The sequence below is a fragment of the Phascolarctos cinereus genome, unplaced genomic scaffold, assembly GCF_003287225.1.
Source record: "Phascolarctos cinereus isolate Bilbo 61053 unplaced genomic scaffold, phaCin_HiC Scaffold_3;HRSCAF=262, whole genome shotgun sequence".
Lineage (NCBI taxonomy): Eukaryota > Metazoa > Chordata > Mammalia > Diprotodontia > Phascolarctidae > Phascolarctos > Phascolarctos cinereus.
Genome location: NW_027555736.1, coordinates 93,470,718 through 94,047,433, shown reverse-complemented (window position 1 = coordinate 94,047,433; position 576,716 = coordinate 93,470,718). Strand labels below are relative to the sequence as shown.

Sequence of the window (576,716 nt, the reverse complement as noted above, 5' to 3'; positions counted from 1 at the left end):
TGTGTGTGTGTGTGTGTGTGTGTATATGTATATATACATAAATATGTATATGTGTGTATATATATATACATATACATATATATATATATATATATATATACATATGTATATATATACACCCCACCATGTGTATGATTTATCCCTTCCATGAAAGCAAGATAATTATTTTCTTCTGCTGAGGTATGTATCCTTACTGTATTTGTGTTTAGTTCATTCTTCATGTTAGCAAGAAGGCAAGTTATTAATAGTTTATATTAATAGAGGACTTTTACATTTACAATGTACTTTCCTCATGGTAGTCCTAGGAAGGTAGTACAAATAATTGTACCTCCATTTTACAAAAGGGGAAACTGAGGCTCAGGTTGAGTGATCTTCCCAGCCCCACACCCTTACAGACAGTAAGTAAGTACTATAAAAGAAAGAACACTGGATTTAGAATCAAAAAGGCCTGGATATGAACCTCAGCTCTGCTATTCCTACTAATATAATCTCTAGTCACCTCACTTTTCTTATCTGTAAAATGAGGGGGTTAAACTAGCTGATCTCTAAGGTCCCTTTCAGCTCTAAATCTTATGCTCTTGTAATCCTCTATGCCAGGTCCAGGCCAGGAATGGAACCTAAGGTATTCTTACTTCAAATTCAGTGGTCTTAAATAACATGCTAAACTATAGATTTGATGTTGCTAAGCATAGACAACTATGCTATATTTTTTAAATGACGTGCTTTTTTTAAGAATGAAAATCAATTTGTTGCACTACTAAATTTGATTGCTTTCATTTCTTTCCTAAAATGCCTAAAATATTTTAGGAACTTCTTCCAGATAGAAAATGTACTTTTCTATATGTATACACACACACATACACACACACACACACACACACACACACACACACACACATTTTTTAATACCAATATTTGCACCTCTTCCTCCAATTCAAGTGGTGCTGGCCTGATTAAAGATCTAATACTTGCATAACTCTAGAGCTAATCCTTAAAATTCAAAAAGTGTAGTCTGAAATGTAATTGCCTTCTTTTACTAGTATTTTCTTCAAAGTCTTACAAAAATTGTAGAACAATGAAAGTAAAATTCAAATACACTGAACCATTCATCTTAATTTGCTTCTTGAATCCAAGAATGATGAAACATTTTCCAAGTGTGAAGAGGTCAGAGGCTTCACTTGGCTTATTCTGTCAATTTCAGTTTCAGAATTTTTTTTTTTAAGAAAAAGAAAAGTCGGGCAGCTAGATGGTGCAGTGGATAGAGCACCGGCCTCAGATACATAACACTTACTAGCTGTGTGATCCTGGGCAAGTCACTTAACCCCATTGCCTAGCAAAAGATTAAAAAAAAAAAAGTCCAGTAGCACCTCTAACTGGTCCTTACTAAACAAGTTCTAGGAGCTTTTTGCTCTAAGAGGCACTACAGATTGTCAATACTGAACATGGTCAGGACTCCAGCAGCTACTTTTCAGTTCTTATCTTTGCTTCCTAGACACCTTCTTTCAAAATGTCAGCAATGATTAGTCTACATTATGGATTAATTAATGTGAACTTTTATCTCAAAGCTTATTTTGAGTAATGCTAGAACAAAAACTACATCAATGTATTAAAGATAGAAAGTTGTACAAGTGGTTTTTATGGGAGTAAAAGCCTTTATTGTCAGTCATTATTGCATTTTAAGTTTAAAAACATCAAAAATTTTAAATGTCTGAGTATTACTAGTGAAGGAATATAATAGTGCCTTGCATATGAAGTGAATACAATGTTTGCTGAGTTGAATAACTGAACCTCAGAAGGGCAGGTAACTGAAAGCTCATATGACACAAGGTATGTGAAATGTTTTGCAAACTTTAAAATCATATATGTGTATGTGTGTCAATTTCATGAGTTGTTTTTTTGACTGTGAATCATATAATCAATCAAGAAACAAGGATTCATTAAGTGCCTACTGCATACAAGGCACTGTGCTAATGTAGGTACTGGGGGGCCACAAAACAAAAAGGAAACGGTGCCTGCTCTCAATACCCTAGATTCAAGAATTAAAAGTTGCTACTATGTAGAGGGCAACGGGTAAATCAATCAAGGGTATGAACAGGCTACAATGCCGAACAAATGATTAACAATGAAACACTGGAGCGAAGAATTCAAAGAAACTTATGTTAAATTATTCGATTAGAATAGTATATATGCATACGTAAGTGTACATCTATGGATGTAGATATAGATATGCTAGTTATATGATAAAAGCAAGTATCTTCCACTGGACACCATGTGTGCTCTTCTGGTATCCTCCAAATGTCCAGAGAAAGGAAGCAGCATATTGGGTGATCCTCTGTGGCAAACTTAGGTAAAAACAGGGACAAGAGTTGCCTAGAATAGATAAGCAAGCAGTAATGGATAGGTTGTGATCTTCATCCTTCATCGTGGAGATCGCAATCCATCTGCGAATTTAAGAATAAATGTAATTATTATTATTAGTGATGGAGTTATTGTTTTTATGGTGATTAGGCCATAAAAAGCAAATCTGTAAAGTAGCATAGGACTGTATTCCCATATGTTAATTCTAGGATTCTCCAGGTAATACTAAAAGAGTATTTTTCCCCTGCTTCATGAACATGTTCATGGCTTTTGGGATCTTGTCATGTGGCACTGTGAATTAGCTTATCCTCCTTCTAAGCTTAATGATTACTCCCCATATTATTAAATTACTTTCTCATTTCCAAAATTGTCTCTTTCCCGACTCAATGTTTAAAGTAGGAAGAGATTCATCTCACCCCCTGAATTATTCTAGTGACTTCTTTCACTTTCCCTTCCTCAGAACCTGCTTCTGGAGTGAGTCACTGCCCCAACACATAGAATCTATAATAAAAGTTTAAATTAAACTTGGAAATGTTCTATACAGCGATACAGTTGTGCTTTAGATTTCAGAATTAAGTCTTAGGAAATTTGTCCTTTGTAAATGGACTCAGGCCTTTGCCAAAATGGCAGCAGAACAACTTAGCATTTCAAACAACCAGTTAATTTGGTTAAAATAAAAACGACAATAATTCAGTCGGCTTAGTTCAAGATGTTCAGTCAGACAACAACCCTACGTGTAGATTCAACCTTACTTTACATAAAGTAGCTCACCCATCTGTGTTTACAAGTCTTCTTTTTGAAATGGTGCTAAAATAGGCATTAAAAAGTAATGCTGATAGGCATCTAACTGTAAGCACAAACATCTGCAGTCATTATTGAATTTCATTTTGCATTGTGTTTTTCCTGTTCTCTCCGAAACATTTAACTAGGAATGATGAGTAACCCCTTGATGTTATCGTTTCCCTAGCAGCACCAACAGGGACTTGTCCTCTCTAGATGCATGATGGTTTTACTTCTTCATGCTCTTTTTTCTAAGTTGGAGCTAATTCCAAGTCTAGAAAATGAAATGGGAACCCAATCAGATAAGAAAGAAAAAAACACACATAGACAGATGTGGACCTTACTTTTGATCCATTTGCCAAAACAGGCAAGAAGTCATCTTTTCTCCAAAAAAGACTTCCTCAATGCGTGACCTGTTTTTTTTCCCATAATGCTGTTCATTAAGAAAAAGAACTGTGTTATCAGATAGTGAGTGATATAGAGATATGAAAAAGCATTTCCTCTAGGTTCTAGCAAAGCTATCCTTTTATTGCTTTATAAATGGCAACATACAAATTCTTTTCTAGGTGAGAGTCACAGAAAGATATTGCTTGACCACCAGCCCTCAACTGTTTGCAAGAGAGACAAAAACTAAGACAGCACAAACTGCATATTATCCTCTATATCATCCTTTCTCCATGCTTTTTTACTCCTTTGAAGCTCTGCATCAAAATCTGTTTTTTTTTCTTTTATTTACATTAAAGAAAAAAAAGGAAAACTTCCATCAGAGGATGGGAATGAAACTCATCGAACATTGGGCTGAATGTAGTAAGCAGCTGGGTTGTCTGTTGGCACCTTGCCCAGGCCTCAAAGCAAGACTAATTTGAAAGCCCTCTGCAGAATGAAGCCCAGAGCCTGCTGCTCAGAGGACTCTGTTGTAATCAACCACTGATCATAAGAGATTTCCTTTATTGACCTGAAAGCAAGTTTTTCAATCTTCCTGCCAGTTAAGGCACTTACTGAAAGTAGATGGACGATATCCAAAGTGAATATGCCTAATAAATAGGGCAGAAGCCCATCTTCACTCAGGGCAATAAATAAATAAATAAAGCAAAGACCCCATTTCCAGTGTGACCTGCGATGATGTATGATAACAAAGACTCCTTGTCCCCATTATTTGTTATCCCATTTTTATGCCAACAGAATGAAGAACTAAGGGTAGGAAGGTGTCACCTTTAACAAAAACATCACACTTGGCAAAGTAGTTAGGCTGGAAACTGTCATTGAGGGCTCAATGATCAGTGTACAAGTATTCCCTTTATGTCACCAGAGATGGAGTGGAGCGAATGCAGGACACTGTTTATCCCCCTGGATACAACATCAGAAAGTTCCAGAGCACTGTGAAGTCTATTCCCTTTGTGCTTTACCCACATGTGGAGTTTGAAAGATTTCCTCTACCTCTGACTCTCGATAACGCCGAGCAATTTACAGCAGCTGAGAGGGTCACATTGACTGCTCCCAAAGGCAGAATGGGGCAGAAATGAAACTTTTTTCCCCCTCAGAGAAGGTTGATTTTTTTTTCACACCATCTATCCTGTATCCCACTTAAAGGGGGTTTCTTAAATAAATCACTTCCAGAATATCTCTATTTTGAGTTACTAGAGAGAATTTGCACAAACTTATACCCTGAATCATAGATTCAGAGCTAGAAGGGACCTTAGAGATCAGCTAGTGTAATTTCTTTGTTTAACAAATGAGGAAACTGAGGCCCAGAGTCACACTGGTGATAAGTAGTAGCATAAATCTTTGAACCAAGGTCCTCTGTCTCTTAATCCAGTTCTTTTTCCACTATACCACACTGGCTCAATTAGTGACCATCAGAGGAGTGGTTCGAAGTCTTTTTTGAGAAATTCACTGTATGGTTATATTAGCCTCTCTGTAGACAAAGGAGATTTATCAAGGATCAATTTGGTTGCAGACACATCTGCTTCTGTCAGAATGCCTCTGGCTATTGAGTTACCTATAGTAATGAGCTAGCTTCCCATTCTTTTGGCAAAGGGGAGTATACAGTCTCTAATAATACTGTAGATGTTAATGCAAACACAATGTTTTTATGGAGCACATTCAACCCTGTTGCTTCTAGTGGTCCTATATTGTGATGCAAAGGCCTGTACAGGTGATAGTACCTATATTTCTCCCTCTCATTTTTGTTGCATATTTGAGAATTTCAAGCAAAAGTTAGGATTTTTTATCTCTTTACCATTTAAGGTTTGTTTAAAAAATAGGATAGGGAGTTTACACCTATGTTTGAATGGTGTTTGTTGTTGCCACTGCTATGGAATAGAATCAGGGACACCCCCCCCACAAAAAAAAATCAGCTCGGAAGATGCCAGGATGAATTTAATAGTTGATGGTTTGTTTCCTATTGTACAAAGTAGCAAATCTGAAGTGTAAGAAATAACTGTTTTATCTCTAGCCTTTATTCTTAGTATCTGCCAGTGACTGAATAAGCAATGAATTGCAAATTATTAGTACCCAAAGCAGTCCACTTGCTTATGCAAAGGGAGTTTGCAATCTTCTTCCAGTCCCTTGTGGGCTGGTGTCTAAACCACAAAATATTATCTGAATTGCCACTAATTTTATACAAGTTCCTAGAGAGGGGTTAGGGCATGAAAGAAAAACTGCTTTATTCCCTTGTGCAGTCATATCTTCAGGAACTGAGTTAGGCCCAGAGGAGAAGTATGGGTTGCTACTGCCAGAGCTGTTGTTGTTCTGTTCTAAATCCATGAGCCATAGGTCTCCAGGGCCCCTAAATCAAGCCTGTTTCACAAATACTAAAAGTACCTCCAAAGGGAAAAGTTGTACTGCCAGTCCTATGATTATGAGCAAGGGAAGCAGCTGCTTCATATAGACATCAATAATTTAGATGTTGCTACAGATATTAAAAACTGTTTAATTGAGAGACAGTGATGACCAAAGATATTGAACCAGATCCTCCCTTGTGCTTCAGTTATCATCTGATAGTGATTGAGGTATTTCTGGAAAATTGGTTTAACTTCTTCAAGCCACTCCTCTCTGGGTCCTCACCTGATTGACTTCTGGGCTGACTCCCACAGCCCTCTCCTTAAGTTTGGGCATGAACTTTGCTCTTTTATTCTATTCTCCACCATCATCCACACTTCACTGTCAGCGTCACTGCTTAGGTTTGACCCTTTTCATTCCCCATGATCTTAAGGCATTGGAGAAATCAGAAGTTTAACTTTAGGAAAAGATTAACAAGACTCACTTTCCATAGGGCCAAATATTTTCATTGGCCAACTGATCTCCAAGCTGTCATCAGCACATGGTAGGCATGATTCATTGGTAGGCAAAGCAGTAGAAAGCTAAATCAGGAAAGTATCAGCGTATCTTTAAAGAGATGACAGGCACAGTGAAGGTCAGTATAGCAACTCATTCCAGACCCACTTGCAGTCCTCCAGTTCTATCCAGACTTCTCCATGAAACATAGTTTAAACCTGCTACTAGCATTATATCTGATTTCTTCAATAGTTTCAACAGCATTGGATATCAGTCAAATTTAATATTAAAAAGCAAAAAAAAAGGTTCCCAACAAAAAGACCCTTAAATGCAGCTGGACCACTTGCGTAAAACTTGATCATTGTAGAATTGTTGAGTAAAGCTTATATGAATGGAGTAAGAAGCCCAAGTGGTGTCTGAACCACTGCTGACAATATGACAAAGGCAGAGAATGCCCAACAAGAAGTCAAAGGATGCTATATCTAAGAGATATTTTAGAAACCCTCTAGTCCACTTCCCTCCTCACCAAAAAAGCTTGGGAGAAGAAATCCCCCATGGACCCACTAACTAAAAGCAAGGATGCTTGAAGCCCTATCCATAGATAGACAGGGCTGACTACAGCAGTTATTGGTGAGTGTGCCCTCTGTACCCAACTGCATCATACAATCCAGAAAGCAAGAGGCAAAGCAGGAAATAGTAACAAAGCCTACAAATATGAGCAGAAGTCACAGAACAGTTTTCTTGTGCATCACACATGTACATATGGTAACTGCCAGCAACATTTTGCTATTTAGCTACACCTACCCACATACATGAGTCAGAGTACCATCAGCAGCAATATTAAACACACACACACACACACACAAATCCCACATACTAACTAGCACCATAAGAGTCTTCAAACAAGAGCGCTTAGAGACAATGTGGAATAGTAGAGAGAGTGCTACACTTGGAGCCAGAAAAATCTGGGTTCAGCTCCCACGGTGGGCACTTCTAAGCTGCGTTGAAAGTGTAGCATAGGATCATAAATTTAGAGTGAGTATGGTGGAGCTCATGTAGTCCTCCTCCCTCATTTTACAGATGAGTAAACTGAGTCCTAGACAGGTTAAATGACTTATCTGAGGCACAAGGATAATAATTAGCAGAGCTCAAATATAAATGTTAATTATTGTTGTTTGGATTTGTTATGAAGCACATGTGCCTCTCCAGATATTTCATACTTTGGATTGTTGTTGCCTTATACTTGAACTATTTAATTTTATGATACATATATACATATATATGATGTTATATACACGTGTACAGTTGTATATGTGTGTTTATGTACAGTGGTGTGTAGTATATAGGTGTGTGCATATATAGATGTATACATATTTGTGTAGATCTATGCACACATGTATCTGTATATAAATACACATGCATACATAGCTGTATATAGATATAATGCATATATAGCAATATACAGGGACATCTATAGGCTTCATGAGCAAGTTCTCCATTCCATTACCCAAGGCAGCAAAATCATACTAGAACATTTACAGAACTAAGCCAGCAGAATATCACTCGGTATGTTGCCCTAGAGTGATATTAGTCTTTGATCACAAGTCTTTGGATTGTGCCATTTAGTAAGTTGTCTTTCCTTGTTTGATATTCCAGACCATGCTTTCTGAGCAAGTTAATAAGAATATGGGACAGAATCTAAAGCCTTGCTAGCCCCAGGTATCATGTCTAATGCTACTCGCTTAGTTCTTCCTGTCCTTTGGTCACCATTATCATTATCATACCTGACAAGTGCTTTAAAGATACGATGTACTTTACTGTCTATTATTGTAGTACATTAACTACCTTAAAATAGCCCTTTGAGGTAGGTAATTCTCTCTGTTTTACAAATGTGGGACTTGAACTCCAGAGAAACAAAATATCTTGCCATTTGTAACACAGCTTATGAGTGGTATTTAAAGGTCCTCCAAACTCAAAATCCAGTGCTTCATTTTTACCAAGAAAACAAAGTCAGGGATAGGCTTTGTTCTTCAAAAACCACATTGGCGTCCTGAGTTCTGGTATCTCTAGGACTATTTACAACATGATCAATATTTGTTCCACAATGTGGTTGTTCTATTTTCAATCAACCAATGCAGTTTAAATAGTAGGTTAAATATGGCAATGTCTGAATCGAATGGAAAATACAATACTGTCACTAAAATAAAGTTAAAATGTCCCCAAGGACAGCATAACTCACTTTCTTCAGGCAATGGTAGGTACTTAACCTTAGGGTGATTAGAATGTTAATTAGGACTGACCTTAAATCAAAATCTTTTTTAGGGGAGTAGCTGCAGAAAGAAAGGGCTAGATAATATTTCTTTAACAAGTTTGGGGAAAGGTAATTTGGTGGCTTTCCATGCTACAATTCAAATCCTGGTTAAGCCTGATGAAAGAGTTGCAGGTTAAAACTTTTATGAATAATGTTCCTACTAGACAGGAGTTTGGTGACTAAAAGGAAAACGCATCAAATGAATTAACATATTAACACTGCCAATATTTAATTCCAAATGGTGCTGACTAGATTAGAAAGAAGCAATGCTCATTAAACACTATGATGATTTGTATTGAATAACAATTAGAGACAATAATCTCTTTTACTCCTTACATTCTCAATTACTTCCTGCAGTTCATAGAAACTTCAATAAGTACTGGGCAACGTGATGGGAACATCTTGAGTTAGGAGTATCTTGGGCTAATATGATAATATATTTTAAATAACTTGAACAGAAAGTTTTATAATTTCACAAATAAATTGTGTATACACACATACATACATATATGTGTATATATAAATATAGATATTATGGTATGCTAAAAGGTGAAAGCTATTTTGAAGCTCAAACACAATTGTCATTTTCTTTAAATACTTTTTATTAATATCTATCATACAAAAACAGAGTTTTGGGAATCTATCTAAACAATAGAAACAGCTTGTAAGATCTTGACTTTGGGACCCTACCTCTACTATCTGTATGACTTTGGAAAAGTCACTAAACCTGAGGTCCTCATCTCTAAAATAAGGGAATTGGACTAAATCAAAGGTTCTCATTTTTTTTAATCTCATAACCTCTTTGCTCTCATAAAAATTATTGAGGATCCCAGAGTTTTTGTTTATGTGCACTGCATCTATTGATATTTACCATATTTGAAATGAAAACGTCTTAACATTATTTTTAAAAAGAGTTTTGACCTATGAAAGGATCTTGAGTACCTCATGGCTCCCCAGACCATATTTTAAGAACTGATGGATTAGATTATCTCTGTCTTTCTCCAGCTCTAAATCCTGTGATTCTAGTTATTTTAGTGTCTTCAGTATTGCAAGTATTCCAGTTTTGACAAACAATCAAACATTTGTAATTGTGCCTAAGGATGGAGGGCAGGTCTTCATTCATAATGATTAAGATCAGATTAAACATTTTCTAAGTAGCCATACCTGTGCATTGGATCAAGTAAGACATTTGATTATAAGTTGGCTAAAAAAACAATACCATGAACATTCGCAAGACCAGTGTGATTACCACCAAAGTTTTCAAAAGTTACTTTTTTAATCATGTGAAGGATGGCCAAGGCTTCATTCCCATAGTCTGTAGCTATATACAATCAGAGGGAAAACATTTAAACATCCCAGCATGGTATTTCCATTTAAATCTGATTACAGTGAAATAAAACTATAGCTATTAAAGGTTTAGAAGAACTACAAATACAAGCAGTAAAAGAAGACAGATAGTAAATGAGATAGTAAAACATTTCAGCAGGGCAAACAGTTTATAGTACTCCTCATTCAGCTTTCCTGTAGCAGTCTGTGCTATTCACTACAGACCCATGCTCTGTTCCCTGAACTCCACTTAAACCTGTAATTAACCTTTCACGCCTAATGAAGCTGTTTTCCTGGAAAAAATTAAAATATATAGTGCTCCCTGCATTTACACAGGCTTGGGAGGAAAGCATTTCAAAATGAATGACTTTTTGGAGGCTTTTGTTCAAATGTAAAATTGAAGTGCTGTGTTTGTGTAGAAATTGAGAACGTTCTCTTCCCAGGCAATCTGACTTGATGCACTATATTTTATTACTGTACTTATTAATTGTTCTGCATAATTATAAAAAAACCACACATCAGTAATTTTATGATTAGGTTGTTACTACAAGAGTCTACTAGTACCATTTCTATTAGTGAAAACTATAGTTTTACTAAAGATAACTATAGCAAGTTCATGTGATTGTTCCTACATTTTTCTCATTGCTTTTACCAATGTATTTCCTTTTTATAGATTCAGCTGTTATCCATCCATATTTTTTTTCTTCTCATTTAACATCTTTTGGGAGAAAGGCTGTTCTCTGTATAAATTTTAGAATTTTTTTTAAAGTTTAGGATTTTTTTCCTCCCTCAGAATCAAAGAGGAAAAATAAATCTTATTTTGGTGTAAGTACTACAAAAGTATCATTTGAGCTTAAGTGATATCTCTTAAACCGAAAGAACTTAAAGTTAGTGTCAGGACTGTGTAAACTATGCCTGTCTTCTGGCCTGAAGACTGATGGTCATTAAGAGAATTGCTAGCTTTACAGCTCTTTGCCACTAGGTCCCTGATGTTCCAAAGCAGCTGGAAAGAATATCCACTGTTCGCAAATATCAGTTTGAGGTAAAGTCTGTTACAAAGGAAATATCAGGTGACAATGGAAAAATTCAACAGGACATGGAACAAGAGGATGACACTTTCTTCATCATACGTCTCCTATTTAAATAATCTGAACATCTCAGTGTCTAATATTTAAGAACTAAAGCTGAAAAACAAGTAAAGCTTATAATAAATATTTAAACCCCAGGAATTTTATCGAATCTTCTGGTGTATTTTGATGTAAATTCAGCTAGCCTGCAGCGTCTGTGCATCATCGTGACATGGTAAATGAAATTCCTTTAGACCGCCAGTCTGAAATAATGAATTGTTCCCCCAGTTAATTGTATTGCTTTGATAACAAGGAACTGTGTTGGGCCTAGAGAACACAATAAGTGGATTTCATCAGATGATTTGTGTGACGTTTTTGATCTTCATAGTGACCCAATTTTAATGGAACTATAACAGCATGCCCCAGGATGTAGCCTTCAAATTGAAGGAAACATCCCTGGGTATTGTTAGTGTTATGCAGAATGGGATAGTCAGCATGCAGCCAAGATCAAAGGGAAGAAATTCCTGGTGAAAAAGAAAATTGGACCCTAAATAAAATAGAGTAAACTTGTTTCTCTTTAAATAAAAAGAAAGGTAACGAGAGAAACCTCCAACTACCTTTCATCACTTGAAGAGCTCTGGGGGGAAAGAACTGGTTTTGGAATAAGAAGATGTAGGACTGAGTCCTGGCTCTACCATGTCTTTCTGTGTGACCTTAAACAATCCACCTCAACTCTCTTCTCACTTTCCTCATCTGGAAAATGGGAATTTTATTGTTATTGTATAAATTGTTATTGTATAAATCAGAGGTCTGATACAAAATGACTTAGTGTGACCTCAACAGATTAAAATGTAATTGGGGAATGTTTTGGTTTTTTTTTAATCCAATACAGCACAGATAATGTTAATTTCTGGTTTTCTAAGTCTATGTGCAGCCATCAGGGATCCGTTTCTATTTGAGTTTGACACCACTGGTAGATGGCCTCACAAATCCCTTTCAAGCCTAGATCTATGACACCAAAGCCATTTTTATAATGTTAAATGCTATAGAAATGTTGACAATATTACCTCAGAGATTGTTGTTGTTTAGTCATTTTTCAGTCAACTCTTCATGACCCCAAATACTGTAGTGGTTTACCATTTCTTTTTCCAGCTCATTTTACAGATGAGGAAACTGAGGCAATTAGGGTTAAGTGACTTGCCCAGGGTCACACAGGTAGTAACTGTTTGAGGCTGGATTTGAACCCAGGTCTTCCTAACTCCAGGTCTGATACTCTATACACTGTGCCACCTACCTGCCCTACCTCAGAGATAGTAGAACTAATAATCATCATAATAATTAATATTTCAGTGACATTAATGAGGACAAGTTATTGTGTTTTCTTCTAAAGCACTATTAAAGAAATATTAATATATTTAGATACCTGCATTCATCAACATTTACTAATGAGTGCTGATATTTAGAAATAGTTCAATCCAGTTATCATGGAATCTTGCACGAGAAGGGCCTCAGAGGTGTTCTAATCCAGCCCTTTTTCTTTTAAGATGAGGAACTGGGCTAGAACTGAAGGCCCCATAGTTGAGTTGCTCATCTGAAAAGAAAACGGCTGGACTAGAACACATACCTCTGAGGTCCCTTTCAGCTGTCCATCGATGACCCTGTCACCCAGGAAGTAAATAGCAGATCTGGGATCCAAACTTGGAGGCCTTTTTTCATTCTTCCAATGCTACTCTCCTTACAAACGCTTTTGAAAAATTTCTATACAAAGCTTTTTTTCTCCACATATTATTATTATTTGCAAATTGTAAATGACTCTAAGTTATAATTTACCAGGAAAGCATACAAGACACAAATAGTAAACATATATATGCCTGATTTACATAACTTTAATCCAACCGCTTTTGTCTTATTTGCCAGCTAGGCACTGACGCGCTGTGCATGATGTATGAATTTCAACCTAAGCATGTATCCAATTTTAGAAATCATTAATGAATCCAGGAAATGTTGGTGAGAGGCACTACTTTAATTAGGCTTTGGCCTTCACATACCCTGATATACAAAGATACAGTGACAGCTTTGGATTAGCACAGAATTTCCTGTATTGGCAACCAGAACTGTGTATTTCCCTTCTGGCAGTGGGTTTTCTGTCAGTAAGGCAATATTTGCAGCCATGTGCAAATGGAAAATGGATTATTTTCAGAGTTTCCTTGGACTAGGTAATATGGTAGTTTAATGCATGAAATGAGTTCATATTTGGATGTTTTGATGATTGAAATTAGTTTAAGTGGTCTCTGTCGACATTAAAGGAGACATAGACTATTTGTATTTGGCAGCCTCTATATTAGATAGGGCCAAGGACGAGATAGCAGGAGGGCTGTAAACTGTGAAAGAAGTATAATAGATCTGTGGGAAGTTACATGATATCTGCCTGGACTGAACTTTTGCTTTAGTTATAATTCAGCCTATCACTTCTTTTTAATGTCTTCATTTTTTTGGATATGTTATTGGTGGGGAGGGGTGCAGTAGATAGTTGTTTTGTTTTCTTACATATTCAGCTTTTCTCATTTTTTTGATTGGATTGTCATTCATATTTAAAGTTATGATGGTTAGGGTTGTCTTTTTTCTCTATTTTTTTCTTTGCTATTGATTTTTTAAGTCTCTCCTTATTTAAAGTCAGTACTAGGTTCCTGGGATTTGTTTTACTTACATTGTTTTGATGCTTGCCTCTCTTCTCAAAGGCCGCCCCCCCCAACTCCTGTTAACCTTCGCTTTTCGAAGGTTTTTTTTAATTTACCTAAATTGTTGGTTTCTCTTATTCATTCATTCATTCGTTTGTTTGTTTGTTTATTTATTTAATTTATCTGTTTCTTCACTTTTGTCCCTTACTTCTTCACCCAGTTAAGGAAGTGATTAAATCGCTTCCTTCCCCTTACTCTCCATTCTCTTATTTTTAGTGATTTTCTTTTACTGTACCCTTTTCCAGAAAGTTTTCCTTTGTTTTGTCCTAGTCATTATTTCTCTGTCCTCCAAGTTATTTCTAATTTTATTTTCTGGTGCATTAGGTATATTTTTGTTTCTTCTTCTCTGTGTTCCTCAAAGAAGTACCTGGTTTAAGACATCTTATCTATCTGATTTCCATGTTATTGCATTTGTAGACCTTTCCCATCTTTTTCTCCTTTTTTTTTCTATTTGTGCCTCATGCTTGGAAATATTAGTTCATTAGGTATTATCAGGTGGAATCACAGTCAGTAGTAGAAGTTTAGTCTTTGCTACAGTTATGAGTCCTGGCCCTACTCTCTGCCCTTATCATAATCAGTCTCAATTTCTAAGATTATGCTGTCCCACATCCCATCTCTGGCATGCTGTTCCCCAATTTTACCACACGGGATGCTGACTGCCCGTAGGAACTCACACATCCCCTCTCCTGGGGTGAAAAGAAGCTGCACAAATTTTCCCAAGACAAAGCCCACCACAAAGCCCTCATCTTCCAGAGAAAGGCATATATCTCCTCATCAATGGGTATGTTTTTAAATGATATTTTCTTCCCATATTCCTCATCCTTCACCTCCTTTGTCTCCATCCCATTCTCCTGCATTTTAAACAACAGACTATAGGAATTGATATTCCTTCACCATTTACCCAAGGACTTGGTAGAGTTACATAATCCTCAATATCTCCTTCCTAGTTTGTGCAACCTCTCACTCTGGTACTATCTCACACAAAAGACAGTGCTTCAAGAGATTTAGTACTTGATGCATCATTTCAACTCTTCCATTATCACTTCTCCTGATTCTTTAGGATCCTTTTAAATTTCTAGTCCCTTATCAGGACTTTGATGTTCTTTGTTTTTTGGGGTTTTTTTACCACAGAGATCAATCTTTTTCTGTTAAAAAAAATAAATGTAAGAGAATTAATTTCCTTTCTTAGGCTTTTGTTGCTAATTGTGTTTATTTACCTCTGTTCTATATTTGGGATGTTTGCAAGTTCAAGAATTTGCTCATTTCTAGTTTTTCATTTATTTGTTTTTCATTGGAATGTTTCAAATGTCTTATTTTTTATCCATCTATTTTTCTTTAGTGATTAGGCTCACATTTGCAGGACATGTTATTTTTGGTTTTAGCTTGAACTCCTTTGTGTTTTTTTTAACATACTATTCCATTTTCTCCTCTGATTTCTCATGAATGTGGAATAATCCTATGTTAATTTCAATTGCCTTTTATATTTAAAAGTATTTTTCCTGGTTGCTTGTAAAATCTATTGTTTGCTTTTAAAATAGTTAAATTTAATCACCTCATGCCTGGGAGCTTATAGCACAGAGTGGTATTTTGTTTTTCCTGATGGCAATCTGTGGATTCTCTTAATTCTTCTTACCAGTGTTTCATTATATATATTCAGAAATTCCTGACAGTTTTCTTATATTATTTCTTGCATTATAATATTTAGTTTATTTGATTTTTCATATTCTTCTAGGAGACCTATGAGCCTTCAGTCAATTCTGTGCATCCTGTTTTCAAGGTCATTTTCTTTGACGTACATGGAATTTGTGTTATTTCATCATTATTGCCCTTTAATTCTCTTCTGAAAAAATTTCCATTACTTTAGTATTTTGGTGTCCCAAGTATGTTATTGTCTCTCCTAAACAGATTCTTTCTTGCGGAGATTGTTCATTGAATATTCCATTTTTCTTTCTCTGCTATTTGTGTTTTTTCAGCTTTGTATTGAGAGCTCTGATGTCAATCCTAAATTCTTTTCTAATTTCTTCTTTCAAGAGTTATTTCTCTTATGAACCATTTGCCCCATGATCTCTGGGGAGTACATATGCTGTCTTTAATAAGATAATATTGTTTTGTTTTTCTTCATATTATAGTGTGTTTGACGTGGTTTGGTTTCTTTCTGAGGTTTTATTCATTTTTCTCTGTGCCTTTATGATCTTCTTTGTGATTGATGTTAGGTTTTTATTCAAGTTCTTTCTCTTGATCGTTTAGCTTCTCTCTTGTATTCCCCTTTCACTTGCCTTTGGGAATCCTCCTCATTCTCTCGCTCTTCTATCTTCCATTGTTGCACAGATACCTGAGTCTGAACTGCTAGATGATTTCAGCCTCCTCTCATTGGGGAATATAGGTACAGAGCTGGGACCCGTCCCTCCATTGAATATCTTCTGAGGGGGAGAGGCCTGGTTTCAACTGAGTTTCTGTTTTCTTTTAAGTCAGACCCTATCGTTTGTTTCCATCTAATTTATGTCTCTGAATTTATTGAGTAGAGTACATCTTCTGCCCTTCCCCAAGATTTCTATCCATTCCCTTTCTTCCCTTCTTTATCACTGCTAAGTTGGTGGGATTCAGGCAGTCTTTGCTGTAAGAGTCCCTATCACTCAACCTAGAGTCATAAGCCTATACCTTTGCTTGTATTCACAGCAGCAGACACGTGCAGTCAAGTCTCTACATTTAGCTCCTCCAGTCAATGATTTTAAAAAGTAAAGAGCATCATTGTATGGGAAAAGTTACTTGAAAAACTGACTGAGATAGTATTGCACAATTCAGTGTTGCATGAAAAAGCTGTATTTACTTTGTTGGTTCAAGCTCAGTATAGTAAAGCACTTCATGAAGTCACAGGATAAAAATATTTAGAGAGAGAAGGAAATGTAGAAATTATCTGGTCCACCTTTTATTTTTCACAAAGAAACAAAGGCACAAATAGGTGAAGTGATATTCTGATAACTAAATGGGTAGTAAGTAGTTGAAGGAAGAGGAAGAGAAGGAAAAGGAAGAGTAAGAAAGAAAGGAGAAGAAAAGAAGAGGAGAAGAAAAAGGAGGAGGAGGAGGAAAAAGAAAAGAAGGAGAAGAGAAGGAGGAGAGAAGGAGAAGGAAGAGGAAAAGGAGGAAGAGGAGGAGGAGGAGAAGAAAGACTTCTGCTGTACCCTGGTGTATGGATTTAACACTTGGGGAACCAAATTCTCCCTTTAACAAACTGATGTCTGCTTGCAAATTAAGAATTTTTTAATTTATAGGCACTAGTTTAGCCTTTAAAGTCCTTTCTAGTAAACTGAAAATGTCAATTAATTATTAGTACCCTTAAAATATATTAAGCAGTAATTAACATAAGTAATTTCCCTCAGTGTTCATCCATTCGTTCATATTACAAACAGATTTTTAAATATTAATTGTGTACTGAGTACTCTGTTAGCTGCTAGTAGGGATGAAATTTACCTAGGATGTGGTCCCTGACCTTGTGGATCTGCAAAATAACTAAAATAGACAATATCACGTAACTGAGAGTTATAAACACATGTTACGTGAATTTAGAAGGTCATATGAGTGATGTGATCACCATCTCTAATTTTTTCCCCTCAGTATCGTTCTCATCTATCTTCAAGGACATACACGTCTCTCCATTTTAAATGAATCTTTGCATAATCTTGCTGTTTCCTCAAGCTAACAGTCTCTACATTCTCCTTCCTTTACTACCAAACTTCTTTAACATGTCTATATCCTGGACTTCTGGTCTGGTCCACTGCCAGGACCGGACAACTGGGAATTGGAGGAGGAGGAAGGGCGGAGCCACAGGCATCATGGAGCCAGTGGGCTCTAAGGAAGAGAACAGAACCAAGATACATTGCTGAAAGCTCTTCCTCCCTCCGGTGGGGGCGGGGGGGAAGTCCCACCAGGATGATATCAAGCTGCCGGTCAACTCGTCAAGGGACTTGGAGCAAAGTCTTCCAGCTATGGCTTCCTTGAGCACCTCTCTGCCCGAAGCCAGAGCTTCCAGTCACCCTTCTTCCCGCCCCTCCCAGAGAAGCGCAGGACCATTTCAGATGTCCGCTGGACCTTCTGCTTCTTCGTCACCTTCGACCTGCTCTTCATCTCTGCTCTGGATCATCGAGCTGAATACAAAGACGGGCATCAAGAAGAATCTAGAGGAAGAGATCATCAACTACAACTTCAAAACCTCCTTCTTTGATATTTTTCTTCTAGCCTTCTTTCGGTTTTCAGGGCTGCTGCTGGGTGGGGGGGCCCTGCTTTTCCCTGGGACCTTGTGTGAAGGCCAGTTCTATTCTCCTCCAGAGTCACTTGCAGGATCTGACAATGAATCTGATGATGAAGGAGCTGGGAGAAAAGGCTTCTCCAGCCAGGATCGGGAGTATATCCAGCAGGGGAAGGAAGCCATGGAGGTGGTGGACCAGATCCTGGCTCAAGAGGAGAATTGGAAGTTTGAAAAGAATAATGAGTATGGGGTCACAGTATACACCATTGAAATTCCTTTCCACGGCAAGACATTCATCCTCAAGGCATTCCTACAGTGTCCAGCAGAGCTGGTGTACCAGGAAGTCATCCTGCAGCCTGAGAAAATGGTCCTGTGGAACAAGACCATGAACGCTCGCCAGATCCTTCATGGAGCAGAAGACAACACTCTCATCACCCATGATGTATCTTCAGGGGCTGCAGGAGGTGTGGTTTCCCCCAGGGACTTTGTGAATGTCCGGGCGAATCGAGAGGCGGAGGGACAGATACCTCTCCTCAGGAATCGCTACCACCCACTTTGCCAAGCCCCCATTGCACAAATATGTCAGGGGTGAGAATGGACCTGGTGGCTTCATTGTTCTCAAGTCACCTAACAATACTCGAGTCTGCACCTTTGTCTGGGTCCTCAACACAGATCTCAAGGGCCGGTACCTTATTCACCAGAGCCTGGCCGCCACCATGTTTGAATTTGCCTTCCACCTCCGCCAGCGGGTCGTGGAGTTACATGCTCAATCATAGCAACCTCCAACCATCACTATCAACAAGGCAACAGGGCCATCCGTCACTCCTAGAGACATCATCCTCTTCAGCCTGGACTACAAGCCTGCCCTGGGCAAGGGACTTGGGGGCTTTAGGGCTCCTCCCTTCTCCCGCCCCAGAGCCGGACTGTTCCTTGGGAGCCCCTGTGCCTCAAAGACCAGCTCTCAAGAGTGTTATGGGGCAGAGGGTGGATAGACTCGGGCTCATTCTGCTGGTTAGGGGTGTGTCTGTCTTGCTGGTATTTACGTGTCCTACCACAGCGGGGCAGGACATAATTTAGGGGAGGGCAACCACCATGTGACTCCTTAGCAGTGTCAGGGTGTGATAGGTGTCTGGGGTTGGAGTGACAGGCAGAGGTGTCCCCAGTGTGCCCAGGCCTGTGTTACAAGAACAGGCGTTCCCTGTAACCAGTGGGTGGGAAAGGGAATCATTGGTCCCCCAGATTTCCCATCAGTTTTTTTTATAGTGATTATTTAAAGAGTCTGGGACTCTTTTTTTCCACAAAAACTGGTGGAAGGAGGGGATATGACCTTGCTTACCTGGGTGCTACACCCTGCCTCCCTTTCCCTCCCCCTACTAGTGCTTCCTTGGGGGCCTTTGCCCCAGCCCATTAAAAACCTGATTGGAATAAAAAACAAACAAACAAAAACATGTCTATATCCTATGCCTCCTCTCCTATCATTCCATTTCCTTCTTAACCACGGTGACTGAAATGAATCTCTCAGAAACTCAAGAGTACTTTTATCAGACTCCATAGAAGGGGGGGCTCAGTCTCCACTGACACTTACCAGCCATGCAGCTATGGACAAGTCACAACCTCCCTGTGTCTGTTCATGCATTTGTATAACAGAGATCCTTATGTATCTCCCCACCAAAGTTGCTGTGAGGGAAATATTTTGTTAAATGTGAAGAACTATTTCGCTATGTTAGGGAGTGAACTTATGATTTCATTGGTATAGGAAACTTCCAGACAAGGAAACTCTCTCTATCAATGCAGATGAACACTTTTTTGGCAATTTACAGTCTCAGAAAGTTACCTGGAAAACTGAGAGATGAAGACTTGCCCATTGTCACACAGCCCTGTATGTGTCAGGGGCAGAACTAGAACCCAGGTCTTCTTGGCTGTGAGGCCACATATACCCTACTGACTCTTACTCCATTAATGCAAAGTACAAATCTAAGGTCTCTTCCTTCTGGCTGAATGCAATGGCCTCTTCTCAGGTCTAGTCTTCTGTACAGCCTCTAACACTGTTGACACCTTCTGTAGTTTCTATGACTCTTCTCTGTTTTAGCTTGTTTCCTATCTCCCCAGCTTCTCTTTTTTCTTTGCTGTCACCGCTTTATGATATTCCAGTGCTCTATCCTGAGCAGGCAACATTTGATAGTATAACTAGAAAAAGAATTTGTCAGAACTCTATAAGAGACTCACCAAATTTTTGAAATCCTAAAGGTGACCATGATATTTGAGAAAAAAAATTTACCTCTAAGAGCATTGAGTTGTGTGATGTACCTGCAAAGATCATCAAAAAAGAAACAGTGAATTTCAAGTCCAACAACCTGACTTGGTGTTCCCTGAAAACCTTACTTTTGATACTTGAGTGGATCTGAGAGCTTATCAATGTAGAAGATCCCTTCAGCCTACAGATCAGAACCCCTCCCTTGAAGGCCTGGGCAAGTTTAAATTGAGCTCATCAGACTTCACTGATTCTTCCTTGAAGAAAGAAAGGAGTCCAGCCTTTTGTTTCAGTGGACAATCATTCAGGATGTTTTGTTTCTTCCTAGAATCACAAAGGTTACAAAGACAATCTTAACCTGTTAAGAACAATTATGGTATTTAAGGGATGCATTAGTTTAGAGATTATGTATTCAATGTTTGTACACCACTGTCATTTCTAAATATATTCTTCCCCTGACCCCTTCCCCAGACAGCTATCCCTTGTAACAAAATATGAAAATTAAAATGAGAAAATATCAATTTAGTAAAACTAACCAACCCATTAACTAGGCCTGAGAGTAAATGCAATTTCATTTTTTCCTTAATGATTTTTTTTAAAGAAACAGATATTTTTATTAATGTGTCCCCCTTTTCCTTCCATTAAGGATTCTTTTAAGTCAAATACTTTAATACATATCTCTATAGCCTGAATAAATTCCAAAATTCAAAAAAAAGTATGGTTTTTTTTTCCATTTTAAGTCTATTGCCTTACTCTTAAGAGACCAGAGATGGCTAGAGCATTGTTCTCAAAGTTAAGAAGATCTAAGTTCAAATCTGGATTCAGACACTTTAAGGGCTGTGTGACCCTGAACAACTCACTTGTTTCCCTTAGTTTCTTCATCTACAAAATAGGGATAATAAAAGCATTGACTTGCCAGGGTTGTTGTGAGAATAAAAATAATATTTGTAAAGCACTTTGCAAAGTGCCACATAAATGCTAGCTATTGTTAATATTATGATTCATCTCTATTCTTTGGGACTCTCGGTTTGCATTGATCAGAGTTCTAGTCTTCCAAGTTATTTTTCTCCATAAAGTTATTATTATGTTGTATAAGTGGTTCTAGTTTTGCTCACTTTGCTCTACATTAGTTCAAAAAGCTCTTCACCATTTCCTCTGAAATTCTCCATTTCATAATTTCTTGTGGCAAAATAATATTCCATTGCATTTATATACTACATTTTGTTTAACCTTTCCAGATATGAGATTAGCCCTCAAGTTTCTAATGTTTGCCTTGTGTGGTTTTGTACACATACCTCCTTTTCTTCTTTGCTTTCTTTGGGTGTACAGGTCTCCTAATGGCATAGCTGGGTCAAAATGCATGTGAGTTTTAGTAAATTTGGGAGCATATTTCCAAACTGCTTTCTAGAACGGCTGATTCAATTCCCAGTTCCACCAACAGTCCAGTAATACACTTACATTCCCATAGCCTGTACAACATTTGTCATTTTCTCCTTTTGTCGTCACTATTAGTATGATAGGCGTGAGGTGAAATCCTAAAAGTTACTTTAATTTTCATTTCTCCAATTATTAGAGATTTAGAACATTTTTCCATATACTTGTTGATAGTTTGGATTTCTTCCCACTGACTGTTCATATGCTTTGACCACTTATCTATTGGGGAATGACTCCTATTCTTCTGAAATTGAATCAGTTACATAGGTATTAAACGTGAGATCTCTATCAGAGAAAGTTGCTTCAAAGACCCCTCCCCCTCCAGTTAACTGTGAATTACCCTTCTCTGGCCACTACTCCTTTATATATGTTGTCTCCCCTTACCTAGAATGTAAGTTTGTTGAGAGCAAAAACTGTCTTATTTGGGTACAAAGGACCATTTTAGTAAAGATTTTCTTTTGGTAACTTGAATATTCCTTTTCTTATGCTAGAGAACACATCTAGGCAAATGTCAAAAATTAAAGCATTTTAATTTTTAATTAAAATTTTTTCTTTGTATAATATGACTCAGAAGTCTCCTTCCTGAAGAATATCATTGCTTCTATACCCACAAGATTAACTCATGTTCAGATGTAAAAAATAAAGGGTAATCCCATTGGAACAACTGAATGTGATGTTTTGTCAAACATTAAGTGTTGATTTCCAAAAGGATTTTTTAAAAAGATGTTTGCTCCTAGAACCAGGAAAACATTATGCACAGTAATAGCCACATTGTGTGATGACTAACTTTGATAGACTTAGCTCTTCTCAGCAGTGCAAGGATCTAAGATATCTCTGAAAGTCTCATGACACAAAATACTATCCATATCCAAAGAAAGAACTATGGAGTCTGAATGCAGATCGAAGCATACTATTTGCTTTTTTTTTCTTTTCTTTTCTTTTGTTTCTTTTTCCTTGTGGTTGTTGCTGTTGGTTCTAATTCTTCTTTACAATATGACTAATGTGAAAATATGTTTAATAGGAATGTATATGTAGAGCCTATATCAGATTACATGCCATCTCGGGGAGGTAGGCGGGGAGGGAGGGAGAGAAAGTTTGAAACTCAAAAGCTTATACAAGTGAATGTTGAAAATAAAAATAAATTAATTAATTAAAAAGTTTCAAGATATTTGATCCTCTCTTCATGCTACAAATATTGCCTTTTTAAAAAAAACTACCAGGTTACATCGCTGTAGAAGGATTTTGGATAATACAAAATGTATTTGATAGCTTTAATCTTCACAGTGATATTCATTTGACAGATAACCTACAGGAAAAGAACAAGAAACAAAACAAGATTGTAATCTACTTTAGTATGATACGATTGAATATTAAGGTCTTCTCTTTGTTTCTCTTCTAGGTCTTGCAATTGCCAGTGCCCTCATAGACATTTCACAGCAGAAGCCAGCGGATAGTAAAGAGAAGTCTTCAGGTGTCCGAAATCGAAAACATCACCTTTCAACACGTCAAGGAACTTGTGTCTGAGGTCCAGAAACTGCACTTGTATAGTCTGTATTATTTTTCTTTTCAAATGGCTTCCATTGAAAGCTATCCCACAGCCTCAGTTTTTATGGAGGCAAAAATCTCTGATCATAAGTTCAGAGTCCTGGTCCTTTCACATGTGCACTCCAAACTAGAACTTGTGGGCCCAAATGAGGACATGAAATGACCTTCTATGAGGAACATAATTGAAGTTCACAAACAGCAAAGTCCATTTTTACATTAACCTTAAGCATATCAGAGATACACTTGTATCAGTCATGGGAAAAGCTGTATGTAGATTATTTCCTAATGAGGATAGGGGATAAGTATAATTATTGGGTTGGGGGTGGGGGGACTGTTACAAAACTGAAAGGAAAAAAAAATGTTTTTGATTCCTGAATGGTCAGAATTATACCACTTTCTCCATATAAGCAAATTTAGACTAACCAAACATAACCAGGAATTGAACCCATTGCTATGGATTTTAGATATTGGTTTATCTCACTGTAATTGTGAGAGCAAATCACTAAGTTAGTAGAATGTAGATATTACATTAACCTCTTTTATAGGGCCATAGTACATCAGAAAACAGTCTGGGAACATGAAGATTATTTACGCAACTGGAAAGCAGACTCGGATGAGCCAGGTTTGGTGGAGACCATGTGCCCTTCCACCAGAGGCTTATTAGAATTCTGAGTGAAGAGAACATCCCTGCCTTCTATGCCAACTGACTAACTCATTATCAGAGCTGATAGAGCATGGAAAAGCCTGTCCAGCAATCAATTTCTCCCTTCTTTCCAAAAACAGCCTCCAACATTTCAAACCTAAAGAGAGTATAAATTGTTATTTTACAAGTGTGCACGCTTCTGTTCCAGTATGGAAATATTTTAATTGCCTAAGAATCATTGCCTCACGCCAAAAATGACCTGCCTGCAGCTTTGCCAAAACTACAATCTTCATTTGGTGTTCCTCTCCCAGTTGCTGAATTCTGTACCTTCCACAAACTCAGTGAGCTATATATTTTAAAGCCGATACATCCCAATTTACAATGTGACCTCAGTTCCCCATGCCACCAACTGTTTCACTTAGAATAGGATTCAAGAAGAACATTTGGTCGCCAATGCCAACAGCATTCTTGCCTCTAAACATGAGTCCGAGATACTGAATGGGCCTCCATGACCAGAGTACTGGCTACAGCTAACACAACTCCTTATGGGCCCACACTCACTGTATTCTTAAGGACTGAAACATCTGAACCAAGACGAAAAGAAAAAGGATTTTACAATAACTCAAGTTGAACTGGATCTTATTCTCATGTGGCCGACAGCAGTTGATTCAAGCTCAGTACTTTTCCTAGAGCTTGATTGGAATTGCAATTTCTCAACTTCATGTAGAGAGCAGCAGCAGAGGAGTCCATGCCTCTTATAAATAACAATTTTACTAAAGAAGAAAAGATTTTAAATTATAATTGACGTTCAATACTTCATCAGTATTTTCCATTTTCTTTTGATTTCAGGGAGGTAATGACATTTTGTTGTTTCCAATTGACTGCATAGTTATTTGCATGCCATGGTGGTACACTAACAGAATAAGACCCTGTTGTGAACTTCTGTGCTTATTTCATGCCATTTTTTACACAGAGATGTGGCTTAATTTTGAGTACTGAATGTACAAACATATCAGAAATGGCTCATATGATACATAGTTACATCTTACGCAGGACTGTTAGGTTGTGTCTAATCATGACTATCACTGTTTCTATAACCAGACATTTACGGATTATAAATAATGTGTATCCCTTATGTTGGCATGACAGTTTGAGCCTTTTTCATGCGTTAAAATAATACTCCTCCTTAGAACAATCCCATCAATATCCTGTGATTTTTTTAATGATTATTTTGAACTCCTGTTGTTCCATGCCATAGAAAAAGGTTAAATGGGCTTATTTTTCAAACTTTTACTGGAAATAGTCACTGAGTGTTACTATCTTTGAAACATTTAAACAGTTTTTTTTCTTTGATGTTTTAAATGAAGATTTGCTGAAGGAAAAGATAAATGGACATGACCAGTGATGACAAAAATAAGCACTTAAAAATTGAACTATGTGGTTGCACTGTTTGTTTTATTCTGCAAGTTTTCATAACACATAGTTTAATAGCAAAGACATAGTTTTGTAGGTTTCATGGGGGAACCTGAGTTAACTGTACGTTAGGAGAGGTTGAGATAATGGCATTATTCACTTGAGAGAAAGATGATTTTCATCTACCTAAAATCCACCTTGGTTCACATAACTTGAAAATGTGAACTTTTCAATATTATATTCTGTATGACAATGTTTAAGACTGACAAGCATCAGTTAGATATTTCATTAGGTTGACTAAGGCCATAATGCATATCTTATACTGTGGTAACAATGATACTTTCGTTATGCAACATTCTCATAACATGTCAAAGAGTTCCCTAATAACTGAACTCTGCATCCTCAGACATGTTCATTTGAAAAGACTCTAGGAATGACCAGCAGCTGTCTGTCCACAGCATGGATATTTTGCTTGTTTATCAGACCAGATGTTAGGCTATTGAAAATATGCAATTGATAGGGACAAAATTTTAACAGCCTTAAATAATCGGTTCTCTTACCAACACATGCCCTAGAAATAATTGTAAATCACCTTAGTATTGTTCTAGTTCGTAGGTTTTGTGGTTTTGCAGGTGTGAAAAAGTATTGATTATTTAAATGCAATGAAGTGGTCAGAACTAACCTGGAAGAACTGTTGAAAAGAGTCTAAGAATTCTTGTATATGGGATAAATATGACTCCAGATGAGTTTGCTAGGTTTTAAAATAGCCAGGACTTTTAAAATTGGCTTTAATCAAAACCTAGTTCTATAACTATTGAGTGACCCTCAGATACTTGTTCACCTATTTCCACAAGTTGTTTTCCAAATTCATGATTGATTTCTTGTCAAAAGTTATTTTTCCTTGATTTTCCAATCAGGAGCTTTTTGCACATAAATATTATAGAAGAAACCGTTTTGTTAAGATCAAATTTAATCTGAGATATCAGAGGTCACCTCTGAAATCATGAAATTTCTAACAATGTCCATCAATGACTGGATCAACAGTGACTATGATTATATCTCTAAATCTCCCTATTCTAAATTGTTTACTTCATCATGATATTTGTCAAATTACTATTTCCCATATACTAACTGCATTAAACTCAAACTTCTGTTAAAGTTAGTTTTCCTTTACAGATTGAAGGGTACAAGAAAATGCAAACTCATAATTTTGTTATAATTTGTTTTGAATGTTGTAACATGTATATTTACCTTATACATATATAATATATGCAAATCTTCAATCTATTCAAGTGAATTGCTTCTTTCTCTCACTTCCTTCATTTTTATAAACTTCAAAAGTTATTTTCATTATGGTGAAGATGGATTTTTCTACAGTATTACAAAAGCTCCCCTTTAATAATGAAGTCTTTACCATGCTCCCTCATTTCCAAGGAACATAAGCAGTATAATTGTTTTTAAATATTTGTTTTCATTAAAATATTTATTTTGCACATATTGCTACTTTTAATTGATAGTGCTATCATCATTGTAATTCCCTTACACAGAAATATGCAGAGGTCAAAACTAAAAAAGTTCTAACATACTATAGAGACTGGATTTTTGACATTCAATGAGTTACAAAAAGGGCTTTAAAGATTTTTTTTTGGAAATGCAAGTATTGCATCTTTCTACTTCAGTTATATGAAGGTCATATTTCTCTTGGCCTCTTCTTCCTTACTGTACAAGAGGCACAATAACCAAGAACCTGTAAAATCCACTTTCCTATCATATAAAATTTGGTTAATGCTATTTGTATGAGTGAATTTCCTTACCTGTGAAAGAAGAGAAATCTCCATGACTGTCATTCATCCTGTATCCTTGGCCTTTTCCTCAGATTCATTCAATGGTGGAATGAGCAATCATCATCATGAAGATTGTTCGTGGGTGAGAACAGGGGCCTAATTCAGAAGAGACCAATTGCCCAGTGTCCCTGTCCTGGTTACAGAAAGAGAGGTTAGCTATAAATATAAATGTCTCTGCCCACAGTAACACATGCATTCTTTAAATTAATTGCTCTTAATTAATACTAAAGTCAAGTGCTTGTCAAACTCCTCTGAGTTTAGCACAGGCAGGAGCTGTAGAGTTTTCTAAAAACTGACATATCCTATTGTTTAATTTCAGAGTCAATAATGAAATTGCCACCACCTGTGCCAATTTTTTTTTTGGTGGTTTTCTATCTGACCTTTATATGATACCCCACAGGAAGTGGCCAGCCACTTTCTTCTCACTGTGGGTTCTTCCTTCCCCATATTGGGAAAAAAAAAAACCACTCCAACCTTCTCATAATTATTCCTGACATTTATATAGTGCAAAGTGATGTATATATATATATATATATATATATATATATATATATATATATATATAGGGAGAGAGAGATATGTATATATATGTATATATGTATATATATACGTATACACACACACATATATATGTGTGTATATATATATGTGTGTGTGTATATATATATATATATATATACACACACACACGCACATATATCACATACATAAATATAATCTGATATTGATAATAACCCTGTAAGGTAGGTGCTATTGTTGACCTCTTCTTGCAGATGAGGAAACTGGGGATAAGAGAGATTCAATGGCTTTCCCAAGGTCAAACAGCTAGCAAGTTAGGTAGAATTTGAACTCAAGTCTTCCCAGCTCCAAGTCCAGCAACTTTTTCTCTCCTGAATTGAAAGGTACACATGATAGCCTAACAGATGCATTCCAGTCTGTTTGGCCTCTTTTTATACCTCTCAGTCCATTTCATTTCTCAGGCCTTACTTTCCTCATTTGTAAAACATGCATTGGACTAGATGACATTTAAGGGGCCTTTCTAGCTCTACATCTGTCATTCTTTCTCACTGGAAGTCTTCAGATGGTAGGTGACTATTTGTTGGGCACCTCAAAGTGATTCTTATTCCTATGGACTAGGAAGCTTTTGAGGGCTAGTTGCAAACATGAGGTTTTGTCGATGATTCTATGAGGTAGGAGTCATTTGGATGAAGGGTTGCCTTGGATGAAGGGAAACTTATTAGATAGCCCTTGAGGTACAAGGCATTTTAAGCCAAAAAGGACCTGTGCTGACAAGGCCAGGTGCCAAATGTGTCTGAAGCCATTAAGGCGCCTTCTGCAACTGTGGAGGTAATGGTTTGGGAAGGGAGTGGCCATTGGGTCTACTCTTCAAGCATAGCAACCAAAGTCTGATGATGATTAAGTGGGCCATGGCTTTATTGAAATAAGTTTATGGGGATGTTCACGCTAAATAGAAATATCTAAAACACAGACTTTTTATTGTTTTGAATCAGTTTAACTCTAGAAATCATCAACTTTTTTTACTCACTCTCCCTGGAGGACACACTTACTTCACAGAAACCACCTCCTGCCTGTGGATAAAATGAAGCTCAGTCTGTGGGGAATGAGGCACTCTGTTTTTCCACGATGTCTAGAGCTGATCAAAAAAAAAATTTGGCTTCAATTTTGTAAGATTAATTCCCTGGCATTCTTCATCAAGCCAAAACCAATGAAACACCTCATCCGCAATACTTGCCTAATCATAACATCTGTACTTTCCCATTATATTTTGTTTTGGTTTGGTTTTCAACCATTCCTGTTTATGGCGATAGCAGCCATTTCACTCAGGCAGAATTGTTTAAATATAATAACTGGCTTTAAAAAAAAGTTAGGTGTGGCTGTGTGCATGGTTAATTGAGATAAAGCCCCCTTACCTGTATGCATGAGGAATGTCTGGAATATATCATAAAAAAATTAATGAGTGAATTCATATAATATCTTTATATTTGCATGACCTCTTTTTGCACAAGGATGTCTCAAGATGCATAAGTGTGTTTGCTCCATGATCTATAGTTACTGAAAGTTCCACATTATCCAGTATGAGGGACAGGACCTAGTGTCAGGAGAAACTCAAGTTTTACTATCAATTCATATGCCAGATCTTTTTTCAACTTTGGGCATGTTATCTAACCTCTCCTTTCTTCAGGTCCTAAATCAAGAAAATGGGATTAAAATGCCAACCTACCTCACTTAGATGTTGTGACGGTTTGTGGTGTTTGTTGGAAGGAAAAAAGTAAAATATGGTTATAGATTTTTCTACTTTTACTATCAGTATGTCTGGGTATGGATTCAGTAATACTCTACAAGAATCAGTTCATTCTAAAGAGAATGTTTGTCCCAACATAGCATATATTTATATACCAAAACTCCCTTTTCAATTAAGCTGAAATTAATCCCATTGGTGTAATTCTTCTAATAATTCCCAGCTATATTTTGTTCTTTCCTCCCATGACATGTTTCAGGTTCATGGATTTCCAGTATCTTAAATAAGGCTTAATATCAAATACTAGGCCATTAGGTTAAGCCTGCTCTGCTATTGTTAAACAGCTCTCTTGACCTTGTTCATCAGTTAGTCAAGTTCAAGAGTAAATCTTTGAGAGTGGAAAAAGAGCTCTATCCAAGAGACACACTGGTGCTTTTAAAAAGCAAACAGAAAATGTTTCATAGATCCTCTTCGCTTTGTGCTTTCCTGTAACAATGCTGGTTGGCAGCAATGATTTTTTTTTCCTGAGGAGATCAGTTTGTTTGAAATACGGTGGCACTTTAAAGTGAAGGCCAGCTGGAAGGACACCAATAAAAATACCAACTCAGCTTAAAACAATTTGATTTCAACTCCAAAATGAAATATCTGCAGTACACATATATAATGGTAGCCAGGATATTCTACTTATCAAGACTATTCCCTAATGAAAATCACAACACTAGATTCATTTGAAGCTGTCTTTCCCCTGTGAGGAGAAAAAAATAACTACACTCCCCCCTCCAAACCCACACACAAAGAGTAACCATTTATCTCAGTAAAGAAAATCATCACTCAGTGACTGCTCTGATTCAACACTTCTCTAAAATTACTGGTTCATTTTGACCTTTCCATAGGAAAAAATACATTCTGCATCAGCTATTTAAAGCAGTAATTATTTTCTATTGAAGGGCAGGAGGGTAGTGATTAAAGAAAAAAAATCCTTGTATTATTTTCCAATATAAGCCAATTCAACAAACATTTAAGTATCCACTATATGCCTGCTTCTGTTCTAGGGCTTTGGGAGATACAAAGACAAATATGAAAATGATCCACACCCTCAAGGTACTTACAGTCTATTCATCTCCTGATGGTTCTATTTATAAGGAGTCACAGAAGTCCTGGGGGTGTTTCTACAGGCCAAACCTTCATGGTAAAGGCAAACAGTTAATTACCTAGTAGCATGGCTGCCTTTTCTAATATCTACAGGATGGCTTTGCTATTAGCTTTCATGTTAACCAATTCAAAACAGTTTATACAATTAGCATTTCTAGGAAGCCTGAGGACATTGCCCGAGGTGAAGTCTATGGGATAGAAAATAATTTTGTTTTCTTTTAAAATATAGGTTCCAGAGTTTATAGGTCTATGAAAATTGATGGGTGTATTTCAATTTCCCCCTTTTTTTTGTATAGCCTATAATCTTAACATTATTATTCTCCTACATTGCATTAATAGATTTTAGAACTGCTATAACTTTGATTTCTTCTTGGATCAATCTAACTCTGTATATAAAACTTAAAAGCTTGTAAGGTTTGATCTAAAGATTTGGTTACATTATATTTCAATTTTTTTGTAAAGAAAGATCAAGCACTTTAACTTTTTTATTTTTATTTTCAGTTCTGAATTCTCTTCTTCCCTCAAGGCCCTCCCCCACCCATTGTGAGGACATAAAATATCATACCCATTATACATATTAACTTATGCAGAACGTATTTCCACCTTAGCCATGTTGCAAAAAAATGCAAGAAAAATAAAGAAAGTGAAGGAGAATATGCTTTAATCTGCACTTAGAGTTCATCAATTCTTTCTCTGGAGGTAGATAGCATTTTTCCTCACGAATCCTTTGGAATTGTCAAGGATCATTGTATTGATAGAGTAGCTAAGTCTTTCACATTTGATTGCTATAGTATTGCTTTTCCTGTGTACAATGTTCTCCTAATTCTGTTCACTTCACTCTGCATAAGCTTATACAAGTCTTTACATTTTTCTGAAACCATCCCCTTCATCATTTCTCATAGCTCAATGGTATTCCATAACAATTATACACCACAATCTGTTCAGCCATCCCTCAATTGATGGGCACACACTGTTTCTAATTCTTTGCCACTACAAAAAGAGTTGCTATAAATATATATTTTACATATGAGTCCTTTTCCTTTTTCTTTGATTTCTTTAGGGGCACAGACCTAGTAGCAATATGGCTAGGTCTACACAGTTTTATAGCCCTTGGACATAGTTCCTCCAGAACGGCTGAACCAATACATAGATCCAACCATAATGCAGTAGTGTAACTATTTTTCCAAATCCCCTCCAACATTTGTCATTTTCTTTTTCTGTTGTCTTAGCCAATCTCATGGTTATGAGCTGTTTCGATATTCATCATTCTAATTATTAGTGATTTAGAGCATTTTTCATGACTATGGATAGCTTTGATTTCTTCTTCTGAAAACTACTTGTTCATATCCTTTGATTACTTGTCAATTGAGGAATGGCTCTTGTTTTTATAAATTTAGCCTAGTTCCCTTATGTTTCAAAAATTAGACCTTTACCAGAGAAGCCTGCTATAAAAATTTTCCCAGTTAACCTGCTTTCCTTCTAATTTTGGCCACATTCGTTGTATTTCCTTAAAATCATGATGTTGGCAATTATTTCATCTTGGGGTGAGTATTGCTAACCATTGCCCTTTGTGGCTCATACAGAATCAGACAGCTCTCCCTCCTTCACACTTTGAAATTTTTCCCCAAAATATTTACACGCCATTTAATCCAACTGATAGTGAAATTAGAACATGTTTCCTAGAATTGAAAAGAAAGTTTAAGTTCCCAGATGAAGTGCTGATGGCATAATAAAATATAAAATCAAAGCTTAGGATAACTATTGAAATATCTATAACAATATCATAGTGGGTTTTTCTTTCCTTATTTTATGAGAACCATGCAGGAAACTATCTAAATGAAAAATAGCCAGAATTGAGATGGATCTAACTGTTTTATCTTTTCCTTAATATATTATAAAATCTCAGTCTATTAATTAAGGTATAGAACTACAAATGAGGACACCAAAGTTTTCTTCCCTTTCTTCCACTAATCTATTATGAAACTCTTGGACTGTTGACATGTCAGTTTTCCCATTTGTCCAAAATGGATAGTATAATACTCATCTACTCTCACAGAGAGGCTATGAGAATTCATCATTTTACTTAGCTTTCAGATACCCTGATGCAAAGTGTCATAAAAGGTCAGAGTTTTATTATCACCAGTCATTTTCCAAGTGCTACCTATATGTGGAGTTTGATAAATGTTTTTAAATTGTGACTTTGCCCAAGAGAAGATGAGCTCCCTGACTGACATCCCCATGGATTACAGGACTTTAATGAGGTCATTGCTCAAAGGCTTTCCAGCTAATTTATGATGCTCTTCCATATATTCTATGCAACCTGAAAATTACACACCAACAGACACATGCACTTGACATGTGTTGGAGTTTAAGGAAAACTTTACCCCAGTACTGCCTAAATGGATGGATTATCAAAGTGAAGTTGATCTTTCTTTCATAAAGTGCCTCCTGGACCATCTTCAAGGAGGAGGGGGATTTCTTATAAATACGTGGATCACACTGCACTGACCTGTGGAACCTGAGTTGTAGCTAGAAAATAAAGATTTTATAGGATTGTTTCTGAAGTGAGGAATGGTTGAGCTGTGGCCTCATACTTTGTAGTTTTCCTTTTCAGCTGGTTTTTGTGGAGTTTTGTTTCTGTTTGGTGCTTTGCTTTTTTTTTCCTTCTTTTTTCTCTGTTACACTTCAAACTGTAAAGTTGCTCTATCTGTCCACAGGTGTCTGACATCTTGTCAAGTGATTCTGAGCCGGAAATATTTTACGCAAAGTACTTAAATTTGTATCAATAAAGAACAGCTTGTTCCTTATTTCTCAGTCAATATTGGCATGTATAAAAACTCCTTTAAAGCTCTTATCAACATAATAAACTGACTCCTCTCTCTCCTTTCCAGTTAGTCATTACCTGGATATTTTTCTTTTCGATAAGCAATCCACAATGTGTTTACTGAGGCTTGCATTCATATTCCCCCCCGGCTGTAGGGGCTCTTGCTTACTTCAAGCAGCTCCATGGCGTGTACCCACGGTGCAGTGTGCTTCGGAGTAGGCTCCTGAGCCCCTCTGGAATCCAGCATTATTTGTTCTCTCACTGTTCTAAAGGTAATTAAGGAGCATTGCATGTTTCCCAATTAATGATTCTTCATTCAACAGGGGATCTTTGATGCTAATTTGTTTTAATCATCAGAACCGAGGCTGGCTGCTCAAAAGCTCTAAACAATTCAGTGAAGAGGAACTCAGAATTTTTAATCAAGTGGAAGACATCTAAATGCTGCAAGGGACACATCCATCATAAGCTTTCACTTCCTGTTCATTTAACTTTGTGCTTTCAGATTGCATGAAATAATGTGTTAATCATCGAAGAAAGTTGACAGAAATTAACCCAACAATTCCATTGTTGGGAATGTTAAAAGTGTCATCCAGAAACAACTGTGCACAACAACAAAAATCTGTTTGAGGTTTTTCTAAACAACAATTTGTCCATTGTTAAACAAACAAACAAACAAAAATGGTAGCAACCAAATATCCAACAGTAGGGGAATAGTTGACCAAATCCTGGTGTGTAAATGTATTTGAAGTATGAGGAATACAACGAAACCAGAAAAGGCCATTGTGGAAATCAGGCCAATGCAAAAACTAATCAGAAAAATAATAGTACACCTTAATTGTGACTCTGTAAGAGGAAGATTGAATAGGAACAAATTGACAAAGAACCCCGATGGAGACAAAAAGGGGATGGCATTTTATGTTTTGAAAATCATTTATTTAATTGTAAATAGTTGCAAAGTCAGTTTAATTAGCTGTATTGATGTTTAATATTAAGTTTATAATAAATCATTTAAAAAGAAAATTGGGATCAAATGATTTAATCCTTTTTACTTCTATGTATAGGTGTGTGTCTTCATATTGTTCTGAAAAGTGTGGCAAGCACAAATGGAAGAACTGCAGTTAAACTACTCATTTTACCACCCATCTTGGTTAAGTTACCACTCAGTTGATGGCTACATAGATAATAACGGCTAGTAAAGTAAAAGTACCTTCTACGTTTCCTCAAATGGCAGTTTATTATAACAGAGTACATATATAAAGCAGCAGTGAATATACTGCAAAGCTCCACATCATAGTTCAAGTATCATCACCATTTTATAGATGAGATACCTGAAACACAGAAACGTTAAGTAACTTGCTCAAAGTCACCCAGCAGCTCCATCCCCACCAAGAAAAACAAATCACAGAATTTAAGACTGGTGAGTGGGGAGGGTCTATGGAACTGGTGGCACCATTATAATTCAAGTACATTATAAGTTAAATACAGTTTTGTAGGATGGTTTAGGAAATGACCTACTGTGTCTAACATAATTTTCATAAGAAAATACATGGAATATCTGAGTTGGAAGAAAGTTCAGAAGTCAACTAGTCCAATTCATACCTGAAAATGGATTTCTTCTACCATATCCCAAACAGATGACCATTAGTCTCTGCTTGAAGACCTCCAGAAAGGTAACCACTATCTCCCAAGGCAACCTACATTCTGTGCTGAGCCACTTCTAAATATTAGTAAGTTTTTTCTTATATCTCTTCAATTGTTAGTCACTACACCTTCTCCTGCATTTTGGAACCATGCAAAAATAGGTTAATCTCTCTTCACATTAAAAAAAAAATCCTTCACATACTTGAAACTAGCTATATGTTCCATCTCAGCCACTATCCATTACTACCACCATCAAGTCTGCTTTTCTTTAGGCTAAACTTTGCCAGTTCCTTCAACTGTAATCAGAGGTCATTGAGTGGGCTGTAACTCCCCAGGAATTTCTTATGCAGTGTCACAGACAAGAGGTCATCCCAGCTATACTGGAAAACCTCCATTATTGGGCATAGCCCATGACTTCCCTGGGCACTTTAGTCTACTTTAGATTGGCTCTAACTGGTAGGGAGTCTTTATCCTTATATCTAGGCTCTCTTCAACATGCACCCATTGTTCATAGTTATACCCAAATACTTCAAAACTATAATCCTCCCCTCCCAGATCTCCTTCACAATCTCTGCACTCCCATTTTCTTCAGTCAGTTCTCACAGGGAATATTTTCACCACCTTCATCTCTATTTTCCAGTTGGTCAATCTTCTATTTCCTAGAATACAAACCCCAGAACTGAGCAGAATATTCTAGTTGTGTCCTAACCAGAGCAATCTCACTAGATTATAATCTTACTAGATCCGGACACTATGCCTGTCTTAATATAGCCTACAATCATATCAGTTTTAATTTTGCTGTCAATGAACTAGAGATTCCAATTGAGATTGTGATGACTGGAAACCCCCTAATTCATGGGATCACAAGCTATTGCATTAAAAACAAAACAAACAAAAAACCAAGTTAAACTGGGACAGGGTCAAGGACAGTTTTATGAAGGCACTCCATCAACAACCTCCCTCCAAGTTTACACTGATCTATTTGAAGCATAAAGTCTGGGACTATTTTCCCAATCCTTACTCACACTGTCAAGTTGGGTCATCAGAAGGCAGTTACTACTACTCCCCTCATGTTTCTAGGAAAGCCTTAGGAGTTTGTGGTGGTGGTATTCTAATGCTATTGTTTGTAAGCCCCCATGGGAGTATTTCTCCATTAATTATCAGTTGGCATCAATTAACCAAACAGTTATCATTTAGAATATGTATTTACTAAGCTGATATAGTCAGAAAAGTTGTTCAAAACAAAACAAACAAAAAATGCTGGCAAATGGAAAATGCTATCCACATCCAAAGAAAGAACTATGGAAGTTGAACTGCTGTTTTTTTTCCCCTTCTGTTGAGTTTTGTTTCCTCTTTCTGATGGTTCCTCCTATTGGTTTTAATTTTTACTTACAACATCACTAATGTGAAAATATGTTTAATAGGAATGTAAATGTATAGCCTATATAAGATTGTGTGCCATCTTGGGGAGGGTGGTGGGGAGGAAGGGGGAGAAAAATTTTAAACTCAAAAGCATATGGAAGTGATTGTTGATAAATCAAAATGAATTAATACAATTTTTTAAAAAATGCTGGCAAAACAAGCGCACACTCTTACACAAGTGCATACTGAGTCCAGGGAAAAGCAGGCACCCGCTTAGAGCACTTGCTGAAAATGGGATAACACAGCTCCTGAAAGTCCTTTTGCTGGAAGCCATTAAGCCCTCTCATGCTTTCTCCTGGTCTCCATGAAAAACACAGAAGCTGCCTTTCCTCACAGTGTTTAGTTTGACCTCAGCTCCCACTCCATGCACTGCCATCAGCCCCTGTTATTCCATGGACACTGATAGAGTGCTAATGGGAAGCATAAATGTTCCATCCTTTTGCAGTTCACAAAGTCAACAAAGGGGAGGAGACCGAGGCTCTACTTCCCAAGGAGTTCCTCTCAGGCATGGCTGGGCAGCCCTCTCCCACTGGGTTAGCCTTATACTTAAATGCTAGGTTCTGAGCTAGTTTGCTATTTTATCCCAATCCCAAAGGAGGTTTTTTTCAGCCAATTCCAAGACACTTAATGTTTCCTGTTGTGGTGTTACATGAAGCTGCATGGACAGTACTGGACTAGAAATCAGAATGCCTGGGTCCTCTTGTCCCACCCCTTTCACTAACCAGCTGTATAATCCAAGTGAATCCCTTCATTTCTCTGGATCTTAATTTTCTTCTCAGAAATGCAAAGATTGGTCTCCATGACCTCTAAAGTCTCAACTCCAGAAGTTTATGCCTCCATGAATCATTTTGTGGAAAGGTACAGGATAAGGAAAGAAGAGAATGTGAATTTATTCCTCCTCTTTGAGTTATTTAAAATGTAACACAACCAGGGAGTCTCAAGAAATGCTTATCTGCTTGAGAAACCTAATTGGTTAAATCCCTCGAGGTATACTATAAAGAAGTAGAGGGAAAAAAGAGTTTAAAACATTAAGTAAACTAAGAATGAGTAAGCTTTGGGTTGACTCAAGGATACCAGATGAGAATATTGAATTTTAACTCTGTTTCTGTGTATTTTCTATCCCTGACTCTAGCAATGGTCAAGTGAGTTAGCCTCTTGACCTTGGATCGCTCCCATAAAGTGGTGCTTACTTCATTCACAGTGGTGGTGTTCAGGGTTAATGAGCTAAGGTGTATAAAATGCTCAGATTGGAAAGAACCATGCAGGTGCAAGGTAGAGAGTTGTATGCTAATAGAATATAATGAGTCTTTTCAGTTTTCAAACATGCAGAGGGCTTTTAGCTATGAATTAAAAACTACTGAAAATTAACTTTCCAAATGGAACGGTTAATCAAGTCCAGCTGTACTAACAGGCACCACCTGGAGTTAGACTGGCTTAAAAAAAGTGAAAGCTAATGTAGAGGATGTGCTGATACAAGGACACTTGATGCTCTGCTACAATGACTGTTAGCTTATCGCTCTAGGCCGACATTGATATTTCCTGTTGAAAACATTACAACTGAACTATTTCATAGCATCCATGCTATGGGACAGAACTAAGTTCCACGTTCTAGGTCACCCAACTGATATATGACTTTCATTCATGTGATTTTCATTGAACAGAATTGATTTAACCTAGTATAACATCAAACTGGATTTAGAGTCTGTAGAGACTGGGGTTGGTTTTTCAACATGAACTTATGAGCTGTGTGACCCCAGGCAAGTCACCCAATTGCTCTGAATCTCATCTTGCATGTTTATAAAATACCCCTACTACCTACCACCCCAGGGTGATGAAAGAACCAGCAGGTATAATGGCTGAGCCATTGCTAATGATCTTTGAAAGTCCATGGAAAATGAGATGCAACAGGAGGAAGAGAAAATGTCCTGGTTTTCCAAAGCGGGTGGGTGGGATAGAATCTGAAAACTATATGTCAGTAAAGCAGTTTGACTTCTAGCTTTAAAAAATTCAAACATATTAGTAAAAAGATGGTTAGTGAATATCTAGAAAAGCCTAGAGCTTACATGGTTTCAAGAACACATTCTGCGAAATTAGCCTCATTTCCTTTTTTGATGGACGTTCTAGATGGAAACATAAGGAGAATCCTATAGGCATAGCTTACATATCCTTCCTCTCTTTGACCACCACTCCCTACCAAGTCCAAGAGAGTCCTGACACACTCAAAAGAGGGGATGAGATAGAGCAAGAACGAGGGTTGTTTCTCCTTTTAAGTCCATTGAGTGGCACATTTACTAAATTACTGCAAAGTCATTTCAGGAGTGAAAAAGTAGAAACCAATAGGATATCAGAAAAGACCTAGTGTAAGAGGAAGTGGAACCTGCGTTGTGCTTTAAAAGGAAAATAGAGATTTGACTAGGTAGAAGTAAGGAAGTAGCATATTTCAGATACTAGGGAGAGCTACTGCAAAGGTATGGGAGGCAGGATTATCAGATTGTAGATTAGGGGTTCATAGGTATCAAGTTAGAAGAGATAATAGAGACAATTTAGTCCAACTCCTTCATTCTACAGATGAGGAAACTGAGGGCCTGAGAGTTTGAGAGACTTGGCCAACTTCTTATAGAGGCAGGATTTGAATTCAAGTCCTTTCTTCCAAATTCAATGCTCTTTCCCAGAACATAGTAAGACCTGAAATGTGGTGTTTGGGGAATGGCTTGTGGGCCGGTTTGACTGGAACACAGAGGAACTATACAAAACAAAACTGGGAAATGGGAGTCATTGTGAAAGGTTTTATATGTCAGGCTGAGAAGTCTATTTTATTGCAGAGGCAATAGGGAGCCATTTTTAAAAGGGTGTGGGTGAGAGAGAGAGAAAGATGTGACCAGTTCTTCACATGGCTTCTATATAGGTGCTTAGAAAAGTCATCCTTAAAGATAACTAGGATTAGAGGCCATGGAGCCTTCTAAGGTTCAGTTTTTTTGTTTTTGATTTTTTCCATCAGTGGTGTTTTTCTTTTTAATGTAGAAATAGCATAATTGTCACTTCCTTACCTAATTTTCCACTGGTAGGGCATTCCCTAATTAGAGGTAATATTTGAAGTAATATATTTTTTTTCCTTTTCCAATGAGAAACTTCGTTCTTTCAGTATTAATGTGGCTCTCTCATGTGCAGAAAATGAGTACTAATTATGCTCAGCTCCAGGCAATCTTGGGCTCAAAAACACTGCCAGCCTGCGTGTGCTGACTCTGCCTTGTTAATCACGAAATTGTGCATGTGCATAGCCTATCATCTCAGACCTGATAATGTCACATCACTGGGACAGGAAAGTTGTTCTGATCTTATCTGAAGTGACTCTTGCAATTTCACGTTTCATCTTAATGAGGTCATCCTGCGAGACCCTCTCCACCCACCACCCACCCCCACAGCAACTGACCGTGACTCCTCCCCATTCTACCATGGACATTGCTGGGCTCAGGGTTTAGTCAAGGGGCTCTTTTTCCATTGTCAGTACTCACTGTAAATCCTGTTAATCACATTCCTGCTTCTCTACTTATTCTCTCTCCATCTATTCTATACCCTTTCTCTGACTGTAAACTCTCCAAGGAAGGAAACATTAATAGTAAGCACAGCTTGAGATTTATAGAAGGTCAGATCCCATTACAGAGGACTGTCAGAGGGCATTAAAATCCTTTCCTCATACTGAAATTTTGTTATAACAAAGATTGCTTGGAGTAAATAGGCAATTGATGAGAACTTAGAAATTTCTTCATGATGGAGATTTCCCTGGTATAGGACTTGACCTGCAACACTTTTCCTCTAAAGAGGTCAAACAATTTCACAGATTTTTTTTAATCTCATGTTTTAGTAAGTGTAATTATAATACTTTGAGTTTATATTCCAATATTTAGATTCAATTACAAAAGATAGGATGAAAACTAGACCTCTGATTTCATCTCTATAGGGATGAAGAAACTCTTTTTACTAATGAAGGTCAGCACCTTCTCTGCAGCTTAGAAATTTAGAGAGTTGCTTAGGGGCACTGAGTGCTTCAGAGACTCCCTAGGGTCACACAACCAATATGTATCAAAGGCAAGGCTTAAACTCAAGCCTCCCTGGTTCTAAAGCCAGCTGCCTATTGACTAGACCATGTTGCCTCTCTTCACTTGCATTTATTTTCAAAAAGCAGTCATTCTGTCCTCTCATGGAATAATCCACAGAATATTAAATATAAAAGAATGTATATATACATTTATATAACATATAAATATATAATACCTTTAGAGAGGAAGGGACCCAATAGATCACCTAGTCCAACCTCCTTATTTTACAGATGGGGAAACTGAGGTCCACAAGGGCTTAAGTGACTTGCCTAAGGTCACACAGAAGTAAGTAGCAGAGCTTAATACTGAACTCAGATTCTCTGGCACCAAGTTCAGAGCTCTCTTCATTAAACCAGACAGCCTCTGTGGCAGGATAGTCTGTCCCAGAACTGATTTTATCTGAACTCCATGTAAACTGATGTGGTGTACAAGACTAATGCCACCACCACCAATAGTTGAACTTCAGTTCTTTAAGGAAAGGCAAATTACTTCCCAGACATTTTTTCACTTGATCCTCATGACAGGGTGTGCCTTAGCTTTCTTGAGGGACATAGGACTTTTCCTATATGGACAATGGCAAAGGTATTGATTCTGGGCTAAGATTTTGAGAGGCTAGGTACCTGACTAGTCTCATTTAGAAATCCTTATTCTTAAAACAGAATACATATCCACCACAGGAACAGTATTTAAATGCTTGGTGTCTCAATCTCCATTCTCAGATGTCCCTGACTAAACTTTGGAGCAACAGAATAATGATAATAAAAATGGGTACTATCACATGGTTAAATAGCCATGGAATCCTTAGAACACATGGAACCCATAAGAAATGCTTTTCTTGTAGCTAGATGGCATAATAGATAGAGCCAGGAAGACCTGGGTTTAAATTAGGCTCCAGACACTAGCTGTGTGAGCCTGGCCAGGTCTGTTTCCTCAACTATAAAATAGGAATAATAATAATAATAATAATAACAGTACTTACCTGACAGTGTTGTTGTGAGGATCAAAGGAGATATCTATAAAGTACTTAGCATAGGTTCTGTCATGTAGTAGGTGCTTAACAAATGCTTGTTTCCTGCTTTGTTTCTATGAAGATCTGTACACTCATCCCTTTTCTACACTGTGATGCTGTACATGTTCCAAATATTCCCTACACCCTAAAGAACTATGCCAAATATGCTCACTCCCCTGCTGCCAAAATTCTGCCTTCTCATTTATTTCTCTGTAGAGCTTAATTTCCACCCAAAGGGGATTTCTTCAGCTGCGTATTGTAATGCTGCTGCCTTGAAAGAGATTTTATGAAATACATCCTTTCTGCTCAGCAAATAAAATAGGATCTAGAGAATTCATGAATTATTTGGGCTTCAAACGATTCCGAATAAAGGACTGCTAGTTAGCTGGGACAGGAATGCTAATGACCTTTAGGAACAGGCATCTTCTGAGAAGACAGTTGGAAATATGTTTGTAGCAGCTGGCTTTCAAGAAAAAAAAGAAAAGAAAAAAGAAACAGGGTCAAACAATCTCTTTTGGCGAAACCAAGAGGAAATATCAATTATCTAACGTCATGTCATTATAGTCATTGGGAACCACACCAAGGTCTGGTAACTACCTTACAGTACCCTAATGTAAAGGTGGGACCTAGATAAGGCCTGATTAATCCCTATACAAGTGCTGTAACAATGAGTATGAGGCCAGGAAGTCTTGTGTTGAGGGACAGCTCTTCCAGTATGGGACCTAATTTGCAAGAGGAGCACTTCTTTCCAGGGTGTGCTGACTCAGAAAGTGGATGGACAGTCAGTCCAGGGCTGCTGTTACTAGATGAATGAATAACCTTTTGGATGAAAAGTTATAGATCTGATCAATGAAGGAGACATATTTCAAAAATTATCCCCAAGGATATAGTAACTGCCTTATGATTTGCTATTTAAAATATAAATCAATAGGGACTTAGCATCAGCAATATGAAATGTGCTAAAACTTTTACGCTTAGATTGTTCCAGCTATTCTGAATTCCTTGTGGGCCAAATGAAGGCCTTCTATACCTGGGTGTCAAGGAAAGCTGCCCATGACTATAGCTACGTAGGGCCCTGGATGTCTAATGTGTCACTAAAAATTATAAATAAAATACAACTCCAAACATTTGTCTATATGTTTGCAAGATATGGTATAATTATGTCTGTAATAAACAAGAGGAAATTTAGACAACCATTTTTCAGCAAAGGAACATAGATCCTATATGGATTTCTGACTAGTAATCCCGAGTACTTGTGGGGTTAATTAAATGTGCTTCTGCTTGCCCCTATTGTACTTGTCAGTCAATAGGCAATTATTTAGCACCCACTATGTGCATGGCACCATGCTAACTGCTATTTAGTTGCATCCCTCACATGGGAATGTGCAAGTGTAGACAAACATTAAGTGCCCACTGTGTTCAAAGTCCTACCAACACCTGTTGAAATGAGATGCCAATGAGAGCAAGGCTGAGAATATGGACACAAAGGTGTCTTCAAGACCACTGGAATGGCCAGGAAGGGTGTGAGGAAGACAGATTGGACTAAGTCACTATTGCCACTTCCACCCATGGCATAGTAGGAACATAGGAATTTGAGGAACTTCAAGGAACAAAAAACATACCTCACCCTGGCAGTGGTTTCAACCGTTCACACAGAGGAAACAAAGGGGACAGTGAGGAAGCCAATTTTAATGATGTTTCCAGGCTCCATCCTGTAGTCAGCTGCATCTCTCAGACCATTGTCTGGCTAAATGATTTCATAGAATGGTAATGACTCTGAGGAAGGTCAAAGGATGAAGCATCTTGGAAAGTAGACATGCCATGGGGAATGAGTGAGGGCTGGTCATTATCAGCTGATAGGGACACAAAAGATGTATCTGGTAGGGGGCAGGGGGAGCTCTTCCTTTGTGTGAAGCTGAGGCTAGAGCCAGGATAGCATAGCAAGAGTAAGAAAAAGATTTAATTCTATGTAGGGCAAAACCCAACATGGAGCTCTAAGCCAGAGCACCTCCGGAATCCAGTATGTCTGTGGCGATGGGAGGCTTTTAAAGAAGCTGTTGGGATAGAGTACATCTCAGGCAAGTCAGGAAGGAGATGGATCACGTTCTAAGCTGAGGGAGACAAATGTTAAGAAGAATTGTTTTCACTGCTTTGGGGAGACAGGGAGAGCTGTCAAAATTTGCAAGCAAAGCAACTTCCTAGAGACATGCTTTCAGACTCTCATAAAGGGGAAACTGGAACCGAGTTCCATAGTTGCTTCATCTATTTTTTAAAAAGGCGGTAATAACTATGTCCACCTCATCCCATCCCCCAAAGGTGCCTGCAATAGTACAGATGGTGTTCTGTGGTATCAATATGGCTGAGCAACTTTTCATGAGCCCTGCAAGGTTCTTGGGCTATCTGTCCCCTGCTGCTGCCCTTTACCAACAATAATATTAATAATGGCTAATAACTAAGAGTTGGGTAGCACTTTAAGGTTTGCATATTATCTCATTTGACCCTCACAACAACCCTGTGAAGTAGGTACTATTAACATCCCCATTTTACAGATGAGGAAAGTGAGATTCAGAGAGTTTGAGTCATTTGTCCAGGGTCACAGCTAGTAATTATCTGAGGCAGGATTTGAATTTGAGTCTTTCTGACTCCAAGTCCTCAGCTCTAACCATTATGCCACCTTATTACCTAGGCTGGGGCTTTGATACCTTTGATTGGAAGAAGCTTCGCTGTCAGCAAGTCTGTTAACAGGCATTTATTAAGTACTTACGACATGCCAGGCACACCGGGATGCAAAAAAAAAAAAGTAAAAATATCCTCTAACCTCAAGGAGCTCACATTCTAAAGGGGTAAAGATCATGTAAACAATTGCATGTATACAAGATATGTAGACTAGTTGGACTGTAATCTCAGGAGAGGCGAGGGGGAAACAAGTATTTAATAAGCACCTAGTATGTGCCAGGTACTGTATTAAGCACTTTACAAACTTTACAAACACTCACAACAACCCGTGAGGCAGGTGCTACTATAATACCCACAACAATTCCACAGTTGAGGAAACTGAGGCAAACATAAGTGTAAATGACTTGCCCAGGGTCATACAGCTGGTGCCTGAGGCCAAACTTGAACTCTGGTCTTCTGGTCTCTGGGCCTCATGCTTTATCTGCTGTACTGACTGACTGTCCTTAGTGGATGGAAGAGTGTTGGAGTGCTGCAGCAGAAAATGCAATCTGTGCTACACACTAATTTGGCCGATCACGTGCTACTAGTCTGCACATTTTCACGGGAATCATGGCATCTTCCCTGATTTTCTTTGGCCCGCCTAACTCTTTAGGTCCTCATTAATCACTGGTTTTCACTTCCATCTTTCTTAGGAGTCCTCCCCAAGAGAACTTAATGGGAAAGTCAGAGAATAGCTCCTCTGCCAATCACTTAAGGTCCCTCACCTTCCTGTCTTTGGATGCTGAGTGAGGAGTACTAGTGATAACAATGCTACTGCTCAGGAAACCAAGCAGAGTGAGAAAATGAACCCCCCACAGAGCCTAAAGTCAACTTCTTCTCTCATAATTCTTTGAGGGTTAGGCCTGACTTCATGAAATGAATACTTCCCCTGGCTTTGGAGACTTTAAAGTTGTTTTTCTTGACCCACTTTTCTCCTCTGTGCCTTGATTTCCTCCTACATAAAACAGCAATAAATACATGAGTACTACCTCCTTCACGGGGTCAGTGATCTAATGGTAATGGACTAGGGGTACACAAGGATCCACATTTTCAGACAAGGCCAGTGTTTGAGGCAGCTAAATGACTGTTCTAGACTTGATAATATGAGGAAAATGCCACAAATACTACCCACCTCAGAAGGGTGTGTTGAAAAAAGCACTTGTAAACCCCAAAGTTCTATACAAATATGGATTTCCACTACACTTATTATCATATGGAATAATGGGTATGAAAATTCTTTTACAAGTGTAGACAGCCACCTCAGTGGGAAGTCTCAATGATAATATTATTGTATCTTTCCCATGGTTATAGGGTACTTGGTCAGAAGCAAGCTGTTGAGATATGAAAGCTGAATGCCACCTTGCAGTTTGTTTATCTAGAATGGAGATCTTTATCCAGGGCTAGTATTTACTGGAAACTAGCTGGTGCAATGGATAAAATTCCAGGCCTGGAGATAGGAAGACCTGAGTTCAAATCCAGCCTCAGACACTTACTAGATGGGTGACCCTGAACAAAGCACTTAACCTTGTTTGCCTCAGTTTCCTCATCTGTAGAATGAGCTGGAGAAGAAATTGGCAAACCACTCCAGTATCTTTACCACGAAAATCCCAAATGGAGTCATAAAGAGTTGGACACGACTGAAACAACTGAACAAGAAGAAGCATTTCCTGGCATGGCTTGTTCTGTGCCCTTGACTGTCTTTCAGCTGACAGAGGTAGAGAGGCAGTGCTGACTTGACAAATTATCTGATGATCCCTCACATACAGACTCTGGACTTCAGAGCCTTCAGCCCTTGTTAAATGGTCTCAGGGACTTCTAACAATTCTCTTGGCCTGCAGGGCCGGAAGGGTTTCCTTGATGATCAAATGCATAAGCCTAGGCTGATCATTTCTGGGTCATCAAAAAGGACTATATTAAATTAAAAAATGACTACGATGTGCTTCTTCATCTCATTCCTTTGGAAACTGGGTTGTACAAGGCCTCATGAGATCTGGCACAGTTGACACTGAACAGCCTGTGAGAGCATAAGCAACATCTCAAGAAAAGCAAACCTGCTTTAGAGTCAGACACTTCTGACATCAACTCACTATATGACCTTTGGCAAATGATTTGTCCTTTCTGAGTCTGTTTTCCCCTCTTTCATTTGAAGAAGATGGACTAGAACTGGGATTCTTAGCCTTTTTGTTGTCATGGACCCCTTCAGTAGTCTGGTAAAGCCTACGGACCCCTTCTTAGAAAATATGTTTAAATTAATAAAAATGAAATAAATAGGGTTACAATGGGAATCAATTGTATTGAAATAAATTTTTTTTATCCTATCCAAGTTCACAGACTTTTGGGATTTATCCAGTAGGTCCATGGACCTCTAGCTTAAGAACCCCTGCACTAGACAGTCTCTAAGGTCCCTTCCAACTCAATTGTCCAATGAGACTATGGGTGGGGGGTGGGGTGGAGGGTGGTTTATATATACCATAATCTACCTTGTTAAGACTCAAACTATGATTTAGGCTTGCTTGTAGTTTTCTTGTATCAGCAGGATAGCAGAGATTCTTCTATCCATGGTGCTGCCATAAGACCGAAAGGCATTACACAAGTAGGATCCTGGTGTCATAGACTCAGATCTGGAAAGAAACTCACAGGATTGTAGGATTGTAGATATAGAGCTGAAAGGAGCCCATTTTATCCAACCCCTTTGTTCTACAGATGAGGAAACTGAGGTCTATGAAGGTTAAGTGATTTACCAAAGGTCACACATGACAGAAACAAGGATACCACAAAGGAACCAATTTTAATTATGAGTCAGGATTTGAACCTAAATCTTATAATGCCAAGTCCATTATTCTTTTTATATATGATGTAGTAAATCAATATTTCAGTTTCAGAAAATCTAGAATAATAGAGAGAATTCATAGAAATAACCTATTTAATATTTTATTTTTCCTAATTATGTGTAAAAACAATTTCTTATCATTTAAAAAAAAAGTTGAGTTCCAAATTCTCTTCCACCCTCCCTCCCTTCCCTCTCTGTTGAGAAGGCAAGCAATTTGACATAGGTTATACATGTGCAGTCATGCAAAAAATAGTTCCATATTAGTTGTGTTGCAAAAGATAACAGAGATCAAAACAACAACAACAACCCCCCCCAAAAAAAAAGAATGGTTAAAAAAAGGTATGTTTCAGAATTGTCTTGAATCACTGTATTGCTGAGAATAGCTGTCATTCACAGTTGATCATCATGTGATATTGTTGTCACTGTGTACAATGTTCTGATTCTGCTCACTTCACTTTGCACTTCCCAAGTTTTTTTCTGAAACCACCCTGCATGTCATTTCTTATAGTACAATAGTATTCCATCACAATTATATGCCACAACTTGTTCACCCATTCCCCAACTGATGGACATTCTCTCAATTTCCAGTTCTTTGTCACCACTAACAGAGCTGCTATAAATATTTTTTGTACATATAAGTCCTTTTCCTTTTTTTTTTAATCTCTTTGGGATACAGACCTAGTACTGGTATTTCTGGGTAAAAGAGTATATACGTGGTTTTATAGCCCTTTGGGCATGGTTCTAAATTGCTCTTCAGAGTGGTTGGATCAGTTCAAAATAGCCCACCAACAGTGCATTAGCATCTCAATTTTCCCACATCCCCTACAACATCTGTCATTTCCCTTTTCTCTCATATTAGCCAATCTGATGGGTGTGAGGTGGTATCTCAGAGTTATTTTAATTTGCATTTCTCCAATCAACAGAGATTTAGAACTTTTTTTTTCATACAGCCATAGGGAGTTTTGATTACTTTGTCTGAAAACTGCCTGCTCATGTCATTTGACCATTTATCAATTGAGGAACGGCTCTTATTTTATAAATTTGACTGAATTCTCTATATATTTGAGAAATGAGGCCTTTAACAGAGAAACTTGCTGTAAAAAGTTTTATAGTTATGATTACAATTTTCCCTATTTATCCTTCTCTCTCTCTCTCCTTTCACCTTGCTAGTCCTCAAAAATTGCTTCTCACTACTGCCTCCCCCACTCCACCTTCCCTCCTATCAGCCCCACTCCTGTCTCTTATCCCCTTCCTCTCCAACTTTCTTGTAAGGTAAGAGAGATTTTTATACTCAACTGACTGTGGGTTATTCCTTCTTTGAGCCAACTCCTGTGAGGGTAAGGTTCAAGCATTCTCCACATCTCCCTCATCTTCCCCTCCACTGTAAAAGCTCTTTCTTGCCTCTTTTATGTAAGATGATTTACCCCACTCCACCCCTTCCTTTCTTCTTTTCCCAGGGCATTCCTCTTTCTCATCCCTTAATTTTATTTTTTAGATGTCATCCCACCCCAAGATGTCTATCTATGTATGCTCCTTCTAACTATACCAATAATGATAAAGTTCTTAGGAGTTATATGTATCATCTTCTCATGTAGGAATGAAAACAGTTTAACCTCATTGAATCCTTTGTGATTTCTCTTTCCTATTAACCATTTTATGTTTCTATTGAGTCTTGTATTTGAAAATAAAATTTTCTATTCCGTTCTGGCTTTTTTCATTAGGAATGCTTGAAAGTCTTCTATTTCATTAAATGTCCTGAAGGATTATACTCAGTTTTGCTGGGTAGGTAATTCTTGATTTTAATAGTTCATTTGCCCTACAGAATATCATATTTCAAGCCCTGTAATCTTTTAATGAAGAAGCTGCTAAATCTTGCATTATCTTGACTATGGCTTCTGATATTTGAATTATAGGGTTGTTGTTGTTGGGGTATTTTTGTTTGTTTTTGTTTTTGTGGCTGCTTGCAATGTTTTCTCCTTGATATGAGAGCTTTGGAATTTACCTCCAATATTCTGGAAAGTTTTCATTTTGGGATATCTTTCAGGGGAAGATCTGTGGATTCTTTCAATTTCTATTTAACTCTCTGGTTCCAGAATATCAGGGCAGTTTTCCTCGGTAATTTCTTAAAAAATTATATCTAGGGTCTTCTTTGATCATGACTTTCAGGTAGTTCAATAATTCTTAAGTTTTCTCTTCTTGATCTATTTTCCAGGTTAAATGTTTTTCCAATGAGATATTCCACAAAAGTCTTCTATTTTTTTCATTTTTTGATTTTGTTTTTATCATTTCTCGATGTCTTATGGAGTCATTAGCTTCCACTTGATCAATTCTAATTTTTAAGGAATTATTTTCTTCAGTGAGCTTTTGTACCTCCTTTTTCATTTGGCAAATTCTGTTTTTTAAAGAATCGTTTTCTTCGGTGATTTTTGCCCATCTTTTTCCATGTGGCCAATTCTGTTCTTTAAATTGTTCTTCTGTCCAATGGATGTTTGTGCCTTGAATTTTTTTTTACTCTTTGGCCTATTTTGTTTTTTAAGGTTTTGTTTTCTTCAGTATTTTTGTGCTTCCTTTACCAAGCCGTTGACTCATAATTTTCTTCCATCACTCTCATTTCTCTTCCCAAATTTTCCTCTGCCTCTATTATTTGATTTTTAAAATCCTTTTTTGAGCCCTTCCAGGAATTCTTTTTTTGGGGCTTGAGACCAATTCACATTTTTCTTTGAGGCTTTGGTTATAGCAGTTTTGACTTTGTTTTCTCCTCGTGAGTTTGTGTTTTGGTCTTCCTTGTCACTATAGTAACTTTCTCTAGTCATGTTCATTTGTTGTTGTTGTCTCATTTTTTCAGCCTATTTTTTTTTTACTTTTAATAGCAGTTGGGCACTGCTCCCAGGGTGGAGAGGAGGACACTATCCCAAGCTTCAGGTTTTTTGTGTAGCTGCTTTTAGAGATAATTCTGGGGTTCTGTAAGTTTTCAGTTCTTCCAAGGAGGTATGATCTAAGAAGAGATATGTTTACTACTCTCCTGGCCTGTGTCTGGACTGTGAGTGACCACAAGCTCTCTTTTCTGCCCTGGAACTGTGAACAGGATCCTGTTCCTCTGCTGCCACAAACTCTGGTGTGCTAGCATTCTTCTTCACCCTGGATTTTTGACCTAGGCCTGTGACCTAGATCTGCATATGGGCAGTGCAACAGAATCCTGGACCCAGTGCTAGTAGAGGGACCTCTGTAGTATCCTTCTGACCATTTGTCTGACCCCCTTATTGTTAGTGTGTTGTGAACTTCTGCAGAATTGCTTCTCCAGAATCAGTTGCCCTCAAGTCCTGCTTCTGGCTTGTGCTGGGCGTGGCCCACTGCTGACTGTCTTGTACAGGAGATCAAGAGCTCCTGTTAACTTGTCAAGACAAGGCTTGCTGCTGACTTACATAATTATTGCCAGCACTGGACTGTACTCCACTCTCACTCAGTGTGACAGACTTTTCCTCCAGACCTTCTAAGTTTTATTAGGCTGAAAAATTATTTCACCCTGTTCTTTTGTGGGATTTGGAAGAGCTCAGGAAAGTCCCTGCCTTTTCTCCACCATTTTAGCTACACTCAATCAGAGAAATCATCTAGCCCAACAACTTCATTTTGTAGGAAATTGGAGTTCAGAGGGGAGCAGTGACTTAATGCTCTTTAGTCTTAGAAGGAACATCAGAGGTATCCTTTCTGAAATATGACCACTCTCTACAACTTCCTTAGAAAATTTTTCAGTTTAAAATTTTTCAATGATGAGAAATTCACAAGTCTGCCTGTTCATCACTTCTTATAGCACAATTGAATTCCATTACATTCATAAACCACAACTTGGTCAGTCATTCCCCAATTGATGGGCATCCTCTCAATTTCTAATTCTTTGCCACCACAAAAAAGAGCTGCTATGAATATTTTTGTACATGTGGGTCCTTTTCCCATTTGTGTGATCTCTTTGGGATATAGCCCTAGAAGTGCTATTGCTGGGTCAAAGGGTTCAAAGTATGATTTCTGATGAGCATAGATGATTTGTGCAACCATTGATGGTTTGAGGTATAAGATAAGAAGATTTGGTATGGTTCTTTGTGAGAAAATTAGAAGTTTTTAATTTTGATTCTTCATGTTTATGGAATTTTTATTGTATTGCACAGAGCTTGCCTTAATTAAAAATGGCTACTTCCTTCTTTATTTCCCCTCCTTCTCATTCTTGGTGGAATGTGACCAAAGTAGCCAGTATCTCCATGCCACTGTAGCTGTCAAAGACTTACCCACTGAATCAAAATATCTAGGCCTGCCCTTCCTGGATAGTACATACAGTGACCTTTTTCTATAAGGTTCTTATACATAATTATCACCTTTATTCATTTAGAATCTATTGAATACCTACTACATCCAAGTCCTTGGGCTTGATGGTATATGCCTCAATCCAAAGGATCTAATGAACAAATTCATACTGAGGATAAGTAGCTGGAAATGTTTGTGTTCCCAAGAGAATGTGCTTTTTAATATCCAAAAATACTTTAATTCAAAATAAATGGGTCCTAAATGGTAAAATTTCAGCAATTTCTGATCACTGGGTGGAAAATATGTTTTGAATAGGGTGAGAGAAAAGACTTTAAATATTCCTCATATCATGAAAAGGTAGAGTGAGTGAGGCTAGTATGGCTGTTCAGTCACTCATTCTACAAATACTGTACTTACCAACACTGAGAGGGGAAGCATGATACCCATAACACAGATGGTCTCCAACCACATAAAACTTAATGTTTTGTGAGGGTGTGGGGAAATAACCTACTTTGTATTACAGCTATTTGTATCATGTGATGAGAGATACAAAGTCCTTACGAGAGTTCCAAGAAGGGAGAAAATTTCTGGCTGGGAAGAATGAAGCCTGGGAAGGCTTCATGGAAGATATCTCATTTGGGCTGGGCTTTAAAGGATGAAAAGATTTCAGTAGGCAAAAACTTAGACTCTGAAAGTTTGCAAAGAGAACAGACAAAAGCTATGGCTAAAGGAGATTCATTTGGCAGTGCTGTGCAAGTAAAAATTGAGTGAGGAAGAGATCAAAGGTGGAGACCTCAGTTAGTAAAACTTATTGTAATACAAAATAGTTAAGTCAATCATTTGTCAGAATCAGTGAATGTGATTTTTTGGTTAATCAAACATTCAACGCATTTTGAGGGAGAATAATAATTTTTTTTTGTGAGACTTAAATGAACTGGTGCTGAGTGAAGTGAGCAGAACCAAGAGAACATTGTACACAGTAACAGCAACATCAACATGGTGCGATGACCAACTTTGATAGACTTAGCTCTTCTCAGCAATACAATGATCTAAGATAATTCCAAAAGACTCATGATAGAAAATGTTATCCACATTCAGAGAAAGAATTATGGAATCTGAATGAAGATCAAAGCACACTATTTTCTCTTTTTTTCCTTTCTCATAGTTTTTCCCTTTTGTTCTGACACTTTTTTCACAACATGACTAATGTAGAAACATGTTTATATGATTGTAAATGTATAGCCTATGTCAGATTGCTTGCCATCTTGGGGAGGGGGAAGGAAAGGGAGGGAGAAAATAATTTGGAACTAAAAATCTTATCAAAGTGAATGTTGAAAACTTTCTTTACATGCAATTGGAAAAATAAAATACTATTAAGTGAGAGAAAAGAGATACAACAGATAAAAAGAAAAGACAAATATGCAAATTATCTTTAATAAAGATTTTGGATAAGAAAAAAAATTTTGCCCCCTTTCTTCTCTGTTCTGAATTTAATTTGGCTTGAATTAGTACAATTCTGTTTATTGAAAATAGGTATTAGACCCCAGACTCCAAGCATCTCTCCATCTTTCCTATGACACATTCCAGCCTCACAGGGTAATCTAAAGACATGCATATAACAAGGCAGTGAGTATATATCTGGTGGGCAGTGATGCTCATGATTTGTAGGAGTAGTTAAATAATTCAGCTTCATCTCTGAAAAGGAATGCCATGAAGACAAGAAGAATAAACTATTCTTCACATAGACTTATGTGTTCAGCAGCTTCCTGGAGATTTTCCAATAATGCCTGATTGATATTGTGGGAAACTGAAGTATCAAGTTTAAGAACCAATGCTTGGGATTGTAGTCCACAATAAAGCTTCTGAAATAGATCAAATAGGAGGACACTACCCCCTGGAAGGAAACCTCATGCCGATTCAAGGCAGAAGCAAAATTCAGGCCCTGTCTTGTAAGTAAGGGTCTTGCTCCAACTTCGAAAAAGTATCATGAAAAATCAGTGGTCATGCTTCGAGCCTAGAGAAGAGAAGACCACATGATAGATTTTTTCAACATTAGAAGAGGGATTTGCATGGCTCCAGGGAGCAGGCATTCTCCTGGGTGGAAATTCAGTTACCTCGTTCTGCATTCTGGAGTCAGGCAAAAGAAATCAAATCCCTCTTTAAAAATCAAGAAAAGAACTACCATGCTGCCCCTCAATTTTTACTCCTCAGGTAGGTTTTAACCTAATACAAAGAAGAACTTCCTGCAATTTAAAGCTACCCAATAATGAAATCAAATGTCTCCTGGAACAATAATTTATCATTTGCTTTTTTCAAGCCTAGGTTACACAGTCACTCATTATGAATGTTATAGAGGGAATTCACGTAACAAGTAGAGATAGGAACTATGTGGCATAATGAACAGAATGCTGGGCTTGGATTCAGAAAGATCTGAGTTCAAATCCTTTCTTATACTAAGCATGTAACCCTGGGCAAGTCACTTAATGCCTAGGTGTCTCCATTTTCCCATCTGTAAAATGGGAATAATAGCGCCTACCATTCTTTGGTTGTTAAAAAGTGAAATCTTTATAACAGCTAACATGTATGTAGCACTATAGCACTATTAACTCATCGATCCTGCCAACAACCCAGTAAGATAGGGAGTGGAAAGGAGGGAATAAGCATTGATAAAGCATTTACTATGTGCCAGATACTATACTAAGTGCTTTATAAATATTATCCCCTTAGATCCACACAACAAATCCAAAGCGGTAGGTGCTATTATTATCCCCATTTTACAGTTGAAGAAACTGAGGCAAACAAGTTAAGTAACTTGCTCAGGGTCATATAGCTAGGAAGTATCTGAGGCTTGATTTGAACTCAGGTCTTCCTGACTCTCCAGGACCAGAACTCTGACCACTGCATCACCTATCTCATAGGTGGGTGCTATTATTATCCTCCATTTTGCAGATGGGGAAATGTAGGCATGGAGGAGAGATTAGTTGACTTGACTAGGATCACATAGGTAGTAAATGTCTAAGGAAAGATTAGAGTCTCCCTGAGACCAACTGTAAAACTTCAACCATGGATATGAACAGGCAGTTTTCAGATGAAGAAATTAAACATATATGTGTGTATATATATATATATATATATATATATATATATATATATATATATATATATATATATATATATATACATATATATGTATATATATATATGTATATATATATAGTCATATTAAAAAAGTGCTCTAAATCACTATTGATTAGAGAAATGCAAATTAAAACAACTCTGAGGTACCACATCACACCTATCAGATTGGCTAATATGACAGAAAAAGGAAATGATAAATGTTGGAGATGTAGGAAAATTGGAATACTAATGCATTGTAGGGGGAGTTGTGAACTAACCCAACCATTCTGAAGAGCAATTTGGAACTATGCTCAAAGGGCTATAAAACTGCACATACCCTTTGATCCAGCAATACCACTTCTAGGTATGTCTCCCAAAGAGATTATCATAAAAAAGGGAAAAGGACCCACATGTACAAAAATATTCATAGCAGCTTTTTCTGTGGTGGCAAAGAATTGGAAAATGATGGGACACCTATCAATTGGGAATGACTGAACAAGTTGTGGTATATGAATGCAATGGAATGCTGTTGTGCTATAAGAAATGATGAGCAGGCAGACTTCAGAAAAACCTGGAAAGACTTCCATAAACTGATGTGGAGTGAAGTGAGCAGAATGAGGAGAACATTGTACAAAGTAACAGCAACATTGTGCAATGATCAACTATGAATGACTTAGCTCTTCTCAGCAATACAATGATTCAAGAGAATTCCAAAAGACTCATGATGGAAAATTCTATCCACATCTAGAGAATTATGAAGTCTGAATGCAGATAGAAACATACTATTTTCACTTTTTCTTTTGTTTTTTCCTTTCTCATGGTTTTTCCCTTTTGTTCTGATTCTTTTTTCACAACCTGACTAATGTGGAAATATGTTTAACATGATTGTACGTGTATAACCTTTATTAGATTTCTTGCTGTCCTTGAGGAGGGGAGAGGGAAGGGAGAACTCAAAATCTTACAAAAGTCAATAAAATTTTGTTCTGTTTTGATTTATTTCTTTCTCACACACACATTTCTTATCTTTTCTGGGATATAACAGGATTTTCTAACTCATGTCAAAGTTTCTGTTTCTCATAACATGAGAGCCTTTATTTCTCCTGGTAAACAAGGTGACTTAATATACCCTTATCTAATTTGATAAACAAATGGATTAGTCTATATCCTTATACTCCTGTCTGCCAGCAGATACACTGCATTGCTTCCAGAACAGCTGACATTTTTTGAACCAAATCTAGCCTAGAAGGAAGCTGGAATATCTGATTTCTGATTTTTTTCGAAGATAAGATGAAACTCCGGCCTTCAGAAAGTCCTGTCATTGATCTGTGTCTTTTATCTTCCATGAAAGCAACCCCCTTGAAAATCACCATGCTCTGGGTTTAGCAAAACAGCAGACTGATTTTTGCCTCTATTTAAAGCTTTCCCCCAACTACTTCTCCCTCTCCTTGGATTAAGGAACACACATAATACCTAGAGAAGAAAGTGGTTACTGAACACATAGAATCCACTGGGTGCCTCATAGGATCTATGGAGAGCCAAGTCAGAAATACTTCACTCTAAGGAGAATGAAACTTACTAAAACAGGGCCACTGAACAGCAGTGAAGAGTAGCATTCAATGGAATTAAAAACACATATATAAGAAGTGCTAAAAAATGGCAAAACATTCAATTATTAAAAGCCAATTATAGAAGCATCGAACTAATGAGATCCCTGAAACACTCAACTGCACATAGCTACTGCTGTCGGGCAAGGTGCCAGGGGGGTTCGCTGGCTTCTCAAATTTTCATCAAAGTCTGAATTTAAACTGACACACCCTTTCTTTCCAGATCTACCTAGAATTTTTCAACTACTTGTTCCCCTGACTCCATTATAAGGGACTGGCTCAATGCCACTTTTTGTCTTTGGTTACATGGCCCTTTTCCCACTCAGTGAATACCTTTTCTTATCACCCCCTCAAGATATATCCTCAATTGGGTCTCTCTCTTCCCTCAAAATTGTTCCCGCCTACCCTTGCTCTTTTAAAGAAGATGTTCAGATTGCCCTTCCTTCTCCCCTCTACTTCATTTTTGAAGCATCCTTCAAGGTTCATTTCATGTCCTACCTCCTCCACAAAGTCTTCCCTAAAAAGTGAGCCATAGTAATCTCTCCCTTCTCTAATTCCTTTTATATTTCTGTTTCCTGCATGCTGCATTTTAAAAGATCACTGAACCTGGAGTCATGAGATCAAAGCTTGAATCCCAGTTTTCCCACTTACTGTGTTTGGCCAAGTCATGTAACTTCTATGGGCCTTGGTTCCCTCATCTATCAAATGAGGGGATTGCAGTATATGGCTTGTAAGGTTCCTTCTAGCTTTATATCTATGACACTGTGACCCTTCTATATAAGATTATCCTAAGTCATTCTCTGTAGCATGATTGAACACTTTGTTCTGTCAGGAAAAATGCTATTATTCCATGAAAATGCTGCCCATTTAATTGTTTAATGGAAATTGTTTAATAGGAATCCCCAACTAGACAGGAGGTTCCTTCTGAGGAAGATCCACGCTCCATATAGCTGTTGTGTTCTCCATAGTAGCACACATTAGAGGCTCAATGGTCACTCCTAACAGATTCCTGGAATGTTCTTAACAATATACAGCATTTTCCTGTAAGTCTCACACCATTCCTAAACTGTAATGACTGGAGAGAAGCCAGCAATGGGCTAAAGTCCAACATGGTAGTGAAAAGCAATCACAGAGAGAAGGTCAATTCTGAATTCTGTGATTAGAAGAGAGAGACCAAACTTCCATTTAGAATGCAAAACAAACAGTAAACAAAACACAACACTCCATAAAACGTGTCCTTGTTTGTGATAGCTTGGGAATAAGGGAAGGTAGTAGCGGTAAGGGAACAAAATTAGGGCAGAAAAGGTGATGACTCAGTCAAGAGAGGCAGAATGTTTTTCTATTTAAAAGACACTGAGTGTCTAAGTGGTGATAGGCAGTCTATAGACATCCAAGGGTGTGGGCAAGTTGTTTCACCTCAGTGAGGCTTAGTTTTCCAGTTTGTAAAACTAGGAATAATTCTGTTTCCACTATCTACATTAAAGTCCTTTGTATGCTATAGAGCTCAAAAGAAATGGAGGAATGTAATTACTACCTACAAAATATGAACCATATTATCCTAGACTAGGAAGGGCTAATAAAGGTCCTTGAGTCTTATCACTGCCTGAAATGTGAATCCAGATAGTAAAAACATAGAACAAACAAAAATCCAGGACTACAGCTAAGGGGAAAGATCACATCTGCAGTTAGAAATTTGGTAGTCTTCTTCATGGAAATGATCATTAAAGTCCTAAGAATAGATAAGATCACCAAGGTAGAGAGAAAAGAAATCTGAGGATATATTCTTGGGGGATACACATGAGATAAAAAGAGAAAAAGGTAGCAATGAAAAAATTTGCCTCAAGGAATATTGGGTTCCACCTTCTTAGCAATCTTCAAGCAGAGACTAGATGAATGTTTCATTTTGTAAAAAAAAAAATACGTCTTTTATTTTTATATAACTTAAATTCTCCAATGCATTCTCCCAACCAGCAACCCACATCCACACCTCCCACACTCACATAGACTTCCCCTCCCAGGGAACATTATAACAAAGAATGAAGCAGAGTGGAGAAAACAACCCAGCAAAATGAGTATTTTTTGCTCTTCTTTTTTTTTTAATTTTCACATTAGTCATGTTATAAAGAAAAATTAGAATCAATAGGAAGAACCACAAGAAAGAAGAAACAAAACAAAACAGAAGAAAAAAAGACCAAATAGTATGCTTCCATCTGCATTCAAACTCCATAGTTCTTTCCCTGGGTGTGGATAGCATTTTCCATCATGAGACTTTTGGAGATGTCTTAGATCCCTGCATTGCTGAGAAGAACTAAGTCTATCAAAGTCAGTCATCACACAAGGTGGCTGTTACTATGTAAAATATTCTCCTGGTTCTATGTATTTCACTAAGAATCAGTGCATAGAAGTCTTCCCAGATTTTTCTGAAGTCTGCCTGCTCATCATTTCTTATAGCACAGTTGAATTCCATTACATTCATATAAAATAACTTGTTTAGCCATTTTCCAATTGATGAGCATCCCCTCAATTTCCAATTCTTTGCCACTACAGAAACAGCTGCTGTAAATATTTTTGTACATGTGGGTCCCTTTTCCCACTTTTATGATCTCTTTGTGCTACAGCCCTAGAAGTGCTATTGCTGGGTCAAAGGGTATGTACATTTTATAGCCCTTTGGGCATAGTTCCAAATTGCTCTCCAGAATGGTTGGATCATTTCACAACTCCACCAACAATGCATTAATGTAGTATTTTTTAAAATTTAATTTGATATACACTCTTCTACACTTTCTCCTAACTCTGCAGGGAAATAAAAGTAAGTGCTTTCTCATATGTCTACTGTGAAGCCACACTTGGTCATTTTAATTTCACAGCTTTCAATTTCTATTGTTTTGATGCTGTTCTTCCATTTACGTTGTTGTAGTACACAGTGTTGTATACAAATTGTGTGTAGGTTATAAGCTTTACTAGTTTAAAAATGTTCTGGGACTTTTGGGAAAACCCTATATACAATGTTCTTTGTTCTGGTTATTTCAGTTTTCATTAGTTTACACAAGTCTTTTCATGCTCCTTTGAATTCGTTGCATTCATTATTTCTTATAGAACAGTAAGGATGACCATTTGCTAAGGACATTCCTTAATCAGATTCCTTGGAATACATGTTGAAGCAGATGACTTCTGAAGTCACCTTCTTTAAAACAACAAGGTTTATTGATGCCTTTGATTTTTTTTACATCAGTAATTTCCAGATATAATCCTTTACCCGTCACACACAATAAATGAGCCTTACAAAAAAAAAAAGCAGTTCAGCAAAACTGACATAGTGACAATATCACGCATGTGCAGAAAATACTGTAAAGTAAAAAGTGTTCCTATCTGTCTTGTTTTGGAACCCAAATTGGTCAGTGCACTTAGTGAATATTCAATTTCATTTTAGTGTTCTTTCCTTTGCATTATTGTACTCATCATGTTCTCCTGGTTCTGCATACTTCATTCTGAATCAGTTGATGTGTCTTCCAACATATCTTTTTAAATTAATTTTTCTTTGCAAATAGAAATCAAATTTCTTTTTCTCCCACTATCCAACTCATTGAGAAAAAGAAAAAAGAAGAAATTTCTTGTAACAAATATACATAGTGAAGCAAAACAAATTCTTTCATTGGACAGTTTTATATATATATATATATACACACACATATATATAAATACATATATATAATCATACACACACACACACACACACACACACACACATATATATATATATATATATATAATTCTGCATTCTGAATCTATCACCTCTCTGTCAAGAGGCATAGCTTATTTCATCATCGGTCTTCTGGAATCACAGATTTGTATTGTCATTGCATCCTCCACATTGTTCATTTTTATGCTATTGATGTGAATAAATTCTCCATCTTGTTCTGCTCATTTCACTCTGCAGTAGTTCATACAAGTCTTTTCATGTCTCCTTGAAATCATCAATTTCCTCATTCTGTATAGCAGCATAGATTCATGTTAGATTCATATAACACAATTTGTTCAACCATTCCTCAATTGATGGATATCCCTTCATTTCATTTTTTGATACCACAAAAGAACTGCTGTAAACATACTGTTACATATAGGGATTTTCTTTTATCTCCTTATAGCAATGGTATAACTGGATCAATTTCTTTTAGCATGTTATTCCATTATATTCCTATATCAAAATTTATCTAGCCAATTCATAGTTAATGAACTCTTACTTTTTCCATTTTTTTGTTTTGTTTTATTTTGGTTTTGCTACAGTAAAAAGTATTTCTCTGAATATTCTACGATACATGGGCCCTTGTGTTTGAGTTACTTGGAATATGCCCATTAGTGGTATATCTAACTCAAAGGTTACAAATAATTTAATGACATATGAATTGATTTCCAAATTGGTTAGACCAATTCACAATGCTACCAATAGTGTTTTGATGTACCTGTGTTCCTGTACCTTCTCCAACACTGAATATTTCTATCTTCTGTCATTTTTGCCAATTTTCTGGGTATGATATAAAATCTCAATCTTATTTTAATTTGCATTTATCTTATTATTCAGGGATTTGGAGCAATCTTTCAGATGGTGGTTTATAGTCTACAATCTTTTTAAAATGATTACCATTTTTTAAACCTTATATACTGAGAATTATTCTTGTTCATATATATAAACATATATGTATGTGTATATGTGTGTATATATGCATATACATACATACATATATATCCCTTAGATGATTTTTGGTTCCAGACATCAGAGATATGTGTGTATGTACACACACACATATGGAGAAAAAGAGAAAATATAATTATATACCTCTATATCTAAAGTATATATGTATATATATATACACACACATATGTACATATACATGTATATGTGTATATGTGTGAACATACATCTACATACATACATACACATACCAATAGACATTTCCCTTCTTATGCTTAATGCATTAGTTTTGTTCATGGAAAATGTGATATAGTCAAACTTGTCTTCTTTCTTTTTTTTTTCTATATTTCATTAGTAATTCTCCCTGTAGTCATAGTTGTAAGAAGTATCTCTTTCCATTCTCCTTATTTGTTCATAATGTAACCTTTTATATTTAGACCACATTTCCATTTAGAAGTTATTGTGATACATGGTATAAGCTGTTAGTCTAAACCTATTTTCTGCACAAACTGCTCTTTAGGTTTCCAGCAGTTCTTGTTGAATAGGAAATCTGTCTTAGATTTATTGAACACTGGGCTACTGAGTAATTATTTCTGATTTTTGATCATCTACTCTATTCCACTGCTCTGATTTTCCATTTTTAAATCAAATAACAAAATATTTTTATGATTACTACTTTAAAATATAGTTTGAAGTCTGGAAATTACATTCCTCTTTCATTCCAATCTTTTTTCCCCATTATTTTCCTTAAGATTCTAGAATTTTTATTCCTCCAAATTACTTTTGGTAGTATTTTGTCTAGTTCTATAAAGCAATGCATTAGAAGTTTGATGGACATAACACTAACTCTGATCTGAGGTGACTTTTAACTGCTACTGGGGTGACTGTAACTGGTGAACTGCTTGAGCTTGGGACTTCAGAGTTGCTTGGCTAATTGAGTGTCCAGTTTAAGACTGGTGCCAGTCCAATAAGCCTCTGGCAGCTGGGGGCTACCTGGATATCTAAGAAAGGGCAACTAGTTCAGATCAGAAATGGAGCAGGGCAGCAGATCCTACACTGACCACTACTGGAATCTGGCTTCTGAATGACTACTGCACCTCCAGTCTAGGCAAAATAACTCAGTCTCAAAAAGAAAAGATAACTTCTAAGTTTCTATGTTTCATAGAATCTTAATATTTAGAATAGAAAAAGATCTATATACTACTGTGAGGTCTGTACTCCAAAGAGATTTTTAAAAGGGAGGAAAAGACCTATGTCTATGGCAGCTCTTTCGGTGATGGCAAGTAATTAGAGATGGAGGAGATGTCCATCAATTAGGGAAAGGCTGGACAAGTTGTGGCATTTGATTGGAAAGGGATACTATTATGCTATAAGAAATCATGAGCAGGATTATTTCAGAAAAAATCTGGAAAGATTTACATGAACTGATGCAGAGTGAAGTGAGCAGAACCATGAGAATATTGTACATAGTAACAGCAATATTGTAAGACGAACAGCTGTGAATGACTTACCTATTCTCAGCAATACAATGATCCAAGCCAATCCCAAAGGACTCAGTATTGAAAATACTATCTGCCTACAGAGAATGAACTGATGGAGTCTGAATGAAGACCAAAACATAATATTTTCCACTTCTTTCTTTATTTTTTTGTTTGAATTTTCTTCCACAAAATAGCTAATATGGAAATATGTTTTGCATGATTGAACATATGTAACCTATCAGATTGTTTATCATCTCAGGGAAGGTGGAGGAAAGAGAGAAAGAGAGAAAGAGAATTCAGAACTCAAATATTTTTGTAAAAAAATGAATGTCAAAATGATTCTTATATGTAATTGTGTGTATGAATTTTAGAGATACCCTTATATTGCTAAAGAGAACAGGCCAAGAGATATTAAATATCTGGGAGACCCAGGATATAAACTCAGGTACTGTGACCCAAACCAGCAATGTGACTTAGTGGCTAGTGCTAGATAAGTCATTCAGACACCTGGATACATACATTTCCTCAGATAGTTATGGGAGGTGTCACTATAGATAAACCATTTAGCATCCCAGAATCTCAAATTCTTTATGCATAAAATTGGCTTAATAATACTTAGTCTGCCTACCTCATAGCATTTTTATGAAGCAATGGTTTAACAAACAATAAAATATTGTGTAGATGGCAGAGTAGAGAACACACTAAGCTGAGCTTTCCCAATATTCCCCTCCAAACAACTTTAAAATAATGCCTCAGATTGAATTCTGGAGTGGTCAAGCTAACAAAAGTGAGTGAGATATTCTTCAAGCCTAAGACAACTTAGGAAGTTGGAAAGAGAGATCTGTGATGTGGGGATGGTTGCTGACCTGAAGCACATGTGGATGAAACATCAGTGAGGGGACAAGGTAGTGGCAACAGAAGCAGAAGCAGCTTCAGAATCTGTAAAGACAGAGAAGGTAAGGGGACTTGTCAAGTGGTCAGAAAGCACTCGTAAGGTATGACTGTGCTAGCACTGGACTTAGGACCAGATGCCATTTAATGATTGTATTGCCTCTACCCACTTCTGGGTCATAGTTCAAAGAACAAAGAAGAGAATTCTTGGTAAAGAGGGAAGGGGAGCCCTAAGGGACAGTATCTATTTTGGTCAAAAGAAATCAGGGATACTGAGGAACAGTATCATTTCCTGTCACAAGGGAGCAGGGAAACTGAGGAGCAAAATTAATTGCAATCCCAAGGTATCAGGGTCCCTTTCTGGGTAAGAAGTAGGGACAAGAAGAACAGTGACCACACGCCTTCCCAGATCACACCATGTTGGAAGCACTGAAAACTTCCAAACTCCCAGAACTAGCTCTGAAAACACCAGTATGAAAAAGCATGAAGCTTGGGACAGTGACCTTCTCCTGCCCTAATGCTAAGAACAGAGCCCAACTTTAATATAAAGTTCAAATTCAAGAAATAGGGTGGAAAAATGAGAAAACAACAACAAAAAAGAATCTGACCATGAAAAGTTACTATTGTAACAGGGAAGATCAAGACACAAATTCAGAACACAATGAAATCAAAACAGCTGCAAACAAAGCCTCAAAGATAAAACGTGAATTTGACACAAGCCCAACAAGAGTTCTTATGAGAATTAAAATGATTTTCAAAATCAAATAGGACTAGTAGAAGAAAATTTAGACAAAGAAAGGAAAGTAAGGCAAAGCAAAAAAAAAGTGAAGATAATACTTTCATAAAAGAGGCAAAAAAATAAAATAAAATAATACCTTGAAAAACAGAATTGGTCAAATGGAAAAAGAGGTACAAAAATTCACTGATGGAAATAACTCCTTGAAAAGGAATTAGCCAAATTGAAAAAGAGATGAAATGTTGCATTGAAGACAATAATTAGAGTTGGGCAAGTGGAACATTAAGAAACAATTTAAAAATCAAAAGAATGAAAAAAATAGAAGAAATTGTGAAATATATCATCACAAAATATACTGAGCTGGAAAATAAATCAAAGAGAGATAAATTAAGAATTACTGGACTACCTAACAGCCAAGATTAAAGATAGAGCCTGGAAATCATATTTCAAGAAATTGTCAAGGAAATCTGTCCTGACATCCTAGAACCAGAGAGTAAAATAGAAATTGAGAGAACCCACCAATCAATGCCTAAAAGAGCTCCCAAAACAAAAACTCTTAGGAATACTAAAGCCAAATTCCAGAGTTCCCAGGTCAAGGAGAAAATACCTCAAATATCCAGAAAGATTCAAATATCATGAAGTCAGTCAGGCTCATACAAGATTTAGCAGATACAACATTAAAGGAGCAGAAATCTTGGAATAAGACATTCCAGAAGGCAAAAGAGGTGGGATTGTAACTAACAATAACCTACCCTCCCAAAAAATTAGCAAAATTCTTCAAGGGAAAAATGGGCTAATTAATTAAATAGAAAACTTTCAAGTATTACTGATGAAAAGGCCAGAGCTGATTAGAAATTTTGACTTTCAAATACATGATGCAAAAGAAGTATAAAAAGGTAAATGTGAACAAGAAATCATAAGGGAATCAATAAGATTAAACTGTTCACCTTTCTATATAGGAAGATGATGCGTGTAACTTCTAAGAAATTTAGCATTATTAAAACAGCTAAAAGAATTCTACATAGGGAGAAAGCAGGGAATGCTGAGATGTTGGGATGATACAAAAATGGATAGGTGATAAAGAGAGATACCCTGGGAGAAAAACAATGGAGAAAACTATCTCACATAAAAGAGCTTCAGGGGTAGCTACGTGGCTCAGTGGATAGAGCACCAGCCCTGGGGTCAGGAGGACCTGAGTTCAAATACAACCTCAGACCAAACATTTGACACTAGCTGTGTGACCCTGGGCAAGTCACTTAACCCCAATTGACTCAAAATCTTAAAAATAAATAAATAAAAGAATAAATGAATGAATGAATGAATGAATGAATAAGTGAGTAAGTAAATAAATAAATAAATAGATAGATAGATAAGTAAAGACCTTCAAAGAAGAACTTGTACAGTGGAGAGGGAAATAGTGGTGGGAGGTAAGCAATGCTTGAACCTTACTTATAAATTTGTTCAAAGAGGGGAAATGCATATATAGATTCAATTGGTAGTAGAAATCTAACTTACCTAACAAAGAAGTAGGAGAGGAAGGGGATAAGGGAAAGCTGGAGATAGGGGGTGATGGTGGTGTTAAGAAGCAAAACAGATTTTAGAAGAGGGACAGGATAAAGAGAAAAAGAGAGAAAGAGAAAGAGACAGAAAGATAGAGGAAAATGTACAATGAATAGTCATTCCTCTGAATGTGAATGGGAAACAGAAGTGAATAGCAGAATGGATTACAAAGCAGAATCCAACAAGAAACATACTCAAGACATAGAAACACACACAGAGAGTTAAAATAAGGGCTGGAGCAGAATCTACTGCGCTTCAGCTGAAAGAAAAGAGGTAAGGGTAGCAATCATGAACTCAAACAAAGCAAAAGCAAAAATAGACCCAATTAAAAGGGATAAGTAGGGAAACTGAATCTTGCTAAAAGAAACCAAAGACAATGAAGTAATATCAATATTAAACATATATGCACCAAATGCTATAGCATCCAAATTCTTAAAGGAAAACTTAAATGAATTACAGGAGGTAATAGACTGCATAACTATACTAATGGGAGACCTCAACTTTCCCTTCTCAGAGCCAGAGAAATCTAATTACAATATTAATAATGAAGAAGTCAAAGAAATAAATAGAATTTTTTTTAAAAAATTAGATATGATAGATGCCTGGAAAAACACTGAATGAGAATAGAAAGTAGTATACCTTTTTCTAAGTTGTAACATGGTACCTTTACAAAAATTAACTACACATTAGGACATAAACATCTCACACTCTAATGCATAAAAGCAGAAATATTAAATGTGCCCTTTTCAGACCATATGCAATAAAAGTTACATAAGAGCCAAAGAGGTATAGATTAAAAGTCAATTGGAATCTAAATAATCTAATATTAAAGAAAGAGTAGGTCAAGGAACAAATCATAGAAACAATCAATAATTTCATTAAAGAGAATGACAACAAGGAGATGACATTCCAAAAGTGATGGGATGTAGCCAAAACAATACTGAGGGGAAAATTTATATCTCTAAATGATATAAAGTAAGAGAGAGAGAAACTAAATCAATAAATTAGGCATAAATTTTTTTTAAAAACCTAGAAAAAGAATAAATTAAAAATCCTCAATTGAACATTAAAATGGAAGTCCTAAAAAAATCAAAGGAGAGATTAATAAAATTGAAAGAAAAAAATTAAACTAATAAATCCAGGAGCTGATTTTGTGTGGGAAAAGTAATAGATAAGCCATTGGTTAATTTGATTTAAAAAAAAAGAAAAATCAAATTACTAGTATCTAAAGCTAAAAGGGTGAATGCATTATCAATGAAAATGAAATTAAAGCAATTAGGAATTATTTTTCCCAATTATATGTCTATAAAATAGACAATCTAAGTGAAATGGATGAATATTTACAAAACTATAAACTGTCCAGATTAATAGAAGAGGAAATAAAATTCTTAAATGACTCTATCTTTAAAAAAAAAAAAAGAAATTGAACAAAATATCATTCAGCTCCTTATGAAAAATCCCCAGTTCCAGATGAATTTACAAGAGAATTCTATCAAAATTTTAAGGAAAACTTAATTTCAATACTATATAAACTATTTTAAAATATTGGTAAAGGAGTCTTACCAAATTCCTTTTTAAGACACAAATATGGTTTTGATACCTAAACCAGGGAGAGCAAAAATGGAGGAAGAAAACTATAGACCAAAATTCTTAATGAATATTGATGCAAAAAAATTTTTTTTAATACTAGCCAGGAGATTGCAAAAAATATATGACCAAGATCATATACTATGACCACATTGGATTTGTACCAGGAATGCAGGACTGGTTAAATATTAGAAGAACTATAAACATAATTGATTATATCAATAGCAAAACATCAAAAATCATATGATTATATCAATAGATGCAGAAAAGTCTTTGAGGGAATAAAACATCCATTCCTACTTAAAACACAAAATTCATTTTAAAGAACAAAAAGTCAATAATATCAAGGGAATCAATGAAAAAATGTAAAGGAATACAGCCTAGCACTTACAGATTTCAAACTAGATTAGAAAGCGGTAATCATCAAAACAATCTGGTACTGGCTAAGAAATAGAGTGGTGATAAAGAATGCACAAAACACACAGTAGCAAACCACCATAGTAATCTAGCATTTGATAAATTTAAAGATCCAGGCTTTGGAGGCAAGAACTCAACATCTGACAAAAATTACTGGGAAAACTGGAAAGCAGTTTGGCAGAAACTAGGCATAGACCAATATCTTACACTATATACCAAGATAATATCAAAATAGATAATTTAGAAGCAAAGGATGCTATTATAAGTAAATTAGGGTAACATGGAAAAATGTATCTGTCAATCTATGGATAAGGTAAGAGTTTATGACCAAACAAAAGATAGAGAGGATTATGAAAAGTAAAATAATTTTGATTAGATGAAATTAAAAAGTATTTGCACAGACAAAACTAATGGAGCCAAAACTAAAAGGAAAACAGGAAACTGGGAAGTAAATTTTACAGCAAATTTCTCTGATAAAGGCTTCATTTCTTCAATATATAGGGAACTGAGACAAATTTCTAAAAATAAGAATCATTCCCCAGCTGCTAATGATTTGAACAGGCAGTTTTCAGAAGAAGAAATCCAAGATATCAATAGTTATATAAAAATGCCCTAAATCACTACTGATTAGGGAAATGCAAATTAAAACCATTCTGAGATATCACCTCACACCTATCAGATTGTCTACTATGACAGAAAAGGAAAATGACAAATGCTAGAGGGAATGTGGAAAAATTGGGTCACTATTGCATTGTTGGTGGAGTACTGAACTAGTTCAAGCATTCTGGAGAATAATTTTGAACCATGCCCAAAGAAATATAAAACTATGCATACCCTTTGATCCAGCAATACCACTACTAGGTCTGTATCCCAAAGAGATCAAAGAAAAGGAACAAAGGATATATTTGTACAAAAAAATACTTATAGCAGTTCTCTTTTGTGGTAGCTGAGAATTGAACACTGAGGGGATGCCCATCAATTGGGGAATGATTGAACAAGTTGTGGCATGTGATTTGATGGAATACTATTGTGCTATAAGAAATGATGAGCAGGCAGATTTCAGAAAAAACCTGGCAAGATTGATATGAAATCATGCAAAGTGAAGTGAGCAGAACCAAAAGAATATTGTACACAGTAATAGCAATATTATAAGGATGATCAACTCTGAAAGACTTAGCTACTCTGATCAAGACAATGATCCAAGACAGTTCCAAAGGACTTGCAATGAAAAATACTATCCACCTCCAGAGAGAAAACTGAACTCTGAATGCAGATTGAAGCATATTTTACTTTATTTTTCTTGGTCTATTTTTTGTCTGTGTTTTCTTTTGAGACATGGCTAATATGGAAATATGTTTTGCATGACTTCACATGTATAGTCAATAGTAAATTGCTTGCCTTCTAAAGGAAAGGGCAAGAGGGAGGGATGGAGGGAGAGAATTTGGAACTCAAAATTTTTTTAAATGTTAATTTTTTTACATGTAATTGGGAGATATTTAATGAAATAAGAAATATATTTTAAAGAGTGCTATGGAAATGTTCATTATTATTTCTAAGCTGAAACAGTTCTGGTGTCTCTACTCAGGCCCACACTACTCAGCCATCCCCTTAGAATCTAAAATACTCTTACACATTCCAGACCAGGTTACCCATATCCTTGAACAACCCATAGCTTTGCGCCATTAGCTCCTTGAGAGTAATGATTGTTTCATTTTTGTCTTTGTATTCCCAAAGACTAGAACAATTCCTATAACAAATAGAACATTGAATAAATGGTAGTCTATTGATTGATTAATTGATTCATGGATCAATCTGGATTAGACGCATTTAGGAGGACTTGGGACTTGATTGCCTTATGGTGCTCAAGTACTAATTCCCCAACCACCCTCTGGTAGTTTTATTAATCTCTGAAGGTTGCTCTAGAGCTTACAGGGATCCTGGTTGATTCTGAATATTTAAGGATAATGAATCAATAAAGGGCCATAGCCTAGCTTAGTCTATGTTTCATGTGCACATGATTTTTAAGGAAGACTCTTGATGGAACTGTGTCCTCTTCAGTGGGATATAGGATCAGTGTTGTTATCTGTATCTGGCAGACAAAGAAATCCTGGAGAGAGGGAATGTCAACTGGAAGTCTGACTCCTTAATAAATGTTTCTTGACTGACTAGTCACTTCCTTGGCTCAAGAAATTTCAGTGGCTCTATTCAAACTAGAATCAATACAAACTCCTTTATCAGGCATTTAAGCCCTTCAAACTCTAACTCTAACCTCCTTCCATACTCTTTTCCCATTATTGCCCTTCATTAATTCCACCTTACATGCAAATTGACCTGCCTCCTGTGCTCCATAAATGAAATTCCACTTCCTGCCTTTGTCCATGCTGACCACCATGATAGAATGCTCTCTCTTCAGCTCCACCTTTTAGAATCCCTACCTTCATTCAAGAGTCAGCTGAAGCACAACTTCCTATGCCAAACCATTCCAGATTCCCCCCACCCAGTTGTTAGTGCACTCCCTCCATCCCCATAGAAGTTACTTTATATCTATTTATCTGTGTACATGTTGCGACCTACCTTCTAAGAAAATATAAGCTCTTTTATGGGGCACAATGTTATAAATTTTTGCTTTGGTGTCCCTAGTATAGCATAGTACCTGGGGCATAGTAAATGTTTAATACATGCTTGTTGAATTGAATTAAACTGATTTAAATGCCCAGAGAAACATCTGAACCAACTTTTTTATCTCCCTCCTTCAAAACAGAAGTCAAAATATTCTCAAAGTTCCTAAATTGCCCCTATGAAACAGGAGTGCCATTCAAGAAACCACTGTCTTTTTCCCATGTGACTTCTAATTTAAGAGGTTCTCCAATTCTTGTCCACGTCAAAAGTTTAAAATAGGCTTAGAGAGACTATCTTTCCATGTGAAGGGTTTGAAAGAGATGTAGATTGTTAGAATAACCTTTTGGTGAGAGACAAGCAGATTTGAGGAGGTTTAGGACACAGCATGACTTAACAGCAACAGTAAATGCCCTTATGGCACTATAAAGTGGGGATATTAATACAAATATTACTTATCTCCAAAATGACTGGTGTGGAAAAAAGGTGAAGTAATGTCAAACACACTGTATCAACATGAGCCCTAGCTATTGCCACCATCATAATTATGAGGATGGAAGAAATGAAACCCACAAAAGATCTAGCCCCCTTTCACATCTATCATTCTCTATGGGAATAAAAGGAAGTCTAGGACTGGATAAAATGTAAGCTTGGATGCTCATTAGAAAATATTTAATGACCAGTCCACTAGTAATTTGGATATAAATCAATCAATAAGTATTTATTAAGCACTTACTATATGCTAGACGCTGTGCTAGACGACAGAGACAAAAATGAAAATGTATGCCCTCATGGACTAGCTAGGGTGATGCAGAGAGGCAGCTAGGTGGTACAGTGGACAGAGTACTGGGCCTGGAGTCAGGAAGACTCATCTCTGTGAGTTCAAATCTGGCCTTAGACGCTTAACTAGCTGTGTGACCTTGGGCAAGTCACTTGACCCTATTTGCCTCAGTTTCCTCATCTGTAAAATGAGCTGGAGAAGGATGGCAAACCACTCAAGTATCTTTGCCAAGAGAACCCAAAAATGAGACTGTGGAGAGTTGGACACAACTGAAAAATGACTTAGCAACAACGACAAATGCCCTTACAGAACTTATACTTTATAGAGAGAGAATAGTGTGTATACTGTGACAACTCAAATAACCTCTTACATTGAGGAGACTGTTACGTTAAATGAACTTACTGCATTTGTGTTCAGAGACTCTGAGTTGAAATCTCAGCTCTGCTATTTATTACTTGTGTAATTATTACTTTTGTAAAGGCAAGTCATTTCCCTGCCTCCTCAGTTTCCATGGTCTATTAAATGAGGAGTTGTACTATTTAATTGTTAGGAAACCTTAAGAAGTAAAAACATTTTGAGTTTAATTTGTCACATATTCTCTCCATTTTTTTTCTGTAAACACAAGAAAGCTACTGAGAACTGAGAACTGAGAAAGGGATTGGGCAAAAGTCTTCATCTGAAGCTGGAAAAAAAAACTTATTTCCTGTGATTCATTGGTTTGTCTTTTGGGGTATGTGGAACTATTGTCACCATGCATATTTTCAAAAAGGTTTTTGGATTTCTTTGTGTCTAGGTATGTCACTGAACTGAGGTTCATATTGCAGTGACCTGTGATGAAGAGGAGGTGTGCTGGCTGACTTTGAGGCTGTTGGATTTTGGTTGGAAACTTGGCATAAAAAGAACCTCCAGTCTTGCCTCCTCACCTCCTCCCCACTTTCCATCCCTTTCAGCCGTAGAAATAAATCTTCCTCACTGGCAGAACAGCTGGCCTGTGTTTATTGGACAATGGAACTACAGGACATCTTTATGCTATCATTTTGCTCACTGTACTTCCCAAATGTTCCCCTTATCCTTGGTATCTTCTAGCTCACACTTCAGTAATGACTTGCCTCTGACCTCCCATCAGCCATTCCTCCACCAATTTTAACTAACTGATCCAGCACTTTTTTTCATTGGGAATTGTTTTTCCCTCATTTTTAAATCCCCCAAGGACTTTATATCAGGTGGCAAGCCTTGCATACTTGGCAATTTTTGAGTTTTCATAAATATTTCTTAAAGTATGCTTACTCCTATGAAGAAAACACACACACACACACACACACACACACACACACACACATTATCACCACTTGAATCTTTCTAGGTTATTCAGAAATAAAGATTTTTACTCTGGGAATTTTTCTGTGGCTTGACTTCCTTTCTTGAAATTAAACCTATTTCTCTCCATTATGTACCTCCACCTTAGTTAAAATGACCTATTTCTTAACTCCATCCCAGTCTTCCTTCACACCTCCTAAACTGCTCTGGCTTTCATTGATTTTCAAGTCTGACTAGAGCCGGTGTTACTGTATTTATCGTTTTTGCAATCATAGCCATTGTTTTTACTTAAAATAGATTTTTGTGGATATCTTTGGTTTTTTAAGTCACCTAGATTTCCCTGGTATTCCCTCTTCTCCCTCCCCCCTCCCTGTCAAAGAGCTATCCCTTAAAATAAAGAATTTGCTATTACTTGTTCTTAATCAGTTTTGAAACTCTGCATAATTGGGGCAGGGAGGGATACTAAGCCCTGAATCTAGGCAGCATGAAAATCTCTAATGATAAGAAACTTTTTAAAGTTTCCAAATGTATTCCAAATGTAGACATTCCAAATGTCTACTATTACTAATGCCATGGAACTTAATCTGGGCAAGGACCACTGGATTTTGAATCAAGAGATCTGAGTTACAATCCCAAATTCAATACTTAATAATTGGGCGACTTTGGGCAAATCACTTCAATTCTAAAACTCTCAGTTTTCTGGTCTATAAAGTGGGGATATTAATATAAATATTACTTATCTCAAAAATGACTGGTATGGAGAAAGTATTATATAATATCAAACATAAATCAAATATATATATATATAATATCAAAATATAACAATATAAGCTCTAGTTATTGCCGCCATCATAATTATGAGGATGGAAGAAATGAAACCCACAAAAGATGTAGCCCCCTCCTTCATATCTATCATAGTCTCTAACAAGCAGTAAACTTAGAATCCTTCCTTTTCTTCTTTTTCCCCCTCTGTTCTCTCTCATTCCCTCCCAAGAAGTTACAGTTGAGCCATGAACTGTGCAAGAAGTGAATGGCCAAAAAAAATAGGAGAATTGGAGGGATAAGAATGAAAGACTCTAGATGATGGAAAAGCTGTATGATGAGCCTCTGGTTAATTGTATTTCTATACTGATTCTAAAGAAATTATCTCACCATCTTGGATCAGCAATGCCTTTTTATTTTGTGCTCAAAATTCTTCTTTAATCACGTTCTCAGTGAAAAAAGTAATAATAGCTAGCATGTAAGTAGTTTTGTTTTGTTTTATAAGTTTGCAAAGGGCTTTGTATCTGTTATCCCATTTGATCTTCACAATGACCCTATGAGGTAAATGCCATTATTACCCTCATTTTAATTAGGACATTAAGTGATTTTTTAAGAGTTACACAGCTTGTAAGTATCTGATTTAGGATTTGAACTCACATCTTCCTGACTTCATGTTCAGCACTCGATACCCACTACACCACCACCTAGTAGTCTAAGAGCATCCTAAGGGTTCTTTTTAAGACTGAGGAGAAGCAGGATGAAGAGTGCCTGTTTAAAACACTGGTCCCTCACAATAATATTATTCAGAACAGGGAAGATCTGTCTTGGACCTTGTCCAGAGGCATTAGTTATTGAATTACCCAAAGGGCCTTGTTATAAGACAGTGTCAACCAGTAAGGCAGAGTTGTGGCATGGCCCCTTGAGGACAGTGTAATAATGAAGGGAAGGTATGTAACTTAAAATGCTGAAATATCTATGTGTATACACAAAGTGAGAAAAGAAAGTTGCATTATTGAGTTTTCTCAGATTCTAGCTCATATGCAATCCTAGCCACTTTAAGATACCAAGTTGGCCAAACTAATTATCTACCAGCAGCTGTATTCATCCTTCCTCCTACTCAAATTTCCCAACTACTTACTGTCATACCTCATCCCACAGGTATGGCAGAAGAGATGCCCCTAGCTGATGCCAGGTCCATTGCTTCACATAACCATGATGCTGACAGAGCTCACTTACTGCCAGCTCTGTGGCTTCCACTATCCATGGTGCTGACAAGCTTCTCTAATAACAATGCTAGCACCCACAGGACCCAGTCTAGCTATATTTGCACACAGTGGTATTTAGTAAATTATGCTGAGACACCTATTGTATTACCTTTATTCATGATTACTATACGTCATAGACTCCTGGATTATTAGAGCTGGAAATAACCTCAGAAATTGGCTATTCCAACCATCCACCACCCTGTCCACCACTATTTTATAAATGAAAATAAGACCTAGAAATGTAAAGTAGCTTGACCAAAGTTACAAGTCCTATTAGTGGCAGAGCCAGTACTCCAACCTAAGTCTTCTGACTCACAATCCAATGAGAGGCAATGTTTTTTTAGTGGATAAAGTGTTGGACTTGGAGTCAAGAAGCTCTGGGTTTGAATCCTACTTAAACTGCAGTATACTATAGAAGAAAGAGCACTGACTCCAGAGTCAGAGGAAATAAGTTAAATCCCAACTTTGATGCTTGGGCCTCTGTGACCCAGACAAATCATTGAACTTCCATGGGGCTCAGTTTCCTCATCAGTAAAATGATGGGGTTGAGCTGGATGACGTCTGGAGTCTCATTAACTCTAAATCTCTAACCCTATAATCTTAAGCCATGTGAATTTGGACAAATAATTTAACCTCTCTCTGTATCAGTTTCTTTATCTGAAAAGTGGAAAATATAATACCTATGACCTTATCTCAAAGAGTTATTTCAAAGATCAGATAACCTAATGTATATAAAGCATTTAGGACACCTTAAGTGTATATAAATAAATATATATAAATATATTTATATATAAATAGATATAGATATATCTACATATATAAAGCATTTAGAACACTTACTGTATTATTCTCTCCCCTGTACCAAATTCTTCTGAAGCAATTTACCCTTTCTCTAATTCTACTAATTCTCTTATAATAATTTCCAGGGGGAAAAACAAGGAAATAGGGGAGGGAATGTGGCAGGTTAATATGCATAAGATAACCCATTAATCATGTGAGCCCCTTTTTAGAAAATGGAAACATTAGCAAATCCATAGCTAGTAATGAAATTTTGCTTTTCTTAGGGTTAGAATTTATTTTATAACATGGTTGATTCCTACTGAATTATATCCTTCTCAGTGCAAAGATACACAGTTTCCTGATTGTTGTGACTCATGTGATGATGCAGTGTTCAGAATTGGACTCAGTGCTTCCTTTTATTGGGTCTCAATGCTTAAACCTGTCATATATGATCTATTTATTCCAATAGACCTAGTGAATAATTTCAGATGAGTATGGGACATGCCCCAGTGAATTGCTTAAAAGGTGAAACCAGACTTGTAAGTTTATCATTAATAGAGTTTCAACTAAGCTTTTTGGATGATATCTCTAAAGCTATTTTTTTTTGAGAATGACCTGAGAAACCCTGTCATTCTCCATTGAAAAATCATAAGAGCGCTAATATAGTCAGTGTTCCCCAAGGCTTGAGATAGGGAACCAAGGTTTTGGGATAAGTTCGCACACTTCAGTTCAGAGGTTTCAGAACCTATCAATTTGAAGGTGTGACCTGAATTATCAACAGATGTGTAGAGATTTGAAATCAAAAGGGACTTGAAATTTCATATAAGACCTTAATTTGAGGCATTTGTTTTCCGAGCTCTCTTCCTTAAACTTGAATTTGCTGATGTATTTTCCCCCATATCTTTTACCATGAGGTATTCCTGGGTGAGAATTGTTTTTTTTTTCTTTATGTTTTTAGATAGAGAGCTACCCTCAAAGCCAGAGAGATCTGAGTTCAAGTTCTACCTTGGACACACACTATCTGTGTAACTCTAGGAAATTCACTTAACCTCTCAATATTCAAAAAAGGGGTGGAGGTAAAAAAAAAAAAAAGAAATTACAAAGAAAGGTGTGATGGCAAAGAATTGAAAATTATAAGGATGCCAGTCAAGTGGGAAATGGCTGAACAAGTTGTGGTATATGGTTGTGATACTACTGTGCTATAAAAAAAAATATTATCTCAATGATCTTGGAAAAATGTGGATAGACATGCATGAAAGTAGAGTGAAGTACCAGAACCAAGAGAACATCGTATACAATAATAGCAATATTGTTTTAAGAAAAACTTTGAATGACCAAGTCATTTGGACTATTGTAAATACCCAAATTAACTACAAAGGATATATGCAGGAAGATGCTATCTGCATCCAGAGAAAGAATTGATAAATAGATGTATACAATAGTTACATGTATGTATACATACATATATATACATATATATACACACACACACACATATGGATATGTATATATGCATTATATGTATGTCATGTGCATGCACATATATATGTATATACATATTTGTGTCTAATAGTAGCCATCTGAGGGGGGAAGAAGAAAAAAAGAAAGTTACATGATAACTTTATTATATATTTAAAAGGAATAGCAAGTTGCATATAATAGATTTGCAGTTTCATGTGCCATCTTTTTTTCTATTCTACTATGTTATGGAAATGCTTGTTTTATTTCTTAAATTCAAAATAAAACAAATTTTTAAAAATATTCAGAAAAGGTGCCATCTTGAACCTTTAGAAGAAGCTTATTCGTGTAGGAGCTCTCTATACTAAGGAAATCATTGACCAATACCTTTTCTAGTTTCAATGCTGTTAGAAAGCCACAAATTCCAAAATTTTAAAATTGCAATCACAAAAGGCAAAAGAATACCTGTCAATATTTGACTTTTGTCTTCATATCCCCAACATACATTTCCTGACATACAGTAGGTGCTTAATAAATGCATATTGATTGATTCAGATCTAAGGGAAGCAACTTTGGCAATAATCTAGTCCAACCCTTGAATGAGAATTCTGAGTCAACTAGGTAGTGGCAGTGGACAGAGTACTGGACCTAGAGTCAGGAAGCACTGTGATCAAATTTCATCTCTGATTTCAGACTAGTTTTCTAATTTGTCAAGATCTTTTTTGGCTCTTCACTCTGTCATCTACATGAGCTCTCCCTCCTACTTTTGTGCCATATGCAAACTTGATAACCTTGGCCCTGGGCTATTTTCCTGGCCTTGCCACTAACTCTCTGCAAAACCCAAGTGAGTTGCATCATTCTTCTTGGCCTCAGTCTCTTCATCTGGTAAATGGAGTTAATATATTGTGAAGATCAAAGCAGATAATAACTGTGAAAGTGCAAAGTGATAGTTAAAGAAAAATCATCTATTTGTTTATTTAACTGTTAATCCTGATTAGAGTTTCTGTTTCAGAAAGAGATGTGGATCTAGAGTGGCATTTCTTCAGCCTATAAAAAGTTTCTTCCTAGTCAGTATATCTGGTTGGAAAAGATAAAAACTGTCCTCATCATCTCTCCTTCCTGTTTACCACATACGTCCCATTTTCTAAAGAAGGTATCCGTAGATCATGCTCCAATTTGTTGGGGGAGGACATCCATCATGGGGAAACATATCATTCATTATTAGACCTGTTAGCTGCAGCAGACACAGAGCAGGCACCCAACCATAAGGACTAAAACAACAATTGGGTACATTTTCCCTGTGAATCCTGTCCCCAAGGAGTAGCGAAGTTACCCTTTTGATGTGTGATGTGTTAGAACGGAAGAAAAAAGAACCAAAGAAAAAAGTGAGTTTGAGGTCTCTTCCATCTTATTTGAGAAAACAAGTAAATTCTGTGCTGAGTGTAGCTCTAGGGCATGATCCCCAAAGGTAAAAGAGGTGACCTGCTTAGATAATGGGCTGAATGGAATGGACTCGGGACACAAGAAAGAATGAGTCCTTTTCCTCTCTTCCTACTACACATACATCCTCACCCCCATACACTGACTCTTCAGATCCAACATTATAATTTATATATCATTCATATAATTTATAATGATTTTATAACCTTGCACAGCAACATAAAATTTAATTAATTATCACTATAATCGAGCCTGCATTATTCATGAATGATGATAATAGAAGAAGCCCCTGGCCAAGAATTGTCTAATCAGGGGACAGTCAGCCTCAAGGCTAGGCCAGGTACAGACCCTTCACAAACCAAGAACCTAAACCCAATGTCTCATATGCATTTGGAGGCCACAGGACTCAGGAGCTTCAGCACACTAGACATGGCACCGAGAGAAGTTGGTTGTGATTTGGCCTTTAATATTTACTAGCTAAATTACCCTGGGTAAATTACTTAAGCTCTCTCAGTCTCTGATTCCTCTTCTGATGTGGGGAAACAAGGGTAATAATAACAGAGCCCATTTCACAGGGTTCTTTGGAGAAGCAAATGAGATCATGACAAGTGATTTGCAAATTTGCTCCCAATCTCTCCAGTCTCCAGGCTATCTTTCAAATAAGGGCCAAACTGATATTCCTAAAATCCCATTGGCTCCTTATTACCCCAACTATAAGCTAGAAAGCTAAAGTCCTTCCCAATCTTGGTTTCTAAACTGATTTCATGCCACAGATCCTCATGAATCCTTCATTCTTCATTCTTCACTCTTCATTCCAGCACATTTAAAATATTAAACCTCCTGCCTCTCTGACAAATATTCTCCCTCCTCACCTCTGGGTCTTAGAATACCTGGTTTCCTCCTTGAAGGCTTACTTCAAGTCCTACTTACTGTACAGGCCTTCTCTGTTTATAATAAATGCTCCTTGAAAATGCTAGGTGAGCCAACGCATCAAGTGCTGAACCTGGAGTCAGAAAGACTAGCTCAAATCCAGCCTCAGATACTTACTTAGCTGTGTGTATCTTCATCTCTGTTTATCTCGATTTTCTCATCTGTAAAATGGGGATAATAATAGCACCTATTCATTCCGCCAAGGTTGTTGTGAAGATAAAATGAGTCATATTGATAAAGCACTTTGTAAACCTTAAAGTGCTATATAAATGCTAACTTATTATTATATAAAAGTTAGCAATTATTATCGTATTAGGTCCACAGCAAATGTTTATTGAATTGAATTAAATATCTTATTTTAAAAAGACACATTCTATCATGTTAGAAAGAAAATGAGAGAATATCCTGTTGTGATAGCTACCAATTGAATAGGTAATTTTTGTCAAATAGCATTTCTCCACCTCATCATTAGGAAAGTAATCTGGTTGGGAGGAGGGGGCAGATTTTGTTCAGTTCATGAAATTAAATGTCTTGACCTGCATTATGCAATTGGTCTGTCCTTAAAAAGGGGGGGGCAGGAGGGAGGATAATAGTTTGTATGAGATTTAGTTATCTCAAGAAAGCAATACAGCAAATATCAGCTGAGCGCCTACTATATGCAAAGCATTTGTATTGCATATATAAAACCAGTCTCAGGTGGAGATGGGATTTCAGGGACAGAACCCCTTTACCATCCCCAGCTCATTGCCATGCCACTCAACTATATTCCCCCAATATCCAGATTTCCCTGTATCTTCCATTGTGCACCCCCTCCCCGATATCTGCTCTACAATTAACAAATGTCCTTTCATTATACACTGCCTCCTCCCCTGCTCCTTACATCTTCTGGCATTTACTAAGACCTGGCTCTCTCCTGATGACATGGTATTCTTGACCAGGGCTTCTTAAACCTTTTCCACTCGTGACTCCTTTTGGCATTTTAGCAGCATTCTTTGCCATTGAATAGCCTGAGGGCATGCCCTGTGCAAAGTGCACATGCTTTGTGTTCAGATCCGAGGCTGCAGTAAAATTGCACGATGCAACACAGGCAAGTGCTGCCAGAAACACTCCACATTCATTATGCATTTGAATTTTTATTATTTTTTGATCATTGCACGTTCAGAAACCTTTTACTACTGCCAAATTTTTCATGACCCCATATAGTGTCATAACCCATAGTTTAAGAAGTGGTGTCTTGATTACTCTTTCCAGTACTGGTTGAATAATTACTCACATCCCTCTAGGTACTGATAATGTGGGAGAATTAAAACACTCCTTGCTATTCAGAATTTCAAATTTACAAAGATTTTATATGCAATATATACATATATAATGACAACATATAAATACAACCTGCCCTCCATAAATAAACTGAATCTAGTGCCTGTCTTTGTTGTGATTGTCATTGTTTGCTTCCTTAAAGCAAGCTCCCTACAAGGAAAAAATATAGTGTTCTCAATTGATAAGAATAAAAGTTCCCAAAATAACATCCTGATCCCCCAGTGGTACCCTTTCTCAGAGGACCCATGGGAGACCTTGAAGTGAAAAAAGAATATATGTCAAAAAAGCAGAGAAGTGAAGTACTGTGTTGATGCCAAGAGAGAAACCCATATGACAGGTGGTTCACCAAGTTGGAGAGTGTGTTTGTGTCAGGCATTCGGGCTCCTGGGTTTCTTGGTATTTCTCTTTTCTCCACCATGGAAATGTGTTCTTGTTCCTGCTCCTGGCCTAGCTATGTGCCCCCTATTTCTCATTTCCACTGTCACAGGCAGGCGACCAGTCTATGACAAAGCTCTCAGAGAGAACAAGAGAGAGGCAGAAATCACCAAAGAGAGAGTTAATAGCCCAAGTCACAGCTCTGAGAGGTTACCTAGGGAGGGAGTGTGGAGCTCAGCACCAGTATGAATCCCCCTTTGAGGGTTTAGTGTAGTTTTACAAAACACTGCCCCCTAAAAAAAAGCAATATGGTGTCAGTGTTAATTACCTTTCTGAGAAACAAACAAACAGAGAGCCTATTTTTCAGCAGAGGGAAAACATTCTCTTCTACCTGGTATCCAGACTGGCTCGACATCCTGCTCTGCTATAGTTATAAAAATAACAGGAAACAAAGTGCTTTGAGCAGGTGTTTCACAAACACCACTGAGCATGATTGTACACATCCGTACCTCCTCATGACCCAGAAACCCCTCCCGCACTCCCCACCACCCCCATAGCAGGTACAGACAAACAGCTTGGCTATATACAGTGCATGGAGTTCATTTATTTTTGTAAACCAACTGTCTTGTTGCAGAAATCTGAGAGAGATTTAGGTAATGATGGAAAAATGGGAGGAAAATGAACTTGACTCAGGTGCTTTTAATAGGTTTGGTATCTGTTGACTGCAGATATATAAACTGTATTCTTGTGAGCTGGGATTTTTTTTTCCTCTCAAGTAGACAGAGATTAATTACAAAAAGGTAGGGGAAGAAGCCCATTCATGAATTTGGGGCTCTGAGCTAGTGAAGACAATGACAAATTAGAAGTGTCTATACCAGTGATGCAAGTGAGTTGATGACTCTAACAGATGGACTTTTAAATGCCTACACTTTCCAGCACTATTTCTTCTTCCACACATACCCCTCCCATCCCAGAAAAAAACTCATCCACCAGACTTTATCCATTCAAGTGTCTGGATGTGAAACAATATAGTCCGCCATCTGCATTTCAAAGTCTCCACAGATGATGGCTCAGGGATTGGAAGCAGAGTCTGAATAAATATCTTATGGAATTCATTTTTAATCATTGCTCTTGGAGGCTGTCTCATCAGTCAAAGCCACAACTGTTACTGACATACAGCTTTCATAAAATCGGTACTAAAGTGTAGCCAGGAGACCCCGTCCCTTTGAATTCACTTCAGTCTTTTAAGCAGCTCAAGCAAATGGGAAACCTTGACCTTGGGAAGAGAAACTGATGAGTCTAATAAAAGGACTGCAATGACCTCATAAAAAGTGTAACTTTGGGACATTTGCATGTTCATGTCTTGGTTAAAGAGAAGTCGCTTCATTGATTGATGAACTATACTTTGCATTTATGAGTTCCTGCCTGTTTCCAAGGGATTTTGACAATCCCAAAGTATTAGTTCTCATTGATTGAGAGAAATCCTAGAAAGAGGAAAGAGAGATGTTGGGTAAAGTTGGTAAAGGGGGAAAATGGCAGATTCCTCCATTTCCTATGGAAAGGTAACTTCCTAGTTGCTTTAACTCCAACAAGTGACCCCTAAGGCAAAGCCAGTACTTTTGGTTATGTACGAGTCTTATTTCACTGTTGTATGTAGTAACATGGGAAAAGAAATGGATTAGAAGCCAGGTTATCTAGAGTCTAATCACAGCTTGGTCACTTGTTAGCCATGCAACCTTGGACAAATCACTTGACCTCTCCAGGTCCCAGTTTCCTAATCTGCAAAAAGAGCAGATTAGACTACAGGATCTCAAAGATCCCATACCACTCTGAATCCTTTAATTGCATGATCCTATGGACTCGTTCCCTCTAAGGAGGTGGGTTTGTCATAAAGGCTTAACTCCTTTCTTTAAGGTAGCATTTTTATATGCTCAATGTGGTGAATACAAAAAACAAAAAACCTAACCCTCACACTCCAACTGGCAGCTTTCCCCAAAGCTTCATAAAGGGTCTAAAAAAGTCCTCTCTAAAACAGATTTTCCCTCTGGATTGCCTATCAGAAAATATGTTAATGAGGCACAGAGAAGCCTGTCCCCTACCAGAAACTCATGAAGAATTGTATCCTGTTGCTGTTTTTGATCTGTCTCATAACCATGGGCCAGTCATTACTCACTCATCAAAACAGACAGAAAGAAGAGAGGCATTAGGCTGTCTCTCTGCCTTGTACTGTGAATAAGCTCTTGTCTACTCCATCTTTGACAATACACTCGAAATTAATCAAAGGCAAAATGTCCTGTTTGATTACATTCCTCTATGAACGCTGAGCACTTGCATGAGATGAGGCATTAACTTCAGAGCTGAATGGCCAAAGTCCTTTCTTAAGGGGCAAAATGTGACCTGGAACTAATTTAAGTGAGACAGGAAATCCTAAGGTAAAAATAGACCCCATCACTCAAGTGGCAGGGGGAGCTGAAATTACTAGAAACAGGCTCAGATTTTCTTATAAAAGAAGAACACAGGCAGAAGGCTAGAAGGAAAAAAAAAACCACAAAAACCAGAGTTGACCCTCTACGCATCATTCAAAGTGATTAACCCCTCTGATGGTAGCACGATGTAGTGATAACGATATTCCAGACAGGGAATGAGAATGAGAGGTAGTATGGTATCTGGATAGGAGACTGGACTTGGAGTCAAGAAGGCCTGGGTTCAAATCCTTTCTTAAACATTTCCTAGCTCTGTGATTCTGGGCAAGCCTCTCTGTGTTTCAGTTTCCTCAACTGAAAAATTAGGGGGTTGATCTACACCACGTTTAAGGTCCTTTCTAAAGCTAAATCCTATGAAGTCTATGAAGAAAACTTGAGTTCAGGTCTCATTAGCTGTGTGATGTTGTACAAATCATATCTAATCACAACTCATTCACCTGTAAAATGAGGATAACAGTATTGTCCTCCCTATCTCACAGAGCTATCATGAGGATCAATTTAGGTAACACATATAAAATGCTTCATGACTGCAAAAGAGGAATAAAAGGAGGAGTAGAAGGAAGAGGAAGAGCCTATTAAACCAACTTCTCACACCATATACCAAGATAAAGTCAAAATGGGTACACAAACTAGACATAAAGGGTAATACCATAAGCAAATTAGGAGGGTATAGAATAGTTTACCTGTCAGATCTATGGGTAAGGGAAGAATTTAGGACCAAACAAGATGTATAGAGAGTATACAAAAAGGAAAATTGATAATTTTGGCTATATTAAATTTAAAAGATTTTACACAAAACTAATGCAATCAAAATTAGAAGGATAGCAGAAAATGGGGGGAAATGTTTACAAGCATCTCTGATAAAGACCTCATTTCTCAAATATATAGAGACTGAGTCAAATGTTTAAGAATTCAAGCCATTTTCCAATTGGTAAATGGTCACAGGATATGAACAGGCAGCTTTCAGATGAAGGAATTAAAGCTATCTATAGTTACATGAAAAATGCTCTAAATCACTATTGATTAGAGAGATACAAATTAAAATGACTCTTAAATACCACATCACACCTGTCAGATTAGCTAACATGACAAAACAGGAAAATGATAAATGTTGGAGAAGATGTGGGAAAATTGGAACACTAATTCATTGTTGGTGGAATTGTGAACTGATCCAACCATTCTGGAAAGCAATTTGGAACTATGCCGAAAGGGCTATAAAACTGTGCATACCCTTTGATCTATCAATACCACTTCTAGTTCTGTATCCCTAAGAGATCATAAAAAAGGAGAAGAACCCACATGTACAAAAATATTTATAGCAGCTCCTTTTGTGGTGGTAAAGAATTGGAAATTGAGGAGATGCTCATCAATTGAGGAATGACTGAACAAGTTGTGGTATACGAACATAATGGAATATTATTGTTCCATAAGAAATGGTGAGCAGGCAGATTTCAGAAAAACCTGGAGAGATCTGCATGAACTGATGCTGAGTAAATTGAACAGAACCAGGAGCACACTGCACACAGTAACAGCAACATTGTGTGATGACTAACATTGTTCTTCTCAGCAATGTAATGATCTAAGACAATTCCAAAAGACTCATGATGGAAAATGCTATCCACGTACAGAAAAAGTACTATGGAGTCTGAATACAAATCAAAGTATACTATTTTTTTCTCTCTCTCTTTCTCATGGTCTTTCACTTTTGCGCTGATTCTTCTTTCACAGCATGATTAATGTGGAAATATGTTTAATATGATGGTACATATATAGCCCATATCAGATTGCATGCAATCTTAGGAAGGGGGGAGGTAAAAAAGGTGGGGAAAATATTTAGAACTCAAAATCTTATAAAAATGCATGGTGAAAACTAAAAATAAATAAATAAATGTAAAAATCTTACTTTGCAGATTTACCATTATATTAATCAAACTATTATAGAGACTCTTCATAAAGATAGGCAAAATAAAAACATTCATTAGAACCAAATAAATATCAAGAAAAATACATTTTTAAAAAGTAGGAATGAAGTAGAAATAGCACTTTAAGTTCTTATACTATAAGTCAGTAATCATTGAAACTATTTCATATTGTTTATTTTTTCTTTTAAAATTTATTTTATTTTTTGCCAAGATGGCAGAGTGAAAGCAGTGACTTGCTTGAGCTCTCCTCCAAACCCCTCCAAATACTCATAAAAAATGGCCCTAAACAAATTCTGAAGCAGCAGAACCCACAAAAACAGAGTGAAACGAATTTCCAGCCTAAGACAACCTGGATGATTGATCAGAAAGGTGTATCGCGCCGGGCTGGGAGCGGAACTAAGCGCTGCGTGGGCGCGCAGGCTGCAGCAAACCTGGAGCAGGCCTCAGAAGACTGAATTGCGGGCAGCTGTGGCGGTTTCCAGACTCCTCAATCCACCAATGCCAAAGACATCTTAGAAGGTCAGTGGGAATAGTCTGTTTCTCCCATGCTCACAAAGGGAGGTGGGGTTTCAGCTCCATTCCCCAAGAGCGTGGCCGGGGCGAGGGGGGGGGGGGAGCTGCTTCCCGCTCTTCCAGCCCGCAGACTGAGGGGAAATCCAGTGGCTGATCAGAGAGGGATTGCAGGGATCTCTTTGCCAGAGCTGAGGCAGGAATCTCTTGCTTTGCCCATGTATGGATCTGGGTCACAGTTCTGGGCAGCAGTGCTGGGGTGAGGAGGAGCACTGGCGTGGTGGAGCTTGTAGTGTCTGTGGAGAGGAACCCCTCCTCACAGTTACGGGACAGAAAGGAATAGTTGTGGTCACAGGCCAGGAAAGGAGTAAACACCTCGCCCCTTATCATACCACCTTGGAAGAACTGAAAATTTACAGGTCCCTACAAGTATCTCTGAAAACAGCTGTACAAACCCCCAAAGCTTGGGACAGTACACTCTCCACATTGGAAGCAGACTCTTACCTTAACAAAGAGGTTAAAACTCAAGTAATTGGCCTGGATCATGAGCAAGCAGCGCAAAAAGAGTCAGACCATATTATCTTACTTTGGTGAAAAAGAAGATCAAAATATACAACCAGAAGACAACAAAGTCAAAGCTCCTACATCCAAAGCCTCCAAGAAAAATATCAATCAGTCCCAGGCCTTGGAAGAGCTCAAAAGGGATCTTGAGGAGCAAGTAAGGGAAGTAGAGGAAAAACTGAGAGTGATGCAAGAAAATCACGAAAAACAAGTCAACAGCTTGCTAAAGGAGACCCCAAAAAATACTGAAGAAAATAACACCTTAAAAAGCAGCCTAACCCAAATGGCAAAAGAGGTCCAAAAAGCCAATGAGAAGAATGCCCTAAAAAGAAAAATTGGCCAAATGGAAAAGGAAGTCCAAAAGCTTACTGAAGAAAATGCTTCCTTAAAAATTAGAATAGAGCAATTGGAAGATAGTGACTTTATGAGAAATCATGACACAGTAGAACAAATCCAAAAGAATGAAAAATTAGAAAACAATGTGAAATATCTTATTGGAAAAACAACTGACCTGGAAAATAGATCTAGGAGAGAGAATTTTAAAACTATTGGACTATCTGAAAGCCATGATCAAAAAAGAGCCCAGACATCATCTTTCAAGAAATTATCAAGGAAAACAGCCCTGATATGTTAGAACCAGAGGGCAAAATAGAAATTGAAAGAATCCACAGATTTCCTCCTGAAAGAGATTCCCAAAGGGAAACTCCTAGGAATATTATAGCCAAATTCCAGAGTTCCCAGGTCAAGGAGAAAATATTACAAGCTGCCAGAAGGAAACAATTCAAGTAATATGGAAACACAATCAGGATAACACAAGATTTAGCAGCTTCTACATTAAAGGACCACAGGGCATGGTACATAATATTCCAGAGGGCAAAGGAGAAAGGATTACAACCAAAAAATCACCTACCCAGCAAAACTGAGTATAATCCTTCAGGGGAAAAAATGGTCATTCAGTGAAATAGAGGACTTTCAAGCATTCTTGATGAAAAGACCATAGCTGAATAGAAAATTTGACTTTTGAATACAGGACTCAAGTGGAATATGAAGAGGTAAACAGGAAAGAGAAATCATAAGAGACTTATTAAGATTGAACTGTTTACATTCCTTCATGGAAAGAGGATATTTATAACTCATGAGATCTTTGTCAGTATTAGGGTAGTTGGAGGAAAAAAATTATGTGTATGTATATGTAGATAGATAGATAGAGGGCACAGGGTGAGTTGAAGATTAAGGGGTCATATCTGGAGAATAAAATTAAGGGATGAGAGGGGATTATACTCAGAGAAGAAGAAAGGGAGAGGTAGAATGGAGTAAATTATCTCACACAAAAAAAACAGAAAAGAAAAATCTCTTACGGTGGAGGGGAAACAGGGGAAGGTGAGAGGGAATGAATGAATCTTATTCTCATAGGATTTGGCTTAATGAGGGAATAACATACACATTCAATTGGGTATGGAAATCTGTCTTACCCTACAGGAAAATAGGGGGAGAAGGGGACAAGAGAGCAGGGGGATGATAGAGAGGAGGGCAGATTGGGAAAGGGGGTAATCAGAAGTAAATACTTCTGAGGAGACACAGGGTCAAAAGAAAGAATAGAATAAATGGGAGGGCAGGATAGGATTAAGGGAAATAGAGTTAGTTTTTCACAACATGTCTACTATGGATGTGTTTTGCATAACTGCACATGTGCAACCTATATTGAGTGGCTTGCCATTTCAATGAGGGTGGATGGGGAGGGAGGAAGAGAGAAAATTTGAAACCTAAAGTTTTAAAAACATATGTTTAAAGAAAATGTTTTCACATGCTACTGGGAAATAAGAAATACAGGAAATGGAGTACAGAAGTCTATCCTGCCCTACAGGAAAATAGAAGGGGAAGAGGGTAAGAGAAGGGGAGAGAGATAGAAGAGAGGACAGACTAGTGGAAGGGATATTCAGAATGCATGCCATCTTGGGGTGGGGGGAGGGGGAGATGGGGTGAAAATTTGGAACTCAAAAACTTGTGGAAGTGAATGTTGAAAAATAAAAATAAATAAATTTATATTAAAAAAAGAACAAGAGTAAAAAAAAAAGTTATTTTATTTTTATTTTCAGTTCCAAATTTTCTCACTCTCTTCATGCCTTCCTCAACCCATTGAAAATGCAAAAAAAATACAATACCCATTATACATATGAAGTCATGCAAAACACATTCCCATATAGCCATATTTGGTGTAGGAAGAAAGGGGGAGAGAGAAAAAATATGCTTCAATCTATATTCTGTGTCCTTCACTTCTCTATCTGGAAGTTTCATCATGAATCCTTCGGAATTTTCTTGAATCATTGTGTTGTTCAGAGTTGCTAAATCTTTCACAGTTGGTTATCATTACAATATTGCCATACTGTTTTAAAAATAGAAAGGTTAGATTAGTTAAACAGACTGGATAATGAAATATTAGAAATAGCTAAACTAAAAATGAGACAAAATAGTATTTGATAAACCTGAAAATGTAAAGTAACTTTAGCAGAAATTAGATTTAGACCAACATATACCATACACAACAGACTAAAAATGGATACATGGCCAGAATAATTTATCCCATACAATAAAATTAGAAGAGAACCAGATCAGGTAATTTGCCCAGCTATGGTTGTATAGTGAGCTATTTTTATTTATTTATTTTTTGTTACATTTTGAGTTTCAAGCTGTCTCCCTTCCTCCCTCCTAACCTCACATCAGAGGCCAACATTTATCTATATCTATCTATCTATCTATCTATCTATCTATCTATCTATCTATCTATGTATACATACATACATATGTGTGTGTATGTGTGTGTGTGTGTGTGTGTGTGTGTGTGTGTGTGTGTGTGTGCGCGCATGAAACCATGAAATAAATACTTCTGTATATAAGGTCTTCCTCTGGAGGTGCATAACATTTTCCTTCCTAATTCCTTTGTAGTTGATTTGAATGATCATGTTATTCAAAAAAGCTTAGTCATTCACAATTACTCTTCAAATAATATTGCCATTACTGTATACAATGTTCTCTTGTTTCTGCTAATTTCACTCTGTATTATTCCATGCAAGTATTTCCATGTTTTTCCTAAAATCAATGTGCTCCTCACTCTTTGCAGCACAGTGGTATTCCATCACAATCATATGCCACAATTTATTCAGTCATTTACCAATAATGAACATCCCCTCCTTTTCTAGTTGTTTGCCACCACAAAGAGAGCTGCCATAAATATTTTAGAACATATAGGTTCTTTTCCTTTTCCCCTGGTTACCTTGGGAAATACACATGCTACTAGTATTGCTGGGTCACAGTATATATATAGTTTTATAACTCTTTGGGCGTAATTCCAGATTGTTTTCCAGAATGGTTGGATCAGTTCACATTTCCACCAACAGTGTATTAGTGTCTCAATTTTTCCACATCTACAGCATTTGTCATTTTACATTTCCATCATTTTAGACAATCTGATAGGTGTGAGACGGTACCTCAGAGTTGTTTTAATCTGCGTTTCTCTAATCAATAATTATTTAGAACATTTTTTTCATATAGCTATATATAGCTTTGATTTCATTTCCCCAAAATTGCCTGCTTATATCCTTTCATCATTTATCAATTGAAGAATGACTCATACCCTTACAAATTTGACTCATTTCTCTATTTATTTGAGATATGAGGTCTTTATCCAAGAAGCTGGCTATTAAAATTTCACTCAGTTTTCTGCTTTCCTTTTAATCTTTGCTACGTTGATTTTATTTGTGCAAAAACATTTTAAACTTAATGTAATAAAAGAAGTCCATTTTACATTTCACAATGCTCTTTATTGTTTATTCATAAATTCTTCTCTTATCCATAAATCTTCTAGGTAATATGTTCCATGCTTTTCTGATTTACTTATGTTTATGTCTAGGTCATGTATCTATTTTGACCTTTTCTTGGTAAATGGTTTAAGATATTGGTCTATACCTATTTTCTGCCAAACTGCTTTCCAGTTTTCCCAGCAATTTTTACCAAATAGTGAGTTATTATCCCAAAAGCTTTGATCTTTGCTATATAGAGATAGTGAACCCTTAACCAAATAAGGGATTGAGGTGTTCACATAAGAAAACAAAGGTAATTTTGATTATATACAATTTAAAAACTTTTACACAATCTGAATAAATGTAATCAATATAAAAAGAGAAGCAACCAAATAGGGAAAATATCTATCTAATACCTCTGATAAAACAAGGTAATTACCTTGTGAAAAGATGGAAATACTAATGCATTGCTGGTAGACCTGTGAATTTATCCACCCATTTTGGAAAGTAATTTGAAATTTTCTTAAGAAAGTGACTAAAATATCCATACCCTTTAACCCTGAAATCCCATTGTTCTACCTGTACTTCAAAGAGATCAAAGACAGAAAACAAAGGCCTAATATACACTAAAACATGGTGAGTTCTTAATGACCCCAGAAGTTTGCATATAAATGCACAAAGTATGAGAAATAAGCAATGTCAATAATATATTCTAATGCAACGATGCATTACTGAGATTTGGTGAAATGGGACAAGTGACTGAATTGTAGGTTTGAAAGGTTGTAACTTGTTCAAAAAGAATTAAATAAATAAAAGATGTTTTAAGTAGAAAAGTGAGGACATTTTTGATAGCAGCAAAGAACTGAAAAAAAAAAAGGTAGATGCCCATCAGTTGGAGAATAGGTAAAAAAAGTTGTGGTATATGAATTTAATCGAATATTACTGTGCTGTAATAATGATTAATATAATGAGTGCAGAGAAGTATGGGAAGAATTGTGTGAACTGATGTGAAGTGAAAACAAGAAAAAAAATACTATGTACAATTATTTCTGCAATGTAAATGCAAACAATAGCGATTTAAAATGAATGCAGTGTGATTTAAAGTTATGCTAATAAAATCACTAAAATGTCTATAACTCTTGATCTAGAAATTCCACTGTTAGGAATATACCCCAAGTTAAAAACTGACAAAAAAAAAATTCATCATATACTAAAATATGTATAGTGGAACTTTTATAGTAGCAAATGACGGGAAACAAAATAGATTCTGATTATTTCAGGAATGGCTAAACAAAGTGTGGTACGTTGATATAATGGAATAATACTGTGCTAAAGAAATGTTGATCATGGTGAATACAGAGATGCATGGAAAAACCTTATGCAAAGTGGAGAGTCGCCCCCCTCCCCCTGCCCAAGGGGGGGAAAAAAACCAACATACACACTGTCTACAGCAGTTTAAATAGAAAGAACAAGCCAAAAATGAATAAATAAATAAATCTTATACTGTCCTTCCTTGTCTCTGCCAACTGACTTCCTTCAAGTCCTGACTAAAATCTCATCTTCTCCAGAAGTCTTTCCAATTCCTGTTATTTCTAGTGCCTTCACTCTCTTATTTCCTATTCATGCTGCATGTAGCTTTTTTTTATATATTTGTTTGCTTGTTGTCTCTCCTTTCAGAGTATGAGCTCCCTGAGGGCAGAGAATATCCTTTGCCTCTTTTTGTATTCCCTGTTGTGCTTAGCACATAGTAGGAGCTTAAGAAATGTTTCTTAAGTTATCTTGGACCCTCACTACTTGGACCCTTCTACTTTATCCCCCTCATCAACTCACTATCCCATTCTCCACAGTAGCTCTCCCAACCGTTTTTTTTATATTTATTTTTAGTTTTCAACATTCACTTCCACAAGATCTTCAGTTTTAAATTTTCTGCCCCTCCCTCCCCAAGACAGCATGCAATCTGATATAGGCTATACCTATACATTCCTATTAAACATGTTTTCACATTAGTCATGGTGTAAAGAAGAATTAGAACCAATAGGAGGATCCATAAGAAAGAAGAAACAAAGCAAAACAGGGAAAAGAACAGATAGCATGCTTCGATCTGCATTCAAACTCCATAGTTCTTTCTCTGGATGTGGATAGCATTTTCCATCATGAGACTTCTGGAGATGTCTTAGATCCTTGCATTGCTGAGAAGAGCTAAGTCTATCAAAGTTAGTCATCACACAAGGTGGCTGTTGCTATGTACAATGTTCTCCTGGTTCTGCTCGTTTCACTCAGCATCAGTCCATACAAGTCTTTCCAGGTTTTTCTGAAGTCCCCTTGCTCATCATTTCTTATAGCACAATAGTATTCCACTACATTCATACACCACTTGTTCAGCCATTACCCAATGGATGGGCATCCCCCCAATTTCCAATTTTTGCCACCACAGAAAGAGCTGCTATAAATATTTTTGTATATGTGGGTTCTTTTCCCATTTTTATGATCTCTTTGGGATACAGCCCTAGAAGTTCTCCCAAATGTTTTCATCCCTCCTCAAACCTCCCATCGCTCTCCTTCTCCCAACCACCCACCCCTGCCACTCACTTGGCTGAGAACTTTGCCTCATGTTTTACAGAAAAAAATCAAGGCCATTCACCACAAACTTTCTCTCCTCCCTTGTTCCTCATCTCCTATCACTCAAGTGATGTCTCCTCCTTTACCCCTGTCTCACATGACGAAGTGCCCTTACTTCTTATCAAGCCTAACTCTTCTACTTGTTTGTGATCCCATTCCATCCCATCTCCTCTAACAGACAGCACCCCCCCACCATCATCCCTACTGGACTCTTATATCTTCCATCTCTCCCTCTCTACTAGTTCATTTGCTGTTGCCTACAAACATCTTTATCTCCTCTATCCTAAAAAAAACACCAAAAAACGAATTCATTATACTTCCCTCTAAACCCTTTACTCCTCCTATCTTTTCTACTACTGTACATAGAAACACCATCTTCCCAGTACCTCAGACTGGCAATCTAGGAATCCTCCTGGATTCCTCACTATCTCTCTCCACCCATATCCGAACTGCTGCCAAGGCCTGCAGTATCTCTGGAAAAGTATCTCCCCTCTCTCCTCTGAGACACTGCCACCACTCTAGTGCAGGCTTTCATCACCTCACACCTGGATTGTTGCAATAGCCTGCTGGTGGGTCTGCCTGCCTCAAATCTCTCCTCACTCCAATCCATCTATTCAGCCACCAAAGTGATTTTCCTAAATCATGTCACACACACACACCCTCCCCCTACTCAGTAAACTCTAGTGGTTCCCTATGGCCTCCAGGATCAAATACAAAATATTCTCTTTGTCTTTCAACCCCCTTCATAACTTAGCCACCTCCTACTTTTCTAGTCTTCTTATACCTTATTCACAGATAAGTACTCTGATCTACTGACACTGTCATATTAGTCATACTGCAAATAATACACTTCATCTCTCAGCTCCAGGCTTTCTCCCTAGCTGTCCCCCATACCTGGAATGCTCTACTCCTACAGTACTACTACAGACCTCCCTGGCTTCTATTAAGTCCTAACTAAAAGCCCACTTTCTACAGGAAGCCCTCCCTACCCCTCTTAATTCCAATGTCTTCCCTCTGTTGATTATTTCCTATTTATCCTGTATATAGCTTGCTTTGTATATATTTGTTTACATGTTATCTCTCCCCACTAGGATATAACCTCCTTAAGTGTATGGCCTCTTCTGCTTTTTTTTCCTTTGTGTACCAAGTGCCTAGCACAGTGTCTCTGTGCCTTGAATATAGTAGGCACTTAATACTGAATTAAATTTGACTGAGTTGATTGGATTCCTAGACTAAGAAGCCTCTAATTCCCTTCTAATTCTGAGCTCCTAGGATAATTTTTCAAGAACAGACAATTTCTAAATTTCTGGGTGTATCACATTTCAAAACAAGTGATTAAAACCCATGGATGGGTCAATTAGGCTATCTCATCTATGCTGACCAATAAATAAGCCTGATCATTTGTCATAAAAATCAAATTACTCTCTGGGTAAGTACACACAGGGACTCCTTGTTCTTCTAAATTCAACCATTAAAAATGAAGCTGGAATACTCTCAACCAGATTTTGTTGTGATATATTCATGCAAACCCCAGAACTACCACTCTGGGCAGAGATAACAAACTTGGGCCAGGGACCTACTCAGACTTGTGAATTCTGTCAAGACTCTCAAACCTGTCACTCACATTTATCTTCCTTAATAAAAAAAAAAAAAGCTTTGCTTCTCCCTGCTTCCTTAAGTTGCATGTAACGTGACTATGGTTCAAGATCTGAAAAGAAATTAATATTTTACCCAAGGTTGGTTAGGTGTGATGGAGTAGGAAAGAAGAAGGAAGAGAAAAGAGCCTGGAAATCAGAAAAATAGAAACATTTTCCAGTAATGTTTTCATGACCACCCTTGCTTCCAGAATGGCAAGAATGGAGTTTTTAAGACATGACTTTTATTGCTAGACTCAAAAATATCAAAACGCTGTGGGGTAGTGCAAATGTCACAAAAGAAATCAAGCTTTTCTTCTTCCCTGCAAGACCAAATGTTCATAATAGGGTGTCATGAGCTAAGTCTCATGGCAAAGAACATAAATAAAAAATGATCTTACTTGTTTTCCATGGAAAAGTAAAAGAAGCAGAAATCTTCTTTGTTGGGTGCCAGATAGGGGAGTGGAGGTAGCCTTTACCCGTCAAACATTACCCATCTTATTTTCTTTGCTTTGCCGAAATCCCAATTAAAACTTGCCTGTGGGTCTATAGGGCTACCAACAACAGGTTCCATGTCACTGGACTTTGGCTACTGTCCTGCTCTATAGGAATAGCTGTGTGCGACTTCAGAAATGGCCTAGTGTTAATAAAGACCGTAGGGGACGGAGCTGTACAGAATGCTAGGGCTCTGATCTGGTGTTTTCATTCATTTATCTTGCTTTTTCTCTGACATGTTCGCTGTCAGCAGCATAGCTAAATACTGAGGCATTCAAAGGTGGTTAACTTCTGCTGAGGCTGAGAAAATAGCTTTTGGAGTCCCTTATCACCAAACCAATCTGGTAAGCTCCGGAAACTAAAATAATATGTCGGAGGCAAATTCTCCTCTGTTGTTTGACGGTCTGAGAAGTTATTTTTTTTCAATTTAGTTTAATTTAAGAACTCTTCTCCCCCCCCTCCAAATTGAGTTTTTATTTCCCCTGTTCATTATTCCAAACTCCTCTTGGACACGAAGTTCACAAGAATCTGGCATTTATATTTCTGCTGCTTTTAACCTGAAACTCCCTTGTAACCCTTCCCAAAGTGCTCTCTGGCCTATGTATTCCCCTGGGGACAGCTCCTTCAGAACAAGAGTCAGGCATACAGGATATCTCCCCCTACTCTCCTTTCTTGGCTCATTAGGAGCAGTAAAATAATGGTCCTTGGGGACAATTCTCAAACTCATTGTTCACTGAGTTTCCTTAAAGAATAATGGAATTACAAGAGTAATAGACCAAGATATTAGCATAAAATCAACACATTTGCAGAATGCCTGATACATGCTGGGTACTGTGCCAGGTTCTAAGGGAAGAATAAATACCTGCTTGTCCTGTAGAGATTATAATCTATCATGGGAACCAAGACACCCACAAATAGCTAGCTAGCTAGAGAGAGAGAGAGAGAGAGAGGAGGGAGAGAGAGAGAGAGAGAGAGAGAGAGAGAGAGAGAGAGAGAGAGAGAGAGAGATGTGTGTACATATACACACACACACACACACACATATATATGTGTATTATATATATATATATATATATATATTTTAATTAGTGGAAGCTATGGCATAGTGGATAGAGAGGTGTCCAAGGGCAGGGAGACCTAGGTTCAAGTCATGCCTCTGATGCACAATGGCTATGTGACTTTGAGTAAGTCACATAATTCCTCAGTGACCCAAGTAACTCACTAAGACTATAAACTGATGCTGCTGTCCATTGGTAAGGGCATTTCCTCAGGGAGAGTTACCTATACCAGTTAAATCAACTACACATATGTAAAACTAAATGAATATCAAAGAATTAAATATTCAAGAAATGTCACAAAGTTTGTGATTAGGAGAAATAGCAGTGGTCTGATAATGCCAAGGAGGGAGCAACACAGGCTAGATAGAGCAGGATGAGAAGGTTTCATGGAGACGAAAGACTCAAGATGGGTTATTTTTGGACAAATGGAGAACAGTCTATGTTGGATTATGATTACCACTCTCTAGGAATCAAAGAGAATGGGGAATTGAAATGTTTCCAGAAACTAGAACAACTCCCTGGTTACCTGTTCCAGTGACCTTGAGTTAGCCCCAAAATGACTAGAAGAGAGGGACCCGAAAATGGCAGGAGGAACCTAAAGGCCCATGCTGAGAGTATATCAGAAAAGGCAATGGGCAGTTGATAAATGCTGGAGTGGCAAGGAGGGAAAAGGGGATGACTAAGGTTCCACACGTGTCTTGAGAACTGTAAGATTTTATCAAAGGCATTCATTTCAGGAGGTGTTGGAAATTATGGTTAACAACTCCTGGGACTTAGAAATTAGTTTCAAGTATCATCGGGGAGGCCGAAGGAGGAAAAGTAAGGAGGAAGAAAATTCTATGTATTGGTAAGGTAGGATTGAATGCAAGATTAGTCGGGATGATTTCCATGGTCCCTCTCAACTCTGAGATTACATGATTCTGATGTTTGATTCATTACAATTCATTTATATTAAAACAACTTTGTTTAAAAGAAAATGGAGCATTTTGCGCTTAAGTAAAACAGATGCAGAATCCTCTTGAGCAAAAACAATAATTCTTTATTATATGAACCACTGAGTGAAACTTAAAATCCCTGGTGTACAAATTGTAAAGAAGTAAAATATAAACAAAATGAACATTTTGATAGTTGAGATTTTTTTTCTTTTTATTGTAGAAGCTTCTCTGCTTTCAGTGAGGAGGAGGGATTTCCTATCTCCAAGCCAGCAACTTCTCCATCCCAGTTTTTTAGCAATAGTTCAGCGCTCTGAGCACCACACATTCTCCCTGGTCTTCATTCAGCCACCGTAGTGAGAGCAAATCTGAATGTGATGCTTTTCATTCTGAACTTAATGTTATGAAGTCAAATGCCTATTTGGACAGCTTGCTGATGCCATAGGTTTGGGGACTCTCTGGTCTCTGGTTGATCAGATAGATCTCTGGGCAGTTCAGTTGTTAGGTGAATATAGTTAGGTGAATAAAACTCTTTGGAATAAAACTTTGGAGTTTCGGAAACTCCTTTCTGAAAGAAAACTATGACAGATTGGTTTCCAGTTCTATGCATTCCCTAGGCCACACTGCTCTATAGGCATTGAGGGAATAGGCAGCCCATAAGGTTACCTACTAGACAGAGCATTGGGAATGCTTCATGGGTACCGATGGGTAAGAACCTGTCTGTGTATTTCTCATAACATAAGTAGAGCTTAACCTGGCAAGGGTATGAGCCGTATCTATACAACACCAGTGGAAGAGTGAATTTATTTTAGGGAAATTCTGAGGTTCTGAGTGTAAATTATGTTGGGCTTGCTGCTCTGTTGAGTCCTCACCTCCTGGCTGAAATGATTTTTTGAGATGCTACACTACATACTAGCTATGTAACCTTGAACAAGTCAACGGGTTCACTAATCCCTATCTCTAAGTACAAAGATTGGACTAAATAATCTTTAAGGTTCTCTCCAGCTCTATGACTGTAAAAGCCATGATTCTGACAAGCTGGGTTCAGAAGGCATCAACTGGAAAGGAGATAGGACTCAAAATGATATCATATGAAAATCAGCTAAAGGACCAAGGGATCTGCAACATGGGGAAGAGAAGACTTGAGGATACATAATAGCTGTCTTCAACAGGCAAAAGAAAGATCATACTGAAGGTCTTCCAGACATGACCTAGTTCAATCTCCTTCATTTTACAGATGAAGAAATTGAGGTCCAGGATAGCTTAATGACTTGTTCCAGGGGCACACAGGTGGTTAGCAGCAGAGGTGGAATTTGATACCAATTATCCCACTGCATGGCACTGCTACCAGTTGGACTGAATTGAAATCTGATCGATCCCAGACAGCAAGGTGTAGGCAGGCAAATTTCAGATCTCCATAAAGAAGGACTTTCTAAACATGAGAGCTGTCTCATGTTTAGAAATACCCAATACATGTATTGGGTAGCTGTGGCTTCATGAGGTAGTGAGTCCCTTAGACATCATCAAGTGGAGGCTAAAAAATGAATGGCCAGAGATGCTGTTGCATGTCATGGAAGTATCTGTTGAGTTAAATGGAACTAGTTCAAAATGAACTAAATGTTGCATAAAGGATTCAAAGCTTAAGTAGGAATGGGACTAGATGACCTATAACCTTCTCATTTAAATTGTATATTTATTTCTAAAATAAAGTTTTACTGATATCTCTTTATTTTTGTATCAGAAATTCTATTATCCCTTCCATCCCCATTGCATCACCCTATGTAAGAAATAATCCTTTTAAAGGAAAAAAAGAAAAAAAAGAAAGGAAGAAGCATCAATTAATCAAATCAATCAGTATATTAAAAAGTCTGAGAAATATATGCAAGTCATCATGCCCATTGTCCACACACCTTGGCAAAGAAGTGGGTGGGGTGTCTCCTCATTTCTTTGGAACCATGATTGTTCTTTGTAACTCTACAACATTCACTTTTTTCTTCAATTTTTTTAATGTATTTCATTGGATATTTCTTCAAATGCATGTAAAATTTTTTAAATTTATTTTAAAGTTTTGAGTTCCAAGTTTTCTCCCTCCTTCTCACCCCTCCCTTCTCCTTGAGAAGACAAGCAGTTTGATTTTGGTCATATATGTGAAGTCATGAAAAACATGTTTCCATATTAATCATGTTACAAAAGAAAACAAACAAAATAAGAAAAATAAAGTTTTTTAAAGCATGTTTCAATCTGCATTCAGAGTGTATAAGTTCTCTCTGGAGGTAGACAGCATTTTTCATCATGAATCTTTTGGAATTTTCTTGTTTTTGTTGATTGAAGTAGCTAAGTCTTTCCCATTTGATTATCCTTACAATATTGCTGTTAACGTGTACAATGTTCTTGCGCTTCTAACATTCACTTTTGATAAGCTTGGAGGTTTTTCTTTCTATTTACATTGTGATTGCATATATTGTCTTCTTGACTCTGCCTACTTCTCTATCAGATTATGTAAATTTTTTCATGCTTCTCTGTATATGTCATACCAAACTGTGTAATTGTATGATCTTATAACTCTTCTACTATTCTAGGTATCACAGTGAATACAAAGGTGGCCTCCACTCTTAAATAGTTTAACTTAAGAGATAAATGTTGTTTGGTAGGTAATGGGAAGCTGCTAGGATACATCATATTGTGAAGGACACAAGTCTATTGTGAAGGACAATTTGTTAATGATAGAACAGACGTTTAAAAAGACATAATAGAAGGGTAGGGAAGAATAAAATGGGAATCTAGAGAGAGGAGGATGAGATAGGAATGAGAGAACAGCAACTGGTGGCCAGGGAAGTAAGCTTCACCCAGGAAATCTAAAACTCAGAATCACCAGGATTCTGAGTGAACCAATAGGACAGTAGGTCATCATTGCTTTCACAATAGCAAAGATAATGTTGATTTGGTTATCAATGCCTGAGTAAGAGGGAGAAGGGGAGAGAGCTAAATAAGTTTTAACAATAAAATCCATTTCAAGTCCTTAGTCCCAACTAATGGTCAAGGTAGAGATAGGGCTAGTTCTAGGGCCAAGCTCCTTAAAGAGAAAAGGAGCATGGTGACCCAGGACTCATTCCTTAATTGAGCAGATAATTTCACTTGGGCCATGAGGTAGGACTCAGAGGGGTTGTAATGTCTGTAGTGATGGTGGTGGTGTAAATGGGGTAGGGTTGGCATTACAATGTCTACTCTCTGAACTAGTCTTTCTGTCTGTGCATATAAATGCATTTATTAAACACACATGTATATATCTATATATGTGCATATATATGCACATGTACTCATTTGTGAGGTATGTACTCAAAGTATATATTTAGATCTTGGGCATCTGCTGCAGATGGACAATGATATGCACACAGAATTAAACAGATCCAGCAAAGTTCAAATTTCTGAAATTGAAAGCAAAACAGATCATCCCAAGGTGTCCACTGCTATAAAATCCCATTCATTGTGAGGCAAAGACTCCACGTAACTTAAAAGTTCAGAAAAGAGCAGTATCGTTAAAGTTTGGATTAATCAGGGAAAGCTTCATGAACAAAGTATCACTTCAACTGTGTCTTGATAGATCTCTAAAGGATTTGGATGAGGAACATATTCTGGATAGGGTTTACAATCCTCCCATTTGTATCAGTATCTTGAAAGGGTTAGTTGGGGGAACGGAGGGAGGCACTTCTCCGAAGGGTGAGAGGCTCTTAAGTACAGCTTGTTAGTTTTTAGGACCCCTGAAAGGTCTTATCCTCTTTGGACCTGAAAGGGTCTGTTTGCTATATTCATTTCTGAAGTGTATATATGTGTGTGTGTGTGTGTGTGTGTGTGTGTGTGTGTGTGTGTATGTGTGTGTGCACGTGTGTATGTATATATATGTGTGTGTATATATATGTGTATATATGTGTGTGTGTGTGTGTGTGTGTGTGTGTGTGTATAAAACTTTCCTCCTTCTAGGCTCCTAAATTTTATATATGTAGCATATTTCTGATAGCTTTGGTCCTAATCATGCCATCCTTTCACTCTATGGTACAAACCTGTCATCTTATCCTCTTCCAGAAATCAATATCCAAGATATAGAAATATTTTTGTTAAGGGATAGAGAGGAGTCATGTGTCATCCCATCTTACATAAGCAGCAGCATACCAAGTGAAATTAGAAATAGGTTGTTTATATATGTAAAAAAAAAAAAAGAAGGCAGCACGTTAGGGAATCATGCTGTTTTTTCAAAGTATGTATGTTGATCAATTACACTTTCTGCCTAGTCTTAGCTTTCCATTTTCCTCCACTGTGTCTACATTTATATCATGCTTGACCTTGGAGTCATGTTCCCATCTTCAAAATTATATGGATACCATTTCTGGTCCTGGAAGCCAGAATAAGGATTTCAGCATTTTCCTTCACTCTTGAAACTTCATTCCTTGGGATTTATTTCCATATCTTCTTCTCCTTAGCAATTGGGGGAAGGAGAGAGAGAGAGAGAGAGAGAGAGAGAGAGAGAGAGAGAGAGAGAGAGAGAGAGAGAGAGAGAGAGAGAAGTTGTCTTCTACAGTAAAAGACAGGTCATTATCTCTCTTTCCTCTTATAACAAACTCAAACAATATTTTATCGCAGGCCACTGGACAAATGCCCTTCTGCCTTTTGGGATCATGAGACCTTGACTTTGGGATGTTTACAGAGCATAACATCCCTATTCCCCTCCTTCTCCTCTTCTCCACTGCTTCCACCTCCAAATCAGACCCTTATTATACTGGTACCCATCAAAATCTTGATCTATGAAACTGGTTCCTATTGCTGTCCACCTTGATGACCTTTCCTAGGACTTGACAACTTGTCTTGAAATTCAGAATAGTTTTCTATCTTGGCAGAAATGCTTATCCTCTCTTCCTTGGTAATTGTGTGTTTATTAAATCTGTGACTCAGCTTGGATTGTAGGCAAACAAGCTAGGAAAACCAGGAGGGTACCATGGGATTAGAGGGATCTTAGAGAAAGCTACTTCCTAGCTCTTTGTCAAATCATATTTGGGAAAGTGAAGCCAAGCAAACACTTTGGTAAGCTGTTATCTTATACTATAATCACCTAGAGGACAGTGATCTGGGCTATGAAGTTCCCTCAACACTGGGAGGCCCGTGCCACATGCAATTAAGCACTGAGCAAATGTTTGTTGATGCTAATGATACCCTTAATGTGACTTGACAGAGAAGGCTTTAAGGTTTCCTGTCATTGTGATTCTTTGGTTTCATCCCCTCCTCAGTTTAATGTTCAGATGATTTTCCACCTCAGACTCCTTAGGTGAGATGGCTTTTAGTCACTGACTGTCTCCTAAAACCTGTTAACTCTGAGGTAGGATAGAGATTCAACAAAATTCCCATGAGAAGCAGGTAACATCTCACCTCTATAACAAACATCATAACCTAAGAGTTCATCTGGTCCAGATGTTCTTAACCTGGGCTCTATTAACTTCTTGTTTTTTTTTAATATTTTAGTAACTATGTCAATAGAAATGACTTCCTTTTTAATCCTATGTATTTTATTTTATGCATTTTAAGACATTGTTCTGAGAAAGGATCGAAAGGCTTCTTCAGACTGCCAAAAGAGTCCATAACACAAAAGGAACCCCCAATTGAGTCCAACTCCATTTTACAGATGACAAAACTGAGGCCTCTTAAAGAATGAAGTGACTTGCCCAACCTCACACACGTAATAAGAGTCAAAGATAGGATATGAACCTGGATCCTTCATTGCACTGCTCTATCCTCAGGAATCTACGGAATTTATAAGATCATATGGAAATGAATAATTATTTTTCAACTGGAGAAAAGCTCCTTATTTACACATACAAATTTATACACCCTCAGTTGGGTCCTATCACTAAAGCAACTACCTAATATATAAATTATATCACTGTATCAAGGATCTATAATTTCATCAGTATAGGACACCTTCTACCTAGGCATCTTATAACCCATTTATAACTTAGTAATAAAGTCTTGGGGAGTTACTTGAGGCTCAGAGAGTTTATGTGACTTACTCAAGGCCCAGTAATTGGCTAGTGACTGTTACAAGTTGCATTTGAACACAGCCCTTCCAGAGTCCAAATCCAGCATGCTACCCTCTACACACTATTGTCTCGAATGAATCAATTAGCCTCCTATAAATACTCAGCGATGAACAGGTTCATGGATCACACAGAGAAGTCATTATAATTCAGCAAACAGAGCATGTAAAAAATAGGGTAAGGCCATTAAGTAGAAAAGACATCAAATAGCATGGAATTACCTACAACTCAAGACCCTGTATCCTCACCCCTTTTCTATGCTTTCAGCATATTGTTCCTGTAATTTGTGTTCTAAATAAACTCTAGCAAGTAGGTCAGTATCATATGAGAGCTAGCACCCTCATTTCTGGCCTGCCTTTGGCCCCTCCTCCTCTTGCCCAGTTCTGCTTTGTTGACCTTTCTGAAGGGGACATGGCCCATGTGAATGGCGGCTTGACATTTTCTGGGAGATAAAGCTGGGAGCTATTTTTTAAACTGGGCACTTTAGCTGATAAGCGTCATCTTCCTCATTCGTATTTCAAACCTCCTGCCAGAGGTTCTGGGTGATAGATATGTTTTTGAGTAAATAGAATACTAAATATAAGCAACATATCAGAAGTTCAAGGAAATGAGGCTCTTTCTTCACTGTCCAATAAAAAGGTCACTAGACAATGAAAGAGAAATGGAATCCTGGGAGATAGAAAGTTTTAATAATGTTCTCATCAGAGAGATCAGTCAAGCTTTTCTTCCACCTCCTGCTCCTGAGAAGATAAAGTCCTTATATGTAAAAGTCCCTCAGTTTCATCAGAGTCAAGGGAAATATACCTATTACCATCCCAAATGACCTGGGGTTCTGGGGGCCTTCATCCATCACTGCTGCCTCTTCTGAGCTATAAACCTGAAGAGATGAAAGGAGATACCCCAGCTCTTTGGGTTTTTATGACACCATTTTTTAACAAAACAGGACCCATTCTTCACCAGCCAGGGAAATGTTTTCTTTAAACCTCAGGGACATTCACTTCTGGGTGCCCTGTAGCCCCTGGTGGAGTCCTCAGGGTAGAACCAGAGTGATAGATTTCCTCTCCCTGCCTCAGTATGACTCAGAGGTGACAGAGTGTACTAAAATAAGTTAATAGAATGGTAAACCTCCTCTATCATCTCCCAGGCTGCTTCCCTTCACTCCCATCTTTGTTTACTGCCTCTGTTCAGGCTGCCAGAGAAGCAGGCGATATTTGGGGAGATGATGATCCCTCACTTGCTCGTGGGTCAGCAGGTGATTTGGGGGGTGGGGGAAAGAAAGAAGCAGCAGGAGTAGGCACTCTGTTCTCTCTGCAGGTCTCCTCTTCCTTGAGCTATCATTAGAATCCTGCCTCATAAGCTTGAATTTCCAGGTTCTGGCCTGGGTTCCCAGAAGGAGTTGACAAAAGAAGTAGTTAATTTTAAAAAAATAATAATAAATTCAGCAATGGTGCCAAATGAGGTTGATTGTGAATTAGTTCTTGTGGTGCAGATGCTGCTGTTAAAGGGTTTTGTTTGTTCAAATAAACAAATCACTTTTTCCCATAATAGTTCCCAGCTCTATGGTAGTTTAATTCCTCTTGTTTTTGAATGCATTTCCAGAAACAATGGGCTATAATATTGTTTCTTGGGAATTTAGTTTCTGTCACCAATTTTACTGCCACTGGCTCAGAACAAAGTATTTAGAAATCCTCCTTTCACCATCTTGCTACTTCTAATTTTAAGTAATATCATAATTAGTAAGGTAATCAAGACATCAGTTCACATGACATTTACTAATTACTAATTGCATCACTAATACAACAGGGCAGCTAGGTGGCACTTAGAGCACTGGCCCAGAGTCAGGACGACTCACCTTCCTGAGTTCAAATCCAACCTCAGATACTTACTAGCTGTGTGATCCTGGGCAAGTCACTTAACCCTGTTTGCCTCAGTTTCCTCATCTATAAAATGAGCTAGAGAAGTAAATGGCAAACCACTCCAGTATCTCTACCAAGAAAACTCCAAATGAGGTCATGAAGAGTCAGACATGACTGAAAAACAACAACAAAATACAACATGATTCAGTGAATGGAAAGAGTTCTGAATTTGGAGTTAGAGCATCTGAGTTCAAATCCTGCCTCTGCCACTTACTATGTTTTTGAAATTGGGCAAGTTCCTTTACCTTTGGGGGGGGGGGCTGTTCAGTTTCTTCATTTGTGAAATGAGAGGGTTGGGCTAGATGTCCTCTGAGGCTCCTCCCAGCTCTCCATCTCTACTGACTTAGTTGGATTGGGATTGCCCATTCCTAAAATATTCAAGTTAAATAGATCATCCAGAATGAAGCTTTGTTAACACCATAAAATTCTTCCTTTCAGGTTTAGTGTGGGTTCAACCACGGTAATATAACTGTCCAGCTGACTGCTAAAAGAATAAGATATAGAGTCAGGGGACTGCAGCTGAGCTGGCCTCAGAGTCGGCAAGAGTTGGGCTCATATCCCACTTCTGTCACATGCTAGCTAAGTGTCTCTGGGCAGGGTATTTATCCTTAGTGCTCCTGAGAACCCTAAAACTATGACTTGCAGAGAATGTGACAACTGGCATTGGTTGAGGGCATTTTTCCCAGGGCTATTTCTTATGTTGTGCATCCTTTGTTTTCTAAGAGGACAGATGCCTTCCCTTTAAGTGAGGCAAAGCCACACAAAGTCATCAGCCTCATTCTCTTCTAGTCATCAATGTCTAGTGGCAAGACAAAAGTCAGGATGACTGGGGATGGCCTGGGATGCAGTGGGTGACCTGTCATCTGGGATGTCTGAGCAAGCTCTAAGCACTCCACAACACCTATTTAGCTATCTTCGTGGCTCTCATCTGCCCATTCCTTGGGGGAAGTCTTCAAGCAAACTCAGAGGTCCAGCCCAGATTTGTATCTATTACTACTTGTGTGACCTTTGACTCTCCCAAAGAGTGAGTCATTTCCTCACGTAACAAAAGAAGGAATTGGACAAGATGAACTCTAGGGTTCTTTCCAGTTCTAACTCTGTGATATACGAGGCTTGAAGGTGGGTAGATTATATTTTAGTGACATTTTTGAGATCAGAAGCTACAGGATTTGTGATAGGACATCACAGACTTTTCCCACAGAAAGGGTAAATCAGCATTTAATCTACACTGTGGACTCTTTAAAATTAGTGTGAGGTTTCATATAAGCACAATTTATGATTTTTTTTGAGTGCTCCCTCTACAATAGTATAGGATGATGCAAGTATTCTTATAGTCCTTAGTTTGTGAATGAGACAAAACCATTTTACAGAAAAAAAATCATAGACTCATACCTCCCTGCACTATTTGGGTTAAAGGCTATGGAAAATGAATTTGAAAATCAAATGTTAAAGTACCTTCTATCATTCATGGCACACAGAGAAATAGTTACCAAAGTGGTTAATCTATAAGAGTTAATAATTATAGCTGGAGACAGCCGGGTGGCTCAGTGGATGGAACGCTGGATCTGGAATTCGAATCTAGCCTCAGACACTTAATAGCTGTGTGACCCTGGGCAAGTCATTTAATCTCTGTTTGCCTTAATTCAATGGAGAAGGAAATGGCAAACCACTCCAGTATCTATGCCACAAAACTCCATGCACAGTATTATTGTGCAGTGGTGCATGAGGTCACAAAGAGTCATACAGGTCTCAGCGACTGAACAACAACAATAATAATAGCTAACACGTATATAGTACTTACTATGTGCCAGGCACTGTGCTAAGTGCTTTATAACCATTGTTTCATTTTATCCTTGCACCCCTGGGATATAAGTGCTATTATTAACTCTATTATTATCTCCTCTATAAGAGGGAACTGAGGCAAATAGCAATTAAGTGACTTGTTCAGGGTCACCCAGCTAGTAAGTGTCTAAGACCTCATATGAATTCAGATCTTCTTAATTCTAGGCCTGGAATCTTTTATTTTAAAGACAAGGATGCTAATTACACATTAATTCACAAATTATTCATTTCCATCAAAATGAACAAAAATGTCTTCAGAATCAGTAAATCCTAGGATTGCCCTTTTTGCTCCCTTTTTGATTCATTCAATGCACTAATTTACACCTTACAAAGGGCTTGCCTGGTACAGAGCCATGTTATTTACATATTAAAAACTTATCACGTGTGACTATATTATCATCAATTGAATTGGGAAGAGGGAGGGATCACATACCCTCTCATATACACATACATGCGTGTATGTAATTATATATTCAAATCTAGGTCCGTATAAATAGAGAAAAGATTTAAATTTACTTAAACTATAGAACTTCTGAATGAATAATATGTTATATGTGAAAATACAACTAATGATACATAGCCTACAAGCTATGCTGTCATCTTCCCAAGCTTATCCACATTCCCTTCCTCAGCCCACCTCAAGAGCAACTGTGGGCATTTTCAAGGAGATTAACCAAAATTAGGTATGAATTTGGCTGTAAAGCAGACCATAGGTAACTGAACCCCCAAGGAAATCAAGCTCATGACCTCAAGCTCATTAGCAAAATTCACAAAGCATTACTTAAACTAGCAACAAATTTTTGCAATTGAAGTATAAAGAGAAATATAATTTCAGAACTTTCTAATTGTCCTTCCTCCCTGAAGGTATTAGCTGACATTTGGGTTCTAGCCCCAAGATTCATTACAACTTAATTTAACCAGCCAAAACAATCTTGGTCTGTAGTTTATCCAGACCATTCTGCTGTGCAGCTACTTGTGCTTGAAAAGGGTATCATATCAACATTTATGTTTACAGATCTTCAGATTTTGCAGTAACTTTCAACAATTATTCTTTATTGAATTGACAAAATCAATGGAGCTATAAAATAATGGAAGCTAATAATAGTTAACATTTGTATAGTGCTTTAAGGTTTCCAAAGTGCTTTGCAAATTTTATCTCATTTTATCTTCACAAGGACCCTGAACAGTAATTCAGTTTCGCTAGGATATGAAATACTTTGGTGATCTCATCAGCTCCATGGGTCAAATGATCATGACTATGAAGATGAGTCCACATGTGTCTTTATCCAGTTCTAGTATCTAGTATCATAATGCCAATGGCTTGCTAAACATCTCCACCTAATTGTACTATCAATGTCTCAGATTCAGCATGTCCAGAACAAAACATTGTTTTCTTCCCTAAATCTAGCCCTCCTTCAAATTCATCACCTTCCTCCTAGTTCCTTGGTTTATAAACTTCTAATCCTTAACTCTGTTCTCCCTCACTGTCACTCTTCCATGTAAACAATTGCCAAGTATTGTCAATTTTATCTGCACAATATCTCACATCCTTCTTTCCTTCCTCCCTTCATAGCCACTACCCTAGTTCTTCATTATCTTTTTCCTGGACTACTGCAACAATTTCCCAATTGGTCCCAATGCACATGGTATCTCCTTTCTCCTAACCATTCTCCACATAGCTGCCCCTCAAAAAAAATCCCTAGGTGTAGGGTTGACTACATCAGAGAGAAAAAGAGAGAGAGAGAGAGAGAGAGAGAGAGAGAGAGAGAGAAATACTCCTTGCTCAAAAGCTTTCAATAGCTATAAGGAAAAAAAATTAAACTACTCAGCTTGGTTTTTAGAATCTTCTATAATCTGTCTACCTACCTTTCCAGACTTATTTCATATCACTCTTCTTCATGAACTTCAGTTTTCCAGGCAACCTAGACCCTAGCTTTTTGTGAACTCAACATTTTCATTCTCTCTCTCTCTCTCTCTCTCTCTCTCTCTCTCTCTCTCTCTCTCTCTCTCTCTCTCTCTTTCTCTCTTTCCTCAATGCCAAGAAAACAGGAAATCTCTCAGAATTCTTATCTTCCATCAAATCTTCATTCACATACCATTTGCTCCATGAAATCTTCTCTAATTCTGCTATTTATTAGTATTCTCTACTCCAAATTACCTCATGTCTACTTGTGCATCTCTTACTTTGCCCATGGGGATGTGAAGGACCAAGGGTTGGAATATAGGATTGTAGATCTGGACTCAAGCAACCCAACCCCCACATTTTGTAGATGACATAATTGAGGGTGATAGACAGGCTGGATTTGAACCCATGTCCTCTGAATCCATTGTGTCATGAAGAGATTGTCTCATTTTGGCTTTTGCATCTTCAGTGCATAGGATAGGCCTGGCTAATAAAAGCTGGTAAATAAGAACTTATTTGATAGAAATGGTGTAGTGCTAGGTGCTATGTAGTATCAGAGAAATGCAGTTCCTCCCACTGAATGCATCAAGGAGAGGTGAGGAAAATGAAAGAGATACAAGCAAAGAAAAGGAGAGGAAGGGAGGGAAGAGAAAAGGAGGGGAGGGTCTTATTGCCTTCAACAATCCAAGTCAATAACAGTCATGTTGGCTGGGTTCTCTCTCTGACCCATCTTTCCAAAGGGCTTGACCTAAATTAAGAGGTCATGTAGACAATGATGTCATTGCTGCTCAGCTTTTGAGACTGTTTGCTGGTGATTATACAAACAAGTAAAATCTTTATATTGTAACAAAGCCATGGAGATCTGAAGGGTCCTAAGTGGCAAGGACTTATGGGAAATCAGGATGGGTCTCTTGCCAATGATTAAGTGATCCTAATAATGAGAATTAGGAAGAAAAAAAGGGACCAAAATAAATTGAATAGACCCTAAGCCATCATTCTGTGTCCTTTGTGTTTTTCTGGGAAATTTTTTGTTTGCTGATGGGGAAAACTGGTTGTTCTCTTAGCTGTATGATACAAGCATTGTAAAATAAAAGAAGACAACCCAACCCACACAGAGTCTCCAGACCAAGCGATTTTCTGGAACTGAATACTTTTTTTTTTAACTGTCTGTTAGCCTATGGTAACTATGAAAATCATTTAACATTTTCTTTTTTAAGGTTTTATTTTCTTGTGTTACTTTTTCCCAAAACTGGAATAAGGAAACAAGGGCGTATAGAGTTTTTTTCTATTATGGTTTTCTCTCTTCCCATGGCAAGCAGAATAAATGGAATTCCTTGTAACATAACTTAATAGGTTTTGTTGCAACCTGAAAGCTAGCAAATGCCTTTTTGACCTAGCAATCTTCTTGTGCTACATGTTACAGGTGGCCATTAACTACCACCAGAGAGACAAAGAACAGTAAAATGAGCATTCAGCTAAGAAGATGAAGACCTTGAGTCCCAGCTCCATCCCTTCCCAGGCAAAGCAACCTTGGACATTCTACTTATTCTTCTGGGCCTCATTTTCTTCATCTTAAAAATGGGGATGGTAACACTCATGCTACAGAACTTCACAAGATTGTTGTGAGGAAAGCATTTCGCAAACTGTGAAATGAAGAAACAAGAGTAACATAAATAACCATAAAGATGTCAAGAAAAACAAGATTAAAAGATGTCATAACTCAGACCAATGCAATGACCAAACTTGACTACATAAGACCATGACGAGCTCCTTGAGAGCAGGAACTGTCATTGGCCATTCTTTTTATCCCCAGTGTTTAATACAGTATCAGGCCCACAGTACATACTTAATAAATGGGTATTGACTGACATTCTTCTCTCTCTAGGGAAGGAGGTGGTGGACTGCAGGATAAGAATTAGGCATGCACATCCAATCAGACATAGTTAGTGTGTCTCTTTTAATTAACTGTACCCTTTTGTTACAAGGGAGGATTCTATTGAGGTCAGGGAGTTATTGGAAAAATGGCAGCAATATTTGAAAAATCATACATAAATTATTTTAAAAAACTATAAAATGCAAATTGAGCTAATTTTTAATTAACAAAATACGTATTACAAATATATTTTCCTCTTCACATGTTTCTTATTTTCCTCATCTAAGCTTAGTTTTCAATTAATTCCCTTATTAACTCAAAAAAAAATTGAAGCTCTTTTTCTGACTCCTGTCATTAGGAGGTCAAAAGTAATTTTCCTTCAGCAATCACAAATACTCTTCAAAGACTAATTTGACCTTGAGAAGAAGGATAGTTCCCATGGGCATTTTTGACAGTAGTCTTGAACAATTCTCTTCATGCTCACCAAGACGCATTCTGTTTGGGAAGTCAAGGCATTCTGAGAAATGGTGTGGGTATTCTAGTCAATCATGTTCTCAGATGGCATATGGGATTTTAGACTGATGGAGCCACAAGGAGAGTTTCAGGATTTAAAAAAAAAAACCCTAAGGAAAAGCTTTAGGTGCCTTTTCTCATCAGCCAGAAGAACCCTCAACAGTCAGGTCTATAATTCATTTCTCAAACACTACCTTCAGGGGATAACATCCTCTAAAAACAGTCACGCTGTCTGATAAATTTTTGAAGGTGCTATTGTTCTCTTTGGTCTAAGGATGAGGTCATAAGATTAGTAAGTTTCAAAGGTAAGATCTGAACCAGGTCTTTCCTGAATTCAAAGCCAATGCTCTTTCTACTGTACCATGTTGCTTCTTGAGAGGGGCACAAAGATATTGGATATCAACTTCAGAAAGTAGTGATTCCTCCCCATGTTAAGCCTGTGCCAATGTCACCTTCTTTCAACTTTTATGGAATCTTAGGGGGGAAGGTGGTTGGTGGATTTCTGTCCAAGCTCACGGTCTTCGATTGGTCTTAAATTGGAACATGGAGGTTCCTTCCAATTCTCTTCTATTAATTTATCTATACTTTGATTAAAGCATCAGGAATGACCCTCCTAAGAGCCTAAGGGATATGACCAAAGAAGGAGTTTGTAGTTTCTTTCTGTTCCCGTTGCCCTGCCCCTTTTCAGCTTCCTTTTTTTTTTGCTGTCTTCCTCTATTAGAATATGAGCTTCCTGAGGTTAGTGGATCACTTTCTTTTACTTGTATTTGTATTCCCAAGAGTGAGCACAGTGTTTGGCAGATAGTAAGCACTTAATGAATGCTGGTGACTAACTAAAAGTTTGTGGGATTCCTTCCCTCATTAGGCTTCAGGAGTAAGATAAATCTCCTCTATATGTGCCTGAAATGGGAGGATGGCTGCAAGAAGGTGACTAGCCTAAGTGACCTCTGGAAGACATTTTGAAGTATGTGATTCAGAAATATCATGTTCTCATGGAAGCCAACTCACCTCGTTAGGTGCATTTCCCCCCTTTCTGTGCAAAAAAAATCAAACCTAGATTTAGAATTGAATCTTGGTCACCAGCTCTGGAATTTCAAGGCACACCTTCATGAACAAGGCCTGAGTGACCACTTAGACTGGCAAGGATGTTTAACAGATGATGGCAGAATGTCTGCCTTAGTCTACCTAAGATCAGTGGTCAAGCACTGAAAATTATCATAACCACTTAATGGTGCCAGGAACAAAGGCTTCTATACCACAGGTCAGATTTGGAAGTCTCAACCTTCATGAACCTGATTTTGACTTTTGATAACAGCACCTAGCATAGTTCCTGGCACACAGTAGGTGTTTAATAAATGCTTGTAGACTTGACTTAATGTGACATGATCCCTTGCCATATAAAACTTTGCCGAGACTCAGGGAGTGTTGTCACTGGCTAGTCTCACTATATGTATATATATGTGTGTGTGTGTGTATATGTTTCTTGTACATTGTGTTTATACGCACATATGTAAGTGCATAACACACATATGCATGTATATATCCATGTGTATATATTTATATATATCCATATATAAATATAAAACACTTCAATAATAATAATAGCTAGCCTTTGTACAGCACTTTAAGGTTTGCAAAGAGCTTTACAAATATTATCTAATTTAAACTCATAGCAACCTTGGTAGGGAGGTGCTATTAGCCACATTTTACAGATGAGAAAACAGGCATATAGAAGTCAGGTCACTCATCCAGGGTCACACAGCTATTATATGTCTTGGTCAAATTAGAATTCAGGTCTTCTTAACTCCAGGTCTAGGGCTCTATCCATTGTGCCACCTGGCTTGAAGGATTTACAGGTGATTTACATATTTTATCACATTTGATCTTGACAATAGCTCTGGGAGGTAGGTGCTATTATTATCCCAATATTACAGATGAGGAAACTGAAAGTAAGGAAGATTAAATGACTTGTCCAGGTTCACTTGACCAGCTAACAAGTATCTGAGGCAAGAATTGAACTCAGGCTTTCCTGACTCCAAATCTAGCACTTTTCATCCTGCCCCCTCTGGTGCTGGACTTGGAGTCAGGAAGCTTTAGTTTCAAATCCCACTTGGATATATACTAGATGGAGGACCATGGGCAAGTGATTTAACCTTCCTCAGTCTCAGTTCCCTTGTTGATAAAATGAGGATAATAATCACTCTCTCCTCTCAGGACTATCATAAGGATAAAATGAGGTAATATATGCTAAGAGCTTTGCAAACCTTAAAGAAAGAGACCTGTAGATGCTACCTACTATTGTTACACATTCCATTTGCAATTATATCTCCTTACCATGGTTTCTTGAAGAAGGAAATGGCAAACCACTCCAGTTACTTTGCCAAGAAAACCCCAAATGGGGTCATGAAAAGTTGGACACACCTAAAATGACTGAACAACCACAAAGAGTAGTTTCAATGATTGGGATGTACTACAGGAGAAGGCTGGAGCCACCTTTTACCTACTCAGAAGAGCTGATTGTTAAATTTTTAAGATGAGCATTTACATTTTGGAAATAGGAAAATTCTACAAATCAGGGCTTGAATTGTTGTTTTGTTGATTACCTACATCAGGGGTGGGGAACCTTCTGCCTCCACACCACATGTGGCCTTCCAGGTCCTTGGGTGCAGCCTTTTGACTGAGTCCAAGTTATACAGAACAAGTCCTTTCATTAAGGGGATTTGTTCTGTGAAGTTTGGATTTAGTCAAAGGGCCACATTTGAGGACCTAGGAGGGTCACATGTGTATACATGTATGTGTATATATGCATATCATATATCATGTTTATGTACACATACATAAGTACATAACACATATGTGTACATATATGTATATATGTGTGTGTATGTGTGTGTGTGTGTGTGTGTATGTATATACATATCCTTGAGGCTGCAGGTTCCCTATCCCTGACCTAGATGTAAGAAGTTACATCCTGGAAAATGTTAATAGTGTAGATTGAACTTAAAAGTGTGTCATGGGGGCAGCTAAGTGGTGTAGTGGACAGAGCATCAGCCTTGGAGTAAAAAATATCTGAGTTCAAATCCAGCCTCAGATATGTAGTAGCTGTGTGACCCTGTGGAAGTCACTTAACCCCAGTTGCCTCCAAAAACAACAACAAGTGTGTCATGGGTACATTTTATGCCCTAGAAAACTGGTTGATAAACATTTACCAGTACATACCCTCAATGTATGTTATAGGTAATAAAGATGCAATGATCAGAATGATCATGGATCAGTGGGAAGCATACAGGATTTGGAGTTGGAGGAGCAAGATGAATAACAGCCTTGCCATTCACTTACCTGTGTTATCTTAGGCAAATACTATTATGTCGCTAGGCTTCAATTTCTTCATCTGTAAAGTAAGGAAATTGGACTCAGCTGTCCCTAAATAAATTTCCAGTTTTAAATTCCAAGATCCTATGATGTGAGAATAGGCACATGGATATTCTTTGACTGCTGAAGTTAGAAACATCAATATGAAGTTGAATCTCACACATTAGAGCTATGGGTAACCAATTCCTTTGCATGGAAACACAGCTGTCTCTCTGGTGTCCATGATTACTAGCTTTTCTGTCTTACTCATTCTTGTAACTTTTATTAGAATAAAATGAGTAGGGGAGGGTGCAAAGGGAGGGAAGAGGACATCAAGGGAATAAGATAATTTTTTGCGCAAAATGACTTAGATCTTAATCTTTCTTTATTTGTATTATCTGATGGATGTTAGTATCAGATGTTTGAAATGAAATGAAATGTCGATTTTTTTCTTGGTTTTTTAAGATGAACATTTGATTCTAACATCTGTTGAAACATTCACTGCAATTTACTTCTAATCCAGCTGCAAATCGGCAAGGAGAAAAAAAAGGCTACTGAAATCGAAAAGAACAATTCAGCAGGGAGAAATATAGAGATGTAGCAAATTAAAAGCTAAACTAGGCACATCCATGTTATAACGACAAAGGCTAAGCCCATTTGTTCAAATCTGAAATTAGATGCTAAGGCCTCCAAAAATCCAGTGTTCTTTGATTTAAAAGGAAATCTAAAATGAGGTAGAGTACACTATATTTCTTACCCGATTGAACATTAAGAAAATAACCAATTTCTTTTCTGTTTTCTTTCCTTCAGTATTTCCCCACCAGTGGCTGATTTTTTCCCCCACCCTTCTAGCCAATGTTCCACTTGGCATTTTGCTCTACAGGGTCATCATAAGAAGATGGCAGAAATTTAATGAAGCAAGGTTTGTGCCTATTTAGGACTTTTCAATCCCAGAATACAGGCTAACCCTTAGGAAGTGAGCCTGATGCGAATAAGGACCCCCAACAAAAATCACGGGGTCACAGATCTAGAGCTGGAAGCAACCATAGTTCAGTCCAATCCCTTCATTTTACAGGTGAGGAAACTAAGCCTTATAGAGCTTAATTGATTTACCTAGGGCCTCAAATCAGTTGTCTTACTATTAGGTATACTTTGTAGATTCTACAAGGGCTTTCTTTAATTGTAGGATAGACTTAGACATCATCCATTATATTGTGCTTCCAAGGTTAGGTGAACCTCTTAGTAGAAATACCCCTATATCAAACATGTGCCAAGTCAACCTATATTGAAAAACTCTTTATTCTGGTCTTGCACTAAATAAGAGCCAAACACAAGCCAGCCATCCAGAAGAAGGGAGCTAGGGTTGGCAAATCCCCAAACTTTGCTTTAAAATGTCAACCTCCTCCTTGTTTCAGATTGTAAGGCGCTACTCGTTTATGGATCAATGGAGAGCTGTCTCCTCCCCCTGAAAGAAGTACCTTTTATGTGCCTTTTAACTTGGGTATTTAATCATCCTCCGTGTTGATGAGAGCTGAAGAGGGGTTCAGAGAGAGAGGATGCATACATCTCATGAAAAATTAATGGATTCCCACATCAGACCACCCTGGCAGCATTTCCCCTGGAATAAATGAAAAAAAGAAGATGTTTCTAATTGAAGCTTGAATCCTCCATCTAGATCTCCATGCTAAAGCATTTAGCAAAAAACATTCCCCTCAAATGTTCATTCTCGAGGAGGGTATTTTGCAAGGACAACAGAAGGTTTTACTTAACTCCAACCACCACCATTAGCTCTTCTCAGATAGCTTAGAATTGTTTTGCTTCATGATGCAGCCCAGAGCTCTTTTAAGAAAATGGCACCGAATAAATTCAATAAATAATGGCTCTTATAGGACAACTGATCTTTATTGCCTCTTTGAAAATGTAATTTTAAATTACATTAGGCATATACCCCAAGGAAGTCAAAGACAGAAAGGATAGCTTCATATATACCTAGATATTCATAGCAGTACTTTTTTGAAGTAGGACAGAACTGGAAAAAAGGCAGGAACCCTTGCCTTTATGCCTTTGGGCAAGTCACTCAGTTTCCTCATATGTAAAAATGATTTGAGTAGAGTAGATGACCTATAAAGTCCCTTCCATCTCTAAAGCTAGGATCCGATGGTTGGGGGATGTCTGCATAATTGTGGTATGTGAATGCAATGGAATATTATTTTGCAGTAAGACATGATGAATATGGGGAATTTTAGAGAAAATGAGAAAAATGTGTTTACTGATCAGAGCAAGGTAAGAAGAACCAAAGTAACGTATAAATTGATTTCAGTAATGGAAAAGAAAAGAATATTTAAAGGAAGCAAAATTCTGAGCAACTGTAATAACTAATCTTGACTCCAAGGAACCGATATTGAAACACGTCTTCTGTCCTTTTGGTTTTCCCTAGTTGCTAATTACTTCCTTCCCTCCCTACAAATACATCTTGGATTTATTATGTATCTGTTTTATATGGACTAGTTAATATACACATCATTTCCATTATTCCAATTATTTCCATCCATTGCAATAGAATATAAGGGCCTTTGGGCAAGGACTGTTTTATTTTTGTCTTTGTATTTACCAGTGCTTAGCACAGGTCCTGGCACCTAACAAGTGATTAATAAATAGTGGCTGATTAATTGGTTTTAAAAGGTATCACTAAAACTTTCTTTTCTAATTGTACAAAAGATTTCAAGGAAATATATTTGCACAGTTAGGATGCTGTGGTTGTAAATATTTGGTTTTGTTGATGCCAAGAAATGCTTGGAATCATTCTCTTACAGAGCCACAGAAAACAAGGGTTAGACTGGCTTTGCAGATCATCTAGTCAGGTCTTTGCTCTGAAGTTTATGCTCAAGTCATCTTTACTTAAGTTATTTTCTTCTATTAGAGTATCGATTAGAAGTTGCATGTACAGTTTTTCCTTGATGTCCTGACTGTTACAATGGATTAAATGTATTTCAAATAGATGGGCTGCAAGATGGGTTTTTAAAGATGCAGGCTGACAGGGCAGGAAGTCCATATGGTATGGAATAATGACACACACTTCTGAAAACTTAAAAGACTGTCAACTTCTATGCTTGCCAGTAATAGCCACTTTTAAAGATAATTGCCACCCATGCGTCATTTATGAAAAGTGCTCAGGAAGTAGGTTTAGCCTATAGCATGAAGGATTTAGATTAGCTGGAAAGAACTTTCAGATATTAATGTCTAACCTTCGCATTTTCCTCCCTAGAAGGACCTATAGGAAAAAGATGCCTCTTGATCTGGGATGGCAAGGGCAAAGATTACCCAACCAATCCAGTCCTAAGAGTGTAATCATCTTCCCGTTCTTAAGTTCTTTAGTTCCCTTCTGATTTTTTTGAAACCAGAGGTCAGTTTTAGCAACAATGGATAGTAGGTCAAAGGCATTTTTGTCAGCAATAAAACAACGATAATAATAATAATAATAGTGGCTGGCTTTTATATAGTGTCTTAAGGTGAACAAGATGCTTGTTTCCTAAGCTCCCATCATAGTGTTCAATTGTGACTAGTAGAGAGAAATATTTATTAGGAATATAATATGGACAAATGTCTTATGCTAGGAACTTTGGGAAATGCATCAATGAATTAGACATCATTCCTGTAATCCAGGAGCTTATTATCTACTTAGGAAGTAAAGATATGCACACAAAAAATAACTAGCAATACAAGGCCATATAGAAAAGAAGTGCAAATGATTAATTCTTAGAATGGAAGACATAGGAGAGAAATGATACCATATATTTAGACCAAAAAGGAAGGTTCCATAGAACTTAGAGCTGGGAGGTACCCTTCTAGATCATCTAAGCCAACTCCCTTATTTTACAGATGAGGAAACTCAGATGAAGAAAAGCGGTCACATGGGAAAAGGAAATAGCTGAGTTGAGATTTGAACTGAGGTCCTCTGACCGCCCTACTTCACAGATAGGAATTTGTAATTTGTAATCAGTGGGCAGAAAAATCTTGTGATTTCTTTCTCCATAACAACTGTCACATGTATCCCTTCCTCACCTTTCTCATACAGCCACCACCCTAGCTCATCCTCACTACTTATCACCTAGACTATTGGAAAGCCTCCTCGGTGGTCACCCCACCTCAAATCTCTCTCCACTCCAGCCTGCCCTCTAAATAGACGGTACAGATGATTTTATTCAGGTAGGTCAGTCTTACAATGTCATACCTCACCCTACCCCAACTCAACAAACAAACTCTAGCAATGCTCCATTGCATCTAAGGTCAAATAGAAATACCTGTGCGACATTTAAAACTTTTCACAACCAGCCCAAATGCTTCCTTTACAGTATTCATATACTTGATTCCCCTTCTCGTACTTTGTGATTCAGTCACACTGATCCACTTCCTGTCCTAATGCGCGTGAAGCTCCATGCTTTTGCTGTCTCCCCTGCCTAGAATGCACTCCCTTTTCACCTCTACCTCTTAGAATTTCTGCCCCTGGTTTCTTTCAAAAATGTATCCCAAACCTTTTCTGGTCTCCTCAACTTCTGGTACTTTCTCTCACAAAACAAACTTTGTGGGGGTTTTTGTGTATTTTGCATATATTCTGTATCTATTTACATGTGCATGTATTGTCTCCCCCATTAGAATTTTTTGGCTAGGCAATGGAGTTAAGTGACTTGCCCAGGGCCACACAGCTAGTGACTGTTGTGTGTGTGAGGCCAGATTTGAACTCAGGTCCTCCTGAATCCAGGGCGGGTGCACTATCCTCTGTGCCACCTAGCTGCCCCCCCCAATTAGAATTAAAGTCCTTGAGGGCAGGAACTGTTCTTTTTGTATCTCCAAAGCTTAGAAGATTGGCCCATAATAAGCACTTAATACAGGCTTGTTGGTTGCTTGATTGATTGGTGAAATGTGGGAGACTCCAGACAGATACAGTCTAATTAAACCTAAAAGTCTGCTGCACTACCTTACAGCATGATCCTTTGGATGAAGGTACTTGAGTGCTTCAGACACTGTAGCTGCCAAGTATGGCAAACTGGCCAAAAGACTGGCTAGGTTTAATGAGGCTGCAAAGCATCTCACTTCTTCTGCCCTAGTGTCAATGGGATCTTTGTTAGCTATTTTACCAAACACCTTATACAGACAATTTCTGCTGACCCAGAGAACAGCCTAGTATGAGAAATAGTACAAATATCATTCTTATCTTATAGGTGAGAAACTGAGGCTCAGGGGGGCAAGTCACTTACCAACATTCACACAGTATATGATAAAATCACAACTTCACCCTGATCTTCTGACTCCAAATAGCAATAATAATAATAATAGTGATAGTTATTGTTTATATATAACCCACTATGTGCCAGGCACTGAGCTAAGCACTTTACAATTTTTATCTCATTTAATTCTCCCAACAACACTGAAAAGTATATCTTATTATCCCCATTTTAGAGAGAAGGTAACTGAGGCCAACAGAAGTTAAGTGATTTCCCCACAGTCACACAGCAAATATCAAAGTCACAACATGACCCTCATTTTCTGCCTTCAAGTCCTAGTTTTCCTCCCACTACACCACACTTAAAATCATTTTACCTTATGGACCTTGAGGCTTTATTTTGAACTTTGCACTTGAGGGCAAATAGAGATCCCTATTTGAGAATGGAAACTAATTCCCTGGGATTGGGGGTGGGGAGTAGAAAATGGAGAAGGGGAAGAGAAAGGGAAATCAAAATTTTTTTCCAGAATAGTCTCAACTTATTCTAATTCAGCCACTCACCAAGGGAACTCATTGAGTTATTAATGTCTTTCATGCACCATCTTCCACACTGCCATTTTTATTTACATCACTTCTCCATGCCCACCACTTCTAGAGGATAACTCCCCAGCACCCACAGAAGTGTTTGCCAGTCATCATGACATGGTTTGCTATTGTACCACCAAAGAGATAGAAATAACTGGTATTTCCCCCTTCACCATTACTGTTCAGGCAGTAAGTTGAATTGATGTGACAGTCCCATATATCTATAAGGGAAGCAGCATGATTAAATATAAAACATAACTCCCTCAGTCCTGATTTCTAGAATATAAGCACAGGGTGGTATTTAGAACAGTCTTTGCAAATTCCCAGGATATTATTAAAGCTTGCTGCTGCCACTAACAGGTCATCAATATGCAAGAGAATTACAGTAACACTCCTGTAAGAAGATTTCTTGGTTATTATGCCCATTTCTGATAATAATTCTCATTAGACTTTGTTGTCTTTTTTAATAAAAATGACACTCCCCTTAGGCTTAAAGGTTGGAATCTTATCCTAATGTTTGACCCACAATATCCTTTGAGAGTTATAAAAATTGTATTATATAACCTCATATTACCATCTAATGAACATCGTGATGCTTGGGCCCAATGAGAGGAAGATAAGACATAGGAATTTATGTTTTAATAATCCTGCTTAGATTAGTGCACGTCGCTGTGGGCAGGCCTCTGATGGGTGCAGCAGAGACTGTAGCTTTGCCAGAGAGCCATGGCAATATATCTTCCAGTCGTAAATTGTTTCTTTTTAAGATTCCCTTCATTCTGCTAGGGGAAGACTGTAGTTTAGTCTAAGGTCTCCTGGATGAAATCATTTGGGGAAAATGCTGCTTGGGCATATGTAACAGCAATGAAGAACATTTGCTAAGGTTCCTTCTACTGGCAAGGCACACACTTAATTATTTAATGACAACTAAGTACAAAACATCCCTATAAGGACCTCCGCCTCATAGTATAGAATTCCTATCTTCCATTAAAGAACAGCTCAGGGTCCATCTCCTACTTGGGGCATTTCCTAATTCTCCCTCTTGAAATTACTTTGCATTCCTTTATATATACTTATGTACTGTTATGTCTCTTCCCTCAACAAACCATGAAGGTAGGGACTATTTTTTTTTTCTCCGTAGAGCTTGCTTCTGATTGGTGATGTGACTTGAGAGCTGACCTACCAGTTAGGAAGAGCTGGGTTGAAATTCTTATCTATTAAATACTTGCTGGGTTACTCAGAGCAAGTCACTTAAATGTTCTTCACTCTGTCCAGCTCTCTAGTTGAAGATATAAATAGATAGAAGGTGTTTCGATGTTTGGAATTTCCCTACACTGATGAAATAAAAGGGCTAGAAACAAACAAGAAATCCCTAGTCCCTAGGTCAGCACATTTCCCATAGTAGACCCTTAATACTGTTCACCGGATTTATTTGTTGAAAGATTCCTCTACATAGGATTTTCTAAAAACTCTGAACAACTGTGGCTGTAGGATTCGACTCTTTCAGTCAGAAGAATTTGTTAGGAAGCTACCAGAAACACAGTTATAGATGATCACGATGCCAGGAGAGATAGAGAGAATTTGGGTGTTATAAAAAGTGGAAAAGATTTTCTTATGTTAATTCTGTCTATTAAATGAAAGTTTATATTGGGTCTGGCATCTGTACATTATGCCAATTAGACTGAAATCAACAAATCTTTATTAAATGCCCACTATATTGTAGACATAATGGATAGTACAAGGGGGAAAGATTGGACCTGTAATTTCACCAATAGAGAGAATTCCAGGATGAAGAAACTCATCCTGTCAATGCATGTTGGCACTTCCTCTACAAGTTGTAGAGTTGTCCAGAATACCACCTTACTGCTTGGGAGCTTACCCAGAGTCATACAGCCAGTTTGTCAGAGGCAATAGAGGTCCAAACTAGCCCTCACAGCTAGTTTGTATTAAATTCAGGACTTGAATCCCAGTTAGACTCTAGGAGCAGCCCCTCTATCCACTCTGCCAACCTGGAATAGGGATCTGTATAAACTAGGTGGGGAATTATGAGACCAAAGGAGAGATGTAGAACGAAATGCTTTGGGATAATCTAAAGTGGAGACAATGTTTTCAGTTGGATGAACTGGGGAAGGCTAAATGAAAGAACTGATCCCTGAGCTGAGCCTTGAATGAAGAGAAGGATTATCTAAAGAATTCTAAGCTGAAAATGTTATTAGCACCACCTTTTATAACAATACGTCTTGGGGGGGGGGGTTCGCACCAATACAATTTGAGTGATTTCATAGGGTTTGTAAGATCATAAGTGAAAGAGGTGGAGCAGGAATTCTTTAGTTTAGCTTCGGGGGGGATGGGGTTCAACAGAGAAAATCTCAAGAAAAGGTGGCATTTTTGTGGAGACTTCAAAAAAGATATGTGTCTCAACATTTGATGGGATTTTATTTATACCTTCTGGGCCTGTGTGTGATGGAGGTACATAAGGTCTTCCATCAATCAACATGCTATTTAAGAGGGCAGGCTACACATCCTGCTGAAGGGGGAAACACACACACACACACACACACACACACACACATACACACACATATAAATGTATCAAACTCAGGGTTCCCAATCTCTTTAAGGGACATAAGTAAATGATCAATATTTACAAGATAGTATATAATAAATCACAAATGATATATAAAGACAGGAGTTACAGGAGTCTGAAGCTGAATTGGAAACACATTTTACTAGCTGACAAACCCTTTGGAAGGTAAATATCTCTTTTAATTAATTAATGTTTTTAATTTTTTTTTCTTTCGGAATGCTGAGTTCTATCATGTGAAGCACCAGAGACAGATGGCATTTCAGAATAACAACAGCAAAGAATAAGCCTTTTTCTTTGGTCCCACTGATTGTTAGCAGAATTCTCTTTCCTTAATTATGGAAACATGTCCCCAAAATAAGTGACTAAAGAGGTGCCTTTGCACAGTCTCAAGTTAGTAAGAGAGATTCTGCCAGGCCTTGAATGGGAGTGTTTGGGGATCATCAGATTTTCTCTGTAGCTGTGGTCATGGCTGATGGCTACATAAGCTCTACAATATTGCTAAGTAAGCATTTTTCAACTTAACCTTCTGCATCTATTTCCTCTCTTTCACAGAAACATAAAAACTTAGAAGTGAAAGAGACCTCAGAGGCAACCTGGTCTAACCCATCCTTGATCCCATCTATATTATTTCTAACAAGTGGTCAGCCAGAAATCCAATGTTCCGGGTCCATACTTAAAGATCTCCAACAGGAGTTGACCTCCCTGGGGCTACCCATCAGGCAGCTCTAATTGATAAAAGGCTGCTTTGCTTTGGTTTTGGTTTTCTCTTTACTTTTTTATTTCAATGCTTAGAATTTACTCCCTCTTAACCCCAGTTTCTAAGAACCCCTAGTTTCCTTCAAAACTCAGTTCAAGTTGTGTGACCCTAGGCAAGTTACTTAACCCCGATTGCCTTGCCAAAACAACAACAACAACAACAAAAACTCAGTTCAAGTGCCACCTTCTTCAAGAGACCTTTTCCATCACCCACTTGCTGGTACTTACCCTCTCCCTCAATAAGTAAATAAACAAACAGGGAGAGAGGGAGAGAGAGATAGAGACAGACAGAGAGAGGCAGTGAGAGAGAGACAGAGAGTGAAATTAATGAACAAATAAATAAATGAGTGACTGGGTTAATAAATGAATGAATGAATAAGTAAATTGCCTTGTATTTATTTTGCATACTTATATACTTGATAGAATATAAGCATCCTGAAGGCAAGGACTGTCCATTTCTGTTTCTGTATCCCCAGTATCTAGCATGATGCCTAGCACAAAGCAGGCATTTGATAAATGCTTATTGATTGATTCATTGATACTGACCCCAAAGCTGACTCTCTCCAGCTTTCACCCATCTCCTCAAGTTCTGCTTCCTGGGACCAACCTGAGCAAGTCCAATTCTTCTTCTGCCTTAAGTCTCTTGTCTGCTCCTTTTGTGCAATCTTATTCCTCTCATTACACTGGTTGCCCTCTTAGGTTGTCAATAAATATCCTAAAATGCCAAGCCCAGAATTGAATACAGTATTCCTGATGTGATGTGACCATGGCTGATTATCACAGAACACTCACCTCCCCCCATGAATTCAATCATTGCCTTAATGTGCCACATAATAGCATTTGCTTTTTTGGCTGCCATATTATACTGTTGACTCATCGAGTCCACTAAGACTCCGGATTTTGACGCAAACCTGTCTAGCCTCACGTCCCCAAACCTTTACATTGAAATTAGTTTTTTGAACCCAAGTGCTTTCCACTTATCCCTGCTAAGTTCCATCTTATTAGATTTGGCCCATTGTTCTAGCCTGTGAGATTTCTTTAGAGCCTACCATCCAACCTATTAGCTATTCCTTCTAGCTTTATGACACCTGAAAATTTGACAAGCATTCCTTTTATGCCTCCATCAAAATAATTAACAAAAACACTGAAAAGCACAGCGCTAAGAACAGATCCCAGGGACCTTTCTCCAAGTTTACATCAAACCCAATAATGACTATTCTTTGGATTAAGGCCAGTTCATAATTCTCATAACTATACTCTCATCTATTATATATGTCCTTTATCCACAACAAGGAGAGCATGAGGGACTTGGTCAAAAGCTTTGCTGAAATCTACTATAAGTGTATGACATCTCCTTAATGTATCTGATCTACCCTAGTCCAGTTACCCTATAAAAACAGGAATTTAGGGTAATGTGACATAACAGACCCATTCTTCATGAAGCCATGTAGGCTTTTTAGTGATTCCTACATTCCTTCCTAAATGCTCACAATGATTGCTGTTGTTCAGTCATCTCAGTCACGTCCAACTCTTTGTGACCCCTTTTGGGCTTTTCTTGGCAAAGATACTGGAGTGGTTTGTCATTTCCTTCTCCAGCTCATTTTACAGATAAGGAAACTGAGGCAAACATAGTTAAATGATTTGCCCAGGGTCCCACAGCTAATAAGTGTCTGAGGTCAGATTTGAATTCAGGTCTTTGTGACTGCAGGCCCAGCACTCTATCCACTGTACCACCTAGCTGCCCCAAATGCTCAGAAATCATCCTTTTAATAACTTTTAAAAGAATTTCACCAGGAATAAAATTCTATTCATTTGTCTATATTTTTCTGCTCCCCTTTGTCTCCTTGCTTGCCCTGATCAATTGTGCCATTTTGAAAGTTATCTAGGGTTCCTCTTTTCAGAAGAAAAGCAGACTCGTTAACTCCATCAGATTTCAGTGTGCTTTGATGGGTCAGATCACAGGAATTTTTTTCTTTCATTAATTCATTCATTCTGTCATTCATTCTATGGATATTTATAGAATTCTTACTTTTACACTTTAAAAGAGGACCACAGACAGAAGATTTCAAAGAAATGATTCTTTAATAATGGCATTTCAGGCCATTATATATTATATATTATATTATTACATATTATATAGATTAGGGAAATATTTAGGGCAGACTGGCCCTACCAGCACCCCTCAGATCAAACCTTGTAATTGATCAAATACTCTACTTCCATAGAAGACCCCCTCTTCATAGTAGCTCTGTGAAAATCCCCCTGCTAGCATTAAAACTCCAAAGAGAATTCCTAGTATTGTCTGTGACCCCATGCTCTTCAAATTCTTCTAGCTTATTTGATGCAAACGAAGGACTTGCTTTCATGTTAATGCTTTTTGCGTAAAGAGTTTTATACACACTATCTCCTCTGATCCCCACAACAAATAGAGAAAACAAGAAGTGGTTTTGGACATGTCGAGCTTTTGTTATTATTTAGTCCTGTCCTACTCTCCGTGACCCCATTTGGGGTTTTCTTGGTAAAGATACTGGAGTGGTTGGCCATTTCCTTCTCCAGTTCATTTTATAGTTGAGGAAACTGACGCAATCAAGGTTAAGTGATGTGGCCAGGATCAGCTAGTAAGTCATGAGATCTGAGGCCAGATCTGAAGCCACAAAGATAAGTCTTCCTGACTCTAGGCCTGGTCCTCTATCCACTGCACCACCTTGCTGCCCCCAACAATAGGTACTACTAGCATTAGTATTCCCACTTTACAGATGAGGAATTTGAATATCAGAAAAGCCAAGTGTCTTATCCGGAATCACACAGCTATTAAGAGTCAGAAGAGAGATTCAAACACTTGACTCCAAGTACAGCCCTGATCCTCTACACCTGTCTACCTTTCCTTCTTCTCTGAAGAAAAGCCCCTATTCACCCCCATCCACAGATGCTTCTCTCTCCTCAGAAAAGCATTTGTTGTCTGAATCCCCCATTTACTATTTATCTTACACTGGCTACTATTATTATTAACCTATTTCCAGTCTCTCTCCTGACTATACTAAACTCTTTGATGGCAAAGGTCATGTGTTATCTTTCTTTGTAGCTTCCTCATCACTTATGTTTGTTTGTTTCTTTCTTTCTAACTACAATCAGGGTTAAGAGACTTGCCCACAGTCACATAGCTAGTAAGTGTCTGAGGTCACATTTGAACTCAGGTCCTCCTGACTTCAGGGCTGGTGGTCTATCCGTTATGCCACCTACCCACTCCTTCTTCATCATTTATTACAGTATTCTGCACACAGTGAATCCTAGGAGATGGATCTCGGTGTTTTAATCACCTTGTCATACAGAGGAGAAAATGGAGGCCAAGGTGACTTGTCTAGCATCACACAAACAGCCAATGGCAGAACTGGAACTAGAACCCAGGTCTCCTAAATCCTGCTTCAGTTGAACACGAATTATTGAAATTAGCTCAGGAAGGTAATACTCTACTTTAATCTCTAAATGTACAACCTTTCTCAATTTCATTCAGAAACTGGAAAATTGGAACACCCTGAATCACAGGGTCAACTATGTGGTTATAGATATTTTCCATACCTATAGCTCTAGCAATATGTATATTCAAGACATTCCCAAGCCTGCCAGACTTGGAGTCAGGAAGACATGGATTCAAATCTTGCCTCTGATACTCCCTGTTTCACCAAATGTTAGATAGCTTAACTTCTCTGAGTCTCAGTTTCTTCATCTGTAAAATGGAAGTAATAATACTTATAATATTATTAGGAGGCAGCTGGTGGCACAATGGATAGGGCACTGGGCCTGGCCTCAGGAAAACCTGGGTTCAAATCCAGCCTCAGACATTTACTAGCTGTGTGACCCTTAAGTCATTTAAGGCAAGTCACTTAACCTCCGTTTGCCTCAGTTTCCTCAACAGTAATAAAAATGTTTAGCTCTACAGGGTTGTTATGAGGATCAAATGAGATAATATTTATTACCAGCACTTATCACAGTGCCTGGTACATTGTAGGTGCTGCACAACTGTGTATTCCCTCCTTCCTTCCCTACAGTACCTACCTCACCAATCTTTTATGAGGTTCAAATGATATCATGTATGTAAAGTTTACAAACTCCAAAGTGTTATAGAAATGACATTTAATTAATTAACTCCCACTGTACTGTTCCATTTGACTGTCCTTCTATGCCATCAAGCTCGACATGTCCAAAACCACTTCTTGTTTTCTCTGTTTGTCAAAGGTACCACTATCCTCTGAATTGATCAATCAGTCAGTCCTCTTAATCACCCAAGCCTGAAGTGTCAATCATCATCTTTGAGTCTTCTGTTTCCTTTATTCCTTCTTTCAATCATTTAGTCTTATCAGTTGTAGTCCTTCTTCTTTATTCTCACTACCTCAACCCTACTCAGGCCTTTCTTATCTCTCAATAACTCCTCCTACCCCATCCATGCTGTACAAGTTAATCTTCCTAAAATGACTCCGATTCATGGTATTCTAGTATTCGAAATCTTTCCATGGTTTTACATTATCTCCAAACAAAGCCCAAATTCTTTATCCTGTCATTCAATGGCCTCTATAATCTGTCCCCAATTTGCCTCACCTGCTTTATCTACTTTTCTTATGCCATGTGCCTTAAGCAACAATTTGTAATAATCATTATTTCTTGAACATGATCCCATAGTTTCCCTGACTCCTTGCTTTTTTATTTTTTTTATGCAGTTCTTTCCTCTGGAAATGCTATTCCCCACTGTTCCCATTTGTTATTTACTACTCAATTTTTCAGGCCCAGACCAAATGCCACATCTTTGATGAAACTATCCTTGATCTTCCACCTTCTCCCTAAACTGTGAGGATTTCAACAGATTTTTACATATGGATGTGGTTCTTTGTGCACATGCCTTAACTCTTTCCTGGTCTGCGTATACTTTCAATGCAAGGAAAGGCTTATTCACCTTTGCACCTCCCTAATGTACAATCTTTGTGTATATTAAGTGCTTAATAAATGCTTGTGGAATAAATTCACAAGACTAAATCAGGTTAGTGACAATGAGAACAGAGAGGAAAGGACATATGTGAAAAACATTGTAGAAGAAAGAATACATGAACCAAATCCCCTACATAAACCACAAATTGGGGCTTGTGATCTATGGACCTTAAACTCCAGACAGTGATCACTAGATAAAAATGAGATAAAGTACTTTAAAATTTCAAAATGCTATATAATGATCAAACAATTGTAGCCTTAGTAGTAATCAAATAGGTTCTAGTATCAGTGGTAATAGTAGTAGTGGCAATGGTGATGGTAGTAGTGGTGGTGGGTAGTAGCAGTAGTAGTAGTAGTAGTAGTAGTAGTAGTAGTAGTAGTAGTAGTAGTAGTAGTGATGGTGGTAGTGGTAGTGGTGGTAGTAGTAATAATAGTAGCAGTAGTGGTAGTAGTAGTGGTGGTGGTAATGGTAGCAGTAGAGGTAGCAGTAGTAGCCAGATCAGTAATTAGGGCATAGAAATCACAGCTTTGCCCCCAGGCACTAACATTTGGATGAGAAGACTTCCTCTCCATGCTAGGTGAAACAGACATTAGTACTTCTCTTCTAGCCCAAGATCACCACTTCTTTGAACAAGTTGTCATAGCAGCCCTTGCCAAGGGCCTACCCTTCCCCTGTGATGCTGTTATACCTCCTATGTGCAATGGGTCCCTCCACCTCTTTCAGGGGCTATTCATAGGCAGTTCCAAGGGAGCATAGGATGAGAGCACCTGGGCTGTCATGGTTCCCCTTGACTGGGGCATATTGTCCTGGGAACTCATCAAGAACTCTTCTTCAAACTCTTTATTATACACTTAGTTAAGGCAGAATTCTGCTCAGTGGCTACTTAGCCAGGGGAAAAGACTCTTGAGGTGACTTAGAAGGTCATGACTCTCACAGGGCAGATGCAGAAGGAGAGACTGAGTCAAGGCCTCCAAAGAACAGAATTCTTTGAAAGAGGAGTTACCTGTGATCCTCCCTGACCTTTCTCCCCACTTCCTCTTAATGCAAGACAAAAATTTAATTTCCATAACCATACAATGAAGAACCTTGCAACTACAGCAATGAAAAGAGGCCTGACAGAACAAAGTGGGCTAAAATGAAATTTATTTTTCTAAAGAAAGAAAGAGTATAATTTGTTATAATTTGAATATTCTTAAAAGAATTAAAAGTTTTATTGAAAAAAAAAAAGAAAGAGGAGCCACCTTGGGTTTACATACAGATATATAATTAAAACAGGGTCCCATAAAATAGAATCCCCACTATACATGGTAAATGCATTTTATTTTGTTTGTTTCAGAGTCTTACTCTCAGGATGCTGATGGTGAGGTTCCTGCCCCCACCTCTACCACCTGCCTAATTTTGGGTTAACTCTGTTCTATAGTTTAACTAAGTGCTGAGCTTGGAAATCTGAAAAATTCGAGTTCCGGAGGGTGAGAGAAGGGTCACAAATAGGCTCCATTTCTCTCCCTCTCAAAAATAGGATTCCCATGGTTTAAATTTTTGAGACATGGCTTGTGTGATGAGTGGTTATTCCTTGAAACATGAGTTTATGTGGTAATTGTAATCAGCTCCCCTGTATAAATTGTGACCCTTTCTGGCAACACACCACCCCTTGTGCTATTACAGAGCAAGCCTCAAGGGTAAGCAAGTTGTGCCTTGGGATCTTCTTCCTGCACCTTCAGCAGAAACACTCCATTTGGCTCAAATACTTTCTATCTCATTCAGGAAGTTATAGAACTGCAGTAGGGTTAACTCTATATACACATTTTCAGACTAGTTTTCTTTTTTAACCATCAACTTCAATCGTACAAAAATATTCCCCATTTTCTGCAGTTCACTGCTCCCTGATGTCACTCCAAATTTTCTTCCCTAACTATAATCTGGTTGATCATCAATGTCTGTCCTATTGCCCATCATGCAAGCGTGGGAGATTTCTGCTTCCACTTCCCAGAAAAATAAGCAACTTTCTCTTCACTGAGCCCCAGAGTAATGAAATCTACTCTGACCTGCTCGGCAGTCATATTCTTCTTCAAGGCACCATTAGGCACTAGGAAAAGGCTTTTCATGATATTCCTTAAGGGCCCAAGGCTGATCAGATTGGTGGCAGCAAAATTAGACAGTTTAGTCAGGAATGTTTCAACCTCCTTGGATTGAACCAAGATGTAGAAAATCACTTGGGTCAGTGTTGCAAAGTGCTCCCTCTGAGCTGGTTCAAGTGTAACATATCATTCCCTCTCTACTTGGGGATGGGGTACAGTGTGAAACATGCACCTCACGGTCACAGGCCTGCACCCGTCAGGTTCCAACTCATAGATTTTTAGAAAAAGATCTGTGGCATTTTTCCTCTTCCTAGGAATCTTCTTCCAGGTCATGCCCTCTAACTATTGATGTCCTTCAGGATTCTGTCCTGGGCCCTCTTCTCCTTCTCTATAACTTCACTTGGTGATCTCATCAGCTCCCATGGATTTACTTACCGTCTTTATGCTAATGATTCCCAAAACTACCTTTTGTACCTCAATCTCTCTACTCACCTCCAATTTCACATCTTCATTTGTCTTTTAGACATCTTGAATTGGATATCTAATAGACATATTAAACTAACATGTTCAAAATGAAACACATCATCTTTCCACCTAAACCCTTTCCCACTCTTACTTTCCCTATGACTGTAGAGGACAACATTGTCCTCCCAGTCCCTCAGACTCTCAAACTAGGCGTCATCCTGGATTTCTCACTATCTCTCACCCGGTGCCACATTCAAGCTGTTGCCAAGGCCTGTCGATTTCATCTCTGCAACATCTTTTAAATACACCCCCTTCTTTCCTCTGATACCACCAACATTAGTGTAGACCATAATCACCTTGAGTCTGGACTATTGCTGATGAAGTGATTTTCCTAAAGGAAATCAGGTCTGATTATGTCACTCCCCTACTCTCTCCAGTGAAGCCCTATTGCTTCCAGGAACATTCAAAGACCTTCATAACCTAGCCCCCTCCTACCTTTCCAGTCCTCTACCTTATTCCCTGAAAAGTACTCTGATTTAGTGCCGCTGGCCTCTTAGATGTTACATGGACAAGACATTCCATCTCTCAGCTCTGGCATTTTCTCTGGCTGTCTCCCATGCCTGGAGCTTCTCCCTCCTGAAATCTGATTATTGATCTCTCTGGTTTCCTTTAAGTCCCAAACTAAGATCCCACCTTCTATAGGAAGCCTTCTTCAATCCTTAATTCTAATGTCTTCTCTCTGTTATTTCCTCTTTATCTTGTATAAACATTTTATTTGTAAATAAAAATATTTATTCTACTTAATTTGTAAACATTTGTTTATATGTTGTTCCCCCTTCCCCATTAGATGATAAGCTCCTTGAGGCCAGGGAGTATCTTTTGCCTCTTTTTGTATCCCCAACACTTAGCACAGTATCTGGTACATAGCAGGCACTTAATAAATGTTTGGTTGATGGAGAAAGGGAAACCATAGAGCTGACGTTCACATAAAGACTTCTGGATCCACAAGACCCCAAACCTAATAGTTCCATCTACAACAACAAAAATTTTCTTTTAATTGATATTACCCCCAGAAAAGGTCATTTCATATCCATAGCTAAAACTAATTAATTATTTGGTGTTCTTTTGTATTTTTACCGACATTAAGCCAAATTTATGTTGTGAAACAAACTATCCACATAGTATATGTCATAATTACTGTTTAGCAGTTCCACACTGGCAAAAACTTATTAAAACTTCATGACTCATTTATAGCAAGTGATCATAATTTTTTATAGAAAAGGAAACTTAGTTAATGATGGAAGCCCTGATTAATGTGCTTGACCTCAAGACAAGAAGTCAAGTGAAATTCATATTGCCAAGTGTTGAACATAAGGTTATTTAAAGTGTACATGGTTTCAATCATCATAAAAAAGCAAATAAACTGGTTTGGAACTTGATTGGAGCTGAAAAGCTTTTTAACTCTTGCATATGAATTAGCAAGTACTTTAATGAATTCCTCCACAAGTGACAATTAAGTGACAGGATTTGGAAAGACACAGAAATGTCTCATTTCCATCAAATCCCAGAGCAATATAATTAACAGTTACTGTGTAAATATGCAAGGGTACCCTTGGTTTAGAAGCCAATCCTAGGAATTACTAAAGCATCTTGGTAGTAAATGTTTTGAAGAGTTAATCCTTTCCTTTCAAAGTAAGTCAGCAACCAAGACCATGAAACACCAGGAATCTTCAAGTAGCTTCATTGCACTCAGTATCTCTAGATTGGACAGAATCTTTTCTCCAAGTGCCAAGATATAGGTTTCCATGTGACCAGGGCAACCTCATGCCATCAGGAAAGATAACAATATAGATTTAAGCCCAACCTATCCCCAAGGATTTGTGCCATTCTTTACTTAAAAAGTCAATGCTGTCAGCTTTTGGGTAATGACTCGAATCTTCCAGAAGCCATCTTGTGAGTGGAAGGATCTGTCTCATCTGATAGAGGAGTTCTATAAAGCCTGGATGGAAGGAGATGTGGAGAGTAGTAGAATAAGAATAAAATTACAGAATCACAGAGTCTCAGAACAGGAAAGGTTGTTCAAATGGCATCTAGTCTAACCTTTGCTTGATCAAGAACCCTCTATACCAGAAATTTCAATCACGTGGCCCACAAGCCACATGCAGCCCAAAACACTCTTGGGTGTGGCTCAAAACAGATTAAAGTGCAATTGGGAAATATTCAATAAAAGAAAAAGAAAATAAAACATAGATAGTATTAATATATGGTTTTGTTTTGTTTTTTTTTTTATCAATATGTGGCCTGAAAGGATCCTACATATATGGCTTATTGGCTCCCATTTCTATTTGACTTTGACACCACTGCTCTACAACATACTGAATACATGGTCATTCAGACTTTGCCTGAAGACAGCCATAGAGTGAGAATCTATTATCTTTCTAAGGTAGCCCCTTCTCTTTTGGATAGCTTCAGTTATTAAGAAATTACTCAGTCATTCAATATTCATTCAATAGTTATTGCTCTGCCTAAGAAATATGCCATCTACTACAGTCTTACTGTGATGACTTCTCGTGGCATGGAAGTAATCCTTGGTTCTCAAAGATTTTGCCCTTGGAAGGAAAGCTTAGTATGGCTGAAAGAACTTGAATATGTGCCTGGAAATGAACTGTGTGTCTGTCATCTGAGGACTTGCCTAGTTAACATAGTGAAAACACAAACTAAAAGGTTAGAAATCTGTTCATGATTTTTATTACCTGCAGCTTTTACAAAGAGATATGAAATGTGACCTCTTCCTCAAGGAGTCCATAAGATGGAGAGGCAGGAAAATGAAGTTAATCAATTAATCAACGAGTATGCATTAAGCGCCTAGGGTATGCCAGACATTGCACTAAGTGAACAGAAGAAAAGAAAAAAACAGTCCATGATCACGAGGTGCTTATAGTCTAATTGGAGGAGATAAAACACACACATATATAGCTCTATACCTGTGAGAGCAGGTGAATTCTCTAAGGGACGTAGGGTTCACAGAAAAGAGCAGAGGTCCAAGCAGTGAAGCTTGCCAATTAGTAGTGCTGCAGTTGAGGTCAATGGTAAGATATAGCCAGAGACAGGACCACATAAAGGATTTATGTGTCTTGCTTTAAAATCTCATCTGCAAAAATCTAAATTTCCAAAATTGGCTATTATTCATGTTGCAAAGAAATTGCTGCTTTATGAAAATGTGTGATACTATTGAGAGTTGAGCTAGCCTTAGTGCATTTATACCACATTTGAATAATAATAATAGCTGATGCTTGCATAATATTTAAAGCTTTTGAAGCATGTTATCTCATTTAATCCTCACAACAACTCAGTGAAATAGGTGCTACTATTATCCCCATTTTGCCGATGAAGAAACTGAGGTTGAGAAAGATTATGACTTGCTCAGAGTCATTCAGTGAGAATAGGAGGCAGTATATAAACTTAAGTATTCCTGATTCCAAGTCCAGTGCTATATGTACTATGCTGTCAATCACATTTAAAATATGATGGTTTGCTAAAATTAGATATAAATAGATCTTTTTCAAGGATGTGTCTATTGCACAAAATAAAGTGTACCTTCACTTTGAAAGAGACTTCTGACAAATTGATTTACAGTTTGATTTCAAATATTGTGATATGGAAAAATAATAGATATCAAGGAACAGATCTGCTTGTTGATAAGACAGTGCCAGAGAACAATGATTTAATAGATAACTTCAGGATGTAGAGAAAAGATAGAAGGAAACATTGGGGTATTCTCCTTAGTAGTACATCTCAGCCCAGATGTAGCAATGGAAGTCTCTTTCTTTCCCTCTCCTTCTTCTTCTCCCTCTTCTTCTTCCTCTCCCTCTCTCCCCCCCTCTAATTTTTTCCCTCTCCCCCTCTCTTTCCCCTCTTCTCTCCTCTCCTCTTCTTTCCCTCTCCCACTTCTCCTTCTATCCTCTCTCTCATCTTTCTCTCCCCTTCCTCCACTCGTCTTCCCTCTCTTACCTCCTTCCTCTCTCTGTGTCTCTCTGTTTGTCACTCCCTACCTCCCTCCTTTCCATTTCCTTCTGTCTTGGTCTCTGAATCTCACTTTCTCTCCCCCTTATCCTCTCATGCTTTTTCTCTCCCTCTATTTCCTTCCCAATGTAATTATTTTCCCTCTTTGGTGGAGCTTACTCACTTGGTAAGAAGGTATGATATTTCTTTCTACCCAGTGATCTGAGAAAGCGGGGGTTCTTAACTGCAAGTGAATCAGGATTGTTGTGTTACACCAGCAGGTCTGTAGGACTATAAGTATTTTAATTTGCCCATCTTTTAATTTCTTTAAGGTGATACAGGTAGAACAGTAAATATTTGCCACCAAAAGTCACCACAAAGAACAGAAAACTTCATTGCTATCCAAAAAAACAAACAAATAAAGATAAAAAATAAAAAACAAAACACTACCTCAGTAGAATAGGTCAATTCACTCTCAGAATTTTTTTGACTCACTCACTTCATTCATTCATTCATTCCATCAGTCATTCCTTCACTCTTCTGTGAAGTAGCACCCTTGAGAGAAGGAACTATTTCATTTTTGGCTTGGCTTTGTGTACCTATTGCTTGGCACATAATGGACACTTCACATATGTCTGGCGACTGCATTGGACAACTATGTGAAAAGCTTGTGCTAGCCTCTGAGAGATACACAAAATATTGCACAGGCTCGCTGCCCTAGTAGAGCTTAGAACCTAGCAGAGGTGATATAACATAAATGGAGACGCGCAACATTATTACTAAAATGCAAAATGAGATGGAAGAGATGTGCAAAGTGCTACAAGAAATCTGAGGAAGAAAAGCTCATTTCTGACTGTGAGTATAGGAGAGGCTTCCCAAAAGAGGTATCATTTGAGGTAAGCCTTAAAAGATTGTAATATCATGGACTGAGAGATGGAAGACACGTTATGGGTAACCAAATCCAACTCCCTTATTTTATAGATGAGGAAACTTAGCCCCAAAATGGTTATGTGATTGGACCAAGTTCACACAGGGAGTTACTCTCTGGGGGTGGGATGCAAACCAAGGTTTTTCTGACTGCAAGTCTAGAGCTTTATCTACAAAAACAGCCCTTGCCCTCAAGGACCTCACATTCTAATGGAAGGACAACATGTAAATAACCAGGTACATACAATATAGAAACACAGTAGATAAAGTCAGCCTTCGGAGGGGAAGGTACTTATATTCCCACGTCTATATATCCCGTCTAAGTTTCTCACCTGAACACCAGCCCAGCACTGCCAACTAACTGCCTGTTAGGTATCTCCATCTGGATGTCCCATCCATGCCTGAAATTCAGCTGTCCAAACTCATTGTCTTTCCCTCTAAACCAATCCCTCTTCCCAGAATCCCTGTTTATGCTAAGGAAACCATGGTCCTTGTGATCGGTCAGATTTTGCAACTTCAGAATAGCCCTCAGCTGCTCAATCTTCCTCCTATTACAAATCTTGTTGATTCTGTTTTCACAGTGTTTTTCATATGTTTTTGTTTCTCCTCTTGCAAGGCAGAGATCATCCTAACTCAAGCTGTTGTCACCTGCACTATAGTAATAGTCTTTCAATTGGCCTCACTGCCTCCAGTATCTCCCTTGTCCAATCCATCTTCCACACAGTTGACAAAAAAATCATCCTACTAATTCAAAGAAACCTGGAAAGATTTACATGATCAAATAAGTGAAATAAGCAGAACCAAAAGAACTATGAAGAACAATAAAAATAAAGAATATAAAAAGATGACAAAATCAATGAAAAGACTGATAAAAGGAACTTCTGAACAAATAAAAAGACAGAAATGGTCCCTGAGAACAGATACCGAACCATACTTCCCTGCTTTTGTCAGAGAGAAGCATGTTGCGTTCATTATCAGGTTCGTCTCTGTAGTGGATGTTTTTATTCAGCAGGTTTTTGTGTTAGAAGAAGGGGTGTATCAGAGCTAGTTTCTCTCTGCCGTAAAGGCTCCGTTGTTAAATTTTTGTGGAACTATTTACAGCTCAGAAATCAGCAAACACTTGATTTATTGTTTTGTCTAGACTTAAGAAAGTTCTAATCCAGACTCAGACACTTTCTAACTATATGACCCTGTGCAGGTCACTTAACCCTGTTTGCCTCTATTTCCTCATCTGTAATAATGAGCTGGAGAAGCAAATGGCAAACCACTCCAGTATCTTTGCCAAGAAAACCCCAAATGGTGTCATGAAGAGTTGGACGCAACTGAATAACAACAAAAGTGATGGTGAAAATGTTAATAATGCAGATTAAAACTAAAAGTGTGTCATGCAGTTTTCAGAGAGCTGTTTATTAAACATTTGCCAGCATAGCACTGGTTTCAATGGGAAAAAAGTGGGCATGGTAGAGTAGAAGAGGAGGGGAATCTCCCCCAACTCCCAGAAATGACTGTAATGTTAAAGACACAGGGTATATAATATTTTACAATAAAATACAATTTTTAAAAAATATTCATCCTCCAAAAGTACAATTCTACCTTCTCATGAGCAAGAACCTCCATTGACTCCCCATAGTCACTGAGACAAAATGCATTTAGCTTTTAAAGAAAATCTGGCTGTAGCCTATCTTTCCAGGATTATGACACATTATCCCCCTTTATACACTTGATAGTTTATTTTATTTTATTTTATTTTTTTGCTAGGCAATGGGGTTAAATGACCTGCCCAGGGTCACATAGCTAGTAAGTGGTATGTGTCTGAGGTCACATTTTAACTCAGGTCCTCCTGAATCCAGGGCCAGTACTCTATCCACTGTACCACCTACCTGCCCCCATCCTACTTGCTATTTTAGCCAAACTGATCGACTTTCTAATTGTCCAAACTGTGATGAGCATCCTCCTTTGTATAACTGATTTCCCATGTCTATAAAGAAATCATTCCACACTTCCTACTTATACAACCCATTATTTGCTTCAAGGCTCTGCTCTCATTACAAGACTCTCAGCTGATGCCCCCAGCTGTTGATAACCTCCCTACCTCCTACAATTTATTGTATCCACTTTGTGTTGATTCAGCTGTGAATACATTGTTTCTGCTCATTAGAGTGAAAGCTGCTTGAGGACAGTAACAGTTTTATTTTTTTATTTTTATCCCCAGCTCCAGCATAGTTCCTTGAACATAGCAGGTGCTTAATAAATGCTTGTGAAATGAATAAATAAAACTCACTGGAAGGAGGAAAGAATTCAAGCTAATTAGAAACCGGATATCAGTTAACATCATTTTTCTTATTGCTTGTCGTATTTTTTACCTCTCTGATTTTGTTCATATTTTCTAAAGTTCCTTTCCTAAGGTTGGAATAAAGTCTTTACAAAATCAGCAAATGATACCTCCTATTTTAGCCAACTTCACCTGCATTGGCTTTGATAATAGCTATTCAAAAAGATTATACTCCATTCACTTCGACAGCAGTGGGCTGCCATCCTTATGTTAGGTATTATAGATGGCTTCTACTGTGCTATAAAAACCATCTTTGTTGAGACCGTGCAAATCATCATTTTGCTATTTCATCCCAAGGCTTCTGGGATTTGGAACAGAGACAGGAAGAAGTCAGAATTCTCAGGCGGAAAAAGAAAGTGTTAAGGTACTTTCTGAGCCAGAATCCACCCACGAAGGGTTAGCTAGGTTCCTGATAGAGTTTCACTTTAGATATCTTCCCCTTCAATGGTAATAAACACCAGGTCCCAGAATGGGAATGATCGGTAGGCCTGGTTTGATATATAAAGACTGGAGATGATTTTCTGGGAAACAAAGCTTTAAAGCAGGGCATCAGACGCCACCAAGAAGGCACAGGTAGAGCAGTCCTACTCAGCTGGTCCAGCTCTTGGCTATGAATACTCATGGGTTTAAACCATAAACAAGGAAGCCATAATATCTCTGGGTGGATTTGATCCCCCAAATCACATGTGCAGATTTTGTTCATATAGGAGCAATAAGGGTGATATACTTATCTTAATTCTTTGAAAGCAGGAACGGAAATGGAAATATTCTTCTGAGCGGAGCAGTTAGCAACACTCTTGGCTGCTATCCTGGGGGTGTTTAATCCTGTTTTTTCTCTTAAGGTGGGGGTGGTAATCTAATTATCTTTTGGAGACAGTTTCATACAGTAATTTGTCATCTTGAGGAGGTCTTGGGGTACTGAATCAATTGTCAGTAGTAATAGGCCAAGAATGAGGCTCATGCTGCATGGTGGTTTTAAACCTACGAGTTGGCAGTGATGGGGTGATGTGGCATCCTTTATTTTCCCCGGGCCCGGAAACCAGTTCTTGCAGGGAGCAACAACGCCAAATGAGCCATTCTGTTTGCCTAGTAATTTACACTCTCATTGGAGGAATAGCTTTCTAAGCGTCCTGTTAGACAGAGATAGACACAGGTCCAAGAGCTGCCGAATCCTATGTCTCCAGCTTGGTATTGCAAACCACAAGGGCCAGGAGTAATTTGAAAGCCCTTTTGTGCACCACAGGGTAAGGCAAGGTAACCACAAACTGCATTTTCTGCAATTGCAGTAATTAATCTTGTGAAAGACTCTTGTGGTAGACAGTCTTTCTACAGCTTCCCATGCGATGAATGTTTTTCTTGGGGGAAGTATTAACCTCCTGCTGGGCATGGCAGTCTGAGGACAGGGGAATACTTTTATCTTTTCTTATCTTTTCCCCTTCCTTTCTTTTCCACTCAGAATAGACCGTGTTGTTCTAGGATAACATACTTTGGCATAGAAGCCTATAGTGTTAAGCACATCATAAGTGTTATCTCATTTGATCCTTACAACAACCATGAGAGGTGGGTGTTATTATTATCCCCTTTCTACAGTTAAGAAAACTGAGGTAAATAGAAGTTAAGTGACCTTGGGATCACACAGCCAGTAAGAATCTGAGGTTGAATTTGAACTCAGGTCTTCCTCACTCCTATCCCAGTACCCTATGCTGCCACCTAGCTGCCTGACGATGATGAAGATGATGACAGCAGCTAGCATTTACACAAGGCTTTAAAGTTTTCAAAGTGCTTTACATATTTTATTTCATTTGATCCTTACAACAACCCTGGGGGGTAAGTACTATTATTATCCCCATTTTACAGATGAGACTTTTGAAAGCGCTCTGAACAATCTATGTGTGTAAAATACATATTTATTTAATTGAACTAGTTTACTGAGGGTTACTGAGTTACTGAACTAGTTTACTTTGTTTAAACCTCATTGAAAATTGTCCTACAATGCATCAGGCACTTTCTTGTTTTCCTGAATAGATTGTAATGGACATAGTTAAAGCTTTCTTGATTAGTGAGGATAATGTAGTGCTTCTGGATCATAATTCAGAATATCAATACTCAATGAATACACGGGATTATAGGTATAAAAATAGCTTAAATTTATATCATATTTTATGGTAGCTCATAGGTTTATAGGTTTAGGGCTAGGCTGTATCTTCAAAGTCGCTAAGACTAGCCTCATAATGTTACAAATTTATGTGATTTGGCTGAGGTCACGTAGCTAGTAAGTGTCTGAGTTAGATTTGGAACTCAGATCTTTACTGCAAGTTCAGTGCTCTATGCATTCTGCCAAATCAATTCAACAAATACTTAGCAAGTATTTACAATGTCACACGCTCTGTGCTAGAACTTTAGGACAGAAAGATAGAATGGGAGGGGGTGTAAATTCCCTGCCCTCCGGGACCTCACACTTCATTGAAGTGTCATAATGTGTAAACACAGAATCACATAAAAGATAACTTGAGAGGAAAAGGGCATTAACAATTAAGGATATCAGGGAAAGCTTCCTGTAGGCAGCAGCACATAAACTGAGCCTTGAGAGAAGCTAGGGATTCTTACTATTGTTGTTTGTCCTTCCTTCTCAAAGAGGACCAATGACATCACAAGGGTGATGTCTTGCACATGAATTGGATTGAAGTGAGGCTCTGGAAATGGGGATGGTATAAGGCAAAGCTGAGGAGAGAAAGCATTCTAGGCATGGAGGACAGCCAGTGCAAGGGCATGCAGGTGATTAGGTAGACGCCAAGTTCAAGGACAGCATAGCCCCGTTGGGCCGGTAAAGTACGTAGAGTGGTGAATAATATCCCGTAAAACTGAAGTGCTTTAAAAGCCAAGCTGCTTTTTTCCGGTGGCAAAGAACTGGAGATTGAGGAGACGCCCGTCAATTAGGGAATGGCTGAACAAGTTGTGGGATATGAAGGTAACGGAATACTATTGTGCTGTTAAGTATTGAGCAAGCAGACTTCAAAAAAACCGAGAAAGACTTATATAAACTGATGAAGAGTGAAATGAGCAGAACCAGGAGAACATTGTACACCATAACAGCTGTGCTGTGGGATGACTGACTTTGACAGAACTGGTTATTCACAGCAACGCAAGAATTGAAGACAAGTCCAAAAGACTCCCAATGGAAATTGCTATCCACACCCAGAGACAGAAATGTGGATTCTGAATACAGATGGAAGCATATTATTTGCTCTCCTTTTCCTTTGTTGTTTTGTTTTATTGCTTTGTTCTCATGGTTCTTTCCATTAGTTCTAACTTTTGTTTGCATCGTGACTAATGGGAAAATACGTTGCCATGAATATATATGTAGCGCCTATATCAGATTGCACTCTGTCTTGAGGAGGGGGAGAAAATTTAAAACTCAAAATCTTATGGAAGTGAATGTTGAAAACTAAAACCCAATTAATTATTAAAACAAAAAGTCAAGCTGAGGAGTTTGTATTTTATCCAAGAGACAATCGAAGCCACACAAGAGTCATGGACAGAAGAAGAATGCCAAAGTCAGAATTGCTCTTCAAGGCAAGTTAGATGGCTTTATGGAGGATAGATTGGAGAAAGAAAAGATTGGAAGCTCAGAGTCCATTTAAAAATCTTTCTTCAGAGTCTTTCAAAAGGTGGTGATGGTTTTATCTTCTTCACCCTCCAAATCATGCATTTATAAATTTGTTGTGTGAGTAGTCTGTATGCACATACATGTACATATTGTCTTTCCTTATACAGTGTGGGCTCCATGAGGGCAAAGGCTGTATTTTTTTTTTGTTTGTCCTCATATCTCTATTGCCTAGCACACAATGGGCCCTTAATAAATATGATTGATTAATTGATTGATTGTAGGATCATGGCAATACGAAGGAAGAAAAGGAGCCAAGAATGAAAAGACTTGGCAGTGAAAGCTTTTACAACCTGCCTTGTTTCATGTAAAGTAAATCCATTTAACATCCTTCCTAACCAGGGAAAAAGATCTTTGCTCCACATCAGCTCAGGTATGATGCCTATCACCTTGACACCTCCATAGTCTATGGGGTTTTACAGTTGTTTTTCATCCTATCCTTCACATCATCACGTGTTTTACTTTCTTTCATGTGTGCATTTACCACTAAAGAGAAGGAGTCTTTTATCTTATCTCTGTCACTGGTTGTATTTGCTTTCCTGGCACTTCTCTCTGGATTTTATTAGTCATTTCTTGCTCCTAAAATTTCTGCAAGGTGGATGTATTCACGCTATGAACCATGCTGTCCCCAGGGCAGCTACTATTGCTCTCAATGCTTCTACTGGGGGTGTTTCTGACAATGAAACTGTATTTTTCCCCATGGGATTGGCTATGCCAACTCCGACATGTTGGGAGTTCTCATCTCTCTGTGAACTTGGCCTCTCTGAAGGTGAGTCCAAAAAGCTGTTCACCTGGGATTTCATTACTGTTTATGAAATTCCAGTTCCTGATCCAAAACTTCACCCACTTTTCATAACAAACCAACACAAGAATTTTATCGATTCTGACAGAAGTCATTCCAAGCTAAATCATTTGGCAGAAACTTAGCCTTGGACCTTCTTGAAAGGCAGAACAAAATGTGAAGGGAGAAAAACAAACAAACCTAAATGCAGCACTAAGAAGGGAACAAAAAGTACAGTAAAGAGAGGACTGGACTTGGAGTCATAAGAACCTAGGCTCAGATCTTGCTTTAAACACTCATGGCAGTGCAACCTTGGGCAGTTCACTTAACCTTTCTGTGCCTCAGTTCCACCCATATGTAAAATGAAGAAATTGGAATCAGTGGTCTCTGGCTTATGATTCTATGAACTTTCCTGAATGTTGGAGAGAAAACAGGGCTTTTGTTAGACAAATAATATCTTTCAAACAATGTCTATGTTTAGAATATTCTAAGTTAGTGACTGAAGCCAGCTCTGGTAGTAGTCTAATAGTGGTATTAACAAGATATTAAGAAATCCAAGCTGGAGACACTCGAAGGAAGTGAAGTTTGTAAGATTTCCCAGGGGAAATGAGAGGGTAGTTTGAAAGTGCCCAGGACTTTGGTCCCTCCCTTCCCCCAAGTTCAGAGCAAAGATTTGATCCACTCTCAGGGTAGTTAGGAATGACTCAATTTAAATGCACACCACACGATATAACTCGATTGCTAGGGAATAGTGCTGAATTTAAATGTGATCAAAACTAAAGCAATCTTCAGTAATTCAGTATGTCTATTGATGCCTTCTTCTGTGGACTCAAGAAATTCAATCCATAGTTCATAATCTTCCTCTATATCCTGACTTCTGCTTGGAAATGTCAATGTATGTATTGATAGCTCCAAGAACACTCTGACTTCCCAGGTTCTCAACATTTTCAATTTCCAACCAATCAATCAAGCATTTTTAAGAGCCCTATTATCTGGCAGGCATTGTGCAAGGTGCTAGGAACACAATAAAAAAAATAAAAAGGGCCCTGTTCTCAAGGAGCTTTGATATTTTATTAGGGAGACAGCATGTATACAGATTATATGCACAAATGATGTAAAGTAATTTGGTGAGGGGACACAATAGGAAGTGGAGAGCCAGTTCAGGAAGGAACATATGTAGGCAGTGGTACTTCAGAGCAGAGCTCTGAAGGAAGCTGGGACTTCCAAGGGGTGGAGTGAGGAAGGGAGAACCTTCTAAGTATAGTTCCTTCTCATGCAAAGGAACAGAGATAAGAAGTGAAGAAGCACAGGAGAGGAAAAGCTGGGTCAGTCTGGAGTGTTTGAGGGGGAGTGATGTAAGATTGGAAAGGCAGATTGTAGCTCTAGGTTGTAATTAAATTTTAAATGCCAGACACAAAGATGTAAAACTTGGTGACAAAGATAATAGGGAGTCACTGAGCTTCACTGAGGAAGGGAGGGGACACGGTCAGACCTATCGTCTAAGAGGATCACTTCGACAACTGTATGGAGAATGAACTGGAGAAAAAAGACTTGAAGCAGGGAGACTAGTAGGAACTTACGCCAATAGCACAGAAAGATGATTCAAGCTTGAATAGGGTGGTTATGGTATATGAGTGGAGAAAAGAGGATAGGCGTGAGAGATGTAGTGGAGGTGGAATAGACAGGACTCTGAAAGTGATTGGATATGTGAAGAGAAGGAGAGGAGAAGGCCAAGTTTGAGGATAAAAGTGATGGGCTAGGGCATGCTGACTTTAAGATGCCTACTGAATATCGACTTTAGAATGTCTAATATGCTATTGGTGACATCAGATTGGAACTCAGGAGAGAGAACAAGGCTGGATATTTAGACCTAAGAGTCAGTTACACAGAGATAATAATAGGGGTTTTTTTTTTGGGGGGGGGTTTGAGCAGTCTAAAAACTTTTTTCAATTTTTATATCACTTGGATTTCCCAACATATCCTTCTTTCTTCCCCTCCCAGAGAACCATATCTTATATATTAAAAAAAATTAATTGAAAAAGTACAAAACTAATCAATACATCAATCATACCTGGAATTATATTTGATGCTCCACATGCAAAGTCTTTCACTATAAAAAGCATAATTGAACTGATAGTTGAGATTATGGTTTCACCAAAAGATAGTGTGGATGAAAAGACAGCCTAAGGCAGAGCCTCTGCCCCTCCCCACCATCTTCACACAGTTAAGTGGGCAGGGTACACATGATAATCCAGTCTAGGAGACTGAGAAACAGCAAACAGGTAGAATGAGGACCAGTGTCACAGAGAGCACAGTGCCCCCAAAAACCCAGAGAGGAGAGAAAGAATGTACAGTGAGACGGTGGACACCTGAGTCTAATATGCTGGAGAGGTCAAAAAGAGGAATGAGAAAAAAAGATCATTGGATTTGTCAGTTGTGAGAGCCTTTTTAACTTTGAAAAGAACAGTAAGCAGAATACTCAGCTTATAGCCAGATTGCTGAGTTGAGAAGAAAATGAGAGGCAAGGGAGTGTAGTTTTTTCTTTTTTCCCAGAAGCTTCTCTGTAAAAGGGGTGAGAGACAGAGCACTAGAGTTCATAAGGATCGAATGGTCCAGAGTTAGAGTCAGAGAGATTTAAGCATGTTTATTAGCAGCCAGTAGTGGGGGGAAATGAAGATTAGAGAGAAGAGATGATTCTGACCTGCACTTTCTCCCCTCCTTTCCACATAGGGGTCTTACCATTTGACCTCTTCACCTTCAGATCCAAGGTTCCAAAATTCTTCTGACCATCTCTCTGTGTCTTACTTAGTCTTCCAAAAGCTATTTTCCCTCCTCACTGCAACCTCCAATCACTTTATCCCTCCCTATTTTCCCTGCTTCAGGTTCACTTTCTTCTCTATTAAACAATAACAATAATAGTTAAATATGTATTTATTAAGTTCCAGCTATGTGCCAGGCACTGTTCTAAATTCTGGGGATACAAAAAGAGGCAAAAGACAGTCCCTATCCTCACGGAGCTTATAATCTAATGGTGGAGACAATAGACAGACAAATATACACAAAGTAAGCTACATACAGGATAAATAAAAAATAATTTTTCATGGGAAGGCACTGGAATTGAGAGGAGTTAGGGAAGGCTTGCTGTAGGAAATGAGATTTTAGTTGAGACTAAAAGGACAAAAGGAAGCCAGGGAGATCAGTAGTCAGAGTGGAGGGGGGAGAGCATTCAAGGCACTGGGACAGACAGATAAAGTGCCTGGAACCAAGAGATGGAGTGTTTTGTTTGTGGGGCAGAAAGGAGTCCAGGGTCACTGGATTGAAGAGTACATTTCGGGAAGTAAGGTGTAAAAAGAGTGGAAAGGTAGGGAGGGGCTATGTTATGAAAGGCTTTGAATGCCCAACAGAGCATTTTGTATTTGCTTCTGGAGGCAATAGGAAGCCCCTGGAGTTTATTGAGTAAAGAGGGTGACGTGATCAGACCTGCACTTTCAAGAAAAACTCTTTAGTGCATGATTGGAGAATGATGATTAATGATGATGATGATGACGATAACTAGCATTTATATAATACTTTAAGGCTTGCAAAGCACTTCACGTTAAATCACCTGGTTCTCACAATAACTGTACGAAGTGCTATTATTATCCCCATTTAACAGGTAAGGAGACAGAGAGAAGTTAAATGACTTACGAAGGGTTAACACAGCTAGTGTGTTTGAGGTGGGACTTTGATGTTAATTCACCATTTCTTCTAGATGCTGACCTCTGTCAGAATCTCCTACCTTCTTTTCTATTGCTGCTTATATCTTTGTAAACCTCAAACTTTGATTACATTAACCAATCACCTCCTCCACTCTTACTTGGTGATGCTGAATCAAGCCAGAGGAAACTGTAAAACCCTGCTTACCAGGTCCACCACCAATTTATGCTATCTAACCTCAACTGGGCTGTCATTATGGGATATGACTATCCCCTTACCAGTAGACAAGAAGATTCAAGATGATAGTCGGGGTCACATGAAGGTATTTCTTTAAAGATGGGGGAGATCTGGGCTTATTGGTAGGCAGCAGAGAAGGAAACAAGGAAACTCCTTGATTGGCTTTCTATCACATTTCCCACAATATCTGTTTCAAATCTCTTCTCTCAAGCTACTCGTACTACTCCTTTCCCTTTCTCTCTCTGCAGAGAAACTTAACTAAGAAAATTGAGACTGTCATGAACTCTTTCTTCTCCCCAGTTCTACACCACAGAGTCTCTCAATATCATTCCATGTGTTCTCCCCCTTTGCTTATCTCAAAGGAAGAGGTTCTTGTCAAGACCAACCCCTCTACTTATTCTCTTCTGGGAGGTTGGCCTTTCATTATTCCTTTTCTTCTATTTCCAATCTCTCTTTATCTGCTGCCTCCTTATCTACTTGTTACTGTTATTGTTTGGTCATTTCAATCATGCTTGACTCTCTATGACCCCATTTGGGTTTTTCTTGGCAAAGATACTAGAGTGGTTTGCCATTTCCTCCTCCAGCTCATTTCAGAGTAGGAACTGAGGCAAACAGTGTTAAGTGCCTAGTCCAGGGTCACACAGTTATTAAGTATCTGAGGCTGGATTTGAACTCATGAAGATGAATCTTCCTGACTTGAGGCCCTGCACTCTATCCACTGTGCCAGCTACCTGTTCCAGCCTCCTTCCCAGTTACTTACAAATGGCCATTTATGGCCCCTCATTCTTTAAAAACAAAACCGAAAAAAAATTCATTTGGCGCTATTATTCCAAGCTAAACTAAATACTATCCTCTTTTTTTTTTAACAGCTAAACTTCTAGAAAAGTCTGTCAACATTTCTTGACTTCACTCCCTCATTTACCACTAACCTCTCAATCCCTTGTGATCTGGCCTCTTACCCTAGAACTTTACATAAATTGCTTTCTCCAAGGTTATCAATGATCTCTTAACTGCTAAATCCAATGGTCTTTTCTCAGCCCTCATCCTTTATGACTTCTCTGTAGGATTTGACATTCTTGACCACCCCCTCCTTCCCGAGTTTTCATGACACTGCTTCCTCCCTGTCTGACTTCTCCTTCTTAGTGTCCTCTGCTGAATCATCATCCATGTCCTGTCCCATATACATGAGTATGCAGGAGGGCCCCAGGACCCTCCTGGTCCTTTTTCTCTTCTCTCTATATTCTGTTGGTGATCTCATAAGGTCCCACAGTTTCAACGGTCATCTTTCTGCAGTTTACTCCTAAATCTACATATCCAGTTACCTTCTTTCTTGAATCTAGTCTTGAGATGGACTGAAGAGGAAACATGCTATCCATCTCCTGCAGAGAGCTAAAATGCAGAATGAAACATATTTTTTGGACGTGGCCAATGTATAATTTGTTTTGCTGGACTACGCACATTTGTTATGAGGGCTTTCTTTTCTTTTAATTGTATAATTGCGAGGCAGTATGACAGTAGGAGGATCAATGCTTATAAAAATAAATGAACGAAAGAAAAAATAGGTTCAAAATGTTTATTGTTGCCTTTCCCTGCTTTCTCCATCACTTCACAGCTACAGAAACCAAATTAACAGTAAAGGGACAGGCATCATGGATATGTAAGTGTTTTCAGTAAGACCATGTCTTTTTTGAAATCAATTTAAAGCCATAAATGACAGTGTTGGAGTGGTTGATCTGGAAGGGCCCTTCCAACTCCAAAATGCTTTAAACATAGGTATTTGTGGAGGGTAAGGGCTAAGAGGAAGAAAAAGAAAAGACATTCCAGAAATCTTTTTTTTTTTTAAAAAAAGAAAACAATGTTTATTAGGATATTTTGGGGGTGGGGAAAGGTGCTATGTACAGTTTGTAGTGCATGAGCAATATACTAACAGAAAATTCAAACATCACAAAATCACTTCCATAGTCCTTTTTTCCACACTAAACCCTCTTCCGTGGGTATTGGCAATAAAGTACCTTGCAAAATGGCTGTGAGAAGACTTCATACAGTATAACAATCCTGGGGAAATCTACAGAGTTCCTTAGTACAGCATATATAGAATATACACAAGAGAACAAGGGAAGCGTATAGGGTCCTCCAGAAATGGAGGTACTTGGTTAGTAGGTGGTATAAAATAAATACCAGAAACAAAAGCAATGAATAAGCTCCCAGTCTGCAGGCTCTAATCATTGTGGACACTGCAGACATCACCTCCAAACCATACCATGGGTACCGATGGAGGTGGGAGCAAGTAGGCCCCTTTCTGGGGATTTCATCACAACATAGACCCATTTCAGATTCCTTATTCTCCTCTCCCTACACTGTAGTTCTTGCCAACCTGTATCATACAGAACAAAAACGTGGACATACTCCCAAATAGAGGAGATCCAAAAACATCCATTCAGAAGGAAAAAAAACGTCTGGATACCTCACATCACTTCTCCACATGAGCTGGATTAAATAGGGCCAATTGTTTCAATATTGAAGGATCATGCACACACCACTTTGTAAGCCCCATATTAAGTAAAAGTAGTGCCAGTAGGTCTTTGGCAGATGGGGAAGAAGAGGGGAGAAAAGATTAAATAGTTGAGAAACTGAAACTCTCCACTCATCCCACCCTGTGCCCTACACTGGGCTTTGTTTCTTCTGAAGCTTTTCCTTCAGCCCCCTTAAGTTGAATCTTTGAATATCCAGAAAACAAAAGCATGGAGCATATCCAAAACACTGCCTGATAGAGTTAGACCACAGCCAAATGAGGCAGAGCAATCTGGGAGTCAGTCCACCTTTATCAGTTTCCTTTTCTGCATTCAGAAGTGCCTCCAGAGAAAAGGGGAAAATAGAAAGCCAGATTCCAGATCAAGCACACTTAACACGCCAGGGAGAGAATGCAGGTTTCCCATAACCCTCTGTCTCATGTGCCCACTCCCACTCCCACCAGCTGCAACCTGAGGAGCATCCCATTGTGAGCACTGCTAAGCCTTGGAGTTAGATGCCAACACACTGAAGGGAAATCCAGCACCTTCACCAGGAGCGATGACTGGAGAGATCCTGGCTGACAACCTTCAGTCATTTCCAAGACACTGGTAACCTTCCCACCTCCCTTGTAAGTCTAGGCTATCTATTTACCTTGTCAGAATTTTTTAAACTTAATTCTTACTATGCTAGGTCCAAGTTGCATCTCTGCACACCAGGCAGTATCATTTCACAGTTGTGGGTTTGCTGCCACTCCAATCAAAATTTATTTTACTTTCTCAGGTTTTTCCTTATGTGCTGCTTTGCACTGGACAGGGGGTGGGGGGTGGGGAAGTGGTTTCTGATAAAATAACTTCCTATTACCTTATGGCTTCAGCAGCTCCACTGGCTTTTGGACTTGGCAGAATTTGTACTTCCCAAAGGCTCAGTGGAGTGATTCAGGGGTTGTTATGGCTGCCTTCACTTTAGGTTCATCGTTAAGGGCAAATATGACTGCCCCTGCTCTGTGTCTGCCTGTAATAGGTTAGTGGCTGTGGCTGGCAAGCTTGGTTGGACTTTTCTCGCAGAGACTCAAACTCTAAAAAGTAAATTCATAAGGTAATTATAAAGGCAATTTAGTGTCTGTGCAAAAGACCAGAGAAGAGACATTTGCCCTTCCTTCCACATGGGCAGCTTACTCCCTACCTCAGCAGTCATGAGTTCAGGAGGGAATCAGACTTCCAAAGCTATAAGCAGGCCTGCTTGCTCAATTTCTCTCCTCAGCAGGGGAGCTGGTTGTCTGACTTGCAGATATCCCTTCCCCCTCCCACTGGAGGTCTTTGGGGAATTAGGCCTTTCTTCTCCCTTTTCCAGGCTGCTCTGGATTTGATCTCATGAGTTAAAGATGAAAAGCCCTGCAGATCATTACCTCTTCAGAGCTCAGCTCCTGTCAGGGACTGAAAGCACCTTTTAGCTGGCACTGTTCAACAGAGTATGGGGTACGCAAAGGAAGTCAAACTAGGTCGACTTCAAGCGTCTTAGATCTCTTGCCTCTGTCTAACCCACCTTTCCTACCCCACCAAGATTCACACTTAAATTGACTTGTGGACCTCAGGTATGAAAATTCAAAACCACAATGTATGAGCTCAATGCTAGCTGGATGGTACAGAGATGCCTTAATATGATTTCTTCTAAGATCCAATGAAGTCTTCTTGGGAAGAGCAAGGTCAAGGAGGAAGGAGAATTTGGAGACAAGGCATGTTGCTTGTGCCCGTATGACGGAACATCATCTAATCCTCACCCAAGATGTCTAAGCCAATCTTCTTCCATTATGGGCAAATGGCAAAAAGGAAGCAAAGGAATCTGGCTCGGTTAGGAAAAGAGGTCAAATCAGAGAAAGCCTCCTACTTAAGCTGGCTATTGGGCTTGGCAGCTGCCCTTGGCAAAAATGAATTCCACATGGCAGCATGACAGGATGCTGCTATTGGCACCTGCTAGAGGCGAGCAGCCTCAGTCACAGCTGTGCTGGTCAAACGAGGTTGGAGACCTTCAGAGACCAAGACCTTGAATGAATATCAGGATGTTTCCTTTTTCCCTAGTCTACAGAAATAAATATGGCCAAGGCTTGCTCTATTCCCAATGTGCTGTAGTATGGACAACATTTAGGAAGATTTCAGGTCTGTGAATGTTTGACCACTGTCTTATCAATAACAAGAATTCCCTCCCGTTCAGAAATCCACTGCAATCAAATTAAGGACAATGTCAAACCAGTTCAGTGATGGTGCTGATGCGACTTCCCTGGTTAGGATTTCAGAGCCAATCTCCTATCCTGGGATGATGTATGGGAAAGATGGATTACACCCTTACTCCTAAAAAGAGATGGCAGACAGGCTTTGAGGGAGCCAAGACTAAGCATGCAAAAGGATTCTGGTATATGTTTGATTAGGCCTAACTTCAGAGTTAACACGAGAACAGAACTTCGAGGAGAGAGAAACTAAATTAGGCCAGTAGGGGAAATGGAAAGGGGAAGAAGGCAAATCAAGTAGACAACCAGAAAGGTCAATAACCAATTTCAGAAGAAACAAAGCAAATCTATCTAGATGAAATTTCATGGGGAGTTGACTGATTTTTGCCACCCATGGTGCACATCCCATTAACAAGATAATATACGCCAATTCCATAGTTCAGATGTTTTATGGAAAAATGATCACGAGCTGAGCCAAACCCATTTGGACTGAAGCATAAGCACGCAGTTCAGGAATTCTGCAGTGGAGAATCATAAGAATCTGGCAAATTGGTTTAAAATACCTGGCATCTTAAGAATAAGGCTGCCTACTATCCATAAGTGAAGCAGACAATGGCAAGAATTATCAGTTAAAACTTGAGGGCTATCTTGAGGATGATGGGGAAAACAAACAAAAAAAACCCTGAGCTTCTAAAAACCTACAAACAGAATTGATTTTGTTTTATTTTCAAAGCTCTGAAACAAGAACAGTTAACCCTAAGTTCATCAGTTATTTGTTTACGCCTTCCTCAAAAGGGCTTTCAGTTTTCAAAGAAGGTAACCTTCCCTCTATTTTGTTGGGTGTAAGTTGCCAACCCTAAGCAATGAGGAATATTATCACGGGTGTATGATACATTCACTCCTGGACCAGTGATTTTGCCAGCCATTCAGTGTTCCATCCTGATGCTCTTTCTCCCATCTTAAAGTTTCCTTTCCTTGGCAAATACTATGCCTTTCCCACAGAAATCTCTGGAATGACTTCAGTTTACCCTTGCTGGTGCTCTGACCACTTCAGTTTTTTGGACCAATACTCTAAGTCATTATTGTTTATTCACTTTGAACCTGGAAGATAGTTTCTTGGTCTGGCTTACCTTTACCATACATCACAGAGGTAAGACAGAGAATGTTGGGAGGGAAACTGATCAACAGGGGCCAAAAACTAGGTTGTATGGGAATTTATAAGCCCATGTTATTTACTCAAGTGACACTTTCTTTCATATGGTTTATTTTTCAAATAAGTAGTATATGCCTGGCGACATGAATGAGAACTTATTTTTGGAAAAGCAGCTCTTCTGAGGCCACTATTTCATAAACAACAACAGAAATCCATTTAAAGCTGGAATCTAAGAAAAGATTTTGCTAATTATATGAACTCCCACTGCTCCCACATCTCTTCTCCCTCCCCCCACCGAGTACTCACACTGATTCAAAAGTGCTTCAGTTCTCCCACTTCCTTTGTTCAGCAGATGGAGTGTTTAGGAAGGAGTATCTGATTTGGAGAAGAGAGTAGCATGTGGGGCCTAGGATGCAATGGAGACTACCCACCCTCTGTGTACATTTAAGATAGGAACTGGTCTTAATATAGACCAAATTAAAGGTGACAGTTCTGAAAGGGGCACTGCACAGTCATTTACGAACTCCCAGACATGGTATCTAATGCTCTGTGCTAACTTCAGAAGAAAGATTTTCTTTTTACATTTAAAATAGAAACCACCCAGTCAAATAACTATATGTAATAGACATACAATTGTTACTCTTAACCAAAAATATTCTCTGTAATTCTCATCCTAGATTTCTATTAATGGTTTGGACAAAACAGATATGGTAAAATAGGCATGTGGTCAGCATTTTGCATCCCCACTTTACATTGTGCACTCTTTTTTTCCTTTGTGTGCTATAATTGAGATACTAAAAATTGGTCAAATAAAGCCAATGTCAAATTGGACTGTGCTTCTAATTCCTTTAGCAGAACTGCTTGTTTTGTTTTGTTTTGTTTTTTTGAACCAAAAAGGGCAGCAGGACTTTCCTGACTCTGGGACTTGCCCTAAATATTTATTAGTTCCTGTTTAAAATCAGCCTCATCCTAGAAACTTCCAGTGCACTTACAGTCTTGAATCGATTGCTTCTTCCCCTATTCCAATGGCTAACTATCATATTTGGTGGCTCCAAAAACACATAAGCTAAAAACTAAGGGAGGAGACACTTGAGTTTTCTGGGCCCTTATTTGTCAACATTCAATGGAGACAATCAATGGAAAAGAACTACGTCATTTGCTTACTCCAGGGCTGGTGCAAATGACAGTGTTGACAAGGTTACCCTGTTAAGCTGACATCACTCATGTCACATTCAACTAGAAAGAATTTATGCCAATCTCAACTGCCTTAAGTCCAGAAGAACTTCAATAAAAGATTGGACATGCAAAATCCATTCCCATATCCTGTTTGTTTAATAAGCAATTTATTTTCAAATTAAGGATTTGGAAACTATCATATGCTTTTGGCTTTGAAGAAAAACAAGAACTTTCTTGTTGGTGATAGATGAGGCTTTTCAAAATATAATTTATGTCTGTTTTATATCCATGAGCTTATTACTGAAGGCGACCCTTGTTAGATCTGATAACTGCCATTTCCTCTTTGGTCATCTGAAGCTAATTAGAGCTGCTGTTTACAGCAGAAGTAATCAATAGCGTTTTATAGTGGCCTACACTGCATCAGACCCATATGTAATTAGCTGAGTGTAGATACAAAGATAGCGTAATTAAAGCAAAATATGTTCTTTAAGAGATATTTACTAATTGTTAGTCTTCCAGATATTTCAACACACTTAATGTGTTCGTTCCAAGCAGTATATTTCAGGAAGTTTTCACAGATCAAATAGGCATCAAGTTTATCTCAAGACCATTTGCTACTGAAGAATGTTGGCAATTATGGTTAGAACTATGCATTCAAAAGCATTTGTGTATGAATATGCTTCTAACTCAATTACACTTGAAAAACTAGGTCTTTACCTTGGTTGCACAAAAGACATTTCTTCTTCTTTCTCACCATTAGTTTTTTTCCCCTTTCAATAATTTGATCAACACTCAGGAGGAAAACAGCAGCATGAGTGGAAGGCGGGGGACTATGTATGCTAAGATGGCATGCACCAAGTGTGGATTTCTTCCCCCAAAGCCTCTCTGCTGAATTCAAAAGAAAACTCCAATTTATCAGCATTAAATCAAACAGAAATGCTGTTACTGAGTTTACTCTGTCTAGAGGGGTGCACAGTCTTACAAACATATCAGAATATACCTTGGATCTAATTTACCTCAAAAATACCCAGGTCTCAAAAACCTACTTTAGAACTGTATCAGGTTAATAAAAAAAGAATTATAGAAGAGAACGTGTAGATCTATGGACCCGATGTTTTGCCAACATTATGCAGCTTTTCTCTACACTGAGGCAGCCCTGTACTTTGTAATTTAAGGGTCCCTATTTTTATCTTTGTCCTATAGTAACTAAACAATCACGATGGACCCAGTATATTACCGTGGAAGTTTTACTTCAGGACTCTAAATCCAACATAATGAACTTTTTGCCTTAACTCCGTTATCGTCTGTCATGGAAGAGGTAGGAGAATGGGGGGGGGAGGGGGAGGAAGGGGGAAGAGATGCAACTCAATAAAACTAGATTACTCTGGATCATTTAGACATAACTGCCTGTAAGAGTAACTAAGCCGTCACAGTTAAAGGTAAAGACAACCCTCAGGAAAGGAACTGTGCTGATCTTGAAGGATAGAGCAGAGAATTTTGCCTCATCCAGTAAAGGCTGTCCTTGTTAAGGGAAACAAATCCAGAATCATTACATTACATGAACTAGCAATGTGGCCATTAGACCTAGACCATTTTGTTAAGTGACCGACATCCCCCCCTTCAGATGAGACTCCTAGCATATCTACATGAATGGTCAATGATTAAGCTTTAGGATTCTCTGTTTCCCCCCTGCTCCTGTCTACCATAATGTGATGCAGAGCTTTCTGATAAAGCATAAGGCTCCTAGAATTCTGCTTTTAAGGAGTTATATTTATAGTGTTACTAACATAGGCAGATAAAACGTTCTATGAGAGGGAAATTAACTCCATGTATTTTGTATTAAACCAACAGTAAAAAATGGGGATAGTATTATTAGGTCCAAAATATAGAAAGCCAACATTTGAAACCATTTAGTAAAATTTGTTTCTATATATAATCTCATAAATGTAAAGATTATTAGAGTTAAGCTTCCATTATGTCTGACTCTTTGTTAGTTTAAGGAATTCTCACCCATATAAGGCTTAGATGAATGTATTTAAATGATTAACATACCGTTAGCAAGTTGCAAACTCCCACCACCCCCCTTTTTTATGAAATCATAACTGAGAAACATACATTACATCTGTATGTGACATACCATGTTTTAGCAGGAGAGAATGCAAAACCACTTAAGAGTTCATAAACATTGAGAAGGAAGATGCTAATACATTTAGAAAGCTTAACATCAGTAGCAGTCTATGAGAAGGAAATGTTTTCATAAAGTCCACTCTTGGTGAGAACTTTTGACAAAAGCCTGTCATCTCCGTAAGTCTGAAGTTTGCTTAATTTAAAACCAAAGCTGTTCAGTGAAATAGGGAGGAAAACAAACTTAGTCCCCCCTAAAAATAAAGGCCAGGGTTAAAACCATTTAAAAATTAATTAATAATAAAAAGCCTATTTGTTTTATAGCCAAATTTACATACTGTCTCTTTAAAATACAGCATGTTCAAAAGCCTTTTGGGTTTGGAATGCAGCACTGCATCAAGCATTCCACAAAGGCCCCCTAAATATCACAAGAAACTTTCTTTAAAAAAAAAAAAATTCCAGTTGAATGAAACTCTTTTAGCAGACTGCTTCAACTTAGCTCCTAAAACTGGAATTTCAGAGAGACAACAAAGAACAGGAAACGGCTTTTTTTTTGTTTTGTTTTTGTACACGTCCATATGTGGTTGTTTTGTTTGTTTGTTAGTAGGGCTACAATGTTTCTGCCAGACTTATGGACAAGAAGGTCTTCAATGCGATGATGGCCAGGATCGTGAATTTGCTTAGCCTCCCACTCGTAGGCGTAGCCGCTGAGTCTGAGGCCATTTGGCTGGAGCCCCCAGCTCTGTCTTTGTCAAAATCCCGCTGTAAGAGAGGATATTTTTCAGTGAGTCACCTGCTGAGCAGCTTCTTTTCACCAATGTGCAGTTAAACTTAACTTGGTTTTTACCTTATTACCCTGTTACTCATCAAAGCGGACCTTGGATTTTTCTACATAAAGGTTAATTAGCAAAATTTTAAATATGGGGAACAGGGAAGCTGGTGGTCTGTTTCATCATCACTATAGAACCTCTTAAGCCAATGACTACCTGACCACTTCACTGTTTAAGAATCAATTTAGCAGAAACGGTACCAACTGAGAGGATGTTTCAAGTCTCTGCTGGGCTTGGGTTTTCTTGTCTAAACTATCTTTTTCCATCACAGGTGTTCAATTAGATTATGCCACTCATGAGCTTTGTGGTTACCAGCTCACCCTATTGGCTTCACCAATGTGAGGGAAAGGAAAACCAATGGTGAGGAAAGGAGTATCATGTCAGAGAAGTCACTCTAGATCATTTAGCAAGCAAAAGTGTAAATAGAAGTACTCAGACTCAAAGAATTTAAGAGTGCAGGATTTGGCAACATAGGACATGAGTTCAAATACCAGTTTCATCACTTATTATCGAGGTGAGTTTGTATAAGTAAAAAAGAAATCTCTCCAGACCTCAGTTTCCACATCAGAAAAATAAGAAGGTTAATTAGACAGTCTCTTTGCTCTCCCCTAGTTTTAAATTTATGAAGCTATAAGTCATCTGGTTCAGTCTTCAGTTTTACAGGTGAGGCTCAGTGAGTAGAAAGGATAATCTGCTTCCATCTCAGATTACTGTGAATGAAGCTAAGGATAAAAAAATTTGAAATTAGGAGGTATTTTATACACCCTCTAAGTCACTTCTCATTTTAGAAATGGGGAAACTGAAGGCCATAGTTGTGCCATTGCTTTCTTAAGGTCACTCATCACAGTAATGGCAGTAATGGCAGGGCAAGGGACTAGAATCCCAGGTCTGTTGGGTTCCAAGCACAATGCTCTTGTATTTGTTAAAATTAGTCCTGGGACCCTAAAATCAGTCTCAGCTAAAGGAACTCATTCTTGTGGCATCCAAGCAATTTCTTATATTAAAATGGATGCTAGCAGAGACGTGAAGGCACAGCCTACAGGATCAAAAAAGTAACACCATTCACTTGTGGGGAGAGGCAGGAGGCTCCGTCATGGCAGCCTAGTCTTCCCCACCCATGTGTCTAGCCCAAACTGCCCCAAATTTAAGTACATCTGATTTTTGTCCCTCAATCTGGCAGCTCAAACTGGCACTAGAATCACCTTAATGAGGAAGAAATTCCAACACCCATCGGGTAAAGAGGTAAGCATTCAATTATCACTTATCTGATGATGCATGTTTGATTTTCATGTACTAAGTGGGGAGTGATTTATGCGGCTGTCAATCTACTTATCAAAAACAAGCACTCAGTCATCTTTTAAGTTCAGGCTTGCTAAATTCCACAATTCCCCATCCCTACATGTTATGCTTAATAGTTGCAACTATAATTACCCCATAACCTGCATAATCAGGTATTTATGTGTTCTTTCCATGTAACTTCGAATCAAAAGCATCACATGGTGTTTACCAGGACATTAGAGTGATGGTTCTTTAAATTGACGAAACTGTCAATGGAAAGGTTCTTACAGCCATGGCGTTTTTAAGGAGTGAGCTCAGAGCCCCATTTCTGCTTTAAAAGGTTTCAGAACAGGATGGCTGAACTCAGGTTTCAAGTGGAAAATGAATGTGGGCTCTCTTTACCCCTTCTTCCCAAACCAGCACTAGAGACCATGTGCTCTAGTCCCCAAAAGTAGCATAGCAAAATACAATTCATATAGTACTTACATCAGCCAGGCAGAGGTGTGGATTTCCTGAAGCATTGGATTTTAGCTTCTGTGCCTGAGGAAAGACACAAAAATAAGATAGGTTGGTGAAAACAATGCAAAATTAATCACCTTGGTGGGGAGGCGGGGGCTGTCCCGTTATACAGGTTTGCAGCTGGCCATCTTATTCACTATCATATTCCAAGAAGCCAATTCTCAGGAAGGGCCACTCCCCCATCAAAAGCAGCTCAGTACTAAAGTAAGCATAAAACCACTTATTTTTATTACCTATATATAGCACCAGAGGCTTAGAGGGGAGCAAGCTGCTCATGATGAATAATTAGGCACTTTCTATGAACTCTGGCAGATCCTTGGAATAACAGAGGTAGAAGAAAGCTCTAAGACTAATCCAATTCCTCTAAGAGGAAGCTCCAGCCCAAAGAAGAGGCCATGTTCAAGGGTACACAGCGAGTTAATGGAGGAGCCCATTACCAGCGCCTAGGTTACTGGCATCCCTTACCCTACATTAAGAAGCAATGGTTCTTAACCTCTTCCCAGTAAACATATCACGTTTTTGGCTTGTAAAAGATTCCATGAACCACTCCCACCCTATCCGGAATTGCCCCAACCCCACCCCAAATCCTCCCTGAAATAAATGAAAAGAATACACCTGCTTTGGATGAGATAAGCAACAAAAGAGATAATAACTGAACTCCAAATTTGTGCGAAATCTCTTTACTTTATGTACGCTAATACTACAGGAATCTCACTTATGGGCTAATTAGATGCCCCTCCAAGATGATCAGGTCACCCTTGACTTTGCCTGGAAAACCACTACAGTAAAACAGAAATGCATTACTCAAGTGGCCACTAAGCCAATGCAAAGAAGAAAGAACAAAATTGTGACAGTCTCTCTGTACTCTTCTGGTGCCCCATGGTTTATTGTTATACTTCCATTTCTGACTCCCCAAAGTTACTCAGTTGTCAAAACATTTCCATAAATGACCATTTTCCCCCAATACATTTTATTTCCTCCTTGGTTTCTTGGCAGGGTTATAATTTCTGTAAGTCCTTCTAATGCATAAGAAAGACGGAATGAAGGAAGGAAGGAAGGAAGGGAGGGAGGGAGGGAAGGAGACAGGGAGACAAAACAGTGGATTAGGAAATAGACAACTTGAGTGTTGCTTATTTGGGTCTATCACTAATTAATCAGTTACCCAACGAAAATTAGTTCTCTGGACATCAATATTCTTATTTGTACAGTGAGGGAGTTGGATTAGACCTGAGGCTTCTTCCAGTTTTATCATTCTGTACTTTTTTTGTTCCCCTCTTGGAATAAATGTCTTCACTGCTCAAATTTAGGATGCTAGGGGGTGACTAATTCAATTCAATTCAACAAACACTCACCTCAAGCTTTTCTAGGTGCTAGACCCTAAGGCTGAAGTTGGGGAAACAGAAGACAAGACAGTTTCCACCCTTTGGGAGCTTACAATCTATTTGTAATTTGTATTTATAATGCAAATAGGGTTGAAGGCTCACTGTAGGATGACCTAAAGTACTCCTTAATGTCAACAGTAATAAAACCTTCTATTTGTACAGCTTGGTGGCAGTTTTCAACATGATCTCATGTATGCTGTCTCTGATCTTCAAGACTGCCTTGCAGGGGAGATAAAGAAGACATTACCATACTCCATTCATAGAAGATGAAACAGACAAAGGGAAGTTTAGTGACTTACCAAAAGTCATACAGCTAGCAAAGGCAGAACTCTGATCTGGGCTTCTTTGGTCCTAGGTACTGTATTTAACCACCTCCCCCCAACTAGGCCACACTGACTTCTCTTAACTATCAGTAATACCTCAATTTGCAGGGTTATAAGGGACAATAAACCCACAACAGCAAATCACCTCAGACCAGCCCCTTAAGCTTTAAGCTAAAAACAACACTAATAAAAAGCCCAGAGTATAAACAGGGATGTTGGTGTTTTGACACTACTGTGACCAAAAACTTATCAGCTAATGAGATATTGAGCCTCCTCACTGTTTACCCTGACCTTTATCCCACTGGTCTACAATGGGCAACTCATCAAAGACTGTTTGGGTAAACATTTCTGCAAAAGACGCTAGAAAAATGCCTATGTTGAGAACCCACTTTTGCATCAAGTTGAAGAAATACTAGGTCAAGATACTCCTAATGCTATCTGGGAAGTGTCATAATCTCTAACTGTATTTGTATATGCCAGTTTTGAATATGAAATTTAAACCTTTAAACAGGTATTATGAGTAAAGAACTGTTAAGTAGACTTCTGTTAACAAAAGGTCATTAAAGGTTGCATAAAATCAGAGAGGTAACTCGAGGAGAAAGTGGTACTTTGCACAATATTCTACATTAAAAGGAGATTAGGCTAACTGTGCTATTACCTACAGAAAAGACTATATAGAATTTTAAATGTTTATTCCTGCTTTTAACCGGAATTATGTCCAGACATTAAAATGATCACTAAAATACTGTACTCTCCTTTTCATTGCTAGACCATAATCTATAAAAGACGTGTATCCTTCCTGAGCACTCTGGGAAAACTAATAGAATAATACCCTAAATCATGCAGATGATATGGGTATATTTTATAGACAGCACTTAAGGAAGTATTTTATTTCTAAGCTGTATCTCCTCTTGTGATCACAGGTCAACTGGGATTCAAAGTCTTTAACTATAGGTATTAGTAACAATGAACAATTAATCAATCAACAACATCTATTACATTTTTATTGTTATCAATACATACCAGATAAATACAGAGTAGATGGAAGGTGGCTTTAAGTGACAATTAGTAGCTGGAAGACCAGAAAAGGCTTCTGCTAAGAAAAGAAACCTGAACTGAGTCTAGAACTAAGCCAAGGCTTTTGAGAGGCAAGGGCAAGGCGGGAAGGCATTCCAGGCATAGGAGATATTACTGAGAAGGTCCAGAGATGGGAGATGGAGCATCAGGTGTAAGGAACAGTGAGGAGTCAGTATGGCTAGACTGTAGAGTACAGAGAGGGGAGTAATAAGTTAAATGACTAAAATGATGAGAAGAAGCCAAGTCAGAACAGCTTTGAATGTCAAAGGGTGATTTATGTTTGATCCTTGAGGTAATCAGGATCCATTAGTTTGTTGAGAGAGGAATCAGGGGTGTCAAGAGTATGACATGTTCAGAACTACACTTTAGGAAAATCACTTTGGCAGCTGGGTGGAAGATGGACTAGAGTAAGGAGAGACTTGAGACACAGCATCTAATTAGAAGACCATGTCAATACTCAAGGACAGGGGTGAGGAGGGCTTGAAGTAGTATGGTGGCTATATGAGTAGAGAGAATAGGATTCATGTGCGAGAGGTAGAGGGGTGAAACCCGACATTTGGCAACTAACTGGATATGTGAAGTGAGTGAGAGACAGGAATTGAGAATTACAGAGAGGATTCAAACCTGTGTGGAGAGTGGTGGAAGGAGAATAGTGTCCTTCTCAACAATAGGAGAGTTCAAAAGAGGAAAAGGTTTGGGTGTTTCGTTTGTTTTTGGTGGGGAACAATACTGTGTTCTAGTTCAAACATGTTGAGTTTGAGATGCCTATAGGACATCTGGTTTGAAATGCTCAATAAGGATACTAGTTATATGGGACTGGAGCTCAGGAGAAAAATTAGAGAAATTAGAACAATTAAGGAATCATCTGATTAGAGATGATATTGAATCTATGGGAACTGATTAGATTGCCAAATAAGAGATTATAGAGAGAAAAGGGAAACCAGGACAGAACTTTAGGGGATGTTCACAATTAGTGGGAGTGACCTGGATGGAGATCCAGCAAAGGAGAAGACAGGTAGGAAGGAGAACCAAGAGAGAGCAGAGCCACCAAAACCTGGAGAGAAGAGAATATCTACAGGGAGATATTAGACTTACATGTCAAATACTACAAGGGTCAATGGAAACTAACAAATCATTGGTATACAAATTAAAACAACTCTAAGGTTCCCGTCACCCTATTAGATTGGCTAACATGACAGAATAAGGAAATGAAAAATGTTGGAGGGGATGTGGGAAAATTGGGACACTAATGCACTGTTGGTGGAGTTGTGGACTGATCCAACCATTCTAGGGAGCAATTTGGAACTATGCCCAGAGGCCCATAAAACTGTACATACACTTTGATCCAGCAATACCACTACTAAGTCTGTATTCAAAAGAGATTTTTTAAAATGGGAAAAGGACTTATTTGTACACCCATCAATTGGGTAATGACTAAACAAGTTGTGGTATATGATTGTAATGGAATACTACTGTGCTATGATAAATGTTGAGCAGGCTGATTTCAGAAAAAAGCTGGAAAGACTTACACTAACTGATGCACAGTGAAGTGAGCAGAACCAGAAGAACATCGTACACAATAATAGCAATACTGTACAATGATCAATTGGTGAATGACTTAGCTATTTTTAGCAATAAATGATTCAAGATAACCCAAAAGGATCTGTGATGAAAAATACTATCTACCTCCAGGGGGGAGATCGGGAAACTGATGGATCTCGAATGCAGATTGAAGCATACTATTTTTAACTTTCTTTACTTTTTTTTCATGTCCCTCTTTCCCCACTTCTGGGTCTGTGACATTTTTTACAACACGACTAATATGGTAATGTGTTTTGCATAACTGAATATATCTAACCTATATCAAATTGCTTATTGTCTCGGTGAGGGGGGAGGTGAAGGAAGGAGAAAGAAAATTTGGAACTCAAAATTTTAAAAAGATGAATGTTAAGAATCGTCTTTTTACATGTAACTGGGGAAAACTAAAATGTTATTTTTAAAAATATAAACTAAAAAGAAATTACTGATAAATCTGGAGACCCGTTTCAGTTGAATAAGGCCCAAAGTGGTCTGTTTCATTCATTAATTTATTTCACTAACAATTACTGAACACCTAGAATATGAGAGAGGCACAGTACAGAGGAGATGTGACCATAAGAGGGGATTTTTATTCAGCTGTGGGTTGGACTAGATGACCCCTTAAGGTCCCTTTAAACCTGGAGATGCACAATTCTGTAATTTTCCTTTAGGACACAATGAGGGGGTAAATCCTACAGATGGTCACTTAACTCTTACACAGAGAAAATTGTGCTTCTATTTATTAGCTACATTAATAGGAGCCTGATGTCCAGAAGAAGGGACATGATAGTTATACTCTACTATGCCCTAGTCAAATGATAATCTAGAACAACATTCTTACTCTTTTATAGCCCAGTGGTCCTCCTCCACTGCCACCCACTCCTACTCCCTGAATATCTAACCAGTTGCCAAGTAGTGCTGTTTCTATATATACATGCCTCACATCCCCTTATTTCCCCTTACAAAACCACTCTTCCAGTTTCCCATTCTCATCACCTCTTGCCTAGACTATTGTAATAGCCTTCTAATAGGTTTCCTTGTTTCTAGTATCTTCCCTCACCAATCCAGCTTTTACAAAGCTAACAAAAAAATCTTCCATAAAGCACAGATCTAATCTTGTCACTCCTGGGTTCAAAAGCCAGTTTTTTCTCTGTTGCTTCTAGGGGAAAAAATAGAAATTCCTTAGTCTGAGATTTAAGGCTTTCCTCGGTCTGGGAATAAGCTGCTTTTTTAGATTTATATATGATACTTTCTGTAAACATTCTATATCCCAGCCAAAATCAACTATTAGCTGTTCCCCAAACTCAACATTCCATCTCTCAGCCCAACACCTTTGCAAAAACAGTTCTCAATGCTTGGAAAGGACTCTCTTTATCATCTCTACCTCTGATTCTTCATCATTTATTCAAGAGTCAGTTCAGGGGCCATCTCTTCCCTGAAGCCTTTGTTTTTAATTCTTTCTCCTTCCCCAAATTATCTTGTATTTATTTATCTGTGTGCGTGTTTTATTTTGACCAGTACAGTGTAAGCCCCATAAGGGCACAGACTTTTATTTTTGTTTGTATCTATTTTTTTTAATTTTTGTTTGTATCTAATGTGTCTAGAGCATAGTAGGCACTTAATTCATGTTTGATTAACTGCTGAAATTAATTCCAGGCTAATCTGCAGCACCAAGCCCACTTAAACTCTCCGGTACATCTGTATCCCGAAAGCTCTCTTCAGGGGTGGGGGGTGGTGAGAAGCAGTGTGGTGGGCAATAAAGCACCTACTATGTGCCAGGCACTGTGCTAACTGCTTTACACTTAGTATCTCATTTAATTCTCACAACCCTGACAAGTAGGTGCTATTACCATCCTAATTTTATAGTTGAGGAAACAGATTTTAAGTGATTTGCTCAGAGTCACATAGCTAGTAAATGTCTCAGGTCCTTCTGACTTTCGGGCCCTCAAGTGTACCTAATATCTAAGTGGGGAAAGTATCACTATAGTGGGAAAAGAACTGGATTTGAAGACTGAAGATCTAAGTTCAAGACATAATTTGGAAGGATTTTTGCAGCTGTGTGACTCGGGTCTAACCACTTAAGAGCTCCTAGTCTCAGCTTGCTTATCTGCAAAACTACCTATGCCCCTTGTTTGTTGTGAGAGAATTGCTTTGCTCTGCTTAAAAAGACATGCAAACATGAGGTTTTATTTCTTAAAGAGACAGTGAAACTCCCAATAAGGCAGGACTTGAGCCCTATAACTGAAACTTACAGTCTGGGTAAACATGGCCAAGTTGCTTACTGTCCAATCTCAGTTTTCTTCTCTTTAAAATGGGGAACAGAATACCTACAGCATTTACCTAACTATGCTGTTGAAAGGATCAAATGAGATGGTGCATATCCTCATAGGGGCAGTTAGACAGTGAAGTGGATAGAGCACTGGGCCTGGAGTCAGGAAGACCTAAGTTCAAATCCAGCCTCAGACACTTACTAGCTGTGTGACCCTGGGCAAGTCGCTTTACCCATTTGCCTTAGTTTCCTCATCTGTAAAATGAGCAGGAGAAGGAAATGGCAAACCACTCCCGTATCTTTGCGAAGAAAACCCCAAATCGCGTCATGGAGAGTTAGAATCATCTGAAAAAAAGACTTAACAACAACAATATCCTTAAAGCACCACAGAGTAGCAATGTTAGCTAGTATGAATAGGAATGCTGTTATTATTGCTCTGGGTATTCTCCTGCTAGGGAAAAAAGGCATTTAAGATGGCAAAGTTTGACAAGAAGGGGTTGCCATTAAATTTCTGAAGTTGCCTTTTGTTCTTATCCCACCTTGGGCATCCCTCTTGACTTTGAACAAATTGGCAAGTGGCCAGTTACCAGTTCTTCCATCTTCTAACCCCACCAATTGATAAGGACAGTTCAGCGGCACATCACAATCCCAAATTTGAAGGATAAACTAACTAAATTCCTTGGTAATATGAGAGTAATAATGCAGCAATAGATCTCTGCCTCAATGAGACCTAAGAGAGGGGAAAGGGCCCATATGTACAAAAATATTTATAGCAGCTCCCTTTGTGGTGTCACAGAACAAAAAATAAAAAATAAAAAAACTAAGGGGGATACTCATTAACCAGGGAATTGCTGAACAAATTATAGTACATCAATTTGATAGAATACTTTTATTCCAAAAAACCTGATAAAAGGGACAGTTTCAGGGAAGCCTGGGAAGACTTGTATGAACTGATACAGAGAGAAGTGAGCAGAGAAAAAAGGGGGACAATTCATGCAATAACAACATCATGAAAACAAACAACTTTGAAAGGATGAAAACCTGTGGTCAGTTCAGTGACCAGCCATGATTCCAAAGGACAAAGTGAAACATGCTGCCTATATCCTAACAGAGATATCAAAGCCTTGGTGCAAAATGAAATGTATGTTTTTTGACTTGGTCAATCGAGAACTTTTGTTTATTAATTTATTTTGCTTTGACCATGAATATTTGTTACTAGTTTTTTTAAAAGTTTCCTTTTTTCTTTTCAATTATGTGCATGTAGGGGAGAACAAAACTGATTTTTGTTCAATAAAAAATAATAAATTAAAGGATGAAAAATGTCCTGTTCATCACAAAAAGAAAATTTAAAATAAACTATGTTGATGGTTGCTTCCACACCTTACCAAACTACAGATGAACCTAAGTATCATGGAATTTTTGGTGACACAAAGGCTCTTCCAGATTTAATACCCTGCTTACATAGTATCTTCAAAGAGTTTTTTAAAACGAATTCAGGGTTTCTCAGAAGACTAATAAGGCCGAAAAGAGGGCATTCTTCAGGAGACTGAGACCAATAAATGCTTTTGCCTGGTTGTGTCTGTCCAAATTAACACTACAAAGAGGAACGCCAAAGCTTCTACTTAAGCTAAAAATGCATGGACTATGCTAGACTAAACTGTTTGTATGGTACTGCTAGGCATGCAATCCCATCAACTCAACTCTCTTGCAATCTAAAAAAGAAAAGGCTAGGAGTTGGGGGTGGGGAGGGAGAGATGCTATCTGGCATTTAAACTCATTAGTTGTATATCTGGTTTGCATGCATAAATGCCATCTGAGGTCTAAAACCCCAAACCCAACATACCCAGATTCAGGAGCCAGAAATCTACCCAAGTAAATACAGAGACTGCTTAAAGAAATTTGGCCCTGAACGAAACTCTTTGTAACCTGTTATTTTCCCACATGAAGTGCTTTTATCTAAGCTGTTGTGAAAATATCGTCAAATTATCACTGTCTTGCTAGTCATTTAGGCATGAAAAAGAGTCACAAACAAAAATACTGGGATTTTTTTTCCCCTGACCGCTGCAAAAGGGATAACTTATATAACTTTAAAATGTTACCCAATGGACTAAAATGGCAAATATTCTGGGGAAGAAAAAAACCAAAGCTTCTAGGCTGAGACCTTTGTAAGGCAAGTTTGAAATGGGAGGAACACATTTTATTGCTGAGGTATAAACCTGTAAAACTAAGGGTTTATAATGGAAATGTTGGCACGCCATCCATGACTGGCGGCAGAACATGTCAGCCCTGCTAATGGCTGCATACAGAACAGAGCGCTTAGCTGGAGAGCTTCTATCTAGGCTCTAAACCCTATAATCTGTAAAAAGCAGGTGGGTTTTTTAAAGGAAAATACGGAGTGAAGATGGGGGGGCAGAGAAAGAAAGCACTGCAAGATTGTGGTGCTGTTTGTGTTCTGGAAACTGGGTTATACAACATATTCAATAAAAGGACATTTCAGTGACCCAATCATACATTGTGGAATAAGGGATGGAAGGAACAGCAAGACAGTCTTTCAGGTTCCATGCTACCACTATATAATTTTTCTAATAATAACATTGGGAGTAGATATCTCACATGATGTTGATGGGAGCTGAGACCCTTAAGGAGAAACAGAAATAGACTGACCTAAAAATAACCAATACAGTCTGACTTCCATAGTGGTAATAACGCTATTTTTGGACAGGTCTATAAGCCCTATCTTTCAACCAGTTGCTGCTTGATTGTTACACAATTGTCACTGTCGTTAATCCCGAAGTCCAGGCACGTTATATAATAGAATTTCCAATACACTGTAATTATGGAGCCAGACCTCCCCAATCCTTGACACAATAGGGTTAATAAATGCATTAAATGCTGTTAACCTCTGTCACCTGGAGTCAAAATGGTAGCTCCCATGCTTTTCACTCCCGTGATTAGCATGTGAATATCCTGCCTTCTGCCAAAGGCTTTCTTGTGCCCAACGTATGGTCAGACATAATTTGCTTACTGTTCAACAAATTCTTCATATACATATATAATACAGAATTTATATACACATTACAAACATATGTGTGTCCAAACAACAATTCCAACTCAGCCTTTGGTTCCTCCAAGTTTCTGGCTATTGACTTTAAAATGAGGCCAACAGCCTGTCATTGTCACTGGGATCCCTGCAGCAGCAGCAGCAGCAGCAGCAGCAGCGCAGTAACAGCAGAAATTGCCCAATCAAGAGACGCTTGCTAGGGTAGGAAGCTGTTTGCTTAAGGACACGCTGCACAAACAATAAACAGAAAAATACATACACTGTAAAAGGCAATCAACATTACTTTCCAACACTCACTAAGTGCTTAGTGGTATCTATCAAGCCTGTCAAAATCAGTTTATTAGCGTACCAGTCCATCCTTCCTGCAACATAATCTGGGCCTTTTCTAGAGTAAACACGGTGCAAGGGACGAAGGCAGGTCTCAAAGCAGAAGTCAGAAGCAAAAGTGCTTCATTTCCAATCCACCAGCCCTAAGGAGGGTTTGCTAGAACATGGAGATGGGGTGAAGGTAAAGATTCTGGGTGGCGGGGAGATAGTATGGACTGTGGCTTGCATGGCTCCCCTTCAAGTCTCAGCCAAAGCCCCATTTTCTGCAAGAAGCTCTTCCCAAATGCTAGGGCATTCCCTCTGTGACCACCTCCAATTTCTTCTGTACATATCTTAGTTGCACATAGTTTGCATGTTGTCTCCCCTCCAGGAGACTGTGAGCTTCTTGAGGGCAGGGGTGTTTATTTCTTCTATTTTTGTATACCCAGCACTTAAAACAGAGCCTGCCACATGGCAAACACTTAATAAATGCTTGTTAACTTGAGCCAAATAATTTGCCTAAGATTCGCATATATTTGCCTCACTGCAACAACGAATCATTTTATAAACGAATTTGGTTGTTATTTCAATGAAATAAATTTACATGGTTCTAGATTCTTGTTTCTTCTTTTTATGGTTATTATTAATATTACAATAGTAATTACAACTATTAATATTACAATCCTTGTATGTAGTTGGCTTCAGATTTGCCCAAAGAAAATTGCTTTACCTTTAAAAGGGCAGAGGAAAAAACAAGAACTAGCTGCTAATTAGTTCATACTATATAACTTTGGTAATGCTAGTAGTTTGAGGTCTTATAATCTTTTTAAATTTTTATAATTTTGCTTTGGGAAATGATGCCTTTCATGTAGAAACAAAAAGCAGTGAATTCAGAAAGGAAGAAAATTCACCCTGCCTATTTTAAACCAATATTCTTGGTGATTCACTTTTCCTGCAATCTGATTACAGGTACTTGCAACCAGTGATCTGAAAAATGGGCAATAAAATCAGTTGTGTAAAACAAGTGACAATATAAATAAGACCCATTAAGAGCCCATGTTCCTGAGCTGTTTGTTTCTAGCGCACATACTCTTCACGAGAGAGATCTGCTTTCCCAAACCTGAGTTACGTAAAGTAGGAGGGGCATATAGGTGATACACTAAATAGAATGCTGCTCCTGGAGTCCAAAAGACATGAGTCATGTCCTGCTCTGACACTTACTAGCTGTCTGATCCTGGGGAAGTCACTCAGCTCTCTTAGACTCAGTTTCCTCATCTGTAAAACAGGAGTAATAACAGCACTTCCTTCTTCCACTGTTGTGACGATCAAAAGGGTAGGATGTGTAATGTTTCACAATCCTTAAAGTGCAATGTATTGTTATTATTATCATTGTCATTACTGATATCACCATCGTTTTAATTGTAGGGTGCAGATGTGTATATAGCTCACTGGGAAAAAAAGCCACGGAGGCAAAAAAAGTCAAAACCTCAGTGTGAGGTCCAGTGGTATTACATCATCTTAGGAAGATTAAGAGATAAAACTGGCAGGATAACAAATAGATAGAAAATGGAACAGATCTGTCAGTATATCTCTAACAATTTACTGGATAGAAGTAATCAGAACATTATGACTCTAATATCATAAACCCTGAAACACTAAATGAGGAAGTAGAAATGACATTTGAGAAGATGGAATTGGAAAAAACGGGTGGGCCAGACCATGCATGGAAGAAATCTATTTTGGAAGCAACACAATCTTAAAAGCATTAAGGGATCATTTTAGAAGCTCTCTCAGGAAGGAGAACATATCAAAAGGATGAGAAAAAAAAATCTGAGAAAATATTATTACCTTAAAAAAGTAAATGAGAGGAAATTGATAACTGCCAGATCGTACATTTTATTTTTTCACTCTTAAAAAGTTTTTGTGATCTGTATATAGCCACACAGTATCTCTGCTAAAAATATGTAAAGGGAACAGGTTGGCTTTTTGCAATTTTTTTTTAATGGCAGACTTCATGTTTACTGTCCCACAAATGATTGAAAGGTATGAAGAACAGATTAGGTATGTTACTTAGATTAGGTATGTTACTGAGGATATATGATTAAAAATGGAAGTGGGTTATCACATAGTTTTTCATGCAACCCTAATAGTCCTCCTTCAATTAGGCACCATTCTTGCATCTATTAAAATCATAGAATATTCCTGTGTCAGAGGAACTACATTCAGCAACCCTGATCATTAATGACTCATGCATAACACATGGAGATATATGCTTGCTAAAGGTATTCACCAATATTTTAGAGGAGTGGTGTCAAACTCAAATAGAAATGAGGTCCCTAAACTGTACATAAGGTTCCCCATGGGCCACATATGGACTTAATTTTAAAATGTAATCTTATCCATGTTTTATTGTACTTCCATTTACTTTATTAACTACTTCCCAGTTACATGTTAATCTGGTTTGGGCAGCACTCAAATGTTGCTGATTGCATGAGGCAACAGGCTACACATTTAATGCCTCCATTACACAGGCTATCTTAGCTGGAGCCCAAATGGAAGAGGGACTCCCTAAAAATGATTAAGTTTTCCAAAGGTTCTTACTTACTGCTGTAATTGTACTCATTGCATCAAGCCCTAAAACACTACAGGGACTCTTTGATGAAATATATACTTAGACCAAAAAAAATTTAGTCTAACAATCCACACAGGAAAAACTAAATGGATTTTTAAAAATGATTATTGTCAATATTAACATGCAGCTGGACTGAGTTACATCTGAATATGGGATAAGCATAGGAGATGAAAATGTTTTTACCCAGAATTGAATAATAATAAGAGAAAGGGTTGGAAATGCTTGAGAAATTGTGCAGTATTCCAAGTAGTTTCCTGGCCTACCACCCCCTGCAAACCATACCCCCTCTCCATACAAGCAACTTTTTACAAAGGGGAGCTGAATGATTTTTCAATCATGGAACACTGTTATCTTTGAAGGAAAAAAAAATTTGGATGACCCAAAGGTCAATGGAGATTCATGATATTTGCAAGAAGACTACAGAATATTTCCAAAAGTGATTTGTGCTCACGGAATAGATATTTCAAGTCAAATCAAGTCAAGCCACTAAGCACATGCCAGGCACTGTGCTAATAAGCACTGTGGGGATACAAAGAAAGGCAAAAACAAAAACAAAGTAGTCCCTGCCATCAAGGAGCTCACAGTCACTGAAATGTGATGGACTGGCCATATAGTAAAAGTAAGAGGCAGCAGATGGATGGTCCAAATGCTGCATTGGTTATTGTTACTGTTCAGTTGGTTTTCCCTCATGTCCATCTCTTCACGACCCTGTTTGGGGTTTCCTTGGCAGAGTTATTGGAGCAGTTTGTCATTTCCTTCTCCAGCTCATTTTACAGATGAGGAAACTGAGGCAAACAGGGTTAAATGCCATGACCAGGGTCACACAGCTAGGAAGTGTCTTGGGCTAGATCTGAACTCTGGAAGTCTCCCTGACTCCAGGCCTGGCACTCAATCCACTGCATCACCTGGATGGTCTGGTACCCAAGAAATAGAAAAAAGACCTAAAGGGAAACTTTCTGAAAAACAGAAAGATTTATAAGACATCTGCACAGGGTTTGAAGACAAAGGTGGGTTGCAATTGGTGAAATACCTATTTGAGGAAATCCTAGATAAACTAGAATAATGAAGTTCTGTTCCTCAAACTCAATAATGTTAATAGTTTCTAGAGCCTTAGAACCTGAATCATTGTGGGTGGAACACAGAAAGTTGTACAGAGAGAAATGAATAGGGATATCTGTTCTTATTTCAAAGTGATTGGGGATTCCTTTTTTCTGTTTACTTTTGCAGGTACAATGATTACCTTTGGATACTTATCTGTTCTAGAATCTCTTTTGGGACACTATTCGTGGATCAGGCATAGAGTCCATCTAAGGGGGTTTTCAGTTATTTGTGAAGTAAAAATACCGATGCCATAAGGCAGTCCCATTCACTCTACAAAGATTTATTTAGTGCCTAATGCAATGGGTTCCACAAGCTGGCTCGGGTATTCATTGTTCACGGTTGGTTTTCAAGGTACTGCGTGTTGAGTCAGTCAGTCAGTCAGTCGGCATAGATTAAGCACCTCCTATGTGCCAGACACTATGCTAAGCACTGAGGATACAAAGAAAGGCAAAAAGATAGTGCTGCCCTCAAGGAGTTCAAAATCCAATGGGGGAGACAATTCTATATGTACAAAAAGCTATACACAGGATAAATGCGAATTAATTAATAAAGGGAAGGCAGCAAGATTAAGGGGAATTGGGAAAGGCTTCCTGCAGAAGATGAGACTTTAGTTGAGACTTGAAGGAAGCCAGGGAAGCCAGGAGGTGGGAATGAGGAAAGAAAGCATTCCAGGCATGGACATGGGACAGCCAGTAAAAATGTCTGGAAATGATCGATGGATGGTCTTTTTTTTGTGGAACAGCTGGGAGGCTGGTGTTATTGGATGGAAGAGTATGTGCTAGGGAGTAAGGTGCGGGAGGCTTGGAAAGGTAGGAAGGGGCTAGGTTATGAAAGGCTTTGAATGCCAAGCAGCATTTTATATTTGATCCTGGAGATGACAGAGAGTCCCTGGAGTTCACTGAGTATGGAGTGGGGGAGAAGAGTCTTAGCTCCTTGAAAAAAGGATATGGACTGCTGGCACTTGCCCAAAGGAATCGTGGATGGCAAGCCATGTAAGTGTCGAATGGATACAAGTAAGAGATTGCTGACAGATCCCAGGCTGGAGGCTTAGTTGGGAGCTCATCATGCCTAGTCCCACTGCTCTGACTGAAGTACAAAACAGAGGAAAGGTGTAATAATTCAAAATTTTCTGACGGTCCCTGACACAGTCTACTGAAAAGAATCATTGGGTTTCTAGATCAGGCCCGGCCATAAATTAGAGATGTAACACTGAATAAATCACTCTCCAAGTCCTCCATTTCCTCATCTGTAAAATGGGAGTCATAATTCAAGCCTAGGAATTGTTTTAAGGATCGAATGATATAATGGATGTGAAAGCACTCTGAAAAATACCAAGCACAATAAAAATACAAGAAGGCATCATTATGACCTCAATATCTTTGGTTTGCCTCAACTGTAATACCTGGGCACTCTCAATATAAGTGCCAAACTATTAGGGAGTTTAGATTTTGTGCTCAGTTCTGAAAGGAAAAAAGATGCCAGGCTAACTCTACTCAAGAAAAAATGTTACTTGGTACAATTGGCTACTGATTCTGTGTGTGATTCCTTGGACTTTAAAATGAGTACCATGAAAGAGACACAGCCCAGCAAGATATATCAACAGTCTCCCATTAGCTAAGCAGTCCCTGGGGTTGCTAGGTCAGCTTCCCTGCACACCATAAAAAGGATGCCTGAAGCACAGAGCCTGTAATTTAACCCTAATGGCAGGCTGTGCAGTAGTACCCTGTACAGACATTGTCTAAACTGCAGAGATGAACACAATGTGCTTTTCTTCTTCTTTGCATAACTTTTATAGGATCACCTTACACCTAATTTTGCTTTCTTCCTGTTTCAGACATGGGGTGGGTGCAGAGCAAATAGAGAGCTCTGTTTTTCTTCCGTGGTTAACTTAATTGCTTTAACAAAAATTCATTAAAAATGTATGTCTTAGGCAACAAGCAACTATGAGCTCCATTTTAGAAAAGTGTGCACGATTAATGATCAGATTATGCAAAAGGATTAACGAAAGAAATAATCTTTTTCTTTTTTTGGAGAGAAGAAGGAGGCAGAGTGAGGGGTTGCTTTACTGAACAAACAACCCACAAGGAATGATGTAAACCTGATCAGCCCTAAAGCAGTGAAAGAAAACATTTGTTTTATTAAAACACTCAGTTAGTAATGCAAACGTACATGAACATCTGAAAAGATTTATTCTGGTCACTGACTCCAAGTATGGAAGACCCATCTCATCAGATACATATCCTCATCTCCATCCAATCATATTTATTCAGCACCCCCTTCTCATGCACATTTATGTCAAGCCTGCTGCTGTCCTGTAATTGGTTGATGACTTATGGTTTTACACAAGATTTTGTATAAAATGTTATACTCCAGAGGGACCATGGATCAAGGCCTTTACTCAGCTCCTGGTTTAGTAGTTGGGCTCCATTTTGGAGATAGAAAAAATCCTTTATGAAGACACAGGAATAGTGGATAAAGCTAGGACGTCCCTCTCAAAACAACAACAACAACAACAAAAACCAACTGGCATTATTTGCTGAGTATTTAGGGTGTGCCCAAAATAAATGTGAGCCACTCAGTCCTTGATGCCTGACCTTTGAATTCCAATCCATCTTTTGGAGACTACTCAAAAGCTACCTCAACTACTAAGCCTTCCTTGACCACTTGGTTGTCTGTGACCTTTCCCCTCCAACCCCATCCAAACCTTTATTTCCTTTTTTTTTTTGTAACTCTAATGCATCATTAAATAATTTTCTGCATTGTTGCCCTTAGTGGTAGACTGTATGCTCTTGCAGACACTTTTATCTAAACTGTATATTCCTCTCTCCCCAGCTTGTACCACAGCGCTCTACAGACAGCAGGCACCTATTTGGTACTTGCTATACGATCAGATATTTACAACATAGCTGTCCCCATACACAAAACAACGGGCATATTTTGCAGGATGAGAACAATCTGCTTTCTGGGACAAATGCACCAACTCCTCTTGTTTTGTTACCTTAACTAATCTTAGCATTGGGTCAAAAAGTAATCGAGGAGTATGTTCTGATATTTCCATTCTCTTAAATATAAAAACAATCTCATTAGTTGAGTCCCCATCCAAAACCTCTTCTCCCATAAGCTTTTTCTCCTTATCTAGCATCAAAACCATTAAAAATGTTTAGATAAACATCAAGGTGGCTAGCCATTTAATTTATTAATAGTAAGAGATAGTGCAAAGATTTCTCTGCAGATATATATATATATATACATATATCTACATATATATATATATATATATATATACACACACACACACACACACATACTTGTATATGCATGTGTATATACACAATACATCTTTCAACAAAGTACTGGCTCTGAGAAGTGTCACAGTCAGAGTCACCTCTAACCACTGGCTACCAATGCTGACGTCTTGACTCCTCCACAGTGATTGTTCTAAAATAATTATGGCCCTGGCCACACATTTTATCCCAAAGATAAAGACAAGGGAAATACAGCATCACGACTATTAACCCTTACACTGAAGAAATCATCCTATAATAGGAAGATTCACAATGATAAATCAGCAAACATTTATTAAGCATCTGCTATGTGCTAGGTCCTGGGGATACAGAAGCAAAAGAGACAGTCTTTGTCTTCAGGGAGCCTACATTCTACTGGGGGCATCTCATAATTTCAGAGATAAATCAAAGCAGGATACAGACAAATTTAAAGTCATTTGGGGAGAGACTAGTAGCTGAGAGAATCTGAGGAGACTTCTTAAAGGAGAAACCACTTTAGCTGGTATGATGACCATCTCTTTCCCTAAGGGTTTTGATCCTTTGACTCAGTATGTCATTTATTTAAAATCATCCAAATGAGAGCCTAGGAGGTGACTTTAATGGATAACTGTGAAAACTGTGCAGTCTGGGGTAGACTTCTCATCTGACTTCTGGATCACACTGAAAACAAGTCTGAAATAATATAGCACTAAAGCTTTTATTGCCATGTAATCAAGCAATAAGCATTTATTAAGCACCTACTACATACAGAGACCAAAAGGATAAGAAACAAAAGCCAAGCATATCCTTACTTTCCAGATGCTTACATTCTAAATAAGAGACCTTTGATTTTGGTTTCTCCCATATTCTCATCCCACCTCCTGATCCAATCAATAATAAATCTCCATTTACCATCCAGAAGGTTTCCTATCTGGTTGAATCATCAATTAGATATGCAGTTTTACCTCTGAGTCTACACGGGGCATCCCAACAGAGGGCATTATTCCTATGCCAAAAGGACAGAAGGAGACAACAGCTCTTTTTTTAATATATATAACAGAGGGTTTTTCAAGTGCTTAAGTTACCCAGTTCAAACACAAGGCAGACTACAAGAAGTATGTTTGACTAGAAGTCGTGAGGATAAAAGGTCAGCAGGGGATAAAATAAATTGAATTTATTTTTAATAAGTGATTTAAGAGTGTTCAGCAGCATACTCATAGGTTACTCTGAATAAAAAAGCATATTTATATCCAAGATTTTATTAGCAGTCTCTTACTTTTTATTAAGTATGTTTATTACCCAATAATCAGGTTAAGCAATTGTGTCATTGCTGAATTATACTCACTCTCATAAATGTAGACTGACTGCCTCAGAGATTTCCAGAGGCTATGGTAGCCAACTACCTTAGAAATATGAATGACACTTTGTTCCTTATACTCTGCCAGCATCTCAGAGACGTTTGAGACTACACTAGCTCCTATACCTATAAAGCCTGGTAAACTTATAATAATGTAATTATTGCTTACAATTCATCTAACAGTTTCCAAAGTGTTTTCCATACATTATCTCATTTTACTTTCACAATAACCATATGAATACTGTAGTCATTATCCTCATGGTAAAGATGAGGAAACTGAGGCTCACAGGGTTTAAATGATTTCCCTTTGGTCACGGCTACTATGTGTCAGAGGAAGGATTTGAACCCAGGTCTTCCTGACTTGAGGGCCAAACAATCATCATGTCATATCATTTCCTTCCAAAGGAATGTCAGCAAATTTAAAAAGTTAACACATACATAAAAATAAATACAGAATAAACAGTTTAAAAAAGCAAAGAGGTTGATGAGCTAGGTACCTGGCATAAGTATATCACTGATTAGTGAAACTAGCTCTTAGTTTCCTGGCAGGTAACAGTACTTAAGCACAAAGTTAATTAACACACAATCCCTACCCAAATGCAGTTGATTTTGGAGGATGAGGTAATACAGAAATATTCCATAACATGCAATTAATTAATTTTTTATCTGGAAAAATAAACCTTTTCTTGACACAGTCCTAGGGAGGATATTCGTTGTAATGTATCTTAGTCAGTCGACCAACTGATAAGTATTTATTAAGCACCTACTATATGTCAGGCACTGTATGAAGTACTGGGGATGCTAAGAAAGGTAAAAGGCAGTCTCTGCTTTCAAGAAGCTCCCCGTCTAATGGGACAGATGACATGTAAACAAAAACAAACAGGATAAACTGGGGGTGATCCACAGAGGGAAGGAATCAGGAAAGGCTTGTTGTTGAAGGGATTTTAGTTGGGACTTACAGGCAGCCAGGAAGCAGAGATAAGCACGAAGAGTATTCTATGTATGGAAGAGAACCAGTGAAAATCCCTGCAACTGGGCGATGGAGTGTCTTGTGCATGGACTACAAAGGACAGTAATGTTACCGCCCAGCAGATAACAGGAGATAGTGAGGCTAACCAGCAATTAGTGTAATCAATTAAATAAAAATTATTGGGGCAGCTAGGTGGCACAGTGGATAGAGCACCAGCCCTGGATTCAGGACGGCCTGAGTTCAAATCTGGCCTCAGACACATAATGCTCACTAGCTGTGTGACCCTGGGCAAGTCACTTAACCCTACTGCCTAGCAAAAAAAAAAAAAAGGAAAAAAAAAAAAGAAATTGTTGCAATAGCCTAGGAATAAGGTAATGAGAGTTTGTACTAGGATGGTGGCAATGTCAGAGGAGTTTTATAAAAGAGATTTTTACAAAGATAAAATCTACAGGCTTTCACAAAAGACTGAATATGGCAGGTGAGAGGATGATGGCACCCTCAATGGTAACAGAAAAGTGAGAAAAGAGACATGGTGGGGGAAAAGATAATGAGTTTGATTTGGGGTATATTGAGTTTAAGATGTTTACAGGACATACAGTTTGAGATGTCTAACAGGCAGGCAGAGATGCCAAGTCTAGAGCCTAGGAGAGAGGTCAGAGCTGGCTAAGCAGATCTGAGAAGATGATGATAATAGAATCCACAGGAGCTAATGAGATCACTTGTGCTTGCAGAAGGGCTTACACCTTGGCAAGGCAAGGACCACCTCTTCATGGGAAAAAGGAGTGAAGGAGGAGATAGAGGCAGAAGGCATCTAGATGGTGTGAGAAGAGGAAAAAGGGAGAAGAGGGAGCTCTCTGAAAATGGACTGGCTTTTTTTTTTTCATTAAAACAGGAGGCAAAGTTGTCAGCAGAAGAGAGTGTGTGGGGGTAAGGAGGATGAAAAGGTCCTTCTGCTTTCTGCCTAATGGATGAATGAAAATGAACTTATTTAAGCACTTATTATATGTCAAGCGCAGAACTAAACACTGGTAATATGGTGATACAAATAGAAAAGCTGAGCCACGTTCTGTTCTCATGCAGCTCACACTCTAATTGAGGGAGACAATACAGATGGGAAGAGCTCAAAGTCCTGAGGACTTTTAGTCCCAGGGGCCTTTAGATTCATCAATAGATCCGATGAAAGCATTTAATATATTATTTCTGTCCTAAGTAATTATATTCAATTTTGAACCATGGTTATCTGTTTAGATTATTTATCTTCCCCTACTGATCATAAACACCTTAATGTCAAGGACTATCTTATTATTTAGAGGCAGGTAGATTGCACAGAGAATAAGAGTGCTGAGCCTGGAGTCACAAAGATCTGAGTGCAAATTCAACCTCAACCATTTTAATAATTGTGTGATCCTGGGCAAGTTTTGCAATCTGTTTGCCTCAGTTTCCTCAACTGTAAAATGGGGATAATAGCAACACCTACCTTGCATGGTTGTTGTAAGGATCAAGTGAGATAATATTTATAAAACACTTAGCCCATTGTCCGGCACAAAGCGGGCTCTATATAAATGTTTATTTCCCCCCTTCCTTTATCTCTTATAACCTATTGTGGTCAGACACAATGCTTTATAGTAGTAAGCACACATTAAATGTTTAATTTAAAAAAAAGAGAGAAGGTAACGATTGTGTTTTCAATGATGGTTCCGTAAAAGATACAGAGATACTGTTTAAATGGGTTGTTTCTTATAATGAACTTCTATAAACATTGAGGGAATGCACATTAGGTCTTAAGGTAGTGATGGCATTTCTATGAGGAGTTAAGATAATACGGTCCAGGAATTTAGCCTTCTTATATTCTAACTTAACACCAGACTAGATTTTAGAGATGCAGAAAGAATAGGTAGTTAACATGTCCATTAAGACATGTTCAAATGTCAGATGTCTCAGCTGAGCTTTTGACATATGATGAACCTCTTCCATTCACTACTGACTTACCTAATGAGTACCTGAAGAACTGGTATTCTCTGCTACCAATTAACGATAGATTCACAAGCTTCAGATACAGACCAGACGCAAAAGACCTCTGGATTAAAAGATAAACAATCTGGTTTCTACCACCCAACAGTTAGAATATTAGAGCTACTCCACTAGTTCTGTTTTTTAGGGATTTTATATTCTCCCTCATTTGAACAATTATTAAACTATAAACCAAATGGAACAATTTCTAAAACTGTAATTTGAAATTTTATATTGATCCATAAAATGCTCTATAATTAAGATACCGAAGATGCTAGTTAGAGCCTATGTGACCCCAGGCAAGTTATTTAACCTCTCGGATACATCAGTCACCTTACCTGTAAAATGAGCCCATTAAGGTCTATCCCAGCTCTCTATCTTTGATACAGACTTCATCTTCCCCCCCAGGGCTCCAGCTGATACCTGTCAACCTAGGCTGGGTTCCTACACCCTATGGCTTAAAGGGAATTGACTTCTCACTGTTCCTACTTCTATGTAAAGTGAATCAGGGCAGGATAACACAGAGGCAGGTGAGCAGGTGGATTTCATTTTGTCTGCTTCCTCTACTGACTTTCCAAGAACGATAATGCAATATTGGCGCTGTATTTTCTGCAAATATATTGGACATGATACCTGGTAACCATGTTTGTATAGTGGGCAAATGGCCAACATTTTTATTTACATTAAGGTTGCCTGACAATATACCTCTGGCAAATCCCATAAATATGTATAATAACACGAACAGCAATTCTAATGGCAATATGAGGAAGTGCCTTCTCCCACACTGCTATATGCTACCATTTTTATTACTTCTCGTGATAGCATAAAATTAAATTATAATACAGTTCTCCCTCTTTGTGGCTCATTTCAGGGTATGGTGAAGTACAGACTATTTGGGGGAGTTAATAAAGGATTTAATAGAGTTAGGTACAAGTGGAAGTAGTTGGCTGATCACAGGAATAATCTGCAAAATGAATAAGCCTTTCAAAAGAGATCTGTATTTACCTACTGTTTGTACTAAAGCTATTTTGGCTGGGTCAAAACAAATTCTGATTCATTGTTAATCTGGTACTTCATAGTCATTCATATCTAAGTTAGAGCAAGGCCAAACAGAACAGGGGGCGGTGGGGGAGGTGCAGCTCGGAAGCTTCTGCCCTTACTCCATGTACTTATCTGGATAATCGTCTGACTGCATTATAGGTGGCAAGAATAGAGCCCATAATCTGCCTCTGTTGAATAGGTGAAATTGGTTTTCATTAAAGGTAGGCAATAGGTTTTGATAAACGCTATTTTTATAAGTCATTAAATTGGTTTTTTAGGAACTTTATATTCTCCTTCATTTGAACAATTATTAAACTATAAAACTGAATTGCACAATTTCTAAAACGGTAACCTGAAATTTTACAGTCACTCATAAAATGCTATATTATTAAAAAATACTAAAGATGCTCAAGACCATTACAACTTTTAAATGAATTATAAAACCTTTCATTGCTGATAAAATAAGCTTAAAATATAGCATTATACATTCTAATAATATATATGAGTCATACTTGGCCAAAATGTGAAAACCTTGCAAATCAAAAAAAAAAATCACTATTGGAATGAATCATGGGGAAGATGACATCATAACCAGCTGTCTTGCTCCAAGAAAGGTGTCATTCTCTTGATCTTATAGGACTTACTGGAAATTGTTTCATTCATTGTAGGCACTCTGTGTAGCTATGCACTGGTTTTATGTCACTAGAATGCTTTGGTTTAAAAAACTGTATGAGTGGACATAATTGCCACATCAGTGGAGTGAAAACCAATTAAATAGGAATTTACTGAGCTGCTTTCCTTTCAAACGTGATCTTCTTCCTAACTCCCCTATGTATGTTGAGGACACCCCTTTTCTTCTTCTATTCATTCAAGTTCACAACCTCACAGTCCTACTAACTTGACTCTCCATTTTGCTGATTGTCACACCTTGTCAATTCTCCCTCCAGATGCTAGAGGAATGTGGAACTCCCCATCAAATGCCACCTTTAACTCCAAATGTTTTTAATCTACTTTTTGTTTCCAACTGAACTCTGAAAAGGAACCCCTAGTTTCTTCTAAACCTCAGCTCAAATGTGACCTCCTCTATGGAGTCTTTTTTGTGATTCTTGCTCCCTAAAATTCACCTTATATTTATTGTACATATTTGTGTGTATGTATGTATGTATGTATGTATGTCTCCTTGATAGGAGACAGGAATGCTGAGACTACCATATTTCTGTTTTTGGATCCCAGCACCGAACATTGTGTCTTGCTCATGGTGGGAGTTTAATAAATGCTAACTGACTGATATTTGAAGATGAGATAAAAAAAATTCCAATTGTGATGTAACCCGCTGGTTTATATGTTGTTATACTGGACCATAGAGCAGTCCCATCTCAGTTAACTCCATTCTGAATGCTGAAGACAATTACATTCTGCTGGATAAAGTGAATTTCTAATGTATTATATGTGCGTATTTCTAAAAGCATTTTTACAACGTGTATCTTTCTCCAAAGGCTTATGTGGATGTATTCTGGGATGCAGCTCCCTTCTGAGCTCATCAGTTGGCACCTGGAGTTGGGAAGATTAGGTCAGTGGAGAACCATTTGGCAGACTTCTGTGTGCACAGTATACAGAGTCCCCTCCACTAGAGCTCTCAGCTGATGTCAGGACACAAAACTCGGCCTTCAGGTCTCTCTCTCTTAAAACTCTTGGGCACTCTTCCAGCAGGGTACAAAGACAGAAGGAGGTGATACAACTGCTGGTCAGGGTCTAAAGATGGGGGGAAACCCTCAACACATTTTTCACAGGCAGGGAAACAAATATACTCCAAGCCAGAGAGAAACATGCAGGGGAAACGCTTGACAGCCAAGTGTTTGGATGGATTTTTTTTTTACAAGACAAAATCAGGTGTCAGAATACACTATGTGTTACACACAAATGATGGAAACCTTACTAAGACCATAAAACAAATACCACAAATATACTGCTGTGGCAGCCTGACAATTCTCTTAGATTGAAAGCCAAGGAAATGTTATCCTTGCCCCTCATGTTCTTCCCCCAAGGGAAAGGATTCTAAATTGAACCACATGGACCTGGCTAGCCCTGCTCATCCTAGTCCCGTGTACACATTTCTAACCTCTGGACATTTTAAGAGTCCATAGATTTTTAAAGTTAATTTAAAGGGACAGCAATTATAGTGTTTTTATAAAAACAATCAACACTGAAGGGTGGACCGTTTACAGATACTGCTTTCTATGAAATCCAATTCAACATGGATTTATGAAAGACATACTTTGTGCAAAGCACTATATTAGGCATCCTTGTGGGGATGCAAAGGAAAAAAAATACTCCTGCCTTCAAAGAGCTTACTTTCTATGCTATCTGTGGTAGAGATATAACATGTAGACAGATTAGTATGTAAATGCCTATTTGTTTAAAATGTTTATCTTTTTTAACTTTTTAAAAAAATATACTTTTATCTCTTATCTTTCCAGATGATTCTCCAGAAAGGTGAGCAGAAGGAAAAGGTTTACACTGGGAAATGCAGAGAATGTAAAAAACTAAAAGATATTAAGCTGTTATCTTTGATTTTATCAGTTAAAAAGCATTTATTCCCTTCTCCTTGGGGAAATTTTTTAAACAAACTTTTGGAACAAATATACACTGTTAAGCAAAAACTCATTCCTGCATTGGACATGTCCAAAAATGTCAGTTTCATTTTACATCTTGTCAAGTCTATCACTTCTCTATCAGAAGGTGGGGTAGCATGGTTTCTCATCTGTTCTACGGAATATGTGTGGCCAATGCATTGATTGTAGTTCTTTAGTCTTTCAAAGTGATATATTTCTGCAGTGTTTTCACTGTATAAATTATTTTCCTGATTCTACTCAATTATTTATGTATCAGTTCATACAAATCTTCCCAGGATTCTCTGAAACCATTCCTCTCATTATTTCTACTATACCTTATATTCACGTACCATAATTTGTTCACTATTCCCCAACTGGCTGACAACTTCTTGATTTCTAGTACTTCACTACAAAAGATGTTACAAATATTTTTGTGCATACAGATCTTTTTCCTCTTTGATCTCTTGAAAGTATATAAATTTCAAATTTTGAGAAAGAAGAAAAGAATATTAACAACTGAGAGAATAAAGAAAGGCTTCCTAGAGAATACAGTAAACAAACTAAGCCTTGAACAAAACTAAGGATTATAAGAAAGAAAGGGGAATGTATTCCTGTTGTTGAATCATGTCCAACTCTTAATGATTCAATCTGTGTTTCGTTGCCAAAGATACTAGAGTGGTTTGTCATTTCTCTCCAGATCATTGTACAGGTGGGGCAAGGACTGGCACTCTACCCACTGCTCCACCTAGTTGCCCCATGCATTCCTGGCATGGTGGGAAAATCTCTGCAAGAAAAAGAAAGTCAGAGATGGAATGCCAAATTTGGTATACCAAATAACCAGTTTGGTTCAAAGTTAATGAATGTGAAGAGAAGTACTTGGAAAGATTGGCTAGAACAGGAAGCATTTTTAAATAGCATCTGAGCAATTTACATCCAAGCAGCAAGAGGGAGCAATAATTTTTGTTTTAAAAAGGTTATTTTTGGCAACATATAAAGGATGAATTGGAGAAGGGAGAAACTTGCATGGAGAATTTGAAGTGGGGGTGTCCAGTTTGAGGTTTTTACAATAGTCCAAATAAAGAAGTGACAAGACTTGGTGACTGGATATGGGGGGTGAGGGAGAGTGAAGAGTTGAGGTTGATTCTGATGTTATGATCCTGAATGACTAAAAGGATAGTGGTGCCATCAACAGAAATAGAGATATTTGGTGGAGGAAATTTTAGGGGTGGGTAGACAATGAGCTTAGTTTTAGAAATTTTAATTTTGAGATACCTATGGGGTATCCAGTTGAAAATGTTTAATAAGCAGCTGGTGACTATAGTTTCAAGTTTGTGACTGGAAAGCCTAAAGATATATACATATGGGCTATGCGTAGAGATAATAATGAAACCCATCAGAGCTGATAAGATAACTGAGAAAAAAATTTTAAAAAAAGAAAGAAAAGAGATTGTCTACCAAAGGAAGCTGAGCAGAAACAGTCATACAGATAGGAAAAAAAAAAGAGTGTTTAAAGGTCAGGCCACCAAAAAAATTGGAGTAAGATCAGTTACCTTTCACAGATACAGGTAAGCAGTAAATTCTTAAGTAAACAAGGGATAGAGGTGATCACAAAAAATAAACTAGGTAATTTCAATTACATGAAATTTAAAAGCTGTTGCATGAACATAATTAGTGCAACTATTATAGGAAGAGAAGCAGTCAAGTGGGGAAAATATTAAAAATCTCTGATAAGGCTCTGTTAATCAATATATAAGAAACTCACAGAAATATATAAGATCCAAAGTCACTTCCCAAAAGATGAGAGGTCAAAGGATATGAGTTGTTATAGAAACACTGAAAAGTATTAGCAATCATATGAAAGAAGGTTCTAAAGGGAAATGCAAATCTAAACAACTCTGAGATGTTGCCTCACAACACAGAAACAAACAACAAGATGACAAAGATGGGAATCAGCCATGTCATAGAAGTTGTGGAAAGAAAGGAACACTACTGGTAAAGCTGTGAGTTGGTCAAGCAGTTTGCAGTGCAGTTTGGAACTGTGGTAAGAGTCACTGATAAAAAAGAAAAATCTCATAAACAACAAGATCATTACAGCAGCACTCTTAGGAAAGAAGTGGAAACAAAATGAAAGCCTATCAATTTAGCTTTGTTAAACTGTTTTCTTTTTATTTTTTTTACTATAAATTAAAATAGATGACTCTCTGAAGAGGGGAGTGGAAGGGAAAAGGTTACATTGGGAAATGTTGTGAATATAAAAAACAAAATGATATTAAGATAATTATTTTTAAAAACACATGTCATAGGGAGATAAAATAATCCAGAAGGAGCTGATCGTGAGTTAAATGTTGCAGAGTAGTCAAGAAGGATGAGGACTAAACAAAAGTTTAATACATTATTAATATCTTCTCCATCACTTTCTTAAGTCTAGACAATCAACAAAACAATCAAACCCTGATCTGGAGCATTTGTCAATTTCTGACGTGTGAAAATTTAATAGTCAGTTCTCTTCCAAAGCTGATTGGAGCTGGCTCCAGCACAGCCCAGAACACCCCTGGATAAGAGGGTGATGAGAGGTCCCCCAAGCTGCCCTTGAATTCCTTGGATAGCTTACAGCCAGCGGTGCTCTTGAACCCTAAGGACAATTACAGCTCAAGGCCCAAATGAACTTCAACACTAGCACCATCTGTATAACTCCTCAGTGAGTGGAGTGGTATCGTAGGAAAATTAATTAAAATTTTTCCAAAGCGGATCCTTGGTGATACACAGAAGCCCCCTTACAATTTCTTGCTCTATTTCTTACACATACTGTTTATAATGAAAAGCTCTGCCTGGAATAAACCCGGAGAAATTTTGCCTAGAACATTTTCATATTTTCTTTTGCAGGGTTGGTTGCATGGTAAGAGGGGAAGGGTGGGGACAGAGAGTGTCTAGGAGGGCAGAAAAGGGAAATAATATAAAATCTTCCTCAATTCTAATTTTCAGCTCCTTAAAAATAAATAAGACCCAATAAGGCAGCCTTAAGTTTACTGTGCAACCTTTTAAAATTTAAGGGACTATTTCAAATTTACTGCTACAACAATCCAATATGTTGTTACTTTATGGCTGAAATGCATTACAGGAATCAACCAAAGTTACCATGATATAGACAGGTGTGCACAGCATACCTCAGTGGAGGCTATGAGTCTAAGAAATAAATATGATGGAGAAAATAAAAGGCTTCTTTTGAGTGTTCATGGTTTGAACTTGTAAGGTGTAGGGTGGCAAGCTGCCCACCACTGAAGGTCTTCAATGCAATCTGAAATGCATAAAGTGCCTACCATACACGAGGCACTGTGCTAGGCACTAGAAAACAAAGATGAGAAGTCTTTGCCCTCTAGGAACTTATAATCAATGGAGGGAACACAGTATCTACAAAAACATGTGAAAAACTTATACAGTCTCAAAAACAGGTTAGATAATGTGCTGCAAAGAACATATAGTGTTCCTACAGCCTACTGTGAGATTCTGTAATACTATCAGCTTTCCGATCTGTGTTTGTAACATCCTCACTGCACTGCCCTTCTTCCTTTACCTGCTACCAAGATACAAACAGGAGAAAACCGTCTAGAAAAAAAGTCTGTATTCTCATTCAACTTCATCTATTACCCTCTTAAAAAATAAAGTACTGCATCAGATGTCTCCAAAATGTTAATTAATTATCCCTAGTCAGTCAGTCAATAAGCATTTATTAAGCACCAACTATGGGTCAGGTACTGTGTTAAGCATTGACTACCTTTTAAAAAATCCTCCATATTAACACAGATGCCTCAAAGTACATACTATTTTTTATCTCATAGGACCGGCAGAGCAATTCAGTTCAACAAACCTTTATTATGCTTCTATCATGAACACAAATTGTGTGGCAAATCACTGCAAAGAACATTGGTGAATGGAAACATAAAGATGGCAAACACATGCCAAATGGAAGAGCTGTCATTACTTCTACATTGATCTATTTGTATCATCAAAGATAATGCTTTCAGCACGTTTGGATTCAATCACCTCAGTATCTGACATACTATACAAGTAAAGGATAATGGCACTTTAATAAGATAAACCTGAGAATAGCACCTGGACCTGACCAAATTATACAGATGAGAAGAAATCTATGCAGCAAGTGACATGACTTTAAACCCACTCAGACATCAGTTTAAAGGTATTTCAAGGAAGGGAAAATTCCTATATAACAGAAAGGGCATAAGGGCATAGTCATTACTAGGAAGGGAGGGAAGAAAGGAGAGGGATAGAGGGAGAGGCGGGTGAGAGTTGAGGGGAGAATACTGGTCTATTTTGTAGATCATGGAGAAGAGTAACTCCTTCAATATGAATCCATCCTCCTGAGGTCCAATCAATCATCAGAATTTCCTGGTTTCTACTCAACAAAGAATGTCCACATTCCATGGGAGCTGCCTCTCAAATGTCCCCAAAACAAAGTCCACACACCCTGTAATATCATCAAGTTGACTGGGAAACTCAAATTGGTGAAAGATTCCTCTGTTCTGTCCCTTTAAGAAGCCAACTGAAAAGTCAACTACTAGTATTACTTAAGCCTGCTTTCTCATCTCTACAAAATCTTATATAAGAAAACATGTTCTCCATAGGAATCTCTTCTATGTATAGTTGAAAACCACCCTCATCTCCAAGGCCTTTTGGTAAAAGACTCTCCTCCTGGATAGAGAATGCTTCCTTAATGCTCAAAGTTCTTTCCAAAGAAAGTATCTTCCAAAACTATGTCCAAATCACATAAGATTCAGTGACAGATGGGACCTTGGAAAAAACTTTGACACCCTGCTGATAATCATATTACCATCAAGTAGAGAATAAAACAGAGAAGCACATAGCTACCTCAAGTGTTTGCCAGCATCATGTCCTACACAGTCCAAATGGAAGGATTGCCTATATTGAGTGTGAGGTTATTTGAAGGCTTGAAGTTTTAAAGGTTAAAGGGGGAGAAGATGGAAAGTTAAAAGAAAATGATGAGCATCATTTCGGGACATGATGAATCTGAGGTGTTTGGAGGATATCCATGTTGAAGTATCCAGTGGGCAACTAGAAATACAGACCAGCCTCTTGAAAGAGAGTTTGGGGATACAGATAAAAGATGTGGTTATCATTTGCAACTGAAGTCCTGGGAGTGGGTGGGATCACCAAAGGCGAGTATAGAGCAGGGGTAAGGAACCTGAGGCCTCAAGGCCACATGTGGCCCTCTAGGTCCTCAAGTACAACCCTTTGACTGAATCCAAACTTCAAATCTGTGGAGTCTGGATTCAGTCAACGGGCTGAGGGACACCCTTGGAAGAACACAAGAAGCTTTCTCAGAGGGCTTTAGAAGGTGGCCCATGTAATCAAATGCTACAGACAGATCAAAGAGGATGAGGCCTGAAGAAAAGGTCACTGGATTTATCAACTACAAACACAGAGACTAGTTTCAATGCAGTGACAGGGATGAGAAGTCAGATCACAAGTAAAGTGTGTGGTGAGGAAGTAAAAGCGTAAGGAATAGCCTCTTAATTCTAGAAATTTAAAGGCGAAGGGGAAGAGAAAAATAGGATGACAGCTTTAGGTCCTGACAGGGTTATAAAATGGGGTGTGTGTGTGTGTGTGTGTGTGTGTGTGTGTGTGTGTGTGTGTGTGTGTGTGGTGTGTGTGTGTGTGTGTTTTAATGAGGAGAGTAGAAATGTGCATGTTTGTGGGTAAAATGGAAGGAGCCAGCACAGAGGGAGAAACTGAAGATAAAAGAAGGAGCATCTGGGAAAAATGAAGGGATAATCAGTTCTTTACACACATAGTAGATGCTTAATAAATGTTTATTGATTAATCGACTAACTGATGATTCAAAATCCTGGAAAGCATAGTAGAAGATGGGATCAAGGAGACAAGTGGAGGGGTTGGCCATAACAAAAGAGGTCACCTTGTCCCCTGACACCAGAGGGAAAAGTAGAGGATGGATGATCACACAGAGAGGTTTTGGAGTATGAAGCACAAGAGATAAATGAGCTTAGGATGGATGGCCTTGATTTCTCAATAAAACAGGAAACAAGGTCATCTAGTGAGAGAAGAAGGGGTGGGGTGAAACTGGGGCCTACAAGAAAGAGGAGAATGACTGGGATACCTTCTGTATGGAATGCAATAAATCGTCAATCAAAAGATGAATAAAAAGATGCTTGTGCTGAAGTGAAGGCCCCAGTAAGGTTAGACAGAATGAATCTGTAGTGGAAACAGTTAGCAGTTTGTGATTTCCTCTATTAGTGCTAAGCAGATCAGGTGAATGAATAGAGGAGGCAGATGGCAGGAGATTGGCAAGGTGGGAACAGAAGGGCAAGAAGATACAGTTGTAGGGCAGGGGGTAGCATGATGCTCAAATGGATGATCACAGAATTAAGACTTGGAAAGCAAGTAAAGTCAATATAGATATGATAACCTGAGAGATGAAGAAAATTTATAGGCCTGGGGGTTAAGAAGAGGCCACGAATGGGTTTAAGAGAAATGCAGAAGTGGGAGACGTAGAAAGATATGAAATTATGACTGGAAAAGGGAATTTGAAAGCTCAGGATCTTTTAGGCACAAATGCCAAGGTGATGAGATATGGAATGTGCCTACTTGCATGGGTGGTTGAGTCAGGGGTCATGGGAACTAAAGAAGCAAATGGACTGAGAGGTCAAGGTTTTAGAAGAATCAGTACTGAATGAATGCTAAATTCTATGGAACGATTTCTAAAAGCTGACAATGATCCTCGCAGGTTCTTATTATTCATACTCACATCCATCCTCTACTTTTCCCTTTGGTATCAGAAGACAAGGTGGTTCTTCTTGTGCATACCTAACATCATGAGTCTTTCAGGATTGGTTTTGATAGAAATTTCAAATGGAAAGTATGAATTTCATGTCACTTATTTTTCAAAGGCATCTTTTTCTTATGCTATTTCTGGATTTAAAAAACAAAAACAAAACCCTACTACCATTAATTAGGCAGACATTGTACCCTGCCCACCTTAAGTTAGCCAAGTTGACTCTCCTTTCTTAGAACAATCTGTGGATCAGCTAGGTGGTGCAGTGGATAGGGCACCAGCTCTAAAGTCAGGAGGACCAGAGTTCAAACCGACCTCAGACCAAACACTTGACACTAGCTGTGTGACCCTGGGCAAGTCACTTAACCCCAATTGCCTAAAAAATAAAAAAATTTAAAAATTTTAAAAATAAAAAAACAGAACAATCTGTGCACTAGTTCTATAGTCTACGAACAGTAGGTGTTCACTCTCTGTCTCCACATATATGTATGCACGTATGTGTGTGTATAATATATATACATATACATAAACATACACAAAATCTGCCAGTAAGAAAGACCATGGACACAGATGCTGTGCAGGCATGACAACTGGATGCACACCCAGCTTAGTAGGGTCACTACCGTACCTTGGCTGGTCACCTGATCCCCAAAGAAGCAGAGACTATGCATGGAACTAATAGCTATCGGCTCCAACATTATAAATTCAGTCTTCTCCAAAGAAGGAAGCTTACTCTCTACGTATCATAGGATCATAGATTTAGAAATGGAAAGGGTATCAGGAGCCATCTAGCCCAGCCCTCTCATTTTGTAGATGTACCTAAATGAAGCATGAGATGAGTAACACCCATTTCTTAGTTCCACATCTTATGGCTGGTTTGAGTTGGCTGTGGTTACCCAGTGTTTGGACACAAAGCCTAGATTATTTGGTATGTATTTTTTCAGTTCCTCATTGCACAGGATCCTGGAATAGCATTGCCTCCTTAGTCGTAGGAAAATGGCCCCTTTCTGACTGAGGTATGAGTTCCCAGGGCCTTAGTCAAGAATTAAGGGTTTGAGAAAATGGCTCTCAGAACAAGTTCGTCTTCTTTACCATGTTTCCTAGAGACTGGAGTCTTCCTGTGGGGTTCCTCAGCTATTTTTGTTACTGTTCAGTTGCATCTGATTCTTCCTGACCCCATGGACCATAACACAGAAGGCCTTTTTATCCCTTCCTTATCTCGCAAAGTCTGTGCAACCTCATGTCTGTTGCTTCTATGATGTAATCTATCCATCTCATCCTCTGCCAACACCTTCTCCTTTTGCCTTCGATCTTTCTCAACAACAGGGCCTTTTCCAATGAGTCCCATCTTCTCATTATGTGGCACAAAGTATTTGAGTTTCAGCTTCAGTATCTGAACAGGCTGAATTAATTTCTTGAAGTACTGACTGATTCAATCTCCTTGCTGTCCATGGGACTCTCAAAAGTCTTCTCCAGCACCGTAATTCAAAAGCATCATTTCTGCAGCACTCTCACAGCCATACACTGCTACTGGCAAAAACAAACAAACAACAAATAAAATAAAACAAAACAAAAAACAAAACAAAACATAGCTTTGACTATACAGACCTTTGTCGGCAAGGTGATGTCTCTGCCTTTTAGCATGCTGTCCAGGTTTGCCATCACTTTCCTTCCAAGGAGCCAAGTGTCTTTTAATTTCATGGCTGCAGTCACCATCTGCAGTGATTTTTGAGCACAAGAATATAGAATCTGACACTGCTTCCATCTCTTCCCTTTCTATTGGCCAGGAAGTGATGGGAACAGTTGCCAAGATTTTAGTTTTTTAGATGTTAAGCTTTAAGCCAGCTTTTACACACTCTCTTCTTTCATCCTCATCAAGAGGATTCTTAATTCCTCTTCACTTTCTGCCATCAGAATGCTATCATCTGCATATCTGAGATTGTTGAAGTTCTCCTGGCAACCTTAATTGTGGCTTTTGATTCATCCAGCCTGGCATTTTGCATGAAGTACTCTGCATCAGTTAAATAAATATGGTGACAACATGCAGCCTTATCATACTCCTTTTCCAATCTTAAACCAATCAGCTGTTCCAAGTTACTTCTTGAACGGCATACTGGCTCATCAAGAGACAAGCAAGATGATCTGGTACCCTCGTCTCTTTGAGGACTTGCCATATTTTGTTGTGATCTACACAGTCAAAGGCTTTAGTGTAGTCAATGGAGCAGAAGTAGGTGTTTTTCTAGAACTCTCTTGCTTTCTCCATGACCCAGTAAATGTTGGTAAATTGGTCTCTAGGTCCTCTGCCTCTTTGAAAACCAGCCTGCTCTTCTGGTAATTCTCAGTTCTCATACTGCTGATGCCTAGCTTGGAAAATCTTAAGCATCACCTTGCTGGTCTGTGAAATGAGTGCAATTGTTTGGTAATTTGAACAATCTTTGGCATTGCCCTTCTTTTGAATTGGGATGTAAACTGATCTTTTCCAATCCAGGGGCCAATGCTATATTTTCCAAATTTCCTGGCATACTGGGTGCAGCCCTTTAACAGCATCATCTTTTAGGATTTTAAATAGCTCAGATGGAATTCTGGCACCTCCACTAGCCTTACCATTTGCAATGCTTCCTACGGTCCACCTGACTTCATTCTCTAGGATGTCTGGCTCTAGATCAGTAACCACGCAATCATGGTGGTTATAGGTGATGTTAAGATCTTTCTCGTATAGTTCTGTATATTTTTGCCACCTCTTCTTAGTCTCTTCTACTTTTGTTAAGTCCCTACATTTTTGTCTTTTATCAATCCCAATGAAATGTTTCCTTGATAGCTCTAATTTTCTTGAAGAGATCTCATCTTTTCCATTCCATTGTTTCCTTCTGTTTCTGTGCACTGTTCATTTAAGAAAACCTTATCTATCCTTGTTATTCTCTGGAATGCTGTATTCAGTTGGGTATATCTTTCCCTTTCTCCTCCTCTTCTTTCCTCAGCTATCTGTTCCTATGCAATATTGATCTTTATAGTATAGGACTTTTCTTTCATCACCAGACATATCCTCAATGGAGTTTCCTTTCAGCTTTGGCCCAGTTGCTTCATTATTACTGGAGTTGCTAGTAGTTGTCCTTCACTCTTTCCTAGCACCATATTGGATACCTTTCAACCTGAGGGGCTCATCTTCTAATGTCATCTCTTTTATCATTTTAAGACAGTCTACGGGGATTTCTTGGGAAAGACACTGAAATGGTTTGTCATTTTCCTCTCCAGTGGATCATCTTTTGTCAGAACTCTCCACCATGACCTGTCCATCTTGGGTAACCCTGCACAGCTTATTTCTTGTTTCATTGAACTATGCTCTTTTGCTCTATGATACATCTATAGCTAGAAGGTACTTCAAAAGGCTATTTAGTACAACTCCCACCCTGCTTTTACAGATGAGAAACGGAATCCCAGAGAAGTTAAATGATTTTCCCATGATCATACAGGAAGTATCGGTCACAGGATTTGAACCCAGATAGTCTGCCACCAGAGTCTCCACTGTATCATAATGCTCACGGGTTCAGTAGCATCAATGGTCCTCAGGGAGTCATCTTACATTAGTAGAAACACCAATAGGTCAGTGTCTTTGATAGAAGCTTGGTTTACAGATCATTGTCTGAGATGGACCAATGTGAAATCCTGCTTGTACTTGAATATAGGCAGGACCACAATACGGAAGCAATGGTTTGGGACAACTGATCTATGAGAGGCAGAAAGAGGGCTAGGGCTTACTTGTAACTCTTTTTTCTCTAAAGGAAAAGGAAGATGTGATTTACACAGTGTGTTTACCTTGAAAGCCTGAATTCTAAGATGATTCTTTATTACTTCCACATACTATTATTATATAGGTATGGCCAGGGAAAATGTAGTTGACCAACTAAATGAAGATTAGTAATATATTACTCTGCTTGAAAATCTGTTTTCTGGCAACCTATTGTGTTAAATGGGAAGTGGTGATTCAGAAACACCCTTCTATCCTCATGGTTCCAAGCCCCTGGGGTGATCTCCAGTTGTCCGGATTTATATATTGCTACTGATCCCAGCCAGCTCCAGAGGAGAAAGTGAGGCTAGTGACTTTGCACAGCCCTCCTCACTTAAATCCAATTCACCTGCATGTCATGGCATCACTTCCCTGATGTCATGGTTCCCTCTGAGAACAAAGGACAAACAACAGCAAAAAGAAACCCCCCAGAACGAGGCAAAGGCATCTCTTTTTCCTAAGGCTATTTCTGGTTGAAAAGACATGGCAAGCATTGCTATCACTTCTCAAGCCTGTCTGCCTGTTTTCAGAGGTTTATGAAGGAGGCAGCATAATACAGTAGAAAAAGTACTGAATCTGTCAGAAGATCTAGATTCAAATCCTGACTATTATTTATTACCTATGTGGCCTTGTTTGGAGTTCTTCAAATGCAAAATGAAAGAAATGGAATAGATAGCCTCAAGTTCCCTTTCATCTCTAAATGAATAATATTATGAACGTCTAGGTAGCTAGGTCAGAAACTCTCAGAAGTGACTCATGACCCTGTATTGAGGGTGCTAGAAGACAGGACTTAGCAGAATGAAAGAGTGTTGGAGTTAACAGGAAACTGAAACAACTAATTCAGGCCTTTTCTTCTATAGGTGAGGTAGCTGATTGAGGCTAGGAGAGATTAAGTATCTTGTCTACAGTCATACACTGAGACAGTGACAAAAACCTCCTGATTGCTAGGCCAAGGCCTGTCTTCTCTTATACCATATGAATACTTTCTTTTTGCTAACCACTGCCTCTTGTAGACTGATGTTATATACATACCTGCCCTTCCCTTCTCCTTCCTCACATATTTATCAGGGCATGCTCTTTCCCAACTTTATCTCACTGCCTTGACATAAATAACAATATTCTGTCCTTCTTTAGCCCTCAGAACTGGTAGCTTGCTTAGGTCCTTCCTACTTTCCTTCCCCCGTACAACGTGGCTCTAATATCTTTGCCCCTTTCTACCACTCTGAAAAGACAGCTCAGGGCAGAATGTGACTTCTACAGTTCCGCCCCCTTCCCCACATACCCTTCCTCAAACCTTGGCCCTACTCAGAAATGCCTGTTCCTCTGGTGAAAGATTAACAGGACCCTAAAGCGCCCTGTTGCTCTGTTAGCATAAATTGTAAGAAAAACATTTCGAATATTGATTAAGTGCTTCATGCTAGAAGATTTAAATTTACCTCCTGTATTTCCAGGATTAGCTGACATAATGGGGTCAGTCTGCTGGCACAAATGATTTACGGAACACCCATTGGCGGCTTTCCTTTTAAAAACTCAACCTTTTCTAATTTGGCACAGTTGTGATTCAGTTATAGCTGGTAGAGACCCAGGTACTTTGGAGGTTTGGATAATCATCTCTGGTCCAATATTAAAGTTACTTTTAGTTGTTTTTTTTTATTTCAGCTTTAGTAGAAGATTGACTATATATGTGTATATACGTACGCATATATACATGTATGTGTGTGTGTTTTGCATGGCTTTACTGGTTATAAGAGATCTGGTTCATACTTGCCCCAAAATCAAGGGACTACTTTTCAAAGTACCATGACCAAATTAAGATGTCATGGTTTGGATATGGGTCATGATGTCAAATCCTACGGTACAGCAAAAAAGCCAACAGTCTTCCAATCAAAAGACCAGAGCTGAGACATATCCTTTAGCAAAATCGGACTACTCATCATTCACCAAACCATCTCACTTCCCCACCTATCTTTCCTGTTACTAACTGCACTTGGTACAAACATCACTCCCATCCCACCAATCACTTTTGTTGTTCTTTAGTCGTTTTTTGTCAGGTCTGACTTTTCATGACCCCATCTGAGGTTTTCTTGGCAAAGATATCGGAATGGTTTATCATTTCCTTCTCCAGATCATTTTATAGATAAGGAAACAGAGGCAACAAGGTTAAGTGACTTGTCCAGGGTCACAAGCTAATAAGTATCTGAGGCCAGATTTTAAGTCAGGTCTTCCTGACGCAAGGCTTACACCACATAGCTGCCCAGCCTACCAGCTGCTACCTGCCAAAATTCTATGAAGCTGTCAGGCCCACCTCAAAGGCTCCATAAGTCTTTCTTGATCACCTGAACCAAAAGGGATTCTCCCCTGTATGCGTACAGAACTTCGTACCTCTCTTCTACACTTTACCTAATTTAGTTGCTATTAACTTATTTGTGTATATAGTCTGGTTTCTTCCAATAGAATGTCATACTTGATTGTAGAAGGGGTTATTTTAGGGAGTTGTTTTTTTGGGTGTGTTTTCTTTAAGAAGATAAGAGTTTAGAGCTTCATAAGAGTTCTTTTGCCATAATGATGATCTATAAAATGAAAACCTTTTCTTATTAATTTCTACCTCCCCAGAATCAAGTAGAGTGATCTGCACAAACAAATGTTTCCCTGAATTGAACTCAATTAAATTTCCAGATGTGGCCCAGGAGAGATAAAGCATCTTCTGCCACCATAAAAGTAAAATGTAAACCTATCCCAGACAGGCAATCCACAATCTGAAAATCATGGCCACTGATGTTTGGGGCACTGATCTTATGATCTTCTCAGAAGCTGAGCACATCTCAAAAGGATCCAACCGGTGAAGCTTCACTGGAGATTGGGGCAGAAAACTAACTGAACCTTAATTGGAAACCTAAGGCATTTTGTAAGCGCCTGGGTTGCTTCTGGCGAAATTTCATATCCCGGCTCTTTATCCAACGCCTCTGCTTTTAGGGTGGTATATGGATTTCAGGAAAGATGGTGGAGATTAATCTTGGTACTGTGATGGTAAAAGTCTGACCATGTCTCATCTCCTCAAGGAAGAAAATCAGATTATTAAGGAAGAAACATCAAACATCTTGTGCGTCATCAATTTCTGGCAAACTGTATTTCTACTAGGCCTGACATACTTTTACCCTGCTCTGCCATATTTAATGTTTCAACTTAACACAAATTTTAATAATTTGGGGGGGGGAGTGAGAGTAGAGGGGATATCTGGGTAGTAATTATCTATAAAACTTCCTAAATATTATAACCAGGGTGAGTTTCCCAAATTTAGGACCATGGTGATAGCAATGTGCTCCAAATTAATTGATTTGAATATAGAACTGTCTTCACCAAGAATCTCGAGAAACAACCAATTTCTGGCCCCAAGAGTCAGGTAGAGAATCATACTTTCAAAGCAGACTTCAATAGAGCACTAGATTTTGTTTCAGGAAGACCTGAGTTTGAATCCTGCCTCAGACAATTACTAGCTGTGTGATCCTGGGTAAGTCTGTGCCTCAGTTTCCTCATGTATAAAATGAGGAGATTGGAGCTAACAGCCTTTAAAGTCCTTTTTAGCTCTCAATATCATGACTTATCTTATGAATCTCATTTAAGGGGTGCCTATTACAGGATGTTAATTCTTGAGTAGGTCTCACTTAACCTTTTGAGCCTCATTACCGTCCTCTGTAAAATGAGAATAATTCTTAGACTACATACTTCACAAGGATTATGGAGTTGGGAACACAAAGACCTGGGTTCAAATCACCTCTAACTATTGGCTGTGTGACCACTGGCAAGTCACATAACCTTCTTAAGTCTATTTTCTCAATAGTAAAATGAGGTTTAATAAATAACCTGTAGTGCCTACCTCAGGGGGACCAGTGAGATAAATTATCTCAAATGAGATAAATTATGTATGGCATTTCTGTAACATTTAAAGCATTATATAAATATCAAATATTAAGTTGTAATACACTCCTCTGGGAAGCTGCAACGGATAAGAATGCATGAATTATGTCTTTGGGGCTCGGGACTGGGGTGAATATCAGGTCCCCAAAGTGATATTTCTCCCAAATTGCTTATTTTAACACAATAATCTGAACCTCGGACTTCTTCACTTTCCTGGAACCCGAGGCATACAAATAATGCATTGAGATTGTCACTTAAAATCCCTCGTACTAAATCAAGTATATGATGCAAAATGGAAATTTTTCAAAAGCTTACATCTCCTAAAATATTGACTTTAAATAAGCGACAAGTACAGTCCACTTTGTTTAAATATCCCAAGACTTTTCTAGTTAGCAGACCATTCAAGTGTATAGAAGATGAAATAAATGGGTGGAATTATTAATGTCTCTTTGTTTTCCACGTGGCCACTTTGTACAAGTCAAAGACATGTGCCAACAATAGCAGAGACGGTGCCAGTCCTGTTGCTAATATGACTGCCAATTAGCTCTGACATGGCAGCTTGGCAGGTTACCTAATACCCTGCATTTTAAAACCTCAGGGGGTTAGAACTTGGACATTTCTATGACATTTTATACTAATCAATCAACTTTTCCTTTTTTATGCAAAAAAGTCCATTTAATAGGCACTGCAGATATACTGTATACACACCATATCTTAATGCCACCTTGATGGTCAGATGTGTCTTGAAACATAATTAAGCTTGGTTTACTGAGAATCATACTTTCAAAGCAGACTTCAAAATGTTTGTTCTCTACTTTTTTTTTCCCTTCCAAAAGGGAAATCTATCTCAAATGTTAAGACAGAACTCAACTCCCCACGACCTTTTGCATTATTATTGTATATTTAGAAATATTACAAGGGGACACTTCTCATGGGATGTGAACTTTAGATCTGCCAAAGCAGAAGACTTGGTCCAAATCTGTTACAAGTGGAACCAGGACTGATTCAAGTTAGTTCTATTCTGTGTAAAGACACACCAGGGCAGGACAATGGAAACTTTTCAGGGCATTTCTAGAAACCCTTGGCAATTGGGAATTCATATGGGATAAGGAAGAGAAGAACTGGACCAAAAGGGGAAGGGGGAGAGAGAGAAGCCAACTTGAGAATTATAAGCATTGACCACATCTCTAAAAATAGGCACAGAAATGAAGTACAGGGGGATAAACACTTCCCCTTTACTCCTCCCATTCCATTCACTATTTTTTCCTCCTGACTCCTTGAACCATATATCCCTACCTACAGGTCAGCCTCGAAACAAATTTTCAGTTCTCACAAATTGATTAACTAGAAAAGTTTTCACCAGCTTTTTAAATCAGAAAGAAAAGAAGGGTGTTGCTGCCTGGCCACTAATAGGTAACTTTGCATCCAAATTTCCTGGCCCAAGCTCTGGATTATTGAATAAATGGCATATTGCATTATTCAAAAATCTTAGGCTCTGCCCTCAGGAAATCCAGTATGTCATAGAGAAAGAGAAGGCCTTAGATCTCATCTAGGCCAATTCACTCATTTTGCAGATGAAGATAATAAAAGCTCCAGAAGTAAAGGGAATTGCCCAAGGTCATACAAGTAGTAAAGAGCAGAGCTGGAATTTTAATGCCTGTCCTCCAATTTCAAATTCAGGGCATTGTTTTCAATTTATATTCCTCTTCTTCCCCACCTTAATGATAGACTGATACGTCCTATTTTCCATAGTGAGCAATGATTCTACTTGCTCCCAATGTCTTTTACTTTAGGCCAATGCTAATGAGTAAAGATTGAGGATCATTTTCCCTATCCTTTTTTCCAGCTTTGGTATGATGTTTTCTATTTCTATTTGAGGTTTGGTCAAGGATGATATAGCAGAAAGCTCACTGTGCTAGAATTCTAGGGGCCTGGGTTCAAGTCCCAGCATAATCACAAAGCTGAGGTAAATTTATGCAAAGCACCTAAACTTTTATACATCATAGCTCCCTCATCAATAATAAAGAAGTGACACTTGCCTCCTATACCTCACAGCATGGCTCAATGAGCCAATGAAATGTGAAAATGTATTTAAAAGAAGAGGTGCTATTCAACACACACACACAAAATTTCTCTCTCTCTCTCTCTCTCTCTCTCTCCTCTCCCTCTCTGACTTCTGCTCAGAAAATGTAGAAGTCAATTTATCAGCTAAATCACTGGCTCTACAACAGTATTAATTTCACTGAACACAGTAAGGGGACGGTGCTATCTGCCCTGTCCCAGACCTGTAGGACACACACAGTAGCTGTAAGTCTAAAAAAGATAAGGTATGTAGAAGAAACACTTAATTGGCTCTCAGGGAGCAAAACACTCTGTAAATCCAAGGAATAATTACCACTCAATCTGGTATATCATGGGAGAGGGAGAAGTGGTTTGGAAGGGTTTTTTCTCACTGTCTCCAGCCCCTCACTTCTACTTTGTCTCTCTGCTGAGAAGCTAAATGGCAATCCCGAAGATAAACACCACACTTTAATTGTTACTTTTCTCTCTATTGATGAAGTTGAGTTTTTGTCACTAATATAGGGGAAGGAAAGGCACTGTTTCTTGGGAATAGAGTTCGTGTGTTTCTTGATGTTGCCAGGGCAACCCAGCAGTGGTAACACAAATTCCTTCTTTGAAAAGAGGGGTATTTATGTGTTGGTGCTGAAATATTGGTTCTCAGTGCAGCCAAACCATCCATATCACTGAAGGGTGCAAAATGCAGGCTTTGTGAATTTCCTGGCATGCAGCATTTCCTTAAGGCAACAAAAAGTAGAATGATAAATCTTAAGCATAGGCCGATAACTGACTTGTTCAATGCCCATTTGGGGGAGAACTCTGCAAACAGCTCTCAGAGGGCATGTCTTCTCTTCAACAAAGGATCTAACAATTTAATTATGATGTTCAAGAAATATGAACAATGTCACATATCTAGGGGTGAAAAGTAATTGTACTGATCACCTAGATTAATCACCTCATTTTAGATAAGGTCACAAAGAGACAAAATAATTCCACCAAGGCCAGAGAGATAATAAGCAGCAGAAGCAAGACTGGAACCCAGATCCTTTGATTCTATACCCAGAATTCTTTTCCATTATGAATGAATGCATGAATGAAGCATTTATTAAGAACTACATGCAAAATGCTATAATAAAGTACCAAATCTATGATATAGTACCACATATATGGCATATTGTGCAATGGTCAGCACACTCACCAAAACAAACGAAAACAAGCAAACACGCCTGGCTTCTCTTTGTCCAGAGCATTCACTTAAGCTTAGTGGATGAGACACTAGACTTGGAGGCCAGAAGACCTGGGTTCAAATCCTGTCTCAGATACAATACTAGTTGTATGACTTTGGGTAAGACATCTAGACTCTCTGTGACTCATTTCATCTATAAAATCAGGGCTGGCCCCGATGACCTCGAAGGTCTCTTCCAGCTCTAAATCTAAGATCCTATGAACCTTCAGGAATACCATATTGTTGCTGGTGTTGTCAAGTCACTGGGGTTTTCTTGGAAGAGACACTGGAGGGATTTGCCATTTCCTTCTCCAGTTCATTTTGCAGATGAGGAAACTGAGGTAAACAGAATTAAGTGACTTGCCCAAGGTTACACAGCTAGTGTCTGAGGCTGGACTTGAACTCAGGTCTTCCTGACTCTAGGCCCAACACTCTGTCCACTGTACCACCTAGCTGCCCTAGGAACACTGTATGCTCAATCCCTTTAGGATGACAGGTTATACAATTTTCTGGCCACTTGTGATTTATGTGCCATTAATAGGGATATCACAATGACATTTTTAAAAATACTGAACTGAATGAGAAAAAGCAGAAAAGTAGATAAGAAGTAGACAAGAAGTCAAGTGTGAACCAAAGAGAAAGAGCGATATTACACTAGATTTGGAATTGGGTGGAATGAGCTCCAGTCCCAGCTTCATTACTTGCTAGTCATGGCCAAATAACTGACCCTTCTACATGATGCTTTCAGGTTGGCAAGGCCCTTGACGCTTTATATACATTATCTCATTTGATTCTTAAAACAACCCAGTGAGGTAAGTACTAAAGTTATTATCATTTCCATTTTACAGGTGAGAAAATGGAGCTTCAAAAAGTCACATCTTGCTCATGATCCCAGCACTGAGAAGCGTCTAACGTGAAGCCAAAATATAAACTCAGGTATCTCCTGACACCACCTCCTTCCTGTTATACTTCACTGCCCCGGAGACAACACTGTAAGATGCCGGCCCTACAACTTAAAACAAATGCATCCATCCACACATTTGTGGACGTGTAGCATAACCTCACAGGATATTCTCCATTGACCAGTGTGTCTCTTCTACACTCTCCTCTCACAGCTCACTTCTGCAATGATGGGCTTATCACATCTTTTTACCTGTAGGTTTGCACAAGGTGGCAAAACATGGGATGAGATTTCATTCTCTGACCCTGAGCCCAGAGACTTGTTGCTCCTGATTCTGAAGGTTGTTGTGGTCGTGGCTGTGGTGGTCTGTCCGGGGAGGACCGGCTGCCACACGTTCACATCAGAGCCATTGCCAAAGGCTTGGATTGCATTTTCTGTAGGGAAACAGAGAGAATCCAGTTTCAAAGTCAAGGTCATATAGTATTACAAGTAGCACAAGTGGCCCAAATAAAGAAAGTGTTCTCAGTTCATCAAGTGACTTCTTTCGATGAAATTATTCTTTCTGAAATATGTATCTGTCAAGTACTTTGGAAATATGGTCATAGGAGCATGAACTCTGTTATGGCTTGTGACCTTTCATGTCTTCCATGCATAACCTTGAGAGAAAGTCAGACCTTTAAGGCAAAAACAAATTAATATTTTCAAGTCCCAAATGGCCTTAACTGAAAGATTCAGATACTTCAATGACATGAAGGCACCAATTTTGACAAGACCATATTAATTTATTCACTTAAAGCAACTCATTTTGTTAAAACAACAACTGACTCAAACTTCATAAATATGTGATGGTTAAAGGAAGGTGATCTTTTATTCTTTTTCTCCTAGTCTTCCAAACAAAATCTGCATAATTAAGTAACAGCAGAGCTGCTTAAGCCAAAAGTTTACAATGTAAAATTTTAAAAGCTTATTATAATTTTCCTGGGATTAAACTGTGTTTTTCTTTTTTTAATGGCAAAGAGGCTATTGGTTGTGCGTTGTTCCCCTTAGTCCCCAGCCCCCAAATGAATAGAAAAACAGTTTTTAATCAGGTCTTCAGGGAATTGGCATGGACTTAGGAATTTCTTATTCCACATTCATTGTATAAGAAATCAGACATTTTCATTTGGGACCTGAATGCACAAACTGTTAATATAGCATTCTTAGCTGGCATTTTTCTATATACAAGATGGAATAATTTAAGTCTAATCTTCCTCTTGGAGTGACATTTTGTTCTACAGTTGTTATCCTTTAAGTTCCACTAAATTGGGACCTTGTTTTTAAAATTTTTTTATGTTTCTCATGTTAGAAGGCACTGCTGCAAATCATTATAAATGTTTTTATGCCCTTGCAATCTCTACACAGCTGAACAGGTGAAAAATGGGACTAGGGACAGCAGGACAAAGACAAACAATTATCCTAACTGAATGCAAAAACAAGGGTTCTTTGCTCTTTTAGACAGGTGGTCAACAAGACAGCCATGTTCAGTTATTAACAACAAATAATAACAACAACAAGAGCATCAACAACAATATTATTTAACATAGTTTACAAGGCACTATGCAAATATTCTCTTATTGTATCTTTACAACAGCAGCTAGGTGGCATCAGGCCAGGAATCAGGAAGACCTGAGGTCAGAGCTAACCTTAGACACTAGCTGTGTTACCCTGGGCAAGTCACTTAACCTTGCTTGCCTCAGTTTCCTCATTTGTAAAATGAGCTGAAGAAGAAAATGGCAAACCACTCCAGTTTCTGTGCCAATAAAACCCAAAATGGGGTCATGAAGGGTTGCACATGACTGAAAACAACTAAATAGCAACAACATCTTCACAACAATTCTGGCAGGTAGATACTATTATCACCTCCCATTTAATAAATGAAGTAGACAGAGGTTAAGTAACTCGCCTGGAGTCTTGCTCACCATATAGAAAAGCACCAACTTGCATATCAATCCTGAAATTAGAATCTTAAACTCATCTTCAAATGAGATTATGATATTATCTTAATTAAAGATAATTAAATTAAATTAAAATTCAAGAGCTTTCTTAAACTCTGCACTACCAAAGCTACATTTCCTGTAATATCCTCTTTTTCTCCTTATATTTAATGTGAATTAGACTTGTGAATGACCTCTTCCTTCTTTCTAAATTTTAATTAAGAATTGTTCCTAAACCTTTATAGGCCTTGGTATTTTCATCTGTATTTAAAAAAAAAAATTGACCTAGATGACATCTAAATTCCTTTCAAGCTCTACCTCTATGACCCAACTATAGGCTGAATTCTTGGTGCTGCTGTAATGATATCCAAGGCACTCTAGTAAAAGCCACATCTTAACAAAAATTTTAGAGTACTGAGCTGACCCATCATTTTATTATTATTATTATTATTATTTTTAGAGGCAATAGGGGTTAAGTGACTTGCCCAGTGTTACACAGCTACTAAGTGTCTGAGGCCAAATTTGAACTCAGGTCCTCCTGACTCAAGAGCCGGTACTCTATCCACTGTGCCACCTAGCTGCCCTGCTGACCCCTTGTCTTAAAGATTTTGGTTTTAAAAGGGGTATTCATCAATCTTGAACAAGAGGGGGAGGGAATCTTGGAGATAATAGAATCCAACCTCCTCATTTTAGAAATGAAGAAAACTGAGGTCCAAAGAGGTTAAGAGAATTACCTAAGTCACAAAGGTAGTAAACACAGGATCTCAGATTTGAGTTCAGGATCTTCCTAACCACCACAATGATCCCTATGAATCACATCCCAAGTCCATTTTAGTTGTCTGGGATGGTACTTCCCTAAGTGCCAACATCTCTTTGAGCTATAAAGCCCTTTTTTCCACTAACTAGATTTAACAGTCAGGCTCTCAGGCCTTTTTACCGTCACTTGTGAATGAGGTATGAATGAACTACTGTGAATAATTTTAACAGGTTCTTGGCCTCTACAGCAGACCCAGCTTTTATTGGTATTGAAAAGTCATTAGAAACAATGACCCAAACTTTCCCCATTTCCCCTACCCAGAGACTACAATACTATTTACCAGAACCAACTTTTATGTATTTGTAAAGGAGAAGCTCCCCAGCCAGGATGAATATGATTTCTTTTCTCACACTGACCTTTACTGTCATTGTTTTATTTCCACTAAAGGTGGTGTTCTGCCAGAAGTGAGCATAGGACAGAAAAGAAGCAGGGACTATTATGCTTTGAAAAATCAAGACAAAGCAAAAATCCCAAGTCATAATCAATGTGCTTACACATTTCCTTGCTACAGATTTACATGAAGAATCCAGGAAGGGGTGGGGATGGCTCCGCATCTCAGACCTTAGGAATTAGTGGGTTTGGATTTCCATCCACTCAGGCCCCCAAAATGTAACATTAAATGAGTGGGTATAGTGCCTAGCACATTAGAGAGAACAATGTAGACATCTGGTCACTTTTTGTTGAATGAATAAAATGTCTAGGGCATAAGGAGATAAATTACTTGGATTAAGAGTTTTAGGAGTAAAGACTGGTTTCTACTTAATAACAGCACAAATTAAACAGTGCAATTTGCAAATAATTTTCCTCACAATTCTATATTGCGTAACAGTTTAATAGTGAAAAGGGTGCTGGATTTTAAGTCATGAGATCTGGACTCAAATCCTAATTGTTACCAGTTCTATGAATTCAGGCATGATAATTTGCCTTTTTGAGGCTTGCTTTCCTGGGGGCTGGATTAGATGAGCTCTAATTTTCTAACATTAATCCTCATTTTACACTTTAGGAAATTAAGAGTCAGATTTTCCTTACAGTTAACTAAGAAAATGCAACAGTGGGGCTTGAACCTAGGTCTTCTGAGCCTAGTGATCTTTCCACAGGAAATACTTGTATGCCCACTGTATAATGAGGAAGGAGGCTGGCATTTAAGGAATCTTACATACGAGGAGGGATTCCATCTTGATTTCTAGCATCTAATCACATCTTATTTTCTCCAGAATTCATACAGACACAGAGGGCAGCTTTAAAGACAAATGCCTGGGTCCAGCTCTTTAGACCTAAGGGATGAATAGAAAACTATCCTTATTATCATTTACGTTATTTGGAGCGTATATTGATACTGAAGCAGCCTCAATCTTTTCTAACACATGACTGGGAATGAGACAGTAAATCTTAGGTGATGACAGAAAGATGACTAACTTGGTACTCAGTCTGGGGTTGACTGGTTTCTGCTACTTAATAGCTGAGAACTGTTTACCTACCCAAATTAGAAATTAGAAAGAGGAAATGTGTACCATGTGAATATGGCTGAAGTAATACAAGTCGTCTGCACAGTGACCTTGCTCACTGCATTACTGTAAGCTCATTCTGGTAAAGAAATATTGATGACCCATTTCTGTAGTCAAAACCTGACCATCTGAAAAAGTTTTGTTGTTAACATTTTTTCTTCTTCCATCAAAATCCTTTGTGATTTATCCCCCATTTAATCTACCTGAGTTTCTCAGAGTTTCTCATCCTGTAAATTCCACTCAGGTTTTAAGGTCCCTTGTGTATCAATTCTCCTCTTTTCCTTCCTCTGCCCCCGACCCAAGACACATATTAATGGCTTCAGATATCTGGAACTGTCTGCCTTGGACTCTTAGATTCAGCGACTCAGCAACATGCAGTTGCATGGGTCCACGTTCTACAGCTCAAATGAGCTTCATATTATCCTATGTGGCCAAATATACAAATGAGATTGTTACCACACCAATGTTAAAGGCGGGAAAAAGAGAGAAAGTCACTGGGAAACAAACACAACCCAACTTCTTAGATGAACCATGAATTACTCACTGAGACACATGTTGTCCTTGAAGAAATTCAAAAATTTCAGGCATTCTTCTAAGTCATTACCACTGTTGTTACAGTCACACCATGGGGCCACACTGAGGCTGTTAGAATCTATATAGTTAGGTGTCATCACCGTGCCTGAAGAACAGACCAGAACATGTACAATGCTCAGTCACATTCAATAAAGACACGGACCTTTTGATCACATCAAAAGAAATATGTTGTTCATGCGGTCAATGGCCGGCTGGCTGATAGGTAGTTAGAATTATGGTAGTTGAACAGGAAATTATAGTAAACAGTGCATTTTTATAAAATTTTGTCTCAGAATAAGGTAATTTACACATTTGCCTTAAAAATTAAATCTGAATTCCATGAGCAGCTTGTTTCTCTTCATAAATATAATGGACTACTTGGAGCATAACAGAACTGGTTGAGAATGCATGCATGAGCTGAGAAGCAACTCCTTAGCTTTCTTAAAACACAAAAACAAAAGCAAAAAAAAAAAATCAACCTGCCCAAATAGATGGCTTTTCTTTTCCTTATTTCTTTTTTTCCCTCCTTCCTTCCTTCCCTCTTCCCTTCCTCCCTCAATCTTTCTCTGTCTCTCTCTAAGCCACAGAGGAATGAGGAAAGTACTAACATATATACATATACGTGTGTGTATGTGTATGTAAAATATGATATTTCTGAGAGCTTTGATTTTGTTCCCTCAAAAGCACTTGAGGATTATTAAATGACATTAGCAAATTTAGAAGGCAACCTAAATTTTTGCCTTTAAGATCCAAGCTCATGACACATTCAAGTGTATGGATGCTTTCTATTATAAAGTAGATGAAAGTAATTCTCTAAAACAGTGGCTCTGAGGCCCTGTTGACCCTAGAAGATCTTCCACATGGTCCCCTTAGCAGTCTTATCTCTGACAACATCTAAATGGGTATAAGTTAATAATTTATTTCTCTTATTTTTAAGATAGATTTTATTGACATCTTTTGTTTATATTATTCAAATCTTCCCCTGTACCCTCCCCTCCCAGAGAGCCACCTCTTATAATAAAGAATGTTTAAAAAACAAACAGGAAAAGAAAAAAAAATCAGCAAAAATTCTTCAATACATTTGAAAAAAAAACCTGACAGTATTTGGAATGATACACACCTGTGTAGTCCTCACCTCTGCAAAAGAATAAGGGGAGGGGGATATTTTGTCATACCTCTTCTTTGAAGCCAAGCTTGCTTTCTATTAATTATTTACTGTCATGAAAACTAGTTATTCTCTCATACGTGACTCATCTCAGACACCACCATTTTCTCAAATGATCTTGTTGAAGTTTTCTTTCTTTTCTTTTCCTTCTTTCCCTCCTTTCTTCCTTCCTCCCTCCCTCAATCTTTCTCTGTCTTTCTCTGAGCCAAAGAGGAATAAGGAAAGTACTCACAGCCTGGTGTGGTTATTCTGTTCCACCAAAGTGACCCACGCACATAAAAACTTTGAGAATCATTGCTACAAGGAATGTTTCTAGATATAGCTCTTCATTCCATGCCAGGGAATGTGGGCGTTAATGAGAGTTGTGGCCTCTAGCATGCATATACCGAGCTTCCCACTCCTGTTTACAGAAGTTCTCCATGGGTTTTAAAGGACTATGTACTCCAAACACAGAATGGGAAAATCTGTGAGTGAGGCAAGGAGTTATTTATTAGGCATCCAGGGGTGCATGACTTTATGCCAACTACTTCATATACATTTAAAAAGGCCATGGCCCCCTGCTCTGAAGGAGTTTATAATTAAACAACCTAAGAAATCAGGACTGAAGGAGAGGTACAAAGCATGCTGAATTTCACAGTGGTCATTGTTGTCATACACTCACTGTTACCTTGATTTTCAAGTGTTTAAGAATTAAAGAGATGGCAAGTCCCCAAGTCAGGGAATGGCCTCACAGAATTTATGACTCAGTCGCCATCATACAGCACAACACTTTGACAATACCATAGCGCTCATGAGGCGCCCAGTTCAAAGTGCTGTGAGGAGATTACGGTAAAAATTCTGAAAGGCACGGGGGGAGTGGTCCTACTTTTCCAATTTATGGAGGTCTCACTAGCTACAGTGGCTACTTTTGATTTCCAACAGCTTCCTGAATGCTAATTAGAATACAAATCCGAGTTTCTATCATTTAAAAATGCTGACATGTAAATAATACTAATAATTCCAATCACAGAATTTCAGAGTTTGAAAGGACCACCCTCCCAACTCCTCCAAGGTCATCAAGCCCAGTCTAATGAACAAGAATGCCTCCTATAGTATTTCTGACAACACCATTCAGTATCCACTTGAAGACCTCTAGTATGGGGAACACATTCCATATTCAGACCACTCCAGTTGCTTGGAATTTTGTCATTGTACATAGCAGAAATCTGTCTCTTGACATCTTCTATCCACTGCTCTAGTTGCAACCCCTGGGGTTAAGCAGAACACTATCAATCCTTCTTCCACAGGATGGCCCTTCAAATTCTGGAGTGCACAGCTATCATGTCCCCCTGCCCTGGGTCTTTGGGCTTCCAGGTGAAACATCTCCAAGATCCTTAAACTGATTTGGTCTCACAAGATCTCTGTTCTTAGGGTCTTTGATGTCTTCCTTTGGTGATATTCAAGCTTGCCAATTCTTAAAATTCTTACCCAATTCAGGGGTACATGAAGCGAAGAAAGATATTGCTAAAAACTAGATTAAAACTTAATATAGATATAATCCCTGGTATAAAGGATTATTAATTCATTTGCTGGGGAGAAGAAGTGAATGCAAATACAGAACATCTAAGAAGAATGCGCTAACTGGAAATGTCACTGAAAATGAAAATGCTCACATAAGACTTGCCTGACAAAACATTCTATATATCTTTTTAAGAAAAGTGACTGCAGAGTTGCAGTAATGAGTGTGCCTAAATACTGGGAATATTTCTGAGTTAGTTTCAATACTTTTTGGATCTCCTCAATGGCTTTTAGAGAGGATCTCCCTTCTGGCTGCAGTACTACCTTACCTTTGCTCTTGGTGGGCCATTTACCTGTTTAGAGATTTGTGCAGCCTCCACACTGACACCTGTTAGAAACATATGTGGTGACAGAGCTATTATACTTCTGACAGCTGTGATTTCCCTGATCTCTGGATCCCTTTCACTATGTTTTAGAATATGCCAATCACAATAGAATGGAAACCCACACAGCCTCCTGACATATATTACACCTGTTCCTGCTACATGCAGCTTCCTCCCCTTCTACCTGCAGGCCTACATTTTACATCCAGGATTTCTACCCTCCTGGTTTCTTCCCAAACAGTTAAAGCCATTTTAATCTCACCTTCCACTAAATATTTATAAGAATGCTTGGGTTTGGAAGGGAAGGAGACAATTTTCTAGGATGCTTACGTCCACCATGATAAGCATGAACACTGAGGGTTGAGTTAGCCGGATAAATTCATTGATGGATACCAACACTAAGGATTATTCTTTCCAAAGAGTGATTTGTGGGAAGTGACATTTTCCAAGATCAAATGACACCCAATTTTGCCATTCTAGCAAGACTCTCAATTAACTTTGACTTGATTCTCCATCCAAAACCTCAATTCTCTGTCTTCTGTTGCTCTACCCTGTGAATTTTCCAACAACTCGGCTTTCTCAATAGCATGCTCCTTCTCAGGTCCTCCCTTGCCCTTTTGCTGCCCTTAATGATCCTCACTTTCAGTCTTTGTCCCTTTCCATCTATTATCTTTTTCTTTACAGAGTATTCCTAAAGGGCTGATAAGTCAAAACACAGCACAGAATGTTTGAACAATTTTACAGATAGTCAGGTAGTTAGAGTTTGTGGGCATTTGTAAACCAGACAACATTTCTTTCTCCCTGCTCCCCCCAATCCCCTTCAGATCTTACCAATAAGCCCAGAGTAGGCAAGAAGGCAGTCAGCATAGTTTTCCTTTAGACAGCTGCTAACAGACCGTGATTCAGGCTGGCAGTTTGTGAAAAAATCCGCAAGGCGAGATCTGCAATGTGGTAAAAAGGGGTGGGGTTGGGGGGGGAAATGTGAGTTTAAAAAAAATCCTAAGCTTCTAGGCAGATAACTTTAGCATCATTTTCTCTGTCAATATCCCTTTTTATATAAACATATAACATGTGAAACATTAAACCATTAACACCCTCCAAACAACAACCCACAACCACTAAAAGCCTTCCCTCTGTCTCTATCTCTGCTCGCTTACAGTGGTGCCCCTAAGCCTATAACAAGAGAGATCTTGGTGCTTTGAAGTTTCTGTTCAATATTTATTTCCTGACATTGCTTATTTACATCTTTCAAGAAATATGATCTCTTCACACACTTAAGGCAGACACTGGAAAAATATTTACTTACCACAGAAACATGTCTCCCTGGCACCTTAAAGATGATCTTAGAGCCCACAGCCCATCTGCTTCTGTAATTCCTACCAGTTACAAAAGGACCTGAATCTGCCTTGCAAATAGCCCCTCGCCTGCTAGCCTAAGAGAATGGCAATTTATTTCAAACAAGTAACACAAAATACTGTTGCATCTTAGGAGCTTAGGAGAAGCCATGATTAGAGGAAAACGCTGCAACCCACAGTCAATAATAGCTAACATTTATATAGCACTTACTATAAGCAAGGCACTGCTAAGCTCTTTTATAATTATTATCTTAATTGATTCTTACAATAATTCTGGGAGGTAGGTGCTAGTATTATCCTGACTCCTGGCTTAAGAGTTCTAACCACTGTGCCACCTAGCTGCCTCCTCTTTATGGGTGGATTAGGAAGGTTAGGATCATCTATCGCCAGGGGCCGCCGTTTGGTACCATCTACCAAACTCTGAAGAGAAGCATATGGCCAAGCAGCCTTATTTAGACACTTGTGCCCAAGTGGCCTGCAGCTTACCTGTGAGTGTCCTGTAGAAGACTCCTAATATATTTCCTTTAGTAGTGCTAACTTTGCATATAAAATGAGACAATAAAACCTGTAATATGGACAAGTTACAGGAGAAGGTATGGTCATGTACCTTTCTTAAGAGTGAACAGCGTGTGGATGTGTATTTCAAGTATGAATGCAAGAGTACAAATGAGATACAATAATGATGACTGACATTTATAAAGCACCTTGAGGGTTTGCAAACCACCTGTGCACACAAGAGGCTCATCTAAACCTCACAACCACCTTGTGAGACCATACTGGATTTTAAGAGAATTTGAACTACTTACTAGACACCACGGAATGTTTTCTGGGCAACTGATACCTTTGGATCACCATTTGTTAGGCAACTCTCAATGCTGCTTTTCCTTTCTTCCACAGTAGCCTAAGGGAATAACGTCGTTGTTGTTTTTTTCTTTTCTCCACTAAAAGGTCAGGAATAGACAGAAGGGCCCCCACAGGAGCTCTGGTGGGAGTAAGACGGTCTTCTGGGGCCCTAGGGGAAAGGCTGAATAGCACCGGGGCTGCCCAAGCTCTGAGCTAGAAGTCTCAGTCCCTTTTTAGCTTGTTTTTTTAAAGAGCCCAACCAAACCCAAAAAAGAAAACATTATGGCCACTTTAACAGAGAAGAAAATTTGTAATCATATAAACTGAAATTCACAGCCTATTAGAGTGCCACATGGTACACATGTGCAGTTAGTTATTTCCTTGAGCAAATGACTAAAAACTATGTGATTCCCTTCTATTCCTGCTATTTGCCATTTATCCTTTGTTTTTGCACTATCTATTTACACCCTATTTGTTAGTGTTTTCTCCTTAGACTCTAACATCCCTCTCCACCTCTGACCCAGATAAACCCTGTATTTGTTCAATTCTCTTTGTACAGTACTGAACACAGTGGGACATTGAGATGTACTTAATAATGCTTTGTGATAATGGCAGTGCTAGGAAGCTAAATGGCTTTGCAAAATTCCTGAACAGGAGCCATCCAAGTCAGTAATAGCCAGATGAGGTTTAGCCCATGTGCATTTTGAGCTCCCTGAGAGGCTTTGCTTTCTTGATGTGTCTGTCCTTCCTTCCTTCCTTTTTTTCTCCTTTCTTTCTTTTTTTCTTGGGAGTGGGGTTCCACTGTAATTGAACACACTAGAGGACATAAAACTTAGCCACTTAATGGACAGCCTATTTAAAGTATTTATTTTTCATGGGAAATCCCTAAAGAAGGTTCATGCTTACTCAACTGGTTCCAATCGTATCCAGCTTGATTTTTGTGTTAATTTCTGGAGAATTTCTGTGGTCATGAAAGTTAATGATCTGGTTGTATTGTACATCTAACTTTGCAGAGGCCAAATATAGTTCAGGCAGCTGGGGGTTCAAGTTGCATTGTACAACCTGGCCCCAAAGTATCTTTTCTGCCCCGGCAGCTCCAATCTCCCTTTCTTACCTCTAGAGACAGAAAGGTCACTCTCTGTTTCCATGATAGCTTGGTTTCGCCTACTCTCTTGAGCAGACTATTAAACTGTACCTAATGGGGAAAGAGTTTACTGTCCTTCAGCATCTGAGCTAATGCCACCAGACCCATTTTGCTTAACAACTTCAGGACTGACTCCCAATTGGTCTCTGGAATGAAAGGCTAATTAAGTCAGAGTCTGTGACAGCTAGTACAATTCCTTCTCTCATTTGGGAGATGAAACTGAATATTCTGTGCAGAGCACAACTCGGGAGACCCTGCTCTCAATAAAGAAAATGAAGTAATGGCCCAAGAATGGTCAAAGGAACCATAAGCACATTGCAACATTTGGGAAAATCTTTTCAGATACTACTGATAAGGCATTGATGATACAGGGCTTCATGTTGCCAGAGCACTCTCATGCCTACCATCTTTCTCCATGAGATAGGGACAAGGGGAAGTCTGAATGGTACACTCCAAAGAAATCATCACTGCTGCTGACAATGACCATCAAGTGGTCAATGGAGAGATTCAGGAGCTCCTGAGAGGGCAGTTAAGGCCACTGGGGCAAGACTCTCTCTATATTCCCCTTTACCTTTGAGTCGGGTGGAATAGAGAAAATATTAGCTCAGACTGGTGAAAGGAATGCAGAGAGAAAAAAACAAACAAACAAAAATCACAACTCTGTATGTATCCTGTCCTGCTTTCCCGTTTTCTTTTGTGACTAAAGGGATATTCTTATACCTTTAGAATGCCCTAAAGCAACTCATTACCTTTACTGTCCACATAAGAGGCACCTGCTCTATCAACACTTTATACTTCACATATTTCTACTTGTATTATATATACTTATATATGAATGTGTTTATATATATATACATGCACATATATGTATATTAAAGAGAATGTGTATATATATATATAAACACAGATATAAATATGCGATGAACATGCATGTATGTATATACATGAAAGTCTTTTAAGGGTTGTGACTTCATATTTCTATTTGTATTATATATATATATATATGCATATATGGGTATGTTTGCATATATATGAGAATAAATATATATTTGTATATAAACACATATACTAAGTTCTTATAAAAGTAATGACTTCATATTATTTCTTTTTTTTTATGTTCCCTAGTAACTAAAATAGAACAATGTACAGAGAAGGCATCTGATGAATGTTTGTTGAATGAATGAATGTGCAGAATTCTCTACTCCTGACATATTCCCTCAATGAAAAGTAACTTAGCTTACCCTATCCCCTACTTTTTTAAAGCATGCTCCTATTCTCTTCTTCGGCAATAGCTATAATACACTAAGCTGAGAGAATCCACTCAAAGTTTTAAAAATTGAATTTCAGTACAATGGAAACAGCACTGTATCTGTAATCAGGAGACCAGGGTTCAAATCTTGACTCAATCATTTATTGCTGGTGGTATGACTTTGGGCAATTATTTAATCTCTCTGAGTGTCTCAGTTTCTTTATCTGTTATTTCTAGATAGTAACATATTTACTTTAATAAGATTTTCCCGAGAAGAGATTTCTAAAATTCCATCCAGGCCCCTAAATGTATGATCCTGTGAATACAACTCTGTGTGTGTGTGTGTGTGTGGTGTGTGTGTGTGTGTGAGAGAGAGAGAGAGAGAGAGAGAGAGAGAGAGAGAGAGAGAGAGAGAGAGAGAGAGAGAGAAGGAGGTGTGGCATCACGATGAACCCTGAAGTGATGAATTTGATTTTTTTTCTCTGTGAAATTGGAAAGGAAATGAATAGGCACTAACACTGACATCTCCATTCCTGAAAGAAACTACTCCCACTCTTACCAAGAAGAAAAATACCAAGCAAATCCTACATTAGCCTGGGAAAATATGCTAAGGGTGGGGGGGGAAGTAGCTTCTCAGGAAAATCTTATTAAAATAAATATGTTGCTATCTGGAAATAGAAAAATGATTTTACTGACAAATTCTAGAAAAGTCTTCTCGAACAGCAGATGGTCTTTTGACAGTGGGGGGGGATCATTTTCCCACATGTTCTGTAACAGTGTTATGAAAATAATGTATGACTTAAACAGGTAAAAAAGACACCAGCAATTCCCAGCTTAGCTCATCCAAGATTATGATAATCCTTCAAATGTTTATCCAGGACAAATCACAGCTTGGAAACAAGCCTTACAGTTTAAGGGGGGGGGGGGGAGAAGCCCTACAATAGGAGATAGGAGATCTTGTTTCCAATCCAGTTCCTGAAACTAACAAGTATTCCCGGGTAAATCATTTAATGCTTAAATTTACCATTCTGCCAAAAAAATTAAAAAGAGAGATAGTACATAGGATATTTGAGTCCCTTGGAGGAAAGAAACGTGTGTGTGTGTGTGTGTGTGTGTGTGTGTGTGTGTGTGTGTATACATACACACACATGCATATACATATATATGTGTGTGTATGTATGTGTGTATGCATGCATATGTGCGTACATATACACATATTGTGTGTGTGTGTGTGTGTGTGTGTGTGTATTCATATTCTAAGTAATACTGGTATTCTTCATGGTCTTCTGGGCCTCCCAGTCTCCAGAAAATTCTTTGGCTCTAGGGAACAATACATCTTGGGGTGAGGAATGCAATTAAATTAACCCTTTAGTTGTACTTGACATGTATTTGTAAACTTCCAAGTTAATTTTAAAGGCTTAATTACAAAAACTTGACATTCAATTGCAAAAATATACTTCTCTAGGCCACTTTAGAACTCCCAAATAGTCCTGACTCTGCCACTAAGTAGTTATGTGACCTTGGACATATCATTTTTCTTCTTGACCCTCAGTTTCCTTTTCTGTAAAAATAAGGAGGTTGGACTAGATGCCCTATGAAGATTCTTTTCTAGTTCTAAAGGTTTAATTACAAATAACTAATATTATGGTGTGATGATGACACTGGATTCTCAAAGGCTGCAACAATAGAATTCGACCTTTGGTAGGTCCAACTAAACTGGCTGCAAGTTCTCCACCCTTGGACTAGACGTTTGATTGCTTTCACCCTTTGCAAGGAAATTCCCTTGACCAAGGAATGTTGGCACCTCTGAACCCCATAGTCTTGTACTCTAGAGTACCTTGAGGTTAAGGGATGTGTGAAGGTCATACCGTTATATCAGAAGTGGCACTGGAACTCAGGTCTTCCTGTCTTTGGGGCAGCTTAGGTGGCCCAGAGCACGGGGCTTAGAATTAGGAAAATCTGAGCTCAAATCCAGTTTCTGCTATAGTTATCCCTTCCACATTCTGATTTTCCCCACTGTGGTTTTCACATAATGTGGGTCAGCAGCATAAGAAATTAAATGGGAATTTTGGGGGAGTTTTGAGGAAGCCACAGATGATACTTGAAAGTCAGCAGATGACACAAAAAAGTGTAGAAACTCAGAAATTATATGTATAGTATTTTATTATATCAACCCAAATTTTGCAGTAAAGTACTATAAACACCCCATAAAAGAAAAAGAAAAAAAAATCAGACTTTTTTTCTGGTACAGAGGAAGGGCCAAAAAATTTTGTGCAAATTTTCTAAATCGCTGGGGGTGGGGAAGTTGGGGGAAGGTACTCCTAACTCCTGCAATGTGGAAAGGATAACTGTACTTACCAGCTGTACGACCCTGGGCAAATCACTTAACTTTGTTTGCCTCTATTTCCTCATCTATAAAATGAGGTGGAATAAGAAATGACAAACCACTCCAGTATCTTTGCCAAGAAAACCCCAAATGGGCTCGCAAAGAGTCACATACAACTGAACAGCAACAGCTTCCTCTCTTTGAGACCAATTCTCTATCCACTATGCCAACAACACCATGCTACTTCTCAGTGGCAGAAAGCAATTTTTATTCCAATGTATTCTAACAGAGTCTCTAAAGTCTGGTAACTGAAGTAATCTAGAGAGAAGCTGATAATTGGGGGATTTTGTTTTAAGTCATCAATTGCACAATTGCTCTCCTGCTGTTACTATTCAACAAGATTATTTTTAAAGCTTTTCTTCTAATAACAATGGTAATAGGCTTTGTCTGTGAAATGAGAACTTTTTAATAAAATGAGGAAGAATTAATAATAATAGCTCACATTTATAAGGCACTTTAAGGTTTATAGAAAGCTCTCCCTACAGTCTTCCTCTGAAGTAGGTACAGCAAAAGTATTATTATACCTACTTTACCAAAGAAACCGAGGTTTAGTGAGAATAAATAATTTGTCCAAGGTTAACAGTTAGCGCTACAGCCAGAATCTGAACAGGGCTCTCCGACTTCTGGCTCAATCTCCTTTTTGCTATGCCATCCTGCTAGTTTAAGTAATAGAGTGTGGAATGGAGAACTGACCTAAGTGATTCTAGAAATGAATTATTTAATTCACTTCATGGTGGCCTTCCTGATGACCAACAGCTTCCTATGTCGGACCTGCAAAGCAGTGGAGCTATTCACCAAAATTCATATGGGGGAAGAGACCAGCTACATCTTACAGAATCAGAAACTTAAGGTAGCCTTCTTCACCACAGTCTACTTGTCTCCATATCTCCCCTCACATTTCCAATGGAAAATACCTGAGTTCCTTTTGTTAAAACCCTTTTCCTTTGTTTCTTTCTTTGGTCAGTCAGTCTCTCTCTCTGTCTCCTTTCTCTTTCCCTCCCTTATTCTTCCTCTATCCCTTTCTCCCTTACTTTATCCTTCCTTATATCTTCTTTCCTTCCTTTTACTTCTTTCCTTTCTTTTTCCTTCCTCCTTTCCTCTTTTTTATTTATTTTTCTTCATTCCTTCCTACTTTTCTACCTTCCTTTTTCCCCTTTATTCTTCCCTCTCTTCCCTTTCTTTCTCCTTTTTCCCTTCCTCCTTTTCTCTCTTTCCTTCTTTCACTCTCTTCTTTCTCTTCCTTTCTTCCTTTTTCTCTTTCTCTTTCTTTCTTCTTTCTTAGATAAACCACACTCTACATATTGTGGAAACTTGAATCTTAGTTCAATTTTAATTTAGTTAAGCCAATTTTCTTAATGTTTTCCCAACAGATCACTTTATCTAAAACCAATCATTTCTCTGAAATTTATGACTCCAGTTAATGTTAAGCCTAACCTTTGCAGCAAGCTCATCGCACAGAAATATTTATTTTCCCATCTTTCTTTGCCCCTTTAACTTATACATTTGGGACAGGTCATATCTCCATGACAACACCTACAACTAAAAGGGGTCGGAGGAGCAAATTTGATAAAGCCAAAAGGTACTGCATCTTGGTATTAGTTTAAATCTTTCTGTATAAAGAAGCACCTAAAGAAACACATTTTGTGGAAGAGGAAGCTGTGCCTATAGCAACATCTTATAATTTTTATTCCACAGGGGATTATAATCAACTGTCAATTACTTAAGGATGGGCTTTATAATATACTGAAAGCCATGCACATTACTAGATTGGTCAACATCTTCCTATAGCGAAATGTGAAGCAGAATGTGAAATGTGAAGTAGAATGAAGTAGATTAAAAGAGAAGCAGAAAGCATCCCTAAAATCACTGGATCTTAGAGTTTGGAGCTAGATGGCATCTTAGAGCTCATGTAATCAAATACTCTCATTTCATAGCTTAGGATACTGAGCGCAGAGAGGAGAAATGACTTTGTCCAAGGTCCCACAGAGAGCAAGCAGAAGAAGCAGACTTCATATTCAGATCTGCTCACTCATAATCCAGGGCTTCTTCCATCACACCACTCAGGTAAGCAAGCTGACAGAGTTATGATGGTCCTTTGGAGGTCCTGGTATCACAGCTTTAAAAGAAAGTGTCCCTTACACTCAGTTGCCCAGTGGATCTCAAGCTTTCTTACCAAGCCATCCCTTCTCCCCCTTCCCCAACAAAAGCCTTCACCTCTGAAACTCTAAAACCTCCAGGTTCAAATAGCAGTACAATTTTAAATGGAGATCTAAAAGAAACAACATGTTCCACATATGACTAAATATTTAATTGAAGTTGGGTAAAATAAATTACTTTGTTAATGTTACTGACCTTTCGTAAGGAATAAAAATAATCCTGAAAAAAACATGTTTCTAATCTTGGACCCAGGAAAAATAGAATAATGGTAATTGTTTTCTGGTGTGGTGACACAAAACATGATTTCTCTCTGTTAAAAAAATTACCTCAGACTTCATTCTCCAACAGCCTGTTGGAGAGCACATCTGGAATGCATTCTGCAGGAAATCAAAACCTATATTAAATGTTTTGCAGGGGGTTGTTTCTTTGTGTTTTGTGGGGTTTTTTTTTAATTGTACAATATGATTCTGTCTTCCAGAGAGCAAGGAAAAACATTTGGCCAGGGAACTGGTTGGAAAGTAAGGGTCTTTTGTGGGCTCTACTTTTCCCATGGATGGAAAGCATATTTTCTAGCCTCTTGATTAAGAGTGTAGAGGAGACAGAACAGACATCAGAGCTCAAAACCACAAGCAGTAAAAAGGAGCCAAGATTTTGAGAGTAAACTGGGTCTCCAAGTTGGCGCACCTAAAACACGCCCGTCAGCAAATTAGCACTGAGAGTGCCGATTGAAATGCAGGCATGCGAACCTTGGGACACCTTTTATGTTTTATCAAGTCCTCTCCAAATACTTCTCACTTCTTTGAGAGTTTGTTAAAGTGCCAATCCAATGAATGTGTTTGAGGATTATTTACCCAGAACTCATGTACTTATGGTTTGGAAAGAGCTCTCCACCGTACAAGCAGCCTTCCAGACTCCCTCCCATAAGACCTTTAATTCCAGGAAAAGAAGTCACATATTGCCATGTGTAAGTCAATGTCCATTTCTCCAAAGGTTCAGGCTCAGCCTTAGTGGGTCTTGGCACCTCAAAGACAGAAGTAATTGGGTGAAATTCCCTTCTTTCTCAAAGGCTTTGCTCGCTCTGGACATCCTTCTCTCAAAACAGTTTAGGGACATATCTATCTCTCCACCAAGTGGGCCAGCTCTGACGAAACTCAATGCTTCTTTTCTCTCTCATTTGCTCAGCCCAGTCTGAAGGAGTCTCAGATAGAAAACTCTCAAATATAGGGGAAAGAGTTAAGGACACTCATCACCATCAGTCATTTTTGCATTTGTAATTTGTTATTTGGTTAGAATATAAGTACCTTGAAGGCAGGGGCTGTTTTTGATTTTAATGGTTGCTTTTGATTGGCTGGCATATATAATTTTTCTTCCTTGCCTGTGCTCAGACATGATGGTGTTTAATATTCTCATGAATGTGGTATTTCCTTAGCTCCTCTCTGTGCAACACATGGGAATGAGGAGCTAATATCCAAAAAACTGCTTGGCCAAATATTCATTCCTACTGACACAACAACTTTAAGGTAATCACAATTAACACTGGATTTCAAAAACCTGGGTATTTGGTGAGGTGAGCCATTCCAGGATTCAAGAGTATTCTCTGCACAGGCAACTTCTGCTTATTCATTTGTAGTAAAAGATTAAAATCCTAAGTAGTCCTTCTCTATCACACAGCATGTTTGGAGGATGCCTTCAAATTTAGAACCTAACCCGCCAGTTCAGAAAATATAAACTCTGAATTTGACTCTTCATTTTCCCTCAAAACCCCCATATCCACACAGTTCCTAGGTCACAATTAATTCTATCTCCACAAAAGGTCTCCCATCTATTGCTTTCTCTCCACTACTGGACACCAGCCTAGTACAGGCCTTCATCACGTCTCACCTAGATTATTGCAATCACCAACCAATGGGTCTCTCTCTCTCTCTCTTTCAAGCCTCTCCCACCTCTGATCCTGCATGGTTTCCGATCCTACAGGATTTCTACATGACTATCAAAATGGCAGTTCTACCGAAAGAGTCTTATCCTGTCACCTCTCCTGCTTAAGGAGATAGAGCGGCTGCCTATTACTCCTTGGATAAAGTACTCTAACATTAAAAACCCTTCATAATCTAACTCCAGCCAACCTTTCCAGGCTATGTTACACTCCTTCTTCAAGTATTTTCCAACTATACTGGCTTACTTATTATTACCTTTACATGGCAGTCCACCTCCCAACTCTAATTTGGTCCAAGCTACTGCTCACGTGTGGAATGCACTTTTCTTTTCACTTGTTTCTTTCTTAGAATCCCTACCTTCCTTCAAGGCTCTGATCAAATGCCTTTCTCAGCTCAGCTTACACAAGGCTAGCCTCATGCTTCTACTTGCTAGTGCCCACTTCCTCCCTAAATGACTTTGCTTTTTGTACATATTTTGTACTTATTTCTGAGTGCACATGTTTTCTCTCACCTCCCCCCCCCCCGATAAAACGTAAACTCCTGGAGGGCAGGGATTACTCCACTTTCATCTTTGTATCCCCAGTACCTATCCAGTGCTTGGGATAGAGTAGATATACTTGATAAATGTTTGATGAATCAATCTCTTCTTCTGTCTTCCTGACCTTGTTCTGCTTATCAATTCCCCCACTTGCAATCCTCAATCTCTGGGTCCCTCCCCACTGCATACAAATATTACACATTTACTATAGCCTTAAAAAATCTTCACTTAACCCTTTGCCTACTCCTTATAAGTTATTAACTTCTGTCTCTCTTCCCTTTTAATACAGCTAAATCCTTAGAAAATGCTGTTGCCACCCTTTTTGCCTTTGATTCTTGAATTTCTCCTCTTTTCTTAATCTTACTTATTGACTGAAACTGTTAGTGTCAAGGTTACCAGTAATTTCTTTTTTTCCCCCCAATAATTTCTAAGTTGCCATTAATGCCCTCTTCTCAGGCCTCATCCTTCTAGACCTCTCTGTATCATTTTGGACTGTTGACTGGTGCCTCCTCCTCCTTCTGGATTCCCTTCCTTTAGCTTTTGTGAAAGTGCTCTCTTGGATACCCATCAACTGGGGAATTGCTGAACAGGTTGTGGTATATGAATGTAATGGAATACTATTGTGCTGTAAGAAATGATGAACAGGCTGACTTCAGAAAAACCTGGAAAAACTTGTATGGTCTGATGCTGAGTGAAGTGAGCAGAACCAGGAGAATATTGTGCAATGACTAATATTGATAAAATTAACCCTTCCCAGCAATACAAGGATCTAAGACATCTCCAAAGGCATGATAGAAAATGCTATCCACATCCAAAGAAAGAACTACAGAGTTTGAATGTAGATCCAAGCATACTATTTGCTATTTTTTTTCTTCTGTTGAGTTTTATTTCCTCTTTCCAGTGGTTCCTCCTATTGGTCCTAATTCTTACTTACAACCTCACTAATGTGAAAATATGTTTAATAGGAATGTATATGTATAGCCTATATCAGATTGCCTACCATCTTGGGAAGGGTGGTGGGGAAGGAGGGGGACAAAAATTTTAAACTCTAAAAGCATATGGAAGTGATTTTTGAAAAATCAAAAGAAATTAATTTAAAAAAAGAAACTGCTCTCTTTTGGTCCTTATATCCAAGAGCTCTTTTCAAGTCTCCTTTGCTGAGTTATCATCCAGCTCCTACCCTCTAACTTATGAGTGTTGCCTAGGGTTCTGTCCTGGGCCTTCTTCCTTTCTCTCTCTGCATTCTACTTACAAGATCTCATCCATTCCCATGGGCTCAATTATTATCACCATAGATGACTCACACATCCACATATCCAGCCTTCCTTTCACTCTGGAGCTAGTGGTAGCACAACCTGCCTTGCTGGTCATCTCCATCTGGATGTCCCAGAGGCATCTGAAATTCAACCAATCTAGGATGGAAGTAATTATCTTCCCGTCCAAACAAAACAAAACAAAACACACCTTTCCTCCTAACTTGGCAATCAAGGTCGCCACCATTCTTCTAGGGACCCAAGTCTTCAACAGCTGAGTCAAATTCTCAATTCTTGTCCGTCCCCCTCCCCCAGCCTAGTCCCCCACCACACAGCTTTCCATTTTCTTCATTCATTGGGCTACCAAATCAGTTCAAGACCTCTTTACCTCTCCTTTGGTCCCTTGGAATGTTTCAAGTTTCCACGTGTCAACTCCTCTACTATGACTTACCTGGTTCCCCCTACTGCTACTTCTCAGTGCTCATTCCTTCCCAAATAACTTCGGATTTACTTTTAATATACTACATAATTGGGGCAGTTGGTGGCACAGTTGATAGAATGCTGGGCTCAGAGTCGGGAAGACTCATCTTCATAAGTTCAAATCTGGCCTCACTTACTAGATGTATGACCCTGGGCAAGGCACTTAACCCAGTTTGCCTCAGTTTCCTCATCTGTAAAATAAACTGGAGAAGGAAATGACAAACCACTCCAGTATCTCTGTCAAGATAACCCCAAATGGAGTCATGAAGAGCCAACACCAATGAAATGACTGAACAACAACAAAAATATCACATAATTATTTATCTGTTTGCCACTGTATCTCCCAGTAGAACATAAGCTAACTGAGGTCAGGGACCTTAAGAAATGCTTGTCAAAATGAGATGAACTGAATTGAAAATAAGACAAAATCTATTGTCCTTAGCTAGGAAAAGTATAATCCATATCCTCATAGGTACAGAACAATGGGGGGGGGGGTGAGAAGGGAATGACATTTTAAGAAAAGCCTAACAAAAAGATTAACAAAAAGAGAAAAGGGAAGTGACCCCCAAAGCCTGAAGGATCAAAGATCAAACTTGGTCTAGAAATAATGAGATATCACTTTCACTTCTAATAAATCAATGGACAAATACTTTGTAAGCACCTACTATGCACAGACATTTGTGCACTGCATTAGAGATACAAAGAGATACTCATAGTAGGCTTACATTCTAATGGGGGAGACAAGTACATATAAAGAATGTAAAACATAAACATAAAGTTAATAAATACATATTTGTATATATACATATAGACCCATATTTACATGTACATACAAACACACACATGGGAGTTAAGTACAAGGAAGTTTGGGAAGGAAGGGTCTACAGGGTGGGATCTGGAAAGGTTTCATGCAAGAAGATGGTGCCTGGGCTGCATTGTAAAGGAATGCAGTTCTCTCCAAGGGAGAAGTAAAGAAGGAGTGCAGTCTAGACTTGAAGGATGGCCAGTACAAGGCACGGGAGGTGGGGTGTCAGGATTGAGAAAACAAAACTGACAGGAATGCAGAAGGCAGGAGGGGAAGTGATATCCAATGAGGATAGATAAGCAGGTTTGGGTCAGGGTGTGTCAGGCTTTAAAAGCTAAACAGAAGAGTTCATATTTTATTCTAGAGTCATCGTCAGGTCTATGATTAAGGAAAATTACCTGAGAACATTAATATAGACCAGACTGGAGAGGAGACTTGAGGCAGAGTGACCAATGAGGAGCATAATGGGAATATTCTAGGTGAGGAATAGACTTGTGTGAGTGGAGAGAAGATGGTATAAAGGTAGAAATGGCAAAAATTTGGCAACTGACTGAATATGTATGTTGGGGGTGAGTGAGGTGTTAATGATAATAGGAGTTTGTGAACCTGAGACAACATAAAGATGGTGGTGCCTTTGGTGGAAATCCTATGATTTTGTGAAACACCCTTCCCATCTTCAAAAGATTGCATGAACAGGGCAATCAATGTAATGATATGATGGCTTGAATACTGCAGAAGTTAGGCTAAAAATCTCCACTCAGCTCTGTTTCTGATTTCCCAGACTGCCACCGTCGGCTGCGCTCCCCAGAACATGAGGCCTTCTCACCCTAGAATATCCAAACATTCCTATGGCCTTCTCACCCTGCAGCATCCCTCTGTCATACGGACCTCTTCCCATTGGTGAGTTCCTCCCGGGGCATCCGTTTTAAGGAGGAATCCAGGCTGACCAACTTTCATTATTCCCTCAGCTTTGCTTCCGAGTTGTCAGACTTTGACATACCCCCTGGCAGATACCTCTGTCCTCCCTCTTTCAGTTCCCTTCTTTATGTTGTCTTTCCCCTTTAATTGATCAATCAATCAGTAAACATGTATTAAGTGTTTACTACATGCCAGGCACTGTGCTAAGCTCACAGAATTCAAAAAGAGGCAAAAAGCAGTCCCTTCCCTCAAGGAGCAAATAATCTAATAAGACAGACAAAATATAAATAAGCATATGCAAAGCAAGCTATATACAAGACAAATAGGAAATAATTAACAGAGGGAAAGCACAGGAATTAAGAGGAGTTAAGGAAGGTTTGCTGTAGAAGATGGGATTTTAGCTGGGCTTTAAGGAAAGCCAGGAAGATCAGTAGTGGAGTCAAGAAATAAGAGTATTCCAAGCACGGGGGACTGCCAAACAAAATGCCCAGAGCCAAGGGTCTTGTTTGTAGACCAGCCAGGCCAGTGTCACTGTATCAAAAGGTACATGTTGAAGAGAGCAGGGATTGGTTTTGGGTTTTGGGGTTTTTTTTTTTGTTTTTTGTTTTTTGCTTTTACCCTCAAGACTTACCCACAATAAATGCTTTTTGTTTTTTCCTTGCCTAAAAATTTAAGAAATCTCAAGATTATTTCCTGTTGTCTTCTATGTTCCAGAAAGTTAGGCAGGGCAATTAACCTGAGACTTCAATGTTTTCCAGGGTGTTCCTGTTAATAATGTCAAAGTCCTTAGAAATGAACTTTTTGTATAAAGTACCTAACATCTCTGTGTGACATTCACCAACCTTGTCTGTGAAACAAAAATGATTGAAATTGGGCACCCTGACTGAATTGGAATGGCCTCTAAGGACTGGCTGAGAGATGTCGGAATTGCAACCAGGAATTTAGGGCAGGGCATGGTTATAACGTATTAGCAACTTGGGACATCTTTACCGGAACAAATACAGTTATTTGTTTTTAAGAGAAAGAATTGTTTGGGGGAGAATGAATTTAAGGTTTTCTGGAGGATGAAGCTATCATAAACTTTTAAACTACCAGCAGTTTTCTGCTGTTATAACAATAGGTGACAAATGTTCTCAACTATCTGGGAGTGAATCCTACTCCAACCTTTTATATTCCAGCAGAGAAACACAGGCATTATCACTGTCTTCCATTTCTGACAAGAAGAAGGAAAAAATGTTCACTGTTTCATAGATCTAGGCATTCACTTGCTCTTTTGCTAAACTGAGACATTTTTCAGCTCTAAATTAATATATTCTCATTTTGGGGGATGGGGTTCACTTATATAGATTTCTGATATGGAAAGCTCAGATGGGGGGAGCCATGACAGTGGTGGCAGCAGCTTTGGGAGCTCTCAGTACAGAGATGATAAGAGGGTCAGAAAACTGGTCAAAAAGAGATCCACAGCGAACCTTTTGCTGGCACTAGGTGCAGCTGCTGCTGACTGGCAACTCTTTTGCCCACAAGCAGTTATGGACCACAGTTCCAGGGTGGAGAAGAGTGCTGGTGGTGGGTCACAAGGGAGATAGTGCCTGGGTCACAGTACCAAGGAAAAGAAAAGCGTTAGTGTTTGAGGCTGCAAGAAGTCAGGGAACCTTCCTGAATAATGACCAGGACAAAGACCAAGAGAGCAGAGACCACACCTCTCCTTGGCTCATACCACCTTGGAAACTGAAAACTTGCAGACCCAAGAACTAGCTCTGAAAACAGCTGCATGAAAAAGCCTAAGGACTGGGACAGTGCCTCTCCACCCCCTAGGTGAGCACAGCCCAACTTTAACATCAAGTTCAAAGTTAAGAAATAGGCTAGAAAAATGAGCAAGCGAGCAACAACAACAACAACAACAATAACAACAAAAAGAAACTGACCATAAAAAAACTGTTACAGTGGCAAGGAAGAGCAAAACCTAAGGAAACAGCTATAATCAAAGCCTCAAAGAAAAACGCTAACTGGACCCAAAGTCTGTAAGAATTCCTGGAAGATTTTTAAAAAACCAGATGTGTGGTAGAGGAAAAATCGGAAAAAGACATGAGAGTGATGAAGGAAAATTATGAAAAGAGAATTCACAGTTTGGTAAAAGAAGTACAAAAAAATCTGAAGAAAGTAACACCTAAAATAACAAAATCGGCCTAATGGCCAGAGGCACAAAAATTCATTGAAGGAAAAAATTTCTTAAGAAGCAGAATTGGGCAAATGGAAAAAGAGTTAAAAAAAAAAAAGCTCACCAAAGAAAATCATTCCTTAAAATTTAGAATTGGCAAGTAAGAGCTAATGACTCTATGAGACATAAAAAAAAAAACAATAAGAGTCATAAGAATGGAAAAAACAGAAGAAAATATGAAATAGCTTATCAAAAAATGACCTAGGAAATAGATTGAGAAATAATTTAAGACCACAGCTAAACAGAAAATCTGACATCCAAACACAAGGCTGAAGAAAAACATAAAAGGGTAAACATGAAAGAGTAATCATAAGAGTCTCAATAAAGTTAAACTGCTTACATTCTCAAATGGGAAGATGGTAAACATAACGCCTTAAGAACTTTATCACTATTAGGGAAGTTAGAAGGAGTCTAACAGAGGGCATGAGTGTGAATCATTATGTTGGGATAATTTTTAAAAAATGAAGGGGTGAGAAAGAGGGATGCACTAGGAGAAAGGGGAAGGGACAAGTTGGATGGGGAAATTTTTCTCACATGAAAGAGGCATGCAAGGAAGAGCTTTTATAGAGCAAGGGAAAACTAGAGGTGAGGTGGTAGGCAATGCTTGAACTTCACTCTCACTGGAATTGGTTTAAAGAGGGAAGATTATACTCAGTTGGTTATAGAAAACTATTTTGCTCAATAGGGAAATGGGAGGGGAAAGGGATAAAAGATAAGGAGAGGTGATAAAACGGAAAGTGGATTAAGGGAGACAGTGGTCAGAAACAAAACAGACTTTTGAGGAGGGAGAGAAAATGAGAAGGATAAACAAAAGAAAATTGGATGGAAGGGAAATACACAGTTAGTAATTATAACTGTGAATGTGAATGGGAAGAGCTCAGCCATAAAACAGAAGTGGATAGCAGAATGGATTAGAAACCAGAAACCAACAATATGTTGTTTACAAGAGACACATTTGAAAAGAAAGACACACAGAGTTAAAATAACGGCCTAGAGCAGAATCTATTATGCTTCAGCTGAAATAAAAAAGGCAGGGGTGGCAATCATGATTTCAGACAAAGCAAAAGAAAAAAAACATACCTAATTAAAAGAGATAATCAGGGAAACTACATTTTGCTGAAAGGTACCAAGACAAGGATTATCAAAAAAATTTACATCAAGTTTTCCTGATGAAAGCCTCATTTCTCAAATATATGGGAAATTGAGTTAAATTTCTAAAAATAAGAGCCATTCCCCAATTGATAAATAGCCAAAGGATGTCATTTCAGAAGAAGAAATCAAAGCTATGTATAGTCATATAAAAATTCTCTAAATTATTACTGATTAGAGAAATGCAAATTAAAACAACTATGAGGTACCACCTCACACCTACAGAAACGACAAGTGCTGAAGGGGATGAGGGAAAAAAAATACGTATACTAATAAACTATTGGTAGAGTTGTAAACTGTCCAAACTTCTGAGAACAATTTGGAACAATGCTCAAAGGGCTATCAAACTGTGCATATCCTTTGACCCAGCAATACCATTAGTAAACGTGTACCCCAAATAGATATTAAAAAAAAAAAGGAAAAGGACATTTATGTACAAACATTTATAGCAGCTCTTTTTGTAGTGGCAAAGAATTAGAAATTGAGGGGATGCTCATCAATTAGGGAATGGCTGAACAAGCTGTATTATATGATTGTGATGGAATACTACTGTGGTATAAGAATTGATGAGTAGGGGTGATTTCAGAAGAAAACATGGCAAGACCTACATGAACTGATGCAAAGTTAAGTGAGAAGAAGCAGGAGATCACTGTGCACAATAACAATGATGTAATGATGATCAACTATGGAAGACTTAGCTACTCTGATCAGTACAATGATCCAAGACAATTCCAAAGGGCTCATGATGAAAAAATGCTATCTACCTCTAGAGTGAGAAGTGATGAATTCTGAGTACAAATTGAAGTATAATTTTCTTTCTTTCTTTCTTCCTTTTTTCAATATGGCTAATATGGAAATACATTTTTTGTCTGATTTCAAATGCATAATGAACATCATTTGGCTTGCCTTCTTAGTGGGTGGGGGAGGTGTGGGAAGGAGGGAGAGAATTCAGAACACAATTCAAAAAGAAAAGAATGTCAAAAATACATATTTTTTTAAAAAAGAAAAAATACAGAATGATAGCATTTTATATAGTGCTTTAAGGTTTGCAAAGTGCTTTATAAATACTATCTCATTTGATCCTAACAACACTCTGAGAAGTGGGTGCTATTGTTATGCCTACTTTATGGATAAGGAAATGGAGACTAGATGTTTATTAAGCACCTATCACATCAGGCTCTGTGCTAAGCACTGAGGAGACAAAGAAAGGTAAAAGAAAATCTGTTTCCAGGATCCTACAATCTGATGGATTGTGAAGCAAAGAGAGGTTAGGTAACTTGACCACGGTCACACAGACGGTAAATGTATGAGGCGGCATTTGGACTCCAGATCTTCTCGTCTGAAAGTCCCATGATCTATCCACTGCACCATCTAGCTCCTGGTAACATTTAAGGAGGCTCTGATCTCTCAATCCATTAGAGGTGGGGCAAGAGTAAGCCACAAGTCCACTATCTAAACACCATCAGATTTTGCTTCCTTGCGTGTCCTTAAGAGAAGAAAAACAAAAAGTACATACTCCTCTCTCCTTGTAATTCTCCAACCAAAAAAAAACATTTTAAAAGAACTAGGGAGAAGTACATTGGTGGTACCTTTAAGTGGTACAAGAGGCAGCTAGGTGGCAAAGTGGATAGAGCACTGGGCTTGGAATCAGTAAGACTAATCTTAACGAGTTCAAATCCAGCCTTGGACACTTACTAGCTGTGTGACTCTGGGCAAGTCACTGAACCCTGTTTGCCTCAGTTCCTGATCTTATTTTATAATAAGCTGGAGAAGGAAATGGCAAACCACTCCAGTATCTTTCCCAAATATATCCCAAATACCCCAAAATGGGGCCACGAAGAGTAGGACATGACTAAGCAGCAAAAAACTCAACTTCAAAAGTGAAACTAAGGCCCTCGGTCGGAACTATGAACTCAGTTGAATTTTAATTTGCTTGCAGAAAATTCAATTCTAATCCATATATGTTATATGGCATGTAGAAGAGTCAAACATAAGAATATCTATTCTAATGTTTAATAGCCTATACTTGAACATAGTCTAAATATAAACGTATGAAAATAATATCATCAACTACCTTCATCTTTCCTAGGCTGGTAGGTTTCCTAAGGAAAACTATTAAACAGTAAATATACACTATTTTTTTTTCTGTTTTAAAGTCAACTCATACTTGAAGAGAAAATAAACAAGTAGTTTTACTGATTTTGTGGCTGCTGATGGTATGCTTCCCTGGAAAGATGATGACAAATAAAATGCTGCCCAGTAGTCACAGAATCATGGGCTCATGGGTGAAAAGGCCCCAAAAGTGACCAATCCGTGTATAGTCCAGCCACCCAATCATTTCTAAGAAGATGAGAAATCTGCCCTCTGATATTTTTCAAAGCCTCCCCAACCTCTCCTGATAACCCCTTCTAGCTGTTTCATCCTTTCACCATCAGCTAACCATTTCTCATATTTCATCTAAAGCCCTCATGTGATTGTTTAAGACGAGATTTCCCCTGCTAACCTCAGTATGGAACTAGCTTGTATAATCTACATAAGCTTCCTTCTAATAAAGTGTTGATGGCAACACTCTCCTTCAGTCTTGTCTATGCTGGACCAAATGACACTGCTTTGGTTTTTGTCAGTCCAATTTCTCTGGGTACTAGGTTATCTCAAGGCTTATCTCTGGACTTCATTCCCTCAAACCCCCTTTAGTGGGGAGTGATACAGTGATCACATGCTGCTTGTTAAAGGAGGTTCATCTCAGAGTTCAACAGATCCTAGATTTAAGCTAGCAGGGACTTTAGAGGTCAACGTAGTCCCACTCCCCCATTTCATAGATATGGAAACTGAGGCCCAAAAGAGTTAAGTCACAAGGTCACTCAGGTAGTAAGTGAAAGGACTGGAGTTGTAACCCAGGCCTTGTGACTTCAGATCTATCACTTTTCCCCCTATACCAAGATAGTTCAAAGCCATTCTGATCTTTACTATGGAATAAAAGTTTTTTATAAATATGCACCCGCCCTACCCCAACACACACACACACACACACACAGACAACTTTAAAAGTCAAAACAGAAAATAAGGTGCTGCTACACAAGCTTAGCAATGTTGAAGATAGATATTTTAAGAATAGCAACACAAGCATAATTCTTATAGAAAGGAAAGGTACACCAGGTTATTCCTGGAACGATTCATTCGTTTATCCAACAGACGTTTACTGACAAAGAAAACAAGCCAAGCACTATGCTGGACCTAGTTACGAAACATAAAAAATGAACAAGATTCACCCAATCCAACCAACATTTATTAAATGCCTTCTCTATACAAAGCGCTGTGCTACTAATAACCATAATGTAAGCTTGAATGAATAAAATGCACACAGTGATGAAATGGTAATGAGTTTAGAGGGATGGAGATATTTCCTTCTGGTAGTATCAGGGATGATTTCAAGGAAAAGATGGTATTTGATCTAAGCCTTGAAAGCGGATAGGAATTGGAAAAGTAGATGTGGGGAAACATCCCAGGCAGAGGGAACAGAATGAAAATCTGAATTTTCACAGAAGTATTTTGATACGGATTGTCTGCTCCAGAGACTATCATCTGATTTAGGCAGATATAAATGATTTTTACTATATCCAATAAAGTGTAATGATAGAATTAGTTGACATTCTTTTGCTTAACAGTGCTTGCAAATTTAAAGCATAAAAAATAATATCTGTTGTTTCTACTCTGCAGGGCTTGAAAGCAATACAACCAAAGGAAAGCAACAGATTCAGGCTGGAAGTTGTCTTAGCTTTTCCTCCTCCAAGAGGGGCTGGGGGGTGGGAGGGAGTGGGGGGAGATGTCTGTCTGAGGGAACATGAGATTGCCATAGAAGTCCATCCCCCAACTACAGTGGAAGGCAAAACTCGGGGCTCTGAAGCAAAGATTCCAAACAGCAACACTTAACCTTTTGCTAATTACAAATTATGCAAATCTCCAGTCACCAGCCCCTCCCCCCCCTTCAAAGCTGAGAAGTACTTAGGCAGTGTTTACACCTGTAGTGACGGAAGGAGGAAGCAGCTGGCAAAGGCTTCTAGGCTCTGACTCTAGCTTGCCCTTGCCTTTTGAGTTTTCTCATGCAAAAGAGAACTATGTGAAAATAGTGACATATTTATATAGAACTTCACACTTTCCAAAGTGCTGCAATGTCTATTTGCCTCACAATGTCTCAAGGTCAGGGGAATAAGAGATCCCAGATTTAGAGCTGGAAAACACCTCTGAGTCCAATGACCTTATTTTGAAGACCAGGAAATAGGCCTCAAGATTTAATAACTCACTCTAGTTCATATAGGTAGTAAGTTGCAAAGTTAGGACACAATTCTAGATCAGAAAATTCCACATCTAGCACTTTGGGCTGCATCATTCTTTTCTCTTATACACAGGGCATGTGTTCATTATTATTATTTTAATATTGTTACTCTCATTTATAGAGGAACACTGGGAAGTCAAGTGACTTGTTTAAGGTCACGTAGCCTAAAGACTAGCTTGAAGAAATACATTTTTCCAAGACTCCTGATTCTGGGCCTACTTCCCAGGACATGTAGAGCTAGAGAAGAAGGCAATCTTGACAGCAGAAATACCTTTCTCAACTTTTCAAACCAAGCAACATCCAGTGATGTTATTAGCCATCTGTCATATAAGACAAGGGAAAGCCATTTTTTAACCTGAATCCTTCCCTACCACTCACCTGACTCATGGAGTCAAAAGACATGAGTTTTCAGCCATTTTGAAATAACACTTTCACCATCATGCTCCTTCTTCTTAGCCCCTCTCACTAGAATCTTGAACTCTGTCCCAAGGATGCTGGATCTAATAAGGAAGCTTTCATCTTATGCTTCCCAGGACCAGACCTCCATGTTCCTTCCCGGCCATTTGGAAACCATGTCCACACCTCCCCTCTCTAGTTTCAGAGATCTCCTTTATGTATTACTGTACTCTCACAATTTAATGTAAGCTCCAGCATCTCCAGCACTTAGAACACAGCAGCTTAGCACACAGTAAATGCTTAATAGATGCTTTACCATTACTTAATTAATTACCCTAATTCACTGATTAATTCATCAAATCCTACCTCTAACAGGTACTATTTTTGTGACCTTGGGAAAGTCACTTCATGTCTTTGGGCCTCAGTTTCCTCATCTGTAAAATAAGGGGGCTGGATTACATGACCTCTGAGGTCCCTTTCAGCTGTGACCGCATGATCCTAATTTGTAACAACAGTTATTATTTTTATGCATTAATTTTGTGCATTAAATTAAAATTAATTTAATTTCCCCCACCCCATCCCAGTTAATAATTAACCCCCGAGAAGCTTGAGAGTCAACTGTCTATGAAGTACAGATTTTGCAGATTTTGATTTTTTTTTTTATTGTTGTTCAGTTGTGTCCAACTTTTGTGACCCCATGGACCATAGCACACCAATACTGTCCATGGGGTTTTCTTGGCAAAGAATAACAATGACTACTACCTGGAAATTTTGAGGATTTAACTAGCTAAATGACAAAAACAATAATTCACATTTTTCATAGTGCTTTAAAAGGTCTACAAAGCATATTCTTTTTTTTTTCTTTTTTAGGCAATTGAGGTTCAGTGACTTGCCCAGGGTCACACAGCTAGTAAGTGTCAAGTGTTTGGTCTGAGGCCAGATTTGAACTCAGGCCCTCCTGACTTCAGGACCAGTGCTCTATCCACTGTGCTACCTAGGTGTCCCAAATCATATTCTTAGATACCTTGATGGATCTGTGAGCTCAGCAACGTGAATAATCCCTCCGCTGATGCAGAAGACCATCCCTCCATGTGAGTTTTGTATAAGTCTTCCCATATATCTCCCACAAAGGATCTACCCAATGTGCTAGACATTTATAAAACACTGTGAATTATGCCAACTGTGTTACTCAGAGCTGTATGTCATAATTCACTTTAACCACATGACCATCCCACCTATTTTTCTGGGCAAAACAAGCCTCTGGGAGTCAGTAGAGCAGTGTGGACAATGGGCAGGCCTCCTTGTTTGGAAGACCTGGGTTCAAATCTGGTCTGGGACAAAGACCCTAGGCAATTCCCTTTACCTTTTAGGGTCCCACAGCAACTTGTGAAGACCACTTCAGCAGAGTACTGAATAATATTTGGAGCAGAGGAAGTGGATTGAACTTCAGATTCACAGGATCTGATTTTGAATCCTGGCTCTGCCCACTTTTCCCTCTATTTGCCACTTACTACCTATGTCTTCAGGAAAGTCCCTTAATCTCTCTGGGACTCAGTTTCTTTAGCTATAAAAAAAAAGGTTTTTAAAAAATGAATTTTAATGATATGAAAAAGTTACAGGCATGTTGCTGATCTGTAACAAGGAATGGAGTTTTCACACTGAGAATTCCCCACACTAATGAAATCCAAGGTCTGAACCAAAACATGTGCCCTTTCTAATGTTTTTTATACCACTTCTTACATGCTAATCGCTATATCAGCAATACGTTGCCTCTTACTTATGCCTACACACACAACTTTCCTTTGCCCAGAAGTATGCATCTTTATATAAAAAAGTTGGCATTTTACGGCCTCTCTGATAGCATTCTATGGAATATTTCAGTTATTTTCTCCAAAATTCTGAAGGCTTTTGTAAAAAGCCTCAAAGATTTCTTCAGGTAGGTAGTAGGAGATGTATCTACAAACCTAACACTAAGACTTCTGGGTTGTTCTCCAGGGAGCTCTTCAAGTTCTGGGCTCCTGAACTTCTTATGAGATGACAAGCATAGGTTTCAAAGGATGTAGGAACCATTCATTCAGTCAATGTTTTGCATACCTGCTATATCTAAAGCAATGTATGGGATACAAAGATATGCACCTACCTTCAAACATCATATAATTTACCAAAAAGAACTATACAATCCCTCTGAGTGCTGGGTGTTATCACACCTAAAACAGCCACACAGGGAAGAAATAATGAACTGGTCTTTAAGTTTAAAGATTAATACCGGAGGCTGAGCCAAGATGGCAGAGTAAAGGCAGAGATTCACCTGAGCTCTCTCCCAAACCCTCTAATTACAGTTTCTCTAATAAAGACTTCATTTCTCAAACATATAGAAAACTGAGTCAAATTTATAGAAATAAGAGCCATCCCTCAACCAAGAAACTGTCAAAAGGATATGCATAAGCAGTTTTCAGACAAAATAATCAAAGCTATCCATGGTCATATAAAAATGCTCTAAATCATTATTGATGAGAGAAATGAAAATTAAAACAACTCAGAGCTACTACCTCACATCTGTCAGATTGGTTAATATGACAGAAAAGGAAAATGACAAATGTTGGAGAGGATGTGGGAAAATTAAAACACTAATGTACTACTAGTGAAGTTGTATACTGATTCAACCATTCTAGAGAGCAATTTGGAACTACACCCTATCCCTAGCAGACTATAAAACCATGCATAATCTTTGATGAAGCAATACCACCACTAGATCTGTATCCCAAAGAGATAACAAACAAAAAGGAAAAGGACTTATGTGCACAAAAATATTTATAGCAGTCCTTTTAGTGGTGGCAAAGAATTAGAAATTGAGGGGATGACCATCAATTGGGGAATGGCTGAATAAGCTGTTGTATATGATTGTGATGGAATACTACTGTGCTCTAAGAAATGATGAGCAGGATGCTCTCAGAAAAACATGGAAATATTACATGAACTGATGCAAAGTGAAATGAGCAGAACCAGAAAAACACTGTACACAGTAATAGCAAAACTGTATGATGATCTACATTGAACTTAGCTATTCTCAGCAATTCAATGATCCAAGACAATTCTGTAGGACTTATGATGAAAGGTGCTGTCCATCTCGGGGTTGGGGGGAGGTGGTAAAGCCTTGAATGCAGATCAAAAATACTTTTTCTTTACTTTATTTTCTTGGGGGTTTTTTGTCTGTGTTTTCTTTCACAGGTTAACTTAAACGGAAATGTGTTTTGTATGATTACATACATATAACCTATGTCAAATTGCCTGCCTTCTCAATGAGGGGGGATGGAAGGGAGGGAGAGAATTTGGAACTCACAAAAAAAAAATTTTTTTTTTTTTGTGAGGCAATTGGGGTTCAGTGATTTGCCCAGCGTCACACAGCTAGTAAGTGTTATAGCTTCTGAGGTCGGATTTGAACTCAGGTCCTCCTGATTTCAGGGCTGGTGCTCCATCCATTGCGCCATCTAGCTGCCCCATCAAATTTCTTTTTAAATGTTAAAATTGTTTTTACATATAATTGGGAAAAAATAAAATATTGAATAACAAAAAAGATTAATACTAAGTGCTTCGTGATTTGTTGTTATTTGTTTTTAATAGACTTTAGCTCAAAATCACAACATTCTATAGCTTCCAATGCATAGAAGTTTGGTGTTAGCTTATATTATGGCTTTGTTGCCTTGTATGTTAAAGATCCTCTACTGTCTGGTTTAAAATTTTTCTTCCCCAGGTTCTCATCTGATAATAAGTTTGGGTCTACACCCGCAAAAAGAAATAGGGTACAGAGTCAAAAGCATCCCTCTAAAAATCTAGCCTCCATCATTTGTGCATTATTGCAGGTGAGAGAATAGGGAGTGGGGGGAAGGCTAGATTCATGCCATCTCCTTCTTGACATGTACTCCAAAGATCAGAGGGAAGTTTCCAAATTTAGACCCACCTATCAGTTCATACCTATTTCCAGCTGTCCTGGGTCATATCCTCTAGTTCTCCAACAGCACCTGATACATGGTAATAGCTAAAGTCTTTGTCACCCATGCTTCTAAGGTATTGGTCACATAAGCCAAATAATATAGCCCGTCAATAGTCTGTCAATCAACAAGCACTTATTAAGTGCCAATTTATGTACCAGGCACTCTGCTAGGTGTTAGGGATAAAAAGAAAAGCAAAATCAGTATCCAGTAGAGGATATCTTTATCAGCCTTAGATGTGTGAGCTTTAGCCACTAACTGAAATAAAATGGAGAATTTTCCCAAATTGTGCCTTGCCTTAATAACAAAATTAATAACAATAAAATAGCCAATAATAATACAAGCTTTAAGGTTTGTGAATCACTTTACAAGTATCTCATTTAATTCTCATAACAACTCTGGGCAGTAGGTGGTAGCAATCCCACCATTTTACAGATGAGGAAACTGAAGCAATCAGTGGTTAAGTGACTTGCCCAGGATTACATGGCTAGAAAGTGTCTGAGGCTGAGTTGGAACTTACTCCTGATCCAATACTCTAACCACCATACCACCTACCTGTCTCAAACGCAAATTTAAAGCGTTTTGTTTTTGGCAATGTAAGAGAGAGATGGCTTTATTTTTTTTCCTTTGTTTTTGTATGCCTCTTCAGAATCCTATTACTCACAGGTCTATCAGTATAAAAATCTTGTTGAAATCTGACCTTATGTTTTAAACTAGTTAATTGTGTAAATGCTACCAGAATGATGACAATATCACAAGCATGCACATCTTTAAAACACTCAAGGTCAGCTGCATAAGGCCTAATAACTTTCTAGTATGAACACCCCTTGTCAGATATTCGTATAAATCTTTAACTCATAACTTACTGGTGTTTTTTAATTTCAAAAACCAGCCTAAGTCAAACATTCCTTTAGAGTGGCAACAACTGATAAGAGCTGTAATAGTGAAAGGGACCGCAAAAATCTTCTGGTTCAACCCCCTCATTTTATAGTCAGAGTAGCTCAATTTGTGAGACAGTGCCATATAAGGCTGTATCCCACAAACTAGAAGTTGGAAGGACCCCCAAAAGTTCTCTGACTGTATTATTAAAACATTGCTTAACTATTTTTACCTTTCTTTTTTTCCTTCCTTCTCTTCTTTTTCTTGTCTTCTCTCTCTGTCTCTCTGTCTCTCTCCCTCTCTCTCTCTCTCTCTCTCTCTCCACTTAAGGGTTTTACACATCAACGTGAAGTTCTGCCTGACTGAGCTAAATGTTACTTGGAAATCCTTTGGACTGTCTGAAAAGTGAACTGTTGCATGTGAACGTACTGTGAGAAGCTGCCTTTTAGAGCATGAAACAGAGCTGTGTAAATGAAGTTCGGATGGTTGATAAGCAGGTCTGAAGTGCCTAGCACAGCCAAGAAGCCCAAGCAGTGCTACCTCTCTAATTACTTCTTTCTGGTTTCCAGCCTTCTTTTTGGAAAGGTGATCTCACTTATTCCGACCAATCAGTCATCCGACACACTGACCCTTTGGACAATAATAGAAAGCCAAAGCCAGGCTGCCATGAATCAAAGGGGCTTCTGGGCTTAGAGTTATTCTAACATAAGATTAATCTAGACTCTCCATTCCTCCTCTAAGAACTCAAAACTGGAAAAGCTGACCCAAATTTGGAGCATGGTGCCTCTCTCATATTCAAGAGCCTGTAGGAATTAAAACAGAATTTATTGTAAAAAGACCAAAGAAAAAAAAAGGCATCACCAGCTTCAATTTCACCCAACTCTTTCTTCCAGGAGAAATGTGAATGGCTGGACAAGCCACTGGCTAAGGCACAGACTGCCAAAAGACAGGACTGAATTAACACAATCCTAATGGAAGACTTGACTCAGAACTTCCTAATTCTAGCACAATGAATGTCATGAACCCAACACTGCCTCTTGATTCATAATGGGACGGATGCATTAATTATTCATATTCTAAAAACAAATGGGGGAGAAGTGAGGTGTAGGAGCAGTCAGTCACAGGATGACAATAGCTATATCAATACTTTACAGTTGCAATGACCTTGGCATCCCTAAAGACCCACGTTAAAAAGGAATCATGCTGTGGAAGAACCAGCAAGTCATCTCACTGAGTCAGATGGATCTGAAAAGCGCATTTGTTTATTGTAACTATTTCCTGAGTACCAATTTAGCATCTACTCCCCTCCCCGAAAAAGGCCATTTGTTTATTGTAACTATTCACTGGGTTACTGACCCAGCAACTACCACTCTCACATGCCTCTTCCAAAGGCTACCTTGTTCCCCACGCCAAGCCCATACCTTCTTCAGCTGAAATAATGCAAAGTAAACATGCCATGCTTTGGACCGATCACTCACGGTCTAATGACTCTCAGTCAGTGTTTTGTCTATCAATCTTTGCATTCTTTGGGTTGGAAAAGTTCTTATAGTGACACACACTCCTAATGTCTCTTGGATTTTAAACTGGTTGACTCAAAGGCATTATTTCTTTTTCTGTTCCCTAATTGTACCAAGACAGAGATGGCAGTAGTTTACAGAACTTAGCAATGTGTCTATGATCATGCTGACATCCCCATTCTCCAGTTTTTCATGTTTTAATGTAATGTTCTGTTCAGTGTCTACAATGCTGTGGGCGGTTTAAAAAATGGTAAGCAATAAGAATTTGGCCAAAAAACCACCCACAAGTTTTAGAAGTACTTTTTTTAAAGCCCTTAAAAAAATAAAGCAAAAGCCACTTTTTAAACTGGGCCAAGGGAGGAGGTCGGAAGAAGAGGGCAGACATGTATACACTGACCTATTTCCCTCCACTCATTCTGAAAAATTAACCAACTAATTCCTTTCTTTCAAATGAGGAAGAAGAGCATAATTTGAAAAAGAAAAGTAAGACTATGACCTGTGACTAGCTAATCTACTTTAACTCCTACCCAGTCATTTTAAGAGTTTGAGAATGTATTAAATAAAATGCTTTTAAATTAAAAAACTAAGTATTTGACACAGGGCTTAATTTAAGATAAAAAAAAAGTTTGGTAATGTTAAGCGTTAGAATGCACCTTAAAGATCACCTCTCATTTTTAAATGGGAAATTGTCAGCCTCACTCTCTTTTCCAGAATCATCAGAGTCCAGTGGCAAGACAAAAGGCAAAGTGAGTGGCAACAGCTTTGAATGCAGTAGATGACCTTGGCCTCTTTGATATCTAAACAAGGTCTGAGCACACCACAGCACCTGCTTCCGCCATCTTCACAGTCTATTGGAACAAACTGTTCACATTCACCTATTCCACTGGGGAAGTCTTCACACGCTTGGGGTAGACACCTCCTACCCCCTGACAGAGGTTTGAGATGCTGTCTGTCTGACAAAATAGTTTTACCAAAGTGTGGCTGGTGCATAGATCACAGCTTCTTGAAGCCACAGGTTAGTGTTTCCAACCGAGGCTGGAAAGCAGCCCTGGAAAAAGGCTTGACATTCCTCACACCAGAGGTGCTAGTCTTCCCTAAACACCTATACATCCTTGCTTGGAGTAGAAGCAGGACTAAAATCTAAGTTCTTAGAGAAGCATAGCTCTCTTACACTAGGGAGATCCCACCATACTCTGAACTGAGCTCCAGGTGCAAATTTAGGTAAGGTGTGGATAAACTAAAAATCATAAGAATATCGATCTAGAGCTGGGGGTTCTTCAGGGGCCAGTCAATCTAACACTCTCATTTGACAGGGGAGGAATCAGACTGACAGAGGCAGGATTTCAATGGGGCCATTCGGATGAGGAACCTCTAGATTATGCCATATGAAGATGAATGAAAGGAACAGAGTATGTTTGGCATAAAAAAGAGAAGACCTGGAGAGGATATTTTATCTATTTAAGTACCTGAAAGGTTGTCAAGGGAAGAAGAATAAGACTCGTTTTGTTTAGCCCCACAGAGTAGCAGGTCTAAGTTACAACTGGGCAGATTTAACCTCAAGGTAAGAATTCCTAACAATGAGAGCTATCTACTGAAAAGGGTAATGGGCTGCTGGGTTGCATCAGGAGGTAAGGGGTTTCTCTTCACTGTAAATTCTTAAGCAAAAGCTGAATGACCACTTGTCAGACATATTGTAGAAGGGACAGTTTTTCTGTGTGTGGGTTGGTTGGGTTTAGATAGCCTCTGAGATCCTTCCCAAAGCTGAGGAGCCAAATATCATATGTCCCCTCCACCAATGTAATTTCTACTACACCATCCTGAAAATTCTTTAGCGTTCTTGTACATTCAAGGCAGTTTTTCTTGAACGCATGTTAAGTTTTCTGCATAATTAACAGCGTTTGGAATTACATTGAAAATTTCCAGGCTCCCAGTTGGAGAAGTAAGTGGCAACTAGACTTCAAAATCATTGCTTTAGGGCACTGTGCGTTGGTGGGGTGGGCAAAGAGTCATTAGCACTTTAAATGTTCTACACTCACTGGCTGCCCTTTCTAGAGTCAGGTTCCATGCTTCACTGCTCTGATATTAGCTCAGGTGAAATGAGACCTTGTGCTGGCTTCTGTAACAGGAGAGGTGGTGCCTCTGACCTCTCAGCATCTGAGTTGGGGGACAGCACGTTTTCTTGTACAAACCACCTCGGTGAAAAGAGGTAATCAATGGGCTAGTCAGCTGTAGCAACAGCAGATGCTACAGTGCTCAAGGCTTCCAACTCATCTCTGAGACAAACATTGCCTGAAGTCAACAGGAAATAATTAAGCACAGGGACAGGCTTCTCCTCCCTGAATATGAATGTCACATATAACAATACTAATGATGTGGGGAGGGAAAAAATACATAATAAAATCTCTCTGGGTCACAAAACTAGGGAGTGCTACAGTTACTAGGCCATATGTAGGCCTAACAAGTCCTCACTCTAGAGGACTATGCTGTCAAGGAAACCTGATGAACAGCTGATGTCAGCCAGCAAGTCCATGACAGGTTGCCTTAGGGTCCAGGCAAGGGCCACAAGTCTATATGAACACACATTTTACTCTTCTTTCATTTCTCCTTAATCTGTGTTCCCCACTTTCCTCTTCCCTCCCACACACTGAAGGGAAAGTTAAACCCCTCAGTAAATATTTGCTTGATGAATGAAGTATCCTTAAATAAAAACCTAATATGAAGTATCTCCTTTTCAATTAGTTCAACAAGTTTTTATTAAGTACCTACTGTGCTACTGTGTCCTGGGCCCAATAATAAGTGCTGGGAATATAAAGCGAAAATGGGAAAAAAAAAGTCAGCCCCTTAAAAAATATATGTTCTTATATTTTCAAGAAAGCAATGACTCCAATCTACCTTGAACTGCTCTGGTATTATTCTACCTGTAGACAGTAGTCTAAGGTACATTCAACTTCTTGGTGAGATGACCAGACCAAAGGGAGGGGTTAAATAAACAGAATGCCATGCTCTGGTGAACAATGATATATTGTGCTCATCTGTGTTGTGAGTCAAGTTACAGCTTGCGGGATTCAGCAGAATGTGATGAACAAGAGTTCTCTCAGCTGTCAGTGGTCATGAATAGCATATGGATTTATGCAATCCACAGATGACACCCAAAATGTCTTTTATCAACCTCATCAAGAATATCATTTTTCATTTGTCATTCCTTCTACTAGGGCCGCTGACAAGCAAGAAATAATTGTTTTGAGGGTTATCTTTCTAGCATATTGCCAGACACATAGTAGGTACTTAATAAATACTAGTTGACTTACTGCCTGCCTGATGACTGGGGAAAAAGAAAAAAAAAAGGGAAAGGGAAAGGGAAAGGGAAAAAAATTATCTCAGTACTTCATAATGGGCTCTCAGAGTTGGCTGTCACTACAGATATCTTCAGTATTTTAAAAAATTGAGATGTCATGGATTTGAGTCTTTTTCCATCAATGCATAGGATTGTAACTTTCACACTTTAATAAATGTGGTCTTCAGGAGTTGTTTTGTTTTTTTTTTTTTTACAAAAATCATAATGATAATAGTAATTAAACAATTATAGCTAGTGTGTATATACACACACATATACAATATGATGTAGTTAGTATAGGTATATTATTAAAATGGAGTTGTAGCCCTTACTCGGACCCTGAGGCAACCTTTCGTGGACTTGCTGGCTGACACCAGCTATTCATCAGGTTCCCTTCATATCATAGCCCCCTAGAGTGAGGACTTGTTAGATCTACATATGATTTTGTAGCTGCAGCCCTCCTTAAGCTTTGTGACCCAGAGAGATTTTGTTTATAGCTAGTATAGATGGTAAAACAAGTATAAACATTTATATAATACTTAAAGGTTTGCAAAGTACTTTAAAAAATATTACATTGTTTTAAGCTCACAATAACCCTGGGGAAGGTAGGTTATTTTTTAATTATTATCCCTACTATTATCCCCATTTTACAGATGAGGATTACTAAAGCAGACAGAGAGGTAAGTGACTTGCCCAAGGTCACATAAGCTGTTAAGTATCTGAGGCTCAATCTGAACTCAGGTTTTACTGACTCCAGATATAGTGTTCTATCCATTGCTCCACCTAGCTGCCTCATATTTTGTTTAAAAAAAAAAAAGCCATCATCTGATGGCCAGTCTTCAAGTGACGAGACTGTTTGCACTTAAGCAAGGCTGGTCTTCATACAACAGATATACAGTCTGTCACTGGGCCCACGCCAAAAAACATTTTCTGCTTGGTGTGACCACGCAGAGAATGCCCCATTCTGGCTGAACCCTCCAGAATTGAGGGTGACCCCCCAACCTCTTTGGGGAACTTTATGATCACTTTAGTCAAAGGCCAACACAAATCAGTAAGGGAGAAACCAACAAAAATCCCCTCTTCTCAATCCTGCAACATATAAACTGTTGATTTGTTTGCAGATAGGCTAGAGTCCAGTTTCACATTTAAGGAATCCAAAGTCTGAAAGGATCCTGGATCCTGCAGGATGCTTCCCTTTATGGAACTGACTCCAGAGAACACAGCAAGCCATCATTTGAATGCTGGAATCTCTCTCGCATGTGCAGTGGATACAAAAAAGGAAGTCAGCCAGAAACTCAGGTGTTTTATGTTTATAATACTAAATGGCCCTCCTCTATAGCCACAAACTCACTCCCCTTTGGAGGTTCATTTTTAAAAAGAAAACCATGCCACTTTTGTTGCTGAGGCAAAAAGAGGAGCTGTATTCAGGAAACCATGGGAAACTCCACTCTGCTTTGGCTGTCCAGAACTAGGACACAGAAAAACACGTTTCCATGATTGTTTGGTATAAAAGCTACAGAGAACGATACAATTGCATCTTTCAGTTGTGTTCCTATAATTAAAGAACTAATTCAATTCATATTTTTCTTTCTCAAGAAAGCCCTGGACTGTGAATCAGGAGACACAATCATAGTATAGTTCATATGTAAGCTGGCACAGTAGAGAGAGCAGGTATTAATGCCAGGAAGAACCAGAGTCCTGCCCTGACACATAATGGCTGTGTGACTCTGGACAAGTCACTTAACCTCTGATTCATCTAGGAAATCCTCTGAGACTGCAGGTTGCAAAGAAGGTGCCAACCTACAATTGCAGAGTTTTCTCACCCGGGAATTCCATACCGATGAAATCATAGGTTCTGTAATCCCCTCTCTCTCTATTTATAGAATGTTAATTCAGTTGAGTTGTTGTTATGGCAGGTACTGGGAAGGAATAAGGAAGGAAAGAAAAAAAGTATTTATTAAACATCTACCATGTGCAAGGCAATACACTAAGTGCTTTACAAATACCACATCACAACAACCCTATTAATATCCCCATTTTACAGTTGAGAAAACTGAGGCAGGCAGAGTTTAAGTGACTTGCATCACACAGCTAGTAAGTATCTAATGCTGTATTTGAAGTCAGGTCTTCCTTCTAGGCCCAGTGTTATCCACTACCCCATCCAGCTGCCTTCTATTCTTCCCCTTTTCCTTCACTGCCTCCCTTTCTTCCCCCTTTCCTTCTTTCTCTCCTTTCCTCCTTTCTTTGTCCTACTGCCTCCTTCCCTCCCTCTTTCTTTTCATTTCCTTCCTCCCTTCTTCCTTTAATATCATCCTCAACTCTTCACTCTCATGCACCATAGTTAATAAGTCTTGTGGATTCTACCTCTATAATATTTCTGACATCTGCCCCATCTCTCTACTCATACCACAACCATCCTAGTTCAGGCCATCAGGCCCCCTCACTTTGACTATTACAATTGCTTCCTAATTGGTCATAATCCCTGCCTCTAGATTCTCCCCTCTCCAATCCAATCTACTACACAGGTACCAAATTCAGAAGACTACGGTACTCCACTGCTCAGGAGCTACAAAAGGCCTCTGGGGGAGTTCCTTTGTAACATGGCTCCAACACATCTTGTATGGATGATTATATATATCAACTACCTCATTCACCTTCACATTCAAGCCAAAGTGGATGACTTATTCTCCATACATACATTCCATCTCTTTCCTGTCTCCTTACCTTTCCACAGGTTGTCTCTCATTCCTAAAAGCACCTCCACCTCCCTACAAGGGTCAGTTCAAGTGCAAGAGATTCTTCCTCCTCATTCCCTCATTGTTAGGGTTCAGACATGCCTACCAAAAAGTTACTTTGCATTTTCTTTACGTTTACTCGTTATTCTCTGTACACACACACACACACACACACACACACACACACACACACACACACACACACACTCACTCACTCTCTCTCTCTCTCTCTCTCTCTCTCTCTCTCTCTCTCTCTCAAACATAAGTCTCAAGGAGGGCTGGACCATTTCATTTTTTCCTTTCTACCTCTAGGCACCCACAAAGGCTCAACAGTTGCTGAGCAAATAGCTGCTCAACAAATGCTCGATGAATTGAAATGACTTCCCCAAGTTCATCATTTGACAGTGGCAAAGTCAATACTAGAATATAGATTTTTCCAACTCCAAATTCAATACTTTTTCATTAGCTTAAAGTCCTAAGAGTTTCAATACCAGAACTAATATTTTTTTAACCTTTTAAAAACTCTTTATATCCTAAGATAGAAATGATTATTTATTTCACAGGCTTACTTATGACCCTTCTTCCCCAAATCTGACCGGATCACTTCTTCCAGTTACCAGTAATTTCTACCTACCGAGTCCAACTGACTGTGAATGCATTTCTTGGGGAACAACGGCCATGTCTGGCACAGCAACCTCAGGGAACCAGAGTTACCTAAATGGAACTTGTTCGTTGGCTAAGCCTATAGAAATAGTGCCAGGGATGAAAGCCATAACTTTTTCTGCCTTATTTTAAAGAATGTAACATCAGCATCTCTTCCCAGAAATACAAATAAAAACCCACTAAATGCCAAGAAACCTAATGGTAATGAAAATGCATCAAAAGTATAATTTTATGCATTCTACTTTTTTCAACTCTTATCACTGATGTAATAGGGAAATAATTCAGTCTCTGCACTTAAATATCTGGGGAAAGAGTGAAAGGGGGGAAAAGATTACTCCATTCTTTCACAATGCAGCACCTTGGACAAGGGGATGTAGAAACACAATGACCTTGGCCTTCCTGTGTTGGAAGATATATTATTTCCACTCCCTGCAATTTTGGTAATCTCTGGCTGATCACTTTTATCTCCAGGGCACAAGGCAGTAGGAATGCAGCCACAGGAAAATCTACAACACTCTGGACAATAAACAGTTCTGTGACTTGGGGCAAATAAAATGAATTTGAACTAGGCGATTTCTTAAGTCCCTTCAAAGTCTCATGTTATAAAGAGGCAGCTAAGTGATGCTGAGCATTAAAATAACTAGACTTTAAGTCAAGAAGACCTGAGCTCAAATCTTGCCTCTTACGTTTACCAGCTGTGTGACACTGGGGAAGTCACTCACCCTCTTTGCCTCAGTTTCCTCATCTAAAAATGGGAATAATAATAATACCTACATCTCAGGGTTTGGGGGAGGATAAAATGAGATATCTGTAAAGCACTCTGAAAACCTTAAATGACTATATGAATAACAACTCTTATTATATAACTCTGATCTTTATAAATTAAGGTGATTAATATTTAAAACATAACAGGCCTGCCCTTTCATTTCTTCATTACCTTCTGTAAGAGGTCATCTCTAAGGCAGTCTCCTAATAACTTATCTCCTTTGAAGAAAAAGAACTTCACTTCTTTCCTCTTCTTCATGATCTTAATCATTCCTTTAATACTGAGGGAAATCAAGAACTAATTACTGACGGATATGATCTAATGTGATCTCCCCTTAAATTAATTTAAGGGGACTTTAAAATATACTTTACAAGAGGGCTGGGGTTTTTTTGCTGCTGTTGTTTATTTGTTTGTTTTGTTTTTAATGAAAGGGTTAAGACACTCCAATACCAGGCATCATCTGCCTACATGGACCAGATGACCCACAGTAAATGCAAATGTGGCATAGGATAAATCTTTCCCATCCCTTTTGTCTTAGAGCCCAGAATGGTGAGAAATTAGTTTAGTGAAATTGTGAGCAAGTGAGAGAACGGGTGTGAAAGATGAAGTAGAAAACTGTGCCTGGGTAATCTCAGGGTGGGAGAAGGCTGTGAACACTGAGAAAACATGATATAGCAAGTCACGGCCCTATCTCTTTAGCTATGAACTTCTAGCAGCCAGAGACAAATGGCTTCCCATCCGTCCTTTGCCAGAAGAAAAGATAAAGAAAGAGATACAAGAGGACAAGATAGTGCACATTGTTAATGGCTCACACTTGATTCACAGTTCAGGCCACCACAAAACCTGAGACAATCTGAGCCTGTCAACTGCTTAGATAGTACCACAGGGCCACATATCAAACAGTATCAACCAGCGTGGCAGCACCCTTTACAAAATGCCTCTGCCAGCATGAAGAATGCTTCCTACCACTTGTTGCAATCAGAGGGGAAAGGAAGCCGTTTTAGATGTCACTGACCTCCCTCCCTCTCTCTCTCCTGCCCTGACTTGATGAACACACTACACAAGGGAGTAAAGCAGGTTTGCAACAGGGAGCCTCAGTAACAGCCAGCATTGCAGGTAGGTGGCCTTTAAAAGAAGCCATTCAGCACACTGATTGCATTTCTAAAGATACCCTTGTAAGCCTTTGAAATAAAAACTGCTCAAATGAACTGGAAAATGTTTTACTTGTATTTCCTCATATTCCTGAACCTTTCCTTCCACGGTTCAAAAGTCTGCATTGTCTAATTGCTGATTTCCATTCATGAATGCATCAGTGTAAAATAAAATTAACTGCCAAATTAATCTACCCATCTAGTTTTAAGCATTAATTATCTTCTGAGCTGTTTTCTCTTGTGTTTGCTGCATGTTCAGACAAGTAGAGATTTGGTGATACATACATCCCGCTTTCTCCCCAGTAGTTCTTTTCATCATTTGTCTTAGTGTGTGAAATTGCATAGGCTAGTAGAGAATACACTTGGTTCCAAAGTGCCCACAGTTCACAGGGTACAATGGAATGAATATATGATTAAATTGCATACTTTTTAAATGTGTGTTAACACTTTGAGGCCATTAGTCACTGAAGGAGCAATTTACCTGTAGGTCTCCTAAAGTAGTGCCCTAATAACTTTAACCATTCAGCTCTTACAAAGGAAAAACACTTTATTTCTCAAAGCACTTCTCCAAGTATTCCAGCCTGTCATTGTGGGAAAAGGAGCCAGTAGTCTTTGAGTTAAGACAGCCTCATTCTCCTGGTTTTGACCCTAACAAACTGTACCACCTAAGGGACACTGGCCTCTTTTGCTGTTCCTCAAAACAGATACTCTCTATCGCAGTTTTGAACATTTTCTCTGGAAGCCCCCTGGGCCCAGAAGGCTCTCCTTCCTTATCTCTTCATATTGGTTTCCTTTTAGTCCCACCTAAAAAATCCCATCTTCTATGAGAAGGCTTTCCTAACCCTCATTTTAGTTCCCTTTTAATTATTTCCTACTTATCCTGCAAATAACTTATTTGTATTATTCCTTGTCTCCCCTCCTATTATAAGCTCCTTGAGGGCAAGGAATATCTTTTGACCCTTTTTGTACCCCCAGAGTTTAGTACGTAGTAGGCACTTGTTAGATATTTATTGACTACTGACTAGGACAGGGCCACCTGAGGCCTGGAGGCCACATATGGCCCTCTAGGTCCTCAAGTGCTGCCCTTTGACTGAATTCTGAGGCCTCAGAGCGCAAGTCACTTTGCCTCTCTCTGAGACCAGTTTTCTCCTCTATAAAATGGGAGGGAAGGGGTCAACAACAAAATATTCAATTCAGCAAGTGCTTAACAAACTGTTGATTGACTAATATATACACGACATCTGTAAGGTGCCTTTGGCTCTGATATGTGGATGAGCCATATGACAGTGGAAAAGAGGCCTGGAGGAGGCAGGGCAGAGATATCATTTTTAAATTTTCATGAGGAGGAAAATGCATCAGAAGTAGTAAGGTAGCTTCTTTTAATTACAGCCCAACTCTGACATTCTATGAGGATGGAATCATGGGAAGTGAAAGAATGACAGAAGGGAAACACTGCTTTAGGGGTAAATTGAGAGCCTTTTAAATTCAATCTCTGCCCTTCTACTAAGGCTCTGCAGTTTGCTTTTCCTTCAAACAACTCAAAGCAGAAAAGCTTCTTTATTAGGTCTCCACAACCACCCAAGAGAACTGGAACCCCAAACCAAAAACTAGCTGCTTCTCATCTGTTTGAACATGCAAGGCAGAAAAGCCAGGTTTTGCAGCGAGTCTCTGTCAGCTCACAGGGGGAAAAAAGTCTGGATGGAACCGAGGGAAAACCATGAAATACAGGGAGTTATGAGAAGAGCTTTGATAGTGACTAGTGGGGAGTGCTGGATAGAACATTTCAAACTCCAAGCTTTCTAAGAATATAGTTTTTAGCAGTGATTTCCTCCCTCACCATCTCTTCCCCTTTGAGATATTAAAAAAAAAAAAGCAAGGTTTAAATCATGTGCCTCTGAGAGATGTGAGAGTGAGAGTGGATGTAACGTGAAACTAGCAAACATACCAGTCTCCAGCTAGTGCCAGCTGTTACTCTGGGCAGTCATAATAGCAGCCGTCTCCCCAAGATGGATTGAAAAGTGATGGAAGAAAAAGCATAAAATTAAGGAAGAAATTAATGAAATCCAGAGAAAGAAAACACCATTAACCAACCTAGCAGCGTACATTTTATAGCAGCTGACAAAGAGATAATCAGAAGTAATAAGTCCAAGCTTCTTTCTGTGAGGACAGTAGAGGCTAAGCTATAGGACACTAGGGACAGTGCCAAGAGGAGGTCTCTAATTCTCCTTCCCAGGAAATTATTTAGACAGGGTGTAAAAGTCATCAATCAAAGAGAGACAAATTAACTTGGTAGGATGCTAACAGACTTCGAGGATCAAGAAAGATTTCCAATTGTCCTCAGTTTTCTGTCTTGGTGCCAGAAATTTGAGCAAGGACACCAGCCCAAACTCTGAACTCCCAATCACAAGCCTACATGCTACCGTTGGCCTTTTATGACAGTACATGTTGCTCACATTTTAAGTAGCATTGTAAAGACTATCCAGTAATAGATTAACATCTAATACTAATGCTGACATCCTTAGTAGACAAATTGATATAACTGAGCCCAGTCTCGGGGATATACTTTAAAGTATCTGTGCAGTAGAAGGGAGGGAAGAGTACCATTGCTGTCCATGTACTCACTCTTTTGCCTAAGGGTACACACGCATGAGATGGCTAGGTTGAGTGCAAGTCCAAAGTACGAAAACAGATCACACATAAAACTCAAACATGTGACCTTCCCCTCTTTAGAATTCTTATCCAGCTCACCAGACTTAGCAGCCAGGGCTAACTTCATCTCACTGAGACAGACTCTCATTGATGAGAACCTAGAAAACCAAAGTGATCTTTATAGTTGAGGAGTGCCCAAAGTGATGCTTTATAGATGCCTCCCAAGCTTCCTTCTCATCCTGAAATCCAGGCATTCCAACCCTATCCCTTCAAAAGTTGCAGAATCAAATCCAGCGCTAAAAATGAAATGAGGAAAATAGGTAGTATTTTCTTGAGAGATGTCTCACAAATTTATGGGATCCTGCAGCTGCATTCTTGTCTTGTATCATCAAAGATTCTTCCATAAGAAGTTACTATTCTTAAAAATCCATTAGATTGTAAGCTCCTTGGGGGCAGGGACTGTCTTTTGCTTCTTTTTGTATCCCCAGCACTTATGCCTGGCATATAACAAGTGCTTAGTAAATGTTTATCAAACTGAAAAAAGAACTTCCTCTAAGACCAACATGCTGATTGCCATGTCCTAAGTACCAGATACTGATGTTGGGCATCTATGGTGAAGCTAATGCTACAAAGGCTGCCTTACCCCAGCTTCCCATACAAACCACCACAGAGTTACATGATTGTGATGAGTATTGGGCAGGGAAGGGAAAGGAGACCTTCTCAAATGGGATCAAGCATCAGGTCTGGTATTGGGAAGAAAGAAGTCTGCTCTCTACTCCATGGTGCTAACTCAGTCTAACAGAATAAATGAATTCATTATTTTGAAGAGTAAACTCGTGTTAGGGAAAGCCTTTAGGCACAGTAGTGTAGGATTATTAGTGTAGGAGGCACTAATATATTGATAATGGTGTATGTCCATGAAATATATGTTAGTGTAATTGCTATGGCATCATGTAGCCTTTAGGTTTTAACTACCAGAAGAATGTACAAGGCAGAGTCAATGATTCATTATGGGGGGGGGCATGGAGAAATAACTGTGCTTTAACATTGGATAAAGGTACTGTCAGGTACATGAGAGTTAGCCAATAGGAAGCCAATGACAGCCCCACGTGGCTGCCAGAGTTAAAACTAGAGAATAAGTTACATGGGTCGTTAACCTTTTTTTTTTGTTGTTATGGACTCCAGTGATGGCTGTGGACCCTCTGTCATGATAATAGGATTACAAAGGAAACTAAGTATATTGAAGCATAATTATTAAATCATTTTGAAGAAGAACAAGAAAACCATGTTTGCAGACTCCAGGTTAACAATCCCTGCCCTAGCATGAGGAACCACGAAGTAAAGGAATAAGGGGTTCTAGGCTCAGAGGGGCCTGGAATGAAGAGAGGTCACAATGGCTTATAACTGTACGGCATTGGGTAGGAGATTGTTAATAACTAGATCATTAATGGCAGAAAGAGCTGAAAGATCTAGCCTTCAGGGAAATAGTCAAACCTCAGATGAGGGGAGAGAATGAACAGCTTTTGATAGAGCAGGGGTATAGCTTTAGGAATCCAAGAAGAAAGTTGTATTTTTTGGGTTTTTTATGTTTTGTTTTTTTTTTTTTGTGGGGAGAGGAGGGAGCAGGCAGGATAGGCTTCCTAGGATACAGCAAGTGAAGGAATAAGACAATGGATTTATTAGAGAGGGTGAGAGAAAACTGGTACTTAATCCTTCCCACCTCCACACCCCACCCCTATAGTGAGGAATGGAGAAGCAGATTCCAGAGGCCTAGAAACAGAAGGCCTGATTAGCCAATCCCACAGTAATAGAACTAGAACTGATTTAATATTAAGGCTCAGAGCAAGGTCTTCTCAGGCAGCAGGAAGCTAAGTAGAGAAGGTTAAATGTCCTGAAGCTCATGCTGGAGAATAGAACTAAGGCTCTTTGGAGATTGCAAAACCATTAACTTTGTCTTATAACTGCTGTCCTCCTTTCACCCAATGTTCCCCTATAGTGCTTCATAGTAAATTACTTGGAATAACCCAAGAAGTTGGCATGCTAATACCAGGGAGCCAAGGCACAGGTGGAAGTAAAAGAGGTCCTGAAAGGAGTCCAGAGGCCCTGGTAAGGTAGATATACTGGTGGCAGCTAGAAAACTGGTGAGTGAAGCAAACCCAAAGCTGACTTCAGGGTAGAAAGAAAGAGCTGTATATAGGGGGTTATATCCTAGGGTACTACAGATATCTGCCAGGAGGCAGCAAATCCCAAGTTCATTAAGACTTCATAATGGAAGAAAAACATGTCCACAAAAGAGTAGCCTAGTTCTTCAAGAAGAGCCAAATGAGTCTGGGGCTTCCAAATCCTGTCTGCTACCCCCAGTGAAGGTATATAGGGGTTAGGGAGCTTCCCCTGAATTCTGTTGGACATTTAAAGGCCTCTAGAACCAGACTCCAACTCACCTGTCTAGCTTTTTAAGTCCCCTTCGCACATTCTATAGTCCAGCCAAACTGGAATTCTTAGACTCATGATATTTCATCTCCTGTCTCTGTTTTTTGCATAGGCTGTCCCCCAGGCCTTGAATATACTCTCTTAGTCTCTGCTTCTTATAAATTCCTTCAAAGCTCAGTTCAAAAATTGCATCCTAGAGGAGGCCCTTTCCTGACTGGTTCCTTCTGATCTCAGGTCCCATTACTTTATCAAATGAGATGACATATATAAAGCCCATTGCAAGCCTTAAAATGCTACAAAAATACATATTAGCTGTTACCACTGTTATGATTAAGTATTTATTCTGCCTATAATTGTCGTACATATGTTGCCTTTCCTAATAGGATCTAAGTTCTTGGGGGCAGAGATTGATTCTTTTTTGTCTCAGTAACCTCAGCACCTCGCACAGTACCTGCCCCACATTAATAAATGGTTGTTGTGCTATGCCTTATGTCAACTATGGCCCTAATATCCCAAACCCATCCCATCCTGTCCTTACTGCTCTTTTACGGAGTGAGTATTACTCCAGCTAGGAGATTTGGTACCTAAGATACTCAAGATAGCCTCCTAACAGAGGAGTAGAAAGGTCTTTTTGGATCTGAGGTTCTTCAGAGGACCCTTAGAATAGGTTTCCTTTTTAATCCCCCTCAGATAACTTTCTAATGTTTTCCTGATCCTGGTTCCTGTAGGTATTTATTTCATTGCCTTCCTGGTTCCCAACTGTCATTGATTGGCCAACAATGGGTCCCCACCCAAGCCTCACTGGGTCATTGTTTGGGTTCTGATGGCTCAGAACCCTGAGCCCGAAACTCTAAGGGTCTTCTTCTCCTTGACTGATTTTTTTTTTTGACTAGGTAAAAGAGGCCATTCTTCACCTCATGTTTACCTAGCCTCAATCACTGAATGGGCATTGCCTCAGACAAACTAAGACATGTGAAAGACCTTAACTTAAAAAGGCCAAGGTCTCTCACTGCATCGAGGTCCTTCTCCGGTCATCCTCACCTATATCTTGCCACTGGAGTTGGATGACTCTGGGGGAGAAAGAGAGGCTGGTAACTCTGCACAGCCCTCCCTCACTTAAATCCAATTCAGCTGCAAGTTATAGCATCTCCTTCGAGATGTCATGGTCCTCTTCAAGAATGAAGGACAAACAATAATCCCAATAGCCCCAATAGCTGTGGTCTTCTAATTACTATCTGTCTGTTATTCATGGGTTGGTAGTGGTCAAAAGCCTATGCTTCCACAAGCTACTCAAGGTGAGATCCCATCATTTTTTCATACCAAGGCTGGCAAAACATTCACAGCTCTACCACAGGCAGGTCCTGCTGACTGACCTAGGGTATTTGGAATTCTAGAAACTAGGGTAAGATTGTTGCTCACATACCTGTCCTCTCCCCAAACCAATAACTAAAGTCTTCCCACATGTTTTATCTTCCTACTTTATGAATCATGCAACACAGCTGCCTTTATTTTTTAAAAATAGAATAAATATGCTCTTACTGTAGATTTTGAAACAATTGTGTAACTAAAGTGTGTACAGACTTTACTTAGTTAATAAAGTCCATCAGAGTTAGTTAAGGAAAGAATAAGTCCCAATGCAGCCAATGTCTAGAAATTACATTGTAGAAAAACCTCTTCAAAGGATGAAATGCAACTCACTCTGAATTTATCAGAATTTTTCCATACTCAGATTTTAGGACAAGGATACAAACCACAACAAAGTATCTCATATTAGCTTTAGCTACACACACACACACACACACACACACACACACATTCGTTTTCTTTCAGCATATTCATATTCTGGAGTCAAGTACACCTTCTGTCCAATCATCTCTATCTTCACTGTATACCATATTTGTACAACGAGACACTATCTTTAGAATGGGCACCACTGTAACAAAAGCTCACTCACCAAAGAAAGCTCTGACTCTGTTTGTTGACTCTCCTCACTAGGACCAGACAGTACACCCATAATATTTTAGAGGGATTTTCAAAGAGAATTAAAATGCAAAGGAATTTCTGATTAATGTATGTGCCTGAAAGTTCAATTAACCAGAGATAATAAGATTTTAGAGTTCATCTAAATCACAACTACCACCCAATCCCATCTAATTTTACATAAAGACCAAGATGATGCACTGAATGAAAAGAAATTGGAAGAAGAAAGTCCCAAGCTAGATCCTAGGCTTCTCACCACACTGATGAACAGAGAAGCAGATTTCCAACACCCTAGAAGAGTTACGACTAGCCAAAAATCACACAAGATTTCAACCAAAGCTCTTTTGACACCAAATTCAGGGCTCATTTCATTATACTGTACTTCATAAAGTTGGAAGGGACTGCATCAGCCCCTCTGTCTCCCAACTTGGGCTAGGGGATCTGCTAAGTATTCTGGGAGAGACAACTGTCTATTCTCTAGAGATAGAGGTATTTCGGTTTTTCTTTCTAGTCTGTTTCAATATTTATCACCCAATGGGGTGGAGAGGGGCAGGACATAGGGTGTGTGTCAAAGATTTCTTTCTTAAGTCAGCCAAAGGTCTCTCTCTTGCTTTTAATATATTTGCCTGGTACCATTGGCAAAGATTCAATGCTCAAAATGTTTTCCATAGCATCAGTGAGGAAATTCAAAAGTACTTTTGCCCTCTCCACTCTCCAGGTAACAAGACACTCTTATTAAAAACGACGATTTCAGGGAAGCCCAGAAAAAAGACACATTTCCTTTTAATTTTGCTAATGAAGCTGTTCTCTATGTTTGTTTGTTCCTGATGCTTCAGAAATTCTCAATATGTGAATGCAAAAGGTTTCTAGAGAAACATGTGCTAGAACCACAAGCTGTTTCTTTCTTTCTTTCTTTCTTTTTTAAATTCTATTAGACAGCAAATAAGTGTTTTGGGTTTCTTTCTTCCCTCTGACTGCCCCATACCTCGGTGGAAATACTGAAAACTGAACCTCAGCCATGTGAGTAGCGCCAAAGGTTTTCTAGGCCACCTCATTAATCACCCCACTGCCAGCTCTCTTACCTGCAGATGTAATTCGTCTTGCAGGAATCCTGCAAATTCAAACAGTTTGGCTTCTCCTTTTCCTCATAAGAACACAGAGGCACAATGGTCTGCCGTCTTCTCTCTGTGCAGGCTATGTCTTGGCAGGAGCAGAAGAGCATCCCATAGCTATGCTTGGGGGGAACCTTGTCAAAAAACTGCCGCAGGGCCTTGTGGCACTTCCTCCTGTTGCAGACTTCATTGGTCAGGCTGGTGGTGCAAGGGGTGATGTACGCTGATCGGTACTTCTTGCAGGTGTCATTGAGGTTGCAGGCTTTAGCAGCATCCAGGCAGTTGTTCCCCTTTGAAATAGTCTCCACTGGAAAAGGAAGAGAAGAAAGAAAGGAAAAAAATGGCCATGATTGTACTTGAGGTTTTCTGTTTATGCCTACTTCATTTTAATTGGGATCTTGCCCTTTCTTTGGAAATGCTGAAAACTCGGATCAACCTTTCTTTTTCCCAGGCTAATAACTTAATAACTTAATGACAAAGAGGAAGTGTTAGGAATATAAATACTGGCAACCGAGGGTGATTTTAAAAGATGGTCATTTTACTGTATTGGGCTAGATCGAAAGACTTTGCAATTGCAATGTACCAAATGGGACTGACCCAACCCAGGCATGTTGGGTCAGTGCACCCCACCCTTCCTTACTCTGCTGCCCCCAGACAAAAGAAACTTAGAGTCCTATCACAGAACTAGAGTCAGAATCTAACCAACAAGGGGAAAAAGAGTAGAGGAAGTTGGCAACTCCTGGTTTGTAAACTGAAACTGTGATAAAATCAAAAGCAACAAATTACAGACTGTTCATTATACAGTATATAAAATGATAAGCTGAATGAATGAGAGTATAATTGCCATGCAATCTTCCAGAAATGTAATTATGTAATAAATGCATATAGTACATGCTAATTACTATATGATTACAGAGTAATTACATGGTTATCTGAGCCCAGAAGACACAATATTATGCCAGGCTTTCTCTCTACACGTGACAAAACGCCTCCTATAAAACTGTTGTATAGTTCTAAGTCACAGGACAGTAGTAAGTTATGTGAAAGTTTACAAAGAACCATCACGGCTATAGGACACACACACACACACACGCACACACACGCTCATGCACATGCACATGTAGTTCCTGAAGCTCCATCTCTAGACTTCCTGTCCTCCATACCTGGAATATTCTTCCCTCTTCATCTCCATCTCCAGGCTTTCTCTGGCTTCCTTCAAGTCCCAGATAAAATCCTATTTTCTAAAAAAAGCCTTTCCTGATCTTGCTTCATGCTTGTGCCTTGAATGATCATCTCTAATTTATCCTGCATAATATCCTATTTGTACATATTTGTTTTCACACTGTTATCCACCACCACCCCCCCTTCAGATTATGAGCTTCTTAAGTACAGGGACTATACAGGTGCTGTTGCCTTTCTCTGTGTTCCCAGAACTTATCAATGCCTGGCATATAGTAGGTACTTATTAAATGCTTACTGACTGACTGAACAAGGGCAATGTAGTTTTTACATAGTCACTGGAATATAGTAAGCACAAAATAAATTCTATTATTTATTTGTTTAGTTGATTCAACACAAACTTTCACTAGCATACTATAAGACTTAGTGACTTCAGGCTGGAATTATGGTGTATGTACACACACACACACACACACACACACACACACACTCTCTCTCTCTCTCTCTCTCTCTCTCACTCTCTCTCTCTCTCTCTCTCTCACACACACACACACACACACACACACACACACACACATATATATTTTCTTTCTGACTAATCCATTACCTAGTCTGTAACAGCTGCTTGGGAAATTTCATGAAAAAGTCAAGTAGGTCACTAATGTGGAAAGTTATCTGACTTTAATATGAAATGCTATATAACCCATAAAAGTAAGGTTTCTAGCCTAAAATGAGACAGATGTGGAGAAAAAAAAATGTCAAGTTGGGCAAGGACAGGGTACAGCAAATGTTCAGATCTCAACTGTTGGAAGGGAAGTATACAAACCAGGTCCTCCCTGGTCACTGAACCTTCCTCAGATACAATGCTTTTCAGACCACAGCAAGGAGGGGAAGTTGTCACTCAAGGTCCCTAAAGTGTCCATCCTCAGACCCGACACACCCAGTTCTCATTACTCTTACTGGTCAATGTATGTGATGTCACGGTCCTTCACCACTTCCACCACAGGCTGGTCTGATAATGCAGAGGTAAGAGCCGTGGATTTTGGACGGAGGAGGTGGGTTCTCAACCCAGGCACATCTGACTGGCTTCCCATATCTGATGCTATAGTCAGAAAGATACTATGGAATGGCCAGTGAGGTCCCAGTTGTACAGGCAGGGATGGGGCATATTTTAAAGCATGGGGTATCACATTTTTTTGAGTATCCACAAAGAAATCAATTATTTTCTACCCACAGTATTTCTAGCTGTTCGTTTTATAGACAGGCTTTGTCTAATGGATAGACAATGGTTTTACTGGGAATATTTAGTCCCGCTAATAATAATGTTATTATTGTACATAGTAACAGCAAAACTGTGCGATGACCAACTCTGAGAGATTTAGATCTTCTCAGCAATACAATGATCTAAGACAATTCCAAAAGACTCAAGATGAATATGCTATCCACATCCAGAGAAAAGAACTATGGAGTCTGAATGAAGATTGAAGCATACTATTTTCTTTTTTTTTTCTTTTTCCTGGTTTTTCCCTTCTGTTCTGATTCTTCTTTCACAACATGACTAATGTGGAAATATGTTTAATATGATTGTACATGTATAGCCTATATCAGACTGCATGCTGTTTTGGGAAGGGGTGAGAGGAGGGAGAAAAAAATTGGAACTCAAAATCTTATAAAAGTGAATGTTGAAAATTATCTTTACATGTAATTGGAAAAATAAAATACTATTAAGGAAAACAATTAATAATAATAATAACAATAATGTTATTAACAGCTGGTATTGATACAATGCTTTAAGGTTTGTTCATTACAAGTTTTATTTCATTTGAGTCCCATGACAACTCTGTGAGGGAGATGCTATTATCAGCCCCATTTTATCACTGTATTTATTTATTTATTTGTTTGCTTGTTTTTGCTTTTTGGTGAGGTGATTGGGGTTAAGTGACTTGCCCAGGGTCACACAGCTAGTAAGTGTGAAGTGTCTGAGGCTGGATTTGAACTCAGGTCCTCCTGACTCCAAGGACAGAGCTCTACTCACTGTGCCACCTAGCTGCCCCAGCCCCATTTTATAGAAGAGGAAACTGAGGCAAACAGGGATGAAGTAACTTGCCCTCAGTCAAACAATGGTAAGTGTTTGAGGCAGGGTTTCAACTCAGGTCTTCCTGACTTCAGGTCTGGTACTATATAGTGGACATACTATATCCAGGATATAGCAGGTACTATAACAACTAGATACCTAGCTAGGTCCATAGAAATGATCTGTGAAATTGTGTGTGGGTGAGAACAGGGGGCCAAAGATGTCTCCAAATGGACTGGAGAAATCATAACCTGAGAATCTATAACCTAGTGGGCACCAAGGTGCTAGTCGGAGAAAGGCTAGTCAGTAAGGAAAACATCTAAATGGTCAGAAGGGCACAACATAGCATGCCCAGCATCTCAGGGAGAGACAAAGTAGGGAGTTCAAAATCTTGACCCTGCAAGCAGGCTGTAGACGCATTCATTTTCCTGGTTTAAGTCTGTATATTCCCAAACTAGGCATATTTTTATCCAATAACTATAATATGAAAGCTTACTTTAGTGTCTCAACTGTGCTTGGTGCAGCTGTGGATCTGAATGTGACTGGTTTATTTCTCCATGTGCCTGGCATTTGCTCAAGATAACTTCCTACTGATTTCACAAGACCCAAATGGTGTGATTTCCTCATCACATGATCTTTGGGCACTTGACTGTCTTTTCCATAACCCTAATTATCCTAGCTCCTGTTTGGTTTTGTTTGTTTGTTTTGTTCTATCTTCAGACAGATAGGAAACTCTGGATTCACAGATACAAAGCAAACCTTGAAGTGGGTTCAAGTGGTTCCTGCAATCTGGCAGCACACCAACCTAAAGCACATACTTCTTTCTAAAATAGTATCGACTTGGATACTCCTATCAATGCAATGATCCTGGACAGTTAAGGATTCATGAGGAAAAGATGCTGTCTGCATCCAGAAAGAGAACCAACAAATGCAGATGAGTGCAGATCAAAGCACACTTTTTTCCCTCTATTCTTCTTGCTTTTGTGGGGGTTTTTTTGGCAGCGTGGCTAACGTGCATATGTGTTTTGTATGACTTCACTTGTATAACTGATTTGTTGCTTAACTTCTCAATGGGTACAGGAGGATCTAGGGGGAAAGAATTGGGAGCTCAAATTTTTAAAAAATGAATGTCAAAATACAGTCTAATTATTTTTTAAATTATATAAACTATGCATAATATAAATATGCATGTATTTATACACATGCATATACACACATATATGTACACATGCACATGCATGCATGCACATACAGTTCTAGGATCAAAAAATTGGAAAGAAAGTAAATGGCCCATTGATTAGGGAGTAGCTAGCCAAACTATGGTAAATGAACATCTTACGGCCCTATGAGATACAATGAATACAGTATACAAGGAGAAGCATGTGAAAACATATGTAAACTGATGCAAAGAGAAATAAACAGAACCTGAAAAACAATGCATGTAATGATGTCAGCCACTTAAGTGGAACGTACAATAGCAACAAAAAAAGGTAACAGAACGCCTCAAAATTACAAGGAGCAAAGCCTTGCCCCAAAGAAGAAATAGCAAAATGAACTTCCCTTCTTCATAGAAGTAAGAAGCTAAAGGTGTGGAACATACTGCATATAACATCAGACTTCACTGATGTGTCGGTTAGCTTTATTGCACAGAAAAACAAAAGATTTTTTAAAAATCATTTTTATCCTTTGTTAAAAGGGATGGTTCTTTGGAAGGGAGAGGAAAGAGATATATGGGGAAATACAGGTGATACAACAATAGAACATATTGATATACATTAAAAACAAAATATTAGCAGGTATGAATGATATATTAGTACCTAATTGATTCTCTCTCCCACTGCTATAATCAGGAATTGAAAAAGTTGGAAAAATTGGAAAAGATTTTGAAAAAAAATGTGAATACTAGCAAAAAGTTAGGCAAGAACTGTGACGTATTTTGTGACAGGAACAAAGATTTCAGTGTGTGTATTATACCCTAGAAAAAAGGCCTCTGACAAAAACTGGTACTGATTTCTTTCTCTTCCACCTAAAAGCATGCATATACACATATGCACATATATGATGGACCGCGCTGGATATATACATTACAATATTTGTCTACATAAGTGTGTGTATTACACATGCATACATATATGCATATGTCCAGCCTAGTCCAACACATTACACATTATATATTCGTGTGCACACATGTGTATATGTATATATGCATGTGTGTATGTGTATACATGTATTTATGTGTGCATGTGTACATATACTGTGTCTTATATACACACATGTGCACACATACATGCATATATCCAGCCCATTCCAGCATATTATATGGGTATTTATGTATCCATACACATATCCATACACAAAACATTCTACAACTTAGTTGTCTAGGTTAAGTTACCTAGAGGTTAAGTTATCCGCCCAGGTTCCCACAGCTGTTGTATGCTTATTCACCATGCCACATTCACTCATTTGTGCATGTACACACATACATAGTTCACACTATCTATCATGCTGCCATACACACACACACACACACACACACACACACACACACGTTCTCAATCACTCACTCACACATACTGTACATAGTACATAAGGAGAAGCTGGGCTCCCAACTGGCAAAACTTCACCAATTCTAGACCAACCCATACCATTATGCCCCAGTTCCTCAGCCATCTTTGCCATGTTCCTGTGCTGCACATTCTGCCTCTGGTCTGGCATTCCACAGCAGATTTTAAGTTCCTTAGCCTTCACTAGCCTAACTCAAACTACCATAACGTTGTTTTCTAGTTATCTTCATGTCTTTACTTTCCATTTCTCTTCTTTCCCTCCCTTCCATTTTTTCACCTCTTGCTCTAGGAACAGCAATCAAATTAATATCATCCTTCCTCAAAAGAAAGCATCAAACAATCACTTTATCACTCCATTTATCATCCCTGTGACTTCTTTAACCAAAACACCCCTCCTTGGCCAACTCTCTTCTATATGTGTTCCACTCCCACCTTTACTCCTCTCCCCAAAGATAATGCAACTTTCTAGAAAATGCTTTTTTTATTTCTGTAACTGGTGCTTAGCATGGTTTGTGGTTCATAGTACCACTTACAATGGTTTTCATTCATTCATTTATTCCATTATGCAGAATAGTCATTTGTTTATCACACATAGTCTTAAAAGAGTTATCTGAGGACACTAAAAGGAAACCCCACCCCTTTATTAATACATCTCAGAAGCTAATCTGCAATTTAAGAGTCTTAGAAGATTATCTGGGGTCTTAAGAGTAACTTTTCCCCAGTCATATAACTAATATGTATCAGAGGCAACACTTGAATCCAGGTCTTTCTGATACCAAGGTAGAGAAAGAGCTCCCATTTCTCAAAATATTAATGTTGTCCCAGTTCTCTGGCCCTGTAATTAATACAGAACCACTACATATGCAAACTCCAACTTTGTAAGTTAGAAACACAACAGTAAAAATTTATAAATTCATAGTACTTCTCTTTTTTTTTTTCCCCTATAGTCTTCCCTTTAATTGCTAGGTCTACCTCAGAAGTAATCGTTTTGTTTTCAGATGCTTTTGTGGGATTGCTCATGACATTTACAAGTCTGCTAGATTTCTTTCTTTTAGTACTATTCTATTCGAACCCGTTTTTTTTTTCCAATACCCATGACTAATGCCAGTATGCCCTGTTTTAAGAAAGTTCAATTTTTCACACACTCGAACTTTTAAAAAATTGAAACATATGAGATTTTTTTTTTGTTTCACATTGCAAGAAAGTTATCAGGCCCATTAGATAGGTCCCTTGGCAGACATGAATATTTGATTATAGGTCCTTAATTACGTGGCTTTGTGGAGGAGGAGGGCTCAAAAACATCAAAAGTCACTACCAATTGAAAATCAATCATCAGGAATGGAGATAAGTCAATGGGAAAATAGTTCAATTAAAAATTGACTTATACCAACTTTCCAGCAACAGATACACCATGCAGATACAAGGATCTTCCCTTCTGCATGTCAAGCCATGGATTTGAACAGCTTTCCTTTTTTCTCCTAGCACCATCCAATTTCTGGTTCATTTCAGGATTCAGATCTAAAATGTAGCTTTTCTCCCTTGCCTATACCTCTAATCTCTTTCTCCATCTGCTGTTATTCATTCTTTAACTCTGCAGAATATTTAAGGGATGGTGTCTGAATGGAAAGTATTCTCAGGAATAAAACTCTATGGTCATAATCATCCTTTGGGGGAAGGAATGGGGAGAGACTTTGATTGGCTAATGCCATCCTTATCTAGCACAATCACTACTGATTATGTACAAAACAAATTAGCCAGCTTTTTTATTTCAAAGTTAGACATAACCATGTAGTTACTTTGCAGTTTACTTATTGTTTTCTAAATCACTGTTTTAAGCCTCTCTGGCCACAGCCTGCTTCAACAGTATTTTGATTCAATTCAATTCAATAAACATCATTAGCATCTACTAGGTTGAGAGGCACACATACGTGAAACACTTGAAAGATATAAGATACAAATGGCTCGGTCCTCACCTTCAAAGAACTAAAAATCTAGTAAGGATGTCATGTATACTGAAATAACCATACAACAAACAAGAAAATGATTAACTGTCTAGAGAGAGGTCAAAGAGAGCAACAGAAAACAAAATTCAAGAAAGACTTGTTCTTCATTGTATTACTGAGTGGCACAAGCTGAGCCCTGGATAAGGAGAAAGATGTTATTAGATGGAGATGGGACAGAGGAAGGGACAAGAGGCACCCCCATCCTCATCTCCAAGAATGGGAGAAGGCCTGCTCAAGAGACATAATGGTAGGATGGTATCAGGAACAAGGAGTAGGCCAATTTTATTGGTGCACAGAGCTAACTAGCAGAGTCCCATTTTAAATCACAATTGATTGCAGTTTCAAGTTCTTTTCTTTAGAGATTATTGACCTGCTTCACGCTAACTTGAGAATGCCTATAACAGTGGATGAACCAGAACTGAGGAACAAAGAAGAAAAGATAAAATGAACAGAAAAAGGGCACAAAATTAGGGGACTCATTTTCTAATCTAAATCTGCAGCAAACTAGCTATATGATAGACATACAACCTCTCTGATCCTCAGTTTTCCCTGCAATAAAAGGAAGAAACTAACCCCTCCAAAGCCTTTTCTTGCTCTTATATTTGATTGCTCTTTGATAACTATGAATCCTTTTAATTATTCTGGTTACTGTATTTTAAATTGGCTAAGGTAGGATATGATGATTAAAGTTAGTTGGTAAGCCAAGACCTCTACTAAAGTCCTCCTCCAGTGTTTTCTCAAAGGTTCACAGACTATGTTAGCAGAATACAAACCACTATGGATTGAAAACCTCTGCGACCAAAGGAGCAGCGAAAGATAAAGTTCAAAGAGGCTCACGACCAGAAGGCTGGCCACCAAGATGGTTAACTGAAGCCAGAACAACTCAAGAAGATGATCTCATGTTGAAAGGGATTGTGATTCCTGTTTATGGAAGAGGTCTCCACACTGATGAAATCACAGACGACTGAACACAGTGTATCTAGGAGCAACTTCTAAGTTTCATTTCGATAGGAGAATATAAAACTTCAGTGAAGGACCTTTTAAAAATGGCTAACTTGCTTGGGGCTTAGCCATCCTTTGCACTGGTGTATCAGTAACTCCAGTCAAGATTTTGAGGGGTTGCAAATTTAAGGACCCCTCCTCATGCCTAGAACCATAGGTGGAAAATAGTGCCCTGTAAGCACCTTTCACATTCTAAATATCCCTCTAGAGAAAGAAATTTAGTTATTCCATATACAATTCACACATTCTACTGAATCAATGGGGCCAATTTTGTGATTTGAAATGCTATCACAAGGAGCCCAGGTTAGAGCCTCTAATTATTTTCACTTAGAAAGTACTACTATGTTATTGGCAGATACAAGGCCCAGATAACCATTCTAAAGGACTCCAGGACAAGTAACAATTGCAGGGAGCAAGAAATGCATTTCTATACATTATGATTTGGAACAGAATGGCGAAAATATGAAAAATTTACACGGCCTGCGTGAGAAGTGATTTATTGCTCAGAAAGTTCAGAAGACACAGTGAGAGACTGTTGTTTACAAATCCTTGCCAATTTACAGGGTATCTTTCTGCATTTCTTTTTATTGCTGCAGAATTGAATTCACAACTTGTTTCCTCTTTCCCTCAGACTTGATTAATTACCATGTTAACATAACTACTGTTCTCCTTCTTATAATGGGCTCCCTCTAAAGTGCTGCTACAGCAAAAAAAAAAAATGGAGAAAGAGTTCCAGATTTTCACAGGAGCAGTACAGTCCTTGCTGAAAGCCTATGATTTTTCAAATTTATATCCTATTCCACCAAAGCCAACATGGATCCGGTAGCAAATCTGATAATACAGGGCTTTGACCCTTGTAATTGATCCTTCAAGATTCTTGCCTTCTCCAGCTGAAGTGGTAAAAATTACATTTAAAAATGCACATGTTGGCTCTTGAGAGTTTATTTTGTTGCTCGCATCCACTGTTTCAGAGAGATTGTATTACGCGATGATGAATTTCAACTGTCGGCTTTTTTCATACTCTACAACTACATTAAGCCTTATGCCGTAAGCAAACCTCCTGGGATGGGGGTGGGGAGTTTTGCAGGGAGGGAAAGATGTTGGGAGATTAGCAACAACGGCTGTTTTGTGAATACACAGGAATTCTGAATCATTTCTCCTACTGATGAGAAAACTCATTCAAACGGTGTAAATAAAAGTCGTGGGTTTGCCCCATCTTCGCGAGCATCCGCTGCCCTAATCCCTAGCCTGTCTCGGCCACCCCATACCTTTAAAAATTAGATGTCTCCTGGAAATGGTGTATAAGTCATATGCCCAGAAGTGATTAATAGTGCTGTCTCAGCAAATGCGATCATTACATTTTTAATTAACCTTTCCAACCTCCCCCACCTTTTTCTTTTGTTATACACTGGATCTTTGAAGTTTAGCACTTGCTTATGTTCAACTGGGTCTGAAACAAAGGCATGGAAAATAATTGTAGCTGACCGGGCTCCCGCCCCTATAAGGCACTGAGTTGGGGTACACGCTAAGGTAATGAGGCCCCTCATAAATCAGGGCTTAGGACAGACACTTTGAACTTTGTGGCCGTGTTCCCACCTAATTTTTGTTTTGGCAGCTTAGCGTTATTTAATGGCTCCAGCTACCAGGAAACTGGCTTTTTAAAATCTCCCCCAACCTAATTATAATTACTGTGTATAAATCACACAATGATCAATTATAAAAATCACAGGTTCATAAATATTTAACTTAGCATTTAAATCCACACTGCAGGAGTGCCTGAGATTCCTCAGCCCATCTCTTTGCAAACAACTGCTTTATTATGGTACTAATGCCAATTACTGAAAACGAAGCTATTTTGTCTTGCTACACTCATACTATATTGCAGCACTGTGCCTTTCACTGTATTAAGATGACACAATTTAATATTTCTAAAATATGTATGCATCCCATTAGAAAGTTATTTTGCCAATTCTTCTGTAGCCTTTCTTAATGCCTCAAATATGGAGGAGCACAATTATATTATTACTTATAAATATTGCTCATTAAAATATATTTTATCTCACCTAAGGTTGATTCTAAGATAATTGAGGTCAGATTTGTTGGGGGGAAAATATATTGTGATATGTGTGAAGCTGATGTGGCAAAGAAATTATCTTCTACAGAGAGTAAGGCAGTGTAGCCTGGCATTTTTTTTTTTTCAGAAAAACCATAAAACCATAATTGGATTTCAATTTAATAATAGTAAGTATAAAACAGACCATTTTTAATAATCTAATTATGTGTTATATGACTATAGCAAATACAAAGCTACTGCTTTAGGAGTATTAATTGTACTTAATCCTGTTGCAACTTCAACCGTGAAATTTGTTATTACATGTAGGACTAGTTCCCAGCTACAGGTTTCTTTTAATCTCTGATAATCTTCAAATAGTCAAGAATGAGACTCCTTACTTTTCTCAAAGCAAGGGATAGGAATTGGACCTGTGATTTCAGTGGTATAAGGGAAACTCCAAATGATGAGATCCGTCCTACCAATGAACATGGGGAGGGAGAAGAAGCATTTATATGAAGAGCCTACCACGTACCAAGAACTAAGTGCTTGACAAATATTATCCATTTGATCTTCACAACAGCTCTTTGAGGAAGGTGATATTATCACAGTTATCCTTTGCACATCATGGGGGTGAGGGACACAGGGTCCCTGCAATCTGGAAATCAGTGTAAAATTTTTTGGCTCTCCATTAATCAGAAAAGTCTGAATTTTTGCTTTTCCTTTTATGAGGTGTTTACAACACCTTATTGTAAAATTTGGGTTGGTATTATACAATACCATACATACATGTATTTTATGCATTTCTGAGTTTCTAAACTTTGTCTGTTGCCCTCCGTATGTCCTCTCTCTGGGCCTTCCACAAAACTCCCAAAAAATTCCATTTAATTTCTTATGTCAACCCATGATATGCTGAAACCACAATGGGAAAAGTCGTGATGTGGAAAGGATAGCCATATTTCCATTTTACTATTGAGGAAACTGAAGCAAACAGACCCTGGATGCCCAGGGTCACCCAGTTAGCACATGTATGAGAGCTGGATATGAACTCAGGTCTTCCTGAGTCCAAATTCAATGCTCTTTCCACTGATCCATCAAGCTAAAGCAAGCACCTTCTCTGCAACTTATTATAGTCTTAGAGAACTATCTAGGGCACTAAGAAGTTAAGTTAGACGGTATGACTTGCCCAGGGTCATACTGTCAACATGTGTTAGACTTGAATTGCCATCTTGACTCTGAGGCCAGCTCCTTCTCTGCTATGCTATGTGGCTTTCAAAGTTAACTATATTTAATATTATTTTATATTAAATTAATTTTATTTTTTTTAAAGTGTAGGTCTCTCTGTCTCACCTGGTTGAAACTGCAGGGGCTTCTTAAAGGTTCAATCCCACTACTGACCTGTGTAACATCTGTGACTTTCTCTATTTTTGACCTGGGCTGGTTTGCCCGTCCTCAGGCAACCTGGTGAATCCTCACTCCAGAGGTCTCACCATGTTGATGCAGAACTTAGTGCAGATGCTCAATCAGCATAGCCCACTGCAGTTCAGAACTCCCAAGTTCAAGAGATCAGCCAGCCTCCCAGTAGCTGAGGCTACTGGTGTGCACCTCCATGTCCAGCCAGAATATATTAGCAATATTTTTATTGATGCCTTTTGTCTTTATATCATAGTAATTATCCATCCCTAACTCTTATGTCAAGAAAAATAATTACACACAAGTATCCAATATAGAGACAATGTCTGACAACATATAGACTGGTCCTTCATTGGTTTTTCCATTGCTCAGAATCCAATTTTAACCAGAACACACTCGATCCTTCCTGCTGTATTCTATTGTCTTTTTTCAGGTAAAATTCATACTCAAATCCACTAGTAATTTTTCTGTTTTTATGAAGACTCTGACAGCAGGTCCTTACTTTCAACAGATCTTCATTAATTAAAGGTATTTTAATTGCCAACATCTCATTAGCAGTCAAATGAATGGGTATTTGAAATACAGGAAGAGCCACATCTGCATAGTAATATAAATCTATTTCAAGTTATTCAGTGCAAAACACTATTCAGCTAATATTCTACATACACAAGCCACTTTAATATCCTAAGACTAGCCCAGCCTTAGAAAACAACCACTGACGGCTCCTATCATAGAACTGTGGCACTGGAACAGACTTTTTGGGTGACTTCACACAATTTCTTCATTTTACAAATATGGACATGGCCCAAAGAGTTTAACTAATTACTGTTCGGTCCTTTTGTTCGTGTATGACTCATGACACCGTTTAGCACTTTCTTGGCAGAGATACTGCAGCTGTTTGCCGTTTCCTTCTCCAACTCATTTTACAGATGACAAAAACTGTGGCAAATGGGGTTAAGTGACTTATCCAGGGTCACATAGCTAATAGGTGTCTGAGGCCAGACTGGAACTTAGGAAGAGGAGTCTTCCTGACTCCAGATCTGGTACTCTATCCACTGTTCCCACCTAGATGCCCCTTTAAGTAATTAGTCTTAAGTATATAGCTTCCCAGACTTGTGTGACCCTGGGCAAGTTACTTAACCCCGTCTGTCTCAGTTTCGTCATCTGTAAAATGAGCTAGAGAATGCAATGAATGGCAAAACACTTCAGTTTCTCTGCCAAGAAAAGCCCAGAGAGGGTCACCAAGAGTTGGACATGACTGAACAACACTAAGCAATGATGACTGCGTCGTATTATGCAGATACGGATACTAGTCTAAAGTTACACCACTGACCAAGTAACTGACGGATGCGAGGCAGACAAGCACAGAATGCTGAATTCCCCCTGGTTTTCTACTAATATGCCATTAACAAGAAAAAGCCACCTGGAAAAAATAAGTTTCATGTAAGACTATTACATTTTTTTTTAAGACTAAATTTACTCAGTGAAATGATAAAATAATGTGACTGATTTTTTTAAACCAAATATACCAGAAATTTGCTTTCAAATAAGCACCATTCCTTTCTATACCGTCATTTTAGAGATTAAACACCTATTTTAACAATGCTGCCAATAATCAAAATATTTTTAAAACTCCTTTTGGAATTGCCTTCACAACTTGGGGAACATTTTTTAAAATGTTAATAAATTTTAATTCCTTGCATATACATGATCTGATTTTGGTGGTAGGAGGGAAAGGCAAAAGTCATTCATAATGAAGTCTGGTTAAAAAAAAAAAAAGGATGTGATTAGCTGTATCACGTCATCTGGGTTCAAAATTGAGGTTTAAGTAGTACAATAATATGACTTGGTTTTCTTGTGTGGTTTGTATAATGAGCTGCTGAAGACAATTCCCAAAGAGGTGATTTAAATGTGTATGCAGCAACATTTATGGAACAAGTTTATAGTCTCCCAAGGATATTACAGTACTTATAAAGGGGGCGACACCCATTTGGATATATAAGTTCTGTTTCATTCATTAGAAAGTCAACCTTAATTCCTGTTTAACTATGCTTTGCATATCTGTTCTCAGATGTACTTAGACGAAAACATGTGCCCTTTGAAGGAAAGATGAAAGGTACAGGGCATATTCCTATTAACTAGCTACCTAATTGCACAGATAATCAACAGACTTTTAGGTCCCTGGAATGCACATAGGGAAAATGAAATACAAGTTCTGACAACAATGAATAAACTAGAAGGAAGAGAGTGGTATCAGAAGAAGACACATTGGATTTGGAGTCCAAGCGTTAAATTCTAAATACTTCACTCTGTTTGGCAAGGCTTGCATTGTGACCTGGGGAAAGTCACTTACACTCCTCCCTCGGCCTCTGTCTTTTCCCATCTATAATGTGAAGGGGTTGGACTGAATGATTTTTATGGTCGGTTCCAAGTCTTACCACCTAGGATCTCAGGTGATTTAGGATCTTACTAGAAGATATACAAGTAGCTCTGTGCAGTGCTGTGGTAATGATGAATCAGTCACAGATGATGTGGAGGGCTGCAAAAATCTTTACAGTCAGGATTTCAGCAAAGATCAGCTAAATTCATCAGGTCTTTATTTTTAGTTAGAGAACTCAGAATCCAATGCTTTTCCTCCCACGAGCCTATTTACATACCTGCTGTGGTTCCTATTTACATTCAGCTGCTACCCAATTAATGCCCCATTAAACTGATCCACCCACAGTGCCTTTCACCTCAGACCATGGTAATGTCACCATCTTTCATCTGTTACAGTTCAATTGTTTCTTTTTGGAAGATCAACCGAAAACGAATGAATATAACTAGCATGTACTTTTGCAGGATATTCTAAATTGTATTAAAACTTGTGAGTTCCAGAGAGCTTGCATCCCTCTCCCTCAGTGTTTTGACTGAATATCAAGATTAAAATCTTATTAGAGAGGATTAATAGCTTCTACTCACACTTCTATGATTTAGTAGCTTCTTTCCTCACCAGACCAAAGGTAAATTGGGAAAGTGTTACTATCTCCATTTTGGAGACGCAAGTAAACTGAAATTTGAGAGGTTAAATGATTTGTCCCATGTCACCCAGATACTAAGTACTGGAGCTGGGATTCAAACCTAGGTCTTCTGACTCCAAAAAGTAATGTTCTTTCCACTATAATCACATAAGTGATCACTGAGATGTAATAAAACCTTGCTGTAGAGTAGCAGTTTTCAAAGTGAAATTCTTGGGCCCCTGGCAATCCCCCTTCACAGGGTCTGTGAAGTCAAAAATATTTCCAAAATAATACTAAGATATTATTTGCCTATCCAAACATTCTTCCCTCTTCCAATTATATATCTGTGAGGCCACATTTTCTTCAGATACTTCAACCAAAACAACCTATCACAACAGATTGAATGCAGAAGCTGATATGAGAATCCGGCTGTGTTCTATTAAGCCAGACATAAAAGGGATTTGAAAAAATGTGTAAAATGATGTCATTTTTCTTGCTAGGTTTTTTTTTATTTTGTAAAATATGGTTGTTTTTCTTCAAAATATGCTCTTTATGTTGAGAGGTAATATTATTGCTATTTTAAATGAATATTTTTTTAAAAAATATCAGTTTTAATTTATAATACATTTAATATTGATGAATGTAATTCACATGAACAAAACCTCTTTTGGGTAGTCAAATTTTTTAAGAGCTTGAAGGGGTCCTAGATCAAAAAGTTTGAGAATCATTGCTACATAAATAAGGAAGAAAGCCAGTCTCCATTGGTGAAAAGTGTGTATTACAGACAATTTTAAAGACTTGTGTTAACAAAGCATAGCTTACCAGAAACCTTTTGATGGCTTGTTTTAATGAGCAAGTAAGACTGGATTGCAATTAGTACAGCCATTCTCTTTATATTAATCGCATTGGATAAGAGGGTAGGGATGGGTTTCAGTCTGAGTTAGTGGAAGGAATATCCATGTCAACAAAATCTTTAAATATGTAAATGGCTATTCCTAGGTGCTTGAAAAGTTTACTTTCTTATAAACATTCTCCCCACGATTAAAAATGAGACAAACGGCTTATTTAACAAACCTTTTCAAAATAGTTATTACATGAATTCTGAATCTTTGATAACCAAAACCACAATCAAAACCAAAAATATGTTTTTACACTTGAGTTTCCATTCAATCAATCAATATCATGTATTAATCACCTACTATATACAAGACACTGTTCTAGGTGGTGAGTACTTAGGAATGGATTTTCTGTAAAGGAGACTCCTCACTTATATTGAAATTGTTCACTTAAGGAGCTGGAGAGCTTGATGGTGACAACTCTGTACTTCTAATGAGGGCTAAAAAGCAAGTAGAGAGTCATTCTATGCCAGAAAGATCTCCAGGCGAAGACTGAAGTATATAGAGTGAGCTTGTTTATTTTATTTTAATGGTGGATTGGCAAACCTTCCTACCCATTTCATTTGTAACTTTAAATTGGTTCCAAATGCACCAACATATGTACCTTTTTTAGCCCCTGACATAAGACTTGCTATTTCACCATTTGAAGCCCTACATTTGTTTGCTGGAAGACTAAATTTAAAACTCCAAGTTTTTATATTAAAATTCTTTAGTTGATGGCTCCATTATGTCTCTGTAACTTAATCTGTATCTCTGCTACGAGAATTGCAGGGTAGATATGATCATATTCTTTTGGTGCTCTGTGGGCACAGTGCCACCCATCCACAGGAGATATTCTCCCTCTTGGCTTTGGTCCACAAGCCATTTCTCTACTGCAGGTTCAGTCAAGTGAGTCATTCCATGTATTTGAGGTCGCCTCGAATAATGCTTTCTCTTGCCTTTCCCTAATGTGTCAGTTTTATGATTCTTTTACAGGGCTTTATAAGGTGCCCCAGAACTTGCAGAGGTCACGATGTAAAATAATAATATGCTAAACAAGAACATGCCCAAACTATAGAGCTTGCTTTTTTTTCCTTTTTTTTTCTTTTTTAATCCAGCCAGTTTCTTGGTGGTGAGCCGATGTGTTTTAGATAAAGGTGTGCTTTTTCAGATAGAGACAGATGTGAATGCTCTGCAATTCTCATGGAAAACAATTCCTTTAATAGCTACACTTAATCCAAAAGTGAAGTCAAAGTTGAATGTGGCCAGTTATTGTCAAAATGGTTATTTGGTCTTACGCTTGGCTAGACTAGGGCAATATTCTGTCTAAGTACTTGGACTACATAATGGGGTATATGAGCTTGGTTTGAAAAATATTTTGATAGCTGTTTTTCAAAATAATTAGTTTCTTTTATAGTCCCATATATTATGCATTTAAAAACATTATTCTGAGAAAGGATCCGTAGGATTTACCCAATTGCCAAAGAAGAGTCAGTGACCAAAAAAAAAAAAAAGTTAAGATTCCCTGTTCTTAACTAATCCCAGATTGCAATTTCCAAGATATAATAACTCCCTTTGGCCCTATGTTTATAAATGAGCATTTTTTGTGGTACACAAAAAAAAAAGATCAAGAGAAAGCTCCTATCTCTCAATGCCTGGCTCAGAAACCACATCCTATGTGAAGCCTCCTGATTCTTCTAGCTAGAAGTGATTCCTCCTCCCCTCAAAGATGCTTTTGCATTCTGACCTTTGCGCTCACCTCTCTGCTTCATATTGTCATTATCTGGGTATGTCTTACTTCCCATATTAGCTAATAAGCTCCTTGTAGGCAAGAACTATTTTATCTTATCATTATATTCTTAGTGCCTTGCCCACTGTCTGGAACAGAGCAAGTACTTTAAAAATATTTATTGAACTGAATTTACATTGGTGTGCTATACTGCTTTAGCATCCTAAATTAGCAGCCACAAATGGACAAGGAGAGAAAAACATAGAAGAACCAAAGAGGAAGAAGGCACCAGCTCCCTTCTAGCCTGCGATCTAGCATTGTTACAGCATCCTTTCAAAATGAACGTATCAGCCCCTCTGTGCCTTTTTGCCCTAAAAATGAATAATGGATGTACCCAAGAGAATTTTGCCTGACATATTTAAGATTGGCCTTTGTTACCCAGAAGAAGGGTTCTGTGCTCTCCCTTCTGTAGCTTTCATTAGTGCACTGGTTTGAGAGAATAGAAGTTTCTAAGCAAGAAAAAACACATTTCCAGTGTGAAGTCAAACTAACATTTCTGAAATGTGGAGGGTGGGGAGGATAACTGAGCAATGAAGGAAGCTTCCTCTAAAGGTCTCTGTGCCCCCCAGGTAGTTGTTTTAGTGGCAACAAAAATAGAAACCTCGTTTGCTTGTGGTAGAGAAGGCAAGACTTGTCCGTTTCTGTTACTCTACTCCATAAGCAATCCTCAGTGACAGACTTGGAACTAACAGCCTCTACATTCCAACTCCAAGGATCTGGGGGGTCCCTTCTTTTTGCCAGTCTTGTTTTTAGAGGACCTTTCAAGGACATGTGGCAAGGCTCATTAGTTTAAAGATTGTGGCATGAAAATTCTATGTGATGCTGCAAGCAGGATTATGTTTATGGATGCTTTATTTTTTTTGGTTGTTCAAAAAAGGTCAGGTGCTTAGAATGAGTACATTTTTTAAGGTGGAACAGTAAATGTGGTTTCAGAAACAAACAGACCAAATACTAGATTAATAATTAATTGGTGTTATTCCCAAATTTCCCCCTGAAAATTCAGGAGACATATCATGAAAACATCTGAAATCCCTCAAACACCAATATGAGGACGGCCTTCCTAGCTTCAGTCCTAAGGTAAAGAATCACAAGGAACTGGGCAGTGGAGAAACCACTGAATAGAAGAATAATGCTAATGGCCTGGTGTGCTTTCTTCATCTCGAGCAAGAAGAGAACAAGAGATTAAGAATGCCATGACAAGACTCTTTTAGGAAAAGGAATCATGTTCCCCAGCTGAAGTCTAATTCTGCAGAGGTGGGGAAAAAGAAGGTATCTACAGTAGATTAGTGTGTCAGTAAATACTGAAAGAACTGAAGTCCCACATATTTGACATTTGAAGAACAAAATTATCCATCAATGTCCTGCCACAGATCGATCAAAGAGAATGCTGCTGCTGAAATGCTAATAGTATGATGGTAATAATGTAGCCATAAAACCTCCAGTCTATAATTGACTGCTTCCACTTCAAGCTAACATGTCTACAACAGTGACTAATGTTCACCTGAAGATTTCACTTGCTTTGAATGACAATCAGTTACACCTTATGCTATTCTCAGAGGATGCTTCTGTAGACTAACAGCCCAGGGCCAGACACCAGCTGAAAAGAAGAATTACCCTTGAATAAGAAATACTTGCATGCTAAGTGTATATGTGTTATTCTCAAATTACATTATGTCCTTTTGACTTCACCTTTGATTGTAAGAAGATCCTTGATTTAAAGTAATGTATACAACAACCACACTTGAACCAAACTGAAATTGGAAATGCATTAGCACTATATATGTCTTCAATCTTTGTACAAAAGATTCTATGATGTATACAGATTTTCTTTGTAACAGAGTTTTGTTATAAAGGTTCCCTTGTCATAAATGCCATAATCAGTCTTTAAAAGTTTTGTCTCTTTTGTTCTGAATTAATAAGTAATATGACATTTTTTGAACTCTGAAAAGGAAGAAGCATGCACAAATCTTTGCACCCTCTCTCTTTTGCCTTCCAAGCTACTAAATCAAATACCTCAAATTGGGGATCTATGTATATTTTTGGCTGTTTGCAGCTCTCCGTTATCCCACCATACCATTCAATCTTTTGTTCCTTTGTTCAGTGAATATGTAAAATAGACTAGCAAGTCTCTATGGAAAGAAACAAAGATTTAGGAGGTAATAGTATAAGTAGATTAGTGATATAAATTCAAAATAAACATGTGCTTTATTTGAAACCTCAAGGATAGAAGACAGATAAGCCTAGTGTTTGAGGTAAGAAAGAAAGTGCAAAGGAAAATTGTATTGGACTGTCTTACCTTTTAATGTCACTAACAGATTTCAGATCTAGAATTCTAAATATCAGTGCCCTTTAAATCAACAATATAAACATACTGCTGCCCGCCCTTGTCAGTTCTCCTGATATTTCTAGTCTCTTCTTCATTTAAGCATCCATCGTTGGCCCTTCGATCCACTCATTCTCAGTCTATTTATACAGCCTTTCTATCTATATTCCCTGGCTTCCTCTACACTTGAGAACATGAGTGGCTCTTATCTGGTCACCAGACACTTTTCATGCCCTGGGTCAGAGCTCTGGCCTTTTGCTTTTATAAACACTACTTCACGGATTAGTCCTATGCAATGATGCCATTGGTATCATTTCCTCAGCTAACTTGACCTGCAATCATCATATACACAGAGGCTGTCTACAATAGATGCTGCTAGTTCCTTTCCTTTCACTCTTCTGTCTACAATTTGGCTTCCAATTTTGTCATTCAACCAAAACTGCTCTCTCTAAAGCTACCAGTGATCTCTTAACTGCCAAATCTAATGATCTTTTCTAAATTTTCATTCTATTTGATCCCTCTGTAGTTCTTTAACATTATAAATCACCCTCTCCTTGATACTCCCTCCTTCTTGGTTCTCCTGCTACCTATCTAATTGCGCCTCTTCTGTCTCATTCGCTGGATGGTAGACCAGATGACATCTGCTAATGTTGGGTGGCCCACAGAGCTCTGTCTTGGTCCTCTTTCTCTTTTCCCTCTATATTATTTCATGGGGCAATCTCCTAAGCTGCCATGGAGCTGCCATGGATTCAGTTATGCTGATGATTCTCAAATTTACTTATCTATCCCTAAACCCTCTGCTGACCTCCAGTCTTGCATCTCCAACTGCCTGTTCCTGTGTTGTTGTTCAGTTGTTTCAGTCACGTCCAACTCTCTGTGATCCCATTCGGGGTTTTCTTCACAAAGATACTGGAGTGGTTTGTCATTTCTTTCTCCAGCTCATTTTATAGATGAGGAAACTGAGGCACACAGGGTTAAGTGATTCACCCAGGGTCATACAGCCAGTAAGTATCTAAGGGCTGGATTTGAATTTCAGAAGATGAGCCTGACTCCAGGCCCAGAACTTTATGCCACCTAGCCCACCTAGCCATTCCTCTGGTGAAGAAGTTATATTGACTCCCTATTTCTACTAAGATAATATACAAACTCCTCCACTTAGGATTTAAAGTCTTTTAGAATCTATCTCCAATCCAATGTTTCCAACTGCTTACAGACCATCTCAAACTGGATGTCCTGTAGACATCTTAAACTCAGCATGTCCAAAGCTAAATTCATAATCGTTCTCCTTAAACCCTCCCTTCTTCCTAACTTCCCTATGTCAAGGGTACTACCATCCTTATACTCACTCAGGCTTGCAACCAGGTGTCCTCTTCAACTTACATTCTTTCTCACCGACCACATGCAATCTGCTAAACCCTCTGTTGGTCATTCAAAGCTCTTCATAACATGCTCTTCCCCCCTTCCTGACCTACTTTTCCAGTCTGCTTATTTCTTACATACCACTATGTACTCCTGAATCTATACTCCTTGCTGCTCCTCACACATGACACTCCAATTCCTGACTATGTGCATTTTTGTTGGTATTCCCCCCATGTCTAGAATTCCCTACCTCTTCATTTCTGCCTCCTGGCTTTCTTGCCTTCAAGTTCCAGCTAAAATCCCACATTCTATTAAAACAAAAAAAAAAAGGCCTTTCCTGTTTCCCTTAATGCTAGTGCCTTCTCTCTGTTAATCATCTCCAGTTTACATGCTATATATCTTGTCTGTACATAGCAGGTGCTTAACAAATGTTTATTTTATTGATTTATATATCTCACTTTGGATGCACATATGAAACAAACTTTTATTAACTCAAGTCACCTGCTAACATAAAAGATACTTGAAAAAATGATAAACTTCATGAGGGTAAGAACCACATTTCAGGTATGCTTTACTTCTCTTCCAATGTTCTGCACCCAGTGAATGAGGTTATTAAACATTTGATTCAATGAAATTCTATAAGCATTTATCAGGCATCAGAATCTGCTAGGTACTTTAATAGGCACTAAAAATACCAAAAAAACAGACAAACAACCAGTCCCTGCCCTCAAGGAGCTTACATTCTATTTCACAGGCATAACAAATGAACAGATAACCCAATACAAAATATATGCAAAATAAATAGAAAGTCATTAAAGTCAGGTGGCAATAAAACAAATGAAAGAATAGAAAAAATCCATTTGTAGGATGTAACACTTGAATTGACCCTTGGGGGGAAAAAATGCACTGAGAAAGGCAGAGGTGAGTAAGGAAAACATCCCAGGAATGGGATCAGGCTCCATAATGGCAGAAGGGAGAGATGGCATGTTGAATATTCAAGACTAATAAGGAAGTCACTTTGGCTAGAATAGAAAGTTTACAAAGGGAACTAGATTAAGCAAATAACATTAGAAAAATCTGGTGGATGCATAATATGGGTGGTGTTTATGCATCTACATATATGCTTTCAGTTTCCCAGTTACCAAAGCTGCCAAACTGATATTCCTAAGTCTGACCATGTGACTCCCCTGGTGAAGAAGTTATATTGCCACTAAAATAATATACTAACTCCTCCACTTAAGATTTCAAGTCTTAAATTTACTTCACCTTGCTCCTTCTCATGTGGTCTACGTTCCAGTCAAACTGGTCTAAATGTTTCCTGTACGAGGTGTTCCACCTCTATGACTATATACAATGCATCCTCCACATATGAAATGTTCTCCTTCCCCACTTCTGTTTTTATGGAATCCCCAGATCCCTTCAAGCATCAGATCAGTTGCTACTTCATACACTAGGCATCTGCTGTGTGCTTTTATCTGTCTGTCTGTCTCTGGACTCCATTTTCATAATTCATCTGTCTTCTCACCTTGGAACATCTCTCTGTCATGCCAGGCCCCTTTCCCCATTGGTGATTTCTATCCAAGGCCTCCATTTTGGAAATGGGGCCAGGCAGGCTAAGTGTCATTCCCCTTCTGGCTGTGCTCCTGAATCTATTGACTTTGCTGCTAGGAAGGAATATCCTCTCCTCCCTTCTGTCCTCCCTCTCCCCACCCCATGCTCTTTTATGTGTTGTCTTTCCTCATCAGAATACAAGGTCTTTTAAGGCAAGGACCATCATTCTTTTTGATTCTATTTTTATTCCCTGCTGTTAGCACAGTGCCTGGCATACTGTAAGCACTTCATAAATGCTTGTTGCCCCGTTGTCTTTTCTAAACAATCCTCCACCCCCAAGTTATCCATGTCCTCCACCTCTAGACTATTTATTTATGCATATACACCTATGTCCACCACAGGCACTTATTTATGTATGTGTTTATGTATGGCGCCATAGTCCATTACAGATGAGGAAACTGAGGGGAGAGAAGTTAAATGATTCCTCTAGAATCACACAGCTTAGTGAGTGCCTAAGGTGCGATTTGAACTCATGTCTTCCTGATTCCAAGTCCAGCACCCTTACCCATTTGCTTTTACCTACCTACCTCACATCTAGCAGTTTCTTTTATTCACTTAAAGCTCACTACCATGTATCACTACTGAAACTGATCCCAACCCCAATGACTGGCAGAGACACTACAGGAGAATTGAAGCTACACTGGAATAGGACTTGTTTTTGTTTTTGGTAGGTTTTTTTTTAATCTTTGCATCCCCAACACCTAGCACCATGCCCTACACAAACTTCAAAAACATTTTTCTTGACCTATGATGTCAGTGGCATAGGCAACTCCTGTTTGGAACCTCCTTACCACCCACCCAAATCATTAACGCATCTGTTATAATAGAGAAGTGCCTGGAATATAAAGTTTAAGTTACTTGACAAAGCTAAGTGGGACTTGAACTCAGGTCTTCTAGACTCTGATGTTGGCCCTTCTACTCCTACAGTGTTTCTGCCTCTAACTTTGCACATAGCAGATCCTTCCTAAATGCCTGCTGAAGTGACCCGAGTACATAAATATACATGCACACACCAAGAGACTGGCATAGTAAAGATGGACAAAGCACCCACTCTGTGCCAGGAACTGTGCTAAGTACCAGGGATACAAAAAGAGACTAAAGGGGCAGCTAGGTGGTACAATGGATAGAGCACTGGCCCTGGAGTCAAGAGGACATGAATTCAAATGTGGCCTCAGACACATAACACTTACTAGCTGTGTGACCTTGGGCAAGTCACTTAACCCCAACTGCCTCATCAAAAAAACAAACCAAAAAAAAAAAACAACAGGAGACTAAAGATCCTTAAGAGGTTCACAGTCTAATGGACATAGTAACATACTCACAGAATAATTATACCTTAGTTACAGGGTGACTAAGGACCAGAATGAGAGAAGAAAAGATGCTATCTGTAGCCAGAGAAAGAACTGATAAACACAAGTATGCGTAGAATGATTATATATTATATGAATTATGAATTATATGAAATATAATATTTGTATATATGCATATATTCATATCTAATGGTAGCCATCTCTAGGGTGCGTTTGGGGGAGAGAAGAGAAAAAAGGGAAAAAAGAAAAGAAAAAAGAAATTTACATGAGAACTTTATTATATTAAATATGTAATATTTAAAATATGCATATAAATATACATATTATACATATATAAATATTTAAATGAAAGGGATAGCAAGTTGTACATAACAGATATGCAGCTTTACGTGCAGTCATCTTTTTACACTATGTTATGGAAATGCTTGTTTTATTCTATAAATTAAGAAGAAAAAAGAAAAGAGAGAAGAAAGCAAAGACGTAAAAGAGACTGAGGGACTAGAAGTAAAAGAAGAAATAACCCTTCCAATAATGAAAATTAGGCAACAAATAAGGAGTACCCCCTGCTGTGACGGAGGAGACCTAGAATAGAGGCAACTGCATGCTGCCGTTCCCCAGATGCTCTTGTCTGTGGCCGACATGAAGCCTTAAGATGTTGCAGAGCCTCCCAGAAGAGATCTGTGATCACTCAAAGGAGTTCACCCTGTCCATCTACAATGGAAAAAATAAGTGGATGAAGATTGCCTACTGTTGAGATTTTAACCTGCATCAGAATGGATCTGCTCTCCACACTCCCTGGGACAGAAAATCCAGATGGACAAGGAACTGAGTACAGTGCTAAAAAGCAGAAGTCAGGGCTGGACTATTTTCACTGACCTCAAGCTTCCCATTACAGCTGAGACCCATCTTTTCAACACAGACATGTTTACCAGTGTTGTTGTGGGACAGAGACTTGGAACACCACTGCCTCCAAAAACTGAAAGCATCAGACTAAGGGCAAAGGAAGGTGAACGTGAACAAGGTGTGACATGTGACCAAGGAGGAACTCTGAGGGGGAGCAGGAGCAAAAGAGGTCATCAAAGAATTCTATGACAGAGCTTTGTAAAGATAGGCTAGTCATGTGGTCAGAGGAAGTGATAAGAAGTCAGCAGCCAAAGCATTCTATCGCATCCTTGGGATGTCAGAAGAAAGTGAGGATAGCCTATGGAACGTTGGGTGAATACTCTATGTAGAACTTTAGGAAAGATGTGAATGACAATTGCATAGGATAGGCAGGCATAGATAGGTTGCAATCTGAACCAATGGAGGGAATTCCCAAATTGATGAGTCGAAGATTCATTTGAGTATTTTAGAGAGGGACTAGATTAATGTTTTGTTGTGGTGCTGTTCAGTTGTCTCTGACTCTCCATGATCCCATTTTGGGGTTTTCTTGACAAAAATACTGGAATGGTTTGCCATTTCTTTCTCCAGCTCATTTTACGATTTGAAAAAAAAAAAAAAAAGGAAGCAAAAAGGGTTTAGTGATTTGCCCAGGGTCCCACAACTAGTAAGTGTCTGAGGCTGCATTTGAACTCAGGATGATGAGTTTTCCTGACTCCAGACCTGGCACTTTATCCATTGCACCGCCTGCTATTATTATTACCAACACATTAATTCACACAATTTATATTATGTTATTATTGCAATCTGTTGATCTATAGGGAGCAGGTATGTGTGAAACAAACACAGTTCTTGGCTCCATGCCCTAGTGGAGCTAAGGAATACCTACAGCAAAGCACTAGGTCTGCTTTGCCCTCTGACATGCCAACATTTTTAATGCTTTATCTGATGATAGCACTTTCTACTCTGGGGGGCTTTAACTGCAGCAACCACTGGGCAAAATTAAACTAACTAAACAATAAAATAATAATAGCAATCCATTCATTTATATAAGTGCTACATAAATACTATTATTATTAAATGCTATATACACAGTATTATTATTAATAGCATATATATGGCACTTAAAACTTTGCAAAGCACTGTACATATATTATCTCATTTGATCCTTACAACAACCCTAAGAGTTAGGTGCTATTAATATCCTCATTTTACAAATGAGGAAACTGAGGCCAATGGAAGTTAAGTAACTCACCTATGGTCACACAGCTGAGTGAGGGTGTGAGGTGGGATCTGAACTCTGGTCTTCCTGACTCTAAGTCCAGCACACTTACCCACTGCCTCACCTAGTTACCTTATCTCTAACAATTCCCTTGATCCTCCTAAAGATCATTGCCATGTATCCATAACCAAACTCTATCATCTGCACTTTTATTGATGTTTCCTAATGGTCCGGCTCACATTCCTAGCAAAGACGTCTGAGAAGTGTTCAGCCCAAATCCCCTATTTATTCCTTCATTCAGTAAGCATTGATTATGCAGTCCAGGGGCACCAATCTACTGCAGAGAGAAGATTTGTACGTAGACAACCATAATATAAATTAGAATATAAGTACATAACAACATAAATTTATGAGAGAAGACCACTCTTACTATCCTTTATCATTAGTCCAAAAAAGCCTAGAAGTACTCAGCATACTCTTTCTTCCTGACCAAGAGAATTTAATTAAGTATAGCCAGTGTTCCCCTCCCCTCCAATCAATCCACATGTCAGAAAATATCTGATGTGTTCTGTCAAACTTGTCAAAAGCTGCACGTTAACTAATACGTTGTATGTTTCCATCTCGAGGTTCAGGCTGAGTAGAAAAAAATCAACAAGTTCAGATACTAATTGTTATTCCCTTGATCTTGCTATAAAATTGCTGTTCTTCAATCATTTCACTCATTTCTGACTCTTCATGACCACATTTGGGGTTTTCTTGGCAAAGATATGGAAGTGGTTTGTTATTTCCTTCTCCTGCTCATTTTACAGATGAGGAAACTGAGGCAAACAGGGTTAAATGACTTGTCCAGGGCTACACAGGTGAGGCCATATTGGAACTGAGGTAGATGAGTCTTCCTGACTCCAGGCCTGGCACTCTCTCTACTGCACCACCAAGCTGCCCAGTTATCTCTTGCCCATTCTCCTACAGCCCCTTCTCCCACCTCATTGCAGTAATCAAGCTCATATTAGGAGTAAGATGATTCTGGGCGATGAGAAAATCTATTGTATATATGAAAATAATTTGGCTTCATATTTTACCCAGGACTTCATAGCAAATTACTATGAGACATAGAACAACAACTAGAAAAAAGCAGCATGACGTAGTAGAAAAGCAATAGACAGATTCAGAATACCTGGGTTCAAATTCTACCCCCACTACTACTTCCTTCCTGCCCATGTGACCTTGGGCAAATCTCATAACCTTCTAGGGCCTCAGTTTCTTCATTTGTAAATGAGTGGATTGGACCAGATGGTCCTCAAGGTTCCTTACAGTTCGAAATCTATGATCCTCTACTTGAGATTTTTTTTTTTATTATATTGCCAACAATACATACACACAAGGGAGGAATGGGGGACAGGGGGACCACGGAGCTGGATTCAGCCTCCCTACAAGCTGTTACTGTTTGATGGCAAAATAAAAGAGCTATGAATAACTCAGTTCCTTCACACACACGCAGGATGGATGCTTTTATTAGAGAATAGCTGTCACATAGAGAAAATGTGTACTATTCATTGTAAAGAATTTTTTGTAACCAGATCATCCAATTCTTTCTACACTTTGTCCTGTACCAGGACAGGGAGAATAGCTTTGTAATACAGAACATTTTATTTCCATGGCATTTTCTGTAATGGCTTTTTACCTGCAGTACCTAAAAATCACTTTGTATTATGACCTTCAGTAATGCTTCATAAGAAAACACAAGAAAACTCACCTACCCGTATCCTAACATCCTCCCCCTTTCTGATGATTCAAAGAAACAGGCAGGGCCTTCCAGCAGCCAGTCCCAGTGAGGATGCTTATAATTGTGATCAAGTCAAACGAGCTTATTAAAGCTACAGTCCCCAAACATAACGTTGGTTTGCGCCTAAGATGCGTTTGTATGTTCCAAACTTCCATTAAGTTGGTAACAGTTTGTTGTCCAAAGTAAGAATTTCTATCTACTTCATAAGGTTCATTTTAACCAAAAAAAAATTATAATTAAAATGTCTGGTAGCCTCTAATGGACCCTGAGTGTATGTCAAATTGCTTTGTACCCTTTGATATATACTTAAAGGTAATTGGGTAGTCTTACTGATGTATTTTTAAAGAGCTAACTATTGATTAATAATGCTTCAGTATTAATATAACCACTTTGTGTGGTTCAAGAAACATCAATAGTAGAAAACCCATATTTATCTCCAAATTAACAACTCTATATAGATCTGTTACTTTAAGCTAAATGGGGTGCATCCACTCATTACATTCCAACAGGGACTAGGCAACTAATAGTAAAGATTAAAACCCAACTTGGCCTTATTCTCTCACTGTATGAAATGAACATAGTTCATGGCTCCATGCCCTGGTGGAGCAAAGGAATAGCTGCAGTCTGCTTTACCCTCTGACATGCCAGTATTTTTAATGCTTTACCTGGTGATAGCACTTCCTACTTTGGGGGCTTTAACTGCAGCAACTGCTGGGAAAAATTAAACAAAAAATGATGGTGTCACAGGAGACAGAAGCGAGGATTGTCCAAGCTCTATCTGGTATTTAAAACAAGCTCCATGGTTCATAGATTCTAAATGGATGTTCATTTTAATTGAACTGCTGCAGAGAACACTAGAGCTGGCATATTTGGGGGGGATACCTGATGAACTGGCCTCAGATGTGTGTTTTCAGGATATAAGGTGAAACTACTGTGCTGAACACAGCCTAATCATCTTCCTGGATAGTTTCTTTAATCAGACAGGAGACCAAATGATTATGCCAAGGTAGGTAGCTTCTTTGAAAGCCAACACTTAATTTTTCGATACAAAAGGGAAGGGGCTATCCTCACACTTATGTGTAAATCTTAAAGCTTACTTAAATGTCAATTATCATTATTATTATTCAAATACATATAAAATGAGTTTGCTTCACAGAGGAGAGGGACATCAGATCAAGGAAAATTAAAGGTACCAACCAATAATGACATAGGGTTAAATTCTATGATCCCAAAGCAAAATTTCATAAAGGATCCTTTTTAGATTAGTTAGTTGCAAAATATATAAAACTGCAGTCCTTTTGAATTATAACTAATTTCCTCCTCATTTGCTCTCAAAGAGACATGGACATGTAAACTCTTAGAAGTTGAAAGGGCCTTCAGTGTTTATCTAATCTCAATCTTGACTCATGAATTTTTGCTCACCCTAGCCTCTCTAGGTCTCTAAGGAATCCAGCCTCCCATTATCTCCCATCCCTCCAGGGATAAGGAATTCAGTACTATCCAAAGAACTTCACATTTATATATGTATATTTACCATAGTCTACCTTCTATTATAGTTATCTTAATGTTTTATGTGCAGAAACTGTCTTAATCATCTTTATTATCTCCTCCAGAATCTAGCAAAATTTAGCCACGATTTTAGAATTCATTAAGAAATGAATGAATGAAATACAGAGGGCACTTGAACGGAAAGAGAAACCTCTTATTTAACCCCTGTTACCTTATTACATTTATCCATACAGATCAAAATCTCATAAACCCTATCAAAAGAGGTAGCAGAGAGAGGAAGGAACTGATCTCTAGCAAACAAGTTCCTCTGGAAAGTTAGACCACTGAGCTGAAGGAAGTCTTTCTTGTATGGAAGTGTAGTGTTTGATGGTGTCTTCAGGCCTTTGATATTTCAATGGACTTGTGATCCTATCAATGTGGATATTCCTTCCAATATTACAAACCACATATCACCTGTCCATGCCCATCCATGCTGGGTGATGGTTATCATGTCTATGGGCCATCCATTCAACTTGCATCTGAACAATAAGACAGCTAACCACTACTTGCTTTTTTTCACTCACACTCTATGTCATAGGGATTAATGCACAACACATTATCCCAAAAGGACTTCACCATTTATAAAGGATTTATCTTTCATTTGAATTCTATGCTGGACAGTAACAACCATCTTTGTCGAGCGTTTCTCCTTGTTTTAATTCATTTTAATTAATAAACAGGTTGTCCAAAATAGTTCTTTGTTATTGAGTATATGAAATAAATTTTAAAGATGATCACATATTTACAGAAGGAAACTTGTTAGTGAATAATTTTTAAATAATCAAGAAAAAATAAGCACAGTGAGATTTTTATATTTTTTGTACCTTTCAGTCAACTATGTAACTGTCATGACATGGTCTGCTATAGAATCTCATTTGTGAAAACCTGCCTGCTCCCTTCTCATATTTTCACCTAGGATGCCCTCCATATGTGTGCAAATTAGTCTCATAAAGATTTTGCAGAGATGAGAAAGTAGGCATATGGGCCTTTGATAGATCTATAAATATCCTTTGCCACTTCCTTGTTTGGGAATATCCTATCCTCTCAACCAAGGAGGCAACCCAAATGACATACATTTGAAATAAAACAAAATCATTTTCAAGAAAACTTCATTTCAGGGACTCCTGGTAGAAAAAGATTCATCTGCTTGTAAGCCTTGTAACAAGCCAGAATCAACTATCTGTTGCTAATCAATTCACAGAATGAATTGTCTGCACTGCCTTGGAGAAGTAGAGCAAGTACTGGATTTCAAGTTTGAAGAGAGAAGTTCAAGCCCCGACTAGACTTGTGGCCTTAGGCAAGTCAATGAAACCCTCTCTTTTACCTCATTTTCTTGGGGGGGGATGATAATAATGCCTAGCTCATGGAGTTGCTAAGGAACAGTAATAGTGGGGTATACTAGATAAAGGCTAGATAAAAGCCAATGTTTGGCCTTCATAGGACATTTGAGTTTGAATCCTTCCTGTAAGGCACGAGTTAAGAACCTCTCGGAGACTCAGTTTCCTTATATGAAAAATAGAAATGATAATACTCACAGCGTTGTTGTTTGGAAAGCATGTCGTGAATCTCTTCATGTACTGCCTAAATATAAATTCTATTAGCATTTTAAAGGAAATGTGGCATTGTGGATACAGGACTGTATCTGGTGTCTGGGGAGAATGAAGGTTGGCTTGCTTGGAGGCATAAGTTGTCCTCAAAATCAGTTACCCCAGCTCCCGAAGAAGCAGAATGCCAGAGCAGAGAAGTCCTGAGGTCAGACAGAAGAGTAGAATTCCCTAAGATTAGGGGAAGAACAGTAGCATGCTGAGGGTAGCAGCATGCTGAGGAGACCTGACAGGCAGTCCTGAAGGGCTTGCATCCCGAGAAAAGTTCTCAGCGGGATCTAGGCTGCTGACTCTGAGACCCTGGCACTCAACCAACAATCATATAGACTTTGGAATCACAGTAAGCTATGCATTGCCTTTCTTGATTATTTATGTTTTTATATTAAAGCTATCTCTCATACATTTTAGTCAGTGAGTTTGCAAGGGTGATGTCCGGCTTTATAATAAAAGGCAGGGGTGGGGCAGCTAAGTAGCACAGTGGATAGAGCACCAACCCTGGAGTCAGGAGGACCTGAGTTCAAATCCTGCCTCAGATACTCGACACTAGCTGTGTGACCCTGGACAAGTCACTTAACCCCTGCCTAGCCTAATAAGAATAAGAATAGGAATAAGAAGAAGAATAATATATAAATAAATAAAAGGTGGGGGGGAGATGCTGAGCCAATGAACAGAAAAATAACCCCACAGATGACAATGGTTCATCATGCCATAGGGGTCCTCCAATAGCAAGGATTATGCTGTAATAATTTTGGAAAAGAGTTGGCCACAAGACTTTCAGAATGCTAGAGTTGGAAGGACTCATAGATCATAACCATGGATATGAATTTTTTTTTAAAAACTTCCTTTCTAATTTCTCTAAAGTACATGAAGAAGACTATTTATCCAGCCCAAATTCCTGTATCTGAACTTTTTTTCCCTTTTTGGAAAATGAGATAACAAAGGCTGGAGCACTCCTCTGAAAGGGAGTAAGGATGATAACCAAACTTAACCCTTGTCTAGATCAGATGAATGCTTTCCTACTCACTTGGAAGGATCAGTACAAAGACCCACCTAGGGACAGTGTCTTCTCTTGAAATTCAAGGTCAAGATGCTGAACATAGGAAAGAATTCTTAAGAGTTAGTAGTCCAGAAAGATAATGATTAGTAACTATTCTGGGATACTAATCCAAAACCGTATTTTAAAACATCTTTTTTTTTTCTCGTTTGAGATCTTATAAGTATTACCTAAAATATTCTCAGGACAGAAAGTCACAGTGGAAGGCATATGAGGCTATACCAGTTAGGACATCTCCATCTGTTTCTGCTCCCCCCCCCCCAAATGGCATGGAAATATATTAATATTTTTTTCTAGCAGACAAGCCCAAATCAAAGTGTTCATTATTAGTTTTATTTTTTTCCTTGATAAGTCCAATGCCTTCATTTTACAAATGAGGATATCTGTTCATATATGAATCCCATTAGCCAGTGTTCAGTCTAATCTCTGTTATCAAACTGCACTGCCTCCTCTTGATTATATTATGTTATCTTCAAAATCTTGTGGGGTGATCATTTTTTCTAGAGATGGGTTTATGCTTTTTCATGGGAGTATTTGAGTTTGTTCTTTAAACTAACACTGAATGTTTTGTCTTTCAGTGGGACAAAAGAAAGCCCTAGCTCCACAACATACATTGTCTGCTGTGCGTCACTTCATATCAACTGGCACATGTCAAAAAATGCCACAGAATGCTGCCACCTGCCATCATTGGACACAGCACATCAAGCACTTAAAAAAAATAATCCATTTCAGCAGCAACCATCAGGAAACGTTCTCTCACCAACAGCAATGCCATTTTCCCCCTGCAAATAGAGGGAAGAAAGAACTATTTCTTTATAGAACTGTCGTCTCTACCTTTAAAAGGATCATCGTCACCACTCCTATTCCCATCTCCAGACACAAAGCCCAATCTATTTGTTACTTGAAGATCATAGTGAAAGTAATTTTTTTTGTAAAAACTGCCTAAAAGTCACATTTAGCCATTTTGTGGTGCACTGGTATAACACCACTTGTGAAAATGATTATTACTACCTGAGACAATTTGCTTCTAAAGATTAAGGATGATGGAGTATGTTATTTGTGATTCTTTCCATCATGGTTCCAAAGTACAGAATACAAGGGAATGTGAAGCATGCCTATTTTTTTTCCTTCTAGTTTAACTGAGGGAGAGTTCGTTATGTTTGGAAGTTAACAGCAGTATTCAGTACTAAGAATCACAGAATTTTGGATAGAACCTTAATACAAATCACATAGAATAGTCAAAATCCTTGTTTTGCAAGTAAGAAAACTGAGGCCAAGGAATATTAAATTACTTGCCCAAGGTCATCCATCCATGTACCTAGTGTCACATCTGAACTAAAACAAGCTATCCTGATGCCGAGCCAAAGGTATGTTTTACCTATACAGCCTGCCTCCAATCATCGTCCACATTTTTAATAGGCATTCTTTTTTATTTTGAAAAATAGTTACAACCTAAGAGCATCATGACAAGAATTTCTAGGAGGTAACATTTGGAAAAACAATTGGCTTTGATCCTAAGAAAATAAAACATTAAACAGGAGGCTGAAGCTTAAAGTATTGGGAGTGAGGAGGAAGAAAACCGGTGATACTAGAAATGTGAGGGCCAGAGAAATGTCATAAGTGTCCTAATGATACCAATTTTACTTGGATGTAAACCATATTATAAATGTATCATTTTTTTAAATGAAAAAGTTGTTCTAATAAGAGAAAACTTGTTCCAGAACTTGTTGCACAAACATAGGCAAATGGGTGACCCATTGTATTTCATCACTGGGCTTGCTGCAAACCTCTGTCATGATCTTGGGCAAATTCCATGATCAGCATGTTATTCACGTCTTTAAAATACATTTCCTGAATCTTCCAGGACAGAACCATTGTCATGTTTGAAAAGTTACAGCAAATTAATAAGGCTCCATACATGCCTGGGAATAGTTTGGGTATAACAATGAAGTCATTACTCTTTTTATCTCTTTGAACTCTGAGAGAGCAAGAAACAGAAGCACAATAAAAAATCTTTCATAACAGTTGATTAGAAAATATGGCCTGCAGAAAGTTGAGCTCTCATTGCATGCTGCCCATTAAAAATCCAAATACATGAGTGAAGCTGGGATTTTAACCCCGCACAGCTTTAACAGAAAGAATCACATTAATAAGATACAATTTAGATTTCCATTTTTTAATAAGCAAGGGATCAAAGAAAACTCATATGCTGAAAGGATGTTGAATTGTGCACACACTAAAACTGATATTTCTTGGCGGATTGAAAGGGGACAGTACGTGCCGTCCCCTTCTCACCTCCAGCAAGACACCTATTATTTTAGAAATTGCAGCCCAAAACCTGTTCTCTCTTTGGCGCATCATTAGATGTTTTCCAAACATTTAAAACAGGTCCAGATAGAATACACCTGCCGTTCTGCCTAATGGGCTCAGTCAATCCCAACATTATATTGATTCCAATGCAATGTTAATTGAGGACATCAATGGAAGAATTAATTTAGGGCTTCTCTTATGTAAACCTCTAGTTAGATAAAGAGAAACAAGTCCCTTAATCCCTCAGAATTTGGTAGGATAAGAATCTGACTCATTCTTCTACAAAGCGTTTGTTATCATAATTAAAGTTTAAAAAAATATTTAAACAAGTAATTGTGCACACAATGAGCCTTGGTATGGTAAGAAAAGGGACTGCCATGCCCTCCAGGAACTTTTATTCTCAAATTTTCCAATCAATTTGGAGAGCATGCTTACTCATTAAATGAGGTTATTTTCCATCCTACAGATGAAACATTGGCATTTCAAGTGTGATGAGATAATGCCTTAAAATTAACCTTAAGTAAACAAACTTTTCTAACTTTATATGTTTTGTGCCACCACTCTCTCTCTGAAACTGAAGCTCCAGACCCTTGGGAAGGGCAAAGGAAAGAGGGCTACCAGCTGATTATTAGTTTTAGCTCATTTTTCCCAGCAAACACACAGATCTACTTTACCAAGGAGGCTGGTTCATGTTCTCATTTAAACAATGTACAATATAAGAAGAGTTCGATTTCACAATGTTTTGGGCATTCATAAATTTTTGACAGTGACCAAAGGATCCACTGAATGCTGAAAGGATCCCATTTTAAGTTAGGAATGAGAAAAGGAAAACTCCCAACCTGGTCCTAAATATGAAAGACTTACACAAGGAAAAAGAATTTGAGGAGAGTGTTAAATGGGGATAGAGGTGAGAATGGGGAAAGGTCAGCTGTCCCAAACGTGGACAGAGTGCCAAGGAAGGGAAACCACATGACCTGCATGAACAACACATGAAGAGGTGACAGGAGATTTATTTAGCTCTTAATTATAGTGAGGCTAGTGGGCAAATGAGTGGGGAAAAATTAAGGCTAAAACAGAAGACTGAGATTAGCACTCTTACACCTCACAATGGGGAGGCAAAATAACATATTAAACAGTAAAACTATAAATAAAGCATCATCTTACCACCACTATAATACACACACACACACACACACACACACACACACACACACACACACACACACATACTTGAAACACTAATGATTTCCCTATTTTCTCATTTGGGGCATTTAATTATATATTTTAAAAATATTGGTTAGTATGTATTTTTCCTAAAATATATATGCTATCACATTCATGTTATTGTTCATGTTACTGTTGTTAGTCATGTCCAACTCTTCATGACCTCATTTTGGGGTTTTCTTGGCAAAAATACTGGAGTGGTTTGCCATTTCCTTCTCCAGTTCATTTTACAAATGTAGAAACTGAGACAAACAGGGTTAAGTGACTTGCCCACAGTCACACAATTAGCAAGGGTCCGAGGTCAAATTTGAACTCATAAAGGTAAGTCTTCCTGTCTCCAGGGTCAGCACTCTATCCACTACACCACTTAGCTGCCCGATTCATGTTATTACTATGCACAATATTAAGGAAAATAAAGCAGCCAAGCTGCAGGGGTTGCAAGGTAGATTTTACCAAGACACCTGAATACTGCACTAACTTCACACTGATGACAGGCTGTCTACAGGTAGCAGAAAGAAAAAAGAAAAAAAGACAGGAATTGAATAAATAAAAAATAGCTGCTGGTATCTCAGTGAATAGAACACTGGGCCTGGAGTTTGGAAGACCTGAGTTCAAATCCTGCCTCAGACTCTCATGAGCTGTGCGACCTTGGGCAAATCACTTAAGCTTTGTTGGCCACAGTTTCCTCGACTGTCAAATGGGGTTAGTAATAGCATCTACCTTGCAGGGTCGTTGCAAGGTTCAAACAAAAAAGCACTTAGCATGGTGACTGACACACTGTAGGCTCTATATAAATGCTCACTCCATGCCTTCCTCCCTTTGCTTCTCACTGATGAAGTGCTTTCTATGAGGTACCATCACAAAAGGGAGCCATTCCACGTGCTTAAGGAACTTTCATTATACTGAAAGAACAAAGCAATCCAGCTCAGCATCTGCCATGCTTATTAGCTTCTTAGGTATTAGTAGGCCAGCCTAGTGGGGAGCAGCTGAGTTTCTACCTCCGCTCTCTCCCTTCTACCCCACCCTCCATTCCCTCCCAACCAGAGGCTTTCAAACCTTTGATAGGCTGGAAGATTTGGACTTCCCATCCATTATGGCAGCGGTGTCACTGGGGCAGCCATGACACGCTGGTATCCTCAGGACTGCAAAGTCAGTGACTCTTGGGGCCCAACCAAGAACCATACTACCAAGGGAACTTTATGAGGACTCCACAACTGGAGAAAAGGGCTTCCATTCAATCAGTAACAAAATATGCATTTTGGTATTTTGAGGCCAGTGTCCCACAGATTCACTGTGTGATCTGTGGGGAATATGTCCCAAACTTTTGAGGGGGGTGTTTTTGTACCACCTGCTTTTAATTAGTAAATAACCCCTTTCTAAAAGCCAATTAACTTGGGCTGATTAGTTGATATCAATTGATTAATTGGTACTAGAGAGCATAGCAGTTCACAGCAAGATAGATGATAGATAGACAGACAGACAGAAGTGCTTCCTTCAGGGCTACTTTCTAAATTCCACTTATACTGGCAGGCCTAATCTTCCTAGGGCAATTGACTCCTCCACCTCAATGTTTTAGGGATAACCACTAGGAGTTGGAAGATTTTCTTAACACTGTTGCTTGTGATCTGCCTTCCCCCAATACCAGCTAACCAATTAATACATATTGGTATATGTGTGTGGGTATCTGCCATCCTGTGTGGTCTCCAATACCAACTAACCCACTGACATACACACGCACACACACATGCATATATACATATGTGTACATACATAGATACATATATGCATGTATATACATATCAATTATATCATATTATCTATATATGTTAGATTTTCATCACTAGATACTCCAAGGTGAAGACTAGGAGGCATAATTTATCAGTAATCCACCTCTTACCATCTGTTCCCACCATCATCCATCTGTTCACACAGCAGCACTGATACAGACGTGGACTATGAAAAGGACTCAGAAGCAGAAAGCTTTTCCTAGGCAAGAGAATTAGTGCAGGTGTTGGGAGTTGGTTGAAGCAGAAAGCTTTTCCTAGGCAAGAGAATTAGTGCAGGTGTTGGGAGTTGGTTTTACCAGAAAATACAGGACACATAAGCTCTGATAGGATACCCTCAACCAAATGGTAATGTCATGCTCTCCTTTACTCATCCCAAACCAAATATGTCCAAAACAGAATTCATTATCTTTTCCCCAAGCCCTCACTTCTTCCTACCTTCCCTATTCCTGCCCAGGACACCACCATTCTTTCAGCCATTGGATTCTCATCCTCCTTCTCTGCTCCTTCTCCTTCACTCACCAGGCCCTCTCAGCTGCAATCTCATCACTCTTCTCCATGCTCTATCTTTCATCTGTCCTCTTCCCTACACCCATGTGGTTATCACCTTAGTTCATTCCTCTCACCGGTTCTCATTTGGACCGTTGCAATCCATCGATACTCTTACTACTCTCTCTGCTTCAGGTGTCCCCTCTTCAATTCAACTTCCACACAGCAGCCAAACTGATATTCCTAAAGCACACATCTAACCAGTCTGCCATTCTGCTCAAGAAACTCCTATTGCTTCTGGGAAAAAATACAAACTCTTCAAATCTGGCCTCAGATACTTACTAGCAGTGAGATCCTGGGCAAGTCACTTAACCTGTATTGACTCCAAAATATTAAATAAATAAAGATAAAATAAAACAGATAAAATACAAACTCCTCTCTTTGACTTTTAAAGCTCCTCTCAATCTTATTCCAGCCTAAGCTTTCCAGTTTATTGTACACTATTCTTCCCTTCATGCATTCTTCATTCCACACAAACTGGCCTGTTGGCTGCATATTTTTCCATAACATTTCATTGCCAGTCCCTGTGCCTGCATAGATTGTCCGTCCATTCCAGGGATGCACTCTATCTCTGCCTGAGCCTATCTATCCCTTGATTCTTTCGAAACCCAGTTCAAGTTCCACTTTCAACAACAGAGTTATCTGCCACTGCCACTGGAGACAGGGAACCCACAACATTTCTTAATGCTGCCCAAAAAGATGAAAATATGTTTGATAGATATTTAACATAAGAAATAAAATGCAATTAAGATAAAGTTAATTTGTGGTGTCTAAGTCAATATGCAGCCTGTGGGAATCCTTATTTATAGTTTAATGGCCCCCAATAGTTTCTATTTGAATTTGACACACTAATCTATAGGAAATGTAACTTAATCCCACCCCACCCCCAGCTGCTAATGCCTCCCCCAGAAATGACAGATAGATAAGAAAGATAGATAGATAGAGATACACACATATGTATATCATTTCTGTGGAATAGATGTTCACATATATACATGTGGACATGTGTGCATATTTATATACACACCTATGGGGGGGAGAAAAAGAGAGAGAGAGAGAGAGAGAGAGAGAGAGAGAGAGAGAGAGAGAGAGAGAGAAGAGAGAGAGAGAGAGAGAACTTAATTTTCTATGTTTATGTTGTCTCCTCCCTACTCAACTGCCTAATAGAACATTCGCTCCTTGAGGACAGGGACTATCTTATTTTTGTATTTGTATCTCCAGAACCCAGCACAGTGACTGGCACAGCAGCAGTGACTTAATAAGTGCTTGTTTATAGACTGAATGATGACCATGTCTCCTGGAGAAATAAAGTTCACCTTCAGAAATCTCAATGGACATACAGAAGAAGCAGCTGGAGCTACAGACACCTATATGATGCAAACAATCCATAACCACCCCCACTCCCCAACCCCACCATCTTGTTATACAGTTAGCTCACTAGGAAAAAGGAACTAGGAAAAAATACTTGGGTCCTAAAAGTCCCTCCCTAGCACATTTTATCTGACCACTGAGGGCCATTAATGAATTTCTGGTCTAGGAAGTGACTAGCCATGTAATAAGAGCAAATCCATATACTTCCAAAGAGTGAAGGATAGGCTTCTAACTCATAGCTTTTACAAATGAGTGCCAGGTTTGGAGGATCCACATTCTGGAAAAAAAAAAAACCTGCAACTAATCTCATTGATAAAAGGAAGTCTATTTTTCCATTTACTTAAGGCACCACTGCAGGCAGCTTCCCCATCTTTTCTGATTACTCTCAGTTGACAGTGGTTTCTAAAGTTTTTTTAGTTCTAAGTTTCTTGGTCTCCCTAGCCTTTGGGCAGCAGTTAACCATCTGTAAACAAACACTTAGATGCACAGGGGAGGTCATTATTTAAAGCAGAATTCCTGCTGTGAACGCCTGTAATGAATTTTCACTGCCAGTTTGTATTTTCTACCTTTGGATTTTTGTATACTTCCAGGATTCTTAAAGCAGAGCTTTTTTTTTTTTTTCCTTGAGAGCCCTTTCCATATGCTATTCACCCTGAGACTCATCTGAAAGGGGAAAAGACATGTTAAGAGGCAGATGCCATTACCACCTTCATTTGTTGATTCCAATATTTATTAAGAATACTGCGTACAAGACATCATGCTAGATGCTTGAGATGCAAAGATAAAGAATGAGGTTCTGCTTTCAAAAGGCTGACAATCTAAGTGCGATAGAGGGATATGACATAAATGCAATATAGAAAGAAGTAGCCAATGATAATAGTAAAGGAGAGAACCTAACAAAAATACTTCAAGAAAATTTGAGGAGGGAGAGATGGCTTTCAGACTGGGAGGGCAAGGGTGGGAGTGTGTGTGTTGGGAGGAAGAATGGGAGTGATTTTCAGGAATAGAAAGCTTTCCAAAGGTTGAGATAAGGAGGGACTAGGGATAAAAAATGGTCTGGATGAATGCCCAGAGAGAGAAGAAAACAGGACAAGATCAGGGAGTATCTAGATATCCAATTTGACTCAAACATCAGGTGCATCAAGAAGACTGATGAACTCAGAGAAAAGACTTGATTTACCAGAAAGACCCAAATATCCAGTAGGAGACTTAAGAAGAGAACCAAAGCCATCTAGGCCCAGAAACTGATAGACCCCATGGACAGGGGGCAATCGATCAAGTATGATGGAATTACAATATTTGTTCTTAAATGTCATGGATTTGCTGAGCCCAGGAATGGGGGGAAAAAGCACAACTTTATCCTAAAACACATCATCAAAATCTGCAGAAACAAGGTAACACATGGAACACTGTGGGGAAAAAAGGCAACTCAAAAGTTAAAAATTTGGGGAAGAATAGTAATTCCTCTAGTGCCCCATGAAATATTTAAAACCTGGCTGCTGAGATGTAAAACAGCCCTGCTATCATGCGGCAAAATAATCACGCTGGAGAGATGCTTGAACTGCTCACTGCGCCAGAACCATCAAGGTTTATTGACTTGGTAAAAATAAATGGTTGTAAAGATCAACTTTGGTTTATGAATCTGGCCCATGCAAAAAAGAGAAACACTTTGTCCAAATCAGCTCCCTGGCACCATAGCTAAAAACAAACACTGGGAAATAAAGACTGTTAACATCAGATCTAGAACTGTTAGATAGAACTGCTCACCCTGGAGAAGACACTTCCCTACCTACCACTGCCATTCATAAATAAGGCCTCTTTAGCAGCTGATGCAGTTGGACACACAAAATTATGGCCACATCTGATCAAAGGCAGGCCTTCCTCCACACAGAGCGACAGGGTTCTAATTTTCAGAATTGTTCCGGGTTAGATGTTATAGATGGTAAATTGGTATCAGCAACAAAAGACTCTCTTTTAATGAGGATAATATATCAAGACAATGTCAATCTGATTAATGTAATGGGGAACATTTCAGAAGGAGGAAATTACAGGTCATTAGGAATAATTTCAAATTATGTTATGGGGTCTGAATGATTTTCTTCATTTTCTCAAGAATTTGCCCAAAGTTTTGTTTTATCCATCCTATCACATATAACAGGCCTCTGAAAACCTCTTCCTATCTCCTGTGCTTTTAGGCTTACTCATACATTTATTTTGGCCTAATGTTATACATTTATACAAACACCTGAATTCTAGGTTGCTTAAAAAACAATCAGATAATCTGACTCTAAGCCAACATATAAGAATTACATGGGAACAAAAGTATAAATAATGCTAACCATCTGTTTTCAGTTGACAAAAGGCAACAGACTGAAAGGTTAAGTCGACATTGTGCATTTAATCCAGGCTACTGTGGAAGGAATGGCCAATTAGGGTGACTAGATTTCAGCACCAGAATTAGACACCCCTTGCCATTTGTTCTCTGCTCATAACCAGTGGGGAAGCTGTTTCATCCCCAACCCCACCACTCTATTCCCCAAACTGTTCAGGATTCTTGGTTTCATTTGCAAATTTAACATGTCAGCCTCACTAATTGTGATTTTCCATTTGTGACTACTGAAGAATAACTCCATTCCAGGGTTTATCACACCTTACACAAAGCACTTTCCTTTCATCTATCCTGTGAGTGAAGGAGTAGAGAAGGAGTGTTCATCCTCATTTCACAGAGTAGGAAGCTAAAGCCTGCAGAATTTAAGGACCATCACCATTTTTGCTTATTTTTAAATGACTAAACTCTAGAAATAGACTTAATTATATGAATTTCCCCTCAGATCTTCTGAGCATGGGAAAAAGAGTGGGGGAAATGTTTTTGTTTTTTTAAACACTCGTTTTTAGGGAAAGGTTAATATAAGCATTTCCTTTCACAATGGCTCTGGGGAATACTAACTATCAGGAGAGAGTGAATTTGAAGTCTGATTCAAAAGCACATTAAGTAATCATTTACAAAGGAAATGCTGATTCCTAATTAGTATTGAAAATATCATCCAAGAGTCATTGTAGTGTTTCATTGGCCTTTTCAGAGGGCTCACCCTGTTTGAAAGCTACCAGATAACTAACATTTATATAGCATTTCTGTGAAGCAGACAATAATAACAACAAGAAAGACTCACATTTATATAGTCTGTTGAGAGTTGCAAAGGCAGTCCAAGAAAACTTTAGGAAATGACATTTTATATTCTGCCTTGCCTGGGTCCAACTCTCTTCCCATCCTGGCACTGTTTCAGGCATCAGATGCTCTAGGTGGCAGGTGGGTTGGAGTGGCCCAATGGCTAAGCCTCTGGACTTGGCCAGAATCACGAGTTCTGGATCTTGCCTTAGACACTTATTAGCTGTGGGCTCATGAGAAAGTGATTTACCCTCTTAAAGCCTCAGTTTTCTCATCTGTAAAATTTACTACCTTCTTTATAGACATATGGTAAAGAAAGTGTTTTACACACAGCGCTACAGAAACATGAGGCATTATGTTTGTCCTCATCCTGAGAAGATGTTCTCTGGAAGAACTTCTGAAGAGAGTCTTTTTCTCCAATTAATAACAGTAAAATGAGGGGCAGCAAGGTGGCGCAGCAGATAGAGCATCGGCCTTGAAGTCATGAGGACCTGAGTTCAAATCAGAGCAAACACTTGACACTAGCTGTGTGACCCTGGGCAAGTCACTTAACCCCAACTGCCTAGGAAAAAAACAAAACAAAACCAAAAAATAACAGTAAAACGCAAGTCACATTATTCCAGTATGCTTTCCTGCCTTTCTTCCTGGAGGAAAGGTCAAGATATGTAGAATGCTTCCTCATAGCCTTGGCAGTCATTCTATATGTTACAGAGAAGTCTGAGTACTTTCCCCTGCCCTACTCAAAAATTTCTTTGGTCTTGGACATTCCTGCAAGTAATTACATTATCACAACAACTCACAATTATTTAGTAAGTTTAAGGTTTTCAAAGTGCTTTCTTCATCCTAAGTGTTATTATCCCCAAGGGAGGTAGTATAAATAATACTTAGTTTAAATACTCCCTTTTTACAGATGAGAAAACTAACATTTCTTTTGGAAGTTAAACGACAGAAGCTAGTCAAATGGTGGATTCAGGATTCAAATTCAGATCTCCTCTCTCAAGTCTCAGTTCCAGAGTCATCTTTTGCACGAAGAGTTTCCCTGTTGCCTCTCCAGCAAGTTATCCTGTATTTCTTTTAAATGTATTTGTTTTTATAGACAGAGGAACCAGTGGGAAGTTTTATCGGGTGAGCAAGCAGTGTGAGCAGTTATTCACACAGGGGCAGTATCAGAGCCAGAGACTGTGAATTGGGCCACTGCATTAGGTGAAGAGTTAACAGAGGCAATGGGACTAAAAAGGCAGAACAACACATCAGGGCCTGGAGGGGCAAAGTCCAAGGTCACTGGAAGCCTAGGCAAACAGTGCAACAAAGAAGGACAAGGCCTGCCCAACAGGAGGCCATGGAATGGCAGGCATGCTTGCCTTTCCCCATTCTCCCACCCCACCACCTCTGGAAAAGACACTGTGGGTGCCTAAGATTTAGCAGCTGCTTGCCCCACAGTGGAGGGCTGGTGTGTCTTTTGCTAGGTGCCCATTCAGCAAGGAAGATTACATCATGAATTCATGTTTTATCCAGTTCATTTTACATTTACACACACTAGGGATCTGTAATTCTGTGCTGGATTATGCTTCCAGCCCTACAGGAAATGGACTGCTTCTGTCAAGGATCTTATTTTTTGTCCATAAAGGTTTCTAAGAGGTGATCAGTGATTTTAACCTAAAAAATGTTAATAATTGTATTTCAATATAATTGGTTCCTTTTGTAATATAAATGTATTTTATTCTATACATTAAAAACATTATTCTGAGAAGGGACCCACCGGCTTCATCTGACTGCCAAGGGAGTCCATGTCACCAAAAAAAAAAAAAATAATTAAGAATCACAACTGGGGCATGATGATAAACCTGAAAAAGTCTGAACTCAAGTGGGAAATTGGTCGGAAGAATCTTAAACATAAACAAAAATTTTCATCAGTGATTATGGCCACTAAGGAGTGTAGGAACTAGGCCAAGAGTAGACTAAGATGAAAGTAAAAGCCTTTCAGAGGGCTACTAGGTGGACAGTGGATAGAGCACTGGGCCTGGAGTCATGAAAACCTCAGTTCAAATCCAGCCCAGACACTTCCTAGTGGTATGACCCTAGGCAAGTCATTCAACCTCTGTCTGACTCATTTCTTTGACTCTAAAATAGGGATAATAACAGCATCTAGCTCACAGGGCTGTTGTGAGGATCAAATGAGATGATAATTGCAAAGTGTTTAGCACACTGCCTGACATAGTAACTATTGTATACTATTATTAGATCGATATGATTATATATTATTACATTTATATGTTGTCTATTATATATATTATATATTATTGCATTTATTATATAATAGTAAGAATATTCATATAACAATATGTGATAATGTGTACTTTATACAAATATATTATTCTCAATTAATTAGTATTGATATTAACAATGCTATTAGTATTACTATTATTATCATTAAATGTAATGTTTTTAGGACACACTAAAGTATAACAGCATTAATGCTGTATAGCCTTGCTGTTGCCTAGGAAGACTAGCACAGGGCTATGCACATAGTAGGTACTTAAAAACCTACATCTAATACCCCTATATGTCTCAGGACAGATGTGTTCTAAAGGATACCTGACTAGGAGATAGGGGACCTGGTACTAACCATCTCATTTAGTAGCTCTATGACTCTTGCAAATTATTTCACATTGGTGAAATACGAAGATAAATAGGGCATTGTACTGTTCCTCCTACAGTTTGCCATTTAGTACAGGAAGACACCACACATACAAAAGCAACTTTAAGAAAAATAAGATTTGATAAGTTGAGAGGACTTCAAAGGGTGATGCAAATTTCAAAGAAGGAAAGATTATTTTCAGCTAAGGAAGCATTTAGGGTTTATGAAGAAGGTGGCCCTTGAGAGCTGCCTCTCCTTGTAGAATAGGTAGGATTTCAACAGGGAAAATCTGGAAGGAATAGAGGTGAGCTCCATGGGGTCTGGTTTCTGGGTACCTAAAAGTTAGTGTAATGTTGATGCTAAGGAGCTCCAAAGGCTTATTACAGACAGTCCCTTAGTTTGATCATAGGGAAGGGAATCAAGCAATAGAGGTGAAGCTCTAGCAAAATCCATGTAAACTGGATCTGCTGACCTATAGCAGTACATGCTGCCATGCCTTTTCCTTCATTCCATCATCTTCTCGAGCAGGATAATCATGGGTGATGCTGGCACTGAACAGCTTCACTACTGACTAGAGGAGCCAACATATTGCAATGTGTGGGCCACAAGTCACCTCACAGGGAAAAGAAAGTAAGAGGTCAAAGACAGAAACACTCTAATAAACACTCTAATAGGAAATCACTAGATGCTATTCAAATGTCTATGATGACTCCATAATACAAAAGCAATAAACTAATATCTAGTATTAAATAAAATGACAAAGGCATACAATTATCTGTAAGCATAACTGTTCTAAATGGGCTAGAGATCAATTACCAATTAATGGGCAATATAAGTTTCACAAAAGGACGTACTGCCTTTAACAAATCATGCATTTAGACAACTCCCAAGAGGTAAGGACCACCAGGAATGAAGCCATAAATAGATCCATAATGTTCACTCACATGCCACATTTAATTCTACGCAACCTGAGTTCTTGAAACACTTGAAAAGGAGGACACCTGTCAATAACAACAATGAATTATTAATTCTTTGGTTACAGGATCTTAATTTAATACTACCCTCTCCATACAAGAAATCCATGCAAGCCTGGAAAAGGTGAAACACCTAAAGCTAGATAGAGCCTTTTAAGAGAGGCAAAACAGCTCTGAAAATCCAGCTTGGGGGCATGGAAACCTGGAAGAAAAATTCAACAGCAGCACCAATAGCTCCATAATTTTATTATCAAAAAAGTAAATTCAGAGAAAAAATTACTTTTGCTTTATCTACAGTTCTGGTCAATAAATATACACTGAATTTAAGAATTTAAAAAATTCTCTTCAGAGGGAAGAAAGGTACTTTTAATAGAGAAATTCTGGATTCCCTATACCTTCTACAAAGTTATACTCAGAGGAAAGCTAATATTCCAGAATTAAGTTGACTTCTAGTAAAAATGTAATATGCATCTGTGTATTTTATAGCCAGATACCAAAACAGCATACTTGCCCCTCTGCAAATGAGCCAGTCTTAGAACCTATCTATCTTAAGACCATTCAAAATGATTAGTACTTTAAATAAACCCCATTGCCCAGGCAGAAACTATTCTACTTTCCTAACCTGCTTTTCTACCTCCTCAAAGCCAAGTTCTCAGAGTAGCTCATAAATAGATTTCCTTTTCTATTTATTTTTCTTATCACATGTGCTAATAATGTCACACTTGTGGAATTATTATACCAAGTTAAAAGCCAAGACAGTCCAGGACAAGGAATTTACTTAGTCAAGCAAGGTCTGGGATTTATCATAGGCCTTAGGGAAAAAAATATTAAGAATTACAGGGGTGTAAAATGTTAGTTAAGACAGGGATGAGCAGGGAGGTATCACGGAACTCTTGAGGCTGGCAGAGCAGTACAGCCAGTATACAATGGTACTTTGCTTGTTGATTGATTTACTGACTGAATGATGGAGTGAATGAAGCCAGGAAAGAGATGGCATATGGAAAGTCAGTAAGAGCTAGATAAATGAACTGGTAAAACCAAAGATGGAGTTCTGATACTGAGCATCCAGTGACAGACAGATCACAGAAGTCAACCATAGTTAAAAGGAGGTCAAAGATTGTATGGATAGAATTATCCAGGTAACCTGGGATGTTTGTAATAGTCCTCTTGCAAAGTAACCACTTGCTCTAAATAGCCCTTAATGGTTGTCCCAGTAGGTCAGAGCTTTATATATCCTATTTCTTATACAACGCTCCTCTATCTGAACACTGAAAATTACAGAATGAATAAATAAAGACATTCCAGGATTCTTCACTTTCCAAAGTAATTTATAGCAATTGTTCCTTTAAGAATTTGCAACTAAAATTGGAATGCTTTATGATTTACACTCAACTTTTCAGAGACACAGCTACAATGCAGAGTGAGGTATGCCTTCATCGAGAAAGGGCTGAGAGAATGGTCTCACTTGTTCAAATAGCCTTAAGACTACTGACCCCATAAATGCCTCTGCTGGTGACACTTGACACATGGTGGGAGATAGGTCTAGTGCCACGCATTTGATCTGCACATGCCTGGCTGAGAAAAATCAATGTGATGACATCTAAGACGAATTTGCTCATAAAGAAGGTCACTAAATACCTCCAGTCTTTCTCTATCTCTTTAGGAAAGAAAATCCTATAAAAACCTACGAGTTAGGGCACAACCTTATGATCCATTAAAGAAGGTGATTTTTAACAACAACGAAAAAGATGCATAGGGACTCACACACATGTTTTTCTCTACAATTTTGTCTATACCAAACAGACTTGCTTGCAAAACATCAGAAGAACACTGAAACATCTGATATTGAAGACAGGCCTATTTGTTCTTCAATGCACTGAAGAAGTTGTTGGAAAACAATTTATCCACCAGTGCTGGATTTCCAGTGTCACTAAAATAATGCCTTCAAGGTCCATTTCATCTTGTGTTGTCAACTAGTAAGTGTAAGCTCCCAGCAGCATCTTGAAATTCATATGGGTTCATGAATAAATACAATTTGTTCATTTAAAATATGACTTTGCTATTCCCTGAGTAGCCTCCTTCCTCTTCTGGGCTTTTTCTGCCCACCAAACAATCCATGGTTTGCCAATAAAACAACAAATACAGAGCATAATTTCTATATCCAGGCGTTCCATCCCTTTCCAATCTCTGACTGAATGAAAATGATAGGGCAGGAGCTTAAAGTGAACTCAGTTCTCAAGCAGGGTGCTAAAATTTTAATCCTCTCAAAAACACTAGTTAAACATTGACTCAACACTGCTTTGTTCATAAAAAGCTATTTACTCCCATAAACTCACAAGTCCTTTTACCTTGTTTCCTCCCCTCCCCCCCATTTTACATCCATTAACATAAGGGAAGTGGCAGATGTAGAAAGCCATTTAACCTTGCAGAAGATGTCAATCAGTCACTCATATTCTGTCATAATTTATTTATTATGTGTGTGTGTGTGTGTGTGTGTGTGTGTGTGTGTGTGCACGCACGCATGTATGTATATCTCACTCCTTAGTGTTTCTTCTCAGTTAAAACTACCTTTATTTACAGAGTGGTTTAAGGTATTACTTCTGGGTTAAGATTAGATCTAGGGCTCTGATGTGTTTCACACGAAGGGGATTATAAACCAAAAAGGACCCATCAGCTACTCTCTCATATCATCATTCATACAGCTATGAACCTAGGTATTTTAAACTCACAAAACCAAAAATTATATTGAAAAAAAAACCAGGATCTCCTACCTTCTCACTACTATATGGCTGAATGCACATTATTAATTAACAGTTCAGAGACAACAAATCAGGACTTACTGTCACCACTGGCTATACTTAAAAAAATTAGTACCGCTCTATAAGCAAGTGCCATAAAATAGTCCAGTGCTGATATTAAAACCCTGAGATTTGGTTTTGTTTTTCCTTGGTTCCTGTATAACCAATTAATGTCCTTTGTGGTTTTGGTCTTCCTTTGGTATGAGTAAGAGTGAATAGCTTTTAAAATGAAGCCATTGTTTATTCACAAATCAAATAAGCTCCCGACAGCTGCCCCAGTGGCTTCCTCATTCGGTTAAATTAATGCCTAAGGCCTCAGGGTGAATAGTCTTCTGGGGAGAATGTGGGCATTTATTTTTTATTCCCGTTCAGTGTTGGGTCTTTTAATGCCAAATCCTATTTAATATGCTCATGTTATGTTGAACTGTGTGCAAATTTATTCTGTGGACTACTTGACAGAATTCAAACTATTAAAGTAATATACAATCTGCACTTGAAAAATAAGGTCTTTACTTCACTTTCAAACACGAGCAAGACAGTCTTGTCCTTAGCATAGTTCAGGACACCCTGTAATCACATCAAAACTCAACTGTACTTATTCTCTTCATAATGACCACTGATGGAGAGATCAAAATATCTGAATCACTGTTCAACAAATGTGAAATCCTTTCTGTGAAATTTTTCAAGTTACCTTGAACACTTTTGCTGTTCTGTTTAAATACAAAACCATCACTACTTCAGCTCCCAACTTCTTGTTTTGTCTTCATGTCTGTAAAGGAGAAACTGCTCTTCACAAACATTCATCACACTTTGAATTTCCTACAAAGGCAGAAAGTTTTGCTATCTGTTTGTTTTTAATTTCCTGCATCTTTGATTCTGGAATGGGTATTCTTGCAGTCTCATTTTCTTTTTGTTTTCACAATTTAATAGGTTGATTCTTTCCTCAAAGTTCCTACAAACCACTCAGGAATCATGATATGCATGAAGTAGTGACTATATGGGTACATAAAGTATGTTTTTACTCCTTTTCCTATTCTATCACTCCATTTCTATTTCTTTCCCCTTCCTTTTCATGCATAATAATGGCTTTCTCCTCTCCACTAGGGGTTATGAACCTCTGCGTGTGTGTGTGTGTGTGTGTGTGTGTGTGTGTGTGTGTGTGTGTGTGTCATGGCAATCTGATGAAGTCTATAGATCACTGTTCTCAAAATCACATGTGCTGACTACATTGATAATTGAAGGAAAGGCTAAATTTTAGTTAGAGGCTAGGGAAAATAAGGATGATTTTTCCCATCCATGTTCAAAGAATTCTTGAAATCTATCCACAGACTCTAGCACTCATTAAAAATTTAACAAACATTCATTAAATATCTGCTACTGGTTGTACAGCACTGTACAACAAAATATTGTCTTTCCCCATTAGACTGTAAGCTCCTGGAGGGCAGAGACTATTCTTTTTCATATCTGTATACACATTACTTGGCACATAGTAAGCACTTAATAAATGTTTACTGACTGACTGACAAACTGGAAATAAGCCACAAATCCTATTTTCAAGGACCTTACAATCTAAAGACGGTATAGAAATGACCACAAGCAATTCTACTCCAAGAGACGGTATGAGATGAGTGCAAAGACAAATAGATCTGAGAAATGAGGAAAAGATCACTCTCTCCTGAGAGAGTATGGGAAAGCTCTATGGATGAGGCAGTACCCTAACTGGGACTTCAGGAAAGAAGCTTCAACAGAGGGAAACAGAAGGAAATCCAGTGTAGACAAGAGAATGATGTAAGCCAAGACAGGAATGGAAAGGATTGGGAGAGTAACCCAGTGTTATCTGGAACATAAGGTATGTGAAAGAAAGTAATATGAGTTAAAGGGAGGATGGCAAATGGTACCCACATTGCACAGCTAGGTGGCGCAGTGGACAGGTTGCCAAGTCCAGAGTCAGGAAGACCTGAGTTCAAATCTGACCTCAGACACTTACTAGCCATGTGATCCTACACAAGTCACTTAACCTTGTCTGCCTCCGTTCCTCCTCTTTAAATGAGCTAGAGAAGGACATGGCAAACCACTGTATTATCTTTGCCAAGAAACCCTCAGACACAAATCACCAACAACCACAACCCATACTGTGAATAGCTTGAATGGATGGATCAGGTTTTTTGAATGCAGGAGATCCATGATCAGAATAGGGAGGTGTGTGTGGGAAGATGTGTCAGACAGTGATATAAAACATGAATTAAAGAGGGGACAAAATGAAGAGAGAAATAACAGGTTATTACAATGGTCTAATCATCATGAAATACGTAGGGACTTCATCAAATATTTAATACGTATCTTCTAAGAATCCCAGACACTGGAATAGAAACAAAGATTATACTTCAGTCATCTCCTCTGAATGTTGTATGTACAGCAAAAACTGTCCCACTGCACCCTCCTCATTTGCCCTCCCACCCACTGACCCCTATTTTGGCCTCTACCCCTGGGTTACCTAGCTCTGATTCAGATTCCATCTTATCTCCCTGGGAAAAAGGCCTCCAGGTACTTCCCAACCATCACCTCCCAATGGGGCCTACATCCCAACCACCATCCTTAAGTCACTCCCACTCTCTATCCATTCTACTCTCTAGTTCTGCTTTAAGTGCTGTCTCTGGCCCACTAGCATGTAAGCTCTTTGAGGGATCGTCTGTCTTGCAGAATTTAACTCGGCGTCTGGCACATGGAAAGCACTTAATAAATGTGTTCTCTTATCTCACTCTTCCCCCACAGTTCCCTCAGGTTAAGTTCCACAAAGCTCCTGCCTTTCGGTAATTTTTAATCTATCAGGGGTGATAAAATATACATAGAGAAATATGAGAGGCAGCATCATAGCAGAGAGAGTGCTGTACTCTTAGTCAAAGTCCAGCCTACAGGCTGGACACAGACTGACCCAGGGTAAATCATTTAACCTCCCAATGCTTTAGAGCTGTGGTGTCAAACTCAAATAGAAACAAGAGCCACTAACCCATATAGTAAAATCCCTGCTGGCTGATTACTGACTCAGTTTTTAAATGCAATGTTATCTGTGTTTTATTGCATTTTTATTTATTCCATTAAATATTTCCCAGTTTACAGTTTAATCTGGTTCCACAAGCTCAAATGTGGCCAGTGGGGCTGCATGTTTGACATCTCGGCTCTAGACAACCCTCTAAGACTCCAAATTGCAAAAAATGTACTGACCTGCATTGGTAAAAATAATTTTATTGCCTGGGATTTCCCTATACCAATAAAATCACAGGTCGAATCATTGTCCCTATCCATAGATGAATGTAAGGTAAATTAGAATATGATAGGTTCCTAGAAGGAGTGTTTAATGTTTGGTATTAGATGCGAGAATGATCACTTTAGGCCACAGAGGTTCAGGGAGCAGATGGCATCTGACCCAAGCCTTGAAATTCAGTTTTACACATGAATTGGCAGAGCAGGGGAAAGGGATTTCCAATATTCCCAATTGGCTGGCACATAGAGTATTTGCAGGGAGACTGTTTATCTCAAAAATGCCCAGGTTGTCCATTTCTCTTTTTATAAGTTTCAACGTACCTTTCAGATAAATTTAGCCCTCTTGCAGTTGCTGGGCCACTTGGTAAGTATCAGTAAATCCTTGATGGTTCTGTCTGTACTTTTTAATTCTTTGCCATGCCCCAAGTCATTCAGCCAGCTGTACTTTCTAAGCTCATGCTGTGACTCATGGCAGCTCTGTAATTGGGTCAATGTACCCATTATCAATATTTTCCTTATTCTGTAAACTCATTTTTAAGCTGGTAGATGCGTTTGTTGATTAGTTGCTGTCCCAACATATTGATTAATCTACAACATGAATGCTCATTAGCACAGTTTTATGATCTCCGACTACAATCTGGGTCACAGCTGCCAAACACAGAACTCCTGGTCATTTAGCTCTTCTAAAATGGTGCTCTTTGATCACCAATCCTTCCTGTATGTTTCCTTGTGATCTCTATCTCCTCAGATTTCTCAATGAACTCTGGGCCTCCCTCTCTTTTCTACTCAATCTCCTTCTCCCCTTGAATCACAGTTTTGTATAGGAGTTTTCATGTTTAACAGGCATTAAATGGTAAACTCCTTGAGAACAGGGCCTTTCTCATTTCTGTCTTTTTTCTCTCTGTATTTAGCATAATTCTTTGCACACAGTAGGCTCTTAAAATAATCCTTGCTGAATTGAAGTGGATCAGTCTCTCTATAACTTCTCCATATTTGTCCTATTTCTGCCCTTCGTGACCAAAAATAGCAAGCCTTATCTTTCTTTTACACGTTAGCCCTTCAAATATTTGAAGACTGAGATCATTCCCTGGCCCAAGTCTTTTCATTCATTTGCAGGCTAAATATCCCTAGTTCCTCCAACTGATCCTTGCATGACATGGCTTCAAATCATTCCCTCATCATCCGGGCTGTCTTCTTCTGGACATGCTCTAGGCTAGTGACAGACATTCTAAAATATGGTGCCCAGAACCTGTCAAAATCCTTTATACCTGTTCTGACCCAGGAAGGATAAAAGCAATCCCTACCCCTTGCCCCCTTCCTCTAGATACTGCACTCCTAGTAATTCCGTTTTTAATTATATTAGCTTCTTGGGCTACCATGTCACACTTTGACACAGACAAACAGATTACTTTGAATGCGAGGTTTTTTTCACATGAACTACTTTCTAACTGTGTCTCCCCCTCATATTCCACTAGTAAAGTTAATTTTTAACCTAAAATTCAAAATTTTATATTTATTTCTAACTATTACATATGTTCTCTTCCTCCTGATAGAATGTAAGTTCCCTGCAAGCAGAAATGGTTTCATTTTTATTTTTGTATCCTGAATGCCAAGTACATAGAAGGTACCTAAATTTGCTCATTGATTGACTGGTCTTTATTGTTAGTTTGAATCAAATGTTGCTATCTGTGGACCTCTTTTGGTGCTTCAATTCTGTTCACCTATTATCTGTCCCTATCAGATGTGTCATCCTCAAATTTTATGAGTATGCCTTCATCCAAGCAACTGACAAAAAAAAAAAAAGTTGAACAAAACAGGATCAATAGCAGATACCTGGGGCACTCCCTTCCAGACTTCCTTGGAGACTGACATGGATCCATCAATTATCAATAGTCAGGCCAGGTACCAATCTATCTAACAATATTATCATCCAGCTCACACACCTGCACCTTTCCTGCAAGAACATTATAAATGCCTTATTAAGATCTGCCAAAATCCAAGGAATGTACAGCTATACCATTCCTGTCAGTTTTCAAAGGATTAAATTGTCTTTCCATATTCTCCCCTTAAGGCAAAAAAGGTAAAATCAGACCCAAGTATTTTTTAGAAAATTTTTTTCAAAAAAGATTAAAAGAAATAATTTTTTTCCTGCTTACTCTGTGGAGAAATATAGTGGACAGGACACTGAATGAGAGTCAGGAGACCTGAGTTCTAGTCTCCACTCCTCCACTGGTAGTGGTATCTATCACCTTGGGCAAATCTTTCAACTTCTCTAGATTTCATTTTCCTCATCTAGAAAATGATCTCCCAGATCCCTTCTAGCATTAATGATCCATTACACTGAATTAAAACCTCTCTCCCTGCAACTTGGGTAGAAAATGGACTTAATTTCAGCTAAAAATTAAGAATAATTTTCTGGCATTTGGAATTATCCCCAAATGGAAAGGAGTTAGCCACTTTGGGAGAAGTGAGTCCTTTGTTACTGGAGATATTTTATCAGAGGCTGTTTGACCATTTCTCTGAAATACTATTGAGAGGACTTATGAGTTAGCAAGGGAGCTGTACTCCCTAGTGGGGTGTTCAACTCAAACAAAAGCAGGGGCCACTAAGCTACTCAGGGATCCCTGTGAGCCACACATGGGCTTAGAAACTGCATATGTTCTATTTTATTTTTATTTATTTTGCCAGATATTTCCTAATTACATCTTCTTCTGGTTTGGCCATATAGTGTGGATCCTGTGTTTGAAATGCCTGGACTAAACGACTTTTGAAGTCTCTTTCTCCAATTTTATGATTTGGACACCCAAGTATCACTCATGCAGAGGTCTGTTGGGCAAACAGGCTTGTCAAACATGTATTACTTCTATGTGATGGCAAACAAATGTTCTGAAACACAATTAGCCTTCCCTCATCCCCACAGTGAGAAGTGATACCTCCCCACTCTGGTCTGCTATAGTACACTGTAGTTCTTACCGTATTTCCACAAAAAGGATTGTATAACAATTTTTTCCCCTATTAGACAGCAAATTTACAGAAGCCATTAATTAAAATTCTTATTTTTAGGAACTAAATGACCATTCTAAGGAGGAGTAGTCAACACATATGTGAGCTTGTGGAAAGAACACTTTTTAAAGTGCTCTGAGTATATTTAAGCCACCTATCAGGGAAGTGCTTATGCTAGCGAACCTAGGATTAGTTTTGAATCTTTCATATGTTGACTGACATTAAGGTTGTTTCATTCATCATTACTTTTATTTGACCCAACTGTTTCTCTAAGTCAACCACATTGAGCATGCAGATTAGCTGTGCCCCCAATTTTCTTTCAAAAATAAACCGCACAACCACTCTGCTATGCAAACAGTCTCTTGGTACTTCAGAGCAATTCAATAGCTGTTCTTTGACAACAAAACCCCAAGTGATATTTAAACGAGGGTTCCAGATGGGACCATTAAGTGGACCTTTCCCCTGGGAGGTGGCAGACGTCTCATTTCTACCCATACACACTGTAGGAAGTCCCTATTCCCCTGATTACTCTCTTGTCTTACATTCCACTCTATACACTGCCCTTATGGCAAGTGACCACCAGCATAGGCCTTTTTTAACCACACTATCCTTGTATGTGACCAGGTTTTGGCAATTACTACTCTAGAATACCCAACTCTGTCTCACTTGAACAGCATAATTTACATGTCGACTCCTGAAATAAACTGCCAGTACTAGCCTCTCTAAAATTTAATCCTAATTGCCTATTAAGCAAGTGTTTCTAGTGAGTCAATTTCAACTGCCTGGATTCAAGAAAATCTCACTATTGGATTCATATACACATGCTACTGGGTTTAAGTCACAACATCTGGGTTCTTCCAGATAAACAGTGCAATGAGGCTGTATGCTTTAGTGGCAGTATTTGCTGGCTGTCAGAAATTACATCAATTTTTTTTTTCAATCAGCTCTCATCTTCTGCTACAAGTTGAAGGAAATCTCGTATTATTTTGTTTTAACTAAGTGATGTATAATAAGTTTTTCTGCTCCTCTGTGAAACATTTAAAATTCCTTATTCCCCATCCCATGACCAATGTTTACTCAATAAATGTTTGAATATAATGAGAGTGGTTTAGCCCTGTTCATCCAAATCATCATTGTTTAGTTAAAAACCCATGGAAACCCCAGAGTCTGTTTTTCAACCCTTCACCATTCTTTTCAATCCAGGCCCTCAACCCTTTCTACTTGATTTTAGTAAACCAAATGAAACAAAGTCGAATCTGCAGATCTAGGGCTAATGGGTGAGATCATAAAATTACTCAGGAAAGCAAGAAAACCCCAAATTCAACAGGGTTAATTAACATTGTCTCATTCAACACAGCCAAAATACTTTTAAATGAAACATGCTTACATTTAATCAGGTACCATGTTAATGAGTCCTCTGCTACAGCTGCCTTCATAACCTTATTTCCAAAACCATCGTGATAGAATACATAACATGCATGAATAAAGGATAGCATATTGGGCCAAGACCTGTAAGAAGACCTGGGTTCTGATCCTGAATCTTCCAATGCATTGACTATGACTTTGAGCAAATCACACCTTCTCTCTGGGTCTCAGTTCTCCCATTTGTAAAATAAGGAGGTGGAATTAGGTGATCTCTAAGTTCTTTTCTTGCTCTTAAGTTTGAGGAGTCTACGAATTCAGTCCCAATACCAAATATTCACCAGAACTGACGCATTTTCCCTGATTCACTGCACATACACCCACTTCTTACCCAAAGAATTCTAAAATCATCTCCCTAATATTTGTCACTAACTTTTCAATGTTCACTTGTAAAGGCTGATAATTAGGAAAAAAAACCTCTTTGATGGTCAGAAACTGCATCCTATTTGTGTGTGCATGGTAACAGGATGACTCACAGGCAGCGCTAATCCTGTAAGAGTGTTAAAAGTCCTGGGGGACTGTTAGAGTTGAAGGCCAAACCTGCCCTCCCTATATTATGCTATTTCCTACTAATCCTAAGAAAATGAATGTTAATTTATCATGAAAAAGGGTTAATTATACATTTATTTCCGATGTAGGTACATGAGATCAGGCTCAGAAATAATGCAGAGTATAATTCTGTTTTAAATGAGCCTTCCATTTTAAGCATTTTATCAAATAGACGCTAAACTCAGAGCAACTGTGCTGAAGAAGCTGAGTGGCTGGATAATGACAAGACCCAACTATAATTTTAATTAACCTTCTGATCCTGCTTAAATATATTTTGCCTTGTAAAAATCTATAATAACATCTATTTCAATCTCCTCTGCTATTAGTTATTAAATTGAAAATGGATGCCTAGATTGATTTGGAAAACAGATTCAAGAAATTTTCCTTGTTTTTTTCTGGTTTATTAAAGTAATAATTTGCAGCACAAAAAAATTCTCTGATAAGTAATTTACTGTAATTAAATCACTGGATTTATTAGGTTTCAAAAAAACAGCAAATACACAGCTAGAATGACTTGTGAATATTAGCAGATGCTAAGCCTAAAGTAAAGCTTTGGCTATTTTTCACTGCCCTTCCTCATTACTTGGACTAAGGGATTAATCAAGATTGAATATACCAACCATTGCTTTTCGGGGTCTCTTCCTATTTATTCACACCTGTCCAGACTATAACTAAATTCAGAAAAAAGTCAACAAGAAATGTAATCACATGAGAATTTCTATGGTTAGAAAGACCAAACAAAACTATGGGTATATAATTTATTAAATTGTGTACTCACCTTTTGACATACCAATACCACTAACAGGCATATATATACCTTTAAAAAAAAGGAAGGAAGGAAGGAAGGAAGGAGGAAGGAAGGAAGAGAGAGAGAGAGAGAGAGAGAGAGAGAGAGAGAGAGAGAGAGAGAGAGAGAGAGAGAGAAAGAAGAAAGAAAGAAAGAAAAAGAAAGAAAGAAAGAAAGAAAGAAAGAAAGAAAGAAAGAAAGAAAGAAAGAAACCTTATGTACAAAAAAAAATCACAGAAAAACTTTGTTTTACCAAAGAAATAGAAACTAAGATGGTACTCATCAATTGGACAATGGCTGATCAAATTAGAGTAGATGAATGGAACAGATTATCAAACTATAAGAAATGATGAAATAGATGGATTCAGAGAAGTCTGGAGGTATTTGTATGAACTGAAAGACAATAAAGTGAGAAGGAACAGAACAATTTATATGTATATTTACAATATTCTAAATTGAAACAACTGAAAGTCTTAAGAAGTCTGATCCAAGCAATGACCAACCATAATTACAGATGACTGATAATGAAGCATACTTCCTACTTCTTGACAGAAGGATTATGGACTGAAAGTGCAAAATGGGAAATACCTTTTTCCAGACATGGTCAACACATGGATCTGTTTTTTTCTGACTATGCCAACTTGTTATAGTAGGGTAGGGGTTTTGGTGGAGTGGGAGTGAGGAGAACTGACGAAGGGAAAACTAATAATAGCAAGGGAAAAGAAAGCTATGTCATTGTGCATTTAAAATGCGCAGAAAAGAACAGAAGGTTCATTGAGAAACAGACAAGTGGGAGAGCCTTGGGAACTAGCATGCTGAATCTAGTATATAATTTTTAAAAAATCAATAAAAATAAGTTGTGTGCAATGAGATTCACAGTTTTTCGTACAATACTCTTTTTCTGTCCTTTGTATATAGAAATTTTCATTTTTTTTGTTTGTCAAATTCAGAATATAAAAATATTTTAATTATTTTTTGAAAAAAGACTAATCTCAGTTGGAAAAGAACTGGGTCCAAACATTCAGTTACAACAATTTTAGGCTGCATTTTGGCTTTCTCTCATTTTACCCTTCTTTATGCTATTTCCAGAGAGTTTATCCCAGCTACCTCATACATCCTATCGACTTAATACCCAAATGTTCCCTTCTTAATGATGTCTTTTGTTCTATGATTCATTTGTGTGCATCTTCTTTGCTTTATTCATGTGTCAATTTTAAGGAAGCATGACTCTTTTGCATTTTTTGATTTTAAGATCCTAGTATGAATGCCTGCTATCCCTTGGCAACCATCTCTTGCTTTCTCTCTTTCTACCCTCTCCTCTGTGATGTTTTCTCTTCTGAGTTTTCATGATGACTACTTCTTTCAGGTTCTTCCTCTACCTGACTACTACCTTCTCAGGCCCCTTATCCAGACCATCATCCACATCGTGCCCCACTCCCAAATGTAGGTACACCCTCAGGCTGTCTAAACCTCTCTTCTCTATTCCTTTCATTTATCTTCTCCTCTCTCTTCCTCTTCTTTTTTTTCTGTCCTCTCCTTGCCCCTCTTGTCTATAAACTCATCAGCTCCCATGGGTTTGACTATCATCTCTATGCAGATGATATATCTATATATCCAGCCCCAGTCTCTCTCCTAAATTTCAGTCTCATCTCATCATTTGCTGTCTGCACCTTTCAAACTGACTATCCCAAGGATATTTCAAACTCATTGTTTCCAAAAACAGAATTCATTATCATTCGCCTTCATATGTTCCCCTTTACGAAACTTTCTATTTTGGTCTAAGACCCTACCATCTTTCCAATCACCTAGGCTCATTACTTTGGCATTATCCTGGATGTTTTTGCTCTTCTCACTATCCCTTCTACATGTCAGGGAAGGGTCTATCCATAAGACTAGTGCCCACTAGCCATTAGAACACTACACAGAATGACATTAAAGCCTTCCTCGCCTCCCTCTGGCTCTCTCCCAGAAGCATGCACTGTTAATCATTACAGAGGTAAAACATATATGTGTGCATGTGCACATGTGTACACATATACATGCATCAGCATGTGTACACAAACACATATGTACATATATAGTGAAGGTATCTTTTTTGGGGAAAAACTGGAAATTTTGCCTCACTAGTTCATGTATTATCAATATTTACTGTGCACTGGGTTATTACTGTGCTATGGGTTTACAGAAAGTAGAAATCTCTATCCCTTGTGGAACTAAAAACATTGAATTTACTCTAAGCTAGCTATCCCATACAACATCATTGCATTCTTCTATTTTGCTAAAGATGAAATAGAATTAATGCTAAAATTAAAAATAAATTTAATGGATTAAGGATCAAGTTCCCACATGCACTCATTTAATAACTATCCATTAATCACTGATTGTATGTATATTACTCTACTAGGTTCTGATGAAGATATAAGTAATATAATGGATATGGCCACTTTCCTCTGGAGCTTAAGGCCCAACCAGAAAGGCAAAAAGGGAAATCTAGAATAGGAGACAATGTAATAGAGGACAGGGGTAAGTGACAGATTGGAAAGAGGAAGGAAGAATACTCTGGATTAGAGAAGGCCCCATGAAAAAAGCCTCAGGAGTGGGGTCTGCACCAGCAGAGCAGAGACCCTAGATACTTAAGTGAGCCAAGCACCTTAAGCAAAAGCTTCATCACCCTAACAAGTGGGTTGTGTTGAGGAGATGGAGACAAGGAGAACTTGCCTGGATCAGAGGGTTCAATGCTGGGGAACAGAGTCCCTCTGACCTTTAACAACATAGTGTACCTCTCTCATGCACAAAGTTTATTCTACTTGTCTGACTCCAAGGAGCTTACAAACTATCTACTAGGATATCTAGTTTTACCTTTGCCTTTTCATTAGATTACACTGCAACCATTCAAGCCAACTGCCTTTCAGATAAAGATTTCATAATTTTCCTGATATTTACAATCTATCTTCCAAGAAATTTGGAAAGGCTGAGGGATACATTCATGACAGTGTATATCCCCCATACATGTTTCAAGCTATGGCAGTATCAGTGAATAATTAGTGAATAATCCCCAAAGGGGGCTACTCTCACAGCATCTGAGGATCTCAGAGCTGGAAGGGACCTTCAAGGTTACTCTGAAGGATAACATTCATCTAGAAATATAAGTTCAAGTACATATCTTAAAAAGTTAGTCTCATTACATGAAATTTATGATTCATAGTTAACATCTTATGCTACAATAATAATACCCAGTATTTGCATAATGAGATTTTACATGTAACTTATATGCTCCTTCTAACAAATTTATAAGATAAGCTGGACAAAGATTTTTAGTCCCTTTAGTGGAGGAAGAGGCAGAAGTTGAGAGAAGTTAGTTTATCTGAGCTACTCAAGGTTGTACAGACTCCAGCTCCAAAATGCTTTCTGCTCCCACTGCCTCAAGATTCACCAAAATCATGTGAAATAATCCCTGAATTTTACACATAATGAGTAGTCTACCGAATTCCTTGACACATGGGATTCATTCCATAAAAGTCATGTTTCCAATTAAAACAAAACTAGCTTCAATCTCAAGCTGAAGTGACTGGAAACCTGTCCCAGAGGCCTAAACCAAAGCTCAGCATTGTACTAGGTGATCAGATTTTTTTCCTCCAAGGGATAAAATGCAAAAGAACTAAATGTGAGCCATAGGAAGAGGTGAAATATGACCATTTGGTTTGGATTAAATAGGGTTTGCAAGGCAAAATGCTGCTTCTGAACCAGATCTGCCAAGCCTCATTTTCTGAACAGGTTAGGCAGAGCCCAAAATATCACTGCCCTTCCTTGTCAAGTGTCCAAAAAACAACTATGTTCCTTGTGAGCAAAAAACATCATTCTGACGATACTTCTGATTTATATAAATATGCCTCATAACAGAGCAGCACTTTTCAAATTCAGATGCATCTATTTTTTATGAAAGAGTGGTAAATGGATTCTAATGAGCAAAATGAGCTGATTTTCTGTATCTTCCAACTAGTTTTTCCCATGCATTCTTCTACTTAATAAGCTATAAATTTCAGTCGTGAGAACTATTCTTCAGTGTCTGTGGCAATAAAAACCCTTGCTAAAAATCAATAGCCTGTCTACTCCTTAAGGCTTCAGTGTGTTGTGAGGTAGCATAGGCCTTCTTCATAAAGCTCCATAATGACCTAAAACAGATTTAATTCTAGAATTCTGAATTCTTAGTCTAATAGGTTTTCATTTAAGAAGAATCCTGTAGCTGAGAACAGACTACCAAATGGGCTAGATTTTTCAATTTTATACCTCAGTCCATAAGTGTTAATCTCTCAGTGGAACAGACAGATAATATACTACTGCGGATTACTGAGCACACTAGTCACAGCTGTGAATTATTAATTTAAAAGGTTATGCACCAGCGTGAGCATAAATCATCTTTAAAAATATCTATATGTAACATTTTAATAAGTTTTAAAAAGTGATTTCTCGCCCATGTTTAAAGCTAAAAATAATATTTAATGGCTATTGGTGAGCTATAGATTTATTGTATTTTCTCCTGGAGTCTTGTCAGAGGCACCCCTGTAAATGATGAGAATGCCTAAGCATTGAGAGCTAACTTCAGATACATTATCATCATCAATTTGCTTTCCAGAACTCTGATGGAATTGTACGCATGCATATATGCGGTGGCCTTTTTCTGCTGCAACCTGTTAAGAAATCTGTCCATTTTAGTAAGGCTTCACCTGGTGGTAGATAGGATGTGGTCATCCCCAGGAGAACCAGGCAAAATAACAGCATCACACCAACCTGGTGAAATATCAACTCTCCCTTAGGAAATAATATTTGTTCCAGGTCCAGGGCAGAATGTATGCTGAATGTTGTTCCCAGGAACAAACAAGTATCTTTGCAACTGAGAATGATTTTTAAGGGAAAGACACAACTTATTAGGCCGATAACTATACACCAGCAACAAGGATGCTTTGACATTTATCAGTAAAGCTGAGCAAGCAGGAGGCCCAGCGTGCTGCCTTCCACCAAAGACAGAAGAAAAGCAAAATGCAATGTTAGATTACCATGCAATCATTAAAGGCGGGGACTAATGGTGGTTGACTTTATGCTCATTATAGCCCTCGCCTGGGAATGCAGTCCAGTATTTCAAGTGTTCCTTTGCTATGCAAACAAATATGAAGGACTGGAACAGCTAAAAGTGGATTTCTTGTGTTGGTCTACACTATAAGGCCTATCCCAGCACTTGGCACAGTGCCAAGTATACAGTAGGCACTTAATAAATGTTTCCTTAGTGACCAATTGTCCAGGAGAAAATATTTACAAACCATTACAACCCATATCACTATAATCAGGTTACTGACGTCACAAAATGAACAAAGAGAAATGACAATTTGGTAACAAGAGAAAATACAGGTAATTAATTCTGCTGTGTTTTTCCCTTAATCCACCCTCTCCCCCAGCCCCCAGCCCCTGCTGGGCCTAAACTTTACAAATAGTCAAAAAAAATACTCATCTGTGATCTGCGGGTTGCCTCCACAAGAAACCTAAGCTTACTTGGGGATGCACAGACATAGAAGAGCACAGTCAGATGCTCAAGAATTAACTGTGGTATTGAATACCAGTTATAGTTCAAAGGACTCTGCATCTCTGTCAATACCCTTGATATTGGAGCCAGTATTTCTACACTAAACAAAGATAGTCTGTAAAATCGGCCAAGGCAAGCTCCCACTAAATCAGAAAACTGAAGATGCTGAATTCAGGTTTAGACCTGTAACTTATCTCACTTAACAGCTGGAGTAGGAATATGGTGCATGGAAGAAATCTCTGGCTCCTCCAGTCAGAGATAAGGATTAACAACCTCAAGACCCCATTACCCATTCTGCCACGTCTACTTGACAGGCGTTCAGACAGCCACTACTGCAGCTACGTTTTCAAAATGCTCACTTTTACACTCCTTCATAAAGATGCAAATGAGACTTGTAAAATTCACCCTCTTAAAAGCACCGTACAATTCTCCCTGCAGTATACCCAAGGCTGTATTACACATGTTTTGGTTGGGCCTCTTCCTAAGTGATAAATCAAAAAAAAAATTTTTTTTCAAATAAAATTTAATTATGAGCTATTTACTTTGTATTAGCTAAGCCAAAGGATCTTATCTAAATTCTACTAAGTGTCAAATAAGCACAAGGCCCCTTAGTTTCTGGTAATTCCTTTAGAGTTACAGGGCATAGTCTAATAATAATGTCTACTTCAAAATAAAAGATCCATTCTTCCCTACAAGCTAACAAGGGTCACTAACACTAATTTTCTTCGCATAGCTCAAGCTGTCAATACGAAGCATATGAAGACATCTGAGTAATCTTTCCTTACGCCCTCATCAAGCCTATTGATGATTTTATTATGAGTTGAAAAGTCATTCATTTAAAAGAAACTCCATTCAATTCAGCACATTTTAAAAGTACCTAGTGTGGGTGCTAAGTGCTGGGAGAGATTTTAAAAGTTAGCATAAGACATAGCTACTGCCTTCATGTAGCTTACAGTCTAGTAGAAGGGGAAGACCTCTAGCCAGGTAACTAAATGCACTGTAGCAGATGGCAAGTGAGGAGCAAAACAAAAGGCTAAAATGAGATAATATTTCTAAAGCACCTTGCAAAACTTAAAGTGCTGTATAAATGCTAGCTATTATTATTATGTTAATAAAGATACAGATACAGGAAGGAAGGAAGGAAGGAAGGAAGGAAGGAAGGAAGGAAGGAAGGAAGGAAGGAAGGAAGGAAGGAAGGAAGGAGAAAGAAGAATGAAGGAAGAAAAAGCTACTACCCTCATTTAATAGTAACAGGATTAAATATATATCCAGATAACTAAAATACACGGTAATAGATGTTAATTGCATTAGAGAGATGCAGAACAAAAAGCTGGGTTGGCCGGGGGTGGGGGGAAGGCAGTGAGGAGGGAAAGAGAGAGACAGAGAGAAATGGAGAGACGATAGAGCATTTACTGAGTTCTTACTATGTGCCAGACACTGAACTGCACAATCCAGATCTCTTCAGAAGAGTGAATCCCCAGCTTCAGTTAATCATATTCCCATAACCTACACTTTCTACTCCACAGTATATAGAAAAACCCCACATTCCTTGCTCTCTCATTCAGGATCTTCTCTCCTATTGACTTCTCCCTGCAAATACATTCCAGACTGACTCGTAAACATACCGTGCACCGCAGGACCAGCTGTAGTTCAAGTCCTACATTTTCTTTCAAACCTTCTCCAAATGTCCTGAGCTCCCTTCTACTTCTTCCTTCTCTGAACTCCTGGGGCATTTGCTATCTTCTCCTCTCATTCAACCACTTACTCACTTCCTATTTTTCATCATCATTTATCTGTTTCAGAGTTTATATCCTGTCTCTACAATTAGATTGCAGGCTTGTTGAAAAATAAAGACCGTAATACTTCTTGCATACTCTGTCCTCTCTCCCACAAACAATATCACAATGTTAAGCATAAAAGGCTCATAAAAATCCTCACAAGTCTGAACACTCTCTGCTCAAAAAACTCCCAAGGCTCCCTATTGCTAGGACAAAATTAATAAAATAATAGTTTGACATTGAAAGCCCTTCACACATCACTTCCAGACTACTTTTTCATCCTTATACAATACTCCCCATCAACATGCACTTTGTTCCACTTGCTGTGGTCTGTAAACAGTGACGTCATCTTTTGTTTATATCCCTTTGCATAGGTTGTCTTCTACACTCTTTTTCTCACCTCCATCCCTTGGAACCTCAAGCTTCAAGGACTACCTTAACTGCCAGCTCCTATTAGGAGCTTTTCCTGATTTTCCTAAGAAATCGGTCCCTTCCCCTGTTTAGTGTGTATTTCTTTTGCATTCACTTCTCTGTATTTGTTGTTTCCTCAAGTAGGATGTAAGCTCCTTGAGGTCAAGAATCATTCAGATTTTTTCCCCATTCCATCATTAGAGACTGACACAGTGCCTGACACACAGTGGGTGTTTAATGAACATCTGTATGATGGAATTGAACGTAATATGAAAAAAGAATGTTATCCCTAGTAGAATGTCATTAGAATCTTTACCCCAGGACACTAATACTATGGTATTATACACATAAGTGAGGCTTACTGAGTATATGATGAAGGAAAATGGATATTAAATCTCATCTTCTCCCCCTTACAATTTCTCTCCAGAACACACCGAACCCTCAGTAGTTATGGTTAGCTCAGGAAGTGGGTCAAGTCCAAATGATCTCAATGAGTATGTACTTGGGTGTGGTCTGAAGAATTCTGATCAGTCCAGGGCCAACCTAAATTCCACCTGACTTTCCTTAATTTACCAAATCAAACTAATCAAATTCTAAGAAAATGTAGAAAATGAACAGCTACAAGACATAATTAAGTATAGAGATATCAAAGTGTTCACTCTCTTCCACAGGTGTACCGATCTCCCTGACATTACTGATTTGGTGACATTCTTCCCCAAATGCTCACAGCGTTCATATCTGGTATCCTCAAGAAATTAATTTCACATTTTTTTAAGATTGGACTTGTGAGTCTGGAAGCCTGGAATTGAATCCCAATAATGACATTTACAACCCGTGGGAGACTTCAACTGCAGTCATCAGGTACATATAAAGTCTCCCCTAGGAAAGGGCTTCAACTTGGCTAGTTCTCCCACCGGAAGGGGAAATGTTAGAATTAGCCAGGTTTATACTCCCTGCCCATTCTCTGCCCATTGTAAAGAAAATTTAATTAGAGAGGGAGGAACCTCTGTGTCCCAGGTAGAGGAAAGAGAATGTGCCAAAATATGAGTTCCCTACCTTAGTTTTGACCCCACTGAGAAATAGAGAGTCTGAGTAAAGGAAAGACCCCTGGTTCCATGGATAGGGCCACAGGCAAAGGAAAGGGTTTCAATTTATTACGATCCTGGTGAAGCAGAGACCCAATCCTCAGATCCAAACCTTGAGACAAAGGAAAGGCCCTCAGCTTAAAGAAATGGCTGATCTAAGACCTGAGGAGCAGGATTGTAGCACTACAACTTAGTTGAGTTTTTTGTTTTGTTTAGTTTTTCAAAGGACCATTATAATGCCCAGATATCAAGACAGAAGCCCAAAGAAGTTAGAATTAATCAAAAACACCTACAACCTAATTTTCAAGGAAAAACACAGCTTGCCCACAAGATCAATTTGAATTCCTAGAAGAACTGATGCAAGAGTTTGAAATAGATTTTTTAAATAATAATATAATTAAATAATAATAAATAATTAATTAAATAAATGATAAATTAAATAATAAATTAAACGAGAATGAGAGAGGAAAGAATTGGAAAAGACATTAAAGACTTGGAAAGAGAATTAAAACTTAACATAAGCATAAAACCTAACCCAAGCAGCAGCCTCCCTAAAAATTACAACGGACCAAACAGAAACAAATGACGCCAGGAGATAATAAAAAATATTAAAAGTCAAATGATTAATAAAAGAGAGGAAAAATGTAAGTTATCTTGTAATAAAAACAAGTGACCTGGAAAACAGATCAAAGAGAGAGAACTTGAGGCAGCTAGGTGGTGCAGTGGATAAAGCACTGGCCCTGGAGTCAGAAGGACCTGAGTTCAAAGCCAGCCTCAGACATTTGACACTTACTAGCTGTGTGACCTTGGGCAAGTCATTTAATTCCGATTGCCTTGCGGGGGGGGGGGGGGGGGGGACAGAAAGAGAATTTAAGAATCATTAGATTACCTGAAGGCCACAACAACAACAAAAAAAGCATTTCCATTATGATATTTCAAAAAATCATGAAAGAAGACTGATCCAACATAACAACAGGGCAAAGTGAAAATAGAAAGAAATCCACTGATCACCTCCTACAACTTCTGAATAAAACACCTAGGGATGTCATTGCCAAAAACCACTGCTTCTAGGTTAAAGAAAAAAAAATTCTACAGTAGTCAGAACTGAAGAATGCAAATGCAAATAATCCCAATCAAGATCAAACAAGTTTTAGCAGCTACCACTGCATGGAAGTGGAGAACATGGAATTTGATATTCTAAAAGGCAAAAGACATAGGCCTACCATAAAAATAACTTACCCAGGAAAGCTGAGTACAAAATACCCCTTCAGTAAAATAAAGGACTTCCAAGTATTCCTAATGAAAAAATCAGAGCTGAACAGGAATTTTGAAATACAAATAAAGGAGAAAAGAAAAATAAAAAGGTAAATGTAAGCAAACAATCAGAAGGAATTTTTTTATAGGGATCAGCTGTTTACATTCTAATGGGGAGGGGGCTGATAAGACAGAAGGGTCCTTTAGAATCTAAAGTCATCTAAGGTCATAAAGGTAGTCAAATGGGATCCTGAGCAAGTCAGTGAATATTCTCTTGGCATTAGGTTCCTCATCTGATAATAATTAGGGACCTGAACCAATCTCTAAGGCGCTTTCCAGTTCCAATATTCTGTAATTCTACTGTTCCATGACTTCTCAATTAATTGTCTCCAACCTATAAGAAAGATGATGCTCTTTTCCCAGAAGAATCTTTATTCACACACCTATGGCATCTTGGCATGCCCCCTACCCTCCCCAAGTATTTTGCACACAAAAGATGCTTAGTTAACACCTGAACGATTTATTTTACCCAGGACAGCTAAAGGTGAGATAAAATGATCACATGAACAACACTAACAAAGGAAGTTCTAACTCCATTACATAATCCTAACCTTAATCCATCCTTTTAACACTAACCCTAATCCAAGAAACATAACACAGGCCTGTCCTTAAGAAGTTTATAGGCTTCCTGGGAAGACAAGACTTAACAGATGTGAAGACTTAACAGAGGTGAAAGGATAATTAATACAAGAGATTACTACATATGGAAGTCAAATGAATACAGGGTTGTAAGCATTTGGATGAGAGAAAAAATCACTGTGAGAAAAGTTTCATAGGGGAATTAGGATCTGAACTGGGCCTTAAAGAAGAGATAAAATACCAAGCTTGTTCTAAAAGCAGTGAGTATACCAATTTGACTTAAAATGGCAGTTTATTGTAATAAAATAGTGCAAGATAAAGGCTAAGGATATAATATGGACCAAGTTTGTGGGGAGTCCTGAATACAAGGTTAAGGAGATTGAGTCTAAAATTACAGAGGAAGTCTTTAGTCTAAAATTACAGATGAAATCATTGAAGGTTCTTGAACAAATTTTATTATATACCAAGAGAAACTGTTTTGCATCTACAAAGATAGAGGATGCTGACAGAAGAACCCGACTGCACAGAAGCCTACAATAGTAGTCCTATACATGTGTTCATTACAGATTAAATAGCAGATACTGAATTATTTTATGTAAAGTAGGTCTGGCTTTGGCAGTATTTTTTCCAATGCCATTAAATTATAAAAACCTGGCAATTCATATTTTGTTAAATGAATTTAGATCCTTAATAATCCTTATTTTTAATCCATACATATCGGTGCATATTTCTTGCTGATCTAATACATAATTAATCCAGTGACAACTTTTTTACTCAAAGGTTCGAAAAGTGCCAGGCTGAGGTGAATGCATGGGAAAAGTAATGGTATTTCCAAAGGAAAATTCTCCCACAGTTCAATTTACAATATTGTAATAAGACTCAACAGCATAAATTCTGATGCCATGGACAGAAAACCTATTTGTGTATCGTGTATGAACATAAATAAAGCACAAATACTTATACTGTCCTCACAAATATGAAATTTTCTTTTGTGATTCTATACTCTCAGACATATATTACAAGAAAGTTGTGCCCTGTGATAAATTTTTTGACTGGAAGGTCTTCATCAATACCAACAGTTCCTCATTACTCAGCCCTAAATAAAAAAAAGAAGTCATAATAATAGAGTCACAAATAACAGAATGAAATCATTAAAGTTGTTATGTATCGACCTGCATTCAATATTCAGTCACTACAAAATTCAGTCACTCCAGCTTCCTTGCTCTTCTCCCAAGCCTAAAGACTCTATATAGGTTCACTTTTCAGATCCTATACACTCCAATCCAGATCACCTTCTCTGCTCTGCTCTTGACTCCCTAGCTCCTTCCACATTTTCTTAGGCAGCAAGGTCGTACAATGGATAGAGGACTGGGCCTGTAGTCAGGAAGATCTGAGTTCAAATCTATCCTCAGGCATTTACTTACTGTGTGACCCTGAGCAAGTTACTTTACCTCAGTTTCCTCAACTGTAAAATGAGGTTAATAATAGCTCTTCCCAGCATCCTTGTAATGAACAAATAAGATAATATTTGTAAAGCATTTAACACAGTACATAGTTATATAAATGCCATTTATAATTATTCTTCAGTGTTTTTCTTCCTAATAGTCCAACGGTTGACTTTAACATGGATGTCAGAACATAGTAGGGCTTGTGATATTTGGATAGCCTACTTTAAAACACCACCATCCCTACCAGAAGCAGTGCAACACAGAAACTATGGCCACATACTCTGGGAAAGAAGCATATTCACTTCGAGCTGGCTTCAAAACTGGGGAGACATGAGTTCAAATGTTGCTTTTGATACATACTGGCTGTGTGACACAAGGCAAGTCATTTGACTCAGTGCTCTAGGAAACTCTTTAAGACTAAAAGTATCAGAGAGTGTTAACATGCATTGGTAAAGGAATTTTCCTTATCCAAGTGTATCCTATAAAAACTTGGGACTAGCCACTACATCACCCAACCCCACTAACCCTCCAAACACTCCACCCTTATGTTCTTTCAAGCTTCTCCATATTATTCTGTTTATAGCACAGAATGGACCTTAGAAGTCATTCAATCCAGATCCTTCATATTAATGATGAGGAAAATGGGGCCCAGACTCAGAAAGAGACCCAGCATCGCAGGGTGAGTCAGTTCAGGCTTGTGGTCAGGACTAGATCCCAGTTCTCCAGACCCCAGAATGTTTTCTACTGCACCCCATCCCTCCTTATAAGCTTACCTACTTCCTATTTTAAGATGCTCTCTCCCTCTCCACCAAAACATGTTTTCCTGTGTCTTTTATTGATCTGTCAGTAATCAGGCAAAGTGTATGGTTTTAGAAGCCTAATTTTTATTCTACTTACAAAGTTCCATACATAGTCACAATGCTCTGTAAATAACGTCGTCAGTGGCAGAGAGCAGATTTTGATAAAGTTCATGAGGCTGAATGGTAATAGTAATGAACTAAAATAAGCCTACTGGACCCCATTTGTGATCACCAAGAAACAAAGAAATAGAAGGTCTGTAAGAACAATGTGTTTATGAAATTACATTGTTTCTTTGCCACTGTGTGGGAGGTATTGTATCTCATGTTGAGTAGCAAATGGCAGAGATCGGAGGTAGAAGTATTTCACAAAGGAAACTCCTTGCCTAGGATGAAAGAATGGAATATAGTGAGACAAAATAACTGGGTGCTGCTCCCCCACCCTTAGTGACTGGCCAAAGTCCAGTAGGTCCAAAGGGTCAGGGCCAAATTCAGGGCTCAAGCAGGAAAATAGGTGGGGAAAGTCTTAGAAAAAGACTAATGGCCTGGTAATTAGGCCATCTGCACCCTAAGGCTGAAGAAACATGCACTGACCCTCTAGGCTGTCCTTGGGGAAGTCCTTTAAATTTCCTGTGACTCAGTTTACTCACTTATCAAACCCCATAAAACTCACTGAGCTCTTCAAAAGATCTATTTTTTAAATATAATTTCAAAACGCATTTTGAAAAGACTATATAATATCATACTAGGAACCATAAAATGAGATAAAAGACATGACTAATAGGACAGGGCATTCTGTAAGTGCTTAAGTACTTATTAAATGCATTTGTCTGCTCCAGTGTAGTTTGGTCCCGGACGGAAAACTTGACTATTAAGGGTCCATTCTGAACATTCTGAAACATTCCTGAAAACATCCAGTGCTACTCTGGGTGCCCAGTGAGGTTCTGAATTAGAAATTATCTGGACCTGACCCAGTTATGTAGCAGGAGATAGTCACCAATCTGCCCCTCTCCTCCAAAAAAAAAAAAACCAAAGCACAAAAGAACCTTAGATGTTGTCCTACTGACTCACACCAAAAGAATATAAGCTACTTGAAGGCAAGGCCTATTTCATTTTTGTCTGTCTCTGTTTTCGTATCCTCAGTGCCTGGCACATAATGACCCTTAAATGTTTACCAGATTGTATAATCCAATCCAATAAACATTTATTAAGTGCCTACTATGTGCCAGATACTGTGCTAAGTGCTGGGGATATAATTAATAAGAAAGACAGTTCTTGCCTTCAAGGAGCTTACAATCTAAAGAAGGAGACCACATTCAAAAGGAACAAGAAAATGAGGGGTGGAGGAGTGAGGTGGGGAGACAGGATACCAGAAAGTGCCATGTGGAGGCATCTTGTTCCACGAAGTTGAAACCAGGCAAGGCAGCAGATGCAAAGTGGAGTGGGCTGAAAGTTCCGTTTCTGCCCTTAATAAAGGAAGGCATTGGGAGGAGTTTGATGGCTACCCTCTAGCCCTCCAGTCATATGGAGGAGGAGGCTGAGGCAGGTGGTGACAATCAAGGCTTGAGTTAACAGCATGGTGGTGAGTGTAGGAGTGATAAGGCTATCCTGGCAGGGGCATCTTGAGTTGAAACAAGCAGAACTGAAAATGCAAAATGTAATGATCGGTTCATGTTGAACTACAAATTTCCCCAAACACTGAATTAATTCCGTGTCTCAAAAAGGAAAGAAAACTTGATGTAAGAATGATAAACATTTGCAATTTATCTTCCATTTTATAAGCAGAAAAATGATAGTGAAAATCTTGAAACCAAGTGGGTCCCTATCAAGTGAGGGATGGCTAAAAAGACTATGGTGTGTGAGTATAATGGAATATTATTAAGCAGTAAGAAATGATAACTGTAGAAAGCTCAGAGAAACATGGGGAGATTATATATAAATGGATTTCAAATACTATAATCATGACCAAAAGAATATAAACAATGACTACAATGCAAGAGATCACTCTTAAGAGAAAGTCACACTCTGAATTACTGGAAAAACAAAGTCCTGGACCACATATATGGTAACATGCCCCTATTTTTACTAAAGACAGTTATCCTATATATAACCAGATATGATTATTGTATCAGATCTTTTTGATTAATTGTGTTTCTCAGTCAATAGGTAGAGTACATGGACATTAGGGGGTTATTTTTCCCCAGAAATGACTATGACATACACAGGTAACGTGTACGTCTATGTCTATGTGTATGTATAGAAGGTGTCCTAAAAGTCTTAGTACAATTTTAACCTATTAAATTGAAAATTGCCCTAAGACTTTTGGGACATTTTGTATAAATAAATGTGTGTGTGTGTGTGTGTGTGTGTTGTGTGTGTGTGGCATATGCACATTTATATACATACATATCAGGAAGGTGAAATGATAATGGTATAACAGATAGATTGAGGAGAATGTTTTACCTTACAAAGGTTTTAAACTTTTGAAATATTTTGTATATTTACGTGTATGTGTGTGTGTGTGTGTGTGTGTGTGTGTGTGTGTGTGTGAACATGTGTCTGTATACACAGGACAGCTAGGTGGTGTAGTCAATAGAGCTCCAAGCCTGAAGTCAGAAAGACTCATCTTCCTGAGTTCAAATCTAGCCTCAGACACTGACCAGCTGTGTGAACCTGGCCAAGTCACTTAACCCTCTTTGCCTCAGTTTCCTTATCTGTAAAATGAGCTGGAGAAGGAAATAGCAAACCACTGTAGTATGTTTGACAAGAAAACCTCAAATAGGATCACAAAGAGTCAAAAACAATGAAAAATGACTGAATAACAACAAAAATCACTTTTGAAATATCTTGTGTGTATATGTGTACATACACATACACACAGACACACATACATATTTCAGGAAGGTAAATTAACAGTGTTATAGATGATGAATGGGTAGAGAGAGTCTGCAAAGAGGTTACTGAAATAATCCTGGCCTTACTATCTTCCTTTTCTCACTCCCCTACTGCCTAGAGCTTCCTGGTAGGTTCACTAAAATGAAAATCACCCCTTATCTGCGCTTCTTCCACCAGCTCTATGCAGCATCTAGTACACCACCTGTGGCTCACTCAGTCCTCCCCTCTCCCCACTCCTTGCCATGGGGAGATCCTCTGAGCTTTTGGAAGCACTTTCATGAAGAAGGATTATAATAAAATGGGAAACCCTTTCAAAATCTCCTGGCTTTTCTTGACAAGCCATATTTCTTTCCTCTACAAAATTCAGAATGTTAAATCCTTTAGTCTCCTCCATCTAGCAATGGCTAGCAAATAGAAGCAGCTTGCTTCCATCCCTCAAGCAGTTGGCATTTTAATTCTCCTGCAGTGTACTGATGGCATCCCATGGACTCCCAGATAGCAACGGGTCATCCCCCTGAAAAAACACTAAGTGTTCTGCCTAAATATGCTCGGTGGTAAGGCTGTCAAGAGAGAGGTCAGCAACAGCTTGGAGAATTGCTTACCTCTTCTCTTAGCTTCTGGGAAGTCCCTCAAATCTAAGGCCTCATTATCATTCCTCAATTCACTGTTTCTCAGAAATGATGTAAGTTATTTTGGGGGTTTACCACTGCTTTTCTCCAGAAGGAAAATGTGACTTCACATTCCAACAGCAGCAGGGCCTATGAGCTCCCAGGCCGAGGTCCCTTACTGAACAAGCCAAGAAGCTATGGAGCTACTGCTGTCATGGCAATGGCTTCTGGCTTCAAAGCAGTCTCTCTCTGCTCTGCAGGTCTTGTTCACTGATGGGAAGGTGGCACCACAGCTGAGCTTCCTGGCTGGCTGCTCCAGCTTTAATTGAAATGTCTCATAAGAGGATCATGAGCAGGAAATCAAGGCCTACTCAATGAACCGCTACCTGACCATGGGCCTAGGATGAGCCATGAAAATAAGTTGCAAATGGAAAAATCGTCCCTTTCGGTCACCCTTTGTTTTCTGGCTACTAAAACAGCATTCTGACTCAATTTCAAAAGATATCTTATTGCCAGTCAAATCAGGATATGGCTATAAGCTCTCATGTCTGAGGAACTTTCTTTGTTGGGAGTTAAAGTCTTTAGTAAACAAAGATCGACAGGTCATTCTTCTAAGATGTAATGAAGAGTCCTCATCTACCTTGCCATTTCCAAAGAGGTCTATATGCCAGCCAGGTTGAAAAGTGATATTTTTCTTTCCTTAAGAACTCAAGTGGCAAGAGAAATGAGAAATGTTATTTCATACATAGACAGTGACAGTTTCTAATCATTGATGCGCCACTAAGCAAGGTTTTGCTAACAGCCAAATGAGCGAGTGCACTTACAAAATGAGGGCAGGTGGCTTATCTGATTAGTTTTACTCATCTGCCTATGATATTATAGAATTCTAGAAGGCCAATATCTCTTTATCTTTGGAGGTAGAAAAAACCACCACTTTAAAAAGAATCCACATTAAATGCTGTATTGTTTCCCATCCAATTATCTTTTGTACTCAGCACACAAATGGGAAAGTGCTGAATGTTCATTTTAAGTGCCATCTATCATCTGCTTAATTAATTGTAAGCAAACTTCTATTTGCATTTCAGGTGAACAGAGCATAAAAGAAATGAGATTTTTCTGGCAAATGAAGGTACTATATTATAAAAGAATAGGATTTTTTCTACAAAAAAAATAAACCAGAATAAAACAGTTCTTAATGTAGCTTATATCTCAGGCACCCATAAACTCTAAGTAAACTACTAGTCTTATTTCTTACTACTGAGGCTCCAGTTAATACCCTTCAAGCTTTGAGCCTGAAGGGACCTGTTTACCCAGAATCCTAAACTTTCCTTTCAGATCCCTGAAAGTGTTTTGTTTCAAGTCAATGAAATTGGCTTTCACTACTGGCCTTTGAGTTTTCATTGGCAGTATTAGAGCAGTGGTTTAGCCCAAGGGCTTCTACACTTGGACTCAGGGGCCCTCAGTTCAACGCCTAACTTTTCCAGCTGCACAAGTGATTGGATATTTCTGAGTCTCAGTTTTCTTATCTGTAAAATGATGGAGTTGAAGTAAATGACTTCTTTTGTCCTTTTTAGCTCTTAAGTCTGATCTTAAATGGTTGAAGTGATTAAATGAAAAATGTTATGTTACAGGCAAAATAGTGTAGAAAGTCCTAACTCTTCATGAACTGTTAACAAGTCCACTGGGTTCATCCAGGCATGCCTAAATTCTCCATCATTATCTGTTTAATGATACAGCCAGTTAAAATTTTCCATTTAAACCTGTCAGGGGTCTTTTAACTTTGGGAATTGTGTCTTTTGGCGGTTTGTACCCAATAAATCATAAACATATAGATTTCTCCTTGAAAACAGGAGTCTATGTTTATTGAACACAAAGGATCAAAATACAAACTGATTGCTTTGAGGAAATTTTGACTTAGAAACAAATATGTCAATTTACCAATTTTTGTTGGAAGGGTGGAGGAATACGGTGAATTTGTGCTATACCTATCCGTTTACACAAAGAAAATTTAAAAAGATAGAAGAGGAATACCACTTTACAAATGTTCCTAGAACTGTTTTATTAGTTGGGATGTTCGTTTTGAGTAATATACATCTGTCTTCCATCCAGACATCCATGAGATAATCAAGGCCTATGTGATTTTCTTGCCATCTTCTCAACCTTAATCCCCCTTTTCTCGATCTGGAAAAGCTGTCTTCTATATCCGACCTCCAGAAATCACCCCTCCTCTTCCCTCCATCCCAGCGAGTCTACTCACTTTTGGAACTCCATCCTAAGGCTAGTCTACCCTGATTGGTGAGTAAATGCAAACTAACTTAGGACACCACATCTATCAGGCCTCAGACTATGCTTCATCTATCCAGAAACCCCCTTTTATATCAGCAGTTCTTAATCTGAGGTGTGTGAAAAAAATTAAAACATATTTGTATAATTGCACTTCACATAACTGGGTTTCTTTATAGCAAGTTGACACATATTTATTAAATGCCTACTACGTACCAGGTGCTGTGCTAAGCACTGAAGATACAAAGGCAAAAAATCAGTCCCTGCTCTCATGGAGCTCACGATCTAATGGGCTACACAAACTTCACTGTACAAATAAGATATATAAAGGGTAAATTGTGGATAGTCCCAGAGAGGAGGCACTAACATCAAGGACTGAGAAAGGTTCCTTGTAGTAGGAAGAATTTTATCTGGTGCTTAGGAATTTAAAAAACATTATTCTGAGAAGAAGTCCACAGACCATAATTCACCAGACTTCCAAAGAGGATCATGGCACACAGAAAAGGTTAAGAACATATTATATATGTTTCTGTCTCCTCCAATTAGTGAGAACTCTGTGAGTATGGATCCTTTCTTTCCATCCCCAGCACTTAGTACAGGACTTTGAATATAATAGGCATTTATTGAATGCTTGTTACCTTGATTTGTCTTTTTTAGTCATTCATCAAAGAGAAAAGAGGCTTCAGACTCCTTAGGAACCTAAAAGTGTCCCAAAAAAACATAGCCACAGACAGAGAAATTCTGCTCCCTGTACACATGACTCTTTTCTTTTCCCCACTGGATTCTGGTTCTGAAAATCTTCAAGTCTCAAACTTCACATGTCAATTGTCATACCTCCTCCTTCCACCATAATGTGACAGAAGAAGGGCGGAAGAAAAGGCTAGAGTAATCAAGAACTTCACCCTTTTTCATTAATTACTTCATCTTGCCTCCTCTGCAACCTATCTTTGCATTCCATTTCCATTTCAAGGCAAAGGACAGGCTTGACTTTTCTGCTGTCACTTCAAACTTTTTTTTCACTGAGCATACCTCCATTAATTTGTGGGAGTGCTCTTTCTCTCATGGGAAAAGGTCCAAACAAACAAACAAAAACCCTCCAAAAAGTCCTAATTATCATTTAAAAACCATGTCTGTGCAATTCTGTCACTGTGATCAATATTCTCTCAAGCTATTTAAGTCTTTTCATAGATGTCCCATCACATAGAAGGAATATAACAGATTTTAGCTGTTCGTTTCTCAACTAAACTAAACAGGCATAAAATTCAACTAATTTCTCTCACTCCTTACCTTAACATGTTCCATTTTCTTAAAGTTTGGTGTGTTAGGAAATCAGTTAGCTTAACTACAATAGAATGAACACCGGATTGGTCATCAGGAGATCTGGTTCTAGTTCTAATGCTGACATGCCCAACCATATAACCAAGGCTTCAGTTTCTTTATTGATAAAATAAATACTTGTGTTTACGGTACTTCAAAGGTCCTTTTCTAGCTCTAATAAGTGAATGAATGAAGCATTTATCAAGCATTTTTACTATGTGCAAAGCACAAAGGTAAGCGCTGCAGATATATACAGAAAATTATGACAGTCCCAGGAGCTCACCTTCTAATGGAGGAGACAGCACACCAAGATTTCAGCTACAAGTCAGATGGAAAGGTCACACAGTCCTTAGGGTGCAGCGGCAAAGCAGGTGGCAAGGCCCCACATTTGATGTCATTCCCACCGATAGAATCAGTTTCTGATGCTGAACCATTTGATGGTGCCAAGATCTTTGGTGGCAGGAACTGTCTTTTCTCAGTCTTTGGTAGTTGGAGCTATAGCACCTCCAGGAGCATTTGCCAGGTGCATTTCCAGACAAATTATGAGGCAATGGATATTGGGCTGAAACCACTGGTATTCACAAAGGTGTTGAGTTCAGGGGAAAGGAATAAGCATTTATATCATGCCCACTACGTGCCTGGCACGATACTAAGCACTTTACATAAAGCTTATTTAATCCTCATCATAACCCTGTAGAGGAAGGTGCTGTCATTATCCTCATTATATAACTGAGGAAACTGAGGCAAACAGGAATTAAGTGACTTGCCCAGTGTCAAACAACTAGTAAGTTTCTGAGGCTGGATGTGAAACCAAGTCTTCCTGACTCTGGGCCCAGTGCTTCATCCCTGTGCCACTAAGCTGCCTCTGTTCAGGGTCCTCGGCAGTCTCCATTGAGGTCCAAGGAATGGGAGATGGTAATTAAGGTGGTGGGGGAGTGTGTATGAGTGTGTGTGTGTGTGTGTGTGTGTGTGTGTGGTATGAGAGAGAGAGAGAGAGAGAGAGAGAGAGAGAGAGAGAGAGTGTGTGTTGTGTGTGTGTGTGTGTGTGTGTGTGTGTGTGTGTGTGTGTGTAGGAGGTGGTGTTTACATTTGTCTCTCACTCAAGGTGTCTATCTACTTCAGCTAAGCTGGCTTGCCTGCCCTTTGAGTACTAACTGACGGGGAAGGCTGGCCCTTTATCCACAGAAGTTGCCTCCCCACATGGTGATAGTAAGAGCTAATCTGTAAGCAGGATTAGTGTTTTGGTTGGTTTTTGGGGGGAAGGGGAGAGGCCTTGCCACCTGCTTTGCTGCTGTACCCTAAAGACTGTGTGACCTTTCCATCTGACTTGCATCTGAAATCTTCTATGTGTACTGTCTCCTCCATTAGAAGGTGTGCTCCCTAAGAGTAGGGACTGTCTTAATAGTCTGTATGCATTCACAGCACTCAGTATAGTGCTGCCACTCAGAAGGCTCTTACTCTAATCTACCTGTTGGTAGTGCTAACAGTCAATCATACCATACTTCCCAAGGTGTTATTTTCTAATCCTCCTCAAAGTCCAATTCTGATTCCTGATTATGGCACAGAGGTGATCCCTAAGTTCTATAAGGCTATGCCAACTGCATAAACTCTGATAGATTCTACCAGGTTAAGATGTTTCAGGTATAGTCTCAGAAACACATTATATCTACTTTCTGCGGATCAGCTTAGCTAGGTATAGAGAGTTCTATCACCAGTATAGAGGCCACTAGGAGATGATTTCTTTGGCTGTGGCAACCCATGGATATAAGACAAATACATAATGGCCCTCATGGCATTAGAGGGCACAATGTCAGATCAGCAAGAGAGGAGATAGAGGTTGCCAAGATTAGAAAATCCTTAGACTATTTGTCACCATTAACTCAGCTGCTATTAGTCTAAATTTAAGATCCTTGAACAATGACCAATGAAAAGACAGACTGTTGGGGGAACTGAATCACAACAGTCTTGTTGTAGTTATAAATGAAAACAAGAGAGAAAAAGGAAGTTGTAAATAAATAGAAGTATGGTTCCAAGGTTCTTCTTAGCAAAGAAGAATCTGCTGTATAATTGTCCATTCAATTATGTATTATACTGGACAATAATGAGCTGGAGAGGATGGTTTTATTGTACATTCAAAGGCAACAAGAAATTTCATTTATTGGGATATTGTTATGCTCACAATAAGTATTAACAAAAAGAGTACCATGAAGTTAATTACATTTTATGTGCCAATATCTGTTATGGATGAAGTAAAGAAATTATAGAAAGAACTTGATACGACCCTCAAAATTAAAATAATGTATACTTTAGTATTTGATGACTCCCTTTCAAAAGTGAGCATGGGGAGAACAGTGAAAAATATGTTGAAAACATGGTTCAATAATAAGAAACAAGAGAAGACAAAGATTTTTAGACTATATAGAAGGCTTATTTATGGACTGCAAAGAGTCAGAAGGCACTGAGTGTGGAGAATGCCAACGAATCCCATAAAAATGAAACTAATTACAGACAGAAAAATGACTGGTTATCCATGCAGGAGTCATTTACAGATCAGCTGTCTGTGTACAGTTGGACAATTGAATTGGTAGAACAAAGATCTAACTGAATGCCAAATTAAAAGAATAAAAAAGAGAATATATGGCACATAATTGAGATAATCCCAACAGGAACTATTTAACCAGATTGCTGATGCCCCCAAAATGGCAAATGAATAAAATAACAAACTCTTACCACTTCCTAAGTAAATGTAATAGATTTAAATCAATATCCACAAGAAAGAGCCCAAAAGAACCAAGTAACTGCCTCAGTCGGCAATACAACCTCCTTGCCATGTAGACACATATGACAACCAAGAGCTATATTATTTTAGAATATAAATTTATTTGAAAAATCTCATGGAGGATGCCGGTCTGTTATTAGAAGTACTGCCTCATAAAAGAGCCAAGCAACAGAGGAAAAATAAGTTTACATTTAGGTGACAGATCCAAATGAGTTAGGTCACCTGGAGAACATTTAAGGATTAAACCAGAAAGAACGCAATAAATGGAGGGGGAGGATGGAAAAGATCTGCTAAGATTCTTTCAACTCTGATCTCCATCAATAATAGTGGAACCACCACATCTGAACTCTAATGCCAAAGGGTCTAATTTATTGTATGAGGAAGTAGAAATGTGCTTTTATTTGAGGGAGAAGGTTAATCCCAATCAATCTCTTCCTTATGTTCAATTCAGGCCTAGCTCTTTGTCCATGCCTAAGAGATATATGTATGTATGTGTATGGTGTATGTATGTTTGCACATACATACACACACTTATGAACCAACTCTATGGTTGTCAAGCCAATTACATATCATAGTCTGGCTAATAAACTTTTGGTATCCACTTGATTTTTCCCACATGGATGGCTAAGTTAGATTCTTTTGAGTGACTATTGATCTTATTTAGGAAGTGCTAACGTCAGTATAACATAAATCAGTCAAAATAAATTATTATTTCCTAATTTGAAAACTGCTGCCTAAAACCAAAACTCTGACAAGGCATCATTTTATACCACATGTTAATAAGGCCCATTTGGTCTCATCTATCCACTTATCTATGGGGAGCCAATTGTGTAGACAAAACATCAGATAAAAGTTATTTGTGCCAGATTTACCTTCTTAATTATACTTTACTTAAACAGGTTAAAATTCATTTGCACCTCCTGAATAATCAGCCTCTTATGTCCTGACAGTCTGAGATTAAAAAATTGCCATGGATAAGCCACATGCAGAAAGGCAACAATGAATTTTAACAGGGACTATGGATTTAAATAGCATTGTTTAGAAAGCTCAATATGTATTCATACAAGACCTCAATCCTTTTGTGTTGCTCAGAGCTGATACACCCATTGAACAGATATGAAAACTGAGATACAAACAAGGAAGTTCTGGTGTTTCTCCTGCCACTATAAGTAGATACAAATAGATACAGATATAACTCTCTATAGAAAGGAAGACAGATATACCTTGTCCTTGTAAAAAGTATTTTATTGTTGCTTGTTTTTATATCAGCCAGATTTCCTCCTCCTATGCCCTCCACTCCCCCCTCCCATTCTATACGCTTTCATTTATGACCCTTCCCCAAAAAAAGAAAAGAAAGAAAAAGATTTAAAAAAAAAAAAAGGAAAATCAGCAAAACCAATCAATACATTGAAAAAGTCTGAAATACATGCAAGGTTCTACACCTACAGGCTTCTCCCCACCCCCGACCCCAACCTGTGTAAAGAAGAGGAAAGTAGCGTCTTCTCAAACTTCTTAAGGCCGTGTTTATTCTTTGATATTTGCAACATTTAATTTTAAATTGTCTTGTTATTGTTCTTCCCATTTACATCACTGTATTCATTGTGCGTATTGTTTTCTAGGCTCTGTACTTCACCTGGCATCAGTCCACGTAAGGCTTCTATGTTTCTTTGTATTCATCATACTTTTCATTTCTTACAGCGTCATAATAGTCCATTACATTTTTGTACCACCATTTGTTTAGCCATTCCTCAGTCAATGGGCACTTTCTACATCTTTCCCAGTTCTTCGCTACAGATCTGATGCATCTGGAGCTTTTCTTTTCATCAGTGACCTCCTTCAAATACAGGCTTAGCAGTGTAACCTCTGGGTCAGAGGGTATGGACATTTCAGCCACTTTAGCAAATTTATTTTCTTTATTTTATTTTATTTTTAGGCAATCAGGGTTAAGTGACTTGCCCAGTGTCACACAGCTAGTAAGCGTCAAGTGTTTGGTCTGAGGCCGGATTTGAACTCAGGTCCTTCTGACTTCAGGGTCAGTACTCTATCCACTGCACCACCTAGCTGCCCCGCGTGTCACTTGAGCCAGAAAACTTTGATTGAGTAAATTAATCTTGGCGACTTTGAGAAAGGCAGCTCCGCCAATCAAAATGAAGATTTTCATCACTTTCTTGAAGACCATAAAGATGTATGTTCTCCTTATGCATCAAAATAGCCTGAGAGTGTGCCATCAGAGGAACGCAGGTGGTAAAAGTCCGACACCATAATTCCTCTATTTCTTTAAAACACAGTCCATTAATCTATGAGGACAATGACAACTACTATGCTGGGAACTATTTATTCTATCTTCAGTGCCTAGCTCAGTTGCCTTCCACAAAATGGGCATTTAATAAACATCTGGTGAATGAATAATAACACCTTACATTTATATATTACAGTTTGCAAACGGTTTTAAATATAGAAATACCTCCTCTTGAGATATTTCTCTAATTAACTGATCCTATTTTCTAACTCTCCCTAGCACTCTTGTAATTCCTATAGCTCTCTGTAATTCACCTGCCTTGATGAAAGAATCTCTCTCTCTCTCTCTCTCTCTCTCTCTCTCTCTCTCTCTCTCTCTCTCTCTCTCTCTCTCTCTCTCTCTTCTCTCTCACCCCTCCCGACCCCAGTCGGTTTGTCTGCCTAGCAGACATACTCAACTAGCCAGGTGGATCTCTGATTTTCACATTCAATGTTTTCAGAGAAAAGATGACTGAAGAAGTTAGTGAATGGCCTTTTTAGGTTCTGGGGAATGAGGGAGTATTATAAGCTTTACTCAGTATTTTACATTGGTTCTGCTAGCATATGAGGCATTTGACATTGTGAACAGAGAGCTGGCCTTGGAACCAAAAAGACCTTAATTCAAATCATGTCTCTAATACGTACTTGCTATGTGACTCTGGACAACTCACTTAACCTTGGAGAGGTACCTTCTTCCAGCTAGGTGGTACAGTGAATAAAGCGCCAGTCTGGAGTCAGGAAGACCTGCGTTCAAATCTAGTCTGAGGCATTTACTGTGTGACCCTGGGCAAGTCACTTAACCTGTTTGCCTGTTTCCTCCACTGTAAAATGAGAATATTAACAGTACCTTCCTTCCAGGGTAGTTGTGAGGATCAAACAAGGTAACTGTAAAGTTCTTAGCACATAGTAAGCTGATGTAAATGCTATCTATTATCATTCTTAATCACTCAATGTTCTGGGCAACTCTCTAAGATTAGAAGGAACTAATTTGTATTAGTAGAATGGGTTTCCTCATTAGCAAGTTCCCTATCACAATGAATTCACAGGTCTAGCTCCTATCCTTGTCTTCTACTATAATTTGCATTATTTAATTTTACTTCTTAAGAAGTGGTTTTTCCAGCCTGAAATCAGAATTTGACTTGAGTCTTGGTCTTATGAGGCATGGAAAAATATAAAAGGATTGCAGCCACCTTCTCCCCCTTTGTAATGTAATTTTGTAAGGTCTTTAAGATACATTAAAATGGAAATTAAAAAACCCATTGCCTTTTCCTGGTGGCACTGGGGTAACTAATGTTGGGGATGCCTCTGACAAGGAAATTGATTCGACCCCAAGGAGTCATTCTTGCTTGACATGTATCTTGGGCAAAGCTGTGAAAGCCAATATGCATGTCCTAATCCCAGATGAAAGCTACACAGACAGGAGCAAAGAGAGCACAGCCTTTTTCAATCAGGTTTGAAAAAAGAAGCAAGGAGTCAAAATAGAGTGGGATGGCAAAATTCAAGAGATCAAACTCTCTTGGTCAGAATAAGATCCTATCCTAATTTTGTATCCAACCCTAAACAACACAGTTTCTTCCTCTGGCCACGAATGACGTTGATCAATGAGTTCTAGTCCTATTTTCATATTAAATGGAGTTCAGTAGTTTGAAATTATGCTAATCGCTGTATTCACTTCAAAGTTTTTCCTTAGGAATGGCTGACTGTCTCCAACTTAATGGAAGATGCTTCTCGAAGGCCCCCCTACAAGAAGAGGGCCCATGTTTTCAACAAGAAGCAGAGAGTGTCACTCAATTCCCTCCCTTCCATCCAACCTTGTTATAGTAACTGGCCTGCCCTGGAGTTGTATTTTTCAATAGGTCCTTCCTCAAAATTATCTTCAAAAAGCCCTTTAAAGCTTCCTGTATTCCTAATGCAAGACAAATATGAGTTCACTGATCCACATGAGAGGTAAGGAAGGACCATGGTTGGTATATGTTACAATATGTTCTCACGGGAAAGGTGGGATGGGGGTAGGGAGAAGAACAGAAAAAGAAAAACAAAGCTGCCAAGGAAGACAGGGAAAGAAATCCACATCTCTCATTTATCCCTTTGTGCTTTTGATATGCACCATTCATTTGGTCACATGGCTCTGGTAATGGATGTTAATTGAATGCATTAAGGACATAATAACAAAATTCTGAGAATTGTTTTTGCTATATTTTTAAACTTCCAATGTTCCTGGCTATATAAAGCTGAACAGAAAACGGTAAAATATCTCACTGTAATGAAAATGGGGATAAGGGCTTTGGGGGGATATGGGGGGGGGAACCTACTTGAAAGTTCACTCTGTTCCCATAGAGAAAAGGGCAAATGCCTAGTGTAAAGCAGTTTGGTATCAATGCAATAATTTCTGGATAGCTGCCAATGCTAAGGTTAAAAAGCAATATTACAAGGCTTCTATGATGACGGCCTACTGGGAGACATTTGTTGAAAATTGCTTTGCCTATCATTTAGTCAGCAAAAAAACCCCACAGTACTAGTTATGCTAGAACTCTGTTGAGTGTGCATCTATAAATGATTCAAATTGTAAGCACATAAAGCCCCCATACAGGTAGGTGTAATCACCATAAAAGCCTAGAGCCTCAGCTCTGCTCTTTCACATTGATAGGCCTTATAAATTTTCACCATATGTTGCCCAAATAAGAAGTATAATTACAAAGAAAGTATATTTTTAGTTTTAAATTCAACTTCTGAAAATTATATCAAAATGATTTTTTTTGGTGACCTGGGACAAATAAACTTTTTGGCAACCACGTTGCATAAAACCTGAGCTCCAAATTGATGACATCAAACAGACTAACTTAATTTTAAGTTATACTTAAATACTAGTTCCTTTACTCTATGGGACAGGAGTACATTGTTGCCCACACTCAGTTTGGGTGTTTTAACTACACTCTCCAATCTCCTCCAATCTCCAAATACCTGAAAACATTTTAGAATGAGATAACACTTTAAAGTACAATTAGCAGAAAAATTAAACCTAACACTTCAGTGTTCAAAGTAGTATGCCCAGATCTAGGTGTTAGGCTTACAGAGTGGGTTGCTATCTTGGATACCTTTCTAAAATTCTTCCTGGAAGTTATCAGGATAAATGTCAAGTGAAATCATGATTTCCTTCCCTTATTCAATGAAATTTCCAAGTTAATTACAGCACAGATTAGCTTTTATTCCTTGCTTCTGTGGGCCAGAAATACAAACTTCAGTGTGAATAACCAAATCCTCATTCCCATCAGAGTAAATGACCAAGAATGCCACTGGTTCTTCACCAATAAAACATTTATTTAGTGTTTGCAATGGGCCAAGTACTATGCTAAGCACTGGGGATACTAAGAAAAAGTAAAATGTCCCTTCCCTCAAGATGTTTACATTCTACTAAAAAGGAATTTTTGCTTAACATTTTTTGGTTCATAGACCCTGACAGCAATGTGATGAAGCTATGGACTCCTTTCCAAAATAATATTTTCAAGTACATAAAATAAATTACATGGGATGACACAATAAATCAATTGTATTGACATAGCTATCAAAATATCTATTTTTTAAAAGTTACAGGTCATATTTATTGTAAAATAATTTTGATAAGTTCACAGGCCTCAGGTTAAAAAAAAATCATTCTCTAGAGAGTTCAGCATCCAAATGGAAGGATTCTCTCTAAAGAGTGGAGCCTTCCAGATTTCCCTCAAGAAGTTTAAGGAAATTACATATTTTCGCTTATCTTTCATTGAAATACAGCATTTTCTTCAATAATGATTTTTTAAAAAATTATTCTGAGAAGAGAATCAAATGCTTCACCAGACTGCCAACAGTTCAAGCACCTTTGCTCTCAAGAGTACAGAATCCAAATGGAAGGATTCTCTGCAAATCAAGTCCTCCAGGTGTTTGTGTTTATGAATGATGTTGTATTTACTACAGAGCCTCCTAAATGGGATCCACAGTCACTCAAAAGAGGTCCACTTCAGTACTCATACGGGAACAATCAACTGGATAAAGAAAAATTCATAGTTTTGATTTTGATAATCAGTTGGAGGAGAAGAAGTACAAGTATAGGCAAACAATATGTACACTTTTCACATGTAAAGTAGATGTAAGGTAAAATCAGACTGAAATGCAATAGCAGCTGGAGGGTAAGAACTGGTTGGGAGACAAGGCTTTGTGCAAAAGGTGGCACTTGAATTGAGTCGTAAAGGAAGCCAGCAATTGAAAGAATCAATGATAATGAGAGGGAACATTCTAGACAATGGGGAAAATGCATAGTAAGGGAAACTTGAAGGTTATATGGAACAAAAAATAGGTCAGTATGGTTGGAACTTAAGAGCGTGTGTGATATTGTAAAGTATAAGAAGACTGATAAAATATAAGATGAGCAGGGGCTAGTGGAGAACTGCTTTAAATGTCAAAGAGAGAAGTTTATATTTAATTCGGATCTTTATTTTAGGAGAATTATTTCGGCAGCTGAGTTGAGAATGGATTGGAGTGAAGAGACATGAAGCAGATGGACGAATTGCGAGGCTATTACTATAATCCAGGCAAGAGGTAACAAGGTAGTGGATATGTAAGTGGAGAGATGACCTATACAATAAGTGCTGAAGAAATAAAAATAACAGTATTTGACAAATCACTAAATACATAGGGTGAGAATAAGGAGTCAAGGACTACAACAAGGTTTTTAAACACGCAAATTAAAAGATGATGGTGTCTTTAACAGAACAGGAAAGCTCAGAAGATGAGCAGGTTTCTGCGGAAAAGATAATGAATTCGGTTTTGACCATGTTAAGTTTGAGGTGCCTGTAGGACACTCAATTTAAAATGTCTGATAGGCAATTTATGAAGCAGACCTAGAAGTCAGAATTAAAAAAAACAACTAAAACAAACCAAAAAGACAGAGACTAGACATACAGATGTAGGATAAATGTGCTTGGAGATGATAAATGAATGCCAATAGGAACTGGTGAGATAACCAAGTGAGAAAGTATAGAAACAGAAGAAAGTCCGGGAGAGAGCCTTGGAGAACATCCACTATCAGAGGGTATGGTAAGAATGCTGTGCCAACAGGGGAGTCTGAGAAGAAACTGTCAGACAGACAGGAATAGGAGCGACAAAGTAAGAGGGATCTCAAAAACCCAGAGGAGAGAGCGTAGTCAAGAGGAAAAGGTGCTCTACAGTGTTCACTGTGGCAGAGAAATCAAAGGATGAGACCTGGGAAGTATCTGTTAGATTTGGCAATCAGATCACCGATAACTTCAAAGAGAGCAGTTGCAGTGCCTTTCTTCTGCTGCTTATTTCCAATTTTCCTACATACATCTTGTTGGTACACAGCTGTTTGCATGTTGGCTCCCCCACTAGACTGTGAGCTTTCTGAGGGCAGGGACTGCCTTCTGCCTTTCTTTGTATCCTCAGCACCTAGCCCAGTGTAGGGCACACAGTAGGTGCATAATGAATGTTTACTGACTGACTGGTGATGAAGAGAAAAGTGATTTGCTGCTACAATTCAGGCAGGACCCCATCGATAAATGGTCAAAGGATCTGAACAGACAGTTCTCAGATGAAGAAATTAAAGCCATCTAGAGTCATATGAAAAAATGCTCTAAATCATCATTGATTAGAGAAATGCAAATCAAAACAGCTCTGAGGTACCACATCACACCTATTAGATTGGCCAACATGACAGAACAGGAAAATGATAAATGGTGGAGAAGATGTGGGAAAACTGAACACTAATGCATTGTTGGTGGAGTTGTGAAATGATCCAACCATTTTGGAGAACAATTTGGAACTATGCCCAAAGGGCTATAAAAATGTGCATACCCTTTGACCCAGCAATAGCATTTCTAGATCATACAAATGGGAAAAGGACCCACATGTACAAAAATATTCATAGCAGCTCTTTTCGTGGTGGCAAAGAATTGGAAATTGAGAAGATGCCCATCAACTGGGGAATGGCTGAGCAAGTTGTGGTATATGAATGTAATGGAATATTATTGTGCTATAAGAAATGATGAACAGGCTGACTTCAGAACAACCTGGAAAGACATGTATGGTCTGATGCTGAGTGAAGTGAGCAGAACCAAGAGAATGTTGCACAATAACAGCCATGTTGTTCGATGACTAATATTGATAAACTTAACCCTTCCCAGCAATACAAGGATCTAAGACATCTCCAGAGGCCTTGTGATGGAAAATGCTACCCATATCCAAAGAAAGAACAATGAAAGTTGAATTGTTATTTTTTTTCTCTTCTATTGAGTTTTGTTTCCTCTTTCTGATGGCTCCTCCTATTGGTCTTAATTTTTACTTAAAACATCACTAATGTGAAAATATGTTTAATAGGAATGTAAAAAAAACAATTCAGGCAGGAGGTTTGGGATATAAAGGAAGAAGATAGAAAGCATGTGGGTAATCTGTGATGTGTGTGAATAGTGACACAGAAGCAGGAACAGGAAAAGGGCAATAAAGGAGTAAAGATATAAGAAGGGTAAGGGTGTAATAAGGCCAAGAAATGTTTTTTGAAGGTTGGGGGATACCCGGATATGTTTGTAAGCAGTGAGGAAGTGTCCAGCACACATAGAGAGGAGAATGGAGGAAAAGGGGAGAGAGAGGGAGAGAGAGGAGAGAGAGAGAGAGAGAGAGAGAGAGAGAGAGAGAGAGAGAGAGAGAGAGAGAGATAGTAAATAATTTGGCCTGGATGTGAGATTCTCTCCCAAGAAAATAATGAGCCGGGGTCAGCTAGGTGGTGCAGTGGATAGAGCACCAGCCCTGGAGTCAGAAGGACCTGAGTTCAAATTTGGTCTCAGACCAAACAACTGACACTAGCTGTGTGACCCTAGGCAAGTCACTTAACCCCAACTGCCTAAAGAAAAAAAAAAGGAAAGAAAGAAAATAATGAGCCTTGTAGTCTATGAAAAGGGCAGCTAGGTGGCTCAGTGGATAGAGCGATGGGACTAGAATCAGAAAGACTCATTTTCCTGAATTCAATTTGGCCTCAGACACTTAATAGCTGTGTGACCCTGGGAAAGTCACTTAACCCTGTTGGCCTCAGTTCCTCATCTATAAGGCATAGCAAACCACTTCAGTATCCTTGTCAAAATAAAACAAACAAACTCAAATGGGGACACAAAAAGTCAGAGTCAACTGATATGACTGGACAAGAACAAAATCTAGGAAAACCTTCTGAAGCGGCTTTTCCCTGTAGAACTCTCTTCTTGGGGTCATTTTAAATTGGATCAATTTCAGATTTTACCGGTCACCTAGTTCAACCTCCCACCAATGCAAGAACCTTCTATTTACTATCTTTTTTTAACACTTCCTATTGAATGTTTGGTTCAGAGAAATTAAAAGCAACTACTGGCTCTACCCTTCGCACCATGAGCCTACCACGTGATCAGAGGCTACAAAAAGCATTCTCTCTGAACACAGAGGCCAGACCATGAAACTGGCATACAAGACCCTCCAAGTGGCATAGCAGTGTAACAGCTAATAATAATAGTTTGCATTTAAATAACACTTTAAAATTTGCTTTCTTTACAAATATCATCTCATTTTATCCTCATAATAACCCTGGGGCAGTAAGGGAATATTGTTATCCCCACTTTACGGATGAGGAAATTGAGACAGAGGTTGAATGATTTGCTAGAGGTCACACAGCCTTGTCTGAAGTTGGATTTGAACAGAGGTCTTCCTGACTCCAGGTCTAGAAATCTATCCACTGTACCACCTAACTGTCTCATTTCAGTAAGACTTGACCTCCCTCCCTGTTATACTAAGAAAAAGACAGAGCTAGTAACCAAGGAGCCCAGCTTTTGAAACAGAAAAACATCTGACATGGCCTGAATAATAGAGAACAGCATTTTTCAGACTAATTTGCAGAAGCGTTATTTAAGTGGTCTGGAAAGAGAGAAGCCAAGTACCGTCAAGAGTACAAAACAAAATTTTTTTTTTAATCATTGAAGAGTTTTACGGGCAATTATATTGCTGTAGTCCTAACAGCCACTTGTGCCAACAGCAGGCTTAGAATACACAAGTCCCTTGTGCCACCTCCCACTCCCACTCCATGAACTGTGGAGTGTTTGAAGGGACAGGAAACGTAACCAAGTAGGGAAGGGGCTGTTAAGAGTGTGGGGCTGGAAGGCCAAGCTGTTGTTGTTCTCATTATTACTATATTACCATTACTTGCTATTCTAGGTAAAATAAAGCACAAAACAAAACTGGGAGGTCTTCATGGCGGAGACAAAAGGAGTAGATTTAGTCTTAAAGTCATTCCATTTGCCCCAACTCTTTGCCATTCAATACCTCTTTTCTAGCCCAGACACCAAAGAGAGCACATTTCCCTTGGCCATATAGCATTGGCTTTTGTAGGTAAAAAATGCTATGCCCACAAATTGGGAGGGAGGGGGCAGGGAACCAGGGAGAAGAGACTCTAAGCAACCTGAATTAGGGTTTCTCTTTCTGCAGTTACCAATATATGCTATTTTGGTCTGATTATAGATTGGACTTTCTCCTCATTTGCACTTTTCTGCATGAAAGCAAATACTAAGCAGAAACCTTGATTCTATTAACAAGGGGAAAAAAAACTAGCTTTTAAAAAACAAAAAGACATTTGTCCACCATCGATAAAATCCCAACCAATTTTTAACTACTGTGTACAGTGGCTGATGAAATTTAGCAAAACAGGAAAGTGTGCTGTGTTACGGAACCATCTGCTGGCAAGTGTTGCTGCCTGTCTACCGTCTCTGTTAAAGAAGTTCTGCTATGTGCCCTAGGATGGGTTACTCGAGATTCTGATCCTCTAATTTCTCATTTATAAGGATGATAAAGTCACAAAAACTTAGACTAAAAGTTACCTTAAGCACCGAGTGAATGATCACTTTCTAAGGGAGAAAGGGGAAGAGTGGAAGGACAGATTCATTTTCAGGTGAGAATTGGACCAGATGGCCAACTCTTAAACTCTGATTTGCTGAATCTCTAAAAATAATGTCATAAAAGCGTGTTTACATTGGGAATGCAGTAATTCAGGTAAAAAAAAAATACATCCCCTTTCATATCCCTCAAAATTTTACATTTCTTCAGGGCTTTAAATTTCCACAGATTTCAATTCAACCCACTGTCCAAAAAGTAAGTTTTTTCAACCTATTATGTTAAATTCAAGGAGTTATTTTGAAAGACAGATTGAAATATCTTGCACAGTGTAGAAAGCACTTTCAACAACTCTGGGAGATAGGTGCTATTATTCACATCTTACAGTTGAGGAAACTGAGGTAAACAGAGATAAAGTTATATGCCCAAGGTCACACAGCTAGCAAAGGTCCAAAGCCAGATTCAAATTCGAGTCCTCCTGGTTCTGGATCTGGCATTCTATCTACTTCAGTATTTCCCAACAAAAAGCCAAGAAAGCCCCCTAACCAGGTGTGTTTCCGAACAAATCAGTTTATTGTTAACAAAAAGCAGGGACTAGTTCTTTAACATGACAGTGTGGTATTAATAATGATCAATAAACCTGACTAAAATTTTAAAGCATATCCACACTTGGTTTCACTCCTGTAGTCCCTACGAATGTTGTTGTTGTGGTTGTGGTTGTGGTTGTGGTGTTGTTTGGCCCTGCATCACTTGTTACAAGTGGTCCTTGCTTCTCTCAATTCTTCATTTTTGGTTTTCCATTCTAGATTAAAAATTTATAATTGCTAATGGCTTGTTCATTTTATTTGTCTTTGGAAAAAAGCTTGGAAGAGAACATGTAAATCATTAGGCATATTCAAGGAATAAACAGGCTCTTCTGGGAGAGGAAGGCACTGGAAGTTAGCAGTTGATGGTGGGGAGAAGACCAAGAAAGGTCTCCTAAGAAAGACAGCGTTGAAGCTCAGTCGTGAAGAAAGCCAAGGAAACTAAAAGATGGAGGTGAGGGCACAGAAGGGTGGGGGATAGCCAGTGCAAAAGCCCAGAGAATGGGCTGTAGAAAAGAAATACTTAAAACACAGTTTAGTAGTTGTAAACACAGATTCAGACTCAAAAGAAGTTATTCTTCAAGGACTCGATTGATCCAACCTCTTATTTTATTGAAGAGGATACAGAGGAACAGGGAATCAGGTGGCTTGGCTATACCTGGGCTTTTAAATTGGCACATCCTCCACCTCAAGAATGTTCTATGTCCTCACCTTCCCTTGCCTAGCCCAGGTAAGGAAGAAATTCCTGAGATACCTTGGATCTACATCACCTCACCCCACTCCACTTTGTTTCTATGCCCTCTAGACTTTACCTATAAGGCCTCAACTGAAAGAAATAATGTTTTTCTCCCACCAGCATCACCTTTTTTCCCACCCTCATTTCTTTTTGAACAGCAAGGCACAAAATTTGTCTTTATTTCCTCAATGACATTTAATAATTGTTTTTCCTCACTTTTCAACACAACTATCATCATCGAGCCTTTGCCTATTTACTTCTATTTACTTATCTCTTTAGTTTCTTCTGTTTATTTGCTTAATATTCCAAGTTCTTTGTCTAACTCTGGTTTTCTCAAAAGGAATTCTTTTAAGTCATAAATTCTGTATTAATTTTTTTCCTTGTAGAGTTGTTATAAACTTTTTAGAATAAGTTATTGGTTTCGAACTATTTTGCTTTGCTTTTCAATAAATCACATTTCAATCTTTCTTTTCATTTTATGGGGATGTTAAATAATATTATGCTATTTTGACCCTAATTTCTTGGCATGTTCATCTGACACATATTGACTGCTTGCAATATCTATTGCTTGACCTGGAAGTTCTATCACAATTCTGGATAAGTTAAACTTTGGATTTCTCACTGGTGACATCCTAGATTCTGGTAATCTTCATTCTGCCCTCTTTCCAATAGTTTAGGCAATTTTCTGAAGTACGATTTTAATCATTTTGTTTTAAAATTTTTAAATGGAAAGGGAATTATTATCTTTTAAGTCTTATTATCCTGGTCGATAGTCTTTTTTTAATATCGTCATATCATATGATCTCATTTTTCTGTCTTGACTTTCTCTAATAATTCTTGTTGTATCACTGAATTCCATTCTGTTCTTTCAATAATATTCACTACCTTGCTCAAGTCTCCATCTTCTAAGTTGTCTAATCTTTGTAATATTTTTCATTGAGAGTTCTGATGTCACTCTTTACCTCCAACTTGAATCTATTATTAGGTTTTCCAATCAATCGACAAGCATTTATTAGGTGTTGACTACGTGGCAAACACTGCTAGGCTCTGGGAATACAAATACAAAAATATATGGAACAATCCCTACTTGCAAAGAGCTCACATTTAATTAGGGGAGAGAATCTATACAGAATACATACATACACACACACACACTAAATTTAAGGTAGTTAAATAGCAAATTTAGTTTGGAAGACAGGGCACTAGTTGATTAGGGGTGGGGGATGGGTGTGGATGGTGTTCCTTAAACTGTGTTATGAAGGAAGAGACTGATTTTATGAAATGGAGGACAGAAGAGAATAAATTCCAGGCATGTGAGATGGCCAGTGAAAAGGCACAGAGGTATGAGACAGAATGTTGTGTATAAGGAGCAAAGGCCACTGGTTTGCCTAGAACACAGCATGTGGAAAGGTAAGACGGGGCATAACTATCTCAGGCTTTATAAGCCAGACCAAAAAACAAAAAAATATTTTCTCCTATGGGCAAGAGGGAACCACTCAAGTTTACTGAGTAGGCAATATGGTTAGATCTGAACTTAAAGGAAAATTACTTTAGCAAGTAAGCGGAAAATAATTGGAGTGGCGAAGCTATCACAGTTGTCTAAGAAGTGATGAGGGTCTGAAAAAGGAAGGTGGCTTTGTGAATGGGGGAAAAATGGACATATATAAGGTATGGAGGTAGAAATGTGGCAAGGTTTGGCAACTGACTGGGTATGTGAAGTAAAAGTGTGAGAAGTCAAGGAGAAGATCAAAGTTATGAATCTGAAAGGTCTGAATGATTCAGAGGTTTGTTGGCAATGCCTTCAACAGAAGCAGGCATTTTTGGTAGAAGGGTGGTTTAGAAGATGACTCATGCTGAGGTTGAATTCTCCGGGACACCCAAAATTTGAAATATCCAATAGTCTGTCATGGCAGGCTGGAACTCAAAATAAAAATGAGGCCTGGATATACAGATCTGAGAGACATCTGTATTGAGATGATAACTCAATCCATGGGAGGTAATAAAGTGACAGGAAAAGTGTAGTGAAAAAAAAGAAGAGGGTGCAGGACTGAGCTTTGGGAAACATTATCTACTAGGGGGCATGGTGTGACAAAAGAGCCAGCAAAGGAAACTGCAAAGGAATGGTCAGAGATGTAAGAGAGAACCAGAGGAAAACACCCAAGAGCAGTGGGTAGTTAACTATTATACAGAGGTCAAAAAAGGGTGAGAGCTGAGGAAAAGTCCATCAGATTTGGCAATTAAAGGCATCATTAGTGACTTGGAATAATACAATTTTAGTTGAAGAATGAAGTCAGAAACCAAATTAACGAGAGTTTTGAAACAGCACAATGGTTTCAGAAAAACCTGGGAAGATAAATGAACTGATGTAAAGCGAAGTGAGCACACCCAGGGGAACATTGTACACAGTTAACAGCAACACTGTAAGGATGATCAACTATGAAAGACTTAGCTACTCTGATCATGACAATGACAAAGACCCATTGATGAAAAATGAGAAAACTTATGAATTCTGAGGACAGATTGAAGCATTTTCTTTTCATTTTATTTTTCTTGTATTTTTTTTGTTTTCTTTTGCAACATGGCTAATATAGAAATATGTTTTGCATGACTTCACATATATAATCAACATCATATTACTTGCCTTTTCAAGGGGAAGGGAGGAGGAGAGTGAAAGAGAGAATTTGGAACTCAAAATTTAAAAAAAATAACATTAAACATTTTTACATGCAATTGGAAAATATTTCACAAAATATGTATAATATTTTTAAAAGAGGGTTTTGAAGAGAGTGAAAGGAGAAAGTGGGGACACTTGATGTAGACTGTTGCCTCCCTCCCCCAAGACTTTGGCTAAGAAAAGGAGCAAAGATAAAGAAATGACAGTATAAGGGACTGTCAGGGTCTTAGTGATGGTTTTTCAAGATGGAAAGATCTGGGCATGTTTGAAGGCAGTAGGGAAGGAAAAAGTAGATTGAAAAAAAGTTGATGGGGGCAGGTAGGTGGCGCAGTGAATGGAGCACTGGTCCCAGAGTCAGGAGGACTTGAGTTCAAATCCGGTCTCAGACACATAACACTAGCAGTGTGACCCTGGGCAAGTCACTTAACCTCATTGCCTAGCCAAAAAAAAAAAAAGTTGAATATTAGAGGCAGAGATGATTGTGGCAGCAATATGCTGGAGAAGATAGGAGGGAATAGAATCAAAAGCACATGCAGAAAGGTCGACTTTTGGGAAAAGGAAGGAAGATGAAGTCTTTATCATCAGAGCCCAGAGGGAAAAAAAAAATATGAGATTAGGGGTTATGTCAAGGGTTTTGTAATAAAGAAAAGTGAACAGTGAACTCAGGGCAGATGACCTCAATTTTCTTAGTAAAGCAGGAGATGATTCCTCAGTTGTCAGTGTTGGGATATAGATGTAGGAATCATCAGGAGAGAAGTTTGACATAACTTCTGAGGGGAGGGAGAAAATCAAATAGGCTGGAATACATGAATTGCCTTGCTGCAGTGAGGTTCCAGTTGAGGTTAGGGAATATATATATGTTTTGCACCCAAACATCATAGCTGTTTGACTTTCTTCAGCTTCATTAAGCAGTATATGAATAGAAGTAGAAGAAGCAAACAGTGGGAACAATTCAGGGAAGGAATTTGAAAAGGGGGAGGGGAGAAAGAGATTTGATAGGAGAGAACAGTATATTATATGGTGAAGATTGGGAAGAGAGGAAAGTGAAGTCAGAGCATTGGTAATGACCCAAAAAACGTCATAAAGGGTAGAAGGGTTGGAGGTCCTGATGAGGGTGAAGAATAGGTTTAGGAGGGGAAAGACACAGGGAAAGATGGAATTACAGGCAGTAATGGTCAGAGAGAGGAATGATAGCTTTTGACCAAGGTAGGCAACAGTGAGATCCAGGGTGTGACCATCTTTGTGTGAAGCTGAGGTAAAGTGAAGGAGTGGGTCATGAGATTTGAGAAGAGTGTTTGAGCCATTTCATTTTCTTTACTGGGTTCTTGTTTAGTAACAAGGATGATGATGATGATGATGATGATGATGATGATGATGATGATAATAATAATAATAATAATACTTAGCATTTACTTAGCACTTACTATGTGTCTGGCACCGTGCTAACCAGCTTCATAATTATCTCATTTAATCTTCACAACAGGCCTGGGAGGTAGATGCTATTATTATCCTCATTTTACAGACAAAGAGACTGAGGCAAACAGGTGACTTGCCCAAGGTCACACACCTGGTGTCTGAGATCATCTTTGAACTCAGGTCTTTTTGACTCCAGGCCCAGCACTCTATCTACTGTACCACCTAGAACACTGGGCCTGGAGTGAGGAAGATGTGAGTTCTGAAAGTCCTGCCTGCTAAAATGACTATGGACTTATTCTCTTCATGTAGACATTTTCCCTGGCATTCTCTTACACCCTAGTATTAGCAGTTCATATGTTTTCATCTCCTTAGTCCCTAAAAGGATCTAACCATTGTGGATAGGGTTTTCTTTTCTCTTTTAAGGTACTGTCTTTTTTCAAACCTTATTTGGCATCTTTCTAGCTGTTCTGACCTGAAAAGAAGGAATAAACTTCATTACAACTTCTAATCAACCACCATACCCAAAGACGATTCTTAGAAATCTCATAAATAGATAGATTTAGATTTCAGAGACTTAGAGGTCATCGAGTCTAACCCTCTCACTTTATAGATGTGGAAAGAAACCGAAGACAGGTGTGACACAGATGACCATTTTCTGAAGCACTTAGCTCTTTATAACATGCTATGTTATCTGTGCACATGCACCATCTTGGGGAAGTAGTATAGTACAGAGGAAAGCCCTCTTTCTCTCTGGAGTTAGAGGACTTTGGTTCAAATCCCACACCTATGATGTGTGCAACCGTCCAAGAAACCTTTGGTAATCATTTCAATTCCCCAGGCCTCAGTTTCCTTATCTGTAAAACAAAGAGGCCAAAGTAGATGGCCTCTGAAGTCCCTTCCAACTCTGATAAGAGTCCATGATGACCCTACCTGACTATAAGGTCCTTGATGGCAAGACAGCATCTTATCTGTCTTTGTATCTCTAGCTCTTGGCACAAAGCAGATGCTTAGCATTTGTTAAATGAATAAATGAATTTTGATTAAAGTCAGGAGGTACTTTAGGAGCTTGTAGTGCCTTGAGGCATTATTATGATAACCATTTGTTACTCTCTGATTTGTTTATTGTTTCATGTTGCCAAACGGATCGTCAGAAAAGAGCTCTTTTCACTTATATATGTCTCACCACTGCCCACAGCTTAATGTAATATCAAGAATACTAGTTTGGTAGTCATAAGACCTGAGGCCCAAAAGCCATCTCTGATTCTTACTAGCTGTGTGACCCTCCATGTCGTTTCAGTTTTCAATTCCTCAGTTCCCTCATCGGTAAAATGAAGATAAATAATGCACGTACTCCCTTCTCCTCACAGTTGTTGGGAGCACTATGCCAACATGGGCTATCCAGTAAATTTTGTTTCTCCTCTCTCGGTATCTAAACTCTGCCTCCACTTCAAGCCAAGTCCAAATTTAAAAAGCAGGGAAGAAACCACAACAGGCATTTGAAATAGCTGCTCTGACTGCAAATCACAAGATAGTCTTTCAATCCACTCATTGCAGGAGGAATCGTTGGGCATTCATCAGGGTCTTCGGTGCTACCTGCGCGCACAGAGAGTAATCACTGTCAGTGGCTGCACCGCCTCATCCAAAGACTAGTTGAGAAGTCATTACTCATCTGCATGACTTCTTCAATACACATTGAAGTGCCTCAATGATAAAACAGGCTGTTGTGTGTGCCAACACTGACATGCCCTTCTGTGTGCCAAGTGAGGGCATATCCTCACATTCACATTGATAAAGCAGAGACTGAAGCTCCACAGGCCACATACACATTCACTTACATTCATTCACTGGGCAGTTACTAAATGCCTGCTACGGACACATTATCTGTACAAGTTAGTTACTGGGGAAAATCTATCCCTCTGTTCAGATTGAAATCTGGCCACAGAAACAACAGTTATGCCCATGAGACAAGTAACAAAAAATCCCAAGGCAACAAATGAGGTATGACTATGAGGGCTTTTAAGTAAACATAGCCAGAAATCATACATCCAGGTGAATGCTGTCCTTCAAAGTAGGCCCTTTGGGAGGCTATGAACTTATTCCGAAGATGCTTGTCATTGCTCAAAACATGTCTGGAACTGCTCTTTGGGAATTGGCTTGGGAGGCAGTTTTAAATCACACAAGAAAATCAGTCTCTTTATTTATGGTCATACCTTGATTTTGGCCCCAAATAGCCTTAGACAGCTTGATCGAAAACTTTACCACCCAGACAATTCCCAATGATTCATACCTATCTCCAAAAATCAAGTCCACCTTTCCAAGGGTAAGGATACCCTCCATAACAGTAAGGCCTGTGTCTCATTCTTCTTTCTGTACTCCACTGTGTCTATTGCAGTCACTTGGTAAATGTTGTTGAATGAATAAATAAAGGAATACATGTGAATAAATGGAACGGAGGTGGGAAAGGCATGCCAATGTAGCAACATGCTAACTTTAAGAGCTTCACAATGTGAATTAACTGAGATAAACTCTTGATAACTGTTCCAAAGAAAAATGGTGGCCCCAGACAGGGAAATGTCATCAGGCTTTCTCTCTCATGGCTGCAGGAATGATTTGCTTTACAGAATTCTATCTCTCTGTTCTTACATTTTCTGGATGCAGGATATTAATTTCCAGTTGTTTGAAGTCCCTAACCTCCACATAGGCCTAAAAGGTTTTGTTAAATTTGGATAAGCTTTGGATAAGTAGCTGAACTTTTGTAGGCTTATGTGAACTGAACCACCAATTCTTTAGAGATTTGTCCATTACTAGTCTTAATCCATTCTCAAATAAAATTTATGCATATAGTGTTTTTTCACCTGCAGTTGTTTAACAAGGAAGAACAGTTTGCTTGTTCTGCAAAAAGCCTCACATGTTTATATTTCACCACTGGATTTAATTTCTGAGATTTACATTTTAATTATTTTTTTTTATTTTCAACATAGCTACTAGCAGTCTGCAGCTGAAAATATGACACTTTTCCTCTAACATCTATCTTTTTTTTCTTTTCCTTCTATTTTTCTCTTTTCTCCTTTTTTGTTCAGCTTCTTTTTTGCCCTCCCCCTAATTTTTTCCTTTACTTTTTTTTTTTTTGCCTCCATTACATTTCACTGTACCAGCTGCCATGCTCTCTTCACATTCTGGCTCTCTCAGGCTGGTTTGCAGGGAGCCATTGTGTGGTTGCCAGGAGACTGTTCAAACAGCCAATCAGGCCATGTGCCAGGCACTCACCTGGCCTTATCATTATCACCCTGGACCAATGGTCCCCATTCAGACGGTCACATTCATGCCTGCTACACTGGTCAATTCAGCCAAATGATGTTGCTGGCTAGATGGAAGGTTGTTTTACTCAACTAACAAGTCAATTCAGTTAAGCAAGTCCTAGACACAGACACAGTCTTAAAGAACCTTTTAATACAGCAATGTTGAAGTAAATAAACTAAAGCTGAATTCCTAGCAGTTATAGTTAGGTATATTATAGAATCGCAATATGGAAAATCATACATATGTACACCTACATGTGTGTACATATCTCTAATTTTATAGATAAGAACAGAAGTCCAGAAGGAGAAAATACACATGCACAAAGCTACTAATAGAATGAGGCTTAGAACACTAATATTCTGATTCAGTTCATGTACATGACACTTGCTTTTTTTCTCATTGCCAGATAAATAACTAGGTATTTCTACAGATATGGAGCCCTGTTAAGTACTATATACTACAGGATAAAATCCAAATCTGGCCTGGCTTCAACCTTTCTTTCCAATGTTATCTCCCTTACATGACCCCTATAGTCCAGTCTGTTCACTATTTCCTGAATATATCTGCAAATTCTTCACCTCTACTGGCTGTAATTTCTCTGTCTAGAGGAACTTCCTTCTTTGATGACCTAAGCACTACTCTGTTTGAATATTCAATGAATGTTCAAACCTCAACTCCTTCAGAAGGCTTTTCTGGATTAACACAGCAACCTTCGGTTATTCTCTGGAATCCTAAAGTCTCTCTTCCTTATGTATAGTCACACCTGTGCCACCCATTCAGGCCTTAGAGCCTACGCTACTTCGTGGTGTTATTCATCGTTTTATGTTTGCTCCTGTCTCCTGAATAAGGTCGTAAACTTCTCAAGGGCACAGACCCAATTTTATACCTCTTAGCATCCCCAGAACACAATAAATGCTTGTGGATGATGTTGATCTTACAATACAGGATGATAGAGTATAAACTCCTCAGCCTGATATATAATAGGATGGTTTCAGGATGCTTTTTCAGCCTTCTTTGACTACTCCCACCATTCTGAACTCTCTGCTCCAACAGAACTCTCATCATCCACCATTCCCTTTAGGGTGCTTTTAAGCACCTAACTTTTTCCATTCTTCTATCTTTGCTCATGACATCCCTGATGTATCTTTCTAGTATCTTTTCTCTCCCTTCAAAACCCTACCCCTCCCAATTTCTTCATTCATTCAAGAAATCATTTTTTTTTGTTTAGGCAATGGGGTTAAGTGACTTGCCCAGGGTCACACAGCTAGTAAGTATTATGTGTCTGAGGCTGGATTTGAACTCAGGGCCTCCTGAATCCCAAGCTGGTGCTCTATCCACTGCGCCATCTAGCTGCCCCTCAAGAAATCATTATTAAGCAATGACTGTGTGCAATGAACTGTGCCAGGCCATCTGATAAGCTATCCTTCTTCAAGACCCACCTCAAATATTACTACTTCCTCTAAGGAACTGCTAGCTAGAAATGTCTCTGTCTCTATCTCTCTCTTTGTCTCCCCCCTTGCCCTAATCTCATTATACATTTACTGTCTATATTTTATGCACTTATTATAAAGACCACATGACATAGAGGATAGAGTGGCTGGACTTAAGGTCAGGAAAATTTAGGTTCAAATTCTGCCTATAATTAACATGGCAGCTATGTGACCCCTGTACAAGTCATGTGTACATGTAGGCAACTCAGTACTATGGGCAACTAAGAGGAAGTTGTAGAAGGTGCCAAACTACATTGGTGGAGGCCATTTTCTCCTCCACAAGTTTCCATACCATTGAAATTACAGGTCCAGTCTATACCCCTATGCATTTATCATCGTCTCATTCATATGAATTATATAACATATCAGCTGTTCAAGTTTCCTTAGGAAAGGAAGAAGCAATATGAGACATATAAGGGTTCATCTCCTTTGGAAACTAGCAAAAGTCCATATGTGAATAAATAATGTGCAAAATAAGTATAAAAATTAAGTAGAAATAAATGCAAACTACTGAGAGGGCAGAGCACTAGCAGTTCTAGAAATGAGAAAGTTCTCTCTTGCACAATGCTTTCTTCATCTATTCCAGTCCACATTGACCTCATCCTTTTCTGAACTCCCTTGTCTTTATATAGTCACCAAACTGAGCCATGGTACATGTTGTCAGGCACTGCTTGTCAATTTGTTCACGTAGGCTGGTTCTACCTCCGCAGTTCTACTGTACTTTCCTCAAAAGAAGAACCAGGCGCTGTATATCTTCCATATATCTTTTTGATTTATCTCCTGCCTCTAGCTGCTAATTTTTCTCCTCTCTCTACCAAAAATACTTTGAATTCACTTTGGACATATTTTGGGTATATTTATATGTGTTTATGTTATCTCCCCAAACAGCATGTAAGCTCCTTGAGGGCAGGAACGATTTCATTTTTGTCTCTCTATTTTGTAGATGCAGCAAGAACTCAATGAAGACTCTATGATTTTATCCTCAACACAACTGCTATCTTAAGGAGAAAGACAGGCAGTCTGTCTGGCAAAGAAAGACGCCTAAAAGTTGACGGTTAGGCAAGATTTCAACAAACAGTTCAACAAATGTTCATTAAGCACCCAAAGACTATGAACAAGGTGGTGTGCTAGGCTCTGGTCCTCTCATGGCGACCTCCCTTGGCTTCCCAGGCTATAGGTGAAACCTCCCAAAATACACACATTTTCACAAAATTCATATTATGCCTCTGACATCATAAAGTATACACATACACACACACACACACACACACAGAAGAGCCATTTATGAAATCCAAATCTTATCAATACCCATACCTCTCTTCCTAACTTTCTGACCCAACACAAGACTCTCCCATACAAGACACTGACTAATTAATAAGAGGCTACGTTCTGTTGTTTTTAGTTCAGTGAGTGCATTCAAGTGAAATGTATAGTCATACATTAGGAGCACATCTGTATAATCTAGCAAAATGCTTGAAAAACCACTGGGGGGAAGAAAAAAAGAGAAATTTACATGATAATTTTGTTGTATATCTGAAAGGAATACATAGTAGATTTGCAGTTTCATGTGCAATCATTTTTTAATTGTACTATGTTATGGAAATGCTTGTTTTGTTCCATACATTAAAGGTAAAATTTAATGATGAAAAAAATAAGCAAAATAATCCTGGTAGTATACCTGACCCCCCCATCCAGCCAAACTCTCTGCAGCCCCTTTTTGTTGTTGGTCCTTCCTTCTCGAAGAGGACCATGACATCAGGAAGGTGACGCCATGACTTGCAAGTGAATTAGATTTAAACGAGGAAGGACTGTGCAAAGTCACCAGCCTCACTTTCCCCTCCGGAGCCATCTGGGTCCAGTGGTAAGAGAATGTATAGATCAGGACGACTGGTGATGACCCCCAACTAACCAAAAAAAAATAATAATAAAGTTTCCATTGAACCAGATGACTGCTCCATAATGTTCTGTGGCTTGCAGTAATCCACCCTTCACAAACAATTGGAGGGTGGCTCCCCAAGAAACCTTTGGTTCAAGCAATCCCTCCCTACCCCTGGAACATTGGGCTAGAGCAGACCAGGTGCATGGGAAGTATCTGAGGGAATAGCAAAATGGATGCCAACTGTCTCTGCAGGAGCTGTGTCTGTTCACTGATTAATAGAGTTGTTCCCAGCAAGCCTCTGAGTTGGAGCATTCTACCCTGTGTCTAGAGGGTACTGCTGGGCTGGTAATAGCAGCTGCAGAGGGGTGTGTGAGACAGAAAACGGGGGAGATCGGAAAGGGTCATGCCAGCTAAAACCCATAAGCATGCTCACACACGTCCATTTCCTTCCCCTACCCTCCCCCACCACAGAAATAATCACTGCAGCTTCATATTCTGTCCCCTACAGGCCTGACCGTGACAATCTTGGTTATTTAAAGGATGGTTCTGTCTTAGTTCCCAACAACTAGAAATCAATCTAATGAAGGTGTAGCCTTTTTAAAAATGTAACTAACAGATGTAATATCATTAACAAATTAACACAGAAAAAATGAGAGCCCTGTAGTCTACAACTATAGAATACCACAAATATGTTCATTAGTTCATCCGTGCCCCCCTCCCTGTCCAAAAAATAAAAAAAGTTTGAATCGCTCCCTGTTGCCCAGAAGACAAAATCCAGACACATTAGGCCAGTATCCACAATCCTCTAATTTTGTCCCAACCTACCTTCTAGCATCCACATATGCACCCTTTCAGTCATAATGACATTGCTAAGAAGCTCAATGAGTAAGAGAGACGAAAGTCAAGAAGATGAGTTCAAATCTTGCCTCTGGGTGACTCTGGGCCTGTCATTTATATTCTCAGACTTAGTTTCCTCATCTGTAAAATGAGGGTACTAAAAGCACCTACTTCATAGGGTTGTTGTAAGGAATAATATGCGCACAGTGCTTTGCAAATCTTAATGTGATATATAAATACCAGCAAGCTATTAGTTTTCACTCCTTTCATTAACCCATACTCAACAATCTTTTTCCTTAAGTGCCTTCTATGGACAAAGCACTGTACTAGGCCATGGGGGAGATGCAAAGTTACCGAAGACACTCACAGCCCTCATCCTCATGGAACTCACAATCTTGCCAGTCTGAAATCTTCCTCAAATTTATCACACATTTCCCTGCCTCCAATACGACAGAATCTTTTCTTGATGAGTGACCGTCATCATTAGGAACATCTAGAATGTTCCATCTTCTGTCCCCTTTTTGTACTTGTTAAAGGTATTCTGTTTCTTCCTTCTCCATGAGGCTGTTAACTGTCATCTCTCTCCGATGGTCACTGGTCTTCCTCCGCTGGGTCCCATATACCCATTTTAGTTTGCTGCTTTTAATCTCTGCGCTAAGAAATCAGATAACCAAACTTATATGAATCAAAAGAAGATTCAGTCAGTGTTGCTAAGTTATTACTCTGGGTTCTCAGACTGGGACAGAACGACAGCAAAGTCAGGGCCTAAGAAATGAAGTCCATGACTTTATTTCGGGAAAGCCTAAGGCAAGATTCGTTCACTTGCTTCTTGGTTCAGCGAGGTCATTGAAAAGTCTGATCTCCAGACTAATGGTGTATTTAATATGATTGGGGCAGAGAAAGGGGGAGAGAGGAATGGATGAACAGACAAACAGTGGCTCCTGCCCCTCCTGAAAGTGAGATAGAAAGCTGAAAAAAGCTGGAAAATTCTACATTACAACCCGGATTCTCCAATTCTTTGAGGTCATTCTCCAATTTTAGCAGGGTCAAACACTCCATAGATCACTATATTGGCTACTTACCATTGGGGTGGTGGAGAAGGACATGAGAAAGAAGGAGAGGAGGGTTCTATACTATAACAACACTTTCTTTTACTTCTTTCTAATGTACTTTAAAAAAAAAAAAAGACCTGTGATTGCTTTAATATAGGATGCTCCCAATGGGGACCTTCTTGTATGAGTTCAGATTGGTATCTTCTATTCCACTTATAGCCTTATGGACTTACCTGGGGACACATAGAGGTTTGAGTTGTCCAGAGGCACACAGCCAGTGTTATGTCAGAGGAAGGACCTGATGCCAGATCAGCCTGACTCCAAGGCCAGTTATCTGTCCACCATGTTTGCCTCTCACCCACTTGCAGAATAACATATATTATCATCATCTCTTTTTGCACCTTATCCCCCAAACTGTAATTCCCATGAGGGGAAGGATGGTGCTTCATCTAAATTTGCTATGTCTCCCTGGGGCCTACCATAATTCTCTGCACACATTAGAATATTTGCTGATTGAATGGAAGAGCTAATGAATGAATTCAGATCCAATAACTCCTTATTACCTTTCATGATCAAATATAAAGTCCTTTGTTTGGCATTTAAGCTCTTAATAACCTACCTTACACCTCTCTAGTCTTCTTGGATCTTACTTTCCCCCTCCTCACACTCTATGAAGTGGCCTACCTCTGTGTGTGTGTGTGGCTGTGTGGCTGTGTGGCTGTATGTGGCTCTGTGTGTGTGTGTGAGGGGGGTGTCCTTCATTCTTGAAGAGAACCATGACATCAGGAAGATGATGCCATGACTTGCAAGTGAATTTGACTTGAGTGAGGAAGGGCTGTGCAAAGTCACCAGACTCACTTTCTCCTCTGGAGCCAGATATAGATCAGGATGACTAGAGATGAGACTGCCCTCAACTTACCTACAGATCCTCAAACCCAACACTCCATCCCTCATCTGTGCGCTTTTGCATTAACTGTCTTCCATGCCCAACATGGTCTGCTCCCACACCTCTACCTCTCAGTTTGTATGGTTTTCTTCAAAAAGGTTTAGCTCAATTTCTAGCATGTACAGGAGGCCCATGCTAGTATCTTTAGTTGCTAATGCCTTTCCTTTTCAGATTACCTTCATAGTCTCTGTATAAATCTTGTATGTGTATGTAACTAGACATTTACATGTTTTCTTCCCCATTAAAAGGTATTATTTTTTGAGAGCAGGAATGGTGTTTGTCTTTCTTGTTTATCATCAACACTTAGCACAGTGCCTGATGCAGAGTAAGCACTTAATAAATGCTTGTTGACTAACTCATAGCTTTTAATGAGATAATAACAGAGGTCAAGACAGCAGCACTGTGAATATATGAGCAGGCTTCTTTTTTTTTAGGGCAGAATGTAAACACTTTCACATGTTCACAGAAGCCTCCTTTGGAATTCACAGTATGTCACCACCTTTGGGGCAAGACTAGATCCTCTGGGTAACTAAACTCCTCTGGGAAGGGACTAAAACAGACCCATTTCATATCAATTTCTGTTTTCTAGCAAAGACCATTATGGCCAAATCCTACTTTACCAAAAGACAACTCCAGATGAGTCTAGAGCCCATTTTTCAGCTAGTGGCATCCAACGAGATTTAAGGATCTTATAACAAGAAAACAGAACAATGTACTCAATGAAGCGGCCTCCCATAAAGGAGACATATTATGGGGCTTTGTGGGAATGACACAGGCTAGGACTTTTAAAAGATTCCCAGTTCTGGAACCAAATTCCAACAGGAAATATTTTTCTTAAACAACAGCATCAGGAACATTAAAGGGGAAAAAAAAGACAACCCTATTTTCCTGAATTGGCATTTTCTGAGCAGAACATGTTGAGAGGAAAAATAGAAATCCTGAGCTTGTCTAATCAGATGGGAGCCTGCCATATTCCAGACCCACTACAAAATGAAATCTATACCTAATCTCATTAGGCAAGGGAGATACGACGCCAGACGACATACACTGAATATAAAATAAAACCTGCTTTGAGCACTCCGGAAAAGGATACTCTTAAAATATTTTCATCATGCATCACACAGAGACATATAAAAAATCTGTAAAATTAATTGGTATAGTTGTTTACTTTGTGCTAGATAGATTTATGGGTTTTCTCCATGTCTCTGAGAGCTAGCTATTGGTTCTGGCTGAGGATATGAGGATGATTGAAGTAAACACTGTATATAAATTAAGTACATGAAGTGTGAGCAATCCACCACTTTTGAATAATAAATATATTTAATGCTCTATTTTCTCATTTAACCATGAAATATGACAGCTCTGGATTTTTGCCAAGAAACTGTAATATTATATTTAATTTATTAACATAAATCCAGTGCCCACAAGGAAAAATGTTGTCTCATAACTTAGCATATTGTCATGGGATGGTGTCATAGCTCATAGGCAGTAGGTTATAGCTACACAATATATGAGTTTTCTGAAGTGATAAGATTTTGACCAACAATCTTGAAATAAGCAAATGAACATAAATCAGATGCATTATAAATGGTAGAATTATTCCTGACACCACAAGCCCACCTCCACAATTAATACCCTTAGCTTAGCTGTCAAAAATTCAAACTACGATTTATTATTCTTTTCAAATTAAAAAAAACAAACAAACCCAATGCCATCTACTGTAAATTCCAGGTATTAATCTTTGTGGGAATGAGTAGGTGTTTCAATACGACCCCTTGAACAGATTTTTCTCTCTTAATTCTTGACTGATGTGCAACAGAATTCTAATAGCTGAGCCCTTGGTTTCAACCCTACCTTCTCTGCCTCCTCCAAGACCTTGCTTTAATGATCATACCCTCTCCATCTCAACCATCTTGAATCTCTTCCCTCCCCATAAGGGCAGCTTGGTGTAAGTAGATAAAGCTCTGGCCCTGAATTCAGGAAAAACCTGACTTCAGCTCTTATCTCCTATACTTACTGTGTCACTTAAAACCTCTCTGTGCACCAGTAATGCAGTTGGACTCAATGACCTACAAAGACCCTTGTGGTATACAACTATCTGAAGTATATTTATACTTGAAGTATATTTTTACTCTTTCATATCTTCCTACAGATATACTCAGGCCAACTCAATTTGAAAAAAAAAATCCTTTCCTCAACCCCTCTATCTCATATTCATTCTCATTCTCTCTCTCTCTCTCTCTCTCTCTCTCTCTCTCTCTCTCTCTCTCTCTCTCCCTCATTATGGACAAAGTTTTTTTTTTAAAATAAGCTTTTATTGATATTTTCTGCTTTTTACATCATCATTCATATCCAAGTAACTTTCTTTCCACTCCCAGAAAGCCATCCTATATGACAAACGGTATTTTTAGAAAGGAACAAAAAGGGGAAAAAAAACACTATTACTATAATTAGGACACTAAAAAAGTATGAAACGCACATAGTACATTGTGTTTGTCCTTCGTTCTCGAAGAAAACAGTACCTAACACCTGTGGACCTCCCACCTCTATGAAAGGGTAAGTTGGAAGTGTCTTCTCCTATTTCATTTGAGTCCTGCTTAATTTTCATGATTTTATATAACACTGACTTTTTAAATTTGTGGTGTGTCACTGTTCTTTCTGTTTACATTGTTGTAGTCACTGTGTCTATTTCTCGGCTTTGCCTATTTCATTCTGCATCAGCTCATGGAGATTTTTCCATGCTTCTCTGTCTTCATCACATACATCACATAACCATGATTTGTTTAGACACTCCGCAATTAATGGGCATCTGCTTTGTTTCTAATTCTGACCTATCACAGAAAGTGTTACTTTAAGTATTTTGGAATATATGGAGGCTTTCTTCTTATCCCTAGTTTCCTTAGGGTATATACTCAGTAATGCAGTCAGTAAACAATTCAAAGGGCATGGACATTTTAGTCACTTTACTTGCTTAATTATTTCCAAAATGGTTGTACCATTTCACAGTTCCACCAGCAATGTATTCGTGTGCCCATCCTTCTACAACCCCTCCAGCACTATCATTTTTTGTTATTTTTACCAATTTGTAGCGTCTGAGAGGAAACCTTAAGGTTACTTGGATTTGCATTTTTCTTATTCTTAGTAATTTGGAACATTCTTTCATGTGGCTGTGAATGCTTTGCGATATTGAGCAGTCTTTATATCCTTTAACTATTTACCTATTGGGGAATGGGTATTAGTCACATATAGTTTTTAACTATTATCTATCTTGGATACTAAACCCTTAACACAGGAAATCTGACGCAAAGATTTTCCCCTCATTCTACCACTTCCCTTCATATTCTAGATGCATCATTGTTGCCTGTGCGGTTTTCCAGTTTCAAGTAATCAAAGTTATCTTTTTTATCTTTTGTAATTGCCTCCCTCTTTTCTGAGACAGTGAGGTGGCACAGTGAATAGAGTGCTGGATCTACAGTCAGGGAGACTCATCTTCCTGAATTCAAATCTGGCCTCAGACACATTAGCTGTATGACCCTGAGCAAGTCACTTAACTGTTTGCCTCAGTTCCTCACCAGTAAAATGAGCTGAAGAAGGAAATGGAAAACCATTTCAGTATCTTTGCCAAGAAAACCCTAAATGGGATCACAAAGAGTCAGACTGACTGAAATGACTGAACAACAATGTTTTTTAAGAATATATCTCCCTAAGCGTTATCTACACCCAGAAAAAAAGAACTATGGTGTCTGAATGCAGATCGAAGCATACTATTTGCTCTTTTTTTTATTGGGTTCTTCTTTCTTGTGGTTCCTCCCACTGGTTCTAATTCTTCTTTACAACATGACTAATGTGCAAATATGTTTAACATAAATGCATATGTAGAGCCTATGTCAGATTGCATGCCATTTTAGGGAGGAGGGAAGGGAAGGAGGGAGAGAAAATTTAGAACTCAAAATCTTATGGAAGTGAATATTGAAAACTAAAAATAAATAATTAATTAATTAATTAAAAAATAATTGCAAAATAAAAGAATATATCCTAATACTATTGTGTTATAAGAAATGATGAGCAGGATGATTTCAGAAAAACCTGAGAAGATTTATATGAACTGAAGCAAAGTGAAGTGAGTAGAACCAAGAGATCATTGTACACAGTAACAGCAACATTGTAATGATAATCAACTGTGAAAGACTTAGCTACTCTGATCAAGACACTGATCTGAGACAGTGCCAAAGGACCTATGATGAAAAATGCTCACCTCCAGAAAGAAAACTGATGAACTCAGTACAGACTGAAGCTTACTTTTTCTCACTTTCTTTATCTTTCTTGGGTTTTTTATGTGTTTTCTTTTGCAATATGGCTAAGAAGTGAATGTGTTTTGCACAAATAAAAAGAATACATCTATCCATAATTGTGAGATGTATATGATATGTTGCTTTTCTAATTTTTAACAGCATGTTTTTAATATTAAGTTTATGTATCCATTTAGGATGTATTGAAGAATATGGTTTAAGGGTGTTGGTCCAAGCCTAATTTCTGCCAGACTCATTCCTCCCAGTAGTTTTTATTAAATAAAGAGTTTTTTCCTAGGTAATTTATGTTGTCCACTTTATCGAACACTGGGGTATTGAGTTCTATTGTTTCTCAATCTCCCTTGTCTGGTTTGTTTCAATGATCTATCTTCTCTATTATTTAACCAATACTAACCAGTTTTGATTACTGCTGATTTATATACAGTTTGATATCTAGAGGTGCTATTCTTCCTTTATTCCTACTTTTTTTATAATTTCCCTTGATATTCTAGGTCTTTTGTTTTGCCAAATGCATTTTGTTATTTTTTTCGGTTTCTATTGTTCCCCTTGGTAATTTGATTGGTAGAGCATTAAAATTATAAGTTAATATGATAATAATGTCATTTTTATTATATTGGCATGGCCTAGACATCACAGACAAACAATGCAAAAAGTAATTGTTTGAGGCAGCTAGGTGACACAGTGAATGGAGAGCTAGACTTGAGAGTCAGGAAGACCTGAGTTCAAATCCTGCTTCAGAAATTTATTGGCTGTGTGAATCTGGACAAGTCACTTAACCTGTTTGCCTCAGTTTCCTCAATTGTAAAATGTGGATAATAATAGCACCATACCTCACAATGCTGTTGTGAAGCTCAAATGAGATAATATTTGCAAAGAACTTAGCAAAGTGTCTAGAATATGCTAAGCACTTAATTAATGTTCATTAAAAATTATCACATAGGATGGCTCTTTGGGAAGAGGAGGAATACATGAGAAAACGATGGTCATGCAAGAAACAGAAAATAGCAATAAAAATTTATTTTAAAGAAAAAGAGTTTCATTATGCCCCTAATTTTTTCTCTTCCCTTATCTCCTTGAAATCTGGTTTCCCACCACACTGTTCACAACTGCTCTGAAAGACCTGGAATGACCTTGTTATAGACTAACTCAAGCTATATGTAGACAAAAACTATGCCATATATAAAATTTGTTTTTATCCTAGTACTCTCCTCTTTCCTCTCCTGTTCTCTTAATGACTTAATTTTCTCCACACCCTAATGTTCATGCCCGCTTCTCTATGACAGACCTCAGCAATCTCATCAATTCACAAAAATTTAAGAAATCCAGAGTTTCAAGGGACCTCAAGGATGGCCCCATATCTTCTTGAACAGGGATCTTCTCTATAAAGTGTTTAATAAGAAGTCATCCTGCCTTCACTTGAAAACCTCCAATAAGGGAAAATCCACTACTTCCCAAAACAGCCTTTTTGACTTTTGGATACCTACTGGGTTTATAACGTGCCTAAATTTGCCTTTTTTTTTTTTACAACTCCTCCACTGCTCCTAGTTCTGAGGCTCCTGCTTTTGGGGGCTAAGCAGATTCAGCACAGTCTTTCTTCCACACAATATTCCTTTCAAATATCTGACTACAGTTACCTTGTCCACTCTTCAGTATATTGTCTGCAAGCTAAACATCTGCAGTTCTTTCAGTAAGCCCTCATATGAGCTGATCTTGAGACTCTTCATCATCCTGGCCCCCACCTCCATATATACCTTATCAAGGAATGCTATTCCTAAATATGGAACCCAGAAATGGACACTATGGTCTGACCACAGCAAAGGACAAGGACCCTTGAGGCAGGCAGAACCATCAGCAGGCTATTGCAATAGCCCAAGAATGAGGTCACGAGGGCCTGGAACACAGTGGTGGCAGTTCAGAAGAGAAATGGGGGCTCATTTGACAGATGGTGCAAAGGTAAAATGGACACGTCTTGGCAATTCATTGGAATGGGGTATGAGAAGTAATGAGGAATCCAAGATGACTTCTAGGTTGTAAGCTTGAGGAAATGGAAAGGATGGTATTGATGTCTAGAGTAACAGGGAAGGTAGGAGGAGAGGGGGAAGGGTTAGGGAGAAAGATAATGAGTGATGATTAATTTTATTCCATTTACTCCAAAATTCTAGCGTCTTAAAACCTTTGTGGATCTCGATTTTGTCATGCAATATGGTTAAGTGTGCGCTCGCTCTCACTCGCTCTCTCTCTCTCTCTTCTCTCAGCTTGGTGCCATGTTCAAATTTTAAGAAATATGCCATTTCTGCCTTTATCCAAATCACTGATTTTTAAAATTGTGTTAAAAAGCACAGGACAGAGCTCTCCATTAGAGACTTTCTTTAAATTTCAAATTAAATTTAAAATTTTAAAACATCTATCTCATCTATATATATCCCGTATCTCCAATCTTCTGAGATACCTATATCTGAAAATGCCTATGGAACATTTCCACATCTATGCCTTACCAGTTCCTCAAATTCAACATGTCCACAAACAAGCTTTTTAATCTTTCCCTCTAAATCTGTTCCTCCTTGTAAGGTCACTCTCTGTGTTCAAGGTATCCCCATTCTCCCAGTCTCCCAAGGACAAAACCCTGGAATTATCTCTGACTCTACCTTTACATCCCACATCCAATCAACTGGCATGTAATTCTTGCTCATTCTACCTCTGCAGTATCTCTTGAACATCTATAGGATGGAAACTCCTAGAGAATAGGGATGGTTTAATTCTTTCTATTTGAATCCTCAGTGCTGGAACATTGTAGGAATTTAATAAATGCTTGTTTGTGTTCTCTCTCTCTCTCTCTCTCTCTCTCTCTCTCTCTCTCTCTCTCTCTCTCTCTCTCTCTTTCTCTCTCTCTCTCTCTCTCATACACACACACACACACACACACACACACACACGCGCGCGCATGTGCGCACAGCCATGACTCTAACACAAGACCCCTCATTACCATCCTCTTGGACTTATACAATAATCTCTTAACCTACCCCTTAAACACTTCCAGATAAATCTTTCTTTTGCAAAGTAAGAGTCCTATTACTCTTCTGCTCAAAACCAATTAATGACTCCCCGTTGCCTATCACAGAAAGCTAAAAGTGATTGGTCCAGAAAGGCAAGCACAATATGGTGGAATGAATACCAGACTTGGAGTCAGGGGATATGAATTCAAAATCTGATTGTACTAAGCTACAGGCTGTGTGAAGCTGGGGAGTCATTTTGCACAGTCTCTCCACGTTTATTTTCTCTTTGTATAATAAGGGCATTGAATTATTCGACCTCTAAGGGCCCTTCTACCTCTAAATCCTATAATTCTATCTGTGCCTTATTTTATGTTATTCTATTCCATTAATTCTTCTCTCCAGCTAAATTAGACCACTTACCACCCCATGATTTCCTGCCTTTCTTCATATCGTTCACTATGACTATAACGATTTCTCCACTAACTGAAATCTTAGTAATATTTAAAGACCAACTCAATACTACCTCCTTTATAGAAGGAGAAAACTCAGCTGCCACCCTTGGAGGCTTCTCCTTCGATCTGTGTATATATCTTTGTGTCTATACCTTTGGGGAAAGAGATGAACGAATGAGTGAATGAATGAATGAATGAAATGTCAAATCTAGTAGCTGTATTTTCATAGTAAATCAAGAAGAAAGAAAGATGGTGATGGCATGGCTAAAATATAATTCACCTAAAAAAAAATCATGAGGCTATAGTAGACGGTCAACATGGTACAATTCAATATTGTCAGGGAGCAGCCAGAAAAACTAATGGAATTTTAGGCTACATTGAAAGACACAGTTTCCAGGACAAAGAAATGATAGTGTCCCTATGCTTTGCCCTGGTCAGGCCCTACCTGGAGTATCAGTCAATGCTAATTCCCTGCCCCCCCCAATCAAAAGCATATATTTGCATATCTCTTAAGTACTTTGCCTGTTATTGTTCAATTGTATCTGACTCTACATGATCCCATAAAAGTCCATGGGGTTTCCTTGCCAAAGACACTGGAGTGGTTTGCCATTTTCTTCTCTAATGTGTTCCCATTTTAAAGATGAGGAATTGAGTCAAATGGAGTTAAGTGACACACCTAGGGTCACACAGCTAGTAAGCGTCTAAGGCCACACTGAACTCAGCTCTTCCTGGCTCCAGGCTTGGTCCACTGCACCACCTAACTGCCCCTTCGTATCCCTGTATACTTTGCCTGTTTTCTCATATACTTATTTATGTACATGTCAAACTCTACTACTAAATTAAGTTACAGGACATCAGAAACTGTGCATTATGTAATACCAACAGTGCTCTATATACAAAGTAGGGACCATAATGTTGACTTCTAGCTGAATGCTTTGATAATTAGTTGCAATGAGATGAGAAACAGTCTAAAAACACACATTATATATAGATACAAATATCTTAACGATTTAATTAGGATGATTTTTCAATTTTCAGGAAAGGGAGGTGTTAAGTTAAGGAGACAGCTCCTACAGAGTTCAAAGAGAGTCTCCTCCCGCTACGCTTCTGAGTAGTAGAATTAATCTGAGGCAGGATGGGAATCAAAGACAAGTGTCTCTGTCTAGAGTTATAACCCAAAGAGAGGATCAGCTCAGTGGTCTCCCAGACTTACAGCACTGAACACAACCATGACCCTTTCCCATCCCATCTGCAAAAGCTAGACAAGCGTCACTGACAAAAGAATCATTCTCTTTAGAATACAAAACACCAGTTGTGAGGAAGGGACTCCTCCTGGTTTTTGTACTGTCTTTGCTTAAATGGGAAAACTGACCTAAATGGTAATTTGTCCAATGACGCCTGAAACCCTTATGCTACATGCAGGTAAGAAGTAAAGTTTCCCAACTAGACTTTAAAATGAAAAACAGATGCGATTCAATTCAACAAACATTGATTAAGTAACTACTACTACTACTACTACTACTACTACTACTACTACTACTACTACTACTACTACTTATTACCACTACCACCAGCACCATTACCACTACTCCTACTCCAACAAACACATATACACACACACACAAATGTCCTGGCAACTAGTTTGTTTGTTTGTTTCTGTTTGAATTCTAGGGTCTCCTAGAATCAAATCTAGGCTTGGACAAGCACTATAAAGCTACTTCAGTGATTTAAAATGAAGCCTGATTATGATGATGGCAATGATGCCATCATTAGCAAATAGTTGGTACAAATGTGCTCTGAAAATCTGGATTCTAAATGCCCATACGAATGGGCCAGTCAATTGCATCTGGTGTTTTCTGGACCTCATGCCTTTCAGTGTCTCATGAGCTTTGTGGGCATGTAGAGATGAAATAAAAAAATACATCCCCAGCATCCCAGGAATTTTTTTTATACCCTTTTTGAAAAATCCACAGGTCTGGTTCTTCTGGTACTTAATTGTACCAATATCCAGAAATTACCACCTCCTCTTTAGCAAACATCTCTTCTCATGGTACTATGGAAAATGGTACTTAAGGTTGAAAGCATGTGGGAAAAGCTGAGAATAGTTACATGGACACACACACCTACACATACATACACACACACACACACACCCCACGTACACACAAACAGAAATACCCAGAAGCAACCCCAGTGCTGTCACCTACTGTAACAAGATTGATTTGTAGTGAAATAAAAGATAATGCAATACAGAGGAAATAACTTTTGTTTCCTCTGAGAATGTCTGATGTTGTCAACTGAAACCCAACTTTCCCTCTTCTGTCTGCCACAGCACACAGCTGCCTAATCACAGAAAGACTCCTATATAAGCAAAGACATGAAGTACAAACTGACCACCTTCAACACCAGGAGCAAACATTTGCAAACCCTCCCCTCCGTCGTCTTTCCACTCGCTCCATCAGCCACAACAAACAAAGCCAGGCATGCAGTATAACAGTATATAAACTAGGCAGTCCTTATGGCATACCCAGATAGAGTTACTCATTATAGTTGGGCCACCAGGGGTGGGGACAGCAATGAGGAAGACAGTACTGGACAGCACTTTCTCCTTTTTATTTCCCACAATATTCAGAGCTCTAGTATTTCCAGTATCTCTGCTATTTCAGGGACAAGGTTTTTCTAAGAAACAATCTAACTAGGTGGTGTGCAGTGCTTCGATGGCATTTTAGATCTTGTAACATTAGAAATAAAACATTTTGTCTTGGCTGCTGTCATAGGCTGACACTTCTTGGTAGTGCTATTTTAACAAGGGGGTGACCAGAAACAGAGGTTGTTTCTGGGGCTCTGACAAGGTCCCCGGCATAATTTCATGTGTCTGTATGTAATGATCACGTAATGCCACGACAGTGTAAATTATTTAAAATGTTGAGCTCTGTTCTTTGCATTTGTAATCCTAATAATACCTTCTTATCAGGGAACTGCTATCATATCATAATGTGTGCCAATGGGCGGTTAGCAGCTCCCACCACTAGCACACACTCTTAAGCCTCTGATAGCTAGGGATTTGCAGATGATTATAACTTTTCTTCTACATGTCATTGCTACTGACGGGCAAATCCTATCCATAGAACAGCCTACGTGATTAAAAAAGGCACATTTGACATGAGAAGTATGGCAAGCCATTTTTACAGTGGTTGTAACAAAAAGTGAAATGTCTCCTTTGTGCTTAAAAATGGTATGCACCAGGCCTGTTTGATGTTGCACACTTTCCTAATCATTCTCCAGGAAAAACCGGGCACGATGCTTTGCATCGGGGAAGACTTTCCACATGCAAGTGCTTCACATTTCAGGAGGAGAAATGTGATTGAACTTTGGGTGGTGCTCACCGATAATTTATTTTTAAAAACTACTTTCAATCTCAAGCTTCCCACTGACCCCCTACACACACACACACACACACACACACACATCCCATTTGTCAGTGAAAGAGGCTAGCAAGAACAACACGGCTTGACAGCAACACGTTCATTACAAAGAACGGTAGCGGCACCTTCTCAATTCTGCTCATCTCTTAGTCTCTTGCCAAATGGAATTTATTACTTACAGCTTGTTGGGATTTATGAATTATTTATAAAATAGGTCTATGACTCTAGACTCTTAAAAGAAAAACACAATAATATAGTCATTGTTACCCACAATTATACTTCTATAGAAGATATCAAAGAAATCTTTGGTAACACATTGTAAGTTTAAGACGGAATAATGTTTGTAAAAATTTCAACCCTATAGCAGTATTTGGAATCTATTTGTGGAATATATGAGGAGGAGCACACATATACATGTGTATGTGTGTATATATGTATGCATGTTTATGATATATACATACATATATATAAACAAACCTGTCTCTGTAGTCTAGAATGATTTAATCAGATGCTAAAAAACATATTTCCTAGCTTGAATACCCTGACAATTTTGAAGTATACTACACTACACACACACCCATACACACACACATGTACACATACTCTACAAAAGATATATCCCGACACACTAGGGAAGCTCCATGAAGTCATTCATTCTTTCTTCTTTTTTCCCCCCAAGGCAATCAGGGTTAAATGACTTATCCAGGGTCACACAGCTACTAAGTGTCAAGTGTCTGAGGTTACATTTGAACTCAGGTCTTCCTGACTCCAGGGCCGGTGCTCTATCCAATGCACCACCTAGCTGCCTCTCATTCACTCTTTCTTATAGAAGGCTGCTTCAATGGCTTATCTGGCTTATATATATCAATCTGGCTTATATATCAATGGCTTATACATCTACCCATGCATATATACACACACATACACAAACCTATATATATGTACATACACGTTTACCCGTGTGTGTGTGTGTGTGTGTGTGTGTGTGTGTGTGTGTGTGTAAATTTGTCTCTGCAGTCTAGAACGATCCAGCCAGTCAGATGCTAGAAAACATATTTCCAAGCTTGAATACTCTGACAAATGTGAAGTATACCACAAAAATTATGCCTATCAACTAGTATGTGGGAAACTAGCAAAATAATACTGCAAACAGCAACAAAAATCACACTGACTACAAATATTAATGTGGAACTAGATAAATGTGGAACCAGTTGCTAATGGCCAACCAACTTTTTTAGGCAACCTGTTTTGGTCTACTTTTCTCATCTCCACCCATTACAGCCTATTATATAGTTACTTATTAGATGGAAACTGAAATTATATTAAGGTCAGCAGTCGGCATCCTTGAGCCAGGTAAAAAACTAAGCTATAGATGCACTCACGTAAATATACCTCAGCAACTACCTTCTTCCATGGGATCAGTACAAAGTCTAGCCCTAATATAAATAATATCTTGTGTTCCTCTGAAGGGCCTGTGAGCAACGCCTGATAAATTTATATATTACACTGAGGCACTTCAATGTGCCTCAAGAATTAGGACTATCACACATTTCAAATAAAAATGTTCCACAAAAGATATATTCCAACACGTTGGGGATGCTCCATGGAAGTCAGTAAACACATTCTCTTTCATCGGTTTCTTCAATGACTTATCAGGTTCACAAACCCTTAGCAGTAGTAATGGGAAGGACTTTAATGTTACCATCATTATTTCAGTTTCTTCCTGATACTATCTTCTATGTTAGCCCTGGAAATACGGGAACTAGATTTGGCATTCATTCATTCATTTGTTTGTTCATTCATTAATGTCTCTCTCTCCCAAAGGCATGGACACAAAGATATACATGAATCCATGAGGAGGCCTCCAAGAGCAGCAGCTGAGTTCCTCCTCTTCCCACTTGAATTTAACCCCATGGTTCATTTTGGCCTCCTCCTTCCCCTCCTCTACATCTCCACAAAGAAGTCAGCCAGGCTCCCTCCTGCACAAGCAGACCCTCCATGCCCCCTCCTTGGGGCCAAGAGTCAATGACATAAGCAGTGAGAGCTTATGCAAAGATGCCAATAGGAACTTACCTTGCTGGAAAACATCTGCAGGGTGAGAGGAGAGACAGAGACAGAGACAGAGAGACAGAGACAGAGACAGAGAAAGAGACAGAGAGAGAGATCATTAGCAAACAAAAGCAAAATAAAGAGTATAAATAGTGTGTGAGACTGAAGATTCAAGTTCTGCATTTAATATTCATGAACAAAATATCCCTCCTAATTCCTCTCACATTATAATCCATGCATAAACCCACAGTGTCTCAGTACCAAATTCTCTATTGAAGACTCTCTGTCAACAGTCAAGAAAGATTTTTTTTTTCCTCCATTTCAAGCTATGGCTATCTCTGGCTTTACCAGCCCCCGAGCTTCCATAAACATTTACACCCAACCCTCCAGCTTCCATGCTACCATTTTTCAAATATTCAAGTTTATTCTCTCCTTACTCTTCTCCCCTTATTTTCCAGTGGACTCTCCTCTACCTATTTCCAATAAGTTTATTTGGTCCAATCAAATGACATCATTTAAAAAAAAATGATAAGAATGTAGGCATTATCCTACTTGATTTTGCCCTCAAACATTGAGCCCTGAATTCAATGAAAAAAATGCTGCATCTAGAGTCACAAGAGCTGGGTTCTAATTCAAATTCCACCTAATATCTATGTGACCTCAGCCAAGTTACTAAACCTCTCTGGGTCCAAGTTTCCTCATTTATAAAACTGAGGTGCTGGACTAAATATTCTAGGCTAGAGGTCTATGGATTTTTAGATATATTTTGATAACTGCATTTCAGTATAATTGATTTCCTTTGCCATCCTACATATTTTATGCATTTAAAAACATTAGTCTGAAAAGGGGTTACCAAAAAGTAGGTTACAAAACTGCAAAAAATGCCCATGACACAAAGATTAAAAAAAAAAAAAACACCTGTTCTAGATCATGACACAAAGATCTATGATCCTATTTAGTAAAGGCCATCAAAGGGTCCCAACACTGGCAGAGGAAAATTCTCTTCATGTACGTTCTCTAACCAAAAACAATTAAATACTGCATATATGACATCCTGCTTGCACATAGTGACTAAGAGATGTTATTCTCCCTTGGTTGATAACAATTACTAAGACAGGAGGAAGAAGGATTGGTTATAAGGAAAACACTGATTTAAACTCTATCTCTACCCTAATCCTTTCTTTTCCCCACCTCTTTCATTATTTTTCTCCTCTTCCTTCCAGTTGGGGGACTAGCAGATTCTAATGGGTCACAGGCGTACAGTAGTATATGACCCCATGGGTCCCCTGAAGTTGTAAATTTCTATTACGGAGGGAACAAATATTAGCACAGAAAAAAATACATACCATGTGAGATTTGAAAATTACTTTAGCAGTCATCTAGTTCAATGGTGTCAAATGTAGCCTAAACCAGATTAAAATATAACTGGGAAGAGTTTAACAAAATAAATAAAAATAAAATTGAACAGAAATAATGTTAATTTGTGGGATTTTAAAGTCAATATCATGGCTATAGGGAACCATTTCTATTTGGTTTCACACCACTGATTTAGTCCAACTACCTCATTTTATAGAAAATATTGAGGTCCAGAGAGACCATAAAACATGTTAGTGTTGACGGAGCCCAAAGACAATATTTATTTGATCTTAATGAAACTATAAGTTTGGAGAGGGAGGAGATTTCCCTGTGAACAAAGTCCAATTTTGACATTTTGCATTATCTTTTAATAAATTTGGAAGAACACAATGAAACATGTTAACGTTAGCAAAATGAGGTAAATTATTCAACTGTCAAATAGATCTTTTCATTAGTCACAGAATCTTTATCTCCTTTTGACCCCAAAACAAAATTCCAATGAATCTATTATCTCATAAGTATTCCCTCCACTAATGTGGATCACAGCCTATCAGTCTCTGCCTACTCCCTCCCAAAATTCTTCATAGAGATTCACCCAATCTTTCTCTATTATTTTTCCTATGGAAACCTCCCTTTGAAATCTAAGGATTTGCCTTAGAGTTTGAAGGTATCAGTGGGAAAAAAAGATATAAATATTCAGTCAGGGATACTGGGACCTTATTCCCTCTTTTTTTCTTCTGGATATTTTCTCTTTAGCCATGAACTGGCATATCCACAAAACAGTGCCATTAATCTATCTCTGATATCCAAAAAACTTGCTCAGTCTGGGAACTGAAAAGATCTACTCACAGAACAATAATTCAACTTGAGCTATCTTTTACACTTTTAAAATTTAGATGACTGTCAGTATAAATAATGCAAACATTCTACACATGACTTACCTTAATTAATTTACATGACTCAATTTACATTTCACAGATGAAGATGTGACTGGCTCACAAAGAAATGGCTCTTTTCACTACGCCACACTGTCTCTATGAACATTCAGCCCTTTTCTATATACAAAGATGCTTTCACTCATTTATTTATCCAATAGGGATTTACTAAGCACATACTATATATACTGGCAATACAAAGACAAAAATGAAAAAGTCCTTTATCTTAAGGAACTTACATTTTACTGAGGAAAGACAACACATACACAAATAAGTTAATGCTTAGGGGCAACTGGATGGTGCAGAGAATAGAGTACTAGGCCTATAGTCAGGAAGACCTGATTCAGACACTTCATAGCTGTGTGGCCCTGGGCAAGTCACTTAACCTGTTTGCCTCAGTTTCCTCATCTGTAAAATGGGAATAATAATAGCACCTAACTCCTGGGGTTGTTCAAAGGATCAAAGGATCAAATAAAGCCCTTAGCACAATGCCTGGCACATAGTAAGCACTAGATAAATGTTAGTTATCATTATTATCATCATCATTAATTATTAATATTATTAATAATATTTTATTATTATTTATTGTTATTATTATTAATAATACAAAATGAAAGAGAAATTCATTTCCCTAGGATGTGAGCACTGACAACGTGGGCATCAGGGAAAGTTTTAGGTAGAAGGTGGTGACACTTGCAGAAGGTGGTGCTCCCTGAATGGAGCTAAGGAATCCAAGAGGCTGTGGGAAACGGACGCCTGTACAAAGGCATGAAGTGTGCAGGTAGGCCAGATTGCCTGTAACATACAGAACATGAGGGGACTAATGTTGAAGTCAGTCTGGTAAGATAAGCTAGAAGGAGGCCATGAAGAGATCTCTTTAAAATGTCACTTTTCTAAACTCAAGAAGCCATTCCAACTCAGGCCTCAACAGTTAATAAACCAAGAAAAGAAAAAAGAAAAAAAAAGTGAAAGCATTTTTTTCTGTGTGATCTGTCTATATTTTTTCATACTAGGAGTTTATGGACCTCAGAGGATGTCAGTCATAGAAACACTTGTACATTTCCCTCACTCCTCCTAAGAAGAAAAAGCCCTCTCTCCCCCCCCAAAAAAAAACCTAATCAGTCTTAATGATTATAAGACTCATACCAGTCTTTTCTGTTCTCACAGGAATTAGGTAAGAAACCACTAATTAGAAAAATGAACACATAAGCAAATACTGGTTGATTTGAAAATCCATCCTGCTAATGCAGATGCTTAACAAAGAACCTGCAAACGTTGGTGATTCAGGCCTGGGAAGTAGACCACAAGAAATGATAAGCTTACCCTAGTACTTAACCTTAACACCATGCTCTTCTCCAGTTAAAACCAGCACCCAAAGTTCTGCCCACTAGCTACCATGAGCTCCCTTAACCTAAAATTCTAATGCACTGAGTTCTCTAGAGACAGATGCCACACACACAGACTATATGGTTACTTATTATTAATAATAAATCATGACAATTAGGTTGGTTTATTCCTAAATGCCACTGATTAAAAACTTTCCTGAGTGCTGCTCATTCAAATGACTAGTTTGTTTACTCCAATTAAAGATGATTTAAGGACACTCGGTGAACCCCTTCTCTTGTTCCTGAGTTAATAAGTAGCGTAGTGATACTCAGATTAAGTGAGATTTCTTTATTCATCTATTGCTTTGCTCTAGGAGGTAAGGCTGAATTTCAGTCTTCTTGCCCATCCAATCTATAATGGAATAATTTTACTATTTTAGACCATAGTCCATAACTACCATGTGTAAATACCTTGATATGATTACAATACTATAATTAACCCTCCCTTAATTGTAGTATTATAATATGCCAAACACAGCAAAAAAATATACGATGGCATTAGTAAGATTGGGGGAGGTATAGTTACTAGTTCTCAAACAATGTAATCACTCTACTCTCTCAATTTCAGTTCTTTTCCAAGGTTAAATTATAGATGAGGGGAGTTTAGTTTCTTGAAAATGTATGCACTTAACTCCCATTTAAGAAGTCTCACCTGGGGAGGCAGCTGTCTTGTGAGTTCTCCTGTGGTTTGTGCTACAGAAAGAAAAATCTCTTTCAAGTTCAAGTACTCTTACAGTAAGATGTTACTAGGTCTTGACTTATTGGGGAAAGAGACTGCAGTATGGACAGTGATCACATTTGCAATGAAGATTCCTGCTTCCTTGTACAATGCTTATGCAGACAGCAAAAAAAAAAAAAATCTCGTATTGACCTCTCACTGTCCCCATCCCAGATTCCTCCTCTCCAAATACACACATACATACACACACACATACATGTGCACTGAGTTTCACAAACCAAAGGCAGTAACAAATTTTGAACGTACCAAAATATTCATAGCAGCTTTTTTTGTCATTGCAAAGGACTAGAAACAAAGTAGAGGACTATCAACTGAAGAATGGGTGAATATTTTATGGAACAGAATATTATTGTGCAAAAGAATTAATGAACACGAAAAATTCAAAGAAACATATGATAGTTTATATGAACTGATGCACACTGATATTATCAGATCCAAAAAAAAATTATATGATGACTACAACAATGTAGATGAAATGATTTCTTCTAAAAAGAATTTGAATCCTGGATATTCTGGGGGCAAATAATGAAACATACCTTTCACCTTGGCAAAGAGGGGGGAGACTGTAAGAGCATAATGTTGTATACATAATCATATGTTTTAATAATATTAAATGTTTTGATTCTTTGTGATAAAGGAAAGTCTAATTTTGAGGGATGAAGAAGCAAGACGATATTGAGAAACAAATGATATAAAAAGCATAAAACACAAATTTGTCTGAACTGACACACAGGAAGGCAAGCAGAACCAGGAGAACCACTTATCAATGGGACAACAACAATACTGTAAAGACAAAAAAAGGTAAAGACTTGGAACTCTGATAAACACAATGGCCAACCACAGTTCCAGGAGACCTGTGACAAAGCATGGGGTAATGAATGAACTTTGAACTTGGAGTCAGAAGACTTGGGTTCAAATTGTGGTTCTCATAATTACTAGCAATGAGACTTTGGGCAAGACATCTGCAAGCCTTAGTTTTGTTAGAATTTTGTTATCTTAAAATGAATGAATGTAAAAACACGGCCCTTGATATACAGGGAATAGAGAACTGGGTTGGGTGTCCAAGAGAACTGGGTTCTAGTCTTGCATCTGTTACAAACTGGCCATGTGACCCTGGCAAGTCATTTTACCTTTCAATGCCCCAGACAACTATCTAAAAGACAGTAAGCTGGGTAACTCACTTTACTTTTGTTTGCCTCAGTTTCCTCCTCTGTAAAATGGGGATGATAATAGCCACACCTACCTCCCAAGGTTGTTGTGAGGATCAATTAAGATAATAATTGAAAAGTGCTTAGCACAGTACCTGGCATATAGTAAGCAATATATAAACGTTGGTTGTTGTTAATTTTGGAGTGCTATAAGAACATGAATAATAAATATCATCAAAGAACACTATAAAATACATTTTTAATTCAATGACTCATTCATTCTAGCATGCATGGTACCAGTTCAATACCAGGCGTCTCTGATCATAAGAGATTAAAACTGATTCTGAGAAAAGTCTACCAAACAAACACAATGACAACACTAACATCACCATTCCACAACTATTTCATGACAAAATTTCAAAAGAACATCCTAAGTACTATCTCATTTATAAGTAATAGGTCCAAGGAAACTGCTAATTATCCTCCATCCCAAAGAGCAGAGGTCAAATGACTTGCTGGGATTCACAGTGGAAGTCACAGAATGTTAGAATTATCAGAGACTTTAAAGATCTTCTAGGTCATTATGGAAATGATGAAACTGAGACCCAGGCAAATCATTTGCCTACAGCACACAGCTAGGCTGCTTAAATCAGAAATTCTTAACTCCCTGTGGCCCTGGGAACCTGCAATAAAAAGCAGTGTTATGAACTGCTCAAAGCATGTAATCTGGCACTCTTTTTTGATGCTCCTTTTCCTCAAGAGCACTTGCTGGCTGATGTCTCCTGATGTCTGACAATGCCCACTTGGTCAGGGTGTAAGCACTGTGCTACGCACTGGGGGATATAAAAAAAGGCAAAAGGAGAGGCAGCTAGGTGGTGCAGTGGATAGAGCCCCAGACGTGGAGTCAGGAGGACCTGAGTTCAAATCCGACCTTAGACACTTGACACTTGACTAGCTATGTGACCCTGGGCAAGTCACTTAACCCTGATTGCCTCACCCCCCCCCCAAAAAAAATAGTGAGACATAATATTTAAAAAAAAAAAGGCAAAAGGCAGTCCCTGCTTTCAAGGAGCTCACAGTCTAATGAACACTCATTCTATCAGGACACCTGCTACAACTCTTTCTCATTACTTTTCCCTATCTCTATCCATCTATCCTATATCTTAATTCCTCAGCTTCCCCCTCTCCTGCTCTCTGTAATGAAAGCGAACCAAGAGAATTTACCTATGCTGATGTTTTCCCTTCCAAACTAGCTTTCCATACATACATACATCCAAACAAAACTCCCAAAAACCACAGAACCAGATGAAAAAGTAGTTGGGAAACGTTTAACAAAATAAATAAAAATACAACATAGACAATGTTAATATATGGTTTCCTAAGTCAATATGTCGACTGCAGAGATCTCTTGCTTTTTGAATTTGATACTACTAAGCCTGCACTTTAACAAGCAGCCTTCTGAAGAAAATGTCTCAACCCAAAGTCAACACTAAGGGGGTAAGCAGTTCAAGCACTAGTTCAGGCCAAAGAGGAAATATTTAGGAACACACAGGGCTTTGGGGCATGCCCATAAAACATACCATATATACAGTCATTTGTTTGGAGGGCTAGTGCTACAAGATGTTGCTATACTGGACTCTGATTTCTAGGGATAATTTATACCGATCCTATCCACCTTCTATAGCACAGAGTATATAGAAAATACTTTCTGAAAATATAAGGTAAGATAAAAAGATTTTTAAAAACTTATTTATTTTTGATTGTATTGAAGTCAGCATATATAAAATTCCCTCAATTAGAATTTAACTTGTGCTAACTTTCATCACAAATGAAAAGATTCTTTAATCCCATTTCTGTCCTAGACTCACTTAGCAAACTCCACGTACATACACACGTTGAATTTGATGTTCAATTTACAAGCCTCATGTAAAGTAATGTTAATAATAACTGACATCTGTATAACACTTTGTGGTCTGTCAAGATAGGTAGGTAGGTAGGTAGGTAGGTAGGTAGATAGATAGATAGATAGATAGAGAGAGAGAGATAGAGAGATAGAGAGAGAGACAGAGATAGATAGATAGATAGATAGATAGATAGATAGATAGATAGATAGAGAGAGAGAGAGACAGAGATAGATAGATAGATAGATAGATAGATAGATAGAGATAGATAGAGAGATAGAGAGATAGAGAGATAGAGATAGATAGAGAGATAGAGATAGATAGATAGAGAGAGAGAGAGATAGAAAGAGAGAGAGATAGAGAGAGAGAGATGAGATAGAGATAGATATAGATAGATAGATAGAGAGATAGATAGAGATAGAGATAGATAGATAGATAGATAGAGAGAGAGAGAGAGATATAGATAGACAGATAGATAGACAGATAGAGAGAGAGAGATAGATAGAGAGATAGAGAGATAGGTAGAGAGATAGATAGATAGATAGATAGATAGATAGATAGATAGACAGACAGATAGATAGATGGATGGATATAGCACATATGTACATATATGTGTATGTGTGTATGTATGTGTATATAACTATGTATACATATACATACATATATACATACACAAACATAAATAATGATATGTATATACATATTAATCTTCATTCCTACCTTCCAGCATTGTTTTGAGGATCAAATGAATCATATATGGATAAATATAAATATCTATATATACATGCACACATATACATATACGATATATGCATGCATGCATGCACGCATACATACATACGGAGGCACAAATATGTGTGTACATGTCTATATTATATGTATTTTTTCCGTACATTCATCCAAGACTTCATTTGATCCTCAAAACAATGCTAGAAGGTAGGAATGCTGTCATTATTACTGCAGATATTTTGAGAGAATTGATGTTCATTGCAGTTAAGTGACAAAGGGGGAAGGGGAAAGGGGGAGGGGAGAGGGGGTAAGAGGCCATATGGGATACTAGAAGGAGCACTCCTCAGAAGGCAGAGGATCTGGGTTCAAGGTTCCAAATCTGCTATTCCTTACCTACTTCAAACAAGTCCTTTAATTTCTTGGGCTTTCAGTTTTTTCATCTGCAAACTGAGGGAGTCAAAATAGCCAATCCCACAGAGCCCTTGTGTCTCTAAGATCTTATGACCCTAGGACTGTGTCTATCAGGTTGGGAGCCAAAGGAGATGGGCTCCTGCTGGCTTTCAGCAGTGCTGAATCTGGGATATGATTAGTTTTCATTGTCTACAGTGTCAGACAACTTATTCAGTCGTGTGGCCACACAGTCAATATCTGTAACCTTCCCTGCTTCCTGCAGGCACATTCAGACAATTTTGACTGAATAGAGAGAGACATTGTGAGTCTTGGTAATAGTATTAAAAGACCATGAAGGGAAGAGGACGATTTCTCAACTTTTAGTCCCATGATGTCAGCGGGCCCTGTTCTTTATTTGCAGAAAATAATTTGTCTTTTCCTTCCCTTTCTTTTTCATTTTTTTTTTAGGATGCCTGCTTGAAGAATTGTTTCCCTGATCCCAATTTCCCTTCACCTTCTACCATGTCAGAAATGAAGACTAATATTTTCCCTATAATTTTGTTTACTTTTATGGTCTTGGTGCTCAGTAAATGTCTTTTATTTGCAGAAGGGAAAAAATTCATCTGGAAGCACACGTGTTGTTGACATCAATCTCAGGCTGTATACCCAAAGCTCTCAGCCCCCCACACTGCCTTGGGAAGGCGACACAAAAGTGACGTAAGTCAGTAAGTCTATAACAGTTTTATGACACTCATTCAGTAGTATATCTCATTTCTAGCACAGAGGGATAAAGCTCTTAACTACTGAAAGTACATAAAAAAATAGATTTAGGAATAATACTTTTTATGATTGTATTCTGTATACTGTGAAAGTTATGTTCGAATCTGCTGGTACTTTATGGACCTGATAAAGGAGAACAGTATGGCTTACTAGCTAACAGTGTATTTTATATCCATTTAAAACTGTTTTCTCTTAAATTGAATTACTTTTTGAGTAATTATAATAAGACTAATCCAGGCTTAATGAATTCATGTACAAATACTTTAGACTGCATTATTAAAACCTCGACAATATGAAACTATATTAAACTCACTGCCTCTAGCAACCAGTGATTTTCTCTCTGTTCAGGAGAATGTCATCCATGATTTTCTCTGAATTCTTTAAAACCAGCTTGCTGAGAAATGGTAAGATTCTAGGTTAATATCTTAAAAAAGGAAAATTTTGACAGGTTAGATTGTACTACTATACTGAAACTCATGCACTGAAATATCAATTATCACAAAAAAGGATTTATTATGTAGCTGTATATGGAAGCTTCTGTAGGATTGAGTGCTATAACCCAACCCTCCATTTTAAAGCTTTAGTTAAGAATGAAATAAAAATAATTATCAGTCAATTCTCCAAAACAAAAAATTCAGTAAATCTTATTTCTTAAGTATCTTTGAGCATTTTAGATTTTACATAGTGTCAGGAAAAGCTTTACAGCTGGAATGGAAATCAGCATTTTCTAGGTTTTTGCCACGGTTCTGGTTCAGCCATTAACTAGTAGGTTGGCCCAGGACAAGTCTCTTTCCTTTTTCAAGCCTCAGTTTCCTCATTTATAAAAAAAGGATTTCTGAGGTCCTTCCCCAGGTCTAAGTTTTTTTTTCCTGTGCCTCTACATTTGAAATTATACATATTCTATCAAATGTCTCATTATCTCACAACATAATCTTCACTCAAATTATGCTAAATTTTATTAAGACAAAAAGATAATTGCATTCCTTCCCTACTGCATATACCCACAAACCCATCTATGCTAAAGGCTGTTTTTTCAAACTTCTCTTAAAATGCTATATCAGTGAGTAAATATTTTCTTCCTTTGTTGATAAATTAAGAACAGTGTGAAACCTTTAAGGTTAAAATCAATTCCTTTTTTTTCCCACTTCCTAAAATATACCTTTTCACTCCATTTCCAAGTCAACTTATTAATTAAAACAACTATACATTCCTTGTAGTAATCATCTAGATTTAGGAATTTACCTAACGTTTGGCCTCTTCTCCTAAATTCAAACTGGACAGTCACAAATACTCAGTACACCTAATCTCTCTCAGAAGGTGCTAATTTTCACAAGGTGTAATTTTAAAGTAAATATAAGAGAATATCAGTAATCATTATTCTGATGGTTTGGAACAAAGTATCTTCTAAATATCTCCTTAAGTCTAAGACAATTAAGGTCTAAAATGTTGATATTTTGCTTCTAGTAGCCAACAGCACTGGTCAATTAATTTTCCAATAAAACTAATTTCTCAAATACTGATTCAAGTCGTAAGAAGAAAAAAAAAAAGAACTAGTCATCCTAAGCAGCATTTTATAATAATAGTAATAGTCTCTTACAGGCAACTAACTAGGAAGGTTAACTGATAGTCTAGTTGGAAATCTACATCAATGGAGGGAATTTTTCCACACTTGGGAGTCTCTATCCTGATGAAAACATAGGTATGTCCAAATATCTATCTGTCTATCTATCTATCTATCTATCTATCTATCTATCTATCTATCTATCTATCTATCTATCTATTTATCTATAACAGAGGTTCCCAAACTTATTTAGCCTACCACTCCTTTTCAAAAAAATTACTCAAAAAAAAAATGCCCCCCTGGAAATCTACCCTCTTTAACTCTTTAACAATTTTTTAAAATCTGCATCATTTCAAAAAATATAATTTTTTGAAATGATGCATCTGAAATTTAATGATTTATTGTAAATTTGTGAGCTTTTTCCTGCATTGAAATTTTGATAACACAATATTGCATCATACAACCGTACTGTATCATATTATAAACAAGTCATCAGATGCACATGTTCCTGCCAACATATACTAGACTCCCCGACAACGTGTGACATGCTCACCTGCCAACACCTGCTTAAGACTTGTTAGCAGACTTGACCACTGATCTGTTATATTATAACCAATCATAACTTGTTATAATCATCATAACTTGCATTTTACGTGTTTATTTGGAAAATAATGTAATCACTATGACTTTAACTGTTATACAACAGATGAAACATGTACGAACAATTTTTCAAAATTTTCTTCTCTTCTTTCCTTATGTTTCCACCAACCTCTTATTTTTATTCAACACTCTCCCAACTGTACCCAAGGCTACTACCACCCCTTTGGATCAGTCCAGCAACCCCCAAGAGGCAGTATCACCCACTATGAGAATCTATTCTTCTATAACATTTATGGTAGACAAAGTGCTTTCATTATAGCATCTCACTGAAACAGGAGAATTCAAGTATCATAAACCCTGTTTTTCAGCTGAGAAACTGAGTGTTAAAGAGGTGAATTGACTTAGGGTAATTCTGCCAATAAATGTCAAAGCTAGGATTAGAGAAGCTAGACCATCATATCTCAAAGGTAAAGGAATCTACACTAGACTGGCAAAAAAGGAAAGTTCTATCTTTGCTATTAATTATGTGACTCTAGCAAAGTCACAGCCTCTCTTGATTTCAGTTTCCTAATGCATAAGATGATGAAGAATGGACTAGATAATCCCTTGCCACTAAAACTGATAAGGATAATGATAAACATATTAACTAGATTGGCATTTCTAGGCTAAGCAGAAATATCCACAAGGATCAGTGTACTGGGCAACTAACTTGAAATAATAAGAATAAGGTTTGACTCCCAGCTCTATCACTCAACTCACTACCCAAAAGAGATAATAATTGTAAAGTGCTTAGCAGAGTGCCTGATACATACTAAGTGCTATATAAATGTTAGTTATTACTATCATCCTAATTATTATTACCCATGTGAGTGTGGTCAAATCAGTGGTTTTCTTGGCAAAGATACTGGAGTGGTTTGCCATTTCCTTCTCCAGCTCATTTTACAGAAAGGGTAACAGAGGCAAACAGAATTAAGTGACTCATCCAGGGTCACACAGCTAGTAGGTGTCTGAGGCCACATTTGAACTCAGGAAGATGAGTCTTCCTGATTCCAAGTCCAGTATTCTATTCACTGGGATCTCCCTAGCTACCCAAAGAGTTGTTAGAACACAGGAAAGTAGTCGTTTCAGCTCTCTGGGCCTCAGTTTCCTCATATGGAAAAAAGGGAGTGTGAACCAGAAAATCTCTTGAGTAACTTGCTACTCTAAAATTCTATTGAAGTAGAAACACATCAACAGACCAGAATTGAGACCAAAACCATAGTGTTTTGGTCAAACTGATAAAGATAGACATACCCTTTTGTTTTTATATATGTGTCTTTTTCAAGTATTCATATGTTGTTGTTGTTGGGTTTTTTTTTGGGGGGGGGTCCCTGTAGCTGTATTGTAAGCGTGACCAGGTAGAGTGAGAAGGAAGCAAAGACATCTTATTGACCATCATTTAACAATCTCACTCTCTAGTTTTTATTTCCTGCAGGTTTAACATAAAGGAGAAATTCCAAGAAGAAAGGGAGAGTTGTACTGGAGGAGGTAAGAACCAAATGTTTTCACTTCCAAGGAGTGGACTGATTCTTTTAAGTGCAAAAGCAATATATTTCAACCAGTCAGATGGATGGGGACTTAGAAGAAACTCAGTTCCTGGGATTCACTACAAATATCAGGGGAACTTTGACAAAATAATAGAAATTGGAAAGAATAATTTACTTCAACACTTGCCTGGATTCTGATGAGTGAAAAAAGCTGATATTGATCAGTATGTGCCAGTGTCTACTCTACCTACTACCAATCTACAAAACAGTGATTATTTAAAAGGAAATTGATGACCAGAAAATTTCCCAAGGAAGTCTGGAAAGGGAGAATCTACAAATGCCAAGGGGAATAAGAAAGGAGACTGGGAAAAGAAAGATTAAAGGAAAACAAGACAGTTTTCTTTAACTATCTGAAGATCAATCACATGGAAGAGACATCAGACTTGTTCTGTCTAGTGCTAGAAGGCAAAAGTAGAGCCAATGAGTAGAAATTAAAAAGAAGTGAATTTTTGGCTTAATCTAAGAATTTCCTAATAAATTGTAGCTGTACATCCAATACTGGGCTAACTCCTGAAATAGTAAGTCATGGCGTAGTGCAAAGAACACTAGATTTGGAACACAGCACTTGATCACACAGCAGGTGCTTTATGTAAGTGCTTAATGACTTATGGATGGATGGATTGTGTCGGGAGCCTTGGGTTCAAACCCCAGCACTGCCACTGACTACTACCTCTGTGACTCCGAGCAAGTCATTTCAAATCTCTGGTTTCATATATGATGAAACTGCCCACATATATGTAGCTCAGTACACTCTAACAGGATATCCGCTCATTTTAATCATTGGACAAAGACTGCACGATATAGGCTTCCATGATTTAGATTAGCATGTTTGTACATAGTCTAAAAAAATCTGATTCTTCAGAGCCTCTATCCTCTTTTCCTCTAATCCACCACCAATATAATTTTCACATCTATAAAATGTGGGAGGTTGAACTAAATGATCTCTAAGGTTCCAGCTCAATATCTATGATTCTGTGATTTAGACAGTGGATGGCTATGTACCTGCCCATGTATCTGTGATAATGTAAGAAGGATTCCTTTATTCTATGGCAGTTTAGACTAGATGACTCCCAACTCTCAGAATCCACGTTTCTGAAGATCTAGGGAAATATTTTTATTCATAACAAGGAATTCTTACCAGTTGCTTTTCTTACTTTATACCTGGGGCACTGATAGGATTTCACCACATGAATTCACATTAAAACTTAGGTACACTCTGTAATATAAGAATGCTGTTTTTCAAAAGTAGTGAGAAGCAAATAATTAAATGTGAAATATAGATATTTGATAAATCTTTCGGGGCTCTGTTCTTTATTTTTGAAAGCAGTAAATTTTCCAAAGTCACCCACTCACTGATTTAGGTTGTGAATGTGTCACATTTATCCAGATCAGTCACATTTTCATGACTTTACATGGCAAGACAGAACCTACTGTGCCCAATTGCTCTACAATCAAATTGCGAATTTCAGGAATTAAAAAAAACACAACAATGGAACTAAAGACACTTTAAGAACAACTTCTGAAGCTATAAATGGAAAGGAACACAATACAATGCCTATTCTAGAAACATTTTAATACTTATAGAAAGAAGTCCCTCCCACCGCACACCCCCCCAAGTACTACTCCAATGCATCATCAAGACAAGTCAGTGTGGCCTAGATTCTCCAAAGCTCTACAACAGTAGCACACACTCTTCCAGACACAGCCAAGTTGGTTCGGGACATGGCCCAAACAACATCTAAGCATGAAGTGTCTCATCACCAGAAGGCTGACCACTGGGTAATTCGTTTTTGGAACCACAGTAATCATGAATTGGACAAGAAGATAAACTGTCACTAAGATCCATGCAGCCCCCATCCTCTTCTACAATGATGAACATGGAGTAGCAGAAAAGTCAGGATGATCAGGAGTTCTCAATGTTTTTTGTATCATGGAGCCCCTTGCTAGGATAATGTAGTCAGTCTATCGGCCCCTTCTCAGAATAATGTTTTTAGATGAATAAAATAAAACACATAATATTACAAAAGAAACCACTTATGTTGAATTTAGTTACCAAAATATTTTAAGAAAAAAAAGTTCATAGACTCCAGGTTAAGAATCCTTGGGAACTTAAGAATAGTTCTTAAGCAAAGTACAAACACTAATTTAATTACTGTTTTTCTTCATCGTTCAATCTTTGTCCAATGACTACTAGGCAGACACATTGCTAAAAAACTATATCCATAAGAACAGCTTTATGATACATAAAACCCAAAGATACAAGGAAGTTACATCTAAATGTGGGTGGCAGGCTCATTAGGCCTTCTCAGAGAGTTAAGTAAAGAAGGTAGTTGATTTGCCTTCATTGTGGAACCAACGAAAGCAAGAATAATGCATAAGACATTTGGTCATATCACCTTGCAGTGTATAAGCAAAGAGACCACCATGAAGCTAGCTACAAGCTGTGCTCCAATCTTACAGATGGCTAACATCTGTTATGAGGATGAAGGAGACAACTCCTTGACAAGGTCCTCCAAATTCAATTTCAATCAACATATACCCTGATATGTTGCAACTCTGTCATGAAAAGGAGGATAAAGAAATATGTTGATTTGGGAATCAAGAAATGAAAGAGGTCAAAGGCATGCACTACACTCAAAGTCACATGTCCCTAGAGCAAGTCAACTTCTTCTCAAGAAATCTCAGGAGGTAATGGATTTGTTAAGCACTGCAAGACATCATAAACAAGTGAAACCTAATAAAAACAAATTTGTAACACAGAAAAAGCAACTGATTGCAGATGCAGCAATCATTGTGAATCCCGCTGTCTTTTCATGGAATCGGATCACTGACCAATTAGAGCAAAAGTCAAAGTCAACAGATTGTTTAAATAGGCTAAGCTGGAGTTGCCTCAACTGCACGCTGTATCTTCTCATTTTTATTCTTTCTTCTGGTTTGGTACTGATTTTGATCTTTGCTCTAGCAAGCTGGTGGTCTGACAGCACACAGATGGCTGATTCTGAAATGACTCCCACACTGGTAGCCAGTCATTTTCTGTCCATTGAAATATGTGATTTCCTTTTTTGGGGGATGTTATTTAGTGTTTACCACTTTAAGTTCCTCTCAAAGACTAAAAAAACAAACAAAAAAATATATTCAGCATATATAGGCCTAAGGTTTCTGTATTGTCTACAGCTTTTAACCTCTGTGCACACTACTCCAACCAGGACTACTTAAATAGGCTGCCAATAGCCACAAAATGGGAAATGGGAAGACATAAGGTCATTGGCTAAAACAGATATAATTTTGTGGAAGAGTTTAAGCAATCCAAGATGGTAGCTCCATTGAGACCACGAGAGCCCAGAAATCACTTCAACCAGCAAATACCCTCTTTGCCATGCAGGGACAAATGAAAGCCACATGCAAATACCCCCATATGGTTCCCTTAAGTCCGTCAACAAACACTGGTTAAGCACATATTACATGCCAAGCACTCTGCTCTGAAAGGGTCTTGAAAGGGTCATAATGTCATGTCCCTCCAACCTTCCACCTACCGCACTTCTCCTAAACCTATTTGGTGTCTTCTGGTTCTTTCATATCTCTGTATTCTCCCAGTCCATCACTCCTGCTCCAATCATACTTTCATGTCTTCCCACTCCCCTCTTCCTAATTTCCCTATTACTGTCCAGGGTACCACTATTCTCCTAATCACTCAAGCTCACAACCTAAGTGATATCTTTGATTCCTCATTCCTTCTCACCTCTCATATCCAATTTCTTGACTAGACCTGTTTATTCTGCTTTCTAAATATCTTCTAAACATATGTTCCTTTCTCCCCCTCTGATACCATCACTCTCAACACCTCCCACTTTCCCTATTGCAACAGCTTACTGATTGGTGTCCCTGACTCACATCCCTCCCCACTCCAGTTTGTCCTCTGCTCAACTGTCAAATTAATCTTAAAAACACAAGTCCAATTATGTCTCTCTCTCACACACACACACACACACACACACACACACACACACACACACACACACACATTCCCATTCAACAGACTCCAGTGGCTCCTCTAGGATCAAATACAAAATCTTCTGTTTGGCTTTTCAAAGCCTTTCCTAATCTAGACCTTTCCTACCTTTCCAGTCTTCTTATGTCTTATTCTCCCCCTCCACACACCCTGTGAACCAGTCTCATTAACAACCTTGCTGTTCCTCCCATAAGAAACTGTCTCCAGACTGTGTATTTCCACTGGTTATCCCATGACTGGAATTCTCTGCCTGCTGACTTGCCATCTCATCTAAAATCCTACCTTATACAAGAATTGCTTCCCAAGAATCCTTAATACTAATGCCTTCCCTCTGTGTTTATCTCTCAATAAACATATGTGTGTGCATTTGGTTTGTACGTAATTATTTAAATGTCATCTCCTCTTTAAGAGGGTAAGTTCTTTAAGGGCAAAGAGTGTTTTTACCTATCTCAAACACTTAGCACAGTGCCTAGGCACACAGTAGATACTTAATAAATGCCTGTTGACTTAATTTTCAACCCTATAATTAACCAATTCAAGTAAACACTGTCCTCTACCCTTCTCGAATCAGCACCATTCACTCACTGTCAATCCTCCATTTTCTATCACAGACACCACACCATCCACCTTGTCCACTCGATTACTACGCTACTGTTTTAGAAACGCTTGTTTTATTTCATAAATTAAAAATAAAATCAAAACATGGATGTTAAAAACTGGTTTTACATGCAGTTGGGCAAAAAATAAAATATTTTTTAAAAAAGAAAAATAGGTATCTCTGATGCATATGTCGATATTTTATTAAAATTATATGATAGTTCTGACTATAGAGATAATTAGATTCAACAATGCACTGAGCACAGAAACTAAGTAAGATATAAAACAAAAAGACATAAGCTCACATAAGGGGTTTGCCACTGCCATCAAATTTTGCAAGCACAAGATCCCCCACCAAAAAAAAGATTCCCCAGTAAGAGAAATGTCCTCTAAATACTCTGTTCATAGATGACAATATACTAATTACATCAAAACTTAGAATACTATAACCACTATTTATTAAAACCCAAATCAATACAAAAGAGGTTGATCTCATTGCCCATACTAGAAACACAAACTAGATGAAAACCACATAGGACCTAGAATTATTACATGCAGTTGGATAAGATGGAAAGACAGACAGGAAAGAAAGACAGACAGATAATTATAGAGATATTTGTAGATATATTCAGAAGTACATAATAACAATATATACACACGTATATACTACATATGAATATGTATATATATATATATATAGATATAGATATAGATATAGATATAGATATAGCACGTATATGTGTATGAAGACCATAAGACCATAGCTCAAAGCTTACTATCTAGTGCAGTCTTCTAGCCCATTCACTACTTTATAGATGAGATCTAGAAAGGAGGGGTGTCTTGGAAAAGGTCACACCATATGAAAGGCAGTGTGCCACAATGAATAGAAGGCTGGCCTTAAAGTCAAGCAAGCAAGCAACAAGCATTTTATTATGTGACATACACTGTACTCAGTGATGGAGATACAAAGACAGAAATGAAATAAACCCTGAATTCAAGGGCTTACATTCTATCAAAGGGGATAACATGAACATATGTAAATATATACAAAATAAATATGCTGTCACTCTGGGGAGAGATTTGAAGCAGGGAGACCCATCTCTACTGTAATGGTCCAGGTGAGAGGTGATAAGGTGGTGAACTAGGGTGGTGATTATGTGAGAAAAGAGACAGAGGTGAGAAATGTCATGAAAGTAGAAAGGAGTGAAAATATTTGGCAACAGATTGGATACGCGGACGAGGTGAAAGGAGAGTGAGAAATGCAGGATGACTTCCAAGGTTGTTAACCTAGGTGACTGGAAGGATGGCAGTACCCTCCACAGAAACAGGGGAGTTTGAAAGAAGGGTAGGTTTAGAGGGGAAGTTGATGAGTGCTGTTTTGGACATGTAGAATGTGAGAAGCCTCTGTGAAATGTACAAGAGACTGCCTCCTAATACATCTAAGCTATGTGATTAGGGACAAGTCAACTAACTTATTGGTGCTTGAATAACTCTATAAAACTACTAGTTCAGAGCTCTGGCCTTGGAGTCAGGAGGACCCGAGTTCAAATCCAGCCTCAGGCACTCAATACTTAACTAGCTGTGTGACCTTGGGCAAGTCACTTAACCCTGATTGTCTCACCCAAAAAAAAAAAAAAAGACTACTACTTACAGGTGAATTCCATTCAGCATATGTGGAAAGAATATCCAAACTGGTAGTTTTCTACATTGATAAAGTCACAGATCAATATCCAAAAAACTATACACACACATACACATATTAGATGCAGGTGTGTGTAATTACAGACCACAACCAAATGTAGGATAACAAAAATGAAAGTGAACAGATCTGCCAGCATTTTTATAGTGATTTTATTTCAATGCCCACAATAGTTTGGATTCCATCCATGGTATTTGAACTTCACCACCTTGGCAACCAATGGTGAAGTAGCAATGACATTTAAGAAGACCAGGAAAAGTGATACACTATAGAAGTGCTAGAGATGAATTAATGAGCTGGGCCCAGAAATGTGAAGGAGTTTGGCTGAATCACATTTTGAAAATTGTGTACTACCATTAACGATCCCAAACTACTCCCTGTGGCAAAAGATTATTTCTTTAATGCCAGTATTCTCCTGATGGTGCTTTCTGGCTTCAAATTATTAAGTTCAACAACCTCAGAGAATTTTTATGAAAGTAACTGAAAAAGTAACCATGATGGTATGGTTACTGATCTAGAGTCAGACATCCTGGAGAATAAATTCAAGGGGGCCTTATAAAGTTTTGTGAACAATAAGGTTAGCGGAGGTGACAGAATTCTAGCTGAGCTATTTAAAACCCTAAAAGATGATGCTGCACTCAGTATGTCAGCAGATTTGTAAAACAGTGACCACTGGATTGGAAAAGATCAGTTTATATCCCCAGCCTAAAGAAAGGCAATGCCAAAGAATGTTCAAATTACCAAACAACTGCACTCATTTCACATGCCAGCAAGGTGATGCTTAAGATTCTCCAAGCTAGGCGTCAGCAACGTGTGAATCGAGAACTACCAGAAGAACTGGTCAGTTTTCAAAGAGGCAAAAGAACTAGAGACCAAATTGCCAAGTTTGCTGGATTATGGAGAAAGCAAGAGGGTTCCAGAGAAACACCTACTTCTATGTCATTGACTACACTAAAGCCTTTGACTATGTGAATCATAACAAAAAGTGGCAAATCCTAAAGAGATAAGAGTACTAAATCATCTTACTTCTCTCCTGAGGAACCTGTACTCAGGCCAGGAAGCACCAGTCAGAATTAAACATGCAACAATTGATTAGTTTAAGATTGGAAGAGGAGTACAACAAGGCTGTCTAGTATCACCTTATTTACTTAACTGACATACAGAGCACAGCATGCAAAATGCCAGGCTGCATGAATCAAAAGCTAGAATTAAGGTTGCCAGGAAAAACATCAGCAATCTTAGATATGCAGACAATGCCACTGTGACGGCAGAAAGTGAAGAGTAATTAAGAAGCCTCTTGATGTGTGAAAGAAGAGAGTATAAAAGCTGGATTGAAGCTTAGCATCCAAAAAATTAAGATCCAACTGGTCTCATCACTTCCTGGCAAATAGAGGGAGAAGAAATGGAAGCAATGTCAGACTCTTAGGCTCAAAGATCACTACAGATGGTGACTGTAGCCATGAAATTAAAAGAAGCTTGCTCCTTGAAAGGAAAGCTATGGTAAATTTGGACAGCATACAAAAAAGCAGAGATATCACCTTGCCAACAAAGGTCTGTAAAGTCAAAGCTATGTTTTTTCCACTAACAATGTATAGCAGCGAGAATTGGACTATAAGGAAAACTGAGTACTGCAGAATTGACACTTTAGAATTGTGGGGAAGAAGACTTGAGAATCCCTTGGACAGCAAATAGTTCAAATCAGTCAATATTTAAAGAAATTAACTGAGTCTACTGACTGGAAGGTCAAATCCTGAAGCTGAAGCTTAAATACTTTGGCCACATAATGAGAAGACAGGACTTATTGGAAAAGACTCTGATACTGGGAAAGACTGAAGGCAAAAGAAAAAAGGAACAGCAGAGGAGGGAATGGACAGATAATATCATGGAAACAACGGACCTGAATTTGGAAAGACTTAGAGAGATAGTGGAGATAGAAAGGCCTGGCATGCTATGATCCATAGGGTCATGAAGTGTCAGATACCACTGAATGATTGAAAGACAACAAAAAACAACTGAAAAGGCAATGGAAATATTCACAGCAAATATAAAAGGCTTCAACATGACACAAGTCATGGTTCACATGTGAAGTACTATCAATGACATGATTGAGAACAAATATAACTAGAACGGACTGATTGTATAGAAAGAATGAATAAGAGACATGAGCTGACCAAAGGCACACCCAAGACAACAAAAGACCCAGAGGAAGGTCTCTAGCATGTTGGTTGGATCCCCTTTGGAGGACTTGTGGAAAAGACATAAACAGGAATTAATGGAGGCTGGTTATGATCTGCACTGGTGTAGGAGGTATCAACATATTTCATCAAAGTACTTAAATAAGAGATGGCAAAGGGGAGCAAACATGGCCATTCTGGATCACACAGCCATATTCATAAAGAATCAGACAAGGGCAGTAGCTACTATTTTTTTAATCCTCCTTGGTCTGATATTATTCATAAAGAATCAGACAAGGGCAGTAGCTATGATTTTTTTAATCCTCTTTGGTCTGACACTATTCTTGGGCTCCTTAAAAAATCCATCTGAATTTTATATTGATGAGATAATGTATTGGCCTAACAACCACGAAAGAAAATTGTAGGACTGTTTGAGAATGTTGAGGAAGTTGATTTCCAGGTCACCCAATAGTTCCTTCTAGTTCTATTGATATATAACTGAATATAAATGAGTTCATCCAGACCCCACTGAGCTCTTAAATAGGGGCCACTGAAGAAGCATGACACAAGCTACTTCCTTTTACTCTGCAGGAGACTAGAACCCCAATTCAAGAACCATTTTTTTTTTCAGGTGTTGTGGTCTCTCTAGGAAGACTAGTCTGGTATGGAACACCTGACTTCTAGTCCTGGTTCTGTTTCAAGGAGTAACTTTAGGAAAGTCACCTCGCCTCTCTACATTTCCATTTCCTCATCTTTGAAATGACTGCTGGACCAAATCCTCTTTAAGCCCCTTCCTGCTCCTGACATGCCTCAGTTTCTTCATCTGCAAATCAAATAAAACCTACTTATTTGTGTTCAGCTAAAACTTGAAAATAGAGATGAAATCATTCAGAAAAGTACACTGTAGCAAAGTTGTTGAAGGTATGACTGTTTACAGTTACCAATAGCTACTTAAAATGAATTATTTCCAGGTAGTCTAGAGTCATCACTGCCATCACAACAATCCACTCCACTGAGCTGCTGGTGAAAAACGCTCATTTTCTGAGTGATCTGTAAACCAGAAGCCGCCCTATGGCATCTGCTCTCGTGAGGATACATGGCACCATCTCTTACTCTCTGTCAGCCCTAAGCTACTCTTTCACCAGGCCAGAGGCCTCTGAAACGGTCAAAGTAAAGGCAGAGGAATTATAATTTCTTAGGAAAGTCAGGTGAAACCTTCTGGTAAAGGACTAAGTGCTCAGTTAAATCCAGGCGTCACCTGTGAAGCTTCAAACAGTGTGTCAAGGAAGAAGAGTTCTAAGGGGGATACGTGAAAACTTCAAGCCTTACAGAATTAACTGGGGCTCCCAGAAGGGAAAAGACTTGCTCAAGGTCACACATCCAGTAGACATGAGAGGTGGGGTTTGAAACCAAGTTCTTCATAACTACAAGACCAGCTTTTTTATATTATATTATGATAAGGACAGGGCAGCCAGGTGGTGCAGTGGATAAACCACTGGAGTGCTGGCAGTCAGAGAGATGCATCTTCATGAGTTCAACCAGTCTCACACACATACTAGCTGTGTGTCCCTGAGCAAGTCACTTAACCCTATTTGCCTCAGTTTCCTCATCTGTAAAATGAGCTGGAAAAGGAAATGGTAAACCGCTCCAGTGTCTTTGCCAAGAAAATCCCAAATGGGGTCACGAAGAGTCAGATATGTCTGAAATAACTCAACAACAAGAACATGGTAAGGATAGGAATAGGAACCTATGCTTTCACTTATATAGGAAACCTCCTTGGTGATGTAACTCCACCTCTCCTATAGCAACTTCTCTGTAACTCAGATCTAAAAGGGTTGCTTAGCCAGGGCTTCTTAAACTTGTTCCACTCAGGACTCCTTCAGCACTTCTTAAACTGTGGGTTGCAACCCCATATGAGGTTGAGAAACACAGTTTAAGAAGCGCTGGCAAGAGCACTGAAGGATTAAGTGATTTGCCCAGGATCACACTGTCAGTTTGTGCCAGAGGTTGGACACCATGTCTAGAGAGGTACATACACACACACACACACACACACACACACACACACACACACACACACATGAGTGTGTGTGTGTACGCGAGCGTGTATGTGTGTATATATATATATACACATACACACAAATACACACTATATATATACATATATATGCATATACATATACATACATATATATATATACATATATATATATGTATGTATCCAAAAACATCCTATGAGATAACCAGGGCAAGATTTATTGCCTCCATTTAAATCAAAGATTCTTAACCTGGGAAATAGATTTCGGGAGAACCATAAATTTGGTAAATGGGGAGAAATTACATCATTCTTCTCAATAAACTCTAATTGAAATTTAGAATCTCTTTCATTTATGAATGCAGGCAACAAAACACTACTCTGAGAAGGGGCCCTTAGGCTTCACCAGACAGCCAAAGGGGTCCATGACACAAAAAAGGTAAAATTACGGAGAACCCTCCAAGGCAAAGTTACTTGATCAAAGTTATATTCTGAGTAGGGCGCAGAAGCAGTACTAAAGCTCAGATCTTTTGATGTTGAGTCCAGTATGTTTTCAGCCTCACCAGTCAAATTGACAAAGAGATGAGAAAAAATTCATGAAATGAAATAAACAAGTAAATCAAGTACACATAAAAGAATTCCTTTGAAAGTCTGAACAAAAGACATTATTACAAATGGTGAGTCATGCTCAGCATAACTTACCCTGAGTTAATAAAATAACACAACTAAAACATATTAGGTTGGTTTTCAAAGCCCTTTCACATACATTGGCTCATTTGGTCCATGTAACAATCCAATCAAGTGTCTCCATTCTTGTAGACAAGGAAGCTAAAGAAAGGGCACTGTGGTCAAGTGGTTTGCCTATGGTCACACTGCTAGTGAGGCAAGCTGGTTTTGAATAATAATGTTCTTTCCATCACTGTGCTGTTTTCTGGGTGCATTTCCTTGGCTAACTTCTAATTTCTGATACAAGTACTTTGTGTTTATTAAAATAAACCAATTAAACCCCTCCAAATTATCTTATGTTTTTGTGTATGTGCACAGTGCCTAGCATACAGTAGGTGCTTAATAAATGTTTACTGATTGATATGTATATTATATATATACACATACATATATAAAAATACATATTTATATATTTCCATCACTTATTTATATTCTTGTCTCCTTCATAGAATGTAAGTTCCTTGAAGACAGGAACTATTTCATTTTTTTAAATTTTTGTATTCCTGGTCTAGGATATAGTAGGTACTTAATGAATCTATCTTTTTTTGTAAGATCTGTGATTTCCACAGCACGGGCACTTACTTCACTGGTAGAAATCATAGCCCTTTCACATCTTAGAGAAGGTCTTCAGTGATTTGTTGTTGCAAATAAACAAACAAACAAAAACACCTGGTGGCCAAACTCCAGGCAAGGAAGGAGCTTCTTTCAACTATGTTAATTTGGTCCTGGAAGGACAAAGAGTCCATTGGCAGACTGTGCATGGAGTCTTTCCAGTTTGGCATGACCTGCCTCCAGACGAGACTTAAGTCCTCTGGTACATCCTTTAAGAACGCAGAGTCACCTCTCCATGCCGTAAATAAACCACTCAAATAGTCTCTGTCATTTAAATGTCTCCTATCTGCTTTATTTTGTGGAGGATTATTTTATTTAGAGTTTTAAATGGTAATTACTGTAGAAAGACATTCAGCAGTTATAAAATGCTACTGTTTTGTACCTCTGGAGATACAAAAGGTCTCCTGTTTTCCCTACACTGCTGAGTGACTTCTCTGCTTTGAGCTGGGGCTTCTCAGCATGCATTTTCTCAGACAGCACACGCACAGCCTTTTCAGAAGTGGTCCACAGGCCCTGTAAAGCATACACATTCGCCAGATAAGGCAGACCCCAGAAAACCTCCTTTGAACTACTTAATTTAAGACAAATGATCAAAAGGTCTGCTCGTGAATGATTAAAGATAAAACCATGACAGAACTGCTACCCATTGAAAGAAAAGAAAGCCCTTTTCAAAAGTAATTTTCATTTAGAAGTTTCCTTAATTTTAATCTGTAGCTAGTGAGCTTTAAAAAACATATCTTTACTTCATTGTACACTTGAGATGTAAAATAAGCATTTAGGTGACTACATATTCAGTGTACATCACGACAGCTGACATTAAAGATAAGGTATACATGTAGATCAAGGAGACATATAGACAGAGACAAAGAAAAACAATGAGAAAGTGAGGGGTAGAGAGGAGGAGGGAGGAAGAAAGAGAGAAGGAAGGAAGGGGAGAGAGAGGAAGAAAGAGAGAGAGAGAGAGAGGGGAAAGGAAGAGAGAGAGAGAGAGATCGATCCTAACTCCTCAACTCTTCTGATATATATGTGTGTGTATAAATATGTGTGTGTGTTGTGTGTGTGTGTGTGTGTGTATGTATATGTATACATTCATTCCACAGAGGTTGGCCTTGATAACTATGCAAGCACTAGGAAACACAAAAAGGTAAAGAAGAACCAGTCCTTGTCCTTAATGAGCTATAATATGTGACCATGGAGAAAGTCACTTAATCTCTATCTGCCTCAGTTTACTGATCTATAAAATGGGTGCTATAAATAATAGCACCTACCTCTCACAGTTTTTTTGGGGGGGATAAGACTTTTGTAAAGCACTTTGCAAACCTTAAAGTACTACGTAAATGCTAGGTGGTATTATTATTATTATCATCATTATCATTATTAAATGCATTGTTAAGATAATTCCATGTTTCAGTGAAAGAATACCGTAATTAGAACACAAGATCTGTGCTTGGATGCTGGCTCTGCCAATTACTACCTTTATTAACTTGGCAAAGTTACTGCCATGTCTCTGGGTCTCATTTTGCTCATATATAAAATGAGGGGACTGTACAAGATGATATCTGAACTCCCAGTATACGATACTGTGAAATGGACTAAATAAATGCATTCTTCAGTCCCAGTTTTCTACAACTTAACAGAAACAGGGGCCTTCTAAGGCCCTAATCTAGAGGTAGTTCAGTATTATGGGCATTCACTGAATTAATATTGAGCACAGGCAAGGAAGGCCCTGTGCCAGGCACTTGGAGAAAAGACAAAGAAGGACAGATATTCAATGCTCATAATAAGCTAGGCAATGAAATACACAGACAAAAAGATAAAACAATCCCTACCCTCAAAGAGCTTAAAATTTATTCAACACAGTATTTGTACTCATGGAGTCTTAAAACAAGTAGAGAAGGGCTGTCACTTGGACACAAATAACCCCTACACTAATCCCTAGGCTAATGATGCCTGCCATAAGAATTCAAGGAGGCAACGAGATATACATGGAAGCTGAAAATAATGGGGAATGAGGTAGAGATTTCAGAAAGCTACCTGAATCTATTAGCTACCACAAAAATAACAATTACCAGAGTACTATTTTTGCTTAGATACTTTAGGTAATTCTCCACTTTGTGAAGTGGATGCCCATTATTCAAGATTCCTTTTCCTCTACTTGTCATGACTACAAATTTAGCTGGGAAATATTTATCTCCATTTTTCATCCTGACAAGCTACACCTGTTTTCCTTCAAAAAGGACTAAACCTTGGGGACATTTCCCCCAGGCGCAACAGAGGACTGCACGTGATCACCAATTTTTTTTTCTACTTCAGGAGCACCTCTGTGTGAAAGTCCTTTTAAAAATTTTCCTGAGCCACTATTTCAAAATGTGTTCTAATTTGCATATTTTTATGTATAGATTTCCAGGGCTGCCATGATCATCATCATCATCATCATCATTATTATCAATAAACATCCATGAAGTTCCTACTATGTGCCAGGAACTGTGCTAAACACTTGGGACATAAAAAGAGGCAAGAGGCAGTACCATCCCCCAAGGACCTTACAATTAAATGGGAGAGACAAGAAATAAATACAGAGAGACAAGCTGTGTGTACATGTATCTATGCACATATTCATATACACATATGTGTATACATGTGTATATTATATACACACACACATACATATAGTACAAATGCGAAATATTAAGAGAGAAAACCTTAGAATTAAGAGGGGTTGGGTAAACCTTCCTATAGAAGGTAGAATTTTAGTTGGGACTTCAAGGAAGCCAGGGAAGCTAGTAAGTAGAGATAAAGGAGGGAGAGCATTCTATGCACCGGGACAGCCAGAGAAAACGCCCATAGTCAAGAGACAGAATGTCTTATTCGTGGAACAGCAAAAAGACCAGCAACACGGAATCAAAGAGAAACTGTTAGCAGTAAGGGATAAGAAAACTGGAAAGGTAGGAGGGAGCTACGTTATGAAGGCCTCTGAATGCCAGACAGAAGATTTTATATTTAATCCTGCGACAGGAAGCCACTGGATCAAGGAGGGGAGTTACACAGCCAAATTGTGCAGAACTCTCTCTATCCCTAGGCTCATTCCTCAGCATTCATTTCACACTCCCAATATTTGTTTTCTTTCTAGTTTGCAACAACCTAGGAGCTTCTGGATTGGACTATCACTGATGCTAACTCATAGATATAGGAGAAGAGCTGGGGGAGATCGAGGAGGGTCTGATGAGGACAAAAATCAGCCCCACATCATTCTTTGGTGGAGAACACTACATGGTCCTATTAATGGCCAAGGACTTTACAATCACTTTACGTCATTACCTATGCTTTTCCTTCAGAATGTCAAGTATTTGTGATTTTATCAGTACGAGTAGTATTTCTCTATAACCTGAGCTGCTATGGCCAAAAATTTTCACCACCCCGTGGCCAACCTGGTGAAAAGCTTCTCTGTATTTCCACAGGTTGTCCCTAGACAAGAAAAGTGCTGTGTAAAGTCCTGTGACTCCGTGCTTCTCTAAATCCAGTGCTCACATTCAGGTCCACAGTCCCTCTCTCCTTAAACACACTTCAGGCTGTGGAACAGAGAGCCTTTTGTGAGATTTTCTCCCCCCTTTTATTTCCCTTTCCATTCATGTTAGAGGAACCATCACATTCCTACTCTACATCTTAGTCCCTTGTACATGGCACAAGGAAGTGGAAATGGTACGAAAGAAAACAAAGACGGGAAAAAAGTCTGGACTAAACACAGAAGAGGTATTTACTAGTGCGAGGCAATGATCCTTAAGCTATCTGAAAGAGAAAATACCAAATGCTTTAAAAAAATTTCATATTCATTAAAACCCAGAAAAAAGAAAATGGATAAATGTCATTAACTAGCAACCCAAATACCTTCTCCTATCTTAAAAAAAAAAGTTAATTTAAAATAAGCTATAGAAGAATCCAGGGGATCTTTGATGAAGTTATAAAAGGAAACATGCAGGCTTTCATTAATGATATTCTACAGAACACAACACCTTTAAAGTCATTCAACTGAACTTTAAAAAGCACAGAAAGGACCATATCCCCTACTCTGATTATTACTTGGTTTGGTTTGGTTTGTTCTAAAAGGATTTGATTCAATATAGCAGAATGTTGCCTTAAAGGCCCTTGTCCAAGTAAATGTCTCAATACAGCTTTTTTTTTTTTTGAGGCAGTTAGGGTTAAGTGTACTTGCCCAGGTTCACACAGCTAGTATCAAGTATCCGGTCTGAGACCACATTTGAACTCAGGTCCTCCTGACTCCAGGGCCAGTGCTCTATCCACTGTGTTACCTAGCTGCCCCTATTTACAGCTTTTTAAAAAGTAACTCTGATTAGCAACATCAAGAAAATAGATTCTCACCGAAGACATCTGCCACAGTTATGGAGGACATTCCCTATAGAATCTAACCGAAAGAAATGCCATATAATTGGTAGGGTCTTCCAGATTATCCCAAAGCCAATGACATTATGCTGACTTTATCAAGTCCTGGAATATTGCCAAACCTTAAAAATGAGATCCATAAGCATGCCTAAGAATTTACCCCAACTATCTACACAGGAAAAAAAAGCAGATGAAAAAGTCTGTTGTTCAGACTATGATAAGCATGCAACCCTGAAGGAGGCCCTCAAAATAGAGACACCTCCATGGAGACTCAACAGGCGGATGAATTGGCACACATGCATTCCTCCAATCTCCCCAAGTTATTGGAGACTTGGCATGTCTGGGTTTGTGAGTCGGGAGGATTACTTTGAAGGAACTTTATTCTAGAAAGAGTTTTCCAAAGGAAGTTCAAAGAAGCAAGGAATGTGGTCATGACTCAGATGTGGAAATTACCCCCCATCCATGCCTCTTCCGGTCCTAGTGGGTGATATGTAGAAGGTATGGTGGAGCTTGAAACAGACATGCTAGTTCTTTTTTGTTGCCAAAAGCAGGAAATAACAGAAGTAAGACTGGGAGCAGAAGTGAGATGCTGACCAAACCTGAGGAGGAAAGAGAATAAGGATGTATACGCACCTACTATGTGCCAGGTACTGTACTAAGCTCTTTTTTACAAATATTTACAATTTTTTCAAGTATTATTTTATTTGACCCTCACAACAATGCTGGTAGGTAGGTAGCATTATTATCCCCATTTTACAGCTGAGAAAACTGAGCCAAACAGAGGTTAAGTGACTTGTTCTGGGTCCAGGATTCTATCCACTGAGCCACTAGTTTGCCCCTACCTGAACAAGAAAAAAGAAGAAAGAAAGTTGTGATCAGGAACCAGCAGCTACTGAGGTTGGTGAGTGCAAAGTGCAGCCCACATAGCCTACATCTGACTCCCTCTGCCCCTGCCTGGGTACAATGCCTAAAAAATTCACTCAGACCCTTTTTCTTCTTCTTCCCCCCCACCCCCTTCAACTGATGAGATGAGAGGTGGAAATCAAAGAATCTACCTCCAGCTCAAGTCAGAGTATAAGCCTGCTTCTACACCTTGCTTCGATCCTCACTAGATTTTTATGTGACTTACTGAAGTCAGTGGTCATTCACTATGACTTCTACCCAACTTGATCAAGCACACAGTACAGGGTTAGGGCAGGGGGAAGCTAACTCAAAGGCAGAAGACAGTTTCCCTAGTCAGACTCGGGGTGGGGGAATGGAAGGGGACACTCGCCAATAAGAGACTGAGACCTTCTAAAGGTCTCATATTCATATTCATAACTGCTATACTACTTAAGAATCCTGAGAGAAATTCAATAAGAAAACAAGTCTGTAAGCAAAGTGGAATTGGGGTTTGTACGGCTACATCCAAGCACATGTTTAGCACTGTTGCAACTGACTCTTACATGTCTGGCAATAAAGAAATCCTAGTGGTTTTTGCAGAAGCCAAGATGATGGACTAAGTAGTAAATCACCATAACTTTCCCATATTCACCTCCAAACTACCATAAAATAGCACCCCAGAACACAGCCTGGAACAGCAGAACCAGCAAAAAGATGGGACAGAGTAATCTTTTAGCCCAAAAAACTTTGAAGATTGGCAAGAAAGGTCTATCTCACTCAGGTAAAGGGGGAACATAGTGCAGGACAGGAAGCATCCCAACAAGTCCCATCTCAGTAAACCACCAGGAGATTCTCAGCCCCGGTGTGGTGGAGCACACAAACGCCAACACTAGGTCCCCCCCGCCAACATGTCTCAGCATAGACAAGGAAACCCCAGCTCTGAGAACTGCCAGGAGCTTCAGCATAGACCCAGGTGAAGAGACAAGCTCCATCAGCCAGACCGCCAGTGGTCCATCACAATGCAAAAACACCCCACCACCTTCAGCACTCACCAGACACCACCACTAGGACCCCAACTCAGCACCAGGTAAGCAGCCAGACCCCTATGGCCTCCAGTCACCTCCCAGCTCACCGCCTCAGCACAGCACAGCTCAAAAATCATATAAAAGAGGTAGAATAAAAATTGGGAAAAGAAATGAGAGTGATGCAAGAGAATTATGAAAAAGGAGTCAACAGCTGCTTAAAAAGTAGAATTGGCCAAATGGAAAAGATTTTGAAAAATCCACTGAAGAAAACAATTCCTTAAAAAGTACAATTGACCAGATGGAAAAGGAAGTACAAAAGCTGAGGAAAACAACATCTTAAGGTGCTTAAGTTAGAACTTGGTTGAGTTAGTTTAAGTTAGAACTGGGCAAGTGGAAGCTAATGACTCTATGAGACATCAAGAATCAATCAAACAAATTCAAAAGAATGAAAAAAATATAAGAAAATGCAAAATATCTCACTGGAAAAACAACTGAGCTGGAAAATAGATCCAGGAGAGAAAATGTCAGAATCACTGGACTACCTGAAAGCCATAATCAAAAGGAAGACCTGGACAGCAACTTTCAAAAAATTATCAAGGAAACTGCCCTGATATTCTGGAACCAGAGGGCAAAACAGGCATTGAAAGAATCTGCCGATCACCTCAGGAAAGACATCCCAAAATAAAAACTCCAAGGAACATTACAGCCAAATTACAGAACTATCATGTCAAAGAAAAAATACTGCAAGTGGCCAGAAAGAAACAAAACAAATATCAAAGAATCACAATTAAAATTACATAGGACTTAGCAGCTGCAACATTAAAGGATCAGAAGCCATGGAACATGACATTCTGGAAGACAAAGGAGCTAGGACTACAACAAAGAATCATCTAATTAATGAAAATCTAGCTTAAATCTAATTAATTAAAATTAATTTAATTAAAAATTAATTGGAAACTAAATAATCTAATCCTAAAGAATAAGTGAGTCAAAGAAACAATCACCAAAACAATCAATAATTTCATTAAAGAGAATGACAACGAGACAACATAACTAAAATTTATGGGATGCAGCCAAAACAGTACTTAAGGGAAAACTTATTTCTCTAAGTTCTTACACCAATAAAACAGAGGAAGAGCAGATCAATGAATTGTGCATGCAACTAAAAAAAAAAACTAGGAAAAGGACAAATTAAAAATCCTCAATTGAGCACCAAACTGAAAATCCTGAAAATCAAAGGTGATAATAATAAAACTGAACGTTAAAAAAAAATCCATTGAGCTAATAAATAAAACTCAGAGCTGATTTTATGAAAAAAACAGTAAGACACATAAGACACTGGTTAATCTGATATAAGAAAGAAGAAAATCAAATATCCAGTATCAAAAATGAAAAGGGTGAAATCACTACCAATGTAGAAGAAATTAATATGTCGCCCAACTATATGCCAATAAATCTGACAATCTAAGTGAAACTGATGAAATTTATGAAAATATAAATTACTTAGATTAACAGAAGAGGTAACAGAATGCCTAAATAACCCCATCTTAGAAAAAGAAATTGAGCAAGCCACTAATAAACTCCCAAAGGGAAAATCCTCAGGGACAGATGGGTTCACAAATGAATTCTATCAAACATTTAAAGAACAATTAATTCTAATAGTATATAAACTATTTGGAAAAATATGCCAAGAAAGAGCCCTACCAAACTCCTTTTATGACACAAATATGGTGCTGATACCTAAACCAGGAAGAACTAAAACAGAGAAAGAAAATTATAAACCAATTTCCCTAATGAATATCAATGTGAAAATCTGGACAAAATACTAGCAAGGTTATTACAGCAATATATCACAGGGATTATATACCATTACCAGGTGGGATGTATACCAGGAGTTCAGGCTTGGTTTCATATTAAGAAAACTATCAACATAATTGGCCATATTAATAACAAAACCAATAAGAATCTTATGATTTTCCCAATAGATGCTGAAAAAGCTTTTGACAAAATACAGTACCCATTCCTATTAAAAACACTAGAGAGCACAGCAATAAAGAGAGCGTTCCTTAATGTGATAAACACTATCTATCTAAAACCATCAGCAAGCATTATCTGTAATAAGGATAAGCTAGAAGCCTTCTTAGTAAGATCAGAGGTGAAATAAGGATGCCCATTATCATCACTAGTATTAAATATAGTACTAGAAATATTAGCTATAGTAATAACAAAAGAAAAAAGAAATCAAAGGAATTAGAATAAGCAATGAAGAAACAGAACTATCACTCTTTGCAGATGATAGGATGGGCATACTTAGAGAACCCTAAAGAATCAACTAAAAAACCATTTGAAATAATTAACATTTTAGCAAAGCTGAAGAATGAGATAAACTCACATAAATCATTAGCATTTCTTTAGATGACCAATAAAGCCCAGCATCAAGAGAGAGAAAGAGAAATTCTACTTAAAATAACTGTAAACAATATAAAATACTTGGGAGTCTACCTACCAAGACAAACCTAGGGAATATATGAACACAATTACAAAACAACTTTCACACAAAGTCATATCTAAACAATTAGAAAAATATCAATTGTTCATGGGCAGGCCAAGCCAATATAATAAAAACAACAATTCTATCTAAGTTAATTTATTTATTCAGTGCCATACCAATCAAACAACCAAAAATTTTCATATATAATAATAATAAATACATAATAATAAAATTATATCTATGTCTCTATTATATAGCTAGAAAAAAATAAGAAAATTCATCTGGAAGAACAAAAGGTCAAGAATATCAAGGGAATTAATGAAAAAATAAATAAATAAAAAGGAAGGCGGCCTAGCAATACCTCAAACTATATTATAATGCAGTAATCATTAACTCTATCTAGTACTGGCTAAGAAATAGAGCAATGGATCAGTGGAATAGATTAGGTACGCAAGACACAGTAGTCAATGACCACAGCAACCTAGTGTTTGATAAACACAAAGACCCCAGTCTTTGGGATAAAAACTCACTATCTGACAGAAACTGCTGGGAAAGCTGGAAAATAACAGGGCACAAACTAGATATGGACTAACATTTAGACATAAAGGGTGCCACCATAAGCAAATTAGAAGAGCATGGAGTACCTGTCAGATCTACGGAGAAGGAAAGATTTCATCACCAAACAAGAGGTAGAGAACATTGCAAAATGTAAAATATATAATTTCCATTATATTAAATTTAAAAGCTTTTGTACAAACAAAACCATTACAAACAAGATTAGAAGGAAAGCAGACAGCTGGGAAACAATCTTTACAGAAAATGTCTTTGATATAGGCCTCATTTCTCAAATATATATAGAGAACTGAGTCAAATTTATAAGAATTCAAGCAATTCCCCAATTGAAAAATGGTCAAAGGAGATGAACAGGCAGTTTTCAGATGAAGAAATCAAAGATACCTTTATGATATGAAGAAGTGTTCTAAATCTCTTTTCATTAAAAAAAAGCAAATCAAAACAACTCTGAGGTTCCACCTCATACCTATAAGATTGGCTAGTATGACAAAAAGGAAAATGATACATGTTAGAGAAGATGTGGGAAAACTGGGACACTGATGCACGGCTGGTGGAGTTATGAACTGATCCAACCATTCTGGAGAGCAAATTGGAACTCTGTCCAAAGGGCAATCAAACTGTGCATATCCTTTGATCTAGCAATACCACTACCAAAGATATCATAAAAAAGGAGAAAGGATTTACATGTGCAAAAATATTTATAGCAAACCTTTTTATGGTAGCAAAATATTAGAAATTCAGGGGATGACCATTAATTGGGGAATGGCTGGATGGGCTGTGGTGTATGAACATAGTGGAATACGATTATGCAATAAGAAATGATGAACAGGCAGATAGCAAAAAAACCTGTAAAGACTTGTACAAACTGATGCAAAGTGAAATGAGCAGAAGCAGGAAAACACTGTATACAGTATCAGCCATACTGTGTGGTGATCAACTATGAATGACTCAGCTCTTCTCAGCAACAGAATGATCTAAGACAAGTACAAAGGACTCACGAAGGAAAATGCTATCCACATCCAGTTAAAGAACTTAATAGACTCTGAATGCAGATAGAAGCATCCTTTTTTTTTTCACTTACTTAATTCTGTTTCATGTTTTTTGTTCTTTTTGATCTGTTTCTTTTTTCACAACTATGACTAATATGGAAATATGTTTTACATGATAGCACATGTATAAACTATATCAAATTGCCAACTTGGGGGGGGGGATAGGAAGAAGAAAAACTTGGAACTTAAAATGTTGTAAAAATTAATGTTAAAATTGTCTTGACATGTAATTGGGAAAAAACCAAAATACTACTAAAAAGATAAAGAAATCCTAGTGCCTCACACCCTATATACATCCACAGTCCCAATGAATCACGTGGGATTGCACACCCCCTTTATATTTAGTTGTATAAACAACTTACATAGCTATTCTTATCAGCGCATATACTTGAACAGACAATGTGGATGAACAACGAACTGGGCCCAGAGCAAGAGTCCTGGTTACCATGGAACAAAGGCCCATCTTTTTAACATCAATATTCTCCTGGTGATGCTATTGGAGGAAGCAATAAAGTAGGATACGATATGTTACTAAGGAAGAATTTAAAGGAGCAGTATAAAGCATTTAATCAGAAAGATGGAGGAAAATGAAGTAGGCCTATCATGGAGTAAGAACAAGGGAATATCAATAGACAACCTCCATGCCCCATTAGTACCCACAAAATATCCAAAGAAATGCACAAGCTGTGGAGCTCAGGGCCTCTTGAAGGAAGGCCCCCAGAACATAAGTGGACCTCAGTAATGGATTTATGGCAGAGGTGAGAACCACACTGGATGTGAAGATATGGGTGACTTGCAGTCTGGAATACTGGGAAAGGGTAATCATCTCAGTGATGCTCAGTAAATTTCTTACAGAAGTACACGTTTAGGACATTCACATGAACCGCTCTTGCTCTGAATATTATGTGGGTTAGCCAAAGGCCTCCTTTCCCAGCATTACCCTGCTTTTAGTCTTGTTGCCTTGTGAGCACACGAGGCCTTGCTGTAATGATGTAAAAAGGTCTCCTCCTTCCCTTTTCCTAATGAAATCTCTAAACTCTCTCCCTTTTGGCCATCACTAAAAACAGCTGCCAACCTTTTTCCGACTCACCTGTTTAGAGAAGAAAAAAAAAAATCTGCTGGCATATACCCATAAATTTAAATTCTAACTACAGTATAAAAGCTAATGCTCTGTGACAGGCATTACCGAATTCATTTCCACAACACAGAAATCGGGAACTCTGGTGCACAAAATCTATTAGCAAATAATATAACTTGGGATGTGGACCATTCCCACTTCCTTATGAAAAGAGCACTGAGGGTTTTGAGCCATTCTCTTAACCTGTGGTCATGTCTATAGAGGTCAAATCCGCCATATTATTCAGTCCAAACTGAAATAAAGCAGTATTAATCTTCCCACATGTGCGCATGTGTGCACATGTGTCAGACCTGCGGGCACACACACATGTCAATGAGGGGAAGAGAAGAAGCCTCAGACAGCTAGAGGTAAAAACTTTATGTTAAGGTTAAACACCTGTTTAAAAAACCCAGTATGAAGGGATTGGAACCTGAGCCACTATAAATTTTAGCCACAAACAGGCTCCCCACATTCTTTCTAGCAAATAATCCATTTGTTCAGAAACACAAGGAGCTTCAATTAAGTTTGTTGTACCTTGTGTCACACACAGGCAGCTGGGCTCAGGGACACACTTAAGGAAACAGGTAAGGGGAAAAAAAATGAACTCAAAGATACTCCACACTATTCAGAAATAATATGAATAGCAGGAGTCCATCAGCAGCAAAAATTCCATACAGATCTCTCCTCCCAGGGAATATATATTACACAGTATGATTTGGCAGTCATCCAGGACACCATCTTCAATGGCTGCAGGGTGATTTAAAGAGATGGGTATTTTAGTGTCTTATTTCTCTTTAAATATACACCATTTGAATGAACCCATTTATTGTAAATATCAATCCTATGTTTACAAATTCATATCCAAGTTTTCCATGGAATTTTTTTCAAACCTTTTCAGAGATTTAATGGATCCCTAATAAAAAAAAATACGAATTCTAGTGTTTAATGATGATAAAGGACTTGTCTATTTTTGTAACAAATCACCAGAACAAAAAGCTATTATGGAGTAATTAACCACTGCATTCAGCTTAGATATGGGGAAAGGGAAAATTGCAAATTACTTTTTATGGCAGGTTCTGAAGTTTTCTGAAGTGGAACACATTTTCATCATTAAAGTCCTCCAAGGTGTTAAAAGTAGTAAAGAGGGGAAAGAGACAACTTCTAATTCTGTGGCCCCTGGGTCTCAGATCATCTTCATCTTCTAAGAGAGACTGCACTTCATGGAAGGGTGACATCCCCTGTGGACAAACAAGGGTGGAGTTCTAGTCTAGGATTCCCTGTTAATATTTTTTTTTCCTACTTGAGATTATCTGAGAGGCCCAGAAAGATCTTTAATTAAATTTATTTTCCTTGATTAAGGTTAAAGTAGAAGTTATTTTAAGCTCTTGGGTTGGAATCTAGATTCTGACAAGGCTTCTTTTGTCCCTTTCCCATTTTTTAAAATTAAAATGGTAGTAAGGATGGAGAGTAAGCCTGTTATTTCACTGATACAAAGTACTCCTAGATGAAGAAACTCCTTTTATCAAATGAAGGATATTTAGCATCTTCTCTGTGACTTATAGTCTTAGACAGTTGCCTACTGGTCCAGGATCACATAGCAGAATGTATGTATCAGAGCAGTACTAGAACCCATATTTCCCTGGCTCTGAGACCAGTTCTCTCCAAGAAGAGTGTATTCTACTAATTGACCCCTTTCCTAAATTTTCCTCACCCTTTAAAGGGGATAATATTTGTTAAGGCCTTAGCTTGGTTGCCTAGTACACAGGTACTATATAAATGCTTATTCTCTGCCCTCTGCAAATATGCTATAAGCTCCTGCACCTCAGAAGCTCCCGTTTTCAATTCTGCACAGTTGGGTTGATTGAACACTGGGTTTCAAGATCAAACAAACTTTGTCCAGGCAGATATTAGCCCCTTTCTCTGTTAAAGGTGAAAAAAGGCATCTATCAAGCTATCCTACTAGACAAAGGCAAGTTTTCAATTCTCAGAAACATCTAAATCTTTGCTTTTGTTTTAGCAAAAGATACATCTGCTCCTGTCATTAAAGAATAAAGGCCAACCGCCTTAACTCAATTAAATTAAACAAATACTTAATTAGGTTCTTACTATGAGCAAGACTCCATACTGGGCATGTTTAGCCTCCTGAGCTGGGCTGGTATTCAAATACCTCTACAATGTAACAATCATTCCTTATCTCACAGTACTGTACTCCACCACACATTCAGTCCACTCAGATTGGAATCTTCACTTTCATCCATATTCTCCAATTTCCCTTTCTCTCACTATGCTTTCTTGACTTAATGGATTTACCTGGAATGTAACCCAGCCCCTTTTCCTTGCTGGTTAAAATCCTGCCTTCAAGGTTCAATTTAAATACTGTCTCCTCTCCAAGAAGCTTTTTCTGGTTCTGCCCCCACCCCAGTCCTATTCCCATCAAGGGAAAGAAAGCTTTCCTATCTAAGAACTCTCAAAATATACTGCACTTATTAAACACATATTCTATTTCATATTATAATTATATGTGTATATATCATACCTGACCTACTGGAATGGAAACTCCATGAAGGCAGGGAATCCTGTCTCATTTAGTCTTTCTATCTTACTCAGAGACTCGCATCCTACTCTGTCCAACATAGCAGCTTAATGAATTTACACAGAGCAAAATTTATATAAAGCAAACTGCAGTCGTTGTAGCACAAATTAAAGAGTCTGTGGTACAAATGTGATTTTTTTTCTCCAAGATTATAGTGCACACAACAGCTCTGGGGCAGAGGGGAGAGGCTGCCATTTACTGAATCAATGCTCATTGCCTTGGATGAGTGTTATAGGCAGAGACATGTATTGATTCCTTCTGCTGCTGCTTTCCTTCAGTTCCAGGGTTAAATGAGTACATTCAAATCTCCCATTCCATTTGGGGAAATTAAAACAGTGCTTATATTTACAGCTCCAGCAAACTCAGAGCTGTGCTAACCCAAAACCAAGGGCTGTTCATCCCACTGCGTTTGTTGGCTTTCGAGGAATTCTCCTACATACACGGCTCTGGTGTATTTTTTTCTGCAAGGATGTTTCTAAAGTAATGAGAAAGAATTTTAAAGGAAACCATTTAAGTCTAATTGGGACCAATCCTGATTTCTGTTCCCCTCATAGCTGCCTGGGAGCTCAATGGAATGAAGGTGGGACCTACAGAATGAAGGAAAAAATGGTGAATGCAGACTAGTAGAGAGATGAAATGAATGTGCATTCTCCGTTCTCACCCAAGTCAGGAAGAAGATGCCACTTGGGGAAAGCTGGCTCTTTTCCTAGATTTGTAAACAAATTTTAAAAACCTAAAAACTAAATTAATTTGGCACTAAGCCAAATCTACCTTCTAAGTATACAGCAAACCATGAATTTCAACTTGTCTGGTTTACCTGAACATGAAATTAATGGACCCTGCCAGGTAGCTCGGCCAAATAAAAGATACATAATAAATTGGAAACAATGATTTGTTTTTCAGTCCTACCCCAAATTCAGCTATACTTTATATGAGAATTATAACACATACTCAGCAATCTTCTACACAGAAATGGGGTCAGGGGACAAGGAAGTCCAGACTATAATAGTATTTCTCTCCTTCCTTTCAAAACCACATTCCTAGGAGAAGTTATATTCTCTCATTTCCTCCACTTCCTGTCCTTTCATTCACTTCTCAATCCTTTTGCAATCTGGTTTCCAACCTCATCACTCAGCTAAAACTGCTCTTCTCCAATGTTACCAACAATATCTTAAAGCACAATCTTTTCTGTCCTTTTCTCAGTCCTCATCTTTCTTGACCTCATTGCAGTAATGGACACTGTTGATCACTCTCTCACCAGGGATATTCTATATTCTTCAAACGCCCTTGATATTGGCCTCTCTGGGTTCTCCTCTTTCCAACCTGAATAACTGTTCTTTCTCAGTCTCCTTTGTTAGATCCCCATTCATAGCCAATGTCTTAACTCTGCACATAACCCCAAGGTTCAGCCTTGGGCCCTCTTTTCTCTTTCAAGGGCATCTGGAGAAGCTGGCAGATGGCAGGTTGGACTGGGTAGAATAGGAGGGTAAAGAGGAAGCATGGCGCCCAAGAGGGTGACTAGTGCCAAAAAGCAAAGAACCGGTAACTCTGTTTCTTATTCATAAACATCAGCAAAAAAGCCCATGGCTCCCTGCCATCTCTGCTCAAGACAGCAAATTATATCAGCACAGGATCACAGACTCTTATAGCTAAAGGCGACCTTAGGGGACATCTAGTGCAACCCCCTCATTTTACAAAGAGCAAAACTGAGTCTGAGAGGATAAATGGCCCATGCAAAGACAGGCTGCCGATTCCTCCCGGCTTCTTGGGAATATTGACATCTAACATGGTCATGGTCACTGACATAAAAAGGACTTACAGATCTTTGAATAAAAATAATGAATACATACACAATTAGGATATTCATTTTATACATTATGTATATATGGGCAATTCTTAAGCTGCAAAGAAGAAACCAGGCTAGATTAGCAGGCAAAGTGCCTCCCTAACTGCAGCCTTACACCGATGAAATCACAGGTCAGGTCAAATAGGCACATAAATAAACAAGTTCATATACATGGGAACGCTAAGTGCTTTTTGGTGGCCAATGAGATTGGGCCTTAAACTACGGGAAAGCATACTTGGCACCAGTACGATGCCAAAACCTATACTATGTACTTAAAAATGTTGATTGAATTAAGTTGAATGAAAGAGAATAATGAAAGAAGGAAAGAAACAAAGGAGAATGGGTGAGCAAAGAACACCCTTGTATCAAGTCTTTAATCAATCACAGAGTGACTGCAAGATGTAACTTCTGAAGTAGAAGTGGTGAAATTCCCTGACCATGACTATTTGCCTAAAAGGGCTTTGCTTAAAGAGGCTATAGGGGCTGTGCACACAGCATGTTCTGAATACATGTCCAATTAAACTGAATTTGTACATTTGCTCCTAATTTATTGGAGTCCTGAGCCTGATTCTATGAAAAATAGCTGTTCTGTCTGCATAACGCTGGAGTTCAGAAATAGAAGGACTTGAGTAGCAGTTACAAAAAGAGGCAAATTATGCACAATGTAAAAACTTGTTAACAATTAGAGCTTTGAGGTTTAGGAGGCGAGAGCATAATAAGTAGTAAAAACTGGACATGGTAGAAAAATGTCAAAAAATAGTTTTGCTCTCTCCCTCCACTTGTTTCCCTAACTCCAATGCATTCTCCTAGCTCCTAAAGAGTACTGAGAGACAGAGAGACAGAGGGAGACAGAGAGAGAATTAGAATAGCAAATCAGAATAGAAACAACCTTGGCTAGGTTCTAGTCTCAGCTAGGTCTCTCATGATCTGTGCGTGCTTAGGTTAGCCCCTTACCCACCCTTTTCTGGGCTTTAGATACTCCACCAACAAAAGACCCAAGATGCCTTCTAACTCTAACATTCTAGGGTTCTTTGCAAGGCCATAGTAAGAATATTTCCAGAGGACCAGCATCCAAGGGGAATGGTTTCCTTTCAATGATCCAGAGACTAATGTCCCCATACCATACAGCCGTGACCCTCCTTCTAACTGTCCTCCATATGACTCCCTCTACCCCTTTAGTTTGTCCTCTCGGCTGCCACTGCTCCCAGCGTACCCCCATGAGACTTTATGACAAGAACGCCACCTCCCCCAAAATATTTCGTCCAGTGAGAAGGAGGGGAGCAACCTTCAGTATGATATTAGTGAGGTAACAAGATACAGGCATTCCAGAATAACTTTCACCCACCCAATCTGCCAATTCTTTAAAATTATCTCCAAAAAGGAGAAAATTATAATCTCTTGCTATGACCATACCTACAACCCTACAAATAGGTGTCATCTCTTTTGGAAAAGAGTCTAGAATCTCTGTTTACAGATGGATTGGGCAATGGGGATGGGGGCGGCTGGAGAAATAGTTCTCAGGGGCAAATGACATGTAACAAACACAACCCAAGTGTCAGATTAGATCAAATACCTTATTTTCACGCCCACATCTTGAGTGTTTTGAAACCCTTTTCTCCTTGGCACAACAGAAACACTGAAAAACCTCAAAACCTCAACTCCTTCCAAATGTTCCATAAAGCTGACATACAGTCTCGTTCTTTTTACACTATGTTTTACATTAACCTCAACCTTCCAATAAATTTAACACCAGAATTACATACAACATTAAGTACATTCAACCACAGTCAGTTTCTTTGCAGGATTCTTTGCAAGTGTCTTCTGGGAAAGTGTAATATTTAACAACAGGAAAAGCCACATCTTTCAGCATCTTGGGCCCTGGAGAATCGCAAGATTGAGGGTAACCTCAGTCTGACCTCACAAGGTATCAAAACCGTTTACTTCATCCAGCTTTTAAGTGTTATGAAGAACGTACCAACACTTCACAATCTGCATTCGCTGCTCAAGAAAATGTCTCCAGAATGATATGAAACACCTGTCAGTTAAATGAAAACTGGCACATTTTAAATGTTATTCTGCATGTATTAGTTACACATATTTACACAGATACTATAAACAATTCCTTTCTACATTGAATGTGTATGTTAAATCCATATGAATGTATATATTATATATGGAAAGAGAGTTATACCTTCAGAAAGAATCTCTCTCAAGAAGAAAGATGAATCTAAGAAAGTATATATACTACTCTGCCAGGACATTTTGCTGTCACAATTGATAATAAGAGATATTTATTTAACAAGGGCTTGGAATTACAATTTAATTGATTGTAATCTGTTCAACGAAGTAATAATATCCTCTAATGCACAGAATCTAAAAATGTGTGCCAACATAATTTTTTCTCAAAGACATAATATTTAAATCCCTTGTTTATGTTTAATTCTGAGCTAGTGACAAAGAAATAAAACAAATTACTATTGTTCTTGGAGGCAACAAATGCAAAAATAATATTTGTACTCTTTTAGCATACTTAAGTTCAGTTTACCAGCTACAGGCCTCATGCTATTATTCACTTTACAAGAGGAGCCCTTAAAACTTTATCCATCTAGTTTTTAGTTCATCCAAATGGCCCCAAACTATAAAACAGGGAATGTAAACTATAATAAGCAGAGACGCTCTAGACCATGACCAGCTGTATTATAAACATAAAAAGGAAAATGCATTTTACAGGGACAAGAGGAATAAAACCTAGTAACCAATGAACATAGATTCATCTTTATTTATGGGTTCCTATTCAAATTGTTGGATACTTTCAGTTCTCTTTCCATTCATCATTTTGTAAGATGTCCATATAAAGAAAAATTTGTGCATTGTTACATTTGGTGATATGTATCTTTCACGTCACACTTAGGGCTAGAAATCAGAGAGCAGTAAAACTGCTTGACGTGATTCTTTTAATTACTATGATCATAGCACTATCTTTGAGGGTTGGGTGGGGGGTAGTTCCTAATGTAAATCAGAGAGGGAAATCTTAATGTAATTCATTATAAAATTCCGTTTTTAATTACACTGAATACAGTGTCTAAAGATGTTTGGAGAAAATAATTAACTCAAATTCGTTGCTCATTATATTTAACCACAGTGAATCAAATGAGTTGTTGTGGTGCCATCTCCAACCAATCAATCAACAAGTATTTAATTGATAAAGCATATTACTGTGTATGCTAAGCATTGCTTCAGGAGATACGGATACAATGACGAAAATCCCAAATGGGGTCACAAAGAGTCAGACACGACTGAAAAGCGACTGCACAGCAACCACAACCATTCGAAAATAAGGTCGTTTGAGAAGAACCACACAAACCATAGAGAAGATCAGAAAACACTTCATGGAGAAAGGTGGTGCTTGGGATGTACTCTGAAGGAAGAGAGGGATTCTGTGAAGCCAAGATAAGGAGGGGGTATATCCACAAGTGTTATGAGGCTCAAAATTACAATAACCAATTGTATGTAATGGAAATAAAGACACCTATATTTTATAACACATAGGATGGAACTGAACTTAATACTGAATCTTTCATCATTTCAGAGACCAAAGTTGACTTTGATGTCATTATTTTAAGTACTTTTTTAAGGGGGTAAACTCCAAGCTAAGTTACTAATTCAATAGCAATATTTCTTTCAATCTAAGATGCACAAGTATTAAATCAGTGCCTACTCACATGCATTAAAAATATATACCTCCCTGAAATAAATGAAAATGTCCCTTAGGAGGTGATTTTATGCCATACAACAATTGCACATTTCATAGAAACACAAATGTGAGAGTTAGAGGCCTTATGGACTGACCATCTAGTCCAATATATACAACAAAGGGGACCGCCACTATACAGTACCCAAAAATTATCACACAGCTTCTGTCTTGAAGACCTCCAAAGACGGGGAAGCCACCATCTCTTGAGATAACCCATTACACTTTTGGACAGCTCTAATTGTTGAAAATTTTTCCTAACACAAAACCCAAATTTGCCTCTTTACAATTTCCACACCTTGGTCCTGGTTCTGCCCCCGGGCCAAACAGAACAAATCTAATTCTTTCTCCCCATTATAGCACTTCAAATACTTAAAGACAGTTATATTCCTCCAAGCACCACCACCATCCCCAGCCCCCCCACCCTGAATCTTCTCTTCCAGTTCAATAACGCTTGCCACATCACACTTCTGCCTTATACTGGGCTTACAATCCACTCAAACTCCAAGATTTTTTACCCCAAAACCGTCTAATGATGCCCCATCTGATACTTGTGATATTGATTTTTCGGGGGTGATATCCGTCCTGGATTTCATCTCATGAGATTCAGCCCGATGCTCAAGCTGACAAGATGCTTTTGGATCCTATATTTCTTGACTTCCTCCTTTAAGTTCATAAGGACATCTCCACAGAGTATAAATAAGAGGTGTCAAACACAGGCCAATACTCCCAAGTCCAGCCAGAACCAGATTAAAATGTAACTGGGAAATATTTAACAAAATAAAAAATACAGTAAAACATAGATAATGTTAATGTGTGGTTTTCCAAGTCAGCATGTGCCCACAGGTATCCTTATGGGAGGCTTAGCAGCCCCCATTCGCATTTGAGTTTGATATGGCTGGTATAGACCATTTCCTAAATCTCTTGCTCATATCACCCTTCCCAAATCTATCAGCTCTAATCATGAACCTTCTCTTTCCTGGGCAACTTGTCTATTTGAATTTTCCTATCCTCTACACTGAGGTGATACAGGCAGGGAGACTTAAGTACAAATCCTTCCTCAGAGACTTAATAGCTCTGTGACCCTGGGCAAGTTCCTTTAAACCCCTCTTGGCCTTCCAGTTTCTTCATGTACAAAATCAGGGTAAATAAAAGCACCTACTTCACAGGGTTGTTGTAAGGATCCAATGAGAAAACAAATGTGAACTGCTCTGTAATCCTTAAAGGACTCTACAAATGCTAGTTATTATTTTTTTTAAATCAATCTAATATCTATAATCACTTTTTCCATAGACACAAGAATAATGCCAGTTGTGAAATTTAGAACTGTGCTAGAAAGGTTTCTCTTCAAAAGGTCCTATCCTATCAGTTTCAAAAGTATTTGTTTCAGGTCTTCTTTACACAAAACCCTTCATACTTTTGTTTTTGGTTTGTTTTTGCATTTGCTTCATACAACATGTGCCTAGGATAGTGTACATAACAGGCACATGATAGATGCCTTGCTATTTATTATTCCTCACATATAATACTCCATCTTCCATTTCAGTACCTTTGAGAGGTTACCCTTTACCACTAAGCCTGAAATGCCCCCCTTCCTCACCTTTACCTTTGAGAATTCTTAAGTTTCCTTTAAAAAGCAGATGAAACTTCTCTTCTACATCAAGCCTTTTCTTATCTCTCTAGTTTATGATGAATCCCCACCTAAAAAAATTACCTTGTACATATATATATATACATATATACATGTATATACATATATACACAGATATAGATATATAGATAAATCCCTATATGCATATAGGCTCTTTCGTCCAATATAATGTAATAAGCTCCTTGAGGATTTTCATTTTGTTTATTTTTTTGTCTTAGTAGCCCCAATATCTAACACAGTCTGTACATGACACATGCAGGTACTTAATATTTGTTAGTTTCTAGGAACACAATTGTCACCATCCTCAAAAGTAGACCCACATAAAATGAACTTACATTCACATAAGAATCCAAGAATCAGTTTTTGAATACTAGAGGAGGCTTTTTAGAAGGAAGGGTTCATAGAGACTAGTCCCCTCATCCCTCAAAGGAAAACACTGAAACTTAATCCTTGACTAAATTCACACAGAAAGTCCGTGTCAAAGTTAGATTAAAACTCATCTCACTCACAAGTCAAGGTTCTTTCTACTACACAAAGATGTTATAATCACCTAATACAAGAACAAAATCTCCCCTTCCTGTCCTATGATGACACATTTGTGCTTTTGAAAGTAACAAAATCTTCTAACATCTTCAGTTTATGAAGTGTCCTTTTGCCCAAAGAGCTCAAAGCACTTTTAAAAACAAGATTTGTTCATTCATTTCAAGAACCTGCCACAAAGAGGGCCTCATGGTCCTAAGTATTATCCACATATCTCCTGAGAGCATTTCAAATTGCCTGGAAGAGACAAGAGAAAATGGAGAAGCCTTTGAGGGCCAAAGCTGTCAAAACAAACCTAAGCCGTATAATTTCTCTGTTACTCTCACGCTGGCTTTCTTTTAATGCCAAGGGACAAAAAAATGTGTTGTGTACAACTGATTCATTTCTGAGCCTAGTCCTCCTTACACCCCAACCTTCCAGTAGGTCAGGCAAGTATAGCAGGCACACATTAATAAAGAGGATGCTGAAGAATGTGAGAAAAGAATTAAAAGTGCCCTAGTCAAGCCTCCGTATTTGAGCAGGACCAACAGACACTCTTCAGAATCACGTACCAAGGTAAGCTATTAGCAGGGATAGTAAACTGGTGTTCCCCAGAAAAGGAGCTGTTTGATTCCTGCCACTGGAGTACGTGGATAGATCTAGAGAGTTCTAGAATATACAACTTTTATTATAGCCTTGTGCTACGAGAAAGACTATAGCTGTCTTCTTTGAGGCTTGGGGAAAAGCATCAACAAACACAGAATGAAGAAATTCCTTCACTTACGAAGAATAGGAAGCCTCCGACATTATCACAAGGAGACTGCCATTGCTTAGTCATTTCTCAGCCAGGTCCAACTCTTTATGAACTCATTTGGGATTTGCTTGCCAGATACTGGAGTGGTATGTCATTTCCTTCTCTAGCTCATTTCACAGATGCGGAAACTGAAGCAAACAAGGTTAAGTGACTTGTCCAGGGTCACACAGCTAGTTAGTATCTGAAGCCAGATTTGAACTCAGGAAGATGACTAGTAGATACCAAATATCTAAGCTCCCAGTCTTGAAATCAAGTATTCCTTAATAAGATTTACAATCAAGAAGTGATGCTATTGTTATTTCCACGAGAAAGATGAAAATATTATCCACAAGCCAACTATACATGGCATTTATGCACAGTGAACGGGAAAACTGAGCCAATTATGCGGGTAATTCCAAAATATTTTCACCTGAATTATAAAAAGAATTTAAGGAAGTAGAGAAGGTGTTGGTCTAAATCATCCAACTGATTGTCCAAATTGTGCACACAGACACCACTTAAAGAGTAACTTGTCCATAGAAATATAGCTGCTTTCAGATGCTAACCCAGAGCTACCAAAAATCTGGTGCTGCAATGACATGCAGATGTAACTGATGAACTGGGCCAACGATGAGTTCGAAGTTTGGGGAACCTCATTTTGAAAGTGAGACCCTATGTATAGAAAAAAATTCTTTTAAAATATGCAGATATTTAAGGTAAAAATGTAAACACACTTTTCACTAAAAATAATAATAATAATAATAATAATGTTGTGAAATGTCTTTAAATGCTCTGACTTGATCCTTTCAATACTGTCTGAGACAAGTTATCTATAAGAATAAAGGAATCTTTGATAATGAAGAGCCATTACATCTGAGAAACTAAATTTATTCCAAGTTATGTTTTCTACAATAAGCAAAAGTAATGCCTGCTTCCCATCCAAGTAAGATTTCACTTTATCTTAGTTTCTGAAAGACCTATTTGATTTCCAAAAAAAACTATTTCTATTAAATTATTAAAAGCCATTTTAAGCTTTTCTGCTTTGATTCTAAGGGGGAGTGGGGAGTGTTTCTGTATATATTCTTTACTTCCAGGGCAGAATCAAATATTTCAAAAGGAGATAGAAATTACTGCCTTAATTATCTTGTAATTGTTATTAAGATTTACATGGGAAAGTGGTCTAGACTAGAATTGAGATCTAGGTTCTGTGTTTTTCAGAGACCAAAAGTTACATTGAGTCCAGCTGACTCATTTTAGAGATAAGAAACTGAGGCACAGAGAGCTTAAGTAATTTGTCCAGGGTCACACAGATAATAAGGGCAGCTTAGTGGTGCAGAGGATAGGGAACTGGGCATGGAGTCTAGGAGACTCCTTTTCCTGAGTTCAAATCCAGCCTCAGATGCTTACCAGCTGTGTGACCCTGAGCAAGTCTTTGAACCCTGTTTGTCTCAATTTCCTCATCTGTCAAATAATTGGAGAAGAAAATGGCAAACCAGTATGTCTACCAAGAAAACCCCCAGTGAGGTCACAAAGAGTCAGACAACTGAAATGACTGAACAATAGTAAACATCCAAAAAAAACTTGAACCAAGTCTTCCTGCCTCCAACTCCAGTGTCTTATTCATAACACAATGCTGCCTTTCTCAGCTCCACAACCAGACGTATGACAAGTCACTTAACCCGCTTTCCTCGCCTGTAAAATGAAGCTGGTTTACTTGATATGGGATCCCAAACTTTGTTCATTTACTTCTGTAAAGACTTGAAATCACTAAAGTTGGGGAAGGGAAAGGAGGACAGAAATGTGACGCTCCCAAGTAAATTAGTTCTTCAATGTGCTGGTACTGAAAATGAGGCAATTTCCCATGAGATGCCCAGTTCCCAGATAAGAACTACCTTTTAAGGTCCCATCTACTGCTAAAATTCTAAGACCCTATCTTGAGTTCCATAACTATATATATATATATAAAAGCATTATGGAAGCACAGACTCTTAACACTGGAAAAGCTCTCGGATGACATCTTGACCATTTATAAATCTCTTCTACAGGGGGCAAGTAGGTGGTGCAGTGGATAGAGCAAAAGGCCTTGAGTCAGGAGTGAGAGATGTGATGAAAATATTTGTTCCCATAAAATTGAAACAACAGCTAGAAAAGTAACTAAGTAAAACTGGATACAGCCTGTCTTACCTTGTTTTGCTGTCAGAAGTCAGTAAGTAGGACAAAGGTTAAGCTTTTCTTAGCGTACTCATGCTTAATAGACTTATGAATACTAACATCTCCACTTCTGGGTGGGGCTAAGACACATTTCTGAACATGTGATGTATGTACAAAGAGGAAGGACACGTTAAGGAATAGATGTGTAATAGGTGTGCCAGAAAGTTGTACGCTCTGGAGTACTCAGCCAATGAGGAAACAGAGGAGGGACTTTGCAGCCAGGATTAGAAATAAATAGTGAACTCTTGCTTTGGTGGTGTGCCTATTCAATAAGATATCTGCTTTTGCCACTGTGTAATAAACTGGGCTTTTAATTTCATTCCTCTTGAGTCCAAATGAGTTATTTCTCACAAGTAGGACCTGAGTTCAAATACGACCTCAAACCAGACACTTGACACTTACTAGATCTGTGACTCTGGGCACGTCACTTACCCCCAATTGCCTCACCCCAAAAAAAAAAAAATCTCTTCTACAACTGCCCAACAAATGGTCATCCAGAATCTATGTGGAAATCTTTAATGCAAGTCAAATTCAAAAACATTTTTGTAATTAGGACTCCTTTAACAGCTGATATCTTAAGCACTACAAAAGTGTGCCCAAGAAAAAAAAATGATGCAAAACCTGTGCTGTTTCTTCCATGCCAAAGTCACAAATACTACAGATAATCCTGTGGTCAGCCTCACAAGTTGACACTTTCAGTTTCTGTTGCAATTTCAAACACTATTCCTAACTTTTCTCCAGTTCTTTCATGGTACTTGGTCTATAACTATAGCAGCAATTTCAAACAGGCAGCCCTGAGTGTAGCCTGAACCAGATTAAATGGAAGTATTTAACAGAATAAATAAAAGTATAAGGAAATACAGATAACAATACGTTTTAAAACTGTTTTCTTATGTACAGATAAGTGGCCAACTCCTTGTATTTGATTTTGACACCACTGGTTTACAGCAATCTGGATCTTGCACAACTCATGATACAACCCTTCCATTTTTTCCCTTAGAATTTAGCTTTATAGGCAATATAAATATTTTGGTGATTTATTTTTTATTCTTGTGTTAGAGCAACAGGCCACAAGTCAGGAAGACCTGAGTTCAGATCTGGTCTCAAGACATTTACTAGCTACATCATCCTAGGAAAGTCACTTTGCCTCTGTGTGAATCAATTTCCTCATCTGTAAAGTGGGGATAATTATACCTAAGGGGGCAGCTAGTTGGCACAGTGGATAGAGCACCGGCCCTGGATTCAGGAGACCTGAGTTCAAATCCAGCCTCAGACACACAACACTTACTAGCTGTGTGACCCTGGCCAAGTCACTTAACCCCACTGCCTGGCCAAAAAAAAACAAAACATACCTACCTCCCAGAGTTACTGTGAGGATCAAATGAAGTAATAATTGTGCTTAGCATAGTGCCTAGCATGCAGTAAATATTCTATAAATGTAATTATTATTAATATTATTATGTTACATCTGATATTTACTAGATTATGATCTTGGACAAGTTGTTTAACTTTCCTGATGTTGTGTTTCCTCATGTATAAAGAAAGGTTTGGGACTAGACAGCCTTTAAGGTCTGGAAATATATGTCATGTTCCACACCTGTGAACCTCCCACATCAACAAAGCAGTGGAGGCAGGAGATATCTTCTCACATCTCTTCTTTGTAATCCTGCTTATTCGTTGTGATTGTGCATCTTTCACCTCTGACTGCTTGGTGGTGGTGGTGACTCATTCACTCACATTGTTGTAATCACTGTGCCACTTTCTTGGCTCTGCTAACTTCACCCTGCATCAGTGTAAGTCTTTCCAGGATTATCTGTCTTCATCATGTTTGTCACCAGAATATTCTATGATATTCATATGCCACTATTTGTTCAGCCATTCCCCAATCAATTTCTCCATCCTTTTTTCTAATTGCCTTCACATTTCCCGGTTACAACACCTGGCACTGGTCATATGCTGTTGGCTATTATTACCTATTCCTTTCACGTGGGCATACTGAGGTCAACAACTATTGCGTATCGAGGGACCAACAGGCTTCTGTATTTCTGACCGTCTCTGTCAAGCCACTTCAAACAGAGCACTGTTTCCAAGTCTAACTTAATTTGTTCCCTCACCTGTTCTAAAGAGCCTTTAATCAACTTTGTATATACTTTATCTGAACATAGTTATTTACATCATTTGGGGCCATTAGAATGTGAACGACTTGAGGGAAGGGGGAGTGTTTTTGCCTCTTGTTGAATCCCCAGTACTTAGGCACAGTGCCTAGCATAACAAACACTTAATGAATGCTTGGTAACAGACTTCCCTGGTAACTCCAACTTACATCAATTCCTTTTCTGAACAGTTATTGTACCAGCATCTCAATACATACTATGTGCTATCTTCTATGTTAATGTTTTCATCCCTCTAATGTCTCCAACATGACTGTAAGATCCTTTATGACGTGGTGTTTTTATACTTCTTATATCTGCACATATCCCTCAAGCACCTAACACAGTGATGGGTAGATAATTAAATAATTAACTGATTTTCTCTCACACTGTTCATAATTTACTAGGATAATAAGAATTATCTGTCTTAGCAAGGACAATGAATGGCCAACAACTGTAACCGCGTCTTCATTTCTTCTTGGCCTGATCCTGGAGATCTCTCCTAATTTTGCTACAATGATATTCTGTTAATTAAGCTAATCTAGAGGAGGCATAGTAGAGGAGGAAGGGTGCAGAACTAGAGATCAAGAGTCCCAGCTATGCTACTAGCCAGCTCTAAGATTTAAGGCTTGCTGAGGCCCTCTCTGGACCTTAGTTCTTTATCTAATAAAATGCAGAGACCAACGTGCTTAGGCCCTTTATAGTTCTAAAGTTTTATTTTTATTTTCATTTGGGATTTTTTTGTTCATCTGGGAGTTTTTTGTCTCTCTTCAAAGCAAAGGAACCAAGAAATACTTTGCCTGATAAAGGGAAGTTATCAGCCGTTACCTAACCTCCAAATAATTCTTTTCAACTACACAATGAGATAAAATTAGTCATACAGGGTCACACTCAAATAAACATAAATTCTCCTATACAGGGATGACTGCCTTAAGTGAGACAAGTCCCTCAATTGCAGCTTTCAAGTAGAGACCTCTGATGAAGGGGATTGTTACCATCAGCAATTTCTGCTGAAGTTATAAGCTTCTAGAGATCAAGAAGTCTCTCTATTTAACACTGTACAGCATCCAGTGATTCCTGCCCGCAGCTTCATGCCAACCCCTGGTGGTATCTGTCCTGTTCCATCATGTCCTCCTCACCCCCTAATTAGAGTGGTAGGAGCAGGTTCAGAAAATGACAAAATGTTAATTCTGGAGCCCATGAAGTAACAATGTATATCCAATCCTCCAAGGGTCACATCCTCGTCATTATCGTCATAACTAACATTTATACAGCACCTACTACGTGCCAGGCACTGTGCTAATCACTTTACAATTTTCTCATTTGATCCTCACAACAACCCCACAAGGCGGATGCTGCTGTTATCCCCATTTTACAGATGACGAAACTGAGGCAAAGAGGTTACATGACTTGCCCAGGGTCATGCAGCTAGTAAACATCCACGGCCTGATTTGAACTCAGGTCTTGCTAACTCCATGCCCAGCCAGAACTGCATCCACTGCATCACCCACTGAGAAAGAAGTGGAATTGCCATTTAAACATGATTTCACCTCCTGCCCCACCCCCACCCCACCACCCTCCACACCACTCTCTATGGTTATCTTTCAAAGGACACTGAGAAAAGACTAAAACACCACACAATCACAGAATGTTAGAGCTTCCAAAGGGACCTTCGCAATCATCGCATTTTATTGATGAAAAAATTTAAGTCTTGAAGAGTGACCTGCCTAGTGTCAGACAGCTACTTACTGACATTTATAGGACTGGAATCCAGTCTCTTAACTTCCATCAAAATAACTCATCTTCCCCATCCTTTAGGAGCTTGGCACCTAAGGAGGAGTTAATTGAACCCTTATACCTAAAAGCCAGGAAAAAAATCCAAGAGGTAGAAAAGTATGGTTTATAATATGTTCTCCTAGTACACAGAGAAATTGAGAGAAGGAAGCTTAGTCATTTAAGCCCCAGGGAGCTTAAAAGCAGGTCTGAGAAAGAGCAAAGCCCATGAACAAGAATTCATTCCACCAAAGATAGAAGACTCCCAGAGCTAATAAAAATATAAGACAAGAGTCACTAGGGGGAAAGGATGATCCTTACAGGAGACCCAGGTGAAATAATGAAGGGATAGTGAGAGAGCAAAGGGGCTGACGTAGTGGGCTGGAAGGCAGCTGAACCCCAACTGATCAGTGGTTCCCCTGATCCCTCTTCCTTCCCCCTCAACCCCTGGTGCCCAATACAAAGGTAGCAGAAGGCAGGATGGGAAAAAAAAGGCAGTGTTGGGCAATGTGGCAAGGTGTTTCTGTCAGCCTTCTGATACTATGCAAAGTCACCTGGAAGGAAGGAGAAATATCAATGAAAGCACCTGTTATTTACAAATATAACCACCCTTGAGAGCAAGTTCTTCTATATTAGGTTCTTTTAAACAGAGTTGAATTTGTTTTACATCTAGGGTAAATATCTGCTAGGCAGTTTTTCTCACAACAGTGTTTACCTAAAATGCTGTTCTACCCTAGAATACAGTTTAATTTGCTGCGGGATTATAGTGACCAATCTTGGCTCCAGAAAAGAAAATGCACCAGGAGCCCCTTCTTGGTTGGAGTGGCAAGGGTTCTATGGGTGTGGAATGCTGAATGTAGGGTCAAGGTGGCATGGTCACTATGTGTTGGTTTTGCTGTGTGGTTTGGTTTCTTTAGAGAGAGAGGGATAGCGGATATAAATGACCAGGCTATAAGAATGAAAAGGCATTAATTAAAACTTGTAAAAAAGAAGATAAAATGCTATTCTACTCCAAAAAAAGCAAACTCTACATGCAACTGAGGATTATAAATATTACCTGCAAGTCAAGGGAATAACCTCTGTTCAATCTCTAAGGAACATTTATATTACAAACTGCAGGCCAGATTTAAGGAAGACTGATGTCCGGGAGGAACAATACCATACAGTAAGCATTTATTAAGCACCTATTATGTACCAGGCACTGTGATCAGTGCTGGGAATGTAAATCAGAAAAAGAAAGGCAATCCAATATTCATTAAATGCTTACTATGTACCAGGCTCAGTGATAAGTACCAGAAATATAAATAAGAAAAAGAAAGGTGAAGTCCAATGTAGTAAACATTTATTAGGCATTTACTCTGTGCCAGGTAGTGGGCTAAGGCTTAGAGATACAAATAAGAAAAGAAAGGCAGTCAAATATAGTAAACATTTATTAAGCACCCACCATGTGCCAAATACTATGCTAAGTCTTACAGGCAGAAATTTTAAAAAGGCAGTCCAATAGAGTAAACATTAATTAAGCACCTACTGTGTGCCAAATACTACACTAAGTCTTACAGGTAGAAATTTTTTAAAGAAAGGCAGCCCAATATAGTAAACATTTATTAAGCACCAGGTACTTGCCTGGTACTGTGATCAGTGCAGGAGACAGAAATAAGAAAAAGAAAGGCCATCCCTGCCCTCAGTGCTAGAGTCAATCCAAGAAGTGTAGCTGAAGGGAAATAAAGGTCTTACCTGTATATATTTTATGCCTTCTTCCTCAGTTAAAGAAGGAGTGGGGGAATGACTGACTTGATATCTATTACTGAATTATGTCCTAGGTGGCTGCACAAGTCCTTAATTACTAAGCAAAGTTGCTACAGGACAATGGAGTAAGATTAAATGGGTGAAACAGCTGGATAAAAGAATGTTTTGTTTCTATTTTTTTAAGACAAAGCACAATCTGCTTGTCATGGATTTCTGAAAAGAAAATGGCAGTGAAGAAACACAGTCCAGAGGCTCCAGATGGCCACCGTGGCGTCCAGAGATGCATTTTTCACAGTGATGCATAGGAAGTAGCCAGACATACTTCCAAAAGAACTGACTGGCTATGTGGAACTTCTCACCATCCCACTCCTATGAAATCTCCCTCCAACTGTGGAAGAAAATTAGTATTCTGAATGAATGCTAAGTGTGCCACATTATGATCACAGATGACCCTCCCTAATTTCCCTGCCTTAGTAGGGATACATATTCTATACCAGCAGTACGTTCTGTCAGAAAGAACATTTGCCAGGGAGTTAGGACCCAAGTTAAAGTCCTGGTTCTGCTTTTACACTGCTGTTTGATCTTGGCCAATTCACATCCCCCTCTCTGGGCTCCAGTTTCCTCATCTCTAAAATAAGACAGACTGACAACATGATTCCAGGGACAGCTAGGTGCAGTGGATAGAGTGCCAGGCCTGGAGTCAAGAAGACCAGAGTTCAAATCCAGCCTCAGATACTTACTAGTTGTATTATCCCTAGGCAAGTCACTTAACCTCTCTTCGCCTCAGTTTTCTCAACTGTAAAATGAGCATAATGGCACCTAACTCCCATGGTTATTGTTAAGATCAAATAGGATAAAAACTGTAAAGTTCTTAGCACATCCCCTGGCACACAGTGCTATATAAATGTTAATCATAGCTGTCTTGAGGTTTCTTCCTGCTCCAATAAGCAAAAGTCTATGCTGATGTAAAAAGGAAATTGTTTTTATTTCTCCATCTTCTGAAAGGCAATCTTTGACGTGCCTTAAAATGACTTAAGCTTTTTCTGTCTGTTTTCACTGTTCTCATCCCACCACCCACCAGCTAGGCCAACATCTACTACAGTTCCTGACAGCGGATAAAAAAACAATGTTGGCTGCAGACTGACAAAATGACCAGGAACGCAGAAAGGGTTCAGTTTACACAGATAACACTGCAACAAAACACAGATCTGGAATTCTTTAAGATTTTAAAGGACAGGGGCTATGCCAGATACTTCAGCTAGAGTAAATATAGACCTGTCCAGGGCAAGATTTTCTGGTGCCATTCAGGGTTTTCTTCCAATAGACACGTAGAAAGGTTGGTTTTATTTATTTGTATGGTGGGCGGGGGGCAGTAGGAGGAACTGACAACTACAGCAAACGATTTTGGTTTTGTTTTTGTTTTTTAAAGATAACCAGGATCTAAGGTACTTTAGAATTTAATTCAGTTCAAGTGAAAAAAAAAATGAATCACTTACAATCTCTAGGATGTTGATATACCATGGAGAAAAAAAGCAGAGTGTCTGCCCACAAGGAGCTTCTGATTGAGTAGATTCACCTTTGATAGAAAGGGGTTATTGCATTTTGCCTTTTTTCCAAAGCTCAGGTCTGACACATGACTTGTGCATTTCCCACAGTGTGAATATTCATTTGATTCAGTAGATCCCCAAGAAGCTTAGCAAAGCCACCCCCCCAACCCCTCAAATCTGATAGGGCTTTCCATGTATAAATAATCCTATTCATACACACACACACACACACACACACACACACACACACACACAAAATTTGTCCTTGGCCTGCCTTTAAAGGAGTACTAGGTGACAGAAATGAGAGACAATCCATCTAAAGTCTGTCTCCTAAATAAAAGATGACAATCTATGCTCGTGACCACTGCGCCTCACAACTTATCTAACTGGCTCCAACACTAGTTTATATCTAATAAACCACAGGCTCATCCTTCTAGCTATGGAAGGGACCTTGGGGGTCATCTAGTCCAACGCCCACATTTTATAGATAAGGAAACTAAGCCCGCTTAGGTAGGTGAGGCTGCTTGGCCAAAGGCATGAAGGCAGTAGTACATCACAAGTGGCATTCAAACCGAAACTCTCTAACTCTGAAGGTACTGATCTTTCCACCACTTGGGACTGCCTTTTATAGTCACCAGTAAGATCAATTTCTGCTCAAAGGGACGTGATTATACACCAGTAAATTATGGACCGTTACACTATGCTATTTTTGTATAGGCAATTTTTCTAGTCGTGTCCAACACTTTGTGACCCCATTTGGGGTTTCCTTGGCAGAGATACTGGAATGGGTTGCCATTTCCTTCTCCAGATCATTTGACAGATGAGGAAACTGAGGTAAACAGGGTTAAGTGACTTGCCCAGGGTCACACAGCTAGTGGCTGAGGCTGGACTTGAACTCAGAAAGATAAGTCTTCCTGACTCCAAGCCCAGTACTCTATCACACTGTGTCACCTAGCTGTACCAGTACATGGTTATTATTGTTATTGTCACTGTCAGTAACAACAATAATAACATGGAATATCAAGCACTTTCCTCTTGGTAATCCTGTGAAGTAGGCGGTCTGACTGGAATCAAAGTCAGAAAAGACTCAAGTTTGAATCTTGCCTCTGAAACTTACTGGCCCTTGGACCATGAGTGAGTCACAACCTTCGAGACCCTTAATTTCCTTCTCCCTTAACATGAAGATAATAATTTTTTGGAGGATTGTGAAGATGATATAAGATAATAATGTATGTGCATCACACTATAAACCTTCAGATTCTCTAGGAAATATCAGTCGTTATCATTTGATCAGTATAATTTGGTAAGGAAGTGTCACAACTGAAACCTGAACCCAGGTCTTTTAAGTATGAAGTCTATTGATTTTCCCAAAGTGACCATTCCCTTCTCTCCACCACTAATGGAAAAAAAATGAAAAGGAAAACTACTCTGAGTGTCTTTTTCCTTTAATTTTTGCTTATATGGAATAAATGTCTTGAAAATATAGAATATACTGCTCTGTTTTTCACCAAAACACAGAGAACATAATTTTGTATGAAGCTACACAAGCTTAATTGTGATGCATTAAGTATTATGTTCACTGTTTCTGAAACTGGGTAGAAATGAATAATTTATTTCAGACAAAGGAAACTCTTGAATATGAAATGCCTCATCTTTTAAAATTACAATTTAGAAGACAAGAATAAAAAATAACTGTAGTTAGTGAACCTTCCACTGCTAATAGAAAACAATGCTTCAACTGTTTCTACTCTGTTTGCAAACACACCATTTAGAAAAAAAGCATTCTTCTAGAGTAACAAGAAAAAGTCTAGTGCAGTGTGATTTTTTCCCCATATTTCCATATGCAGAGACACGCATAAATGCTTTCACATGCATAAATGCATGCATGTATATAAATATGTGTGTGAGTGCATGCCTAGAAACCACTCCCCTCTTTAGGAACCATTTGGCTGGACGACAGATGCATCACCAGTCAAATCATGCAATAGTAAACAATTAATTAATTCACACATTCCAGCTCTTGTTAGGAAAGAGTATCCTACTTCCTACCTAAAATATAGATGCACTGTTAACTATCCCTGACGATGGAAAATGAGAAGATTCTACATGGGGGTTCTTCACCTTCCTTGCTTCAGGGATCCCCCTTTCTCAGAACGATGTTTTCCAACGATTAAATAAAATCACAGGATTACAAAGAAACTGATGATATTGAAATGCAATTATCACTTTTTTAAAATTTGTGATAGGTTAAAAATCTCTCCTCTAAATAGATTATTAAGAGAAAACTAGGGAAAAAATAACAATAGTAAAACCACAACTAACTCATTACGTCTGTAGTACGTACATTCCATGAAGCTGAAAAGGTATATAAAAAAACTCAATCCAATTTCTTACTAACTAGCTATGTGAAATGCAGTAATTACTTTCTCAGGTATCAGCAGTCAGCTCCCTCATTTTCTACCTTCATGTTGCACAGGGACCACCTTCGGATTACTGAGCACCTCTGCCATTCCAATTTTTTTTTCCCCCAGAATTCAGCAATTCTCAATTTTTATGAAGATTTTCGAAGATTTTTTTACCTCAAATTAAAATTTTACAGAATTAAAGAATCTCCTAGTTGGCAAGACCTCCAGGGCTATCTCATTCAGCCTGTACCTGAACAGAAGACATTACTGTATCATACCTAACAAGTGGTCATCCAGGTTTTCTTTGCTTGAAGTCTACCAGTGATGGGAAACTTACTACCTCCCAAGGCAGCCAGTTCTATTCCAAGGATGGCTCTGGTTCTCAGTATCCTTTTCCTCCCCTCAAGCCTTTGCATCTTTGCCACTTTCACCACAATCCTATATCTGTTCTCTGGTGCCAAATAGAACAGGTCTATTCCCTGTCTTTACTGACAGTCCTCCAAATGCCTGAAGATGGTGATCATGTCCCCTCTTCTCTCACCCCTTCAAGTTTTTTCTTCTCCAGTTCTTTACAAAAGCTTTTATAGGGCATGAGTTCAAGACCTCCTCACCAAACTGGCTGTGTTTGTGTACTCTCCTGCCTGATTTTCCCTGGAAAACAGCCAAGTAACACAGAACACAAGAGAGCCATAAAACTGAATAGAAAAATAAATGAGAAACAAACAATCTAACCCATCGATTAGCAAAACAGCGTCTAACTGAAGGGAAATTCCATTCCTCCCCGTCAGAAGAGCTGCCCTGGCAATTAGCAGCCAAGGCTGGAGTCCCTTTAAGGACTCCGGGGGTCTGAAGAGAAGGAAACCACTTGAGCCCACTGCAGGGGATCAAAGTGATGAAGGAAAGAGAAACAAGAATCTTCAATTCAAAGCACTGACAGACTCATTTTCCTTAAAGACCATTTTCCTCATGGTCCACTGCCCCCCTTCCTGGAAGCTGTCTCCAATTTCCTATTACATCCAGACCCTTCTCCATGACACCATTCTACCAATATAAACAGATTTTCAGCTGCATCCTAATGAGCCTCCTTCCTCAGCTCAGGCTGATTTCACTGTCTGCCCTATCTATTATCCTGTTCAAATTTCACATATTTTCCAAGTCTGGTGATACCTCTGATCACCAGAAAACGATGCCCTTCCCCTCTCTTTCCCCCACCTCAAGAACCTTCACCTCTCCAAATTATTGCCATCCCTCAGAGCCTAGCTCACATCCCAGGAAGCCTCTGCTAGCTCCTTCAGCCTCTCTGTTTTCTCTGTTATTAAAACCATAACAATCTAGCACTTTTACCACGGTTCACCTTCTGTGTTTGGAGCTTCTGGGAGAGGAGGGCTCTGAGGAGCCATTGCAACTGGGCCACATTACCAGGACAAAGAACCTGGAAGTCTAGCAGTTAAACAAGACTATCTAGTGGCCCCTGGGTATATTTTCATTGATATAGAGAGATCTCATTAAGAGTCACAAAGATTCACCCACTGTTTGGTAGAAAAGTATATTATATCATAAAGAAATAATGAAAACTGGGGAATATTAATAGAAAATGCCCCCCAAAAGGGAACTTACTTCTTTCTAAGACATTTGGCCACCACCATAAAATCCTTTAATACCTTGCTTAGTCAGGTCACACTTGGTAGATTTTAAGGAAATGTTTCCATTTTGAACATGTAAGACTTGAAAACTTTTTTTGACCACTGTGTACGCTACTACTATATTTTGATTTATTATCATTTTCATTATTACACCAAAAAATAATCAATTCTCGTTTCAAGTACAGTTCTATTTACAATGCATTTATGTCCTGCCTTGCTCAGTTTGCCATTCCTATGCCTACAAGATAAATAAAAATCCTGATAATTTTCATCTGTCTTGGAGTCTTCTAATTGAGGATTTATTTGGAAAACTACAGTCTAGTAAGAGCGATCAATGCAACATTTTGTGTACATGTACTTTCTAGAAACCTATTTGTACCATCCCTACAAGAAATGAGATCAATACACTACTAACTATCTCAGGGAAGCAGCAGTTTAGTGTTCAGAAAGCAGGCCTCTGTGTAAAGAGGACCTGAGTTCAAGTCTTAACCTCTGATACATACTGTACACAGGCCTTGCCAAGTCCCTTAACTTCTCAGTGTCCCGGGCAAGTCTCTAAGACTAATTGCACAGAAGGTCTACTCTTGGTAGAGGAAGTTTCCTCACTGAAAATTCCCTACACCAATAAAATCACAGATTTGGTCCCATACCTTAACTGTGTACAAGAAGATTATGTACTAAGGGCATCAGAATTAAGCCTAGGCAGAGAATTAGCCGAGGGGGAGGGGGGGAAGAGTACTACAAACTTTTAAAAAGTGGAAACTCCAGACAAATAAGTAGCATTAGGTCACCTTAAAAACAAATAGAAATGAGAATTCTTTTCTTTACCACTGTGTAACGCTATTTATACTGCAACATTACAAAAAAAAATGGCCCAAGGCATTTTGTTCTACTTTAGAAGCTCTCCTCACATTGAAATGCAAAAGAGATGATGATCCAGAAATTAATTCTTTGGTTAATATTTCTACAGCTACGCGGGAGTGGTTTTAATAGTATGTGTGTCCTGTATTTCAGGAGTCAATTAAGAACGCCATCAAAATTCAGTGCTAAATACTAAAATGATAGGTGTTAGCTTATGTTTCAACTCAAAGGGAATTGTGTCAAATGCTGTTTTGTTTTGACAGGTGAGAAGCAAAGGGAAGACTTGGGAAGAAAGATGAGCAGGGGACAGGGCTCTCTTTTGTCCCAAAAATGGAATCATGAGCTCATCTGCACAATGCGGAGATGATCTTCCAAATTTCAAATAAGCCTGTGAGAAGCCAACAGCAGGGTCCACCAACAAATAACCTGCCAAGATAAAAATGGTACTGGGTTGAAGATTCTTCCATTTGTAGAGCTCTGTGATGGGCAGCATCCCAAAGGAAACGGTGGTTTGGCCCAAAATAGGAGAATTTGGCCACATGATTGAAAGTTCCTCATATGCTAATACTTCGTCAGGGCGGTACTTTGGCCAATTTAGTGGGAGTAAATTGCAATTGATTTTTCAAGAAATTGCTTGTTCTCTTGGCGTTCTCAGCTGTGTAACTCTCACACAGCTGGCTTTACCACAGCCGGAACCAATTGAAACAAATTTCTGGACAGCTTTTTAAGGAGTTGGGGTTTTTGGGGTTGGGTTTTTTTTTTTGGTTCTTGTTGTTTTTCTTACTGGAGAGCTTATGTTTAGAAATAATTAAGCCACTGCTATCTTCCTTCTATGTATGTAGTTTACAAATCCCTCTAGGACTGGAGAAGCTACCCAGTAACATCTTGATTTTTTTACAGTATCAAATAGATAAAGACCCCAAATCTAACACAGGACACCCAGTGTACGCTCCCAGTTTTGGATAACTCTCTGGCCAGGGACCAGGAATGGTTACAATATCAAGGAAGATGAAAAAAATGAAAGTTAACAATGCCTGCTTTCACCCCTAATTTCTGACACCAGACTAGACCCTCTCAGAACATTAATTAGGATGGAAGGCAAGATGAAAGAAATGCCCAGGGGACATAATAAATTAGCCCTTTATGCAAATTACCTATTCGTTTTCATCAGTGACCCAGCTAGTTGAGTCTCTAAATTACTGAAAGTGGATAGCTTTTCGAATGAAAATTCCAGATAAAAGATTAATTTTGAAAAAATCTAAGGACTAAAATATGTAAAGCATCAAATAATTTCTTATTTTCCTTTTCTGATTACTCAGAAGGGGAACAAAGTAGCCAGCCACTATTTAAATCCCCGTAGCTAAATTTTTATTAATGAATATATATTACCAAAACTTACTTTGAACAATGACTAAATATCTCCTTAACTAAATAAAAAACAAGATTCTCAACTTAAATGACTAGAAAAGAGACTACGGCATCTTGAAGGTTTTTCTTCATTAACCCTGAAAAAGTTAGACAATTCAAATGACAAATATAAGAATATGGAACAACTACTTATCCCTCCTTAAAAAAAAACCATTCCAAGTAATTTAGTGTATTAAAATGTTTCTTACATAAGTACAAAAAAAATATTTTCCTTTGAATAAAATACAGCAAAGGAAAAAATCATAAATCCCTTATTATCACAACTATCAACATACAATAATCTTGGAACAGAAAGACGCCTTGGAAATTAAGCCCCAGAAGGATTTGCTTCAGTGCAGGTCACACTGCAAATTAGGACAAATCCAAACCATAACTCCTACTTCAGTAGTCTGCCCACTAAAACAAGGTTCATTCGACCCGTTTCCTGTGGAGTTGTTCCAAAATGACAGATGAAATAGGAAAAAAAAATCCTTGGGCACATTTATTGTTTTGCAAAGGGCAAGTATGGACAGTAGGAAGATTAGGAGTTGGAAACTCGGCGGCCACATTCTACTGGAAGCCTTTTCTGATCTCCCAGTTATTATTAGTACTCTTCTCAAATGATCTTTCCTATAGCAGGAAGAACACCTGTGCACGAGTTGCTTCCACCCAGAAGAATATAAGCTCTTTGAGGGCAGAGATGATTTCATTTTTGTCTCCTAGCACCTGGAATGATGCCTTGTGTACATACACACGTATGCATGTGTGTGCACATTATAAGCATATAAGATCATGTATATTACATATGTATATATAATATACATAGCGTAAGTCCTTAATAAATGTTCATCGTTTGAATTGAGAAAAAGAATAGACCCTTTTATTTTGAGAGGTGGGGAGAGGGAGTTAGACCTTTGATTTCTTGGTGTGAAGAATTCTCTCCTACTGAAGCAGAGCAACATTGGAAAATTGCCTGGGGCACTGAGTGAGATTTGCTCAATCAGATTCGGAGGCAGGGCTGGAACTAAGGTCTTCCTGGCTTGTCCTCTAAGCAAACTGTCTCTAAACAACATACCCAATCAGCAATAAATCATTTTTCATCATTTAATAACTGCCTCTGTAAGACGGAGATCTGGTCAAAAAAATCTACGGGCCCTGTTTCAGGATGCTGTTTTTAACTGCATTAAATAAAATGCAAAGAATTTACAAAAGTATCCAATCATAGTTAATATAATAATCAAAATATTTTTTAAAAAGCAAGTTCATGGACACCAGCCAGGTTAACACCACCCACCACCCCAGGGCTGTAAGTTGCAGAACAGTTGCTGAGGGACATTAGTAGGGGGATTTTACTCACAGGGAATTTCCCTATATCGATCAAATTGCTGATCCGGATTGGGGGCTGAGGCAGAAAAGCAATAAACTATACTTCATTGACTATTTCCTCATATCTTTTTACTGAATTACAAGAGTAATAATAATAACTCAAATTTATCAATCAATTCATAGTTTGTAAACCACTTTCCTCACCATAGTCCTCTGAGGAAGGTAGTGCAAGTATTACTTATTTCCATTTTACAGATAAGAAAACAGAGGCTCAAAAGGTTAAGTAAGTGGTTTGCCATCAAGTCTGCTAGCCAGAAAATATCAGTCCCAACTCAAAGAAGGTCTGCCGGTACACCTGGTTCAGTGCTCTCCTCCCCCTGTTGTACTAACATACCCTCCAGATTCCAGACTTCCCTTGACACATTCAAGTCCTAAAGGCTCTAAAAACTTATTACAAATTAGGAAGTGTTTCATAAACACAGCCAAAATCCAAGAATGGCTCAAGCAGTCGGTTAGATTTTCTCCTATGTGGCTCAAGGAAAAAAAAACACATTTCTAATCTGAAATGGGAAAACAGTCTCCCTCCAGCTCTTTCTCTGCTAGACTGTAAGCTCTGATGACAGAGACCATCACTGATTTATCCTTGCAATCCTTATGGTGCTTAACACATTAGTGGGTGCTCAAGAAATTTTTCATGAATGAATGAATGTCATTTAAAGTTCTATGCTATAGAGCACTAAGCAGAAGCCAAAGGGTCTCCAATCTTTCTATCTCACTTAGCCTATGAATAAGAAGGATAATGAGGAAAATATTTATATTCCCAATTCCCAAGAAAATCTATGGATTCGAGAAAACGTCTTCCTTACCTTATCCTTCCTATACAATGTACAAGGGTCTTTGTACACTATTATGGGTATACTTTTGAGTATAAAAAGCTTCACCTAAGTATCCCTCTGTTTTGCAAGACCCTCTCCTACACAAAGAAATAGCAGAGAAGTCTCATTGTGATTTGATACAACAGCAGAAAAATAGAAATTACTCTGCCTTTAACCGTTCCACAAGGGGAAAAAGAAAAACCTTAACTGAGGGTAGGAATATAATAAACATGCTATTACATTAAAGGAGAAACAAAGTCACATCCTATTATATTCACAGCACAACCCAAAAAGGTAACTTGTTATAGGATATTTTAAAAAGGAAATTCGGGGAGGTTCTAGACTACCCAAAAATACAGATGCAGGCCCACTTTGGGACTTGCTAAAGTAAAACCAACAGGATATAGGTTGAGGGCTGGACTTTTATCAAATCAATTCAATATTTTCCAACCTGAGCTGCCCTTTCACTTAACCATTTTCTCCTTTATCTGCTCAGCCTCTATTTCCCAAACAAGCAACTCTCTGCATAAGAATTTAAAACTACGAACTGGCATTTTCCAATCTCTGAACCAATAGTCTGAAATCTTGTATCCTTCTTTCCTCTTTTATATAGAACAAAGACATTTATATCCTCTCCTTTCTAATCAGCCTTCCCTAGGCTCTCCTAGGCAGGCATCCCTGTGCTTTCAAAATTTCCCAATGTTTTCCTTTGCCCCCTCCAGAATTTCCAAAATTCTTCCAGGAAGCTCATCTTCCTTTCAAGTCACTGATCATTCCTCTCTCTTCCTCAAACTTTTACCAGAGGAAGAAAGGGCAAGCCAGCAGAGGTTAAAGGAGCAGGAAGCTGAAATTCAAAGGGACATGGATGTTAAACACTAATGTAATTTTCCAGTCTTCAGAAACTCCTCCACTCTCATATGTAGGCCCTCTTGATCCACCTCCCCCATCCCACTCTTCAGTTTCCTCTGCTCTGCTCCAATATCCCTCTTCCAAACAGCCTACTACTCCCCAGTACCACATAACACCCCCTTTTCCTCAAACTCAGAACTCCTAAAATATTACCAATGTCAACCTGTAGAAAGCCCCCATCTCTCCAATTCCCTATTAATCTAAAATCTTCAGCTAAAAAGTTACCAGGATAACATTGCTCCATTCTTTTCTGCCCGTACCATCTGATTTCTGGTAGATTACACATCCTTCAGGGCAGAGACTTCACATTTTCTGAAATCAGTTTAATCTTCAGTTTTCCCTCTGTGTCACTGACACGGTATTTTACTGACAATGCTGACAACTGCAGTAAGTGGCCTATGATCTTGGCTAATTAATAAATGACTGCAAAAGTCAGCTGTGGACTCGAGGGGTTGGGTCCAAACAAAGAAAGTGGGAAACACAAAAGACACTCAGCTAGACAGTGTTTTAGTAGGGAGAGCCAGCTCATGGCTACGTGCATACATACAAGGTTATAGAGATAAACATTTTAGCCACACTTGGCAGGACTTCAACCCTGATTGCCTCCACATCTGCAAAAGCAGAAAGCTGCCCAGACCCCAGGCAGAAGGATCGGAAGACAAATTATTTCTTCTAAAAGCCAGAATCTGGGCTTTAAAAAAAGCAACATTTGTCAACCCTTCTACTGCCTTTATATATCCTGTAAATACCAAGCTCTATTCACATACATTATTCAAGGAAACAAAATCATACACAGTACCTTTTGATTTTCTTTTTCACCAAAGCAACACTGTCATCAAAATAAGAGCACCTATTTCACAGGGTTCTTATGAAGATCAGATAGATAACACATGTAAGGTGTTTTAGGAATGTTAAACCTACATAAATGTCAGCTAATTAAACAAAATTTCAAGCTCATTAGAGTTCAGGAAATCAGCTGGCCTAAGTCTTATCCCCTCTTAAGAGTGCATCATGAAATCTCAAGGGACATTAGTATACATCTCGCCCACCACCCCACCTCATTTTGCAGATGAAAAATTGATTCCTGAAATTAACCAATTTGCCCAAAGTCACAGATTTTAAACGGCTGAGCCAAGACACAAACCCTGGTCCCCTGCATCCAAATCCAATCAATGTTCTTCCTACTACAATATATAGTAATCTGCCTCCTAGAAGACCTGGTCAGTCATTTATGGCTGCTGCCTTTCAAAAGCACATTTATCACAAACCCAAGTACCAGATTTTATTATTATGTTATCCTTGATTAGGGGCAACTAGGTGGCACAGTAGATAAAGTCCCAGGCTTGGAGTCAGGAAGACTTATCCTTCCAAGTTCAAATCCAGCCTCAGATATTTACTAGCTGTGTGACCCTGGGCAAGTCACTCAACCCTGTTTGCCTCAGTTCCTCATCTGTATAATGACCTGGAGAAGAAAATGGTAAACCACCCCCATATCTTTGCCAAAAAACCCCGAAAGGGGTCACAATGAGTCAGACACACTGGAAATGACTGAACAACAACATCCTTGATTAAATGATGCATTTGAAAAGAAAAGAGAATGGTTAAAATCTACCAAGTGAAAGGGAAGTTCTGTCAATAAGAAGCTAATTGTCTCCAAGGCCAATCAGGACCACTTTGCTTAAGTGCACAAATAAATACAAGGTATTAACAATTGCCTGAGAGCCAATATAGATAGAGAACAGACCTCACCATCACCAAAGGGTTGAAATCCTGCCTTTGACCTACACTGGCTATACAACCTTATGTGATTCCCTTAAAACTCTCAGTGGCCAGGCATCTCTCTAAGATTATAAATTAACAAACAGGTGATATCTGCATTGATAGACTGAGTTTCTCAACAGAAACTTCTTACAATGATGAAATCACAGGTCTAGAAAAAATGCACAAGAAAACAAGTGAGATAAATCACGGAAAAAAAAAAAGTACATCTGGTTTCCAACAGACCTAGAATCGTAGGGACATTGCATGCCAGAGCTGGGACTCTTAGAGGTCACTTAGTCCAGAACTCTCTCATCGTAAAGATGTAAAAACCAAGGCCTGTAGGTGATTTGCTTAAGGTCACAGAGTTAGTGGCAGAAATGGAATTAAATCCCAGCCTTCCTGACTCTTTCTGAATCTCTCTTTCTTCTTTATTCCATATTCCTTCATAGCTGGCTCAACAGAATTTTACAATAGGCTCAAATATCAACAAGATATAGTGAGGAAAGCTCTGGATCTGGACATTCAAAAGACTCATATTCATAATGCTGGTTTTACCACTTCCTTATGATCATGGCCAAATCACTTCACTCCCTTGGACCTCAGCTTCCTCAAAATGAAGGACCTGAATGAGATGATCTTTTGATGTACCTTTCCTGCTCTAACTGCAGTGAACTTGAGCTCCCACCAAGAAAATTCCAGGATTTCTAGCTCCTTGTTGACCATGGCTGGCCTCAAGTGAATCCAGAGAATCAGAATAGAAATTATTTCTATTTCTTCCAATAATATGCTAATACCCCAACACTGGAACTGCCCTCTTTCCTCCTAGCTTAGTAACCTTCCTCTTTAGCCTGTTATTGCTATGGCTCCTTGGACCCCCTTCTGCATGCCGTACAACGTAAATTAGGTATTTAGAATATATAGCATCTGTACCAGCAACAAGTTATATTTTGATATGGTATTAAATTCAACATCAGTCCCTATGTTTTGCCACTTAGAAACAACCTACCATTTTTGATGGATAGATCTTCTTATGGGAAATATTAACAGAGAATAAGTAAATGTAACATCTGCCTGAAACATGCCTCTCCTTCATTATGCTTAGGAAAACCTTAAATATCACTTCCATTCAGACCAGAACAAAAACTTCTCTGAAGGCCCAAATACACAATTTGAAGCAATGCTTCTGAAGACATGATAGCACAGGAATATGTTCTTTAGAACACTACAAACTTGATTTATTCTTAATCTGAAAGGATTACTTTTTTGTAAATGATCCGATGTAATCTTTTAAGTTAAAAGGCAGGGAAAACAACACTGAGTTCATCCAAACCTCCCCCCACCAAAGATTATCTTCAGATCTTCTGTAATGTAAGTAACAAATGATGTGAGTTAGGCAGAGCTACTACTGTATGATAAAGAAGGGAATTTTATTGCCACCTACAGGTAGAACTGGCATTTCCTTCCCAAGAGTTGACCAACTGCATTTTTTAAACCCACTACATATAATTAAGAACAGCCACTTGCTTTTTCCCAACTAAACAATTTCATTTTAGACTTTAAAAACCACAAAATACTCTTAGAAAGATTTACACTTCGTCCAGCTTACCTAGAATTTCCCAGATACACATAGTCATTTTACTGTTATTACCTACACTAATACAGAGTTAAACAGAATTCAAAGCAGTTCATTTAATACAGGAAGCTGGCATTTTCAATGAAGAGCTATAAATCTGCTTACCTGGCATATGTGGGACTAGTCGTAATATATCTGATAATCTGCTGTTAACTGGTTCATATGGGGAATCTTCAAGCAAGTCATTTCCTAAAAGCAAAAGAAAAATTGGGCTATTTTTCATGCAGATTATCTGAAGCTATCTGGGGCTCTCAGTATTATATTCCTTACTGAATTCTACTTATTCTATTTTTAAAAAAATAATTGCATACACATTACTTTCACTCGCTATTCTATTATCTATAGCATAGAAAAAAAAATGATGCTGAGACTTCCAAAGATTTAAGATTCATCTTTGTGGGTTGTTTATTTCTTTTAATTCTTTCCTCTTTTGTTGTTCTTTTCTCTCCCCAGAGTGCCATGAAAACATTGGAGAGCAATCCAGTGTGTCTTGCCAGAAACTCCCCCACTCTACAGAATGGGATGAAATCACAGAGGAACAAGCTAGTGACATCACAAGTCCTGCCTGCCTCCTGGAGCCAATGGAAATAAGGTTGGAAAGATGCAAACCATCTCTTCTAGTAAAAATTCTACATTAATAACCAGAAACCAGGTACTGCAGCTAAAAATGGGATAATTTGTGATGGACCCTTTTAATCATAGACGTAAAGAAATCAAACTAGATTCCAAGAAAGTTCCAAAGTTTTAATGGAAGTGGTGGCAAATCAAGGTCAAATTCACACATTGTCAGGTGTTCAGTGACAGTTTCAGTGGGTGATTGAATGAACAGGATGTCTGTACTAGATCAACAAAAGTAAAAGGCCTCTAGGGCTCAAGAACAGAAAATTCCCCTTGGAATAGGCACTGGTGACAAGTGAATTTCTTCTCCAATGAGCTATTTCTGTTATCCAAAGTTCAACCACACCAGCTGGTTCAAGACACCCTTCTTATGCTCATCTAAAATGACAAAAGGCTTTTCACAATCTGATGATCAGGATTTGGTGGGGGGGGGGGAGTCAATACGGGGGGAAAAAATCTCTGGACTTTTTAGAGTTAATACTTGCATCTTTCCTAATAAAGGATAACCACTAATTCTATGAGTGATGGGAAGTACAAAAACAAAAAAGTAACGTACTCGGGGCACATACTCTTAAAAGTCTCCAACGATCTTTGTGGAAGCCAACTGTCTTAAAGCAGAATTCCCAATTCTTGGGATGGCCCTCTACATCTGTTTCTGCCCTAATCTCTTTAGAAGGGTCGCCTGAGTAGGCTTGGAGGACGCCCCCTAACCTCATAATCCTTATGTGGATTGCTGGAGAACAAGGGAGCCACGACTGTCTCAGCAGCAGGAAACACCAGCTGCTGATGTTGCCTGGGTCTGATGAAAGGTCCTCATTCTCAAACTGAACAGCAACCAAGTGCAGGATGAGGTCAGCTCCCTTCGACGGGGCTTGCTGCATGCAGTGTAGCCAGCCTGCCCGTGACTAAAGGGGGAAGTGGGAGACTGGGGTGGGGGGAAGCCTGGAGAGAAAGCTAGGAGGGAAATGGTAAGTGAGGCTGGGTGCGGGGCGGGGCGGGAGGCTTAACTGAAGGAGTCCGGGTGGGGGTTGGGTCCCTACCCTGCAAGCTTTGGTACATGCTCCAATAAATGCGCAGGCAATTCTTCTCCTTCTTCATGCCCCTCTTACACCGACAATTGTAAAGTGCCTTTTGCTTCAGAGCCTCCATAGCATTCCTGCACTCATCCTTCGCCTCCAGCCCAGATGCCAGGCTGAAGTTGGTCTCTTTGCCCGCCACACACTGCCTCAGGGTTCTGTACTTGGTACTACAGCTCTGCTCTTTGAGACACTGGTCGCTGGCTTTCACACAGTCCAAATGGTCCCCGCCACTGACTTCGGCTGTCAAAAGGATATCTAGAAGGGGGAAGAAAGGGAAGGAGGGGTGAGAAATACAACGTTCCCTACGTTCCCCCAATACTTTGCTCTTATAAAAGGGAACCTGATTTTAAGCATGTTAATGAGGGGCTTAAAAACCTTCCATTCATTTTCTTGCTTGCATTATTACCCATATTGAGGAGGGAATTACTTTTAAATGTATAGAAAGAAAATGTGTGGTAAGAGGTGGGGGATTCTATTTGCTGGCCTTTTGGAGACCGTCACTCTCCTCCTAGCCCCAAATCAGTGCCCTCACCCTCCCACTGAAGCTGGCTTGGTGAGTGGCTTGCCATGTGGCCAGTAGGGGTTCAGGTCTGCTCCCCACACAAGAAGCGGGTGCCAGAGAAAGGAAAACAGCAGTCAGCACAGCCTGCCCCACTTCAACTTGTGGGAGCGCTGGGCTTTTGACCCCCAAACGGAGAATTCTACCCTTGAATCTGCTTTCCGAGGTTAATACAAAGCCAGGTTACTAACTTGCCGTCAGGCTCGAGGCCTTTTGGGCTAAGCACAAAAGTGAAAAATTTCCCCAACCCTCCCACCCACTACTCAAGGCTTGCAGTGAAAAAACACCCACTGCCCACGCCAAGGCGCTGGAACGCTGGGGTTAAGGCAGGCGTGGTGAGAATGATTTGGATTTATAAAGCAGATGGAAAGTAAGTGGGAGGAGGGGGGCCGAGGCAGTCTCTGGGGATGAGATTGGGTAAACTGAGGCACACAAGCAGCCAGTTATTCCGGCAGCAAAGGTTGGGCGGGTAAGCAAATTGGGAAAAGTTTTTCCCTGTAAGTTCGCTGTTCACATCTTTTGCCTTCTCGCTAACCGGAATCAAATCGCTTCCATAATTACCCTGGGGTGTTCTGGGGTAAAAAAAAAACAAAAAAACCAGTGATGTGCCCCACTGGATGCAAGCTGCAGAGGGAATCGAGACAAGGTCATAGAACGCAAAAAAAAAAAAAAGGCAAAGCAAAATCACGAACAGGGGTTGGGGTTTGGGAGGGAGAACTGCCCCCCCTTCCTAAACCTGTGGAGTTTCTTTACAAAAGGATTAATAATGTAATCCAGTTCCCCCAAACAACTTCAACACACACACACACACACACACACACACTCACACACTTTTCCCTATCCCACCCTGTCCTGAGAGCTGGGGGAGGGGTACACTGGGATCTGTCACATTCGAAAAAAGGACAACTTACCCACGAGCGGCAGCACGAAGTACAAGGTGGCAAGAAACATTGTGCCGAGCGCCCAGCTATTGGTCACCCCCCACAAAAATAATAATAATAATAATAATTAGCAGCCGTCCCTTGCCGGAGATCAGCACGTAGCGATCTCCCAACAGCCGCACTGATGATTCTGCAGCCCAAAGTTCAGATCCATCGAGTTCAAGAGCAAAACTCCGTCCTCAGGCACAGCCGCGGCTGCTGGTTCTTGGGATCCGAAGGCAATGGAGGGGCTGAAGGATTTCTGCGCTTTTAGGGTTTCACGTCCGACCCAACCTGGAAGGGAGAGCTAGCTTTGAAATTAGAGGCGAGAGAGCCTGGAGCCTCCCACCTCCTCCTCCTCTTCCTTCTGTCTGTCTCTCTCCCCACCTCCCCCCACACACACCCCCAACCTCCTCTCCCCCGCCTCAGGAAGCTTTCCTTGGCTGGGGTTCTCTGCCCACCCCCACCTCGGTTTTCTCGCTGGGAGGGTCCTCTTCTTGGGATACGTTGTTAAAAGCCAGGGAACGCTCCCAAGCTGCACGAGGGCAGCCAGAGGGAGATGGATCTCCAAGGAGGTTTCCCCAAAAGTCCGAGGAGGTGTCTTGTTCCGGCTGCTACGGAGGAGCGTTGTCGACTGAATGCAAGCACAGAATTAAATAAACAATGTTACTTTCCGCTGGCTGGGAGCGGAGCCCCAAAGCAGCTTCGAAGTCATAGTATCTGCCGCAGCAGCAGCAGCAGCGGGAGCGGCGGCAGTGGCAGTGGCAGCAGCCTGCTGATGTGGAAGGAGTCCCCTTTTCCTAGGAACTTCGCCTGCCTCTCCTCTCTCTTCTCTCTCTTCTCTCCTCTCTCTTCTCTCTCTTCTCTCCTCTCTCTTCTCTCTCTCTCTCTTCTCTCTCTCTCTCTCTCTCTCTCTCTCTCTTCTCTCTCTCTCTCTCTCTCTCTCTCTCTCTCTCTCTCTCTCTCTCTCTCTCTCCCTCCCCCTCCCCCCCTCTCCTCTCACTCTTCTTCCCCTCGTCTCTCTCCTCTTCTTTCTCTCCCTCTGTCTACTACTCCTCCCGCCTCTTTCTACCCCCAACCCCAACCCCAGAGTTTATTTCTATAGTGACCCGGGTGGAGAAACTAGTTTCCTCAGTTAAAAACTCCAATAGAAAACCCCTTCGGCCTTGACGTCCAATATACCACATACCCCTCAAATCGTCTCCACGCACCCCAATCCCGGAGCCCTCTATTGCATCAACGCCGCCGCCCAGCGAAAAGGGAGCAAGGAGCCCAGAGAGACCTATTGATCGCCGCCGATATAGTACAATGCTCCAAGCAAGGAAAAGGGTTTGCGAGCAAGAAGCAGGTGCAAACCCTGCAGGGCTCAAATTCTTTGCTTTAGGAGACCCTACTATTAGTGTGCCCTGGGACGGCAGTTTACAGATCCACTCCCTCCTCCCAGCTACACACAAGCACACACATACTGTTGTCCTTAAAACCATCCCGTTTGGATAGTGAAGGGGTGGGAACCAGAAAAAGGCGAAGAAAAGAGATCTTGAACCAACAGATCATGGAGAATTTGCTCTAAATTTTCACCCACCTGCACTCAACAGACTACATACAGTTGCAGCTAGGAAGCGGGAACCAGATGTGCGCTTTTTGGGGGGTGGGGGGAGGGGGCAGTGGTTCCTTCCTCCCGCCGTTTCTTTTCCCCTACTGGCTTTGGCTCTTCGCCCCAAGAGAAGATACAGTAATTCTCTGAAATGTCGGCGGACAAAGTTTTGTTTGTTTGTTTGTTTCTCTACGACAATTTCCGATCAGAACCCCAGTTATGTGAACAGATGTTAATGGATTATTGGAAGCGATGTGGTTTGTCAGTATCTAAGACCGGATTGCTCTGTGGTTGAAACAGAACTGCCTGCTACGTTCAACTCTCCCTTGTTTCCCCACGTCCTTCTCCACCCACTGAAAAAAAAAAAGGGACAGGACACACACTACAGCGGACACATATATACACCGACATTCATGTGCACACCCTTCTAAGAACTCCAACCCAGACAAACCGCAAGCTCCGTGCGGGGCTACACAGATGCGTGCGCCACCATCCCTACCCCCTATTCTTCCCCTCCCCAACACAAGTATAATCACAAAGGGTGCGTGATCGCGAATTGTATAAATCACTTCACAGCTTTTTTTTTCCCTTGGAACACAAAGTTGGTTGTTACTGTGCTTTTCTCCCACGTCACTTGGAGCTCTGAGTCAAGATTTTTTTGCGTTAAAGACGAACACACACATTCATAAATGTCTCCATGCACAATGGTCATCACGCTCACACATTGACTCAGACACACACTTTCTCCCTTCTCTTTCTCTCTCCCAAGGGTTTTACAGTCTAAGACTAAAGTCCAGAAAAACCTTCTGACATTCAAATATGCCTTGCCCATGCTGTGATGACTTCACAAACATATCCCACACCCAAGCTGATTATTTAAAGAGTTGTGTTTGTTTGTTTGATTGTTTTCTTAAACCAGTGTGTGGCTACACTACACACACCTCCAATCTCCTTCCCTTTCAACACATGCACACACCTGGGACCACTATCCTTCAGATGCTCTGAGGTCCCCCTATGTCTGGATGTGCCTCAAGCTAAAATCAAAAATTTGCCCAAAGAGAGAGTAGGGGAAATAGTCTGCATCTGTTTTAGGACTCCAGACTCCACTGAGTTCTCATTCAGCATTTGAAGTCCTAGTTCATCTCCCATTGTAAACAAGATGAATCCAGGCACAGTAGGCCACATCTGTTGAGACCGGCAAAACATCATAGCAGACAATGGGTCACAGAAAAGGAGAAAAAGAAACTTGCCATTTTGATTGAGGGATGGGGAGAGGAGTGTTCGTTGGGAAAAGGAAGGGAAGCTTTGAATGAATTTTGAAGTGGGGGTTCAACGGAGGGGAGAAAGGCAGGAAAAGAAATGGATAGGAGAGAACAATTGGAGAGGGGAGTGCAGGGTGGGTAGCAATCTTTCTATTCAACTATACACATCAACTGTAATCAAGAGGAGGTTCAATCATCTGGACTGCACCAAATGATACCTACATTCTCTTTCACCTCCGACTTGTGAAAGCACCTTCAGTGCATGCTGGAAACCAGGGACACACATAAACACAATCAACTCATTTGTATGTGGACGTGTTCATGACAGAGCAGGTAGCAAGAGATTTGGCCCTCCTCTACCCAGTGACAGATTTCTAGTTCAGTATATCAGTTTACTCTTGGCTCTTGAATAAACAAAGCAAACATATGTCCCATATTCATGACAGATGGTCCAAACAGTGGGCTACTTAAATCCTCTTTCTCTACCATTGTTACAGTGTCTGGGTTCCCCTGTAGAATGAGGAGAAATGTAATTAGGTGCAAAACTTCTGCTGCACAATCAGTTCCTCCAACTTTCACAACAATAATGATTTGCAAGGTAGGCAAATAGCTTCAAATATTTTACATTGGGGGGGAGGGGAGGATCATAGAAATCCTTGAGGTGGATTTAATTAGCCAGAGGCTGGAAAGGACAGAGGAATGTTCTCTGTATGGAGCTATTATGAAGAACTAACTTCATGATCTGGATTAAAAATTTTTATTTCCCTGGACACTAGTCAGTCAATAAACATTTATTAAGCATATACGTCGCACCAGGAGCTGTGATAAGTCCTGGGGATACAAAAAAAAGTTAAAAGACTTCTCTGCCCTCAAGGAGCTTATAATCTAAGGGGAAATTCCAAAATCATAAAACCCCACTTCTTCATTTTCATTTTATATCAGAAAGGTTAGAACGTTGCACCTGGACTCAGGAAGACCTAGGTTCAAACTCCTAAGCAGACACTTAGTCACTTAACTTCCCAGTTCCTTAGTTTCCCCATCTGAAAATGAAAGGGGACATACTCCATGGCCTTTAAAGTCCCTTCCACATTTGACTCTATGATCTTGAGATTTCCTAACCAAGATCCAGGTGATGAAAAAAAATGCTTAATTTTGACTATTTGGAACTGTACCCCTAAAGTCTCATTTAAAGACATCAGCACCAAACCCTCTATTTAGAATGAATTTAACCTCAGTCCACTGAGAAATAGTACTGTAATGCACTGATAAAAGAGCTTAGAGTACAGAAAGACCTAAACTGAAGTCCTGCCTCTGATACAGTCAGTATGCAACCATGGACAAGTAAGTCACTTAAGGTCTTAGTGACCCCAGGTTCCTAAAACTATTAAAGCCAAGTTGCTGAAATGCATCAGGGAAAGGAGTTTTACACTCTATCCCAATAAGAGCTCATATATAGACTTTAAAAAAACCTAATATATATTATCCTTTCCCTTACCCACTCATAGGGCATAAAAGTTCCTTAAATGTAGGGAATGCAACTTCTCCTTCCCCTAAAATCTCAGTTGTTCCTTGGAAGACATGTATCTGCTCATAGAGTATAGATGCCCAGTGGAGCATGAGAACAAAACTTTGTAAATAGCCTTTTATAAAGAACCAGCCTGCGAGGACTTTGTACTTCTTAACTGGTGCTATGAAAATAAAGTCAATCAAAACATACATAGATGAATGACTATTATTTCAAGTTTAACCAGTCTGGGCCTCAATTTCCTCATTTGTAAAATGAGGGTATTGAGCTAGATAATCTCCAAGGTTTTTGGATTATATGCACAAACGATTTATCAAAGCTCATCTCCTGAAGAGATCTGTGAATTGAAAGATTTGGATTCTCCTCTTGACCAGGACTTGTTGAATAAGCTTATCAAATCATTTTGTTAGAAGCATAACCACTAACTTCTAGGAATGAAGTGAGCGTAACAGCTATAAAACACTTAGAATTTGTGGGATAAAAATGAAAGGTATTATTAATATTATCTTGGTTTCCTTGGTGCTTATCTACTCTACTGTTTATTCAGCTGAACTAAGGATGAAAGGTGACATAAATACCAAATATTATTGGTCATTATAAATGTTAGTACCATCCTCAGTAGAATTTCTGTTTTCTCTACAGGAAATTGGTTTTAATGTTTCAAAATTAGGTTTAATTCACATGGCGCATGTGCTACATATTTCTATGAGTCAAGCAATTTTCTTATATCCATAGATGTGTGTGAGTTTATTAGAAATAATCTATTCTATAGGTAGCATTTTTGTATTACCACATTAACAGCTCCGATAACAGTTACATGATCCATGTGTATGAAGTTTCAGTGTTTCTGAAATAATTATTTATGGAATCAGAAACTGAAAAAGACTTTAAGGAAAAATCTAATTCAAAACTTCCTTTTACATATAATAGAACAAAGCCCAACTGACTTGCCCAGGGTCACTCAGGTAAGGAGAAAGAGTTTTGATTCAAACACATTTCCTACATGCAAAGTAAAGCAAGCAATACCAGGAGAACATTGTACATAGGAACAGCAATATTGTAAGGATGATCAACTGTGAAAGACTTAGCTATGCTCATGAAGCAGTGATCCAAGAGAATTCCAAAAGACCTATGATGAAAAATGCTATCCGGAGAACTGAAGAATTCTAAATGCAGATTGAAGCATACTTTTTAAAACTTTTTTTTTCCGGGGGGGGGGTTGGTCTCTGTTTTCTTTTGCAACATGGCTAATATGGAAATATGTTTTGCATGACTTCACATATATAATTGATATCAAATTGCTTGCCTTTTGAATGAACAGGGAATGGTAGGAGGGAGGGAGACAATTTAGAGCTCAAAATTTTAAAAAGTGATTGTTTAAAAGTTTTACATGTAATTGGAAAAATATTTAACTATATATGTGTGTATGTATGTGTGTATACATACACACATATATAAAATCAAACTCACCTCCTCTAAATCTATCCAGAGCCCTTTCCTCATTTTGTAATAGCTTTACTGCCCCACCCCTCCAGATTAGTCATGTTTTTCTAACTTTTTAAATATAGTTCATTAAAATACCAGAACAATTGAGCCTTGTCTGCCCAGTGATGATGCTTCTGAAAGTCATTGTCCTCTTTGACATCATCCTTTTGCTGACAGGTTTGTAACAAGATTCCTGTACTGGACCAATACTAAATAGAGACATATCATACAATTACTTTTACTGCTGAGGCAGGAACAGCCTCAGATAGGCACTATTCCATTGGATATTTGACATTCTTTATATTTTTTGAAAGTCATTATCATAATAGAAAGTCCTTTTTCTGTACACCTTCATAATAACATATGATATAGTTCCTTTCTGGGAAAGGATTCCTTGCCTTAGGTCATGCTTTAAGGCATACTGCCAATAAATAGAGTAACATTAGCCACCTGACGTTCTCTAATCATCTAGAAATGTACCTCCCATTGTTGCCATGAGAGGCAAATTGCATATAATTCAGAAGTGAGGGCCTGATCATGAACACTGTGGAATATCACCACTAAAGGCATAGAAAAAAAATTGATAGTTGGTCTATAAATTCCAAAACAGCTTAGTAAACATTCAGGTCCTTTTCAGAGACTTAAGGAATACATACATGCATGCATACATACATATATACACACATTAATATCATCCGCAACTCCTAACATGAAACCTGCTTTTAAGTTTCTATACTTAGAAATAGCAGATTTCAGGTTATAATGCTATGCGCTTGCGTTTATCCTTTGGCAAATACAGAAATGAGTTACTCTCAGGTTACAGAATTCTTTTCTAGCATAACTATATTAAGATAAGCATTTTGGACATTATTTACAAATGGAAGGCTCTTATTGGCTGTCAGGGTTGCCTGACCCTGAAGGACCTTTTTTTAGGAAATTTCTTTTCCTCTTCAGTTTTAAAGTAATCTTCATTTCTTATTACCAGTAAGACAGTACAAGTGCTATAATGCACTTATGGAAGATTATTGCATTTCTTGAAGAGTTGAAGTCATTTGTACTTTGGCCTTAAGCCATGGAATGCATTCAAGGTGTGCATCTCTACTGAAATGAAGTGCCTGTCATGTCTTATTGTTTAAATATATGGTAAAAGAAATCCCATCTTCATATGACTTCATTTATTTATTTATTTATTTTAGTGCTTGTGAAAGGTACCATATTAAAAGCACTCTAAATTGAAGCCTTCTTTATTCTGGAAGAATAAGGAGAGTTGCCTGAAGGGAAGCACCTGTTTTCCTTGTAGCACTCTCCTAATAAGCCTAAACCTTATTCTGGAGGGACCATATCGAAGTGTGAGAAGAAAGCTTAATCTCCAGTCTTGTCCAGTAATTAGCCTCTTTTGCTTCAGAGCCTAGAAACACAGATTCCAATCTGGATGAGCTTTCAGATGTAGAATGAAAACAAGATTGAAAACACTGACTCATTTCTATAGAAACCTTTTAGCAGCCTTGAGATGGCAACACATTTTCATTTCTGTTGAGGTACATTAGAATGAGGGGGGGGAGCATTACAGCCTAATCCAACTGTTGTAAAGTAGGCAAAGCCCCTCAGGCTGCTAGAGATTTGGATGTAAGTATGGATTGTGGGACCTAGTCCTTAAAAATGAGAAGCCCAACGTTAGTGGCAGAGTCACCATCATTCAGTTCTCTCTGCAAGTGTTTTTCTCAGACACCCTTTTGGAAATGCCTTAGAAATAAATTATTTATTAAAATGTATATATCTATATCTATCTATCTATCTATCTATCTATCTCTATCTCTCTATCTATCTATCTATCTATCTATCTATCTATCTATCTATCTATCTATGTGGCCTTAGAGAAATTAGCATGTTGTTAATGATAATGATGATGACCTCCACCATTGGCTGATTCAGCCAACAGCAGTGGAGGGAAGCATCATAAATCTCAGACCTTGTCGTTGGCTCAGTGGATAATGAGTGCTGGGCCTGAAGTTAGGAAGACCTGAGTTCAAGTACAGCTTCAGACAGGTGCCAGCTTTGTGACTCTGGGCAAGTCACTTAACCTCTGTCTGCCTCAGTTTCCTCAACTGTAAAATGTGTATTGGAATAGCATCTACCTCCAATGTTTTTGTGAGGAGCAAATGACATAATAATATAAAGCACTCAGTATAGTGCCTGGCACATTTTGCTTAATAAGTTTTCTTCTTTTCTACTTCCCTATGTCTTCCTTCCTTCCAATCCTCCCTCCCTCCATCCCTCCCTTCCTTCCTTAATCCCTTTGTTACTTCCTTCTTTCCTCCTTTCCTTCTTCTCCCTCCCTCCCTTCCTCCTTTCCTTCCTTCTTTCCTTCCTTCCCCTAGATTAGGGAAGGATCAGGAAAGGTAGTAGGTATTAGAAGGAGAAATGACCTGATAATTTACTATGCTAGGAACATGGAAGGTTAAATGAATGAATCAAGGGTCTTTTTTTTTTTTAACCAAGGAAGTACTTGGTTCTCCATAGGTGACCCAATCAATCCCAACTGTGGCATGTTTGACAGTCATTTTGGGCTACTTAAAAATGTAGATTATTCTTTATAACCTGAGAGTAACTCATTGTTCCTAAATTGCTGATTAAAACACTACAAAGTTGGAGTGGTTGCTGAAATGGCCCAAGTCCCTAGTTTAACTCCACCATGGCCACTTTCATTGTTACCACATAGGTACCATAATAGCTTACTCTGGAAACTCTTTTCATTTGAGTTTCTACCATCATAGTCTCCATATTAGGGCTTCTGGTCTTTCTATTGTACCTATATATTTATATTTTAACCTTTATATTGCATCTAGTGATCCTGTATACCTGTGACTTGTTTTCTTTGTCAAATTAGGGATCAATTGACTCCAGAAAGATTTTTGAAAGAAAGAAAATATTTCTGAGAACAACCTGCCACATCTCAGAGTAACAATTTTCAAATGGGTTCATTATCAGTTGCTTTAATGTAAGGCTACAAAAGATGCTTGAAGACAAGGCCTAGAAGAAGTGCTTCTTTCCATAGCTTCTGAATGAATCAGTTTTGGTGGAGGTCATCATTAACAACATGTTTATTTCTCTAAGGTGAAGATAACACCATTCTTCTAGATGTATACATTTTAGCAAATAGTGGATTTCCAAAAGAGTGACAGAAAAAGCCACTTGAAGAGAGAACTAAATGATTATGATTCTGGCATTCAACAGGTATTTATTGAGTCCTTATTACTGTGGGAACTATAGAATTTTAAATATATTTTAAAATTTTAATTTTAAAATAACACTAATCTTACAATATCTTTGTGTAGCTGATATTCATACAAGTCTTTAAGGTTTGCCAAGCATTTTCCCTACTTCTACTTCATTTTAGCCATATCACAGACCTGGGCAATAGGTGCTACATTTTGCAAATGAGGAAACTGAGGTAAAATAGGAACTCCAAAAGCCCTAACATAGAGATTATGATGGAACAAACTCAAATGAAAATAGTTCCCAGAATAAATTATTGTGATGTGTACATAGTATAATTAAATGGAGGGTGGTACGTTTCAATTCAGGATTTGGGCCATTTCAGCAGCTACACAGAGGTCTAGTAAACCATTCCAAGAGCTTGCCCACTGAGCTAATAAATATCAAAAGTGTAATTTGAACCTAGGTCTTTTTGATTCCGGGTCCAGAACTTTTTCCACTATACCATGTGCTTTCCATACAAACACCCATAAAATACGAACATAGAACGTGTTAAAAGACTATAGAAGGAAGTATATGATTAAGTGCCCAAAATGGGTGAAACAGAATTTTTTTCCTAGGAGTACAGAGGATTCAAATAACAATGGGCTGGAATACTAGTCCAACACTTACGGAGAAAGTGGGACTTGAGTTCAGAAAAAAAGGAAAAGAAAGAAGAGGATGCAATAAGTATATATTAAATTAGAGATAGGGACTAGACCTGTGATTTCATTGATATAAGGAAATTCCAGGTGAGGAAACTCCCTCCACTAATGCAAGCTAGCACCTTCCCTGAAACCTAAAGGCTTAGAGGGTTGCCTAAGGAAGTTAAGTGACTTGTGTCAGAGATAGACTTGAACCCAAATCTTTCTGACTTTAAGGCAGGCTTTCTATCTATTATACCACACTGCCTCTCGGCATTACATACCATACAATACAAGTAAGTAGACTATAGAATAAATCAAGCAAGAGAAAAGAAGAAGAGCTCCAAGTGGCAATCTGGAATAGCTTTCCATTAATCAGAATACTTTGAATAAAATCCAAAATGGAACTAGAATGTCTTTCAATCTGTCAGTTCCTCCTTGGGTCTTGTTTGGAGCTCTAAAGATTTTATAGAAATAATCAGAACTTCAATTAGAGGCCTAGGTGGAATGGACTGAGATAGAAAAGCATTCTGTTGCCTATACTGTGGCATAAAAATGAAATTACAGTCATTCAACATCTTCATATAGAATAAATGTCCTTTTTCCTTTCTTCTCAGTGCTATGAAGGGAATGAAAAAAACATTTCCTCATCATAACCTCAAGGAAAGGGATGTTGGCCTCTGCCCATTTTGGGAAAACAGTTGCTCGAGAGATCATGACCCTTTATTGTGTAATGCACTACACAATAAGCTACATGTTTATTGGGCTACTGTATGAGGATTAGAGCACTTGAAGAAATTGTAGCATCTCTAATACTTTTCTTTGCAATGTTTGCTAACAGTGAGGTGGATTTTCTAAATTTCTATTTTGCATCAGCTAACTAAAACCCATTAAACATTCAGGCCTTCCTGCTTGGAAGGTCCATGAATTTAAAATGATGTGCTGGCATGACACAGGGTGTATCTCAAGGAGTCTACTTCAGCAGACTTACCATAAAGCTACATGTTAATTAACTTAATTGTGCCATCAGTGATGTTGATGGTGACATTAACAACTACCTATAATGGCACTAGATTATTGTCATCATTCTTTAAGCAGGTAGTTGAGTTTTGTTTTGTTTGTGTAAGTGCTGTCATTTTTCTCTAGGACAGATGCTACTCTTGGGCAAAAATTGGATCTTATGTATATTCTACAGCATAAAGAACACTATTGCTTTAATAAATATTAAATCATCAGGATAATGATAGGTGATGTGTTTGAACCACTTCGTTAATGAGAATTTTTATTTGTGCAGTACAATCTCATCTATCTGGGATTGCTCAAGGCTAGGCACAAAGTAGATATGTATAAATTCCATTCAATTCAACAAACATTTATTAAGGGCCAACAATGTGTAAAACATTGTGATGGTTATTGAGCATGCAAAGGCAAAAAAATTTTTTTTAACTTTCTTTTTTTTTATTCTTTTTTTTTATTGAGTGACAAGTCTTAAAAAAATTTTTTTAAATCTACTGGAGGTATTTTAGGATCCTTTCTCTAGGTTGTGCTGTAGCCATAATTTATCCTATTTACTTGCATGAATTTAAGTTTTAAGGAACAAAATAGATCCATACTCTCAAAATTAATCCAATTCATCTTTGGAAGAACAGTTTTAGAAAATGACTCCTTAACCTGTTTTCTGAGAGCAATTGGTCCCCTTAAACTTCAGAAGCTTTATGAAAGTGATTTGAAGTCTTTTAGGGAATACCTAGAGAAATGATTTAAAATATAAAAACATGCAGACATTCTGACCAGAAGAAATCTAAATCCTTGTAAGATTATAAATACTGGACATCTGTAAATGAAAGCCATTAGAGAAGATGATTTATTAGGGTTATGTACAGTACCTAGACTAATTGAGGCACAGGAAGACTCGGGAACAAGATTTGCTTCTAAAAATGTACCATCTAAATGTGTCTTCGTAATTTTGTCAAAACTAAGATAAATGTTTTTAAAATATTCTAAATAAAATTAATTAAATAAACAGTATGGTAATATAGAAAATGAAATTGGTTTAATCAGCCCTAACCTTATAAAATAATGGCTGATAAATGTTATAATTAATGTATTATTTACAGAGTGCTTTATAGAAATTATCTCATTTGATCCTCACAACAACTCTGTGAAGTAGGTATAACAGATTATCCCTCCTTTTACATATAAAGAACCCAAGATTCTGATCAATAAAGTGACTTACCCAGGGTCACATAGCCAGTAAAGGTCAAAGGCAGTATTTAAGCCTATGATTTCCTAAATCCAGGTCTAGAATTCTATCCACTACACAAAGCATTGCTTCAGAGGTAGGCTGGAAGGCATAATATACCCTCACAATAACTGAAATTCATTTTACTTTCTCACAGCTGAAATCAGATTGATTAGGATTCTATCTGAATCTTTTTAAAATGCAAATACCCTGGAATACTTATCTTAATGAAAATTAGTTTAGTCAACTGTCTTCCCCACCTCCCATTCTCTACCACCCAAACACCTCAATGAAATTTCATGTAGGGAAAGAATATTCATTGAATTTGGGGGGGGATGGAGGGAGATGTGAAGTTTGAAGGAGTTCTCATAACTCCTAATATATTCTCTTTCAAATACTCTATGTTCTAGTCAAATTGACCTACTTAATGTTTCCCAGTATATGACATTCCATCTCTTGCTTTCATGCCTCTGAACAGACCATCTCCCATGCCTGGAACATTATTCCTTCTCTTCATTTCTGCTTCTTTGAATCCCTGATTCAAACCACTGTTCCAGTATCACATCCTTCAAGAAGTCTTTCCTGAGACCCCAAATTATTAGTGTCCCCAACCATCCATTTATTTTGCATAAATTTTCTATGTATCTGTATAAGCTAAACATAATCCATACATATATATGTGTATGTATACACACTGTGTGTCATATTATAAAATTTAAAATAGCATAAGTAATTCCATTTTGCTTTTTAACTACTATTTAGCGAAGCTATGTTTCAGCGGCTTATAAGTCACATGGTTTTAAATCACATGTTTACTCCCCTTCCCACTATCACCTGAGCACAAAAATACCCCTCTGATCCTCACTTGATTGTCTTCCAATATCCTCTACCAATAAGAAACCTGGTGTCATGATCACTTCATTCTGTTTTTCCTGTTTTTCATTCCCTCCAAATCATATATTACCTAGATAGAAACCAATGGTCAAGGTCCTTGGCTACCAAGAGCCTAGGTCCCAGTTTGTTATGTAACTGGCATTCATTGCTTAATAAATCATTGTCTTCATGTAACTGCTTGGTATCTTTATTCCACTGTTATACACATATACATTCATATACATCTATGTACATATATACATATATATACATATACTTACACAAAACATACACACACACACACACACATACACATATATATATATATGATTTTCCCTTCCTAGAATGTAGGCTCCTTGAAGGCAAAGACTGTTTTGCTTTTGCCTTGTAGCCCTCAAACCAATCACAGAGCCTAGAACACAGCAGGTGTTTAATAAGTGCTTGTTGGATAGAATGGAATGGAGAGGATCATAGAACTTAGAGTTAGGTAGAATCCACATCTGATAGTGACACATCACCATCATAATATGACAATATGGGAAAATGCTTCCATAATGTTGCCACTTTGGATAGGCAACTTATGGTCCATGTGTCCTTGGATCATTTAGGAATTCTACCATGGTACCCCCCTGTTAATCATAGAATCTTGGAACTGAGCCGCTAGGTGGTGCAGTGGATAGAGCACCGGCCCTGTATTCAGGAGGACCTGAGTTCAAATGTGACCTCAGATACATAACACTTACTAGCTGTGTGATCCTGGGCAAGTCACTTAACCCTATTACCTAACCAAAAACAAAACAAACAAACAAAAACCATCAGAATCTTGGAACTGAAAGGGACTTGGTAGATCATCCAGTCTATCACACTTATTTCATTTTCATTTATTTATTTATTTCTTCATTTGTTTGTTTGTTTGTTTGCTTATTTGTTTATTTTTTTTTGGTGAGACAATTGGGATTAACTGACTTGCCCAGGGTCACACAGCTAGTAAGTTTCAAGTGTCTGAAACCGGATTTGAACTCAGGTCCTCTTGGCTCCAAGGCCAGAGCTCTATCCACTGTGCCACCTAGCTGCCCACACACTTATTTTATAGATGAGGAAACTGAGGTTTAGAGAGTAGAAAAAACTCACGAGCACCGTTCTGAATTCCTCCATCTTTTTACTATTCCACCGAAGCCCTAGACTTACCATTGATATCACTAGACCCAGCTCTTTAACCCAGCACTTAAAATTAAAACGGTTGTCTAAATTGTAGCTTAGCAGTTATCCTGAATGAGAGAAGTCACAGTTTACCTAATTAAGGAGATTCCTTTTTTTAATCACAAAATGCATGATTAGGATCGTGATTGATTGACAGATTGGAACACAGAAAGATAGCAAGAGAAGAGTTAGAGCTATTCCATTAAAAAAAAAATTCAAAAGGGCTATGTGAAATGAAAGGCTATGAAATGAGAAGACTTTGATATGCATCTCTAGGAGCAAATTTAGGCTTCACCTTCACCTTAATGAGTTCTGAATTCTGAGCCAAAGCCAAACTGTGGGGGTTTACCTACGTTTAGTCTTGGCCAAATATAACTTCCTCTTTCTAAGAAAAAAGGGCTTAAAGGTTTATTTTTAAAAAGCTTCTTGGAAATCAAACAGCTTTCATAAAGAGAAAAAGAAAACCCTTCAGAAGACTTTAAGCAGAACAGGCTCAGAAACATGTGGATTACATTTCCCTTAGACTCCCATGGGTTTGCATATGGAAAGAAGGGCTTGGAATAAAATACATTTTCTATTTTCCTGGAGCCAATATATTTGGAAAACAGGGATGTCTGAGATGTACAGGAAACTAAAAATATGTGTACATGTATGTTTAAGTCCTGTTATTTCCTCTAAAGGGCCTGATAAGAAAGAGGAAGTGGGCATTTAGCATCTGAAAGAAACCAATTCAAAAGAAAAAATTCCAAATAGCATTCACACTAGAGAAATCTTTCCTAACCTTCCTTCTCCTCTCCTCATAACCACAATCAATATTTTTAGGGGCCAAAGGTGGGAAGGAGGAAAAGAGTTTATTCAGCTTTTTTGTAGAATTCTGAGCCATGGAAGCCAAATTAATATTTTGCTAAATCTGTCCATTAAGTGTCTTTGAGTGCTTTTAAAAGGTGTCATAGAATAGAAAGGAAAGAGAAAGAAAAAGAATCTGAGAGTTAAGGGCAAATGATTACTTTTAAGTATCTTGCTAGTAGAAATGTCATAGAAAATAACAGGAACAACAAACAGATAAAGCCTTAGACTGGCACTTAAATACTCTTCTGTCAAGCATTTCAAAAGAGATGATTCAGAGTCAAGAGCTACTTTGCTATGAAAATTACCAAATTATATTTATTTTATCAGTTAAAAAGAATTTGTCACATTATCTGTATAAACTGATGAGGTTTGGGTTTTTTTGGTGTTTTTTTTTTATTGGACCTGCCAGATCTAGATTGGGTTAAGACATGTAAACCCAAAACATTAAAAGCTATTTTTGAAATTCTACACTTTAGTAGAATTTTTCCCCATTTTATTTTTTGAAGAACATATTCCAAAAATGGTATTAAAACACATATTGCAAATAAGCATTTTTAATATTTCTATAGAATAAAATAAAATAAACCCAGAAATGAAATTTTAATTTTAAAAAATACTTGCTAGTCCTAGAATATGAATGCATTTGTATTCTGAGGTTAAAATGAAAAGGTTTATATATATATATATATATATATTTTATACCTACATCTTTTTGGTTGTGTCCATAGCCAGTTATATCTGAAAAGTGGACTGCTAGAGCCCCCTAGCTGCTACTTAGAATTTTATTCTCTTGAGCCATAATTCCCAAATTTGAAGGTGATATACCTAAGAAATGTGCTAACAATCAAATAACAACATACAAAGGAACCTTGAACACTAACTTTGAAAATCAGTAATATCACCCCGGAGACAAACTTAGCATGCATTTGCTCTTGTTCTATCTCCTTAGAACCCCCCACCCCCACCCATTTGATGTTCCCTAACATAGTTATAAATACACAGTACTTTACAACTCTGTCTTATAGTAATGTTTTTATAAAGCTGTTTGTACGCCTTTTGCATGTGTTCATTTCTGTCTGAGGATGTAAACTTTAAGGATATAGGAAAGTCTGGACTTACTGCATTGGGATATGGGGGTTTGTTTACCAGTGCCCTACAAATATAAACCCATAATTTTTACTGACAATGATGAGTGGTGATAATAAGCACCCTGGAATTGTCAGAAACTAGTTTGGAGCAATTACAGAAAATAACATTTTTCAAAGTGTATTTTCTGAGCCTCTGAGCTACAATTTGGTGGAAGGTAGGTGGCTGGTTTATTTTACCCCTTCTAGTATTGTCGAAAAGAGTGCTGTACTTGAAGTTAGGAAAGTCCTGGGTTCACATTCTGACTCTTGTGAGTTGTGTGACTATGAGCAAGATCCTTGAACTCTATGAGTGTCAGTTTCCTTGTCTGTAAAATACTCAAGTGGATCTATCCCCTCATCAATATGGATATTCTCTTCGATAATGATGATCAGAACTCGTCCATACCAGCTCATCTTCTGTAACTCTTATCTGAGTCCTCCCAAGAGTCCACCAACACGATAGAGTCCTTCTTTGCTTTCTTCTGACATCCAAATGGTACCAGGGGAGCACCTGTCATCCATCACTTTCATTATGGGAGCAGCCCATCTACTATTCTTGATGGCATCTGTCTGTTAAAAGGACATATGTTTGACTTCACCCAAGGACGCTGAGAAGCAATAGATTGCAGCTTCTGCAAAGATTATTGTGATGATCAAATAAGATAATGCCTTTAATGTACTTAGCAAATCCTTCAAGTACCAAGTAAATTCAATTCGATTTGGCAAGCATTTATTAAACTCCTACCATGTGCAAAGTCATCATGTAAGGCTCTGGGGAAATGAAAGATTAAAAATGGTCTCTCCTTTAATCAATAAGTTTGTATGCTTTCCTCCAGTCTCCTGCCTCATACAAAGTGGCTAGCACAATGCTAGCCACTCTGGGCAAAGGAAGGAAAAAGGAGAGGGAAGGAGGAAGGAAGGGGGGGGGAGGGAGGAAGGAAGGAAGAGAAGAAGGGACAGAGGAAGGGAGGGAGAGAGAAAGGGAAGGAAGGAGAAAGAAAGGGACAGAGGGGGAGAAAGGGAACAAGGAAGGAAGGAAGGAAAGAAGGAAGAAAGGAAGGAAGGAAGGAAGGATGGAAGGAAGGAAGGAGGGAGGTAGGAAGGGAGGGAAGGAAGTCCGGTGGGAGCAAAGGAGGGAAGAAGGGAAGGAAGAGAAAGGAAGTAGAAAATTTTGGGGGGATTTAAATGCCTAGTAGATGCAAGAATGTGGACATTTTTCTGGTGCTAGACAAAGAAAACTCAAAATTTTCACAAGTCTTTAGAGTGATCTTTAGATTTGAAAGATGTTTAGGGGATGAATGGCTTCCAGAAGTGATCCCACTGACTGCTGAACTCCAAAAAGCTCTGCAAATCATCCTCATGGAAATAAATGCATTTATTCCTGTATTTTAGTTATCTGTTCCCATGTCTTACAGATCCTACTAGAAGGTGACATCCTAGAGGACAGGGACTGGATTAAGGGAGAAAGTAATTCTATATTCCTGGGATATATTCCTCTTAAAATATATAGACTCCATAGTTATGGAAGGAATCCTGAAAAATCAGACTTTATTTTGTTTTTTTTTTTAAAAATGTTTACCTGAGGCAGCTACTGGCACAGTAGATAGAGCTTTGGCCTTGAAGTCAGAAGGACCTGAGATCAAATCCAGCCTCAGACACATGACACTTACTAGCTGTGTGACCCTGGGCAAGTCACTTAACCCCAATTGCCTTACTAAAAAGCAAAAAAAGAAAAAGTTTGCCTATAGGCAAAGGATAGACATAGGGTACTCCCTATGTAGGAACTCGCTTCACCAAAGCAATTCAATAACCTGATAATGATTGAGCAACTAAATCCATAGGGAGTTGTGGGAGGAACAAAGAATTTCTGTGGGTGGACCAGGATTTTCCATCAAGGAAATTCGAGGCAAAATTTGAACCCAGGTCTTCCTGATCCCAAGCCTAGTAATAAAAAAAAAAGTTTTTAAATGCTACAATAAATACTTTGATTCTTCGAGTGGAACAAGCTGTGAAAAGCGTTTGATATGTAACTGATTGTCTTGGGAGGCTGACTTCTTTCCAAAAGGGAAATACAATTTTTACCCCTACCAGAAACGGCAAAATTTACAGCAGCGTTAAAGTTAACCACTGAAATAAGAGAAATGCCACTAGGGAGTGAGCATCCAAAGTTGCCTAAGGAGAAATGAGCCTTCAGATCAAGGCACAGTTTCATGAACTCATCCGGAGCTAGAACATTTTGTAATCTGTATGATGGAGGCTTGTGGCCAAACTGGGCAAATTCACTGACAGCATAGCTAAGGGGTTGTAATTTGAGCAGGGGAAGGGTAAGAAGGATCACAAGATATAACCTAGCATTTGAAAGAATGGCCGTCATCCTCTTATTGCAAGAGAGAAAGGGAGAAAGAAGAGAGAATGAAATCAAATAGGAAAGAAACACTAAACCTCCATTTTAATTTGTCGCTGTTCTTTGGTGGAAGGAGTGGCAGGCAGTTTAAGTCCGTAATTTCATCAGTGCGGATGAGTGCTGATCTGCTATAATTTTAGGCAGGGATTGCTCACCTATAGCCTGTTAACTATTTTTACAAAATATTTTGAAAATTGTATTTCTTTATAATTTGTTTCCTTGGTAATCCTACACATTTTATTTTTTTTGCATATGAACATATTATTCTGGGGTTTTCATAGTTTTAACCACATTATTCTGGGGTATTCATAGTTTTGACTAGTCTGTCAAAGGGGTTCATAATGCAAAAAGGGTTAAGAACCCCCTATCCTAGGGGTTGCTGGAGTCACTGAGAGATTAACCAGCTTTGCCCATGGTCACACAGGTAAAACATTAGAGGAATGACTTGAACACAGATCTTCCTGACTGCAAGGCCAGGCTTTAGACACCATTTCAAGCTGCCCCTCAAACCTCAAAGTATTTCGTTTAAATGTCTTTGCAAATATTTCCTCTCCTTCTCTGAAAGGAACATTATAAAATACAACTTTGTCAGAATTTGTCTTCTTGGGACAACAAAATCAACAGAAAATCCTTGCACTAAAATGTTCTATGTTGATGCACATGTTTAACACACGTAAACACACACCTATACCTTGTACGTCTATGAGTTTGCTTGCGTCCCAGTTGTGGTTCACTGGATTTAATGAGTGCTTAAAATAAAGTTACATCTGTACTTGCTGATGGCACTTCGGAGGAGTCCGCAGCTGACATATTCTTTAAGGTTACATGACAACATCTCCATAGTTTGTTTGGTTTTTTTTCATCTCCATAATTTGAAAAGCATTTAATCAAAACACCCAGTTTCTGGTAAACTTCCACTGGGCCAGCTTCCTTTGTAAAGCATATATCAGCATCTGCAAGAGCATTTGAGGAAGGAAGGCATCCAAAGAGCACAAAAGGAGAGAAGATGGGAAGAGGCATTTGCAAGCTCTCCTCTCCAAATGCAAAAATAAAAAGGTCACATTGGCTGACATACTGTAAACTTAAACCATATTGTTTCCTGAGAGTATAAGTCTTATAAATTTTTAAATTGTGCCTTCTCACAGGAATGGCTCAGAGAGCCAGGGCAAAAGGGAAGTTCATAGTATACACATCTACAAATCAAAACCAAGTTTATAGGCTTAATTTCAGCTGTGCTGGCACTGGCAGTATCCTTATGAAACTTTGAGGGAAATAAAGCAACTTCAATATTGGATGATGTCTTAAATGTCATTTCTGGTTCCTTTACTGGCTTTATATAATAGCTAAATGGGTGATTTGGAGTTGGTTTATTTGTGCGTGTGTGTGTGTGTGTGTTTGTTTTCACTAAGAAATTACCAGGAATGGAATATATGCACATGAAACAAACTATTTGCATTAATTTTTTTTAAAGCTTCTAAAAGGATGCCTGCTAAGGACGTGTGCTTTAGTAGAAAGTACTCTGCACTAGGAAAAGAAGAGATCAGCTATCATTCCACTTCTGTCAGTGATTTAGGCAAATCACTGAACGCTTTACCTCATTGGTCAAGTGAAGATTAAACAGCAATAACAGCAGCATTTAAGCAAAATGCTTTATAAATATTATCTCATTGAATCCTCACAACAACCCTAGGAGTTACATCCTATTATCATTCCCATTTTACAGATGAGGAAACGGAGGCAGACAAAAGTTAAGTGACTTGCCCAGGGTCACACAGCTAGTAAGTGTCAGAATTCACTTCTCTCCAGCTCCTGGTCTATTGCTGTATTACTTCGACACTTAGCTACCTCAAGATAATCTCGAAAGTCCTCTATAGCTCCATCATTCTATGATTCTTAAAATAGAAATAATTTTTAAAGGACGAGGTCTATTATCAAACCTTCTGACACTGGATATTACACACAGATTTCAGTTCTTTTGAACTGCATGATTTAGACTCTATTGATTAATTATATATCCCTACAGAAGCACGGTAGTGAAGTGGGAAGAACATTGGTTTTATGTCAAATCCTGAGTCTGCTTTTTGCTAACTTGGGAAATGTAACTTCTCTGGCTTTGAGTTTTCTCTTCTGTAAATGGATGGGGTCAGATTAAGTGGCCTCTAAACTCTCTTACAGCTTTAAATCTATAATCCTATTGTCTCTTTAGTAGTTTCCATTATCAGATACAATGGACAACTTGGAGCCTGAGAATTAAGAGGAAGCAATTAATTTAATAACAACATATTCAATGACCCTCAGATAAAAGCAGCCTGTGAGGAGGGATGATGAAGTCTTAGAAAACTCCCTGTTCAAACCATAAATACTCCTTGCTCAAATGGCCCACAGCTGGTTGTCAGGGCATGTCAATCCACTGAGGGCAAAGTTAATTCAAACTGTGCCATGTCTGTTCAATAGCCTCTTGGCTAATAATAGACCTGGTTGGTGGGTCAGAGTGAGCAGGGTTGATGCAAGCTGTCCCAGATCCACTAGCATCCTGGACCAAAATACCTATGAAGGGAAGAGGGGGTGTTTGAACCAAGATGGCAGCGTGAAAGCAGTGACTTAGTTGAGCTCTCCCACAAACCCTTCCAAATACCTATTAAAAATGGCTCTAAACAAATTCTAAAGCAGCAGAACCCACAAAAAGATAGAGTGAAACAAATTTACAGCCCAAGACAACCTGGATGGCTGATCAGAAAGGTATATCACACTAGGTGGGGAGAGGAGCGCAGTTTGGCATGGGCATGCTGGCCACACTAAAACTGGAGCAGGCCTCAGAGGACTGAATCACAGGCAGCTGAGGCAGTTTCCAGACTTCTCAACCCACCAACACCAAAGACAACTTAGCAGGTCAGTAGGAAAAGTCTGTTTCTGTGGTTAGATAGGAGCTAGGTCTCAGCCCCTTTTCCCGAGCTTGTCCCAGGGCAGTGGCTGCTTCCTGAGCTTCCGGCCCACGGACTGAGGGGAAATCTAGTGGCAGATCAGAGCGGGATTGCAGGGATCTCTTCACCAATGCTGAGGCAGGAATCTCTTGTTTTGCCCATGCTTAGATCTGGGTCACAGTTCTCAGTGGCGGTCCTGGCTTAAGGAGGAGTGCTGGCGTGGTGGAGCTTGTAGTGGCTGTGGAGAGCAAATCTTGTTCACAGTTCCAAGACAGAAAAGAGAGCTTGTGTTAACTTCTAAACCAGAGCACAGGCCAGGAAAGGATAAACACCTCACCCCTTATCATACCACCTTGGAAGAACTGAAAATTTACAGGTCCCTAGAAGTATCTCTGAAAACAGCTGTATAAACTCCCAAAGCTTGGGATAGTACATTCTCCACATTGGAAGCAAACTCTTACCTTAACAAAGAGTTTATAACTCAATTAATTGGCTGGGATCATGAGCAAACCCTACAAGAAGTGTCAGACCATCGAATCTTTTTTTGGTAACAAAGAAGGTCAAAACATAACAACCAGTAGAAGACAACAAAGTCAAAGCTCCTACATCCACAGCCTCCAAGAAAAATATGAATCAGTCCCAGGTCTTGGAAGAGCTAAAAGGAGTTTGAGAAGCAAGAAGAGAAGTAGAGGAAAAACTGGGAAGAGAAATGAGAGTGATGCAAGAAAATCATGAAAAACAAGTCAACAGCTTGCTAAAGGAGACCTCTCCAAAAAAATACTGAAGAAAATAACACCTTAAAAAATAGCCTAACCCAAATGGCAAAAGAGGTCCAAAAAGCCAATGAGGAGAAGAATGCCCTAAAAAGAAAAATTGGCCAAATGGAAAAGGAAGTCCAAAAGATTACTGAAGAAAATACTTCCTTAAAAATTAGAATAGAGTAATTGGAAGCTAGTGACTTTATGAGAAATCAAGACACTTTAAAACAAATCCAAAAGAATGAAAAATTAGAAAACAATGTGAAATATCTCATTGGAAAAACAACTGACCTGGAAAATAGATCCAGGAGAGAGAATTTAAAAATTATTGGACTATCTGAAAGCCATGATCAAAAAAAGAGCCTAGACATCATTTTCAAGAAATTATCAAGGAAAACTGCCCTGATATTTTAGAACCAGAGGGCAAAATAGAAATTGAAAGAATCCACTGATCTCCTCCTGAAAGAGATCCCCAAAGGAAAACTCCTAGGAATATTGTAGCCAAATTCCAGAGTTCCCAGGTCAAGGAGAAAATATTACAAGCAGCCAGAAAGAAACAATTCAAGTACTGTGGAAACACAATCAGGATAACACAAGATTTAGCAGCTTCTACATTAAGGACCAGGGCATGGAATATAATATTCCAGAGGGCAAAGGAGATAGGATTACAACCAAGAATCACCTACCCAGCAAAACTGAGTATAATCCTTCAGGGGAAAAAATGGCTATTCAGTGAAATAAAGGACTTTCAAGCATTCTTGATGAAAAGACCAGAGCTGAATAGAAAATTTGACTTTCAAATCAAGACTCAAGTGGAACATGAAGAGGTAAACAGGAAAGAGAAATCATAAGAGACTTATTAAGGTTGAACTGTTTACATTCCTGCATGGAAAGATGATATTTATAACTCATGAGACCTTTGTCAGTATTAGGTAGTTGGAGGGAAAAAATTATTGTATGTAGATATATAGATATATAGATAGATATATATAGATATAGATATAGATATAGATAGATAGAGGGCACAGAGTGAGTTGAAGATGAAGGGATCATATCTGGAGAATAAAATTAAGGATTATACTGGGAGAAGGAGAAAGGGAGAGGTAGAACGGGGTAAATTATCTCACAAAAAAAAAGAAAAGAAAAGGTTCTTACAGTAGAGGGGAAACAGGGGAAGGTAAGAGGGATTGAGTGAATCTTATTCTCATAGGTTTCAGCTTGAAGAATGAATAACATACACACGTAATTGGTATGGAAATCTGTCTTACCCTACAGGAAAATAGGGGGAGAAGGGGACAAGAGAGCAGGGGGATGATAGAGAGAAGGGCAGATTGGAAAGCAGGCAATCAGAAGCAAATACTTCTGAGGAAGGACAGGGTCAAAAGAAAGAATAGAATAAATGGGGAGCAGAACAGGATTAAGGGAAATAGAATTAGTTTTTCACAACATGACTGCTATGGAAGTGTTTTGCATGACTGCACATGTATAACCTATATTGAGTTACTTACCTTTTCAATGAGGGTGGGTGGGGAGGGAGGAAGGGAGAAAATCTGGAACCCAAAGTTTTAAAAACACATGTTTAAAAAAAGGTTTTCACATGCAACTGGGAAATAATAAATATAGGAAATGGGGTACAGAAATTTCTCCTGCCCTACAGGAAAATAGAAGGGGAAGGGGATAAGAGAAAAGGGAGGGAAGAGATAGAAGTGAGGGCAGACTAGGGGAAGGGATATTCAGAATGCTGCCATCCTGGGGTGGGGGAAGGGGTGAGATGGAGTGAAAATTTGGAACTCAAAATCTTGTGGAAGTAAATGTTGAAAACTAAAAATAAATAATTTTTTTTTAAAAAGGGGAAAAAAAGCAAATACCTATGATCCTCTGAACTTAGCCAGTCTATTAGGAGACAGAGTGGGTAGGACTTACATAGGGGACATAAGAATATCCCCCACATAATTTACCACTCTGCCTCAAAAAAAAATCTCTCCTACCTGCTGAACAGGAAGGAATCACAATTAAAGCTTTTGAGATTTAGATTTGGATTTGGATTAATTTGCCATTTCCTTGAGTTGATCTTTTAAAATGTAAATATTCATGGATGGGCTAATGCCCTGTGGTGTTATAAGTAATCAACCACATATTGTGCATTAGATTATACCAGGGTATGCTAACCACTGCCCTAGCTCTATTCTTCCTTATCTTTTGCCAGAAATTATTGCAATAGGTTTCTATTGATCTTCCCACCTCTACTCTTTTCCCCCTGCAATCCATTTCTCATACTGTTGCCAGGATAATCTTTCTTATTTTCTTAGCCATTCACACGTTGACTCATATTCTGGCTCTCTTTTGCTCATCAATGAAAGTTCAGACTTCTCTGCCTGGAATTCAGTGATGCCCACAACCTCATGGCCCAGTCCAACTGGACAATTCTCTGATGTGAACATGGTTCATATTTTCACATCTCCATGCTCAGGCTGTGCCCAGAATGTCAATTCTGCCTCCCTTAACCTGTAGAAATCCTTTTCATCCTTTAAAGCCCATCTCCAATACCACCTCCTCCAGGAAGCAATGCTCATCCCTCTATCCTTCCCCCTTCAGATCTCACAATGCACTTTATTTTATTACTCAAATTCACTTAATCATGCCATAGTGTACACTGTGCTGGTGTCCCCTCCTTCTGTGAGGGTATAAGTTCCTTGTAGGGCATCATGGCCTTGTGGAAGGAGTGCTGGATTTGGAGCCAGGAGATTAGGGTTTGAATCTTGCCTCCTTTCCTGTGTGAATCATGGGGAGGTCACTCCAGAAAGCCTCAGTTTTCTCATATGAAAGATGAAGATAATACTACACCACTAACATCTGGGAGTTTGGGTGAAGAAAGCTCTGTGCAAACCTTAAAGCAACCCAGTTGAGCCTCATTCATTATTAGCAGATTCTGCATATGTGAAACAAGGGTCCTTTTCATAGTCTATGTAGTTCTAGCATTTTTGTGCTTTCTTTTTTGGTGATTTTGCTGTTTAAAATGGCCCCCAAGCATTTTGCTGAAGTGCTCTGTCTAATGTTCCTAAGAACAAGAAGGCTGTGATGTGCCTTAAAGAGAAAATACCTGTGTTAGATAAGTTTCCTTTAGTTATGAGTTACAATGCCATGAGTTCAGTGTTAATGATGCAATAATACGGTACATTCAGAAAAAGAAAGAGGAAATTGGCACATCTGTAAGTGAAGCTACTCCAGATTAAGAGCTCCTACTCCAAATCCTCTCTAGAACCCAGACCAACCAGTAAGTAAGGCCACCTCCACCCAGACTGGGCATTCACCAGTTTGTTCCAAGATCATCATCTTGCCCTTTGACACAGACAGTGACCAGGGATAACCAGAGCAAGCTGAGATTCCTTTAAAAGCAACGTAGTGGTCCAAGTAGAGTGGGCCAGAGTATATAGACCTGGATGGCTATCCAGAACACAGAAACACTCAAGTGGCTATTGCGCAATTGTGCCCTGCAGTGACCACTAGCTTCTGAAAATTCTGCTGTGTTAATACTTCCTCTTTGTAGATTTCCAAGTGATGACATTTTATGATTCAGATTTATCCCAATACCTGTCATTCGAGGTGTGAGAGGGGGAACCTCTGCATAGTTAGAGGGCATCGTGAAGGTGTTGGGTATGTGTGGGCAGGAAGGGGCTTCTGAATGGAGTTACAGGAAGAAGATATGGGGAAAATGAATTGGGAATCTGAGAGGACAGTGAAGACATTTTGTTCATAGTCAGATTGATGTATCAGCACTGCCTATCACTGTCACACGTTCAGAAAATCATAATTTCTTTGGGTCTCATTTTCCTCATTTGCAAAATGAAAAGATAGGATTGGATCAGAGATTCTTAACCTTTTTCATATTATGGGCCCCTTTGACAGACTGGTGAAGCCTATGAATTTTTCAGAATATATATTTTCAAAATTTTGTAATTGAAAGAAATGCTAAATTTTGATTTGAGGTTAGTGAAATAAAGTTGCATTTTCCCCCATTCAAGTTCACAGACTGTGAAATCTATATATTGACCCCAAGTTAAGAAATCCATTTCCAATAGTACTTCCAGCTTGAGCAATCTAGTGATTAGCTATTAGAGAGTAACATTATACTCATTTTCCAAAAGGGCCTCACCTGTTGGTTTAATTCATGGTAACCTTGCAAAGAAGTTTTGCAAGTTATATATTTCAACAGACATTATTAAATATCTCTTCTATCTAGAGTACTTTGAGGAGGCACTGGAGGAAGGAGAAAATTTACTTAAGATGTGATCCCTACTGTGCCAGAGTTTACAGCCTAGTAGAGTGATAAGCAAACACACATAGCTATCATAACCAGTATTTTTTGATAAGTTTCCAGAGAGGTTCAGAACAAAGTGAGTGATATGAAGTTCATAGTGGGAAGAGTGTTAGTGATAGATTATCCTGTAAGGCTTCATCACTGAGGTGGAACATGAGTTCGAAGATTTAAGGAAGAGGAGGAATCTGGCAAGAAAAGACATAGCGGCAAGACAGTTTCAGGGTGTCCCATAGAACAGTCCCATTTTGTTGAAGCTTGGAATCCATGGAGAAGAGCAATATGAAATAATGTCAGAAAGGTAGGATCATAAGATCACCTATTTAGAGCTGGAAAGAACATTTAAGGTCAGCAAATCCAACCCCCTCATTTTAAAAATGAAGGGAAACTGAGACTTCCTTTCAAATCCAGCTTTTAAGCTAAGTAAAAGTAGCTCCAAATACATCCTTATTTTTTGTATTACGTTAAATGACTTGTCCAGAGTCAGACAAGTGTTTGAAGTAGTATTTGAATGCAGGTTTTCCTAGGCAGGGTAGTGCTATATTGTTATTCAGTCATTTCAGTTGTGTCTGACTCTTCATGATCCCATCTGGGGTTTTCTTGGCAAAGATAACCAGAGTGATTTGCCCTTTCCTTCTCCAGCTCATTTTGCAGATGAGGAAACTGTGGCAAACAGGGTTAAATGACTTGCTCAGGATCATACAGCTAGTAAGTGTTTGAGGCCAGATATGAACTCAGGTCTTCCTGAGTACGAGCAGGGCACTCTCTCCACTGCACCACCTAGCTGCTCCAATGTCATATTATGGAGGATATTGACTTTTCATTAAAGGGGTTTAAACTTTACTTGGTAGGGAATAGGAAGCCAGTGAAGATTTTTGAGCAGAGGAATGACATCACTAGATCTATAGATAAGGAAGATCTTTACATCAACAATATGAAGGACAGATTGTAGTGGGGAGAAAATGAAGGTTGAGAGATCAGTTTAGGGCTGTTGCCACAGCTCGGGTAATGGGGCCCTGCACTAGGATGGTGAGGCTGAATAGAGAGAAGGGGAGAGATGTGAAAGATGCTAGGGACAAAGCAAGGGAAGAAGTGAGGAAGACTAATGAGGAAGTTTTCAAAAGCATTCTCACAGAAATCTAGGAAAATGAAAGCAAAGAGACTAAATAAATTGCCCATTCTTCAAAGCAAGCTCAGATACAGTGCTAGGATTTTAATTCCACTGTCCCTGAGGTTCCTTGGTACCTGGCTAGTTATCTTCTCTAAACAGCCCTCCTCTCTAGCTGCCAACAATCCTTCAGCGTTAAGCTTGTCTGACCAGCCTAAACCCTAAATCCCCTTTGAAGGCATGACAGACCCTAACCTCTTGTTAAAAGTTTGCAGTTTCCCACAGGAATCCACTTTAGATTCTTCAGGGCTAAAACTCTGGCCTGCACTCTTTGTTCTGGCTATGAGAAGCCCACCGTGTGTTTTACTTTCTGTTAAAAAAAAAAACACAACATGTGTTTCAGGTTAGCCAGAATCACACATTTGCTCACTGAAGTTTCGTAGGGAGGATTTAATTTAGCCAGGGTTAAAACATCATTAGCTGAATTTGTAGAGAGCTTCTAGATCAGGGGTGGGGAACCTGCAGCCTCGAGGCCACATGTGGCCTTCTAGGTCCTCAAGTATGGCCCTTTGACTGAATCCAAACTTCACAGAACAAATCCCCTTAATAAAAGGATTTGTTCTGTAAAACTTGGACTCAGTCAAAAGGTTGCAACAAGGACCTAAGAGGCCACAGGTTCCCCACCCTTGATCTAGATTATGAAATCCCTGAGGACAAAGACTCACTTTTGTCTCTGTTTCCCCAGATCTTGGAGGGCAGACACTCTGTTCCCTGCCCCAAACAATGCTCCACACATAGTCAGTACTTAATAATTGCTTATTGATTAATTGACTGACCACAACAACATTTAAAAGGTTGGGGTTTTTTTCTGATTCTGCCCTTGAAATAACATCCAGTGATGGTATTCTAATGTAATATTACAGCATATGTTACATTTCTGAATTTTTAAAAACTATGACTTGACCCAAAATGCCTTTCTCTGAGCCAAGCATATTGAATAGCATTACCAAAATAAGGTCATCAGTGATGATATTTATAATAAATTTACAATTTCTGAAAAAAAAGAATCAATAGGTACAATTAATATTGCAAATAAACGTCAAAATGATATACTTTGCACTATATAAACGAACCCTGTTTCACACATAAATGCGCTTCATGGCAGTGGTTCAAAATCCTTTTTTCTCCAACAGTAAGCAGATTGAATGAAATAAAAAATGATGTGCCAGAACTTTAAAGGTACAAATGGTACAAATTTCAAATTATTGATTGCTGACTGTGCTTACAGACATCAAACAATACTTTCTCAGGCAGCCGTAATAGCTCACTTCAGTGAAGACATGATGTATTACAGGAAAATTGAAAATGTGGTGACTATTTGACTGGTCAATGGCCATTTAAAATTATGAAGGTTTTCTTTAGTTTAAGGAAAAACTAATGCAAATGAGGAGGAATTTCATGAGCTTCGACATTTTTAGAGCCATATCTTTTTTATAGTTAGAAAAACACCAAGAGGTTCAGGAATATCTTAAAGATACCTTATATGAGAAGAAGTGCCCATTTGGTCAGAATCCATAGTCAGTGACATCTCTTATTGGAAATCCTGGAGTGCTTAAGCCATCTCTCAGATAACTTAGAGTGCTTTTTATATGGGGAGGGAGGGGACATCCTTGTTTTGGCATGTAACTTATGCATATGTGAAAAATGTTCTCTAATAAAATCTGAGTTTCTGTCAGAAGTAGAGAATGCTCTCAACCTACTTACTCCTTTGAAATTTATCATGCGGGAATGTCTTTCAGTAATGGCTAGGTGTAAATTCTGGATTAGAGAGTCATTGGGCTTGTATCACTGGATGACATGTATTTTCTCTATATTCTGGAAATGGATGGGGGATTTGTTTATAATGTAATACATAAAAGCAAGATGTATTTGGAGCTATTTTTACTTAACCTGCAAACTCAATCTGAAAGTAAGCTAGTCTTTAAAGTGACCAATAAATGCTTATTCCTGAGAGGCAATATGAGATGATGGAAAGACAACTAGATTTGGGTCAAAGGATATAGGGTCAAATCCCTGCTCTGCCACCAACTACCTATGTGACCTTAATAAGCAAGTCGCTTAAACTCTATGTGCCTCAGTTTCCTTGAATCTAAGGGACTCAATGACTCAACTGGACTCAATGGCTACTGAAGTTGCCTCAAGCTTCAAATCTAGGACCATTTGTTCCCATGCAAGGGCATTAGGAGTTAAGTGTTTGCTCCTCTTTTGTGTTGCCCAGATTTGCACATAGGGATCCCTACTTCTGAAATGTAGACACAGCCTAGGGCAATGAAGAAGAAAATGGTGGTGTCAGGGAAGCCAGAATCTTAGCAATTCTGATGGCTGATATCCTGGCTTTTTCAATACAGCTTAGCTAAGGCAGTTAGGTGGCGCCATAGTGCACAGAGTGCTGAGCCTGGAGTCAGGAAGACACATCTTCCTGAGTTCAAATCTGACCTCAAGCACTTACTAGCTGTGTGACCCTCACACCTCATCTTCCTGAGTTCAAATCTGACCTCAAGCACTTACTAGCTGTGTGACCCTCACACCTCATCTTCCTGAGTTTAAATCTGACCTCAAGCACTTACTAGCTGTGTGACCCTGGGAAAGTCACTTAAGCCTGATTGTCTCAGTTCTTTATCTATAAAATTAGCTGGAGGAGGAAATGGCAAACCACTCCAGTATCTTTTCCAAGAAAATACCAAAGGGAGTCATGAAGAGCTGGACACAACTGAAAAGGACTGAGCAACAACAACAACAAAAATAAATTGTGCTTCAATAATTCAACATAAAATGATCAAGTGCCATGGTTCTAAAGTGACTGTCAAAGAGGAGAAGTCCTATCTCCTGCCCTCAGAGGCCTTACAATTTACTCAGGAAAACCAGACTCATACATAAATACATAAAAGACAAATTAGAACATAAGAGCACGAGACAGTTACAAAGAGTTATGGGAATTCTAGGAAAGAACTATGCATTGCCAACTTGGAGAAGACATAAACAGTACAAGGAGTTCTTCGTTTTAATTGTGTATTGATGTATCTTTCCCTAGCATGTAGCTATACTTTTTTTTTGGTAGGGTGCTGGGAGGAGAGAGAAAAGTCCCAGGGTGAAAATTCCCTCTACCAATGTAGACTAGCATCTGTCTCACCTGGAATTCATTAGGGTACAGAGATGTTAAGCAATGTACATATGACTGATATGTGTTGAGGGCAGGACTTTAATACAGAGCTTCCTGATTCCATGTTACTTTTCATGCTAACAATAATCTATAGATAAAGGTCAAGTATTTCTAGGTGAAACTCTAGCTGATTAGGACAATGTTGGAATGCCCTCCCAGATTTAAAGAGAAGAATCAGACTCAGTATTTTTAAGTACTCATTCCGTAGTTTTCAGATGAACAGAATGGATAGAATCAAGGCAAATATTGAAATGGACTTCCTATTTCTCTTAGCTGTAGAAACTTGATTCATTTTTATATTTTCATCATAACAATTATGATTCTGGGAACCAGAGGATATGTAATGATAAGGAAATTATACTTTAGACAGAAAGATGAAGAAATGGAGCACCTTGATTGAAGTGAATGATACTAGATGATATAAGAAAGAAAAACAAAAGCTTTTTCTTGTTTTTCCCCAGTCAGTCATCCCTTTTTAAGGTTACTTATCACTAGAAGGCCAACCTGACAAGCCACAACTATGCACACATTGATATTTCGTACAATGGCTGGTATATTGCAGGAGCTCAATAATGCTCAGTAGCAATGGAGCAACTAGTAGTAAATTGAAATAACTTTTAAAAGTATCTCTTGAACAATCAAAGCATAATAAAAATACAACTGGCCCTTTCTACTTCATCTCTTCTCTGTAAATTTCCATTTTATCAATTGTCAGAGCTTCCTATGAATGTTGAATATCATTAAATTAACTTTTAACAAGGAATAAAAATATGAACTTATGTGAAAACAAAATTTCAGTGGAAAAATATGTGGAGGTCTGATAAGGATTCAGAATGAGGTTTAATAGCCATAGAATGAGCTCTGAAATCACAAAATCATATATCTAGAGCTAGAACAGAACCAACAGCCCTTTTTTCCAATCCCCTAATTTTGCAGATAAGAAAATTGAGACTGAGGAAAATCATAATTTGCCTAAAGTCACACAGGATGTGCGACGTGGGATTTGGATGGAGGTCCTCTCACTCTAGAGAAAATGTTCTTTCTCCTGAACCACAGTGAGTTAGCACAGGAGATGTCAATTATTTTTGATGGGGTCTAAGAGAAATAAGAACATATATTTACTAATAAATAATGTGTGCAGAGCTCAGTCCTATGGAAGAAATAGAACTTATTCTCTCGGAGCTTACAGAATAGCTAGGCAATCTGACACAGACACACATCACAGTGAAGTAAAATAATACATGAAAAGTGGGTTAAAAAGGCTGTGTAGTATTCAATTAGTGTCATCGCTATTGTTTTTGACAATGTCATTAGTCTCACCTGATTAGCCAAATATCATGTGAACATGATATGATTTTTCACTTTGCCACCATCACTATACCTCTCATTCCTATGGTACTTTACAGTCTACAAAGCACTTTCTATACAACAACCCCATTTTACAAATAAGAGGAAACAGGTAAATGAATTGTCCACAGTTACACAGCTAAGTAGGCAGCTAGGTGGAGTCAGGAAGACCTGACTCAGCCGTTTACTAACTGTGTGACCCTGGGCAAGTCACTTAACCCTATTTACCTCAATTTCCTCATCTGTAAAATGAGCTGGAGAAGGACAGGGAAAATCACTCCAGTATCTTTGCCAAGAAAACCTTAAATGAGGTCACAGAGAGTCGGACATGACTGAAATGACTCAATAATACCAAAAATTACTAGAACAATACCTAATTGTTAGAAGAGATGTGAACAGTGGCTCACAGTACTTGAAAACTCTGACTTGGTCAGAGAGATGGAATAGCTAATCAAAACCCTGAAGTTTACCTTCTACCATACTATTCTACCATACTCATACTCTGTGGCTTAATAAGACCAGGGGCCTATACAGATTCACACACTGGGTTTTTTTTCCTCTACTCATTTGATGGATCATGTACAAGTTATCTGACAATACACTATAAAAAGCAACATATGTCACTTTATGAGCATTAAGTGGTAGAATCTGGTGATTTTTCATTCTTTGTTTGAGCTGCATTTTCTCATTAAGAGACAGAATGAAGCATAACCTTTTACTTGAGTATGTACTGGGTAACTCTATAGTTGTCAATGATTCAAAAATAAGTATGAACATTCCCTTTATGTCACATATAAACAGCATGCAAATCATTCAATATTGCATATCTTAAGAACATATTTGCCTGTTAGGCTCTTGGCATTAAATTGATTTCTTTCAAGAAGTTAGAATATGAGTTTATGTGAAAACAAAAGTTGTGCCAGGATTCGGGGAGATGACTCAATCTTCACAATGGTTCAAAACAGTCCTCTCTTTACCTGAATTTTATTGATAACCATTTTAAAATGTTTTCAGCTTATTTTGTTTTAAAATATAGAGTACAAAGTTCAGAAATAAAACATTAGACACGGAGTGCTGAGTGTTATATACTTTGGGGTATGATTTCCCATGGGTTTATCCATATCACTGCCATGTATATTAATTTATATCTGTGCCACCAAATAAATGTGCCTTGAAAATGTGATTTGACACAACAGCCCAAAAGTTGCAAAACTGAGATCTTTATGGCCATCTGTCATTCTGTATGGCGATTAAGGAGAAAAGGGATCTATCGCTTGGGAAAACTGCAATTTTAAGTTGAAATAGCAGGAGCTGGGTCACCATGTTTCTATTCATAATGAAAGTTGGGGAAAACTTTCTAGCAAGAAAATCTTACTGAGTTTTGTTTGATTCTGCAAAATAAAATAAACATGACTCTAAGTACAACCAGGTGGACTTGAAGTTTTCCCTTCTTTTTCACTACTTCACTCTTAAGCCAATTTTTCAAGTGGCATAATGACCTTTGATACGTATCTACACTGACCTCTCAGATAATTTGAAAAATGTAGCATTTCCATAAAGTTTTGAAATTTGAGCAAGTCAATTGCAAATGGAGTCTGTGCAGAATATACCACTTCAAAACAAAGGTACAAAACTAAGGACAACAAATTTAAAGAGAAACTAGACGGTTATCTGTCTGGAATGGTTTAAATCAGGAATTCTTATGTCCTGGGCCCTTTTGGCAGTCTGATGGACCTCATCCCACAATAATGGTTTTTAATTCACAAACTAAAATAAATAAGATTACTAAGGAAATAATTCTATTTGAATAATTATAAACATACGTATATATGTGTATATGTATATATGTATGTATATTATGTGTATTATGTGTATGTATATATGTATGTGTGAATGTATGTGTGTGTACATATATTTGTGTGTGTGTGTGTATCAACCAAGTTTATTTACCCCAGGTTAAGAACCTCTGGTTTAGAGGTATTTTCATTTGGTAATCAAGTGATAGATTTGGAAGGTCTCTTGGGAGGCAGCTAGATGGTTAGAAGTTAGCATGCTGGACTTGAAATCATATAGACCTGAATTTAAATTCTTTCTCAGACACTTCCTAGGTGTGTGAACTCTGGGTAAGTCATTTAACTACTCTCAGTTTCAGTTTTCTCAACTGTAGATTGGAGATAATAATAGCGCTTATTTTGTAATGTTGCTATGAAGATCAAATGAGATAACATATATCAGTACTTTACAAACCTCAAAGCACCACATAAATGTTAATGATAATTATTATTATTCCAAGCTTATGAATCGGGGGGCCGCAATCAGCTCATACTGGATCTGGGTCAATTGTGTGTTTAGTGTGAGCATCCTACCTCAGAAATCACAAATGCTACAAATCAAGACTTAACTTATTGTTTTCTTGATTGTCTAGACTTAAGAAAGTGATGGAGAAAAAGCAGATCAAACTTGAAATTGCATTGTGGGTAAAACCAATGTAGCCAAGATTAGAAGGAAAGAAGAAAACTGAGGGAAAATTTTTATAGGCGATTTCTCAGACAAAGGTCTGATATCTCAAATATATGGGGAACTTTGTCAAATTTATGAGAATATGAGTCATTCCCCAATTGACAAATGGTCAAAGGTTATGAACAAGAAGTTTTTTGATGAAAAAATCAACTATATGTAGTTGTGAGAAACAACTCATTCTGATTCAAGAGGGATGAAATTAAAAGCCCAGTTTATTATCCAGTTGCAACCACAGGTGTCCTATGGACTAGGACACATTGTACCAAAGCAAGAGTTCACTATTTATCTCTAATAGTTCCTCCTCTGTTTCCTCATTGGCTGAGTCTTCCAAAGGGTACAGCTTTCCTGTTATACACCTACCCCTTAATATGTCTCTCTTCCTTCTTCATACATCCCATGTTCAGAAAATGGCATCTTAGCCCCTCTTGGAGGTGGAGGAGCTAATATTTATAAGCCTATTAAGCACGAGTACTCTAAGCAAAGCTTAACCTTTGTCCTACTTACTAACTTCTAACAGCAAAACAAGATTAAGACAGGCTGTATCTTGTTTTACTTAGTTACTTTTCCAGCTGTTGTTTCAATTTTATGGAAACAAAAATTTTCATTACATCTCTCAATAGTCCTATGAAAGAAATGCTTTGGGGCAGCTAGGTGGCACAGTGGATAGAGCTTCAGCCTTGGAGTCAGGAGAACCTAAGTTCAAATCCGGCCTAAGACCCTTGACACTTACTAGCTGTGTGACTAGCTGGGCAAGTCATTTAATCTCTGATTGCCTAGCCAAGAGAAAAAAAGAAAAGAAAGAAAAAATGCTTTAAATCATTATTGATTAGAGAAATGCAAATTAAAACAACTTTGAGATAGAAGGGGAAAATGACGTGTTGGAAGAGATATGGAAAAACTGGGACATTAATACATGGTTGGTGGATCTGTGAACTGATCCAACCATTTTGGAGAGCAATCTGGAATTATGCCTAAAGACTTATACAACTATGTGTATATATCCTTTGACCCAGCAATATCACTATTAGGTCTATTTCCCAAGGTGACTAGGGAAAAAGGAAAAGAATCTATAGTTCTAAAATATTTATAGCAGCTCTTTTTGTGGTGTCAAAGAACTAAAAAGTGAGGGGATGCCCATGAATTAGGGAATGGCTAAATAAATTGTGGTATATGATTGTGATGGAATAGTACCGTGCTGTAAGAAATGATGAGCTGGTTGATTTTAGAAAAAATGTGTAAAGACTTGCATGAAATAATGAAAAATGAAATAAACAGAACCAAGAGAATATTGTATATAATAACACGAATATTGTTAGAAGAATAACTGTGAATGACCAATTTATTCTGAGCATTATAAATACTCAAATCAACTACAAAGAACCTATGGAGGAAGGAAGATGCTATCTACTTCCAGAGAAATAACTAAAAAATAGAAATATGCATAGTATGGTTTAAATATCTTTATAAATCTGTGTCAAATGGTAGCCTTCTCTACTAGCATAGGGTAAGAGGGAGGCAGTTTAGAACTTAAAATGTAACCAAAAAAAAATTTAAAAATTAACCAACCCTGCAGAGAGCTGGTTGTTAAACATGCATACACCCTCCTTATGAGTATATTGAAAGTTTGCCAGGACTAGCTGTGTGACCCTGGGCAAGTCATTTAGCCCTAATTGCCTTAAAAAAAAAAAGAGCCAAGATGGTGGAGGAAAATCAGTGACTTCCTTGAGTTCTCCCCCAAACCCCTCCAAACACCTATAAAAAAATTCTCTAAACAAATTCTAAAGCAGCAGAACCCACAAAAAGACAGAGTGAAACAAATTTCCAGCCCAAGACAATCTGGATGGTTGATCAGAAAGGCATATCAGACTGGGCTGGGAGAGGAGCACAGCTTGGTGTGGGCACGCAGGCCACAGCGAACCTGGAGCAGGCCTCAAAGGACTGAATCACAGGCAGTTTCCAGACTTTTCAACCCACAAACACCAAAGACAACTTAGAAAGTCAGTGGGGAAAGTCTGTTTCTGCAGTGAGATAGGAGCTAGGTCTCAGCCCCAGTTTCTGAAAGCGGCCAAAGCCTGAGGGCAATCGAGTGGCTGAACAGAGGGGGACTGCAGGGATATCTTTGCTGGTGCAGAGGCAGGAATCTCTTGCTTTGTCCATGCTTGGATCTGGGTCACAGTTCTCAGTGGCGGTCCTGGCTTAAGGAGGAGTGCTGGCGTGGTGGAGCTTGTAGTGGCTGTGGAGAGCAAATCTTGTTCACAGTTCCAAGACAGAAAAGAGAGCTTGTGTTAACTTCTAAACCAGAGCACAGGCCAGGAAAGGCCTTATCATGCTACCCTGGATGAACTGAAAATTCACAGGTCCCTAGAAGTATCTCTGAAAACAGCTGTACAAACCCCCAAAGCTTGGGACAGTACATTCTCCACATTGGAAGCAGACATCTACCTTAATAAAGAGTTTATAACTCAATTAATTGGCTGGGATCATGAGCAAACCTTACAAGAAGTGTCAGACCATCGAATCTTTTTTTGGTAAGAAAGAAGATCAAAACATACAACCAGAAGCAGACAACAAAGTGAAAGCTCCTACATCCAAAGCCTCCAAGAAAAAGATGAATCAGTCCCAGGCCTTGGAAGAGCTCAAAAAGGATTTTGAGAAGCAAGCAAGAGAAGTAGAGGAAAAACTGGGAAGAGAAATGAGAGTGATGTAAGAAAATCATGAAAAACAAGTCAACAGCTTGCTAAAGGAGACCCAAAAAAATACTGAAGAAAATAACACCTTAAAAAATAGCTTAACCCAAATGGCAAAAGAGGTCCAAAAAACCAATGAGGAGAAGAATGCCCCAAAAAGAAAAATCAGCCAGATGGAAAAGGAAGTTCAAAAGCTTACTGAAGAATATACTTCCTTAAAAATTAGAATAGAGCAATTGGACGCTAGTGACTTTATGAGAAATGAAGACACTTTATAACAAATCCAAAAGAATGAAAAATTAGAAAACAATGTAAAATATCTCATTGGAAAAACAACAGACCTGGAAAATAGGTCCAGGAGAGAGAATTTAAAAGTTATTGGACTATCTGAAAGCCATAATCAAAAAGAGTCTAGATGTCATCTTTCAAGAAATTATCAAGGAAAACTGCCCTAATATTTTAGAACTAGAGGGCAAAATAGAAATTGAAAGAATCCACCGATCTCCTCCTGAAAGAGATCCCCAAAGGAATACTCCTAGGAATATTGTAGCCAAATTTCAGAGTTCCCAGGTCAAGAAGAAAATATTACAAGCAGCCAGAAAATAACAATCCAAGTACTGTGGAAACACAATCAGGGTAACACAAGATCTAGCAGCTACTACATTAAGGGACCAGAAGGCATGGAATATAATATTCCAGAGGGCAAAGGAGATAGGATTACAACCAAGAATCACCTACCCAGCAAAACTGAGTATAATCCTTCAGGGGGAAAAATGGTTATTCAGTGAAATAAAGGACTTTCAAGCATTCTTGATGAAAAGACCAGAGCTGAATAGAAAATTTGACTTTCAAATATTCAAGTGGAATATGAAGAGGTAAACAGGAAAGAGAAATCATAAGAGACTTATTAAGGTTGAACTGTTTACATTCCTGCATGGAAAAATGACATAACTCATGAGATCTTTGTCAGTATTAGGGTAGCTGGATGGAAAAAACTTATATGTATGTATATAGATATAGATATACATGTAGATGTAGATGTAGATGTAGGTGTAGATGTAGATGTAGATGTAGATGTAGATGTAGATGTAGATATAGATGTAGATGTAGATATAGATATAGATATAGATATAGATATAGATATAGATATAGATATAGATACAGATATAGATATAGATATAGATATAGGTATAGGTATAGGTATAGATAGAGGGTACAGGATGACTTGAAGATGAAGGGGTCATATCTGGGGAATAAAATTAAGGGGTAAGAGAGGATTATGCTGGGAGAAGGAGAAAGGGAGAGGTAGAACGGGGTAAATTATCTCCCAAAAAAAAAGAAAAGAAAAGGCTCTTACAATGGAGGCAAAACAGGGGAAGGTGAGAGGGAATGAGTGAATCTTATTCTCATAGGATTTGGCTTAAGGAGGGAATAACATACACACCCAATTGGGTATGGAAATCTGTCTTACCCTACAGGAAAATAGGGGAGGAAGGGGACAAGAGAGCAGGGGGGTGATAGAGAGAAGGGCAGATTGGGAAAGGAGGTAATCAGAAGCAAATACTTCTGAGGAGGGACAGGGTCAAAAGAAAGAATAGAATAAATGGGGGCAGGATAGGATTAAGGGAAATAGAGTTAGTTTTTTACAACATGACTACTATGGAAGTGTTTTGCATAACTGCACATGTATAACCTATATTGAGTTGCTTGCCTTTTCTGTGAGGGTGGGTGGGGAGGGAGGAAGGGAGAAAATTTGGAACCCAAATTTTAAAAGCACATGTTTAAAAAAATGTTCACATGTAGCTAGGAAATAAGAAATACAGAAAATCGGGTATAGAAATTTCTCCTGCCCTACAGGAAAATAGCAGGGGAAGGGGATAACAGAAGAGGGGGAAAGATAGAAGGGAGGGCAGACCAAGGGTAGGGATATTCAGAATGCATGCGGAAAAACAAACAAACAAACGAATGAACGAACAAAATAAATAAGTGAATAAATAAATAAATAAATAAACAAACAAATAAATAAATAAGCAAAAATAAATAAGAAAGTATACCAGGGTAACACAATGTATTGGCTATAATGTCTTATTTCCAAAATACTTTCAAAATCAGCTTTGGAAAAAAAAAAGCTTTCATTTATTAAATATTTGTTAAAAGTCAGCTATATACAATATTTTGTATTAAGCAATGATGGAGACACAATGGTAAATAAGATTCATTTGACCCTCAAGAAACATCCGTTCCAGTAAGGAGTTTATTAGTACTTACTTGTAAGTACTCTTCATAATTTAAAATCAGCTGCATTTTATTAAAGTTCTACCTGCTCACAGTCAACAACATAAAACAGAATGAGAATAGAGAATTAGAAATTCCTAGTCTTTGCAACAGAAGAGTTAGCATTTTCATTTCTATCTTTCATGCCTATTTTATGATCCTACTCTTACAATGTTTTAATCAGTTGTAGGCAGGGTTGGCACGTGCCAAGTGTTCCCATGCGTGAAACTGGAGGAAACTCTGCCATGTTGGATTACAGAGCAAGCATGAGATAATAGAAAAGGACCTGGGTTCAAATATCTGCCCTCATATTTAAGTCTGTGATCCCAGGTAAGTCATTAACTTCTCCAATCCTCAGTTTCCTTAAGTAAAATGGGGATAATAATATTTTGTTACATGCCTTCTAGGGAAGGATAATATTATGTAACTCCAATGCTGTTGCAGAAAAAATACTTTGTAAAGCTTAAAGTGCTATGTAAATGTTGACTATTGTAGTATTATTTTCAAGATTCAAAAAAGACTTTGGCAGGCTATAATAAAGATATCATTTACCTAATAATAAAACAAGAATAATAGCTAAATTGTACATAGTGTTTTAAGATGTTTACGTATCAACTAATTTTCTGTTCATAAAAATCCTATTGTTATTCCACTTTACAATCAATTAATGAACATTTTTTAAAAAGCTCCTACAGTGCCAGGCACTGTACTAAGCACTGAATGAGAAAGCTGAGGCTAAGAGGTTAAGTAACTTGCTTGGGATTACAAGGTAGTGATTGTCTGAAGTAGAATTCAAACTCAGATCTTCCTGATTCTAAGTTCAGTATGCTTTACTCACTAAGCTATGCTACTTCCCATAGTAAGTTAAAAGTTAATAGAGATAAGTCGGTCAGTCAAGTTGCATTTATGAAGCACCTACCATATACCAGGCACTGTGCTAAATGTTTAGGATGCAAAGAAAGGCAAAAGAGAATCCCTGCCTTCAAGGAGCTCACAGTCTAATAATAGGGGAGAAAACATATAAACAACTATGCACGAACTATAGACAGGATAAGTTGGAGGTACACACCAGAAGGAGGACACCAGTATTAAAGGCAAAAGTCAACTTCAGAGGAGAAATGGGTATGATAGGAGCAACATCCTAACCCCTCCCCTCATGAAAGTTAGCCTAATTTTCCTTAAAAGGTAATATCCTTGATTCTTGGTTGGTTAGAGAAACTAAAGGCTTAAGCTGCTGACCTCACCTCCTGTTCTCCTGAATACAAAATAGCAATGAGAAGAGTGCTCTGATGCTCGGCTGGTGGGTCAGGATGGGCAGCTCAGGAACCGGAGCTGTGAACAGTTCATGGTGTTCTTAATGCCTATACTTGTTGTATCCAGGGGTGGAGAAACTGTGGCCCTCTAGATCCTCAAGTGGGGCCCTTTGACCATTTGGATTCAGTCAAAGGGCCACACTTGAGAGCCTAGAGGGCCACATGTGGACTCGAGGCCACAGGTTCCTCACCCCTGCTGTACCCTTCTGCTATGACTAAGTAATTATCTTTTTGTTACATGTTGAATGACCTACAAGTAGAGGGACATTTTGAATGAATTGGAAATTTATGGAGGACTAATTAAGCCAAAACAATGATTACAGAAAGCAACTATGGTGACAACCATAGGTATTAGATGGCCAAATATGCAGAAGGGCTCTTCCTCCTCCTCATCATCGTCATTATTACTATTATTATTATTATTAACAACCATTCATGTAGATACAATTTAAAGGTAGAAGCAGTGGAGAGAGATCTGATTTCTGAGCTATAAAGACCTGGATTCGAGTGCTGCCTTCAATACAAAGAGGCTGGACAAATGACTTCATCTCTCAGGTGCCCAGTGTGACCCTGGGCAATTCACTTAATATTTCAGTGCCCTTGGCAACTCTAAAAGTATAAGTTGCAGAAATGCTTTTGTAGGGAAAATTCCTCACTTAAAGTTCCCTACACCAATGAAATAACAATTGCAAATATTTACATAGCACTGCATGGTTTGCATAATCATATACAATATATGACATATATCATAATTAACATACATCATATATCATATCATTGTAGCTACTATTGTAGCATTATTTAAGGAACGCAAAAAGGCCTTGGCAGGCTACAAAGAAGATATCTTTTACATAATAATAATAATAATAGCTAAATTTTATATAGTGCTTTATGGAATATAATATGATATGATATGTGATATATTTATGGTCTCATATTAAAATATGACCTATCACACATGACATGATATGAAATGTTAGTATAACATGACATAATGTCATATGTTGTGATATATGATTTGTTATATGCCATAATATAATGACATAAGATGTGTTATATGTCATAATACAACACATGATATTGCATGTGTTGCATGTGTTGTGTCATAAAACATCATATAATAGGATGTTATATAATCATATGATGCAATAGATGAGTTATTGTACTATATGACATCATATCAAATATCATGCCATATTCCTTAAAATGATATATCATAATATAACACATCATCTGTCATATATTATATAATATCATAATATAGTATGATATTAAATTACATTATATTATATATCATATATAGATTCTCATAACAATCCTGGGTGACAGGTGATAATATTTCTTTTTTCATTTTACAAAGGAGGAAACCAAGGCTGAGAGAAGATAGGTGAATTGCTAGAAATCATACAGTTGGTAATGGACTGGATTAGGATTCAAACCCAAGTCTTCCTGACTCTAAGTGTAGTATTCTATCTGTTTTGTTACCTAGCTACCTCTCCCTGTTCCATCCTAATATAATAAGATATTTGCAAAGCACTTGGCACAGTACCTGGCACATAATAGGTACTATGTAAATGCTTATTCTCTACTCTATCATTTTCCCCTTAGATGTAGATGTTTGAATTATTATGAGCAAAAATATCTCAGTTTCTACATCCGTAAAATGGAGTTGACTATAGGGTAGCTGAGGTCCCTTCCCATCTAAATGCATGATCCTATGATCCCATGGCACTACATATGTGTGTATGTATGTATGTATGTATCAATATGCAGCTAGGTGGTGCAATGGATAGCGCACTGGGCCTGAAGTCAGGAAGAGTCCTCTTTCTGAGTTCAAATCTGGCTTCGGACACTTACTAACTAGGTGACCCTGGGCAAGTCACTTAACTCTGTTTGCCTTAGTTCCTCATCTAAGTTATCTTTGCCAAGAAAACCCCAGATGGGGTCACAAAGAGTCAGCCATGACTGAAATGACTGAACAACATATACAGAGACACATTAAAACATGTGTCAATGGATACATACTTTCCATTCACAATAGAGCATAGTTAACTCATGATAAATGATTAGTGAAAGAACCAATAAATGAATATATGATGATGTTCCTACTCAGCCACCATTTGCAGGGCCTGTACTTTAACACAAATTGATTGACTAATAGTGGTGATGCATTCAAATTGGTGCATCCACATTCTTTTGCCTTCTCTCTCTTTCGGTGAATAGCTCACATTTTCTGTATACATGAATACCAGTCCAGTGGCCATTGAACCAAGGGAAATAAACAGACTGATCCAGGATTGAAACGGCGACCTTAGCTGCTGTGCATGTATGCCAGGGCAGGGCTCTAGTACAGTGCTCATCTGATACTCTTCTTGAGTTCTTTGGTTTTTTGTTTTCTTTAAATACCTGTGGTTGTGTGTTGCAGTGATTTCAGCTCAGGGATTTTACAGGATAGAGTAGTTTGGCTGTGCCCAACTTCAGACTCTTCTGATGCCTCACTATTGCCATGCCCTTCTCCCCACACGACAGCATCCTCCTTAGTTAAACAGTCTCATCACACAGACCCATGTACATAAATTTTAGCAGATTTTTTTTCATTGAATTTAAGGTAGGCATTCATTTTAAATAATTGAGTGATGAATAAAATAAAAGGCATTATAAAAAATGCTCATTTTCTGTGGTGGGAAACATTTTCAGTCCACAGGGAGGAGGCCTATGGTCTTCTTTGCTGACAATGAGAGTTAATTAAGACTTATTGCTGACATATTCACTGCATCCTGCAGCTTGGGATAGACTATTTCACAATATAAGTCTGAGACTTCATTGGAAAACTTAATAGATATGAAAGTTGGAATGATTTTTTTTTCTTTCCAATGGCCTTGGTTGTTAATGGGAAGAAAGAAGTTGCAGGTCAGGTGAAAATAGTGCTTTCAAGAGAAGACGCCTACCCCAACTTGGATTTGGTAGTGGCTGAAGAATTTAAGTCGCTTGATAATGAGATCAAGCATTATTACCTATATTTCTGGCATCTTCAGGGGTTGCAGATCTGTTTTGAAATGTCTTTATGCTACATTTGTCTCAAAGAATTATTTTTCTGTGGAGAAAATTCACTTACACATTACATTTTCTCCATACTATATTACTGATAGATTTAGGAAACGTAGCTGTGTATCTATCTCTTTATCTAACTGTGGAAGCTACATCTCTTGGGCTTTTCCTTTGGTTCCATCTCTTTCACAAACTAGTCACTGACAAATATGACTATCGCAGTGATGTTGGGACAGAAATATTCTGCTTATTTTCTCATTAGTTGCTTGGATTATAAAGAGGCTTTAAGAATAATTCCCTTATGATGCTTTGCCATTTGTAAAATCAGTCATCTTATCTGGGGTTATGGCTGAGTTTTCCTCTTCCATAACTGATGTGCATTTGACGATGTGAGTTTTAAATTTCTCAGAAAAAAAAGGAGATTTTTTTGGAAAGTGGAGCTGATAACTAGAGAACTAAGGGGTTTTGTTGTTATTGTTGTTTTTAAGAAACAAAGAGTCCTTAAAGAGAATGGTGAGGAAGAGAAAGGAAGAAATACAATTTGGGGACTCTAGAAATCAGGTTACTAAGGGGCATGGCAATAAAGTTTTCCTTACAATTTCCAGATTTGTTGATTAAAAAGAGGCCCCTTCCATATGACTAATAAGGGTAGTTGCTCTAGAGGACACATCCCTGGCAATGCTGCTTCGATTTTCTGCCTAGATATTTGCATATTGCTAGCTCTGACTTAGTTTATTTACCACTTCTCATTTGAGAGGTTTTCAGTTACTGTGCCTATAAGCTATGTTATTAAGGCTTAATGCCAGTGAAGTTTCAGAGAAAGAGTAAGAAAATGATTTTAAATGACTGGTTTTTTGGTAATGGCAGTATTTTGACAGTTTTTGACAGGCAGTTTGGAATAATGCAACCTCCTGGATGATAGCCAACCTCTGAAATATGCTGTAATTTAGAATGAAGTCAGCTTTTCTGACCTCCATATATGAGAGTCATTGGAATTAAAAGAACTTCTCCAAACAGTTTAGGCTTATTTTTTAAACCCTTGCTTAAATGCTCTCAACTGTAACCATTTATTTAATGAAGGGATTTTTTTTCCCCATAATTTACAGCATCAAATGCCTTCACACCAAACCAGGGAGATATTTCCTGCTTTGATGTGTCCAGTGAAACTGCTTCTTCTCAGATCCTGTTTCCAACCAGATTAAGGCAATTATAATGAAGAGCCTTGTAGGCATGTCTGACTCTTCCTTCCAATGGATGGAATGAAACCTACCCAAGTATGTGTAACTATATCACTCTGTCATCCCTCTGAGGATGAGAGCCCTGAACCGTTACAACTAACAGGAATCCTCCTTTAGCTCAAATATGTTATTGTCATAGGATCTGAGTCTGGTCCTTGGAGTCCAACTAAGGTACATATTTCCCAACTGTCTGTTGATCGTTAGTATCAAAGGCTTTTCAAAGATTTCTGCACTTAGCTACACATGGTATATACAATATGATAGGATTATGAGGAGCTAAACTACCTTTCTTCAAACATACAGATATAATTCCAAAATTGCCAGTTGCAGTCCATGAAATATTTACATGGCACAGTAAATAATGTATGTTTAGTAAGAAACTATAAAATATTTACAGTTTTTTTCTAAAGACATTGTATATTGTTTCCTTGCCACAGCAGTTCGTCTTTAAGCAGATGAAACAGGCAACCTGAGACCCTCCCACCAAAACAAGGAAGCATCTGTGAAGGAGGGTTATATTCCAAAGGTTAATGAAAAAGTTCAGATCAGGAAAAGAAGTAACACCTGAGTCCAAAATTAAAATACATATTTCACAGGGATTCATATCCCCATAAGAAATTGGCAAGTGTATTTGGTAGGCTTAGTGTTAAAACTCTTCAATTATAGTTAATAATGAATGCATGATGTAGTTAGACATATTTTGTACATCATAAGTAATTGTTTAAGCCTGTTATTATATATTCTGAGCCTTAATGGGTTTTGTATCTTTCGTACCTTCTACCTAATCATACTCCAAAAACAATTACATTCAGTGACCCTGATCACTTTCCCCAAAACCTGGTTGAGTTTCCCAAAATATTAGCCAGTGATGTTTACAGAGGTCTGACAAGGCGTGGAACCATTGAAAGCACTGTTTCTGGCTGTACTTGTCTTTAAGTCTGGCAGGCCCTTGGCAAAGAAGGTTATGATGAGTGATTTTCTCAAAGAAAGGTATAGAAGTCACTTTGCCTATAAGGAAATACATTCTCTTAATTTCCATTATTTTTGGGGTAGTAAAACAACCTGAAATATGGAAGGAGGAATGGAAGGCAATGTCTGTCTTTCATCTTCTTTAGTTTTGACATTTAACAAATACTTTTTGAGTGCCTACCATGTGCCATTTGTAGTGGATGGTACAAAGATGGAGAAGGTAGGAGCTTTGCCCATCTTAATGCCTAATATAGGCATGCACAGTCACTCTTGCCACTCTAGTGGCATACTCCAGGAAGATCACCTCTGATACTGTATAGAGTAATTTTCCTGACGACAGAGGATACTGTCATTTGGGGCCTGGCCAACCCCATCATCACAGTTTAGGGGAAGGAGATAGCCATAGTCATTGTCTTGGTCATAGGACAGAGCTTGAAGATCCTTTAAAGATCATCTAGTCCAACTTCCTCATTTTATGGGCAAGGATGATGTCAACACATAAGATTAAGTTTTGATTCACAGAATTGAAAATCAGGCTATTACTCTGCAGAGCCAGATTGTCAGTAACTTAAGGGCTACAGTGACTGAATATCCATGCAGCATTTGAAAATATAGCTCTATATCCCAGAAGAAAAATCTCTAGGATCTGGGGGCACTCATTCCAATCAGAACTCCTCAGAGTGAAGAAAAGATGGCAGCTTCATTGAGCTGGGATAGCATCTCGTCTCCATGGCAATACTGCCTATATTTTCGCTTCTCTGCTCCATCTGGTATTTTCAGGCCCAACAGCCAGGTAGTATCTAAAGGCCTAATGGGGAGGGGGAATGGGAAAAGTATCCATACACTGAGCCTTCAGATGGGGACATAAAATGAAAACAGCAATGTTGTCCCTTTCCTAAGACAAATAGGGAATTACGTCAGCCGCTGACAGAACATTATGAAAACTAACCTAGAACACGGTATGTTGGAGTCTATTTTATCAATCAAACAGGCACAACATGTACACAAAATGAAAGTAGTGGTAAGGTGGAAATGGGAGCTTTTGCTTAAAGGTTATCTAAAAAGGGCTGTCTGCGATGATTAGCTCTCTCTTTGCTGCTTCACAGAATTGAGTGTGCTTTAGGTAGTGTGGTGACGGCAGCTCTCGCCTGCCTCACTGACCTTCCCTCCAGATTTTATCCTTGGTGATTACTGTTCCCTGGTAGCTCTACAGGATTTATGAGAGGCTAAATTTCAGTCTTCCTTCACAGGAACCCACTCACAGAGAAATAAGGCTTAAAACATAGACTATCAGACCACGAGATAGCTAGTCTCTACTTTCCTGTACAATGCTTTTGAATAGATTCTAATGAAAACATTTTATTCTTCCTTTCCATTAGTGATTAGCTATTAGCAAAGGCCACATCTTTTACAAATTCAAATTAAATCTGAATTACAAATCATGTTCTCTAGCTAACTTTGTAAGTCTGGCTAATTCTTTTAATCACTTCTATGTTGCCAAGCTGTTTCAGTTAGCCTTTAGAGTTAGGTATTAAACAGACATGGGGGAGGGAGGAACTGCCGGTGTTATAGATATCTATGAGTTGAAGGTCATTAAAAAAGAAGTTTAATTCAATTCAACAAGAATTTATTAAGTAATTGTTATGAAAATCATGAACAGCCTCTGCTCTCCAGGGACAGAACATTCTCCTGAGTGATATATCAATCCATCAGCAAACATTCATTAAGTTCCTACTATGTGCCAGGCAGTGGGCTAAGCATACAGATAAGTAAATTGACGGAAGGAAAAGTCACTAACAACTTCAGATGAGAGTGGAAGTTATGGGCAGAATCAGAGAAGGCTTCATGGAAAAGGCAGTCAATGAACTAAGCCTTCAAGACAAGAATTCTTCCCTTTTTTTCTGCAATGTATTTTTTTTTTATTTAGTATTTTATTTTTCCCCAATTACATGTAAAAACAATTGTCAAAATTAATTTTTTAAAACTGAGTTCCAAATTCTCTCCCTCTTTCCCTCCCCACCTCCCTCATTGAGAAGGCAATTTGATATAGATTTTACATGTGTAATCACATAAAACATACTTCCATATTAGACATGTTGTAAAAGAAAATACAGACCAAAATAAAAACCCAAGAAAAAAAAAAAGACAGTAAAAAAAAAAGTATGCTTCAATTTGTATTTAGACTCCATCAGTTCTTTGTCTGGGGATGGATAGCATTTTTCATCCTGAGAATAGCTAAGACATTCACAATCAATCATCTTACAATATTGCTGTTACTGTGTACAACGTTCTCTTGGTTCTACTCATTTCACTTTGCATCAGTTCATGTAAGTCTTTCCAGGTTTTTTTTGAGAGCATCTAGCTCATCATTGCTTATACTGCAATAGTATTCCATCACAATCATGCACCGAAATTTGTTTAGCCATTCCTCAATTGATGGGCATCCCCTTGGTTGCCAATTCTTTGCTATCAGAAAAGAGCTGCTATAAATATTTTTATACATATAGATCCCTTTCCTTTTTGTTTTTTATCTCTTTTGGGATACAGACCTAGTAATGGTATTGCTAGGTCAAAGGGTATGCACAATTTTATAGGCCTTTGGGCATAGTTCTAAATTGCTCTATGTAATGGTTGAATCAGTTCACAACTCCACCAACAGTGTGTTAGTAAGGCAAGAATTCTTGAAGGCAGAGATGAGGAGAAAGTGCATTCAAAGGGTGTTCAGACATATTGCATAGGCCTAGATGTAGACAGAGGTCAGAGATGATATAAAAATGTTGGAGAACCACTAGGAGTCTGGTTTGGCTAAAACATAAAATTCATGAAGGGTAGTAACTGGAATAAAGTTTGGAAAAATTTAAATAGAAAAATATATATTTAATTGGCTTTGCATTGTTTAAAAATGAGTTGGTAAGGCATAATTTACTCTAGTGGTCTGGTATTTTATTTCTTGCCTTTCATATCATAATCCCACATCCACTGTAGTAGAAACACTAGGCTAGGAATCAGATGACCCAGGTTTATAACCAGGCTGACACATACTGGCTCTGTGGCTGTGGGCAAATCTTATAACCTCTCTGAGCCTTGGTTTGCTTATCTATATTACAATGTGTACTATTCTACCTCATAAGATTATTGTGAGGAATATGCTTTGTAAATCTTAAAATGTGATCTTAATGTAAATATAAAGTGTTATTTTGAATAATGACTTAGGTGTTTAATTAGTCCTTCATGATTCTCTTTTCTATCTCCTTTGGACTCCTTTCTCTCTGGCCCTTTCATTTATTTTAGTTTCTATGCTTACTGTACCTCTTCTGCATTTCTATTCTTTAGGTGTCTTCTTGGAAGTTTTGTATACTAGACTCATGGCCCTTCTCTTTACACTTTGCTCTTTTCCTTCCTTAATTACCCAGTTTCCTTTTCTCTCTACAAATAGAGCTACAGCTAAGGCTGGGCAACTGGAGCTTTCCCTAGGGCACTGCCCTTCGGAGCATACTTTTTCATTGTGACAAATTCTGACTCACCACTTCTAGGCCTGGAAGTCCTCTACTGGCTGCGTGCCATATGGCATTAACCCTGAGAGTCCCATCCTTCTCCCAGTTTCCCTCATTTCACCTACTTATTTCTCCCCTGCTTCTGTTCTCTGCCTGGGGTTAAAAGTCATCAATCATGTTGTAGAGAAAGGGACTCTCATTATGTCTCTCTAGGAGAGACATGAAATAGAGCTTCCTGGAACACAGTTGGAACTTAATAAATGCTTATTAACTGACTGATTGATTGGATTGGGATGGATTATTGTTTGCATTTTTCAACACCCAACTAATTTTGGCCAAGGGGCAAAAATTCCTTTGTGTGCACATTCTTCCTCATTTGTTCATGGTGACCTTTCCCACTTTTGGCCCTTACTGCCATTTTGTTTCAATGCATTCTTCATGTCTTTTTTTAAAATTATAATTCTCTGTGTTTGTGTCATATCCTCCTACCACCTATTGTTGAATTGAATTTAAAATAACTATGGTCTCCATGAAGACAGGGACTCTGATTTATCCAAACTTTTTATTTTTCCTATCCCCCAGCTCAGTACTCAATTGATGTTTAAAAAATGTTTATTGGATTAAAGTTTGTGTATCTCAGGAGAGACTTTCTTGAGTAAAGCAGCTTTATATTCTTTCCTTTCCTTATCAGAGGCTATCTTTTCTCTGATGTTTCTTGCTTCACCTTTTATTCATCCATACTTAAACTTTCTTTGCTCCCCTTACCTGCCATCTTCCCTACCAGCACAACTACTTGAAATCCATCTTCTTTATTTCTCCCCAATTCCTCCTGAAGCCCTCTTTTACTGACTTCATCTTTTCTTAAAGCCCCAGGTGGCTTCACAAAATCACAGAATTTTAGTGTTGGAAGGGACTCTGCCTTCTGTGTCACCTACTCCTTATGCCAAAAATAATTCCTTCCATGTCACAGCCAACAAACAGTCCATGCAGCTCTTGCCTGAAGACCTAAGATTCCCTGAATTCCTTTGTAGGTGTGTACCTTGTGCTCTCTTTTCCCAAATGAAAAGCGCATGACAAGTGGTTAAGCTCATCCTCCCCTTGTCATAGCTTTATTTAACATACAGTCAACTTGGTGGCCCCACAGATAGAGAGCTGAGCCTGGAAGCAGGAAGACCTGAGTTCAAATCGAACTTCAGATGCTTACTAGCTGTGTGGCCTTGCACAAGTCATTTAGCCTCTGTTTGCCTCAGTTTCTAGGACTGCAAAATTGGGATAGCACCTACCTTGTAGGGTAATTGTCATGATAAAAGGAGCTAGTTAAGTATTGGCCATTACTATTATAGCCCCTAGTCTGGAGGGAGTTGGCTCCAGCACACCATTAACAATTGAATGGATGATCAGGATTCCCAGAATAGGCTCTCTTTTAGGGCAGCTGTTTTCATTTTAGGAATAGGAAATCATCTCTTCAAACCTTCCCTTATAAAGGTCCTTTCACTTGTCTTTCCTTTATAGAGGCTACATCGATTATTTTTTCTTACCTTTTTGTTGTACTTTGCTACTATTGGTGAGAAAACAAACATTCAAATAAGAATCCTTTTCCTACCAACTTTTTTTTCCTGTTATTCCTTTACTTCAAAACTCCCCATTCATTTTGCTGTGCTATGATTGTGCTTTTCCTGTTGTTCCTGCTGCTATATCAGTGTTTACCCATGTTACACTACACCCACATCCACTCCATCTTCATCTTCACATCCTAACTGCATGTACGAGTTGTTGCCGCAAGTCATGCATCTACTCCTCTCCTCTTCACTACCAGTCAATAAACATTATTAAGTACCTTCTCCAGTCATCCCGCCTTAGATCTTGCCACTGGACCTGGATGGCTCTGGAGGAGAGAGTGAGGCTGGTGACTTTGACAGCCCTGCCACACTTAAATCCAATTCTCTTGTAAGTCAAGACATCTTTGGTCCTCTTCCAGAACGAAGGACAAAAAACAATTGGAAACGCCTGCTATATGTCAGGCATTATGCTATAATTACTGGGGATATAAAGAAAGACAAAAGATAGTCTGTGCTCTCAAGAAGCTCACAGTCTGATGGGACAGCCAACCATGTAGAAACAAGCAATAAAAGGATAAATAAGAAATAATCAACAAGGAGACACTAGAATTAAGATGGGTTGGGAAAGGATTCTTGTAGAGGTGGGATTTTAGCTGCAATTTGAAGGCAAGCCAGAAAGTCTAGATGAAGAGGAAGAGCATCCCAAGAGTGAGGGACAGCCAGTGTAAATTCCCAGAGTAGGGAGATGGTGTGCTTTGTTCAAGGAATATCAAGGAGGTACAGTCCTTAGTAGAGTGTCCATCCAAGCACTTGCCATTCCTTGTGATAGTTAGAGCACTCCTTTGAGGCAGATAGAGTAGATCTTATTATCTCCTTTTCACAGATAAGGAAAGGGACATGCCCAGCAGTTAAATAACTTGCCTAAGGCAACCGAGCTAATTAGTAGCAAAGCTGAAACAAGAACCCAAATGTCCAGATTCTCCACCCTAGGCTCTGTCTGTGACATCATGATTCTTCAGCAGTTATGTCACACTTTACAATGACAGTCACATGTTATAGTCAGATTATTCCTTGTGACCTCCACATAAAGCTCTAGCTGCACCACTACCTCAAGGCACAGTAACTCCATTCAGTTTTTGACCCATGGAGACCGGCTGCCAATCTGATAATATTACTGAAAAAAAATAGCCTTCAGCCAGCTATGCAAAATACACAGCCTACAATGAGAAGAAAAGAGGGAAATAGCTTTCTGACCCTTGTAGTAAGCACCTTATACTGTGAAGCATGAGATGTGACTCTCCTTATCTACCTCTAGATGAGAATATTATGTCTCATTTACAGTTACAGTCTTCTGGACTGAAACATCATATTTCATAAGTAATATCATCTGTAAGTAAGATATAAATAGTGCAAGAGAAAATGAAAGCATTTAAAATCAAACAATTACTAAAATAAAATCATCTTTAGGACATTCTACTGACAGCTTCTCTTAGGGTTTATTAATTTATCCTGCAAGAAACACCATCAATCCTTCTTAGAAGTATTCTGATTCCACATCTATAATATTTACATTAATTTCATGTGTAGATAACGTATATAGCGTATGCTCTTTTTAGTCACTTTTTTTCTCTGTTTAATATATGAGCTACTTATGTAGTGAAGTTAGATTAGCACTTAGTTCTTTGAATATAACTTGGCTGTATTCTTTAGGCAATATATGGTCATACATGATTATTATATTTTATAGGTAATAGTAGCAGAGGCAGTAAGGTAGGCAGGATAGAGAGCAGGCCTAGGCGCTAGGAACACCTGTGTTCAGCCTACCGCTAACACATACTGACTATGTGACCAGGGGCAAGTTATTAACCTTTCAGTGCTCTAGGCAACTCTCTAAGACTGCAGAGAAAGTGCTGACTGAACTACCTTGCTAGAGTTTTCTTGAATTACTTCTTGATAACCAGTGAAGCCATAGGTTCAGCCCCAGTCCCTAACAAGGACAGTGTCGAATTTTCTGTTGTTTTTCAGTTGTGTCAGGCACTTCATGGCCCCATTTAGGGTTTCCTTGGCATGGATACGGCAGTGGTTTGTCATTTCCTTCTCCAGCTTATTTTACAGATGAGGAAACTGAGGCAAATAGAGTTAAGTGACTTGCTGAGGGTCACACAGTAAGTTGGTTATCTGAGACCAGATTTGAATACAAGAAGATGCCTTCCTGACTCCAGACCAGGCCATCTATCCCATGTGTCATATCAGGCATTGGCTCACGAAGTTACACTTCCCCTAAATGGGTGGAAAACTATTTTATTCTTCAGAATTTCTAAACATGATGCTTCTATAACTTCCTTCAGTAGAGTACTCCGATGTCTATTATTTCCTGGTGGCAGAAAGTTTTTCTCTATGCCCCTCTGGGTATCGTTTAAATTAATTTCTCTTTAGTTGTCCAATAAAGAAGAGCTACTCACTCTTAGTCTACAAATTAAGCATTTCATTCTTAAATGGAAAATATGTAAACATTTCTGAGTGATCAAAATAAGGTCTCCAAATATAAGCTCTTTACTGAACTGCAAATTAAATCTATTTTATTTATTCCCTTTAACAATCTAGTAGAGTTTACTATATCCTATTGTCAACATACTTTCAATGTCAAATAAAAGTTAAGGTTTATGAGCCATGTAAAGTGTGATAAAAAAATTTCAAAACTGTCTAAGGCATCTTAAAGGTAAAAATAATGGTAGCTACTGGATTTCATAATGTAATAGCATTCTAAGGCCACTCAAGTCATTTTAAATATTGAAAGCATAAAGTATTTTTCTTTGATAAATTAGAAATCCAACAAAAAATATTTCAAAAAGAAACACCAGGATTTATGTTTCACTTGTAGTACATATATATGAATAAGATTATTACAGTAAGACTAGATAGACAATGTTAATTGTCAGGACCAGTAAAGGTGAGGATGACACAAGAATCCAGACACAGATTGCTGGTTAAGGGAATTAATTATTTAATGAATTTTTAATGAACTATGCACCTGGTCTTAGGTTAAAAGTCATTTGGAAGGGCTTCAAACATGCCTTTATTTGAAAGAGAAAAACACATTTATAACTTATAGCAATCAATTTTAGAAAATGTATATTTAACACTTTCAATATAAATCTTATTTTGCAACTTCAGTGGATATATGATTTCATTAATGTGGGTGCTCCCTTCACTTGAATAGGAGAAGTCCAGAGAGTTCAAGTGTAGGGATTGTTGCGATGCATAACTTTGGAACATTACATAAATTGGCAGATTTTTTTCAATGTATTGATTGATATTGTTTTTTCCCCCTCCATTCTTTTTCTTTGAAAAAAAGTATCTTTGTTATAAAGGATGGCTCTCTGGGAGGGAGATGAGAGACATACAGTGGGAAGTGTAATGTTGAGACAAAAGATATCAATTAAGATGCATTTTAAAAAAACACAAAACAATCAAAACTGAATGTTTCAAAATTATAAAGATTAATTGTGGTTCCAAAGAAGAGATGTGAGAAGATACCTCCCCTGCTTCCTACCCCATTCTTCCACTCCCTTGAGGGGATGGGATAGAGAGTGATTAGATTTGTGGAATTTTTTTCTTTTTCCCCTTTTTCTTTTTTTTAATTCTTTTTTTTTTTTTAAATAAAGGATGGTTCTCTGGAAAGGAGGAGGGGGAGGAGGAGGAGAAAGAATACAAGAGGAAATCCAGGCAATGTAGAAACATATTAATAAAAATTATTTTAAAATCATTTCAAAAAGCTTTAGCCATAGCTTTACTAATGAAAACAACACAGTTATGACTTAAAACAATCAAAAATTGATTTTAGAAATTTTTCATTTAATACATTTAATGTAAAAAATACTTTAGTGGAGTATGATTTCATTAATGTGGGCACTCAGCTTTGGGGCTTATTACATTCCTTCCTATTCTTATCCTATGCAAGTCTTGTCCATGTCTTTCGATAAATTCTCCATAAATGATCAACCCCAATCCTTTGGATGTCTTTCTCTGCTTCTTTCAAGTTTTTGTAAATAATAATGCAGCATTCAGTCTGTCTGTTAACCCTTTCTCTTATTATGACTGCCCTGCTACTTCCTATTCATACATTTGTTTGATCTCTTCTCATTTCAAATTATCGTTGGACTTTGCTATAGACATTATACACATTGTGTATTTTTCCATTGCTTTTTAAGGCATTTGCAATTTTGATTGTTCTGAAGATTGTGGTGTGCCATCTGTAGCCTTACAGAATCACCTGGAGAAGAGCAGTGTTCCCAGCATGGATTCTGTGAAAGCGGGTAGCTTGGGTTCACTGAAATCACTGCACAGTTTCCTATATATCACGAAGCCCAATCCTCTTATTCAATTAGGGGCCCAGCTCATTGTCTGCTTTGCCTATTTAAGATGGATATACAGATGATGGATTCATTCAATGGGCTACTCTTTTAGCTGTACATCATAATAGGGGCAAAGTCATCCAATTTTTTTTTGCATTGTCAATGACTAGTCCAATCTTTTCAAATGCCCATGGATTTTATATAGATCAAAATGGAAGGAGAACAATAAGCAGATGGGAAAGGAAAAAGAACTTATACTTTTTCTATAGACATTGATTTCCATCTATGCTGACAGGAGAATAAAAACACCAGTACTCTCTCACTTCAGGAGATTAGGTACCATGTGAGAAAGTAGTAAGAAGGTACAGTGGAGAAGAGCTATGACCCAATGAAAGCTGGTTGACACACAATTTCAAAGGTATTTAGGGACTGGTTTAAAAAAAATTACTCATTGTGAACTTAATTCTTTTTAAATGAACACAAATATTTCAACATATATACAGGGTGTCCCAAAATGCTTAGTGCAGTTTTTATTCTGATAATATTAATTAAGCTTTAATAGCTTAAAACTGTACTAAGCATTTTGGGACAAACTGTATGACAATGATAGCTAATAATTGTTAATATTTAAGTACCACTTGCTATGTGCCAGGCACCATGTTATGCAATTTACAATTATTATCTCATTTCATCCTCACAACAATCCTGTGACTGAACTGCTATTACATACAGGTTATTTTGAGGAAATATATGTATTTGAATTTTGACAAGTTAATAATAAAATTGCTCTGTGTCTCCTTCTACACTTGCTTTTGTTTTTTGCACATTTAAAAATGTTTCAATTTTTTTTTGGCATACCTATCACTATTAACTAACCTACCACTCTTTACCATTTCACACAATAATAGGAACTCTTCATTGCATCATATCTTAGGAACTGATCTTCAAGATGTCTCAAAGAGAAGATTCCAAAAGATTGGAAAATATCACAAAACAGCCCTTTTTACCAAATGGTTAGGTGACAGTTATAATAACTACCAATCCAAATGGGCTATCTTTTCACCTCTATAAAATGTATGTAAGAATGGTATAGGCATGCATTAAGGTAATCTTTTATGAACACAATGGAAGGTGATAGGCAGGCTCTCACAAACACATTAATGCAACAGATCCCACATCTTCAGTATCATGCTGTGCGTAGAATTCTATTTTATCCACTTCTTGCTGACTGAATGTTTCTTGATTTCAGGAATATATTTTCCTCAGCAGAGAAAAAGGAAGCTTTGAAAGTCGTCCTCCAATATGGTTTTTTCCATTCTCAAGTTTAAATCATATAACATATGGTGACAGATGAAGCTGTAGAAGTTGTTTTGTTTATAATGCACTGAGTTTTGACATCACACTGGTCATAAATAGCTGGGAGAAACTTCATTTTTTTGCCAGGGTCATGGAGCATGTCCTTTTCAGAGTCCAAATAGAAGAGGGATTTCCTAATTATGGGATTATTTTCCTGATAGTCTTATTCAGAAATGAGATTGTGCTGATTGTATTGAGCCCCTCTATGGCTTCCTATCATGAACAATCTAAATCTAAGTTTTAAAAATATACCATTATGGAAAATACTACATCTTACTTGGAACACAACTTGTAGCTATTGCCCTACACTTACGTATCCCTATATTGTTGAAAAACTAGAAAAAAAATAATGTAACTATCTGCCTTTATTTTGCCATTAGACTTCCACCATTGCTATTTATCAACTCCATTCCACCATTGGGCTTTGGGACTAAGGTTACAATTCTAATTTCCAAGCTGCATTCCTCCTCTAAACATTATAGGGGACTTCATTTTGACAAAATCCTAAGGACTTTGTGGGAGCAAGGCCTCTCATGGGTTCCCTCAGTTCTCAAGATCGTTTGGGTTCTGCATTACAAATGAATAAGTAGGGCCAAGACAAGAACAAAAAGGCTAGGTGGAGCCTCTCTGTGAGTCTATAGCCCTAGACCTTGAAAGCTTCATTCCTTTTTTTTTCTTTGATACTCTTTAATTTTATTTTTTTCAGTCTTTATTTTTAATACTATTTTATTTTCCCCAGTTATATGTCAAGAAAATTTTTAGCATTCAAGATTTTAAGTTCTAAATTTTTCTCCCTCCCTCCTTCCCCTCCCTTTTCTGAAAAAGGTAGGCAGTTTGATATAGTTTATACATGTACTCTCATGTTAAAAATGTTTCCATATTAGTCACAATTGTGAAAGAAGTAACAGATCAAAAGGGGGAAAAAACCATGAGGAAAATAAAGTAAATAAAAAAATATGCTTCGATATGCATTCAGAGTCCATCCATTCTTTATCTGGATGTGGGTAGCATTTTCCTTCAGTCCTTTGTACTTCTCTTGGATCATTGTGTTGCTGAGAAGAGCTCAGTCATTCATAGGTGATCATCACACAATGTTGCTGATACCGTTTAAGATGTTTTCCTGGTTCTGCTCATTTCATTTTGCATTAGTTTGTATATAAGTCTTTCCAGAATTTTCTGAAATCAGCCTGTTCATCATTTCTTATTGCACAAATTCATATACCACAGCTCGTTCAGCCATTCCCCAATTGATGGGCACCCTTCAATTTCTAATATTTTGCATCCACAAAAGGGCTGCTACAAATATTTTTTGCATATGTAGGTCCTTTCCCCTTTTTTTATGATATCTTTGGGATACAGACCTAGTAGTGGTACTGCTGGATCAAAGGGTATGCATAGTTTGATTGCCTTTGAACCCTTTATTCTAAATTCATGTCTTTCCCATGCAAATGTGGTAGGCTACAATTCTCTCATGCTTGGAGCCAACCGATATAAGACTACATATAGATATTAATGTTCATTATATTGTATAGCTCAAACAAAAATGAACATTACAAAAACCATGGGATATCGGGTGAACATGGGTTACATTTCCAGTTATTACAATGTCCCTTTGGTAGACGATTAAGGGAAGAAAAGGAGTCTATCAGAAGAATTTTAATTCAACTAATATATATTAATTGCCTACTATGTGTAGAATGGGGAAGCTAGGTGGTGCAGTGTGTAGAGTGCTGGACTCAGGATGGCCTGAGTTCAAGTCCGGCTTCAGACACTTACTAGCTGTGTGACTCTGGCCAAATCACTTAACCCTCTTTGCCTCAGTTTCCTTATCTGTAAAATGAGATGGAAAAGGAAATGGCAAACCAATTCCCTATCTTTGCCAAGAAAACCCCAAATGGGGTCACGCAGAGTTGGACATGACTGAAAGGACTGAACAGCAAGTATGTAGAATATTTTGTTAAGCTGGAAGAGGAATGGGGCAAAGATAAACAAGAGAGGCAGTATGGTAGAGTGGAAATCACATTGGTTATAGGATCAGATGATTTGGATTCAAATCTTGGCTCTGCCTCTGTGGGCCTCAGTTTCCCTATCTGTAGAATGATGGAGTTCCAGAGTTAAGGGAGATTTCTGCTATGCATAGATCTGACTGTCACACCAAAAGGATCTTCCTCTGGATTTCTCCCTTGCCCTATGGTCCTGTTGACTTCTTGACTGTTAGAAGCATGTCCAAGCCTTCAGAACTTCTCCAGTGTTTCTCCTAGTCACTGCTGAGGCCTATATATCCTCCTGGCAAATTACATGGCCTCCTAACTCTTTAAAAGTCCATTTCAGGTTCCCTTGGAATCTGGAACTAGAAGAATAGTAAGACACAGAGCAAGGAAAGTCAAATATAATGTTGGGTGACGATCTACTACTTTTTCCAAAAGTCAAATAATTTGTAGTCTCAGCAAATTATGTCAGCCATATATGTAAATTTCATAAATACAGATTATACAAAATATAAAGTTGTCATGCATAGTAAATTTACATAGAGTAGACATTACCTCCACTTTATTATTTATGTAATATCCTCCAGCGTTCACTCTGCATCCCCCAAAAACCCACCCACCCAGCCCCAACCAAGGACAAGTATAATGCCAGATTACTTCCAACCACAACTGTAATGCAAATTGAATTTGAACATAAGAAATCTACAAATTTCTGTTGTGACATTCAAGGAAGGAGCCACTTTTGAGAAATCACAGGTGAACAGGAATCCAGGAATAAAAATGGCTCCTCTTTGAAGTTACTTTGTCTGTGGATAATAGTGCTCAGAGCTTGGCTCAACTCTGCTGGATTTTACAGGGCCAAGTGGAACACCTTTATGAAAAGTTGTTAAGGCTCACAGTCAAGATGGGTAGGGTATGTGTTGGAGGATAAAGTGGGGATCAATGTTCTCTCTCCACAGAATGTATTTTTTTTCTAGGTGATTTTCTCTCATATTTTCTCTTTGCCAACTTTTGCTTCTACTTTCCCTCTGTTTAATTACATCCTCCCAATCCCCCAGACACAATCTCTTGTACATCTAGCTGGAATCTCTTGTTCTCCCTTTTCCCATCTCCAGAAGTATCATGAATTTGGGAAGGTTACCTAATCTCCCTTAATTTAAATTTCTTCATCTTTAAAACAGGGATAACAATAATTCCCTCTTCATCTTCAAGCTCTGCTATAAGAATCAAATGGAAGCACTTTATAAATGCAAAGAGTTATACCAATGTAAGTCATTATTGGAAGTATAAAAGGCATAACCATAATAATAACACATTTACATGGTGTGTTAAGGCATTAAAGCATCAATCAAATACATACATTATATAAATAAAACAGCATTCATTTAACAAATGTGATTGAGCATCTACTGTGGACAAGCATATAATATCATTTCCTACATAGAGTAGAAAATATGAACAATGGTTGATACAATGAAAAGAAAACAATATATGAGGCATCTTTCTTCCCCTAGTCATTACTAACCCCAGCAGAGAATTATTACTTTTTTTTTGGATTTTGGTAAAAGTATAAACAACTGTTTTCATATGTTCAAACAGATGTTCTTTGGAAAGAAAGCCAGTTATTTGCATTGTGATATCCACATTTGATTCTCAAATCTAAGAATTCCATCTGTACAGGTTTCATTGAATTATATACCCAAAGAAAGCAAAAGTTAAGATCACCCATTGTTTCTAAACCTGAGACTTCAGGATTTCTGGTTCATAATCACACTAGCACCTGTGTTATTGAGCAATCGATAATTGCTTTGCTAGAAGGGTTTACACAAATCTGCATAAATCTTTATTGCTCTTATGATTTAAAATGTATTTCCTCTCCTTCCTGAGATGGATGACTTCCCTAAATTCTGCACCAGGCCTGCAAATAACCACTAGCCCAGGGCAAACTTATTGCAATAGGGGAAGAAAAGAAATTTATTTATTTTACTACCTATATTTTTTTGAGGGCATGAACACAAATAATTTAGGTGTCTTGTCAAAGTTATTGAGCTTAATTTCAAGGCTGTTTTAAATTTTTCTAAAAAAAAGTTTTTTTCTAATAAAAAACAATGACAATTGTTTAGTTCTAAGACTTAAATTTTGAATTAAAAAAGAGAAAGATTTTAATTTATCTTTTGCTGCAAACACTTAGGCACTGTGCACTTTGATTATCAAGAAATATAAATGAAACATGAGAAAATAAGCTTAATGACTAAGTTGCTAAATTGATCAGAAAGGGGAAGGACTTTGTGGCTATTGTTTTTAAATGAATCTGAATTTTTTGCTTCTTTGAGAGGCAGAAGTAAAAAAAAAAAAGAATCCTAAACTTTCAAGTTTGGATGACAGGATGGTGGTACTATTATTAAAAATAGGCAAGTAGAGAAGGTTTTGGAGAAAGATGATCAATTTTGATTTAGACATAGTGAGTTTGAGATGTTGGTGGAGGGTGAAGGAGGAGATAACTTAGGCATAATTTAGACTGTAGGTCTGGAATTTAGAGCTAAACAAAAAGGTTGGGACTACAGATGTGCCTTAAGTGTGTCAGGAAAAGCCCATTTCAGACTCTGAGTGACCATGTTTGTATGTGAAGGGACCAGGAATGGTGGTGAGTATGTGTCATGGACAAATGAAGAGACCTGGAATTGGAAAATCAAGAAACTATAAATTCCCAGATTATTTTGGTACTTACTGGAAAATAAGTATTACAGAGCTTATAGTTTAGCCTTCAAAGATTACATTTGTGAAGAGCCCCTCATGAAGAAGAGAAGTCAAAAGAAAAGATAGCCTAGGTGCATTAGTTAGCTTGGATGATTCTACTCCTTAGTACTCAGGGCTGAGAATTTCCTCTTAAGGGAATGAAGGGGCTGCGGAGAAACCTAGATTCTAAGGGAGCAAAACAGAGAAGGTTTCTGCTTGTCCAGGGGCAATGGTTTTAGCTTAAGAAAGCTTAGCAGGTGGTAGAGTCAAGCAGCATTCAAAGAGACATGTCCAGCACAGCAGTGTCCTGCAGACTTGAAAACAATGGAAAGCAGGACCATCTGGCAGAGATTAGGAGATCAGTTATCAGTAGGAGCCAAATAATGAAATCACTAGAAGATATGAGTAGCCCTGCAGCATCAGAAGGGTAAATTCTTCCTCTACCCCGTCCTCAGTCACGTGTTCTTTAGGTATATGTTTCCCATATACATGGCTTCTATATGACAATTCCTTGAGCCAAAGGTGTTCCCTACACGTATACTTCTCTAAATGTGTTTCAAATGAGGATCTTCTCTTCCCACTGAGTCTGTATGTATTTGTGGGAAAATATATCCCAGGATTTGGGGAGAAATGTTTAGCTGCTGTGAAATATTTTGCTGCTACTTTTCCTTCTATGCTATTTCATTAAATGACTTTGCTTTGAACTAATGGTTTCCTTTTGGTGACTATTAAAGGGAAAACACAGGGGCAGTTAGGTGGCACAGTGGAGAGAGCACAGGCCCTGGAGTCAGGAGGACCTGAGTTCAAATCCAGCCTCAGACACGATAGTCACTAGCTGTGTGACTCTAAAGCAAGTCACTTAACCCCAACTGCCTCACCAAAACAAAACAAAAAGGGGAAAACACATCAGTGGGGGCTCTTAAATTATAGTAATAGGGCATGGACCCATAGAGTGCCTTCAATCAAGGCTAGCCAACCACTGAAGGATCTGTCTTCTGAGGCATATGTGTAGGGGGTGTCCTCAGGTACTACATATGGATTTAGAACAGTCCATATGGAGGTGATAGTGGAAGCTGTGGGAATGCATGAGGCAGAAAATGTAGAAATAGAAAAGGACCAAGAACAGATCCCCATGGAACAACTATGTAGCACTGGGGCTTCCGCATTTGTAAGTGTCCTGCAAACAGGCTTCCCTCCCCCCCAAAAAAAGCTGACCATTTGGTATTCTCTGAGAGTCCACTCTTACTTTTACTAGTCACCCAGAGAAGACAATGCAAAGACAATGCAAAAATTCATCATTTGATGAGTTGTCATAGTAGGAAAAATAGCAACATGACATTCCCACTAATACAAAAACCTCTCCCACAAATATGAATGCCATCAATGTGGATATAGGGTAGATATAGGGAACCTATGTGGTCAGAGCAAATGCATGGAGGATCACAAATAGGGAATCCTTGTAGCTATGCATGTATGGAAGAATAATACACCTCCAACACTATAGGACTGTTAGTATCTTCTGCTGATGTCATTAAGCTATTCTCTTGGGCTTGTTCCCTGCCCAATGCTATGTTGTGTCCTCCTCAACACACACACACTCTCTCCTGCTTTCTCTCTCTCTCACACACATACTCTTTTCTTTTCTCTCCTTTTCTTTTTTTCTTTGCTTTCCTCTCCTCTCCTTTCTTCTCTCCTCTCTCTCCTTTTGCTTATAACTCAAAGGATTAAGCTTAAGCTCTTTTAGTAAGAAAGGCAGGCTTTTACACACAAGTATAAGACTAGAGGAAAAACAACTTCAGCTCTGTGTAGCATTCTTTCCTTAAGAAGAGAAGCCTATAATTTCCCAAATAGCCCCAGAGTTTAATCTCTTTTGGAATAGGGACCATGAGACAGTTAATTAGAACCTGCAGATCTATCTTTTGAACTCATTTTCTCTTCCTAGCAGGATCAAAATCCCTGTCTCTAGTCTCTATCTGACCTAAAGTTAGAAAGTCTTCTTTACCACTAGCAATTTCCCTTATTATCAACATGCATTCTTCCTCAAACCTAATGGAGTTGGGGAAGGGGGTGGGGAGGAGAAAGGAAGGGAAGTCACTGAATTGTAAAAAATTATGGAGGGCTCTGTGGGCCTGACATCTTGCCTTCTGTCAGTCTCCTCCCTCTCTCATGCCTCACAAACCCAAGATCCTGCCAAGCAAAATGGATCAGGGGAGGCCTAAACCAAAAAGATTAGGTAGAGCCACAACAAAGTTTTTGTACTCTACCTTCAACACTTTATTCTTAATTCCTATTTTTCACAATTCCTTTAGAGTGACTTTGAGCCACCTTAAATAGGAAAACCCACAGAAAACTGTTCCACAGTCTAAATTGTTCAGAAACACCTAATTTTTTCTCCAAATTTTTATGTCTCCATTTTCAGAATTTTTTTTTGCTATTACTTTTTAGGTATTTAATATGAAATTCATAAACCATTGGTGTGGGTGCAAATGTCACACTTTATTCCTGGAGAAAAAAGCAACAACCACACATTGTGTAGTCTGTGTGGTGGTGGGTGCCACTAAGAATTGGCCTTCCAGTTTAAAATAGAAAGATGCCAGAGTTGTCAAAAGGATGCTGAAGAAGAATGCATGAAATGGAGAATGAAAAGAAATGAAGAAAAATTTTTCTGCTTTATCTTTCTTTCTACATTTCTAGTAGCATTTTGTCCTACCACAATCTCATAATACATCCTTGTGTGAGGTCTGGGATTCCCAAAGGGTTCCAGAATTTTATTCTGCCATGTTCCAACATAGAAACAAGCATACTTATAATTAACAACTACTATTTTGGGTAGGATCAATAAGGCAGGAATGTTAAACAGAAGCACACCTTTCAATACTCGCCTCCTTTAAAAAAGGCTAACAAAAATAGATAGCATTTACATAGTGCTTTGCTTTGTAAATATCATCTCATTTTAAAGGTAATAATAATCCTTGGAGGTGGGTGCTACTATTATCAGACCCATTTTATAGATAAAGAAACTGAGGTAGACAGAGGTTACATGACTTGCCCAGCTAGTAAGTCTTTCTGACTTCAGGCCCAACACTTTATCTACTGCCATCTAATACTATACTTGCAAGTCCATGGAATATAGCACCAAAAAGAGAATACTTTTTTTTTTTAAATCTAGAGGAGTACTTAACTTTACGTAACAGTAGTGGTAGGAATCTGAGTCCTCATGCAAGAATTAGTTCTGTCTCTTGCTGCCTGTAAGACCTTGGATAATTCACTAAACTTCCTGCCCTCTGTTTCCTTCTCTGTAAAATAAGGAAATGACCTCTAAGGCTAATTTCTGCTCTAAATCTATACTGTATCCTATAGTTTTAGCTTTTGTTTTATTAACAGCCATTTCTGGATAACTAAATTATAAATATATATATATATGTGTGTGTGTGTGCGTGCACACACACACATATATATATATATAATATGTATACAGTTGTATATATTGCACGTGAACATACATCTTTATATAATTATGTAGATATAGAATATGAATATATATCCTACATATATATGTATATATATATACGCCCACAAGCAAACTCAAGTTGCTTAAATAGGAACTGTAGTGAAAGTTAGTTTGGAAGAGGTTAAAATTGAGAATTGATTGTACTCTACTAGCCCTCAGTTAAATGTTAATATGCTTGTGATGCCCACTATAAATTAGAATTTATGTTTACTTTTTCCTCTTTACTTTAAGACAGATAAAGCCTTATTAGTTCAGGTTTTTATTTGTTCATTTGTTTGTTTTGTGGTAGTAGTGGGATTTTCTGTTGTTTTTTGAAAAGCATGCCTTTTGTCATTTTGACAGCTGGAGATGAAGCCAAACATTTAAGATAGACTTTTTTTTTTCCTTTCTGGCAACAAAGGCAGAGAAACGTTTTTTTAATTAAGGGGGGGAAAAGCCCATCTGTGCCAAACGTACCTTTCATGTTTAAGCTGTAATTAGCTAACCAGTTTGGTCCCTGATATATACTGCACGGACATTTAAGTGTGAATATCACTGAAGCTTGATTACAAAAGGCAATTATTAATTTTAAAGCACACACACACTCACACAAAAGGTATGGCCTGATTACAAAGGAATGATTAAGGCAGGGTATGTCAGACCCCGTGAATTAATAGCAGACTTTGCCATATTCAAAGTATACAATTTAGTCTTTGCCAAAGGTTACATTTAGAATTTCTGACCTTTTGCCCTTCAGTTATTCCAAGGTGTTCCTGGATGTTTTTGCCCTAGAAACTTATATACAAGGCACCACATAACCTTTTGTGTGAGAAAGGACCTCAGAGGTCAAGTCCAAGCCCATGGTCGTGTTGGAGGGTGACCAAAGGCCTAACTGAAATGTAAACAAAAAGTCTTTTCCCCACCCCCCACCTTCCCAGTAAGATTTTAAGTTCCGTGAAAGCAGGCCTTGTTTTTAATGTTACCTTCATATTCCAGAACCTTCCTAGCCCCTGTGTCTTACAAATACTATACATTTGGTAAATATTTGTCGGGTCGAATCAGAATGAAAATGAGTTCAAATAAACCCTACACGGGTGACACAGGGACCTGTGTTTTCTGTGAGCCCTTCCAGGAGGACCCGGAATTCCCCTGCAGTGCGGCCCGTCCCTGCAAGGACCTGGCTTGGGCAGAATCCTTGAGGCGGAGCCTCCTACACGGGGTAGGGTGGGGGTGGGGGGGGCAGGGCGCTCGCGCATGCTGACGAGGAAATGGAGAGTTGTGTTTTATAACCAGCAGGTGCTCCCAGAGCCTTCAAGAACCCGCGGCTTAAAGGAGCAGAGAGACAGGGTGAAAAAAGGCTGGTGGGCGGAGATTCCCACCTCCTTAGCAGGGTGGGAGGCTTGCAAGCTCTGGGGCCATCGTCGGGACCCAGGCCCCGTGTGTTTCCTTCTTTCCATTTCTCTGACCTGAGGACCCAAACCTTCCCCAGGCTGGACCCCAAGACCACCGGCTCTTGCCATTTTTGAGGGGAAATACGTTCTGCTTAGGGAAGAGGGACAGGTTTGAAGGAATTCCTCCTAGGGAGCAAAGGCTTGGGACAAAGAAATAAAACTCTACAAAACTAAAAATTTCAAGGCTCCTTGGCCTAGCCACTGCTGAGGGGAAATGAGATGGGATTCAGGGACTCTTTCTAAACCTTTATGGGGTGGGGGAGGGGAGAGGCTCCAGCAAGGGCCTGCCACTAAGTCTTTGTGGGATATCTTTTGAGCACCATCCTTATCTGTTCCCACAAGTGTCAAGTTTGATAAATTTAGGGCTGTAAGGGAACTCAGAGGTCTTCCAGTCTAACTCCCCTCAAATTGTACAGATGAAGAAACTGAGACCCAGAGTTGCGCTCCTGTCTAGGGTGTGGGGATGGACCATAGGGGAAGGGAAGGAGAAGGGAGAAGATTGGGAAGCAGTCTCAAACTCATAATTGACCTCTGTTGTGAAATCCAGGATCTTCAGTCTCAGAAAGCACTTAAGAGAGAGGAGAAAAAAAAAAAAGCAAAGGACCCATCAGAGATTGCATCTAAAATGAGCTTAGACTCTTTATTCCAGCACATCATATTTACTGAACATCAGGCAGAAGAGAGTCGTCGTTTCAGGCATGAAGGTCAAGTACATTTCTGTCATTTTGCATATGACTTTGTATATTTTCTTTTATGTCCCCCCATAGTGTTTGATTTAAACTAGAATTAAAATTTTGGAGGGCCTCGTCAGGCTGATTCAGGAACCTCATTTACTCCAGAATTATTGAGGTGAGGGTATACTATCTAAAGATTTCTCACCCAATGCTACAGAAACATATGTTTTATAAAGGGTTGTTGCGTTTAAAGATTTACTCTGTATTCCAGTGCGAGTGGAAATAAGCAGGTGTCGTGAAAAAATTCATAAAGCAACAGAAGAATTGAAAGAAGAGAAAATGAAGTCAGAATCCAAGGTAATTTTCCAATGGTCATTTTTTTGTGTTACGCAATTAGGGTTAAGTGACTTGCCCAGGGTCACACAGCTAGTAAGTGTCATGGTTTGAGGCCAGATTTAAACTCAGGTCCACCTGACTTCAGGGCCAGTGCTCTATCTACTGCGCCCCCTAGCTGACCCGCAATGGTCATTTTTGAAAGTCTGATTTACATATAGTGACTGTGTCATGTGTGGTTTTAAAATATTAGTCTAATACTGTTCAGATAGGAAGAACAATTTAGTGTCATTTTGCATGGAGATATTTGGTGATTTGTTTCCAGAAAAACCTTAGATCCCAAGTACAGGGGATTAGTAAGATTAAGAGAAATCAGTTCACACTAGGAGAGCTGAAATGATAAAGGTATTGAAGTTCACAAAGTACTCAGCAGCTCTTTGACCCTCAGGACAACTTTGTAAGGTAAGTACCATAGATATTATTATCCTCAACTGAGGCACTAGAGATTAAGTGATTTGACCATGGTCACATAGCTAGTATGGTAAGATGTGAACCCCGCTCTCTGCTGACTAAATTTAGAACAGGTTATATTACATATCACTATATTTGTACAAAATAAACTTTATATAAATAGAATTAATAGAATTTCTAGAGCCAGAGGGTTTTAAAAATTATGTAGGTCAACCTATTCATTTTACAGATAAGGAAACTGAGTTACCGAAAGTAGATGTGACTTAAAAGGAAATAAATACAAATACTATTTTTTGCTGATGTTTAAAATCTGAAGAAGTTGTGAACTATTATAATTCTCAATAATAAGTTTGTATTTTTTCAGTAAGGAAGAGGTAGAAGAGAGAGAAAATAAATATTTGTTGATCGAGGAAAGTTACGAAAAACAAAAATAATTAGTGCCATTTATGACTATGATATTAAAAAAGCATCAATTAAAACTTATTTTTTTCAAAGTGGCATAATGTACACATCTTCATTTATAACAATTTAAGAGGCAGTTGATTTTTTGTAAAACCATTCAATATTTTAAACATATTAGTTTGTACTTCTCTTAAAACTCTTAATATATTTTACTCATGTTTCCATCTGAAAACAATTTTTAGCCTTAACAGATTCTAGCATTGGTAGAGTAAAACTTAGTGCCACGTTTTTTGGCACTGATGGAAAACCAAAGCACATCTTCTTTGTTTTTATTTTGTAAAGCTATCTTAATTGGATGTGAGGAGAGAGATTTCTATAGGTCTGAGTGATCAGAGGCTTCTTCATGGAGAAAGGGTGACTTGATCTAGGCCTTAAAAGGTTGAGAAAGACATTACTAGGCAGGGGAATAGTAAGTATTGGGAAGCCATTGACATTTTTAAAGCAAGGAGTATTGGTATGAGAGAAGTGTTTTGGAAAGATTGTTCTGACAGTGGCATGCTAGATAAATTGGAAAGGAGAAAGCAGGTTGGATATAGGAAGGTCAATTAGACTACGGCAATAATGCAAACATGAGTGGGTTATTCAGTTGTGTCCAGCTCTGTGATCCCATTTAGAGTTTTCTTGGCAAAGATCCTGGAGTGTTTTGCCATTTCTTTCTTCAGCTTATTTTACGGTTGAGGAATTGAGGCAAAAAGGGTTAAGGGACTTGCCCAGGGTCACATAGCTAGTAAGTAGCTATGTGTGAATAGTAGTTAAGTAGGAGTACAATTTAAATTCAGGAACATGGATCTTCCTGACTCCAGGCCAGTACTCTGTCCACTGTGCTACCTAGAGAGCCTGTAAATATAAAATAGACATTGCCCTAGCAGTCTCGAATATCTCAATTATTTATGAAGAGGACAGTAAGATAACGAATTTACAGACAGTCCGTAGACTTTATTTATATCTTTGTCCCTAACCACTCAGTATTGTTATCAACAACCTCCAGGACCAGCAGGATAGGGGAGTTAGCCCAGGACAAGCTGCCATTGCCCACTGCTTCCCGTAACAGGATACAGCTCTTTCAAAGATGCAGGCTACAATTCTTTTAAAGTGAAGGAAGAAATTCCTTGGGGCAGCTAAGTGGCTCAGTAGATAGAGCAGGGGCCCTAAAGTCAGGAGGATCTGAGTTCAAATCCGGCCTCAGACCAAACACTTGACATTTACTAGCTGTGTGACCCTGGGCAAGTCATTTAACCCCAATTGCTTAAAAAAAAGAAAAGAAAAGAAATTATTCAATTCACTCAAGAATTGAGTGTACTCCTTCCCAAGAAGGAAGCACACTGAGTACAGAAGCAAGAGCAAGCTTTATACTGTGTTAGTCTGGTCCCCTTATTCCTCCCTCCAAGACTCAGATTGGTCCAAGTTACAATCAAAAGTTTCACAATTGGTTAGGTTCACAATTCCATATTCTAATTAGAGAAACCTCAATTCAAGTTATAATTGGTGGAAAATCCTGATCCTTTTGTTAGCATATGCATGAGGTTCATTGAGCCTAGCAGATTCTTGTGCTTGGACATTGACCCCCAACCAGCTTGGACTGGTTTGGGCCTTGGGCTGTAAAGACAGGAACCCTGCTGTCTTAACTGGCCTGAAGAATGTCACTCTCCCATTAATTAGTTAGCCATTCAGAACCTTTCCTGTTTTTTGCAACTTATGTGGGAACCTAATAATTCAGCATTTCTCATAATTTTGTCAGCTTTCCAAAGGAGAATGGGACATAAAAATGACTAAATTGAAACTAAGCACCATACTACAATATGAAATGGCTTTCTGAAGGGAGGGACTTTTGAGTCAGCTACAATTTGTTAAAAGACAGGCTATCCTTTTTTGATTTACTACCTGGAAGTGTCAAATCACCTCAGGGCTGAGCCTGTGTTGGAGTTAGAGGACAGAAGCTTTAGCACAACTTTGATCCTAAGCCCAGGGTTATTGCTCTGACTAAAAGAGAGCATGGTAACACTGTGGTTGAAGACAGCATGGTAGCACCCAGCCAAGGTAATACTTGAAGGTGGAAAAATGCTACAGCTGCCCATTGAAGAGCAATCGTAGGAGACCAGTAGAGTGATCCATTTACTAGAGACACTGTGTCTTTAGAAAAGCCCAGTAGCCAGTGTTAGGCTCAGCCTTCTCTCAGGTAGCCATTACCTACTCTCCCCTGGCCCGGTCCCGCAGCAGTGGTTCCTAGAGAGAAGCCATGGCAACCAAATGACCTTCCTCGCCCAGTCTGGCAGAGTATTGGATAGTCTGGCTGAGTCACTGCACCCTAGAAGCTGAGCTTTTGGTCCAGGGGAGCTATTGTGCTAGCCCTGAAGAATGATGGAGTGAGTGATTCATAATGAATAAATATCATGAGGATTTTCTAGAGGCAGAAAATCTTGGAGCAGAACCCACAAAAAGAGTGAAACAAATTTACAGCCCAAGATAGCCTGGATGGTTGATCAGAAAGGTATATCGCACTGGACAGTAAGAGGCGCTCAGTTTGGTGTGGGCGCTCAGGCAAAGCAGGCCTCAGAGGACTGAATCACGGTCAACTGTGGTGGTTTCCAGACTTCTCAACCCACAAACACCAAAGACAACTTAAAAGGTCAGTGGGAAAAGCCTGTGTCTGCAGTGAGAGACAGAAATGCGGTCAAAGCCCCAGTCCCCGAGCTTGGCCCCAGTTCAGTGGCTGCTTCCTGAGCTTCTGGCCCAGAGACTGAGGGGGGAATTGAGTGGCTGATCAAAGGGGGATTGCAGGGATCTTTCTGCTGGTGCTGGTCACAGTTCTGGGTGGCAGTCCTGGAGCAAAGAGGAGTAATGGCTTGGTGGGGCTTGTAGTGGTGATGAAGAGATAATCCTCCTCACAGTTCTAAGGTAGAAAAGAATGCCTGTGGTCACTCATAGACAAGAGCATGGGCCAGGAAAGGAGTAAGCCCCTTGCCCTCGATCATACAACCTTGGAAGAACTGAAAATTTACAGGTCCTTAGAAGTGTCTCTGAAAGCAGCTGCACAAAACCCCTGAAGCTTGAGACAGTACATTCTCCACACTGGAAGCAGACCCCTACCTTAACAAAGAGTTTATAACTCAAGTAATTGGCTGAGATCACGAGCAAGCAGCGCAAAAAGAGGCTTTTACAGTGGAGGGGAAGTGGGGGAAAGTGAGAGGGAATGAGTGAATCTTATTCTCACTGGATTTGGCTTAAGGAGGGAATAACATTCAATTGGGTATGGAAATCTATCTTACCTTACAGGAAAATAGGGGGGAAGGGGACTAGAGAGTGGGGAGATGATAGAAGGGAGGGCTGATTGGGGGAGGAGGTAATCAGAAGCAAACACTTCTGATGAGGGATAGGGTCAAAAGAGAGAATAGAACAAGTGGGGCAGGATAGGATGAAGGGAAATATACTTAGTTTTTCACAACATAACTACTATGTTACTCTTTTGCAGGACTGCACATGTATAACCTGTATGAAGTTACTTGCCTTTTCAATGAGGCTGGGTGGGGAGGGAGGAAGGGAGAAAATTTGGAATCCAAAGTTTAAAGTTTTAAAAACACATGTTTAAAAAAAATTGTTTTCACGTGCACCTGGGAAATAAGAAATACAGGCAATGGGGTATAGAAATCTATCCTGCCCTATAGGAACATAGGAGGAGAAGGGGATGGGGGGGGAGTTGAGATAGAAGGGAGGGCAGATTAAGGGAAGGAGTATACAGAATGCATGCCATCTTGGAGTGGGGAGAGGGATGAGATGGGGAGAAAATTTGGAACTCAAAATCTTGTGGAAGTAAAGGTTGAAAACTAAAAAGAAAAAAAAAGAAAAAAAGAATCTTGGACATTGAGGCCCTATCATTCTAGTTATAAGCTGCCTGGGCCATATGTGTGACCTTTATTTGGTCCTTACTACCATTGTATTTTAAGCCCAAACTCACTCTCCCCCTATGCTGTCATACTGCACTGTGGCTGTATTTGTGGGGCAGTGTGCTCCCAGTTTTGACAAAATATGCTTTGGAACTACTTTTCTTGCTACATCATTGAGTAAATGCTTTAGCTAAAGAAATGTGTCAGAGGAAGCACACTGACAGGGGCTTATGAGCTACTGTCTGATAGCCATTTACAGGGTTGATCTTAGAACCCTGGGAATAGTAATAACAATACCTCTTTCCATTGGCAAAGTGAGTTGAGCAAATGAGCCCTCAGAGGAGTGTTACATATTATACACATACATATTATAGGTAGATATTATTTATGTATTAAAATATATAGCAGTGTGTGTTGTGTGTGTGTGTGTGTGTGTGTGTGTGTGTGTGTGTATGAAGAGTGTATATGTGTTTAGGAATATTTGTAGTCTCCAATAAATTGTGAGCTCCTTGAAGGCATAGATTCTTAATTTTTGTCTTTGTAATTTCAGAGCTAGCACAGTATCTGGCACATAATTAGCATTTAACAAATGATTACTGATTGGATTCTACCAATTTTTTGGTTACTGCTCTATAAAAGTGGGATGATTTGCCTGAAAATACAAATGTAAATGCTGATTCATGCACATCACACAAAATGTTTCTGATCTAAAATCTTAAATGCTAGAGATCAGAGAGTATTCCTATAATAGTGTTTAGAAATACTTACTGAAATTAGTAATATAAATCATAAATGTGAATTGCTTCTTAAGCAACACAGATTAGTTGCATGTAATATTATTTATTAGGTAAATACAATTGTAGCCTGCTTGCAAAATTAATTTACAAGTCTCAAAGCCATATTTGGATATTGATAATTTGCTATTGAAATAACCTAGTAAAATTTATACTTTGATAAAGTTTAAATGAACATCCCCAAAGATTTGATAGTAATTCAGTTTAGCAAACATTTTTAAGAGCTTCAAATGGAAAGAATTCTAGATTTGCACTTAGAGAAACTGTGTTTGAATGTTAGCTCTGCTAACTACTACCTGTCTTTAGGCAAGTACTTGGACTTTCTAGGACTCAGTTTCCTTATCTATAAAATGGGGGGATTGGACCAGCTGATCCCCAAGCTTTCTCCTAGCTCCAAATAAGTTTTTTTCTATGATGTTATTATGTGCTTCGGGAGATATGCAATTTAGATAGGAGAGTATTCCTTCCTTCCAAGAGTAAAGGCATATGACAGGAAAGAAAGAAGGAAACATGTATTTATTAAATGTCTTCTGTATACCAGGCACTATGCTAAATACTTTACAAATGTTATCTCATTTGATCTTCACCACCACCCCTGGATCTCAGGGATTTGATTACAATAGGTCCCTGCCCAGCACAAAGCACCACTTACTGGTTATTTTTTGGGCCCTCTGGGCTCAGAGCAAATGTAAATAGTAACTGTTTCTCTTTTGGCCAACAACCCTGAGGGTCTTCCCCTCCCAGTTTGATTTTTTTTTTTTAATTAAAAGGGCCATCCCTTGACTCACTTCTTAAAGAGGCCTATTCATTGAATGAGAGTTGCCTCACTCAAATAGAGAACTTGAAAAGACCTTATCTTAAAGTGGCCCAGGTCTCCCACCGCATCCTGGGCCATCTTCAGTCATCTTGATCTGTATCTGGCCACTGGACCCAGATAGCTCTGCAGGAGAAAGTGAGGTTGGTAACTGCACAGCCCTCCCCCATTCAAATCCAATTCAATGCAAGTCATGTCATCATCTCCCTGATGTCACAGGCTATTTTGAGAGCAAAGGGAAAAGCACAACTACAACCTGGAAGGTGGGTGCTATCACAATACCTGTTTTCCATTTGAAGAAACTGCATCAGATAGAGGTTAAATGACCTGCCTAAGGTCACACAGCTATTAAATGTCTTAGGCCAAGTTTAAACTCAGATATTCTTGAGTCCAGGTCCAGTGCTCTACCCATTATGCCATCTAGCTGCCTCTAGATAACTCTAATACAGAATATGTGCATTAGAAAGAGGTGCAATAAAGTATTGTGGTAGGTCTGAGGGGTAAATGTTTATAACTAGAGAGGAATAAGGGAAAGTTTTCTGCAGGTGTTAGCATCTTAGATGTGCTGTGAAGGATGGGCAGAAACTTAGTGGGAAAGAAGGGAGGGAAGGAGGGTATTCCAGGAAGAAGAAATGTAAAGCGTAGTTATAGAGAGAATGGAGAATGCAGGCATATTTGAGGGACACAGACGTCCACGTTGACCTGAATGAGGAGTTAAAGGAGCTAAGCCAAAGAACATACCAGGTGGTTTGTGGGAGGAGGGGGGGGGTCCTAGATGTCAGGCAAATGGGTTTGTTTTGTTTTCATTTTTGCATCTCCATTCCCAGGTATTTGTATAGGTATATATAAACGTATGTATATACAGACAAATACACAAAGATATATATATATATATATATATATATATATATATATATACACATACATACACATACATACATACATAATACATACACATACATAAATGTGTGTGTATTCCCATATTAGACCAACTCTGATTATAAATGATTAATGGTTAAGAACTGAAAAAGTAATCACAAATTGATTTTTATTTTATCCTTAGACTTAATTATGTACCTGCCAATATCAATGAAAATGTATTTATTGACCAATCTATCAAAAAGAAACAACCTAAGAAAAAACTAAAATATAATTTGAATAGAGTAGTACATGAGTCATAAAAATAATTGTACTGGTGATACAATTTGAAAATATTTTGGACATCCTTTTTAAAGATTGCTTATGGTCAAAAATGCATTTTAGAAATACAGTACTCATTTTTTTTTCCTGTCCTGTAAAACCCAGGTAGCATGTAATTAGAACTTGAATGATAGCATTTGCCTTTCAGGGCTCAATGACTACTTTAAAATATGTGGTTGCAAAAGCCACAGATTATATAGTATGGGTACTTTGTGAATTGAAAAGATACAGTATGCCTGGTTAGGTTTAGTAATGTGAAAACAGAAATAGAAGAACACAACTTGATTTGCACCAGAACTTACCAAAATATGATCCCAAAGATCCTGATAATTGAAGCAGGATTTTGTAGTGTTTACAAGGTAGCACACAAAAATTGAGGAATCACAGATTGAACTTATTCAATAGTAGTTAACCTGATAGAACTTTGATCTCTATAAACAACTGAAAATAACTTTTTTTCTCAAGAGGGAGTAAGTGAAGGAAAGTCTAAGGCAGTTTATGAATTTAGAAATTATATTTACAATGAAAGAATAATTCAAATGAGTTAGTCTCATCTTTCCATCTAATCTTTTGGGATCCACATGGTTCTCTTTTGAATGGAAAAAAAAAATTAACACCATGCCCAAAGCTGCAAGAAGATACGTCTTTAGAAAGGAACAAGCTCTTATGTTTGAACTGAGATGTTGAAATGCAGTTTTAAAATTATGTTTGGTTTTTTTTTAACTTGTTGTGAAAGAATAATGTAATTATTGCCTAAGGAATCTGAATATCAAAATCACTAGATTTTTTTTTTAATTAATTAATTTATTTTTAGTTTTCAACATTCACTTCCACAAGATTTTGAGTTCCAAATTTTCTCCCCATCTTGTCCCTTCCTCCACCCCAAGATGGCGTGCATTCTGAATACCCCTTCCCCTAATCTGCCCTCCCTTCTATCACCACCCCACCCCTTCTCTTATCCTCTTCTCCTCTATACCCCATTGCCTGTATATCTTATTTTGCAGTTGCATGTAAAAACAGTCTTTAACATTTATTTTTAAAATTTTGGGTTCCAAATTCTCTCACTTCCTCCCTCCCCATCCATTCTCATTGAGAAGGCAAGCAACTCAATACAGGCTATACATGTGTAGTCATGCAAAACACTTCCATAGTAGTCAAGTTGTGAAAAACTAAGTATATTTCCCTTCATCCTGTCCTGCCCCCCGCCTCTGCCCCATTTATTTTATTCTCTCTTTTGACCCTCTCCCTCCTTAGAAGTGTTTGCTTCTGATTACCCTCTCCCCCAATCTGCCCTCCTTTCTATCATTCCTTTCTATCACCCTCTCTTATCCCCTTCCCCCCTATTTTCCTGTAGGGTAAAATAGATTTCAATACCCAATTGAGTGTGTATGGTATTCCCTCTTTAAGCCAAATCTGATGAGAATAGATACTTTTTTTTTTTAATGAAAAGGTATTAGCTACTTAGAACAAAAATTGAACTTAACTCTCCGCCCTTAAGAAAACTCATTTAAATTGGAATACATATCCACAACTTGCCAAATTTAAGGGGTTAAGCTGGGCATTTTACTTCATCCATTCAGCAAATATTTTGAGTAATAATAATTATTATTATTGTTATCTTGTAGAAATACTTTTATTACAAGCAGATATTATGTTACCTCACTGGGCAACTAAAAAAAGTTGACAGTGGGCCCATTCCCTTGGATTCATCTAATGAACTTAGAGTGTTTTACCTCTCGATGGAGTCTGGATGCCCATCCTTTCGTGGGCAATACCCACATAAACTCAGTCAACAAAACATCAGTGAAGAAGTGCTAAAGAAATGATTGATTCATATGGATTTGTTTATGGAAATTGAGGAGTTTATGATGGCAGTTCAGTACTAGGTCACTGCTACCAGAAATTGTAGACGGGTTGTCTTTAAGGACCACAGATTTTGTGATTATGCTAAGAAATGGGAGAAACTATATAATGAATCACTACAGGCTCTAAAGATTTAGCGCCTACTGGATCTGAAGGAGATATAATCTAGAAGTTAGAATTATCAGAAACTTTCTATCTTTCTTGATAGATCCCCATACTACAAATATCAGGCGAACCATTAAAATATCCTGGATAACTCAACTGGTTAGTACTGGAATTAGAGCTTTTCATAGACTAAATGTTCACCAACAGTTGCTCAGAAACAACATTGATCCATAATGAGGTATATACCAAATACTTATAATCTCCAAACTCTATGGAAAGAAAAGTTTTCACAATATGGAGATTTAGTAGAGGAGATCAAAATTGTGTAGGAAGATGAGGTGCACTTTAATCCTGACTGTCATGTCTGCTACTGAACTGAGAGCACTTCCAGTGTGTCTACAGAGGATGAGATTCCTTTAAATACTGTTATCTGATTAGAAAAAGTAGTTATTTTACCCACCTCTATAATACTTCCTAAAATACTAAATATACAAGAAGAATAATAGTGTAAGAACTTATCTCAGGACTCTAGGTAGCATAGTAAATAGAGTGCTGGTGTTGGAGTCAGGAAGAGTAGAGTTTGAATCTTGTCCTGAATACTGACTAGCTGTGTGACCTAGGGCAAGTCACTTAATATCCTTTATATCAGATGTCCTCCAAAGTCCCTTTAAGCTCTAAATCTAATGAGAACAAGATGACAATAACAATAATAATGCTTTAAATCTCACATTTTCTATATCTAATTTGTGCATTATCACTGGTTATTATCCTCATCACTGTCTCTGGAACTCTCTTGCTTCTCATCCCTCTAGGTTTTCCTGGCTTCCTTCAAGTATCAGCTAAAGTCCTACCTTCTGTAAGAAACCTTTTCAGTCCTCCATAATCTTAATGCCTTCCCCCTGAGATTATCTCTAGTATGTGCATGTGTCTATATCTTTCTCGATATAGATAAGCATAGATATATAGCTGTAGAGACACATGTCTACATAGATAGAGATATAGAAACATAGAGACCCATCTGTATAGATAGATATAGATATATGGCTATACATACATCTATACCTGTATACACATATTCACATATATGCACATACATATATATATATACATACATATGTGTGTGTGTATGTATATATATATATATATATATATATATATATCTATATATATATATCTTATTTGTACATAATTGTTTACATGTTTTCTTCCCAATTAGACTGTGAGCTCCTTGAGAGCAGGGACTATTTTTTCACATTTTTTCATATCCCCAGAACTTAATAAATGCTTGTTGAAGGTATAGCTAGGTGGATAGAACACCAGCCTTGGAGTCAGGAGGACCTCAGTTCAAATCCAGCTCAGATGCTTACTAGCTGTATGACCCTGGGCAAATCACTTAACCCTGACTGCCTCCAAAAAAAAAAAGTTTTTGTTGACCATGGACTGATTAGTCATCCTGTATAAAGAACTTGAGGAAGAATAAATGAGGTAGAAAATAACCTCTAACCATTTAAGGTCTGCTTGCAGAAAAGGAACATGTTTATGAAAATATTAGAAGCCTGTTAGAAAGCACATATGAATATGTATAAGATATGTTAACCTTTGATGATGAGCATTTTAATTAGTGTGGCTCTCTGTTTATTAGAGCTGATCATAACCCCTCTATGACTTTGTAGACTGTGTTCAAGAGTTGCTATGGCAAGGTAATTAATTGCCCTGAGGCCAGACTGGTAATCAGTTTCTCCAAACTTAGTTAAGCTGTTCCTCATATTATAGACATAAATTCTGTTTCCAGGTTGCATTAGAAGCCTTTCCAGTTGGAACCTGTTAGAGCTTATCTTCTGCTGTTTTTGCCTTTGAAAACTCTGGGACATCCCTGTACCCATGATGAAGAAGAGGACTTTGGTGGAGAAAGTACAAGAACAACAACCTATATTCATAAAGACCTCTGCTACAGTCTCACCCTGTAACCTCCCTTGGCACCCAGGGCTGGCCTTCTCACCCTGTAACATTCATCTGCCATGCCAGCCTCTTTTTCCCATTGAAAAATCCTTCCCATCTCCCCACCATTTCTTCCTTATTTTCTGTCCTCTCCCACCTTCAACTCCGTTTGGTGTTTTCTTGCCTCATTAGAATATAGGGAGTTCTTGGCACATAGTTAATACGTGTTTGCTGTTTTGTCTTGCTTTTCATAAAGACCTCTGAGAGATAGAATAAAAGGAAGGACCAATGTAGGGTAATTGGGTTTGGGGACATTTGATTGATGGGAAGTGGTTTTTGAACAAAGTTTTCCAGATTCATCAAGGTGATGGCATTGTCAGAGAAGAGAAGGGGTTACATATAAGAAATGTTACAAAAAGACAAATGACAGGATTTGACAACTGATTGGATATGAATAGTGAAAGATTGGGGAGTCAAAGATGATACCCAGGTTGTGAGCCCCGATGACTGGAAAGATAATGACACCCCCTTAATACACTAGAGAAGTTAGGAAGAGGGGAGGGATTGGGGAAAAGAGAATGAGTTCAAGTTTGGGACATATTGAGTTTAAGACATCTATAAGATATCCAGTTCTAAATCAGCAGGAAGAGATGTAGTACTAGAGGTTAGGAGAGAAGTTAGGACTAAATAGATCTGAGAATCGGCATAAAGATGATAAGATCACCAAGTAGAAGAGTATAGAGGGAAAAGAAAAGATAGCCTAGGACAGAACTTTAGGGAATGTGTCAAGGGTTAGCAGGCATTCTGTGGATGAAGATACAGAAAAGGAGACAGGGAAGAAGTCATGAACATATGTAGGAGGAGAAGGAGAAGAAAGAGGAGAGATCAGTGTCACAAGAACATAGAAAGAAAAGAATGTCAAGGAGAAAAAGAGGGTGATCCCTAGTGTCAAAGGCTGCAGAGAAGGCAAGAACAATGAGAATTGAGAAAAGGCCATTAGATTTGGCAATTAAGAGAGCGTGAGTAGCTTTGGAGAGAGCATGTTGATTGAACAAATGAAATCTACTCTTTGGCAAACAAGAGGGACAAGGTGGGGGGGGGCAGTCAACCCAAGGAACCAAATAGCACAAATAGCACAAAGCACCCCTGAGAAAAATGTCTTCCTTACTTTTTTCCAACAAGAAGAGATTATTCAACTTCAACAAACATTTGTTAATATGACGACCAGAATATAAAAGTATATTGATGAACCAAGCAAATGTTTGCATCAGTTGATACTTCTGGTCCATCTCGTGTTTAAGTAATTCACTATATGCAAGGCCCTGTGGTAGGCAATGAAGACACAAAAGTTTAAAAAAAAATGATTGCCTCTGTGCTCAGTGAGTTTACATTCTCTTGGGAAGGGATAAGACAAACACATAGATAAATATAATGTAATGAAGATGTAATAGTTGATGGATTGATTGATAGGGCAAAAAGGACATGTAATAAAGTGCTCTAAAAAAATTACGGATGGAGAGAATACATATAGCATGATGACTGGAAAGGGTCAGGTAGTGCTACATGGAGAAAGTAGCTTCTGAATCGAGCCTTGAAGGAAAAATAGAAGCATTTTGAGTTGTTTGTGATCCACCTCAAAAATACTTTGTGTTAACTGTATATGTTTTACGTACAGATCTTGGTGCATGTTGTTTTGTCCTAGTAGAATATAATCTCCTTGAGGCTAGGGAATGGTTTATTTTATTTTTACTCGCAGTGCCTAGCACTTATACCCTCAATACGTGTTTGTTGGTTTGTATTGAAATGTGCTTCTTTATTAAAAAGGTGCCTAACTACTTAGTACAAAAGTTAAGCTTAATTTCCTTCCTCTCCCCAAAGAGTATTCATTTAAACAGAACTACCTATTTATAACTTGCCACATGTGAGAGATTAAGCCGGGAATGCTATTCATCCATCCAACAAATATTTTAAGCAATAACAGCAATCTTACAGAAATACTTGTGAAACAGTCAGACATAACTTCACTGAACAGTAGTGAAGGCAGTTCTCCATAAGAGCTTTGTAACAATCCTCTAGTGTTGTTTTAAGGAGCATGTTCTTTCTTTGCAACCAGACATTAAACTCCTTGTGTGAAGGGTTTATTTACTGCTTCACTCCCAAAGCACTTTGTATAGCACCAAGTACAAATGGGATAATATATGTAAAGTATTTTCCAAGGTTTTTTAAGCTCTTTATAGATGTCAATTATTATTATTTTGTCATTCTTGTCATCCTCTTTGAAGGGTTTCATATACAAACCATCCTGGTGGTTTTTATCGCTATCCTGCTATTATTTATTTTTAATCGTTCTATGGTCTATTAGACAGGTGGATAGAATTACTTTTTTATTCATAATTGAATAAAAGTATAGGATGTAAATAAGCTCATCTTTTGTAGAGTCACTGAAAACATCCTTAATATAACTTCAGTAGCAGACTGGATGACAGGAATGATATGTACCTCATCCTGTTCCCAGATGATTTTGATTTTTCTCTTTTGAATGCTTTTTGTTCTGTGTAGTTTAGAGATTATAAATATTTGGTATACATACATTCAAAATGTTCTTAAGTTTATATAGGTCAGTGTTATGTCTATGTGATAATAGTTTGGTCTGTGATGATTTAATGGCTGAGCTCTTCAGGATATGTTAAAGTCAGTATTTTTATAATGGGGATTTATCGCTTGTCAATTCATGAAAGATCGATATTTTTAATTTATAATTCTAGCTGCCAAATCATATCTTGATAGTTATTCAGAAGGTGCTGCTCTAAGTGTTGTTTTGCCCAGTTTCTCCTTTTTTTAAAAAAATATAATCTACATCAACTACTAAATCCAGGCTCCCTTCAGTAATTTCTAGTGACAACAACCTGGTCCTGAATTTCCATTATCCATTTTCACAAATGTCTCAGGCATTTGACACTTCTTTGTTGATGTATTGCTGTCTGTATTCATGTAGACACCACTCATGAAGTGACTTCTGAATCCATTCTTGGATCTTAGCTATTTCATAGGCTCTATCCAAAGGTAAACCACACTCAGTTTCATTTGATGACTGATAGTCATTAGAGATATCAGTCTTTGTTTTCCCTCTGCTTTGTCTGTCCTTTATATACTATCAGGATTGTATTTAACTAATAGAAAGAGTTTAATAAGATACTTCTTTTCCATTTTTTGCAGACAGTTTATGTAATATTGTAGTTAATTGTTCTTTGAATCTCTGATATAATTAATTTGTACATCCATCTGGTCCTAGGTCTTTTTTTCCCCCTTTGGGAGTTCATTTGTGGTTTGTTAATTTAATTTTCTGAGATTAAACTAGCATAAAGACTTGACCTTTGATTTTATTGGTATAGGAAACTCATGGGTGAGAAAACATCCTTTCTCTTCAATGTATTGTCTTAGTTGTCTAATAAACTCAGGTTAAGTGACTTATCCAGAATCCCACAGCCAAGGTGTGTTAGGAGAAAAATTTGAACCTAGATATTCCTGGCTTCAATGTCATCTCTCTATCTTATATGCCATGATACCTTTTCTGAGATTGGGTTATTTAAATTATCTATTTCTCATTCTTTTAATCTGGGTATTTTATATTTTTGGTAAATATCCATTATCAGATGTGTTGGCATATAATGGAGCAAAATAATTTTTTGGTAGTAATTTCCTTTGTTTCTTCATTGTTGTGAATTCTTTTTCCTGTTTTTGCACTGACATTTTGGTTTAACAGTCTTTCAAAAATAGATATCCATTTTTCTCTTTTAGTTTTAAAAAAATAGCTTTTGTTTTTATTTATTAGTTCAATGGGAGTTTATTTTTCCTTCAATTATGTTAAGCCTTCTTTGGTTTTTAGATTTTCTGTTTTTGTATTTAGTTGTTTTATTTGTTGCTTTAATGTTTTTGTTTGCATGACAACTTTATTGATCTGTCCTAGCCCTTTTTTGTAATCTACCAGAGTCAAATTTTGTGAAGATGCCATGAACACCTGAAAAAGAATATATATATGTATAAATATATACATAAACACACAAATATATATATACATATATATATATATATATATATATATATATATTCTTTTGTATATTTCTATTCAGTAATTACCACAGCTCTATCATTTTAAATTTTCCTAAAATTCTATTCTGATCCTGAACTTCTTCCTTCTCTTTTTGTTACATGTCTAGGTCAGAGAAGAGGGTACAGTTGAGGTCTCCAACAGTTATAGTTTTATTATCTCTTTCTCCATATAATTTCATTAACTTTAGGCACATTGTAGTCTCTCTGCTTCCCTCTTTTACCTTGTCAGCTTTCATTGTTGCCTTGTCTGAGATAATGATTTTCATCCTTGCTTTTTTGAATTCACTGGGGGCATAATTCTCTTCCAACCCCTCATTTTAACTCTTTATAAGCCTTTATGTTTTATGTATGTTTCCTGTAAAGAGTATATTGTTGGATTATGTCTTCTAATCCATTCTGCTACCCTCCTCCATATCATGGGTGAGCTAATCCTATTTACATTCACAGTTAAGACCATAATGTGGAAAGAGAAAAAGGAATGTCATTAACTAGTGATCTGTGATTGAAGTGGTCTTATCATACTTTTATGTCTCTCTTCCATTATTCAGCATAGACTCCAATCACTGGCTCTTTTTTTTTTTTGCTAGGCAGTGGGATTAAGTGACTAGTGTTGTTTCTGAGACTGAATTTGAACTCAGGTCCTCCTGACTGTAGGGCTGCCAATCACTGGTTCTTACAATTCATTTTTCTTTTTTAATTTTCCCTTTTATGATCTCCCCTCCAAAGCTGAAGTTTGTTTTACTTATGACTCTCGACTCTTCCTTTCCCAACTCTACTGGCCCTCTTAAAGACCTCATTTACCTCTCAGTCTTTAATGTTTTCCTATTAAATTTGGTGTAATTCTACACCAAAGTCTGTGTGTATGTATGTATGTATGTGTGTGTGTGTGTGTGTGTGTGTGTGTGTGTTTAACTTTCCTATGCCTGGTTCAGATAAGAAAGACATTCATCAGATGCTTATTGCTCCCATCCCTTCTTCCATATATTGATAAGGCTCTTCTGGTATACTTCAACAGGAAAAAGTAATAAATTCTTCCTCTTTCTCATTTCTTCCTTAATGTATTTCCTTGTCTCCTTTCTTTTATCCTCTATTAAAATCAACAAAATGGAATAGAAGCAGCTTCAGGCCCTACACCTGTCTTTCTCTACTTCCTCAGTAAAATTTCAGAACAGTTTGATTCTAAAGGACCACTTCTCTCTTTTTTAACTATTAGTATGTAAGCTCTTCACTATCATTTGGCCCCTTCTACTTGTTCAAATGTATAATACCTTTTTAGATTCCTTTTATCTCTAGTGTTTGTGTTACAGAGATTGTATACAACTGTGGTGTTTCTATAATAAATGCTGATAAATACTATCAACATTATTGTATTGTTTTCTAGGGATAGTTATTTTTGGTTGTAAATCTTTTTTCTTTTTAGAATATGATATTCCAAATTTTACTCTTATATTAGTTTCAGCATAGACTTGTGTGATCCTCACTCTGGTTCCTTTGTAGTTGAACTTTTCTAACTGCTTGGAGTGTTTTTTTTCCCCCCTTTATCTGGAAGCTTTGGATTTTGTCCATGAAATTACTGGATATTTTAAATTTGGTATTTTTTATTTTTATTTTTTGCAGTTTTTCTTTTTTTTTCCTTTTTTTGTAATTTATAAATTTATTTATTTTTAGTTTTCAACATTTACTTCCACAAGATTTTGAATTCCATATTTTCACCCCATCTTGGCCCTCCCCCAACCCAAGATGGCATGCATTCTGAATACCCCTTCCCCTAGTCTGCTCTGCCTTCTATCTCTCCCCAGCCCTTCTCTTATCCCCTTCCCCTTCCATTTTCCTGTAGGGCAGGATAGATACTTCATTTCCTGTATTTCTTATTTTCCAGTTGCATGTGGAAACATTTTTTTTAAACATGTGTTTTTAAAATTTTGGGTTCCAATTTTCTCCCTTCCTCCCACCCCACCTACCCTTATTGAAAAGGCAAGCAAGTCAATACAGGGCATACATGTGCAGTTATGCAAAACACTTCCATAGTAGACATGTTGTGGAAAAACTAACTCTATTTCCCTTAATCCTATCCTGCCCCCCATTTATTCTATTCTTTCTTTTGACCCTGTCCCTCCTCAGAAGTACTTCCTTCTGATTACCCCTTTCCCAATCTGCCCTTCTCTCTATCATCCCCCTGCTCTCTTGTCCCCTTCCTCCCTATTTTCCTGTATGGTAAGACAGATTTCCATACCCAGTTGAGTGTGTATGTTATTCCCTCCTTAAGCCAAATCCTATGGGAATAAGATTCCCTCATTTCCTCTCACCTTCCCCTGTTTCCCCTCCACTGTAAGAACCTTTTCTTGTCTGTTTTGTGTAAGATAACTTACCCCATTCTACCTCTCCCTTTCTCCTCCTAGTATAATCCTCCCTCATCCCTTAATTTCATTCTCCAGATATGACCCCTACATCTTCAACTCACCCTGTGCCCTCTATCTATCTATCTATCTATCTATCTATCTATCTATCTATCTATCTATCCATATAATTTTTCCCCTCCCACTACCCTAATACTGACAAAGGTCTCATGAGTTATAAATATCATCTTTCCATGCAGGAATGTAAACAGTTCAGCCTTAATAAGTCTCTTATGATTTCTCTTTCCTGTTTACCTCTTCATGTTCCACTTGAGTCTTGTATTTGAAAGTCAAATTTTCTATTCAGCTCTGGTCTTTTCATCAAGAATGCTTGAAAGTCCTCTATTTCACTGAATGACCATTTTTCCCCTGAAGGATTATACTCAGTTTTGCTGGGTAGGTGATTCTTGGTTGTAATCCTATCTCCTTTGCCCTCTGGAATATTATATTCCATGCCCTCCAGTCCTTAATGTAGAAGCTGCTAAATCTTGTGTTATCCTGATTGTGTTTCCACCATACTTGAATTGTTTCTTTCTGGCTGCTTGCAATATTTTCTCCTTGACCTGGGAACTCTGGAATTTGGCTACAATATTCCTAGGAGTTTTCCTTTGGGGATCTCTTTCAGGAGGAGATCTGTGGATTCTTTCAATTTCTATTTTGCCCTCTGGTTCTAAAATATCAGGGCAGTTTTCCTTGATAATTTCTTGAAAGATGATGTCTAGGCTCTTTTTTTGATCATGGCTTTCAGATAGTCCAATAATTTTTAAATTCTCTCTCCTGGATCTATTTTCCAGGTCAGTTGTTTTTCCAATGAGATATTTCACATTGTTTTCTAATTTTTCATTCTTTTGGATTTGTTTTACAGTGTCTTGATTTCTCATAAAGTCACTATCTTCCAGTTGCTCTATTCTAATTTTTAAGGAGGTATTTTCTTCAGTAAGCTTTTCGACTTCCTTTTCCATTTGGCCAATTTTGCTTTTTAGGGCATTTTTCTCCTCATTGGCTTTTTGGACCTCTTTTGCTATTTGGGTTAGGCTATTTTTTAAGGTGTTATTTTCTTCAGTATTTTTTTGGGTCTCCTTTAGCAAGCTGTTGACTTGTTTTTCATGATTTTCTTGCATCACTCTCATTTCTCTTCCCAGTTTTTCCTCTACTTCTCTTATTTGCTTCTCAGAATCCCTTTTGAGCTCTTCCAAGGCCTGGGACCGATTCATATTTTTCTTGGAGGCTTTGGATGTGGGAGCTTTGACTTTATTGTCTTCTTCTGGTTGTATGTTTTGATCTTCTTTGTCACCAAAGTAAGGTAATATAGTCTGACTCTTTTTGCGAGATTTGCTCATGATCCCAGCCAACTACTTGAGTTTTAAACTCTTTGTGAAGGTAAGAGTCTGCTTCCAATGTGGAGAGTGTACTCTCCCCAAGCTTCAGGGGTTTGTGTAGCTGTTTTCTGAGATACTTCTAGGGACCTGTAAATTTTCAGTTGTTGCAAGGTGGTATGATAAGGGTTGAGGTATTTATTCTTTTCCTGGCCTGTGCTCTGGTCTTTGAGTGACTAGCCACAAGCAGTCTTTTCTCTTTTGGAATTGTGAGGAGGGTTTCCTCTACACTGCCACTATCAGCTCCACCTAGCCAGCGCTCCTCCTCACCCCAGGACTGCCACCTAGAACTGTGACCCAGATCCAAGCATGGGCAAAGCAAGAGATTCCTGCCTCAGCACCAGCAAAGAGATCCCTGCAGTCACTCTTTGATCAGCCACTTGATTCCCCCTCAGTCTGTGGGCTGGAAGCTCAGGACACAGCCACCACCCTGGCACCTGTGTTCTGGAACTGGCTCTGACCAAGTTCTCCTCTCACCACAAAAACAGACTTTTCCCACTGACCTTCTAAGTTGTCTTTGGCATTTGTGGATTGAGGAGTCTAGAAGCCACCACAGCTGCCTGTGATTCAGTACTCTGAGGCCTGCTCTAGGTTCTCTAGGGCCTGCGTACCCATGCTTCCGATCAGCCATCCAAGGTGTCTTGGGCTGGAAATTTGTTTCACTCTGTCTTTTTGTGGGTTCTGCTGCTTTAGAATTTGATTAGAGCCATTTTTTATGGGTATTTGGAGGGGTTTGGGGGAGAGCTCAAGCAAGTCACTGCTTTCAAGCTGCCATCTTGGCTCTGCCCCAAATTTGGGATTTTTTAAAAGGAGGTAACCAGTATATTATTCCTGTTTTCCCTTTTTTGCTAGTTCTAATAGATCTGGGAAATTTTCTTTTATGATTTCTTTAAATATTATACCCAAGTTTTTGGTTTGATCATGGCTTTCAGCAAGTATATTCATTTTAAAATTATCTCAATCTGTTTTCTGAGTCAGTTGTTTTTGGTAGTAAGCCCCTTTCATAATCTACTCATTTTTCAGCCGTTTGACTTTGTTCTAATATTTCATGTTTTCTTATAGAATCATTGTATTCTGTTTGCTCTATTCTGTTTTTTCAGGGATTCCACTACTTGGTTAAGGTTTACACGTTCTATACTAAGTTATTTATTTTATTTTTTCCCCCAAAGCCCAAATTTGATTTTTTAAATTTCTTGCTTCATTTCTTCTAGCCACTCTTGCAGTCCTTGTAACCTGGCCATTCTTTTCTATGTAGGTATTTGTATTTGTTGCAGTTATTCTCTCCCTCTTCAACCCATGATATTTCTTTTTATAAAGTTATGTTTGGATTTTTCATTTATTTACTCATGTATTTTCTCATTTTTATTCATTTATTCATTTACTCATTTATTTACTCCTTTATTTAATCTCATTTATTTTATATTTATTTTCATTTATATATTCAAGCTCAGTTCTTGGATTTGGACACCCCTCCTACATTTTTGGCTGTGGTGGGCAGTCTCAATTTGGTCCCTTTAGCTATACAGTTTAAGTGCTCCTGCTGTTATCCTACTGCCCCAATGTTTGGGGGTGTCAAGGACTAGACCTTACCCTCTGCCACATTCCTTGGCTTATGACTCCATCTCCAGATGACCCAATGTAGTCCTGAGTCCTGTGTATGTCTTTGTCTTGTTCTGCTTACATAGTTCCCAACCAAGACTTGGTTCAGTGTCCTGCTGCAGCCCTGATAGGTGTCAATAGGATCAGGGCTCTCTTCTGGTCTGGTGCTCCCAGAGCTTTCTCTGGTTTCTTCTTCTCTTGTCATGTCTCCTCTCTGAGCACCCACGGGTTTCTGCCTGTCTTCTGGTGTAGTGCTGAATTTGATGGAGACACTGACTACTTCTCTTCGGTCTTCTTAATCATTGACCCATCTGATGCTAGGCTTTGCCAGGCTGTTTGTAAGATAGCTGGACTTTCCTTTTACTTGGCCATCTTCTTAGGTGCCATTTCCATAAGGCTTTTAAGGAAAATTCCTTTAAGGAATCTCTCAACTTCTCCTATGTGCTTTTCCTTTATCTATCTTGTATTACAGTTATTTGAGTGTATGTCTCATCTGCCTGTAGACTCCTTGAGGAGATTTATGTTCATATTTGTATTCCCAGTGTCCTGCATATAATACATACATATATGTGCATATGTATGTATATATACACATATATAAATACATACACATACATATACACATATATGTATGTATGTGTATATGTAGCTGTATATCTCTGTCTATCAATCTATATCTGTTGAATCAAACTGAATGGGACCAAGAGTGGGAAGAGAGGGTCAGAAAAAGCGGAAGGAGGAAAAGAGGACAGGAAGTAAGAGAGGTATTTACTTAGGAGATGGGAGGGGTCTAAAATAAGTTTTTCTGATTTTGTAATTTTATTTAAGGTTCTGTTGCCATTGAAAATCATCTTTTTGCCTTTGGAATTCATGTGGCTTTGTAATTTGCTAGTGCCTGAGTTAAGACATCAGGATTGCTTTGGAAGGTTTGAAACATCAGCCTTTCCCAATCTAGCTCCTCTCTAGAAGTCCAGTGTCCATCCCTCCTAATGGGAAAACATGAAAACAGAAAGGGAAAAAATGAAAAAAGTGAAGAAATAGATGTTAGCACTCATTGTTTTATGTGCCACTTATCTTCAGTTGGGGGAAAACTAGGTCAGTCTTTTCTTCCAATGTACCTTTCTACCTTTGTGTTTTTTCTTTTCTTTTTCCTTTTTCTTTTTCATCTCTATTATTTAGCCTCACCTTTCCCACTCAAAGTAACCTTATGGGAGGAACATTGGACTTGAAGACAAGAATTACAAGGCTTTGAATCCTGGCAAGACACTCCATCCTTCTAAGCCTCAGTTTCCTCATCTATAAAATGGGTCAAGAGAAAATCTTTGTAAACCTCAAAGCTCTATGCAAATGAGTTATCTCATGAAAATGCTGTGATCCTCCTAAAATATTGATGGCAAAATTAGTTAAACTTAAGGAGTTGGGTCTTAGGCATTTATAAAGAAGCTTCTGTAGGAAACATTTGAAACTCACTTTGAAATTATGCAAAACATTTTTTGCTACTTCTTGGAGTTTCTCTGAGCAAACAGTGTCAACATTTTCTAAGTAAAATACTGATTATTCTCCTAAAGCACCAACTTCTGTCTCAGATATAACAATATCAATCAATCTGCTATACCTTTTGAAATGTCTCTTTATTACAGTTATAAAGAATTTTTTCCCCTCTCTTTTGATTGTTATGTGACATAGAAAGGCAAAATCCTGTATACAAGTCATTTTATGTTTTCTTATATAAAGTTGATTATTATGCTGTTGGGCAGAGCATTTAATCAGCAAAACTTCAGTCCCTTTAAGATGGAGATTAGATTTAGCCAAGAAAAGAGTAGCTTTATACTGTGCTTACATGGACTAAAATATGAATTTTTAAAAACCCTTAGTCATTTTCAATTTCTAGGGTCTTCCTGATGGAAAGTATTTGAAGCCTTCAAGGCAGTAAATACAATGAAAAGTCACAAATGGTGTCTGCATTGTAAGCTGACCTAGTTGACCAGATAAGTCGGCTTACTGTTGAAACCATAAGCTTGTTTTAAAAATCAAACAACCCATGAGAAACAAAGCCGAGGCTGAAGAGCTTTTTATTGATGAAAGGAACAGAATTATTCAGGGGGTTGGAACTCCTGTAAATTAATACTGCCCAGCACTACCTCTTTTTTTTTTCCTCCAAAATACATGTAGTTGATTCTAGGCTATATAAATGGTCACTTTTATTGCAAATACTTTGTCTTCATATCTTCATTTCTTGGAGGAGTAAAAGACAGCGAAAGGAAAGAAGCAGTAGAGATGCTTAACAACCTAAGTCAAACAGCATTCTAAATGTTTTTTCCTGCCCTTGCTTCCTCCCACCTTCCCCTCTTCAGCTTTGTTATGGCTACTCAGGGATTCCCCTACTCTCACAGACCTTTAGACCTTCTCTTCTATAGTGCTATGAATTTCCCATGCTGTATTGTTGTCCCCATCAGAACCATATCCTTGGTGATTAAAAAAAAATTCTGAATAGCACAGCTTCTCTTGTCACTAAGTACCCTTATTAATTCTCTTTCAAAATATGAAAGAAAAGGATAATCACAAATGAAAAGGCAGGAAATGGGAGTAGAAAAGAAGATATAAGAAAAAAATGATGGAAAAAAAAGACATAGAGAAGCCCATAAAGGCTAAAATTTTTACACACTAGGATTTTTTAGGAAGGGGAAAAGAATGTCAAACACATTTCCCATCCTTTGTCCTGGATTCTAGAGAGCCACAAAAATGGATAAATTTAAGTGTTTCTCCACAAATACTTTAGATATTTATCTACCTGCTTTCCTTCAGAACTCTAACATTTTCAGTGCTCTTTTCAGTCTTTTCACATTTGGGGGGAAAAAAGCTTCAATTAGTGGCTAATGTAGATGTAATACTTTTCCCAGGACTTGGTAATATCTCTTAAAACAGAGGACACTATGGTAGGAGGCAACCAGCTAGAGAAATCCAATTGGCAAATCTTCAGTGTGAGCCTTCATACCTCAGAAATCAGAAAACACTGTAAATCAGGCTTTTTTTGTTTTGACTGTCTAGACCTAAGAAAGTGATGGAGAAAATCTTAATAAAGTGGGTTAAACTTAAAAGTGGGTCTCCTAGTTTCAGAGAGTTAGTTGCTAAGCATTAACCAGCATATCCCAGGGAATATCCTAGTCTCAGGGCCCCTCAATAGGCAATAGAAGCCAGAGTTTTGGGGCAGTGTTCTAGAATAACACCAAAGAACAGAGAGGAAAAAAAAATCAAATCTGTCCGTGCAGAGTCCATAATAAAAATTTGAAACTTCAAGTCATGAATCTTTGAATACTGATGGTTTGATGAATTTGAAAAATTCTGTAAATTGGGATGCTGCTGATTAGAAATTCCTCAGGTTTAGTGAGTACTATTTTCTTAATATGCTTTTGTGCCAAAGCTCATATGGTGAGCTAAGGACAAAATCAGCATCTGAACTTAGGAATGATGTAGCTGAAAGACATAATAATGTGAGAAATAGCTAATTAGGTTAAAGTTAGCCTAGTGTTCCATTTCTGAGACATTTTGTAGAAAGATACGGTTTGTATCCAAGACGTGAGCCTTTAAAGGTTAAGAATGAACATCAAAGATCCTAAGTGTTTCTTAATGACCCAAGGTAGACCTATTGTCCACAAATTCATATATACATTTTTTGAACCTGCTTAAAATTTTAACCTTTACTATTCTCAGGGACAGAATTCCCTTCATTTGCCTCAAAGCTAAAATAGTTATAGCACTTTTTTCAGAAGCATGAAATCAATCAATCAATCAATCAATCAATAAGCCAGTTTTAATCGCCTTTATAAATTAGGCAATTTACTAGGCCTTGATGATACAAAAACTAAAATGAAATAAATCCTATCTTCGAAAAGCTTGCATTCTATCTAAGGATGCAACATAAATACATATATCCAAAATAAACACAAGGTAAATATTTTGGGAGAGGGTCATGGCAGCTGGGGTACAAGATAAAGAAAGTCTTTATATAGGAAGTGACACTTGAGCTGAGGTCTAATCTTGGGGGCTAACCCCTAAATCACTATTTTAGTAGTATTGCCGCCACCCAGAATTTATCCTGGTAGAATTTCCAAATACAGCTTGTGTCTTGGCTTCAAGCACTCAAGGTGTGTGTGTGTGTGTGTGTGTGTGTGTGTGTGCGAGAGAGAGAGAGAGAGACAGAGAGAGAGAGAGAGAGAGAGAGAGAGAGAGAGAGAGAGAGAGGAGAGAGAGAGAGCGCATAGCATATCAGGTAGAAGCCAACCTTTATTTTATATTACAAAAAAGTGCAAGGAATGTAAAGGACATGTGGAAGACCAGAAACAAACACAGAAAACATATAAAGGACTAATAATAACTCATAAATAATCAATATAATTCTTTTTCTTTGAGTTACATTTTCCTACAGTGTCCTAAAGCTCTCCATACTTATTGCCACCCTGTGGCTTGGACTTCTCTTGGGCAAGAGCTGAACATAGAGCTGCTAGATAGAGAACAGCCCCGTATTCTGAGGAATCCACATTTAACCCTGCAAAGATGCACTTAGCTATTTACCTTTATGGAACTACTCTGAGGATTTGGACTCCCTAACTCCCCAAGAAGAGAAAGAGAAAGAAGAACTTCCCATGTGTCTGTTAGATAAGGTAACTCACCTCTTTGTGGGATTCCAAATAACTCACTGTAATAGTGGATATAAATTACAAGTCCTTTGTTTCTTTACATCTTGACTTTATTTCCTGGCTTTTACTCCTCTCAGGGCAGCCTTCTCTTTCTAAGAGTCTTGCTGTTCAGAAAATTCTCCTTTCCTTGATTAAAAGTCTACGTCCCTATTACTTACATATGAGGCAACCCCCCACAGGCTGGTGCTTCCCAGGAATCTTTGAGTTGTTTTGGACAAAAGGCTGGATCCCATCAGGGTAGATAGAACCAGACTTCTCAAACTTGTGGCTGTTAGAGAGGCAACCCTCAGTAATTCACATTATCTAGGAATTCTCTTTCCAACCCACACAGAATTGAGAAGCACACCTTCCCTTGCCATATACCTCCTCAGGAACTCTGAAATACACTGCTTCTCCTGCCTTATGTGCTGAGAAAGTCCACTCTCAATGTTGATCCATCATCAAAAAAAGGAGGAAAAAGTAATTGGTGGTAGTTTCTAGTCTGAGAACTCACATTATCTAGAATTCATTGTTGTTTTCCTAAAGCACAGGTCTGATCATGCTACTCCCTATTCAAGAGGCCCCAGTAGCTCCTTGTTATCTTTAGGTAAAATATAAACTCGTTTTGGCTTTTAAATCCTTTCCTAAGCTGGCTTCAGCCTACTTTTCCAGTCTTAATGCACATTCAACCTTTCAATATATCAGTGAAGCTACCTTAATTAATGTTTCTTATTCTATCTCCTGTCCCTATGCCTTTGCAAACAGATTGTCTCCCAGGCAGTCTCCTCATCTCCACCTCTTAAAATTTACCACCTTCTCTATGCTTCTTCCCTCAGATAGTTAGCTCCTTAAAAATTACTTTGTATTTTATTAGAGTCATGTAATAAACACATTCATATGGATCTGTGAGCTTATCAACTCAGAAATTCACTCCAGTGACTTATATTGCAATTCTTCTATGATTGCCTATTCCATGTAACTCATTCTTGGGAGTCTACCAAATATGCTGGAGATCTTCCTCATTTTCTGTGACATCTGAAAGGTCATCTATCTGTCACCTCTCATTCTGGGCCCATGACCAACTCATCTTCTCTTTCTGGCATATAAATTTTGTATTTACTTATATGTGTACATATTATTTCCACCAATAGAATGCAAACTCCATGCAGTCATGGACTTTTGTCTTTATATCTCTAGCACTTAGCATTCTATCAAAAAAAGATTCTAAATAAGTGCTTGCTGATTTATTGGCTGAATGAATGGTGATGTGCTGTTGACAGATGTAGGAAACCAGAAGGAACAGATTTTGGAGAGAAAAGGGCAAATACCAGCCCCCCAAATGTCTGATCTAGGTAAATTTTCAAGCTTTCAAGGAAAGAAAAGCAAAAGAAAACTACCAAAACCAAATTTACTGTAATCATACTTTTTGGAATTTTATAGATTTTGTTCATATCCCCTCTGAGCCCCTGTTTTTCTAAAGCGTCCTAATTTTTAAAATCTTTCTTCATCTGGAATTTCATCCACTCCTTTGGTGATATAAGGTCTCTCTGTCTCTCTCTCTCTCTCTCTCTCTCTCTCTCTCTCTCTCTCTCTCTCTCTCTCCATTTGCTGCTATTTATTTATTTAATTGAATTTTTTTTTTTTAATTGAGGTGTGGGGACCAAAACAAGATGAAGCATTTCAGGTAGGGTTTAATGTATCTTGTTTTGGTGCAAATATAGGATAAAATGATGTTTTGTTTTCAACAGTACTTTTCTTGATTATTAATAGATGGCGTTCTGACTTGAAGTCAGCAAGTCCTGAGTTCATATCTTGCCTCAGACATTTATTTACTAGCTGTGTGTCTTTGGAAAGTCACTGAATCTCTCCCAGCCTCAGTTTCCTAATCTGACAAATGGAGATGATAGCTTTTTCCTCATAGAGTTGTTATGAGGATCAAATGATATAGTATATGTAAACCACTTAAGGCAATATATAAATATTAGCTATTATTGGTATCTGATTATTTTTTTAAAATTGGAACATCTCAAAGTATCTTTCACTGTAGTCCTTTGCCTCAGGGTCAAGATTTAAATTCTGGGTTCCAGGTCAACATAGTATCTAAAAATTTCATCATTCTGTCTAATATTTTCAATATAATCATAACTGAAAGTATGTAAGTATATTGTGCTCTTCCCATGTGTATGTTTTGAGTTTTAGCCAGAATAGAAACTGGTTAGGATGATCCTAAGATCCTCAGTTCCCATCATGAATTTGGGCTTCTCTTTCACTGTACTTGAGGAAGGCGAGAGTAGTCCCCAGGGTTTCTGTCAGTGTTATCTAGGGAATCTGGTTAGTTTTGCTTAAGTTTCTTTTAAATTTTGGAGAAGATTCTTCAGATTTTCTTTGTAGATAATTGGTGGTGGTGACTTCAGTTGCAACCAAATATAGAAAACCAGCACCTGGTGATAAGATGCCTTTTTCTTTTTTGCCTTTTGTTTTTCTTCCTTTGAAAACTGAAAGAATAATAATTTTGTTCCCAAATTTTTGGTCTGGTTCTTAGGATTAAATATTTAACAAGCCCTTTTCTACTTAAGATTTTCCTTCAAAATTTCCTAGAAAAAAAATTTATGTTCTCTTATAACTAAGAAACTTCTATACTTAAGATAAACTTCTCTATAATTTATCAAAACATTTTAAAATTAATTTCTCTGAGTTTGGGAACAGTTCCATATTCTCTATTGTGTATGTAATAATACACTGTATGTGATATATTCTGCATTTAAAAAAGACACGATTGAAAGATAACTTTTAATTTAGTATCATTTTAGCGTCTATCATTTCTTCTCCACTACAATGCTGTTTCATCATCTCATTATAGCATGTAGGTTACCTGCGGCTCTTTAGAGACATGCCAAAGCACTGTGATAGGTCCTGTGCAAAGATTTAAATATGGGTCTAGATATAAACTGCATGTCAGGCTAACAATCTGTAGTCTGGCTAACATTTGCAGACATTCATTGCCAGAAATTTGTCCATTGGGTATAAAGATTTTTTGTTAAATTTTTGTCCTCAACTGGAGCAATTAACAGAGTTTTTATATGAAAGCATAGAAAGGCTGACATAAGCATCAATGAAGGAAGTATTCAGAACAAAATTATAGCTCTTTGAAACATGTAATAAATTAATTCATTCATAAAGCTTTAGAACTTTCACTCTAGTATTCAATGCTTTCTAAAGACCCTTATTTTAGGACCAAAAGGGAAATAATAATATCATATCTTATATAAATGCCTATGTTGGCCCTTTTGCCATTTAGAACCATGTTCAGGACTAGAGCAGAAAAATGAGCCCAAAAGTGTATTTGTATTTGAGGAATGTCAGCAAACAAACATGCAGTTGATAAGTATGATAGTAAAGTAATGAGACCAATTTTAATGTCTGAACTTGTGGAAGTAGTCTCATTACTTCATGGTTCCATCTGAAAAACAATTCTCTTGAAAGCCTCATTCTTTAAAAGCAAATGGCTAACAAACATATATATCATATCAAGAAGGATTAATTCAGTACAAATTAATGCCCATCATCATGCTAGTTGCTTTGGGGAGCTTATGGCCTTGTTGGGGAGAAAGACTTGAACATGTGAAGCAATTAGGGAACAAAATAGCTCATATATAATAAAATTCTTAAATGTGTTTTATACTTTTAAGTGCCTTAAGAGTTCTTCAGAATTTGCATTTTAAAGAAAAATAAAGACACTATTCATCTCTTTACAATATCATCTAAGACATTCTGAAAATGTACTTATTAATTCATTCAAATTTTTTTTTCTCACTTTGAAGTCTCATCAGTTTTCTGAAAAAGCCTTCCTCCTTGAGCTTTTGAAGACTCATGAAAATGGCTTAGAAAAACAGTACGCAGAAATTAAAAATGAAAGGAGTAGTCTTCTCCAAACCTTTGTAAGTATCTAGCTACTTCAAGAACTCTATTTTACCAGCTTTGTGAAAGTATACTTGTATAAATTTTCAGAAATGTGTTCATTTATAGATAGATAGCCGCACTGAAATACAAGAGAACACTAGTAGGGGGCGTTAAAAATAAACTGAGATGTCATTATATTTTGAAAGAATTTTACAGATGCCAATATGAAATTACTTGCAGTTGTGTTGAACACCTCCACTAAGATCAGACTCTGATCCCTTCTCATGGATTGGAGGTGACCTTAATTTTTCAAAGGCAACAAAATGTATACCGATAGGTCATACCAAGTGGCAATACTGCCAGGTGACAGACTGTGTGATTATCTTGGAGGGACAAGCCCTACCAAATTCAAACAGGTTTATCAGTGGAAGATTCAGGTGGTATCATTTTTTCCTCCAAAGAATCTTATAAAGAATAGCCTATCAAGGCTTGGATGGCTTTTAATCTGCATGGAGTGAATATCTGCATTTGTAAAAAATGGAGATCTTTTGAGGTTTAAAATAACTATAAATGCAATGAAATTCATAAGATCCTATTTAAGAATCATTCAGTCTTTTCATAAATTGGTTTTGCTGAGCTTCCCTTTCTTCTGTCCTCTAAAACTAGAGATGACACTTCCTTCCAATGGATTTTCATATTGTTTTGTTTGTACTTCTTAATGCACTTTCATTTTTTTGTATTATATTTATTTGTAAACTGGCTTATTCATCTACCTACTCAATTGTTAAGTGACTTGGAGAAAGGGGTAACTTTGTTTATCATCTTTGTTATCTTCAGCTTCCTAGAGCAGCAATTGGCACATTTAAGGTCCTTCAAAATGTTTGATGAATTCATTGGATTGTATACTTAGAACTGAGCAACAACTCAGAGGTCATTTTGTCCAATCCATACCTGAATAGGAATTCCTTCTTCAACATCTCCAATGAGTTAATTTGTTATTTGATAGAAGAAATTGAGGAAGAGATCCACTCCATCAAGGCAGGCCATTCCACTTTTGAATAGTTAAAAATGGTTGACACCTTAAATCTGTCTCTCTGTAACTTGCATCAATTTCTAGCCTCTGGAGCAAACAGCAAATATATTTCCTTCCCCACAGGGTAGACTTTTAGTACTAGAAGACAACTACCATGTTAAGTCTTGTCTTCCTTCACAGCATCTTCAGTTCCTTCAACTGATCCTCATATGGCATCTTGAGACCTTTCAATATCCTGGTTTCCCTCCTCTGGAGGTTATCATCGTTTGTTGATATCCTTTAGAAAATGTGGTACCAAGGACTTAATATAATATTCCAGTTGAGGTCGAGGAGTACAGAGTACAATAGAGAGATCACCTCCTTCAATCTAGACATGCTATCTCTCTTAATGTATTCTAAGACAGAATTAGCATTTTTTGGCTTCCATTTTGTACTATAAATTTAAAATCTCCAATTTTTTATTGTGAAGGGTTTTTTAGCTGTGCCATTTTTATCTGATATTTGTTAAATTTTTTTGTTTTTTTTAACTTGTCTCTGACTTTAAGCTTACTGCTGTGTAATTTTATTTATTAAATTCATTCCTTCATTCTAACCTTTTGAAATCTTTTTGTGTACTCTGTGATAGAGGTATTAGCTCTCTTGCTCACTCTTCTGTATGTCATTTCCAAATTTAGTAAGCACGCTATTTATATATTCATTTATGTTGGAAAAAAAATTGTTAAACAGTAGAGGGTCAACAGTACAGGTAGTGCCTTTTGGGACTACCCTAGAAACCTTCCACTAAGTGGAAATGGACTTGTTATTCACTATGTTTTGAGACTGGTCTTTCAAACAGTTTTATATCAACCTCCTGGTATTTCTGTCTAATTCATACCACTCTATTTTCTCTACAAAGATAATATGAGAGACTTCATGAAATGTTTTATTGAAATCTAGGCAGTCTGTCTACAAATATTCTTTCTGATTTACCGGTCTAGAAACTGAATTTAAAAAAAACAGAAAGAAAAGAAATGAGGTTTAAACTGGAATGACTTGCTCTTGACTAAGCCATACTGACTCTAATTATCATTATTTACTTTTTTAGATGTTCAGAAACTGTCTTTTTCACAGTTTAGTCTAAGAATTTTTGTGGGACACAAGCACTTGTAGGTTCTACTGTGCTAGAGAGGCTGAAATAAAAGACTATGTCTGCTTTCCAAGGACCAGCCTGCTTTAGTATAGAAAACTCGTCACTAGTAGGCTGGCTACCTGGCAATGGTAATCTATGGAAGAAAGAAAAATACAACCTTTGTAGACTTCTGTTCCTTCAAAGACAGGGTGGTAAATAGTGGATTCTGATAATTGCACACAGTATTGTTAGCACACATAAATAAACATTAACTTAATTTTTGGTGATCTAAATCCAAGAACCTCATACAGTGAGTGGATACAGTATAAAATCATATATTTTAAAATATTATAAAATCATACAAATCTTGACATTTTTACTATAAATGAAACCAGAAGACAAAAAATGGTGTATCTAAATGTGAGGATGACTCATAGTTTCTCTTTGGAGAGACAAATAGGAGTTGGTGGAATTAATTTTATAGTGCATCCGAAGGCAACAAAAAATAATAATTCCATGGCACAGTTGGTGATTTTGTATTACAGTGCTCATGATAAGCATTTGCAAGAAGATCATAAAGATAATTCAGTATATGTATCAACATCTGTTGCAAAGGAGGAGGTAGAAAAATTAATTCTACAAAGAATTTGATAAGACCCTCAAATGAAACCACAATATCTTTTAATACTTGATGACTTGAATGCAAAGGTAGGCATAAGGAAGCACATAAACAAAAATATTGGAAAGGTTCAGGTGTGAGAAATGAGAGAGAAGACCTTTCAGATTGTGGAGAAATCCTATGCCTCTAGATCCTGTGTATTTTATTAAGGAAGAGAGTTGGGAGGTGAGATTTGAGGTAAATCTTTAAGGAAGCCAGGAAAGCCAGGAGGTGATGGAGAAGAGGGAGAACATTTCAGGTATGGTGGAGAGTTTGTAGATGACATTGTAATGATAATATTTAGGCCCTAGATATTGCAGAGCTTACAAAATGAGATTCATAATCACTTGAAAGAGTTTTTACTATCTGCATAGAAAAAGAGCAAACACAAGGGAATGAAGAATGTCTGCTGTCCGTAGTATAATACGTGATTGAATGAACAACTCATATAGCTCATTCATCAGCACTTACGTTTTGGACAGACACCATTTCTGCACAATGAGCAGAGTCCAGAATGGAATATGAGAAGTTGAGTGAATTGATTGCTTTTGGGAAATTGTTTAGGGCCTTTAATGATCCCCAGTCTTCTCCTTGAAATAAAGGTTGATTCTTTTCACACCATCATTTCTATGATTATGCTGTATGTCTGTGAGTAATGGAATACCATTGTCTCTACAGAATTAAAGGTGTGGCTCATTCAAAGGAGAGGCTCATTTTAAGCATGAGGTGATTAAAATAAATTTAGTAATGAAGAATCAGCATAAGAGAAAGACATGAATGAATCAGAAAGAACATAGCCAAGTAGTGAGAAGGAGGGATAACCAATGAACTATCCCTATACTTCATTGGCATCCACTCAATGTTAAAAGATCTAAAGGAAGGCACAGATCCCTGTGGAGGATTTAGTAGAGGATATGGACAAAGTTTGCTTGGATGAGAATGTGTAGGTAGGTTGCAATCTGCATTATTAGAGGGAATAGCCAGATTGATGAAATCACAGATCCATCAAAATATTAAAGAAGTATTTTTCTGGGAATTAAGGTCAATATCACTTGAGAATAACATTCTCTTCCACGTGGGGGGGAAATTTGGACAATATCTGTTCTTTTCTAGTACAGTGATACCTTTCACATTCACCATGATTTTTCAGAGAATGTGATGATGGTCCAGTGATCCTATTTGCCTATACTTTCTATTCTAGGGCTTATTCTAGTGCCCTAGGGTAGAGTTCAGCAAGGGTGTGGTGATTTGAATTTATGAAGTGCAGTTATGTACTTTCATAGTACTTTCTTACTTATCTTGGATATCAACTTTTTATTAACCACTTTTGTCCTGTTTTTTCTAAACCAAAAACCATTTTCCCTGGCAGACAAAGCAAAAGTAAAATCAGAATTGAGTAAACCTTCATTCTCTCTATATTCCATTATTATCAATCAGACCACTTCTGTGCATCTGCCTTATTCTTTCTTTCCTCCTCCCTCTTCTACAAAATAAGTATTTTTAAGTCCTTGTTGTTGCCACATTGTGGCATAGAAGTAACCCTGGAGTCTTGATGTCTATGACCTCAGAACACAAGATCTGGCAGGAACAACTAGTTAATCAGTCAGCTAGCATTTATTAAATGCCTATTATATTTGAAGATAGATCTAGTAGTGGTATAAGTCATTTTAACTATTATAAATAACCAAATTAACTATAAAGGACATGCGTAGAAAGCTGCTATCTGCATCTTGCATCCAGAGAAAGAACTGATAAATAGTGGTATGCATAAACTAATTTATATATATATACATTATATATATATATATATATATATATAATGTATATATGTATACACACACACACACGCACATATGCACATACATATATACATATACATACTTATTTGTGTCTAATGGTAGTCATCCCTAGAGCTGGGGGAGGGGGGAAGGGGAGGAAAGAAAAAAAGGAACAAAAAAGAAAAAAAAAGAAATTTACATGATGACTATTATGTATTTAAAAGGAATAGCAAGTTGTACATAATAGATTTGCAGTTTCACATGCAATTGTCTTTTTTATTATGCTGTGTTATGGAAATGCTTGTTTTATTCCATAAAATAAAAATAAAATGTGAAAAAATTAAAAATGCCTATTATGTGCTAGAGGGGGTAGCTAGGCAGGACAATAGATAGAGAACCAGTCCAAGAATCAGAAAGACTTATCTTCCTGAGTTCAAATCTGGCCTGAGCCGCTTACTAGCTTAGCTGTGTATGACCTTGGGCAAGTCATTTAACCCTGTTTGCCTCAGTTTCCTCATGTGTAAAATGAGCTGGAGAACCTCTCCAGTGTCTTTGCCAAGAAAACCTCAGATGGGGTCATGAAGAGTCAGATACCACTGAAAGACTGCACAACAACAAATTATGTGCCAGGTGCCATGGATACAGAGAAAGGCAAAAAACATTCCTGACTTTCAAGGAATTCACAGTCTAATCAAGGAAACAACTATGAACCAATAAGATATATACAGGATAAATTGAGGCTAGTTTCAGAGGAAGAACATTAAGATTAAGGAAGACTAGGACAGACCTTATAGGAAGCAGTACCATAGATGAGACTTGAAGGAAGCCAGGGAAACCAGGAGGGGGAGATAAGAAAGGAGAGAATTGCAGAGAGGGGGATAGCCAGTGAAAATTAGCAGAGTCGGGAGATAGAGAGACATGTGTGAGGAGAAGCAAGGTTCATAGAGAATATGGAAGGGACTGAAGTGTCAGAAGACTGGAAAGGTAAGAAAGGACTAGATTATGAAGGGCTTTGAAAGCCAAACAGAAGATTTTACATTTGATCCTTGATATAAATGAAAGCCACTGGAGTTTATTGAAGAGACGGGGTGAAGTAGTTAGACCTGCATTTTAGGAAGATCGTTTTATAATTTCAGCTGAATATGGACCTGGTGAAAAGTTGTCTTTTCTCAGCACCAGCCCAGATAAATTTGGAGACATTCATCAGCTGGATGGACTCACAATGGTACAGTTTACAGGCACTGCAATTCTTGATGACTACCTTTTGATTTTTAGAGTTTTTAACCTGAGTTGTTAGAAGGGATACCCATGCAAAAAAAAAAAGAATAAAATAAAAATCACAGATCCCTCCTCCTTGAAGCAGGAAAATTAGGGTTGTTATTCATCTTTTTGTTTCCCTGAAACTCAGCTCCATGGTTTGGTAGAACACTCAAATTAATTGACTTGAATATATCAAAAAGTCAGAAAACTATCTCTCTATCTCTCCTTATATTTATTATATTCTACCTCATATTATGCTTATTTGAATACTTATGTATCACTCTTATTAGGTTATAACCTTCTTGAGGGTAAGAACAGCATTGTTTCCCATCCTTGTATTTCCCATTATGTAAACATTGCCTTGCACATTCTTCAGAAATAGTTGGTTGAATTGAATTAACTTTTGTAAACAAGGTCCAACAACAGCCTTCCTTGTGTTAAATCAATAGGGAGAATGTGCAAGTTACTGCAAGTGGGGCATATTTTATTTCTCTTAAAATGCATTTCAGAAATACATTAATGTTTAGGTTCTAGCATGATTAATATTTTATTTAAATTCAGCTATTGATATTTCATAGAATTTAAACTGTGTTTTTTGAAACTAAGAGTTTGGAATGAAAGAATGTAAACTCCTCAAGGGACTTTTTTTTTCTGCTTAGTGTTGTCTTTGCATGCTCAGCACCCAACACAGTGCTCTGCACAGAATAAGCATGGGATGAGTGTTTGTCCAATCATATTGAGTTGAATTTGGTTTCAAAGCATTTAGAACTAGAAATGACCAGAGAGATCACTTAACTCAAAACCCTGAGATAAGAAAACTGAAGTTATGAGAGCTTTAGGGACTTGTCCAAGATGAAATACATACTAAAGGAACAAACAGGATCTGGACGTGTCTTCAAACTCTCTTCTTCAGGATGTATAGATAGTAGAAATCACCTCAACCAAACTTCCTGTTTTACAAATGAGGAAACTGAAGCGAAATCTATCATGGCTTTATTTAGATATTTAGGAATCTTTTTATGTTCCTTTTAGAAAGGTAACTTTAAAACATTTTTGTGGAAACTCCTGCAAGTATGTGAAGGCCATACTTTTCCCTCAGACTTAGGTGAAGTGAATGATCATAGTCTTAAGGAATAAAAAGGAAATGATGAAGATGAAGAGGATTTTGGTAATAAAAATGAATTTAAAAACTTCATTAAATTTTAAAGAAACATGGAAAACTTTCACATATCATGAGTAAGGCAGTTTTGTGTATTTTTCTTTGTATACCTATACACATTTTTTTCTTTTAAAAAAGATGTTATTTTAATGGCGTGACATATTTTCAGAAAGCCCGTGGTTGGACCAATATGGTAGGTATGTTTCTGGTTGATCATTTTGAATTGTTTTTATTACTGTATTATATATATTTTTAGAGTAGTGACAAAATGGCGGAGCAGAATTTTAGAGCTGGAAGAGACCTTAGAGATCATGCAATAGAACTTCTTGTGCAGCTAGGTAGTACAGTAGATAGAATGCCAGGCCTGGAGTCAGGCAGACTCATCTTCATGAGTTCAAATCTAGCCTCAGACATTTAATAGCTGTGTGACCTTAGGCAAGTCACTTAATCCTGTTTGCCTCAGTTTCCTCATCTGTAAAATGAGCTGAAAAAAAAAAAGGCAAACCACTCCAGTATCTTTGCCAGGAAAACCCTAAATGGGGTCACAAAGAGTTGAATACAACTAAACAACAATAGAACTTTCTAATATTTTCTGTTCCCCAGAGAAGTTAAGGTTCTTGCCCAGACATATGAAGCCAAATCTGTGCTTAGGGTTTTATAATCACAAATAAATATCATCCTTCAGTGGCAGAACTGTGCAAACAACATTTTATAGAATTTTAAATGTAAAAATGTTATTTAAAATGATTAATCAAGAGAATTATAAGATCATCATTTATTAAAATGGAATTAAATACATTTAGATACAAAACTTTAAAAAATTACTTAAGGCAGAGAAAATCTTTTAAAAATTTTTATTGCCATTTTTAATGTACCTTAAATTCTTAAAGGAAAAAAGAATTGTTACTAGCTTCCATTTATGAGGTTTCATTTCTATATTTCAGGAGACTATGAAGAAGAAAATAAAAGAAGAGGAAGAAAGATTTACCAAGGAGATTACAGACTTCAATAATGAGTATGGATTAATAAATAAGAGAGAACTTTTGATTAAAGAAAAAGTCAAGATTGAAATATCTGATTTAGAGCAACAGGAAAATATTTTGAAAAGTGGTAGGTATACCTTGTTTTCTGGGTATCATTAGGAAGTGGGGTGTTTCTGATCAGTGAAATGTCTAGAGGCTTCAAGTTTAACCCTTTACACACCACAACTTGTATTGTAATTTGTTTTTAATATCAGTATTTTAAAAAATATCATACACTCCTCTGCTTTAATGAACTGACTGTATCAGGCAGGATTTGAGCTAGAAGCATTATGAGAAACATTTGAATGTCAAGAGAGAGAAGGACTCTGGAGGATTTTTTTTTTTTAACTTATCTTAAAGACTCAGGACCATAATATGAACATCATCTCATACTCTGCTAGAATGCATAGGCCTGATTGGATTCTGACCTTGGACTACACTCTGAAACTTAATTTCTCTGAGAAAAAAAAATTCTTCATGTAAACTTGCTTTGGAGATATTTACTTCTTTCTCATAAAGAACGTACAGCTGTATGACCTCCAAGACATTTTAATATGTTTTTTTTCCTGCAAAATAAGTTATTGAATCAAAGACTAAGAGATCTCTTTCTCAGGTGAATTGCTGTCAAATTCTCTTCACTGTTATTACAGAAGACGGCGAGGTGGTGCAGTGGATAGAGTATTGGAACTACAGTCAGGAAGGCTTCAGTTCAAATGTGGCCCTAGATATTTATTAGCTGTGTGACCCTAGGCAGGTCCCTTAACCTTCATCTCTGTCGGTTTCTTCATCTGTAAAATGAAGATAAAAATAGCGTCTCCCTCTCCGGCTCGTTGTAAAGATAAAATGATGATGTTTGTAAAGTACTTTGCAAAGCTGAAAGTGCTATATAAATGCCAGCTATTTCTACTACTACTACTACAACTACAACTAACACTACAACCACCACCACTACTATTACTACAACAACAACTACTACTACTACTATCACAAAAACAACTACTACTATTACTACTACTACTACTACTACTACTACTACTACTACTACTACTACTACTACTATCCTTTGACTTGTTAGCTTCATTCAGACCATCTGAAAGAGTACTGAATTTGGTGCTGGAGCACAATGGGTTTTGAATCCCAGCTCTAGTGCTTCTTCTGCAGTGTTATCTGTGTAAAATTGGGCAAGAAACAACCTCCCTAGTCTTCTGTTTTCCCATTCTAGGATGAGGAAATTGGAGTAGATGTCTTCTGAGATCCTTTCCAGCCCTAGACCTATATTCCTCTGACTGTATAATCACATGACCTCTTAAAATCCATTCTACATCTGGGATCTTATAATCTTATTTGCTATTATTTTTGTACCAAAATAACTCAGAGGCTTGTAGTTACCTAATGCTGAGAATATTTCCCTTTCTTCTCTTCTTTGATTAACTGGGAAAAATAAATATATTCAGAGTGATGGGGAAGGGGGGGGTGGTAAAGGAGAAAGACTGAAGAGAAAGGGCATGTGTGGAGAAAGATGAGATCCATTTGTACCTTTCCTGAGAAACTGGTGAGCCAGTTGGTGGTACAATGTAGTTTATGGTATCATGAGAAATATCTGAAAGTTGGTGAATGCCTCTTCTGCAGCCTCCCTACCACTTCCATCCCCCCAACCCCAAGACCTGATCAGGAAGGATACTCCATTACAGTAGTCTTTATATTCAGGTCTTTAAATTATTCTGGGGATTTACACACAGATATCCTAAAATTCTAAATGTAGTTTTAACATTATAATAGTTTAAAACTACAGTAAGACTTTGGGGACCTGTTGCACATCTTTGGGACTCATAGTAATTATTCAAAGAGTTATGTTTTATCTTTCTCTGATATTTTTGTTCTAAAAATTATTAATATTCCAGTCAAGATGGTAGAGTAAGAGGATTTAAGGGAGCTTGGCTTTAAAAACAATAAATGGTAACACTAAAGAGAACAAAACAGGCTGGAAAATCATTGAGGAAAAAATTTTAAATCAATTAAAAGTAAAAAAATGAGCAAAATGAAAAAAAGGGTTGATATAATTTGAAAAATACTTTAGAGAAACTGAATCAGCTAAATTACCAGAAGCAATGCAAGTAGAAAGAGAAACCATGAAAGATCTCCTGAGAGACATCCTCAAATGGGTAATGAAATTAAGTAAGAATTAGCATTGTAAAGAAAATTGTAAGACCAAATAAAAGAAAACCTTTTAAAGATGGCAAGAAATCTTGGGAAGAACTCAAGCAAGAATTAAAAGATGCTGGAAATAATTAGAAAGAAATGCTGAAGAAAATGGTTAGTAGAAAAAGTCTAGAAAAAAATTTAAAAAGCACTATAGATATAACCAGAAATACATAATCTCTAGGATCCATTTTAGTTCTAAAATCTTTGATACTTTCAACACAAATTTGAGGATTCAGTAGGATCTCAGTAAAGTACTACATATATGTTTAATTAATTGGATATTTAACAGAAAATTAAATCACCCACAATGCAGAACAGCTGTAAACAAATATAAAATTACAAAATCACAGAATAACAAAATCATAGTATTATCCAAATACTGAAAAGCTAGTAGATTGAAATGTCAAATTTAGAGAATAAGTCATGATACAACAACTCCACTCACAATTTCTGACATACTAGAAAAAAAAACTTTGGAGAGGGATTTTGAACAGTATATTTTAGGAAATCATCAAAGAAAAATTTCCATAATTAGAAAAAAATAAGCAGCCAAAATATAACAAGAAAGAATTTGTACAGCTTCAACAAGGAAGAATCTATGTTTCAATATGCCTAGACAAATTGTAAACTCCAAATTACCTCAAACTACCTAAAGAAAGCCAGAAATCCAGATCTGAGTGAGCAATTTTTGAAGAGTATGGGGGACAACTGGAAAATTGAAATACAAAAAAATAAAACATTAAGAAATATGGGTACTTATCTGGAATCTGGAAAAGATGTGATCTCATCAAGGTAAAGATCGTGACCAATAATGGGAAGAAATGTGGTGCCATGGGAAGAGTGATGGATCCAGGGTCAAATCTTAGTTCTACTACCTAATATCTGCGTGATCTTAGGGGCAGCTATCTGGTGCCATAGTGCACAGAGATCTGGACCTCGAGTTAGGAAGACCAGAGTTCAAATGTGACCTCAGATACATTTAGCTGTGTGACTCTGGGCAAGTCACTTAACTATAGTTTATTTCAGTTTCCCCATCTGTAAAATGGGGATAATAACAGCACATGCTTTCCATGGTTGTGGTGAGAATCAGACAAGATGATATTTGTAAAGCACTTAGCTCAATGCCTGGCACATAGTAGGTACAAATAAATGTCTGTTCTTTCTTAGACAAGTCTCTTAACTATTTAGGGTCCTCAGCTTTAATGGAGAAAGTTGGAATGAATGACTTTCTCCTATTATATGGTACTAAGTAACATATTTTTTGCCATTGTGTGCTTATCATATATTATTTTTATATTATTATTTGTATATGTCTATGTTTATTAATAGATTCTAAGTTCATGGAGGGAAAGGCCTCTTGTACGTCTTTTGATCTCTCACAATATTTCATAAGGAATAGCTATAATTTTTCGTGCATTCTGTCTTTTTCACTTCCATTCTCATACTTTCCATTTCAGAGATTAGAATTTTTCCTTTCCATCTTTGATAACCAGGAATAAGAAAATGAAATACATTCTGTGTTCTGGAAATGTTTAAGAATCTAAGTTCAAACGCCTTTCTACCACTGTCATGTTTAATTTCTATAGATCATTTGTCTAAACATATCCTACATCAGCTAACCTTGTCTAATTTGTTCTGCTACTTTTTTTTTTCTTTTTAAGTTTATAAGGTTATTCTGGGCCTAAACTTTCTGTGATTGTTAACTGAAAACATATCTCCTTTGGATCATTGTTGTTGAGTTGTTTTAATCATATCTGGCCCTTCATGACCCCATTTAGGGTTTTCTTGGCAAAGATACTGGCATGGCTTGCCATTTCCTTCTCCAATTCATTTTACAGATGATCTGAGGCAAACAGGGCTAAGTGACTTGCCTTGGGTCACACAACTTAGTCAGTGTCTCAGGCCAGATTTGAACTCACGAAGATGAATCTTCCTGGCTTCAGGCTTGGCACTCTGTCCACTGTGTTACCTAGCTGCCCCTCTCCTTTGTATATTATCATGTAATTATATTTATATTTAATGGAGAAGATTTAAGTTATCTCTATGGTAGGTAGGAACAGGAGAATACCTAAGACAGAAAATCTTTTAAAATCTGTCATGTGATTGATTTTTATAGCAGATTTACTTTTTAATTATATTTCCCATGATTTTCATTTAAAATATTTTTGATTCAGCATGCATGAACCAATTGGAAAACTAACATGGTGTGATAAAATTTCTAGTGGAATTTGGGTGACTAGTATACATCAGCACTAAGATGGGTCAAAATAATTTATTGATGCTCACAACCAAGCATAATATTGGAGGTGTGGACAAAGGGGAAGTGATTTCGTTAGGGATAGAGTTGTGGGAAGCCTCCCTCATCCCTAGCAGCCCTGGAGCAGCATGGATGGTGGGGGCCTGAAGGGTAGTGAGGTGTGTGCTCAGATCAAAGGCCCATAGCAGCTTGGGGCTCACGTTTGCTTGGGTTTTGAGACAAAGGACTTGCCTTGTTACCAGGGAGTGATCAGATAAAGGAACATGGACCAATAGCAAAAGAGTTCTCTAAATATTAACCAAGAAGGCCTATTCAAACTGTGCCTCAGTGGGCATGAAGCACAGAAACCCTTAGGATGGGGGGAATTGAAATTATAAGTGGGTCACAATGGCAAGCTTGTGGAAGAGTTTCAGCATCTAGTTCTAACTAGAACTAGGTGCAGTTAATACCTATTGCGTAATAGGGATCAGACCTGGAGGAGTGGAGGCATACACTCCTCTGGTTAATCATAGGATACTACCATTAACAAGTCACTTTCTTTAATTTTGTTTCACATCTCTAAAATGGGATAATAATAACTAGGCAAATGCCTGTTTTAGAAGGTTGTTGGGAAAATCAAATGAGATTATATATGTAAAGCATTTTGCAGATTTTAAAGTGGCTGTAAAAATGTGAACTCCCACTTCAGCACTGTGATGCACATGCTAGCATGTACACATGACTGATTGATTAAAGTGGCCTAGGAGCATATTGGACAGCTGGGGAAAAGCAGCTTAAGTCTAAAAATTTACTACACTGATAATCCAATATTGAGTATAACAGAGAGTTGTAATGATAATTGCTATATTAAATAAATGTTTTCTCAGAAATAAAGTCAATGGAACATAAGAGTATCCAGTTAAATGAACTTCAGCTACAGAAGAATGAATTGATGCAGGAATTATTTGTTCTTCAGAGAAAACTTAAAGGTATTACCTCAATATTTAATAATTTTAGGTCTAATAAACCCTAATGGGAATGGTTATATGTCCATATGGTTATAAAGGAAAGATAAAAGTATATAAACCCATTTTATTATAGTGCTTTTCCATTAGAGGCTTTTTTTTCTTTTTTGCAAAGTCACATTGCAAGAGAATCTGTAGACTCTTTGAACAACAACAAAAACACTATATTGACCACTTGGGACATAGTGTTGTTTTTTTTTTTAATACTCAGAGACAGTTTGCTTTACAGTCTGGTGTTTGATTTTGTTATTGTTGGTTGTTGGGGTTCTGTATGTGTGTGCATGTGTATGTGTGTTTGCTGTGGGGGGAGGAAGAGTTAAATGATTTTTGTATTAAATCTTGTTAGTAGCTTGAAGTGGAGCTTTTATTTTTTTATTTTATTTTATTTTTAAAGTGAGGCAGTTGGATTTAAGTGACTTGCCCAGAGTCACACAGCTAGTGAATGTTATATATCTGACGCTGGACTTGAACTCATGTCTTCCTGACTCCAGGGCCAGTGCTCTATCCACTGCGCCACTTAACTGCCCCCCAAAGTAGAGCTTTAAAAAAAAATCAACTGTATGATTTTGTACATTCAAACCAAAAAAGTATTGGAATATTCTAAGTGTAGGAGAATATAGGTGATACTTAGCAGATTCATAAAATCTTAGATTTGTAAGGGAAAATATTTCAATTCATTCATCTCCTAGTCTAGGACATAGACCCAGAGAAGTAACTTCCAGGGTTATATAGCTGATAGTCACAAGGAGAAGCGAGTCATAACCATTTTATTTTTATCTTTTAGTTTTTGAAAATAATGTAAACGAAGCCATATGTACCACCAAATTTTTAGAGGAAGAAAAAGTCAGAATCAGTGAAAAACCTCAGAATGATCCTGAATGTATAAGGTAAGGCCTATTATAATTGTATAGTCTACATTGCCATGGAGATTTGGCGCCATGACAGTCACCATCCATGGAGTCCATCAGTTGAACCATTACCAGTCCATATTTTGGAACTGGGACTTCTAAGGGATTCTTTGTGAAGATTTCTGGGAGAAAGATGCTGGAAAGAAAGGAATCAAGAGTTGGAGTCAGGATTTTATCCTGCATCAGTGGGGCTAGGTGGATATTCTAGGGTCTAACACTGGATCAGATTTCTGTTCTCCTATTTTTCCCTTGTAGGGGACCCAGCAAGGTATGTGGCCTAGTTTTAAAAAGGTACCTCCAAAGTTATGTGTTTGTCATTCCCTGGTGGGAAGCTATTGCCTTTTCCATACCCCTTTACTAGAAGCTGAAATTGGAGACATCTCTTGCTTTCTACACAGACTCATACGTTTCCTCAAACCTACATCAGAGCTGCTCACATTAAACAAGAAAACAAGCCTCCAGTTTTTCTTTATATAAAGAGGAAAGAACTGAGAACAAGGGAGCAATTAAGGTTAGGGTTTATCATGGATATAATAGCTGCCAGCCTCAGGTTTTTCTGCTTGAGACTCCTTCCCTTCTGCAAGAATGTAGAGGAAACACTCAGTTTATGGGATTTGTTGTCTTCCCCAACTTGGAGAGAAGAAAATTGTCTTTGAGGTGTTAGATGCCTTATCCTACCAGTCATCATCCTTTCCAGCACAGTAGTTCCCCTTGTCTCAGTCTTTCCATGCAAGAGAGCATGAACCCAGTGCTTGATCCCAGACTGTCCACATGGCCCCAAGATGAAGGATGAACTCCAAACTCCAAATCTCAGCTCCTCTTTTTCCAGTGTCTTCCTCCTAGAAACCTTCACAAAAATACTCCTAGGAGCCCTAGTTCCAAAATGTCACTCGCTGGTGGATTGTTGGGATGCCATTTGTTGGATCTTCTCTTTTTCCCATCTATGTAGGTTACAAATGGAACATTATCATCACCTTTAAATAAAATATTTACTTTGTCTAATGTATTTCAGCAAAATTCTAAGTTTAAATTCCAGATAAAGAATTGTAAAGCAGGATAATATTCTAATATTTAACTAATTGAAAAATATTATATGTAAATTTCATGGTTTATCATGTTGTTGAGAGACTGTGTGGAATATTAGATAGACATCTAGTCTTTGAGACAGAAAGACCTGATTTTCAGTTCTTCTTTGAACGCTCATTATTTGTGACAGTTCACAAGTCACTCAAGCTCATTTCCCCAAGCAACTCTCTATTACTAAAAGTTGTAGAAGCTGAACTGCATTGGTGGGAGGAATTTTGGAACTTGGGAGTTCCTTGCACCAGTGAAAGCATAGTTCTACACCTGCTCAAACATATGTTATTAATATTTTAAAACATTTTTGTCTCTATATGTAATGTTTCCCTCCTTAAAATCATTGTGTATTTGGTGCTATTCACTTGAGAACGAGGTTAGAGTAGTAGGAAGAGATTTGACTAAGAATCAGAACTGAGTTTTTACTCTGAGTTCTGCCAAATTCTGGCCATCAGTTTCCTTTTCGAAAAATTGGGGTGTCAGGTCAGACTAGATGATCTCTAAATTCTCACCTAAGATACAATGAAAGGTATTAAAATTTGTCTCATTGTTAACAATTCTGTCTTCTGCTTTTAAGTTTTTGTTTAAAAAAATTACCCCGATAGCTAACATTTCTCATCCATTCTTACATTTCAAGAGAAAATCAGAAAAAAATCCACTACTTTATTAAAAATTGATTATTTTTGCTATGTGCATGAAGAATCAAAATGTGTTTCTGCTGTTTAGAATTTTTATGTTCTTTTTGCCCAGTCCTATTACATAAGAATTGCATGTGTTTGAAATTTCTTATGGTCATATGCTCCAGGAAAAAAACCCAAATGTATTAATTTGACTTGCATTATTTAATAATTCAGTTTTTATTTGCTGGATTAATTTTAAAAAACCCAGCTTTGCTTCTTGGGTTTCATATTATGAGAAAAAGAAACCTCATTACTAAAACCATGAAGAAGCAAATGAAGCCTTCTTTCACATAAATCATACAGGAAATATGTCCACTAGAGCTGAACAAATGCTTCATATTAACAGTGTATTGCCTTAGGCCATCATTCTAGTGGTTTTGAGAAAATATTTGCAATTTAATTTTATGTTAAGTTTTATAAGCAGAAAATATCAATCTCTTGAGTGATCTGTGTGATGCAAAATGAGTTTCTGTAATGACAATCTGCTCATTGATTGTTTTAGACTTTTTTTTATAGCAGTGCCCACTAGCATCATTCCAGTTAGTATTGTAAGGATTTCCATTATGAACCCCAGTTTCAGAGGTTTATAACTCAGTCATAAAAATATGCTCTAGGCGAAAATTAAACATATACATAGTCTGTTAGGGAGCACTTGTTTTCTAACAAATGGCAGCATAGGAAATTTGGATGGAAAGAATCATTGGTCCATGCACCCTACTCCATTCATTGCAAATGGAATGCTCTGATACTTATCTATTCCCACTTTATATTCTTCTGTATGTATAACTTTACTTAGTTCCCTTGTCAGTTTCACAAAAGATATCCCAAGTGTGAAGAGCGAAGTTACTGAATATGAAGATTTAGGGAAAAGGACCATCAATCTTATAACTAGTGCGGTAACCAGAGGCTGATGATTGCAAACTAGCATATTTGACAGTATTTAATAAACTGAAACCATGAAGGCCCAAATAAATTTAACTTAAACATTTAATTTCATTTAAATGTTTTAGAAGAAATGTCTTCTTGCGATGTGTTAAATATCTTAGTATGTCATATATGCATTTTATTGTATTTTTAATTGTTCAAATCTTGACAATGAGGATTTTAAAAATAAATTGTAATTCATTATTTTTATCATTACTGATATTATTCTTATTAAATCTTGGGCAAAAAAGAGCTTAAATCTTCATTGTAAAAGAACATTTGAAATATTACTTCTTTTGGGCTGATTATCTTTGTGTGTAATAATCAGAGCACACTGATTTATAATTTGTTCCATCTCCATCACTGAAATTCTCTTATAATTAGTAGCTTTTCCTTGTTTTTCATCATTATTCGGGTTAGTTATTGAAACTTATCTTTATACCATCTGTGCATTTACATAGCCAGTAATTTATATTGGATGCCTTGTGGAGAGAGAATTGGCTGTGAAGTCAGGAAGATCTGACTTTAAATCAGATCTGTGAGTCTAATTGGGCTGTGGGACCTGGGCAAATCACTTAAGTTTCTCAGGGCCCCAGGCAACTCTCTAAGACTTTCAGTTGAAAAGGAAGTACTGGGCAGAGGAGTGTTCTGGATGAAATCACAAGTCTGGGGGAAAAAAGGATTGATGGTATCTCTTTGAATGTTTTCTTTTTTTTTCCTTTATTTAGATTTTTTTTTTTTAGGCAATTGGAGTTAAGTGACTTACCCAGGGTCACATAGCTATTAAGTGTCAAGTGTTTGGTCTGAGGCTGGATTTGAACTCAGGTCCTCCTGACTTCAGAACCAGTGCACTATTCACTGCACCACTCAGCTGCCTCCATATTTAGAAATCTTAAGATAGTATTTTGAAACCTTTCTGTTTCTAAAAGATTCCCGTATCAAACCCTGTGGAATAATAGACTTATCAAGTGGAGTAGCAAAGCAACCTTTAGTTTCATCTCCAGAGTAGTAGTTGTTTATCACTCAGGTGTGTCAATATATTCCAAATTCTAGAAGTCAGGTCAGTTCTCCTCTACATTGTTATATATAGGGGTTGTTGTTTTCAGTTGTATCCATCTCTTTGTGACCCCATTTGGGTTTTTCTTGGCAGAGGTACTGGAGGGGTTTGCCATTACCTTCTCCAGTTCATTGTACAGATGAGGAAACTGAGGCAAACAGGATTAAATGACTTGCCAGGGTGACATAACTAGTGTCTGAGGCCAGATTTGAGCTCAGGAAGATGAGTCTGCCAGACTCTAGCCACCGTCCCCCTCCCCAGGATCTATCTACTATGCCACCTAGTGGCCCTACATATAATGGTGGGGCCTCCAAAATGTTGTTTAACCCAAGATCCCACAGGTGAATGAGTTTTTTTTCCTTTTCCCAAGGGCTTTGGATAAAATTCCCATTCCTGAGGCTGAACCAGGATTGAGCCATTATTTTCTATAGGAGCTGATTATTTGAGTTTTGATTAGCTCAGACCACAGAATAGTGAGAACATACACTGATTGAATAGTCGGCATTTTATAGACTATCAATGTCTATGAAAGTATGAGAGTGCTTTTGTTCTTCTCTCCCATTACTTTTATAATTTTTTTCATCTTGTCTATGTCTATGCCTTTTCAAATAACAGCATGAAAGTAAATGACATGCCTAGTTGAGTCTCCATGAAAATATAATTTTAAAAAAAATCTCCTTGAAAAACTATATTCTGTTTATTTTTACTGTGGCATTCCCTTTATTCTAAGTGTTCTGGGTCATAGTCTTTATTTGTGGCAAAAAATAAAGTAATGGACACTCAGTATAGGAGACAACTTTAACTATTTCCATTCTTTTCCCTGTCTACCAAGCTTCTTGATAGAATAGTTTTCAAGTTCTGAAGATAATCTCGATGCATTTTTTCTAATGTAAGTGGAAGTGATTCAAGGTTTCAGATTTTAAGCCACTTAACAACAATTAGTTAACAACCTGTGATAGATAGTGAAGATACAAAGATGGAAAACAATACAATCTCTGCCCTTGTGCAGTGTTCAATAATAATAATTCACATATATTGACTTAAAGACTTAGAGACTTTTTCTCATAACAGACCTGTGAGGTAGATAATATAAATAGTATCTCTATTACATGGATGAGAAAAGTGAGGTTTAGAGGGGCCAAGACTTACTTACTTGCCTATTAACAAGATGGGAATGGGGTAGACTAGAATATGAGAGAGAGAGAGAGAGAGAGAGAGAGAGAGAGAGAGAGAAGAGAGAGAGAGAGAGATGAGGAAGAAAGGGAGGGAAGGGAGATAGAAGGGATGAAGAGAGAGAAGGAAGATAAAGAAGAAATGGGAGAAAGAAAGAGGGGAGAGAGGAGAGACAGAGACAGAGAAGAGAGAGAGGAGAGAGACAGAGACACAGACACACAGAAAGAGAGAGAGAAAGAGAGAGAGGGAGAACAAGGTAGACATATATAATAAGGACAAATCAAAGGTCTAGCAAAATTCTGCAAGAGACTTAAAAGGAAGGAGAGATCACTTTGTTTTGCACACCTGAAAACAGTGGATTTTAATCAATACCATATTTGCAATGTGCAAGGTATTAAATTTACCAGCACTTTCCAAGGAGATAGAGATAAAGACAGGACCTATAATTTCACTGGTGCAGAAAACTTCAAGATGAAGGGACTTGGCACCTTCTCTACAGTGACAGACAGTGTCTTTATACAATATGGTAAATTACTGCTTTCATATTTTTGGTGAAAAATACATCTAAAAATAGACATATAGATAACATTGACAATCATTAGATTTATACAGAAGAATATAATATAATATGATGAGATATGAAATAATTAAATTATATAATACCAAAATACTTTCAAACTCTCCAGGACCTCTTTAAATATGTTTTATATGTGTAGATATTTAGTTATTTTCAGGTATGTATTTTAACATGGGTCTTTCTTCTTATCCAAAAAGAGGAATGGGGAATGTTAAAAACAAATTATTTTTAGGAAATTCTGTCTGCACTTTGCATCTTGACAAAGGAAATAAAATCAAAGGTACATATATCTAACAAGAAAGTACTTCAGTTTTCTACAAAATAGTGTTTACAAAAATTTTGGAGCATATGATTTATCCAGATGAGATAGTTCTTCCTGTTTTGAAATAAGTAACATAGAAAGTTTCTTCTCTAACTCCAGGTCCATTCTTTGCTGCAGAATTTTGTTGAATGTTTCTGTTGACTCTGCATCCCTTCTGGTAAAAGTTCATCATTTATTCACTAACAGAGGCGTCTTTACAGCATTGATTGTGTAGCCTCTAAGCTAACAGACATCCCCTGTTTTGTGAGTGTAATATTCTTGGCACATACTGTAATTACTGAGCTTCTAAATAAGTACAAGGAGAAAATTTGATAGTGGAATCAATTGATTACTGCAAAAGTTATGCTTGTAATGAATGTTAGTGATTTTGCTAGCCTGTCCCCCAAAGTCTGAAATAATGTTGCCCAACTTTTAGAAAACTGTGAAAACTGCATTTGGTATTTCAAAGAATATTCTAAAAATGTTTGTGCATTTTGGATAGGATAAAACTTTTAATTTTAAGAATAGTCATTTTGCTCAACTTTATTCAAGAGATGGTATCTTTTCAGTGAAGCTATTCTGTGACATGGAAAGGTTGGTGACCCTGTTTTGAATGGTCATTAGGGAAAACAAAATGAAACAAACAAACAAAAGACAAAACCATGGAATTACTACATCAATTTCGAATGTTGGCTAAGTATAATAGGGCACTGACTATTAGTTGATGATTTAGAAGGTTAGACTAGACTTCCTCTCTATTAGATTGTAAACTTTCTGCAGCAACTGTAGGTTTTTAAAATTTTTATTTTAAATCTTTATACTTAGTGTCCATCATGATGCCTTATACACAGTAGGTAACTGCATTTAGTTATTGTGAAATGAGGGGAGGAGGTGACAATTGCAGTCAATCAGTCCACCCACTGAAGCATGAGTTTTGCTTACCATTATACTGCTTTCTCTCGCTGCAAATGTTATTAATATTCATAACATTATCATTGCTTCCTCTTTTAAATCTAACAACAGACTTTTCAATGTAAGAATGAATTCTATAGCTTGATTGTATGCTGTATTAAAAATATTTCCTTTAATTTGCTTTAAATATCCTCCTCTTAATTTTGGTGCCCTCTTGTTCTGTTATTATTAGCCAACTTTAAAAAAAAGGAGGGGGGGAGAGGAAGGTTGATCAGCATTGCTGTTGTGAGGGACAAGAAAGAACTCACAAGAAAATGTATTCGTGGTGAATGGTACAATAGGTGGGGGACTGATTCCATTTTATTTAAAAATAAATAAAAATGAAGCAGAATGAAAGTGTCTAAGTATGGCAGTATGAAATTGAAGCTTGCTTTATACAGCCTAAATTAATTCTCCTCCTTGGGCTCTTTTAAAAAGTTTTTTTTTTTAGTCACACAAAATACTAATAAATAATTAGAACTAATTTGGGATAATTCTCCTACTGAAACCTTAGAATTAGGGATATTTACATTTTTATTTAGTAGGAAAATATTATAACATACATTTTGACAAAATTGTAAAAAAAATACGTTTACTTTGTGTTCCCTTCTGAATCTGCCAATATACTTGTAAAGCTCGGTTGCCTTTGATTTTGGTTTCCCATTTATTCATTAAAATATATCCCACAGTCCTGATTGCAGCTTTCTGCTACACAAAATTAATAACTTCTTATATCTTCTTCTTATAAGCTGTGCTTCAGAATTTTTATTTATTTTTCAAGAGTTCTTCAGGTTCAGAACACAATACATTTCAGATACATGAGGGTAATTTTCTCCCTTCGTTGCTGTAAACCTGATGATTCTTGTCACTATTTTTCAGGGCTAAAATTACACACAACACATACTTTTTTATAGAGAAAATAAGAAAATAATATTGGAATCAGAGAGGAAGATAGACTTAATCAGGACAAACAGATGTTATTAAGCTTAATTGATCTCATTGAAATTAAACTCATTATTTGACAAGCATATCTCCAGGTGTGTAGCAGTGTCTTCAGAAATTGTAAGTTGTGTTATAGAAGTTGAAAACTGATAGGGACCTTTTCTTAATTTTTTAAGAGATGGAAAATTTGCCTTATATATCCTTACAAAGAAAGACACCAAGACCAAAAGAAATTAAAAGACTTTTCCAAGATCATACAAATGTCAGTTGGCCTTGCCATTGTGACAGTAACAGAGTTCATTTCATCTCTCTTAGCTTCAGTATACTTATCCTTAAAATGGGGATATGCATACCTGCATAGGGTGTGAGGGAAGGGCTTTGTGAACCTGAAAGCCCTATATATAAACCTTATTCTTAGTAGTAACAGAATCCAGGTCTCAGTTCAGTACTGAGTTTCGGTAAACTGAACCATGCTTTCCTCCTTTATGGTTCTAGGATTATTAAACATCTATTATTTATTCACTTTTCTGTTTTCTTAAGAGAAAGATGTTTTATTGAAGTATCAAATATTTCTTCCAGATCTTTGAACACTTAATATTCTTTCCAAATCATCCAGTCTTGACTTCACAATTCTGATTATAAGAACTACAAGTCTATCTATCTTAATTTAGGAAATAGTTATATAAAACAGTATCGTGTGCCATACTGATACTTTTTTTTCTTTTATAACAGGCTTAAAAAAGAACTAGAACTTTATAAGGAAGAAGACATGGAAAGTGTTTATGAAGCTCTCCGATCAGAAATAGAATTTTTGGAATTGGTAAACCATTTTACCATGATTTAATGATTTAATTTATGTTTAGTGTTATTTGACCTAATCATATGACTGTATACACACACATAGACACAGACACACACACACACACACACATCTCACATCTGTTTCAAGCTAAGTAACTTTAGGGTAATCTGGTTTATCATCATGCCACAAAAGAAATTATAGATAGAAGGAGACAATTATTTGAGTATCTGTGAAAAAAAATACTTTTTTTTAATTTAAGGAGCATTTAAAAATATTTTAATATATATATATGTTAATCTAACTTTTTTTTCTTATGAGCTCTGCACATCATATTGTACATGCTATTTTCCATATGCTACTGTGATATTTCAAAATATGGTATTTCTTAGAGTTTTTCCTTATTTTTAAATTTTGGGCAGTCTAAAACATAAATTCTGAAAGCTACTGATCACGTAACTTCATTATCTGTGATTGTTCAATCATCGTTTCCTTTATATGCAATAGGGGGAAGGAGGAATAGCAGAGTATAAAGACATGATTCCTGCCTACAAAGAACTTACATTTTAATGATATAGAAAAGACTAGAAGTAACAAAAATGCCCCAAACGTTAAAATACCAGCACAAGAATTAAATAATAATAATAATAATAATAATAATAATAATAAAGTTGTCACAAGGTAGTATGTGCTTAATTAGCAAGTGAATAGTATAAATTAGGGGGCTGACTAGATTATCTCTTAAGGCCCTTCCAGCTCAAACTTCTGTGATGCTAAGAAGGTCTCATTTTGGACTACAGTAGGGTCTTTCAGTTCACTTTCGTTTAATAGACTTTCATTACACATTTAATATGTACCTTGCCAGATTCTGAGGATATAAAAATAAAACTAAAACAAGCCTAAATGTCAAGGAGTTTACGTTCTCCTATGGAGTGGGGAATACAATATGGATAGGGTACAAAGACTAATCACAGGCATAAAAAGGGAAGGTTTCATGAGGCAGCAGTTAAGTTAAGCCTTGAACAAGGGTAAAGATTCTGAAAGGCAGAAATCAGGGAGTGGATTGTAGGCCCAGGGATGGCTTGTGAGATTTCATGGAGACAGGAGAAGGAGTGTTAAAATTGAGGAACAGTTAGCAAACAGTCCAGAGGGCATGGGAATTTTCTTGGGGGAAATGAGAAACTAGCACATTTTAAATAGGTTTATAATTAGAATGGCATCATGGAAAGAACATTAGATTTTGGTTTCAGAAGGCCCAGATTCAAATCCTGCTTTCAATCCTTAATAAGTTTGTGACTTTATACAAAGTCTTTAAGCTTCAAATTCATCTTTTAAAATGAAGACCAATAATATTTGTGGTCTCTACTGCAGCACAGTACCTACCTAGAACATAGTAGGTCCTCTAAAAATACTTGATGACTGATTGAGTCATAGAGTTCCTGTGATGAAAGCATTTCATCAGTCTATGCAAAGAGATGCTATATATAGTTATTATTATTGTTATTGTTACAATTGAATCTCACTATGTTGTCTTTAGAGTCCATGCCTTGGGATTTACTTGTAATGAGGTCCTTTCTATATGTAAGTTCACAGATTCTGCTAAGGTATAAAAAAATGGCTCTGCTTTCAGAGCCTTTATATCATTTATTTAATAGCAATACCCTGGAGACTTATGCTATGGTTGAAAGAGCATAAAACTTAGAACCAGGAGAGACTGGGGGTTAAATGGTGTCTCTGAAACCTTATGAGTTGTATCACTTAGCTTTTGTCTGTCTCAGTTTTCTCATCTGCAAAATAGGGATGATAATAGTATCTATCTACCAGGCTTGTTCTGAAGATCAAGTGAAATAATAATTGTAAAGCCCTTAACACAGTGCCTAGGGGAGCCAAGATGGTGGAGTAAAAAGGTAGTCGCTCTCACCCTCCCCTATCAGCCTCTGAAAACCCAGAAAATATCACCCCAGAAAAAAAAAAGCCCTGGAACAGCTGAACTAGAAGAAAGATGGGAACAGCGGTGCAGCAGCCCATCAAACAGGTCTCCCAGTGCCTCAGCAAAAATAAGAGAATCAACACTACAAAGGGCCCCAGGTGGATAAGTACCCTGCCGCATTCATCTGAAAGTAGCTGAAGAAAGCAACCTAGAGTCTTCCTGAAGTCCCAGCTTGCTGATTCCAACCCAACACTAGTAAGCTGTCAGAACCCTACAGCCTCCAACTGTGAACCAGGAGGAGATCCTGAAGCCCAGGTGGCAGAGAGGCAAACACCAACACCTGGACCTCGTAGTGCCTCAGTGAGGGTGGGGGAACCCGTGGAAACCAGCTCAGAAAACCACCAGGTGCCTTGGCACTCCACCACAAAGGAATCTCTCAGTGCATTAGCAGAAAGGAGGGAGGCAGCATTGCAAGGGGCCCCAGGCAGATAAACACCCTGCAGCACCCATCTAAAAGGAGCTGAAGAAAGCTAAAGGAAAGGAAAAGCAGGCAACCTAGAATTGCCTCAAAGTTCCAGCCTTGCTGATTTCAGCCCAACACGAGGTAAGTTGCCAAAATCCTATAGCCTCCAATTGCCAACATAAGAGGCCCCAGCACACAAAGCCAGTGACCAAGACCTAGGCTCCCAACACAAGAAGCTTGGGTCAGTGCCCTCTGTTCCCCAGCAGGAGAGCTCAATCTCTTTAAAGGCCAGGGAATAAAGAAACACCATGAGTAAAAAGAAACATACCATAGATTCATATTATGAGAAGAGTGAAGATCAAGACAGAAATTCTGAAGAGGACAACATTGTCAACAAACCCACATCTGCAACATCAAAAGGGAATATGAACTGGTCTGAAGCCCAAAAAGCCTTCTTAGAAGAGCTCAAGAAGGATTTTAAAAGTCTAATGAGAGAGGTAGAAGAGTCCTTAAAAAATACAATTGGCCAGTTAGAAAAAAGTACACTGAAGAAAACAAATCCCTTAAAAATACAATTGGCCAATTGAAGAAGGAAGTACAAAAACTAACAGAAGAAAACAATCTGTTAAAAACTAGAATTGGACAAATGGAAACTAATGACTCTATGAGAGAGCAAGAATCAGTCAAACAAAAAAAAAAAAGAAAAAAAAAGATGAAAATAAAATACCTCATTGGTAAAACAGACTGGAAAATCAATCCAGGAGAGACAATTTAAAAATCATTGGACTACCTGAAAATCTTGATGAAAAAAAGAGCTTGGACAGTATCTTTCAGGAAATCATAAAGGAAAACTGCCCTGAAGTCCTGGAACCAGAAGGTAAAATAACGGTAGAAACGGGGAAAAAAAGAATGGAGAAAAAGACAGATAGCAATCATAACTGTGAAAGTTGAATCGCTATCTTTTTTTCTCTTCTGTTGAGTTTTGTTTCCTCCTTCTGATGGTTTCTCCTATTGGTTTTAATTTTTACTCACAACTTCACTAATGTGAAAATATGTTTAATAGGAATGTAAATGTATAGCCTATGTCAGATTGTGCACTGTTTTGCAGAGGGTGATGGGGAGGAAGGGTGAGAAAAATTTTAAACTCAAAAGCATACGGAAGTGATTATTGATAAATCAAAATAAATTAATAAAAGAAAAAAAAACCAAACACAATGCCTAGCACAGAGTAGGTGCTATATAAATGATAGTTATTATTATTATTATTATTTAAAAGAAGAACAATGATACTTGCAGTCCCTGCCTCTTAGGGCTTTTGTGAGGATCGAGTAAGATAATGTCTATGAAGGGGTGTGTGGGCACAGTGGATAGAACACTGGGCCTGGAGTTAAGAGGAACTGAGTTCAAATGTGATTTCAGACGCTTACTAACTGTGTGACCCTAGGCAAGTCACTTGACTCTGTTTACTTAAGTTCCTCGTCTATAAAATGAACTGAAAGAAATGGCAAACCATTCCAATATCTCTGCCAAGAAAACCCCAAATGGGGTCATGAAGAATTGAATTTGACTGAAACAACTCAACGATACCACTTTAAAATTTTTGTAAATGGTAGCTATGATTTTATTGCCATGAGATTTTTAAGTGGATATTACTTATTTTTAAGATATACTCATGGGGCAGCCAGGTGGTGCAGTAGATAGAGCACTGGCCCTGGAATCAGGAAGACCCGAGTTCAAATGTGGCATCAGACACATAACATTCACTAGCTGTGTGACTCTGGGCTAGTCACTTAACCCCAACTGCCTTGCCAAAAAAAAAAAAAGTTATACTCTCTTTTCAGCTAAACCAGATTATTTAGAGCTACTATAGATTTTCTGTGCAAGGTACGTGAAATATATTCAGGGTCAAAAGGAAAAAGAAAAGCACTTTCTCTGTAAAATTTCAAACATTCAAGGGAGTAATACACCTGAAAAAGCTGCGCTGGGGAAAAGAATATTCTTTACTGGTCACTCCTGTCACAGAGGGTAGGAGAGGACTTAATTCTCAACTCCCCATTATAAATTCTTAGAGGCTTTTCCTCTGATTAACTAATGATATTTTTCAGAAGATAAGAGCAATTTGAAAGGTTAGCACTCTACCTAATGCAGCCCAATGCAGTTAGAATGTTCCTCCTCAAATGGATTTATATTAGAGATGAAAATAAGTCTTTTGGGGTCCTATAAATAGACAAGTAAATTGGGATCTTGATATGTTAGGGTTTTTTTTTTTAACCTCGCCAAAAGAATCTGAATTCTATCAGATGCAAATTTAACTGAAACATCTGGTTCTGCTTCTACCAGGAAAAAAATTTATGGACAGAGTAAATCCATGAAATGTTTTGAGCTCTGTGGAATTTAGATGCTGTGTAAATCAAGGTACCATTACGAAAGAAGAGAGCACATGTTAAAAACTAGTTTTTTTAAGCTTCAAATTTCACCTTGCAACATTTCTTTTTGACTGAAGATCTGTTATTAGAGGATTAATGTGCTGAAACTATTTAACTATCATAATGCTTAAAAGCTTTTTGTTTTTGATAGGCATAAATTATACTTTTATGATATCCGAACTTGAAATAGTACAAAATTTCTTCTTATTTTGTCAGAAAGTTGTAGATTCTATTTTTGAAAACTCCTTATCTTCAGGTTATGTGGGAACATATTTGGATTGCTTTTAACCTCTGACTTTTGCCAGATGTCAAATGAATGAAGTTTTTTGCCATCCTAGAATTTTTATATATCATTTAGCTTTGATTCATTTTTAAAAAGTTTAATTTAACTCATTATATTTCCTCTGTAATTTTTTTTCTTTTTGGTGAGGCAATTGGGGTTACCCAGGGTCACACAGATAGTAAGTGTCAAGTATCTGAGGCCAGATTTGAACCTAGGTCTTCCTGACTCCAAGGCTGGAGTTCTATCCACTGCACCACCTAGCTGCCCCTGTAATTTTTTCTCTTTTAAAAACTATTTCAATAGTGCAGAAGACCTAGTTTGTGTTTGTGCATAAAAATCTACAAACAAAAAATTCAGAAGTAGTCTGCTAATATCTACGCCAGGGGTAGGGACTTGTGGCCTTGAGGCCACATGTGGCCTTCTAGGTCTTTGAGTACAGCCTTTTGACTGAGTCCAAGTTTACACAACAAATCCTTTTTATTAGGGGGATTTGTTCTGTGAAGTTTGGATTCAGTCAAAGGGCCGCCCTTGAGGACCTAGAGGGCCACATGTGGCCTTCAGGCCACAGGTTCCTGCCCTGGGTCAATTTTAAAATTTTCTATATTTCTAATTACTGTTATTTTTATTCTTTAGACATTGTCACAGAAAAGTCTTCAAGCAAAACAGTAGTTCATGGAAGGCTGATCAAGACACATCACTAAATTAGATACTTTTAATGCTGATATGAATAATACCCATCATAGCAGATTCTTGAAAAGCGTTGAATCAGGTTGCTGGAGATACCAAGAACTGTTTTCTTGACAATTTGAAATAATAAGCATATATACAGAGAGAGAGAGAGAGAGAGATAGTTCTTTATGAGATTTTTGGTGAAGTACATTAAGGGTTTGGGGGGTAGATATGATGTCCTCAGGCCCTTCCGCTCTAGCTGCTGATTCGTCATTTCTATACTTTGTAGAGTATATATAAATCTCTCCTTTCCATTCCTTACCACAACTTGATCTTAGAGTTCATCATAAATATACATAGGAAAAAATGCTCTGGTTATTGACCCAGTTTTGCCATTGCCATTTTCATGCAAGTTTCCCAACTTTCTTCTAATAAAGACGTCTACTGAGAGAGCACCTCTGAGGCTGCTGAGCTTCAAAAGCCAATTTTCTCCCCATTCCTATAACAAAGGCCTTATGCCCATAGCAGTGTTCCATCCAACATTTTTTTAACTGGCATATTTTTTCTTTCTAATCCTATTGGTTAGAAAGGGAAACAATTTACTTGGCGGAGATGTGGAAACTCAAGAATTCATATGTAGTGGTGACTAAAAACGTTTTAAAAGGGAGCAGTTTACTCAATGAATTTTTATTTAGTGTAGTAGGAACAGGATCACCCATAAGCTTTTGGATTATGTTTTTTAGCTGTTAATGAAATTTTGGTCTCTGTTTTCACCAATATTATATTTGTTTAGACACTACATTTCTATAAAGGAAGGTTATTTGTTGATTTCTGAAAATGGATAGAAATATCAATTGTCCTGCCAGTAAATCAGTTTAGAAGAATACATAATTTACTTTTGGAAATGGATTATCTTCTGGATTCTGTTTTCAAGCTGCGTTTTGCTTTATTGTTGAAGGGGGAATTTCTTGATTG

At 38.2% G+C, this 576,716-nt stretch overlaps 3 protein-coding genes, 1 long non-coding RNA gene and 2 pseudogenes across 8 annotated transcripts in view; 3 read left to right on the top strand and 3 right to left on the bottom strand.

Moving 5' to 3' along the window:
* ATRNL1 (attractin like 1) overlaps window positions 1-24,952 on the top strand; it is a 1,198,805-nt gene extending 1,173,853 nt beyond the window's left edge. Inside the window, 1 exon segment of the mRNA XM_020988143.2 lies at window positions 23,184-24,952. Within this exon segment, the coding sequence (XP_020843802.1) occupies window positions 23,184-23,308 (125 nt within the window). The 3' untranslated portion in view covers window positions 23,309-24,952.
* LOC110209537 (uncharacterized) lies at window positions 1,646-41,733 on the bottom strand. Of its 2 annotated transcripts, XR_013485249.1 has the most exons (6): window positions 41,605-41,733; window positions 30,599-30,671; window positions 28,798-28,883; window positions 27,200-27,362; window positions 3,483-3,571; window positions 1,646-2,441 (listed from the first exon to the last, which is right to left on the bottom strand). It is a non-coding gene; the product is annotated as an uncharacterized LOC110209537 (long non-coding RNA). The 2 variants fall into 2 exon arrangements; XR_002324851.2 differs by lacking the exon at window positions 3,483-3,571.
* On the top strand, window positions 14,506-18,878 carry LOC110209589 (stAR-related lipid transfer protein 3 pseudogene; annotated as a pseudogene).
* Window positions 41,734-121,792: 80,059 nt separating the features above from the next.
* LOC110209606 (COMM domain-containing protein 7 pseudogene) lies at window positions 121,793-131,105 on the bottom strand (annotated as a pseudogene).
* A 22,500-nt stretch (window positions 131,106-153,605) lies between these two features.
* Window positions 153,606-450,748, bottom strand: GFRA1 (GDNF family receptor alpha 1). 4 transcript variants are annotated; one of them, XM_020988148.2, is made up of 11 exons: window positions 450,369-450,748; window positions 449,893-450,208; window positions 448,384-448,677; window positions 446,831-446,914; window positions 376,853-376,867; window positions 256,144-256,480; window positions 210,642-210,751; window positions 206,737-206,871; window positions 202,150-202,331; window positions 158,174-158,227; window positions 153,606-156,341 (listed from the first exon to the last, which is right to left on the bottom strand). In XM_020988148.2, the coding sequence occupies exons 2-11, from the start codon at window positions 449,930-449,932 to the stop codon at window positions 156,189-156,191; spliced, it is 1,404 nt and encodes a 467-aa protein (XP_020843807.1). In that variant the 5' UTR covers window positions 449,933-450,208; window positions 450,369-450,748; the 3' UTR covers window positions 153,606-156,188. The 4 variants fall into 4 exon arrangements, with proteins under 4 accessions (XP_020843807.1, XP_020843804.1, XP_020843808.1 ...); XM_020988145.2 differs by having other exon boundaries at window positions 449,893-450,195; XM_020988149.2 differs by lacking the exon at window positions 376,853-376,867 and having other exon boundaries at window positions 449,893-450,195; window positions 450,369-450,744.
* A 65,551-nt stretch (window positions 450,749-516,299) lies between these two features.
* Window positions 516,300-570,015, top strand: CCDC172 (coiled-coil domain containing 172). Its single transcript, XM_020988156.2, has 8 exons — window positions 516,300-516,404; window positions 517,056-517,212; window positions 517,454-517,539; window positions 547,022-547,138; window positions 555,041-555,206; window positions 560,444-560,545; window positions 561,366-561,468; window positions 569,904-570,015. The coding sequence occupies exons 1-8, from the start codon at window positions 516,312-516,314 to the stop codon at window positions 570,013-570,015; spliced, it is 936 nt and encodes a 311-aa protein (XP_020843815.2). The 5' UTR covers window positions 516,300-516,311.
* The last annotated feature ends 6,701 nt before the right edge of the window (window positions 570,016-576,716 follow it).

Excerpts from the sequence above, each read along its gene's own strand:
- GFRA1 (XM_020988148.2), bottom strand. The coding sequence starts at position 449,932 with ATGTTTCTTGCCACCTTGTACTTCGTGCTGCCGCTCGTGG. Across the intron at positions 202,332-206,736 it reads CAAGGACAACATGTGTCTCA|AAAATGCAATCCAAGCCTTT; the intron begins GTGAGTAATTCA and ends GTTTCCCTACAG. Across the intron at positions 156,342-158,173 it reads CACACCTCTGCCTGGCTGAT|CGGGATTTTGACAAAGACAG; the intron begins GTAAGTACTATA and ends CCTCTCTTACAG.
- CCDC172 (XM_020988156.2), top strand. The coding sequence starts at position 516,312 with ATGCTGACGAGGAAATGGAGAGTTGTGTTTTATAACCAGCAGGTGCTC. Across the intron at positions 517,540-547,021 it reads AAATGAAGTCAGAATCCAAG|TCTCATCAGTTTTCTGAAAA; the intron begins GTAATTTTCCAA and ends CTCACTTTGAAG. Across the intron at positions 560,546-561,365 it reads TCTTCAGAGAAAACTTAAAG|TTTTTGAAAATAATGTAAAC; the intron begins GTATTACCTCAA and ends TTTATCTTTTAG.